General features: G+C 51.4%; 11 protein-coding genes and 1 long non-coding RNA gene across 37 annotated transcripts; 8 read left to right on the forward strand and 4 right to left on the reverse strand.

Annotated features, from left to right (window-relative positions):
- The first annotated feature begins 232 nt into the window (after nt 1-232).
- On the forward strand, nt 233-212,537 carry ST3GAL3 (ST3 beta-galactoside alpha-2,3-sialyltransferase 3). Of its 17 annotated transcripts, none has more exons than XM_068952865.1 (13): nt 252-475; nt 14,773-14,917; nt 56,098-56,145; nt 58,129-58,263; nt 67,619-67,661; nt 86,436-86,528; nt 130,202-130,296; nt 144,371-144,434; nt 153,342-153,437; nt 157,964-158,150; nt 179,234-179,380; nt 192,615-192,761; nt 207,711-212,537. In XM_068952865.1, exons 2-13 carry the CDS (start codon nt 14,803-14,805, stop codon nt 207,798-207,800), a joined length of 1,260 nt encoding a protein of 419 aa, XP_068808966.1. In that variant the 5' UTR covers nt 252-475; nt 14,773-14,802; the 3' UTR covers nt 207,801-212,537. The 17 variants fall into 17 exon arrangements, with proteins under 17 accessions (XP_068808974.1, XP_068808976.1, XP_068808980.1 ...); XM_009680912.2 differs by lacking the exon at nt 252-475 and adding an exon at nt 7,122-7,300; XM_068952864.1 differs by lacking the exon at nt 252-475 and adding an exon at nt 13,993-14,056.
- On the reverse strand, nt 139,474-155,942 carry LOC138068043 (uncharacterized). Its single transcript, XR_011142592.1, has 3 exons — nt 155,846-155,942; nt 154,566-154,683; nt 139,474-140,414 (listed from the first exon to the last, which is right to left on the reverse strand). It is a non-coding gene; the product is annotated as an uncharacterized lncRNA (long non-coding RNA).
- Nucleotides 212,538-215,607: 3,070 nt separating the features above from the next.
- ARTN (artemin) lies at nt 215,608-223,023 on the forward strand. Of its 2 annotated transcripts, none has more exons than XM_068952219.1 (4): nt 215,608-215,951; nt 221,286-221,356; nt 221,487-221,676; nt 222,188-223,023. In XM_068952219.1, exons 2-4 carry the CDS (start codon nt 221,291-221,293, stop codon nt 222,622-222,624), a joined length of 693 nt encoding a protein of 230 aa, XP_068808320.1. In that variant the 5' UTR covers nt 215,608-215,951; nt 221,286-221,290; the 3' UTR covers nt 222,625-223,023. The 2 variants fall into 2 exon arrangements, with proteins under 2 accessions (XP_068808320.1, XP_068808319.1); XM_068952218.1 differs by lacking the exon at nt 215,608-215,951 and adding an exon at nt 217,215-217,262.
- A 906-nt stretch (nt 223,024-223,929) lies between these two features.
- On the forward strand, nt 223,930-266,687 carry IPO13 (importin 13). Of its 3 annotated transcripts, none has more exons than XM_068952881.1 (20): nt 223,930-224,130; nt 235,001-235,737; nt 243,734-243,874; nt 244,601-244,742; nt 247,644-247,810; nt 248,290-248,410; nt 249,523-249,670; nt 250,072-250,253; nt 250,990-251,016; nt 251,805-251,939; nt 252,569-252,712; nt 253,141-253,221; nt 253,877-254,014; nt 254,520-254,616; nt 256,487-256,539; nt 264,828-264,894; nt 265,086-265,144; nt 265,467-265,556; nt 265,782-265,963; nt 266,113-266,687. In XM_068952881.1, the coding sequence occupies exons 1-20, from the start codon at nt 224,062-224,064 to the stop codon at nt 266,207-266,209; spliced, it is 2,877 nt and encodes a 958-aa protein (XP_068808982.1). In that variant the 5' UTR covers nt 223,930-224,061; the 3' UTR covers nt 266,210-266,687. The 3 variants fall into 3 exon arrangements, with proteins under 3 accessions (XP_068808982.1, XP_068808981.1, XP_068808983.1); XM_068952880.1 differs by having other exon boundaries at nt 223,978-224,130; nt 266,110-266,687; XM_068952882.1 differs by lacking the exon at nt 223,930-224,130 and adding an exon at nt 233,898-234,240.
- A 1,154-nt stretch (nt 266,688-267,841) lies between these two features.
- On the reverse strand, nt 267,842-270,623 carry DPH2 (diphthamide biosynthesis 2). Of its 2 annotated transcripts, none has more exons than XM_068952883.1 (6): nt 270,369-270,623; nt 270,163-270,275; nt 269,651-269,871; nt 268,829-269,467; nt 268,509-268,694; nt 267,842-268,411 (listed from the first exon to the last, which is right to left on the reverse strand). In XM_068952883.1, exons 1-6 carry the CDS (start codon nt 270,516-270,518, stop codon nt 268,281-268,283), a joined length of 1,440 nt encoding a protein of 479 aa, XP_068808984.1. In that variant the 5' UTR covers nt 270,519-270,623; the 3' UTR covers nt 267,842-268,280. The 2 variants fall into 2 exon arrangements, with proteins under 2 accessions (XP_068808984.1, XP_068808985.1); XM_068952884.1 differs by having other exon boundaries at nt 270,193-270,275; nt 270,369-270,611.
- A 117-nt stretch (nt 270,624-270,740) lies between these two features.
- On the forward strand, nt 270,741-279,748 carry ATP6V0B (ATPase H+ transporting V0 subunit b). Its single transcript, XM_068952891.1, has 8 exons — nt 270,741-270,980; nt 275,431-275,479; nt 276,480-276,563; nt 277,038-277,115; nt 277,708-277,777; nt 278,104-278,155; nt 278,818-279,008; nt 279,426-279,748. Exons 1-8 carry the CDS (start codon nt 270,914-270,916, stop codon nt 279,450-279,452), a joined length of 618 nt encoding a protein of 205 aa, XP_068808992.1. The 5' UTR covers nt 270,741-270,913; the 3' UTR covers nt 279,453-279,748.
- A 4,166-nt stretch (nt 279,749-283,914) lies between these two features.
- B4GALT2 (beta-1,4-galactosyltransferase 2) lies at nt 283,915-293,417 on the forward strand. The gene is made up of 7 exons (XM_068952888.1): nt 283,915-284,015; nt 288,306-288,692; nt 289,099-289,334; nt 289,424-289,614; nt 289,893-290,015; nt 291,728-291,832; nt 292,050-293,417. Exons 2-7 carry the CDS (start codon nt 288,377-288,379, stop codon nt 292,198-292,200), a joined length of 1,122 nt encoding a protein of 373 aa, XP_068808989.1. The 5' UTR covers nt 283,915-284,015; nt 288,306-288,376; the 3' UTR covers nt 292,201-293,417.
- Nucleotides 293,418-293,543: 126 nt separating this feature from the next.
- CCDC24 (coiled-coil domain containing 24) lies at nt 293,544-297,916 on the forward strand. 2 transcript variants are annotated; one of them, XM_068952889.1, is made up of 9 exons: nt 293,544-293,601; nt 294,534-294,689; nt 294,816-294,991; nt 295,336-295,446; nt 295,678-295,764; nt 296,191-296,245; nt 296,675-296,738; nt 296,937-297,042; nt 297,188-297,916. In XM_068952889.1, the coding sequence occupies exons 2-9, from the start codon at nt 294,549-294,551 to the stop codon at nt 297,522-297,524; spliced, it is 1,077 nt and encodes a 358-aa protein (XP_068808990.1). In that variant the 5' UTR covers nt 293,544-293,601; nt 294,534-294,548; the 3' UTR covers nt 297,525-297,916. The 2 variants fall into 2 exon arrangements, with proteins under 2 accessions (XP_068808990.1, XP_068808991.1); XM_068952890.1 differs by lacking the exon at nt 296,675-296,738 and having other exon boundaries at nt 293,553-293,601.
- SLC6A9 (solute carrier family 6 member 9) lies at nt 297,872-316,633 on the reverse strand. 2 transcript variants are annotated; one of them, XM_068952887.1, is made up of 14 exons: nt 316,492-316,633; nt 313,990-314,136; nt 305,315-305,471; nt 305,059-305,190; nt 303,326-303,578; nt 303,081-303,213; nt 302,429-302,563; nt 302,214-302,317; nt 301,893-302,130; nt 301,672-301,806; nt 300,988-301,087; nt 300,590-300,690; nt 300,230-300,400; nt 297,872-299,996 (listed from the first exon to the last, which is right to left on the reverse strand). In XM_068952887.1, the coding sequence occupies exons 2-14, from the start codon at nt 314,017-314,019 to the stop codon at nt 299,784-299,786; spliced, it is 1,902 nt and encodes a 633-aa protein (XP_068808988.1). In that variant the 5' UTR covers nt 314,020-314,136; nt 316,492-316,633; the 3' UTR covers nt 297,872-299,783. The 2 variants fall into 2 exon arrangements, with proteins under 2 accessions (XP_068808988.1, XP_068808987.1); XM_068952886.1 differs by lacking the exons at nt 313,990-314,136; nt 316,492-316,633 and having other exon boundaries at nt 305,315-305,570.
- A 37,681-nt stretch (nt 316,634-354,314) lies between these two features.
- KLF17 (KLF transcription factor 17) lies at nt 354,315-360,645 on the forward strand. 2 transcript variants are annotated; one of them, XM_068952892.1, is made up of 4 exons: nt 354,321-354,513; nt 354,799-355,759; nt 356,637-356,808; nt 359,486-360,645. In XM_068952892.1, exons 1-4 carry the CDS (start codon nt 354,421-354,423, stop codon nt 359,574-359,576), a joined length of 1,317 nt encoding a protein of 438 aa, XP_068808993.1. In that variant the 5' UTR covers nt 354,321-354,420; the 3' UTR covers nt 359,577-360,645. The 2 variants fall into 2 exon arrangements, with proteins under 2 accessions (XP_068808995.1, XP_068808993.1); XM_068952894.1 differs by lacking the exon at nt 359,486-360,645 and having other exon boundaries at nt 354,315-354,513; nt 356,637-358,045.
- Nucleotides 360,646-366,017: 5,372 nt separating this feature from the next.
- On the forward strand, nt 366,018-402,791 carry DMAP1 (DNA methyltransferase 1 associated protein 1). 2 transcript variants are annotated; one of them, XM_068952896.1, is made up of 11 exons: nt 366,018-366,100; nt 366,357-366,504; nt 369,835-369,926; nt 370,724-370,919; nt 375,640-375,798; nt 377,074-377,241; nt 377,957-378,142; nt 381,255-381,326; nt 394,001-394,073; nt 396,088-396,371; nt 402,291-402,791. In XM_068952896.1, the coding sequence occupies exons 2-11, from the start codon at nt 366,403-366,405 to the stop codon at nt 402,348-402,350; spliced, it is 1,392 nt and encodes a 463-aa protein (XP_068808997.1). In that variant the 5' UTR covers nt 366,018-366,100; nt 366,357-366,402; the 3' UTR covers nt 402,351-402,791. The 2 variants fall into 2 exon arrangements, with proteins under 2 accessions (XP_068808997.1, XP_068808996.1); XM_068952895.1 differs by lacking the exon at nt 402,291-402,791 and having other exon boundaries at nt 396,088-397,381.
- A 2,322-nt stretch (nt 402,792-405,113) lies between these two features.
- Nucleotides 405,114-563,191, reverse strand: ERI3 (ERI1 exoribonuclease family member 3). 2 transcript variants are annotated; one of them, XM_068952899.1, is made up of 8 exons: nt 563,114-563,191; nt 553,206-553,480; nt 538,351-538,467; nt 531,978-532,037; nt 529,463-529,554; nt 507,691-507,763; nt 458,829-458,928; nt 405,114-406,687 (listed from the first exon to the last, which is right to left on the reverse strand). In XM_068952899.1, exons 2-8 carry the CDS (start codon nt 553,455-553,457, stop codon nt 406,605-406,607), a joined length of 777 nt encoding a protein of 258 aa, XP_068809000.1. In that variant the 5' UTR covers nt 553,458-553,480; nt 563,114-563,191; the 3' UTR covers nt 405,114-406,604. The 2 variants fall into 2 exon arrangements, with proteins under 2 accessions (XP_068809000.1, XP_068808999.1); XM_068952898.1 differs by having other exon boundaries at nt 563,088-563,139.
- Nucleotides 563,192-563,421: the final 230 nt, after the last annotated feature.

Genomic DNA, 563,421 nt, shown 5'->3' on the forward strand with positions numbered 1-563,421 from the left:
CTAGCTAGCTCTCGAGTGAGAAAGAGGAGATGGCTGCAGAGGGAAGACCCAGCTGCTGGTGGGATTTGGGGCCCAGCACATCGGGTTCAAGGACAGCTCAGATCACAGCTAGCTGAGCGGCTTGGGGGAGGAGTGTGTCAGCCCCTGCGTGCTCCTGTGCTCCTCATCAACACGTAGACCGGTCCCCAGAGACTTGCATCAGCCGGTCCTGCAGTAGGGCACCACGTGGAGGGGGCTTGCCCAGACACTGTGGGCCGTGCCCTGAGCTGGGGCTTCTTCCTGGGCTGCTGGCGCTGCCTCTCAGCAGCCCTGAGCGCATGGAGCTGGGAGCTATTTTGAGAGCAGCTGTGGGCCAGAGGAAGCAATGACTGCATCTGCTGCCTGTCACCGGCGGCTGCGGGGATGTCGGGGCGTCTGTCTGTGCTGAATACCCTGGCTGGGTGGGAAGCCTCCTCGCCGAGCCCTGCCAGTTGGGGTAAGTGCTTCCAGGGCAGGGCTGAGCGTGAGATGCGTCTGAGGCAGGATGCAAAGCACGGGCAATGGGGCTGGCAGCCAGCGCGCCTATCCTGAAATGGTCTGTAAGAGGCTCAAAGTCTTTCTGGCTCCGCTCCCCAGGCACGTCAGAGCCAGCCTGAGCCAGGCCCTGCTGCCCGCAGCCAAGGCGCAGGGTAATCCTGTGGCTGTTCCTTGTCTTTGCCTCTGCAAACCCAGCTTGCAGCAGGGCAAGAGAGCACCCGCGGGAGCGCTGGTGCTGGAGCTGGGGAAATCCTGCCTTGTGGCATCCCAGCAAGGCCCTTGGTCCTGCCCTGGCACCGTGCGTTGCCAGGGATGCTACCCTGTGTGTGCCAAGTCCTACAGCGGGGTTATTCATACGCATGGAGAGCAGCAGAGCCTGGACCCAGCGGGGTGACAGCTCTGCTGGGGGCGTCGCAGCTGTGCAGGGCGACAGTCAGGGAATCGGTCAGCGCCCCTGCATCTCTGGCAGCTCTGATGGGGCTCTGCTTGCTGGCCATCTTGCAAGCGTTGCTGCTTCCCGAAGCAGCCCTGCCTCCTGCCCTGAACCTCTGGGACCTGCAGTGACAGGCACGGGCTCTGCCTGCCAGCGACGTGCCCCTGCCAAGGCGAGAGAGTCTCTGCTCTGGGCTGCGTTCGTGCTCTTACCCTGTAACCGCGGGGGCTGTTCCTACGAGGGCTGGCACAGCATTTCTGGCTTCTCCTCCAGGCCTCTCTCTGCTCCTTTTCCCGCTCGGGTGGGCTTAGCAGGTGGACGATTGCCCTAGGCTTTGTGAGCAGCAGCCGCCCTCACTAGGGATTTAGGACGTGCAGAGATGGCAGGAGGAGTCGATGGCTTCGCCCTCCACAGCTGTGTGTTGCAGAGAGCGGTGCCAGCCCTCTTCACCAGCCTAGCTAAAAACTCAGCAGCTCTCAGCTGCTTGTGTGGGGTTTTTTGTGTTTTTTGTTTGTTTGTTTGTTTGTTTTTCTCCTGGTTCTTTGGCTTTCCCCCATGGGCTCAGTGCTGTGCCTACCCTCCTGCTTGGCCGACTGGCTCTTCTGCTTGGTGCCCCGATGGTGTTGATTGCCCTTGCACGCACAGCACAGTGAGCTTGGCTGCTTGCATCCACCTTTGGCGCAGCACGTTCACCAGTGCTAGGGATTCACCCCCATGGGCTCCCAAACCCCAATTCCCCTCTCCGCTCCCTCCTCAGTCCCGTGCACCCCAGGAAGGATGATGCCCATGGCACTGCCCGTCTCCCCTGGCCAGGAGCTCTGCTGCGCGGAGGCAGTCGGGCTGCCGTGCCGGTGTGCTTCACAGCCTGCACTAAACACGGCGCACAGCAGTGTGCAGACTTCCAAGGCAGCAGGAGCAGTAGCAGTGTCTGAGCATGGTACCCTGTGTCCTGCACGGTGCTGTGCCCAGGTGCAGAGGAGAGCCTGGAGCTGGGCAGCCCACGCAGCTGCAGAGCTGGCTCTGTCCAGGGCCGTCTGGCAGATAACCGCTCTGCCAGGGACTAGCAATTTCCTTCCACGTAACAGAGACTGTAGCACAACTGCCATCGGCCCACTCCCGGGATATTTTTAGGGTTGCCTGTACTGATGAGCAAGAGATGACAGCCTCGTTCCACATCCGGACCACGAGATGCCTCTCTCAGCCCTGCTCCAGGGCCAGCTGCCTGCTGCCTTGGGAGGAGCTCGGCTATCTAGCAAGGCTGCTCAGACCTGCAGCCTGGCCAGGGGCTCGAGGCACAGCCAGCCCACCAGGAGCACAAGAAAAAGGGAGCACAGGCTGCAAAGGCAACGCTACCCGCTGTGCCATCGCTGTCGGAGCAGTGCGAGAGAATAGCCAGGCAGGAGCTGATTGTACCTGCGCAGAGAGCTCATAGAGCTGGGAGACAGGAGGAAAAATGAGCATGCATGCAAATATGTATATATGTGTGTATGCGTGTATATGCAAGCACGCACCCACACTTCTGTTTTGAGCGCAACTTCTAAGAGTGAGCTAGGCTTGGGCAGGTAATACCATAAGCAGACTGTGAATATGGTAGTGAACACGGAGCAGAAGGAACGGAAACAAGACCTTGGCCTTGTGCATTTTCGCTGCTCTTGAGAAATCAGGTGAACAGATCCCTCAGGTTTTGCCAGCTTTGGAGCTGGTGGTTGTTCCTGGCTGGGGCAGAAGTATGTCAGGTATCTGAGCAGAAATTATCTTGTGGGACTGAAGCTTGGGCTGCAAAACACAGCACGTGGCCATTTGCTGCTGCAGAAACAGGGAGTCCCCTTTGGCTGGGGAGATTTTCTCCTCTGCAGGGCCCAAGGCTCCTGAAAGCATTACAGAGGAACAGATCCAAAAATCCCCTGCTGGGCAGAGCCCCGCTGCAGCCCAGCTGCCTGGCCCTGAGGGGGGGACCAGCTGGCGTTGCTGCCAGCCCTGCTGCAGCCACCAAAGCCTCTGCTCCAGGCTCACAGGCACCGTGGGCAGGAGCTGCTGGAGAAGGTGGAAACAGCTCGCTCTGGAAGCGGAGCAAAGGGCCCCCGGGTTGGAAAGCAATTGCTGCTTCCAAATGACAGTTATCCCCATGCTCCTGAGGGCAGAGGAGAAACTGGTGCTTCCAGGGCCTTTAGATGGTCCCTTGGCTTGGAAACGAGTGAGGTTGTGTTGGTGCTGCCCTCCCGGGCAAGATGCTTGAGGACGGGCGGTGCGGGGAAGGAGGCTGCCCCCTCTGCCCGGGCTCATCCCTACCCGGTGCCCCAGCGCTGCCAGGGACACCTGGCACGTGGCAGGAATGTCTTCCTGCGGGGGGGAGCAGGCACCTGTGTGTGTGTGTGTGTGTGTGTGCGCGTGCATGCGTGCTATTCCCTTTCGGGCTGCCATGCAGCTCTCTGCACGTGTGCTGTGGCACATCGCCGCGGGGAGGTGGCAGTGCCAAGCCACGGCTGTGTCCTGGGTGCTGCTGAAGGTGAGCAAAAGCTCAACATGTCTTTCAGTGCCCCAGGGCCAAATTGCCCCCCTCTCCCCTGCAGAGGGAGAGCAGAGCTGGGGTATGCTGCTCGGCTGGCTTCGTGCTGGGGTTCGCTCAGCAGCACGGGTGGTTTGTAGCTGCTGGACTGTCCAATCAGCGCCTGTTTGGGTTGCTGCACAAATAAGAGGTGCTAATCTGCCCCATCTCCCGGGAAGTGGTCTGACAGCGAGGATGTTGGTGGTAACGATGCCTCTTTCCGTTTAGCTTCCCCTGCTTTGTGGAAAGACCAGTCCTCCTGCTGGCTATTAACCCTTGTGGGTCAGCACCCAAAGGTGCTTCCTGCAGGTCATGCTGGTGCCCTGTGTTGCAAAGTGGCTACAAGCACACACAGGTTGCCCAAACGCTGAATCTCATAAAAGTGGAGAGCTCACAGCTGGCAGCAGAGCGTGAAAACCCTGGCTAGGTCCTGCAACGCAATGGTAGCACAATGCACGCCAGGGGCCCCAGCCCCTACACCCTCTCCCTGGCCCATGCGGCCAGTTTGCCCTGATGGCTCTGCACTACGGACCATCCTGTGGCAGATGGCTCCTCGCTTTCCTTCCCTTTTGCAAGGGGGAGAAGATGAGCACCAGCTGCCCCATCTTGCCGATGGGCCTCCAAAGCCCCCCGGCGCGGGAGCACCCGCTCCCCAGCCGGGTGGCAAGGACAGGCTCTTCCCAGAGCAGTGGGGAGGTGGGCCTGCAGGCTCCTTGGGGCGCCTGGGAGGGCAGCGCATGGGGCAGGTGTCCGAGGGGCCAAGGCCAGCCGCCTGCCAGCCATGCACCCCCCAGGCCAGGTGGGGGCTCTCGGGCCCGCGGGTGAAGCACCTGCGGCGGTAGCTCCGCACCTCCTCCCACTGCCTTCCAGGGACTGGCAGGATTTGCACAAAGGCAGCGAGTCATCTGGCTCCTTCCCTCTCCTCCCTCTGCTTGTCCTCACCCCCAGCCCTCTGCTACCTCTTTGCTCCTCATCCCGTTTCCAGACGGGGTCGCGCCACCCCCAGGGCCGGGTGCTGCTGTAGCCAGTGCAGCCTCTGGGCGAGCAGTTGGGGAGAGCACCTCTGTGCCAGGGTGCGCAGGGGTGCTTGGCAGTGCCCTGGCGCACGGCAGAGGGTTTGGAGAAGGCTCCGGTCGTCCACGCCGAGCCGGGAGCAGCCAGCAGCTCTGCAGACACCGCGACACCCTGGGAGCTGCTCACTGAAGCAGGTTGAAAGACCATCACGCAGTACAACCTGCATAGACGCTACTGCAAAATCGAGATTTTACGCCAAATTTTGCAAGAAACGGGGCCAGGAAAGACGACGTGAAACAACTTTTCCCAAAGGAGCGTGCTCATACCTGTGCCATCAATTATGCACCAAGCCGACTCGAACTGGCACGTGGGCCCCATTTATGTCTGAAATCATGAAAAACGACATCACGAAATTTGAAATGGGGCACGGCTCGGCCGCCGCGGGAATACGGCTTACTCAGGAGTGACGCTGGCTCGCAGCCATTTCCTCGGGGTGCACGGGGAAGAGATCAAACATGGATACACAAATTAGAGAAGTTTGTAAATCCTAACCAGGGATTGAACCAGCAGCATCATAAACCGTTGTGCTTCAATTGTGTTTTTAGGCGCTGGCTCTCTTGGACTTGCGCGGCAGAGATTAGCATGAGCACCAAAGCCTGCGACCGCGCTGCAGGAAAGTCACGGGGGTGCTGCTGGGCTGCTGCAGACGAGCGCGTGTTAAGATGCTTCAGTTCAGCGGGTGTCGGGGGCAGCGGGAGATAGGATGGGATTCACGTAGACATCGGTGAGAGGATCCAGCTACCGTGTGCCTCCACCGCCGCGACAGGCCAGCTGAAGTTAGGAAAAGGCTTTCTTGCTCCAAAACAATTAATTAAGAAAGTACTCAGGCTTGGAAATATGACAACAAAGGGTTGGAGCTGAGCGCTGCTGGGGGCGGCGCGTGTGCTTGAGAGCTGTGCGACACTGAGGAGCCGGGAGCTGGTCGGGCCGGACCATGATGCCCAGGTCTGTGAAAAACATGTGCATGGCCTGGAAGAGTGGATGGAGAAGCCTGTGCTCTGGCTGAGCCCCGCTGGCAGGTCTGGCGCTCGGGGTTACCCCCGACCTCCTTTGCCAGCGGCTCCTGGCGCTGTTCGGATGGGTGACAAGGAGCATCCCCAGCCGGGACCCAGCCCACCGCAGCCTCAGCCCCGCGCAGGCTTTCCCTGCAAGCTGAAGCGGAGGTGAAGGGCAAAGGGCCCAGCGCCATCCGGGGACGGGTGTCTGGAGGGCAGCTCAGGCGACCCGGCCCTCTCTGGGACAGGGGCTGTGATCAGATCAGGGGCGAAACCGCCACTGTGGCCGCACGGGCAGGCCTTCTTCATGTCCGAGCCACAGATGTTGTTGGGAAGTTAAATTAAAACTCCAGACCATCCAATCTCATTTTAAAGCTGCTGAGCAATGGGGCTGGCTACCCCCTGCAGTGTTCGATGGCCGTGCTGCTGAGACATTTAATTAATTTCAAGCTTGATTTTTTCCATCTGCAGCTCCCAGCCGTTGGGTCTCGTGCTTTGCTCTGCCAGGCTGAAATGCTCCAGGGTGGTGTTGCTGCTGGTCAGGTTTTCCATGACTGTTCTGAAGTTAGGACAGCTGAACTGGACATAAAATTGGCTTTGCTGGTGCCGTAGAGAGAGCAAGGGCTCTGAGAGGCAAGAGCACTACCCTTCTTCTGCTTGCAAATCCCCTCCGCACGTCTCTGGCGCACGGTGTCTCCCAGCCAGTGTGCTGGGATGCAAGCTCGTAGCAGAAAATGTGTGTGGAGACAGCTGTCTGTTTTTCTGGCTTTTTTTTTCTTTATTTCCTTTTTTTTTTTCCTCCTCCTGACGCTTTCCGGGAGATCCTCCATCTCCTGGTACAAGCTGTCCTCCTTGTATCTTAATCTGAATTCAGGGCTATTTAAAATGCACTGTGAATTGTGATAATTTTATCAGACAGTTCAGATCACTCTGTAACAGCAAGCAGCCTGTTCATTATTTGTACTATCCACAAATTTAAGCCTTCATCCTGTCATCGAGATAATTGATTTTAAAAACTATTAAATGGCATTGGACCAGGAAACCGTCTCTAGGGGTCCAGTTAGGTTCCCATTTGTTGATGTCTCCCCATTAAAACTTGGCTCACTGACAGACCTCAAAATGTAGTTGTTAATGAATTTAGCTGTTAATCTAACGTGAGCCTTATTAATTCTTTATAATACACATTTTTAATTTAAAAAATCTACGTCACTGTTGAACACTAGAAAAGCCCAAGTGTGCTATATAGATGCTACTGCCTTTATCTGCTGGACCTTTCCTTTTGTGCAAAGGCAACGAGTTTTTTTAGAACGCTCAAGTTCTACGAAACCGCATCTGTGATGCCCTTAGCTATGTTTTTGGCTTCCCAGTGACAAAACCCCAAACCTAAATTCAGGTGTCTCTCCTGTTTCTTTGCGTGTTGCTTTTGCTCTTTTTGAGCCAAAGGGTTACCCTGGCCACCCTCCAGCCCAATATTTGTTAAAAATTAACACTTGTGGGTCAAAGGAAACCACAATTGCATCATCAAAATGTTTTGTGCAAATTATCCGGCCTGTGGCACAAACATGCCCGGTTTCGGGAGCTGTGGCCTCTCCTCGCCCTGCTGTGGTGCAAACGTCCCACTCCAGCTGCGGAGCTCCGTGAGATCGGGCCACTCCTGCAGGTCCCTTCGAAGGAGGATACGGACAGCGGTTGGAAAGTATCTGCCTCCCCTACGTTGCTGTTTCAGCTATTTGTAAGGTCTGAAAGGGGCCGGGGTGATGCCTGGGTGAGGGCTTGGGGCAGAGCCAGCAGCTGCTGTCCTTGGGCTCGCGGTAGCCAAAGCGAGCAGGACTCCCTGGGTCTTTCTGGGCCATCGGTGTCCGATCCAGGTTCATGGCCCTTCCAGCTTTAGTTGTCTCAGAAGATCAGGTCTATTTAGAAACGATCTCAGAAATTCAGGTCTATCTGGTATTGCTTTCCTCCACACCTCTGTTTGTAAAAAGCCACCTTTCCCATCTGCCGCGCTTGGAGTGGTCGCAGCTGATGGCCTCAGGGACAGCAATCTGTTTTTGCGCTCTCGGCCCAGGAGAGAGGTGGCGATCGCAGAAGGAGCTGGGCCGTTTCGAAGGCTACGCATCATTTGTGTAATCGGCTGAAGTGCAGTCGCAGATTTGTGATAGCTGATGACAGCGAGTGGCCTGGGAAAAATCTCCAGTTTCACTCCCAGGTCTCAAGCGCATCAGACTCGGGCAGCTGCTGAGGAAAAAGAAAACCCTTGGAACGGTAAATACACAAGGAACATTTGAGCTGTCTTCTTTACAGAACAGGATTAAACGTGGGAACTCCACCCAGCGTATTGTTTTACTGGGCTGTTTTCACAGCGCATAGCACACTAAGTGGTGCACCAGCTTCCTGAGTGACTGCTGTTACTCAAGGCACGTTATGTAAAATGTTAAGAGGCATTGTGTAATATTTCCCCAGTTTCACACCCAAATTGGGCTGAATACCAGCAGGTGCTACCTGTGTTGGTCGCCTGATTTCATAGCACAGTGGCCGATGAGAGCCGGGACGCCTGCTCGCAGAGAGCTGGCCAGCTCCGCGTCCGGCCCCGACGGGCCACGTGCACCCTCGGAAAAATGCTTGGAGCAGGAGGCTCCGGCTGCCCGGGTGAAATAACTACCGGGAGGAGGGAGTGGGAGGGAAATCCCGCCAGGCTCTGCCTGCGAACGGTTTCTCCGGCTGCCCCCCGGCCACCGGCGTGCCGGCAGAGCGCCGGTGGATGTCGGGCCCTCCGTGGCGCTCGCCGCAGGTGCAAACCCAGCATTTGCAGGCTGCTCCGAGAAGGCGCCAGCGTGGCAGCCGAGATGGGACGGGGCGAGTTGGGACCCCGGGAGCGGAGGTGTCACCGTCGCCCTGCTCCGCCTTTCAGGGGCCTGGACGCGTGGGAGCGAAGGTGCTGCGGGCGCGAACGCCTGGTCCTGGCAGACTGGGTCAAAGCAGCTCTTCAGGACAGAGAAGAGGAAAAGGCAGATGTAACCCTCATGTTAAAGCATTAGTGGGGCTTATTGTGGGATGCTGTAGCTTGGAAAGATGCAGGAAAATCAGGGAGGGTGTGTAGAGCAGAGAAGCAAAATAATGGCTTGAGGGTGGGGGGGAAAAGCCTGGCAGTATGAGAATTAAGGAACTCAATATATCCAATTCATTGGAAAAAGGGCTGAGAGGGAGCTTGCCTGCAGCATGTGTGTCATGTCAGAGTGAGAAAACACCAGGCTCTAAAAGCTCCTTTAATCAAGCAGGAGGCAGAGCAAAATGGTGCGTCTGCAAGCTGGAGCCAGGCTCAGAGATGTGGGTTGCTCCTCTAAAAGTGAGGCTGATGGGCTCCTGAAAGAGAGCCAGGGGAGCTGGGGTTCTCCAGCTTTGTGTCTTAAAATCAAGCCTAGCTCCTTTCTTGGAAAATACGCGTGAGCCAAACAGGATGTATTGGAATTAACGCAAGAAGATGAGGGGCCGAGCGGTGCTCCGGACAGCTGCTCGGAGCAATACAGCCGACCGTCGGAAAGGACCATTCGATCGCTCCGTATCAGAAAGACTCTGGGGAACGTGGCCTGGTCGGGCAGATAGCAGCGGCGTCTGTTAGTGCAGGCTCCGGGTGTCTATCTGCGCGTGCAGCTGTAAGGGTGACTCGCTTCTGTTGAAGATATCTGGAGGGTGGCAAAATTTTTCAGCCAAGTTCTGCTTGTTTTTGAACTTGTTTCCCGTGGGACGGCCGATGGTACACTTGAATGTTTCTGCTCCCCCGGTGGCTAGGGCACTAGGAGGCATAAAGTGCTGCCTGCAGACTGATCACACTGTTCTCCAGAGCTAGAGCCTACTCTTAAGAATAATGTGTAGCGCATGTATGAGGTAAAACAAGTTGGGCCGGAGAGATAAAGACAACATAGCAGCGTGTTAGAGCCCAGATTGCATTCCCGGAGGTAATCTCCATCTAGCTGTTAGTGCAAAGAGACCTTCCCTGCAGTATTTAGTTAATAATAAAATATTAAATTAGTTAGTATCAAATCTGATTTGATGACATGTAATTTGGGGTGAAGGCTTACAGTGTGAGCGCTGGAGCGAGAATTGTTACAGGGCAGCGCGTCGAGGCGCGATCAGCAGCCTCGCTACCGGCGGACTCCGGGGGGTCGCCTCTGCATATTGTGCAACTAACAGGAGTAGTTACAGCCTAACTTTCTTTACTGATAAGAAAAGAATACATAGACGTTATTTACCTTTACGTGTCACACACGATGATGTGCAGCCCAGCCATCATAAACCAAAAAAAGCAAACGGCGTGCTTTCGAGGCAAACGCCCCGGCCGCCTTCAAACCCCACACGTGCGGCGAGTTTGCAGGGCGGTTTCGGCAGGCGCAAGTGAGGCTCCTTTCGGAGGCAGCTGAAGGTCGCCCCGATGCGCCCAGCCCCGGAGGGCACGCGAGTGGCTGAACCCGACCCGCGCGCGTTACGGGGGCTCCCGTCGAGGGGACGGGGTGGCGTCTAGTCCAGCGCCCCGAGCCGCCTGCAGGGAAACGGCCCCTGGGGAGACGCGGAGGGAACGGCGCCGCCTGCTCCGGCCAGGGCACCCCGTCCCGCCGTGCCGTCGCCTGCACACGCGGCCACGTCCCCGTCGTTCCCGGAGTCGTTTTTGCAGCTCGCGGGCCAGCGGTGCCCTGGGAAACGCTTTGCAAACACACAGGCGGACGCGGGGCCGGGCCCAAGGCTTAGCGGGTCGACGGCCAGCCGGTTTCGGTAGGCCAGGACGTGCTAGCGCTCTTGCCCTCTCACTTGGTCAGTTTTACCGGAAAAGCTCCAGAGCCTTCTGGAAAGCAGCGTGGCAATATGATAGGATTTAATCAGACTTAATTATTCCCCCGCTGTCTATCTCCTAGCAACATCCAGCTTGACATCTGCCCGCGAATAGCATGTGTAAGCTAAGGAGGGACATGTTCAGACTAAAGCCCTGCTACTCGAACCATCACGCCACTAATCATTGCTTTAATTCCTCTCGCGGCTGTTAGGCAGCTGCCGGCTGATGGTACCCGATTTCCATAAACGCTCGGCTCTCGGCTTCCTAGCTTTTCCCAGGCTGGCAGGAAATCTGACTTCTCTCTGGGCTCCTTCCAGCGCGCGGACACCTGATAGCGCGGGGTAGAGTTTCCCGAGCCACCGACCCGGGCCGTGCAGCGAGCCCCAGCCGTGTCGCTATCTGTCCGGGCGAAGGAGGTCGTCGCTTATCTGGCTCCTTGTCGAAATCAGGTCGCCCGCTGCTCCTGCCCACCACGTGCTTCCCAACCGCAGCGCGCGAGCGGCAGAGTCGCGCCGGGAGTCTCCGCGCCGCCGCCGGGGCGGTGGGAGGCGGAAAGAGGAGCCGGGCGGCTGAAGGGGCCGGCAGGACCGCGGCCAGGCGGAGGCGAGGCTGGCGGGGCGGGAGCCGCACTGGGGCCGGGGGACGGCAACGCCTGGGCACGACCCTTCGGCGGACGGCCGGGGCAGCGGGGCAGTGCCCGGCGGGCGGCGGTGGTGCGTGGGCTCGGGCGCAGCCGGAGCTGCCTCAGCACCCTGGCGTGCACGTGGCTTTGCGTTTTCCTTGTGTCCTTAGCGCACCACGGAGGGTGGAGATGGGAAACTGCTGGGTTCCCGTCCTGTCTCGGAGGTGGATGTTTGCTTCTTACGGTGTCTTTTTGCTTAGAAGACTTTGTCTCCAGCATCCCCGACTGCTTCTTTAATTCTTTATCGGCCCCCTCCCTGCAGCAGCTTGTGCTGGCGCTTTTCCGTTGCCCTGGGCCAGAAGGGTGCGGGGGTGCAGGCAGGTGGGAGGCCGTGCCGCGCGGCCGCGGTGCTTGCTGGGCAGCCGTGCCCCGAGGCGGGGAACCGCACCGGCAGGGCAGGCGCGTGGAGCGGGTCGGGGCTGCGGGGCCCCGGGCGGGCTGCTGTGCGCCGGCGGCCGAGGCGGTTTGGGCGGTTGGGCGGTGCGAATCCCGGGTGCTGGTGCTGTGGCACTGTGCTGCCCTTGGTGGGTGTGCAGTGCTTTGAGGGGCTGCAGCCGGTGGAGGCAGGGCAAAGCAGTGAGCCAGTGCGGTGGATGCTAAACTAGACTGTGCAGTGAGGCTAGGTGCAGCGTAGTGCCTGGAGGCTAGACAAGGTCGGGCGGTGCAAGGCAGCGGGGGTAGGCTGGAAGCGCTGCACAGGGGCTGCAGGCGAAGCTGGGCACTGCATGGCCGTGGGCGGAAGCCGGTGGTTGCAGGCTGGGCGGTGTGGTGCCGTTGCTGGAGGGAGGTGCAAGGCAGTGATTGAAGGGCTGTTCAACGCAGCAGTTTGGGGGGGGGGGAGGGTCATGCAGTAGTTGGAGCTTGGGCAGTGCGATGATAGGAAGGAGACGCAGTGCACTGCAGTGCAGTGACTGGAGGCTAGGCAATGTGGTACAGTTGGGGATGCAGCCAATAGGAGGGAGATGCAGTGACGGGGAGGTGTGGCACAGTGTAGTCACCACAGTATGGTGCAGAGGTTGGAAGGAGGCAAAGGGAGGTGCACTTACTGGAGCCAGGCAGTGTGGCACAGTGTTTATAGGTGTCACAGCTGCAGGTAGTTGCAGTGGTGTGCAGTGCAGAGCTGTGGCAAGAGGGATGGTGGAGTGCAGTGCTTGACAGGAGGTACAGTGACTGGAGGTGCTGTGGGTACTGTGATTATTGGAAATAACAGTGCTGTGCAGTGACTGGAAGTGGTGTAATGCAGGGCAGTGATTTGGGGAGGTTGCATGGACTGTCACGCAATGATTGGCGGTGGTGTGGAGCAGTGCCAGGCAGTGATTGGAGGGGGGGGGTAGCATAGTGATTGGAAGGCTGGTGCAGTGGCTGGGGGGGAGTAATGTGGTGCTGTGACTGGATGCAAGGCAGTGCTGTGCAGTGATTGGAGGTATGATGCAGTGATTAGGGGCACAGTGCGATGCAGTGATTGGAGGTGCTGGAAGGCAGTGTACGACTAGGGGTGCAATGCAGTGACTGGAGGTGGGACCATGTGGTACAGTGATTAGAGGGTCAGTGCCAAGCACTTTTTGGAGGAGTGCCATGCTGTAATTGGAGGGTGGGCAGTGGCATGCAGTGATTGGAGGGGATCAGTGTAGTGCAGTGATTAAGGGTGTGGGGTGCAGTAATTGCAGAGGTGTAGTGTGGTGCAGCGATTGGAGGGAGTATGGTGCTATGACTGGAGGGGGGACTGCAGTGATTGGGGATGCAGTGTAGTGATTGGAGAGGGGCAGTGCTGTGCAACGATTGAGGGGATGTGGTGCAATGATTGGAGGGAGCCATTGCAGTTCACTGAAGGGGTGCAGTGGACTGATTGAAGGAGGCCAGTGTGGTGCAGTGATTGAGGGAGGTGCAGTGTGCAGTGATTGGCAGTGCAGTGTGGTCCAGGTGCAATGACTGCAGGGAGTGAAGGTGCAGTGCTTGGAGGTGCAGTGCTGTGCAGACACAGTGCTTGGAGGGAGCAGTGCAGTGTAGTGCTTGGAGGGATAGTGCAGTGCAGGTTCATTGCTTGCAGGGGCAGTGCAGTGCAGGTAAGGTGATTGAAGTGCAGTGCCGTGCAACTGCAGTGCTTTGAGAGGCAGTGTGGTGCAGTGTGGTGCAGTGTAGTGATTGGAGGGGCAGTGCGGTGCAGGTGCAGTGATTGGCGAGGGCAGTGTGGTGCAGTGCTCGGAGGGGCAGTGCAGTGCAGGTGCAGTGATTGGAGGTGCAGTGCAGATGCAGTGATTGGCGAGGGCAGTGTGGTGCAGTGTAGTGCAGTGCAGTGATTGGAGGGGCAGTGCAGTGCAGGTGCAGTGATTGGCGAGGGCAGTGTGGTGCAGTGTTCGGAGGGGCAATGTGGTGTGGGTGCAGTGCTCGGAGGGGCAGTGTGGTGCAGTGCTCGGAGGCACAGTGCGGTGCAGGTGCAGTGATTGGAGGTGCAGTGCTGTGCAGGTGCAGTGATTGGCGAGGGCAGTGTGGTGCAGTGCTCGGAGGGGCAGTGCGGTGCAGGTGCAGTGTAGTGCGGTGCAGGTGCAGTGATTGGAGGGGCAGTGCGGTGCAGTGATTGGAGGGGCCGTGCTCTCCGCGCATGCGCGCCGCGCCCCCGCCCTGCCGCAGCGCTCCCGGAGGCGGGAGGGGGGGCGCTGGGGACCCTTAGGCTCCAGACCCCCTCCCGCCGGCCCGCGATTGGCTGCGGGTGACGCCCCCCGCGCCTCTCTATTGGCCGGCGGGACGCACTCCGCCATTGGCCGGCGGGCCCCGCTACGCGGGCGGGTTGGCGGCGCGGCATCCCGCCCCGGCGCCCCATTGGCGGGCGGCGGCCCCTCCGCGCGGCGGCGGCGGCGGCGGCGGCGGCGGCGGCCGGTCCCGCTGCGCCGGGGGCGGCATGGCGGCGCCCGCAGCCCCGCGCCCGCGGGCCGGAGCCGGAGCCGGAGCCGGCGGCCGAGCGCCCAGGGGCGGCGGCAGCGGCGGCGGCCGGGTGAGGAGCGGGCGGCGGCTGAGGGCGGGCGCGGCCCGGGGGGCTGTCTGAGGGCGGCCGGGCCCCCTGAGCGCCCGCCGCGGCCCAGGCCCGGCGCCGCTGCCGGCGGCTGCGCGGGGAGCCCGGGAGGGCGTCGGGGCCGCCCGTTGCCGGGCAGCGGAGCGGGCCGGGACGCTCCGTCTCTGCGCCTCCGCTCGGCCTTCTCTGAGGAACGCTGCCGCCCGCCGTAACGGCCGCCTTCCGGTGCGTTTGTCCGCTCGGCGCCGGGCTCCGCGGCGCGGTTCAGAGGCGGCAGGGCGGCGGCGGGCGGCCGTTAGAGCCGGAGCGCGGCCCGGGGGGCTCCGCTGGGCGCCGAGCCCCTCCCGGGGCGGCCGCGGGGGGAGCCGCCGGCCGCAGCCCCGCTCCCCCCCGCCGAGGCCGGTTGGGCCCCGCTTGGCGAGCGGGCGCTTCCCCGAGCCTCTCCGTGCTGTGTCATCGGCAGGGGAAGCCTTGCCCCTCGGCGGCGGGCGGGCTGCGGTGACGCCGGCAGCGGCAGCCGGGGCCTCCCGCCTCTCCCGGCAGGGAAGGAGCAGCGGCGGCTCAGCGCGGCGGTTGGTATTTCACCCGCGGGCAGCTGGAGCGTCTTGCCCTGAGGAGAGTACCGCGTGGGGCGTGTGCCTCGGCGGGGTGACGACCGGAGGAGGGGATTCAAACCTCGACCTGTTTCTCTTTCCCAGGTCATGTAGAGGAGCAGATTTCATCTGAAGATGGGACTGTTGGTGTTCATGCGGAACCTGCTGCTAGCCCTCTGTCTCTTTCTGGTACTGGGATTTCTGTATTATTCTGCTTGGAAGTTGCACCTTCTCAAATGGGAGGATTCCAGTAAGTATAAGCACGGTAACTCTTCTCAGCCTCCCTAATAATGCCTCTAAAATAGTTGCTACGTACTGAGGTGGTTCTGATTTACTAGTATTAGCGGGATGTGATTAAGCCCAAGCAAATGCTGGAGTTCTCTCGTGTGCTTAAGGGGTGGAATTTGTGATTACCTAATGCTCTTTATGGCTTTCCTTTTATTACTGAGCACAAAAGCAGGTTCATGCTCTATAAATCTAGTATTAGAGACTTCAGTTCGCAAAATACTTTGTTTTAGTTTATGATTCTTAATTGTCAAAATTAAGTAAGCTTGTGCACTGAGGCTTTTGTTTCCTGAATCTTTTTGTATATTTTAAGTACCCTTTGTTTTTTAGCAAATACCTATGATGAGGGTTTTTTTTTTCTCTGCTGGAATTTGATTTCTTTCTCTAATCATATGTACTAGTTATCTCATCGTCTTACTTCGTCCTTCAGAAATCCTTATCTTCCCTTTATCTTCTACCATATTGTCTGCCAAATATCTGTCGTCTAAAATGATGTGTCTCAACCTTTTTAAGTCCAAAGGGACGTCTGACCTCGTAGAATACAATCTGAGGATTGTACTGGGCAGTAATGCCACAGGAGATTTTAGATGCAATCGGATATAAATTAGGCTTGACTTTGAATGCTCAGTTACTGCTTTTATTTTTCCTTGTTTTCCATTTTCTTGCTTGCACGTGAGAATTGTGTATTGCAGCTATTGAAATAAGCGAACAATTCCCCTCCCCCCACCCCAAAATACAAGCCAGCTTTTTTTGAAGCTATTTCATGGGCTTTTTCAGAAGTGTCGCAGCTGAGCAGTGCTCCCTGGGTCAGAGGCTGAGAAACGCTGATCCAGAAGAACTGTTCTTCTGTCGGGCCAAAAACTATCTGTCAAATCCCATGTTCACTGTATTATGTTTCTTTGCATTGCTGGAGGTTTCTGTTGCAATATTTTTATTAGACTTAATTGTGTTTTTGCCCCTCTGTTTTTTGTTAGATGTTGTAAGGCGTTTTGTCTGTTAACAGATGATGACTTGGAAATGCCTTTCCACTGATACAGTGACTTTGACAGAAGGACTGCTAAGAAGTCCTGTTCTAGAACAGGTAGCGGAAGAGTGAATTTATAAGATGACAAACATGGTGTCTTTCTGGGCAGAGATTTTTTTCTTCAGGAACGTGCTTAAGACATTGGGAGTCCAAATATTGATTGGGATCTCTTGAAAATTAGTACCTTTGTCAGTGATATATGGAAAATTACTTTATAGATTGAAAATAAGCACAGAATATAGTTAAAAGATCAACTTTGATGTATCTGCTACCGCATGACAATTTGTTTTGAAATTAGAATACCTGTTGTCCTTTGCTTCCTTCACAGCACCAGAAATTGTCAGGGCTTTCCAAGACCTGTGAAAAGACTTCAGGCCACAACTTGCATGTGACCTTTGTTTACTTGTGGAAGAGCTTTGTGCTTAAATGACATGTACCAAGGTGCTGGAATGGGTTCTGAATTTCTTTGGGTTTTGCTTCTTTGGTCTGCCCGTGTCTAGTTCTAGCTGCCATTTTAAACGATGTCAGTCTCTTGGGGGTGGAGGGAGGTCGCTGCTTTGTCTTTTGATACAATGTTGCAAATTTGTAGGCAAAACATTGTCAGTTTTTAGACGCAAACGTTTTTATCAGAAGAGCTCCCTTTGGGTTGCAGGGGGCTAGAGTAATTTTTGTTGAGTGTACTGGCTGGTTTCAGATGCCCAGGATGTTCCAACAGGATAGGACAGGATCACCATGAGCTGATGTCACAGACTTTTTGTTAGCTGCCTGTTTCTATTTCTTGAATCTTGTGTTTAAAATGTGTTCTTCGCTTATTCTTGGAAGGTGAAAAATAGTAAGTTTATTGAACACATACAAAGCATTGACAGTGCTTTTAAGACTTGGCTTATTGACCTTCATCAGTTGCCACAACTGAAAGGAAGCGATGGTACAGCTTATATCTTTTAGAAACTTTTATGGATGTGTACTTCTCAAAATATTACTGTAAACAGCAATATACAATTTTATATGGCTACTTTTGAAAGCAGTTACGGAGCTACTAGTTTTCTGTTGATTTTTTTGGAGTTCTCTATGTATCCAATAATATTTTATTTATCACATAATTTTATAAGTGAGAAATTTATGCACAATTTAAGTATAAATTAAAAATTTCGGGAGACTCTCGTACGAAGAGTTAATGTTAAGCTTCTATAAATAAGTATTTGGAAGTTAACAGTTGACAAAAAGGAAATTGCTTTTCAAGCGTTATTAGGCCTCCTTGAGCATATGTAATATGAAACGATGTATAATGGTGCAATTATACCTTCTGTTTTATTTTCCCCTAATGGGAACCTTGTATGATTCAGTGCACAAGATAGGTGATGCTTGATGGCTGTTGTTATTTCTTTATTTTCTTATAATTCGGTGTGTGGCTTTATGATTGATATGATAACGCTGATATCTAAAACTGCAGAAATAAATTAGGTGTGTTAGTTCTTGAGTGTTTAATGATCTTAAGAATATTGCTTTTATGTTTAAGTTATCTTCCTGTTAAATTACTTTCTCTTTTGTTGTGATCAGTGCCTTTATTCTGGGTAACAGAACACAGAGTTACTAGGTAACTCCCTAGCATTCATCTTTTCTCTGGTCCTTTCTTCGTGCTAGTGGACGCATGAAACTGAGCTAACCCTGACATCTGAGACTCTTGCAATCTCTTCAGAGACTGCAGTTTTAGTAAACTTGACTCCTTTAATATTGGGCACAAACAAATCTGTCATGGGAGATGGTGAAAAATATTTGCTTATTTCCTGCTTATGTAATTTGTTCTCTCAATACTTCAGAAAACGCCTTGTGTACTTTGCTGTTATGGATGCATTTGAATGGTAACTCCATAAGGAAACTAGTCATGCTGAGCCTTGGATGTTTGTGTATTTAACTGCTGAAGTAAATTAATGGATAAAGTACGTTGTTTATTGCCGCTTCTGACACCTCCAAGAAAGGAGGCTAGACTTCTGGATATAGTGAAAGATATACGTGAATGTCTCTTGTAGTGTCCCCGCTTAACTTCAAATTTCTCCTCCTTGAGCAATGCCTTAGTAAGCTTTGAGAGACTGTTCTCCTTAATGTGTAACTGTACACCTTGCCAAAGTACAGAGGAGAGTGGAAAAGAATTAATTCTCTAAGCCTTATCTTCCCTGTGACAAGAGGAGATTGAATTCAGCTAATGTGAACTAATTAAGGTTGAATTAAGTTCAGCTGCTTGTCTCATTCAAGACAAACCTCCAGTGACTATTAGCCCTCTCTTACCCTTGGAGTAAGGAATGGTGTGACTGGCCTACCTTTCCCTGAGCCTTGTTTCATGTTTGTGGTAGTATACAGTTAGCTCTCAGAGCAGTAGTTCAGCACAGCGCACAGAGGCATGTAGCACAGTGTGAATGCGAGAGGGGATGTGAGTTTTGATGATCACTGGAAGGATATGAGCAGTGGTTAGGACAGAGGTAAGCTTTCAGTTTTCCTTTTCTTTTTTTTTTTTTCCTGATTACATGTTCCTTGCTTGTGTGTTCTTCCCACACAGGGAGCATTGACAGATAGTGCAGCCCTCTGTTTAAGAGTGTCAAGTTGGGGGTGTGCGAAGTATATAGAAATGGTAACCTGGTGTGGGAGATGAAGAAGAAAATAAGAAGGTTGTATCAGGTTTAGCTGTCCTGTACAATCTAGATGGTAAATTTCAAGGGAATGCTTATGGAATAACGGTAATGACAGGAGCAGGTTTTGAAGGTAGGGGATGTGCACTGCCGCTTCTTCCCTAAACACTTTTTCCTATGCTTTCCAATAGTCTGCTGCATTTGGCCCTGAGGAGGAAGGAAAATGGTATCTGTGTGACTGTGGAGAAGACAACACATAGGAAGAAGACCCAGCATGTTTAGAGAGTAGAATGAGATGGTCTTGCTGACAATGCCCCTGGGTTTGCTTTATCAGCTTGGAGGAATGCATTTTTTTTACCCCTAATTGTAAAGGACAGAGTATAGTCATGTTAAAATTTAATGCTGATGCTTGTTACTTAAGCTGGTGCGTGCATATAGCTGACTTTGCAATTTATGAAATACGTTGTAAGGAGCGAATGATTCCATTAAAAAATGTCCTGGTTATGAAAATATTGGACTCATTCTCCCAGGCCAGCATTTTTTTTTTTGCTAATTTAGCTTCTCAAGGTATTGGAACATACCTGGGACAAGGACAGCATGTGATGCTATTTTCCTGTTTTATTATATTTCTGCATACATTGGCATAGAACTATTACAAAAAACACGTATGCAGTGTTTTAGGTACTTTTCCCAGAACGTAATAAGATTTGTAACTATAGATTATGAGCTTCTGAGTTTGAATGTGGCTTTTGAAACATCCTGATGTATTTTCTGCTGGTGACACTGTAGAGAAATCAACAAGTCACTAGTCTTTCATCTCTTGCTCAGGGTTATTTCCAACTCTGATTTTATAAAGACAGCCAAAGAGATAAAGCTATGGGAAAATGATTTTTCTAAAGGTATTTTAGGACCCTTATCCTTGTTATTCTTTTTCTTAATGTCTGTTTCTATGGGAACCAAGGAGACATAAACAAGCAAAACTGACTCACTTCTCGTTGCAGGTTTTTTGTCTGCTTGCATTTCTATGGAAACCAATCTCACAGCAAATAAGGCTAAATTAATGAAAAACAATTAAACCTTCATCTTTAATATAACTGTGGATTTTTCTCCTGGTATATCTGTTAACTTTTGTGTTAAAATGTTCCTAGGACTAAGGCAGTGCTGAAGAAATTGATTTTCACAGGATTTTTACAGGATGTGCATGTTCTTTCTTGTGTGGCTGAAGCGTCACAGCATGTGTGATTGAACACAGTGTGGGTATAACTGTAGTATCTTGAGTAACTGGGAGACGGTCTTGTATATGCTGACATCTGCTTTCTTTCCATTCTGTTGTTTATTGGCTAACGAATGAAAAAACAGTCCGTGTGTGAACAGCAAGGCCAGAGACAAATTTGTTAGTGGAAAGGGACGTGTAACACCTTCCTATCCGGACCTCCTTTGCTGGGAGTTACTGATGCACGCTACTTTTTCCCGAAGAAGGGAATGCAGGAGTGCTCCTTGTTGTTTTCAGGCAAGTCAGCTTGGTATTGAGAGCTTAAAAGTGGCTTGAGCCAGCCTGGCTGAATTTGTGGTTAGGTGGGTGAGGGAGGATATCCTTTTTTCACTCTAGAATTATGGAGCAGTCATTCCCCTGTGGTGAGGGGTGACAAGCAAATGCGAGTGGTAACTGTATCAGCTGCTCGGTGTCTGTCTATTGCCTTGGCCTTAGGGTTTTCTGTTTCTTCTTTACAGTAGACTTTACTCCTGTTGCTGCTTCCCAGACTGAAAAGCCTGATAGACTTTAAACTTGTGGGCGTTAGCTTCTTTAAAAATTTATTTTGGACTTTCTTTGCAGTACTGTAAGTTTCCTGAAACAGTTCTTGCTCTGCTTTGCAAGAACATCGCTGAGATGAATTTTTGTGGATTTACTAATGTTTGAATTATTAGTAATTTTAAGGCCTGCTTCATTTACTCAACTGTTCTGTGGTCTGTGTTAGTACCGTACTCATTGCACCAGAATTGAGAACAAATGTTTAGAAAGTTCTCATAAAATGGATCCAGCTATAGATTTTAGGAATCTCTTTGCTGCTTTTCAGATGCCTTTGAGTACTGAGAGTGCTTTTTGTCATAAATGTACAAAATAGAGAGTAATATTATGAAGGCAGCAGTCAGTATTGGAAATAAAGATGTAAAATAGGTGTTAAAACAACAGTTGCCTGGTAAAGTAGCTTAACTTCTGTGATTCTGTGAACTTTACTAAGAATTCTCCTATTGGGCTGAAACATTCCACTTGCCTTCAACTTGAAACTGAAAAACTTATAGTACTGACTATGGTGGATGATCCTCTTATCTGTGAACAGAATACTGAAAAATGGATTTAGTACCCAGAAATTGTCATCACTGTTCAAGTTACTTTGTGCTTTCTCATAGCCTTCCAGAACAAGGAGCAAGGCTAAACTGAAATTCCTGATACCCAGGAAATTCAGTTATGGTGGTATCTTCCATAATTGTAATGTCAGCTCCTTTTACTTGGCTAGAGACAGATGGGTAAGCTCCTGATGAGTCTTGCTTGGGCTGTTTGATGCAACGATGCAGACCCGTCTGTCCTTTCTGCTGGAGGCTGCCGCCTGTCTAGCACAGGGAATGCTTACTCGGTGAACGCGAATCAGAACTTTTAAAGTGTATGAAAGAGTTTAAAACCCCCAAAATTCAAGAGTGCCTCTCTAGCGCTACCCTTTCAGAAGGTGCCACTTCACAAGGTAGGTCAAGAAAATAGGGAAATAAAAGTGCTTCAACTTTTTCTGATCTGTTACTGCATATTTAGTGAAATTGCCAACATTCCTTTACAGCCGTGTGTTTCTAGAGGTTTTGGTTTCTCCAGGACTTTCTAGTACTGCAGTAATATTACAGGGCAGGACAAAACTCTGCTGGGATAATGGAGAAATGATGCGTGACTGTAGTGGGTGAACAGCAGAAGATTGGTGAGGAGATAGAAGCATGCTGACCGATCAATTATTCCTGCTGCCAAAACACTTGATGTACAGAACCCATGAGGAACAGCAGGCCACGACCTTCAGACTTGCACCACATAGGCATCAATCTGCACTTGCATGCTCCTGAAGAGTTATTGCTTTCCTTGTTATCTGTACACCTAAAGAATTATTGCTGTCCTTGTTATCTGTAGTGTATGCACGGTACCCCATATTGTAGCCTGTGAATTGGCCTTAAACACATGCCCCCCCTGACCCTCGCCGTGGGCCAATGCTCTGCAGTGCCTGGGACAGCCCAGTTGCTTCCCCTCAAGGTTGCTGGGGTTCCCCTTGCAGCTTTGGGGATTTCAAAGTAATAAATGTCTAATAACTTTACTCCAGAGTGGTGTCTTCTGCGCGTGCATATTCCAAGTGTCAGTTACTGCCCTTAATGATGGCAGAGTCCTTGAGGGAGGGAGCAAGCATAATGTTGCCTGGTCCTTGGGATTTGTGTGCAGGAGGAAAACACATTGGTTGCCCTTCCTTCAGGTTTAGGAACTTAAAGGGGCAGGTTTAGTGAAAGGGCGTTAAAAACATAGCACCCTAAGTACTTTGTTGTGGAATGAGGAGCGGCTGTAATGCTGTACTTGCATTCATTTTTATTTTAGGTGTTACGTTGACTTTTAACCTGACCAAAGCAAGGTGCAAGCGTACTTCCCCCTCCCCTATGCACGCTTGTGCCTTAATTTTGCATCTTAAAATAGTCAGGTGCTGTTGCTTCTCTCAATAGCAGCAGTCTTAGCGTTTTTTGGGCCCCTTATTTAAGCCTTTGCACTTCCCTTTCTCTCCATTTTTGTGGCTAATGGGTGGATGTAATTGAGGAACTGATGCAGATTAAAACTAAGAATGTGGTTTTATTTGTTTTGCTCAGTTAACCTTAACTTAGTGCTTCACCTGCTTCATTGCTCAACTCTTGTGCATTTTCTCCCTGTCCTCTGCAAGTTTGGGAAGGGTATGTTCCTGTGACTTTTGATAGCCCGACTGGGATAGTGTTTAGAAGTGTCAGCAAACACTGTTTTCCCGGCAGTTTAAGTTATGTCTTCTGATGCAGTTTTTCAGAGGTCAAAGTCAGCAGCTGTCCGTATTCTGGAAGGTACTTACTGTGCAGTGAAAGCACTTCACCTCTCTGAGCAATGGTTCAGCGGCAGTGTGCTTTCTGAGGTGAAAGGATTTATTCATCTTGGCTGACTGTGAACACCTTAGCAATGAGGGCAGCTGGAAACAATACCTCCCTGTGAAGACTCTCAGACGTGTTAGTGAGCGGTTCTCTGCCTTTCCTCTCTTGTCACTGTGTTGTCTCCTGGGGGCACAAAGCACGCTCCTGTGGCCTGTAGCCATTACAGAAACGGCTCTTGCGCCGTAAGATATTACTAGCCTTTCTGGAAGCTGCACCCTATCACTTGTTTGATAGAATAGATCACACGGACTTTCTCCATCTGCTTTAATACAGGTAGGCTGGCTTTGGTAATCTTCCATGCTCAATTCTGCTTCACATCAGTTCTGCTGATGTTAGGGCAATAACTTCTGGCAGAAAGAGGTAATGGATGGCTTATCTTAAGGTGGACAGCTGTTTCTGCTGTGGTCTTCTGACCGTGGCCTTAGTAGTGGTTCTGACCATGTCTATTACGCTTAGTTTGGCAGCAGATAATAACTTAGGGATGCTTTGCAGAAGAGATATTCCCTATCTGGTGTTCATGTCAGTTTAACAGCTCATTTTTCTCATAGCGGTCTGAACTTAGCGTCCCTGTGTCAGGCTGAGGCAATAAACAAGCCAAACGTGGGTATGACATGCAAGGAGAGTTGAACTGGGTCATGAGGTATGAATTATGAATTTCTTATGAAATTTATGAAATTATGAAATTCAACTTCTTATGGATTATATCTCTTTTACACTTTAGAAGAAATGTAGTCAGGCACCAAGCAAAAATTTGTACTGTGCACGCGTAACCTGAGTGGATGTTTGAACTTGAAATATTTGATTTCAAGAGGTTACTTCTTCAAGCCACCACGTGACTATATTGCTTATTTGCACTGTTTTCTTGAGGATGTAATACCTCATGAGGATAATACCAAAAATCTAGGCAGATGCTAAACCTACAAGATATTTTTGTAACCGATTCTTAATATTGTTAAATAACCATGCCTGCACAATCCAAGATATGTGTCTTTGAGGGTCAAAGTTTAGTGTTTCTTGCTCTGTGACAAAAAAAGAAGAATCAAAATGTGTTAATGTTAGCTACTTGCCTTTTAAGAGCTTATAAACATGTATGTTGTTTGTTGTCTTTCAGATAATGCTAGATCCCTCCTACTCTAACTCAATTCCTGCTATAGCATGTAATTTTTTTTCCCAAAGCTATTTTCCTGTGGATTTCAGTGCTAGGAACACTGACTAAATGTGAAGTTCATCTGAACTGTAATAGTGCAGCAAGTTATACCCCTTAAATAACTTCTGGGATAAGAATAGTCAACACACTAGCTATAGAGAAGTTTAACCTGTATCTTTTCTAGCAGCAGTGAGTGTGCACGTGGTGAAGAATATCTTTTTTTTTTTTTTAACTAGTGTATTATGTCCAGATGCATGCACACTTTAAAAAAGCAATCAAAATGTGATGGCACATAAACCAATAAAACTTGAGTTTTCCTAACAAATGGCTGATGACTTCCTACATACGAAGGTTTACTCTAAACATTGACCAAGTTAATAATTTGTAAGGAAATTGCATCTTTTTATCTATGTCAGAAACGAATGAATCTCAGAATAGCTTTAATACTGTGTAAGTATTACTGTTGAGTTCTGATTGTGTCTAGAGACCCTAATAAGAAAAAAAAGTACTGAAACACATTTCCTGGTATGAAGAGTTGGTAACTTGAGTAGACTTGACCCAGGAAAGCAGAGGCACAGGAAAGTGAAATTATTCCATGTTACACAGCTGCTCAAAGGCAGAGCTATGAATAGAATAAAGGTCTCCAGGCTCTTGGTCCAGTGTCCAATTGGCCAAATGAGGCTTTCTCTCACGAAGTTATACATGCTACAGCTGTATAGTTCAGAACAGTAATATGCTGAAGTTCCTTCTTGGGGCAGAGATTAGCTGCTGATATCTGTGAAAGCACAGCAGTATTTGAGTGTTGTATCAATAAGCACAAAGCTGGCACTGGTCTGTATGGGCAGTGCTGGTGGCTTGATGTGGGTACCACAGTTAGGCTATGACGTGGCTAGTGTAAGCTGCCTAAGGTGCTTCAGTGGAAGTGCCTTAGGAACTAACTGTACCACATGAGCTGTTGTGGATGCTGGTTTGGGCTTTTCAGCCTTCAGCGTCACCACATCAAAGGCATCGTGGTTTCCAGCTGCAGTAATACCGCAACTACCTTTTTCTTCTAAAGGTAGTATTTTTTTTATAATAGAAAAGATTAATTTTTCTCTCCATACTCAAACACAGAGCACTCTTTTCTTCTGTTTGCACTTAAATTGTTTTCAGGCACAGATTAAGCTTCTAGCGTTTCTGCTTATAGGGTGACAAATTGAGCTTTTGAAAAGAGGGGAATAATGGAACAGCTCAGGCAGTTTTAACTCTAGCAGTCAGTAATGCTCCAGGTATAATTAGAAATCTAATTACTGTGAGTTTAGTTGTTAAGACTTTTCTGCCTTCTGAGACTTACCCCACAAAATTATATCACGTTCCAAGTGGAGCACAGCTGGTTCTCCATTATATTGCTAGGAAATTAGTAATGCTTCTTTTTTCCGTTAGTGCTGTTGCTGTAATGTCTGTTCAGAGGCATCTGTTCAGAGGCATCTTACCTGAACACTCGTACATAACACGTAGATAACGCTCGTATCTATTTTACTTGCAAACGTATTTGTTTGGGTCCAATTCCTTATTATAAGCAGAAACCTGGGTTAATACAGCATAAAGGCTGTAAATTGAATTGTAGTGGGAAAATGTGTTAATATCACTTCTAATTCTGATTGGAATTTTCTGAATTTACTTAATATTTAAGGATGATTCAGATGCAGTGTGAATATTTCTAAACTTTTGAAAGCTGAGTTTGCACATTGAGAAATAGCCCTTATTTGCAATAAGAAAACATGAAAACTTTAATACAGTATAATGATATATTACTTCTGCTTGCTGCATATTTCATTTCATTTCATACCAAGTTTTGTAATTACAGTAGATTGTATTATTTGAGGAAAAATAGCTTGTACTTGTATGAGTAGAGACCATGTATATAAAGGGACAGCATTTAGGTTGGTGTTTCCTGACCTTTGAATGATTTAAGTCTCAATGTCGTTTGTTTTTTTTAAAAAAAAAATTCTTTTTTAAAGAAGAATTAAACACAGCTTATAGACTAGGGCTAAGTACTTTTTATTAGGTACTCTCCGCTGCAAAGTACATTTTCTGCCTCAGAGATGCAGAATGAAGAAACAGAGAAATCTGCTGTTGTTTCTGATGGTTTCAGGAAACGGTAGTCAAGAGATTGAGAGGAACCATTAGATGATGAACAAAAAATGTCAGGTATCTCACTCATTGCTGCCAGGCTTTATAATTGTAGCTTAAAAAAGAACTAAAGTAAGAAATGTTTCTGCAAACTTAGTTTTAGTAAGTTTAGGATACTTTAATTTTACTTAAAACATGATCATATTTCCAAAAGTGTTTTTAAAAAAAAAACTAAAAAACTTGTGTACCTTATGTTAAAAAAAAAAAAAAATTGTGTACTAACTGCTGTTTTTGGCATTAATCTGTTCTGCTATGGTATTCCTTGCTCAGCAGTCCTGTATGTGTTTGTGTCTTTGCAGGGAAGGAATTACCCCAGGAAGTAGCTTTCCTTATCCTTTATCCATGCTGTCCTTATCCTTTGGTCGTAGTGTCAAGTAATCTTGTAATGGTTTCTTCTTTGAGGATTTGTTAAGAAAGAGTTTGTTACATGTGCAATTGAATCTAAATTTAAAACTTTTCAGTTGTGTGGCTAGAAGAGCTGTGTAAAACCTGTAGGAATATTTACTTTGCAGTCAGCTTTGCTGCTTGTGTTGTGGAAGAGGCGGCTGCGGTGGGGCTCTGTGTGAAAGCGTTTAGCAGGCTTGTGATATTTGCTGGCAAATCTCTCTCACCAAGAACCCGAGATTACATACCGGGGACTGTCTGCTACCCTGTCCCTGTGAATCGTTACTTCTTCCTGCGTGAATGCTTTGTTCTTGTTTTATCCTTGTATTCTCTGATCCAAATTTTTTGGTTAGGTGCTTTAATCTTTGTAAAGACTAAATAACCTGACCGGGTAGGTAATGCAAAATGAAGCGTGGGCATGCTGTACAGGAAAGGTTTCTGCTGAGCCCACATAAGCAGCTCCTGCTCCTCTGCTTTGCTTTCAGATAGGCTGGAAAAATTGTTTGTGTGGTGAATTGGGTCAGGACGCTGATACAGTGTGAAAATACAGAAGCCTCCTCTTCCCCTCTAGCCTTTTAGGAAGTGATGTTTTTACTCTCATCAGGCAGGTTGAAGTGCTTAAACTAACTAGTTCTTTTGCTTACCTATTCTTGCCACCGCGCTGGTGAAGAGAGCAAAGCTTGAAAAGACAGCGACTCGCTGAAGCATGTGGTTATTGCAGGTACCACTTGAGGGCGGCAGATCTCTTCTGCTTGACCCCACTTGCCAAAACTGTGCAATGTTAAAATCTGTTGAATGTCGAATAAATGCTTTTTTTAAAAAAAAAACAAAAAACACCACAGCATTCTTCTTTCCTGTGCAGTTATGAAATGGCAACTGCTACTGTATGGGTAAATGTTAATAAGTAATATGTCAAAAACTACTACAGAGTAATTTGCTTTTAGAGGAATTTGGTTCAGAAGGAATGTTGCAATTGATCATCTCCAGTCCACTGCTGTTGGCAGTAGCCAATTTCATAATCTGATCAAGTCCTGTCTTGTAACTAGTTTATTTTCTTTTACCTCTATTGCTCCTATTTGGAATGTCTTCTAGCACCTCATCCTGATAGCTGGAAACAAATTTTTTTCTAAAATTCGATCTTATTTGTAATACATATGCCCAAGAATCTGGGGGGAGTGGGAGACCTTATATAAGAAGATAAGGTTCTGGGGTGCTAGGCTGGTGTTACTGCAGAGGGAAGGAAACTGAGACAAATTGAAAATCCTCAGGGACCAGATTTTGTTCCTTTGATTATTTACAGAACAGCTCATTTCATTTAAGAGACTCTTGGCTAGTTGAAGAGGAAGAAAAGTTCTGACTATGCAGTCTCACCTCATGGGTGGTTAATGCAATGAACACCTGGCTTCTTTTAATCCTGAGATCCTCCTTTCAGACAGTGAAGCAGAGGGGGAGATGAAAGAGGGAAAGACACATTTGATAATTTGAATTGGTTATCACCAGGCAGAATTCATATGGGAACTGAAGACCAAAAAAGCTGAAGTTCTCTGCACAGGGAAGTGTTTATCACTTTTAAAACCACTGCTGCTGCTGCAGATAACTGTTAATTTCAAGGATTTTAAAGAGAGAAGCAAAATATAATTTGGGGGGAGATGAGTCTGTTGTTAAAAGGTGCGCCTGGCTTATACCTCTTGTATGTTCTTTGGAAAATCTGCATGGATAAGTTCTGCAACTGGTAACAGCCTTACACAAGAATGGCTGTATTTGGTCAGACCAGAGGTCCGTCTAGCATTGTGTCTTAGGAGAGAGTTAAGGAGGTTAGTGAATACTACTGTTTCTCCCATCTCACTTTATGTTAAATCATAAATGAGTAAAGGGAAATAATTAGGAAATAATTTATTTTTTCTGGAGACTTTTGATGAAATTAACCTAAATGAAAGGCAAAAAGTGTTTTAAAAAGTAATTAAGAAGACCTAACATGGTCAAAGTTTAACTCGTGGTAGAAAATATGATAGAATTCAAGAATTTACCAGGGTTCAGCAAAGGATTGGGTATTTATATAGAAGGCGGTAACACTAAGGATTTCTGACCAACGAAAATCTTGAAAAGCCACATTTGGAAGGAGAGTGAATCTTACTTCTAAGTATTAAACTTATTCGCGTGAACATGCAATTATTTAAATCTCTCCCCCCTGCCCCCCCCTTTTTTTTGATTGAAGGGTTTCTTGTAAGATTGAAAAGAAGCATAATCTTCCTTCCTGTATTTTTTGTTTTGCTTTATGTGTGGGTTTTTTGTTTTGGGGTTTTTTTTTTTTTTTTTGTCCTAATCTTTCAGTACTTGAGTGCTCCCAACAGGAGACTTCCTGCGTCTTGATATCTGATACTATCTCCATCTTTATTCCATTACTCAAAGCTGAATCCTCTTCTCTCTCATCTGAGTTTATATTCATAGATTACTTCTGAGTCCATTTCACCTTTATCATTGCAGTTTCAGTAGTAAAAAAGAGCTCATTTACCGAATACAACTGCAATATACTCTGGTGTTCATGTGCGCATACATACGCATAGCATGTATAAGGTGGAGGGAAGAAAGTTTCCCTCTTGTGTTCTGTGTCCAGAAAACGGAAATCCAAAAAAAACTATCCCTCCATTTAGTAACCTTATTGCGCCCCTTACTGTCCAGTTCTTTTTAGCTTAAAATGTCTTTCAAAATTTTTCAGTGCTTTCAAGAAAACCTTATGTTCTTGTGACTAAGCGAGACTCATTCCCTCAGTCTCTCCTCGTAGGTCACATGTTAGCATCCTAACATTTAATCCTCACAATTCTGTGTTTGTTTGTAGCTTTCCCTAGAGACTACACATGAGATACTAATACAGAGGGCTTGTTATCATTTGGAAGTGTGTTTTTTTTCCTTTTTTCCTTCCTAAATTTTTTCCTGTTTCGTGTCAGTTGAATCATTGCACGTGCTTTCTTGTGTTTCATCTTACGTTTAAAACATCTCTTTATTGTGCCTCTGAGCATTTTTTGCAAAGGAGATGAATGGTAACTGTATTGGGGCTTGCTGAAGAAATCCAGCAGATTCATAAAGGAGTGCTTAACGTGGAACGCACAGTATTGAATGTACAATAACAATACAGGCAATGGTGGTGCTACCACGAGGCCTTTTGCCTCTAAAGAGGCTCAGTCCAAAAGCAATCCTTAAAGGAGTATAGACTATAAGGATGAACAGAAAAACAGAGCCTTCAGGCAACAGACACCCTCTCTGGGCGACCTATTCCATAGTGCACTACCATCCCAGTGAAGAACTCTTTTTCTAATGTCCAACCTGAACCTCCTAAGCTGTAGCTTGCAGCCGTTGTTCCTTCCTTCCATTGAAGGACTCGGGGATCATAACGGGCATTGGGAATGTTTTCCATGTGTCTACTTTTTTTTGTTTCTATAAATGTAATTGCAGGTAGAAAGTGAAATCTGGAGGGCAGTGACAGAAGTGGGGAAGTTAATCGGAGCTCTGCCTTGAAGTTCCAGAGCCAGGCAGATGAGAAAGTCGGTGAGGAAGAAGGCAGCAGCTGTTTGGGCAACACCAGTACTTTAGGCTCTGAATACTTGACACTCAGCTATTTAGTAAGCTCAGAATAACAAAGGACTGTTTGGAAGAGGAGGCTATTACAGGCTGCTGTGTAATCAGATGTCAGGACTGGCGTGAGGATGGTAGTTGCAAGGGAGGCCATGCATGTGATTAGTGGTTCCCTCAAGAAAAGACAGTGCCGCTGAAAATAGCTGGATTGAATAGGAACACTGCTGTGTTTGAACTTCTTTTATTGCTGCCAGCTGTTAATGACAGGCATTTCTGGGTTGTGACTAAAAATATGGAGCTACTTGAGTGTTGAACACAGATAGAACTTGCAAGTTTGTATTTGCAACCTGTTTCAAGGGGAAAGGGATGATTGCAGTGTGTTGCATCCAGAAGGAATAGTGCTCTTAATGCTTCCTTTGTGTACTTGTATTTTTCTGATTCTTTTGAGCGCTCTTTACTGGCTGTTCTACCATGCTCCTCCTTTCTGCTCTTCCTTCTCCAAGTTCCTCTAGTTCTGCAGTTTCTAATACAGTGCAAACATTTTTTTTCCACGTTTTTCGTGAGGTGGTTTGTTTTTTAGTGAGATGCGTGCTAAAGGAATTAAATCTCTCCATTAATTGCCTTACTGATTTTTAAAACCCTCTCAGGTATAGGAATACGTGTGTTGATGTTGCCCATACATGTATTTGCAACACGCTAGACTATCTTTTGAGTCCTTGTATCCATTGCTCACAATTGTGTTTTTTCTATTCAGTTTGTAGTGACTACACCAAGTTACAGTAGTTGTCTCTTTTTCACAGCAGCTCTGCTTGTTGTCCTTCAAAGATGAAATTTTCAAAGCATACAAATTAATGATCGGTGACAAACCATAACCATTTCTTTCCCTAAGAGTCAAGAACTCAGTATATTCCTCTTCCAAGCGATTTTTCTCTTAGAATAACTTTTGTCAGTTCCCCTTAGCCTGTGCCAGTGTGCACTTTATAAAGCATTTAATTAAAACTATTATACTTGGTATTTCCTTTGTTTGTGTCCAGTGGGAGCTATTGGAATGAATGTTTCCAGAAGGCTTCGTTTTGCCTTGATTGCTGGGTGGTTCCCCTCCTACATCCTGTACTGTGTGAAGCCTCATCTCTGGAATGTTTGTCTGGTCCCATAAAATGTTTGGGGAAATGTGGTTATATGCTATCACATGGGGTATATAAATGCTCTGCTATTGCACATTGGATGCGCTCCTCTCTTAGAGGATTATAAACATGTGCAGGCTCTTGAAGATGGGAGTAAGTGCAAGTTGGTCATTTTTATTTTTGCTCCCCTCCCATGCTGTTTCTCTACTCGAGGCAAATGTTTTTGTCTTTTCTGATGTGAACAGACTTGAAAGTTTCTCACATTTCTAGATAAATGCTGGATAATTGTGCTAGGGAGAAAGAAATTATATTGCTGTGATTGTAACCATTTGGGGACTTGAGTTGAATTGAAAAAACATGGCTTCTAAGATGCGGCATTTCTTATTGCTGTGTTGATGATGAAAATGGGTGAAACTTAATTTCTTTTAAAAAAAAAAAAAAAAGGCGCTAACAGCAGAAAAATGTGAGAATAGTCAACCTGAATGACCAATCTGTAGGTAAAGAGAGGGCAGTGTTAAGTTCAAAAATATTTAATAAAATACTTATTTTTTTTTTAAACTACTAACAATTTTAACATTGTGTGTATCCCAGTGCAAGCGGCTTGCATCTTTGTTCTCCTGACTCTGTCAGCCCAGCTGCCTCCCTGGCATTAAGAGGCAACTGCGAGTGAGAGCTCGAGCTGCAAGGCAGCAGTGTGCTTTCCTGTTGTATAGCTGTTTAGTTACTCTCTAAGGTACTTGAACAAATATTTGATTTGTAAACTGACTGTACAATAGTTTTTCTTAGTGTAGATTAATATTCTTCTTTTTTAGTAACATTTTCTTGATTATCTGATCTTAAATATTGCTACCCATCTTACAGGCAGTTTTTTTAAATAATAGCCATTCAAAATATTTTCTTTTACAAGAAATTGTAGAATATAGCCTTGGAAAGAACTGTGGGAGGGCTTTGGCCTAGTCTTTAGAAGCAATATTTTAAGATAATTTTACAACAACTTTTATCAGATTTATTCTATAAAACCTAATGATGGAAACTATCACTATAGTTGATCACTATATCAGAAAACACATCTTTGAAACACTTTCTCTGGCAGTGAAAATAATGAGAGAACATTAATGCTGAACTAACAGAATTAAGGGATTTTCCACAAAACTACTTAGCAAAACCATAGATGGATGGAAAAAACAGGAGGAGACCCAAAGATGACTCTGTAATAATCGATCAACAGCTCCAGTGACCAATACACTATAACTATGATGGACTATCTATCCCAGTGCTTAATTTTTCTTCCCTTTTGACATATTTTTTCTAATGTCTCATCTCCAATGCTTTGACTGCAGTTTAAGTTAATTGCATGTTTTTCTGAGCCTGCCTCCCCCTCCTTTTTCTCAGCATGTGTGTGTGTGTGTATATATATGTGTGTGTGTATATATATAGAGAGAGAGAGAGATAATTTTTTTTTAGGTTAGCTGAAAATTTTCTGTCAGTTTTGTTTTCTTCAGGGTGAATTCTTTAATCTTTTGTTGTGGAGTAAATTTTCTAGACTCTGATCGTCCTCGCTGCTGCTCTTTAGACTCTGAAATTCATGTGTATGTTTCTTGGGGTGGCACCCTGGACTGCTACAGTGTTTCTGTAGCGGCTTTGCCTGTGTCGGTGCAGTAGAAGAATTATTTTATGTGACTTGCAGGTGATAGTCTTGTTCATGGTTTTTCATATGAAGACGCTGGGGTTTCAGTTTTGCGGTATGACTTAACGTTAGCTTACCATTTGTTGTAAGACATTGCAACACCTCCAGTTTTAAACCCTGTAGGAAATACTGTCCACTTGCCAAGATTTAAATATTTTTGTACTTGCCCCATGCTTGGATGTCTTGGATGTTGCTGTTGCTCTGGCATGTATAAAAATGTGGTTCTGAGTCTGCTCTAATGGGAAGAAATCAAAACATCTTGATGTATTTGGAAGGGAGAGCAAATCTCCTAGACTGTGGTTTCATGTTGGTAGTGATCAAACGTTCCATGTGGGAGACAAATATGACCCCTTCCAAATGGCTTGCTTAGGAGAATAGATCCCTGCTATGCTGTTTCAGCAGTCCACGGCAGGATTAAGATCTCTGATTAAATTGCCTTTGAGTAATAGAGTCATTTCAGGTGCCTAAATCTGCCTCTGCTCAGGTGAGGTAATGAAGGGCCTTACGTTTGTTGCAGGAATCATGAACTGTGCTCTGGTAGTACTATTGCAATGTGCTCCATAATTGAAAAGGAAACAACTCTGAGATGTCAGACAGCAGCAGTCTCCAGACCTACTGCTGCAGGTTGTGAGGAGCATGCTTTAGGCCCAGCTTTCGGGGCCTTCATAGTGTACGTTGGAGGGCATTGCTCCAGTAGAGTGTTGGTTCATCCCAAATGTTGGTTCACTGCTCAGAGGAAGGGATTTTTGTTTTCAGCTGTTGCTCACTTTGAGAACACTTTGTGACTAATTAAAGCTCAAGGTTAAAATGTTCAAGGGAAAACATTAAACTAAAAAGCTACCACTTGATCGGAAGTAAAATTCCAAAAGCTACTTACAGATGAAGTATTTGGTGGTTCTGCATGGAACAATTCTGCCCTCAACAGCTTTTCCTTCAATACATTCAGCTGTGTATATTATGAAGGTAGGTGCCAATGTAAATTGTTTTTAGAGAATCAGCTCATGTCTTTTTCTTAGAGCTTATTTAAACTCTTTATTCTTCTTTTCTGCTGTGATACCAGCATGCAAATGCTGTATTTCAAATAGTGACTAGACTTTATTCCCCTTAGTTTCATTTCTTCTCTTTCCACTATCCAGTAAGAATATAGTACTTTCAGTTGTTTTTTTTTCCTAGTTCAGACCAATATCTAACTTCTTAAGTAGACAGAATAAAGCAGAGTGTGTGTGTGTGTGTTTTTTTTTTTCCCCCTCCAGTGTTTCCCTGGTATATCTTAAACTAATACATTGTGCCTGTCAGTCTTTCCATTTAAGTAGATGGATCCAATTCTTTACCTACAATGGTTACAGATGCAGTTACTGTAGTCATCATTTCATCTTTCATTCATGCAGCCAGCACGTGCACAGAACATGAGTGATGAGTTTCAGAGTAAGAACAGTGTGAACTGTTGTTCTCCCCTCATATGGACAGTCAGTGGGGCTGTCGTGATACTGTCCTTAAAAGCACTGTGGTGATTATTGTAATAAGATAACTAAACCACTCACAGAAGATCTCTCCTTTTCTCCTCTCCTGTTTGGGCTGGCAACTTTGGTTTTGGGTAACATGGGACAACCTTGCTAAGCACACCTAGATCTTGGGAGATGTAAAAACTGTGTGATGTACACTCTATGATATATAACCGTGGTAGCTGCAGAGGCTAGATAATAGATTTGGGACTGCCATCCATGCTGTCTTGAAGTGTCAGGTCACACGGGCCCTAATACTCTGTACAGGGTTAAGCAGGTAGGGATGAAGGCAAATTTCAACCTTCTTTCTCTCTCTTCTCCTTCAGGTTATGGTGGTGACCTCTGGCCAGAGGCATTTGACCTCTTTCTCCCATCCCTTCAGGAAAAGGCAGTGAACTGGGCAGAAGTGTCCAGTGGGCCAGATTGTTATTGGATAGCTTTTTTTTTCTTTTTTCTTCCCCCCAATTTCAAACTCTGTAGACATTTTCTGTCATGTGTATCCCTGCCCTGATATGCTGTTATGTCAGGAAGTTTTGGGTTCTTTTCCCATTCAAAGTTGCAGAACTTTCTTTTCCCCTCTGTACTGAGGGATTTTGGGGTTTTATTTTTTCCTGAAGGAAAGTGATGTATAGTTCTAGATCAAGATAATGCAGTGTGTGTGTTCACAATTCAATTTTGGGACAGTGATCTTAACCTCATAATCCAGTTTTCACATTCCTCAGTCTTGTATGTCTTTTTCTCCTTGCTGTTTGTTCATCTGGGCATTCTATGGTGCAAGTGCCTGCACTCCAAATCAAGCTTAGGAAAACTTTTGTTCTGTAGTGCTTGCACAGTCTGTGCATGTCGTGCCTCCCTTTGCTCTCTGCATAGTGTATGAAGAGCAGCATGTGCACCGGATTTCTGAATTCCTCCTCAGTTCTCTGCTGCTGAAAGATCATCAGCTAGACACTACAAGAGCAGCGTTTCCTGAAGGTCATGCCTTGTTGCTAAAGCCCCACGGACAGTGATCCTTTCTGACTGGGCCAGGAAACTTCATCCCAAGAATGGGAGCTAAGGGACTGCCCTTGTTGTGTGTGAATCTGTACCGTACTGGTGCTTCCTTCCTCCAGCATGGGGCTGGTGGGTGGTCGTGGGTTGTCTGCTGTGCAGGAGTCTGCCAGTGTTGTTACTACTGCGGCTGTTTGCTTTTTGAAGAACCTGCTGATAAGGTATTTGGAGTTCTCCATGGTGCATGGCTTTTGGGTAATGAATTGTCAGACGCATTGATTTTAAAGGCTGGCCATGTTTTGGCTTTACAGAAATGATCCAGAAGATATTGCTGCACTGTTGAGTGGTTCTGGTCTTCCTTAAAGGATTATCTTTAATTCTTTTTTCTGAAGGTAAAACTATCTGTTATATTCCAATCACAAAAATCATCTGGGGAAAAGAAGTAGGTGGACATCTTACCCTACCACCCAAAACCTGCCTCTGTAGTGGGAAGAAACAGACTGACTTGGAACCTTTTTACAGGAAGCTAGATAGTTAACAAGCAAGCTGGGTAGGTGTTCTTAATGCATCAGGTGTTCCTGATGGTCAGGGACAGGCTTCACCTTGTGCTATGCTGTTTTGTAACAGTAGAGGGTACTGTTGTTGTAAGATACAAAAATAGTTTTTCTCAGCTTGAGGTTTTTTTGCTCCTAATGTATTGGTCACTGGAGCTGTTGATCGATTATTAGAGAGTCATCTTTGGGTCTCCTCCTGCTTTTTCCATCCATCTATGGTTTTGCTAAGTAGTTTTGTGGAAAATCCCTTAATTCTGTTAGTTCAGCATTAATGTTCTCTCATTATTTTCACTGCCAGAGAAAGTGTTTCAAAGATGTGTTTTCTGATATGGTTTGCCTTTCCTTCACTGCAGTGGAAAGACTGTTCCTTCCGTATTCTAGATGAGGCATTCATTACCCTGGACAGCTTTCCAGGGCATTTTTCTTTCAGAGATGAAGCTGAAGTATTTAAAAAAAAAAAACAAAAAAAACCAAAAAAAACTCATCCCCAAATCAGTACTGTTTATCTCTCTTGTTGAATAACCTTACAATAGTCTTTCCTCTTTTATTTACCACATTCTTACATAGTCTCTGGCCTCTGTTGGCTGCAGAGTTGTGTTTTATTTGAATGTTGACAGGTGTGCAGTTATTTAAGGCCTACTTCTAAGGAATGCTGTTGCTTTGCCAGAGGATCATTTGAGTTCTGTGGAAAGGACTTGAGTGTTCCAGAACTTGGATTTTGAGGGTATAGTTACATGGTATGTGGATTTTTGGTGGCAAATCTGCCATGAGTAACAGTGAGGTTGCATTTGGATGAAGGTTTGGGGGGATTTTTTGTCCTATACTTTTTCAGTGGTCCAATTTACAGCCTCCCCTCACCATGTTAGCAGTTGTCTTGGCACTGCTATGTTTGGAGTGAGTTGCGGTGATGTGCCTGGGCATGTGTGGTGTGACAATTTTCTTAAATTTTGCTTCATTGCTGAAGTACTATGTAAGTACACCTTGAGGTTGGTGTTAATTTTGGGTTGAACATTGGGAAGCCTGATGGGAGCGTGATGCACACTTTCCTCAGTTTGCTCACTACCAAATTCTAACTAGAAATAGCATAACTTTTCTCAATGTACTATGATGGAATTTTGTGCGGTTCTCCCTACAGTAGGCACTTAAGCCTGTTGATTTCTGGTATTAGGTGAGCAGATTTTGGGAGTGATTCTGTAGCTGCTCCCTCCTTCCTACAATAGCATATTTTGTTTTCTAATGTAGTTGCCCCTTGCATTCTCACAAGCAACTGGTGGTACCAGAGCTACACAATGTTTCTAGTTTGCTTTAAAGGGCAGGATATATTTTTAAAAAATATGTTAATGTATAGATTGGTTAAACTATTCATTTGAAACTTCTTTTGAAAAGTCTGTAATTAAAATAGATATTGACTGATTGCCTCTCTAGGAAAGAGCTTACAGGAACAAGGAGAAATGAAACTTTACCCCTATCCCCTGCTGTTCCAGCAGGTGTAACAGCTTCATGGTAGCAGCAGTGATGGAACTGATACAGCTCTGATTTTTCTTCCTTCACTCTGCTGTAGTTTTCCCTTGCAGATAGCAGAAGAGTGAAAATTAATGCTTGCTGTGCAGGATAGTTATAATGGTATGCAATTTTAGTTAGAGTGTAGCTGTGTTAAGAGCACTGCGTAGAAAATCTGTTGTTCCATCTATTGTACTTGTGCTGCTAGTAATTCTAGTATGGATTTATTTGTTGTTATGCTGGCAAAAAAGCCAGCTGTTCTGTTTGCCAGAGCTGTTTTGTTGGCCAGAACAGTTTTCCACTTGGCAATCTGGTTTAAGCCAGAACATCAGAAAATATCCCTTGTAGGTACAAGGTGCGAATATACTCTAGAGGATTTGTTGGAGTAGACAGAGTAGCAAACTCTTCTAAGCCCCAAGTTCTTCACCTGATGAATCTGCCTTTCATTGTGGCTCAGAAGATAATTTTACTGGTATAACTACAGTGTGATTTCATTGATAAAAGTCTTCATGTAAACAAGCTTGAAAGAAATTTATTCATAAGCTCCTGATAACCGTTTCCTCCATTTACCTTCACATTCTTTTGCCCATTTCTGGGATGATAGGGTAACTTTTGGGGATGGAGTTACTTGGGAATAGAAGACCAAAGAGAGATGGTTGGCAGGGTTTGAGCTAAGATGGAGGAGGAGTGAATGGAGAGGTAATGGTGTGCTTTTGAGCTTTGGCTACAGGGAATTCAACTAACTCTGGCTATAAACACGTTTTGAAACGTTGTTTGTGTTCTTTGAGCTTCAACCTATCCCTTGTTCCTACTGCTCACCTTGAGCCAGCTTTTGCTATTCATCTGATTGCATGGCAAATTATGTCAGCCTACTCTAAAACAGCAGAAGACTTAGAAGGGAATAGCTTTTTGCCAGTTTGACCTTTCAGCCAAAGGAGCACTTGTGAGGGCTCAAAGAGGGACATGGGGCATTGTGTTCTGTGTTGTGAAGCTGTGCCTTCTGTGCCAGCACTGTTTACATTTCTACTGGCAGAATGTGGGCATTAAAAATCCAACTGCTTGAAAATTTCTGGAAAACTTGGTGGGGGGAATTGGCCATGCAGGACGTTTGGCTCACTTTAAGTATATTGAACAACTGCAGAGAAGCTGCCTGGATCCTGTGAACTAATTCTGGTATCTCCAGGGCCTGGACACTCCATTTCACACTGGTGTGTTAAAGTGGCTGTTCCAGTTGTGAGAGACAATGCTAAAGAACAGTTTATTAGGGTAATAGTCACAAGCTCAACAGGATCATTCCTGGATTTCCACTCCTGAACTCAAATAGTAGCCTTAACAATGCCTTTCCTTATCCTGGGAAGGAAATTCTTTGTAAGTGAACTCTGACCCTGTGGTTATTAGATTTATCCTGTGCTCAATGTAGGTCTCAGTTCTCATTTTGAAACTCACTGTTAAGACTTCTTGCCTGGCATAGTGTTACTGGGAGGTTCGTCTTTGTTGCAGTGTTAGAATTAAATGCAGAGGACTAGAGCTTTTTGAATCAGTCTAATGTGAGTGGAAGCACTTGCACTGAAACCCTGAGAGCAGCACTGATTTAGAGCAGGTGTGTTTCACAAAGTCACACAATTGCTGAGGTTGGAAGGGACCTCTGGAGATCACCTAGTCCATCCCCTCTGCTCAAAGCAGGGTCAACTAGAGCAGGTTGTCCAGGGCTGTGTCCAGTTGGATTTTGGATATCTCCAAGAATGGAGACTCTGCAGCCTCTCTGGGCAACCTGCTCCAGTGTTTGATCACCCTCACAGGGTGTTTTTCTTTTTTTTCTTTTTTTTAAATGTTCTAATGTTCAAATGGAATTTCCTTTGTTGCAGTTTGTGCCCACAGCATCTAGTCCTTTCACTGGGCACTGCTGAAAAGAGTCTGGCTCTATGTTTACTCCCCACTCCCCATCAGATATTTATATACACTGATAAGATCTCCCTGAGCCTTTTCTTCTCCAAGCTAAACAATCCCAGCTCTCTCAGCCTCTCCTCATATAGCAGATGCTCCAATCTCTTAATCACCTTAGAGGCCCTTTGCTAGACTTTGTCCAGTATGTCCCTGTGTCTCTTGTCCTGGGGATCCCAGCAGTGGGGATCTCCAGGTGTGGCCTCACCAGCGCTGAGCAGAGGGAAAGGACCACCTCCATCGCCTTGCTGCTAACACTCTTCCTAACCCAGGCCAGGATGCTGGTGGCCACCCTTGCCATGAAGGCACGTTGCTGGCCCATGTTCAACTTGTCCAGCAGGACCCCAGGTCCTTTTCTGCAAAGCTGCTTTCCAGCTAGTCAGCCCCCAGCCTGTATTGGTGCATGGGGTTATTCTTCCTCAGGAGCAGGACTTTGCACTTCCCTTTGAACTTCATGAGATTCCTGTTTGCCTATTTCTCCAGGACTTTTCTGTGTCCTTTGTCACAAGGTCCCCTGCCCTATTCAACAGAGCACCCACATTTTTCCTAGTTATCTTTTTGCTGCTGATTTATCTGTAGAAGCCCATCTCGTCCTTCATATCCCCCACCAGATTCAACTCCAAGTGGGCTTTGGCTTTCCTAACCCCTTCCCTGCACACTTGGACAGTGTCTCAGTATTCTGGATCACCTGAACTTGCTTCCACTTCTTGTACGCTTGAGTTGTCAGGAGCTCCTTGTTCATCCATGCAGGCCTCCTGCTGCCTTTGCTTGATTTCTTGTACATTGGGCTGGACCATTCTTGAGCTTGGAGGATGTGATTCTTGGAAATGAATCAGCTCTTTTCTCTCCAGGACCATATTTCATGGGCTTCTTCTAAGCAGGTTCCTGAACAGGCCAAAATCTGCTCCTGAAGTCGGGTTGCGATCCTGCTAGCTGCCTTGTTCCCTTTGTCTAGATTGTGACTTAACACTAGGTTCTGTGACCTCACCAGCTTGAGCACTGGTGGGATTAGGATTAGTGCTTCAGCCTGCATTTGTGGTGAGTTGGCTAGGTCATACATTTTAATCTGAACTAGAGGTTTTGCCTGGAAACTTATACTCTGAGTGAACCAAACAGGACAAGTCTGGGTAAGTACTAAGCGTTCCCACAAAAGACTGCTTTCTGTTGACCGATCCTGGACTTTTACTTAGGGATATATCTGTTGCTAATATGTGCCAACCTTGTGTACCAGTGCCGGTACTGATGCTATTAGTCTCGCTGATTGTGATTTTCTTTCTGGATGATGAGTTTCCTCATAAAACCTTCCATCTAGCTGCATTTCGTTTAAAGTGATTCTCTTGCTAGACCCATTCCTCTCCCCTTATGCACGCTGGGAACTGGGGCTTAAATTTGCACAGTCCGACAGTGCCCTGTATAACCAAAAGTGTTTCTTCATGGTAATCTTCCTGTGCACATCAACAAAAGAAAAGCTAGCCTAGAGGAGCTGACTGGACAGCTAGCCTAGGAATTACATACAGTATTTTGTGTCTTGCTCAAAAATCTATTCAATATCCATGTGTTCATTAATATGTCTCCTGTAGCATGGATATGTCCAAGGCATAATGAGATTCGGTTATGTGATCCGGCCACCTTTCAGAAGTGGTTTTCTCAAAGGACTAGTACCTTTCTTCAAGTTCTGCACCTTCTCACCTTGCTCTGTTACCTGTAAGGGGTAACAGTACCAGGTAGTATTTAAGGGGAGTGAATAAACCACTCTTAAATAGATGTTGTACTTGTGATAGAATTGCAAAATGACATCCTAGTTAGCATCCAGTATTCCTGGTCAGCGCAGATGAAGTGCTGGCAAAAATACTTGCAAAGTGGTTTGAGAAGGCTCTGCTTGCTGTTAATCGCTACTACCAAATTAGCTTAATTAAACCAGCTCTAGGAGAGTGGTCTGCTGCAATTGATAAATCTCCTTTCCTTCTCTCAAGTGTCTGTAGGCCTGGAGTCAGTGGTAACTGCCTGCTTGGATGCAGTGAGGATCTTAAGGTGGTTGCAGTTCTCTTCCATATGTGCAATTTTGAAGTCGGCCCTAAATCCTGCTTTTGGCTCACATTTCTCCATATGGAGACCTTTGTCTCAAGATGCTAGGGTTTGTGTATAATGTTAAATAACGTCTCTTGTGGCTACTGGTGCCATGACTTGATTTGGTTTGGGGGGGATTAATGGGCATGTTTGTTTTAGTATGGTATAGAGAGAATGTCAAGGTTATCTAGCTTGAGAAAGATGCTCTTTAATAAAAGTTTAAAAAAACAAACAAACAAACAAAAACCCACTAATCCACAAAACCAAAAGAACCTCCTCCCTGCAAACCCTCACTCTAAAACTGAACAGTTTAAGCCATTTAGAGACATGCAGTGTTTTTCTCTGAATTATCGGTGATCCTTTGCTCTGTTTTGTGATCTGGTGTCTCAGGTTTCTGCAATGTTCTTTATTCATAGCATGCCCTACTCATTGCCATCTCCCTTCACTTAATTCTCACCTCTCTTTTCCCATCATCTATTCTTTTGTGCAGGCAATTTCACAGTCAGACTTATGGCCAAGAAGTTGCCAGTGTTGATGACTTGTCATGAACCGAGCAGAGGCCGTTTTCCATTTCTGAATTGATCCCAGACCTGCCAACATCAAGCTGCTGCTGTTTTGCCAGTTATGTTAGATGTGTTAGATGAGGCAGCTGTTTTAGAATAAAGTTAATAAGATGACTTTTGCCATTTATGAGGAGTTCTGCTAGTGGAATAATATAGAAATGCTGTAGCTGTGAAGTCTGTGAATCCCAATGTGTCTATGAAATCCTGGCGGGGAGTGTACTTCAGCAGGTGGCTGGAAATGCTAATAAGGAATAGGGTCTGTCATGGAAGGCTCGTCTTTCTGAGATTACTATGGGGTTTCTTTGTGGAAAATGAATACATTGAAGAAGGAGAGTTGCTCTTGGCAATCTCAATTTCTGAAGTTCCAGCTTTTGGTGAAGTAGAGTTGGCAGTTGCACATGAACTTTGTCAAAAACCATTTGATATTCCAGTGATGCTGGTATTGAATTACTAGTCTTAAGCAAGCTGCTGCTCCTTTTCTTGAGGCAGTGATTAAAATAGTCCATTGAAATATGTGGTGTGTGGTTTTTTTGTGGTTGGGGTTTTTTTTTGTTTTTAAAGACAGCCGATTAGTAGTTGTCTGCTTATCTTGCCCACCCAGAGTTAGACCTACAAGTCCTCTGAAAGTCTAGATGAAAAAGAGGAAAGTTAATGCCAGTGTTTGAGGCATGACTGAACAGTGTAGACCATTGTGGCAGATGTGAAGAAAAATGCATATGAATAAATGTGGCAAAAAAAAAAAAATTGCACCAATGGTTACATTATCACTGAACTTCAGAAACTTTAGTTTCTTCTCCTCAGGATTGCTTCCAGCTTTAAACAAATGATATCTGCTATGTTTGCATGTTCCGAATATGCAACAGACTTTGTGGCCTTCCCAAACAGGCTCATGCAAGATTTTCTGACATAGTGTAGCGGGATGAGGCTAGTCACAGTGCTCTTCCGCATGCAGTTCTCTGCTAACTTACTCCCTATTTTTGTTTTGCACACAACCTTTGTATCTCCACAAGCCTCATTTCTGGAAGACAAGGATCTTGTCAGAGTTTATCCTTGGACAGTAAGCATTAATGTGGTTGGAGATGAGACTGGCCCCTTTTTCTAGCTCTTCCCCTTCTTAGGGGAGTGGCAGCTTGGCTGTGCTTTTAGCCACTGCTGACTTGGAAGCTGCACTATGAGTTGATTTTTTTAAGAAGGCTTACTTGGTTTGTGAAACAATTTAGTTAGGTGTTTAGAAGTTTAATTCCATTGATCCTAGACAGGAACAATTATTTTTAAGTATTTAACCTTCTGGGTGCCCTGGAAGTTTATTTCTCACTGGATTATTTCTCTGCCAAGTGTTAATTTAAAGGGATTTGTTGTAAATTTTTTTTTGGTGATGGAGTATGAGGAATGTTTTTCCTTTAGATAGTCTCTGGCTATATTTGTCCAGGGGTTGGACAGTATTATAATCAACTTCCTCTTATGCTGCTGCTATTTTAATATTTTTTTTCATTGTCCTGCAATTTCTGCACATGGAGATGACCAGCTACTGACAGTATTTAGTCTATCTCTGGGTTATTTTTCTTATGTTTTGGTGTAGCAAATTCTTTCCTTGAATCAAACTCTTCCATAACACAAAACAGGAAATGAGAATCTATATATGCTACTGTTTGAAGTTTCCATGTTTTTTTCCCAAAGTATGGCAGCTTTCCTAGTCTAGCAAATAACCTAGGAAAAAATAGTGTTCATTTCTTGGCATTTTTTAGGATGCATAGATGACTTTATTCCAAATTTGCACCTGTCAATGTTTGTTTGGTTGTAGACAGTGCAAGGCTTTTAGAGGTAATGCCCTCTGTAGACCAGTTAGTATGGCTAGAAAATGAGGACAAGCAGAAGGCACACAATCTGCTTTTCAATGCATTTTGCTCTGAAAGATCATATGCTTGGTATCTCTCTCTGTATATATCTGTTATCTATAAAATCAGGTACTATGTAGGTAGGACCTCTTGAATTCAAATGTCAGTGCAAATTTAGGAGCTTGATGAGTTTTAGGATTTGGTGGGCCAGAAACCTCTATGGTTTTTGGGATTCATTGTGGTGATACTATCAAAAAATTGCAAAAGACAGCAATGAAAAACAGATCCAAAAGACTTTCTGTTCAGTATCAGCTTTCCTGTTAATAAATTGTCTGGTTTGGGTCTTTGTAATGGGGAAGAGAGTAGAACGTTGCCGTTTTCTAGAGAAGGTGCCTACAAAGCCCTCATACTCAGGAGATGGTTTATGCTCATGCACTTCATCTTTTGTACCTTAATCCTTCCTGTCACTTGTTTGTGTTCCGAGTAGACCTAAGATAGATGAGAAGTGTCAGTGTAAAGCTGTCCATATGAGCTTGTTGGCAGTTATTCTGGCAGCTGGGCCAGATGTTGTATGCTTTAAGGTTTTGAGAGGCTTTTGACCACTGGCTTACTATCGCAAGTAGTAGATCATTTTCAAACAAACTCAAGAATGCAAGTTTGCTGATGGAAGTATTTATGTTTTTGGAGTACTGGTTTTTCCTTTTGAAGGAGGGGAGATTTCTCAGAGCCAGCTCAGAAAACCCAAAACACACATAGTTTTGTGTTCTCTACCAGGGAAAGGGAGGAATACATGGTTGAAGCCTATGCTAGTTTAGGGGCAAGAATATGGCTCCAGCAGACATAAAAACAAGACCAGCTTATTAAAGTCATTGTTCTAATTGCTGTTAATTGCATCTAGGTACCTTTCTGTATGAAAAGCAAAAGATAATATGCAGCAGCCTTCCAAAGCTCATTGGCAGTTAAGAATATGTAAGTTTAAAACACTACCACTAATACAGTTTTCACCGTTTTAAAGAGTTTTAAGGTTAAAATGTCATGTCCTTATTGAGGAAAAATGCTTTCAGAAGGTAATGATTTATTCCTAAATATGAATGTATTTTATAATATTTAAGGGAACAATATATATTTGAATTATACTGTAACTATACAGAATTAACATCCTTGTGCCAGTGCTATGCACTAACTTTCTAATCAAGCAATTTTGGTACATTTATCTTTAGTTTGAAATTGAATTTTTTTCAAGAAACAGTTAAGGGTTTTTTCCTTCATAGGTTCAAGTTACTAGCATGTAATAATGTTTGAATGTTTTGAGAGATTTTTGATAGGGGAATGAACTGCTTGATATTCTGCAAGTTATTTAAAAATTACATGCATGAACACTAACCAAGAAAAGTAAAGAGTGTGCTATTTTGATTTTTCTAATGATTGCAATAAATACTTATTATCAGCTTAAAAACACTATCTAAGCTACTTTAGGGATAAATTGCTGGGTTTTTTGTGTGTATGTGGGATTGAAAGCAGCCAAAGAGCGCTATCCAAATAATCTTTGTTTGTCTGCTTTGCATCACCAAAATGTAATGTGAATCTACTCCTTAATTTGCAAATGACTCTGTGCTACAGAGAAGTGTTATGTGAAGGGAGAGCTGAGGTTAGCTCAGTTGCAGTGTCGTTATATCTCTGCTCTACAGGACTTCTCTATATTTGTGTATTGTTCCTCCAGCAGTGCTGTCATCTTAGTTAAGTTGAGGCATAAAGTTATTGGAGTATTTTCGAGGATTAATATTCAAGGATTGGTAGTTGTAACTGTGTTTTTGGTTTGTGTTTTTTTTTTTTGTTAGCAAGCACTTATGTGAGCTATAACCAGAATACAGGACAGGAGTGTTTGAACTAAATATGGCTATCCTAATGACTGTTGAACACGTTGCACACAGAATAATTAAATTTACCTTTGATTCAGTAGTTTTCCACCTTAAGTCATTTTAGTGATTAAATTGATCTGTCGTCTAAATATTCTTGATAGTTAAATCCAACACTCATGCACAGGTCAGTCTGAATAGAGTCCTCTGAAGTTCCCCATATATATTCAATGTACAAATTTGCCATTAGTTTTAAGTATAAAGACAGTTGAAGCGTTGTGGTGTTATTGAGAGTGGCCAGGAAAGACTAGCAGTGAGCTCTTTAAAATTAATCTGTTAAGGAATTTGTAATTTTGCAGTAGTAGACTGTGACATACATTCACAAGAATATATATATATATGCTGAACCTAGGCAAGTACTTCAAATTTGAGTACACAAATACTGTATTTGAGTGCACAGATCTCTTTCATTCTGAATAAAGAGAGTGAATCTTCTATTCAAAAACAAAATACCATTTCACTTCATATTGCTGTGATTAAAGACCGACATTGCTGCTGATTTTTCAAGAAAACCTTCCTGCCCTGAGCTGGTCCTATTTTACTGATCCACACTTCTACTGGAAGAAGTTCCCCAACTGCCAATATCTTTTTTTTGTATTGCACATGGATTGTAAGTTTAAAGAGAGGAGTGTTACTGTTGCATAACTTATTGTACGTACCCCTATGGAATCTGGGTCTCTGACTTCTTGGCGCTACAATAATAACTGAAACCAAAATAAGAGACTTGGCTTGGGATAACACAATAAAAATATGATCTTTTTAAAATGCTGAGAATCTGCTTGGGATTAATTAAAAGATTTTTCTCTGTAAAGAGAAAACCCTCTCAGATTTATCTGTATTGTTTGAGCCTATTTAATTTTTGTGACTTTTTACAGGACATCTGCATCCTGTCTGGAGTAGTGTTGCTTAAAGCCAAGTACATTTTCATTGAACTTCTGCAGCACCTTGATCTTCCCTTCCCTTTCGCATTTGGGGACTGTTTGTCCATATCTTTTGGAAAGAGTAACTTGAGAGGTCAGTGCTGTTGGCCTTTTCCTAGGAACGGAGAGCTGTGCCTTTGAGGAGCTCAAATACTGGATGCTTTGAGTGAAGCACCATGTTGTCCTCATACCCAGGGTTACCTTGGTCCTGGTGCTGTAAAGTTATGGAGTAGACCCAGATGAACGCTGATCTTGTTAGCAAAACCTATCAGTGCTTCCTGCTACCAAGTGGTAATTTGGGCACTGCTCAAGACAATAGCAATGTAATATCCTTCTGAAACATTCGCCAGCTGGCCCGGGACACCGGAGCTTTTCATTCATTGCAGAATAAAGAAATTTGGCCTGCTCAGAACATTTAAAAAATACATCTGTTTGGAAGAGGAACGTTATTTCTTGCTTAGTTAATCTGCCGCTTCATTACAAGTGTCCTAATGGAAAAGGAGCAAGGCATACAACAGCAAGTGTTTTGCCATTTTTTTTAAAGATTCCATGAAATTCATAAAAATTCATGAAAGATACTGATATAATACTTGAAAGATCTAATATTAGGAGAGCTGTAGTTTAAATTAAATGACAGCAAATTGAGAGCTGACAGAGACTCTTTGCTGTTGCCTACTTTACCATTTACAATTGAACTAGTAGATCTTGATGCCACATAATGTTACTGAGATAAGTGATAATACTTAGCTATATCCATTCTTAGCTCTGGAGCCTTTTTTCCAAGGCTCTTTGGGGGGCGGGGGAAAGCAGATTTTTCATCTTTATAAGTGAGAAACAATTTCATCCAGTGATTTGCTCAGGGTTGCACAGGTTGTATTAAGATTGCCAATGTTGGCTGTGCTCTAGTTTGGTCGTGAGCTTTGCAGAAACAAGTGCTTTGAACCAGTTGTGTTTGTGCTCCCCAGGAGAGAGCTTGCATCTGAGCCTCGTCATCCTTGTGTGCAAGTGTCTGCGTGGAAACTGGCTAGCTCCAGGTTAAAACCCGCAAGGGAGCTGATGTCCAGGCAGATGGATGACCAAGGAATTTGGGCTCAAGTGTAAGCTGGTGAGGAAGTAATCTGTCAATAAAAAAGGTGTGTGGTTGAGTCAGCAGCAAAAATAAAGACCGGAACTGCACAGCCTACTTTAGTTCTCCAATATTGTAAGCTTAAGAAGTTAGTGTTGTATAAATAAGCATAGTAGCTAAACTGATGCTGGCTAGAGCAAAAGTAGAGAACCTTTCATCCCTCTTTGCAGTGCATAAATGAGTTAATATTTAGATAAAAATGAGATTTCTCTATTTTTATTATACCTCACAATGATGTGTGCTCATATGGCTTTGTAAATTAGGATGAATATTCCCCTACAGGTTACTGCATAGTCTTCCCCTATTGTAAGTAGGGGGTGGACTAGATGATCCCTTCCAATTTAAATTATTCACAGATTTCAGGCACTCACCTTTCCATTTCTTATTATACCTTGAAGTAAGAGGGGAGATATTATAGAAGAGGAAGGCTACTTCTTACTTGGTTTTGGTTGGTTTTGATTTTTGTTTAATTTTAGCTTGTTGGGGCTCTGACATGTTTTAGATCGTTACTGTATTTGCTTTGTAATAGCTTTATAAAAGTATTTCTTCCTTTAGATATCTATCAGTAAGAAGGACAAGAATCCCTATACACTGAGTTTATAAAATGGAATTAAGCCACAATCTTATCTTCCTCTTGCTTCAAAATTTTTTAGTTTTTATTATGGAAAACTTCTATTGGTGTTTGCCACCCCGAGGTTTGTGTGCGACTCAAGTGCTAGTCACTGCCCCTACAGGAGGACTTCCCATTCCCCCATCTCTGTATCAACACAGAGCTCGCCATGCGCTACAGCGGCTCACAAGGCAGGTATTCACATTCAGTGCAAAAGAAACACAGCAGCGAAGTGTTGTTTTGAAGCAATTTATTGAAGTAGGAAATCCAGAATTTATTGAAAATTTTTCTTTTACAGTCAGATGTTTCCTGTTGTTGAAATCTAGAGTGACTTTTCCCCTCCCGTGAAGGGAATAAGATTGAACTTTGAACTCGGGTCTCCTGTCAGTTGAAGACAGTACTGTACTGAAATGCAGTCCCTGTGTTTTAGTACCGCTCTTTGCATGCACATCTGTAATTGGAAAGCTGTGCCTATACTGCATATGGCTTCTTTATATATTCTTCCTCTTAGACACTGAAAATGTTAGGAAAACTCAACTCTAAAAATACACTCGAGATTCTAACTTCTTGTGCTGTCTAGGCATGGGGATACTTCTTGTTGGTTTTGATAGGGTATGTATGTACAAGTTGGGATCACTAGTAAGAGTAGAATCATATATTTTGTTTGACCTGGGCTGATGATATGTGAAGCCGTGCCTAAGGGGTGTCAAAACTGGTGCCCCGAGTTCTGCATAAAGACTTAACATCAGTAATTCAGAACATCTGTGAGCTGGAGGTACAAAAAGATGTTCTTACAGTGACTAGTGTTCTTAATGTAGAGCCATCTCACCGTGCTCAGAAAAAGGCAGAAAAGTCTGAAGAATCAGTTGTACTGTAGAAGAAAATGTTAGTAAAGTCGAATAAACCAGGGAAGCAACACTAATGAAGAAGTAGGATACTTGATAAACTAGTAGGATGGCATTTATCATTAGGCTCAGTAAGTGACTTGACTCCTCTCTGAATTTGTCTTCAACAGCTAAAATAAAGAATTGAGAAGTGTCAGGATATCCTGACAAGTAACCTTTAAGTGCGGGCAAGGAATACTTAAATACTGCTACATTCAGCAAGCAATTCATAAAATATGCTTCCTGTTATGTCTGGGAAATCAAAGGAATGTATTTGTTGTTTGTGTAGAACAGAAAGCAAAAAGCATGTAAGTTACAACATTGTCAGGTTTTTTACCTGTGAGTGTTTGCTCATATTCTTGTCTCCAAATTTATCTCTTATTAATTGAGTGTTTCAGGCAGTTTTCTTTTGTTTGATAGTTTCACACTAGACAGGATTTTTTTTCTTTGTTCAGCAGTTAGTATTGTGATGTCTAAAATTAATTAGGCTCTTTAGGCACTCTTCTAGATTTTCTAGATTTCAAGGCCAATTTAATAACTCTTATCGAACTGTCTAATATTTTTGGGAAAGGGAGGTATATCAGGTGTACAGGCTGCTATTTGGGCCTGAATTGGAGCAGAACATGTCAGGCTAAGTTCAGATGAAGAAAGGCTACTCTGAATTTTACTTAATTACGCTGATCAGCTAAACAGTCACAGACAAGGTTGGTGACACCTGTAGATTAAAGGCGAGTATTAACAAGGAGCTGGAGAAAATAGTTTGCTCTTGGGTTAGAGATGCCAGAAACTGTCACATGTGTTAAGTGTAAGGTATCCAGTGAATGTAAAGACTTAAGAAAATCATGGCCAATGAAGTGTAACCGCAGCAACTCTAGAGATTCAGCTTCTAGTTTCAGTAAAATCTTTTTTTCTTTGTGTGTGTTTATGTGTCTTCCAGTTTACTTATTACTGCTTATACAGGTCTCATTCTTACTGGGAATATATTGCTGCTGCTTCTAGTAAAAATCTTGCTTTTCAGGTGCTTGGTAGTTTTGTTGTACTTATTTGTAATTGCAAAACTTTATTTGGTCCCTCTCTGCAGGTGAATTTCTTATTTAAATGCTCAGGTAAGAATGTTTGAGCTTTGGGTGAATGGAGAGTGAAACAAAGATTCAATTCCAGTTAAAGGACTGCAGTAGGTTACTGTGGTGTTTCTGAAGAGCATTCCTCTTACGTACCCGTAGAGTTTGCCTGGGAAAATAAAAGGTCTGCTCATTTCACTGACAAAATGTTGATGCCTAATGGGATATTTGATTCTGTCCTTTTCACTACTCCATTGAAAATGGAGGACAGTTGAATGAGAGACCCTTCTCCCAATGGATGGCTTTCTAATTCCATGGTGAAAAAGCAGCACCTAAAATTTTCCTTTTCATTCTTACTCTTATTCTAAATCAAAATTTTATTCGTCAATGTTGTTGCTACAAATGCCACCCCCAGTTCAGGTGACTGAGCTCTGCAGGGTATCTGGTCTGTGATCAAGCTCTGGAGGTAGAAGTTGCATTAAAAGTTATTAAATATAACTTACTCTGACAGTCTCCTATAGAATTGTATCTGGAGAGGAGGGATATGGAGTGAGAAACTCAACAGTGATCATGCATACAAGACAGCAATGTAGACCTCGGAGCTTGGCTCCCTCTAAGAGGATGTGCCAAATTGCAGCCTTTACATTGCAATATATTACTGTATTCTGCGTTTGGCTTGGTCTGTGTAGCATATTACTGTAATGGTATGTGATACTGAGGCTATGTTTAAGCCTTTATTATTAAACTCTTATAATTCTTGTGGGACTAATGGTTTGTGGTTTCTCAGGACCACTTCCAAAGCAGCACGCAATCTTTTTTTTTACTGATTTTTTCCCCCCTCTTCCCCCAGGGAAGGTGGTTTATTGCTGAAGTCTGGTTTTGGGGTTTTTTTTGTTTGTTTTTTTTAAATGAGAGAAATTACTAGTTCAGCCTCTTTAGTTTCTGATGTGAAGAGACAAGTATGCACAAATTCTTGCAGGGAGAATCTGTAAAAAGCAAAAAAGTTAGTGGCTTCTCGGAGAGACTTACTGTAAAAAATCCTAACTGACGTTCTGAAACAGCACGTAGGTAAGCCTACAGATCGCGTACGGCACTTCATTAAATGTGGATGGTATCTGCTGTTCTCGTTCAATGTTGCCACTACTTATTTTCACTTTGTATATTGCATCGTCATCAATGAGGAAATAAAGCAGAGTCAGTCAGTATTTGTGTAGGAAGTTGGTCCATGTATTTGCTCGTAGGTGAGTTCAGGAAGTCCACGCAGCAGGGCTTTAAGAGCTGGTCCCATGCATCTCTCGGTAGTTAAGTACCCAGGCATGATATTAGACGCTTATACTATGATGTTCATGGCTCGCTCTTGGAGCATCAAACTTCAGATATTTTCCAATACAGCTTTGATCGTCTCCTTCCTGTCTATGGACACGCACATATGTGACATTAGAACTACTGATTTAATAACTGCTGGAATTTTAGGCCCCTTTGGAACTTTTACGTTCCCAGGTTTTCTCAGAGGCAACATCATTTCCTTTGATTTTGAATCCTAGATAATTAATTTGAAAAAGGGACGACTGTGGTGATCAAATATTCTGGGTGCTGCATGCCATATGTTTCACTCTAATATTTCTCACATTTAACTTGACAGTTCCACTCCTTAAATGAAGATTTGGGTCTTCATAATTTTTCTTTCATTGCAGGTGTAGCTTTTCAGGGACCAGAGTGGTAGAAAGCATATGCCGTCTGTAGGGAATAGCAGCAGACAGATATTTGGTGTCCAGCAGTGCCTAGAACTGAGGCGCACCGTATGCGGCAAGATGGGTAGTTCCTTCAGTCCCTGTTGGGGATGGAGGAGTGTGGAGTAGAGATATCCAGGCCATGAAAAAGCTTGTGGTAATTGCTTAACAAAAAAAAATGGGAGGGAAAGATTTAGAGAAGGAGACTTGAGATCGGCAATACTGGAGTGGAAAAGGGGTATGTGTGTGTGTGAAGAGATGAGATGAAGGGTCAGGGACTTCTGAAGTGCAGCCCTTGCCTAGAAATACAGTCAGTCCTCATTATACTTGAGTGACTTATCCGCACCACATAATAACTGTGCGGTAAGTGCGGGGACAAATGGAACCATCTCAGATCTGCAGGATTTACTACTTCAGGATGGAACTGTGCAAATCCAGGTGTATTTCTTCAAAAGTAAGTTCAGCTGCATGTACACTTTGGAGCATGTTGGAGCAGAGTTTGAATTTGTTCCCAGAGCATCAGCGAGTCTCTCTGCACGATGTGTCTTGGAGCTCCCAGTTCCTGAACAAGACTGGATCTTTGCATTTTTTTCTACGCCAGTGAGCTCCCCTAGGACAGGGGTCTTGCACTGTTCCTCTGAGCTCCAAAATGGCTGTGGTGGAGCAAATTCAGGTGGTTCTACTCAGAGCCAATTTGTTGGTCCAATTTCTGATTGTCTCGCTGGGTGGAGGGCAGAAGGGGAAAGTGACCTAAGGCATAGGTCCAAACCAGCCAACTTTGCTGTCTGTCACTGGTGAAGTCTCAGAAGTAGTTATTCCAGGCACCGAGTGCCTTCTAAATAACTATTTCTGCTGTCTTTACCTCTTCTTATGGGTTGAATCAGGTCCAGAATTACTTTTGGATTGTGCTGTATCTTGATTTCCTTTTTACTGCTGCAGCCACTGGAAAACTGACTGTAGCTAACATGACAGCAGATGCAAAAGGCTGGCATTATGGTGTACACAGCCTTAAGCTGTGCATATTGGAGAGCTATCAGGTGTCAGCTTTCATGCTTTGGGCATAAAGGCGGCCCAAATTGCTGCCATTTGGGCATAAGAAGGTGGAAGAAAAATACTTGAGCTCCTTTATGGAAGTAGGTAGCTGAAACATTAGAAATGTGTCCTTCAGACAAGCACTTCTTGGCACCTAAAACAAGGGCATATATAAGTGGATATGTTTTGCATTCTATCTTATTAAGTTTTATTTGCCTTTAAAAAAATAAATAAATAGGCAGAAGAGACCCTGAAAACAGAAACAGGGGATGGGGGAAGGCGCTATGCACAGACTGAGCAAGCGCATAAAGTCTAGAAAGCCAGGAGGATTTTGAACTGAGTGATGGCTGGAAGAGGTTTGAAGCTAGAAGCAAACTCCTTGCTGTGTTCAAGGAAGCAGGACTCAGTATCTTTGCTAATAAATCAGGCTTGCATCGAAGAAATGTCTGTCTCCATTAAATTCTGACCAAAATAACCTGTAACACTGCATTTGACTGAATGTGAATAGCTGTAGAAAAAGTAACACATGATTACCTTCTCAGCCTTTCCCAAGGCTTTCTTTTACAGCTGCTTCTGTTTTGAAGTGTTAATACCAGAAATAAAACACTGTGTTTTAATAAAGATCTGTGAAATTACTTGCACGGGGGAGGGGGGGGAATTTGCTGTAATACAGGTTACTCATAGTGAATTTGGTGTTGAAGCTGTGAAACTAATAGTCATATGGAGGACTGGCCTGGAAAAGGGAAGTCGCATGCTTACTATGCTTGTAACTTTTCTTGTTCATGGGAGGAAGGTTAATGTCGTTCTCAATTAAGAGACTGAAACGTAACGCAGTTGTTGCAGGCTGCAATAATGGGGTTAATATGGTGATTGCAGTGCTCTTCAGCCATTCTTAGACAAGTCCTATTTGCCCAGTGTTTGAATGGAAGACACATTGGGGAAAATGAACGCTTAAATATGGCATAAACTACAAAGCGATGCTTTATGCTGATAAAAATCTCAACAGTTTTTTTGAAAGTAGAACCCCACAGAGGTTGTTCAGAATTAATTGATGGCAGATGAATGTATCACGGTTAAAATGAATTAAGCCCCTTGCTATTTAGAATAACATAAAGATGTCTGGATTTCGCTCCCCAAAGAGGAAATACAGTTGTTAAGTCCAGATGGATTTTTATTTTTATTGGAATAAAATTTTGAGACTAGTAATCTTTAAAAAGAAAGGTAACTACCGCAGTGTTGCATCTGAGATGGAACAGACCTCCCTTTAAAAAAAAAAAAAAAAAAAGTTTTAAATCACATTAAATGAACAATTTTGCTGTGTTTATTTCCAAAATTAGCTCTTCCTTTTTGAATTTGTAAGTTTTAGGAAATAAGCATAAGGATGATGTACAACATAGAAGATCCAAAGGGTCAGTCCTGTTGTCAAGTTACTGTCAGCTGAAATGTGGTAACTGTCACTGTGATTGTAACTTGCCCAAATGTAAGGTGATGCAGCTGGAGCTTAAACTTTTTTTCAGTGCGCTAAGTCTGGTTGCTGATAGTGCCTTGTGCTAAGAGCTTGTAGCCAGGCAGCTGCTGTGGCAAACGGATCACAGCTAAGGCCTAAATTGCAAAGAGAAACTTTAAGGAATTGGATCTCATCATTTAGCAGTTCTGCGATTACCTGCTGTCTCAGTTTAAAGCTTCTGTTTGCATAAAAGTCTTCATTCTGTCGCGTTAGTTTGCTCTTGCCTGTGTTTTATCCATTTGAAAGCTGTGTTTCGGTTATGGGCCTAGTTCAGCTCCTCTGGTTGTGGAGTAGAATTTGGTAGTTTCTGCTCTGGTTTAGAACTGAGATGAAAATGAACAGCAAACCATGAGACGTGCTACCAAAATGATTGTTGGTTTGTCTCAAGTAAAAATAGAGCTGGAAAAGCCGCTAAGAAATATATGGACTGTTATACCATGTAGCAACTGTACATGGCACGGAATATCAAATCCTTATTGATCAATTTTGCAAACAGCATATAGATTGGGAGAGCAGTATATAATGAGGAAAATGAATGACTAATAATGGGGTCTGGATGAGTTGGTGAGCCAGGTGCAAGCAAGCAATATTACCACAATTACAAAAGTGTGCCCGTTCATATGAAAGAGACTGAAAGTCTCGGGTATTAGCTGATGAATAAAAGCTGTCACTGTGGCCATGGCTAAAAGGCTAATGTGATCCTCAGATGGCGAAATAAAAAGGTATCAAGTAGAGGGGTTCAATTTTCCTTGATGCTTAGCACGCATGCTGCAAGGTGAAGGATACTGATAAATTGAAATGCATTCAGACAGGGAGCCACTAGAGTTTAAAAGATGTGGAAACCATGCCTTACAATGAGAACGGTAAGGAGCACAACGTACTTGGCTGAGCAAACAGAACGCCAGGGCATAGCAGATCTTAATAGGGGGGAGTTCCTTAAATGGGGACAAAACACTTGATAACAAAGAGCTCTCCAGCCTAGCAGACAAAAGCATATTATGATTCAATTTTGATAAGACAAGGCCAAACTTGCTTGCTTAGATATAAAGTGAAGATATTTTCAACAAATAGCGGCAACTTTGTCGGGTCATCATGCCATGTTTCTCCAGTGTACTACAATGTTCTGCATTTGCTGGATGTTGTTTGTTTGGTTGTTGAAGAGGTTGATCTTTTTCCCAGTGGAATGTAGCGTAAGGGATTATTTGAGTAAAATGAAAAGGAAATGCAGAGCAAGAAACTGCAAGAAACCCTTCTGAGTAACTTGTCACTTCTCTGCATTGTAATGACAACGGGATGTTGCTCAGCACAGCTTTTGGGAGGGGGCAAGTGCTAGACGTTTGCAGTCTTGCCCTTCCTGCTCCCCAATGGCTCGCTGTTTCTCCACCAGCACTACTAAATGCACCTGGAAATGTGGGCTAATTAATTTGTTTGTGCACTACAGCAAGAAACAGTGCTAAGGAAAAAGGGGAAAATGAACTTGTACTCTTGTGTTACAGATTCAGTGGTTCTTTCCTTTGACTCCGTTGGACATACAATAGGCTCAGGTACAACATTGCCTTCTTCTCTCTCTCCCACCTCATGAAAAGGCTTCTATGTAACTGGACGTGGTAGCCATGTTGGGAGGCAGGTAACTGAGTCATGCTTTTGTGGCAATCAGCCATCTAGCCAAACTGGGTAAATAGATCGTTTGCTAAGTGCAGTGGAAGTATTAAAGGTCTTAATGTGACACAAACATTAAAATGTGAGGCCGTAGCTGTTATGCAGCTCAGCAGATGACCTGGACACATTATGTGCATTAGTGGCGCAGTTTGGGTTTCTTTTCTCATGTGAAAGGCATTAAGATGATGTCACCCACCAACTGAAGAAAAACTATTCCATGCTACTAGGAGAGTTTCTCAGCTAAACAAACAGTTGAGTTATTTGAGGAAAGACATCAGGAATGCTTCCAGGAAGAAGAAGGCGAAAGATCTATAGTTCAACAAATAGGGCTGGAAACTTGTTTTTTGTGGAGATTAACCAGCATTATTGAGCCCCAGGGCAAAGCCAGCCTGACCACGTTTCCTTTGGAACATGAGCCCGACCTGGAATTAAATTGAACCAAAAATCAAAAGTTCTTTTGTGCTGGGGGCACTTCATGAAACCAGTAACTGTCCATTTGGCTATCCATAATACATGGGCTGTAGCCAAGGCACACCATAACAAGCACAATACTGGGTAAAATTCGGTTTACAATATGTGTATAAATGATACGTGGAGTGCAAAGAAGAGGCTAAGAATGACCTTAAAGTCCTTTAACACTTATGAGAGGAGGGTCCCCTCTTAGGAGAGGGGGAAAAAAAATCTAAGTGGAGATTTTTAGGTTTTTTTTATCTTGCTTACTAGCCATAACTCTTAGTTTCATAGGAAGTTTGCTGCCTTCCAACATAGCACCTGTCTCTTGCCTGCACGGTATGAAAGAGCCTCTGCTGCCTGACACTAACAATGAAGCTTGAGCACACAATTCTGATTTACTAACCTTAGAGCTAGCGGTAGCAACTTGCTTTGTTTACAGTGCCCCAAATGCTTTCTGCTGTCCCTGCATTCTTCTCTAGAACCTGGAAACTGCTCTGTTGTGGGTGTATGGTTAGATGTGGGAGCAACTTAGGGTGCTGAGTGCAGAACGGATGGGTGTTTCAGGGGAGGCGAGAACCTCTGACTCCCTTCCTAGTTACTGATGTCAGTCATAACTGAGGTGGGTTGTTGCCTGCCTCCTTCCCTATTGGGTAATGGTTTCTTTACCCTTCAGAAGTAGGGGGGAGTTGCACAGATTTGAAATATGAAATCTGTGAATAAAATTCAGGGAAATATTTTATTTTTGATTGCGGCTGAGTAAGCCTGGATCAGCTTATCCTCACTTGAGTATACTGGATTGATGTTAGTATAACGAAGACCAGAATCTGGCCCAGAGTGAAATTTTTGACTGTTACCCACTACATTTTTTTCTAATGTTTATTTGGCTTCAGGTGAATTTGAAAACATAATTAGCCCTATGAATAGCTTCCAACGCAGGGTATCTATGGAGTTGACCATAAATATTGTGCTATGATGCTACCAATAGGGTGGTAAATTTATTTATGGAAAATAAGTTCAACTGATAGTGTCTTTTGGAGTACTGTTAATACAGAAGGTGGGAGACAAGGCTAATGTAAGCAGACTGACTGTCTGGGTCTGTTTTAAAAACATTGGTCTTTGCTCTGCTTATACATTACAACTCAAGCTTGGATTTGTTATGAATAAGATGGTAAAATAACCTCTAGTAAACCATCCCACTGCAACAAGATTGAATTTATTCAGTGAGGAAATATGAAGAAAACTCAGGGAAGGGAAACTCAAAAATGTCTAAAAGAGCTGTATGTTTATTACCTTCATATTTAGTGCTCTGTATTCATTGTGTTGGAAACTTTAGCTCACTTTAAACTGATATGTATAATAAGATGTCAAGATGTGTGATATCGTCCAACTGAGGGATAGCTTTCCTTGTTGAACAGGAAGGAGAGAGAGAAAAACTGTGACTCTTGTGCTTCCGCTGTCCGTCCCATCTCACCTTGCTGCAGACCCAGGAAAAGACAGAGTCCAGAAAGAACTCAAAGAAACAATGGCAGCTCCAGTCCCAGCCATTCCTAGTAGGTGATGTTTCAGGTCGGGGTAAGAAGTGGCACAAACTACATCCTCCGAAACATTTAAAAAAAAAAAAAAAAAAAAAACACCTTTTTACTAGCCAGAATTAAACAGCTGTGAATAATAGTGTCTCTAAGATTTTATGCTGTTTTAAATTAGCACGTGTTTACTTTTATTTGCATACTGAACAGCATCTTAGAACTGCTCTTTTGTAGTCATACCACGTAAAGAGCACTATCTTGTCACAGCTTCCGTATTTTCTCTAGATTGACTGTGGGTCCTTCATCTTGGTTATCACTTTCACTCTTTCTCCCACATACAATTCTCAGTTTTCAGAGATGCTGGAAATCTGTCCTGATGCATCTCAGACTAATCACGCTCTTCAGGTTACTCTGGGTAAAACTTCCTGAACTGAGTGTTCAGAAAATCGTCTAGCTATTGAGCCTTAAAGTACTGGTTCGCAGACATTTATTAGCATAGAGCGCATGACAATTAAATATGCTTGAAGTGAGACTGAGATGTCTGAAGTTTACACTGTGGTCTAGCCTTCATGAGACCACGTTTTTGTGATCCTTTTCTCACCTGCCCCTTCCCTTGAAAGATGAAGTTTGAGCAGCAAGAATAAGTGTTTGATGTGGTGTCTGGGCTAGTGTTTCAGCTGAAACCAGTTAGGAGGGGATGGTGTGATGCTCTGAATTTGGAAGACATTAAGCAGGACACAGAGTGTTTGAGTAGACCTAGATTTCATTTGTTTGCAATGGACAACTCATACTTTTTTTTTCCCCGATTGCTTTGTTTTACTTTGTTGCTGGCAAATCAAACACTGGACCTTGAAAGTCAAATTTATACCGCTGCTATTTTTGTTGAAGACTTTTTTTTTTGTCGCCCCCTGTCTGAGAGCAAGTAAGTTAAAATTTTCTCCTCTAAGCCTCATTAGAATAAAAGTGCTCTGAAGGTACATCTGCTAATATGCTTGCTGGAAATGCTGGGATTTTAGATACCTTGAAGGCTTACGCTGTTAGACGTGTTTGATTCTAGCACTGGCCACTGGTTGTGTAGCAGTCTTTTTTCACTGGCAATGCAGACTCAAGGCTCAAAAGTCCTCTCTTTTCATGGAAAAGGTTTTGCTCAAACTGTTTGATTATTTTAACTTGCTTATTGTTATTGTTGCTGCTTTTTTCTTTTCAGTTTCTTCCTTAAGCGCTTCATCAGAAGGTTGGCTTGACTTATGCAGACAAAGTGAGATTTTAAAAATCTCACTTTAGGACTGCATATCTGCTGAGGCTCATGTGCTTGTGAAAGTCCATGTGGAAGTGAGGCTTACGTACTTGTGAAAGTCCACATGGAAGACCACGTTTCCAGATGCTGAATTTACATTAATGTTCTATTAATCAGTTGAGAATTTAAATTTGCTCTTATTTAGGAGTGTGCTATTAGTTGTAATTCCTTATTCTAATGTCCTGAGCCTTTTCCTTGGGAAAAATTCTTAGAACTGTGAGTTCTCTCTGTCTCCTGCGGCTGTTGAAGATGCATCAGATAACATTTTGGGGCAGGAATAGGAGAACCCTGAGTCTGTCACCCTAAATACAACATTAAAGTTTTCTGAATCTGGTGAATTGGGTGACTGCTTTCACGCATTTCAGATGGAGAGTGACATGAATGGAGTCCTAGTATGAGAGAGAAACATAGTTTACTGACTTGCAGAAGATTGTTTGCTGGTCTTTGGCTTTCCCCATGAGAATCTGGTATTATAGGCTGCAACTGCAAACACTGTGATTGTTGATCTCTCCTGAAGTAGCCTGCAATTTACAGGCCTTGCAGAGCCTTGTAGTGCCAGCCTTGTAGAGCTTGTCTAACCAATTTAGATTTATGCTAAATAATAGAATTTGTGAGACTCTGGTAGTTGCTCTTAGTTTCAGGCAAACAATTTTAATTTACATGTGGAGCTGATGAGTTTCTACTGAATGGTTTTTACATTGCATTTCCAACTGTCTTAACAGTACCCAGTAGGATGGGAAAGAATGGGTGGACTTCTGCTTTTTTCCGTATTCCTGTAAAGTAGAGAATACATATGAAAGATCTCATGTGTTTTCCGCTCGTTTTACCGGTTTTATTCTGCAAAAATCCTTCTCCTTTTTCATTTTTGATTAATGAAGTTCCACTCCTTTATTTCTTTGACTTGTAGACTGTGGGAGCTGCTTGAATCTTTGCCAATGACTGTCATGTATTGATTCCATAGTCCTTACATGACTTTGCCAGTGTATTCAGTATCATCATCTATCTTCCTCTCCTCTACACCCTAGTCTTCCAATTGAAAATACAGCTGTGAATGAGTCCATGTGCAAAAGCCAAGGAGTGCACTAAGGAATACCCTGAAATAAAAGTATTTTAATGGGATTTTTCTGTATTATGTGGCATCTCTCCACATCAAGTCAGTACATCGTGTAGGTCACTAAAAGCCAATGTAGATTACTGTTTTGTTAATATTGTTCTTGACTTTTATTAGGAAACACGATACAATTTCTAAAATAAGAATCTCTTGGAAGATTCAGTAGGTCAGTATTAGCTCCATTAGCCAAGTGGATACATGGCAGTAAATGAAATAACTGTTTGTTTAGCAAAACTGTAGTCTAGCTTTAAACAGATGACTCCTTGGGAGAGAAAAAAGGGCATACACAGTTCATAGGAGGAAATTTTTCACCTTCCTATTGGAGCCTTTCATAAATCTGGCTTAAAGCAGTCAGTTGCTTTTCTATCCATGGAGGTTGCTATAGTTTTATTATGAAAAATATTTCAGGACTTACACAATCTGTGTCAAGGTAACCAGAGCCTTTCAAAATGTAATATGGTAAAATGACCTCTTTTTGTTTTATTTTACCTATTTTGGAGGTAAGACAAGCAGGCAGGAGACCTTCCTGATGGATGACCTGTACAGCAAGTGATTGCTTATTTGTTCTTCCTGTGCCTGGGGGATGAATAATGTAGTTGCAGTGCCTAATGAAGGAGCCCCCTCTGGTGTATTGCTTTCTTCAGGCTGTAAAGCCAGGCCAGATGTCTTTGGGGGCCCTAATCAGGCATTACAGGGTAAAGAAAACGAAGGTATAGAGCTGGGAAATTACTTCCTTTTGCTGCTAAATCTGAAACAATAAGTAGTATCCTTATGATTTTAAGTGTCACTAGGGCATGCACGGGTTTGTGACTGGACAGACTCCTCCTCCCCCTACTTTTAATCCACAGGTTTGAATTTCAGTTTTAATAGATGTGAAATTCCAAATTTCGCTGCCTATGTTGAGAATTGCTCTGCAGTTCCCATTAAAGTGTCTTTTTTTTCTGCTGCTTAGCATATTGTCACATTTTAGCCATTTAGGCTGAAATGCTCTGTGCTGGAGCCTGTTTCAAATTTCTGACCTTTTCTTAAAATTTTTGAAGTTATTTGATCTTTTCTGAGAACAAAATAAGGGGGGGAAAAAAGTTGTTTTGACAACATCCTAGAAGTATTCTAGCTGTTAATAGAATGTACTTTGCACTTACTTCATGCTTTGGTCCTGGCCCTTTAGGTGGAAGGAGTAATGGTATCGAGGAAGTTCTTTCCCTCCCCAGAAAAGGAGGGAGCATAAATCAGGCTATGTTGTAAGTCTTTGAAAAATCTCAGTTCTTACACACGTGATTGAAATGTAAAATGGCCAGATGGTTCTACAGAGACGTGGACAGCTAGGCATGCTCCAGCACTGGGCTGCAAGGATTAAGCAGAGTTCTCTTTACAGCTTTTGATTCTGCTGTTTTTGTGTATTTCTGTGGTACGGAAAGGCACTAAGGACTGGGCTCTGGGTACTGGGCCAGTACGCTCAGGGTTCTTTCTGGTGTCAGGTGGGCAACCTGGAGGAAAAGGCTGTTAAACTTGTACACAAAAGTGGGTAAATAGGATTGAGGAGGAAACTTGAACACAGATGTTAGGGAATGGGCACACAATCTAAGCAGAGAGGCTGGGACAGGGCTGAGGAGCCCAGGTGACCTCAGGCCCCTTCTGAACTTGGTTTTACAATCTTAATAGTCTTTTTGCAGTTTATTTAAATAGCCTTAGAAAATATGCTTTCATTAGTAAGTTCCTTCATGGAAGAGGTTAAAGTGAAAATCTGAAGGAAAGGATACAGCATAAATTCTTGTGTGTCTAGTAGTTTCATTGCTGCTTTGTAATCCTGAGCAGTATTTGTTTAAGCCTGCAAGAAAACCTTTCTTTTGTCCTTTTCAATTAATCCATTGCATACGACCTTTTTCACTAATTCTCATCTCTTGAGTTCTGACAGAATTTCTTAAATCGACTGAACTTTTATAACAGTCCCTGTGCGTTTTCTTAGTCCAAGGTAAATGTGAGGTGTTTGACCCTGTTTTGTTACAGGGTAAGTGGTCTTACCTGGCCTTTTCCACAGATGTGAACCTTGCATGTGGACACTGACCAAAGCTTAGCTCAGTTAGAGGCCTCAATTCTGCAGAGACTGGACTTCCCTGGATGGGATGAAATGTATCGGGGTGGCCTGAACTATTCCTGATAGGACTTCTGTCTCCTGTGTGTCATAATGATTTATTTGACGAGCCCAAACTTTTGGGTAAAATAGCTAAAGTAAGCCTTCTGCCTTCCCTCTGGTACTGCCTCTTTTGCAATTACCAATTAAATATAGAGAGAATTAAAGCTGTAGTATATGGCCCATCCTTTTTAAAAGTTTGAATACATTTTCTAGTTTTATGGGCAAAATTATTTGTATTGTGTTTCTAAGTAGCCAGATGTTAAAGAAATAGTACTTGAGTCATTGGTGAAATCACTTGCAAGTAGTATGTTTAAAATAAAACTCTCGGCTGGAAGGAAAAAAACCAGTAAGCCGACTTTAATTCCTGAATTGTTGATGTCAGATGAGTAAAATAAGGGAAAGATTTTACCCATTTTGCTTCTGCGTTAATATATGGCTAAAAACGCAAAATACAATTTGAAAACTTGTGATTGATACTGTACATTGTGTTTTGTGGCTGTCTGGGTGGTCTGTATGGAGTTTATAGATGTTAGACTAAGCATTTATCTTTTGCTGTCTGGTAGCTGGACTTCTTTTGGATGCTTGAGAGAAATTTCCATGTTTAGGCCAGCATTGAATTTGGCACAGGATTTGCATCATTTATAGAAATTGCTATGCTTGGCTGTACTTCTATTTGTATAATCCTTATTACATGCTTTATTATGAAATTGTTGTCACTTATTCGGTTCTTATTCAATTCTGATCTTCCCTGAAATGTAGAAATACATGTTGTTTTTGACCCATGGAGACCTCTTGTTCTTACGGGGCACGATGAAATTTATTTCCCATGTTCATTCAGTTCTGTGCTTCTGTATACTACTGTACCACTTTGTCAACTGAGGTCTGTCGCTTCCTACAACAAGTGACAGTGTAGTCCTTTGATCTCCCTACTCTCTTTTAATACTGCTGCTTTTATCCCTTATGGGAAAAAGGCTTCACCTTTTTCAGATTCTTCCATGATGTTCTGCTAGTGGATTCAAAGAAAGTTCATTGTTACCTTTGTTCATTTTGGGCATTTTTTTTAATCCTATCTCACAGAGCCAGTATAATTGCCTTTTCTGGAGATTGAAGGGAAATACTGTTTCTCAGAGTGGTATGAAATCCTACTAGTGAGGCAAGCACGGTAAAGGCAAAAGCGAAGTTATCTGTGTCACAAATACAGGCAGCTCAGGTCCATCCGTGTTCTTAGCTGACAGGCAGACTTAGAAGAGCATCCCAGTACTGTATCCGCAACTGGTCTGGGTCAGGAAATATGCAGCAGCTTTTCTGCTACACAGAATCCAAATACCCCATTAATACCAAGGAACTCGGTCTGGTTTCATGCAGGACCACGTTGAATCTGAACCGGGAGGATAATGTCAAGAAACACCCGTGGTTTCCACACGGAGTTAGCACAAGTCCTGACCCCAGGCTGATTCCATCTACAGCAGGAGAGCACCCACTTCCCTGCCCTGGGGGCTCAGGGGAGGTGGCTGTGCTCCCACAGTGCTGTATGAGCCCAGGAGCCAGCTCAGTTCTGGTACTGCACCCAGTGTATTAAGCTGACCTGCTGCTGGAGAGTGCAATGGATTTAGACAGGATGTGGGTCAGGCATGAGCTGGATCAGACCTAACAAACCTGGTTGGATCTGAAGCAAGTTCTCCAGAACCACACACACTGGTGTCTCTGCATTGGGCTTCAGTGCAGAGACCCCCAAACGCATCTGCAGGAGCCAACCTCAAACCACAGTTAACAAGGCCAGCTGATCCAAGAGTTCTTTGGGGAGATGCTGGAGTATTTTTACATTGTTCTCCCTAACTGGTCTCTTTTCTTTTTTTTTTTTTCCCCTTCCCTATTTTCTCTGATATTCTAGCCGTTCTTTACCCACTTCATGAAAAGAGGAAGAGTGTTTTTGCATATCAGCTGGTTAACTTGGTGAATAAAGCTTTAGAGTGAGGTGGAGGATGTGATGAAAGCCCAGAGCTTAGGATGCAGGGAGGTTAAATGAGTGCCCGGGCAGAAACTTGCAGCCGGTAGCTTGAAGGGAGGGAAGGGTAGGAGTGGGATTATCCCTTTCGCTGACAGTGAGTTTTGTGATCAGCTCAGTCCATCTCCTCTAATCATCACACCCTAATCATACTGTATTTTAGCCAGCTGTACTTCCCTTTGATTTAGTGTATCTGTGTTTTGTTTTGTTTTAAATTAAATACATAGCTCCAGACAAGGGTTGCTTTTTCCTGCTGCTGATGCTCTGTGCTTTTTGGCTTTCCAGGTGATTGGTGGTTTATCTGTCTTTTGTGATTCCAGACTGCTTCTAGCCAGCACAGGGCTGCATTACTATGTGCCATAGTGACTTTTGGTCCTTGTATTCATAGTGCTATAGCTAACTGACAGGAGAAGTCTGTAGCAAGACTCCAGTTCATGCTATCAGGGAAGCTAACTTTGAATCTGTGAGATTTGGAGGCTTCTTGGGTCCACGTTGGAGGAGCTGCATATGATAAAGATCCATTTCTTAGAATGAGACAATAGTAATGCAGTTGTTTCCAGAAGTCCTTGTGAGCTTGAGGTGGCCAGCAGTGAGGGCAGTGTTTCTCTGCCTGCAGGAGTTTCCACGTTTCACCAGCAGCTCACAGGAGGAAATATAGAGGCTTCATTTTTCCGTGTTAAAGCCTGATAGGGTATGTTTACACCTTCCTGAAACACAGGCACACCCATGCTTCCAGTTTGAACCAGAGGTGTTTTGTTATATTTTCTTATATTTTGTCCCATTTTCTGGAAGGTTTTTTATCAAATACGGCATGTATAGCTTTACAAAATTACCTTATGCCTCTGTTAGTGATCAAAAAGTAAAAACCTTTAACCTAGGGAAGGAAGGTAAGGTGCATGTGACAAACACAAGGTAACTGTTATGAATCGTAGCGATGGAGGTATGTCGCATGTGGCCCTGAGCATTTAGTGTGTATTTTCTGGTGCTTTGGTTGCAAAGCTCATAAATTGCTGAGTTGGTAGAAAGCCCAGGATGTTGTCCTCTAGTTATGAGGTGATGCCTCTCCTATACTGCATTTCCTCTTTTTGTATTGACTCTTGGGAAGTAGGGTATGTTAGTTGGAATGGAATAAGGATGATGACAGATTGGTCAATGGCTGTAGTTTTTTCTTTATCTGTTGCTGTTTGTTCAGTATGGATGTTTTAGGAAGGGGCAGGGGTTAATAAAAGTTCCCAGCACATGTTTGCCCTGAATAGTGGCAATCTTCCTGTGCAGGCAGGAAGGGTGACTACAGTCACCCTGCCCTTGTCGTGGCAGTGGAGAAGAAGAAACTGGGCAATGTGCAGAAACCCTGTGATGTGGTGGACAAGGAAGAGAAAGGAGGGGTGAAGGGCATACAATCCGACGAGTGGTGGAGATAAGGTCGGATGTGAAAATTTCTTGTACGAGGAATTTCTTGAGAGGAAGTTACAGGGAAAGAAACACATGGGGGAAATGCAGCTTTCAGTATGGAGAAGTTGAAGGTTGAGGTGATTCAAGGAGGGGTAAGCGGCATGTTGGGTGCTGGCAGAGAGGGGATAGCATGTGCTGATACCAGGTGCTTACATGTTCTGCAATTTCTGTTAGCAAAGCTATGTGGGTCATGGTTCTTCCCATTAATCAGGAATTAAATCTTGATGCCACTGAAATCAGTGACACAGATTACGCTGACCTGTCTATTCCTGTGGTTTTGTCTTAGGTACGTGTTTAAGCTTTCCTGTTCTGTCAGTGAGCGATAGCATTAAGAGCTTATGATCTTGTAAGTAAAATCCTGCAGAAGAAATTCTGGTATTGTTTCATAAGGAAAGCAGTTTTGTCCTCTATTTCCTTCCCCTTCTGCTCCTTCAGAAAGGCTATGACAGTACTTTGCTGCTTGTTCCTTTTAATACATCCTGACTGTTAAGCTCTTGAGGGTTTATCTTTTAATTTTCTCTTTGTATTGTCTTGTATCACAGTGAGACCCAGGTGGTTCTTGGTGTGAGGAAGCCCTTGAGCGTAAACCAAATACTGGGAGGACACTACACCTTTTAGTTCTTGTTATGTATCTTATATGAATTCTCAGAGTTTTATCTTTTGTATGGAGCATTTGATTTATGAGATCACAGTATATTCAGAGATGCTGAATGCAGAACTTGCTTTTAAACGGGAGTTACTGAAACAAACCTTTCACTGGGAATATCTGTAACTGTTCCCTCTGAGTCTAAGCAGCACAAACTCTGACTTTGCGGTTTCCAGTTGAACACCACCACTGAACTATAGGCATCTTTGCCACCATCAGTAACCCTCCCTTGAAGAAGGGCTGCTTGATTACCAAGTTGTGAGCTGGAGAAGACAAGGAGTCAAGAAAAATTTGAAAGCTCTACCGCTTCAGGAGCTAGGAGGAGGCTTGGTTGTGCAGATTACTGGCAACATGATTTTGACTGCAAGTGGAAAAGCTTTGTATGCAGTTGCATGTGCTATTTGCAGTCTTGAGTATCTCAGTATCTTGATATCTCAGTTAATTCTAGTGATTTTTAAATCAATGACGTCCCACACATCCTCTTGCTTTAGTATTTCCTGGAGATTCAGAAATGAGAATGTGGGAATACCTTTCAGTAATCTTTAAGTAATACTTAAAGGTATTAAGTAAATCTGTGGTAACAGCTGCTAGTAACTGGAATTTATGATGTAGCTATTTCCAGCAAGAAATAATTGGTGCCCTTCTATAAGGATTTGCTGCTTTTTGGTTTTGGTGCCTTTTGCGGAGGAGACCCTTGCATATATGATATTATATTCCTTGCTTTTGTTTTCCAGAATATGACAAACTGGGCTTTCTCCTGAACCTGGACTCAAAATTGTAAGTAAAACAGTAGGACTCTTTGTTTCTGTATTCACATTTCTGTTACAAACAGCTCTTGTGTCGTTTGGGCAGTGTCTTCGGAATGACTTCCTGGACCATATACTTCTACCTGGGACAACCAAGTCCTGAGGCAATATGGCAATTACAGCTTCTTACCATATACTAGGCTCTGCTGGCAGACTTGGATTGTGGTTCACTGTCATTAATAGCCTCTAGATCAGTCGTTAAGGAGTTAATATCCACCTAAAGCCATGTCTGTCTCTAGCTATCCTACTGATGATCTTCCAAATGAGGAAAAACATATTAAACATTTCAAAGCAGGAGAAATGTCAATCTGCAATTTATTGAGATGTTGGGAACTTATGATTCCTTTACCCTTGGTTCATTAAAAATGGATACAATTATTTTTGCTTGTGAGTTAGAGTGGAAAGAACCTCAATATTAGGTAGCAGTAGCGACCATTTGCTGTGTCACAAACAAGGGCAGAAAGTTGATGTCCATCATGTAAGCTATTCTGCTTTTTGCTGTAATCAGTCAAATTGAGACTGAGCTTCTTGACACTAGAGGTCACTAGTTACTCTCTTTCTAAGGTCAACAGCCATGGAGAAATGTTGGTATTAGGAGCAGAAGGATTAAGTCTTTTGCCTCTGCTGCTTTAAAAAAAAAAAAAAAAGCACTGAAGCAGCCCAGTGGCCTTGAATGCCTTGAGTTTGCATACACTATACAATGTTTCATGTTAATATAAAGCCATGATTAATATTTTAGATAGTTTCAGTGTACTTAAAGTTTTGAATTCAGTCTTGCTAAACAGCTTGGGAGCTCCCACAGTGGAATAAAAGCCTCGTAAGTGTGCTAGGGACTGTTGTTTGCAGTGAATGAGAGGGTCTCTAGGTAGGACCTTCTTTTGTTGAACAAACAGGGTACATAAATAACTGTAATTGAGTTTAACTGGCAAAAAAGTGCTGTAGAAGAACGTGTATGCCTGAGAAGGAATATTGATTTTTTTTTTTTTTTTCCCCCTAAAGGATCAATCTCATTCAGTGTGCAGGAAGGATGATGTTTAGTGCATGAATAGCTGGTCAAAGTGTCTTTCTGCTGTCATTTAAAGTAGTGACTGTAAGTTGTTCATTGAATACTGTGTGAAACTTGTGCCGATTCCAGAACTACCTGTTTCTTTGTGGAATTTTCTGTTGTTGTGGTGTCCTGGGGAACTGCAGACAGAGGTGTATTCAGCTTTATAACATCATAGGATGAGATGATGCGTTATCTTCAATTTTATGCGCGTGGAAGCCAAAGCCAAGAGATTAAGCTAAAACTGTGAAGAGGATAAGTAAATTTTAAATGACTGTCTTGGTTTTGGTAGGGGAAAAATAGTTTTAGGTTTTTCAGTAATCTAATTTTTGTCAGACTAAGCATATTTTATAATGCCAGCAGTGTTCAAAACGCAGCCACCTATTGACTATCCACATGCTTTTGGCATACCAGCTTTGGAGACCAGTATGCTTTCCCTAAGCCACTGCTTCAGCCGTACTCTCCCTCCTCCTCCTGTGTTAGCTGTCCTTTTCTTTATTACTTTTAGCAAGTCCCATTGAATCTTCCTTCCTATCATGCCTCTATTACATCCTCTTTTTCTTTTCTTTGCTCTCTTTATCTATGTAGATTATAGCTCTTTGAGACATGGCCTGTTCCCCCTCATACTTTCGTACGAGGGCCAATGAAGTTTTTACTTTTTGGAGGGCTTCCAAAACCCTAAAAAGGTTTTTATTAAAAACTCATGACTAAAAGCTTTCTATTATTTTGGATTAAAAATGATATAGTATTTTCTTTGTTAACTATTCAAAAATTTGTATAGCGCCCTAAATATACATGTTTGCTTTAAAAGCAAATTGGCCATGAGGTTAGCTTCTGAAAAGGCTTGTAACCTAAAATCAATGTGATTAAAACAAAGAATATGAGGTTAGGTTAAGGAACAAAGAACACAAGTATTACATAGGTGAAAACGTGGTGTGTTAGGGTTTTTTTGTTGTTGTTTTTTTTTTTTTTTACTGTAATCGTCCTTTGGTTTTAGGTTATATTTTCATTCTCTCTTTTTTTGTTTCTTTTTGGATGTAAAGTTGGCCCTGTTTTGAGAAGGAAGAACGGATTTGATGACCTTCAGAGTTCCCATCCAGCCTGAATTATTCTATATTTTTTTCAATAGCAAAAGGAGCTAGAGGAAAGAGGAAAATGTCATTAAACATACTAAATAAGGATTATTTTGAAGGAAGGAATGACAGACAAGGAAGCTTTGAAGGAAGGAATGACAGACAAGGAAGCTTAGATGATTCTGCTGCTATTCCACAAGTTCACCATGTGTTCAGGATACCAAATACATTTTCTAAGTAGATATTCTGAATTCAGTAGAACCTAGTTGTTAAAATTCAGATTACTTTCTTTGACACTTAATCAAGATGGTACTATCATGGAAGCACTTTCTGTTTTTAAAAAAAAAATCTTCTCAGAGTTAAAAAGGATAATATGTTCTGCACTGATGACTTTGTTGGCAGATATAGTTTCATTACGTCTGTTGTGTGATATAATCATTCTCATGGAATTTTGCCACAGATCATAACTTTATAAGAGTTCACTTAATTGACAGCATGTGAGAATCTTGTGTGACTTGAAGCACTTGGGGCAACAATTAGGTTTCGCTCTTTTTTCTTCTACTTCCCTCCCGCCCCCGACTTAATCTTTCATTTGTTCAAAATCTGTTCCTTGCTGTTAGTTGATACCATTTACACTAATGACCTGGAGGATTAACGTTTTTTTACAAAGGTAGAGCTGTGATAAAACTTAAATGCTCTGACTTGCATTTTAAATGACATCATACCGAAGAAAGTATTTGACATGAATAAATAGTAGTACGTCCTTTCGCCTTAGCATCTTTAATTTTTTTCATCTATTACTACTTCTGCATTCTCTACCCTGAAGGTGCCCAGTGTGTGTTATTCAGACACAAAACGTGTTGTTGTGGTTACAGTAATGCAGTGATTCTCTTCACTGGTTCTCACATGTTTAGGGAAACGGTATGGAAACCAGATTTGTTTCCTTCAGAAGGGAAAACCATCAGAAGTCCTTGATGTGTTTCCTTTGAGAACTGCATGATGTATGCCTTGCTGCAGCAGTAGGGAGGCTGGTATTGCCAGGGATCTCACCTAGATGGGGATGGGAAATTTTTACAGTACTGTACTGGCGCTTCTTGGAAATGACTTTCTGGTTTGAAATCTTGTGACTAGAACAGTAGAAAGCCAGGGACTAGCTGGTCAGAAAGGGGAATATCAAGAAGGAAGGCAGTTTGCTGCTGCTGCTGCCTGTGCTCAGGCTAACTCTCTAGGAATGTCTTTCAGTTTTTGAAAAGCAGGATGTTATCCAGGTAGGGATTGTTAATTAACTGAAATAAGGTATGAATGGTAAGCTCAGGACATATATAGGCAACAGAGTTTCTGAATTAATTGTTTTCGACATCAAAAAAAGACGGCAGGATCCTCAGAACCAGATCAGTGAAAAAATCTGTTGCAAGAGGAGCAAATTTCTTAGTTGTGTTTGTACCAACCATAACATAATTACTGAAAGGAGAATATTAAAACAAAATATGTCCGAAGTACATAAACAGGTCAGCTGCATCACTTTCTCCTAGGTTTCCCAAGTAGCAGAGTCCCATACTGCTTTAAAAGCTTCAAGAATAACATCCAGCGCTTATCGGTTGTGTAGAGAAATGTACTGATACCAAAAATATACAATGCACAAGTCTAAGCTCTTGGTGGGGCCAATAGTTCCTGAACAAGTTAAAGCCATCAATCACATTAGTGATTCAGCCAGCAGATTACTAGGTGCCACCAAATGCCAAGACTTGCAGTTGCTTTCTAACATTTGTGCTTGGCAAAAGTGTTGCATGCTTTTATTATTATTAAATATTTATATTGTAGTAGTTCTTTGAGGCTGGCCAGGTCCTAGAACAAGAGTCTCATTCACTACAAATCCTGAGTCATTCTCTGAGCAGAATCTATATTTGCATTGAATGAAATGATAATTCTGCAAGAGAATCCGTGTATGATCATGTAGTTTATTATAGACTGTATTTTATTGAGGTCCAGATTAAGGTTGCATGGTCATTCTTTATTATGTCACTTACTACTTTGTGAACACTCGGTGTAGCGACCTTAGTGATTACTTTGAGTATGTCCTGGCATGTTGCAAGTGTAAATTCACTTCTGTCTTGTGCATGTCAAAAGCTCCTTTTTTTGTAATAAGCTGAGTGATTTGAGGCTATTCCCCTGCACTGCTGCCATCAAGCTACTATTTGAGCTGCTCTCCCTCTGCCTGTGTGCCCTTTTAACTCAGTGAGATGGAAGCTAGTGAGTGGTCGAACTGCTACTTCTGTCCTTGTTTCAAATGCATCCAGAAAGTATTTTCAGGGGTACTTCTGTGGTTAGCTTTGCAATTTGATGCTTCTAAATGCCAGAAAGAAAAGTGTCCGCTTGTAAGGCGGAGTGATGTTTCTCTTCACCTGCTGCTGCAGTCAACTTTAAAACTTGAATATTAAAATCTTGCCTGATGAATGATGGGAGAGTTGTCCGAGGTATTGACTTTGGGAATGAACCACTCCCTGCTCAAGTTTTATAAATGCTACAAGATGTGCTTGAGCTTACTGGCAGCATTTGGTATACTGGAAATTAGTTTCTTCACTAAAACAGTAAGATAGTTGGTGTTACAAGGTGTGGATGTTATAATTTGAGGGAGAAAGTAAATTTTTTTTATAGGCAGAAGCACAGGCAAAAAAAAAAATTACTACCTTTCCCAATATGAAAAATTAACTATGAGATTACTATGGTTGACCATAGTAGTGTAATACTAATACAGTGAATATATACTATTTACACAATATATAGTATATGTTTAAATTATATACATTTTGGATTTTTAGGTAATATTCTAGCGGGCTCAGTACTCTGCTAGATATTTTACAGAGTAGATTTGGAAGATGCAGCAAAGACTTTTGAATATTCATGATAATTTCAAACTTCTCTTTAAAAATAACAGATGAAGACATTGGGGTCTCTGGGTGGGGGGAGGAAAAAAGGGAAAGCCAAAAATAACAGCCTTCACCCTGCAAACTCAAATGAAACTTGATCTACACTTTGAGAAGACTGTAAAAATGGAGGGAGTTTGGGCTAGGGAAACACACAGATTGGATTACTTCTGTTTGTTTAAATTTCTTCTCTTCAGAGCTTTAATAATGAAGAACTGAAACAGAGCCCCTTCCCCTCATTTTGTTTCTAGGGTGGGAGGTTGCTTTGAAAGTATGCGTGTGCCTGTATGTGGTATTTTGCCATTAAGCACTGTAAAAATAAGCAATAAACTTGTTGGAATGCTGGACTTTGCTGGTGCCTGCTGCTGTGGGATTTCTTTGTGCCCTGTTTCCATTCCTATTTGTCTTTCTGAATTCCTACGATCCTGTGGAAAAAAAGAAAAAAGTGAGAAATAGCAATGATTTCCCTTCCTGGAGTAATGCGTATCTCACTGGCTAAATGAATGGATTCTGACTGTTACAGTAAGAGTGTCCCAGTGCTTTTTCTGAAATATTATTTCAAGGCTTAACATACTTTGCAACATTGGTGTTTTCCTGGCAGATGGTATTTCTTTTCCATTTCAGATTCTTCCTTTGACTCTTAATTCATGTCGTCTTGCCTGGTCAGTTCCAATCTGCACCAATTGTCGAAGCACTTGAGATGCTTAGAGAAAATGAATCCTTAGCTATTCAGTGATTCATTTACTAGACTGTTTGTTGTTCATCTGTCAGCTTCCCATGTTTGATCGCAATGTTATCGCCATCCCAATTATTTGTTTTACTATTCTTAGCTTATTTCAGTTTTTCCAATTTTGATACTTTGGAATTTTTATAAAGATTCCTAACAGGAATCTCTTTTTGTCTAATTTTGGGATACCTATATTAGATGCAATTTCAGTAGATAAAGAAGATAAAGATTGTAGAACTCAGAATTACTAGCTACTTAAATATAACTGAATCATTACTTTATTTGTTGTGTGCAAATAAAGTAAATGTTAAAAACTTATGTGTTTGGAGCTTTTTAGAAGGGGCAGTTTCCTGGAGCTGGAAGTAATTACTAACCAAATCGTTTGGGAAAAGAATGTAATATAAAAAAAATATGAATAGCTGGGCATTGTTAAGAGCAGTTTACTGTTTTCCCAGATAAGTTCAGTTTCATTTAAAAAAAAAAAAAAAAAAAAAGGAACAACGTTCATGGAAAACCAGATTTACATAGAGGATAAATGGAAACAGTGATAATGTATTTACAGAAAAGGTAGAAGTGTTCAGTAAATACGGGGTGGGGGGGAGTTGTTTCTGTTTGAATGAAAAAGAATTATAGACTTTCCTTTAAAGCCACAAAAAAATTTCAAGCAGCAGATAGTAAATGTATGTGCTTTTGAATTGGTATGTCTGGACAACATTCTTTCAATAATTTTTAAAGAAGGAGCTGAGGGCTTTTTGGCCTGCTAGACATCATTAATAAATCTTCAAACAGTAGGGAAACTCCATTTTCTTGGCAGAAAGTTGATGTGCCAGTACTTTAAAAGGGAAAATGCGATGACTCATGAGCTTTTCAGCCCATTTTTGATCCTGAGCACAATAACATAATGGCCAATATGGGTTTCCACCAAAAAAAGAATTAAAATTGTACTACATACAATTCCAGCCAGTGTGCATATAAAGGTGTTTTGTTAAAGGGACTAGTTCTTTGGATGATTGTCCATTAAAGTTAGACACTTATTTGCCCAGCACACATGAAATTGGATTCTTTCTTTATATGTTCCTCTTAGGAGTGGGTCTGTGCATTTTTTTATTCTTTTAACTAGCCAGAATGAGTAAAAAAGCTGAGAAATTATAAAGAAAAGGCTCAGTTCTTTTTTTATCTCCTTGTCTGTAAGGTGGACGGCTTATGTTGTATGTGATGCTTCAGTGCAGTAGCATTAACCTAAGAGGATTTATTTATTTATTTTCTGGGTGGATGTAGTTACAGCCAATTATCTTTTATAAGTTTCCTTTAGCTGTTGTTTAAACGAAGATTTTTAAACTTGTTGCCTTCACAGAAAGGTAAACTTAGTTTAGTGGCAAAACTCAATTTGGGAACTAGCTGTAAGCTCATAAATGCCCAGGGTTCCCCCTGTTGCTTTTTTCCTCTTGGGAGAAGAGTGTGTAAGAAGCTACCCTACATGTCCTTCCTTAAGAAAGCTGTTCTAAAACTGACACAGTAGACTTATTAGATGAATTATTTGAGTTTTGGCTGGCTTCGGCACTGAGAAATTATTGTTAAATTTCTAATTGCTGAATGTATCCTCCTACAAAACCCCCCCTTGCTTGCTGAATAACTTGTGATAAATAAATAAATGCACATCTCTGTGATGGATCGGGCTACCTAAGCGCAGGTCAATCCCAAAACTTCAGGTAAAGAGATTAGAAATACTGCTTTGAGACAGATGGAACAGATATCCCATTTTAATGCTTCAGCGTAAGGACCTAATTGCTTATACAGTTTATTGCAAGGACTAGCTTTCTATGGGATTGTGAGTTTTAATATGTATTTATGCTGAAATATTGGCATTCATCACCTCATGCTTGCTATCAATCATAATGAACATAGTTGCAGCGTATGCTGTGGAAACAGATGTTTTGTTGCTGCTTATCCTGAATCAAAGCACTGATGGTACCGAACAGCTTATCATTAAACTGATGCAAGAGTTGTCTCTGGAAATCCCAAAGGCATGTGATCATCAGGCATCAACTTGTCTGCATCTGCCTGGCTTGACGTACCTCCCCTCCTGCAGGCCAGCCCTGTTCCACCTGCAAAGAAATCTACTTCCATTCTGTTTTCCCTTGGAAAAGTTTTAGCGAATCCTCATCTGGCCTTTCTGACTGGCTGAATGGGAATCATTCTGTCAAGTGAACATTATACTGTTTATCAAGCCTGCCTCTGAGGCATGGCCCTTGCTCTGAAAAACACTCTTCTTTTGAAATCTAGACACAGATGAGTTGTCAGCTCCTCATTTATAGCTTTCTGTAGCTGATGGTGAGTGGCATGTGTGGGAAGGGACAGTGTACTCAATTTGCATCTAAATTTGTCATCTGTATTGTTATAACGTGACCAGATACATTAAAGAATACACACATACTGTGTGTATGGCTAGTAACACCAGAAATAAATTTTAGGATACGTATTAGGTCATCAAGGCAGGGAAGAGTTGGGTGGAACAAACGCATACCAAATTCTTGCATGCTGGAGAAGGACACTAAAACCAAAAAATACTTTTAACAGCCATGATTAAAATCTATTGGGTAAGAAGTCAATATTTCATCTCTGCTGAAAGAAAACAGGAAACCTCGTTGCTGTAATTAAGAAGAATAGCCTAGAAGAAGAGTGATGACCTGGCAGGTAGCGATAGACTGTGAAACCATGATCCATAGCCTATCCAGAGAGGATAGGCGAGAAAAACTCCAGAGGAGAGAGACTGGTGGAATCCTGTTAAATATAATGCAGAACTGTGTTTTATTATTCTATTCCCAGTCTTATGACTAGAAACCCGACCATAGGTCTTGCTTAGTAACACTCTTTGTTTTAGTGTCCTAAATTCTTCTAGGTATGAAGGACAAGGTAGATTGGGATTAGGCTGATAAACTTAGACTCTGCTGTTTCTGTGGAGAAACATAAAGAAAAATATGGTACTTCACTGCTGGCATCCTTGACAAATCTGCTCTGGAGAAGTACTCCAGAGGACCCCAGAGCTGACAGGGCTGGCGCGAGAGCTGGATTGTGTGGTGCCCACCACACTGAAAAAAGCACTGTAAAGGCTGCCTCTAGCTGGAAGCTTATGTACAACTGTCTCGCATGGCAGGTAGGGAGTACTGCAGCAGTTGTTGAAGGTATTGATGTTTGAGGTGAACTGGGAGGCTCAGATAAGCCTCCTTTTTCTCTAGTTGCTTTTGGAGAAACCAAGCGGTTGAGTGTTAGTTTGTATGAAATACTCTGTACTCTCACGGTACACAGAAGCTCATGTGATTCTATCTCAGCTCACAGAAGAAACAAAAAGAGGCAGAAGCCCTACTTGTGACACAAGCGTCAGCCCCAGTTCCGCTCCCAGCAACAAGAATCAGGGCCTCCAAGGACGAGGCAGAGATTTCACAGATCACTTATGAGCTGTTTCTTCTGTGTCTGCCCTGCAGCCTGTTTCAGCAGGTTAAAGAAGGATAAACTGAAAAGCAAACAAACAAAACAAAATGTTTTTGATAAGCGAATTTAACCTATCTGGATACCCATATTTAGTTTTATTCCTTTTAATTCCTATTTGGAAATGTCTTCTCCCTGGCTCTTGAAAAGGACTCATCTTGAAGGCCTGAGAAGTGTGAGTAGCATCCTGTCCAGCTGCAAAATATTCAGTGCCTTCCTTCATCTTTGTTTCATCCTCTTTCAGTGACCATCTTTTACGTCACTGGAGGCAGAAGTCACCAAACGATGGTTATGTCATCTAACTATCTCTCTGAGTCAGGGACTCTAATCTCTACAGGTTTCAACACTATATCATGAAATTTAGGCTTGTATGATTTTTGCAGTGTTGCTATGTTCATGAGTTAAGGGTCTGCTCTGCTGAAAAGTGAAACCTCTTGCAGTGCTTAACCTTGGAGCGCTCCTTTAGCTGATCTACCAAACATCTTAGAAAATCCTCTCAGCCTGTACTGTTTCAGAGACCCATGAACAGCCTTACTGAGCATCAGTCCTAAATGAGAAGGAAGTTCAGGGTCATATAAGATGAATGAAGGTTTGATTACTTGGACTGTGCACAGGTCTTTCTGTGACAAATTTCATTCTGGTCTCTGGCTCATAATCATTGCATGTGGCAGTTTGGTTGAATGGCCTTTTCAAACTAACAGATACTCTTTGAAATTTCAAAGAAATAATCTTAGCAGAAAAGCATTCCCTGGAACAATGTAGGGAGTAAACAGAGGTTTTTGATCTGGGTGGCTCTGCAGCTGTTCTTATTAATAGTTCTGGCTATTCTTAATGATTTGCCCTAAAGTGATTTGAATTTTGTTAGTGTTGTGAGGACGCGTTTATCACCATCTCTGCAAGTGTTCCTCCAGTTCAGAGTCACCTTGTGTATCTATATCGGGGTTTCTGGAGGAAATGCTTTCCTCTCAATGTGCAGCTTTCTCCTTAAGATTTCAGTGTGTACTTACTAGATTAATTGATGTGTGTTTGAATTCATGACACCTCTCTAATATATGTCAGTGAAAACAGCATTCTTTAAACTCTGTTACTTCAGGAAGAATGAGAGAAATTCAGGCCCTCATGACTGTACGCATTTTGTAAAATTACTGTTAAGCCACATCCCTCAGTTGTGAGGTAGTCTCAGCCTACCCCCTAAAGACATTTTTCACTGACCAGCTTTTTTCCTCTAAATTTGAGTCCAACCCAGGAGAATAAGGGGGGAAAAGGTCCTTGTCATATACAGAGACCTCTTTTTCTTTGATTAAAGGGAATTAAGTTATTGTTCCTTAACAGACTGTCCAGCCTCCTCCTGTGCCTCCCCCTCCCCCCCCCCCCAAAAAAATGTTTTGAGGGCAACCCTTACCCCTGCAAAGTTATCCAAGAAAGTGAAAAGGGAGAGTGTTTTGAGCTCTTCTTATTAAGATTTGCTATCAGGTAGCTAAGAGCTAATAACTTCCAAGTGGAATTTGTTCCTCTAAGGTTTGATCTACAGAAACAAGAAGGGCTAATAACATAAACTTCCTTTGTAGGAAAATAAGAATGGCCAAACTGAAGATTCACCTACACCAGTACCTTGTGTCAGGAAGGGATCAGTGGAATTGTTTGGGGAAGGAGTAAAATGTCCAAGTGTGAAATGCTCCTTGCTCTGGGGTGATTCTCCAGGTCCCAAGGAGCAGTAGCTTTGGTGTTCCTCAGTTTGAGATGAGTTTAGACCTTTTAGCATCTTTTGTTCCAATTTATACTTCTGGCTTCTAGGGCATGCTGGTGTAACGAGTGCTTCTGATTAATTGCATGCTACATGAAGAAGTACTTCTTCCTCTCAGAGTTTTACTGTGTTTAGGATCATTTTGGTTGGTGTCCCTAGTTCTTAAGATATGGTAAAAATAATCATTTGCTACTAATCTTTTCCATACCATTCTACTGTTCTGGTGTGCTTTTAAACCTAGTTAAATGCTGCAAGTATCTCTAAAATCAAATACTCCATAGGATGTTTGTGTTCTAGAATGAAATGAACTATTTTTTAATTTTTCAGAAATCAAGTTTGATAATCTAAATCTTAGTATAACTGATTTTCTCATTAAAACTGTTAACTGCTAGAATTTGTCATGCAAATCTGCTAGACTTTAATATAAGCAGACTTAAATTAAGATCTTAACTGTGAGTCTTCAGGAAGATTTGTTTTTTTCCCAGCTCTGGCCTTTGGAGGGGTATCTTTTTTACAGACGGGCTGATTCATACTAATTTGAGCAGGGGATTCCTGTGTTCTAATTGGATTGAATTATTTGTTCTAATTTCTTTAGCACTTATTTATCTTTCCGGGACCTACACTGCTTGGTTTTATTACGCTACAAACAGAAGGATGCTGCTCTGATCCAGAGAAAGCATTATCTGCTTTTAAGTGCAACAGATGAGGGTTGGTGATGAAGACCAAGAGTTATAGCAATAAAATTATGACGTTTCAGTATATCCTCTTGTTTTGCTTCATTGGCCAAAAAAGGATTTGATAGGTGAGCAGGGTTTTTCCATCAGGTTTTTTAATTGGCTCACTTTTTATGGTTGCTGTACAAGTAGTGAATTTTGAGAGGTATTTAAATAGAGGATTATAGTATTTAATTTTTACAAGTTTTGAGTCACATTCTCTTTAGATAGTGCTTTCAGAAAGGAATTTAGGTAGGAATCTCTGTCGACTGCTAAGAAGAGCTTTTATTGACCGCTAAGCGAGTCCCAAAATACTCTCCAAATGATAACTGACTATTCTGTTATGTCATCTTTGTCTCTTATTTATAAAACAATAATGTTTATTCCCGTGCTTACTGAGGATGGCAACCTGTAATTTGGAATAAATAGAAACTAGAATAGTTAGAATTCTGAAAATATACTTTCAGGAATGATGTTAGATTATCAGAAAGTTACATTATCTTTATGTTAGATTATCAGAAAGTTACATTATCTTTAAGTTCTAAGTTTCTTTATCCAAAGATTTATAAATAATTGAAAAATCAGCGAGAAGACATCTTCATATTTATAATTTCACATTTCCTATCTTCAGTGAACAGCTGTCTTCTGTGAAAATCAAGTTTATATAATTCATCCTTTTTGTTTAGTCTAACAATTAATTTTTAAGCCAGTTGTTTTCTCCTTTCCCTATTTCTTTTTTTAAAATTTTCAAATGATCTGTTTTCTTTACTCATTATTGGTGTCTATCTGAATTCAATTCTATTTTTTTCTTCTGTGCTACTAATCTTAAAGGTAAGATGCAACAGAAAAAATTTAAAAAAAAAAAAAAGGCAGGGAGAAAGTTTGTTAAACTAAAGGAAATCAGGAGGTCAGGAAATCAGGAATATTGCTCAATTCTGAGTAATATGCAGCATGAGATCACATACAAAGTGTGCCATGAACTGTTCTCAGATTTTTACCTGCATCCTTTGACTGCAGTTTTATAAACTTGGCATTTAATTTCTCTTTCTGCAGGTAAAAAAATCTTTCTAGTTTGACAACTTTTGATTCTTTTTTTCCACAAGATGCTAAGACTCATTTAGGAGATGATAAAAGGTTGTTAACAAAGAAGTTCCCGATTGCCCTTTTTCAGAGTATTGCAGGGCTGTTGGATTCTTTGCACTATAAGACATGGTACACTGATACAGCCCTTTGTGGTAAAGAAATCACTTACAGTTCTATTTCTAAAGGTATTTATGAATTTTGCACTGTTGAGACTAATCTGAAATTCCTTGTTCTGCCTAGTGATCTAATTCCAGGACAGCAGTGTCTTTTTTTTTATTATGTCAAAGACCTGAAATGGAATTTAGTAAGGAACTAGAATCCTCAGGCCGTTTTTGTGGATGGAAACCTCTTCAGTGTGTTTGTGCAAAGACGACTTTCACAAGAGGTGAATGACATTGCCAGTTGCATTAGTGGTCTTTGGCTTTTAGTGTCCCTCCATCTAGCGTATATTTGCCAAAGGTGACGTTGACGCTGCGTCTTGCCTTCATTTAGGGCCATGGAGGTGGGTTGTAGGTTTTAACAGAAAGTCTTTAGAACTTTGTTTCCCCGAGGCAGTTTAATGTAACCTAGTCTGCTTCAGCTGCTGTCCTTGGACAGTCTGAGCAGAGGCATATAAGTACCCATTGATTATCTTCACTGTTAAGCAATTAATTTCACGAGAAGCCACAATTCTTGGTGGAGAAGCAGAACAGGACATTTCTTTTAGCATGGATCGTATTTTTTCAGAAGAAGGGATTTGGGCCATCTTTCTTCCTATTTAGTCATACAGTCTCCCTGAGGAATTTGCTTACATATTGAAGTAAAATTTGAAAATATTTACATCTATGTAGCTGGCTATAGTGTGATAGATTCATTTCCTGTCTTTCTCAGTATAAGCATTCTGCTTTTCCTCTTCTTTCAATCTCCTCATTCCATTTTTTTGTTTGTTTAGTTTTTCCTCAGCTGGAATTAGAAAAACAGCAAATATCACATGATCAGTCCATGTAGTTCTGTGAACCACAGTTTAGAAACCTCTAACAGAGCTATTATAGGAGTTCCTTAAACTTTGGTTGCAGTATTTTTTCAACCACACTGCATTCCTGCTGAAAGTGGAGCTCCAGCCATGTAAGACTAGGAAGATTCATCAGCTCATTGTGTTTCCATAGTGTCATGCACTCAAGGGGATGCTGCTGGGCAAAATGACATGATAACGACTCTGCTTAAAGTCAGATGTGCAAACAAATTTTTCAGTCCTCTGCTGTTACTGGTATAGAGGCAGTGGCTACTATGTGTGTTAAGCTTGCTCTTGCTGTTAGTGACCTCTTTTCCTTTGTGACTCAATAGGGATAACTAGAGGACAGTAAAAACTGCATCACCAGACCTGCTAGAGGTGTCCTCCCCCACCAGACCTGCTAGAGGTGTCCTCCCCCACCAGACCTGCTAGAGGTGTCCTCCCCCACCAGACCTGCTAGAGGTGTCCTCCCCCACCAGACCTGCTAGAGGTGTCCTCCCCCACCAGACCTGCTAGAGGTGTCCTCCCCCACCAGACCTGCTAGAGGTGTCCTCCCCCACCAGACCTGCTAGAGGTGTCCTCCCCCACCAGACCTGCTAGAGGTGTCCTCCCCCACCAGACCTGCTAGAGGTGTCCTCCCCCACCAGACCTGCTAGAGGTGTCCTCCCCCACCAGACCTGCTAGAGGTGTCCTCCCCCACCAGACCTGCTAGAGGTGTCCTCCCCAGCTTTTATGTGAATTGATAATATTTTCTGTGAGGCTGAAGAACTATAATGAAGGGGAGAATTCATATGGGTAATTGCTTTCTCTTCTGTCTCTATTAAAGAGATCTATCTCTATTGCCAGTTGGGAAGGGAAGCTTGGTTTATGGTGGTGTTTCAGGGTTTTTCCCTCTCAAATAGGATTTTTTGCTTCACAAGACCATGAGATATTATAGAAAAGCATACTGAGGACTGGAAACTTGTCATTTTATTAGCCTATAAATGCTATATAGAACAAAATACTCAAAGATCCGTGACCTCTTGATATTTATTAAAAAACAGACACACAGCTCAACCACTGTGGCTGTGTCTTTGTTAGTGTCTTTGTTTGGAGCAGTACTACAATTTTGAAGCAAATCCCACGATCATCTCTCTTACTGTGCATTGATTGAGTTCAGAGACTGATTTTGAACTCTAGTTCCTGGACATCTTTCAGGGGAACTAAATTGAAAGCTTTATTCCAGGTGTCTACCAAATGCACTACAACACTTAACTAGGGACATAAGGGTCCAAACTAAAAATTGGTCCTATGACCAGCTTTGAGCCATGTTTGTGACGGGTGTATCTGGCAATGGGGACCTGACTGAAACCTATCTGAAGTAAAATACCCCAGACCCCTCTAGTGTAGACACAGGGGTCTCAGCATCAACTGCTTTGATCTAGTGATCTGCTTTTTTATTGCTTGCTGATATTACTTCATTATTACTTCATCATAACCACTACGTTATATGTGCTTTTCATCTCATATTGTTCAATGGTGTCTCCTATAATGGAACCAGTGAGATGAAGTTATTTACTAGTAAAGAGTTAAGAGGGTAACATTATTTGTTTAGGGTACATAATTCTTGATCCATCCGTTGTAAGCAGTAATCAGGACTATAAAGCAGGCACTGAATGTAAGCTCTTGTAACGCTGTGCGCGATGTTCTGGTAATTCGTCAGGCTTCTTTTGCAGATTGTATGTTCAGTAATACTATTTCTTCTATTTAGAAATAAGCAATATAGAGAAGAGGCAATTTCTTGATTCAAAGTAGCGATACATGCAACAATGTATTAAGTATATTGTCATGAAATATGACGGAGATGCTTGTTCATATACCTCACTTCTGTGCGCTGCTTTTGTTATAGAGCTGTGCAGCTACTAACAGCAGTGTGATTTTACTGAGCTGAATTTGAAGTAGGTGTAGTTCTCTTCCTCACACCTCTAGCAACAGCTTTACGGTATGGGATGTTCTAAGCAGAAAGTTTTGCATTCTGCTTTATGGAAAAGCAACCTGTGAATCTTCCAGAAAAACACCAGAGCAAATTTAGATATCTGAAAAGATGTTCACTTGGATAACTTTGTGAGGTCGCAGAATGGTAGACAGCAAGGCTGTGTGCGGCCTTATTGTAACGTTTTGCTTTGAACTATCACTAAAGTAAGCTTATAATTATGAGCATACTGGCAATGACAGTATGGCCCAAATGTGTAACCTGGATAAACGAGATAAAAGCATCTAGAGATGGATTAAAAAGTAGAGTTCCTATTTATAATTTTCTGTAGCTGACTGACTCAATATGCGGCTAGAGGGAAAGAGGAACAAATGCTGAATGATGTGAGGTGGCAGCTACAATTGGCTTATGAGAATTGTTATGCCGCCGGCACCCTGGATCATGAACTTTATCGCATCCAAGAAATGTTAACAGCTTTGCCCCTCCGGCTTTACTTGTTTTGAGTATCCTTGTGGTTTTTGTAATTGACGGCTCAAAACATCGGCATGCTGCACTGTTTGGCCCTCCTAGATGAGTCAGATACATCAGGGCTTCAGCCTGCCATTCTTTTACGGAAACATCATGATGGGCGTTTGAGTGGCATTTTAATTTGATAATTAAAGCGGACAAGAGAAAAATGCCTATCTTTTGTGCCACAAGATATTTTGTGTGACCACTGAGGTCATTTGGGAATGGCCTGCTGTTGAAATAGTTAATGCAGGTTTGCCAGTAATGACTCAGTGCTGTGGTGGCTACAGATAAGTTCCAGTTACTTTGCATTTCTTTGTGAAGATTTTAGTATTAGTGATATCTCTATTTTGTTTAAACCTTAAAAATCCAGCAATGCTTAAGTTTGCTTGATAAGGGTAAAATTTCCCACATTTCTTCATTTCTGAAATGCTAGGATGTAACAGTAAACTGTGATCTGCACACCGTGCTATCCCCATTTTGTTGTAAGGTACTAATGAATGAAAAGCGAAGTTATTAATTTTTTAGCTGGTAGTATTAATCTCTGTTTTGTCAGTAACAGCAGCCCTTTTCCTTCCTGTGGCTATTTATAAAGATTCTTACTGAAGTTAAAACCACAAATCATTCAGTGCAAGTCTTTGGGATTCCAGCCCCTAATTTCTTAGGAAGTCACTAATCTCTCTTGTTTAGAAATACACATTATAATATCATCTATGGAAACCAAGCAAGTAGATTCCTGTTGTGCTAGACAATATATTATATCCGTATCTTTCTCTCTCTCATATTTTTAGAGAAATATAATCTCTGCTATAAATAAATGACAGTGTACATATTCACCTATATTGCTCTGTCCATTTTACAGATGAAGAATTGAGATAGTAAAAGAGTAAATATTTTGACCAAAGTTATTCAGGAAACCTGTGACAGAACTAGAATTGGATTCATGTTATCTTAAGCTTCTTCCAGTGCTTTTTATCTATAAAAGTCTTAAGAAATGAAATTCCTAACTTACAGTAACTTTTTATTTTCTCTTGGTTACATCCTTTTCCAGGTGTTGAAAGCTTAGATGACCACTGAGCAGAAATAGGCTACCCTTTGAAAGTAGTATAGAGTCAGGATTTTTTGTAGTGCATGTGGATAATCATAAAACTAAATGTCCGTCTATTGGTCATGCAGTTGGAAATGGCTCTAATCGCTTGGGTAGTGATCCCAGGAGACTAGTACAAGGAGGAGTGGTCCTGCCAGTTGAGCAGAATTACTCTGTCGCTCAGATACGTCCGATTGCCACCTGGGGAGCTCTGTTTGCACTGCTGCACAGATCTCCTCCCAGACCTGACTTTCAGCTCGGGTGCTCAGCTCTCTGGATCCACATCTGTTACATTTAGCAGCAGTTTTCTAGCTAACTGGTATCATAGCACGTGTTGGCATGCCTGAAAAAGAAAGCATGGTTATGATAGTAATGAGCTCTTTGGAATAATTTTTGTGAATCTGCTCAGTAGACGTATACAGAGTACTTCATTTGTTTGTTGTTATTGATGTGTAGGAAAAACTCCTTTATTAAATGCCTACTATTACCGAAATGGTACAGTATATACAATGTTATTGGACTCTTGGTGGTAGTGAGCTCTTGCAATCTCCACTGAATGTTGAACATGTAACTGTAAACAGTTTTCTGGAAGAGCATTAATTCTCAAGCATGACTTAGGTTAAGGTATCTAAAGTTACTTCAGAAGCGCAAGTGAGTTAACCTTTGCAATACTTTTGTGAAATAGATGAAAAATTCTGCAGGTGATGAACAGAGACACAAAAGGATTAAATGGTTTGCTCCAGGTAAGCTATGATAGAAGAGCTGTGATAAAAGTATATACTGGACTCAAATCTTTTCTTGAATTGCTAGTAGATAATCTGATCTTATTTCTGTACAAAAGCTGAATGAAGATAGCAATATTCTGAATTTGGCCCTGGAATCATTAGGAAAGCTGAATTACTAGGACACTTCTCAGGAGAACAGCAGCAATGTTGTCTGTCCCAAATACTGAAAGCATGCGCACCCTCAGCCTGTCAGAACTGCTTGGCGATTTGTTTCACATGCTTGAAACTTATCTTCTAAATAATACTTCCCTAGAGTTTTTACTTCTATTACTTCTATCATACTCTAGAAAAATGGCCAAAACAAGTTGTTGGTTTTACTTCCTTTTGAAAGTTGAAAGTCTAAAATAGTATCTTGATAATTTTCTTCCAGGAGGATGGCATTCCTAGATATAAAAACACTTCAGCAAAAGTAGAGGTTCACTTCAGCAAAAGTAGAGGTTCTCCTGGGATACTATAAAACAAAAAATAAATATCCATCTGTGTTTTCTATTATTCCTCATAGCTGTTTTTCAGAAAAGCTATAAGGAAAAATAATAAAATGACTTGGATGATTACACTTGCCAGTTCGTAGCCAGGAGAGTCCTGACTCTCTCCTTATCTTTTCACAGGCCTCCAGAATTGGCATCAAAGTATGCAAATTTCTCTGAGGGAGTTTGCAAGCCTGGTTATGCATCAGCGCTCATGACAGTCATCTTCCCAAAGTAAGTGATTAGTTTACCTTTTTTTTTTTTTTTTTTTCCTCTTCCCCATTGACTTCTCATCCCTCAGGATGGGTGTTCTGCTGAGATTATCTTGAAAATTGGCATTATTCTGTCCCTTTATTGTTGCCAGTAGAGACCAGTGTGGAAATTCTGGGTTATGTGAGAGGTCAGTGGCAACGGTTTAATTGATTTTGGTCTGACTAGGAGCTTGCTCCAGGAATGCAGAAATCTGTATTGTAAGCAATACAACAAATTGCACTGTCAGTACATAATGCAGATGCGTGGTTAAGTTCACTGCTGGTACCAGATGATGCAATTCCTAGAAAGCTCAGGTCATGCAGTGACAGATTAAGTCATCTAAAATAGTGAAGTGTGGTGGGTTTTTTGACAACAGGGCAAGTACCTGGAGGCTTTTTGCAATACTATTTTCCAAAGGAGGTTTGGAGAGGCTAAGACATGCGGATTAACACATTGTTGCATCCTGTTCAGTTTGAAAGCTTTTGTTAGCTAATGTTACTAGTTTATTCAGAATTTCTTTCCCTCAGAAAGAGTGGAAAGTCTGTTGCAGTATTTCTATTTGAAAGCTCTCAGAAATGAGGAATGCAGTCATGACAGGTGAACCAAAATTGTTTGTTTTAATATTTGACTTATGGTTCTTCTTAGTATACCATGCGACTTCTGCATTTCTGGAGGTTGTAGAAATGCTGGGAGATAGTTCAGAAGATAGATTAGAGAGATGAGCGTTATACTGTTGAGGCTTCAGGGTCTCGGTATGTTTGGTTCATCAAAGGGAAAATTGTAATGTTGTTTGACCTTTGTGTACGAGCTTCTAGAGCGTGTGGTGGTCCACTTGTCAAAAGAGGTTGTGGGCTTGTTTAAACACAACTGGCACTTTTCTAAAAGATACCTTTTATCCGTTTGCGGGGGAAAATTCCATGGCTTGCCCATATGGAGGTTAGATTGGGTGACCCTGGCCTTCTAGCCAAGCTTGAAACTGGTGATACATTCTTTCTTTGTTTTTGTTGGCAAGCATGGTATCTGGAAGCTCTTTAAAAAAAAAAAATATATATATATATATATATTATATATATATATATCTGAGATTGCCCTCTAATCACAAGATGCTGCAGCCAGACCTTAAAAACAAAATAAAATAGCAAATGTTGAGACACTGGTCTCCAGTGCCAGTGTAAAACAAACAATTGTCAATACTATCTTTTGTGTGAATTTTGGAACCCTGGATAAATAAACAATAGAACTGCAGGTAGATAACATTATCATCCTCATCTTTTTGTAAGAGGTTTGAGTAATTTAAATCTGTATTAGTGTATGTATTAACTCTAAATAGTATAGAAGAGGGAGATAGAACAGTTTAACTGAGGTAAGATGTCTCTAGCTAAAACTTTCCTGTCTTTAAAAGCTGAAACATAGACGTGCCTTGGAAAAAGCAGATGTTACTATGTGTTGTTTCTCTGGAGATAATTTACGTACAGTGAAAGAGTAAGGCTGTTTAGTACAGATACTAAGGCCAGAAAAATACCAATAATGAGCCCTTAGCTTGAGTTGTTTCATGATACAAGACGTGATGTTTTCTCCCAGTAATTTCATCATGGATCACAGGCTAGTTATTGTGATTTAAAGTTTTCTAATGATGGAGAATCTGGTAATAACGTGCTAGATTATTCCTGTGGATAAACTCATTACTGCAAAAATATTCATCTTGTTTTCAGTTTAAAGTTATTTAAGCCTGTGGCTTCCAGAAGCAATCTTTGTCTGCTGGAATCCAGTTTTATTTATTTTCTCCCTCAGTAGGTACTTACACACCACTGTTGAGTCACCCTCTCCCCGAGAGCTAGTTACTTTGAACTAATACCCTATTAAGAGGTAATAACTTGTCTCTGGTCTAATTCAGTATTCTGTTGTTCATAATTGAAAAAAATCATGCTAAGAACATATCTTACTGGGGATTCGTATTCAGTTGCTTCTCGAACATGACACCTAAACCTCATCAACCGTTTTTTTTCCAGGATGTCCTTTAATTCTTTAACTAAATTCCAAATCAGACTTTTCAGTATTTTACCTAGGATTGGTGCAAGGATGGCTGAGCAGTAGTTGAGCAATGAATTTCATGCTTCATTTACACACTTTCTCTTCATAAATTTCCTTCATACTCAAAGAACCATACAGAATGAAGATTATTAGACCAAACGTTTCTTCTTTCAATTTATTTAGAACTCTTAAAGGCAAATTATCTAATCTGCCGATTTTAAGAATTTGAGCTGCATGGCTTCTTTTATTCTAGCTTTTGCTTTCAGTTGCTCATATCATTAGGAAAATATCTTCTTTTGGACTGACATTTTTCAGGCTTGTTCTTTGCCTTGAAAAAAGAAAAAAAAATATATATATATATATATTTAACTTAGATAAAGTTGGTTTGGCTGTTTTCAAGCATGAATAGAATGAATAAATGTTTTCCCATTCACAAGGTTCCTGACTTTTTAATGCAATTTTAAATGTAAATAGGCAAAATATGATGGAAATAGTTCAAATAGAATAAATATTTTTCAGAGGATGTAACTCTTCTCGTTAAGTGCTGCTTTAATGGTGAAGATGTGACTTTCGACTTTACCAAGCATAAGCATGCACTAAATGGATTAAAGAGCAATGCCCTGGGAAATCTCAAAATGTGATTGCTGGTAAGGAAAGACTAAGTGGAGTTATTTTTGTGAGGGCCTCAGTCAATCGGTTCTCATTCTAACAGTACTTAATGTTTCCATCAATGATCCTAGCTGGAAAAAATCCTAGGTTAAGTGTGCAGCTGATACCCTTACTGGAGAGTATTAAGTAAATGATTGGTTACTTTTAACAAAGCAATCTGGATTGCCTGATTCAAATGGCCACAGGCCCAAAAAACATATATTCATACATCCAAATGCCAAATAAGATGTCTAGGAGTAACATATATAGATTATACTTTTCAAAGAGGAAAAATCCTATGTTAAACAGACACAAAAAAAGCATCCTGTAAATTTAGTAAAATATCACAGCTGAAATGTTGTTTCACATATGTTGAGAAATTTTGTTGTTGTGCAGCACTGATTTTAAAAAAAAAAAAAAAAAAAAAAGCAAATCTCCTAGAATACTGTGTCCAGGTTGATTGGTGAAACTCTAGGAAGGGAGGGGAAATGGGAGAGACTGAAGGAAAGCCACAAAATAAACCAGGACTGGCTTAAACAGTAAAGCAAATAAGGTTCCTAGAAATAAGTCATCTTTCTGAAGCAGAAGTCCTATCCAAACGGGAAGAATAGGAGAGAGCATTAACTTTGGTAGGTTAAATATAAAACTGTAATGAAGTTCACCAAAAAGGGTTAAGGGACAACTTTATAAATGCGTAAAAAATAATAAAACTTTTACCTATGTGTCAGCAGTAGAAAGCCTGCCAGAGATCCTGATGAGCTGGTAGATGATTGTAATATTACGTGTCAGCTAAAGGAAGATAAAGGCATAGCAGAGAAGTTATTTGCATTACTGTTGGCTACAGAGTAGTTCCATAAAGGAAGTCTCCCCATGGCAGGACAAACTGGGGAGAGCTCACAGAACATGGACGTTTTTGTGCAGAGCAGCGCAAGGAATTGCTAGGAAAAGGAGATCTTTACCTTGGAAAGAACTCTGTGAAGCTGAGTTACACGTGGTTGTGTAAAATCATTGTTTAAATTGACCTTAGAATGGAAGAACGGAAAGCAGTAAAGGTGTCAGGGTTTTGAAAAGGGACCCAGAGAGCTTTTGGAAAACTAGAAACTACTAGTGAGCCTAATTTCTGTATTAGGCACCTTGGTAAAAACTATTAGAAATAAAACATTAGTAGTCACAGGAATAAAGACAATAATGGGGAAGAGTCAAGTTGTCTTCTGCAGAAGGAGGTCTGGTTTTGTAAATCTGTTCACATTGTTTGAATGATTGGAAGAGCATCTGATGAAGGTGACGTAACTGATACAGCAAGACTGGAATTTCTTAAGACTGTTGGGAAATTAACTCGCTACAGGATTATACCAGTTTAATAACTATATAAAGATGGCAAACTCTATGGAAATAAATAATAAGGTTGCACAATGCAGGGAGATTACCCCTGGAGTCCTGTAGAGAACGCGTGCTGTGATCTGTGCTGTTTCAAGTGTTGATAAAATAGCTGCAACAGAGGATGAATAATAAAGTGCTGACACATTTTTCCAGGTAGCAAGACTAAAAGCTGACTAGGAAGAATGTCACAGAGATCTCACAGGACTGAGTAATGGGGCAATAAGATAGTGGGCCAAATTCAGTCCGCGTAGATGTAATGTAGTGTTTGTGGGGAAGACTGATCTGACAGCATATGCCTAATGATGGACTTAGTTATGTCTTACAAATCATGACCTAGGAATCACCATGGATGGTTTTGCAGCTTATTGACTAGCGTTGGCTAAAAGACCAGTAAAGCCTAAGGAATTATTAGAAGAGAAACGCAGAATAACTGAGAATACGTTATGCTACTGTATAAATATACCATGTACCTCTCTCTGCAATAATGCATGTAATTCTATTCAACTAATTTCAAAACCGATATAGAATAATTGGGTGAATATATAGTAGTAATGAAGAATAAACAATAATATGGAGCAATTTCCATGTTCAGGAAGACTACATAGACTTTCCAGCTTCAGGTAAAAAGAAATCAGAGGGTAGAGGGAATGATAAATATGTGTAAAATAATGAACGGCATGGAGAAGATGCTTAGGTGATTGTCTCTCTCAGTACAAAATTCAGAGATATTAAATGGAAACATTGTGTACGAGGTTTAAGATAAAGGAAAGTGCTATTTCATGCTATTTCCCGTTACTTTCTTTGAGCGTGAATTTTGTAGGGGACCAAAGATAAAACAGATTGACAAGCAATTACAGAAATTCGTGGTAGAATGATCCATCGAGATCCATTGAACACACAGATTCAGATACAGTCTCTGGCAAGGAAATATGTAAGTCACAGGAGGCGGGAAGCTGAAAAGATGTTGAGAGCAAAATATAGCTTTATATACTCTATTTCTTTGTCTTTTTATGGAAACATTTACCAATGTACATAGTTAGACATTGAGTATGGGGCCAGGTGGATGTTTGGTCTAATTTATTGCGCCCATGCCTGTTTTTTTTAATTCTTATGCCTTAAAGACAGGCTGGCATAACTTCATAAAAACCGTACTGTAATCCAAATCATGACAGTCGTTCCCTGGCAAGAGAAATGGATGTATGGTCTTAGTATTGCATCTCACTTTAAGAGCTGGATAACAGGGCCGCTTTTGATGCGGGTTGTGACAGGAGGAGTTGTGTTATGAGATTGCAGTTATCCAGCTTTTCGCTTTCCCAGGGCAATACGATTCTGCCTCTTACAAATCTCATAACAGTAGGTAATGACTCAGAATGCCAGAAGTAGGGTTACTGGTTTCCGAATGATACAAAGAAAATGACGAGCATCTTTGGTGAAATGGCATCACTAGGTCTTTGTTTAGTGAGTTAGACTATTTTTAGTATATCTGAGGTCACCTACAAGCCTGGAGTTAATGCTTTGACCTTTTTGTAGAAGACGCTAATCATGTTTGTATTAACAATCTCTTGCATGTCTGGCCTTATTATGGAAAAGATGTTGCCTGTATATAGTTCTCTTTGTATACCCTATTCTCTCTCAGATGAGCTAAGCCACGGTTTGTGGCTCACATGCCAGCCTGGGACAGTTCGGCTACTGAACAGTTTTCCAACCGCAAACTCTTGTAAGCTGACAGCTAGTACTTGAAATTAGAGGAGGCAATTATGGCGGGAATGTCTGCAGCCTACAAAGATGTGAATTTGTGTTTGGTAAGAAAATATGGGAAAAAATATTTAAAAGTTAAGAATTTCACAATAGGGGAAAGGGAAGTTCAGTATGCAAAAAACCTAAAGGTTTTGTGACCAAAATAGTGAATGAACATATGTATGAACATGTATATGATCACATTCTTGATGCTAAGAAATAGTCCTATACAGAAGAATCAAACTTTTTTATTAAGTTACTTCAGGAAGAAAAAGCATAGTGGTCTGATTATTTTGGTGCAAACTTGTGAATGATTAGCAATTGGCATTTTCTCCACTTTTTTCAGGTTTTTTTGTTCTCTTTAATACAGCAGCCCACTGTCCACTCAGGAAAAACAGCTCTCCTGTAAACTCTTCTGGGTTTATGTTTTCACATTGAATTGTTTCTTTATATACAAAGTTAAGAATTTTTTTAAGCTTTCATATGAGTAGAAAATGCACAGCACAGGTTTATGCCAGACATAGGAATTTCAGTGGCTTCCCCTCAAGCTGTTTTTTTTCCTGCACTTTTTCTGATGTTTAGTTTTCCCTTGATATTCTAGATCTTAGTCTCTGGTGTCTTTCACCACTTGCACAGGCCAGGCTGGATCTGCAGCATCCTCTGCTCTTCAGGGATTTTTATTTCATTTTGGAGGTTGGAGGAGACTGTCTCAGTTGATTTGCATCTCAATTCAAAGCTTAAGGCAGAGATTCCCAAACAAAGTGGACTGGTACTTTTGTGATCTAGATGGAGAAGTCATAGGAGACCCTGAACTTTCTTTTATTTGGTCCTTAGTATAGAATTTAAACTTTGAAATCATAGAAAGAAGAATGAAACACTAGTAGGTTGTGGTCTGAACTGTAACATAATTAGTTAGACTTTTTCCAGGTAGTTCTCCCTGAGAGTTCATTGGCAGTCATTAGAAAAATAAAGTGATAGCTAACTTGGGACTTTATTAAACCAAATGTACTTCTGTGTATTTTTGAGATTTACTTGTTAAAAGTATATTAATTTAACCATAAAATTAAACATGGAATGTATATTAAAATAGAGATTAAAATACCTTTTTCTCTCCCATCAGGGCTTCTCTATTTCATATTTGCTTATTATTAGCAAAATCAAAGTCACGTTCTTCTTCACCTGTAACAAACTTGCCTTGTAAACTTAAGGAACTGAAGTGACTGCATTGAGCCAGTGGTGAGTGCAAAGTTGTCGCAGGTCAATGCAGCTCTTCTTAACTGAACAGGTTATGTCTGCTCTCTGTATTAATATCTTCTGCAGCTTTCAACACAGGCTCTTCAATAAGAGCACAGGGTTTTGGCAAGAATGCTAAAAAAATTTCATAATAATTAAAGTCAATACATTATACAAATGAAGTAGAATCTTGCTATAAAACAGTTATGTAACTATATCTCTTGCTTCTGGCACGTGGATCACCTCCTTGCTCCCCACATCTGCCTCCCTGTATGTTCTCCTGTGTCTTATCTCCCTTTTGCTGGAGTCCAGCCCTGCTGGCAGACTAGCATGACATTGCTGCTCCTAATTAATGATGTACCAAGGTGGACTAAAGATGGGGGAGTAGAATTGTTTATTGGGATTTTTCAGTGTTCGGAAACACTGAAACACTGGGTTTTTCAGTTTTCAGTGTTCAGAGTGCTTCTTAGTTTCAGGAGGAAAAAAAAATAGCAAACAAGCCTTTGGATAAGTAACGTAGGACTTCTTGGGTCTTGTTAGCGTAAGGTGAGGGAGATCCCAAAGTGTTTGTCCTATCTGTGAAGCCAAGACTCCTGTCTCCTAAATATTAGAACTTGGCAAAAATTTTGTTGTAATCACTTTCTTGCAAGTATAGTTTATGCTGCTTTTATACCTTAGAAAATAATATTCTTACATACAGAATTCAGTATGGGACTGCAGCTACAGTTTGAACTGGAGCTTTAGCATGGACTTCAGTAGGGGATCAAGACTATTTGGAAATGTGATCTACTCATCCCAAATACTTTCCAGTTCATTTCTGTGTCCCTTTCTAGGCAGCTGTGCCTCTCTTAATGAGCACAAAGAACATCTTTCTATTCTACAGTTTCCTGCGTTGTTACCTAGATATTCAGAAAAATAAGCAAGCTCTCAATAAAAAAAAAAAAATTAACCCTCTGTTTAGACCTGACTGTATTCATCTTTGTCTTGATGCCTCATGAATTACTGCCGTACCCAAAATGGGCTTATCCTGAAATGGCAGGTCATGAGCTCTGTGCTTGGAGACTGTCATGAAAGGCGAATGCTGTTTCCTTTGTGATTCACTGTTTAGAGGAGAGCAGAGGCAGCCAAAGGATGACAGATTCATGTGGTTTTTGAGAGCGCGCTGAAGTAGTAGGCTAGATAATTAGTTTGCCACTGACAACTACCATGTGAATCCTAAACTATTGCTTGATGTCAGCCTGTCTTATGCCTGCTACATACTTTGCAAACTCTTCAGGCGCAGTGGATGGTATCTCTTAATTTTTTAAAGATGTGTAAAATTGCATAAATATGCTGAGTTATTGATAGGGGTTTTGTCTTCTAAATATACATATAGTGTACATCTCATTTTGTCTGAGAAAAGTATGGATTCTTCTAGACACTCCCAATGAGGTCAAGGTCCCTTTGTACAAATGAATCTTTCCACTTTCCTTCAAAACGAGGTTACTCCTGTTCTACGACAAGGGGAATTTTCTAACCCCTGTTTCTTCTGTAAGTCTTTTTTGTGTTTGCCTGTTCTGCAGCACTATACAGAACAGTATTCTGTATAGAATACAGAGATTGTGTCTCCCTATGGAAGAGACTAAGGAAGTAGTCTTTGTTCTGCTACGAAGGTTTGAATTGCAGGGACAAGTTGATACAAGTGTATTTTCTCTCGGGAAGTACTGCATATTACTCGCCTCCCTCAGTTCCTTAGTTAACTGCAGCTTCAGCCTCCGAACCCTACAAAATCCCAGGACAGCAAAAGGTAGGGATAAAAGAGGAACGGAGGATGCTCTGGTCTGTTAAGCAATCGATGTTTCAGATTTCTCCAAGCTACCTGCAGTTCAGTGCCTGGCTGGTGACTGGGGAGCTGGAGCATGCCACCTCTCATGTTTTCCTCCCTTCCTGTCCTCATTTGATTTTGTAAAACCCCGGCTAAACAAGCACACGAGCCAAGACACGCGTACTGCGTAATGCTCATCAAAGCACTACTGATGCCAGGGAAACACCTCCGCACCCTGATCTCTGTGGCTTTTCCAGGAGCGTATCTTCCTGTGGCACCAACAGCACGGGTAGCTGTTTTGCACTGCTTTCCCTTTCATTCCTTGTGACTTTTGTGGAATAATGCCCTTATTATTCCCTCCTCCCCCTTGTTTTGGTTCTGGAGTGAAGATGTTCTCTGTTCTCACTTTCTCACCTCTGCAGTTCAGGAGTATTGGGTTTTATGTATAGTTTGAAAGCACTTATAAAAAGGAGATATATATATGGGGGGGTGTGCGTATAAACACATACATACACACTCATCTACATGTAGATAATAGGTAGATTTTGAGTGACAGAATTGGGTCAGGGTCTACAACAGGCCCCATTAAATGTTTCTTCCACAATTCCTATGCTGTGTGCTCATTTGTGAGCCTTAAATCTCTCTTTCTTCTGCTTAAAGGTGCAAAGTGTGTTATCTCACAAAACACTTTCATAGCTGGCTGTGATTTAGTATATGTATAGCATAGTTTGTTAAAAGACATTTATTTTAAATGTTCAGAATAGAATTGTTGTCTGAGCTGTTATTGCTATTTATAACTATGAAAATTGGCTTGCCCTTCACCATGCCTCTGGTAGCTCCACCTGTGTTGCCTCCGGCAAGAAGCTGATATTAGGTGGCAACATTTGATAACTAATGTTCAGTGTTGTAAACCACTGGTGCTGAAGCTGTCATAACGAGAGCTCAGTTTAGAGTGTGGTCATATAGCTCATTTGTCTATGACAGGTTCCCTGCATTCATTTTTTTGCAGAGAGCAGTGATCAGGAACTTACTCCAGAGATGAGCAGATAAAACATCGTAAACATAATTTCACTGCTTGCTCTTAAATTCATAACACCAATTAGCCAGCTTGGGACTCCAAAATGAACTTAAATGGTAACAGCTCATTTCTTCAGTTCTGACAACCTCTGAAGAAGTGCATGTTGCTATAATCAGGTTGACACAGATGTGGCATAGTGCAAAAAAAGTAGATTAAAAAAAATAAGGCTAGAGTTCCCACATATCTTTTTCTTTATGGCATTGTTGGCTTAAGGAGTTTGCGTTGTCTCTTGTGTTGCTGCTCTACCTGAACTAGCATAATTGCCTGTGGACTGTGCAATAACCTGGATAAGTAAAATAAGGATTATGTCTGAACATTAGTTTTCCTTCCCCCATCTACTCCTTTTGTGCAAGATTATTTTTAATCCAGATCAGTTCACTGATCCAGTTCATGGAATTACCAAATCATTATACCAACCCAGCTGAGGTTGCAGCATGGGAATGAAGACCCAAGAGGTTGTGACTGCAAGAACTCACTGAGCCAGTCCAGCCACCAGGAAGGATGCGTGTGGAAATGTTAAACAGGAAATATGTATCCATTAACATCTCGTCTCGCCTTCAATTTATGCAGGTTGTTCTTTCTGTCCCATATTGACTTCCTTCTCATCTTAGGGGGGGGAAAAAAAAAATCCGAGAAGTAAATGTAATTCCCATGTGTTGGTCATGACAGTAGATTCTTCATCAGCTCCACTTTTGGAGTTGAAATTTTTCCTTCTGAACTTTCAGGAGTTAAAAATGTGTGTGAATCTGTGTGATGTGTAAGCTTTGTTCCTAGAAAGTTTAAGTATTTGAAGTCCTTTTCATGACTGCTGAATTAGCCACTGGTAAATCAAAATGGGAGTATGGTCACGCAGACCTTACTGAGGCACTTACTGAGTGTGCCTTTTTGCTTTTGAAAAAGGTGTGAAGCATATGGGCTGTTGTTTCAGTATAAGTACACTAACGACATCTTGTCAGATTGGCAGTGGGGTGGTAGTTTTTGGTTTGTGGAGTTTTTTTTTGTTGTTTTGTTTTCTGGAATTCTTAAGCAGTTTTCAAATTCTAAACCTTAACCAATAAAAGGGGCAGCTTTGCAAATGTACAAATAAATAACCTCATTTGTGAACATGTATGATTGTAACAGAAACAATAAACTTAATCCGTGCTACCAGATAAGCATATTGTATTGCGCATGTGTGTTTGGGCTTTGTTGCTGTGGTGCATTTGCTCTAAGGTTATGCCAATAAGAATAATTAACTTTCAGGAAAATTCTTCCACCCGTAAAGGTTGCTTGAGCTTCTGAATGCATTTGGGTCCATTTAAACACTTTCTTCATTTATCAGTGGGTTCTCGTAATGCTTTTAGTTTTCTTCCGAGAAATTTTATGCAAAAGATATTGATAGTATATAATTCAAATGAAAATATCAGTGGATGTGAAAGTTGAACTGTGCATATGTAATATTACGATGCTTTTGATATGCATGTCTTGCATTCTTTTCTTTTACTCGTATACCAAAATGCCCTTAAGAAAAGTTTTTGGAATATTTCTCTTTTTATTGAAACTCTGACTTTGACTGTCTGAAGGCATATCGTTATTTGTCTATGCCATCATCTTCTCAGATGCCTCAGCAAGGTTTCCGGGTATCTCTGAGGCTCTGATGTCACCAGTGATTTTCCCCTTGGTGTAGAAAACTCGGGCGGCTTTCCTCAGGGTTTTCTGGATTGTGTTACAGAATGAGTAAGTGTTCATTCTTAACTTCCTCCAGGTGGTTTTGATCACATTTTCTGATTTTTGGATGGAGTTCAAATCAATTTATTGCTCTTTCCTACCTCTGCCTCTTTTGCTGTCGTGCTTTCTTCTATTATTGAAACATTTCAATAGTATCAATGCATGCAAATACTGTCACAGAGCCAATGTGCATTTCCTAAGAATATAGATCAAAGGCAAGTCTGACAATTTATGCAAGAATATTTGGCAAAATTAGGAACAGTTTGGGGAACGCCTGCAACTCTGTATTAGGCAAATGAAAGTATAAAAACTAGAAATATTAAAAATTCTCTTTTGACTGTAGCAATGTGAAGTGTCACTTGAGGATATTGTTCAAATAGTATTGTAGAAGCTCTGGCTCCACTGCCATATGAATAGCCTAAGCTCTTTGGGCAATCTTTTCTTGGTACCTTTTACTGTAACTGAGTTAACTGTGCAGTAAAATAAAATCCAGGAATGAATTGCAAAAGATTATAGAAGTAAAGGTTGTACTTGTTGTAGTAGTGTCAGGAGTAATAGCAGCTTGCTAAGTTTCTCATAGTTTCTCAGGGGCTCTTGCTGCCTCATTCAGCACAATGCAACCCAAGTAGTCTCTAATGCTGAAAAACCGAGGCAAATGTGCATATTGTGCACGAAAGTGGGGCTGACTGCAATGAGATGCTGTATTTCACTGTTGTTATTCAGGGTGTTTTAAGTCTGCTCTTACTTTTCTGAATTTCTGAAGTTTTATTGCATATGGAAAAAAGTTGTTTCCTTTTTTGTTTGATCTGTGGTAACTTTAGGAGAGAACAAGATGCGATAATTCTTAAACTACTTTGTTGTTTACCATATGCTGAAACCTTTCTGTGGGCATGCCATGACTCTAGCTTACTCCAGTGTTCAGCTCGTAAACAAAAAACGCTATGTCCAGCACTGGTTAAGTGTGGTTCATTGTGGTTTTCCTGGAAATCTTTGCATCTACCATGCTAACTTGGTATTTTTCTAAGCTCAAACAGCTGGTGTAAGCTTCAGAATTGTGGGCGTTTCATGTATCGCATCTTGCTTTGTAGGAAAGGCTGTATAAGATTTGCCCTTTCTAAATTGATATTTGCATCACACCAACTGTATCTTGTTTCTATTGTGTTTGTCAGCTGTGTCAGCCTAAGCTCATGTTTACACCAATGCCAACTGGATGGGGCTGTTGAAGGCGATGCCAATGTAGTAATCAGATTCATGAGAAATTAATTTATCTAGGGAAAAAAACAGATTCATGTATCAGCTGCCTTCTGTGGGGTCTCAGAGACCCGGAAACCAGAAGAACATGTAAATATGCCCATGCGCAAACCCATTATGTTTTACCTATTGTCCTCCTAAATAAAGAGTTATGTGTGTCTGCCTTCATTTATGTTGCTAAAAAATTGGGCCTGCCTCTGTTATGGAATCTCTACTGTCTTTAATGGAAAATGCTGCTGTATTAGCCACCTGAAGCCATCCCTTACAAGCTTGGATTTGTTTGATTAAAGAGGGTTTACATAAGGAGAAAAGACTTACCTGTGAATGAGCTATTCCAAACAGAAACAGCACCTCAGGATGCTTCAGGAAAGGTGAAAGTGTGTTAACTTGCCTGAAAACGACAGGCAAGGGACATGCCTGCTGCCCTTATCCCAGGGGATTACTGGAGCAACAGTTCTCATCTGTAATGTGCTTTTGCGGGCTGACCATGAACCTGCAGCACGAGGAAGGCTTTAGACAGCAGCTGTTACAGCGGGAGGGTCTCTGACTCTGGTTTGGAAAGAAAGGACCAACTCTGGAAAGGTCTCGGGGATGTTCAAAGCCACACCAGATGCTTCAGCAGGCAGTAAATGAGAGAGAACAAGCACAGCGTATCTGCTCTGTGAGTTTTGTTTATGTTTTACAAGTTTGTTTGTAAATGTGTATCCTGATGGATGGGTAGGTATTTAGAGCTACGATATCCAGCTCCAGGCAGTCTTAATGTAACCCTTGGCAAAACAGGCAACTCCTTGGAGCAGGTGGTGGCCAGCTCGTTTTGCTTTTGATTTGTTTCTTAAACACTGTTCATGGAGTTTAGGCATCCGCAGAGGCCGATGTTGGTCCCAAGCTGTGTTTAAGAGGCTAGCACGCATTCTGCCGCTGCTGGACTTGTTCCTGCTGCTCTTGAGCTGTTGAGAAACGATGTCCAGAATTTGAAGGAGGCAAAGTATGCTTACAGGTCCTGGTTTAAGCAAAGAAAACTGAAATAAGAAAACCACAAACTTTCTCTGTTTTTCCTTTTATTGGGGACTTTAGTCAAAACATGTACCAGGCGTTTCTACTTTGGACAGTTCTGATCCCCTGAGAAATAACAACTATTTATGGAGCAACAGCATTCAGTTACTAAATGGTGGGCTTGTTTACTTCTGCTCTGTGACTGCTTGTTTCACGCAGGAGTTCCCTCATCTGTTGAGGGTACAAAGCTTGACTGAGTAGACACATCTGTAAAGAAGCAGTTGGCCATGCTCTGCAGTGATGTCCTGGCAGCAAGCTTGTCCTGTTCAGCCAGCAAATTTTTTCACCTGTGCACAGCAGTACAGGTATTTTAGCAGGAAAAAAATTTTTTCTCTCATTTTCTAAGAGGGGAAAAAAAGTACTGTTCTCTTTCTCTTCTCCCAGGTCAATGAGGCATTGAAATTATGTTCTTGAATCTGCTCCTGATTTGGGGGTGCTGGGAGAAGGTTTGAAGTGCCTCTTTCCTCTGTCTTCTCTCAGAAAAGCACGTTTGTCATTCTTTGGTATTGCAGTATTAAGATTTGTTATAACTGGGGGATTCCTGAACCTGTACGGACAGGAATTATGTGGAATCTAGGTTTAATTTTTTTTTTCCTCCTCCTCCTCATTCTTATTGATAGGACTTGATTTCCTCAGATGTGATAAGGAAGCAGAGCTAAGAGCGTAACGCTAGAATGGTCCACCTGGACTGTTGAGTTCAAATTCTTCTGTTGCAGATAACAAAGTTTAGAAATGTAGCAATCCAAGATAAGAGAAGGGTGAGCTGACTTGGATAAGGTAAAGCATGTGAATTAAATCAAAGTGTGATGGAGAAAAGAGGAACTGGTGATGCTGAAATAAAGAAATTTCTGAATTATTCCTTGTCATGGGCAAAACAGTCTTGACTCAGGCAACTCTTACTTAATTTATTACTGATTAACACCAACTTTTGATTGCTGATTTGGGTATAGGAGGGAAAAAAAACTTAAGCACTTTTTCTTCCCCCCACCTCATGCTCAACTTTAGTCAAATACCTATTTCACCCTCCTCCTTAGTCTTAATTTCCCTTATGTTTGCCGCAGGTTACACTCAGTCTGTTGCAATCATTTCGATGGAGTGACAGGCAGCGCAGGAGGCTGCGGTCATGTATGTAATGTGGTGGTGGGGTTTTTTTGTTCCCCCCCCCCCCACCCCCGCTGCCCCGTGCTTTTTACTGGTTTTGCTCTTCCACTCTTCTCTGCTTAGTGGTTTTCCTCTACTCAAGCGTGGCTTGCCGTTGGACAAAGTGAGCTATCCTAGATTGAACGAAGGATTTCAGCTAGCACGTAAATCTGTGGTAAGTCTTGGTCAAGCCTGGGAGGCTGGCTGCTAGGAAGCTTGTTCCACAACAGAGCAATGCTCTGTGTATAGCGTAATGTCAGTCATCTTTTTCAGTGCATGACGCTACAACACCACCACTGTCTTGCAGATCCCTGCTCCCATGTGCACCACTTTCCTCATTTGTCTCAGGGGATTTTCAGTGTTTCAGCATCTGTGGGACAGAAAACACAGAGGGAAAGTGTGCTTTATTCTGCAGAATTAGCATCCAGACGTTGCTCGCTCTGAAAATGAGGAGATAGTGACAGAAACAGGCTGTCCAGCAAGGACCAGGAGAGGAATAATGTGAAATAAGCCAGTGATGGAGTGCTCTGTGATACAGAAATAATTCACTTAGAAATTCCGAGCTGTGCGAGGGTTGCAGCGCTGACTGTTGTGAATGCTGTCTTTACTTCTGAACCACGGCCAGGCCACGATGAGCCACTGAGATGTTTTGACAGATGCCAGTCAGAGGGATGTTTTTGACAGAATTTTTGTAATGACTAACATCGCTCTAAGCAGTTGTTTGTGTTTCTGAATGTTTGTTTTCACTCATCTCCTATTTGTTTCATTTTCACAGCAGTGCCTAGCCTACCATAATGAGATTCGGGGAGCTGAAATCAGTCTCAATTAGGGACGCTACTGTAAATATTTTCACTGACAGAACTGCCTTTATTCAGTTAAGATTTCAAAATATTTGAATGTTGTTTTATGATAAACTATTAGAAGATCCAGTTGTTCAAATAAACTAATTCCAGAAGGGCTTTTTTTTTCCTTTTTTTTTTTGTGATAGTCTTGTCTTAAGCTAGTCTAAAGAAATCTTGCTTTCTGCAGATGCAGGAACCCAATAAAAGGTAGGGGAGAGAGGAGAAGCATGATAGGAAATGGAGGAGGAAAAGGTTCCTGCAGACTGACTTGAACAAAATTCTCTCTTACTAAATCTATCTTTATTTAACAAAGTTGTGTGGCATCTCTAGAAATGCCAAGGCATTGTTAAGTGTAGCTGATGAACTGAATAATGGTCAGAGTTACCATTATGTTCCCTGTATGTGGAGAGCATGAAGCACTGTCACTGAGGAGCCACCCTGACTAGGTGGGGAAACGACCCAGAAGTTCCCATGATATCTGGCCTAGGAAGGTCCCTCAACAGCTTGTGCGTGGTTAACTACTCTCAGGCTGTTAAAGGGTAAAAAGAAAACAGTTTTTCTCTGGCAAATCACAGATTAAGTTCTTGCCGAGTAGCTCTGAAATAGCTACAAAACAAAAGCATAAAATCAACAAAATGCAATCTTTGAATATACTTGACATCAATCTGTAATGTTAGCTACTGCTTGAAGTTTTTCAGAGGCTTGCCTTGACTGTGGATGCCTAGGGTCATCTCCATGATACTCTGATTCCATAATGTTGTTTTTCAGAGCAGTCTTACGGAGGGAAGGTGCTTGTGCCCTGTCTCCATTGTCCCGGTTTGCTCTGTGCTACAGCCTTGAGCCACCTCTCTCTCTCATGCAAGATGATCTGCATTTTTATGCAGATGGAGTGCGCAGATTGTGTAGTAAGTGGCTTACCGCTTTGGAGACATCTGTTTTCCTTTTTTTTTTTTTTGCGTAAGTTAAATAGTAATCTTTGTCCACAGCACGCTTAGTCTTTCATAGCACTTCGTAAATCATGTATCAGGAAGCTTATTTAGTGTGCCTACATCCTAGTTATTCACCTTTCTAGCTCAGCTGTCTGTAGACTCCAAAGCATAGTAATAGTACAGATAAGAAACTGAGATTGGTATCTCATCACACCTCTTTTTTTTTCTTCTAGTTTTGGATCTCCTCCTGTTCCATTTAGAAACAGCTGGTTCTAGATAGCACATCCTACCCAAACATTAGCTCTAAAATAGTGTGAGAGGGCATACGTAGAAGGGTTGCAAGTCACTTTCAGTCTAGAACTCCTTAGAAATTGTAAATGGCTGAATTAAGTGAATTAGAAATTGAAGTAACTGCATCATGGGTGTATGACTTTCACATTTAAAATTGAGTATAGGCATTTTAGCAGAGCGGTGGTGAAAACAGCTAAGAGGGGATTATGTTGTGAAGTGTTAGTTTAGAGTTGCGTTTTGTTTGTTTATTCACATGTAAACCCTATATTTCTACCCTTGTATCTAAAAGCATGACCTTACATCAAGTTTGATAAATTTTCCAGTTTATAAATTCTCTAGTTTTAGCAAGCAAGGAGGGTTGGAGTGGGACTAACAAAGTCAGAGGCAGTAGATAAGGGTCTTAAGTACTCTGTACTGGTGGTCCAGAGGGATCTGGCTCTTAGGGCCACGTTAAGGGAGCCCAAGGGCTAGGAAGTACTTCCTGTGATTTGTAGCGGGCCTGTGGAAAGCTTTGTCTCCCAGCCTCTGCATTTTGGGAAGGAGTTCCCTCTGAGAGGTATGAACTAGTGGGCTTCCAGTAAGGATCACTGGGTAGAAAGACCTCACAGTTCACATCATGCCTGAAGCATTGCAACTACCTTTACTCTGCTGAAGTAAAATAAACTAATTTGTTTCCCAGCAGACTAATTGCTCTTGGTTTATTATAGAGCTTCTTTGGTGCCCTGTACTGAAGACTGTTTGTTCCGGACAGCATGTTTTAGAATATGTTTGTATGTGCTGGCAAATTTTTTAGTTTTTTTTTTTTTTTTTAAAGGTCACCTTGGGTTTACGAAAGTTTAAAGAGTTGCAACAGCTAAATAGATGCAAGAAATTCAAACAAATCCAGAAGGTGGTTGGACTGTTCAATTCTTCTCAGCTTTTCAGTCTGAACTTCCTTAAATTTGCCAAATTACTGAACAGACTCATTTACATCTGTATTCTGAGGCCTTCCTGGCTTTATTGCCTATAGCTGGCTTAGAACTTTCTAGGTTTTCTTAAATTGCATCATTAGTGTTATCCCTGTACTCTTGCATTAGGTTTCTTCATGCTGTTTCATTTCATTCTGACCTAAACCTTTTTCCCAAGATATGGGGCTAAAATAACTTCTGCCATCATCCCTCTGCTTGTGGGATTTGTGTTGCCTTTCCCCTGTCTAAATAAATGACAGACTGTAATCTTCTTCAGCCCAGGGGCTGTCCAGTGCCTAGGACCTCAGCTTTGGTCTTCCGACTTTACAGCAGTTAACATAGTAACGTTCCTGGTGGCTACTGCCTGATGGCAAATGATCATTCTGTCCTTTCTGCGCTGCATGCTTTTTGCGATTCTGCATGCTGTCCTCTTTGTGTAGCCCAGAGGTACTGCCTTATCTACACTTTTCTTTGCATAGTAAAATTTTCACCTCCCACTATGCTGTGATACTACTTTGAAAACACTTGTTACCTCATTTTGGTGAACTACTGTACAGGATTTCTGTTATTTCTTTAGTTTGTCTCTGAACCTGTAAGAACTGTTTGGCAGCTGGTTGATAATGATCTTACTTCAACATTTGATGTGGTGCCATTTTTTTTTTATTATTTTTTGGAATGTACATTGGAAACAGCAGAAATGAGTTTTGGCTGGAACTTCAGTGCAATCTTGCAGGCAGTAAATAACAAAGACTTTAACAGGAAAAGAGAACCCAAACACTTCATGTTCTTAGTTGGCTTATATGAATCAGCAAGTCCTGCATCTGTGTTGCTAAACAACAGGACCCGATTGCTAAATGTAACCCAAATAGTATACCATGTAGAGGCATAAGCCATGGGATTCTGCTCCAAAATTGTTCAACAGAAAGCATCAGGCTGCCTCCTCCTCACATAGCTGAGCCCTGAGCTAGGACTTTCTCTTTTCAGTATTATTATAGTAATGTGCTTCTTTCTCCTCTTGTTTACGCTTGTATTGCTGCTTTTAGTTCCTTGTAAAATTGCTGTTAAGTTCACCCTTCTCATTTATCATACTTTCAGTGACAAGATCTGCCTCCTTTCATTAACTCTCTCTTTTCCACTATATGAAATTCAGGCTTATTGGCCTCTGGCAGAGCTTTGTGGAGGGTTACTGCCAACCACTTAATTGTTAGCTTAGTTAAAAATAAATTCTTTTCGTCCTTCCGACTGACTCTGGAAACATTGTGACAGCTCATAGGAGCTATTTGCAAGTCTGTAGTGGATTTAACTGCAACGATGAATTACTAGATGATATTTTCTGAAAAAAATGCTCAGAATTATTTAATCCTTGTGCCTGGGTACCTTGAGACTGGGGAGAAAAGCCAGGTGAGGCAGAAGAGATCTCATCTGTCTGGCAGGAGGAAGAGAAACTGGATTTGAACTGCATGGTCTCTGTCTGCAAAGTGGTACCCCCAACTACCCTGCGGGTTTGAATTTAAGTTTGAGGAGCACGTTAGGTAGTGCACCTAGGCATGAAAGGATAGAGATGAACCTCGCTTTGGAAGGAGAAGGAGCTCATCTATGTGGGTGTTATGCCAGAGCTAGTAGGCCTCACTGGTAGGTTTATGTTCTCTGACATGTCTCGTCCCCTTTTGGGGCCAAGATGCCGCCTCTGCATGGCCCGCTGCTGTGCATACGTGCCAGGTGGTGTTAGGTCCCTGCACAATGTTCTGTTACATAATATGGATGTGCTGTAAGGTCTTTGGCCTTAAGACAGGTTAAAGCATCAGCTGGCTTTTATTCTGTTATATTTCTCAGTTGTGTTTGTTAATTGGAGGGAGATGGAGTCTGTCTAACCTGTGACAATCCTGAACAACACCCAGACAACCTGTGTGTTGCAGAAGAGTGAAACCACATTTTATTAATGAATAGCAGAAATGCACAACGATGATGGAAATTACTGTAAAGTGACCGTGTTACTAGTATAGTAGTGGTTACAAATGTTAAGAATCAGCCTCCTGGGAAATTTCTAAATGTCTAATCCTTTGCTGCCTTTGCTCTTTCCTCTTAAAAGATGCACGGAATTATGCTGGTGAGGAGGGAGAAGTTCTTACTGTGTTGTCTCTAGATTTGCTGACAACTGGCAATGTGTTTTGGTCACAGGGAAGGAGAAATGGTTTACTTCTCACTTGTGTCAGTTATGCAGTGTTTTAAAAACAGCCTGTAAATGGGTTAGCTCCTCTAGTTTAGAATTAGGCAGAAAATGAAATGGGCAATGATGGGAGCACTTGCAAGGTGCTATTAGTGTTTTCTGCACTGCTAGCTTGTACCATGTGAGTTCAATTGATGAAGTTCTGAATTTGCCATCTCAGTTTCTTCTCCCACAGTGAAGAGGTAATAAAAAAAAAAAAAAAAAAAGTTGTCTGTAGCTCGGTATCTGGAAGATCAAAGGAGAAGCTAGAATAATTCAACTGCAGGCATAAGAACTATGCCTGCTGGGACCTGTGCCACCAAAAAGTATAGATTTCTTTTCATTTATTTCTAAAGGAGCACGCCTTCTGCAAGTACTGTAAGAAGCAGGCACAGAAGTAAGAGAGCCTTATGAGGTTTCAGAACAATATTCAAAGTGTATATGTGTCATTTAAAACCTATTGCAAGTGCTAGGAATTTTGTATGAAAATAAGCATTAGCATAGCTATGTGGAAACAGTTAGTGTATTTCATAGCAGACATGTAATAGTTCATTAGTAGGTTTGGTGACATTTTCTGCAGTGTCTAAGGTGCTTATTAAAAACTCATCCATTGCAGCTTATGCCTCAAAAAGAGGACATCAAGGAAAAATGCTATGTACGTATAGTGTAGCTGAGCAACTTTCTAAGAAGTTGAACTTTGAAGTATTTGGCTTTTGTGCACATGAATTCCCAACTGCAATGCAATATGTTAGTTTTTAAATTTTGTTTTAAAAGAGAGAGAAAAACGTGCCCATCAGGGCCAGGACTCAAGAATACTTCACTGTGTACATGGTGCTTTAAACTGCTCTAGCATAAATATGCTAAGCAAAATTGAATGTAAGATATTTTCACAGCTAATGATTCATATTGGAAAACACTCCTATATTCATTTCTGAAGCTTAGACTAAATACATATTTTATGCACCTTAAAAAAAAAAAAAAAAAGTCTGATTTTTAGCTATGTATCCTGCAAAGCTATAAAAGCTGGATGTATTTGATACCTCTGAAATCCAGGCCAAGTTGTGTATGTGTTTGTGGTTTTTTGGTTTTTGCTTTTAAACATTCTTTACTTAAATGGACTTAAGACAACTGAACTCTGGGTGTCCAATTTTGAAAATGTTGACCTCAATCACTAAAAGTTATGAAAGCACAAAATTTCATGTGGAGATGGAAGAGTGTCTTTCAGTGGCCCACCCCTTAAAATGATAACATAACATGGTAATGGTTGAACTCTTACGATAAAACTTTCAGAAGCAGGTAGCAGTTAGTTTTGTCATAGGACAATTCAAGTGAAAATAGCCCAAGAAAGTTGCAGGTGACTTAGCAGTAAAAATAATGGACTTGGTGCCCGCTTCCTAAGCAGGGGTTTAACTTCAAGCTTTCCTCTTTCACCTGGATGGAGAAAGGTAATGAAATAAGGGCCAAACAGACTAAGGTGTCCATGAACTCCCTCATGTTTGGAAGCTCTGGCCCGTAGGCTCTGCCCTTAAAGACATTTTTGGATTTAGGCTTGATAATACTTCTAGAGAATAAAAACTACTGTCCAGCTGCCAGTGTTACCTAGTGCTGACTGCCCTTCTTTTTGCCAGTCTCCTACTGCTTTATACCTTTTGTCAAATCAGTTGGCTAATGCTGAAATGATATAGAATTGAAACCTCAGATCAGATAAATGAAGTCCATATTACTCCCACTGTATGCTTGGATTCAGGAAATGTCCTGTCCTACTCCGACTGAGATGGCTCATGGGTACCGATTACAAAACCAGCTCACGTTTCTGAGCTGCGCCATTTACAGTTTTAAGACCTCTCTGCTAATCTCTAAATGTTTCATAACGTTTTTGGGAGCTAGAACTAATACAGAAATTCAGATTGAATTATTAATTTGACTTGAGGACAAAAGTTAGGAAGCTTTGCAGTTTGTACATATTTGCTTTCCTTGTGCAGTTGCACAGTTTGTCATTTGTCAGAAGAGTGTGCTGAAGAGTACCTTAAAAAATGTAAGGAGAGGTTGTTTTCATTTTTACTATTGATTTCCTTTACAACAAAACTTAACGTTTTGTAGTGATGCTCATTGCACAGGCTGGGTTTTCTGTTATGTTCATCTCTACTCAGTTGCTGTCCTTTTGTCCTTGCCTGCAGCAGCGCCGCTGGTTGTACTGTAGTGCTAGGTCTCCTGACGCAGTTCCTAATTGTGTAGCAGTGCTCTGATGTTAACTGATTTATCAGTTCTTCCCCCATCTCTCTCTGACTGAGAAGGTATTAGATCATATGGGCAGACACTGGATGCTTACAAACTTAGGAGACCTATGACTCAATTGTAAATATTGAAAGTCACTTCTCCCCTTTTTGGCCAATTAATTACTTCTGTCAATTGATGCTGAGGAGGGTCTATTGCTTTGCTGATACCAGTTTTGCAGGAGACATCAAATTTGCAAGGGCACCCTCAGTTTAAAGTAGAAGTCTAGGGAATTACAGTTAAATACATGCTTTGATTGGTCAAATTACCCCTGAGTGTTTTATGACAGGTAAATATGCCCATTAGCAATGGGATGACATTAAAGCTGACAACAGATTTTCAGTTGTGTTGAATGGCAAATTTAAGCTGTGGTTTCCAGAGGATGAAATCCTGTAGTCATATGCATTAATGCAGTTTTCAGAAGCTTTCTCTGGCCAAGCATTAGCTCAACAGAATAGCTACTCGATTGAATTAAATGCCTTTTTCCTTTTGGAAATATTATCACATGATTGAACTGATTAAGGTCAGCAAGAATTACAGCATTTGTATAAAATGGAGTTCTATCAGACCCTTGTTCTTGAGTTTTGGTTGGGTTAGGAACTGAGTTTTTGTAATTTGAATGTTCTTTGTTTTGTGGAGAGAGAATCACAGAATCACAAAGCAGTTTAGGTTGGAAGGGACCTCTGGAGATCATCTAGTCCAACCCCTCTGCTCAAAGCAGGGTTAACTGGAGCAGGTTACCCAGAGCCATGTCCAGCTGGGTTTTGGATATCTCCAAGAATGGAGACTCTGCAGCCTCTCTGGGCAACCTGCTCCAGTGTTTGATCACCTTCGCAGTGTAAAAAAAGGAGGGAAAAAAAAAAAAAAAGCATTTTCTAATGTTTAAATGGAATTTCCTTTGTTGCGGTTTGTGCCCACTGCATCTTGTCCTTTCACTGGGCACTGCTGAGAAGAGTCTGGCTCTGTTTACTCCCCACCCCCCATCAGATATTTATATACACTGATAAGATCTCCCTGAGCCTTCTCTTCTCCAAGCTAAACTATCCCAGCTCTCTCAGCCTCTCCTCATAAGACAGATGCTCCAGTCCTTCAATCTCCAGTCCTTCAATCTCTGGCCGTTCACTGGACTCTGTCCTGTATGTCCCTGTGTCTCTTGTCCTGGGGATCCCAGCAGTGGACACCGCACTCCAGGTGTGGCCTCACCAGTGCTGAGCAGAGGGGATCACCTCCATCGCCTTGCTGCTAACGCTCTTCCTAACCCAGGCCAGGATGCTGGTGGCCAGCCTTGCCATGAGGGCACGTTGCTGACCCATGTTCAACTTGTTGTCCAGCAGGACCCCCATCCTTGCTTGTCTTACATTCGCTACTCCTTCTCAGAGATACTTTGAGTAAAGACCTCATCTTTCAGGGTGGTGGTTTTGGTTTTTTGTTTGTTTTGTGTTTTTTTTAACCTTTTAGCTGCCTTAGTAACACCCCTGCTGGTCACTTAGAAATATTGATCAACAGATAAAGTAATGTGGGAACTACATCATTAAAACTAGGCAGCTTTCTCTTCTTTATGCTTCTCTCCAAGGTAAGCTAACTTTTAAAAACATACTTGCTGATAAACAGAGGCATTTTCTTTTTGTTTGTGCAGACATGGAGAAGAGGGAGGATAGACTACACCTGATTCAAACCTTAGCTTTCCTCTATGCTGTGGGAGAAATACTCTTAATGTACAGAAGGTTTTTTAAATTTGACGTCCTATCTCTTCACTTCCAAGCCCTTACGCTTAGGAACAAACCTCAGAACAGTATAATCTCTCTGTGGCAGTCTCTGGTCCCTCTCACTGCTAAACTAATGAGCACTAAATCACCCGTCCTGGACTGTATACATCTAGGAATTTTAAAGAGGCTTAAAAGAATGTAATGATTGAGCTGCTAACCAAAATGTGCAATCTCTCATTAAAATCAGACTTTCAGCTGCAGGAAGGGAAGGAGAAAATATATTACTTAAACTTGCAGAGGGAATTGGGAAACCACAACACAATAAACTTACTTACCAGGAAAATTCTTTTAAAAGAATATTAAAAATAGACTTCTAAACATTTAGATGGCCATGATATGACGCAGACCAACACAAATTCTGTAATTGAAAATCATGCAATGTTAACCTACGTGAAGTTTTAATATGTGTATTAAAACCGTGTAAGCTCAGGTCCTTACAATTTATTGTCTGTTTTTTTTTCCCTGTGACTTCCTATTGTGGTGCTTAGACATCTCGTTTGCTTTCCTTATATTCCTCTATACCCATCTCTTCTTTTCCTTCGTTGACAGGTGCTTTGTTCTCCCTCCTCTGTTTTCACTTGCTCTTCATTCGTTTGCCTTTCTTTTCTATCGCAAAGTCCACCCTGGCTAGCCCCACAGTGGAGCCTGTCTGACAGAATTCTGGGATCAGTCTGACCTCCTGTGATACAGGTGGATTCTTCCTTCCTTTGGTTCTGTTCTTCTCTAACCACCCTCCATGGTCGCAGAGTTAAATGCTTTTTTACGTTATTTCAGATACGCTCTGAAGCCCTCCTCGCTATCTGTTGTCCACAGTCTCACTGTTCCCCACCCCCAAATGAAAGAATGAGAGTAACATTAAGTGTAGCCTTCTCATCCCCTAACTTGCTTTCTTCTCCCTTCTACAACTCTCTTCTCATTTCTTGTCAGATTTTCTCCTCAAATTTCTCTTCTGCTTGCTTGCCTTCTCCCTTACTGTACTAGTATGTCTGCCTCTCCAAATTAGAAAATATTTTATCACATTTTGCTAGTGACTGCTCCCCCACCCCATGTCTAACCTTGTTGATAACACACCAGTCATGTCCTAGAACTTCTCTCCTCTGCTTCCATCCTAGGTTGCCTCCTGTACAGCTTACACCTTTTGAAGGCTGCTGGAAATTTCTTCTAGGCAGAGGTTCTGGTATCTTCTTTGCAGGCAGAATCTTGGGCTTTTTCATTGTTGAATTGCAAGGGCCAATCTTAGTGCAGGGTCCCAAGCAGAGTTTAGAGGCAGGACTCCAGAATGTTTTTAAAAAGTAAAGTGAGTTCTCTAGTCCCAGCCACCAGGAAGCCTGTCCCATGGTCCTGTGTAATCTAGTGTTTCCCACTTCCCCAATTATGTTGTCTTAGTTCTTCAAATCCCAACCCAATATCCCCTGTTATTATGCCATACTTTGCCAACTCTGTGTTCCTTCCTGCTGTGTACTGGTACGTGCACAGACTGACATCCCAATCCCGTGTCCCTTAACACCATAAGCACACTTTCCCCACAGCACTTTTCTACTACTTTTTGCTTTCCCCAGCCATGGCTCTTGTTTGCTGCCTTCCAAGCTTCTCTTGTCTTTTCCTCACCTGGAAGAACAAATTCTGGCGCGACATTCAGTGCTGCTGATGTGTGATACAGCCTGGATGCAGTAACTTCTTGTTGAATATCATCAGATGTGCAGGAATTGCAGTGTTTAGGCTGTGTGTCATGTAGTTCCTGGTGGTGAAATGATGTCCTGTGATATGATGGAGGGGGTGGAAAAAGCAGTGTTGACGAGCGGTTGCTTAAAGCTAATCATATCTTAGGTTGTTCCAGCTAACAGCTTTTAGCATCGTCAAGCTGTCTGTTCTTGAAATTACCTTTTTCCTTTACTTCCGTATTTCTCTGTAGCATTCCTCCTCCTTATCCTTCAGAAGCTCTTTCACACACTACTCTATCTGGCTTCCTCTAGGAGGAGGACCACAGAGCTCTGTCCTTGGTCCCCCTCTTCCTCTTTCTCTTACTCAGAAGAGGCAGCCATAGAAAAGAGCTCTACGTGTCTGCACCTGTACTTCAGATCATCTTTCTAATCTACTCTAAAGTAAAATCTTAGCTTGGCTCTATAGGAAGCATGGATTCTGTAAGAAGGAAAATGTGACGTGTTTAGTTTGCAGAGGAAATGTATATATTGTATGTAACTTAGTGAATGGCAGGAAGAAAGTAAATCACATTGACATTAACCTTCTTGGTTCTCGATAAAATGGAAAGATAATATGTTTCAGACTGGTCTTAATTAACTTAGACTTTAGTGAGATAGGATCTGAATAAGATATGTATAGCCATATATATAGCCAATATGGGTAATAAAAATGGCTATAGTTACAGTAGGTAAAAAGTAAGAATGTGAATTCTTTTACTTTGAGATATTAATGTTGAAGTCAATCAGGTTGGGGAAGAAACTACATCACCGATCAGTTTGTTCCACTGTTGCTTTGTATAAAGTTGTTTTACTTTCACAGGAAATACATTGCTTTGTGGTTTTTTTTTTTTTTTGGATGGAATTGCTGATCTGAGTTGGTGTGGGCTTGATGTTTGAAGTAATACATGTCCTACTGTCATGCGATTGAGTAAAAACATGTGTGGCTGCACACATCTTATTTGTACCATTTTTCAAAACGTGCTGGCCAATCTAATCTCATTTAATTGGTTGAGTGATTTCAGTGTCTACCAGAGGTAATTTGTCAACAATTCCTGCACAAGACTGTCTTAAGTCAGTATTGCTGTATCAAAGTGTACATGTTACTGTACTTCCTGTAAGTCAGTAGAGACAACACAAGAGCATACAAGGCAAAGTTGTATGGAAAGGGGAATAGGAGACTGTCTGAATAGTCACCTACTTTTGTGCTGTCATGTTGAGACTCTGAAATAACTCTGTTGGCCAGGGTTGTAGCAACACTTGTCGTCTTCATGTCTGACTTGACTTGTCTGACTTGTTCATATGCCAGCTCTTTGACAGCTGCAGGACATTGCTACAGAGGCAGTTTTCATATGTCTGAAGCTTATTCTCACACTAGCTAGTGGGTAAAGAGGAGTAATGTGGCTGTTTGTCCTTGATAACTAAACGTGCTTCATCTCCTCATGAGAGATGTCCTTTTGAAAGCTAGTGTGCTAGTGTTTTACTCCCTTGTGTGCAGCAGCTGCTGAAGAATACTGGCCAGCTCAAAAAAGCGAGGGGAGATCTACTTGAAGCAGTTGATAGCTGCTGTGCCTGCTCTTTCTTGTTCAGTGCAGTCTTTGGACTTACTGACTTATGTTCTTCACAAACTGGAAGCCCAAACCATATCCTGAGCACACCATGTTTTCGCAGCACAGCTGTTCCCCAGGAAGTAACTGCAGCTCACTGTACACACATAGCCCTTCAGCTCCTTATGGGTGGTTCATTTCTGGTGCTCCTATAGGGAACCACATTGTGCAAAGAGATTTTCTGTCCTATGCAATAGATCTGATTCTTCCCTGGCCTGTAGAGCTATGAAACACGTTCTTGAAAGACGTCCTGCATGAGCACAGGAAGAGGTTAGGCTCATTAATATAACAGAGCGGGATTGGTACCTGCACTATTCCCCTGACCTTAGAAGTGGGTAAGTAGTCTGCCAGGCCAAAAAGGAGGTATTACTCACTGAGTAGATGAGAACAAGAGGCTTGCATCACATGCCATGGAAGCCAGTTGACAGGTTTAGGAGATAAGGTCTGAGGAACATATAAGGTATATAAGAAATGTAGTTAAAGGCTTCTACAGCATAGAGATCGAAGGAACTCCCCAGACAAGAGTTGCATGCCACTGCCAAGAGGCAAGTGAGACCATAGCATCTTGAGGGTGAATAACATCACATCCCACAGGCAGAATAAGAAGGGAAGGCCTGGATGGCAAAGGGAAATTGAGAGGTTGGAGGTGATGTGATAACTGCTGAGGCAGCTGGATGTGCAACAGGTGGGATGAAAACAAATGTCCTTGTTGGCCTCTGAGGGAAGGAAGCAAGAGAGCAGAGGGAGATCTTCTGTGGTGGATCTTGTAGCTGAGCTGAGCTGATCTCTCCCATAGATTTTACTCCAGGAAAAGAAAAGGTAGAGGAGGAAAAACACATATCTTTCTGCATACCATGTTTCTGCTTACATGCATCAGAACAAAGAACAAAACATTCAATTCTTCATGATCAGGTATTGTACCTGAAGAACTCCTTGCCAAAGAATGTTATGGCTGCAAAACATCATCTACATGGATTCCAGGGGAATCTGGACAAATATTTGGAAGAGATGCCTTCGTGGGAGGGGAAAGGGGATACTGATTAGACAAACCGCATCAAGCTCAGGAAATTCACTGAGCTGAAAACGTCAAACGCTGTGTGAAAGTTAAGGAGGAAATATTTTTTTTTCCTGTTTGCACTGTTCTTTCTTTATCCTGTACATCCATTTATTGACATTTTTGGAAAAAGGATTTTGGACTCTGATCTGACCCAGTACAGCCTCGCTTGCATCCTTAGGTAGGACTTTCCTTACTGCTGGGAAAACAAACTGATGAATTCTTCAGAAATAATCCCAAGCTAAAAATCAAAACCTAACGACCTTCCATACCCCTTTTTTCGCCCTCAAAGACGACAAATTCTGATGCAGTAACAGGGCTACCAAGATGATTAGAGGGCTGGAGCATCTCTCCTATGAAGAAAGACTGCAAGAGCTGGGCCTGTTCAGCCTGGAGAAGAGAAGATTGAGAGGGGATCTCATCAACCTGTACAAGTATCTGAAGGGGGAGTGTCAAGAGGATGAGGCCAGCCTCTTCTCCGTGGTGCCCAGCAACAGGACAAGAGGCAACGGGCAGAAACTGAACCACAGGAAGTTCCACCTGAACCTGAGAAAAAACTTCTTCACTGTGAGGGTGACAGAGCATTGGAACAGGTTGCCCAGAGAGGTAGTGGAGTCTCCTTCCCTGGAGATATTCAAAACCCGTCTGGATGTGATCCTGGGCAATATGCTCTAGGTGACCCTGCTTGAACAGGGAGGTTGGACTAGATGATCTCCAGAGGTCCCTTCCAACCTAAACGATTCTGTGATTCTGCGAACTGTAATTACCGAAGAAGCACACGTACCTCTGATCACTGTGTCTGGGGTTATTGATCACTGTTTGCATAGCTCCAAAGCCTAGAGTTTGCTGCCATCTTGAAGGCCAAGCTCTTCACACGTACATTTCAGGTAATGCCCATGATAGCTTACAGTGTGTATAATGGTAAGCAATACAGGCATAGTTTGTTTAGATTTGTGTTTCGCAACATTAAGCACGCTCTCAGTATCAAAAGAAGAAATATGTAGCCATTGAATGAAAGCTCTCACTGACTGTTGTAGTTTATCCAAAGCTGTGTTATCCACAGGCACGTCTGGAAGCTTTTTGTTGTTGTTGCATATGAGCCTGTTCTTAGTTAAGCTAGAGTTGCTATTGCATTTTTACTCATAATTGCTGTTCTCAGTATGGAAGACACTAATCCCTATAACTAGGGATTACATTTTTCATAGGCTAGCTGATAAAAGTTAATAGGAGTGGACCTGTTTTGTTGCCTCTAGAGCTTGGTATCACCAGAGGGATTGTTGATTTGCTTCACTTGAAGACTGGCTAAGATGCTAAAAAAAAAAAAAAAAAAAAGCATTGCTGTGAAGCAGTAATCAAGGCGTTACTATAGAAAAACATGTGCTGGGAATATTCAAAAGTAATTACTAATGAGTATCGTAACATGGGTGATCTGTTTTGTTCAGAGGGTATGCAACTATGCAGTTTCTGATGAATTCAACAAAGTCTCTGTTGGCTTATCATTTAGATGCTTAAGTTTAGACAGTGATGTTTAGATAGCATTGATGTAATAATCTGAAGGTTTTGTAACTGTGTTGCTTCTAAACTTCACTGGCAAGTATGCTTAGTCTGTAACTCAGTAAAATAAAATGTCCAGTGGAAAATAAAGGTGCAATTCAGGAGGGCTGAGGATGGATTTTTAGCCTCAACATGACAGAGGCTGATAGAGAACATAGAGTAATATGGGATGATACTGTAGTGTTTGCTTGCTCCATGATTGTCCGTTTGGAGTCTGTTTGAATGTTTGCCCAAGAGACACCCATAAATACTTGTGGGAAGTTTTGCTTTCAGCCCACACTGTTGCTATTTTGCTGCCTAATGAAAATCTGCTGCTTCTCTTCTCATGAAGATCAAGGGATACTAAGCTAAAGTAGTCCTTTCAATTTTTCTATTTAGACAGGGAAACTTAAGTGTGTCCTGAGTTAGCTGGTGTTCTGTGCTTAGAATTGTTTAAAGAAAATTAAAGATAATATGGGGAAATTGTTTTTAGAGACAGAACCTTTTGGAAAGGGTTTCAAATGACAGTCAAAATGTTTTCTGGGATTTTATTACAGCTTTGCCTAGTAAATTATTATACTTTTAAGGAACTTTTGTTTCTTTGACCCATAGCTTGCTTGTTATTTCTTCTATTGTACTTCAGTAAGTTCAAAGAAATGAAGAAGCGTCTATTGCTCTATCAGCTGGCAAAAGTACTTAAGATGATAAGGCTTTAGAAATAGCTGTTGATTAAGATTGCTCATTATTTTCATTGGTCTTCAGTTGCTTTTACCAGGGCATTCCAAAACTTCCCTTTTTAAGCTGTAAGGTTTCATGACATTTTCTCAATGGTGATTGCTTTGCTAAGAGTAAATGAGAGCAAAATGATTGTAATTTGTCACCGTAAAGGAGGGATTTCTTGCACTGTAACACTGATTCTGTCTCATTCCAAAACGTCTGGAGTGAAAAGTTCAATATCTTTATGGAATTAGTTTTAAAACTTTCAAGAAATGGAATAAAAACACAAACACCTTCTCTGACAGATGTATTTTGTAAGTAATTGTTTGTGGAGCTTGAGTACTGTAATAGTTGTGTAGGCCATCTAAGTGGTTAGGCAAACATAGGTGGGCAAAGAGAGGAATGAGAAAATAAAACAAAAACGGATGATGCCAAGAAAGTGAATAGACTGAATTCCAGGCTGAGGCGGAGAGTGAGATACTACTTTTGTGGCTCTGTTCTGAGTCTGTGAGAAGCTGGGTTACGAGGTCACTCTCTGCACTTTGTTCCGCCCTCCCTTTCTCTGCTCCCTCAGCTCCGAGAGACCTCCGAGGTGCGGCAGGATTTCTGTGTCGATGAGCGGTGCTGCAGCCTCAAACTGGATAATATTGAGTAGCTTGGGGGGGGGGGGGGGGGGGGCCGCAGGAAGAATATTAACGATAGGAGTGAACTACTTATTGCTTTCTATAAAGGCTGAACATAGTTCACTCAATCAAATGTTTCTACTGGGACGAAAGTAGTGGGTCAGCAGTATTCATGTAGTATTTGGGAGTGAATACAAATGACTGTTATGAATCTGCCTGTGGCATTTCTTTGGTTTGGAGCTTGGGATCACTCAGACTGCGTTTTGTCCATGTGCTATAGCTCCTTTTGATAACAGTCAGAGCATGTGTAATTTTAACTTTCACCATCATGTCTTGTTTTCTTTCTCACAGCTGTAGAAAAAGTGCTTTCTTTATCAAGGGTATTGAAACAAAAAACACACTTGTATGCCTTTTTCCCCCCCTCATTTTCTCCATAACCATTTCCTTTAGTAGCTAATAATATAAAGTATATATTTCAGTGACTTGCATTAATCTCAAATGCATAAACCAGCAGCATCCTTTTTTGTGCTGGCTTGTATTGTGGGAACTCATTGGAATGAACTATCTCACTGAAAAGCCCCGTTCCTGGGAGGAGGACTCTTGCACTGTTCTTCAGGTGATGCAGTAAGAATAATTTGGAGAGTCTCTCTGCATTGATTAGTGAATCAGGGAGGATATCTGTTCCATCAAAATACTTACAGTATTTTGGAGAGCAGGCTCTCAAGAAGTTACCTCTCATGTCAGATATGTATCAAGCCCCAGAGCAAAGTCTGCTGAAGAAGTTACTGCTGTGGCACAGGACTTCTAGACTGAGGAGGCTAGTAAGAGCACTACCTGGAGGGATAGATCATGTTTTTTGCACATTTGTGGCAAGTAGGATGGAAAAGCATAGTGTTTTTTTTGTTTTGTTTTGTTGTCAGAGTATTCAAGTTGCACCTCCAGTTACTTCTTCCCTGCCTAATTTTTAACTTGAGCCAGGCTTTTTTCTGTGTGGTATGATGGAGAAAGGATAGCTAGCTGTCTGCTCTGTCTACTGTTTGCCGTTTCCTCTGCTGTACACACTTGCTCCTTTAGTCAATAAATCTGAGCGCTTTCTGAAAAATGAAGACAAGCCCCTTTCGTTTTTGCTGAGTGGCCTCTGACTTGGACGCTTTCTTCAATGTTCATTCCCAATGCCTTATCTCTGAAAGCAGTACCCAGAAAGAGGTTTTACAAGCTCAGTGCCTTACCCTTGCTTTGTGAAAATATTTGTTTATTTTTAAAACCATTTATATAATGTCCCCAAGGACCAAAGGAGAAAGGTTTATATTAAACAGTTCTGATGCTATCTGGAAGATTTTAAGGCATGTTGCTTTACTGATAACTCTCAGGCTAAGGGCTGGAATTAGTAAGACGAGGAGACAGAATTACGTGGAACTGGGCCCAGGGTCCCTGTCTCCCATATAAATCATTCTTTCCAGTTACAGAGGGACCTGCTGGCACTGGTACCCAAGGGGGCTCCTGTTTGAAAAATCCCCTCTAAAAAGACTGTCTTTGCACTTGGGATGCATATGTTCATCCTTTTGGCCCATGCTCCCAGTCACAGCATGTGAATTACAAAAATCATTGCAGGTTTTTGCATCTGGTTAGAAGAAGAAAAAGTCTCTATGTGAACTCTAAGCAGTAACAACTGGCTGCCACCAGTTTGTCCGGTAGTGCAATGTGAAGTCTATTGTGCAGCTGAGTAACAGAAACACATCTGGAATTTTTCCTATCGGGATAGGTATGGATCTCATCAGTAGCAGCTTTGTAGTTTATCCATAACTGTTTTTCAGTAAGTAATATTATTTTGCTGTTAGTTCTCTTTAGTATATCTTGTACAAATGCACATCAGGTGGGTGTCATTGCTTCCCTTTATGTGTCTGGGAAATGGCACCTGAAGTTATACTATCCTGTGTTTCACTTTATAGAATAAGCTTGTTTCTTCTATTATCAGATGAATTGCACTGCTTAGATTACCAAACAAGCTTGAAAATCCTACAGCTCTTTCTTGAACAACTTCATACAAGAAGGAGCATGCCAAGGTAAATTCTTTAGGCATTAGGAATTCATGCAATGGAGGTCATTTCCACCCTCACTGTTTTTTTTATTTAGGAGATTTGTTTTCTGAACGGTGCAAATCATGATGCAGATTCCAACTTAAAGCCTTGTCTGATTTCAAGAGGTGCTTATCCAGCATCTCCTGTGCTTGTCCAGCATCATCGTGTTTTCATCACAGAGTTCTTCTAGGGTCTTTCGTGTTCCTACCTCACACTTTCCTGTTTTCTCAGTGAAGCTGTAGACTTGATTTGATATTGTTACTGCTCTACTAATTTCTTATGTCAAACTCAGATTGTGAAGTGGGGAGGCAGTACCCTAAATCTTAAAATAAATAAATAAAAAGGAAATGGAAAATGGACCATCCATTTGGTTGTCTATCAGCATTAATTTATAGAGTGTATGAAGAAGCTGAACAACCTCTTCTTGTCTTTGTTTCTCTGGGTTTAGTTATCTGCCCGCCTTGCGTGCTCTAGGCAAGTATTGTTGCAATAGCTTCTACAGATTTTTCCCCCCCCACACTTTTATTGTTTTGCTTTCATTTCCTGTTTGTGTCTGGAAAAAAGGCTTGTCCTTTGCCTGCGTTTTCATTAGGGAGACTTTCCTCCGTAACACCTTAAAATCACTTTTGGGAGTTGCACTGATGAGAATTGCAAGCTACAAATGCTCAGTAATTATGAGTCAAGAGAGAAAATCCATGCAGTTTGAAAATAATGAAGGATTTTTTTTTATGTCTTCTGTTTTCTGAGTCTTTATTAGATACTGAGGTCTCATTTCCAGCTATAAGAGCTAGGAAAATCCTTTTTTTTTTTTTTTTTTTTAACATGAAAGCTGAGATTCTCCCAGGAATGTGATACAATGAACTGGAACGACTAGAACACTTCAGAATATTGCAATATGTGTAATAAAATCAGAAGAGTTGACAAAACTTCTGCTAATGCCATGGCATACTTTGCAGCAGATGAATATTTCTGTATCATCTTAATAAGAATCTTGATAAGAAGTTTTTGTCTGAGTTTTTAAATGGTGTTGATCATTCTGGAAGTAAATGAACCCTGAAAAAATTAAGACCATTCTCCCTCAGAAGAGCCCTTTCTGTTTTAATAACGATGCTTGAAACACACAGTTCTACTAAGCCTCATCACTCCAGTTAGACTTAACACAGGGGAGTTTTGCCCCAAGCAGAGTTTTGACCTGGAGCAGAGCAGCATGGCAGAGGTGAAGGAACATGGGGCGTTCAGGAACCAGAAGGATTATGAAGTCTCGTCCCCTGCCTATGCAAACACCAAATCATATGATCCCTTTCACAAACTGACCAAGCTTCACCTCAAGTAATTTGTTCTGCACTTTCCCGTCTTCCTCAGCTTCCATTACAAGGCTGTTTTGGAACTTCTCCATTTTAAACATTAGTGACCTTATTCCCATCTTCAGCTAGCTGTATCATGGTCAGGTCATACTCATTTGTCTTTTGTGCCTTTTTGTTCTTCGGCTTCAATAGCTCTCTTCCTTCCTTGCTGCGTCCCCTGTGCTGTACGTAGAGAGAGCAGTTACATCTGCTTGCTTCTTTGTGCTTGGCTGTGCTAAATGGCCTGTGTGCTTTTGGTTTAGCTGATGGCAGTAGCTTCCTTGTTTTCATCGTTGTCTTATTCTCAACACATGTACCAATATCTTTTCAGCTTTCGTGACTCACACACACAAAAACTACCTGTGCTGTTCTAGACAGAGGAATTAAGTATTCCAGGCTTCTCCTGCAGTGGCATAGTTATTCCTTATGAAGGTCACCAAGAATTTCACTATTTCCTTCAGTGCTTTCAAGTCTAGAAATGTCTCCGATACAGTAGAATCACATCAAGATAGTTGCATAGATTAAATAACGTGGTAGAAGGAAACAATGTCAAAGGCTTTTGGAACAGCGAATGGCAATTTGGTGTGCTTTGCCACAAGAGACTACCAGCAGCTCAGGGCAATCAAATGTGTCACTGGTAGCAGGAAGGAACATCTGGGTTGGGTAGGGTTGCTGGGAATGCAATGACTGTGGATTACCTTTTCTCTGCAAGTAGAACGGAGAGAACAGTAAGATGATCTTATAAAATCAAAGCAAGCACAGTCACTACTTTTTAACAGACCACGTAATTAGTATCTATGATGAAGGACAACAGGTTAGCGAACTGTGCCCATCACCTGCAGTCTTCTGGAATATATGTTAGAGCTTCACCAGAAGGATCAGATCCCCTGCTTTTCTGTAGTGCAGTAATTGCAGAGCAGCAATTAGCCAAATGACTGCTCTTCTTTTTCATTAGAAACAGCAGTCTCCTTCCTGTCCTAGTGAAGTGTGAGCAGGAGCATGACTGTGCTAAACCGTGGCTAACTGGCACAGTTGCTGTCTGGCATCTTCCATGCGAGTTGAGCCTCCTTGCCAGGAGGAAGGATTGGGCCCTTTCTCCTTCCCTGCTCATTTGCTTTAGATTTTGCTCAGAAGGCTTTGCAAATGCAAACAGCAATTACAGTCTGCTTTTGCTTGCCTTCATCATGTTTTCAAATACCATGGAACTGTAATCTCATCTATTTGGCTCAGTGCGCTCTCAAAGCCCTTGAATACCCCACCTGGCTTCTGGTAGGAAAAACTAGCTGTAACTCGATCTTGCATCTTTGACAATAACACATTAAATACAAACTGTGACACTTAAATGATGTTAGGAGACTGATTTTTAAACTAACATCATTCTAGCAGCGTCTAGAAGTCAGCTTTTCACCCATTACCTAATTGTGTCTTGGTATTAGAGGGTTCTGTGAACAATGGCAAGTTTTGCATGTTGTCTTGTATGCTGCACCATGAGGCAGGTCAAGACAAGGTTTCTACTTTGTCTGGATTTTATAGGGTCCCCCCCTCCCTCCCCCCCAAGGAAGCCAACCTTTAAACCAAGCTCTTGTGGTGTGTGTGTATGTTTTTCTTAAGTGTTTCAAGAACCACTAGCAAAATCTGAAGATTTGGTTAGAGTAGGCAAACTAATTTCTTCTTGTTTTAAATTTTTACAGTTTATCTCAAACTTTTACATCCCCTTAATCTTTATTTCCATTATACAAAGGCACTCTAGGTAAGCTGCGCAGGACACTGTTAGACTTTGTGAGTGTCGGAGTAGAGACAGTTAGCAGGAGAGACTGAGCTGATACTAATTGAGTCTTTGATTCTGTGTCTCGGTGGTGCGTAAGCACAAGATATTAATGGCTGCAGAAAGGTTAAACTTTACGTGTCTTCCTGTTTATAACAAAAGTACAGGGTACAAACAGAAAGCAGTCTTGGCAGGCAACAGGCTTGCAAAATCCACGTGCTGCTTATCTAAAGTCGTGTTTGTACTGAAATTTGATTACCATATATGAAGGTAAATACTTGTCCCAGGGAGTCTGAAGGGTTGCTCCAGCTACAGCAGACCAGGTCTTGGGGTACTCCATCTCCTCCTAGCCCAATGTGAAAATGGTTTTGAAAAGAAATAGACCTCTGCAGAGCTTCAAAAGATAATCTAGTTAGTTTTCCCTCTTAAAAGTAGGCATGGCTATGACTAACCCATTCTTGACAGGTGCTTTTGCAAACTCGTTCTTAAAAATAAAACAAGAAGCTAACAGAGTTGATGCAGGTGCTGCGAAGTGTGTCCAGGCAATAGATTTCAATGCATAATAATCCCAAGTATAAAAAACCTTTTCCTAATGTTTAATGTTTCCTTTGCTGCATTTTTAAGCCCGGGGCTACTACTTCTATTTATCAGGGATATGAAGATATTACAAGGCTCCTGCAAATGAGAAAGGTGGCATTTAAGGGCTTATCACATCCTCTTTCAGTTCTCTCTTCTCTAGACTAAACAAATTCATTTCTTTCTAGTGTTCCTCAGAGGTCATGTTTCCTAGATGTTAGATCTTTTTCATAGCTCTCCTACAGCCTGTTTCCAGTTTGTTCATGTTTTTTTTTGTGCGCTATCCAGAACTGGGCATGATCCTTGAGCTGATGCTTTCTGATCCTGAATCAAGTGGAGTACTTCATGGTTTTTACAGCTGATAGTCACATTTTCAGTCATGATAGGATATTTATCTTTTTTCTGCAATAGCGTGACAGCATTGACATGAGCTCTGTGAATGAAGCACAGCACAGAGTTCAGAGGCCCTTTATGATATGTTGGAGCTGCTGGTCCTGCTCTAGAAGGATCAGTGGTTGTGGGTGTGGTGGGCTTTTTTTTTTTTTTTTGGAGTGGCTTGAGCACTGCAAAAACCCAGTGTTTATACCTCATGGTCCTTCTTGCAGAACTGATTATACTGGCCAGTAATGGACAAAACTCAAACTAAGTGATAGGGAGTTGTTGGGAAAGGACAGAGAGCAAAGCAAAGCAGCATTATACCACTGTGTTAATCAGTGGCACCTGTATGGGGAAAGACTAAGTAGTCTGGGACTTTTCAGCCTGTAAAAGAGACAGCTGAAGATACCACAAGGGTCTGTAAAGTCATGAAGGACTTGAGAAGAGATGGGCAGGGATCAGTGGCTCGCAGTGTGGCCAGTCTTGTGTACTGAGCTGTCCTTGCTGTATTGCATCTGACTTATTTCAGACCATTTTTGCAGTTGGTTAAGATCAATTTATTTTTTGGCCTGATATCTAGTATTAAAGATTTTCGTCTTGCAGCCATCCATTTGTGGCTCGTTTATTTGATGATTTAGGAAAAGAAGTATGCTGGTTGTCGGATGGGGTTAATCCTTATTAATGCGGTTTCTTAAGTTTTTCAGCTGCTTGAGGAATCTTTGAGTTGCTTGGATTTTTGACAGAGGATTAGTGTCAATGAGAAATGTGAAATCGGGACATCACAAGCCTCTTCATTCCCTTTACTATCCAGCCATACGGCTCCGCAGAGAAAGGAGGCAAGAGGGAGAACATACTTGGAGACTTTCCTAGGGAAAAAGAAAAAAGTTAGTTTAGATTTCTCTCTCTCTGTGCTTTTGTAAATGCCTGTATCAGAGGAGCTAACTGTTCGGTGCTAGAGTACTCTGACATTTGTTTTGTATTTCAGCCATTTTATTAATTAAATTTTTAGATTTTGTGCTTTCTCTCTAACCACGGATGCTTTTGAGCACAAGCAAACAAAAGAGAGGGTAGCAGTCATGCCAGAACAGCTAAGTCATCTCTTTTGTGTACGAAAAAAAAAATCTCTTTTTGGAAGCTATCCATGCGCTTTTGCAAATGTAACGTGCAGGTTATATTCAGCATTCGGTTCTAGCACGGTTTGTTTTTCTTTCTTTTCCTTCAGCTTCCAGTTTTTCTTTGCTGATTCTCCCTAATTAAAAAAGCAACAGAAGGGCAGGGCTGCTTAAAAAACTGGAAACAGTGGGACTCCTACCGGTGCGTGGAAATGTTTGAGGAATACATCCACAACAGAGCTTGGTGGCTGCCAATCCACCTTTTCCTAGCGTCCTGATTTCTAGAAACACTGTTCCATATGCACCTCTCCTCTTTCGGGGACTTGGTGTTGTCTCTTTCCTCCATTTAGCCAAAGACTATCAATTGCTTTATTTATTCTGCTATGTCTCTGGTCTAGCTAATTCCCTTCTATGCATTTGTGTCTTTTTATTAATTGCCTTTAAAACAGCAAACAGGAGTAAGCAGCAGATTCTGCTCCAGTTTAACCGTCTGAAAATGTCCAATAGATGCTTTGACAGAGGACGCAGTTATCTAGGGTTTGCCTAATAGAAAAATTAGCACTGTTGATGCTGAATGACTAAGTCAGCACACATCAAGGAACATTTGTGAATGGATCTGTGTATCAAGGTGGAAATGGTCAGAAAATGGGGCTAGGGGGCTTCTGTCCCAGCTAGACAGCTTCAGCACTGAAAGTCTTTTATACTAAAGCAAAATATAAACCTCTTAAAATGTATCTGTGGGTATATGTGTTGGAGCAGGACTGTCTCAGCCCATACAATACAAATTATTCTTACGCCTCTAGGGTTTGATTTTAGGTGATGATGGATTGTCACCTCATGTAGAACTTGCGGCACAGATTCAGACAGGCTAGTTCAGCCTTCCAGGTAGAAATGTTTTGAGGTCGCAGCTCTCCTTACTTGTCAAGGAGAAAATAACTGGAAATATGGGCTTTTTTTTTTTTTAAAGCATAATCAAGAATGACTTAGGTAGTTATCTATGTCACCCTTCCTTGTATATATAAAATGCTGTTTAAGAATAGTTTCCTGGCAGTACGCTTCCTTTTGCTGTATGCTGTGACAAATTGTGTTAGAGATTTTACTAATGTCTTTGTATAAGGAGTGCAAACTTAAGAGCTGGGAGAACTCTGGACTGTACCTTGTAATTATCACCTCCGGCATTTAGTCTGTTTAGATGTCATTGCCTGTTTTATTGGGTATGTCATTTAATCTAGTGATTTTATATACTTGGCACTTCTGCTCGAAAGTGTACAGGTCATAAATATGTGCAACACACACTCAAACTTCTTATCTTTTCATGGCTATCATATGCTAGGAAATTGCATTATGTCTGTTATGGAATTTGGTGTGGGGTAGAAGGAAATTGATTAACATTCAAGTTTAAGCCTCTAATTTTTGAAAAATTGAAACTCTGGCTTTACATGCTGTTTGCCCATAGAGCACAAGCTCCGAAGTCGCGACTGTTGGTGCAGTTAACCTGCCTTTTAGAAAGCAGTGATAGATGGTTCAGGTAAAATGCAGCTTCCCATGCGTACGCTGTTCAGTAGATATAACAGTTAACATCTTTCAGAAACATTTTCTTTTCTGTTTGACAGACTCCCACACATTCTTGGAATGTATTTTAGGTGCTCTGCAGAGAGCGTTCCCATGGACTGTTTGAGGCATATCCTGATATTTCCTGAAGGGTCCTAGACTACGCCAGACGCACTTCGGAGCCGAGACAGAACAGCCATGCTCCTGGAGAGGCTTGGCAGACAGCGTTTCCCTGTCACTGCTGGACATCGGTTCTTGCCTGCTCTGATTTATTGAGGTGGCAAAGTGCTTTTCATAGATCATGAGCTTATAGCGTTCATGGTCTCTTAATATTTCCAAAATGGAATTATCTTGAAGATTTATGGGAGCTAAATATCCTTTCGTTCTCCCTCTTTTTCCCCATATGGATATAATATTTTCCCCAAAACTGTTCCTCCCTGCCTCTTAAATAAAGCAAAAATGTGCATTAAAAGTCAGTTTCCCTGGCTCTGTTTACAATAGTGTTAAATATTACCAAATGATAGTAGGTGGCCTAAGGCCACTGTTCTTAACTAGAAAATTCTTCAATTTACTCGTGGCAAGACCAGTAATGAGGCTGATAGTCACTTCACCCTTCTCTTCAGGCACTACTTCGATCCCCTGGCCTCCCCATGCAGAAGAGATACTGAAGAGGCATCAGATCAACTCTGCTCGTGCTTTGGCTGCTTTTTGGGGCTCCCCTTGAGGGCGTGACTTCCCTGGAGAGTCCCAGGAGCATCCAACCTCCCTTCTGGCCCCTTCTAAGGGGGAATCTGCATTAGGTAAAGCCATCCATACTGCATGCCAGACTGCCGTAAACTGTCTGTTCCGGAAATCTGACTTGTAAATAGGTCAGTTAATATTATTGATAAACACTGACTGACTTTTGAGTGAGGTCTGACTCTACAGCCTGCACCTTCATTTTCGTGCAGTACCCTTGAATAGGCCAACTGAAGTGGATAGGTTCTTGATTTTATACCTCCTTTGTTACCTTATACTACCTTTTAGCATTAGTGTAGGGAATGCTCCTCTTGACTCTCAAGGGGAGACTAAAACCTGCTCACATATGCCCTTTCTGAAGGGCAGGAGCTGATCCTGAAGATTGTGCGTCACAGAAGTAACCAAAGTAGTTCAATAACCAACGCGACGGTGCTGGCGATGCTCGGCAGTGCTGCTTCCTTCACTGGGGCTGCTGCTGCTGGGGAAAACCAGGGCCACTCTGTGGGACTGAACTTCCCACTGTGGGACTGAACTTCTGCTATTAATTCAAGTGATAACTGTACAGGAAGAGCTGTGAACATCTGTGCTGTGGCCATCCAGGTTATAAATGCTCTTGCATCATATGAAAATCCTGCACAGATCCTTCCTAGGGATGTTGGAAGGAGATGGAGATAACGCCAGTGTAACATAATACTTAATATTTCTATATATGAAGATGCTTGAAAAAATCACCTAAATCACCTATATACCTATATAATTTGCCAGGTTATTGAAAGTTTAGGATATTTTCAGAGAATTGTTTATGCAGTTCGTTTCTTTTTTTTTTAAGTAGGCCTGGTTTTTTAGTTTTTACTTAGAGCTTCTGAAAATCTTAATGTCTATCACATCTTCCTTACCTTTTCCTTAATAAAGTTTTATAAACCCTTTCATATCCTTAGCCCTCTTGTGTACTCTAGAAAAGCATTCCTTTCTTTCTAGATCAGCCAAGTAATCTGCGCATCCTGCTTTTATGGTAGTAGATTATCCTATTAGATGTTGCATGAGTGGATGTGAAGCGGTATGCATGGGTGAGTTTGAGTCATTCTGTTCTCAGTTTGTTAAATACTTTTGGTCTCTCTCTTTCCCCTTCTTAGAGATTTCTGCAATCTGTGATTTACTGCTCATCTGCGATTGCCCTGTATTTTGAGCAGTTTGCACTTCAGAATTTTTTCCATCTTTTCTTCACTGTGCTGCTGTCTGAAACTCTTTCTGCATATATGGCTGTGGCACAGTGCTGACAAATCTATGTTAAATAGGGCTGTTCGGGTACAAGCAGTTATCTAACTGCAGCAGCAAGGAGTTGCATGCTACCTGTAAGACCAACCTGAAGAGAGGGTTAAACCTACGCTTTACATCTAGCCTGCTACCACTACCTAATTTAGCGAGGTTAGATCTAGATCAGAGCATGGTATATTGGCTGTTGAGTTAGGTACGCTCTCTGACTCTAAACATGCAGTAAATTCATTTCTTCGTTTCTACAGCATGGTCCGATTTTGATCGGGAACATCTCTGCTACCGTTTTGATATGATGAAGTAAAGAGATTTCCAGTAGGCATTAGAATATTTGCTAGCAGTGATTTTGATGCACTTAAAAAGTAGCCAGCATGGAAGTTAATACTTCTGTAGTTTCTTTTGCATGCAAAGTGCTAATTGTTTCCTTTTATCTGAACACTATATTGACTACTTAAAAAAAAAAAAAAAAAAAAAAAAGGATAGATTTTTAGTAGCTGTTGTGTTTCTGTTGAAGATATTAATTAAGATGTATTTCCATAATGGCACAGGTAAGTGGGACTACTTCTCTTTTTGTAAGTGATTTTGGATAGGTCACAAGCGTTTGGTTTGTCTACAACATCTCTTGAATCATTTGTAGGTTAAGGAATGCAGAAGAAAACACAAATCTGTACCGCGTTTCTGTTCTTTGTAAACTAAGTGCTACTTCCTAATCTCTTGTACTGTTTCCGTCTGGCAGTTGTTAGGATAGCTGCTGTATGTGTGCATATGAATGAGGTAGGAGTAGCCCTGAAGGCAGATAACTCCTGCCTCGGTTTTCACACACATTTGTCCAGTGCATTCACACCTGCCCAATACAGTGCTAGTACACTGTTGGTTACATCTAACTCTGTGCCTGTGCCTCACACACTTTCACACACTGGCATGGACGGCATATAAATTGACTTGTGCCTACAAAGCTTGAAGTAAAACTGTCAAAACTCTGATTGCAATTTTCAGCTTATTGTAGCTGAATTGAAAGCCAAACAATAGGAAGTTTGGCGTGTCCTTCTGTGTCATTGAGTGGAAGTGATTGCCAGACTGATGACTTGAGTGCCCTGGGTGTCCTTGTGGCACAGGTCCTACCTGACACGTTCATTCCACTGCGGGCACTTTGGGGTAAAAGTAAAATCCTCCACATTGTTCTGCTGCCAGTGAGGTAGTAGAACCAGCACTTAGGTATGGGGACCCTCAACCATCCTACAGAAATTTATTCCTCCTAGTTAAGAAGTTAATTTCTTTCTCGCTTTGGTTTTCTCAGGTTCTCCAAGCCGGCACCAATGTTCTTGGATGATTCCTTCAGGAAATGGGCACGTATCAGGGACTTTGTACCTCCCTTTGGAATTAAAGGACAAGGTATGCGAAAATTATGCAGCTGTTGAACAAGAAGGTGGTTCTGCAGATGTTTGCCCTGCCATCTTGTTTTTTTGTTTGGAATGCTCAATTGGTCCTTTGGGCTGTGCTTTCTTTCCTGTTCCAGAAAAGCGCTGTACCAGATATTCTGAGAAACCAGGCTTTCCACAGCTGGAGTGTGGCCCTCAGGCTGGGCTTAAGGCATATGGTTTAGTCCACAGGGAGAGTCAGTGCAACAATGCCATTCTGACCTATGACCACATTCTGGAAGGAGCGTTTTGACATCGCTGATTGCTGTGATTTTTAGCATCCTGACTCATAGCAGCAGCAAGAGTCCAAACTGATTTAAAGTACCTTTTAGTCAGTATTTCTTTGAAGAACAGGTAACAGTGCTCTTTCTAAAGTTCTGGAACACCTGGGTTGACCATTGGTGCAAATATTTTCTCTTGTCTTGTAGCATCTGGTCATATAATTACTTTATAATTGGTGCTACTTGTGGTCTTGTGTAACAAATAGGAAAAATCTATTCAGATGCTTTGGTGATGATCTGCTACAGTGCCCTGTCCTCCAGCTGGAGTGTTGGCGGCAGGGGCTACATCTTGGCTGCACCATGGGACAGCAGGAGTAGTACTGGTGGTGGTGAGAGAGGGAGTTGGTAGCCCACCCCAGCAGATGGTATATTTGTGGGAGTGAGACTATGAATTTGTGGGGCTCACCATCGCGCATGTGCTACCACCAGAGGCCTCTCTGGGTGAATAATGGTGGGGCGGAAAGGATATACTCACAGCAGTGATCAGCTGCAGACTTCCAGAAGTCTGATTTATTTGTTGTTTGTTGTATCACTTCAACTTCAGAGAATGTTTTCCCTGATGGCCTCAAGATTACAGATGGCTGGCCTCCCCCTTGGAGTTAAAAATACCTGATGGAGATGGGACTGTAGCCCCAATAGGCTTGGATCTGACTGTGTCTCTCTCTCTAGCCTTGGAAGCAGGTGTGGCAGTTGTCAGAACAGTCTCTGATTAAAACAAAGACTTTGCTGACAAATTTTTTCTGGCTTGCATTAATTCCCTTCTTTTTTGTTTTGTATGTCCTGTCAGTCTTTTGCAGCTCAATAAGCACCTAATTACTGTCCTCTAAATCAACCAGCAGAGTTTGCAGCAAAAACCATAAGAAACAGCAATGGCAGCATAAATGGCAGTGCTGTATTGGGCACAGGAGGGCTTGTTGCCTTCAAACAGGCACACAAGGTGTACAAGGCTAGGGCAGGCTGCCTGACCAGGGTAGAGATAGGATTTGCAGATTGCACGTGATGTCAGCTAGACCTAATAAAAATCATTCCATTAAATGGAATCCAAATGGACAAATTCACCAAAAGGAGATGACGGAACAGCTCTGGCAGCCTTCTTCCTGGGTTTGTTGCCAGCTTGTATGACCACTGCAATGTTATGTAAATTTGGTGTTTTATATTGGATTTCCTCAATTAAAAAGAGAAATGAGAAATTGCCGTTATTTAAATAGCTGAGAGCTGAAGCCAGGGGACAGAAACAGTTGAATGTGTTGGTTTTTTTTTTTTTTTTTTTTTAAATGCCCTCCTGGGACTAAATTTTGTGCCAAGTTTCAGTCTGGAGCAATTTCTGTGTGTGGGAGGGTTGAATTATAAATTGCTGTAACCCAGGATTTCTAATGGCTGTGCTGACAGGCTGTGAGTCCTAGCGATGCGAATGGCGCCCTTTCATGTTACACATCACTTGGAATTCTTGCATCAGTCTTCCCTAGCTGACCCGCGGGACACGTTCTAGCTGAGCCGAGTGATTTGATGATGGGATCAGCACCTCATTAGGGCTTTCAGTCAGGGCAATCTAATGATATCCAAACAACTGACCTGGGCAGGCAGTGTGGAGATAAGTCACGTGCTTTCGCAAGATGAAGGCTATCAGAGCTGGGATGTGCATGGGAAAAAAAAAGAGCAGTCAGGATAGTTGACAGAGTGTAGAGAGACGTGCTGTGTTGGAACAGATGGGGCAGGAGTCCTGCGCTGTGCCTTCTCACACTAACAGCTGGGATTTCCAACAGGATTCACCCCGTGAAAGGTGTTTGGAGTTTATAGATGCCAGCTCTAGCTGGGTTGGTGACTGGAAGACTTTGTTGAGGACTTTGAATATAACCTAACATTTTCAAGTTGTTGTGACATAGTCCAAATGCAAAAGGACTTTTTTGTGAAATAAGGTTACAGGATGAGCTCACTCTTAGTTTAGTGCTGCATATTCCAAGAAACTTCTAGAAACTTCTTCTATGTAGCTTGAAAGTGCAGAAGTTAGGAAGTCAAGAGATTCTTAGTAGCTTAGAAGATAATCCTCCATTTCTGCTTTCTTTTATTAAAGTTTTTGTCTGTTCTCCAGGCTTTTAGCTGAAAGATTTTTAAATTCATACTCATAGCTATGTTTTTCTTTGCTTTATCTCCAAAAAAAGCTGAGAGAAGTCTTTTTTCATCTATCACTTGATCTTACTGTTCCAGCAAGGAACAATTCTAGTCTTGCAGTCTTTAGGGGAAAGACGCTTTTGAGGAGCATGGTTTACAGAGCTGCACTAATTTGGAGTAAAACATCTACATAAATTAAATATAAAATAATAGAAATAGCTTAGAGATTTTCAGGACAAGACTACTGCTCTTTAAAGACAATCATATCAAAGAGAAGGCATTATACTGATCATATAGACACAGTTCATCAGAGATCTTTATTTTCTTCCCCCAAAAATTTAATTGTAAAAACAGTTCTTCCATCCCCAGGTGCTAAAATGTGTGCAATATAACATAGAAAGCTCAACACTCAGCATTTCTTCATGAAATAATTCTCCTTTTTTCTAGTCATTTCTTGATTTGGCCCCCATTTAGTTTATTAGTGTGGATGTAGCCAAAGCAAGGGGTATCCTTCAGGAACACAATGAAATTAGCCAACTTAGGAGTCATTGCAAACCGTAACAAGTTGTTGGAACTCTTAAAAGCTACAAATGTCAAGATGTCCTGTGAGCACAAACCTCTGAGCACCCTCCCATGTTCCTGGCTATTGTTTCAATGTTAACCTGGATGTTGGAGTGCCTCCCATGTTTCACCATTTGCAATGGTCTAATTTACTCTTAGCTATGTTTCTTTCCCAGCACCAACCAAGCCTGCTCTAGCAGCTTCTCCTGTGAAGAATGAGGAGACTGCAGCAATCTCAACCTATTTAGCTTATATGGCAGAGTTTTCTGTTTAAATTGAAGTTTCTTCTTTTGTAGTTGCATTCCTTTCTAGCAAGTGCTTCTATCAGTGTAGCTTATGGGGGGATGAATAAGCACGTGCTGTTCATATTCCTTCAGAGATTCTCCAGCATGTGCACTGCTTGCGGTATTAAATTTATCAATGAATAAGCAATAGAAACTTTGTTTATAGTGTTGGTGAGATTGTTAATTACAGAACGCCTTGTTGCTAAATTTACTTTTGTAGCTAAAGCAAAAAGAAAGAGTTGTTTGGAAATGAGCAGCAAACAAGGCTGGAGAAATGCCTGACTGTTAATAGGATTTCTCACTAGATATAGCTTAAAGAATATAAAACACTTTCATGTGGAAGAGTAGCTGGTATCTGGCCTCATCTCTGTGTAATGAGGATGGGAGAGTTGCTGCAGTTTTTTTGAACTTAAGCAAAAACACATGGCATAGCATACACTAACAAAACTCAACAAACAAGATCCTATTGTAATACCTCCTCCATGCATTTAGTCAGTAATTGTGTCATTGCTTAGCAGTAATTATAGGTCTTCACATCTACCTTTGCTAGATCATTTTTAGGCAAAGAAGCTGCGTTATTGGCTCTAAATCAGTTTGTCTTTGGAAGGGATATTTATTTCTTAGGGAGTGACTGTCTTGTCACTATCCCAGAATTCGCATCCCACCAGGGATCCAAAAACAGTTTCTCCCCACTGTAATGAAGAATATTAAGAACATTTTTGAAGTGCTACGGTTTTATAAAATGTAGTATGTCGTACTGGCCAGGAGGCTTCATGTTTTCATCTGATAAAGTGGGACATCTGGAATTAGTGACACATTCTGTGACAAAGAAATCAAGTCTTTGCCCAGAGCACCAACCCTAGTAGATGCATCGTGCAATGATTAATTGTTCTCATACTTAGTTCTGTTTGGTTGTTTTCCTTTGTGTGAGTGCTTCTGGGAAGAACTATAGTTCAGTGCTGCTTAGCTGTGGTTTCTTTAGTCTCATGGGACAGAGGTTATTCACCTTCAGTGAAAAAGTAGAATTTTCGGGCATGCAAAAGCTGGTATATCAAAATGCTATCAGGATAAAATCTCTTTTCTTTTATTTCACGTTCTTTTCTTGCATAGTTTTCTTTCTTCTACATTAGCTTTCTTTGCATGAGCAATATTTTATCTTTGAGAAAACATATTTGTTTGGACATCACAATTGAAATTTACAGCTGACCCAAAGAGAAACTGTAAGAAAAGTAGGTCTTTCCCAGCCTCCTCTTCCAGCTCTTTATAGAGGCTGTAGTACTGCATGCAAACACCTTCCCTGCCTTTTAACTGGATGATCTTGGTAATGAGGTTATCTCTTTTCTGCTATAATTCTCCAACTTTGTCATTATTTTGCTGGCTGCATTCTGTTGTATGGCTGGTTTTCCTGTGTGAGCGGTTTTTTTTATTTTTCATATGTTCTTCCTTAAGGAAAAAAAGCAAGAAATACATGCATGAATACCTATTAATTCTCTTCAGAGTAGATATTAATACAAGATTGTTATTTATTCTCCAATTTGTTTGAGGCAGATTTCTGAACTGACTTGCACTAGAATTTTACATTTGACCAAAATTGGTAATAGTTGCCATTATCACATGGGAATATATCTATAAAAACGTTACTGTTTCCCCAGGGACTGTAGCTGATTTTATAGCCTCGAGAAATTAAATCAGACTTGAAGGGGAAGAGGTAGAGAATCAGCTTTTCTTACTGAATAAAGTCTCTCAGGAGAAGTTATTTTGTGAATTTTGAAGTTAAATCAACATGCATTCTATAACACTCTCTTGATAAAAGCGCAACCCTCTAGTGGAGTCTCTTAGTTCAATCAAAATGGATCCTTTGCTGTTGAATGTGCTTAAAGAATAGTCCTTTCCGAACTGACTGAGAAGGGAAAAGTGCCTGAGGGAGATCTCGGACCCAGAGCTTGCAGTTAATTGGGTGACTCTGTATTAAAGTTCTTCCCAGAACTGTTGAGGTGTGATTGAGACATGGAAATTTTCCCTATCTTTTACCTCCCACAGGGGAGAACAGGTATTCTCTTGCTGTTATCTTTTGAAGTGCCACGTCTTAATGTTTCTGTAAGACTCAGGAGAATTAGAAATTGCTGTTATAATTGTTGGTGGATGTTTTGGCCTTGAAGACATTGCGTGGCCACTTGTGAAGGGCCATCAAAAATGCAGCAACAAAGGGAAGAACATCCCTCTTTAACAACTGTATTTGTTTTCCCACTTGTCTTTGGAGGACGCATTGTGAATCTTTCAAGGTCCGTTTTCATTTGGCGTGAGTTAGCCTGTTTCTACAGACTTTATTGCTTCCTGTGCATCAGACTGGAGTTCAGATCAAACTGGTTAATGCAAGGTTACTGCAAAATGTTGCCTATTTTCTGGCATAATTGTTTTTTAAATTAATGTTCCAGCTCTCCCAGCCCTGGGATTACATTGGGAACTAAGCTTGTATTCTGAGAAAACAAGATCTTGGTTATGAATAAAAGTTTGGAAAAAAATCCCCGAAGGCTCTAAAACTGCGATGTAAATCAAGAGAGTCCAAATTTTATGTATTGTATTTATATATTGTTTTAAAAAAAAAAGACTTTGAGGGCTTTCTGGAGCTTCCATTTAACACATGTTGAATTTCCCCAAAACTGTTAGGGAGGGACATGCTTCTTCAGTGTTTTTTCTTGCGTTTGTTTTTTGTTTTGGATCTGTGAAACGCTACATGCATATTGTTCTAATAGCATTAAAAATCATCAATGGAAGTATTTGTTTTTGAATGCTGTTATTAGTAAAGTATGGCTAAAATAAGCTACATAAACCTCACACAGCCAGTGACCTTACGAAACCATTCACTTGTATTTACACAGAAGAGCTGATTTGAGGACAGAATTCTGCAGTTTGTAATTAACTGTCTTTGAGAGCCAGTTCACGTGTTAGCAATGTGCTTCTAAGTCTCAGGAGTCTTGTAGCTTCTTTCTCCTGCATAGACCTCACGCGGAGGGGAAAAAAGTTAGCTAATTAATAAAAAGGAGTGGTGGAGGAAATTTCAAAGACTTTATCTGTTTTACTCACTGGACTCTCAGCTTCACTAAAATACAAATAAGGTTGTCTGGCTACAGCTGGATATGGTTGTTCTGAGAGAGCTGGAGGACAGTGTGTGCTGTGGAACTTGGGTCTGTGGCCTCGTACTGGGCCCTGTGGTGGCAAAACCTTGTGTAGAACATCACTCCTCAGCTCCCATGAGGAGCAAGAGCGTAGAGAGAGAAATCTTGAAGAGGGTGCTTTATACAGGGCTAAACTTTCAGATAGTGTAAACAATGTATACGCTTTTTTTTGCTAACGTCTTGTTTAGAAATGCTGCAATTTGTTTCTCACTTAACTTTGATGGAATTAGGTGCAATAAGCGTATTGTCCTCTTGAAGCTGACATACACGTGGCATTCTGTTATCTTGGGATCAGTGATCTATATGCAGAAGAGACTGGCATACTTTAGGGATGTCTATCAACCTGGCTCTAGTCAGTGTATTCCCAAAAGCTGAAGCTTATGCTCAGTGCCCTATGCAAGTGATGGCTGGAGATAAGAAGGCTATAGGAATATGGAGATACAGAGGTTGGGAGTTGACCAACTGCGGAGGTGGGCAGTGACCATGCCTTTTAGGGCAAACCGGAAGAATTGTAGAGATGCACTGTTTCATGGCCTTAATGCATGCTATTCAAATATTTAATGCTGGCAATAAGGACACACAGACTTGGATTTTGAGGAAAATGGCTGATATGGACAACTCTTAAAATTAGAGCCTCTTCTCTTGGCCATTTGAAAGTACAGGAACAGCCCAATTTGCTCATTTTTAAGGCAGGCCGAAGGTAGATCCTGTGAGGTGCCTGCAGTAAGCCCTGAGGAGGGAGAAGGTCTCCCATCTTTTTTAATGATACAAGCAAGAAGCTTATGCATTAGAAACAACAGTGTTAAGTGTTGTTGACATTTATGGTGAAGGTCTCTACTCTTCCACATAAATAACAGATAAAAATGCTAGAATTCAGACTTAGGCTGGTTCTCACTGTGTGGTCACTGCCTGCTTAATTTCTAACTATTTACTTTTAGTTTTTCCAAATGTCTGAAAATTTCAGGGTCAACTTAAAGTCAAGATGTACTTGAGTTCAGAGAAATCCTGCAGTCCTGAGTTGTGTTTGAATCTTCCAATGTTATAAGGAAAAGCTGATAGAATATGTCATGATAACTCAGGGTTCTTAGATAAATGTAGTCAACTCCTACTCTAGGTGGGAGGAAATGTGCAGAGGCATACTGCTCTGTGTAGTAATACAGTGTGCACAAGTGGTTGATAGACAAAGAGGTTAAATAATCTCTCTCTCCCCAATAATCTAAAATTTTCCATGACAAGAAAAACTGCAAGAAATAGAAACTATGGCTATGAAAAACTGTCATAGATTACTTACCCTGGTAATGTACTCTTTATTTAATAATGGGAAAAGTGGGGGTGAAAATGGTGGGGTTTTGTGTTCATTTCCTTAGTTTATCATTAAAGAATGGCAGCAGACATGTGAAGAACATGTAGGCCAGAGGACTATTTGAAGATGAAAGCTCTTGCAGAGGGCTCCTTGTCTAGCAGTCAAGGGCCTTATTCTATGCGAAGTTATGTTACTTAATTGCATTGTGACCTTCAATAAGTTTGGCTGGAGTATAATGACATTTACTGCTCTCAAAAATGAGGAGAGGAGGTGGAGGACCTGAGGGAATGAATTCAAGAATGTATATATTTTTATATATTTGTTCATATGTATGCATACAAATATATGTATCACATGATGGCCTTTGACTTGAAGGATTATATGAAAGCCACGTATTATTACTATTGGTGAAAGTTTAGGTGCCTGAACTTATTTTGACTAGAGTTAAACAGCACATGCATGAGATAGATCCAGGGAGCACAGTTGTGCAGTATGTAGTGTTTCTAAGCCTAACATACAGATGGTTTGAGGTAAGCAGAACCACTGCACTACGAGGTGCTCTTTCTGACATAAGATATTGGAGCTAAAACAGATAATGGGCTAGCAGTGGCAGGCTGCGGCACTTAGCCAACAGGTGATGACCCTGTTGGGAAAGGATTGAATGAGTTTTGATGATAGTTCACTGTATGCTACTAAAGCATGGGGGACAGAAGGCAATCCCTGGGAGACGCAGAGCAGTTACCAGAGAAGAGCTCACTCGTTGTGCAAAAATTTGTCAGCACTCTGCCTATGTGGTGAACCTCTGCACCACAAGTACCCGACCAAGAAATCCTGCGCTTGAACATTGCTGCAAGGAGCTAGTGATGGCTGGAGAGGATGGCTGGGGGGTGGGTTTCTGGTGCTTCTGTGTTTCTAGAGACCTTATTCTGTGTCTACTTTATGTCCAAAACCCCACTGCAGTGGGCTGATGTTGTCTTGCCTACTGATTTTGAATTTAAATAAAGAATCTCATTCTGTTTGGATGGAGAAGTTTAGGCACAGTCTTGGAAAAGGAGTATCTTGCTGAGATAGCTTGGGGCTCTGTGACCGTGCCCCCCAAGGAGCTGCAGAGATGCAGCTAATGAGACACTGACTCGTTGGGAAATGACACAAACGAAAAGATTCTCGTACAGCTCGATACTGGGGAGAGGCAGGGGCCCCCCATCAGCTAGGTGGGAGACCCTTCTTGACCTGCACTGCTCTTTAAGCTGTACCAGTGGGAAGCAAAGGATCAGGAATCATAAACAGGAGCAACTGGACAAAAGGGCTATTCCTGTGATTTGTCCTCCTCCTTCCTTGGTGTCACGCACTGGGCTTTGCCTCCCTGTGTCGAATGGAGGGACACACTCCTCTGGCTTCCTAGAGAGATGGATCACTGGCTGTTAGGCAGACCAGGGGTGAACTTGTATTATTTCATGTTTTATTTTTGTACAGCAGTTAGTTTACAAGGTGTGTTTTGTAGGATATGCAAAAACACAGAAATAATAGCAGTTGAGGTGTTTATGCCAACGTCCTCTGTAGCATGCATGTTCTCATTTGTGGGACTTCTGTCTGGAGAGAAGTCCACGCTGAGATGTATTCCAGTCCTAAGACAGCAAACTTCTGTAGCCCTAAAGATGTTTGTTCGGCCCCTGCATTTAAATATCACTGACTACAGACTGGAGGAAGGGGGTTAATATTGGTAATGTCTGCCTTGAATCTCATGAGGCTGAATAGGAAGAACAGTACATGGGAAGAGGCATTGCTGTTTGGTTTACTCAGCCTTTGGGAAGTTTACAAATTTGTGGCCGCTGCATGGCTGTGAGATGATCAGTGTGAGATGAGTTTGATGTTTGAATTCAGTTTCCAGCGGGAAGTTTGTATTTCACAAAACAACCTGCATGGTTGCTTGTTTGGTAGCTAAGAAGAGGCCAAAGATAGAAAGGCTTTCAAGGCTGGATTCACCTTTTATTCCTGCTGGTCAGGGGAGGGGAGTGGCAGGGAAGAAATGTATGTACACAAGAGCTTAGTCTCTTCCAAACTGGAAATGGTCCTCAGAGAATGAGAGACCTGTTTGAGTAGGGCTGTGTCTCCTGAGCTGGCTGTGTGCCTGGGTCCTGGAAGTGGTAGCAGTGAGTGCACGCACACCTGCTGCTTGTAACAGGAAGGATATTTCCTTGTAGCCCTCAGAACATGTACGCTCCTGCCCCTCCTGGCCCCTCCGTAATGCACTGGTGCACAAGGAGCACATCCACCACTGTGTGTGTTCTACTCACTTGCCAAGCAAGAGAGAAGTTGTGGTGGGGCAGGCATTGTGTCTGCATCTGTGCCATGGTTTCTTCACAACCTGGGTAAACCACCTAAAAATAAATAAATAAATAAATAAAAAATTGTTTGCCTAGCTGTTGCCCTACTAGAACAATCTTGCTTTTAAGAATGGGTCTGTGTTAAAGGAAGGGCCATACTCAGCTGGTGCCTTTAAAACAATTTTTTTTAAAAAGACTAATGGGGAAAACTGGATGATTATCATGAGTAAAATATACTCCTCTGACACAATGATCTTGAATTGCTCTGAGTCCTTCGTTCTTTGCTTTGTTCAATGCAAGTAGGTCCCCATCGCTAGCTTCATCCCTATCCCTTGAGACTGTGCCTACCCCAGAGAAATTCATTGCCATAGATGCCAGCTGTTCCCACTATTGTCCCATTCAAATAGCAGTGTTTTGTGATTGAGATGCAGCATATGAGTTCTCTGTTGGAAATCAGTTTGCTAAATTAGATACTGATTTAGTATAAATGGTTTAGAAGTTTAGCATCAATGCATGTGTCATTAAAACTGTTCAGGTAGCCTTTCTGCCACTGTCCTATAGTGCAGTTTTTGAAATCTCTCCAGAAGCTGCTGCATGGAGATAGCGCATATCACTTATTGCCTCGATCATGAGGATCATGTTGCGCATGTATATACTGGTGCAGTGTCACTGGTTCAGGTCTTAAAGGTGTGGCCTTTCTTTTTATCCTTGCAAAACTTTTCTTCAGTCCTCGAGTGATCAGTCTTCACCCAGTGGCTGTGCGCATACCCTGTCACTTGAAACAGGAAAGAGTTTTTCTTTGTAGCAGTTATAACATGCTCTTGCACCCATTATTGTCGCTCAGTATGTTGGTATACAAGGCAGAATATGCTTGGCACCCCTTCAGTACTCATTTGCCCAGGAGAAAGAATAATTCATAATTAACTTTCACATGATTCATCTGCTTACCTGGTGCCTGACTTTTTTTTAGTCGTAGGCTGGTTGTAAACACTGCTTTGTTTTCTGCAAGCAGCTATCTGTGATAGTAGTCTTTGCCGTGGTGATTCCAAGTAACTCTCTACCTTTACCCGGCTGTGGTGAAAGATGCTGCCAGTGGTTCCTGTTGCAGATATCTTCATTGTTTTGTTCTAGGCCACATGTCAGCCACAGGAGCATCTGCTGATCTAGGGCAACCTTGCCCTAGAAGGTTCAGAAGTCGCTCCTGAAGGAAGTTTGACCTTCATTTGCATCCTGGTGCCAGTGAGCAAGACACCAAGTATAAGTGCCCATATCAACAACAGTAATGTTAAAGTCTATCTCCTAGAAGAGCTCCAGCTCCGTCAAAAAGATCCAGTGCCTCCTTCCTGCCCAGGCCATTAGCTTGCTCTCTTAGTTCTTGTGGTTCCTGCTTCTGACTTCCAGTGAGGATGTTAGACTAGACAAACTGGCACTGAGGGCATCTGTGCCCCCTTCATAGCTGGTGCAAGTCAACACTTGGCAGTGAAAGACTGTCTTTTATTGAGCTTCAGCAGTTTTGGATTATAACGCTATGATTTATGCAACTTCCAAACCTCTTTGATGCCATTAGTCTGTGGAGGTTGCTGAAGAGATTTCTCCCTTTTGGCTATTCAGAATCTGTACTGAATGTCCAGTATTGTTGGTTGTTTTGTGTTTTTTCTGGATGATGGGAATGGGAAGTATCCTTGTCCCAAATGGTGCAGTATACAGTTGTGAAGTAGTCATGTTTAATTCGTGAACCTTCTCTAATTAGCTGGCAAGATGAGTAAAACAGAATTATCTGAGTGCGTTAGGCAGCTGTATTTAGTGTGCTGTTTAGTATAGTATGACAGAAGGCCTCCAAGTAGTGCGGGGTATTAACTTGTTGGGTGGTGGAAAAAAGCTGGCACAAGAAAAGCTTGGTGAATGGGAGGCTGCCGCCCTTGAGATGCAATCCTTTGATCTTTTTTTCTGGGAGAGTGTGTGGGAAAACAAGCACAGTAACATATACTGTCCAGTAAAAGTGAATGTATGAGACAGGCCAAGGAGAGGACTGTGGCATGGTGCCATTAGAGGTCACAGCAACCTACTGCTGTTGGAGAAGACTCGGAAATAGCATTCCCATTGGAGAGGGAGTCTGCTGCCAATGTGGCAGAAGGAATCCTTCAAATGAAGGAAAAAGAACCACTAGCACTATTTTGATAGCAAAGGAAGTTGCTTTTACGTTATGAATAGCCTCTTTCCCTGCCCTACTCCGAAGTGTGATCTTCTGAAAGTAATCACAGAGCCCTGCTTATAACAGTGGTTGGCTGAGCCATCAGTAATGCCAAATGGAAAATGACCTCAAATCTACAAGTAACCATCAAAGGTTTTCTGTCCGTCACCTTTGCTCCCCCACTTTGTGTCTCACCAGGTTGTTGTCAGGTCCTGCATTACTGGGCACACGGACTATCTCCAGCTTCTGTGTCTATCCCATACCCTCAGCCTATGGTTTCTACAAAGTAATGCCATGCAGGTAGTAAATAAGAACAGAACTCCTTATTTTATAGGGACTCCTCTAATTGTGCCAAATGCAGTAAGCAGTGTCTGCCAGGCAGATTATTTTATGTTCTTTGTAAACGATCAGTGGATATCAATCTTTTTAATATTCCAGTATCATTTTTAGTCTTTATTAAATAAATGAGGTTTATTTACTCCTTTTGACTGGTTGTTCCCGAAGAACTTTGAACTAGTTGGCCCCTATGCTCAGGGGATTGTATGCTAGGTATTTATAATTGTGTGAAGAGGGTGGAAGCAGATTTATTGTTCACAGTCTTTTCTAGTATAAATGAAGCTAGTAGAAGCCAGGTTCTAAACCAGGAGGAGAAGGAAATGATCGAAAGTCCACATGGATCCGAGGGGATTCTGGTTGAGCTCGTAGAAGAGAAATCACTGTGGGTTGCCAGATACATAGAAACTATACCTTGCTCGTGAAATCCCTGTTATCCCAATTATTTGAAAATAATTAAAAGCTCAAAGAGTATTTCAGGGTGTTATGTCTGTTTGCCTTGTTCTTAGGCTCCTCTTAGACATCTGCTTCAGGCCACAGTTAGAGTCAGAATTTGGAGATAAATGGACCTTTTGTCTGACCCAGTGCAGGCATTCTGGAGCTGCTGGTACGTTTGTAAAACCAGACTAGCCAGAGCGTTGCTGCCTCTTAGCCCTGGGCAAGACATGGCGAAGGAGTTTGAAGCTTTGTGGGGGAGAGGTGGAGAAATTAGGGACAAAGGACCAAATCTAGCAGGAAGCAGACTCTGCAATTTCCATAGTTTGTAGAATTATTTGTGTGTGATCATTGTGCTTCTATAATTTAATAAATTTAATTTGGGTTTGTGTCTACCTCTGCATAACTTGTATCATCTGCTGGTATACATCTGCAGTGTTCACTGGGTATCAGTTTAGGCTGTGGTTCCATGGGCATTTCTTTAGGCAGCTGTGATGATTTCATTAGATTCTGCCAGGATGAAAGCTGGGCTGAGGAACTGAACCTAGGCTACAACTAACTCAGCACAATAAAAAGGATTAGTTTTAACCAGAATCTGTTCCTATATCCAGTTCGCTGCTCAGCTGCATAAATACTTGTATGAAAGCAAGCACTGGCAGTGGCATTAGCTTTTTCATGCCTGAAGTGTTTGTGGAACTGCGAGGTCAGGGAAGTGGGTGCAAAACTGCTACCTTAAACTGTACTAGGTTTTTCCCTTTCACTCCTTTCACCCTTTCACTTCTTTCTCTCTCTGCTGGGGTAAGCAGTAACAATAAGTTACTTGCACCCTGCATCAGAATTTAGCACATAAAATACCTTTGCGGTTTGTATGTAAAGACCGTTGCCCAAAGAAAACTGGAATATGTATGTAAGTTTAAGTGTTTACTCCTACTAATGTGAACGTTGTTTCAGTTCCTTGGAGTAACTGCTTCAGACTGCTTTATATCACTTTGTTTTTTGCTTCTATTAGAAGTGAGAACTTCTTCCTAATGCCTTCTTCCTTTCTCCCCAGATAATCTGATAAAAGCCATCCTGTCAGCAACCAAAGATTACCGCCTAACTCCAGCTCTTGACAGGTAAGATGAGACCTTTCAGAGTAGAAGGAGTAATAGTGATTATTTTCCACATGGCCTAAATAAATTTTGCGAGAGACTGGCTGCGCCTTAGGGGCAGGTGAGGAGCTGAAAAGAGAGTCCTCTTTCCAGTCAGTCTGTAAGCCTTTGTCAGGTCAAACATAAGAGAAAAAAAGCGTTTACCTTTCAACTGTTTTCTAAGCTTTCATTTAATATGGTGTCACAAAACAGACTATTGCCTGTTTTTCAAGTAAGTAAATAGCAGATTTTCAATAAATACATTATTCTTTTTCAGCCACTTTGACAAAGCAACAAGATCACAGGAAGCTCTTTAGAGGGAAAGGAGGGACTGGCTTGTTTTAACAGTGTTTTGCTAATACCTCACTCTTAAAGCAGGAATGTGAGATTGTGTTGGCCAGGCCTGTATCAAGATGTGCTAGCAGTTATCCTGGGTCCTGAGGTATTTGAATTGATGCCTTTAGAAGAAACTCCTTTGATTTTTTTCAGTCCTATTGTAGAGCTTGCTTCAAAAACTCACCGACATGTTTATGATTAGCTTCACAATGATAGATGGTAGTCCTTTCCAGCCTTGCTTTTCCTTCCTTCCTTCCCTTTGCCCCTTCAGTTTTGGTTTAGTGCCACCTCCTGGATTAGAGGTAGTTCTTTTCAAAAGCTGTCAGAGGCTTTTACTAGGACATGAGCTCTTTTCAAAGTCCTGGTGCAGTTCCTTTCAAAGCAGTGGTCCTTTCCTGAACCCAGGCTAACAACAAAGCTTCTGCTTTCCAAATACATTGTTTTAATTTCCTGGGCCAGCTCCCCTTCTGCCCACTTTTCCATGACCAAGTTAATAAGCTTTTCTAGTCTTTCCGTAGTTCTCCACATCTCTCATGTCGATGGTAGAGCTTGTCCGCTGTAGTTAGAGTTGAGGGTTGTTCTCGATGTGAAAGTTTATTCTTAGTTGTTTGCAATCCATGTGCTGGTTTAGGTTGCTTTGATATTTGTATAGCCAGATAGGGCATTGTAGGTATTGCTAGCAGTGCCAGATAGGGTTAGCCTTCAGAGTTTGGACTGATTTTAGAAATGATGTCCAAAAGGCAAAATTGCTTTACAGGTGGCCTTCTTGGAGATTTTGCACACAACTGAATCTCGCCTGTTCAGGGTTTACCTCAGCTCTGATTGAAGAGTTAAAATTTTATCTGTTTGAAAAAACACACATAGACTCTTTCAGAAGTTTGTTCCTGGGAGGTTAGTGTTAATGACATAGAGGAAAGTCTGAATTGCAATCAGACTTCATGTAGTTGTGACTCTTGCTTACTCACCTTTTTTGTGAGGAGTGGAAAGGGTTTGTTTGAAGTTACTGGTTATTTCCTGGGAGGCTGTGATACGTAGCCGCTCTATCGTGAGCTGCTCACATTGTTTTCACATTCTTTATAATGTATTTGGTGCAGAGATAGAGAAGTTCTAACACTCAGGTCTTTGTGAAATGCATCTTATGTTAAAACCCCTGAGATATCAAATATGGAGGAGAACTAAGGAGCAGGCTAAAAACATAGTTCTGTAGTATTACAGTGTCAAGTTTTGTTGTCTGTGCCTGTAAACAGACAGATACCTTTGGGAAACAGTTCCCTCAGGAACTTTTGTGATAAATGCAAAGTACTGATGATGCTTGTGTAGGACGCATTCCTTATGTCAGCCTGAAACACAAGTAGGGGGAGTGCAGAGTGTCTGCTGGAGTTGTGCAGCCTGTGTATGCTGGCACTCTCAGGGTGCAGGGTGCTGGGCTATTCAGTTGAGGCCAAATAGGCCTCAGCTACTGTTGGAGAAGGGTTAAGGATATCTCCTGAGTTGATAGGAGTAGGCAGATTGCTGGTAGCTGCTATCGTCTCTGTAGATTGTTTCCCTAGTTCTGTGGGACAAATGGGTCACATCATACATCTCTGTGTCTCCTGGGCAGCATGTGCTCCTTTTCTCAAATGAGGTGAAAGTAATTCAAGTCTCATTTCTCACATGTCTCCTGAGCCAGCCTTGGATGAGGATGGCAGCAGTGAGGATGAGGATGCACACCCTTGCCTATCTGATTCCAGCTGCTGCATACACTGCTAACAGCTGAATGTCTCCTATAGTCCTGCCAAGCAAGTAGGTCTTAGAGAGGAAAGATTGAAGCTGGTATGGGAGGAAGAGACAAGAAAGGCTTGGGGTAGCAAGCCATGAAGGGAGAGCCTAAAGCTGTAGGTAGATGGAATTACAGCAGACAGATTATTACAGGGAAGGGCTTGGGGCAGCGTAGGAGGCAGTATGGGTACCTCAGTGCTGTTCTTGGAAACCTTCTTGATGGTCATAGATGAAGACTTGGGTGTGCTTTCCAGAAGGTTCTTCAGCTGTGAGCACTTAATAAATTACAGTGCTGGCAGCAACAGGTGTTTGCTCTTTTGGATTTCAGAAGAGCCGATGGAGCTCTTGGGTACTTCTTCATCTTATCTCAAGCTCAAAGGTGCAGCCAACAGTTCGTCTCTGTGGTGGCTCTTGTGTGCTAGAAGCAGAGTCTTGAGTTTCTGATCTCTCCCTTACTGCTCCCTAGTCAGGGACAAAGTCCAGACCTCCCCACTTTGCTTACCCCCAGAACAATGGCGAGGGGCAAACTTGAGGGCTGAAAAAATGCCTTATTGTGACAGAGTAAGATAAGAGATGTAAGTGAAGTCTGAAAAGCGACCTGTTTGCAGTTTGTACTTCCCTGTTTTGTGCAGGAACATTCAGAGCTCCCTTTAAGCTAATCAGCACAGGCAGGACAGGGCTTTTTATTTGGAGTGCAGAAAAGACAAATTTGAAGAGAAGTGAGAGAGAAGGATTTAGCTCTGAGGAATATTAGTCATGGGAAATGTTAGGGTCCTCCATTTTACTTTATAGGTCAGATGTTTTTTTTCTGGAGGATGCTTTTGGCAAAGACAAGCTATTGGCTCCATGTAGGAACAAGAAGTTGCTGTTTAATGGCTTGTGATGTACAAGGTGTCGTACTAGAAGATCTTAGGAACCCTTCCATTTGTAGGCTCCCTGAAGTAAGTTGATTCTAGCAGTAGGAGAAAAGCTCCGGGTTTACCTTCTCCACAGGATGGAGTTACCCCAAAGTTTTCTCTGTTGGCGAAGCCAGTTTGAAAAGTTACCATTGCTGCTGCTTCCTGCTCTCAGGCTGTAGTTTGAAGGGGGAATCTAAACTGGGTCACTGAAATGATTCCAATTTAAAAGTTTTTCTCTTAACCTGGGTCATTTCAGTGACCTGGTTTAGAGAGCTCTCTTCCCACTGGAAAGTCGCAGTGGCACAGCATGGGAATTGTAGCATGGGAGGGAGAGGGCTAGGGATGGGTGGAGAGGGTGAGCACTTCTGAATCTATTGTAGCAAGTGTTCATGTAACCACATGCTGAGCACAGCTTTCCTGGGGGAAGGGTGGGAGAGGCAGGGGAGGTGAGGTCAGAGCAGTGCGTGAGAGCATAGGAAGGAAAGAGGGGATTAGAGTTGTATAGTGGGGGATCTGCAGAGAGCCTTCTTGTCCCCACCCAAGCTTTTGCAGCTCTGGCCTCCCTCACAAAGCTTGTCCTTTGAGATGCTTCCTTCACATACCTCTCAGAAGCCCTGGAAGTGACCTTGTTTGCTTGATTATCCCTGTGCCAAAAGGGCATCCTGATGCACCTTTCCTGACACGATGTACCAATGTGGTGCTGAAATGAGGCAAACTCGATCCTTCCAGGTATGCATACACCCTTCATCATCAGAAAATAGCTTTGCCAACTCACTATAACTAATCCCTCCATTGTAAGTAGAGCTGTGTTAATAACTAGCAGCAGCTGGAGGGCAAGTGAACAAACACTGGGATTCGTGTCTGTAACACAGTGCAAATGATGCCATCCTTTCTTAGTTGTTGTTCATGTCATCTTGTTATGGCACCTTCTTCCTGAACTGCTTCTAGTACCTGCTGCTGCTCCAGGGTTGGAGGCAGGTAAAGTTGCAGTTGTGTTTGTGAGGGTAGTTACAACGCAGCTCTGAGCTTTTCTGGAGAAGACCAGAGATCAAGCGGACCTTCTCTAGAATTAGTGTCCTCTTCTTTCAATGCCAGCATATCTTTCTCCCTAAAGCAGGTGCTGATGGGGTCTTGTCTTTGACAGGTCAGGGCTCTGCCCTCTGTTGGCTTTTCCAGGCCTGTTTATATCCCTGACATTTTTGCTGCTTCCTTTAGTGGCTCTTCCGGTTTCCTGCCCCTCATTCTGCAAATCGCTTAGGGCTTAGTTTCTAGTTTCCCAGCTCTTTTGCTAGCTGGACTCGAGTGTTTTCTTGATTTCGGTTTAAATCACTGTGGTGATGCCTTGCAAATTTTACAGGAAATACACAACATGATCATTCAGATTTTTATATATATATTGTTTCAAGGTGGTGATGAAGGCAAACTGTGAGTTTGAGCTTATAACTAAGATGAGTCTTTACTAAAACAGTGTATAAACTAGTGAATGAGGAAGGAACTTGGCAGCGCAGGAGATGTGTGCTCCCTTCTGCCTCAGGTTCTAGCACCGGTTTACGTAGCAGCAGCCGGATCAAACCAGAATGTGCTAAGCCTCCCAAAGCACCAGTTCCCCTTAATATTCCCCTTTTTTAATATTCTGTTATATCTTTCCCCAAAGCCCACAGTTCCAAGGTTGCGTAAAGGAAGGCTTTGTGTTTTGTTTTTTGTTTTTTTTCCCCCTAACAAATCCCTAAAGCACTTTGATAAGAGAGGAAGTAGCAATTGATATAATGCCTACATGTGTTTACAGTGCTTATATTATTCAAGATCATCAGTATGAATCCCAGTTTTCATGTAGATGAGCTCAGACCCCTGTGAGCATCTGTGTCGGGGGCTGCACATCTGGCTCAGGCTCTCAGCTTAGGGCTTTGGGGGATCTGGTGGGGAAAGTCCATGACCCGCCTTCATACCACCCTGGTAGCAAACTGGAACCTGGGCTGTGTCCAATGTGCTTCAGGACTTGAGCTCTTCTGGTAAGGAAATACGGCTTTGACATAGTATGTAAACACGCAAAAAGGTATTTGCACATCTCTTTGTGGAGGAACAATTGAGCTGTGTAACTGATCTTGCATGGTACATTTCTTTAGCCAGAAACTTACCCAGAGCCAGCAGTGACTTTGCCAGTTGCCTGCACAAGCACTCAATCACCATCAGGCAGCGCTCACTATGGAGGAGTCCAGCTACACCAGGGCCGAGTGTCTGAACTTCTGATTGAGATGTGAGGTCAGGTACCTGACTTCCCTGCCACATGCATCCCTTTTGCAGCGGCAGCAGGGTTGTCTCTCTGCCTTCTCACTGTTCCACAAGGTGATTGACAAAGCTGGTGAGACCAAGGCAGCTCACCTTTCTGCTTCTGTCTTAGTCAAAAAAGTCCCGGCTGCCAAGGCTTACTGTGTGTGCCTGACATGCAGAACCCAGGCAAAGTCCAAGACTGACCTTGTCTTCATCGTGCGCATCTGAGGAATGATTTCTGCACCTGAATACTGCCTTCTGGGTGTGCAACAGAGACGTCAGGCTTTGTGATGAGCGAATGCAAAGTACTTTTGAAAGAAATGTAAGCAATTAGAAGGTCAAAGATAAGGCCTTAGTGTCAATAAGATACTAATGAAAAATCTGTGATCTGCAGGTTTAAAGAAAGAGGAGGCTGCAGGTTTAAAGAAAGAGGAGGAAGTATTTAAATATATCAGGACCAGCAGGATATAACAGTGGTTCAGACATGAAGCTTGGCAAAGATGATTATCAGTTATGATGAAAAGAGGCAGAACCGTTCAGTTAACTATTTCTTTCATTCTTTTCTATAGAAATAGAATGAGGCTGTCTCATTCTACAGCAACAACGAAATATTTTGTGCATTTTTATCGGTAACTGTGAGGTTATTAAACGGCAATTGTATATATTTTTAAATCAGTAAGTACTGATGAGTATTTAAAGAGTTAAGTAAGGAGTTCTTTGCAGTATTAGTGTTTGCTTTTTAACACATTTTGGAATGTTGGATGGAAAAGCAAATGTGGTGCCATTCCTAAAGAAATAAATGTGATGACAGAGGTAACTAAGTTGATTAGCTTGGTTCTGCAGAAAGAATCCTGGAAAACTTCACCTGGGACATAGTCAGGATGGCAGCATAATTGATGCCAGTTAGCTTGGGTTTTATGGAAACAAAATATTGTTATGCAAATGTGATATTTTTGAATTGAACTCGAAGCTTGAATGATAAAGGTAACCTTTTAAAGATAGGTATTTGTTATTTGTCTCAGTCCAGCACTTTACTGTGATTTTACACAACATCATTGTAGATATATCCTGTTCCGAAAAAGATAATATGTCACACAGCTTTAAAAACGTGTTGTCAGGGTTGGGAATTAATCCTGTAGTGATAATTCTAGTGTAATCCTGCTGGAAGGTGTTCTCAATGGTTAGTAGTGATCTGGAGGAAGTATAAAATTACTCTAGAAAAATTTGCTAGGGCCAAAGACCAGGGCAGTAAGGAGTAGGAGGGTCTGATCCATCTGGACCTCTTCTTAGGGATATCTCCTGAGCAGCACGTTCCTTACTGGAGCCAAATCAAAAATCTGGCATCTCAGAGGTGAGAATGCAGGTCGTGCTTACAGGATGAGGATTATATTCTGCAAACTAAAGACTATGAAAAAGAGCATCAAACTGATGTATATAAAACATTTCCATATAAGAAGGACCCTGCTTTGAGCAGCGTTAGCTCTGCATACTAGTGTTCCAGAGTTAGTGCTTCAGAAATTTTGGGAGAAGTTGAAAATTGTTCAGAGAGGTCCTGCAAAGGTGACTCAAGAGCTAGGAGAGCTGCCATAGCATGAGAGATGTGATGAACTTGCTCCACTTGGTCAAGAGAAAATTAAGAGCGGGCTTTGAGTCTTGTAGTACTATGTGGGAACAGTGCATAAAGAGAGGCTGAGGGAAGGGCTTTGGCTGGCAGAACTGGTTCTTTTACCTCATGCACAGAGGCTGATGCTCACCAGTCCCGTTGACTGATTATCCACCCAGAGGCAGATGTTTACATGCAGTGGTTTGCCAGTGGGTGGATCACATGCAGATGTGGAGGGGACTGCTGACAGTAGATGGTGCTTTAATTTAGCAGAACAGGGAAGAATGCAATTAAATGGTTTGAGGTTGAAATGAACGCATCTATATTTAAAATTGGTAAAAGTTAGCACCGTAACAATAAGAAGGGAAAGGAGAAGAGGGGAGTCTCCATCACTTGTAGCCTTTGGATTTCAGCAGAACATTTTTCTAAAAAGTCGTGGCTCACAGACAACTGGAGAGAGAAATCCCGGTATTTCATTGAGCAGTCTGTTCTCTAGGCAGTCACACTAGCTTATCATAATCATCTGAACAGCCTATTGTCATCTGAAACTTCATCTGGCCAGAGCTGAGCTATGCATTTTTTCCTCCTGCAGCCCCATTTCCTTAAAGTTTTTGGCAAAGCTGTTGTCATGTCTGTCACTCAGGTGCATATATTTGGGACTGATTCTTTCCCTTCCCTTCTCACGATATGCAGGCTGCCTGAACCAGGTCTAGCCTCTACTTTCTTCCTGTCACCAGCACTATAACTTTTTTTTTCTTTGCCATCGTCTAAGGTTCTTTCTGTATTGCCTGATTTGCTTATCACAAACACCCCCACCTCTTTGCTCTTAGAAATACAAGCACTGGACTAATATGACTATCTTCTTGAGGAGGTCTTCTCTTTTGGAAAGCATGAGTTCTGCAGTGTACCTTTACCTAGGCTCAGGAAGCTATTCCTGAGTGTTTCTTGGGTGCTGTACCGTTCATTTTGTGCATATCTCCAGGTAACGGCTCTGTCAACTGGGTAAGCCTCAGTGGCTTAGCTGAATTTTTAAAGTGCGCTCCTACCCGGCTCTGGAAAGACAGACCCCACATAAGCAGAGCTTTCCTCATGCTAGCTCTTTAGACGGATCACAGCAAGGCCAGGGGACAGCATAGAAGAGACCAATCAGCTGTGCCTGGGACCAGGAAGACCGCCTAGCCCAGAGATCTGCTCCAAACAACTGATTGTCTTGGACCCTTTCCGAAAAAGGCTCTGCAGACACGTATTTCTTCAGTGAACTACCAGAGATGGAGGCATGTTGCCAGAAGAACCAGCTGCATTTGGGATTAAATGGCTGGAAAGAAGTCCTCTCTCAGTCTTCAAAACGAAATCACTTTTTAACATCTGCTGCAGAGAGTTCTCGTGACTCACTGTTCCACAAGAAACTATTCTCTTCCTTTTCTTTTCTGTTTCTTTGTTAATTAAGGTTATTTTACTTCCCCTTCCTTGCCCATTGTGTCTGTGTGTGTATTTCCTATTGGATGGAGTGGGAGGAGGAGATTTCTTTTTCTATCCATTTAGTGTTCTTCCGTCCCCTGAAGTCTCATGATAACTGCAGCAATTTTGCACTAACAAGGTGAGCACACCCCAGATAACCTGCCAAGGTCTGTTTGCACTCAGAAAATTGCTTAGAAAGAGGACTTCCTCACTTAACGTTTGGTTTATTGTTGTTTCAGTGCTAAATGAATAATGAGGAGGTTTAAGTAAACAGATGGGTTTGATTTGATCCTATCAGACTTGGGGTGTGGGGGGAGAGGAGCTGCTTGTCCTGACAGCTCATCTCATCAAGCCACACGTGGTGGGAAGTGTTGAAAGAAGTTTATCCCACATAATGCCCAGGCATGATGGGGTGAGCTGGGGAGCAAGTGTATCTCTGTCCTCCCCTTAATTCTTAGTATTCCAAAAGCTTTCCTGAAATTCTTGGATAGTTGCAAACTAAATATAAGCAGCGCTGTATGTTTGGAGTCATGTTACAAAAATCACCTCTTCCCTGTATTTCTTCCACAGTCTCAGCTGTCGACGATGTATTATTGTGGGAAATGGTGGAGTACTTGCAAATAAGTCGTTGGGGTTAAAAATTGATGACTATGATGTTGTTGTCAGGTGAGTCTTTGGCATTGCAGTTTTCTTATCATATATCTACTTTTAAGTTACAGATGCTGATCGCATCAAAGGGAAAGGGCATTCTTTTCAAGCATTCCATTTTCCACAATTATTTGGGAATGTGTTCTCTCCTGTGATCCCACTTTCACCTCCTTTTCGGAGCACCTTTTCTAAAAGCTACCTTTTTAGTGATGCCCTTAGGTGGTGAATCAGTAAAATGTACTGTTAGATCTGCTCCCAAATACATCCCCTAGGTAGTTCAAGTAAGCGTTATTGGTCATACATGTGTCACTTTCCCCAGGACCCCCACCTCTCAGTTAGGAAGGGAAGAACAGAGTACTGTGCAGCATAGAGTCTCAGGAAACCTCCATGAGTGAGGACACAGTAATGGTTAAACACCTCTAAGTATGCCCTAAAAATCATGAATGCTTTGCCTCAGTTTCACTATGGGTGATGATGTTGAATAAGGGAGCAGAGTGGTGTGGAAGTGGAAATGATTGCAGTCAAAGCTAGGACTCTGCTTTCGCTGAGGAGTTGGAGCATCGCCATCTCAGAATGCTGGAAAAACGTGCTGATATGTGAAATCACAGGTCTAGTCATAACTCCTAGTAATAAATCTGTCAAGTGAGGGAGGTGTTCTGGGTGACTGGAGATTAACAAACATAATACCTGTACTAATGGGGAGCGAAAGAGAGTGTGTAGGAGGGAGGGGGACGTGATCTAGGGAGCTACAGACCCATTAGTCTGACTTGAAGAAAATGCAAAGCTTTATAGCAGATTCTGAAGCAAGAGTAACAAAATGTTATGATGGTAAATGAGAAAAGCGGGGTAAACTGCGGTGCAACTTTATCAAAACTGGTTTGACATAGTTTAAGCTGGTATTTTTCCTTGGTAAGATAACTGATTTCATACCGAAGGAAACAAAACTGATTCATCTCTCTGAAACTTAGTCAAGCATGCGATGTGGTAGCAAATGGCAAATTCTTAGCTAAGGTGGAAGAAAGAAAGGGATTAGTGCAAGAATGTAAAGTACACAGAAGGTAACATTTAGCGTGGTCTCCTTTCTCTCACATTGGCTCGTGGCGGGCACATGAGGAGTGAATAGAACACAGATAGGGTCATAATTACCTTCTCAACTTCTGGCAGCATATGTGAAGTGGTGATCTGGACAGAAAGACCACGAAGATCCCTCTCAGTCATTTGTTCCTGTGAACTGTTCCCTGTGTTGCTCTGGACACAGGGATCACTGTTCAGAACAGGACAGAACTTTCACAGCCCTTCTTCAAGTGCATCCCACTATGAGTTACTAGCAAAGAGCTCTTCCTGCTCACTGTAAGTGACTTGCCGTTCTTTGGGCCGAGTTAAAATATGTCAGTCACTCAGTTATAGCCCTTTCTTGGGCTCAGACTGTTCACAAAGTAGCAGGAGAATGATTACAATCCATTTGTACTAAGCCACCTACTGAGATTTACATCAGAAGGTCTACAATTTAATTTCTAAATTAAAAGCCCACCACTTTCTCTCCACATCAGTAAATCTAAGTCAAATTGCAAGCTGAGAGGATAAGAGCGCAGCTAAGCACCTGTGCTGGTTGAGGGATGGATAAAGGACAGAAAAGTCAAATGTAAAGGTTAAGTGAAGCCAGGTGCTTGGATGTGGGACTGAGAAGGTGAGAGGAGACTTCTTAAATGTGTCCACCTGCTTCTTTTAATTCTGTGGAGGCTGGGGAAGGGGTCAAGTCCTTTCTGTTCAGCATCCTTTTTAATGGGTTGCACAACTCCCTTGAATGATCAGATTTGGGATCTAGGGGAGAATTTTTAAAAGGGAAAATGTAGTACATTTGTGGACAAAGGAGTGACCCAGGAGTATATGACGTTTTTTGATGCATTGTGCGTTGCTATGTAAAGACCAATAATTGCAGCAACAAATATTGATCTTGTGGTAAAGAGAGTCAGATCAGCTTTGACAGTTCTAAAACAGTTTGGAGTGAGCTTGGGATGTTTTCTTTAACTGAGTGTTATGAGACTTCAGTGGAGACACTATTCCCAGATGTCACACTCTTTACCTGGCAGGAGCTACTTGGAGCAATCAGCCATCAGAGCTCTGACAAGCAGAAATGCCTCCTTAGAGTAGACTGCAGACAGGATGAAAACAAGCGTGTATCAGAAACTCCTGATTGCAATGAGACAGGGATTTGCCCTGACAATGATACCTAGTGCTAGTGGGAGGATTTTCACGGTGCTCAAGGTAGGAGGAAGTGTCTCTCAGCTGCCTGTGTTGTCGGTGGACACAGAGACACAGAAAGGCTTTGAAACATTTTATGGAGAAACCTGCCTATCCATGGGCTGTACAAGGAGACCTGGCTTACTAACTGAAGTTTTAGAAGATTAAGCAGTATTTATACTCACCAGCGTGTCCTGCCTGAGAAAGGGCTCAAGCTCTCTAGTATGCACCTCTGTGAGCACAGGTTGTGGCTGCCAGAACTTCTCCTGCTCGATTGCCCACGCTACCTCTGGGGCGCTGACCTTTGCACCAGCAGCACTGGCTCATTAGCAGGTCTCCAGTGCTATGACTCCATCAGCAACTCCTGTTTTGGCCCCTTGCTGTGGACTTGAGTTCATTTTATTTGGAGATATGGTTTGTTTTGTTTCCTGTCTAGATACAAAGCAGGAGTCCAAAGTTTTGGGAGCTTTAACAAGGTAAACAGCAAAACAGCTAACCCAGCAGCTGGGGGAAAAAAAAAAAACCCGTGAGAGAGCTACAGAGTGAATTGTGAAAAGACCCCAGATACCAACCTTCCTCTCAAGTCCAAGAAGAAAGATGAAAAGATGTATAAGCAACTTTCTTTACATTGTACTTAGTTGCATTTCTCTCTGTTTCCGTTAGGACTAAGCACGTTTATAGTCTGTAGGGTCATCTAGCCCTGGGAGACATAGTGCCTTGAAGTTTAAACTATGTTCATAGTAAAGGTGATTGGTGTCTGAACATGCAGTCCAGAAGAAAAGGCAAGTGATCAGACTGGCTAGGAGCACTGTTTTTGGAGGCAGCTGGGTATTATAGGTACCTTGCAGTCAGGGTTTGGTACAAAGTGAAGGGATATAAACTGTGGAATAAAATTTTAAAAAAGGCTTCATCTCCTTTGTAAACTGTGGTGGTGTTGGTTCTTAAATTGCTTTCCATTTAATATTTTATTCCTAGTGATAAAATAAGTATTAATAAGTTTTTTTTTTTTTTTTTACTAGAGATGCATAAGAATTCTCCTTAATTCTGAATATAATTTCAAATTTTGTACAGAGATTTTCTTCTAGTAAAAGGTTTCCCACCTAAAATTCTTACCCAGGCTGAAAAAGATAAATCCAGATTCTCATTAACATTCCTGCATAACAAAATTTGCAGTCCATAAGCACTTCCCAGTATATTGAACTATCCCAAGTCAAGAAGGCTGCAATAATTCAAGCAAGCAGTGCTGTTCCATGAGGGGCTGCTATTTGATGTCAGCAAGATTTTTATTCCAAGTCACTTGAAATTTCCTCAGCTTTGGGTTTCTAGTATTGAATAGACTGGCCTACGTGTACAAAGAAGTTCTGAATAACTTTAATGTCATGAAAGTCATAATCGCTGTTAACACCAGAACAGTTTGTTTTTTGAAGGGAGAAAAAATTTGTCCCTAAGGGGAGTTTTAATAAAAAAAAAAAAAAAAAAAAACAGCTAAACACATAACATTCTCTCAGAAATCAGTGTTCCCAAGAGTAAAGCTATGTTTCTGCTTGGGTGTTTTCAAAGTGGGATGCAGTTCCACAGCAGAAACTCATCAGTGGTCTAGAGTCAGTGAGACCATAGTGCTGCTGAGCATTATCCAACTGTGCAGCCCAACCTCTTCCTTGTATTGATATTGCAGGGATGAGCCAACTTGGGGAATAAAACCATGTGAAAATTGTTCCATTTTTTGAAAATTATTAGCTTGTTTAGCTCCCTAAACAATCTCTCTGTTCATAAGACAAGCAGTGCAAAATCTGTACTGGGGTACAGATAAGAGCATAAGACCGGCTTCAGGCAGCTTAAACTGCCATGGAACTGCATTGTTGGTTGCAGCACTTTCTTGCACTCATCAAAATCCTGCAGAATTCAGGTAGATATCCTGGGAGTGATGTGATATTAAAATGTTAATGCTTAATTTGTGACTTTAATCTAAACTTGCATGGATGCTATTTTTCAATCTCCTTTTCCAAAGCTTCCAACCTGATTTAAATCACAAGAGTGGTAGTGCAGGAGTGGTTTGTATTATATTAAATCAAATAATTTAAATGGCTTTTAATTAAACTGCTGCCACTTGGTATAAAATATTTGTATAAATGGTATACGGTAATTGGTATAAAATAATAATTTGCAATGAAAATTTGCAAGAGTACTATTTGCTGCCATAGCAGCTCTGTCCAGAGAGCTGAGGACCGGCAGCGATTGCTGTATCGTCAGCATGCACGACTAAATGGGAATCCATGACGTTGTCTTCTCTGGTTGCCCTGCAGGCTGAACTCTGCTCCAGTAAAGGGCTTTGAAAAAGATGTGGGTGGCAAGACAACTCTCCGGATCACATATCCTGAAGGTGCAATCCAGAAAATGGAGCAGTATGAGAAGGATTCACTATTTGTTCTGGCGGGATTCAAATGGCAGGATTTCAAGTGGCTGAAATACATTGTTTACAAGGAGAAAGTGGTAAGAAGACTTATGTGGTGTTATGAAGCCCCACTTTAATTGGAAGCGGTGGGCAAACAAGATATCACAGTTATTTGCCATATTTTGATCTGAGGAGAATTTCTCTGCATGCCTGCCCCATTTAACTGAAGGCTTTTTTATCTCCATGGACTTCAGTTTTAATTAAATATGTTTTTCAAAGACCTCACATCACAGATGAGACTTTCCGTTAAAGATGATGTAGTGCGTGCTACCAAACAGTGTGTGTAATTTTAATTTATTTTAAGAGTACCTGAGAGGACCGGCTGTTGCATGGATTCTGTAGGCTCCTAGGGTTCAAGAGGAGAGGAAGGAGAAGGACAATGTTTTTTGGAGGAAATGGGAGCTGAGGATAAGGGGGCAGTGGCAATAGAGGGGAGGATGAGACAGCAGCAGCAGGACTTGTTGAAAAGGTTACAATCTGCAGACTTTGACCTCCTGAATAGCACAGACCATTATATTTTGCTTAATTACTGCTGTACTGAGTTTCATGTTTTGTTTTTTGGCTAAGTTGTCTGGGAGAAAGGCATTAAATCTAACCTAAAAACATTGAAATGATGAATCTATCACTTTCCCCATGTAGATATTTTGTCCCAGTCAGTCACGTTAGTGCCCTTCTGAAGTACCATGAGGCTATTAATATTCAGGGTTGTTCTCTATTTCATCCCTCCTGAAAGTAAGCAGGTTGTGATCACTGACTGCTCATGCAGTGGATGGTTCATCGTTTCCTGTTAGAATAAATGACCTCTGCTTCAGTATACTGTTTGTTTTAGAAAATTTATATTTCTGTTTTCAGATGCTTATTAATGATTTTTTTAGAAAATAAGCGGACAAACGGACTAATGTTTGGAGAATGGGATGTCATGTTGCGTGCTTGGAGACCAAAATAGGAGGTTGGCAGCTCCCCACGTACAGAATGAAAACAGTCTGGGAATATAATTTGATATGGCTGTTATATAGATGGCCTTAGGGTTTATACCTTCCTCTTGCCTCATGCTGGCACCACCTTCCAATTATTTTCCTGGTACTAGACAGGTAAGGTTACCTTTTATCCTCCGGGCAAGCGCAAGTGGGCTTTGGTAACATAATAATTGAGTCAAAAGTTCTTTTCTTTGTTTTTTGTGTCATGCTCCTATTCTTCATTCTGGGCAAGGGAAAATCCTGTATTTATTGTACAGATCATGTCAGTGCTGTGCCACCTGAGTGCAGCTGTAGGAACTCCTAGGTTTGGTTTGAAGTCCAAGGATGGAGTGGTGGTCTTCAAAACAAATTGAATTTCCTGCTGATGCTTGCAGTCATGGAGGCTGTACAGAGAGTGTAGTGTGGTGTCCCCTGCTCCTGGAAAGATGCAGCAAGCAATTTGGAGAGCTCCTGTTGTAATCTTCACTGAATGTTTCAGCACTCAGCCTGACAGAGTGCAGAAGGAAGTTGAACTCCTTGCACTGCGAGTTACTTGAACATGCTTGTGGTTGGTTCCTCAGCCTTCTCTTCTTTGAAATAAGCACTCCATTTTTTTTCAGTTCTTGTAGGTGATGTTTTCCAGACCTCTTATTCAAGTTGCCCTTTTGACTGTCTGCAGTTGCTTCATATTTTTCTTAAAAAGCAGTGCCCAAAAGTGTACGGAGTGCTGCAAATAGAATAGAGCAAATGACTAGCCTTGTAGTCCTCATTCTTTATACGTTCAGTGTTGTGTTTGCTGTTTCCACAGCGGCATGATGTTGAAGGCTAGTGTTAAGCTCTGATCTACTCTGACTCTAGTCTCTGAGGGACTGAAAAACTGCTGCCTCCCCAGGTTTGCACCCTGTGTTTGTGCAGTTGGGTCTTCCTGCCAAAGAGCAGTTCTGTGTGCTTTTCCGTACCACTTTTTTCTTCCAGACTATTTATCCAATTTGTCAAGGTTCTTTGGCACAGCTTTCCAACATACCTGCCATTCTTGCCAGCTTCATGTCCTTTGCAATTTAATAAACATAGTTTTTATTCCATCATCCAGGTTAATAATGAAAACGCTGAAAAGATTTGGATCTTAGGTAAACCCCAATGTGAAACATCCTTCCATTTCTATTGTGAATCCACTGATAACTCCTCCTGACTAGTTTTTGGGCCACTTCTGAAGGTCATATCACAGTAGTTTCATTAACAACAAGTTTCTTCGTGCTTGTGAAAGTGGTATGTCAGAAGCCTTAGTGAATTCAGGTACATATCTTGCTTCTCCTCTCTGATAGTTATTTTCTTGTAGAAAGAAATTCTAATGGTTTGATAATGATTTGTTCTTAACAAATCCACAAAGGTTGCTGCTCATCTCTGTCGCTTTTTTCAGGTGCTTGCAAATAATTGTTTGCTCTTCTGAGAACTGCAATTGTAGATTGACTCTCTTTACTTTTGTCTATTTTTTTCAATCCTTTGACAGCCTACCCTACACGCATTCCCAAACAGAATCATTACTGATTTTGAGACTGCTGAACCAGTTCATTAAATACTTTAGGATGAAGTCCAGTTGACTAGAAAACATCTGTCTTGTCCTCTCTAGCCTGGTCCCTCTCTATTTGAGGCTAAAATCTTACTCCACTATTGCTGGCTTTAACTGCAAGCAGGTGGCGAGCACAGCTGCTCTTTCTAATAGAGACTGATGCAAGAAGTGTTGTCTCTTAGCTAGAAGAAATGACCCCATGGAGAGCTAACAGTGCCATGGGAATAAGATGTAGGCGTCTGTTTGTTCTGGTAATGAGTATTAATATTTTTATCAGTATGTGATAAGTTCAAAATGACAAATGCCTGCCCAGTGCTCTCTGTGGAGAGTTTCTGTTTCTCTCTCAGCTGGTTTTCTGGGGCAAAGGGAGTTCTTTCCTTTCCTGGATTCATCTAGAGACACTTGTTTGACCTGAGGACTCTTCATGCCACTGTTGCTTACTCTTTATCTGAGTTTAGGCCTGTCCCTCTACAAGATGTCATCCCTGTTGCAAACCAATTGGTACAAACAGGAGTCTGACCTCAAAACAGAGATAAGGGGACTGGAAACATCCTGCTAAAGAGCAAGACTGCTGTGGAAGTGGATGTGTTCCTCCATAAAATGAGCCAAACTCTGTCCTCTATTTCCTTTGCCTTTGAACTTTGATGGCGACTGCATGTTTGTGTTGTACAGTCATGGCCGGGATATCGGGAGTTTTGATTTCCTTGAGACATCACTTGAACAGGACCTACTTGGACCTGCTTGATTGGGGATTCTGTGCTGGATACTGCGATCCTTGCTTAGTCCTCTCTCAAGTAAGTGAAATCAAAGGGAATTTATCTGAGAAGGAGTAAATGGAAGACGAGTGGCTATTTATTGCTAGGGTCAATGGTCAGATAAGCTTACTCTGTGCAGCTGAGAAGGATTTGCTCTGTGTTATGTTAGTGTTTTGGCAGCCCTTGCACACTGAGGAAGGGATAAGTACTTCGCTCTATAGAGAGGAGGATTTTCAGGAGACATTATAAGGAAAGAAAAAGTGTGGTGCAGAAGAAGCAACAAAACAGTGAGGCAGAGGATTTGGTGCATAACGCTCAGTACGGTGAAACAGCCTTCTGGAGACTGCATGATCCTCGGTGACCTGGAAGGTGCTGTGCACAGAAAGAGCAGCACTGGACTATATACCACAGAAAAAGTAAAAGCTCAGCTGCTTTCTGTTTCACACTAGAATAGGAATATTTGGAAGCAAATAAAAAATGAGAGAAGAGATTAAGCTAGAAAAGGGGCAAATTTGGGTAAATATTCATACTGGGTCAGCAGCAAAATAAGGGTAGCTTCTGTCACAGCATTCTGGATGCACTGGCACTTGAATTCGCAAGTCTGGTAGTAAGTTGGGGCAGCAGTGTATCATTGGAGTATATAGACCTGTATATAAGAGGGGAAAAGTGGATAGGTCCGGGCGACTAAAACCCTAGTAATCTGATTTCAGACATTTGAGAAGCATTAGAATAAACTGTGAAGGAGAAGATAATTGCACATGTTGCAGGTAAATGGAGAGAAAGGGGTGGAGGGTGGAGAAAGGTGACATGTTTAGCAAATGAGAGGATTGCACCACACCAACCTAATACACAGATGTACAAGTAGAAGAGTGGGTTGGAGTCCCACAGCCAGCAATTGCAGAAAACTGAAAGGTCACAGATGTCTGTTGTTCGTGCATCCTTGGTGACTGGTCTGAAGAGTGCTTTGGCAGTGCTGACGCGCAGTCGTTGCTGTGAGAGCTTGCTGGCGCTTCCAGGCATCCCTCCTCTGACTAAAAGGCTGCTGCTAGCACATCCCTAGATGTGGAGTACTCCTGGAGAGTCATCAGAACAGTTATACGCTCTCCTGGACTGTTTATGTCCAAGATACATTGTCCACATGTTTTGATCTACCCTGCTCTTCTGAAGCAAACGGATGAACTTACAACACAAACCAGCCAGTACCAAACGGCACTGGAGCCGATTCCAGGGTGGTTGTTTGCACATCATGACTGAATCAAAGGGAACGCTTCTGTTTGCTTAGGGCTCGCTTTCCCGAACATCTGGCACGTGGTAAAGCAGCCAAGTGAGGGCAAAGGTTTCGCTAGAAATTGGCAGCTCCTGAGCTTCCTTCTCATGTGGTAATGAGCTTGCTGCCACTTCCAGCCTGAATCTCTGCAGCCTTTGCCAGAAAGGAGTCACTTGTGCAGTACGTGCCTGCGGCACCTTGAAAGCTCTCTTTGATAGTGAAAATCATAGAAGCGAGTGAGCACCTGCCTGCGAGCAAGGCCAAGTTCGGTTGTCCGTCCCTTGCAGGGGCATGCCTCTGAGAGATTGTACACTGCAGTGATGCCATCTGAAGAGCAGTCATCCTCCAAGCAGATGTTGAGGCTTAAGCAACGGCCAGGACGTAACCTCTCCTTCCTTCTCCCATAACGTGGCTGTTGTCTGTGGGGATTCAAGAGCCATCCAGTGGTTATACAAGTGCACCTTTCTCTTTGAGCTGAGTGTTTCTTTCCAATCCTAACCTAGGACTTCATCTCCACTGCTGCCAGTTTCTATTTTTGGGCCTTTTATTTAGCAACTGCATTTCTGTTTTAAGTCGATAATAGGTTACCTCTAGTCCTGCTAGCCTATACGGTTGAGTACATTCCTGCCTTGATTGGCCTGCCTTACTGTGCTAGAGCCAAGGCCTTACCGCTGCGAAGAGCCCTCACTGTCTGCTGAGCTCTTATTTGGAGACCTCTTCTTCCCTCAGCTAATGGCCTTGATATGCTATGTGTTTGCTAGGGCAGATTGTGAACTTCACAGCGCTGCAGTAGGCCGCAGGTTCCTTGGAGCCTTTAATAGCCTTGCCTGTGGGCTGTTTTACATCCCTGAGGGAAAACTACGAGGAGCCACTGTGTTCCTCTCGGCTTGAGGAAAGTAGTAAGGCTGTAAATCTGTTCTGCTCCTTGCCATCCAACCCCAAGTAAAGCTTCATCCATGTGCAAGTGTTTCTGGCTCACTTAAGACCCGAGTCCAGCCTTTGAGCAAGTAGTTTCTCTGGGTCTAGGCTGCAGAGGGGGAGCATGCTCTTTCCAACACTGTCACTTGCCATTGGTGACAAATGGAGTGCAGGTGCCGGCAAACAGCAGTTTCATTCCAGAGTCTGCTTCTAGATTGCGAATTTCCTTTCTTCTCCTTTTTTCCCCCCACGGACTTGTTGTTTTCAAAATGCTTTGTGTATCATTGGTCTTTTCAGCTTTGAAAGGACTGTGAGAAAGACTCATTAGCTGTTTTCTGTGGAGCTGTAAACCCAGCACTAGCTGCCTTAGTGCATTGTAAAGGTGAAGTTTGGTTACAGATTTGTGATGCCTGATGCTGTGCTGAGACAGAGCTCTAGCACATCTCTGTGAAGGTACATCTGTGTAGACACTGCCTGATGTCTTCCTGCTCTCCTCGCACTCTGATGGAAAGAGACGGAAGCTGGGCTTGCTGCTCCATGGCAAATGAGAAGTCTTTGATGTGGGAAGTCAGCTTAAGGGTTGTTCCATTTCTCTCACAAATTTGAGTTTTCCCCTAAACAGCCATTCACAAATAATCCCCGCAGGGGTGTAATATAGGAAGGCATGGCTGGTGAGTAAGGCAGTCAGCGTACTTAAAGGACACGATGAGGCTTGCACTGGGGGAGAGGCAGGAAAGCCTTTTCAGTGGTAATTGTTCTGTGGTCCCAGCATGTAGTGGGAAAGGCCATTTCTACCCATGGAGCGTGGGGGGATTGTAGAAGCAACAGTGAGAGGAGACAGCACCTTACCACATAATCAGGATGCTTCAGTGCCTGGTTCAGGGCTGCCGGAACCGTTACTAATTGCTAAAGCAAAGAAAATGCCTTGTAATAAAGTTAAAACTGGAGGCAGATTCATCTGGCTCTTACCAGGTGATTCATCCTGTATTCCTTTGACAAAGAGTGGCTGGGAGTTAGTTTGTCTCTTTGGATGACTTCTGGGACAATGGTTGAATTTTTTTCAGATTTTGGTCTCTCTCTGTCTGTGCAAAAGGCTAGTGGGGGCTGGCTGAGGGCTTGTGCTTGCCGAGTCACCCCCACTACCTCCAGTGCTGTGCACTGGTGGGAATGGGCCCAGAGAACCAAAGCTTGTGTGCAGAGAAATAAGCCTTCTCTGTGACTGGTCTAGGAGTTCAGAGCCATTTCCAGAAGATATAAGGAGAAGTTTGAAGATCGGTGCCCTATGAGAGAAGGTGAACCCAGTTTCTCTCCAGAGATGATCGGAAGGCAGGCAGGAAAATATATAGTCATGTTATATAAAATCTTGCTCCTGCTGGCCAGAAGAGGGAGAGACCTTAGTTATGAAGACTTTTAACAAGCTTTCAGATATCACTGTGGTGAGGACCATACAGGAACCTCAGCAGACAAATGACCCAGTTTGCAACATGGGCCTTGGGGGAAACTTTCTGGCCAGATTCCCAAAGGAAGGTTGTTGGTATGGAAAATGCAGGCTGGAGCTTGCCCTTCATACATACCTGCATGCAACAGTGTAATAAGATTAGGCAGGTCACTACATAGCTGAGAGCTGTTCCCACCCAAGCATATTTGGTCTGTCTGTGAGTACACTGTCAACCATCAGCTGGTGGCAGGGGCTGCTCCGATGCTGTTGCAGTGTGCCTACACACCATTTAGTATCTTCAGACAGAGGCACACTGCACAATAAAGCTTGTCCATCTAGACTGGGTAGTCATCATATCCAAAAGTCTCTAGTTATGCCCAGAACCTAGAACTTGAGGCACTTGAAGAAAATAAAAAATGGGTTTGCTGAGTGAAAAAATTCCAAGTATCAAAGGTTGGAAAAGTACCTGTGTTTGCAGGACTATAATCATTGATGACCCCAACTTTTAATGACCCCAACTTCAGACAGGTTGTCCTTAAAATTCAAACCAAAATGAAGTTATTATGCCTGCCTTTCCAGTCATTTCCACAGTATGTATTGTTTTTCTCTCACTCCCTTTTTTTTTTTTAAACTTCCCTTTTCTTGCTGTTACCTAACTCACTCTTCTATATGCTTTTCTTCCGATTAAAAGAGGAGAAACATTTATTCATGCTTGTCTCTGGTGGTCCTTAAAGAACCCTTATTCTGTTTCTGCCAAGACAGCATCATCTTCAATTCTGTCTCAGTAATCCTAGCCGTTACATAAAAGTCACAGGGCTCCAGTCATATTTTTGCTCTTCTCTGGTTCCTCTTTCTTAATATTATTTTAAAATGAAGTGACTAAAGCTGGACCCCCCCCCCCCCCCAAGAGACTCAATCATTAGGTCATCCTTTCTGGGATTGCCTCATCATCCTGCTTTGTCCCAAGACAATTTCTTCTTTAGAATTGTCCTCTCATCTCTTCCTTTTCTGCTGCCATCCAACTGATAATTATCATACTTTTTCAGATATTTGATCACTCCTTCCTTCTCCACCCATGACTCAACTAACGTCAAAAAAGAGAGCTAATCACCCTCTGATTTAGAGTTGCAGGTTTTCCACATCTCTTCTTTTGAAAAGCCAACATGAGCAAAGGCTAACTGAAGAGCAAGTGCAACTGTCTTGAAAAAGCATCAAGAGGTACTTATGTTGCTTTCCCACCCCCCCACCCCCCCGGCAGGCAATGACAGTATTTAGACATCAATATTATGCAAATCTTGGCAGGTGCATTTCAAGGTTCACAGTGCATGTAACTGGTAGCTGAACTGATCAAAAGTAGGCTCAGAATATTTAAGGCAATATGAAGGAATTCACTACAAATCTGATGCTGATCTTAATGAAACACATAATTCCGTAAACAGCAGAAATGATGAAACCTGGCTGCCTATGGGTTTATGTCCTCCTCCCTCGCACCTTCCTGTTGCACCACGATACTCTCGGATTTCCCCCATCTCACAAATAAACACTATCCTCTGTCCTCCCTTGGATCCAGCCAGTGGTTACAGAACCATGCTGGCCACCGTATGCATGTTCATTGACCCAGACCTGTGTGACTGGGCACCTAGCAAACCCAGTGGACAGATAAATGCTGAGTTCACAGTCAGTACCATCTCCACTGTGCCACACATGCGAATGTGGGGTATCTCTTCCATCCACATGTACATCACTACCACCAATGCAGCCTGTGCCTGCTGTGGATATTGCATTGCCCGCATGTGCAGCAGATGTTCCTCTCTACTGGAGCAGTACTTTATGAATCCAGTACATGGAAAAAGTCAGAGATATCAACAACAGTGAAACTGAGACATCACCCAGAGGGCATAAGCCATTCGTGCAAGTGCTAGTGGAATAAAGATGTTCTGTGCTAACACTTTCTGTAAAGAACTACAAGAATCACTTAAAGTCTGCAAAGCCTCCCTTAGTCTGAGAGATTTGAGTTCAATTTATTTAGCTTATGCATGAGATTTTGAGGAGATTTACTTATAGTCTCTCTGTATCTACCTAGGGAGAACATTTTTTTCCTCAGAAGACTCTAATTTAGGAGACAAAAGTATATCTGAAGCTAGGCATACGGCCAAAAAAAGGCAGTACATTTATATCAGGATAATTAATTCTTGCTACATCTGCCCTACAGGCTTGATAAATTTGTTCTTACTTGAAGTCTTAAAATCAAGACTGGATATCTTGATAAAGTTCTGTTCAAGCTGTGTGAAAGTAAAGGGCTGGAAGGAGGAGCTGCTGATGGCTCAGGCACTGCTCCCTGCTGTTTGGTAAGTCCAAGAGGATGGCAGAAGGAGCTCTCTTGGCCTTTTGAGCAGTACTGATGATAAAAGAGCAGAGTGTAGTGGCTAGGAGCTGAAGCCAGATAAAATCAGCTTGGAAAGATGTAATTTCCTGGTGGTCCGAGTTTATAATACTGGAGTGATACATCTACAGAGGTGTGCGCTGAGTGACTACTGAGACATTTTTCTGAAAGATAGTTGTAATCCAGCATCTGGGAAACTTCCACTGCCTGAGTGTACCCAGAGTTGGGTTGCAGTCTTGAATTTTCTTCTGGCCAGCCTGGTTTGTGACTTTGGGAATCCTTGTCTTTGCTCTCTGTGGCCTATTTGTTGACTATTAGGAGTAGGATAGTAAGCCAGTAATACCCTCAGCAGCTTTTCATTAAAATAAAGTTATTTGCTTCATCCAAGTGCCTGCAGGGATCAGAGAAGAATTTACTCTTCCTGATACGCAATTAGCCAGATTGGTTTCCGTATCCTGAGGGAGAAGGCTTTGTGGGGTCTCTGAGGTGAGCAGCCTCCAGCATAACAAAATTCTCCAGAAGAGCTCTTGAGAAGGGATTGCAACACCACAGGATGCTGTGCTTTCACCCCTGCGCGGTGTGAAGACTCACAGAGGAGGGAAAAAACTTTGATTTAATTTTGTAAATAAAATCACATGCTTTCTATCAGTGGCTGAAAAGAGACTCCCTTTCACAGCTCCAGGAATTTTGCTATCTGCGTTGGTTTTCTTTTAAACCAAAAAAAAAAAAAAAAAAAGGAGTCTGAACAGTAAATATTTATCCAAGATGTGTGGTTGTTAATATGATCCAGTCTTCAGTCATTTTGAATGGTGTCATGATGACAGATGTTAATTCAGAAAGGAATAGACTGGACGATTTATGCCCAAAACACATGTGTTCCTTGGCGGGCTCTGAGGATAACTTGCATAGTTAGAGCTGCGTGAGCAATTTATAACGTTTTCTCTGCCTCGAAGCACTGAGGGCTCCGGGACATGGGGTTGATCTGTATCTCCAGTTTGCTATAATAAACACTGAGGTAACTAAACGCCCTGTCTGCTTTTATCTTCCTAAATTTATCTCCCCTGTGCTACGGCTGTGCTTGGGGCTTCTGGTTGCTCCCTAGGAGAACGGCAGCCTCCTCCTGCAGAAGAGGAGGCCCCTCCTGTGTGCATGGGGGTGCATGTCCCTGAATCCCCTGTGGGCTGTCTCTAGATCCAGCTTCTCCTCTCAACACACGCAGATAGATAACGCAAACTCTTGTCTTCACAACTGAAGTGAAAATAAACCAGCCTGGGTGAATGTAGTAGGCGGGAGAGAGAGAGTCTGTGACACCTTGCATTTTTGTGTAATATTTTGATTCTTACAGTTATGAATTTATGGAATGTGTCTAAGGGTGCCTCTTCTCTTTTTAGCTTGGGCCAGGTTTGTAAAAGTGTTAATATCTTTTTTTCCTTATTTATTTTTTAATCAGAGGCATAACACTGGAGGGAAATGGCCAAGCTTTCAGGTGCAGAAGCTTTCCTCTAGATCCACTCACAAGCTGTTTTTACTGGTTCCTCAGCTATGTTCTGGCTGTTTTCAGTGAAATGAACTTCATGCACAACGGACAAGTGTGGAAAATACAGAATCTATTCCCGGCAATCAGCACTTTATCTGTTTGAAAAAACTCTCAAATGTAAATGTTGTGTTTAGATCACAGTTTATTTAAATTCTCATCTTTTAGAGATATTAAATAATATGAACAAAAACTCTTCTTTTGTAAAAGACCTACTTAATGTAAGTCCGGAAAATAAAGTAGGGCAGGAACTTCCTGGCACTTGCCCAGCCTCTTGTTGTTTTGATCTTTTTACTTTCTCCTCCAGACGGATGCTGAATAATCTGTATATAATCTATATGAGTGCTGAGCAAATACACAAATTATTTGGCTCTCATTTCAGCAGAGGCACCAAAATAGAAGGCAGCTTTTTTGTGTATTTGTGCCATAAAAACAACGTGAAAATTTTTTAGAGAGTTGCTTTAGGATAACTGTGGAAAGCATTGAGGGTCTCTGTGTCATAGTTCTTATTGTTGTGATCTTTTAGCTTTTTTTGTTGTGACGTGTGAAGAGTTTAGTCTAAATATGTGTGATTTAATGAGGTGTTGTTTGTAGTCAAACTCGTGAACCAGCACAGCTCCAGAAGAAGCCTTGCTGATGGATGTCCTCAAGTGGCCTGGGATACCCTCGTGGTTTGTCTCTGCAAAGACAGCATTTTTTTGTTATGTTCCAGCATACTTTTCAAAGTGGAGCAGGCATCACCTTATCTTTTCTGTTCTAAGCAACTGGGAAAACGGTTCAATGATTTTATTACTCTGTTACCTTTGAGCTGCTGATTTCCATGCCACATGTTTGGCTCAGCTTGATATTTGGAAAGTTCAGCTAAAATAACTTAGCTGTCTCTCAGGTTGAGGCTAGAGAAATGCACTGTTTCATCCTTGTTTTTAAAAAAAAAAAAAAAAAAAAAAAGAAAGCATCCTACCCCTTTTGTTGTGATACTCTAATTCTTTGGGGCAGTGGCTGAAAATTGGCCAGGCTGTGTTACCATGGCAGCCTGTTGTGTCTTTCGCTACCCCAGTGAAATCCCATGGCTCAGTTTGATGTCCCACAGTGGGCTGTTAGATGTTGGCAGCTCAGTTTGCTTGAGAATGCGTGTGCTGAGCATGATCTGTCCTATCAGGCGTGGTCAAGGTGTGACATCCACAGAGCTGGAGCAACAAAATAGGATTTTCTTTTCAATTGCTTCTCCACAGAGAGATTGCAGCCCTGGACAACAGACCAGGGAGCAGGGAATGTGTCTTCCTGCTGGCAGCCCAGGCGATGCAAAGGAGGCAGTAGCCTGGTCTGAATAAAAGAGGTGGATGGCAAGAGCGCAAAGCTGGACTATGGGAGGTCACAGTGTGATGGGTGCTGGGGCCAGCACAGAAAGGATGGGTTTATGACTAACAGGGAACTCCTCAAAAGCTTGCAGTTTCGTTAGGAGTAAATATTTCCGGAGACCTGTTAGAGGATGTATTTCTTCTGCTCTAATGACTGATCTGGAATATGATAGCCTACTGGAGTTGGTAGTTATGCTTAGAGGACTGTGCCCTGGATTTAATTACTCCATTTGATAGAGTTTTTCTTGGGTTCATTTTTTAACATATTAAATTACCCTTTAAAACTTTTTAAAGAGCTTTATGGTTGTAAAATCAAGCCATCAGGAGTTAGGAAAAGCAAAAAATTAAGATTGCCTTTTCATCATTAATTCAGTTCTCCTGTGCTGATGTTATCCTTAATTACATAATTACATCCTGGCTCTTTTGGAGCACTGCAATCTGTCCAGTGGAGAGGGGAGACTGAGATTTAGTCTGGTTTCTGTAATGAAAGAAGTTCAGCCTTTGTATGAGTAGTTGCAGAAGAAATAGAATGAGTAGTGAATGTGAGAGAGGGGAGAAACAATGGCCTCCTAATTACAGACACTGAAGATTCCTCTCAAGGAAGTGGTTTAGCCTTTGATTTACTAATGTGATGCTGGGCAAGTTAGATGAGAATTTCCCAAGAACCAGTTTAAGTCTCTGGAGGCAGCTGTGCAGGAGAGCTGGGTGTTCAGCAGCAGCAAAGTCAATGGGGTTGTGCTGTGAGCTTACCAAACCTGAAAATTCAGAACGGAGGTGTCTGATGTAGAGCGTCAGAAAGCCATAAAAGCTGTGGGTGTTGGTCTTTGTCTGTTTTCTCACCTGAAAGGGGTGTAATACGTGCTGCCAAATATCGCAGAGATGCTGTAAAAGAGTATTCTTTGTAAAACAGTTAGATATATGGTAATGCAAGAAAAATCTTGTGAGAAAACCAGAAAAATAAGTGTTCAGAACACAAATTTTGAAGTTCTGAACTAAAGTTATAGGGCCGTCCTACTTTCAGCTCTTACTAACTTGTGGGTTCAGCCTTTCAGCCATAGTACGCTTCTAGTACAGGTTGAGCGTGACATTTCATAAACTATGTAATAATATTATAGTGAAGCAAAAGGACTTGTTCCTTATGGTCATAAAATGTCTCATAAATAATGATGTGATAATATAGTACCTGTTTTTCTTTGGGATTTTTCTGAAACTGTACTACTTTCGATTTTTTTTTTCCATTGAAGCATTAGTATTCACAGACTAAAAAAATCACAGCACAGACATAAATTATCTAAATCCTTCTTTGCTTTTACTAAAAACTTCCTTCTTGCCTAAGATGTTTTAAAGCAGGAATATTTCTTCAAATTTTGGCTCAAAAATCCATCTTACGTTTTGAACAAAGGAGTCTGTAGTACAGTCTATCCGTCACTCTGCACATAGTACACACACGTCTTCTGACACACCGTACGTGAACTGTCATTTAAATTCTGACTCATGAAACACTGTTCATCAGAATAATCTTTAGGGTTTTTTTTTGCAGCTAATTTGACGAGTTTCTGTTTTCTTCACAGGACAATCTGTGAGGTTGTTTTTCAACAACCTCTTATTGTCTTACAATGTGTGAACCACATTTTGCTCTGTTACACTGACAAAACTGTAGAAATATATCAAAAACAAAGGGATAACTTTGGATTTGCAACATAGCATAAAAATGAATTTGCTCTCCCTGACTCTTCAGAGCTGGTCTTGGCCTCCTGCTGCCTAGTCCTGGGAATCAGCAGGGAACAGTTGCTAATTGGATCAGCAGCGTAGAAGCTCCATGTCTGTATTCAGTTAGTTTAGCTATAGCACTCTCAAAGTTATATAGATTAAATGAAATTTGAAATTCAATAGGCTTATTTATATATACTTTTCTACTTATTTGTAATGTATGCCTGCATATAAATGGGGCAGAAACTTCTTACTATCAGCCACAGTGGTGGACAGATTGCTGAATGTGTTGTAGAAAACTGAACTGATGCATAATATGCTTATGCTACCCTCACTTCACAGCTGGCTTTTTGTCCCTATGGAAGTTGCTGCCTTTTGAGCCGCTATATTTGGACAGGGCAGCTTGCTGTTTGTTGTATTACTGGGACACCTTATAGGCCAGGTATCAAATTTAAACTTTAAAGTCTTCAACTGCCATTTGGAATTAATAGTTTGCCTCCTCTTGTGGTTTTCATACAGGGATTTTTACTTGGTTGTTGAACCTAACGAATTTAGTCTTTGACCAATGTAGTGAGGTATTATAAGCTCAACTTTGCTGATGATGAAACCTGGCCAGCAGAGTTAGCTTTTCTCCTTCTTTGTCCTGAAAGGCTCTAGTAGTACCTGTTGTTAAGAGGTGATTTTGTCTCCATCCTGCTTCGTTGTTGTGCTTGCCAGTAAAAACCCTGGGTAGAAAACGTATGTGGATTTCACACTGAGTAAAAGCTTAATTTGGGGGGTTTACAACCTACCAGTAATTCTCTTGGCCAGTATTGTTAGCTGATGGTTCTGTGAGGTTCTTGAGAAATTGAGAGTACTGACAGAGGAATGGCCAGGGGAATTACGGCCATTTGATTCTAGACTCTGTCAGCAGGAGGGGATTTTGAGAGATTTGAAAATGAAAAAAGAATAGAACATGTCATGTTGTTAGACACTTCAAGAGCTGCTTCTGTTTTGGCAGTGGGTCAAAAAAAGATGAGGGGAAGGGTTTGAGCCTGGTGTGCAAGTTCATGCCTAAGGCAGAGAAAGAGCAGATAAGGACAGTGTGACAGTGTGTTTGTGTAGAAGAAAATGCAACTAGCAATCAAAGATGGGGAAATTCGGAATTCACTGGGTGCTAGCCACTGGAGCAGCGTGCAGAGGATGGTGATGGGTTCTCCATTGCTTTGAGAAAGCTGGGTAAATATATTTGAAGTGTGGGCTAGTGTGTCTGGCATTTGACCATCAACCCCGATTGCAGGCTCTCAGCACCTCTCTTCTCATTGCTGAAAATACTTTGGTGGTTTGATGATCAGTGGAAATGATGCAAGTTCATTCATACTACCACTTCTAGAAGAGCATTTTCTAGGCCTCCATGTCTACTTGACCGCTCAGAAATGCGGTATTGGCCGATAAGATGATAATTTTCTAGTGGAAACACACCTTCTAGATCTAATCCAGTTATGGCTGAGCAGAAATTTTCAAAAGCCTCTGTAGATGTATTACAGCAACTCTGCCATAGCCTGTGTTCGTGCGACAGCGAGTGCTTGTGGATGACAGAGGCAGCATAGCCACACTCCAGCCTAGGTGGAGGTGCTGGGATCTCCGTGAACTATGTGCTCTGAGGTGCTCTGACATCTCTTGACTGGCATGTCGTTCCCTGGCTTTTTCTTTCCCTCATACTCTTCATCCTCTCCGTTTCAGGTGTTGCCAGTCATCTACAGGCTAATAGCCTAGTGTGGTTACTCTGAGACCTACTGATTTCTCTCCTGTTAGCCTGATGCTTTTTTTTACTCTTCCTGATCGGGGTTGAAAGGGCAGTGATCTCCATTTACCACAAATTCTCTCTCTAGTCTTTTCATCTTTCTTGTTGCTTTGCAGCAAAGTATTGCATGATCGGTCCTTATTTAACTTTGCGTTGCACGTAGGTGACCACTGCAATCTCTCTCTGTCCCCTTCCCATCAGACTTAGAAGTCTTCCAGAGCAGTGCTGCTTGCATTCCTAAATACAGGAGTATCACAGAGGTACAGAAGAGGCAACATCAGTGTCTTCAGGATGCAGCGACATTACTACCCCTCATTGTACCTTGATATTAGAAGTGTCGATACTCTGGGAGACTCAGCCTGCTCCTGTCTTTTCATACCTTCCATAGAGGTATGCTTCCTGCCTACAGGGCTGAGTTCACACATTTTATTTTAGCACGTGTTGTGGTTCACCTTGGTAAATCTGGGAACAGGAGATGGGAAACTGAATGGAGACAAAACTGGCTTGCAGCCAGCCTTTTCTATTATCCTTCAGTACTTCTGTGAATTAACAAAATGAATGGACTCTCTTGCCCCTCTAGTTATTAGACAAGGCCTACTGTTTTCATATCCTTTCATATCCGATAGGTCATGTGCTGTGTACCCCGTTGAGGTCCTGGAGTTAGGGTCTCTAGGGGGGATATTACTATGTCTCTCCCTGGATGAGAGCTGTATAAGAGATTGGCTTGAAAGCCCTGGCCCATCTAGATTTTTACTATTGTTTGAATAACCTCCTTTAAAGCCTTTAGTTATATTGTTTCCAATTATACCATTTTGAAAACACTTCAAGATTGCTTTAAAATGTTATGGACCTCAGAGACTTGCTCTTCAGTCATGCTTTCCTGTCTGCCTTCATCTCTGTGTTGCTTGTTTCTTTATGCTTATACTGTAAGCTCTTTCAGGCAGCCCCTGGCACAGTGACCACTGATCCCTGACTGAGGCTCCGTGTGCACATAATACCAACAAACAATAAAAGTCAGGACTTAACATGGGGAAACCCAATTACCAGCCTAGACCCTATGGTTTCTACTTCAATGCCAAGATGTGATGAGGTACTGTGGGAATATTGCCTAAGCAGTTTGCAGACTAACTTTCTAACTTGTTATAATTATGGCAATCAGGAGGAGAGATGTTATGTCCTCAGAGGCCCGTCCTGAAGTACTGTGAGGAAGCAGGCTCAGCCACTATAGCAGAGAACAGGTTATGCCCCCAACCTCGGCGTGCTCGTCTGAGCTCCTGAATCTGGCAGGAGATGTGTGCCTCCTTCCTAGTGTCTGCTGCTTGTTGGATAAGTGTTTGTCTCCTTTCAGCCTAAAAGGGGACAGAGTTCCCGGACGGGAAGTAATTGCTTTGGAAACTTTGCTGAACATCTGTGTCCAATCAGACCGAACATCTACATTAGGCATAATAGCGGCCCTTTGCCGAGCATCAGCAGTAGCAAGGAGCCTTGGAACAGGCTGCACTTCCGAGTCGGCAGCTCCAAGGGGGTGGTGTTAGGAGAGCAGGCCTCCCGTGGCTTGCAATTGTGGTGGTGCTTTGTTTTGTAGCTTGCCAGTGACAAGCTGCAGAACAAAACCACAAGGCTTGAGATGTAGCTCAACACTCCCGAGTTTGTAGAGCCAAACCACAAGGCAGAGAATTTCAGTAATTATGAGCCAGGAAACCAGTTTTTAGTCCTTTGTCAATAAGGAGAATCCCGGGGCTTTGCCTACTGCATAGGTAGAGGTATGAGAGCTATCTGATGAGTCTCCGTATTTTTCCCCAGAACTATTGTAGAACCAAAAGGAAAGATTACTGAGGGTCTCCCTCAAGCATCTAAGGGGAACAGAGCAGAGGAGTTAGAGGGAAGAGCATAGAGCAAGTACAAATGAAACAAAAAAGAGTAACCAGAACAACTGCAGAGCTGTGTGATAGCTGAGAAAAGCGGCCAGGGAAATAGCCTGGATGAATGACCAGAGAAACAGCCATGCTAAAAGGACTGAAGCAGGCAGGTTGTATTCCCAAGCGTGGATATGGTCTGTATTTATTTTGTACTTGTATTGATCTAGTCAAGAGAAATACTGGTATGTGCTTAGTGGTTCACACAGCACTGGGGCAAATGGACAACTGTGATAAGTATAATTACCTTTTTCTGAGAAGCTCAAAAGCAAAATAGCAAAGCACAAAAACTCTTGACTGTAAACTTTCATGTTTTTTTTTCTTTAACACTATGTGTAAGGTAAAAGTCATGTCTACTTAAATCCAGTCACTTATTTAGACTCTCTTAGAGAAATTTAGTCCAAACAAAAGGCATTTTTGTCCACTTTAAACAGCTTGCAAACCTTTGTTTCGAATTGTTTGCAAAATGTAAGCAATGCCGTATTTAGAGTGTCCCGTGAAAGCTTAATTCAACTCCTTTAAATTTATTTTAGTTACAGGGTCACACACTATTTTTCCAAGGAGTGCCTGCTTAGACCCGTGATAAGATGATTTCACTGAATGAGTAGCTATTCAAGATTTCTGTTTATCATCTTCATTTCTGAGAGACCTGAGGCATGCTTAATGCAAGTGGAATCTGTGATTTTTTTTGATCTTCTTGAAACTGAAAGACCTCTGCTTTACACGTGCCTTTAGGAAATTCCAAAGGTTTAATATTTATCCAATTTTTAATGAATTTTCACAAGGAGACAAAACTCAGCTGACATACCAAATCCCTCAAATCCATTGGTCAAATGGATGTAAGATTTTATTAACATTTGTAAAGTTGTTTTTTTTCCTAATACTTTTTTGAAAATGGTAGGATCGCTTTTCTTAAAACTTAAACTCAGTGACTGGAAATGTGGTGTTATAATGGAAAGTGTTAGACCACTTTGACTTCAGGCATTCTCACTAATTCAGCTATAGTGAGAAAACAGTGAATGTTCATAAGGATTTTTTCTATCTAGGGTCCTGGGAGCACTTAACCATTATCAAAATATGATCTTTGTCCTGGTCAACAGAAGTGTACTGTGTACAGGCAGCATCAAATAAGATAGCTGTGGCATTTGGCCGTCTGAGAGTGTTTGGATAGAAATATGCATCCTTATTCCCTAATTGAGTTTGGTGTGTTAAAGCCTTTTGTAGAGTAAAAGCTGTTTAGAAAGTTCTGTTATGGATCTGAGCTTTCTGAAAGTGTGTGTGTTTTGGTGTCTGACGATATGACTCAGGGCTCAGTGTCAGCATCACCTGTGGTGGCGTTACGAGCTCTCCAAAATTATTGTAATGAACCTAAGATACACTAGGATTTAAGGAATGCCTAAGGGATACTTCTCATAGGCAAGGACATAAAACTGCTTGCCCCATCCCAGAATGCTGAACGACTTGGTCGAGGGACTTTTGCTAAATACAAGCTAGCCCCTTGACGGCAGTAAGCAACGCTGACAAACACTAGCGGGGTAAGGAAAACTGAGGCATTAAGACCTGAAGAGTTGGTGGGAATGAATAAAACATTAAGAGAAGCAGTAGACTAGCAGTGCTAAAAACTGTAAGAGAACAGCTTTAAGGTTTCTTTCATTCTCAGTATGTGTGTAGCAATGCTTTAAGACGACTAGTCAGTGGAAAGGATTAAATTGTTAATAAGGTTGCAAAAACAGCAGAAATGTTCACAAAATAATTCTGCTTGGTATTTGGAAAGAAACAGGATGATGTGTTTTGATCGCAAAAGGATGATGCAAGTAAGTTCCATCCCATTAATAATTAAATGTTTAATATGTAGAAGAAGTAAACATTTTTAAATCAACAGGCTTGATGGTTTGCACCCAAATGTCCTAAAAGAGCTGGCAAGATGATCTCTGTCCTGCTGGTGCTCCTTTTGAATATTTTGTAAAAGATCCTTTAATAAGGGGAAATTCCAAAGGGTGGATGACTGCAAGCATTGTGCCAGTATTCAGAGGAGCAAGTGAGATGACCCAGGCAAATATACCTCAACCAACCTGACTTTAGTTCTGGACAAACTTGTACAAAAGCCTACTGGGCACTCATTATGACATTAAGAGACAGGTGCATGAATGCCAGTGAACATGATTTTAAGGAATGAGAGACTTGTTTTCATTCTTTAGGATTTAAAATTCAGTACCAAAGGATAACCATATGCTTCTTCTATACAGAAGCATTGGTAAGTACATGTCATGGGAGTTCAGAGGAGCCGTAGGGCAGTATAAACAGTGAAATGCAGTAGGAATAGGCTGTGGCAGAATTACCATTGACAATTACAGTGGTAATCACAATGGGGCAAGGGGGTGCCCTGAGGATTTTTCAGGGATCATCAGCATTTTCAGAAGTGACTTGGAAGCAACTGTAAAGTCACTGTTAAGCAGCAAGTGACCTACAACTGGTGTAAATAATGGCAATGTGAGGTATTCTGAGCACATGCTTTTTATGTACAGTTTAATGTCCATGTCTATTGTTTGTCATGGAGACCATAGCGGAGATAGCTCGATGCTGTGAGGATGAGGTATCGAATCAGATTACGCTGCCAAGACTTTAGCAGATTAAAATTCTTGCTCTCCTCCCTATGCCTTGCTCTGAATTTCTAACCTAGGCGGAGGTGAAACACTAGAATGTAGTTGTTCAGCAAGTCCTGTGAACAGGGATGCTCCAGTTATTTTGAGAGCAGAACTATATGTTGTACCAGTTATACTGTGTTTGGACCAGCAGGAAGGATGACATAAAGTAACGTGACGAAGCTTGAACCCCTCTCTAGGCAGGGCTGTCTAGCAGGGTTGTATTCAAGGGCAATGTTCTCTTACATGTGCACGGTGAATGCTTTAATTAAGAAACAATTTGGGGGGAGAACATGGACATATTTAGTTGTTTTTCTCTTGCACCATGAACATGCACCGCCCTTCACAAGACAACATGAGGCCTTTATAGGCTTATAGTTTATTTCACATAAAGCCTAACAGAAGATAATCTAGGCTAAAGAAGGAGGCATGTAACTGACATACAAAGTAGAGCTGGATGGTGATACTTAGCTCTCTGAATGTTCTCAAGAGCATTTGCTGTCCAAGCATACATCCCCTTGCAGGCGGGAGTGTTCATAGGGTATGCTGGAATGTTTAAGCTGTTGATCAAGCTAACTGAAGTGCCAATAAGAGTGAAAACAAGGTACCTGGGAGGGGGTTGTTCATGCTGAAGCCCAGGCAACCTCTGTATTTATGGCACTTGTCATCTAGACTAGCTCAAGTGTATCTGCACATGCTGCTATCAACTGTCCTGGACATACCTTCAGACTACAACCTTATCCTTGTGCCTTGTAGCAGTGAGAGGTGACAGCAGGGACTGCTGCCAGTAGTGTATTTTTTAGAATAATAGCAGTCTGTTATCTGTTATATGTAATTGTGCTTATTGTTTTATCTTTCCTTTTTTTTTTTTTTTCTCCTCCTTTTTGTTACCAGAGTGCCTCTGATGGCTTTTGGAAGTCAGTTGCAACCCGTGTCCCAAGGGAACCTCATGAGATACGTATCCTGAATCCCTACTTCATCCAAGAGGCAGCTTTCAGCTTCATTGGACTGCCTTTCAACAACGGCCTGATGGGCAGAGGGGTAGGTATAAAGAGGAGCAAGCAACATCGAGGGGAAGGACAAGGAAGTAACATAGTAGCCTTACTCTGTTCTAACTCTTTCTTCTGGCATCCACTGTTGGCTATTGAAGGGGAGGGACTCCGGCTCCATCATGATGGCAGCGTTCAGCCCCCTTAAGCCACAGCAAGACACAGCCTCCCTTCTTTTTTGGAACCAGGAGATGGCTGTTACAGAACCCCTTTTCTGGTGCTGGAGCTCTGCGGCTTCCAGCACCAGCTAGACACCAGCTTTTGCCTGAGCAGACTCACGTGAGAGAGCGAGGAGCGGAAGAAGAGTAGTGGGGCAGCGACTGTGATGGTTAACTCACAGCAATAGCGTGCAGGACCCACCTGCCAGTCAAGCTTCCCCTTAAGGCCAGGACTGAGTTTTGTTGGAACAGACTAGCAAGCCTGTTTTCCTTCCTCAGCCTTTATAGTGTAGAGAAACCTAGATGTCAGGAGGCCTTTGTTTGTCCAGGTGACCAGGCCCTGTAGACAAACCTCAAGGCTGTTTGTCCTCGTTGCATAGAGCTCTAGGGCAGCGATGCACAGCCGCTCTCTCTTCTAGATTAGCTGACATTCTTGCTTAGCATCAACAAGACCAGAGTGGTTAGCATGGATGAAGTCTCAGGGATTGCTTGGAACTGCTGGGTGATTTTCTATCTCTCACAGCCTGCCAGAAGGGCAATTGTCTAAGTGCATGGAGAAAACTCCTTCCCAAAAGCTAGAAGGACCCGCACTGCTCCCCTGCAGACTGGCAGGGGACGAGGAACCCTGCTGTCTGCACCCTCAGCACACCTAGAAGTGCCATTCTCTCTAAAGGTCACACCACTGTTTTGCAATTTGCTGTCTTCAGGGACACTGCAGCCTAAAATCACTGATATTACATTGCTTTATGCTGTATCCCAGGTTTTACAGTAGAAGAAGGTAAAGGACTATTTAATGAGGCCTATGGTAAGAAATTCTGATCTTACAGTGAGAAGATTTAGAAATAAAAGTTTGTAAGAGAAAACAACATGAAGTATATTTTTAGGTCTAGTTATTAACAAAATTGCTTCTTGGTCATCCAGTATCTCTCACCCCCTGTGCAGCTTTTCAGAGTGTTAGTGTGGCGAAAGTGGTGACTCAGGTTTTCTGGGTTATCTCCCACTGCAACACTGTCCTCAGAACCTGTCAATCGGTGGATTGAGAACTGGCTAGATGGCAGAGCTCAGAGGGTTGTGGTCAGTGGTGCAGAGTCTAGTTGGAGGCCTGTAGCTAGCGGCGTCCCCCAGGGGTCAGTCCTGGGTCCAGTCTTGTTCAATGTATTCATCAATGACCTGGAGGAAGGGACAGAGTGCACCCTCAGCAAGTTTGCTGATGATACTAAACTGGGAGGAGTGGCTGACACAGCTCTGTGCTGCCCTTCGGAGGGACGTGGACAGGCTGGAGAGGTGGGCGGAGAGGAACCTTGTGAAGTTCAACAAGGGCAAGTGCAGGGTCCTGCACCTGGGGAGGAATAACCCCCTGCACCAGGATAGGCTGGGGGTTGACCTGCTGGAAAGCAGCTCTGCAGAAAAGGACTGGGAGTCCTGGTGGACAAGATAAGCGTGAGCCAGCAGTGTGCCCTTGTGGCCAAGAAGGCCAATGGTCTCCTGGGGTGCATTAGGCAGAGTGTTGCCAGCAGGTGGAGGGAGGTGATCCTGCCCCTCTCCTCAGCCCTGCTGAGGCCTCACCTGGAGTACTGTGTCCAGTTCTGGGCTCCCCAGTACAAGAGAGACATGGCACTCCTGGAGAGAGTCCAGCGGAGGGCTACAAAGATGATTAGGGGGCTGGAGCACCTCTCCTGTGAAGAAAGGCTGCGAGAGCTGGGCCTGTCTGGAGAAGAGAAGACTGAGAGGCGATCTGATCAACGTGTATAAGTATCTGAAGGGGGGGTGTCGAGAGGATGAGGCCAGTCTCCTCTTCGTGGTGCCCAGTGACAGGACAAGAGGCAAGGGGCAGAAACTGAACCACAGGAAGTTCTGTCTGAACCTGAGGAAAAACTTCTTGACTGTGAGGGTGACTGAGCACTGGAACATGTTGCCCAGAGAGGTAGCGGAGTCTCCTTCGCTGGAGATATTCAAAACCCGCCTGGACGCGATCCTGGGAAATAGGCTCTAGAGGACCCTGCTTGAGCAGGGGGGTTGGACTAGATGATCCCCAGAGGTCCCTTCCAACCTCAACCATTCTGTGATTCAGTGATTTATGTTTGCTGTATCTTGTGTTTCAGTCATTAGAAAAAGTATTACTCAAGTGGGTAAATTACTCATGTATACATGTGACATAGCTGTTGATAGAAACCACATGTGGCATTTTTGAGTGCATTAGCATAGCTGACAAACCCAGAGAGAAGCACTTTGCTTGAGCAAGGTCTGCTTGTTGTGCCCTGGACATTGTCCCTCCGTTTTTATCAGCATAGGAGATTGCCATGTTGCAGTATGGATTTGGACCAGATAGAATATTGTCTCATTTTCCATGTTCTAGTTATATAGTTCTTCAGAAATATTAGAGATGCTTGTTTTGTTTAAGTCAGATGGGAGGGTGCCCAGAGGTAAGAAGTTCACTTTTTCCTAGCATATCCTATGTAAGATCTGCAGACAAACTCAGCCACAGAGAATGGTTCTTTTGTGAAATATGAGCTTCTGGCAGTGTGGTGCTGTGTGTGTATGCACAGAAGCTCTCATGTGGTTCTGGAAACGCAGGACTTTCACTTGGAGCACTGAAGATATCTTATCTCAAATATTCCCTTCAGCTAGGAAGTTACTTAGTTCACCTCTCTTCATTCTCCAGAGCTTACCCTTAGAAGGACGTAGGCTTGACTTATCTTCCAGAAAATCAAGACTGCTGCCCCAGTGAAGGACAGAAATCATGAACCTTTGCCTTTATTTTCTCTGGATTTGGTTTTATTTTTAAACACATTATTTTAATACACAAGATATTAGTTAAGCTGAGAGGAGAAGAGAGAATCCGGAAATGAAAATGTTGTGAACTGAAGTTTATGAGGTTTTGATAGGTTGTTTAACACACATCAGATTGGGAAATGAAGGCAGCTTAATTGAAACCTGATGGTTCACTTCATGAAAGTCCATTTGGACATTAAAAAAATAGTTTATGGAGTTCTAAGAAAAAGCAGTCTTTGCCTGTGACCCCTGTCAGATTGTGTAAATTTTAGTTTACTCCTTCAAATGGGGCAGCCAAAGCTCTGCAGGTGCAGGTGGGGCTGGGCTGTTAGTGTAACCCATGTTGTCTGTGCAAAAACTGTCTAGTATAGTGATTCTGTCTGAGTCTAAAAACAGGGAGAGAGACTGCCCTATGAGTACAAAGTTTACAGCAAATGCCAGCTATAGACTGCTGTCGTGGAGCTGCTGGCCCTTCACACTCTAGTGGATTCTGCATAAGTGCAAATACTTCAATGGAAGCTGCTTCTGCTGGTGTAAAGAGGGGAGAAGAGTGTGAATTAGATCCTGGTGATACAGATTTGCTATGGACCTTTTTTTCACTTAAAGTTTAGATGGGAAGAGTGGAAATTAGAGCAATATAAACCACGAATCCATTTCTGATAAAGATCGCGGAGAGACCCAGCAAGAGCAGTTTGCCCTATGAGGCAGCTAGAGTGAGGAGTATTGCTCCACAAGAGGCTGACTGTGTGTGACCCAGCAACTGCACAGTGTAGCTGGTTTGGTTCAGTGTCAGGCTTTAGAGATGTGAGACAGCTTGGAAAACCTTGCTCAAGAGGGAGGCATATGAACAGGGAAAAGGCAAATGCTGAGCTCTTGTAAGCAAAGGCGTATTGAATGGTACACGTCCAGAGCTTCTGCTGGGGAGCCTGGATGGGGGCAGACTGCTGCCCCCATGCTGAAGTGCACTGCAGTATGTTGGGCAGGCTGCGCACAAGAGGATCAAGGCTGGGGATGCCTTAATCATCAAGGCCAACATGAAATCCTCATAAAGGGCAGTAATATTCCACTCCTCTGTGGTTCTGATGCCTAAATAAACTTGAGGGCTCCTTTTGCACACCACATATGGTAACAATGTGCTGCCAATTAACTTTGTAATTTGGGGGCTTTTTCAGCAAGGCTGAGGAGAGCTAGTAAAATCGTTCAGGGCTGATCTCAAAGTGTTTCTCCCAGAATTCAATAAAGGGCAAATGTAGTAACATCTTATATTTGATAGTATAATTTGGGCCAGATGGTCCTGAAGGATAGCAAAGGGGTACAACACAGGCATGCATTTAGATTGCACATGTGGCATTGGTAGCCAAAAGCTGCTTTAGAGCAGCAGAGGCTCAACTGAAGCGTATATTTATCTGAGCAAGGAACAGAACTGGACACCCACAATGAACAGTGACTTCTCTCTGGGACCAGTAGAGAGTTTTGAGTGTTATCTTAGTCCATTTACCAAAGTCTTAAAGGAAAGAGAGAGCTGCGGTCTTCTCTTCTGTGGAGACAGGCGGCTGATAAAGAAAAGCTTTATTTTAAGATCCTGGCAATGTCTGGGGAAAATTAAAGAGATGTTGGTGCCCAAAGCTGATTTAGCACCAGGGAAATGAGCTATTAAGGATCCTGTCTTTGATTAAAGAATTCTCTCAAGGAGAGGGCACAGGCTTGGCTGCCTCACTAGACGATGATGTGTATGTGTGGTTTGTGTGTTGGTGCTAGTTCTGTGTACAAGTCTGTTGGGCTTTAAACCAAACAGCAGTGTGGTATTGCAGCTGGTAATCCAGCAGCGTGAGGTAGCCGGCAGGGCATTTCAGATGACGCATGCAAGTTCTCCGAGCTCTAAGGGCCCCAGGGCAGACTGATGTTTGTGCCTTTCTCTCTACTGGTCCAGTGCATCCATAGAATTACTTATGATGTCGCTTTTTCTGAGATTAAACTCTGCTGCCCAGAATTGTAAACCTTTGGTTTGGTCCTGTTTTGGAAATGGCTGAATCTACAGACTCCTTGTTAGGGAGATAAAGCATCCCCCTCTGGACTTCACTCAGCCTCAGCCCAAACTTGGTGAAGGTGGAGCCACATAGAGGAGTATTATCAGGCTGTGTCAGGTGCCCCGTCATGGATTAGCACCTCTGCAGAGTGCTGACAGCTACACGCACTCAAGGATTAACCTTTGGTGCTAGAGGAGACTTAGCACTTCATACCCCAGGGCTTCTCTTTGCTGCTGTGTAGTTCTGCCTGTGGGCAGTCAGCCTTTCTGGAGATGCCAGTGATGACCCTTTGCTCCTTATGCAGCTTTGCAGCTCCTCTGGTTGGTCACAATGACCCTCTCTCTCATTACTAGCAAGCTTTGCCTCCTGGGCTGTTCTTGTTGCATTGTTACTGTGTGAAGGCTGTAGCTTGCGACATCTAGGATCTGTATGACAAAGCAGGAGAGAGGTGTGGATGGCAGGAGCAGGGCAGTCTGCCATCCCATCCTTCCAGTTGCGTGCCTCCTTTCTTTGAGGGGTGTTAGTTAAGTATAGAGACTTAGTTGAACTGCAAGCTTCAGGTTTGTAAGACAGCAGATCTGCCTCATAAGCTGGGCTGTTAAATCCATTAGCACCGTGTAGTATGGGCTGCTGGGGGGATAGACACTCAGACAAGGCATTACAGGGTAGCAGGCAAAGCCACTTCTCAGTAACTGCCCAACCACCTGCATGCGATAGATGTAAGGTAACTGGAGGTGGTCTACTCCTCAGTGAAAGAGGAGACCGTGAACTCCCACTTAGTGTGTGTTACCACTGAGTAGCTAACGTAGTAAAGTCATGCCCTTCCTTGCCCTCTGTTGAACAGCAGCATACAGAAATGCTGTCTGTATTGCACATGGATCAGTTCTGTGACAATCAGCAGATCTGAACTTGTGCATCAGGTTAGATGTGGTCAAAGATATTTGACTTGGACTAAGTCATGTAGGAGTTCAGCGATTAAGCAGCAAAACCAAGACCTTCTGGGCAGCATGTCGCATCTCCAGCAACCACCTCCTAGCCCTTCTCCTCTGCTCCACTGTAGACTCTGCTGGTTCTGGAAGCTCTCTACTGCTTACAGCAAGGGATAACTAGGGGAGGTGAGGGAGAGGTGTCAGTGATGTTCTGCTTTGTCTTCTGAAAGCCAGTATTGCAGCTGAGTCTGTGCAAGGGTGGAGGTAGCTGTGGGAGCAGCGCTTAGGGTTATAAGTCCTGTGATGGGGACCATTCTGCAGAATATCAGGCCCTTGTCTGCTCACAATAAATAATGCTGAATTCCTTTTAATGCCGCTTTTCCAAACTTGCCAAATAAGGGAGCAAAGAGCAGGTTTTGGGCTGTACCTGAACAAACGTAACTTACCAAAAAGAAAATACAGTGATTGTTCTGCATAGCATGTGATGCTCATTAAAGTTCTGTTCTGTATTTCTTTTGCTTTGAAAGCTTTATTGCTGTAAGGTGACAAGTCTGCAAATGATAAACAAACTAATAAGGTGTCGATTTTTCTGGCAAAAAGTTTTCCCCTCAGATAAATTAATGCAGCTAAATTAACGTAGTAAGCAAACCAATTTGAATGTCCAGTTGCATAACTGTTTTTCAAGAAGTTATTCTTTTGCAACATTTACCCTTTTATTTAAAAAGGTAACAACTGGAATAGTCTGTACAATTCAATATGTCTTAAACTGAGCTAAGTAAAATCCCACAAATAACTGGAATTCATTTAACATATTAAGGGAGTCAAATATTTCTAAAAACAGATTTACAGCGGTCATTTCCTTCCAGTCCAGAAGGCAATGACACAGGAATGACCCAGGCATGGAATGAAAAGCAGCAAGAGATTTTCACAAGCGACAAGCAAAGTGCAGTTGTGGTCTTCTTGGCTCTGTTGCCAGCACTGGATCTCCAGAGCAGGCCCATAAGGTGATGACCAACCTCCTTTAAGTCCAAAAGAGGGATAATGTTCATTTTGCTGAATGTCGTCTTTTCTGCGAGTAGAAGGCGGTCTTAAAGCCTCTTCAGGGGGACTAATGAAAGCTGAAACATTAATCCCTTGAGGGAAAGCCTTTCATCTTTCCTCTTGCAGTGGAGAAGGGTATAAGGGGAGTTAAGAGAACCTATCCTATGTCTGCCTGTACTGTTGAAGGCACTTCTGGTCCCCGGGCCTGGTGGTACAGACTGGCTGTGTTTGCACTGCACAGTACTTGCAGTGATCAATACCTGCCTCAATATACGGCCAGAGTTTTTTGCCTGTCTTCCTCTTATGCCTTTCTCACCCAGGACCCACTATGCATGTGTTCACCTCACCCACAGAGAGCATCATGCCAGCAAGTTTGTGGAAGGAGCCGTGTTCTGTATGCACAGGCAGCCTTTGTCTAGCACTTGCTGCAGCAACATGTTGCTCCCCGCTGCTGTGTTTGCTGCTTCTATTTGTCAGAGAGCCTTTTGGTGCCAGCTCTGGCTCATCTAGGTCCACTGCGTTCTCTCAAGTGGAACCAAGTGAAGGGTTGGTCCTTGGGGAGCATTACAGTATACAGGAAGAGCTGCTGTTCCAGGTGTTGGGGCTCAGGCAAGCAGGCTGGGCATGGAGATGTGGACTGCCAGCTCAAGCTGCTCACCTTATCCTGGGAGGTGTCCTCTGCTCTTGTCCTTACCAGTTATTCACCAGTGCTGGAGAGATGTTGATCCTGGTATCCACTGTGGGACCGGGCTAGGGTAAGCATCTGTGAGAAGCAGCAGCAGGTACAGAACTTGCAAAGCCAAGTTCAAGGCTTTTGGCAGGGAACTGGCAAGGGGGAAGGATTGCCAGTGCTTTCTGGGATCTTGCCATTCCCTACTCTTACAGATCAGTGGGCATCAGTTCAAGTCCTGCCTCAGCGTTGACCACGAGGGCTGCCGTTCATCATCGTGCCAGCCCTGGTGGAGCAGGGAAGACGACTTCTGGGAAGATATATCTGTATGTGATGGGGGGCCCAGGCACTTCTCAGCTAGGACAAATGCCGCTCCCCTGCTCTGACTAGCTATTTTAGACTGCTGAGCTTGGTGGTGTCACAACTCCAGAGCCGTAAGGGCTGTTTATTCCCCTCTGTCACAGTTGTGTTATATAGCCCTGACAAATGTCACAGCAGCTTTGCCTTCAGTGCTGTTAGTCTCATTGGAGAAAGCACTCAAGAAAAACAAAAATCCAAACTCCTGCTTCCTATCTTTCTCCATGCAGTCTAGCAGGTACTGTGTCATCTAGCAGGGCACGCTCCTTGCCTGGCTGCGTGTGGATGTTAAGAAGGCTCTTCTCTCCTGGGAGATGGCTGCGCCCTCCTTGTGGCCATTGTCTGTCCTGTTCATGATCACACAACAGCCGTCCCCTCGGTATGGTACATTCCCTCCCCATTCCAGCATGGTTTGTAAAATGTGGTTGTCACTGGAGCTGGTTTCTCGCCTTGTTCCCAGTGGAGAGATGACAAATCCCAGTGAGGCCTTAGGCAATGGAGGGAGAAATAGTGCGACTGGGGAGGGTGAATCCTACCTCCCCTGTTTAGAGGCCAGCTCAGAAGCAGGGAGCTAGCACAGGCAGAGGCTGAGCTGTCACTGCTTCACCAAAAGTGGAGACCTAGCCTAGACCTTGTGGGTTGTGGGCCACCAAGCGCTTTGGGTTGTGCTCACACATAGGAGCATGGCATAGCTCCATAGAGCAAGGGCATGTAGGCCAAACATTTAAGCATTAACAGATTTCCAGGCATGCCTCCTGGTTACTGCCAAACCATCTGATTGAAAGCAGCGCTGCTTAGTAGTGCAGAAATATCTAGGCACATAGAGTGCCGTGAAGAGGAAGACAAGATTTAAGTTATTCTGGACCCGGATTATTCTTGAAGGGCAATGCTGGGATTTTGTTTTTTCCTTAGCGATGGCTCAGAATAACAAAAGGGCTGCTCTGTAGCTTGAGAGTGCTTTATTTTTATAGCACAACAGTCTACAATAATGAGAGGGCCACTCAGTTGTTTGAGAGCTCTTTATTTCTGTAATGCGATGCAAGAGGTGTGGTGGTTGCTTTGGTATGTCTTTGGGGCAGGGCACGAGGGTGTGTGTGCCGAGATGAGATAGCACTGACGCACTGTGTGGGGCATAGCAAGCCAGGTTTGGCACAGCCTTGCCCACAATCCCTAACTTCTTCTGGAGTGATCTGTCCACCAACCTGCCCCTAAGGTTTTAGCTGGTTCATTAGGTCCAGATCAGAGTTTAGCAACAAGTCGACACATATGCCTGTGGGCAGTCGACAGAGCTTGGAAGCTCTTTATTTAGCTGTCTAGATGCAGCCAGAGAATAGCTGTACCTGTTCCCTCTCTCTGATACATGTCCCCTCTCATTTGCCACTTCTCTGCTAAGAAGAGAAGAGAGCGCTTTCTCCTGGAGCTGGGGAAGACTGCTCAGTCAGCTTTTCTGCAGCACAGCCTGGGCTGCATCCCTAGATCCTACAGGGCCTTAACTTTATTGTGCCATCTGGGCATAAGGCAGTGCTTCATTTTCAACAGAGGGAAGGAGTAGCAGAAACCCGGGAGGCAGTCACAGGAAAGAAACAGTTCCTATAATTTAAACCAACTCAGAATCAAAGCAGCCTATTGACTTATTAATGGCACGTAACTAGCTGGCAATCAGTGAACTGTACATTCAGGATCAAAACTGTGTATTCAGGATCAATATCAGTAATGCAGCAGATTAACCCCAAAAGTAAACGCTTAATGAAATGGTAATAAACACAAATGTCTAAGTGAACCCCAAAGTTTTGATCTCGCACACACCCACACACACACACATCTGCAAGTACATGCGTCCCTCCTGTTGCAGGCAGCATGGGTTACAAGTGCCCACCCCCCTCTCATGGGGACACAGGCTCCCTTACACACCCCTCCTGTGGGAGATGCGGGTGCTCTAGCTTTATGTGTACCCATACTGCTCCCTGCAATCTGCAAATGCACATGCAAGTGAGAAAACCCCGTATAAGTTCATATATTTACACCCAAGTTGCAGGTACGCAGTGCATTCTGTACTGCCAGCCCTCTAGCTGGCTTCTGGCTGCTCCCAGTATCTGGCGAGGAGGTCGTGGTGCCAGCAGGGTGACTTGCCAGTGTCAAACCAGGTTTTGACTGCGGCTGTTTCCACTGCAGTCTTTTCCCCTGTTATGAATTTTCATGCTTCTTTTATACCTCTTTTCAAACGGACTCCTTTCTTTTCAAAAGGCTCTTTGTAGTTCCCCAGATGCTCTTTAACCTGTCTGATGATTGCCTTCCTCTTTAACATGATAAGTTTGGGGCAAATGCCCATTTTTGGGTTTTTGATCCACACTCACGTGCGTGCACATACACAATTTACGCTCACATTCTTCTCTTAGCAGGAGTTATTATCCAGGCTATTTGCTTAGGTTGGGCTGTGCGAGCACTCTCATGCTGCCTTAACCGTTACGGACCTCAGCGAATGGCAGGGATGATAATTCTGCAGTATTTTCTGGATGATCCCCTGTAGCCTACAGGACTCTTGACTAGAGCAGCAGGACACGAGGCTATGTCTCAGCTATGAATGTGTGAACGGCTGCAGATCACTCTCTTCAAGGGGGACACGTGCAGAGCTAGGCTGTAGCTACCATGGTATTGGAGGGGGGCTGACACAGAGAAGGCATAGCTTAATTAAAAGCTGCCATCAGCCTTTTCATGTGATTTTAGGACAACACAAAATTACTTTGCCAATGACACTGTGTGAATTTCAGATAGCATAGGGCCCAAGGCAGATATATCCATTACAGTCCTAGAGTCAGGAAGTCCTTGGGATTTTAAGTGAGTTAGAGAGAAGAGCAGGCGATACTGAGATACTGTGATGTCAGAAACTACTGAAGAACAGAAGTAGATTAGAAATTTATCTCCCATTTTGCCCCAAAAGCCATTGAATGTTTTATACATACAATAAAGTTCCAATCAGGTAGGTATTTGGTGACCAAAAGAAAGTTCACTTTTGCTTTCTATAATACTCTCTAAACAGAAGTAAGAACATGCTTGAAAGCAAGTTGTGGTAGTTTGGCAGTTCTCCCATAAGGTTGGGTAGTATGATTAATTATCTGTGGTTTGTAAAACTCACATTAGAAAGTTAGCTCTTAAAAGTTAACTTGGCCAGTAAAATTCCCTCCAGGCAAAGACCCTGCATCTCCCTTGAGCTGTACCGTGGGAATGGGCCCAGTGTAAGTGTGGGTGGCGTAACGCCATCATATTCTTGAACAAGGACACGTTCTCACAAACGCAACCATTTACTTGTTGTGTTTTGGACACTGTAACTACAGCTCAGCTAAGGGAAAGGATTTTGTGGCAAGTCCATGCATCAGCTGGTGCAATTCCAGTGACATCAGAATGTCTCCTCCTATGTAAAACATAAAGCTGAGAATATCTGAATTTGAATTACCATGCCTGGGAAGCCAGGATGTTCTCACATATTTTGAAATTCAGTGGAATTTGCTTATCCTTGCCTAATAAAATTTTCCCAATTTTTTTAAACCTACCCTTGAGATTTTATGGCCACCAGTGAATTAACTAAAGAAACCAGAGTAAAAGCAATATTGTTTGAGGAAGAATTGGTCATTGTCTATTGAAAATAAGCAGTCCAAATAAAATGACTCTGCTTTTTCTTCCTGATATCTGGAACTTGCACAGAAGGATGTAGTAAGGTCTTCTCATTTCAGATGTGCACCGTTGCAGTTGTACTGCAAATGTTTGAATTTAGTGTGTCATTCATTTTGACCTAGCAGGTTTTGCATTTTTGCACTTTTTTCTCCAGTTTAATATAATTTCAGTGCAAGTACAGTGCACATGCAGTTCTCCATAGCAAATGAGTTGTGCTTCCAGCTCTGCTCATCTCAGCTAGGATATGGGTGGAGCTCTTTGCTTGGAAAATGTTGGTCTTGGGGCATGGTCAGGTAACCAGAAGGGAGCAAGGTAGCATACTACCAAAAGTCAGTTCCTTCAAGTAAGAGGCAGAAGCTCAAAACACGCGGGCTCCCAGGCTGTTATGAACATCCGGGGAAATGGCATAGCATTGCTCGCTGGTTCAGGGTAACCCATTTTATGTGCAAGATGTTTTCTGTATCTCAGCTGAGAGGCTGTTGCTCTTAGTGACTGTCTGAGCACGTCCTCTGAATTCATGACACTTTTGATAGGGTGGTGCTGGGTGCTCCTGAAATGAATATAAAGACACGTGGGTGGATTTCTTAGCCTCTTCTTAGCCCCTGGGATAAAGCTACCTCTGTGGCTTCATCTGGTTAAGGGGGAGTTAGGAGTGTCTGTGCGTAAGGGTTTTGTGTTGGAAGCACTCATCCTCTGGAGCAGTCACGTTCCTCTGAACGCAAAGAGGAGTTACAGCCATACAGCACCACTGCCACAGGGTCTTGGTGGAAGCCAGATGAAATGGGAAGGGATGAAACTAGTCTTTGGGGCAAGTAGCAGGTCAACAGAGGGGAGAGGACGGTCCGGCTGTCCGTGCCTAAACTGCTAGCACCAGTCTTTGTCCAGTTTTCCTCTGCTGTTTGTTTTTCCAGTATTCTGCAGGTAGGAGGGGGTATGGCACAGTCTAGAGTGCCCTTTGCCTAGGAGGAGGCCCCTGAGCAAGGCAAGGGATTTCGGTGCACAGTGCTAATTGGGTCTGCCTGGTCTCCTCTCCTTCTCCCGAAGCTTTTTAAGGATCTGCTTAAACTGCTTTTGCAGTCACTAAAATGCAGAGTCTGTGTATTATTCCTTGCTGCTGCTTCTGTGTGGTGGTCCACTTGGGATAGATGTTCCTCCTTAGCATAGCTGGAAGCCAGTAATACGCACAGGATTGTAATCCAGATGGCCTTTTTAATTTCAGAAGACTAATGTATCCACTGTGTTTTGTCTTGTAGCTCATCTGCTGCCCCATTCTCGGGGTAGCAAAAGTTGTGGATGAGGAGTCTGACTACTTGCACTAATCCCTGCAGAGCTGGGTCATGGAGTCTCAAACAACAGCCACTGTTTTTGTGCTAAACGCTTTGCATGAAGCTGGCTGACTTACAATTTTCTTTAGAAGTTGGGAGGCTATTGACTCTGCAAGCTGGCATTGGGCAGCTGATGTGCAGATATAGCCAAATGCCCTATTCCTGAATTTCTCCTTAGAAGCGGTAATGCCCCTGTGAGCAGAGACTGTACGAATGTTGGTTGGTTATAGAAATGACAACCTGCTAATGACGTACATGCTTACTTTCTTTCGTCTCAGAACATCCCCACTTTGGGAAGTGTAGCAATAACCATGGCGCTCCACAATTGCGATGAGGTGGCGGTAGCTGGCTTTGGCTATGACATGAGCTCACCGAACGCACCGCTGCACTACTACGAGAACATCAAGATGTCGGCCATCAAAGAGGTAAGGAGCTCCTGCCGAGCACCTCTTCCCACACGTCTGCTGACCACCTTGACGGGGTAGTGACAACTTACAGCTTTCCGGTATGGGTCAAAACGCAGCTCCACCCAGCCATTTACCCTTAAAATTCTAGATGTTCTCCTAAATGTAAAGTGTTAAAAAATGCTATTTCTGCTGGGAAAAGTTCTCTGGACTGTATCTATAATATGATTCCTTCTTCTCAGAGCAGCGGGGAAAAGTTTTACGTAAGTGTTAACTGGAGTAGGGTGAAAGGAAACAATTCTGCCTGAGGGTTGAAAAGATGTGACCTGTTCCAGCTTTTTGATCCGTTTTATTACTCTAATCCACACACTTTTGCTAGATGATCTGCTACTCAGCCCCTGTGAAGTGTGGGGGAGGTGAGATTAGCCTGTGCATGTTAGCTCTCAGCTGACTATGAAGCAGCGGTTAACTAGTGTAAACACATCCTTACAGCTCTGCAGTGACTGCTCTCTAAAGCTAGATCTACCTTAGAAACATTTGCTGATACCGTCATAGTGAGATGCGCAGCATTTTTAGAGGAACAAAAGCTCTTGCGTCAGTATAAGGCAGCAGTGTAAAGATGTCCTTTCTGGGCGTCCCTTCCCTGTGTCAAACTTGGACACTGATCTCGGTTGCTTCTGTAGTGGGAAGTTTGCCTGACTTTTTGGTAGAGCTCAGTCAAAGATGTGACCCAAGTCTTTCTAGAAATGCTTCACTCCTTCACTGGCTCCTAGACAGGGGAACCTTTTCTGTCTTCCTCCATGTTGTGAAAAGAGATACAGTCAAAAAGAGGGTTGTTGTGAGGGAGGCAGCACTTGTTCTGCTGTTCATGGACAGCAGCTCTCTCCTGGCACTTACTAGTTGTTCACCTCAAGCACTTCCTCATTGACCCAGGCCAGGAGGCAAGTTGCAAAGCTGTGCTTTTCCAAATTACAAGATTGTACATGCCTCAGGACTCTCACAGACTGCACAGGCTACGTGACTGTAAGCCAATTGAAAGGAATTAGAGATCAGTCATTAGTCAGTTCAAGAAATTAGAAGAGCGTTTGTAATTATCAGAGCAATGAGGCTCTGGAGCAGCCTCTCAGCAGTAGCCAAGAAACCAAACGGAGTTTAGGAAAAGTCTGTGTGAGGAGGTCCCCAGAGATTTCAAGGAACTGGACAATATGATCTTGGAGGTACCTTCTGGGCCTGTGGAGGTAGCAAGAAAGTCTGCCTTGCTCAGTGGAATAACCACATACCCATTTACAGGAGTTAAGGGGGAGCGGGTCAGTGCACAGAAAAGAACTATATTGCATTACTACTTACAGAGACCACATACAACTCATGAAATCGCTAAGCAGAAAATAGGTCAGAAGTATCATTTTTGCGGTAGTAGAGGAGGTATCACATCAGTTTGCCCTGTTCTGACTCTTCCCTGGGCATCTGCTTATGGCCACTGCCTGAGTTGAGACCCTGGGCTACGCAGGACCAGATCTGAGCCAGTACAGCTGGTTCCTTAGTCTTCCAGGAAAGATACAGCTGCACCCGGATGAAACTGATGTAGATGTGTATCTCCAGCACTAGATGCAGAAGCTATTCATGAAAGTTTCAGGAGAGGCTTCTGTCTGTGTGGTGACCATCTGTTCCCTTTGGTGAATTGAATGCCTTTGGTATAGAATCACTCTTGTCCATTTGCTCTTCCTGTCTGTTAAGGACATCCGTCCCACAATCTGCCTCAGACGTGGGGACATTCACAGGGGTTGCCATGTGCTAGGGCTGCACCCCTCTGTTTGCAACTTAGAAGATGTGTCCAGTGTCAAGGACACCTACGCAGAAGCTGACAAAAATGAAGTGTGTCCTCACACATCTTGCTCTGGGCCCTTGCATGGGCCAGTGGAAAAAGACAGCGAGAAGAGCTGGATGCTGAAGTCTCTGGTCTTGTGCTGCAGGGCAGAGAATAAAACGCTAGAAAGTCTCATCTCAGAGCCACGGATGCAAATAACAGCCACAACCTGGAGCATACTAAAGGGAATGGGTGGGCCGTGGCACTCTTAGTGTTAGTCTTAGATCCACTCACCCTCCCGTGTAAAAAAAAAAAAAAAAAACTGATAAACATTGGCAGGGAACAGAAAAGCTTTTACAAAAGATTTTTCCAAAAACAAATGTAGAGAAAAAAGTCAGGAGGCACCATTGCTAGGGGTCTGCAGAGAAGAGGACAAGCTCTGCCGTGAGTTGGCTTCCTATTCCTCTGTCCCCTCCTCTCCCACCCTCTGCTTTGTTCTTAATTCCTGCCAAGTGTGGTTGTGAACTGGACTCTGAGGCCTGTCAAATCTGAATGCACTTAGTGCTCCTTTTTCAGGGCCTGACGCCCTATCTTTTGGCTCTTGAGAGCTAGCCAGTGGACACATCTTTGAAGTTGCCTATGGATGCTTGATTCTTAAGGTCATCACCCAGAGCGAGATGCAGAAGCCAGTGGAAGGCAGGAGGGAAGCACTCCTGGACACTGTATGCGGTCTCAGGGATGAACCTCACATAGCAGAGGGTAGCAGATGTCTTACTCTGTGGGGATGAACATGTAAAATGCAGCCAGTAGGGACTCCTAGAGGTAACAGGAGAAGGTTTTTATCCTATCTGTCCAAGTTTGATAGTAATAGCCTGTGAAAGAAGTGATCTCTCTGATTTTGGATCTGTTCTAGCTCCATCACTTTTTGAAAGGGCTGATTTTGGCTGTCAGGACCAGAGTTAAGTAGGCCAGGCGGTCAGTTGGTGCCTGGCTTGGCAGGCCACTGCTCTCTATAAGCTGTCAGTCATCGTGTCCAGGATAGTCTGTACAGAGGTGAGGGAGCGTTGAAAGGTTCTGGTGAAGCTTCACTAATTCAGATGTCAGAGGATTTGTTTCTACAGCCAGGGCTGTTGATGAGAGCTCTGCAGGCCAGCAGAGTTGGTTCTAGGAAGAAGGTTCCTGTTCCACCTGAAGGCTGGTTATCTGATATATGTCTGCCCATCTAATCCTCGCATCGTCACCCACAGGCTCGTCTTACATTTTGCTGCCCTGGTACAAGAAAAGCCATCTGTTCCCAAGTATCAATAATTAATGCTCCTCCTGCCTCTGCCCCTCCCAATATGACAAATTGTTTGCGGTATTGTGGAATGTGAAGAGAGGAGAAAGGATTACATTTCTTCCTCTCCCATTTAATATTAATGGTAGCTGGTAGTTGTTAGTCACCTGAGGGTGAAGTTGAAAGGTGAAGGGCATGATAGTTGGGTTGTGTCTTGTGCAGTTGCCCTTAAAGAACTAATAGATGGAGATCTGCCCCACTCTGGACTACAAGTGTCCAGCGCACTGTGCTCAAAGAGAGACCTGCATGTGATTTGCAAACCAGGAAGCTACTATGCCTTGGCACCTTTGTGGCAAACTTTGTCCTTGGCCCTAATGAAATGAGGCTGATGCAGAGCCAGGCTCCACCAAGGCTTGTCCGTTCCATCTGCTCTGACACCCAAAGACCCAGGAGCATCCGCAACATTTCCTTCCATGTTACCTTTGGACCTCCAAGATTGTGCCCAGGCCTAGCTCTTCCTGGTCCTCCTCTATGTTTCAGGCCTTAAAGGAGCCAGTAAAGCAGTCTGCGCATTGAAATTACGCATGCATCATCTTCGTCCTGTGCCTGGCCTGCAGACCCCTGTAGGCTGGACACAGGAGGGGGAGAAGGTTTGCTTAGCATAGCAATGTTACAGCACCAAAGCAATTGCCATTGGATGCATCTCTTCCATCTTAACTTACATCTCAGACAGAAGCCCTTGCAGTTAGGTGAGGCTTCCGTGGGGCAGAACCTTCATTTCTGAAGTGAAAGCCTTTTCCCAGGGCATTCAGGTGCCCCAGAAGGGGTCTGTGGGTGCTGGCATACTGAGGCCAGCTGGATCATTTGGCACAGTGGACCATTTGAAGCCTTTGGACATTTTCTGTTGCCTTCAGCAGGGACATCTCTGCTGATAAGTAAGCAATAGGGTAGAGAACTGCTAGGAGACGGTCCACGTCTCTGCTCAGCTCTGCCCAGACTCTATGCCCTGCTTGGGCTGAAGAACCAGATTTGTTTAAGCTTTGGGTGCTTTTGTCTTTGAAAGTTCTTTACAATCCCAAAATGGAAAGCGTTAAGGTGGACTGTTGGTAGGGATGGAGACTGCATCCATCTCAGAAGTGGACATTCGGCGTCTGTGGTGGTTCAAAGGCCTACAGCTTCCCTCTGTCTGCAGCTGTGAGAAGAGAGCAGACAGCATGCGGGGTGCAGCCTGGCTGTCTCCCGAAGCGCAGACCTGTCCCAAAGGGCTCTGTTCCCTGAGTGGTGGGCTCCTCCAGCCCAATTGACTGCGAAATCTTCAGTGTTTAAGCCTCAAGAGCAGCTGCAGGGAAACACTCCAGCTCCACCCTGAAACCACCACCGTCTTTACAGAGGAAATGTAAACACCAGCAGCTTCTTGGGTCCGGAGGTGCCACACATGTGTGTGGCTCATGAGAGCCTCTCTGGGAACATCCATCAACCCCCTTCCGTTGTCTTGTGCATCCAGGGGGAATGGGCCTGCAGGCGAAAGTGTGTCCTCTTGGCAAGGTGTGTCACTGATTTACACTTGAGGCCTGCTTGACATCTCCCTGGACACCCTTGAAACCCTGTGACTCATCTCTGAGGAATTTGTACTGATTACATAAAAAAGCCAGCGAAATGCATTCACTTGCTCACAGCTGGGCGGAGATGCCTCTCCCATGCCAAGACTGAGGTGATAAAATCTCTCTGTGGAAATGAATATGATTTTTCCTGTTGCTCTCTGGGACTGGCTGTTGAATTTCCAAGAGGCGAAGCAGGCAGTCTGAGTGTATACTTTTACTTAGTCTTTGCTTTCCCCGCGGAGGTAAAAGCCTTCAAGGTCCAAAGTTGTGCTGTTATTTGCTACCACAGGAGGCAGCTGCCTCAACATTATCTTCCAGCATCTCAGGCTCCCAAGGGCTTTACAGACGTTTTCTGCCCCAGTGGAAAAGGCTCTGCAAGGAGGCAGATGCTCTGCAGCTTTGCCCGTGTTCCCAGTCAGGAGGAGTTGTATGGTCTTGAGGCACTGATTTATCCCTCTGGGGCCTGCTCAGTAGCATGGCTGCACGATGTGTATGGACTGCCCTGCAAGAGCGCTGCAGGTTGTGAGCGCTCATGGGAGTGTGGCAGTAAATTTCCCTGATGTACTCATGGATGGCTTCCTTTCTGTCCGTGCAGAGAGGACAGCCGAGCTCCGGAGAAGTGTGCTCCAGCCAGGAGATGTCCTGGCAGGCCTGGCAGATAAGATCCTTATGCTCATAAGCATGCTTAGGATTGCTGGAAGCACACTGGAGCAGCGGAGCGGTGCTTTCAGTTTTCAGGCAGTGAGCTGGAAAGTCAGTGCTTGCAGTGCAGAACTGATCCTCGCTCACAGCCGCCCTGCCCAGCACCTTCCCTCCTTGTTCCTCGTGGTCTCCTGTGACTGGGGATGCGCGCTCCCTGGCCTTTGCTTCACAGGGGTTATCTGCGCTGTATGAACCCGCCGTTCCTTGGTCTGCTACTGGGAGACTGCTCCTCAGTAGACCCTATGCTGTTGTGGAAATTTTCACAGATTATTTTTCAGCTCTGATCCTGTCTCTTTGTATTAACTCGTACAAAAATGCAGAATGTCTGTGTGTGTCATCTCCCTTCAATTAGTATTTGCCCTATTTCCAACAACTTTGCAACAGCTTTCAACCCTTGACTGCTTCCATGAAAAAGCATGAGACAGAAAAAGAACGAGTTGTTACCAAAGTGTCTGCTCACTTGTTTCTGTTTTCATGGTGATGAGTACATCAGAGCTGAATTCTGGTATAGTTTGTTGTATTTTATTTCTTGCTCAGGTGCTATAGTGCTTCCTGCCCAGGTACTCCATAGATGTGTATTTTTCTCATAGGTCACTCTCTTCTAATAATGTAAGATAAATATCAGACCCTCCGGGGATATAGAAAAAGAAACATAGAGATGGAGGTGAGAGAAGGGGAATTATTTTAAAATGGAGCGAAGGCTTTTCTGGATAAAAAATGAATGAGCCGGCCTATAAGAGTTGTGATAGAACTTCATTACTAATGGCAAAACAGGCAGAAATTACGTCAGGATGGCAAAACGACAGTGTTTAAAATAGTAAAAACATATCTGTGAGGAGTTAAAAAAAAACAAAGCAGAAGACTTTGTTAAATCATGAGAGTGAAACACAAGACCAGCTCCCAGAATCCCTCCGCCGTGTGCTCTGCCATGAGATTAGCAACGTGTTGCCTTGCCCTGCCTCTTGGTTTGGAGGTGAACTTCAGGCTCCCGGTAATTTCTTGCAGGAGCAAGCATGTGAGCAAAGGCTCACCTCTGAGACCACACAGGAACTGCGCCAAGTCAGTCTTCTCAGCAGCTGCCTGCAGATTGCTTCACACACTTGCGATTGGTAAATACGCGGAACGTGTAGTTAAAAGTCGCCCTTATCAATCCAGGTCTCATCTGTGACATTTGTGTCACGCAGTCTGCACCGGTTGCGCTGCCGATTGGCCTCCTTTTCATTGTAGAAGAAGATCAAGCGCCAGCGGCAAAGTTGTTGGAGGTGTCAGCTCCTTTGATACAGCTGTGCCCAGGACTCCAGTGACTCGGGGCCTGACCTGAGGGGGAGGTGGCGGGACTGCCTTTGATGGCTTCTTTCTGATCATTGCCTCCACTTCCCCTGCAGGTCTTTGTGGAATGCTGGAGGACACCATCCTGTAACACTTCTTATTCAGTGTGTGTACAGGCTGTCACGAGGGCCGAGGAGGCGGCCTGCAGCACGCAGTGACACACAGCTTTGTCTCTCCCCATCAGCAACTACCTCTCTGAACAATCCACAAACATAAAGTTTGGAGTCTCGACCCAGAAAGACCCAAACAATAGTGCTTTATCATCATCTGGACTCTCTCTGTGAAGCCACCCTTTACATTCTAAATTAACACAAGTTGCTTGGGAGGGGGGGACTGGACTGCTTCAGGCCTCCAAGTACCTTAGAGTTTGCGGTAGCCAACCAGAAGAACAAAACTCCTTTGAAAGCGAGACAGATGTCTTGCCTGGTGATTTATAGACTGAAAACACAGCTATTCGAGCCTGGCTGATGAATTGCAATTGGAGTACAAGGAATGGTATAGCCTGAAATGGAGGTCAGCTTTGGAGGGGGAGGTTAGGGGCTGGGGCAGGGGCACCTCCAAAAGGGCAGTGCTTTTTCTTGGGGCCTGCAGTGATGACTGATGAGGTTTATACATTTCTGTCTTTGTTTAAAAGCCACCTGTTTCACAGCGCCTTGGCTAAACGACGGCCTCACATGCTGTTCCTGTGCATAAGGACTGTGTGTCTATATAATAGAAATCTAGAAAAGATTGATGGACGAGCAGTCGTGGCTAGAGCACAGGTATTGCATCGTTCAGTAGGGCAGAAACATGGTAACACTCGCAGGGTACCATGGTGCACTAATAACAGCAAGGAAGGTAAAGAAATAAGAAGCTGTAGCATGGATAAAAACAGAATGAGGGTTTGGTCAAAACCTCTGTAGGAAAAAGACAGTAAAAGACCCCGGCATTGAATACAGACCTCCATAATGATGCTAGGTGCTACCAGAAATTGCACTGTTACAGTTATACATTAGGAACTAATGCTACCGTCAAGGGACGAGTCCAGATATTCCCTGATGTGATAGCTAACGCCGCTCTTCTCAAATGCCCTCGGACCATGAGGGGACAGGAAGAGCTCATGGCCTTTCAGAGTTGATTTTACATGAGGACCTTGCAGAGGGATGTTTTAGAAAATAGCCTTTGATCAAGTGTTAATGCCTTCCTTGTTAAATTAAACAGAAAGGTAACGGAAGAGATTTTATAACTCAGATTTGCTTCCAAAAGGAGGGAGTCTGCAAAGCACGGCTGTATGCAGACTCGGGGGCAGTACCCAGCAGCGCTTAAAGAGTGCTCAGTGGCTCTGGGACGTGTGTGCAGACTCATCTCAAGCGTAACCAGATCTCTGAATTTAGGCCTGGCCCTCGAGAACTGGCTACCAAACATGGCTGCACAGGAGAGCTCAGGGACTCAGTGTGGAGGAACTTGGAATCTTTTTGTGTCAAAAGTGCAAAAACTGTCTGGAATTCATGTTTTCAGCAAGGGGAGCGCTGATAGGAAAAGACTTCAGACATAACTTCTTAAGTAACTGCTTCAAAGCAGTGTTAGAAGTAACAGAGGAGTGGGAGAAGGCATCAGGCAGTGAGGAAACTTCACCCCGATGGTCAGAAAAGACAGGGATGAAGTGGAAACTGGCAAAAGTCAAGTTGGATTAGATCTTGCAAAGAAAAATAAAACAAATACTGCACAGTCCCACTGCCAAATAAATAATATGGAAACAGGAAAAGAATTATCAAGGCAGTGGCATCCAGGGAAGGTGAAGGAAGTGGAAAGGGTAAGGATCAACGAACCTAAGTGGGAACCACGTATGAGTCAATATATTACCTCTATAAGGGTGATATGGTAAACCTGAGGGAAAGAGTGATTTATGGTGAGAAGTTCACAGAGACAGAAAGTGACGGGGTCAGTAGTGAAAGGCAAAACCCATTTGAGCTCGTGCACTTGGTGTGGGAGCGTGGAAGATCTCTCTTCCAAAAACTGAGCAGTTGAGCCAATTAAACTGCAAATCCAGAGGAAAACATATTTAATAAATATCAGGTTACACGTGGTTCCACAAGTTTAGATTATATTGGACATAATACCTTTTCCTCCTTTCCTTTGAGGGGGGATGGGAGCAAGGCAAGGAAAATAACCCTATCAACTGCAGGCCTTTAATCTGACCTCAGAGATACTCTTTAGGACTTAGAGCAAAGTTTAAAAGAAATTAAAAGAAAGAAATAATTAAATAGAAATAATACAAATGAAGAATTAAAAGAAAGAATAATTAAATGCTGAAAGCAAATGCAAAATGGATTTACCAGAGGCAGATTACAAAAACTAATATCTTTATTTGATGAAAAATTCATTGTGCGGACAGAGGAAGTGTAGTAGATAGGTCTATCTGGAGTTCAGTTAAATATTTGACACTGTGCCCTGTGAGAAATTATTAGTTAAACTTGAGAAGCTATGCTTTAGTGCAATACCTGTATGTGACTAGTCTCTGTAAAGGAGAAAACAAAGGGTAGCACTGAATGGAAGGCTGGGAGTTCCCCCTGAGTCGGTCATGAAGCCAGTCATGTTTAGTATTTGCATTAATGATTTTTGGCACAGAAAGCAATGGTGTGCAAGCAGAATTTGTGATGATACAAAACTAGGTGCGGTCAATACGAAGGAGGATCAAAATATCATACAGGAAGACCTGGATCACTTTGAGAACAGGAATAAATTAGATGGGATGAAACTTGATAGTACAAAAGGAAGGTTGTGCAATTTGGGACAGTAATAGGCATTTGGGTTCTAAGCTGAGAAAGCGTTTGGAAATGACCGAGGGGAACATTAAAAGATGAGGGCTCCCAGCCCTCCCTTCCGTTTCAGGCTATGCAGCTCCCTCGCCAGCCTGGCAAGCGTCCCTGAGGATGGGGACAGCGGGCGAGCTGTGACAGCTGCGCTGCTGCTACTGTCCTGGCAGGAGGACTGAGAGAGGAGGGCGCAGAGGTCCTGCATGAGCCTGTGTGGCAGGGTCCCATGAGGTGCACAGCACTGGTGAAACAGTGGGTACAGGGTGGCCATACAGCACTTCGTGTGCATGGTCACTCCGCCAGGACCAGACCAAGTGCATGGGCAAGGCCGAATCATGAAAAATAAGCAACTCCAGAAAAAGGGCAGTGAAGATTAAAGGTAATGATTAATTAGCACCAGTGGAGTCTGGAAATCAGACTGTGTCTAGGCAAGAGGCATTACCAGTAAAGAACCACCTTTTGCTCCTCCTGAGGTTTCTGTGCAGGTTTTCAGGGAGAAATGCTGCTGGCCGGCAGGAACATGGAGGAATTGAGAAACCTCCTGCTTTACATCCTGCTGTTTCTCTTGAATGCGTCCCTTATTGACTTCACTCTTTCTAATTTAATCTTCCTGCGTTTTATGAGATTGCAATATACTTGTTGATGAGACTAACATGCGCTGAAGCTCAGCCACTGCCCCGACTGTAAGTGATTACAGATGGGGACCTTACCTTCCTCGTGGGCTGATCTCTGAAACATTTTCTTAGTCTTAAAATATTCTACTTGACTGCTTTTGAAGGAACAGAGAAATAGTGTTTTGTGCTTCCTCCTGGGATCATTAAGGAAAAAGGACAGGTGGTGCTGGGGCATTTGCATAGCTCTGAAAGGTGGCTTTAACTGATGATAAATTTTGATCTAATAACTGTGACCAAACAATCATACATCAGCCCCACTGCCACCTCTGCAGGATGGACAACCGTAACAGTGCATGTGCTTACAGAGAGACTCTCTTGCTGCTTCTCTTCCCACTGAGAAGAGCAAACATCAGCTAATCAGCTAGAGGTTTGAAGCAAAGGAAATCCCAGCCTGATCCCCCAACAGCAGGAAAAGCTCTGGAGCCTCCTGGGGCACCCTGATGGAGCGCAGAGGGATTTGTTACTCCTGCCATGGGCTCAGATGAGCAGTGCATTTGTTTGCACAAGTGAAAGCAGTTCCGCTCTGCACGCGGGCTGGAGGCAAGCGGCAGTGGGGGAGTGGGCAGAGCCCGTCTGCTGGGTTGCAGGAGCAGCGGTGGCAGTGACATGTGGTGCCAGGAAGGTGGAGGTGGCAGGGAATGCTCCGAGCTGCTCTGTCACTGTTGGAGGTGCAGGTTCCCAAGAGAATAACTGGAGCTTTCTGCCTGTGATGCTGAGGTGTAGCTCCTGGTCTTAGGGGCAGGAGCTGCGTGAACATAAATGGTTCCACATGCACGAATAGGAAATGAGGCTCAGAGTGTGCCAGGAAAGAGAGGGTCAAAGCAGTCAGAGGGGACAGTGAGCATCTTGCCAGGGAACCCAAAATTTAGCCGGTGTCAGAGAGTAGGAAAAGGCTTTCTGCAGCACTAGTGTCTGGAATAAACCACCAACATTGCAGCTGCTTCGTGTAATCCTCCTCCAGACGTGGATCCTGCTCACAGTGCACTAGTTAAAATGCCAAAATGAGCACTCTGACACCACAGCCCGTTCAGTGAGACAGAGGTGGGCCAAGCGTTACCTGCTTCTTGCCATCCTGCTCCAGCTCAGGAGATTCCCTGCATTCAAAGACCTCCAGGACAACTTGCCCATGAGATCAGTTACCTGGAGCACCTCAGCTTACCTGAGCAGTGGGGACAAATACTTGGCTTGATGCAGAGAACTTTGCCTTACAACAGCTACCACACAATCCTGGCCCCAAAGAAAGCCTGCGACTGCAGAGGTCTGGCTTTTTATGAGTCCCTCCCAGCCGTGGGCCTGCCGTTGGCTCACAAAGCCCTCCTGCCTCCCAGCCCTGCCGGCGGTGTGCGCTGCTCAGGCGCATGGGCTCTCTGTGCAGCAACCGAGCAGCGTTCAGAGAGCGCCTCTGTGGCCGTGGCAGGTACGCAGACAGCGCGATGTGTGTCCTTTCAGCCGAGCTACACGCACCGCAGATGTAGATGTGGGCCAGAATCTCACTGCACGGCGGTAAGACTCAGCTTCCCAGGCAGGCTTTGTAGGGTATTTTGGTGCTTTTCCCTTGCCAGTGCCAATGGGAATGAAGTGTCTGCAGTTTTGAAAAAACTGCTCGAGAGCTTCTCCTCGCTGCAGCCGCTCGCGCTGGAATGCGGTTTCGTTCGCCTGATTAGCTCTGTCTGTCAGTGGGCTGAGTCCCTCGCCAGCAATCAGTAACCTGAGCTAGTGCTGAAGACGTGCCTCATCCCTCCTGCCTGACAAGCCGCATCCCTCCTGCCTGCGTTAGCATCAGGTGCCCGGCACAGGGTGGAGCAGCGCTGCTCAATTGCTCTTCATGGGGGAAATTAAAAACCCTTTCTCACCAGGAAATCCTCTTCCTCTGTGGCCTTTCATTCAACTGCCAAATACTGGCAAATACTTCCACAGACATCGGTAAGATCTGTGGATCAAGCAGGATGCTAAATTCCCTTTTATGTGGCTTTCTGCTTGGAAACAGGAGTTTGTGGCAGTGACCAGAGCACCGGGTAGGCTCGATGCTGAACAGCCGGAGGTGTACGCATCTTGCCACCAGCTTTGCAGTCAGTAGAGGAGCCAAATTTAGCCTTAGCTTAAGAGAGTACAATTGTATCACCCAAAGTTTTATCACCCGCTTCTTAACCTCTTGTACTTCAATTCCTGCTCCACTCTGACCTTTCACGCAGGCAGATTTTTTCTAGCCATCAGATAAGGTGCTTGCGTGTGACCCGAGTTGACGTTTTCAGTGGTTTGAGTTTGCCTAGAAGTGGCTGCTTCCCCAGTTTCTGTACACGTACCAAGGGAAGCAAGCAGGTCATATTGGGTGAAACCGGTTGGCTTCTCTTATTGCTCGATGAGGCAGAAAGACGTGAAGGAGGGATCAGCCTGTGCTATGGCATATCAGGCACAGTCAGGCTCCCTAGTGCTCCAGATAGGCTTCAGACAGCAAGCCCAGCCAGCTAGAAATTGATGCATCAAGACCTGGTCTTCACAGCATCACCCCTGTGCCAGCAGACAGCTGCTAACTGCATGCTGGCACAAGCATGTGCACTTTTGGCTGCCTGTGTCGGTGCTGTGTGTCCTCATAGCAAAAATGGTGTCAAAAGTGACACTGCTGCGTGATGGGGGCTGATCACACGACTCCCAGGTGACATGCCACATGTGGGAATGCTTCGAGCACGTTGGGGGGTCCTGGCTCTCCTGCTCCGAATGACAGGAACGTACAGCCATGTTCTCACAGCTCCCTCTGCTCTGTGCCATCATCTCTTTCTGTGGTGCTTTTTAAAATTCATGCTTTCATCTTTCACAAGCCAGTTTTCTTCTCAGTGCCAGTTTTCAGTTTCTGGTCTCATGCCAGCAGAAGCCAAGCGGCAAGTTGTTCCTGGATGTTGTCTTTTCAGTTTATGGATAGGGTCTTCTGCATTTTCAGAGTCCCAAAGAGCACCACCACAGTTTACCACACGTGGCCCTGTCATTACCCTGTTTTGGTGCACCCTTGGCAGCATCCCAGTAAACAGTGTCACTGGAAGCAGAGAAAGTTGAAGACTTCTTTTGAACACAGGTTGCAAGATAAGACCTGCCTGAACTTTTCTTAGCAGCTTTAACTGTCATCATTCGTATGCACTGAGGGGGTGGAGGTGGCTTGTAAACACACAGCAGGGGGAAGAGAGGTGTTTCCAAAATACACTGGAGATTTTTAAGGGGCTCTCAGTTGCAGGGACCTCTTGACAGCAGGCTCCAAGCTGTGACCAGAGCTGTCAGCCAGCGGTCGTTGCTGACGACTGCTTGTCCTGTCCCAGACAGGACTGGACATCCACAGATGACAGCACGTGCATTGTGTATGAGAAATACAGCCAGTGTGGGACCTTTGCTCTTCAAGAAGGTACCTAGGATTTTGCAGTGGGCTCTGAACTGGGTTTGGATACCGGTAAAGAAGCAGCATTGGGGGTACATTTGACTGGTGATTTGCTGGCTGAGGCCACTTCAGAGAGGCTGCTATAGATGGATTTTATCAAGTTGCAGATCCGGTTTAGAGCCCAGATTATCGCTGGCTGGAGTGCCGGGCTGGAGACTGGGATTCATTTCCTAGGATTCTTGCTGTGTTGGGAGACCTTGGGGGAAGTTGATTTTCCCTACTGTGTCTCAGTCTCCCCAGGGGACAAACTACTCACTGCTTTCATTAAGTGCTTTAATAGGACTGGTGCTGTGGGGTGATGGCAGATGCTGTGATCACTGCTCAAGCCGGCTGCAGAGAACACATCTGGGTGGGCTGACAACAGCTATAGCAATCACTGCTCTGACATGCCTGGCTGGGAAATGTGACCATTTCACCCTTCGCATTGTATTAGTGTAACCTTTAGCATGTGGTTTCCTGCTGGTAGGGCTAGCGGAGGCAGACAGCCTGCCTCATTGAAGCTTGGAGCTAGTGGCTGTAGTTCTGGTGTGAAAATCCAGAGCGGAGGAGCATTTTGTGCCAGGAGAAGACTCCCAGAGAGCAGGCATGTGGCCAGCAAGTTCTCAGTGCTTTAGGATGAGCAACATTGCTAACCCGCAGGTGCAGATTTTTTCTTTTATCTTACTCCTGGGCTGCCCCACGTGGTCCCAAGCATACTGAGAAACGGCATGCTCCCATCGTGCGGCAGCACCCCCATGCGTTGCCCAGAGGCTGCCCTTAGCAGGGAGCTGTATAAGCAGGTAACGTGTCCTTGCCACTGTGCTTTCTGGCCGCGCTGTTCCTCCAGGCACGTGTCACCATTTATGCTGTGCTGTGCTCCTATGTGTGGTGGGTACTGTAACCGGATAGCTTTGCCCCAGGTCAAGGTGCCTGGGATGCCCAGATCTCACCATGCCAAAGGAATTCACCCAGCCTGTGTCAAGGGGAGACCTCCTTCCTCAGATACGTGGGTCTGATCCTGCTAGCTCTATCTGCTTTGCATACGAGATGGATGTTAGTCTGCAAGGGTTCTTCTGTTCTGCAGCAGGGCCTCACAACTGCCCTGGCAGTGGTACAGCCACTGGCATCTCTAATGTCCGGTGCTTTCTCGTGCCTGGCGGCAGGGAGTCTTTTGCACATCACCACATGCAAAACTAGCACTTGCTGCTCGGGAACAGTCCGGCGAGGTGGTTTCTTAGCCAGCCTCAGGAAGGGACCGTGCAGTGAGAGCAGAGAAGGGGCTCCTTAGCATAACCTACTGCACTGCTCCTGGCGGCATATCCCATGGCATAGGAGCACACTTAGCCAGGATAGCTGCTGATCTCCTCTGTCTTTCCCATTTCCTTGCAGTCCTGGACACACAACATCCAACGGGAAAAGGAGTTCCTGCGGAAGCTGGTGAAAGCCCGAGTCATCACTGACCTAACCAGTGGGATTTGAGTGGCTGCAGCCACTGCCTCAAATGGAGGAGAGGAAGACACATGCTGCAGCTCTGGGAGCAGGCACTGGCAGCCCTCTGCAAGAATCCCACCTCACTGGAGACAGGCAGAGGTGCTCTGGGAAGGCCCTCTCGCATTACCAGGCTGCCCAAGTGTTGCATCTGCTGCCTCCAGTCCTAGAGCCGGCAGGAGGTGGGCATGGGACCGAGTGGGCAGTTCTTGAACTCTGCATCGCAGACGGCTCTTCTGTGTCTAGAATTAAACAGGAAAGACTCAGGAGAGAGGCGAGAGGTGTGTGAACAAAGCAATTTGTGCCAAATGGGAGGTGGCGCTGCCCTGAAGCAGCAATGCCTGAATGTACAAAGTATTATTTTTTAAAAGAAACTCTGCTGGAGTCATACTAGAAATACCAAGGTGCAAAGCAAAGTCTGCTTGTGCACAGCCCTGCAAAAAGCTCGGCCTCTCCACGCTCCATCTGCATTGTCACTGGCCGTAGGCCTTTCCCCAGGAAAACAAATCCGTCCAAAACTTCAGTATTGTTGGTGCTGCTATAATTTAAAGGGAGAATGGCTTTCTCTCGTTCTCCACTTGGAATTTCTGGTTGGAGATGAGCATGGGTTTGTTTTTCTGCACTTTTCCTTGCTTCCTGCATAGAGGCAGCAGCAGCAACCACTTATTTGGCTGCGTTTTCCATAGCTGTTGCTCTGCCCTGACTCTGCCTTGACCCCGACATGGAGCAGGGAGCCAATGGCTTTCTCTGCCTGCAGCAGACCCTCGCTGCCTTCCTGCCTGTTACAGCGTTGAGGAGCCTGCCTTGTTGTGCTCAAGGCTTTCAGGCCTCTTGGTTTGTGCCTGCTGTGCAGGACCCTCGTGGAGTCCGTGCAGACTGGTGTCACCATTTCTGGACAGCATCTCGCTTTATTTTTGTGTGGGAGAGGAGTAATTTATTTTTTGGAAGGAGGTCAGATCTTGCGTGGAGATCTGATATTTTACAGTGTTTAAGAACAGGCAGCTGAAGACACGTTTGTTTCATGTTCCTGACTTGATCATGTTCCCTATTTAAGTGACTCGTGACCTCTGTGATGATGGAGCCTGCTGGCAGGGGTGGCGGGGTTGCTGGGAACCCTTGCCATCTGCTTGGCCCCTGCTCACTTCATTTCCAAGCTCCTCCCGTGCTGCTCTAGCACTGCTGCTGCTCCTGCTCTCAGGAGTGTGTCCCTTCCTTTGCTGTCTTGGTCCCGAGATGCAGTATTTGCACATCTGATTTGTGTACGTATTTCAGAGGAGCTGGAATAAACTGAGCAACGCAGCCGAGTGTGAAGATGGTGGGGTAGTCTTATCTGTCTGGAGAGTGTGGGCAGAACGGGGACTGCCGGGGGAATGGTTACAGGTGGAAATGTGCTCCTGCTCTCTCCTAGCCTGGAAGGGGCCGGACTGCACCAGCAGAGGGGCAGTGCGGACTCCATGCCCCAAGCCGAGTCCCTGTATGTTGAGGCACCAGTGTGCAGCCAACCCCTGGTGGGGTCAGTGGAGGGGGCCTCCGGGAGGGATGTTAGCAAGGCTCCCGGTCGTGACGCTGTATCTGACGTCGTCCAGAGGATCGCAGTCTGCCTTGCTCTGAGCTGGAGGGGGAAACGTAGCCCTCACATGGATAAACAGGGAAAGGATGTTTAGAGCAAGGCTCGCACAAGTTTCCCCAGGCTGTCTCTGCTCCGCTGGCTTGCAGTGGGTCATGGCTCCTGGGCTGAGACCCCACAGAGGATGCACAGGATGGGGCAGGCAACGAACTAGGCATGGGTACAAAATGGTTTGAGATCAGGCTGCAGGCAGAGGCAGCTCTCAGTCTTGACGTGGTGCTGGCCACAACCTAGGGTGGGGCATGCCCCTCAGAAGCCTTTCTTGTGTGGGGCATCCAGTGCGCCCATAGCCAAGGAACCTACTTGGGGGCAAGTCCTGTCCAGCTTCTGCTCAGGGCTGCTCCCTGACTCATGGTCTGGGCATAGCTCAAAGATCCTGCCTCTTCCAGGCCTCAGAGGACAAAAAGATGCTGAGAGGCTCGCCCTTGCCCTTGCCCTTGCCCTTGCCCTTGCCCTCTGTCCTGCCCCTGCCCCAGGGGCTCTGCCTGTCTGTCCAAGCCAGGCAGTCCCTGCTCCCCCGAGGTACTTGCCTGCTCTGGCAGTTCCTCCCCTGGGATGCTCCATGGGGTTTTCAGCATGCTGGGCCAGTGCCGCGACTGGCACTCATTTGAATATTCTCCCCCAATTTGTTTTTCCTGCTCGAGGAGCCTGAGGAGCTGGATTTCCGTGGCTCTCCTCAGGTGACATTCCCTCTGCAGTCTCTGCGCACCGAGGCCCTGTCGAGGTGGCAGTGGGGGTCCTGGGCTGGAGGTTGTTGCTGAGGGCAGGGTGGGCACTGTCCTCCCATCTTGGTGCTCAAATCCAGTCTTTGACCAGCCACTGCAGGAGCCGCAGAGTGGTGATGAGGGTGATGGACAGTATCCACACACCATGTTGAGCTGAGGCACCAGAGAATGGGATAGCTGCAGCAGGGAGGAGGAGGAGAGTGGGGAAGAGCCTTCGGTGTCAGTGCCCTCCTCACCCCCTCAGAGGAGCAGAGATGTGAGGCCGATCAGGAGGGGAATCACTTACGATTCCCCTCCTGCTCACTGTCGCAGATGATGCAGGATGAGCACACAATGACCGAGCATCTCCTGGGCAGCCTGGCTAGGTGACCATCCTTCTGTGCCCCTGCTGAGCACCTAGACTGGGGACCTGGGCTAGCTTGGGGACCTTTTGCTAGCAGGATCTTGTGGTCCTGGGATTAGCTGCAGGGGATGCATTCCCCCACGGAGACTTGCAGTGGCATTACATTTAATTTTGTCCCTTTTACTCAACACTACAACACTGTGGGACACCTTTAACCCTCCGCCTCACTGGCTTCAAGCCCATGGAGGGAACATCTCCCCTACTCTGCTTTCCCTGCCATCGCAGCTCCCACCACGATCGGGGCCAGGTCCTGATGGGAAACACTCCCTGCGGACCAGGGAGGTGGCTCCAGGTGACCCAGTGGGGGTCTCTAGGCAGAAGCGCCCAGGCTGGTTAGACGAGTCCCTGGCCTAGGGTGACTGCGGTGGGTTGGAACCCTATCTGCAGGCAGAAGGCGAGAGGATGGGGAGCACATGCTGGGGGGCCGGAGGCTCCTCGCCACTCACTGTCCCCTTGTGCCTTCAGCTGAGGACTCTCAGTGGGACCCGTGGTGGGGCCCAGTTAGGGGAGCGACCCCAAGGAGCAGTCCGCAGCCAGGCCCTGGGCGTGCTGCCGGCACACGCCCTGGTCTGGGGGCAGCCCACGGTGCTGGTTCTCCCTCCCGGAGGCCCTTCCTTTGGCTTGTTGCCCACGTGCACCTGCAGCCACCTCCCGCCCTCTGAAAGGCTGCAGCCCTGCCAGCCAGAGCGGTGCGCACGGGTCAGGGCAGGGTCAGTGGGACGGATGTGAGTCTTGGCCTCTCCCTTGCCGTGACTCACCTTTTTGTCTCAGAAGGGAGAGCCCAGGGGAATTCTCCACAGCCTAAATATAGAGCGGGGTTGCCTGACACCTGACGCACTGCTATGCAGAAAGGCCATTCGGGTGGCAGGGGACCTGCCTGGAGAGGGGCTGGGGAGGTCAGGGGTGGGGAGAGCCCTGTGCTGGGGGAGAGCCAGGCATGAGGTGCTCCTGCGGGATCTTCCTCCCACCCGGGCAGCGATCAGGTCTGGGGGTGCTGCTGGCCCGCAGGGACACAGGCACACGCCGGCCCGGAGGAGAGGGGCTGCAGGGGAGCTGCCACTGTGCTGACTGCAGCATGAGCCGGTGCGACCAGGCTGCTTGAGTGCTTGGGGCGTGCAGCTCTCCCCAGTGCTGCTGGCCCAGCACCGGGGTCCCCCACCAGCTCACCCCAGGGCAGGTCTGGCCACGCAGTAGCCTCCAGCTTACACGTGCCAAATGGAGGCAGCGGGGAAGGATCTGCTGCTGCCTGACATCCCTCAGCCCAGCATCTCAGCCCAACACTCCTCGCTCCAACATCCCTCAGCCCAGCATCCCTCGGTCTGGCATCTCTGGGCTTCCAGGGGCTCCCTTCTCCTGGGGGAGAGCATCAGGGAGGGCAGGAGGCCCTGCCCCATCATGCTGCTCTGCCCTGTCCGTGCGGGCACTGGTGGGAGATGGGGAAGGTGCCAAGCCAGGGCTGTCTGTCTGTCGGTCTGTGCGTATCTACCTGGTGGTGCTGGGGAGCTCTTCTGCAGCCAGCAGGCAGGCTGGGTACGGGCAGTGCCCAGGATGGGCAAGGGCTTCCAGGCGGCCTGGCGGGGAGGCGCCCGGCACGCGACACCCGCTGGCTCCCCCGGCACCAGCGCCGCGCATGCAGTCAGTCGGAGCGTGTGTCACGCGAGCAACACAAAATATTGCCGACACTTCCTTTAGTGTGGGCGACCCAGGCGCCTGCGCAGCACCTCCGGGCACCAGTTCCCCGCACAGCCTGCAGTCTCGCACAGGGACTTGCTGCAAAGGCCAGTGAGCTCGCCAGTACTATATGAAGCTGGGATGCAAGAACTCAGTGAGTTTTTTTTTAATTAGTTTTAGTTTCTGCATTTTTTTAATTTTCCCTCTAGGCAGGGAGGGGAGGAGTCTTGTGGGCTCCTCCAAGCCGGCTTATGTCACATCAGTTCAGTCATATCACAGAAGCAATAAAGCTATCAAACAAGCTTGGCTGGTCTTTTCTTCTGCTGCCTTTGGCCTTTTTGAGGGGAGGCAGAGGGATTCCCCTGCCTTGGCTATCCCAGCCTGATTTAACTCTTGACTCCTCCAACAAAGTAACCTGAGGGCACGTGCTGGGAGGCCGCAGCCGGCCAGCCCCACAGGCCCTGGCACCGAGAGGGCTGTGGTCCTTCTCGCCGGCAACCCAAGGGGCTGCCAGTCCCGAGCCTGTGGGATTCCTGCCTGACGCCCGGCGCTCCGTCCCGCTTGCTGCCCAGCCAGCACCACGTTCCCAGCACCTGCTGCAAGCCGCCAGGAAGGCACCCAGGACCCATTGTCCCGCATCTGCCGACAGGGTGCTCCCGGGAGGACAGAGCCGGCAAGGCCGGGCACCAGGTTACCCGCTCCAATCCTTGTGGCGCAAGCATCAAAGCCCAGCTTAGCCTGACTCTGGGGCACAGGCAGAGGAGAGGAAACCTGGGTGACTGCCTGCCTTGCCGGGGAGAGACTGCCTGTGACTCTGCCTCCCTTTGGGGCCTCTCTCAGGGACTCCCTGGCAGCGGGGTTGCCTCCAGCCCCCAGGGCTGCAGCAGCAATCAGGACTCGGTGTTGCATGCCTGAAGGCAGGCATCGGGCCAAGCGACCTTCTTACCACAGTATCCGGCAAAGAAAAGGTTTAGGAAGCCGGGGGCTGAGGCAGTGACTGCCTCCGACACCTGCCAGGTCCCAGAGGAAGGAGCGTAACCCCCGCTGCAAACCCCAGCAATGCTGTCCCTCCGGCAGGACTAGCCGGGGGACAGTCCCACCACTCGGGGGAATTGGGTGACTGCTCCCAGGTGGGTGACATGTTTGCCAAACCTGCCTGGTCCCAAACACAAGAGGTGGCTTCCTGCCGGCGCTGGTGGGACACCACAGAGGCAATCGCCTCCCTGGTATGCAACTGCAAGCTACAACTCCCTTCCAGAAATGAGATGCTGGAGCTGGGCCAAGGAGGGATCTGCTGGAGCTGCTCAAATCCCTCCTTTCTGCACTTCTGTCTTCCAGGCCCTTAAGGAGCAGCACAAACAGCATGAATGGCCTGGGCCAGTCCCAGATGTGGCCCATATCTCATCCTGGCCTCTGGGAGGGCTGTGCAGGGGAGAGAGCAGAGCCCGTGTGAAGTTCAAGTTAGCAGAAACAAAGACACTTACTGGGTTTACAGGTGTCCCCGAAGCAGCAACACAGCCACTGAGACATGGATGATGCAACTGGTCCATCTCCTCGTGGCTCTCCCTCCATGCATGTTCCTGTCAAAACCAACTGTGGCCTTGCGCAGGTGTGGTGGGGGCTGTGGTTTGCTCAGTCCTGCCATCTGGCAAGACCACGTCACTCCCATCCCAACTCCTGCAAGGGGGGGGAGGGGGGCACCTTCCAGGGACAGGCATCACAGTGGGCCTGGGGCCCTACAGGGCTTGTTCTAGACCAGCAGAGGGACTTGGGGACACATCCAGCACAGCAAGTCCAGGAGCATGGGCTGACACATTCGGTGTCTTGGGAGAGACCAAACCAGCTGCTGTCAGTGCAGAACATCACTGTGCCTGGAGACCTGTAGGTGCTGCAGGGCCTGAGCCCCTCCACTGCATCCCAGCACCCCGTGGGGTCCAGCCCTGCACCGAGCGCTTCCCAGGGCAGAGCCGTCGCTCAGCTCACAGGAGCCCAAGGGGAGAGAGCTGGGCTTCAGTTCCACAAGAGAAATGCTGCCTCCTGGCACTGCGGTCTCTGGAGGTCGGGGAGGAGGCACCAGTGGTGGGACACACTCATGCCAGGCTGGGGGGCAGCACCAGGGTTACATCTCCCGAAACAAGCTCCAGGAATCCCAGAATCACAGAACAGCCAAGGTTGGAAGGGCCCTCTGGAGATCATCTAGTCCCAACACCCCTGCTCGCACAGAGTCATCTAGAGCATGTTGCCCAGGATCGCGTCCAGGCAGGTTTTGAATATCACCAGGGAAGGAGACGCCACAACCTCTCTGGGCAACCTCTGCCAGTGCTCAGTCACCCTCGAACTCCCGGCTCGGCCAGCATTTCTGGGGCTGGGCTGCCCTTGGGGCTGTGCCCAGCCAGGACAACCAGGATCAGGGTCTCTGCCAGCACATCTGCCTGCCTTGAGGCATGCAGAATGCCCTGCTGGAGATGCAGCACCCACCTACAGCACTGGCCTTCTTTGCCCCTCGTCCCCTCATGCGGCAGCTGGCTCTCCCGCTGGTTCTCCCCTGCCACCACCTGCATCGTGCACACCAGCATCTCCCAGCTGTGCAGCTCTCTGCTCCACCACGGGGACGCAAGGACTAGCTGGACCCACAGGAGGACCCATTGGGTGAGCCAGCACCTTCTGCTGTGTCCCCCAGCACCATTGCAGCCCCGAGGGCTAGCTGCCAGGTGACGCAGGCCTCCTCTCTGTTAGCAGCCCCTCCTGGCCAGCTTCCCTGCAGGGACACAGCTGTGGCCAGTCCCAGCCCCACGGGGACGATCAGGAAGCCTGGGGCAGGACACGCCAGCCCTACGGAGACTGCAGAGCCTGATTCTGCAGCCTTGGGAAGGGGAGGACCCTGTGCCCTGTCCCCTGTCCCCAGCTCCTTCCCCACCACAGGGACATTCCTGCGCCCTCCACCCTCTATGGCCACCCTCCCGCCATCGCTGCTAATGGCAGTGGGGACAGCTTAGCCAGAGCCACCGGTGTCAGCACATTCCCCGGCAGGTGATGCTGCAGGAGGGCCGCGGGAGCTGTCATCCCCACGCTGAATAATCCGATGAGACGAGGCGAGGCGAGGCAAAGCGAGGCGAGACGGACAGCTCTGCCGGCAGCTCTTGCACCGGCCAGCCCTCCCGGCCACTGGGGCTCGAGCCGCCCTGCGGCAGGGAAGCAGTTAACAGTGCGCGGGGCCCGGGGCAGACCCCACGGGCGTCCCCAGCCCGGCGTGCAGCCGCAGCGCAGCCAGCGAGCGAGCCGCTGGCCCTGCTCCAGAGGGGGAGTTATATAAGCCCAGGGATATTGTGCTGACACGGTTAAGCCTTGCCTGGGCAGATGACACGGCACGCAGCATCCTGGGGCGTGCAGCCCGCCGGGCGGCCTCCGGCCCCCGAAGCAGGCAGGGCCCGGGGGGCCGGCGAGCCATGAGGGCCGGCCCCGGGGGGCTTGCCCGGCCTGGGCTCTGCCCCGGCGGCCGGCTCCGGCCGGGGGAGCACATGTGAAGCGGGACCGAGCGGAGGCGGCCCTGGGATTTGGCACGTTTGCAAGGAGCACTCGAGAGCCCCGGGATGGACGTGGAGGGCCCTAGGCAGTGACGTAAGGACTCGCACGGGCTCGGCTCCACTCGCCAGCCGGCCCCCATGTCCCCGGGGCCTGCGACGGCCCCGGCGGAGGCAGGCAGGGAGACGGCAGAGGTAAGGAGCCCTGCGAGGGGCGGCCAGGCTGGGGTGGACCTGGCCACGGGGCACCCGTGGGCTGTGGCCGCGGGGCGCGGGCGGGCTGGGAGGCAGGGCAGGGAGGCCGGACTCCTCCTCCAGCGAGGCTGGACGTGAACGCAAGGCACATCGGTGGCCCGAGGTGGCTCGGACGCGCTGGGACACTGGCCAGCCCCGCCGCGGCCCAGGCGCTGTAGGGACCGTCCCAGCCCTGCACCCCATCCCCACGGGTCCCACCACCCCACGCAGCATCCCCACGGGGCCCAGCTGCCCCAGTCTGTGCAAGGTGGGGGGGGGTGTCTCTCTCTGTGGGGCTGTGACCCCCTCACCAAGCAGGGGGTCTCTGTAGGGCTGCACCCCCCCTTTCAGGGAGGGCTGAATTCGGCCCCCGGAGCCGGAGCAGAGGGGTGTCCGTGTGACCGTCCTGCCCGGCGTTGTGGTCGGAGTGTTGGAGCAGGGACCCCGCTGTGCCGGGACGGGGCGGCTGTCCGTCGGGGCGCCCGGCCGCGTGCCCGAGCCCCGCAGAGGGGCATCCGTCCGTCGGGGTGCGCGTCCGTCAGGCTGTCCGTCCGCCTGCGCCGGGCAGCGCAGGGTGCGTCTGTCCGCCCGGGGCCGGCCGCAGGCAGCCGGCGGTGCCGGGGCAGGTCCGGTGCCGGTGCGGGTCCCGGCGTCGGTGCTAGCGCTGCGGTGGGTCGGGGCGCGGGTCCGGGTCCCGCCGCAGCTCCCGGGCTGAGCCGGGGTCCGGTGTAGGTCCCGGGGTGCCGGTACCGATGCCGGTCGGGGTGCGGTCCCGGTGCCGGTGGGGTCTCGGTGCCGGTGCCGTCCTGGTCCCGAGGCGGGTCCGGTGCCGGGGCGAGTGGGGTCGGGTCTCGGGGCCGGGGCCGGGGCGGGCCAGGGTGGGGTCCCGGTGCCGGTGCTGGTGCCGGTGCCCGCCCCGCCGGTCAGGTGACGGCGGCTGGAATTTGACACCGGCGGCGGCGGGAGCGGGATGGAGCCGCCGCTGCCCCGCACTGCGCGCCCGCCGGCACGGGCACGGGCACGGGCAGCCGGCACCGCACCCCGAGGCGCACCGGCACCGGCACGGGGACCCGGCACCGCACCCCGCCCCGCACCCGCCGCCCCGCCGGGACCGGGGCCGGGACCGAGAGCCGGTGCCGGCGGGGCAGCTGCGGCCCCCGCCCGCGCCCCGCCCCGGCGCGGCGGCGGCGGCGGCGGGCGGCGGGGGCCGGCGGGGAGCGGAGGCGATGCGGGGCGGCGGCGGCCCGGGGGACGGTCCCGGCCGCGGGCACGGTGAGTGCGGGCCGCGCCGGGGCGGCGGGCGGCAGCGCCCGCCCCAGCCTGCCGGCAGCGCCGGGGCCTCCGCGGCGGCTCATCGCGCCCCGGGGGGCTGCGGGGCAGCGGCGGGGGGCTCCGGCCCCGTTGCCGGCGAGCCGGGGTAGGAGGCGGGTTTGGCTGCCGGCAGCCCCAGAGGGGGCCCACGCGGGCGGGCCGGGGAGCAAGGCGCCTGGTGTGGGTGCCCGGGCGGGCAGAGGGGCAGGGGTCTCACCGCCTCTTCCTTTGGCTCTCTCCTCACCCTGGTGCTGCCCCGCTGCCCTTCTGCGGGCTCGTCACCACGACTCTTCCCCGGGCCCCCGGGCTGGGCTGTGAGCGAGGCTGGCCCCCGTCTGTAGGTGGTGGCTGCCGAGGTACCCAGCTCCCGGCTGCTCCAAGGCCACCGGGACAGGGACGGTGCGAGCCCCGGGACCAGGGAGCCAGGGCTGGCACAGCCCTGTCCCCTCCGGATCAGCCGAGCTTTGCTTTCTCCTGGCTGGAGCCGAGTTTGGTCTTGGCGTATGCGTCCCACGTGTCTGACCTGCCCCCCGGCTTTGCGCGGTTGGTGCCAGCTCCTCATCACACACGGGGTTGATTTGTAGGCTCCCTCAGTCCTCCTGCAATGAGCAATGGGGTGGGATGCCAGGCCTCCGCTGGCTCTCTGGCTCTGCCGCTCTGCAAGTGTCCACAGGTGTCTGAGGGGAGGTCTCGCAGCCCTCCTTGCTCGCCCAGGGCAGGGCGCGAGGCCAGGCAAGACCCTCGGCAGCATCTCCTCGCCTGGCCGCAGCAAACAGCCGGGGTGCCTTGCAGCCACAGCATTATTACCTCTTCAAAAGTGGCTGCTCTGGCCACCGAGACGCTCAGCCAGAGGCTGGGGCGCCCACCCTGCCTGGCACCGCTGGCCCCACACGCTCTGCCCCGTCAGCGCTTCGAGAGTGGCTCACACCTTTCCTCTGGTGGCCTGGTAACCCCAGGGTGAGGGGTCCCCCCCCGGCAGCTTTCGAAGCGGCTTGCGTGCAGGTCGTCGTAGGGCTGCCTGGCTGCCAGCGTCCCTCCTGCCCCACGGCAAGGTTTCTCCCCACCGCGGTGCTGCTCAGCCTCTTGGCAGGAGGTGCACCAGCAGCAGGGGGTCAAGGTGGCCTGAGTGAGGCCAGGCCCTCGGATGGACCAGGCCTGACCCGGATGCAGGAAAGGGCTGCTGTGTGTGTTCATGGCATGCGCAGGTTATGTCAGCCGCAGCGGGGGGCAGAGGCCGTCCCCGCTGGGCTAGATCCCCATCCGGGAGCTGGGGGGCTGCCATGGGGGATGGAGGTGCCAGCCGGCCGTGGGGGGACCCAGGAGCTTGGCCTCGTGCTGCCTGGAGTCCGGCTCGACCCGGGGCAGCTCCCAGGCCAGGGCTGAGCAGGGCTGCTGCCTGCGCTCCCCACCGAGGTGCCAAGCGGGGCGCAGGCAGTGCCAGCGTGGGGCTGAGGTCGTGCCTCGCTCGGGAGCTCAGCCCTGGGGAGGTCATACGCATCTCTGGAGACGTTTACGGGTCACATCTCTGTGGCGCTAAATTTGGGTCCTGCTGGGACTCTCCAGAAAGGGGGAGCAGTAAAGTGGGCCGAGATGGCTGGGGGTGAAGGGCTGGGGTGAGGGCAGAGAGGGGCTGGTGGGGCCGTGTTGCCCGCTTGGGGCTGGGACCAGTTTTCCTTCTGCCTCCCTGGGATTTGCAAGGCCCTGGAGCAGCGCGAGCACAACCCGGGGCCGTGCTGCCGCCGGATGGGAAAAGCCTGAATTGCATCTCGGCTCTGTACGTCCAGCTGGACAGTCCGGCTGCAGGCAGGGGGCCGGGGCCTCCGCGGGCAGAGGGGCCAGGGGCCCCGCGTGGCTCTGCTTGGGGGCGGCTGCGGCGGGAGGCTGGGGCAGGAGGCTGCCATGGGGGCAGCGGCGGGCACCCAAAAGAGCGAGGAAGCCGCACGCCTCCCTGCCGTCGCCCCTCGGGCTCGGCCACCCCTGCCCGCCCCGCGGCCACAGTGCCCATCTCCCGTGGCTCCTGGGCAGGCGGTCCTGGCGGCGCGGTAGCACGTGAGCAGGCAGAGGGTGCCCCTCTGGTTGGGGGTGGGGGGTCAGCAAACTGCCCCGGCTCTCCCCACCACGCTCAGCCGGAGCCCTGCTTCCCGCGGCAGAGACGCCCCGCGCTCCGAGGAGCCTCGCCACGCCGGCGCCAGGTGTGTCGGGCGGCCCCGAGGAGCCCGGCACCCCGGTCCCCACGCGCTGCCGTGCACAAGCCCCTGCATCCATGAGGCACCCGAGGACGTGCCCTGCCCAGCACCGTGCCGAGGAGGGGGGGTTGTCCCCGGGGACGTGGCTCGGTGCTTCGCGGGCCAGGCGCTCCTTCGTCCCGGCGGACCTCGGAGACGCCGCAGCAGCCCGTTTCGCCCTCCCCGGCAAGGGAGGTCCCTGCTGCCGGGGGCGCCGAGGATGCCCCCGGCGCCGGGGGCTGCTGGGCGGTGGCCGGAGGGGCTGCCAGGCCAGCCGTGCCGTGCCGCGCGGCCCATGGGCTCCGCTCCCAGAGCCGGTGTGTCACTGCCTGGCCGCTGGCCCGCCTGGAGGAAGGGCCCCCCGTCCCGCCGGGCCGCCCGGGGGCCGTGGCAGGGCCGCGGCCATGCGAGCGGGGCCAGGCAGGCCGGCGGGCTGGGGAGGCCCCAGCTCCTCCCAGCGGGGCTCGGGGACCCTCGCCTGGCTCCTCCGGGGGTGCAGGCCTGGGAAAACCATGACCTGGTGGCAGCGGCTGGCGCGGGGCCACCGACCGCCACGGGAGCGACGTGCTTGGCCAGGCTGCGGCCGGCCGGCAGGGCTGGGGTTTGCCAGTGCCAGCCCTGCCAGCACCGGGGCTGCATCCTGCCCAGTGCACAGCACCCATCTCGGCCCCTTGCTGCAGCACGGCCGGTGCAGGGCAGCACCGGATGCCCATCTTTGCTGGGATGCAGGAGGGACTGGGGGGCCTGGTTTCATCTTCTCATCCCAGTGGTGCCCCAGGCATTTCCCCTCGCTCTTCGGCCTTGGGCACACTGCTCTGCACGTCCCGTCCCAGCTCGCTCTGCCGCAGGAGCGCGTGGGATGCGCCAGGGTAAAGCTGAGGTGGGGACGGGGGGAACTCCTCGCTGCAGGATGCCATCGAGCTCTGAGCTGGACAGGGCCAGTCCCGTCCTGCAAGATGGACACGGCAGACAGGCCACAGGGGGTTCAAACCCCACTGGGAGCCACCCGGGGGACTCTGACTTGTCCTGCCACCCCATGTGGTGCACATGATTTTGAGGTACAGGGGCCTCCCGGCACCCTGGGCAAGCTGGGGAAGGGGGTGCAACATGTGGGGGCAAACAGGGAGCTGCCCCTGCACCCCCTGGGGGACATCACCCCCCCCGCCCGGGTCCGTGCACGTTGCTCCCCTGGGATGGTGCATGGCCAGGAGCAAATCCCCCCACACGTGGTGTGGGGCAGAGGTGTCGGGACAAATGACCCCAGAGAGCCCAGCGTGGCGCCCAGCGCCTCGCCGTGTCCTCGTGCCCGTCTGCGGGCTGCTCCAGGGCCGCGCGTCCCAGCGCCGTGCGGGCAGCGGGCTGGGGAGCGAGCGTGGGGCCGGGGGGCGGCTGCACCCAGGGACCCTGCGCTAATGGTTTTGGAGTTTCCAAGGTCAGGCTCCCACCGCCAGCAAGAAAAACATTCCCAGGGAAAGGCCATGGGAAAGGGGCCCCCCCGCCGCGCTCCCAGCCCCAGCCCGCTGCCTCGCGGCACAGCCTGGCATCCCGGGCCGCTCGCGCGAGGAGGTGGCTGCGTCCCCCTCCTCGTGAGGAGCGGTGCTGGGCGAAGGCCGGGCCGCCCCGGCGGCCAGCATCGCCGGGGAGGGGTGCGCGGGGCAGCGAGGGTGCCGGGGCCCCGGAGGGAAGGGGTGCCCTCGGCCGCGGGGTGCCCGTGCCGCCCCGCGCGGCGGTGTGCTGACCCGTGCCGTTGTGATTGCAGCCAGCATGGAGCAGCGAGCCGGGCCACCGGAGCCCAGACCTGCAGGACCTGCCGCGCACCCACGGCCCAAGGTGAGGCCAGGTCCGGCTGGCCGGGACCCCGCCGAGGCGCAGCGCACCCGCGTCCCTGTCGCCAGCCGGTGGGGCAGCCGGGGGGGCACCCCGGCCGGAGCTCACCCCGTTGCACTGTGCTGTGTTGCAGGAGGGGACGCGCTGGGGGGTCCTGGCCATCCTCTCGCTGCTGGCCGGGCTGGCCACGGGCGCCCTGCAGACCCGGCACCGCAACGAGACCCTGGAGGCGGCCCCCACGCACCCGGGCACGGCCACCGCCAGCCCCGGAGCGGAGGACGGCGTGGAGATACCGCTCGCCGCTGCCTGGAGCCAGCTGCATGGTGGGTGCTGGGGCAGGGGCGCCACCGGGGCCACGGCGAGGGCCCCCAGCCATGGTGTCCCCGAGCGCTGGGCTCTGGTGGGATGGGAGCCGTCCTGGGGAACCCCACGCTGTGCCCAGAGGGCCAAGGTGCCCCGGGGGGAGGCCGAAATGCCGGGGCCTCGCCGGGGCTGGGAGCCCCACGCTGCACACCGGGGATGATGGCAGGGCCCTAAGGACGAGGAGGGGCTTGGCCGCTGCCACCCCACGGTCCCCCCGGCTTGTGCCACGGCCAGCGGTCAGGATGGGGTGATGGATCACCACGGGGAACAGGCGATGCTGTCGGCGGGCTGGGCGGGAGCCAGGGCTGGCCCGGGCCGGGATCCAGGGCCGCGAGGAGCCAGCTGGCGCCGGCCCAGCCCCGCGCATGCTCCCTCCAGCGCCTCCTCCCACCTGGGGCTCCCCGCGGGTACCGGGGCTGGTGGGCGCCGGGAGAGCGGGGATGCGGACCTGACGGTGCCCTCCGCACGCAGGGGACAACGTGACGACGGGGGGCCCGGGCGAGGCGGAGCTGGCCGACGACCTGCTGCTGCGGGCCGAGCGCTCGCCGCCGGGCGCCGGCAAAGCCAAGAAGGGGGCGCGGAAATCCTCGCGGGGCGCCCGCGGGCGCAACTGCCACATCCGCAACCTGATGGTGAAGGTGCGCGACCTGGGCCTGGGCTTCAACTCGGACGAGATCGTGCTCTTCAAGTACTGCAGCGGGTCGTGCCACCGGGCGCGCAGCAACTACGACCTGACGCTGGGCAGCCTGCTGCGGCAGCAGCTCATCGCCCCGGGGCCCCAGGAGCGCGTCCTCAGCCACCCCTGCTGCCGGCCCACCCGCTACGAGGCCGTGTCCTTCATGGACGTGCAGAACACGTGGCAGACCGTGGAGAAGCTCTCGGCGGCCGAGTGCAGCTGCATCGGCTGAGGAGGAGGGGGGCCGCCGGCTCGGCCCCGGCTCGACGCACGGCGGCAGCCCCCGGGGCTCGCGGCACGGAGCGGTGCCGGCCCGCGGGCTCGGAGGAAGGCGGAAGGGCTCAAGCCGGAGGCGGGTGGCCTCGGGTTTAACGTGGCCGCGAGGGACCGAGGAGAGCCGTGACGGGCGGCCAAGCCCCTTCCTGCTCAGCCTCAGCGCCCAGAGCCGTGGCCGGGCACCCCGCAGAGCTCGCCCCCCCCCCCCAGGGTGCGGGGTGCTGAAGCTGCCTGCACCCACCCTGGGGCGGAGGGGGTCGGAGCGTCCCTGCTGCTGGCGGGGGTCTGGCCTTGCGGACGGGGGGAGGCCCGGCCCTGCGAGGACTGGTGCTCCCGCACCCCGGCTGCCGGGGGAGCTGGGGGGGGGGGGGGCAAGTGTCGCCCAGGCCTCGTTGGGGCAGAAAGAGGGCAAAAACCTCGTCCCTTTGGACCCCAGCCCGGGGCTGGCAGGGGGCTGGAGCTGCCCTGCCGGGGAGGGGGGGTGCCCCCGGCGGCAGCATGGGGGGGTGGCAGGGCACGGGGACGCACGGGGCGTCCCTGCCCCGAGCTGGGTGCCCCCTGCTCAGCTCCGGGGGGGGGGGCAGCAGGGTCCCCTCGCTGCCCCCATGGTGCTGCGGCACTGAACTATTTATTACTCTAAATTATTTATTTATTGTTCTCGAGCGGCAGCTCCTATTTATGACTTTGGGCCCACCGGGGGGCCGGGGGGGCAGGGGCCGGGTGTAATTTAACCCCAGTGCTGATGTGAAGCCCTGGGGCTGCGGCCAGCAGCGCCCCGTCCCCGGCCATCGGTGCCCCCATGCCCCCAGCCCCCCTCCCCCTTTTCTATTATTTGTAAAATTGGGGATAAACTCTATTTTTGTACAGTCGCCTTTTCCTGTAGCAATAAAGCGATGGGCTGCGTGTCCAACCTCGCCTCTGCGCCCGTCCCGGGGGGTGCTGGTTTGGGGGGGGGGGGCAGCCGTGCTGAGCGGGGCTCCGCGCCCAGCCCGGCGCCCAGCGCGGCCCAGTGGGGCCTGCGGCCGAGCGAGGCGCTTGTTACCCGGCGGCGCCCGGCCCCGGCCGAGCCGGCAGGGGGCGCACGGCGCGGCGCGGCGCTTCGCGGCGGGACTACAACTCCCGGCGTGCAGCGCGGCGCGAGGCCCCCGCGGGCTGCCCGGCGGCGCCTGCCGGGCCGCGAAGAGGTGGAGGGGGGGGGGCGGGCCGGTGGCGCGGGGCTGCTGCGTGTGGTGGTGGCGGCGGGCGGTCCCAGGCGGGGCGGGGCGGCGCGGAGCCGAGCTGAGCCGGTGCCGCCGCCCCCGTCCGGGCGGGGAGGCGGGTCCCGCCGCGATGCGGCTGCCCGCGCGCCGCCGCTGTCGCGCGCCCGCCGCCTCCTAGCGCCGCCGCCGCAGCCATGGAGCGGAGGGCGGAGGCGCCGCCGCCGCCGCAGGGCCTCGACTTCACCGTGGAGAACGTGGAGAAGGTGAGCGCGAGCCGGCCCCGACGGCGCTGTGGGCCCGGGCGCGCCGGGCCCCGCCGAGCTCCGCGCCGCACCGCGCCGGGCCGGGCCGCGGCCGGGCTGGGCAGCGCCGGGCCGGCCGCCGGGCTCACAGCGACGCGGCTCGGTGCCCTGCTTTCCCGGGCACGGGCAGCCGGCGTTTTGGCCCGGCCGGTTAACGGGTGAGGCAGCAAGCTGCGTGTGTGACGTCAGAAAGCTTCAGTTTTGGGGTGTAAGGCAGCGGCCGCGGTTAAAAGGCAGCTGCGGCAGCTGCCGGGCCGAGGTTTCGCGGGGCGTGCTGGGGGGTTTCTCGCCCGGGTGCGCTGGGCCTGGCTGCGGGCGCAGGTGCCGGTGGGGCGCGACGCCCTGGTGCTCCGCGACGCCCTGGTGCAGTGCCCTGGTGCTCTGCGTGCCCTCTCCTGCAGCCAGCGGTAGCAAGGAGCAGGGCATGGGTGCATATGCACCTGTGCGAGCCTGGAGAGCGCAGCAGGGCTTGGTTCTGGGAGACGGACCTGACCAGCTCCGTGTCCGGAGACGGACCAACGGAAGGAAAATGATGTGGCAGAAACGGGAGCAGAAGGGAGGAGCTGTATGTCCAACAAGCATCCTTGGGTCACTGTGGTGAAGAAGCCAGGTAGGGAGCACGGACAGGTCTAGCTGTGGTTGCTGGGCAGGCACCCGGCTTGTCTCTGGGTGAAGCCTGGTGTCATCAATGTACCCCATTAGGTGGGGAAGGGATGACAACTGCATTCTCACTGTTATTGCTGTGAAAAGCTTTCAGAGGGCAGCTGGCCAGATAATGTCTTTCCAAACCTATGTTCAGTCAGCCCCATGGCTCCTGCTAGTGCTCAAGGTCTTCCTAAACAGCTGCAGAGCAGAAGGAGCATTGTCGTGGTTGCTGAAATCTGGGAAAACTGGGGCCGGCCGGTGTTGTGTCCCTGCTGCTTGGAAGAACTCTGAGCAGCCTCTGAAATTCATCCCAGAGATCGAGCAGGGCAGCAAAGTGAGTGCCTGAGGAGGCAGAGAAGTAAAAAACTTGCCTTGGGTGATCCTGGAGATGATATGGACAGGACAGCTGAGGGTGCATCTGTGAAGGGCAAACAGCAAGAGAGCACTTTTTCCTTCAACACATATTATCAGACATCCATTCAGAGACTGACAACGTGTAGATCCAGTAGTTAAGTCCCTAGACAGCTAGTGGGAATCCCAGCGTCCTCGTTTTTCCTAGATAAGAATAGATCAAGTTTCTTGCCAAAGCAATGCCCACGGGCTTGCCGGTGGGCACATCACTGGTTTCACACGTGTCCCTATGCCTAGGAGCTTGTCCTGCTTGTTAGGAGATGTCCACGATCAGAAACGTGAGATTTGTAACTGGACGCTGATTTCCTGTGTGGTCCAAGGTGAGAGAGCCAACCTCTCTCTCTGTCTTAGGTGTCTGCCAATAAAATGGAGACAAAGTGGCAGTGAGGATTAACTAACAGCTGCAAAATGCTATGTAAATGCTAAGTTCTGCAGCTTAATCTGCATATATTCAGGGCTACTGGATAATTTTGCCTCTGATTTTCTTTCTGTTGGGCAAACACAAACTGCTCTTTTGTTTGTGCCAACAATGAGGCAAATGTTGGCTTTAGAAAGGTTGGTGGTACCCAGGGTGGGGGTTAGCCTGGCATTCCCTGGGTGAGGTGGGGCTGTGCAGAAATAGAGCTCTCCGTTCTGCTCTGGATTTAGTCTCCATGATGTCTGGGAGGAGGCAAATATGCCCTCTAGGATGCTTTACCTCCCCTCCCCCAGCCTGTCTGAGCTCTTCCAGTCGGAGGCTTTGCTATCTCGGTTGACGTACTTGCAAGATGCAGCTGTGGGTTGTGGGGGGGGGGGGGGGCTCCGAACTGCTGGCTGGCTGGGGGGACAGTGCTGATGGAGGGGGACTGGGGATGGCAGCACTGCACGGAAATTTAAAGGGCACAGCGGCAACAAATCGAATCACTACCTAGGTCGGGCTTCAGTAAGGAAGAAACGTGGGGTGGAATCAGGAAAAGCTCTGCGGTTTGAAGTGTCTCAAGAGTCCTCCTAAGCTTTTCCAAAGAAGGGTGGTGGGCTATTTCTGATGCAAATCAAACAAAAAATTGGATCCTGCTGGAGGCTGTACTCGTGGGAGGGCTTGTGGGTAGAGCCACCTTGTCAGAGTTGATACTGACAAATAAATGATGCTTCTACTGGCCTAGGTTTTTCTGCTTGTCAAATGTTGTGCCTGGCTCTGTTAATGATATTGAATACTGATTAAAGCCAGGGTCCAATTCCACTCTGAATTAGTTAGTGTAAACGCTGGGGTTGGAAACGGAGTGCAGAGCTGGTCCTTCCCAAGTCAGAGGGTCAACCGCAGTGGAAGTCATCCTGTGCTGGAATGTGTGTGGCAGTTATAACCAGGGAAACCTCTGTTCAGACAGTGCCTGTCACTAGGACCCTTCTGATGGCTTTAAAGGAGAGGATTCAGCTCGCTGGGAAGATTCTTCCATACCCTTATTGGGTTTTTTTATGCCAACGGATTACGCAGAGGCTGTGGGGTGTCTTGTTTTGCAGGGCTCCGTGTGCTTTTGTAGCTGGAAAGGATCACTGCCGTGTTTATCCAGCATGACATGCGCCAGAAAGAGCTGGCTGGTTATAGCTGTAGGAGCCTAACAGTTGTAGGCTAGTGGGGGGCAGGAGGGAATGGATGCTGTAGGCTGGGCCAGCTCTGCCCTTTGCCGGCCAGCCAGGGCTGCTGACTTCATTTTGATGGCAGCCAGGCAGGCTGTCCTCTGTTCCCAAGGAGGTGCCTGGTGCTGCACTTCAGGTGCATGGCAGAGCTCTTAGAGAGCAATTTTCAAGTGGTTCCTGTATTTTTACTCTGTTTTTTCCATATGGAGCTCTGCCTTGACATACGGAAGGAGCTGGGCCCCTCCGTGGCTGAGCTGTTCTGGTAAGGTTACTGTGTCAGGATCTTCCAGTCCCAGCTTAGGGCTCTTGGACTGCTCTTTTTTTAATTATTCCAAGTCAGACCTAAATGCTGCATTGGTGTAAATGCAGCTAGAATAAGCTGGTATGACCATGCTGTGCTGAGCTGCTGGGCACCGAGAAGCTCTGGGCTGGCACTCCTTCCTCATGCACCTGCTGCTGAGCAAGGCTGTGCCTTTGCAGTTGGAAGAATCTGAGGCGAGAAAAGGCAGAATAAAGCAAGGGCTTCGGGCTTTGAGGACAGTCTGCCTCCCCATGCATAAATGGTACAATCTGCTTGTTGGACTCTGCTTGCTCTTCCTTGGCCAGGAGTTATCCCCTACTTGACTGACAGTCTGGTGATGGGGCTCTGTTACCCTGGGGAGGTGAAACTCCTGCTGCAGTATGAACTATGCTCAGTTCAAGATGGATTGCGAACATTCAGCCTCTGCTACCTATACGTGGTTTAAAGGAGCAGTGGGAGCTGCATTGCAGGACTTCTGCCTTGCGTTTTGATCTCCCTTGGGTCAAAGTTGGTAACACTGCAGCTAGATGGGAGGAACAGGAGGAGAGGAACGCAGACCCTATTTACCTGCTCTCAATGCAGTTGAATGTACACTTAATCTGCCCCAACAATATCCCCCCTTTTGAAATAAGAAAGAAGCCGGGGACTTTCTTGGGTGAATTTCCCAAGTGCGCTGTTTTATTTTTTTGTTATTTTTTTCTGATTCCTTCCAGGCCTTTCCTTCCTTGGCTTCTCATCCTCTGGGGTGTTGGTAATACTTACTGACGTCTTCTCCCTCACACATTAGCGGTCTGGCATCTCTGGGCCTTCCAGATTGCTGTGTGCCTCTCTGGAGATGCCTGGTGAATGCATAAAACCTCTCGAGCAGGATGGGTAGGCGGGGTGTCATGGAGCTGACATCCGGAGCCTCTTCTGTGCCTAGAGAGGGTTGGCTTTGATCACTGCTCGTCTGAAATGCTGGGCTAGGTGATGTGGTAGCTGCAGGGGCTGACTTCCACCCAGGAGAAAGGAGAAGAGACACACAAGCGCATCTGGCTTCCTCAGAAAAATATTACTGCCTGTCTTCTGAAACCTGATAGGGACAATTATGCATACCCCAGGATGGGGGCATAGCATTCCCCTCTGGTGTACTGCTGAGAGTGGCTCGTCCAGTTGTTCCTTAGTAGCAGCCCATTTATGTGTGATGTGACTGCAGTGCTTGTGATGATGAGATAGGGACCTTGGGAAGGGGATATGCTTGCATCATTGAAGGAAGCATTGAGTCATTTTATTTACCATTTAACCACTTACTTCACCACAGGGGGTAGATTGCACCCAGAACCAACCTTTGCTGAACTCCTTGCTCTTTCCTGTGTCATGATTGGAATCTGTCAGCGTGTCATCGTTGCCAAGATTCACCTTCACTCTCTAAGGGTCTTAGCGAGGTCCTCTCGTCAGCTCTGACTTGTTACATAGTGGGAATCTGTGGGCTGGGACCCTAGGAGCCAACAGGAATTCCTGTCTCAAAGCACTTGTGAATTTGTTCACCAAAGTGACAAGAAGAAACAGATATGGCAGGTAGGGATGTTGGGGTCATCCTTGCAACCCTCTACCGGTTCTTCGCCCTGGCTCTGCACTGCCAGGCTTCCTTTCCAGTTCTGCTCACACTTTGCTTGTGCAGGCCCCAAGCCCCCTTGCCACCACTGCTCAGTACGGTTGACAGTCGCCCCATAGGTGCTTTCTCCCTTCTTCCCCAAAAGCAAGCCAAGCCCAGTGCTGCACCAAGAGAGTCCGTGTCTCTTACAGCCTGTGTCTCTGCTAAGGACCACGCTGTCTGTTTTCTGCAAATAAGTTTTTACAGTGAAACAGCTGGATTTTGTGGATACCCTAACATGAGTTGTACACACAGGAGTGGTGGTGAGGCCACAAGAGATGTCTGGGCTGCATCACCTTCCATCTGGCAATTGAGGTGGGGCTGGCTGTTAGCAAGCCTGTAAGCAAGGAGTCAATGTGGACAAGCTAGAGTTGAAGTTAGGACTTAAGTGGCTGCACATCTGATTAGGAGAGGAAAGAGCCTGTTCTTTGTGAGTGCTGAAGGGTGCAGGTGCCTGTGAGCAGAAGCAGCATGCCTGGCAACACACAAGGCTTTATTTTGCATTCATTTGTTATCCTTAGTGCTTCAGCAGCCTGTTGCCTTTCTGGGGCTGCTTTGTGCTCTGCCTTACTGCCATTTTAGAGAGAGTATCGCTGGTTCACCGGGGGGGGGGGGGGGTAGGACTTAAGTTCCCTTTGCTTAGTAGAGCCATGGTAATGGCTGCACTGTTACGGGCCTAGAGCACTGGCTGTGTGAGTGTGCATTCAGCTAGAAAGGACATGGAGAGTGCAGTAGGAGAGAAAAGCCAGTGGTTCTTGCTGGAAGAAGGCTGGTGGCTGCCGCTGCCCCCTGAGGAAAGAAGTTGTTGCCACAGCTGCCTCTGGCACGCCATGATGGCGGGTGCTGGGCAAGTAGCCTGCACCCGATGTTGACAGAAGAAGAGTGTATTTTGCAGTTTGGTATCTTCCCTGACTGGCTGCAAATGTTGTAGCTGTACCTGTCTCTGTTTGCTCAAGCAGATCAGCCCTTGGAGATGTAACTTCTCTCTGTGGAGCCTCTGAGAAACAGCAGGCAACACACTTTGGGTAAGTGGGATTGGAGCTGCACGTTTGAGGGTCGTCTTGTCACCCCTGACGCAGCACTGGTACAACATCTCTCAGCTGGGCACCAGTCTCTGGTGAGCTGGCAGACCCTATTTTAATTTATTTACTTAGTGCAGTCAGGGAGAGAAATTGATGTTTTTGTGCTCTCTGCAAAAGCTCCAAGGGTGAGGACTCCAGAGATGCTGAGCTTGTAGCAGCGGCCGCAGTTCCTTTGCTCTGTTGATATCAGAGTACTGTCTAAGATCAGTTGTCCTTGCTTGACAGTGGCTTTCCTTGGACTGTTCCCCCTCCCACCCTTCAAAACCACCAGAGTAGGAACTCTGACCTATGTCTATTGGACAAGTTCCCCTGGTACAAGATAGCTTAAGTTCTGGCTGATTCCACACAAGTAACTAGAGCCTGACTGAGGCTTTGACCGCAGCTTTTTGGAGCAAGGAAGACCCACGGTAATAAGCTTGGGTTATTTTCAGCCAAGCACAGATGTTGGAGAAAGCTCATCCCGTGGCCAAAGGGCATAGCTGACAGCAGGGCTGTTTACTGGGTCTCATGTTACAGGTCTAATTGTGGAGGAGGCAGGTCTGGTGTCGGCCACACTTTTAAATCAGAATGCACAAAGTCCTCCTGTTATCTGTCGCTCCCCAATTTCATGCCTTCTGCTTCTTCCGCCTCCCATTGGGCTAAGGAATGCCCCTCATAATCTGTTATGGGCCTGAAAGTGCATGCCAGCATCGTGATGTCTGGAGTGAAAGTCAAACAGCAGCAGGTGCCAATACCTGCCTCTGGAAGGATTTTGCCTTTCCTGCTAGGGGCATGCTTGGATATGTTCAGGTAGCCTTCTGCAGAGCGTGGTGCTGTGCAGCTCTGTGTCCTGCCCTCTAGGTTAGGGAGAGAACCTAGTCCTCTCTGAAGGGTTTCATCTGCTGCTTTGAGGGGGACTAAGATGGTCTGAATTTGAATATTGATACCTATCCTCGATGGCCCACTAGAAAGCTTTCCAGTGGGCACGTTGTGTAGAGCAACAGAGCAGGTACGGATGCAGCGCTCTTGTCAGCAGGCCCCAGCGCAATGCTGCCTTATGTCCTCTGACTGACCTATGTTGTGCGTGTCCATACAAGAACAGCTGTACTCGATCAGGCCAGGAGCCACCTAACCCAGGATCCTGTCCCTTCCCTAGGGAAGAGAGGAAGTGAGCAGGCCAGCAGTGATATTTTTCCAGGATACTCTTCTGACTTCCAATAGTTTGCTGTATGGGGGCTTCCTGGGCTGGGGCCACAGTACCTGTGTTCTATAGCTAGCGGTGGATTTTTCTTATTGCTTCTTGAAACAATCTGTTAAAACGTCAAGATCTCTTTTCTGAGAGATAAGAGGTAGTTCAGAGGCCTTTGTTGTTGCTTTGCCTGTGAATCACTGAAGTTTATCTGTACTGAATATCAGTGAAATGCTTCTTTCTTTTCATAGTTTTAATGATCTGAGTAGTGTGATTTAGTCAGTGGACTTTGTCGTCTTGCTGTTCACCTTCTCTTCCAGAGCATTATAGACATGCTGAACAGCAGATGCTCTAGCACAAAACCCTGTGGGCTTCCGCTGGAAAACTTCCCTGAACTCTCTTCTGTGAGGAGGTGAGGCTCTCCAGGTGGTGTTGCTGGGTGATTAATGCCTCTCAGGAGACTTTGCTGTTAAATTTGGACGCAGGGGGCAGTGCAGAAAGACTGTAAAAGGTGCCTGGTGAGGCACTCAAATGGTATTAGTGGGCAAGCTGTCTGTGTAGTTGTAATGCTGACCCTGTGCACCTGGCCTGGGCAGGGTGTCTTGCTACCTCATTATTCTCTATTTTTCCATCACAGTAGTAGTGACTTACCTCCAGCCTGACCATTGCAAGGAGCTCCTACCATAGCGTTCCTGCTCTGTTGTCATCGTTACAATGCGGCAGCCAGTTTTTTGCTTAGATTGCGCCAAGGTCTCTGCTGCGTAGCGTATGTGCAACATTTTAGTGGTACGAGCCCCAGCCTTGCACCTGGCTCTGTCTGATCAGTCACTCCTCTCCCTTTAGTCCGTGGAGCCCATGGAAGCCCTGGGGCCTGCTTGCTTGGAGGCAGTGTTACGATCAGGCCTTAACCAGCCCTAGGCACTGCTAGCAACTCTAGTCAGCCGGGAGGAAGAGCTTGCAGCTGCAATTACTTCCCAGTGGGCAGTCCCTGTATGCCAGCGCTCTCACTGCTGCCCTGCTATGTTCAACGTCACCTGTAATATTGTGTAAGACTTGCCGCGTGCTTGTCGCTCCAGAGGCATGATTTGTTGTACACGGAGTATGTGCAGTGCTTTCCGTACACAATCCCCTGCCATGCGATTATGCAACAGCATCCCCAAAAACTAATGCAGGTGAGGCACAGTAGGGAGCTTGTAAATTGGAAATAAAGTGCTAAAGGCCAAATCTGTCACCCCCACTTAGAATGTTATATGCTTTTCAAACCTTTTACTGAATTGGAGGTTAGGGCTCATGAGGCATATATACAGGTTGTACCTTATAATATATGGTGCCTAAGGGTTTCTTTCCCCACAGCTTTTGAAGTATTAGCAGGACAAATATTCAAAATAGAAGAAATAAATTAATTAGGGAATGCATGGGAGTATAAGTAGAGAAGCTGGGAGGAGGTGGGGAGAGATCCTAGGCTGGAGAGCAGGGCAGGAGGAATGCTCCAGTCCCTGCATTTTGCCTGTTGTCTCAGTGCCCAGAGAGCAAGAAAGGAAAAGAGTGGGCTGTCACAGTCTCTATAAATCTGAAATGAGATTGCTTTTGGAAAGAAAATAGGAAGCAAGCTCTGACAAGAGCAAATAAGAGAGGCTTAAGACAGTAAGAGGAAAAGGTAGTTCGGAGCTCCTGCTTGAGCCCTGCTGCAGGATGACTCAGTCTTCGGCAAAAGAGCAGGACACTTGCTTACTTGCGGAGTAAGGGGGAGTCCCATATTCCTGGCCTCAAAGGTGGTTGAGCTTTTAGCCCATCTTCAGCTATCACTCAGTAGTGAAGTAAGTTGATTCTTTCATGAGGCAGAGAGGGGCAGTGCTTACCTCTCCCCCAACAATTTAGTGATGCTCCAGGCAAAAGTCCTAAATAACTGACAACAGAGCTAAGGTTTCAGATAGCTATTGATAATGCTTGGGCTTACCTTGGTGATTTCTGTCGTGGGACAGATTCTCTCTCCCTGTGTCCTCCTCATCCAGGGTTAGCGTTTTTTGTCTCAGCATATCTCTTCTCTTAGTGGAACAGATATATAACCGTGCAGACTGTGCCGGCTGGCTGTGTCTCCTAATACATCTTTCATAACCTCTTTCTTTTTCAGAAATGTGGCCTATATCCTCGTTTCCCCTCTGCCCCAGCACTGTTTAAGTCTTAAAAAGAGACATTTCAGATGATGTCTCTGGCAAAGTTTTCTCTGTAATATGTCTGCCATTTTGTCATGCTCTTTGGTCTTGAGCTAGGAAGCAGCATGAGGTAGAGGCACTTGCTTAGGAAGCTTGTTCTTGTGCCCTAGGCTGCCAGCTTTGCATGCTTAAAAATAGGGTTTAAATCCTCTCCTAGGTACAAGAATCACACAAGAATTTCACAGAGCTTTCAAGGCAGGAGGAGGAGGATATTTGAGACCTGGAGTCAGGACAGGGCCACAAAAAGATCCTTCACCCCAGCTGGAACCTTCTTCTGGTTTGATAGCGAGGTTCGATGGATGCAGGATAGCCTGACAAGTGCCATTGCCTTTTCCTGGAATGTGAAGTCGGTGATTTGAAATGAAATGTGCTATGCAAAGGAGAAAAACTCGCTGCTTGATGATGGGATTCAGGCAAAGTGTAGTTACTTTCCTGCTTCATGTATTAGGGCATCATTGGTTACCAAACTGCATGCATGTGAGATTCTTCCCCAGTGGTATATGGTGATAATACTACGTTGCCTCTGTAAGACCTGTTCCTCAGTCTCTGCTTTGCCTGCTTTTGGATGCAGTGTACCAGGCCGGATAGGACTGGATAGGACTGTTCTGTGCTGTGGTGGCATTTGGGGGCTGAGGGAGAATTTTTTTTCTGTCCTTTGCAGACCTATGTAAAGGATTGCAGTTCTGTCATGAGCCGTGTACCGCACTCCTTCACCCCCTCATCTGTTCATGCTGCAGTCTGCTTTGTCCACTTTTGCTAGCAGTGAGTTTTCTGTCATTGCATCCAGTCCACAGGCACGCTTCCTGCAGCTGGAGGAGTGTGCCTCCAGCCTGATGCATGGGGTATCTTGCACCCAATCAGGATAAGTACTTTATTAGTGTTGACCGTAAGAGCTGTATGACATTCCTCTGCAAATAAAACCTAGGAGCTTATGTAATGCCTTTCATGTGGATCTCCAGGCTCTGCAAAGCAGTAACGAGATCTCTCAAAGCCTGTTTGAGCAGGTAAGTGATGTTCTCATTTTCCATATGGGGAAAGTGAACGAAGAATCCCAGACGGTACTGGGAGTTAGTGGCAGAGGCAGGATTAAATGTGCACTCTCCCAGCTCCCTGACACAGTTGTAATTGGGCGGGTTTGGAACTACTTCAAAGGGACTCTGTGGAGAGATTAATCCCTGAGCTTAGTGACTGTGGTCTGTAAAACCTGACAGACAGAAATATCTGCAGTGGCTCTTAAAACTCCTTAAACTCTCAGATATAAGCTTTCTGCTGTGCATATGGAGAATCCATCTGCAGTTTTCTGAAAGTCAGAACCAGTGAAAGGCAGGAATTGGAGTATGCTACTGTCCCTTGTGCACCTGGGACCTTACAGTGCTCAGTGCTGTGGAGAGGGGTGTTGTGCAAACTCCCTTGTGACAATGAATCAGAAAAGAGACTGTCAGGTTCGATCTGAATGAAGGAGAGGATGGGAGATGAGTAAGGAAAAGAATATTCCAGAGTGCTGGTTTTGAAGAGGAGGAGGAGAAAAATAGTTGGCAGGTTCTTTCCTGCTGCCAGATCTCTCACTGCATTGAGAGTCTAATGAGGGAGACCATCTAAATCAGGCTGTTCCGGTGCAAGGCAGGGAAATGGGTTGGTTTCAGAGGACACTGGCTGATGTGAGCTGAGCTCTGGACTCTGCCCCTGGTGCCAGTTAACGTTGCTCTGTTGGGATAGGACACAGCTATGTTCTTTGGTTCTAAGATGCTCCTCTGTCTCTTTCAGGCTCTCCATCAGCTTTATTACGACCCAAACATCGAGAACAAGAACTTGGCTCAGAAATGGCTGATGCAGGCCCAGGTCTCACCACAGGCATGGCACTTCAGCTGGCTTCTTCTCAATATGGACAAGGTGCCTGAGATCCAGTACTTTGGTGCCAGCGCTCTCCACATTAAAATCTCCCGCTACTGGAATGACATCCCAGCGGATCAGTATGAAAGCCTCAAGTCTCAACTCTTCACCCAGATCACCCGCTTCGCCAGTGGCTCCAAGATTGTGCTCACCAGGCTGTGTGTGGCGCTGGCCTCGCTGGCACTTAGCATGATGCCAGAGGCTTGGCCCTGTGCTGTCGCAGACATGGTGCGCATGTTCCAGGCAGAGGACTCCAATGTGGACGGGCGGGCACGGTGTCTGGCACTTCTGGAACTGCTGACTGTGCTGCCAGAGGAGTTCCAGACCAGCCGCCTGCCACAGTACCGCAAAGGCCAGGTGCGCAGCGTCCTGGCACAGGAGTGTGGCTCTGTCTTCCCTTTGCTGGAACAGCTGCTGCAGCAGCAGGACTCCCCGGGCTTCATCAAGCAGAAGGTGTTGAAGTGCTTCTCTAGCTGGGTGCAGCTGGAGATCCCACTGATGGACTGCGAGAACCTGATTCAGGCAGCTTTCACCTCTCTGCAGGACCCAGAGCTCTTTGACACAGCAGTGGAAGCTGTTGTCAATGCCATTTCCCAGCCAGATGCCCAAAGGTAAGGGCAACCTCTCCCACACCTACCTTACTGCTGGCAGGTGCTCCTGGACACCTACTGAGGAATGGGGGTGGAAAGGGAAAAACTTTGGGCTTTTTTTCTAGCTACCATTGGGCCCTGGCAATGATGATGGTAGGGTTTGGAAGCAGGAGATGTGAAAAGCAGCTGGAGTCTTCCAGGCTTAAGTAGTTGGTCCTGGAGGCTTGGCACTGTGGTTGGCTTGCAGACAGTTTTGCTTTGTGTGTTACTGTTCCTGCCCGTCTTGCTAGAAGGCTTTCCCAGAGAGTGCCCTACTTGGGCTGGGCTGGAGTGCAGATGTTGCTAACAATTTGGCTAACCCTCCCTGTGGAATGGAGCACATGGTCTTGAGCACTATGTTCTGGGCTGGTCTCCATCTCTGCAGCAGCTTCCTGCCTCTTGACCCACTCCTTGTGTTGGGTGGTGCTTTTGAGTGGCAATGCCTGGGAGGTCTCAGCTCTGCCTTGTGGCAGTAAGGTGGCAGCCACAGCCCATCTCTACCCTCCTCCTCTCAAGCAGACAAGGCTATGCCCTTCTGGCTTGCATGTCAGACACTGCAGCGCCTGACTGGGGAGCAGCTGCCTGGGATCAGGCCAGGGAGAGCTCAGAGACCCCCTGCTGCCTTATGCCTCTGGTCCAGCCAAGGAGCTTATTGGATGCAAAGATAACCAAAGCAGACCTGTCTGTCTTCTCCCTCCCCCACCTCTAACAGCTCAGTCCAGCTGAGCGCTCGTCTTTTTTTGTTCTTGGCTGCGACCGCCCTGGGAAAACTGAGCTGCAAGCCAAGACTGAGGAAGGCCCTGCCTGGGCTGCGCTGCAGGGCCCCAACCCCTTTTGCTTCGCAGTGTTGGTTGAGTTGCTGTCAGCTCTTGGGACCGATGCCCGCAAAAGCGAAAGTACATTTGCTTCGTAGTTCCCTTGGTCACATCTCTTCCTAGTTGCTTAGCAACCTTCCCCCTTTCCTGCTTAAGAGGACGGTTTAATTGAAGGCTGGGCTGAACTAGTGCTGCTGTGCATCAAGCAGGCTCTGACCCCTCTGCGAACGAGCTGATGCTGCTGGTGCTGAGATTTTAAGCACTGGTCCTTCTCCTGGTTTCAGGGCAGAGGCAGCCAGTACAGTCCCTGACTCAAAGGTAGCATGGGGCTGCCCTCTTCAGAGATGACGGTGTTGCTTCTGGAGACTACAGGTCCAGACTGCAGGACCAGACTACTGGTCCTTTGCCAGTGTGCAAAGGAACCCATCAGAATTGTAACGCAGCGTTGTGTGTCGGGACACGTTATCTCATTTGCTGGCATTCAGAAGACAACCACAAGCCGCTTTGCTTCGTAACAGACAAAGGCTTTGGGCCAGCCCAAACCCTTGTAACAGGACTAGTATGGAAAACTAGGCCATTTGAGAAGGTGGCGTGCAGTTCTGAAATCTTTGACTCTTTGCCTTCCATCCCTTTTGTTTCCCGTGAGTCTTAGAAGTCCTTAGGATGTGATTTGCCCCTGTGTGAAGAAGCCTGGCCTTTTAGTGCTGTTCTTGAGTTGTATTAAAAGCTTGAGCTTTCTGTTGGGCTTTCAAAGTGGATTTTAGTGAGAAGAGTCAGACTAACTCTGACTGCTTGGCTGAGACAAGGGAGTTTCCTCTCTGCTCCTGTGCTACTGCTGCTGTGGAGTGTCTGGTCGCGTTCAGTCCTGCCACACTGGCCAGTTCCTTACAGCATCAGCCCCACCAGGGCTTGCTTTCAGTCCTTCACCCTGGCAAGATTATTGACCCATGGCAGAGCACCTTCATGTTTGCCCGCATGTGCGCAGTGCCCAGGAGGAAGCGAGCAGCCGGCCTGAAAGGCTCGTCAGTGTGTGTCACCCCGAAGCAGCCCTGATCCTGGAGGCGCCCAGACAGCGAGGTCATTGTCAGCAGAGCTGCTCTGCCAGGCGGCGTGTGGTGCAGCCGCCCCGGGTGCCGCATTGTTGGGACTGTCAGCTGCTTGAGAGAAGGGCTGTCTTGAGCAGGATTTTGATCAGTGCTGAGATTCTGGGTGTCTTCAAAAGTAGGGTGCTGAGGGAGTCGGTTCTGTGGTGATACCCCGAAATAGGGGGCACAAGTGCCCTGCTGCAACACCTTGCTTTCCTATCCAGCTCCTGCTCACAAATACCTGGATGGGCAGTTAGTTTTCTGTGCTTCCAAAGGGGTCGTGACGTGCCTGTGTGACGGATGAGGGTGATAGTAGGGGATGCATCCCAAGCAGAGAGGACACTAAACAGAGAACTGGGTAGAAATGGAACTAAACTGCACTCCCTTCTCTCTGCTGTGCCTGACTATCGTGCATGGGGTGTGCAAGCTCTGGGGTTCCTCCCACAGCTCTGATTGCTCCTTTTTGATACTGGGCTTGGGAGCCGCTGCTCACACCCTTTTTCTGTTGCCCAGAGATACCTTTTCTTGGGCAGCAGGTCTGTGGATGCCCCATGTGCCACCTTCTCTGTGGGGGCTGGAGCCATTTCCCTGTTTGTCTCAGCTGCTGCTGCCCTGGTCCTCCCACAGCCTAGCTTTTTATCCTGCTGCTGCCATTGCGTCTGAGTACTCCTGAGGCTGCAGCAGCTGGATTCGTACCTGCCTGCCCACGGCTGTACAGCAGTATCCCCCGCAGTCCCGAGGGTCAGCTTTAGGGGAGCACAGACAGCCCAGCGAGGGGATTGCTGCCCTTTGTGGGGCTGCCATTTTTTTCCTTGAAATAATGTAGCAGTCTGTTTCTGTCCCTGTGTGTGATTTGCAGGGCTTTGCTTACTCCCGTCTTGGTATGGTCCCTACTGACCTTGCCTCTGGTGTTGTGAGCCAAAGGGAGTCAGAGTGCCAGCAGAAGATGGGGTTTGGGCACACGCGGGCCGTGCCTCAGTATCCTGGCTCCAGCCAGCGTTTCATTAGCTCTTGAAATGCCCTGGCCTCCTCCAGCGCTTGGGCTGGCAGCCATCAGGCTTACAGGGAGACCTGTTAGCATGCAGGCCGCTGTTTCCCCCAACCTTTGTGGGCTCTCTCTTCCCTTTTGTTTCTTGTATCCTCCTTCCCTGGTCCCTCCTCCTGCTGCCTCCTTCCCCTAGTGGCAGTCCCACCCCTCTGGCTTTGTTGCTCAGCCGCAGTGGATCCAGCTCTCCCCAAAGCCCCCAGGGAGGTTCCTGACCCTTCTGTCTCTTTTCTTGACAGTCTCAGAGGTTCCTGCTGCTTTTCAGCTACTCTCTTCCTCCATGGTCTCATGCCTTTGTTCCCGCAGGGGCCTGCCTCTGTGCTGCTTGAGTGTGCTCCCTGCTGCCCTTAGCTGCAGGCTCAGGGTATCCTCAGTGTTTCTCTCCTGACCTGGCCCTCTCCAGATCATGGAGAGCTTTGTAGAGTGTTGCTCAGTGACAGGATTTGTCTCTGGTCCAGCCAGACAAATCTCTCTCTCTCCTTGATTCCCTCAGGTTGCTGTGGTTTTCACAGGCCTTGTGCCTTTGCTTTTCACCCCTCCCAGCCAGCCTCATTAATATTTCTGCAGAGTTAATCCTGCAGGTGTATTTTTAATTTCAGCCAAAGGCCCAGTGGTGAGCTGCGTAAAAAGACTCTGTAAGAGGACTATCCCTTCATTTGACCTGCTGGGATCAGGGCAGAGAGGTTGCATCTCTACGGGTGCAATGTCTGCCCATCTTTCAACCATGTCAGCTGGGCTGAGGGGGCAGCAACAGTAGGCGTGAGCCTTGGATATCTAGCCTCATCTCCAAAGAGCAGGGCTAAGTTGGCCTAACACTGAGCATCCTTTGCTTCCTGGCCTGACGCTGAGCATCCTTTGCTTCTGCCCCTGAGGGACAACTTGTGAGTCATCTTCCCAGGAGAGCAGTGGCTGGAAAGGGGACACCCTGTTGCAAGGTTTTTCTCCTGCTACAGCTCCTCACCTACCAGCAGTCATCCAAGGCAGGGATGAGCAGCTTGGAGCCACCCATGTCCAAGTGGAGTAGGGCAGGGGGACCTCTTGGGCAAAGACATCAGATGCAGAGTAGGGCTGCTGCTCTGAAGCACATCCTTGGTCCTGCCTGGCCAAAGGAGCTGTTCAGTCAGATCCTTGCTTGGCCAGCATGCCAGCTCGCTGTCAGGGGGTTTGGAGGTAGCAGGCAGAGGCTCACCTACAGCAGCCTTGTTTGAGACCCAGAAGAGACAAGGCTTTTGTAGTTTCTCTGGCTGTGAGCACTGCTTTTCATCATGAGAACCTGGCATTGCACCCTGCCAGGAGAGACGAGATGGTTTGCGAACGAAGCATGGGACTGCAGGCTGTAGCTCTATGTTCTCGTCCTGGCCTTGGCCCTGACTTACCTTTGGATAAGTCACTTGTGCTGGGGCCTTCCATTTCTTTCTGTGGAAAAGGAGGATGCAAAATTTGCTTTTCTACCTCTGAGGTGTTACTAGAAATGATGTAGCAGAGATTCGTAGGTGTAAAGTGTTTGATTCGTTTATCTGCTAGGCTGTTGGAACCCTTCCGCTTTCTCAGAGGATGGTGGTGTGTCTCAGGCGGGCTCAGCTTAATGCGTTATTTGGGGCTGCCTGGACGCTGCTCTTCTGCTAGCATGTAGCATTCCTGAGAAGAAACCTCAGAGCTTTGGCCAGAAAGTGGTGAACTCCATCATCTCGGCACAGGCCTTCAGTCTTGGGAGCAGCAGGAAGCTCCTTAGTCACAGAAGGGCAGGAACTAAGATATTGTTGCATCTCTTTTGCAGAGGAGGCTTGGGCTGGGTTTTGTCTTATTTAAAGATTATCCTCTGGCTAAACTGGTCGGAGAGCTGACTGAGTGTGCTGGAGTCAGAGAGCTGAGTTTTTTTTGCCCACACTCCTCCAGCCTGGTGGATGGTATTGGAGAGTAGAGAGGGGTCTCTATGGGGTGGACACATGATTTGAATTGTGGAGAGTGGGTGTCAGACACTGAGGAGCCTCTCTGAAAGAAATGGTGTTGCTCCTGCGGTGGGAGCTGGCGGGATCACATGGCATCTGGCCCTTCTTTTTCTGGTCTTGGCAACTAGTGCTGAATCCCAGAAGAGGAATTTCACTAGAAGAGTTTTCCCAGAGCTTCATTAGAAACAGATTTTTAATACTTTTTTTTTTTTTTTTTTTTCCATCAGGACATGGCGCTCTGTAGTTCAGATTTCAGATCAGGAAAGATCAGATTGCCCATGTGAGCTGCCTGGGTCTTGCCACTGTTTCCATGGTGGGAGACTGAGCTGTGCTGCAGGGACTTGGGGATGCTGAAGTTTGCAGGGGTTTGAAAAGTAACTGGACAAACTCTCAGAAGAGAAGTCTGTTAAGCTGTTAAATACAAAGATACCAAATCTTGCTCAGAAAAACTGTACCACAAGTCATTGGGGTCCGGAGAAATATATAAGGAAATGTCACCATATGCTTACTACCGTCACACACTCTTTCATAGGCATTCCTAATTGTCAGCTCTTGGAGCTAGGCTACTTGTCTGGGTTGGGCCAAAGGCCTAATCCAGCTGAGGTGGTCTTGGGTTTTCCTCCTGCCCTGGTTTGACTGTCCTGGAAGTGGTCAGCAGTGACTTGCAGAAAGGGTGAGATGTGCAGAAGTTTCTGCCAGCAAACATGGTATCTGTCTCCTGGCATAGGCTTTAAGGACTCTTTCTCTGCAGGCAACCTTGCCTGGCTGCTTGCCTGGCTGCAAACTTTTCCCCTCTCTGTGCTGGCTTTGCTAAAGCAGATGGCCCTGACCTTTCTCTGGAGTCTGGGTGCTTTCCAGGCTGAGCCTGGCTTGGGAAGGTTGCTGACAAATATGCTGATACGTGGCTTGGGCATGTCTCTTGGGTTACTTGTTGAAACAACTCACCTAGGGCAGGACTTCTCCCTCTTAACTATTGACCCTTATATCTGAATTATCTGCTAGATGTCTGCATAGGCAGTGAAGAGAGTAAGGGGCTTCACAGGACATGATTCACTCAACCTTTTTGAGATACTTTTATTAACATAGGATGAGTTGCAGTGTGGAAGCAAATCCATGTGGTTCTCTCTGTTGGCTTTATAGGGAGTCCAGAAGACTAGCTCAGGTCTAGACGTCTGCATTATGGGTCTTGAGGAGCTTATGACAAGAATCCTACCTCTTCTGGTTCACTTCAAAGTCATGAGAACATCTCTAGGGTAATGTGAGGCCAATGCTGAGGAGGAAGGACAGGCTTTGCACTGTGCTGGAGCAGTGGAAAAGCCCTCTGTGCCTTTCTGTCTAGATACTGGCCTTGCTATAGTCGAGGTCAGTCCAAAGGAACATGGCTCCCAGGGAGACAAGCTGATGAATTTCCCATCAGCGCCATGGCACAGGTGTTCCTGCACTGCCATGTGCATCACTCACAGTGCATTAGAGACTTCAAAATGTTACATGCAAATATATCTGTCCCCTCCGCCGTGAGTTTTTTCCCTGCAGGAGATGGGGGGGGGGGGGGGAAGTGAGGTGATGACCCTCTGCCAGCTCACAGCCCAATAGGGTGCTGTCCCCTGCCAGGGCAGAGGGGAGCTGGGACTGGTGATATGCTCTTTCCTATATCTTCTGGTGCTGGCCCAGACCTAGAAGCTGCTGCCCTCAGCAAGGTTCTCCTCCTGTGCTGGTGGCATAGGATGGCTCTGTTCACTCTCGAATGAGTGAGCAGAGCAAGAACTGCCCATGTGCTAGGCAGCGGGGCAGCCCTGCAGTTCTGGGGTGAAGGTGGGGCTCTCAGTGACAGCATTTACACCTTTTGCCCATGGAAGGCACAAGAGAACTGGCATCACGTGTGCCTCCCAGCCTGTGTATCTCTGGCCCCAGTACTTGTGTGTGGCAGGGCAAGCAGGGAGCGTACAGAATAGCTGTGTCTCCAGATAGCATGCCTCGCTGGCCAGGTAAATGACAAGCTGCTGATTAGCCTCCAGCACAGCCTCTCTCCAGGGGCCTTAGGCTGCATTTCACCTTCGCTGCCTCCTTGCTTGTTGCCTTGGTTACAATCACTTATCGGCGGCAGAGGGGAGACTGACATGCGCGAGATTGCCCAAGTGTGGGCCTCGAGTGCCGTCCTGCTGCTCACGGGGAGGGAGGGGAGCACAAGCGTTTGGGGAAGAGGTGTGCAGGGCTGGGGGGAGCCCCAGGGGGCCCAGAGGACGTGCAATGGAGCTGGCATCCTCTGTGTTGGGCAGTAGTAGGAGTCCTGGAGCGTGGCAGCCCGTTTCATCTAGTTGCACTGGGTGCTTGCATTTGGGTATGGCAGGCACTGCCTGACTTTCCCGCTGCCTTTCATGCTCATTCACTGGGAGAATCCGTCAGCTCTCTACGCCAGCGAATGGGGCAAAGAGCAAGGTCCAGATTCACCGAAGCCTTAGGTGATGCTGGAGGATTCTGCAGCTTGCTACTTCCCACTGACAGCTCTGACTGCTTCAGTGCAGACCTAAGAAGCACTAGTTGTAGGCAGTGGTGATGAAGGGCCCAAAGGACTGCAGTGTCTGCCCTTTTCCTGTCTGCCATCTGCCCTGCAGAGCTGTGCTATGAGCTGAGCTTCAACTCCCTCGGAGCCAATTGTGGCAGTGACAGCCAATTACTGCTAGCCCAGGTTGTGCTGGGCAGCACTGCTGGGCAGGTACAAGTCAGAGGCAGGCCTACTTCTCCTTGGTGTAATGGGGGGTTTGCACAGAGCTTGTGTGGTGTCATGACAGCTGACTCCACCCTTTTCTCCACCTGCAGAGGCTCCACTGTGGGAACACCTAGCACTTTGTTTCAGCTTCTTCAGTTGTTGGGCTTCATCCAGCAGCCCATTGCCACTGGCTGGGAGGAGAGTTCCTGTAAGCAACAAAGGCTTCAGGATTCATCTCATTCCACAAAGCAGCTTTTAACTAGGGAAAACTGAGCAGGAACCCTAGGAGTGTGGCAGGAGGGACTGTCTCGGTTAGAAGCCTGTGCTATGGTGCTGATGGAGGTGATGCTCTGCACTGATTCAGGCTCTACTTGCAGGTATGTGAATACCCTCCTGAAGCTCATCCCCCCTGTGCTGGGGCTTCAAGAGCAGTTGCGCCAGGCAGTCCAGAGTGGGGACATGGAGACGTCACATGGAATCTGCCGCATTGCTGTGGCCTTGGGGGAGAACCATTCCCGGTGAGTGCTACCACGTTGCTGCTGGTGTGCATGTTGCACTGTGTGTGAGGGAGCGGGGGAGGGTCCCCAGAAGAATAAGCTGGCCAGCTGCTCCTTCCTTCTGCTTCAGCTCTGAGCCTGGACAAGCCCGTGTTGTTTGAGATCTAGGCATCCTCTCCAAATGCTGGGCTGGAGGACTCCCCCCACAAGCTCCTGAGATCATGCTCCTGGCCTGCACACACATGACAGTCTTTGCTCCTTGCTTCTAGTGTTTTGGTGTGAGACAAGGGGCCAGTGGGATTTCTTGACTTCCAGCCCTGTTAGGGCAAGGGTGCAGCGCAGAGCCCAGGCTAACAGTGAAGGGATGTCTGTGGTGGGAAGGGGTCCTTGGGGACAGAGTATGCCAAATACCACAGTTCCCCTCTGCTTGGGGCCATTAGCAGCCCGTGTGCTACTGTGCTTCCTTCCCGCTTTGAGCGTGGAGTTGGGCCAAATGCCTCCCAGAGGTCCCTTCCAGCCTAAATTACTCTGATTCCTGGGGCAGTTCATGGCAGATCCTAGTACTGCCCTGGGGCATTCAGTGTCCTTTATCCAATGTTGAGAATTGTAATAACAGAGTTTGGAGCAGCCCACTGTTTCCTTGCTGCTTCATGCAGGGTCTGTCCTGCACCAGGTGATGTGTGTGCTCTGTAGAGAGGCCAGGCCTGCAGCGTTGGTGCTAACCTGACCGTGATCTCTACTCCCCAGGGCCCTGCTGGACCAGGTGGAGCACTGGCAGAGCTTCCTGGCCCTGGTTAACATGATCATGTTCTGCACTGGCATCCCTGGGCACTATCCTGTCAACGAAACCACCAGTTCCTTGACGCTCACGTTCTGGTACACGCTCCAGGTTAGTGGCAGTCACAGGGCAGCCTGCCTTGGGGCTGCCCTTCTTGTGCTGGAGGCAGAGCCTAAGACACAGATGTGTGGATGGAGCCTGGGGTGGAGGAGGCAGGGGATTGCAGCCCCTCAGGGGTATCTCGGCCCTCTGCCATTGTAGGAGGGAGAAAGGGGTCCCAGCACAGTGTCCCAGCTGTGCACCTGGGTTTTGAGCGTACTGATGGTCTGTAAGGTGGAGGAGGGCCCTTCCCACACATGGATTTCCTTGGCCATGTTGCTTGGAACAGCTTATTCCAAGCTCATTGCTCTTGTGTCTGGCCTCTACTTGCAGTGAGCTGCAAGTAGAGCTCCTTGCAGTGAGCAGCTGTGCAGCAGTAAGCAGTGGCCTGCTGCTCACCTACTAATGACTTGGACCTTGTGCCTGGGCTTCCCCCCTTCTGCAGGGTGGACCCTCTCCCTTGCTATGCTTCATTTGTCTCTGTCTAGATGGACACACAGAGCTGCTAGCTGCATGGAGGCACTGCCACTAAGATTGCAGCAGTGCGGTGTCTGGAACAGAGCCGCGCACTCCAGGCTGTTTTTCTTGAAAGGCTTTGGCTTACCCCTTTTTGAGGAACAGCTTGCTGCATTGTTGAGTTTCTGGGCAAAATGAGAAGATGAGGCTATGTCTGGTGCTAGAACAGCCCTTCTCTTGGCAAAAAAGAGCAGATATTTAGGACCTGTCCCTTTGAGAGCTAGGCCCACCTGAACGGGGAACACACTGGTGTGGAACAAGCCCAGTCGCAGCTCTGCTAAATGGGGAATAGGCCTGCTCTGGGGCGACAGGGCGTTCTCCCTGCTGAGTGGTGACGTGGTCCCATTTCCAAGGGAAGGCGTTTCCAAGGCTGCTGGGTTTGGCTCTATTTCTGGGGACCGCTCTGCCACCCAGCATCACGAGCAGCAGGCTGAGGAGCCTTGAAGTCTGGCCTGTCTGTACAATTCCCATATCCCTCACCCTGCACTTGCAGCCACTCTAGGAGAGTTCATTCAGAAATGTTGGCCCTGTGGCTTACTACTTCCACCCCCAATATTCCTTGGAAGTCTGAGCCAGATTTCAAGAGCCTTGTTAATATAACTCATTAAAACTTCACACTCCAATATTTTCCCCGCAGCAGGCCTGATTGTTTAGCTCCTTGCTGCATGCTTGTGCCAGTTGCAAGCAGAGAGGAGGGTACTTACTGTGTGCTACATCCTCTTATGGGGCTTGCAGGTATGGATCCTCTGAAGAGGAAGGCAGGAGCTAGAGAGGCTTCTGGCATGGCCATGACCAGTGCAGCCAGCTTCCTGGAGAGGGGTCCATCTTCCTGGGATTCAGTGCCTGTAGGCCCCATGCATTTTGGAAGTGGGGGTATTAGCATCCCTGATTTCAGGAGACTGCCCTTGTGTCCCCAGCGTGCCTGGCCTCTGCTGTACCCTACCATCTCCGTCCACCCATGTCCACCAGCTTGGACTCTGTCCTGCTGAATTTAGCTGCCTTGTATGAAGACCGCTGCCTTGGGCTCAGGTTTGGGAGAGGTGGCCGAGGTTCACTAGGGAAGAACAGCTGCTTTCTCTGATGCTTTCTCAGTCTCTGTTTCTGTAGTGAGCCAGTGGCATGTATTTTTACCTTGTAAGGCTGGGTTCAGATCACCAGGGCTGAGCACAGTAAACAGCCCCCTCTGTGTGATCCCATGGCTTGGCTCAGGGCAGGTGCTGGGCTCTCAGTTCCTTCCTGCTGTGTCCCGCAGGAGTTGACTGAAGCAGAGTGCAGCCAGCAACTCCTTGTCTTGCTGCCAGACAAGGACAGCCCTTACAGGGTCTTATGGCTCAGCGACAGCCTGTGTGGTGGTAGGGGACAAGCCCCCTGAAGCAAATGTGTCCTGGGAGGTATGAACCCTGCTCTGCAGACAAGCTCTGCTTTTGCAAGGGGTCACAGGGTGGATTTTTGACTGCAAGAAGTGGCAGCTTTCGTGAGTTGCTGGGACTCAATGGGGAGGTTCTCCTCAGCCTGCTTTTAGAGCCTTGCTGCCTGCAAGCATTAGTTATGGCCCAGGCTTTCCTAGCTCCAGAGCAGATGAAATCCCAACCCCCTGTGGCTGCACTGAGCTGTATGTGAGCTGAGGAGGCAGCAGGTTCCTCGCCTCTGCCGCCCCAGGCCCTGTCTGCCCCAAGAAGGGAGGGAGGCCTTGTCAGTGCAGCTCTCTCCGCTCTGGCATTCTCCGCTGGCAGGAAGGAGGGCGGCAGAACGTCACTTCCATGGGAATGATCTATTTTTAGCCTCAGTTCATCCCCACTGCTCCTTTCCTCTGCAATCTGATGCAGTGTGACTGAGTGTGGGTAGGGAGGGGGAGAACAACGTCAGTGCTGTGCCAGCAGTCCCCCTGCAGTGGAGGGCCCAGCTGAGTGGTTGGGCTTTTCGGACTGATCGAGTTCCCCCCATCCTCTTGGTGCTTATGAGTTTGGTTCTGAGCGTGTGTATGCAGGCAAGAGAAGACTGCTTTCCAGGCACCGAAGTAGCTTGGTCTGAGTCTGCTCCGCAGGGGATCCAAGGCATGCCGTGCTCCCAAGGCTAGGGCACACTAGAGCAGTGCCATCGCTCTGTAATGGGACTGTCCTCAAATGCCTGAGGGTCAGCACAGCTGTTTGGGCTCCTGGCATCTTACCTTATCAGCTGCTCCAGAAGAGCTCTGGCTTCAGGGAGTTCTCCCCATGTTGTGTGAGGTAGACCTCAGGGGACTCCCTCCGTCAGCTCTGTGAATTGGAAATGTAACCTCTGATGTGAGACAGATCCTGTCAGCTCCGGGGAGATGCCCGTGAGCTCCTCATACAGTAGATGTGCTGGCTCCAGTGCCTTTGCCCACAACACCTGGTTTATTCTCTCTCCTACCACCAGGACGATATCCTCTCCTTTGAGCCGGATAAGCAGGCAGTGTACCAGCAAGTGTACAGGCCTGTCTACTTCCAGCTGGTGGATGTGCTGCTACACAAAGCCCAGTTCCCCTCCGATGAGGAGTATGGCTTCTGGTCTTCAGATGAGAAGGAGCAGTTTCGGATATACAGGTACAGCTGCAGCTGATGCCCTTCTTTACCTGGGGGGCAGGAGCAGGACATGTTGCTCTGTGCCTGGATGTGATTTTCGGCTAGAATGTGGGTTTGCTTTATTAGGCAGGCCAGAACACAGGTGGTGTCCTGCCTCCCTGGAGCCTGAGCACTGTGAGAAACGCAGTGCTGTAGGGAGACCCAAAGAAGGATGTGGACCCTTCTACCAAGGGTAGTTTTGGCTATGGTGGTGGTTTGGAGATGAGCTGGTGTGTTATCGTGATGCTGGTGCCCTGCCTAGGAAACACTGGGAGCAGGGATTAAGCTGTGACATCAAGCTGGGACAGAGCTGCAGCCATTAGCAAGGTGCTTAGGTGAGCAGATGCTGCCCATCTTCACCCTGCCAGGAAAATGGAGGTGACATAGCATGTCCACAAATAGAGTGCTCAGCAGGGAATGGTGATAGCACTTGGAGACCCCCATGCTCTTCTCCTCTGCAGGGTGGACATCTCTGACACGTTGATGTATGTGTATGAGATGCTGGGCGCTGAGCTCCTGAGCAGCCTCTACGACAAACTGGGACGTCTCCTTACCAACACAGAGCAGCCATCCACGTGGCAGGTGAGTGAGGGGACCAGGACACCAGGCTGCTGGGCAGGCAGAGAGAGTGTACTAGCCCCTTGGGCAGTGACAAAGGAGGCTATCCTTGCTGTGCAGTGTTGAGGGCAGAGAGACATAATAGAGAGGTGAGGAGTATGATCACCTTGTCAGCATATCAGTTGCAGATCACGAAAGTGCAGGGCTGTGGGGGCTGTCCAGGGTCTGTTGGATCAAGGAACAGCTCTTCTTCTGCCCCTCTGTTCCTTAGTGCAGGCCAGAGACCAGCTGGGGTTTGATCTTGGTCCTTTGTTGCTGTCTGTCTTGTTCTGGTGCTGCATTACTGTGGCACAGCATAAATGCTGGAGGGCTTCCATGTCCTTTCTGCATCACCAGCGTGCTGCTGTGCTAAACACTGAGTGCCCTGGCTGACTCCAGGGGAAGCAGCTCTACGAGGGTGACATGGAGGGCCCAGGTTTGCTTTCAGTAGTTGCCGCTCTTGGTGGGGTAGCAAGCTGCCTGCCTCCCTTGCACTGCTGCCCAAAGCCCCTGAGCAGAGCCAGCGCAGTGGGGTGAGAGGAGAGCCTATGGTAACCCGGTGTAGCTGACACTGTGAATGCAGACGGGAAGGCCAGGGTGCTTCTGTAGAGCAGGCTAATCAGCATGTATCTGCTCACCTTGGCATCCCCATCAGCCAGCCATCGCTGTCAGACTCGGGTGGCTGGAACAGTGCCTCGTTCATCATTGTCTGCAGCTAAACCAGTAGCCAGCCAGCAGGAGCAGTGACTTGCAGTCTGGGCACAGCTCCCTGCTGTCTGAGCACTGAGACAGTGTCTGTCACGCTGGCAGTCTGCTGACGCTCATCAAGTTCAGGCTGCAGTCCCATCAGGTGAGACGCCCGCAACTCTTGAAGTGTGTGGACAACCTTCACACTGTTGAGGCATCCTGGAGGCAAGCTGGGATGGATAAATCTTGAAGCCTGTTGCGTGCGTTGGTTCTGACTGTGCAGCTGTCTCCAATTTTTCAGCTTCCCTGGCCTCTATGACTGGGTCTGAGCTAGTCCCTAGCATATGGGGTGGGGAAGGCATTGGGGGTCAGCACATGGCTCTGACAGAGTCCCTCTCCCTCTCTGACAGCACACAGAAGCCTTACTCTATGGGTTCCAGTCCATCGCTGAGACTATTGACGTGAACTACTCCGATGTGGTTCCAGGGCTGATTGGCCTCATTCCCCGGATCAGCATCAGCAACGTGCAGCTAGCTGACACCGTCATGTTCACTATTGGTGAGGCCTTTGCTCACATGCAGGCTGGGGATGGAACCCTTCTGGGAGGGTCCCCTGCACTTGGGGAGGGGGGAGCCCTATCTGAGATCACTCTTTCTGAAGTTGTCCTGCACGGACCTCTGCCGGTGCCACTCTCTTCTGAGCTGGCGCTTTTGTGCTGATTCCTCCGGGCTTTGAGCCACTGGCTGTGTTCTGCTCCACCTACTATCACACCACTCCTGCCATCTGCTTTGGAGTTAGCCCAGACTCTGCTTGGCTGCAGAGCTCTTGCTGTCCCTTCTCAGGGAAGATTAATAATGATAACAGTGAAAAGCAAAGCTGAACAGCCCAGGATGTAGAGACCAAGCTCCCTGACTGCCGTAGTGCATCCCTGCAGTCTCTGATGCTGTCCGTGTGTGCAGGGGCCCTGTCGGAGTGGCTGGCTGATCACCCTGTCATGATTAACAACGTGTTGCCGCTGGTGCTCCAGGCCTTGGGCAACCCTGAACTCTCCATCTCCAGTGTCTCCACCCTGAAGAAGATCTGCCGGGAGTGCAAGTATGACCTGCCACCTTACGCCGCCAACATTGTTGCTGTGTCACAGGTAAGAGCTGGAGCAGATGAGGCTTGGGGTCGCTGGACACTAAAGATCCCTTCGGGGCTGGGCTCTGGGGGCTGCCAGGGCCTGCATGGGAGCAGGGAGGGGCTGGCAGAGAACATCAGCCTCTGCTTTTAGAGCCAAGGGGACACCATCCCCTTTCGTGGGGGGAATCTGTGCCGCAAAGTGGTGGATGCTGGGGAAGTACGGGGGAGAGGACTGCAGAAAGTGTCCAATCTCACATGATCTCCATGAAAACTTCTTCTTTTGCCACTTCTGGAGACAGAGTACTGGGTTAGAGGGACCTAATTCAGAAGAGCTGGTTGGACACATCCCAGGCCCTGATATTCACCTGTTCTAACTTTGCTGTTGAGGGCAGTGTTGATGATGGCCTAACCAGGTTTTCCTTGGTGACCTGGTGGGTCTGCAGCTTCTTTCTGCTGGGATAACTAAGCGCTGTCTCTGAGCTGATCTGCTGCAGAGCCTGTTTGAGTCCATCGACTCCCATCACTGGGTGGCTGTGTGAGATGGAGGCGGGGAGGTGAACATGGTGCAGAATGAGGCTTTTGCTCCCTGCCTGTGGCTGGTCACGAGGAGGCCTGCACAGAGCTGTCTGCTGCTTATCCATGCCCAAATTGTTACTGGCTGTCATGACCTCCTGCTTCAATCCCACCTCCCTGGAAGGGAAGAGACTTTTTGCAGTGCTCACACTCCTCTTTCTCTGTCCCTTTCCCTTTGGCAGGAGGTGTTAATGAAGCAGATTCACAAGGTAAGAGTCACTTGCTCACACCCCTGCCTCGTTCTGTTTGTCCCCTTCAGCCCTCGTTTGTGCTCATGTGTAAACACAAGAAATCCCATCATGAGCTGTTTCTGGAGGATAGCTCAGCGTTGCAACCAGTTTGTTTGGGGCCAGGAACGCCTGGTATCTCCCGCTCACTGCACTGCTAATCTTTGGGCTCTCCATACTTGGACTGGAGTGGGGTTATGCTGGTGGGATATTTCCTCATAGGTAGGGAAGCCCCCAGGGACCTTTAACTTCAGTGGTTCCCAGCCCCTCCAAGCCTGGGGAGGCAGAGGTGCCTTAGCGCAGCAGCAGGCTACAAGAGGAAAGGGGAGGGAGGCTGGTGCGGGGACAAAGCCCAAGCTGTGCTCGCAAATAGCAGAGGGTGGGACACTTCACCCCATGGGGGCTGAGGCAGGTTTGTGCAGAGAATCGGATGACACGGTGGGGTGAGTGATGCTGACATGGAGATCTCTTGAGTACTAAACTGGTCTTTCCTTGAAGGGATGCTGGGGAGAGGATAAGTGGTAGCAGGAGAGCATCTGTTCTCCCAGGGCTGCCCTCTAGCGCTGGTAGGGAGCTGCCCTGTTCTCCTGCTATAGGATATACCTGCGATATCCCAGACAGGGCAGCTTCAGAGCAGCCCACCAGAACTCCTGGCCCTTCTGGCTAGGCCTCAGGCAGTTTTCTTAGCTAGCAAGCAGGGTCTTTGCGGTTTGCTGGAGGACTCCAGGCTGGGCAGTGACCTGCCCCTTTATGTCTCCTCTCTGACTCAGACAAGCCAGTGCATGTGGCTGATGCAGGCTCTTGGTTTCCTGCTCTCTGCCCTACAAGTGGAGGAGATCCTGAAGAACCTGCACTCCCTGATCACTCCCTATATCCAGCAACTGGAAAAGCTGGCTGATGAAACGGTGAGTGCCCTTGTACCACTACCTCCATCTGAAAGTAGCTTCTCCCACTGTGTGTGTTGCTGGCTAGAGCCCCAGGAGGTGGGGTGTTGAAGCAGCACTGCTGAACACAGGCTTTCTTTCCCCTCACCCTGAGTAACTGTTAATTGCCTAACGCAGGCATGAGCGGTGCAGAGCAGAGCCCTACTAATCAGACTGAGCTAGGCTGCAGGTTTTTTTCCTTTGCAGCTACTCATCTGTAAGACCAGAGGCTCCTTGGCTCTTGCAAGCCATGTATTGTCTGGATCAGCATCTTCCTCCCAAGGTGGAGCCCACGCCTTGGTCACACAGCCTCCTCCCTCGTGTGATATCCCACGTGTTGCCCCAGCGGGCGGCTGTCTCGACTTGCTCCCTGTTAGAGGAAGCCGTCCGTGGTGCTCTTGAGCATCCTCCAGGATTCGTCCACCAGTGAGGGTAGGTGGGAGGCCTCATGGCTCAGCTAAAGGGTAGAGAGGGAAGGCAAGAGAGTGCAGTGCAGGGAAGCCCTTTCTCTGGCGCTTTGCCTCAAGTCCTGGCTCCTCAGTCACACCTCTGGGATCTTGTGGTAAAGCACTACTGTCTGTATCACACTTTGGCTTTGTTTTACCTGGCAGCCAAATCCTTCCAATAAGCTGGCTATCATCCACATCCTGGGCCTGCTCTCCAACCTGTTCACCACCCTAGACATCAGCCACCATGATGATGACCATGAAAGCACCGAGGTCAAGAAACTGCCAGTGCAGCAAGGACCCAACCCAGTGAGTACAGTAGCAGTTAGATGCTCTTTGCCATAGCCTAGCCAGAAGCCCTGCTGTGCACAGCTAATGCTAGGAGGAGAGGCTGTAAGGTGGGGTGAATGGAGAATGCAGTGTTTACCACGGACAGGGTAGTGCTGGTGCATTCCAGCTAAAATAGCTCCCTCGGCTCTTCCCACTGCTTCTGAGGTGGACAGAGGTTTCTTGCAAGATCCCTGTTGGCTGGGCACTGGTCTGAAGACATGCAGGCGCTACCTGCCAGTTTTGAGCTGTGCTAGGCATGCTTCAGCAGGGAATGAAGTTTCCCAGCTTCAGAGAGGGCAGGGGGCAGTAGTCCCTGAAGGTTTGGATCCAGGCTGTACTTAGCATTGAATCTCCTCTCCCAAGTGCCATAGGGGCCAATTCTCTTCAGCCTGTCTTGTTCTTTGCAGGTGGTGGTGGTTCTGCAGCAAGTCTTCCAGCTCATACAGAAGGTCCTCAGCAAGTGGCTGAATGATGCCCAGGTGGTAGAGGTAACCAGGCTCCTCACGTGTTACTGTGTGCAGCTCTGCCTTTGCCCTTGCACCTAAATGACGGGTAGGAAAGGACAGGCACTGGGTGATGCTGCCAACCTGTTGTAGGCAATTCCATCCCCTTGTAATTGGAATGTCTTCCTGGGTTGCCCAAAACACCGGTACTGTTTGCTGTCGGTAGCACCATCCTGCTACACTTATCTGTCTGTTGCCCAGATCAGCTCTACTCCTCTCCAGTTATTGAGATCCTGCTATCATCAGTGAGGTGAGAGGTGAGGTCTACTGAGTGCTTGTCTGTGTTCCCTAAGTGGAGAGCTCTGCTCTGACCCACACCTGTGTTCCTCTTCTGGAATTTCTGTAGTTCACTCAGTCTAGGGATTTCCAGGTGCAGCATCCCATCAGGCACTGTTCTCCCTGGCACTCAGGATGCCTTCCTGCTGCAGGGGTGTATCCTGGTGTCTGGGGAGAGCAGTGGGAGCATCCTGCGCCACAGAGTAGGACAGCGTCACCACAGCAAATCTGAGCCCTCTGCCTGGCTGTCTTCCATGTCTCGTTGCCACCTCTTCCCTCCCTTGGCACCTGTCTGTCAAGCCCTGCCCCACTAGAAGAGGGTTTCCTGAAGCCTACTGCTCATTCTGTCCCTCCTCTCCCACAGTCTGTCTGTGCCATCTTTGAGAAGTCTGTGAAGACCCTTCTGGATGATTTTGCCCCCATGGTACCTCAGCTGTGTGAGATGCTGGGGCAGATGTATAGCACCATCCCCCAGGCCTCTGCCATCGACCTCACGCGGCAGGTAAGGAGCTGTGTAAGCTGGGCTGGTGTTGCAGCAGCGGGGCCCCCAGGCTGCCTCCACTCATGCCTGCAGCCCAGGAGGTTTGCATGTGAGGCAGATTCTGGACTGGAGAACAGGGCTCGTGTCCCTCCTTGCCTTTGCCGCACCACATCTCTCAGTGCTTCACAAGGCTTCCTGCTAGCTGCCTCTTGCTCCTGCCTAGCCTTGGTATCCCGTGCATTTAGTGATCTAATCTCACTGCTCTGGGCTGGTCACCATCACAGGCGGTGTTCTCTGCTTCTACTGAAGCAGTGACCTCCATGCAGAGACAAGCCCGGCCCTCTCTATTATGGGTTAATACATATATCGCTGCACCCTGGTCTGAAGCATGCATCCCTGGCTTCTCCCCGCTGTGGCTGCGATGGATGAAGAAAGTCCTGTGCTGTCCAGCCAGGCTGCCGTTCCCCAGGAGGGCTGGGAGTGTGCAGGGACAGCAGCAGCTTCAATCCTTCTCTGTCTCTTGCAGCTGGTTCACATCTTTGCTCATGAGCCTGCCCACTTCCCTCCCATCAAGGCCCTCTTCTTGCTCGTTACCTCAGTCACGCTGACCCTTTTCCAGCAAGGTACGTGTGATTGATTCTTCTTCGTGCCGGGGCTATTTTCAGGCTGTTGCATGCATGAGGTCTGGAGGCATCTTACCAGGAATGGCTGTGTTTTCACTCCTAACTAGGCTAACGGGGCCATGCCTGTTCTTGGATTCATCCCAACCCCTGGAAGGTGGGTACCTTCCTTGCAGGGCTGCAGAAGCAGGAAACCCCAGTGTAAGACTCTGAACTCAAGTGGCAGCCTGGTTCTGCACCGGAACTGGGTGTCTTGCTGTGTTGCAAGGGGAAGAGCAGGAGCTCCAGTCCCAGGTGGCAGCGAGGCTCCATTCAGGGGGAGATGCTGGCCTTTGTCTGTGGGCCAGCAGCGCTTGTAATGGCCGGGAATCAAGCCCTTGTATAAGCAGAAAGATGTCTCTGAACACCTGGCGAACTACCTTTTCAGAGCCACTGCTATGCCCATCATCCCCGTGCAGGGGACAGTCCTGTGTTTGGCTTGCTTCCTGCATTACCCACTCACTACAAAAAGCAAATAGGGTTAGGACAGGCCCCTCCCTTCAGCCTCCTGGTGACTTGTCCCATGACAGGGACAAGTGCACAGGGGAGCTACTGGCTGTGGTCATTCAGCACCTCAGTGGTTCTTGTACGGCGCCCAACAGGTCTTGTTTTGTATTCACAGCCTGATGCTGGGTAACATGATGCCTTCCCCCAGTACAAGGCCCAGAGCTCCTTAGAGAGGTGGGGGATCTATGAGGGCCTGTGCTTCCTTGGGACAGCTCAGTCTGAGCAAATCCTTCTGTGTTAAAGTGTCACTTGGGTCATGGGCAAGTGAGCTGGGCTTATGCAGAGATCATATCCCCGCTTCTGTCAGTGGCATGTGGATGTATGTACAGTAAAATCGTCTCGGCTCAGAACCCAGGGAGGCAGAGGTGCCCCAGGGCAGCAGCAGGCATGTCTGCAAGAGAAAAGGGAGGGGTGGTTGGTGAGGGGACAGAGCCCAAGTTGTGCCGGTGCTTGAACATGAGCTTTGCTCAGGCAAGTGGCTGCCCAGCTCACTGTGTGCCCAGGGTTGTGTTCCCACCTCGGGGGTCATCTTCTGTGGTCATTCAGCCCTGAGCAGGGCAAGCAGATTCTGCTGTCTGAGCACAAATGCAGCAGGAGAGGGTGGGACGCTTGACCCCACGGGGGCCGTGATGTGTCTGTGCAAAGAATCAGATGCCAAGGTAGGGTGAGTGGTGCTCGCATGGAGATCTCTGGGCACTAAACTGGTCTCTCCCAGAAGGACCCTGGGGGAAAGACCTTTGGGTAGGTCCTGGACTGAGGGGCTTGGAGAACATCTGGGAAGGGGTGGGAGGGCAGCTGTGCCAGGGGCTCTTGAGCAGCTGAGGCTGGTGACAAGCATGTGCACGCCTGAGCCCCGCAGGGCCTGTCAAGTGTTTGCTGAGGTGTTGTCGTTCACTTGCAGTTATCTTCCAGGACCAAATGGTACTCTGAAGACACCCACTCAGTCCCCACAATGCAAAAGCTCTAATTCTCCTTGTGGAGATGGTGCCCAGCTAGCTCCTTCTCCTCCTCCTCTTCCTCCCCAAGGACATGAAGATCTCCTTGGCTCTGCAGCACCCAGGTGCTTGCTGGAGATCCTGGGGCTTCAGACCCGTTCCTTTGCAGTTTCTTTCTGTTCTTGGGTTCTCCAAGTTTCATGATTTTTTGTATGTTTTGTTTCTTTAACTTGCTTCAAGCTGCTCATGTTGCCCATCCCTTTCCCCACACACCCCTCCTCCCCTACACTCCTGTTTTCACTTGTAAATTCTTTCTGTATCACATAACTATATGATGTTGAGTTGCTGTTTGTATGATTTTTCTCTTAAGTTACATCTTTATTATATTTTAGGGCCCAGGGATCATCCTGATATTGTTGATTCATTTATGCAACTCCTGGCACAGGTGTGTTTTAGTTTCTTATTCATTCACTTTCTGTTCTCTCTCTTTCTCTTTTTAATTCAATTTAAACCTATTTTTAGCTTTCTGTTGACAACGTTTTTTTCCTTTTAGTTGAATATCGAGTTTCTCCATCTGTTTCCGTGGAAGTTGAAAACAAAACATTCTCCTTTAGTTCTGGGTTTGCACCATCCCCAGGGCAGTGCCCTTTTCTGCACAAGGCAGCCTAGGAGCTGCCCCCCCCTCGCTCTCACCTGGCCTCGGGCACAGCAGAAGCCAGCATGGGACACTTTCGGCTGCTGCCACAGTCACACTTGGGTGACAGAAAATTAGAGCATTAAGTGGTCATTTTCCTACTCTTCTACCTTCCCCCTGTGATGGGTCTTCCTGGGCAGGGACAGACTGAGCTGGCTGGCTTTCCCCAGGGCCCGAGCTCTGCTGCTGGTGGGAGGAAAGCCCTGTGCACGCAGTACTAGGCAATATTTGCCTGAGTCTGGTGCTGCGCTGCTCATCCAGCAAGGCGGTCTCTGCCTGTAGCTGCAGGCAGCAGCAGCCAGGGTTCAGCTCTGAACCATCTGCTGAAGGGAGCAACATGCCTGTGATGGCATCTTGGCCTGGGCCTGTCAGGCCCTGGGAGCTGCCTGGCTCTCTGTGCCCAGTCTGCCTGCAATCCTGGGCTCCTACCGTGCCTTACTGCCTAATGCCCCACAGCTCCTTGGGATGGTGGCCGAGAGGTGGTGACAGTAGCTCCCGTATCTGCAGCCTAGGAGCAATCCGGTGACATCAGCTCGTTGACACCCAGCCCTCAGCCTGGCTGAGCAGCCACAGAAAGTTTGTGTCTGGAGGAGCTGCTTGCCTGTCCCTCTTCAGCAGAAGCAAGTGGGATGGAAAGGGCCTTTGTGTCCAAGGACCTGTGGACCTGCAGCTCTGCTGAGGCTCTCCTTGCTGTAACACAGCGCCTCCTCTGGCCGATCTGCCTGCCTTGTCCTACTGTGTTCCTCTTGCTGCCGGAGGCGCTTTGCCGAACAGGCACAGCAGCCCCTGAAGCACTTTGCCAGCAGCAGCTGTGGCAGGGATTGCCCAGGGCAAAGCCAGTCGTGCTGCCAGTGTGGCAGGGAGCCGTGGGCTGTGGTGCGGGATCTGAGGAGCAGGGCTGACACTTCACCGCTGGCAGTGGGTAGGGAGGGCCTGTACTATGCTGTGTGTGTATATACACCTGTTGAGAGGAACAGGAGTCTGGCTTGCTCTTGAATCTGCTATGGCAACTGAGGGAGAAGCCCTGACATGCTTGATGTGAGTATTAAGTTCCCCAGTGTGAGGCACGTTCCCCGGCACCTACCTAGAGGGAGCGGAGCATTTCCTGTAGCAATGGAAAATGCTCTGGAGGTGCTGGCAGTGAGAAGGGGCCTAGCAGGGTCACTTTCTGCTTAATTTCTGTAATGGCAAGACCTCTAATTACACAAGGCAGGAAGAGCTCATGGAAGAAAAATCCACTGAGTGTGTTTCAATACATAAACGTTCCCTAGCTCAGGATGTTTGAGCTGTGAATAGCTGGAAGCTGGGAGAAGCTCTTGGGAGTGTCCATCTGCTTACCTTGCTTAGCCCTTCCCAGACATCTGCTTTTTCCACTGTCTGAGACAGGGCACTGGAGTAGATGAACTTGTGGTCTGACCTAGTGGGTCTGCAGTGAGTCTCAGCACTGTGAGTTACAGCATATCTGTGTCTCTGAAATGTGTCTGTCCTTTTTAAACTGGATATTCCTGATAGTTAGATACAGTCTTTGTCACGGTGGCTGCTCAGTCACACAGCTGACAACCCACTGAAGCAGGTACAAGAGCTGTGTGTGGGCTGTGCTGGCTTTCAGTCACCCAGCTCAGCCAAACTTCTGTGTGGGTGTCTGGCTTGTCCCGGTTGTTAAACTGTTAGCCCCCTCTGATGGCTGCTTGTCCCATGTGCAGGCTTTGCTGGATGGAGCTGGCATGGAGTGGGGTGGGGGAACCACACCTAACTTTTTAAGCATTGTCCATATATATTACTTTGAAATCCAGGTCCCGCTGAGACCAGTCTTGTCTCTCAACTAGTATTGCAGCATTTTATTCTCCTCTTTTCCTGTTGAAAGATGTGAAATGATTATGATGCTATTAGGAAGCATTTATAAATTTTATTGATGCCAGTTTTGAAAGTTGTAACTTTTTTACAAGGTCCTCAAACACGAGGATCAGTAAATGGGAGGTGTATGTGAGGTTCATGAAGGTATCCTTATCCTTCCTTGCTGCTCAGCATTGGCAAGACCTCAACTGGAGCACCATGCCCAATTTGGCGCACGACATTTTTGTAGATATGGACCAGAGAGAGCACAGAGAAAAAGCATCAAGAATGGTCAGCAGCTTGTAAACATGACAGGGAGGAAAGACTGATGGAAGCCTGAGGAGTTACATGAGTCTTCAGGTATATAAAAGGTAATTCCACAGACGTGGGTAAAAATTCTGCTTTCGTTCACTTTGGCTGGGACAAAAGGTAACAGGATGAAATCACAGAAAAGAGTTCAGGTTAGGCAGTAGCAAATCTTTCTAACAGCATGGAGATCACGTGGGAAGCGGCTGTCATTCGGAGGGCTGGAACTGATTCTCAACAAACCTGTTGCTCCTTGGAGGGAAGGTAGAGCTGATCCTGCCGTGAGATGGGTAAAGGATTAGGCAACCTCTTCAGACTCTTCCCATCCTGTTCTTTTTTCCTTTGGAAGATGCTGAATTTCTCTGTAGCTTGGGGTCCTTCTCTGTGTCTGGACACAGCATATTTGTGTTCTTTTGGAGAGAAAAGTGCAGCTGTGCTGTATTTCCATTAGTCATGCTGTGAGAGCAAACACTACCTATCCCGTCTGCTGGGAAACTCTACTACACACTGGCCTTCCTGGGTAGGACGGAGCATGTTTCTCTGTAGGCAGATGCTGAGACAGCCTGCTGGCAGCATGTGTATTCATGGCATGCCTGTCTCTTCCAGACAGTCCTGTCTGCCCCGATCTGAATCCTCTGGAGGGAAGGCTGGGTCCAGGTACTGCTGCCGGAACATGTGGCTGCTCTGTCTTTGGTCATTGTGAGATGACTGACTTCCTGCTGGCGTGACACCACCTCCAACAGATGCCTGATCTCTTCCTAGGCTTTTTATTCCAGCAGCCCCATGGAGACTGAAGGATCCCATCCCCTTCCTCTCTCGTCACGTGCATGACTTGTTCCAAGGGTTTCCTCCTCTTCCTGTGTCTGCCTGTGTTCCAGGACTGATGACCTGGCAGGGTGCTTTGAAACACATCAAGAACCTAAGGGATATCACATCTCCCCTGGCTTTTTGTTCTCAGGACTTCAAGAGCTAGCTGACAGCACAGATGTGTCCAGCTTCCACAGCATGGCCTGCCCTCCTCCAGAGAAACGTGTTCTCCAGTGATGTTCTTGAGCATTTGTAGATGCGCAGGATTAAAGTTGGAGAGAATTTTAGAGCTACTCTGTCTTTTTATGTGGCAGAGGCTGTTATATCCAAACACGTTCCGACTGTAGAGTGGTCGGTCCGTTGTTTGGCTGATGCTTATATCAGAGCATCATTGGGTTTGTACCTGTGCGTCAAGGTGGAGATTTTCCCACTTCCTTGGCAGTCTGTTCCTGTGGTTAATCACCTTGGTAGAAATGTGTCACCTTCCCTGGTTCAAATTTGTCTGGTTTCTCCTTCCAGGCACTGTTTTTGTCCTCTTCCTCTGTCAGCAGGTCATCTCAGTACTTTCTGATGACTCAGCTTTTTAAAAGGTGTTTCTGGAGCCTGTTCTCCCTAGCCCTTGGATCATTTCGTGGCCTTTTTTCTGTGACTTAAAGATGTGGATACTACAATTATAACCAGTTGTTTCCTTCTTGCCAATCTTGTGAAGAGAGGAAACATGCCCTTCTGGCTCCTGCTTGCTCCCATCTCTTAATACCTGCACATTAACTCTCTCTCACAAGCACCGTAGGAGCTGTCTGTACAACTTGCATCATAAAGTCAGCTGAAATCCTATTTATTTGGGCATGATTACCAGGCTGTGGGACTCTCCTGTAAGTGCTGCCGATCATTTTACTAGTCTCTTATTCCTGGAAATTCATCAGCTGCAGCTTTTTACCTTGCTCCCTAGGGGACTGGCCAGCCCGGTGGATAGCACTGGACCAGGAGTGTAAGCCAAAAGTCTTACAAAAGCTAGAGTCCTTGCAGTTATTTTTATTACTCAGACTTTTAGACTTAAAGCATAAAGTAAGCATTTGCCGTAAGCATACACTGACCGGTACTTGCATCCTTTGTCAGAAGGTCTGGAGCATCAGTGCTTCCATACCCACGGTTAGTGTCTCACCTTGAGGACCACAGTGGTCAGCGCCTCTCCCTTGTATCTGGAGCGTCCATGCCCGGGATTACAAAGCAGTGGTGGCTGGTGTTTACCCCAAGGTCGGCACCCAGGCAACAAGGCAGTAGGTTCCGACGTTCGAGAGTTCTCACCCACAGGGCCCTCTCTGACCTGTCGCCTCCTGCTTGCCGGTATCGCTCGTATGCGTCTTCAGAGTTGCAGTGTGGTTGCTCTGTATTGGGTTCCCAGGGGTGTAAACCGCAGCCCGGCTTTCTCCCATGTCCCATCTTGCCTGTTATTTGGAGATTGTGCAGGAACAGTTCTTTCTCTCCTGCTAGCTCTTTAGCTAAGCTGTCTCCCTTCTCCCTGGCTTTGCTATTGAGAGAAGCGTTTTGCCTCCTTCCCGAGTTCAAAGCTGCCTGGAAGGCTGGTTCTTGGCCCAGGAGAGTGTCTCTGCCTCCAGCAGGACCTGCTGGCTTTGGGAGGTGCTCCAGGCTGTGTCAGAGCCCCAGCTCCTAGCAGGCTGGGCTGCTGGGTATTGCTGCAGGAGGCACTCTCCAGCCTACCTCCTCACCGAGGGGCTGTGGACACATCCATCCACCCTGATGGTGCTCTGTACACCAGCACAGATCTCCACAGTGCTGTGGTGATGCCACCTGACTTGACTAGGAGTCCAAGGGATGACTGTGCAAGTAGGGCCTTGCTGGGCAGACGATGCAGTGCCTTTTGTGATGGCCTAGCCAGCGGCTGGCCAGGATGCTCAGCCCACTGCACGTCCTCCACCTTGCTTTCTTCTTGAACTCCTCCCTGAGTAACCAAGGCTGTATAGCAGTGCAGGCAGAGCTGTTTCTCTCTAGCCGGCATTGTCACTGCAGAGGAGCTCAGCATGCAGGCAGGTCAGGTGAGCAGCACAGCCCTTCTCCCCGGGATGGGCAGCAGAGTCCTTTAGCTCTCCACAGGACCTGCTCTGACTGGGAGTCGTGGGTGCCTTGCTGAGCTGCAGTGAGCAGGCTGCTCTGTGTCCTGCTGTGTTGGAGCTAGGCTGGGCAGGTGGGCTCTGACCGTCCCTCGCAGGGCCTGGTGACCAGCCAAGTTCCTGTGCCATTCCTAAGCTGGACGCTCTGCTCCATCGAGCATACATCCTGGGAAGAAACAGTGGTGTGCTCTGATGCTAACCCTCAAAGAGATGAGCTGAGGGACAGAAGCCCTGAGATTGCATCTTTGCAGGATCTGCAACCACAATGCCCCTGTTAATGCAGTGGTAAGAGTTTCCTAGCCAGATATGAGAGGGTTTTTCTGTGCTGCAAGAATTGGCTGTGTAGGTCTTCCCTTGTATCTAAGGCTTGCTGGAAGAGTCGGGTCTCAGTGGCCTCTCTTGTTCCGTCCCTTCCTCCCTGTCTCTGAAGAGTAAGCTGTAGAAGAGGAGCCTACTCTGAAGATGTATCTGAGGGGTCTCTCGACTGCTGTGGAGGAGAGAACTCACTGTCCTTTCTGTGCCAGGCCTAGTTCTTCTCCACTGAGACTTTTCAGTTTGCTGAACAGGAAGGGGTGCAACAGCCCTTGCTGGAGAGCTAGTGCAGCACTTTGTCTGCTGCAGCAAAGGACAGAGGGGGGAGGCTGCAGTTTCTGAAAAGGCTGATATTTAAACACCTGCCCTGGTCACGGCTCCTTTTGCTAGCCCAGCGTTTGGGAGGTGCCCTGGCACCAGACAGGGAGAGGGCAGATTGGTATTGAGAGTTCATGGGGCTGGAGCAGGGTTCCTGTTGCTGGGGAAAGCACCTGGACCTACCTGGTACAGACTTCTGACTGGAAAAGCCCCATTGGGCCCCATCACACAGAGAAGAAAGCTTCTCTGTCTACATCAGACGTGTGCTACTGCGTGTCCAGACTGGGCCTGCGCTCTGTGCTCCCTGGGTGGAGGTGTCCTATGGGAAGGAGCACTTCCAATATCAGACCATGTTTTCCCCGTGACATTGCCGGAATGAGAAGCAGGTGCTGCCGTGAGCCTGCGGGAGAGCTTGGGGTCTCTGGCTACTGCTGCTCTGTTTGGCTAGGAGAAGCACCATGCAGGTAGGTGGCTTTTGTTACCTGAGCTTGTTGGAAGACTCTTGTGCCAGCTGAACAGTTTTGTGGTGCATAGGATGTGGGTTAAAAGTGGCCCCCTGGAGTGGCAGAGGACAGGAACCTATGGCTGGATGGTATCACCAGAGGGTTAACTACCCTTGCCAACGAAGTGCTGCTTGGGGGGAGAGGGCTCTTAGTCACCATACTGGGAACCCAAAGAAGGGCTGGGGGCTGAGGTGGGGGGAAGAGAGTCTTCTGTGACTAAATCTAAGAAGCATCCTGCAGACTGTCCAGTACAGGGCTGGCTAGACCTCTATGATGAGAGCACAGTAGCTGTGATGAGTGGGCATGTTTCTAAACCATTGCACAGCGGCTAGCTATCAGAGGTTATCTCTAGCATGTCATCAGGAGTGATGCATACAGTTTGTATATACACACACAAGTATAATCTGGTCCCAGTCACAGCAGTGAAGCCTCCTGTGTATCTAGCCTGGAAGCTGATCACTGAGACTGTACTCTAGGGATGCCTTTGGTGTCCCAAATCAGGGTCCTCTCCTGCAGTGCGTGATACAAAGGGTCTGAAAGGAGGTGGGGTAACCCTGAAACCTGCTGCTCAGTTTTCTAATCTCTGATGTACGTTCCCAGCACTGACCGGACATGGGCTGTCCCTAGAGAAGAAGGGGTGGAAAAATAACTGGATTTTGCTCCCAGTGGAGGCCATGGCTGGGGCAGATGGCCGTGTCTCCTGAGCGCTGCTAGCCGAAGGCTGTCCTTGCTGTCATCCTGGGAAGCAGGCTCAGAGGGCAGCAAGGTTATGCCGTGCTGCAGTGGCTCTGCACACAACTCAGCCCAAGGCTTGAGTATGGGAAGGAGCCAGGCTCCCAGCTTGGGCTCTCAGCCCTCCAGGAACAGAGGAGGGCCACCCTGCTGCAAGTCTGTCATCCTAGAAGAGCTGTGGCTGCTGTCCCCAGTGTTGCAGTGACAGCGGGACAGGATAGGGGGCTGCTGTCCCCAGTGCTGGCCTACAGCTGTGAGCAGGATGACATCCTGGTCAGGGCACAGACGTGGCCCTCCTGTGCAGTGGGGCTCCCTATGGCAGGGCAGAAACCTTTCCCGTGGAGTGGCAAGTGCAGGTTGAAGTGCTTCTGTCTGGTAACTGCCCCCCTGCCATGCCACAGGATGCCAGCATGGTGCAGGGGGCAAGCCATTGCATGGCAGTGACCCTGTTGCACCTCAGCTCAGGTGGCCACAGCAGCAGTGCAACAGCAGAGCTGAACTTCACAGTGGCTAATGGGATCGCCAGGCAGAGGAAACAAAGCTTTTCTGATCTCATACTTGTTGCTCAGGAAGTGCCAAGCAGCATTGGCTTCTCAATACCTTCTCTGTCCTGGAGCCAAAATGGAGTACTTTGCTGGTCCAGACTGGGGGCAAACACTAGGTTAGTGCTTGAACTTACTGCTGTGACCCCAGAGTCCTCAAGAGAAGAACAACAAAACACAGCGATGTCTGTTCTCTGCTGGGCCCTGCATGGCTGCCCCTATCCCAGGAGCGCTGCCTCTGCCTGTCCTGCTCTGTTGGGACAGGAAACCTCTGTCCTGTGTCTGTGTCTGAAGCATTTGTGTGCACACCACCTTGGCATCTATCCTCAGCTCTTGGGGTCAGTTCCCTGACTGTAGTGCCTGGATGTTTGACTGACACTTTGTTGAGGGTAAAAATGATGGTTTCCTTCTGTGCTGTGTAAATCTGCTGTGTATCATGAGCGTGCCCAGGTAAGTGCGTGTCCAGGCAGAGGCTGTCTGGGGCACCAGGTTCCTAGGCGTCTTTCTGGCTGCCTCCGTAGAGTTGTGTTTATTCTGTCCATCTGTGTGCCTTGCAGGCTCTGAAAAGGAAGCCGGACCTCTTCCTGTGCAGCAACCTGGATGTCAAAGCAGTGTTTCAGTGTGGTGAGTTCCCTGAGCATGGGCACACATGTTATTCATGCAGAGATGTACTCCAGACCCCTCTGCTGAGAAACCAGCCTGCTCCTCCTGCAGGCTTGGGAACAGACCAGCTAGGGTGCCTGGGGTACCACAAAGCTGTTTTGGGAAGGTGTGTGGGGTTTCTGGCTGCTAACCTGAATGCCTTCTGCCCACAGGTGTCCTTTCCCTCAAGTTCCCTGAGGCCCCAACAGTCAAAGCATCCTGTGGCTTTTTTGTGAGTATCGTGGCTTCCTCAGGCATGTTTGTTCATCCCTAGATCATGTAGCATTCCCCCCCCACCCCCACCCCCACCCCGCAAGGGATATGCTGCTGGCTCTCCAGAGCTGCCAGCATGAGACGCTCTCTCCCTAAGCCTATCCCCTTCCTTCCCTATCCAGCTCAGACCTTTCTAGAAGCCAAGAGCTGGGAGGGCGGAGAGCAGGAGGGAAGTTCTGGGGCCTCTTGTGCACTGGGGGATGCCCCAGACCAAGGTCAGGTGAGGGAGCTGCTGCCCAGAGCCTGCTTTAGCGCTGACTGGCCTGGACTGTGTGTTGCAGACGGAGCTGCTGCCTCGCTGCGGAGAGATCGCCCCGGTGGGACAAGTTGTGCATGAAAATGGCAAGGTGCTGCTGCAGGCTGTGCTGGAGGTGAGTGACACAGGGACCATGGGCTCCTGGGCAGGCCCCTGGGCAGCTCTGAGCTCTGTGCCCAGGGAGCATCCCCTGCAGAGCTGGAGGCAGAGGGCCTGGGAGCGGGGGTGGGTGCAGGCACGATGACACCCGGTCTCCCTGGTTTTCTGAGACAGCGACCACTGCGCTGAGTTTAGCACCCACCAGCACAGGGCTCAGCAGGGTCTGTCTGCTCTGTCGCAGGGCATTGGCGGCCAGGCCTCCCGCAGCCTCATGGATCACTTTGCAGAAATCCTCTTTGCCTTGAATAAGCACTGCTTCAGCTACCTGAGCATCTGGATCAAGGAGGCCATGCAGCAGGATGGCTTCCCCTCGGCCCGCGTCAGCCCTGAGCAGAAAGAGACTTTCAGCCAGCAGATCCTCAGGTTTGTGCGTCCCTCGCTGCTGTGCTGCGGTGGCCAGGCAATGGCTCTGGCCCTGTGGGGTGGGAATAACCCCTGCTGTGAGACTGCGTGCTGCAGTCCCTGCCCCTCCTGCCTGCCTCATGTTTGTCCCCCTCTGTTTGTGTTAGCAGAGAGCGTGTGAACAAGCGGCGAGCGAAGGAGATGGTGAAGGAGTTCACCCTGCTGTGCCGAGGGCTGCACGGCACAGAGTACACAGCAGACTACTGAGCACCTGGCCAGGAATGCGGACAGTTTGCTCAGACCAGCTCTTCCCTGCAAGGAAGCCCCCCATCCTCCCTGCGCTGCTGCAGTACGGCTCGTAGAATAACCCTCCAACTAGAATTAACCCACTCGGGACGCTCCTCAGCTAGAATTGGTGGCTGCATCTTGGTGTCAGCATCTCTGTTCCCCCAGCATGCTCCCCCCTCGCAGGGGACGGGAGTGCCGGCTGCAGGACGCCGGGGGCAGTGGGGAGGGGGAGCCTGGGCAGGACTGCCCCAGCACGGACTGCCCCGCGCTGCACTGCGGCTGGGCTGCCGGCCCTTCCCCAGCACTCTCCCGTGGGCGCCTGCTCCCTGGGGCAGGGAGGCTGCCTCTGTGCCCGTGGCAGTGACTGGCTGTGCAGGGGGGTCTCACCCCCTGCTAGTTTGTATGTGTGGTTGGGAGGGGGGAGGCCCTGCACCTAATTATATTAAGGATATTTCTATGTTGTAGCTGTCATTATTGCAGTGCCTAGACTTTGACTGCCCCTTTTCTCTGGGGAAGAGCCCATCTGGAGGGACAAGGAGGAGGTTAAATCAAGTGTTTTGGGGCTCTTCAAAGCCTCCGGTTCGTCTCTGGCTGCAGGAGAGGCAGCAGGAACATGAGTGGAAGCAGCTGTTGGCCCAGGGAATGAGTGGCTGGAGACTACCATGAGGTTGTAACAGACTCAGGGGGACATGGGGGAAAGCACGGGGCTGCTGGCCAGGAGGGCAGAGAGGGCACTGCTCTCCAGGGCCTGTGCTCTGCTCCTGTAGGGAGCAGACAGGAGCAGACTGTGCTGCCCAGGGATGTCCTTCTGCTCAGGCTGCCCTGCAGCTGGGCTCTGGTGTGGGGTTGTAGACACAGCTCCCTCAGCTGAGGTGCTGTCCCTGCTGCAGGCTGGTTCGGCCTAGGACAGGTCCATCCTCCTCCTTGGGGTTATAAAGCACAAGGGACAGGGAACTCTTAACTCTTTCCTTAGGCCCACCCTTGTCAGCAGCTCTCCCTCAGGGGTCCAGAAGCAAGACAGGGGATTGCAGGACCAGGACTAGCACCAGCAGCTGCCTGCCCTAGCCGTGCATTGCTTCCTCTGGGGTGCGCTAGCCTGCACCAGGCAAGGTGAGGAGGCAGGAGCTACCCGGAGCTGGTGGCTGTGCCCTGCCTGCAGTGCTGGCTCTGGCTGCTAGCCCTGCAGGAGGCGCCAGTGGGCACATGAGGCGCATGGGCCAAATGCAGACTGGAGGAGTAAGCAGAAGCAGTTCTGCCCCACAGGCAGGGCCACAGACTCCCGTCCCTTTGCACATGGGAGCCTCCCTGCAGCACTGACTGGATGTACCCCAGTCCTGTTCATCACAGCAGCTGGGGGCTTGTTCACACCTGCAGCCCCCTCTATGTAATCTGCTTTAGTTTCTTAGCAGGATATGCTAGTGGGCTCTCTCTTTTCAGGGGTTCCCAATTACTCTTTCTGTTCTCTTCGACTGGTTTTACCTAATTCATAAGGCTGCACTCCTGTGGCAAGTGCTGTGATCTGTGTTTTCACCTGGGACCTCTGATATCACCCCAAGTCTGCATTCTTCAGCCCATGTTTTATGCTAGAAGACAGTTCACGCATAACAATGCTCCTTTTAGTTCAGCTTTAGTTAATAATAATAACCAGAGAAGCCCCAACTCCTGGCCCTGACAGCTCAGTGCGAGACTTGTGCCTTCTTCCCAGTAGTGCTGAAACTCCTATTGACTAGGTGATGGAGTGAGCCCCTGGAGGCCAGGTCTGGGCCAAGCGCCTTGTCTCAGCCCTGCTGCTGCCCTGGCTGTGGTCCCCAGCATGCTGTGGGCGTCACTGAACGCACGTGCACCTCCTGCTCTCCCCCACTGGGGTGCTACAGGCTCCAGGGCTGCAGCCAGCACAGGGCCAGCTGGAGGCAGCTTCCCTGCCCTACCTGGAACAAAGTCCAGACCCTCCTTAGATCCTCGCAGGTCCAACACCCTACATCAGGACAGGTCCAGGACCTTCCATGTGGCACTGCCCTGCTCCTGGACGGGTGCCCACGCTGCTGCAGCATCAGGGTTCCTCGCGGCCCTCATCCTCGTAGGCGATGGCAATCCCTCGCCGGCCCTGCACGGCCTTGGAAATGGGTGTCTTCCCCAGCTGCTGCTCCAGGCCCCGCCAGCTGCGGGACTCCAGGAAGGAGGCTGGGAGGGGAGAGAGGAGGGAGCTGTTACCAGAGAGCAGGGAGGCAGCACTGCCCCTGTGCTGCGACTCACCCAGCCGTGAAACCAAAGCACGAACCAGCAGGGCTGATCTCTGCAACTGCCCGTGTCTGGTCCCTGCAGGCCAGGGTGGTGCTGGGGGGTGGCTGGGGGGCCAGGGGGTCGCAGAGACAGACAGCACGCATTTCCCCCGTGATCAGCGAGATGTCGGGAACAGCCTCCTCTGCACAGACTGCCGGCGGGAGCTCGACGTGAGCACAGGCACCTGCCAGGAAACAGTAGTGTTAGCCCGGAGTTCACGCCCACCCTGCCACCAGCACTGAGCTGGGTGACCACAGCCAGTAGGGATGGGAGCAGGGCAGCACGTACTGCTCCCCACAGCTGGTTCCCAGCCGTTACCTGGCAGCAGGTCTCGGAAGTCAGTGAGGTAGCTCCCAGTCCATTCCCGAGCCGGGTTACAGGCCAGCTCCAGCTCATAGGGGGTCACTATGGGCCGGTAGAAGTCGCTGGAGTCCAGCAGGGAGTTCTGAGCGCAGGCCACCAGGACGAAGACGTCCACTTCCAAGAAGTTGGCCAGCTTGGCGGGGTTTGGCTTCCCCACAGCCAGCGTGTAGCTGCGCTTGCCAGCCCGGCACAGCAACTCCCGGAGGTGCTGCAGCACAGCCAGGTAGCCTGCCACGCCAAGAGTGCCCACCAGGATGCCCACCACCCCAGCGTCCCGGGCCCGCTCCACCAGGTAAAGGCGCCGCATCAGGGCCCGGTTGATGTTGAGCGTCTCGCGGCGGCCACAGCCAGTGGCAGGGTCAAAAGAGCTGAAGGGGCAGCAGTTCCAGGTGAGCATGAAGCTGGTGAGGGCCAGGCCCTCAGCTCCCACGTAGAACATGGAGCAGTCCTGCAGCCCTCCCGGTGCCTCCACGGAGAACTGACGGCCAAACTGCTGCACTTCCCCAGGCAGCGCTGGCCTGGGAGGGTCCCCGCACACGACCCTGGAGAAGACAACGTTGGGGTACTCCTGGCACAACTGCTGCTCCAACTCCCCTGAAGGGAGAAAAGAGCGGGAATGAAACACGAGCACAAACCTGTCCTGCAGAGCTGGCACAGCAGAGGTGGCAGGTTATGGGGAGGAGAGCACAGAAATCAAGGCTGATAGTATTTCTCCCTGGCAACTTTGCAGAGCCTAGAGCACTACTAGAGACCCCCTTGCTGTCCCAGAGCACTCACCCATCGCATGGGCATAGACCACATCACTCAGCACCACCACGTGGCTCTGCCGGTCAGGGTAGAGCTCCCGGAAGGCCCCCGCACAGCGCTCGACGTCCAGGGGCTGCCGTCCGAAGATGTGCAGCACTGGCAGCCTTCCGCAGGGGCTGAGGCAGGCTGGGCCGTAGTGCACCAGTGCCTCGGCACCCGCGTGCTCGGCAGCCACTTCATCCACACAGCAGCTGCAGGGAGGGCCCAGAGTCAGCCAGGGCCATCGGGCAGGCACGCAGGCCCAGCACCGCAGAGCTCCTCTCCCTCCTCCCCACCCCCCTCCCCGGTGCTGCGGCCTCCAGCCCGGGCAGCCCCCGGCCCCTCGGCAGCCCTGCCGGGGCCCGCTGCGGAGGCGAGGCAAGAGAGGGAGCCCTTGCTGGCCCCGAGCAGCAGGGCCGGCGCCGACCGCCCCCCCTCCCCGCGAAGGGCCCCGTGGAGGCGGGCAGGGCGCCCGGGACACAGCCCCCCCGGCCCGCACCGACCTGCCGTACGTGGTGTCCCCCAGGACGTACATCTCGGCGCCGGTCGCCGCCTCCATGCGGGCTGCCACCGCCGCCGCGTCCGCCAGGAGCTCGTCGGGGAACTGCAGGGCGACCTGAGGGGGCAGGGGGTGAGGCCCGGGGAGACGCGGCGCCGCAGGCCTCGGCCCGCCCCCCGGCCCGGCCCGGCCCGGCCCGGCCCGACGCACCTTGCGGAACGCGCCCTCCCGCACGAAAGCGGCGGCTCGGCCCGTCTCGTAGAAGGCGTCGAGGTCCCCGCGCGGCGCCGCCGCCGCCGCCGCCGGACTCAGCGCCCGCCGCAGCGCGGCCTCCCCGTCGCTGCTGAACGCCGTTGCCATGGCGCCGCGGGGTCAGGGGTCACGGCTGGGGCCAGGGGCCCCGCTACCCGCCAGCCCAACGCCGGCCACGCGGGAACTGCCGCGCCGGCTTCCGGGCTGGGACCCGGAGTCGGCCAATGAGAACACAGCAACGCCCTCTCCTTTACCGGAAACCCCGCCCCCGGCGGAGCGGGGCCGGGGCGGAGAAAGATAGCCAATGGAAAGCGGCGTCTGTCGCGGGGCATTCTGGTCTGTGTAGTTCCTGCACGGCGGTGCGCCAGGCAGCCAATAGCTGCGCGCCGTGGAAGACGGGGGCCACGTGCTTTCCGCTTGGCCGCTGCGGTTCCGATCACGTGCCGCGGGTCAGGTGACGCGCCGGGCCCGGCCGCTCCGTCGCGTCCCGCGCTGCCGCCGCCATGACGGGGCTCGCGCTGCTCTACTCGGGGCTGGCCCTGGCCTTCTGGAGCACGCTGCTGGGCGTCGGTGAGCGGCGGCAGGGCCGGGCCGGGCCGTGGGGCTGGGCTGCGCTGCGCTGCGGGGGGGCAGAAGGGGCCATGGGGCTGGGCTGGGCCGGGCTGGGCTGGGCTGGGCTGGGCTGTGGGGGGCAGAGGGGGCCGTCGGGCTGGGCCGGGCTGGGCTGTGGGGGGCAGAGGGGCCCGTGGGGCTGGGCTGGGCTGGGCTGAGGGGGACAGAGGGGGCCGCGGGGCTGGGCCGGGCTGGGCTGTGGGGGGCAGAGGGGGCCGTGGGGCTGGGCTGTGGTGGGCAGAGGGGGCCGCGGGGCTGGGCTGGGCTGTGGGGGGCAGAGGGGCCCGTGGGGCTGGGCCGGGCTGGGCTGTGGGGGGCAGAGGGGGCTGTGGGGGGCAGAGAGGCTGAGCTATGTCAGAGGTGTTGGGGCTCGCAGGATCAATGGGGGATCAGTTGTTGGAGAGCTGTGGGGTGACTCAACAGCAGTGAGTTGGGGTGGGGGGGCTGAGATGGGCCGTTTTGTGGGAGTGCCTGGGGACCCGGGCTGGGGGCTGGAGATCCGAATGGGGTTGTACAGCTATGGGAAGTCCTGAGCGGTGAAAGGAGTTTGGCATGCGATGGCGGTGTGTACCGCGGGTGGGCAGGGAACTGAGCTGTGTGATGGGGTGTGGGGTGCGCAAGATACCTGCTCTGAGGGGAAACTGTACTGTGGGATGCAGGTGCTAGAGTAGGATATGTCCTGGGAGCAGAGGAGTAGTGTGGTCCTGGGCATTGGGGGGGGGGGGAGGTGTGGGGAGAGATTTTGGCAATGATTTGGGCTCATTTCTTTGCTGGCTGCCCCCTTACAGGGAAAGGGCTGGAGAAGTCAGCTTTTTGTGGAAAAGGGTGGAAGACCTGGGCAAGCGGGTGCGAGCTTGTTAGTCTGCTGGCGACTGAGCTGCTCTCTGGCAGAGGCATGCAGCCTCTCGCACCATTCACCCACTTAGGAGTGAAGGAGGGCTGGCCAGCAGCCTGCTGCGATGCCAAGTAGCCCTGCCCTGGGGGTCCCCTGGCTCCTCAGCCTGGTTGTCACTGTGTGTGCTTTCTGCTGCCCCTGCGGGTGGCTCAGACCCTCAGCAGCGTTCCCGTGTAACATGTGGTGCTCAGCCTTTGGCACTCTTTGAGTCCATCTGGCTTGGACGGTTGGTTTGCATCTCTGTGTGAGAGGGTGGAAAGGTGCTTGTGCCAGTCGAGGGCTTGCATTTGGGTTCAGTGGCTTGGGGTGAGCAAAGGTGAGTACCTGGCATTCAGGCTGTGGCAGTCAGTATCTTCTAGGTGGAAGAGCAAGCCTTCCCACTTCTCTATGCTACAGTAGCATAAGATGTGCAGTTTTGGCCTACTTCTTGCAGAGCTGGTGCACAGCCTTGCTGCAGCTTGTGGAGGCCTGTGTCCTGCTGCTGGTGGTATCAGGCTTGGTGGCACTAGGGATGGAATTTAATGCTCCTCTGAAAGGGGCAGCTCTAAGGGGTAAAGGGAAGATTTTGCATGATGAACTTTCCTGGTTATGCTGGCTATTTCCTCTTCTAGCACAGGCTGAAGTGAGCACAAGTCAGGCAGCAGCTGAGCAGGACTTGCTTCCTATTTCAGTGTTCAGATGAAGGGAGAGACTGAGTAAGAAGCTGAGGGTGTCTCAGTCCCTCGTGTTTCCAGGCTCTCTCCAGCAGGCCTAATGAACCTATTGCCAGGTTCAGGGCTGCCTTTGAGAGCTCTCTGAATCATGCGGTTTGCCCCAGCTCAGACACACACTGTGAGTTTGAGACTGTCAGAAAATGTTGGTGAGCTGAGCCCAGGTGCTCTTAACTTCCTCTGCCCTGTTGCAATCCCTTTTCTGGAACAGAGCAAGCAGGAAGCAGTCTCGCTCTATGCAACGTTGCAGTGTGCTGCTTCTCCTGGTCCTGAGCCCTGCTTTGCTGGTCCTAGCCCCGCTGCCCTGGCTGCTTTCTGTCCTCCTGGCTGCAGAGCTGGGAAACAGAGCTCTCAGAAAGCGTCCTTCACCCCATTTGCTTTGCATATGAATCCAGGGCTACGTTTGCTCCTGAAGAGAGGGAAGGTGCCCCAGAGATCCGTGCGAAGCTGGATGTAGCTCTTCTTTCCTTCTTCTAGGGGCTGGGGCAGCTGAGTCTGGCTGGGTTCAGTTCCTGCTCTGCAGACCAAGCAATGAACCCAAAACACAAACAAGTACCAAACTGGCAAGGCCTGGCCCTGGCAGCACAGAGGAGAGCATCCGTGAAGGTCACCAGGCACACAGGCTAGGGTGCGACTTCCCTTCGTGCTCCTTGGCCATGGTGCCGTTCCTCATTTGTGTGTCACTGCTGAGGGGAGCCTCTCCACTTCCTTTGCTGGAAGGAGTGACTGGCGTTCCTGCTTCCCCTTTTGAAATTGGCTGGCCTGGCAGCCGTTTTACTTCCTCCTGGTGTGCAGGGTGCTGGTGTCCTCACAACCTGGGTCCTGCATGGTGGATTTTGGTCTACAGGGCCAATGTGGCAGGTCTGTCTATGCTAGCAGTACCAAGGCCCTCCTAGGTGATTAGTTGTCTTGTGGATCTTGGCCATGGGTAGGGAAGGACTCCTCCAACTCTGCAGCATGCGGTCCTGCCTCTGCGTTACTGCTGGTCACGTTGCCTGCTCGCCATCACCTCCTGCCTCCAGACTGACTCCTGAGGGAAGGGAGCAGCAGGCTTGGCTCAGTGGCTTCTCTGCTGTTTTTTTTTTTAAGTATTTCAGAAGTCTCCTGTTTCTTCTTTTTCTGGCTTTAGGTGGAAGTGAGTGCCGTGCAGCCAACTGACTCTAGTCAGCAATGGCAAAGAACTGTCCCTTAACTCTCTTTATCTGGTGTGGAGCAGATGCTGCCACACCGTTTGCAGTTATCTGTTCCTTGGGGCCCGGTCACCGACTCTTTTCCAGCTGCCTGCTTTCAGCCATATAAAGAGTGAATGCCTCTTCTGATCTGCAACTGTGTTTCCCCTTTGGTGTTTACGAGCTCCAAGTAAGGCATAGTTTTGGTACGAGCACCTGTGCGCATGCTCAGGCTGCTGGGTGCGACTCCCTGCTGCGATTCAGCATGGAAGAGGTGCTTGGGTTAAAGATGCCCAAGGATGAGCTGAATTTTTGCTGTCGGTCTTGCTGCTGCCCGCCCCTCTGGCCACGGTGCATTTGCAGAGTGGCAGTCCGAGTTACGAGCTGCTGACTGTTTCCTCCAGGAATTGGTTAACGCTGTGGCCCTCCACTCGGCTGGCTCCATTCGAAGGCAGGTTTGGTTCCCCCTGCCCACGAGAGGCTGGCGAGCGCTGGAATCTCGCAGTCCACGCTGGCTCCCTCCGTCATTGGTGGCTCTGGGCTCTTGTGTGAGAGGAGGCCAAGCTGTCAGTGCAGCACCCAATTTTTCTCTGCAACGCCTGTGCTTTTGCTGTGCTTCAAGGGAGGCTTCTGACCTGGTGCAATCTCCCCTTGCTGTAGCTACGAATGGACACTATGCCCTGATGGGGGGGTCCGTGGACAGCGATGACCCTGGCTGAATGGGATGTGTTTGGCACTGCCATTGCTTGAGGAAGTTTCCCTTTTCATCTCTTGTGGCTGGTGGCAGGGTGCTCTGAGTAGAGCAGGGTGAACTGTCTTTGAATCTGTCCCTGTAAAAGAAGAGCTTTCCTGGGTTTCTCAGGGTTGGGCTTCGGTATTTGCTGCCTGTGTTGGAGTATAAATTTCCCTGGATGTGACTAACCCTGGAGGAAACACTGAGCACGGCAGCTAAGCCTTATTATCCGTGGCCTTGGAAGGACTGGGGGGGGTGGGGGGCAGGAGCTCCTGGCATTGACAGGCTCCTTGTGAGCAGTGCATGGACCCAGGTCAGATGGTGATGGGGCAGCCTGTGACAATCACTCTGGGCACGACCTCGTTCCTCTCATTTCCACTGGGGGAGAAATAAGAGCTCACAAAAAAAGGTGACCCGATGCTATGCCTATCCAGTGGGATTGAGCCATCAGGTGATGCAGATGGAGACTGTCCTGAGGCACAGGGCTGCGTGTTGTTCTTGAGCCTCTTCCGCCCAATGTGGTGTGTGGGTGCTCGGCTGGGATGGAGAATGAAAAATGGGTGCATCAACCACAGTCTTCAGGGTGAAGGCTGGGATGAGGTATGGGGATGCTGTGAGTCCAGGTGGTCTCCGTCCCGTGGTAATGGGCATAGGAGCAGCTGCACGGACTCCTCCTTTGGCAGCACAGGAATGGTGGGGTCATTGGGGCTGGACTTTGGAGGGGCACTTCTGCCCTTAACCCTCCTGCGTGGTGTATGCTGTACTTGTCAGCCTCTGAAACAGGGTTCTGTCCTCCTCTGCCTGTCAACTGATGTGGGCCCACAGGTGGGAGAGCAAACAGCAGCGCCAGGCTGGTGCATGGTGCCTGTCTAAAGGTTCCTGTGTCACTCTTGCTTTCCAGGGATCTGCTACACAATATTTGACCTGGGCTTCCGCTTCGATGTGGCCTGGTGAGTTCCCTGTAAATACTGGCATCCATCCTGCCAGGCACAGGGCTGTGTGAGGAGTCAGTTGGTGTTGGCTGTGCCTGATGGGAACGGCGCTTGCTCTTGAGTGCCAGGCGGTGGTCACTCTGCATCCCAGTGGCATGAGCACTGCAGCTGAGTGGGGTCTCTGCTCCGTGTGAGACCTGGATTTCATCCCTGTTAGAATTCGTCCCTCTTCACAGAGGATGCTTCCTTCCTCCCCCGGGTGCCATGGCCAGATGACTGTGCCTTATCCTGCAGACTGGCTGCTCAGATTGTCTGGGGCAGGCCTGGTAGGTTGGACCTAAGTTGAAACTGTCCTGGAGATGCTGCTGGCACAGCCATGCAGGCTGTCTTTTGCTTGGAAAGATAGCAAGGCTGAGTCTCCCTTAAGACCCCAGGGCAGCTGTCCCCTGTCTCCTCTCCAGCATGGATGTTGGTGCAGGGGATGGCAGCCCCGGGGGAGACGGGCACTAGTTCTGCCATGGGCAGGGCTGGCTGCTCCCTTACAGATTGTTTGTTGGTGTGTAACAGCTCAATTGAACTCTTGAAATTGTCTGTTCTCGCATGGCAACAGCTGAGTCTGTGGTGTGTGTACACCAAAGCACCTGGTTGTGGGCTAGATGCTGGCCATGCATACGTGCAGCTGGCTCCATGCAGGGTCCTGGTGTCGCCGTCGCTGCCCTTTGCCATCTCTGTCTCAGCCCGTCCCCTCTCCCAGGAGAAGGCCGGGGAGCAGTGTCCTCTCAGCTCAGGCTTCCCCTGTGTGGTGAGGGTTAGGAGGAAGGTATTGGCCTATCCAGGGGAAGGTCCTGGGGCACTGGTGGGCAGAGAGGGGCTTTCACATCCCAGTATCTAGCAGTGCTCGACCCATCTTTGGCTGTGTGGTGAGTGTGACGGGCTTGGGGGTGCTGTTATGGGGCTGTGCACCATGGTTAGGGGGGTTCTGCCTCTGTGCTAATTCAGGGTGTTTATCTCTATCCAGGTTCCTGACAGAGACCTCGCCGTTCATGTGGTCAAACCTGGGCATTGGCCTGGCCATCTCCCTGTCTGTGGTGGGAGCTGCCTGGTGAGTTGGGGCTGGGGCTGCAACAAGCTCCTGCTGTCTCACCTTGAGAGCTGTGCCCGTACTGTGGTTTCCCATGGCCGAGCAGGAGCAGAAAAGCATGTGCGTGCAGGGAGCATGTGTGGGTCACCACAGCAGTGGGGCCTGGCCATAGGGCTCCTGGGAGGTCTGGCAGCCCCTTCACCTGGCAGGCAGCTAGGAGCAAAGGCAGCAGAGAGGCAGGGGCATCCCTGACTCTCCAGAGGTCCTGCCAGTGAGCCCAGGCCATGCAATGGCTTCTCCCTTGTCCCCAGCCATTCTGCTGGGGTAGACGGCAGTGCCTGGAACCATGTGTGCCCTGGGTGTGGGCAGTTTGGGCCTGCAGTGCTGCTCCCCAGCTGCATGCCCAGGTCTTTGCTCAGCTGGAAGGACCTGTTTTTTCTATCAAGCCCTTCATGGAGTGCCTGACCCTCCACCAACCACCTTTGTCTGCTGCAGGGGGATTTACATCACAGGCTCCAGCATTATCGGTGGTGGAGTCAAAGCCCCCCGGATCAAAACCAAGAACCTGGTCAGGTAAGCACAGATCTGAGGTTAACACTCCCACCCCACCTGAGCAGTGCAGGTCCCAGCACAGTACAGAGACTCCTGTCCTATCTCTAGCTGGGTGCTGCTGGCAGATAGTTCCTTGCTGAGCTGCTGCTGCTGTTTGTTCTGGAAACAAAGAGCCGTAAAGGAGCCCGAGTGTTGCTTTGAAGGGTCACAAGTGGTGTGATATCATGCAGTGAATGAGCCCAGTGTGTTCAGAACAAACACCCCAAGATCACACTTCCTGCCCTAGGCAAGGAGTGCCCTGCCAGGCCTTGCACAGCCCTTCCCAGCAGGAGCCAAAGGGGGCTGGCAGAAAGGGGGGGGGGTGTCCCAGGGCCTGCTCCCCACAGGGATGTCACCGGTTACTTGGGTGGCACAGCGTGACCATCTCTCTTGTTGGAGAGGAGAACAGTGAGTGGGCTGGGCTGCCCTTTTGCTCTTGGCAGCACTGGAACGGGCTCTGACATGGTCCTGGAGGGGTCTGGGTGCTGGCTGGAGGGTGCAAGTTGGTGTGGGCTGCTCAGGGTGGGTGGCAGAGCCTGGGGCATTGTGGTCAGAGTCTGCTTCTCTCTCACAGCATCATTTTCTGCGAGGCTGTGGCCATCTACGGGATCATCATGGCGATTGTCATCAGTAACATGGCTGAGGTATGGAAGGGCTCGGGCTGCCTTGCCAGCCTCAGGGGTGCAGTGGGCAGGAAAGGGCCGTTGTTGGGAGCCGTGGCCCTTTGGGAACATTGGATGCTGTTGTGGCTCTGTGAGCCCCTGGGCTGGTAGTCTGTGGGTTGGCTCTTGCCCACACTTGAGGGTAGGATGAGGGAGCACACGCAAGATAGGATAATGAAGCCCTGCTGGGATATGGAGTCAGGGCCCAGCTCTGGCCAAGTGATGGCTGCCCCAGGCTATATCGGGGCCAGGTAGCTCTCCCAGAGACCACAAACTTGCCGCTAACCCAGCCATGTGCTTTTTCTCAGCCTTTCTCTGCAATCACACCAGAAACAATTGGAGCCAGGAACTACCACGCAGGTAAGGGCTGCTCAGGTCCCGGGTAACGTGGCTGCCAGCGTTACTTCCTTGTGCCTGCAGCCTCCTGCTGCTCCAACTGCTCTCACCTGTAGAGAATGGGACTGCAGGGCCCAACTTGCCTGGCCCGTGCCGTGCTCCAAAACTGACTGGCTCCATCTAAGCTGACCCTGTCAGCCGTGTCTGAACAGTGTGGCAGGGCCCTTTGTGCTGCCCTGAACCAGTAGGTGCAACTCTCTTGCCAGAAGGCAACTTTTAAGTTACCTTCTCTAGGCCTTCCTGCACCCAGCCAGGGCAGGGACTCTGCTGCTCAGCAGTGACGCTGCTCTCCCCGTGGGCAGAGCAGTGCCACAGCTGCTGGGCCTCTGGGAACCAGCAGCCAGATGTCAAGTCTTACTGGACTCAGCCGGACTGCTGCCTCCCTTCAGACCTCCCTGTGGGGAGGGGAATGCCAGGCAGCTACCTCTCCTACCCTGTTCACTGTCACCCACTGACACTATGGGAGCCTGGCTGCACCCTGGAGCAGTCCTGTTCCCCAAAGAGGGGAGCTGCTGGTGTTTGGCCACTCTGGTTCTTGTGTTGTCTCGAGCCAGAGCTGCTGCAGAATGCCTAGGGTGCAGGTGGAGGGGGTTGCCCCCCGCTCTTACAGCATCCCTCTCTCACAGGTTTCTCTATGTTTGGGGCTGGCCTGACCGTGGGGTTATCCAATCTCTTCTGCGGGGTGTGCGTGGGCATCGTGGGCAGCGGGGCTGCCTTGGCTGATGCCCAGAATACTAGCCTCTTCGTTAAGATCCTGATCGTGGAGATCTTTGGCAGTGCCATAGGGCTGTTTGGAGTCATCGTTGCTATCCTGCAGGTACCTGCCTCCTGGGGTCCCCAAGCTTGTGTGAGCACACGGTGCTTGTCACCTTGCCGCTCTTCAGTTCCAGGCGGACGCACCTGTGCTCCAACATGATCCTCTGCAGTGGTTGGGGGGGGGGGGCAGGGGTGGTGGGTGGTTGAGAGGCCTGGGGGTGACACAGCTCTCCCCACAGGAGAGTGTGCCTTTGCACAGCAGTGTGAACTCTGCTGATAGCTCATCTGAGCTACTGTACCAAGGGTGTCACACCTTGGGTGTGCCCTATGCAATGCTTGTGTCCCCTCGTTGGGGCTGCTGTCTGCAGCTTCTGAGCAGTCCTGGGGTGCCTGTGGCTGCCTGGGCCTGGGTAGGATTGGGGTGCTAAGCCAGGGTTTGAGAGTCACGGCCTAACTTCTCTTCTTTCTTTCTTTCTAGACATCTAAAGTAAAAATGGGCAACTGAGCCCTGTCTCACCCAGCCTGTTCCAGCCTGCCCCAGGAGGTGCTGTATATACTTATTTAATGTTTCTATCCTTGATTGGGGCGGGAGCTGCTCCCAAGCAGGAGTGGGAGCCCAGCTGTATAGACCCCCTTCCCACTGATCAGCCCCTTGGAAGAAACAAATCTCTCTGTGTGAATTCTGCCCCCAGTGGCCTGGCCCAGCCTGGTGGGGGTCGTGCTGCTGCGTGTCCCCGGTGTGTGTAGAATCGATCAACAGTGCAATTCCGTGTCTGTGAAATAAATATGGTTCTTGTCCAAGGCTGCAGCTCTTCCTCTGCCCTGCACGTGGCCATGGACCTGCTGCGGAGGCTTTTAGAGAGCAAGGGCTGATCTGGGGTGACTCTGTGCCTCTGGTGAAGTCCCCGCTCTGCTCCAGGAGCCTGGTGACCTCTGTCCTGCGTGGGGTGGTGCCACACATGCCTGGGTTAACCGGTCTGCCTGCTCAGCCTGCAAGAGGCCACCCTTGCTGGGCTGTGGGAACGTTGAGCTCTGCTTTGCTGCCTGGAGCAGGCAGCAGGCTGCTCTGCACTGGATCAGGCAGGTTCCTACCAGCCCTGACACTGCCCTGTGTGAGGCATGCTGGAGGCACAGGCGCAAGCTGGTCTGGGCCTTTTGGCTCCTGTCCAGATGGCTTAGCAGAAAGAGGGAGTGTATCACTGCTTCTTCTGCCTGCAGTGTCCTTAACCCTATTGTGCAGATGGAGAGCACCAGAAGGGCTGAGGAGCAAAGGTTTTGCGCTTCCAAGATAGTCTTCCAGCCAGCAGCTCCCTTGCTTGATTGTTTGCTGGGTGCCTGGACCCTCCAGTTTACAGTGACCCTGTCTGTGCCTGATGGCTCTCAGTCCCAGGGTAGTGTAGGGGTGGGGGCATGTCTCTGGTCTGCTCACCTACCCCTGGCTGCGACAGCTGCAGCCTGGGGAAGCTGGCTGTGGACAGCTGCTGGCCCTGCAGCTCTTCTGTTGCTTGGGGGAAGGGAGGAACAAGATCCTTCTGCCTCTGCTCCGCAAAGAGCATAGAGCCAATGCTGCTGCAGTCTGCTGCATCCAGCATGAGGCCCTCATCCTGCTGTGCTGTCAGTACACCTTGGCAAGGGGAGCATCTAACTCCCAGGGCTGTTAGTGCTGCTCTGGATGGGAGCACATGTATGCCTGGAGCTGCCCATCTCCCGCCTCCCCTGAATAAACAGACTGGGGCAGCGGAAGGGCTGCTGGAGCCAGGGAAGCATTTACATCGCCTGATCTTGCCCTTAGATGAGGGCAGCTGCCCCCGTACTGCTTCTGCTGGCCTCTTCTGCAGAGGCTCCAGGTTGTGTCCCTGTTGCTGGGACCTTGCCGTTGCCTGGATTCTCTGTGCTGTGGGCACAGATGGCTGGTGGGACCTGGCTCTTTGTCTAGTACAGCCTGTGCCTAGCCCTGCAATCTGTCCTGCTTGCTTTAATCCCATCTGGGAGTGGTGCTGAGGCCTCCTGTACTGCTGGCACAGCTCCCTGTGCCCCAGAGGGGCAGCCCTGGGGCCAAGCTGCTCGTGTCTGCCCCATGGGACAGCAACACCTCAGCCCTTGGTGTGGGAAGGCAGTTGGGGCAAACAGCCCAGCCTGCGGTCCCCCGTGCTCCTCTCTGAACTCTAGAGCAGCTTGCTGTAGGGGTGGTTGTGTTGTGGGGCTGTCCTGTGCTTGTGTGGGGGAGGATGCAGCCTGAGGGCTGGAGTCAGGAGCCCTGATGAGAAGGGAGAGGCTCATCTTGATGCGCACTCACCCCTGCCCTGAACGCAGCCAGGTCAGAGCTGCCCTTGCGGTGCCAGGCTCTGCACTGTGTGGAGGTGGTCTGCTCTCACCAGCTGTGCTGATTGTCCTGTGGGGCTGGAGCTTGGGACTAGGAGCTCTGTGTGCCCAGTGTAATGACAGAGACACAAGTTAGGCCCTGCCCTGGTCTGAAGAAAGGATGTAAAATCTGCAGAGTTTTGTCCTTCCCGCGTGAGGTCGGTTCCCTCATCCTGTGGCAGCGCTGCTGCTAATGGCCAGCAGTGGCTGAGGCTCCTGGGAGCTGCGTGGCCATCCCGTCAGACCTGTGTCAAACCTGTAGGCCCTGGCAGAGGTGTCTTCAGGAAGGGGATGCCTGGGGTTGGAGAACCCATGCTGCCAGTAGAGGGGCTATTCTTCAGATGAATCACCTTCCTTGTTAGAAATTGGGGTCTTTGGTGTTGAAGGGCTCATCCTCTTGTCTTGCAGCTATGGGTGTAGCCCCTGCCATGGCTTGATACAAATCCATCTGCTGTCACAAATCTCCCTCTGCAAGATGCTTACCCTGCCCGCCACGTCATGCCCATGTGTACCAAGGCTTCGGCAGGGGAATAGCTCCAACCTGTTGCCCCTGCTTGGCCCGCGGGCCTGTTGTGAGGACACAGGACCACCGGCGATGATCTCGCAGTGGCCGGGGATGGCCCTTTGCCCCTCTCGTGCAGCCAGCAATGGTAATGCTGCCCCACTGAGCACTGAGTGGGTGAGCACGTCCTGCGCTCCCTTGTTCTAGGTGTGTACTTTGTTGTAGTACTTTGCACTTGGGTGTGCTAAATACTTGCTGCTGAAGTGTGGAGAAAATGCTTAAAATAGGTTCAAAATTCTGGAGCCCCATCTCATTCAGGAACAGCAACAGCGGGAGTGGGGAGCCGAATCAGCGACTGAATGTAAGTATTCTTATAGGGAAAAGATACCAGCTACCAAAGAGCAAAACTACGAGCTGGAGGCAGAAGCTGGGCAGCTTTAGCTAGAGAAGGGCTTGTGGTTTACAGGCATGGAACAGGCGCCCTGGGGCACCGTGGGTTGGGGCTCAGGGCAGGAGTGATGTGGGTGCTGCTCTGACCTCTGCTATAGCAGCTGAGAGGTTTTCTTCTTAAAGGAACTGCCATGGGGTAGGGTGGAGAGCCCTTGCTTGGGTGAGAAGTCAGGTAAAAGGGACCGCAGAAGACAAAACAGGTCTCCAAGGATAGGGGTTGCTTGAAGTGTTCATAAACATGGGGCAGCAGGAAAAAAAGGGAAAGGCTGCTGATGGCACAGAATTACTTGTGGGCTGCACCCTTGTTGGGACTATACCAAGATCTTTCTGTGATGGTATTTTGATAGGGAAAGTGAAATTCATTGCTAGGAAACACCAAGAAACTTGAGTGGGGGAAGCAACTACAAATATGTTGTGATGGGCTCCGCGCCAGCAACGCAACTCAGGGCTGCAGGAGTTGTCCTGGGTGGGTCTGTGAAACCAGTGCCTCAGCAGCTGCCAAAAATGCAGCTGGACACAGAGAATTACTGAGATGGGGGAACAAAGAGAATGTCACTGGGAATACCCGAACCTGGTGTCCAGGAAGCAGGGAGGCCTTGGGGCAACACCTGGGGCCGTGCCCGTAGCACTCGGCAGGTCCCCGGCCAGCTGAGCGCAGCCCCGTGGCGTGAGGCGGCCCAGGCACGATGGGCTGGAGTTCGGCTCCTGGGGGCAACGGAGTTGGTGAGATTCACTCCCTCAGGAGGGCCCTGGGCCAGAGTGGGGGGCTGTGGGGCAACCTGCTGGGGCCGAGCAGCCCCTGGGGGCCTGGCCCTGCGCGCCGCCACCTGCAGGCATGGGGGGCCGGGGGCTGGAGGTGTCTGAAGGGAGCTTGGAGGGGCCCTGGGCACCTGTGGGGCTCAGAGTGCCCCTGGGGCTGGGGTACCTGTGGGGCTGGGGTGTCTGAGGGAGCTTGGGGGGGCCCAGGTGCCTGTGGGGCTGGGGGGGCTGGGGTACCTGTGGGGCTGGGCTGTCTAAGGGAGCTTGGGGGGCCCAGGTGCCTGTGGGGCTGGGGTGTCTGAGGGAGCTTACGGGGCCCAGGTGCCTGTGGACCGGGGGGCTGGTGGGGCTGGAGTACCTGTGGGGCTGGGGTGTCTAAGGGAGCTTAGGGAGCCCAGGTGCCTGTGGGGCTGGGGATGTCTGGGGGGGAAGCTTGGGGGACCCAGGTGCCTGTGGGGCTGGGACAGCTGGTGAGGCTGGGGTGTCTGAGGGAGCTTGGGGGGGGGGGCTGGGGGTGTCTGGGAGGACCCAGGTGCCGGGGGGGGGGGGGGGGGCCGGCGGGGCCGGGGCCGCTTTCCCCGCGGCGGCGCCGAGGCCTGGCGCGGGCCGGGCCGGGCCGGGCAGGGGCTGCTCCGGGGGCCGGCGGCGGGGGCGGCCCTCGGGCGGGGGGCGGGGGGCGGCCCGGCCCGCTCGGCGGCGCAGGCCCGGCGGGGCGGGGCGGGGCCGGGCGGGGCGGGGGGTGGCAGCGGCCCCGCCCGGTGCGGCGGCGGCGGGCGGAGCCGGCGTGCGGGCGCGGCCCTGCTCCCTGCGGCTCTCGGCGGTGCGGGCTGGGCCGGCCGGCAGGGCCCCCGCAGCCCCGGCATGGGCGCCCGCGGGCCGGCGGCGGCGGGGGGAGGCGGCGGCGGCGGCGGTGGGGGCCGCTGACCGCGCCGGGGCTGCGGGAGGAGCCGGCGGGCGGCGCGGCAGGGCCGGGACGGCGCGGCAGCCCCGGCCGCGGTGAGTGGGGCCTGGCCGGGGGCGGCGGCGGGGCGGGGCCGGGCCGGGCGGCCGTTGGCGGGGTTGCTCCGTGCGGGCCCGGGGGCGGCGCGGGGCCCCTCGTCCGGCCGGGCACACCCCGACACCCGCGGCCCGGCCCGGCCGTGACCCGCCGCCCCTCGGGGAGGCCTCCGCTGCGGGGCCGCCACTCGCCGGCGGCCCCGGGAGCCGAGGGCGGCGAGGCGGCCTCGTCGCTGGCGGCGGGGCTCCGAAAGGGGAAACGTCGCGGCCGGGCGGCGTTGGCGGCGGCGCGGCGGGAAGGAGCGCGTGAAGGCGGTGTCGCCGCCGCGCCGCGCCCGCCCGCCGGGCCGGGGGCGAAGCCGGGGCCGCCCCGGGCGGCCAGGTGAGAGGGGCCGCGCGGCCAACCCTTGTGGTAAGCGTTGCCTCGTCTCTGAAGCGCAGCCGGCAGTAAGCGCAGCGAGCCGGTAATTGCCTAACGCTGCATGTTTTGATACGGAATAATTTAATCGGGAGGCCCTGTCGGTTAGGGGAGCGTTCTGAAAAGCTGCATGCGGCAGGAACATCCTTTAAAACTCTGCTTGGAAAGTCTCCCACAGCCCCTTCCGGGAGAAAATACTTTGTTCTAGGTTTCTTTCTGCTTTTTCCAGGAAGTTGCCGTGTTTCCTGTGTCGGGGACTGGAAGATTTGGAGGAGGGGGGCTGGATTTGCTGGACGTGCCCGCTCTCCCTGCGCTGTCCGCCCCGGGTGGCTCCTGCCGAGCCTCCCCCCTCCCAGCGCGGAGCTCTCCGGCGGGATGAGCTGCCGGAGGCAGCGGGCTCGAGCTGCCCCGGCCCAGGAGAGGCTCAGTGCCTGCCGGGGCAGCCATCACGGGGTGTGCGCAGGCCTGTGCGGTGCCGGTGGCAGGTCACCTCGGCTTCCCCAGGGCTGCGCTCGGCCTCTTGCAGCCTGCGCGGCGAAGGTCTCGCGGTGGGGGTTGCGTCCTGTTTGGCAGCTCCGACGGACCTGCCCGCTAGGAGTTTTCCTTGTGTTTTTTTGGCCCGTATATGCTCTGGGCCTCTGCGCTGTCCCGTGGCCACGGTTTAATTCAGCGCTTCTGCTTTTGTTCATGTTGAAGCTGCCTCCAGCCCTAGCGGCCTCCTCAGCAGAGGGGGAAGGCCTTTCCGTGGCAGCAGGCAAAAGGCTGCGCTCAGATGCAATAGCTTTACAGCTGGTAGGTACAGGTTTGGGAAACTGGGGTGACAGGGGAAAACGGGCCAGCGGCCGAGCAGCGGGCCGAGGCACAGCACACGGGCACCTTCCTGCCCTTCGCGTTCCTGTCTACCCTCACAGGCAACGTGGGCTGCGCCGGTAAAAGAAGGGCTGGCTCCCTAAAACCTGCTTCTCTCCTCGAGCGTGCTCCTGTTTGTTTCCCCGTCTGTCCCTACGTGCATGGCTGCTGGGCTAACATGGCTCCGTGTGCTGCGTGGCACTGGGTTCGGTCGGCCTCATGCAAAGGTTGTGGTTTGAAGAGGGTTTCCGGCAGCCGAAATGAACCCCGGGGCTGGGGAGCAGGCCAGGCCCTGTGTCGAGGGCTCTGCTCCATGATACAGTGCTGCGACCACGGGATGGTCCGGGAGAAGACGGCTAGCTCGGCCTCCATCGTGCCCCATGTGCAGAGGGCCTTCTCTAGAAAACGCCTGGCGCTGGGGAAGGGTCCTGGCCTGTGTGTGCAGGGGGAGCCGTGAGGCACCTGCCCGCAGAGCCCGAATCTGCAGTGTGCGGCCCACGGCCACAGGAGAGCGTTTGGGTGTCAGACCCAGAGCCTTTTCCAGCTCCTCTCTGCTTCCTGGTGTGCCTGCCCTGGGCTCCTGGCAGCAGCCAGCAGGCTGAGCCTGGGATCAGGCTGCGTTTGGGGCAGAGCTTGCCGCAGGGGAGGCAAAGCAGAAACCTGGGGAAAGCCAGGGCTGCAGGTGGCTGACGGGCGGAGAAGGCAGCTGAGGGCCTGCTGCTGCCTGTGGCTCGGGGAAAGCACCGGGGACCGGGGCAGCGTCTGGGGTGGTGCGCGTCAGTGCCGGGAACGTGGCTTGCGCCCGGGTTGGTAGGGCCTGGCAGCAGCGATGGTGCTGAGGGATGGCTTGTGTGCACAGGGTGGGCCAGGGAAGGGTGAGGGCTGCACCAGGGCAGATCCCAGCCCGCGGGGTGGCAGTGGCTCCTCCGAGGCGGCGCTGCCTTTCCCAGTGGGGAGCCTCCGATCAGTGCGCAGGAGGGGAGGCTGCGGGGTTGGGCGGGAGGCCCTGCTTCGCACCTTGGCTTCGCACCTCAGCTCTGCGCCTGCCTCACGGGCTCTTCTCCTTGCTCCGCGCTGCCATCACCGCAGGCTCTCTGCCGTGCTGCTCCCCGGGAGGCCCCAGCGGTGGGGCTTGGCAGCAGCCCACAAGCCGGCCGTGAGGCCCTGGGCTGGTTGCCAGCACCCTCGGGTCCTAATTGTGCTCCTGCTGGGGGATGCTAGCCCTGCTGCAGCTTCCCTGCTGCTGGGGCTCTCCCGAGAGGCCCCACTATGGCAATGCCCCATCCCCGTGTCCCCCAGGCCCTGCTAACTCGTGTGCACGTCCCTTGTGGTTACCTTGCCTCGTCCTAGCAGCTTGCCCAGGAGAGGGCTGAGGACGGAGAGCAGGGCTGGGGACCAGGGTGTGCAGAGGGGTCGGGTGACCCCTCCTGCCATACTGCAGGTCTGCCCTGGCGCGGTGGCCAGGCCGGTAAGGGCAGGACGATCTGGCACGGCCAGGGCTCTCTGTGACCCCTGTCCGTGTTCCCAGCAGCTAGCTCTGGCCTGGCTCCAGGTGTCGTGTGTGAGATAAGGGGAGCTGGCTCCCGGCAGCTCTCTGGGGCACGGCGTCCTGGGGGGAACTGCCAGCCAGAGGAGAGAGGACCCAAGCCGCGGGCCGTAAGTCAGACCCCCTCAGGCGTAGCGGGACCCCTCGGCCGCTCCTCTCCCCAGCTCTGCCGGAACGTGCTCCCTTTTGGCGCAGCGGCGCCTCACAGCTGCTCGCTCCTCTCAGCGCCCCTGACAGCCGTCGGGTGCCTCTTCCAGGGAGAGTCCCCGCCAGCGTGGCGGTCACTGCCGGCCCCCCCTTGCTGCTGGGGTGCGGCGTCGGGGACGGGGAGCGGGGAAAGGCAGTGCCTCGGGAAAGGGCGGCTGGCGGGGGCACCCACGGCAGCTTTGCGGCACCCCAGACTGCCCGTATATTGGAGCGCGGCCTTTTCCAAGGGCCTGGCCTCTGCGGGGGTTCTTTGCAAGGCCCCTGGGGGTATCCCCATCTCACGCTGGGCGACCACAGACCCCGACGGGTCCTGGGAGCGGGGCTGGCCTGGCCTTGGCCCTGGAATTGGGGAAGCCCCAGGGCTGGGGACCTGCTGCGGCCGCGAGGGGCGGGAGGGTGGTAATGCTGCCTGGCATGATGCTGGCCCCGCGCTGCTTGCCCTGAGTCACTCCTGCCTTTTTCCTGCTGGAGGAGTCAGACTGAGCTGGGGGTGGGGGGGGGTAAGGCTTTGCTACAGGCTCAGTTGAGGCTGAAATTCAGCCCCAAGAGGCTTGAGTCTTTCTGAGATCGGATGAAAATACAATATTTTGCATGTAGGGCTCTTGAGGGAGATGTTAAGGCGTCCCAGGCGGAGAGCGTAGTGCTATTAAAGGGCCTTTAGGGTGAGAAATCCAATAATAAATTAGCAGCATTGTAAAGCTTAGGGCGCCTGGTGCCATAAAGGCATAAAGGCTTAGGACACCACTTGCAGATGTGGTGCCCTTCGTGCGAGGGGCCATGCGCGTGCCCTCCTTGCACACAGCTGCCTGTGCACGGCCGAGGGATCCTTCCCTGAGAGCTGCCGTGGGGCATGGCTCGTCTGCCTGGTGGGGAGGAGATGGGTGCTGTGGATGTGCTAAGGCAAAGAGGGCAGGGTGGACATGGGTAGGAGCAGTTGTGGGTGCAGCAGAGTCTGATCTGGCCACGAATCGGAAGGAGCTGGGGTCTCTGTCACTGCCGGCTTTGTTGCACAGACCCTGTAGCTGTCCGTAGCTCGTGTTTGGCACCTAGTGCTTCTGGTGTGTTCGCAGCTGTGCTTTCAGAGCAGGGTGCCAGAGTGCAGCATCCCCACGGGGCATGTAGACCCGTGAGCCCATCACCTCCCTGTCAGGCCTGAACTGCTCGTGCTGCACTGTGTCGTTAGGGCTGGGATTGGGTGGCACAAACAGGTGCTGAGCAGGCAGAGTGGGGACATGGCTGGCAGTGTCCTGAGTGTGGGGTGTCTCGGCAGGATCGTGACCGTGGCTTGAGCCGCCCCCCTGCCCTCCTGAGCGCACATGTCCGCCTGCCCGTGCCCAGAAGATGACCAGGCTGCTCTTGGGGGTGACCCTGGAAAGGATTTGCAAGGCCGTGTTGCTGCTCTGCCTGCTTCACTTTGTCATCATCATGATCCTCTACTTTGATGTCTACGCGCAGCACCTGGACTTCTTCAGCCGCTTCAACACCAGGAATGCCTCGCGTGCGCACCTCTTCTCCAACTCCTCCCGGCCCAACAGCACTGCCCCCAGCTATGGGCCAGCCGGTGCTGAGCCCCCATCCCCCAGCGCCAAGCCCAACACCAACCAGTCCGTCACAGAGAAGCCCTTACAGCCCTGCCAGGAGATGCCTCCTGGCTTAGGTGAGATATGTGGGGTGAGAGTGGGGGAATTGGGCTCTGGCTTTGAGCATGGGGCTGAGTTGGGTGCTGGTGTGTGTCCCCTTTCCGCCTAGGCATAGGATTCCTTGTGGTCCCAGAGGCTGAGCAGTGGAGGGGCCACTGGAGAAAACCAGACCTGGAACTGGTAGCAGGATACCTGGTTTCTTCACGTTTTGTTTGCAGCTCGCCCAGGCTCTCTGTCCCTCTCTGGGAAGGGTGTCGGGCATCCCCCATCCTCACTAGTGCTAGTGCCCCTTGCAGGGTTGCTGTTTGCTTTGCCAGCCTGGCTGGGAGAGGTGGATGGCCAGGACTGCAGTTGTGGCACGGCTGATCCTGATCCCCAGCTGCCTCGTGTGCTGTTGGCATCACCCTGCCCTCGCTCTTGCAGTTGGGAGGCTGCTCATCGAGTTCAGCTCCCCCATGACCATGGAGCGGGTACAACGGGAGAACCCCGACGTGCGCCAGGGTGGCAAGTATACCCCCCCAGATTGCCTCCCCCGGCAGAAGGTGGCCATCCTCATCCCCTTCCGGCACCGTGAGCACCATCTCAAGTACTGGCTGCACTACCTGCACCCCATCCTACGCCGGCAGAAGGTGGCTTACGGCATCTACATCATCAACCAGGTGAGTGGGGCAGGGACAACGGGGCTGGTGGGGCTGGGACAGGCATGCAGGCACCGCTGAGCTCTGCGGCCACATGCTCTGCTCTGCAGTATGGCGAGGACACCTTCAACCGGGCCAAGCTGCTCAACGTGGGGTTCCTGGAGGCGCTTAAGGATGACGAGGAGTACGACTGCTTCATCTTCAGTGATGTGGACCTCATCCCCATGGATGACCGCAACCTGTATCGCTGCTACGAGCAGCCACGGCACTTTGCTGTTGGCATGGACAAGTTTGGGTTCAGGTTGGTGCCTGTGGGGCTGCAGCGTTCCCCTGGCTCCCCAGGCAGGCATGGGATGACCTTGCAGGGCTAACACGGGCTTACCTGCTGCTTATTGCCTGGGGCAAGCGTGGGGGTCAGTGGCTTGAAGTGTGGACATGGGATGGCAGAGGGCACAGAGCCCTGCGTGGGGGAGCCTGCAGGGAAGGGCTGGTGCTTGTCCCAGGGGTGCAGGTCCCCTTGAGGCTGGCCCTCTTCCCAACCTTCTCCTGGGGGCTGATCTGTGTTCCTTCACCCTGCAGGTTGCCCTACGCTGGCTACTTCGGGGGTGTCTCCGGGCTGAGCAAGTCACAGTTCCTGAAGATCAATGGCTTTCCCAACGAGTACTGGGGCTGGGGGGGAGAGGACGATGATATCTTTAACCGGTGGGTGCCACCCCCCCAGCCAGCATTGGCTTAGGACTTGTAGTGGGAGTATTGGGGTGTGCTGGGGTGCCCTGCTGAGTGCCGGCCTGGCACTGTCACCAGCCCTGGAGCTGCTGGGATCACAGGGGACTTGGTGGGTCCCTGCCACGCAGCAAGGAGGAGGTTGCTTGCCCACAGCCCTGGGACCCTCCAGGCCTTGGGGAGCTGTGTGGTCATGGCTGGCAGGGCTGATGACTGTCACACTTGTGCCATGGATCAAACTGGCCTGTCTGAGGGCATCGGAGAGCAGGGAGGCTATCTGTGTTCCTTGTGGGGCAACTTACCCAGCGTGGTGCGGCCCAGCCCCTTCCTGCCACTCTTTGGGGGCCGCATGCCATTGCTTCAAGCCAGGTTGAGCTGTGTGAGCGGGAAAGCGGGACTGTGGGCTCTGCTCCACCCTGGGATCTGTATGAAAACTTGAAAGTGGCTCTGTGGTGGCCTCTCAGCACTGAAACAGGCACTTCTTCTGGCAGCCGGCAGGCTGCAGCAGATCTGTATGCAGATCTGTCTCCGTGGCTCTGTCCCAGCATGCACACTCCGAGTTTAGTGCGGGAGTTGGAGAGCTTTAACACTATTTCCAGTGCTCCCCATAACACTGCCCAGCTGCGCTGGCCGCGGCGGGTGTGGCTGGTGGTGCACAAAGGGCCTTTAAGGGTTGTGTGAGCTAAAAGCCCCTTGCAGGTGCTGTGTGTGCAGGCGAAGAGCTTGTGGCTTCTACTCAGAAGTAACTGCTGCAATGAGATGGTCTCGGGGGCTTTCTGCGGAAGGAGGGCGCAGCGTGCCAGGCACTTGGAGAGATTTAGGCAGCCCTTAAAATGTGCAGAGGGCCGCGAGGGGGCCTGAGTCACCACATAGCTGCCTGGTATCTGAGCCTTTGAGCACACTCACTCATCTGGCCCAAGGGTGTCATGTTGCTTGGGACCAGGAGAGGTTTCTATTCACAAGCTGAGAAACTCTCCTGCTTTCCTGCTCCCACTTGGCCTCTCAACTTTAAATGAACTATTCTGGGAGAAGGAACTCTTTCCCCACCTGCTGGCTGCGCAGACAGAGAAACCAATTGAGGCCAGAGTTGTGCTGCACAAAGGGCACCGGCATTTGGAGAATGTAAACAGCAGTGGCCGCAGAGCTGTGGAGGAATAGCGGTGTTTGCTTAGCGCAGGCCGAACACAGCAACGTGTCTGCAGAGCTGGAGGTCGCCTGGAGTGAGCAGCACTTCCTGTGCTCTCTGCTGCACAGCAGGCAGCACCCCTGCCCTGGGCACTGCTGCAGCTGCAGCCTGGCTTTGCTTGACTCAGTCTGGCCTGCGCAGAGCAGGCTTAGCACACACTTGTTTCTCATTTAACTATGAACAGGTTTGTTTTTAATGGTGGGGGGGAAGTGTGTGTTGTATAAAAGCCACATGTGTAGCTGTGCAGTCAGGCCTGCTTGGGGGGCTTCAGGTGAAGGGTCACAGCTGGGCCCCCTGTGGACATGGGTTTTGGGTGCCCCGGTAGCCCAGCCTGCCCCGCACCAGCCCCGCTCACAGCACAGGAGGGTGCTTGGCCAGGCTCTGGCAGTCCTCGGGATGGTGTGTGGGAGACAAGGGTTGTCCCTGGAGGTCTCTGGGCTGGGGATGTGTCCTACCCTGGTGCCCGTGGGTGCACGCTGACCTCCCGCTCTGCTCCCATCCCCAGGATCTCCCTGAATGGCATGAAGGTGTCAAGGCCCGACATCCGCATCGGGAGGTACCGCATGATCAAGCACGAACGCGACAAACACAATGAGCCCAACCCGCAGAGGTGAGCTGCAGGGGCTGGGGGGCGCCAGGACGCCTGGGCTCTCTTTATGAGCTGTCGCTGTGCTGCCTAGGGTCAGTTGCCCCTCATGCTGCGTGGCCAGGGGGCTCCCTGCTCTGCTCACACACGCCAAGGTCCTGCTGTGGGCAGGCTAGTGTCTCTGGCCCCACAGCAGGGACCCCCTCTGGCCCCCGCCTCATCCCACTGCTGTTTCCGCCAGATTCACCAAGATCCAGAACACCAAAATGACCATGAAGCGGGACGGGATCAGCTCGCTGCAGTACCGGGTGATGGAGGTCTCGCGCCAGCCCCTGTACACCAACATCACGGTGGAGATCGGCAAGCCCCCCCCACGCCTGGCCCGGGGCTAGCGCTTGCCCCTGCGTGCAGAGCTGCGTGGAGCCGGCTCTGAGCCGCCGGGCCCTGAGCGGGGTCCTGCCCTGCAGCCGGCGGCTCTGTGCCTGGGCTGGCTGGACACTGTGGATTTTGCCCCAGCCCAGGAGCGAAGACTGGATGGGGATGTTTTCTGCCTACTCTGCTGCCTTTTGGCAGCTGTGCCCCAGCCCACCCCTTGATACTGAGGATTTCTCCCTCTTTTTTTTCCCCCTTTCCCGTCCCCACGAGTGTGTTTCCAGGACCCCTGCTCTGTACTCCGTGTGTTGGCTGAAGAGCCTGTCTGCCCCGCGTGTGGCTCCGGGCACAGAGTGATGAGACAGCCCCCACCCTGGCAAAGAGCCCCTGCCCGCACCAGCCGCTGCACCGCCCCGGGAAGGCAGGACGAGATCCTGGCTGCTCCTGGGCAGCCGAGCACCCCCCTTGGGGTCCCAGCAGGCGCTGCGAGAAGTGGGGTGCAGGCTTCCCCCTTCTCCCATCGGCCGGAGGTGGGAGCAGCCCCGGGCCCCCCCAGCAGGCAGGTACTGGGGTGATGGTGCCTCCCCCAGCCCAGCGCTGCCTGTGCTGCTCCGCACGCAGACGCGGCTTGCTGTCTTCCTCTGCTTTAGTCTGGTGCTTAGAGCCGGGACCCCACCTCAGCTCTGCCAAACAGAGACCTCCGGCTAGCAAATGCCCCTCTCTGTGCCTCAGTTTCCCCAGGGCTGGGGGTGGTGGCCGCGGCCCCCCCTCCCCGAAGGCAGATGCTGCGTGTGCGTGCCCACAGGGAGGCCCCTGCCTCGTCGGGCTGCGGTTACCCCTGCGTGCGCCGGCCGCGGCCCCTGCCGGGGGGCGGTTTGAACCCCAGCACCATCGCGGCAGGGGCTGGCGCGGGGTGGCTGCCCGGCGGCTCCTTCCAGCGGCGGGCGCCGCGCGGCCGGGGTTGGCGAGCGGTCAGGGCTGGGCTCCGGCTTCCCCAACCCCTTCTCGGGCCGGGGGGCTGCAGGAGGAAGGGGCCGCGCGGTGGCCGCCCCGGCCCCCCCTAAAGCAGGCCGGGGGGAGCAGCCAGCGCGGCGGGGCAGGGGCAGCATGCCAGGGCCGGGGACGCCGGTGACTTTTGTACGTTTGAATGTCTGACCCTTTTTTTGAGCGTACGTTGAATGCAGCATTCGGTCGTAGAGACCAGGGTTTTTTGTATTTAATAAAAGTTTCAAAAGTTCGGCGGGTTCCCTCGGGGGAAGGGGCCCCTGAGCCTGCCCCGCGCCAGCCCCATGTGGGCCCTGCGCCAGCCCCGTCACCCCCCCCCACCGCAGCGGCCCCTTTAAGGGGCGGGGCGGCCGTCGCCATGGAGACGGCCGAGTTGACGGCGGCCGCGCGGGCCTGCTGCGGCCCGGCCTGCGCGGGTCGGTGGGGTGCGGGGCAGCGGCCGGGGTAGGGGGGCGGGGGGGCCCCATGGGGCAGCGTGTGGGGTGGGGGCCGCACATGGAGACAGGAATACGGGGGGCCCCATGGGGCAGCGTGTGGGGTGGGGGCCGCACATGGAGACAGGAATACGGGGGGGCCCATGGGGCAGCGTGTGGGGTGGGGGCCGCACATGGAGACAGGAATACGGGGGGGCCCATGGGGCAGCGTGTGGGGTGGGGGCCGCACATGGAGACAGGAATACGGGGGGGCCCATGGGGCAGCGTGTGGGGTGGGGGCCGCACATGGAGACAGGAATACGGGGGGCCCCATGGGGCAGCGTGTGGGGTGGGGGCCGCACATGGAGACAGGAATACGGGGGGCCCATGGGGCAGCGTGTGGGGTGGGGGCCGCACATGGAGACAGGAATACGGGGGGCCCCATGGGGCAGCGTGTGGGGTGGGGGCCGCACATGGAGACAGGAATACGGGGAGCCCCATGGGGCAGCGTGTGGGGTGGGGGCCGCACATGGAGACAGGAATACGGGGGGGCCCATGGGGCAGCGTGTGGGGTGGGGGCCGCACATGGAGACAGGAATACGGGGGGCCCATGGGGCAGCGTGTGGGGTGGGGGCCGCACATGGAGACAGGAATACGGGGGGCCCCATGGGGCAGCGTGTGGGGTGGGGGCCGCACATGGAGACAGGAATACGGGGGGGCCCATGGGGCAGCGTGTGGACAGTGGGGCAGGAGTATGGGAGGCTGGCCATCATGTGTGGGGCTGGGGGGGCAGCACAGGCTCCAGCCATGGCCTGTGGGGGGGGGGAGCCGCAGCTGCCCAGGGGGTGCAGCAGGAATGGGGGGGGGGGGGCCCAGCCCAGCCCAGCCCAGCCCAGCCCAGCCCCTCGCTGCCCTGACCCTTTGCTGCCTAACAGCCGTGGGGCTGCCCCATGCTGCCATGCCAGGGGGCCCCCGGGCGGCCCTCGCTGTGGGGGCTGCTGGAGGAGCGGGTGCCCCCCGGGGAGCGCCCGGCCGTGCGGCGCATGCTGGGCGAGGAGGCCGTGGAGCGCAGCCTGGAGCTGCACGCTGAGGTGAGCTCCTTCCCGCCGCCCCAGCCCTGGCCCCCCCCCCCCCCCCCCCACCGCCCCACCGCGGATCGCTGGCCCCCAGTGCCGTGGGGGGCTGCCCCCCACCACCTGACTCCCTGTGCCGTGCAGGTGGCAGTCCTGCAGGAGCTGTGGCAGGAGCGTGGTGCCGACAGCTCTGAAGAGCCTGTGCGCGGGGCCGGCTTGCAGGCCCTCCTGGCTGCGCCTCCCCAGCTCAAGGAGCTGGTGAGAGGGGAGATCCGGCTGCTGCTGCTCAGCCTGCAGCAACAGGCGGCCCAGCAGGGCAGGTACGTGGGCATGGCTGGGCTGGGGGCTGCCCTGCACCCAACAGCTGAGCTGGGATTTGGGGCTGCCCCAGCACTGCGTGGTGGAGCTGGGATTTAGGGTAGCCCTGGCACCTCCCCATAGGGCACTGTAATTAGGGACAGTGCCAGGGAGTCCCGGGACACCTGCGGGGAGCTTAGTGGGAGGACCCGGGACTCTTGTTCCCACTGGCTGCTCAGCATCACCTGAGGGTGGTGGAAGCCCTTCAGACCCCCAAGCATGAGGGCCATGAGCATCCCCCGATGGGTGATGGGAGGGGTCAGTGCCCCAACTCAGGGCAGAGACCTCACCCGGGGGTCTTCTGCAGGGATGGAGGCACAGCTGTGGCAAGGTACAGCCCCCACGTGGTCAGCTTTGCCATGGAGGGGACTGCAGGAAGGAGGCAAGACATGCTCCTGCAGGACAACACTGCTCCCAGGTGAGTCCCCATCCTGCACAACACCCATGGGCCATATCCACCCTACAGCCACAGGCCCTCTGCTGTATCCCCAGGCTGGCTGCTGGGAGCAGAGGCCTCGCAGGGTGGCTCCCTGGCCCCCTGCACTGCCTGGGGTGGGTCAGACCCTGCAGTGTCCTCACAGGGAGCACTGTTTGGCCTTGCTCCCCCAGCCCAGGCCTTGGGCAAACCCTGCCTGTGCTTTGCCCCCAGCTTGGCCTTGGGGCTGGCCCAACGCCTGGACTCCTTCAGAGACCAGCTGAACATCACCCACCTGCCCCAGGTGCTGCCCCAGCTCCGGTAAGTGAGTGCCTGGCAGGGTCCCTGACGCCTCACTGGGGCTGTGCTTCCATTTCCCTGCCGAGCTGCTGGGCTGGCTGCAGCACAGATCCTGTCCCTGGGGTTGGTGTCTGGGCAAGGCTGTGTCAGAGACGCTGGAGGTTGTGTTGTCAGTGGGGGACAGGCACGGTGTTTGGGGTGGTGTCTGGGCCAGGATGCTGGCGTTCTCCTCCAAGCCACGAAGGACAGTTGCTCTGAGCCTTGTTTCCCCCCTGGGGCATTCCCTCCACCCCGAGAAAGCTCAAGACCCCATACACACCCCGAGCAGCACCTTGCCCTGGTCTTCCTGCTGAGCCAACGCTGGGTCCTAGGACGGGGTGCAGGTGCCTGCTTTGAGGCAGACCCCTTCCCTCTGCTGGACCCAAATACTGTCCATCTCTGCCCCAGGTCCATGCTGGAAGAGGAGTGCTGTGACCTGGAGAAACACATTGCCCACCTCCAGGTGAGTCCTGTGCCCTATGTGTGCCCCTAGGGCTTGGCCTAACTGTCATTTGGCTGGAGGGTCTGCCCCACTTCTGTGCTGTGCAGCGGGTGATGAGGACCCCACAGGCTCTTCTCCCAGTGCACAGCCTGGCGGTACTGGGCCAGCAAGTGGGGAGAGGCTGGGGAGGGCACACATGCTGGGGGCCCAGACACCTGGGTTCTCCCCACTGCTGGGGGAGGAGGCACATGGGGTGATGAGGGGATCTGAGAGCTGGATGCCTGGTTCCCTTGCCCAGCCCCAATTTGCAAGGTGGCAGCGCTCTCCGTTAGGAGCCCTAGGCCTTGTGTGTCACTGATGTGGGACTGTTGTTCAGTTCTCCTCCTGCCCCATTGCTTGGGAGACCCTTGGGAGAGGGGCAGGAGGGTCTGACTCTCCCTCTGTCTCCAGCGCTGCCTGGAGGAGGGACACTGTGCTGCCATGGGGCCACAGGCACCGGAGCCCACCCTGGCAGGTAAGGAGACTGTGTGGGGAGGAGAGCAGGGCACATAGGCAAGGCACCTGTGCAAGTCGGGGCTCACATTCAGCTCTGGACATCTGGTGGTGTCAGGAGAGGGGGAGATCCTGCGCTGTGCCCTGCATCAAGCGTGGGATGGATACACTCTCCTGCACATGGCCTGATGCTCCTTCCTCTCCACGTCTCTCCCTACAGAGCTGCAAGACCAGAGGAGAGCCATGGAGCAGGACTTGCAGCTGGGACCCTGGCCTGCACGTCCCAGCCTCTCCCCAGAGGTGAAGAGCCCTGACCAGCCACCCAGGTAAGCACTGGGGGGCCTTTCCTCACAGGGCCCTGCTGAGATCAGGACTTGGGATGCTGGCAGTGCTCTCTGCCCTGGCACCAAATGCTGCCAGGTGCTTGGGGCTGCCCTGGGCAACCTCTGCTTAACTCTGCTCTCTCTGCAGATCCCCCCTGTGCCCAGGCAGCCCCCTGGGAGCTGCAGCAGAGCCTGGTGCTGTGTCCCCATTGGGCCCCGGCACGCCAGCCCTACGGAGCCCTGCAGCAGGTTCGGGTCCCTGCGCATGGGATCAGCCAGCCAACCATGCCACCCGCCAGGACCCAGCTGCACCGTCCTCCCAGAGCCCTGCCTGGCCCCCCCCTGCCTGTCCGCGCTCGCTCCTTCAGCCAGGGGCTGTGGGGCACGGCTCCCCCTTCCTGCCCTCCCCACCCTCAGTGCTGCCCCCTGCTCGCTCAGCCCTGGGGCGACACCGGAGGCTCCTGCCCTGCAAAGGGTCCAGCTAGGGCAAGATGCCCAGCGTGTGCATGGGGAAAAGCCAGCTGCCCTCTCTGCTCCATGGGATGCTTGCTGGACCCCTGCAGGGACAACATTCTTCCCCAGCAAGACAAGCCCCTGTCCCCCATTGTGCTGGCTTAGCCCTGGGCTGGATTTTATAGGTCCGAACAGGGAAGGGCTGCTAGCCCAAAGGGCAGGAGCCAGGGCCTGGAGCATTCCCTGGTGCCCATCCTGGCTGCTTAGTGCCAGCACTGAGCATCCAAAAGGAAAGGGTGCACCCAGGGGAAATAGGTCCCCCACTGCCCCCTCTGAACCCCCACTAGCTCCCCAAAGAAGGTCACAACAGGCCACGGACTCAGGAATATAAATCTCATTAAAGTCTAGGATACTTTAGAACTCTACTCCGGGAGAGACACTGGCACAGGCAGCGCTACCCAGGGACGCGCGCGTTATTGCTAACAATTAGAGGTGAACAGTAGCGTCGTGACACATGGGGCAGGGCACGGGCACCATGCGGGAAACTGCGCCTCTCCGCGGCGTCGCACGGGGGGCTTGGGACGGGGCCACGGGAGCTGGAACGTCCTGCCGGGGCTCAGCACCCTGCCGCCCGCCGCCCCTGGAGCCTGGCGCTTTCCGTGTCCCCTCCAAGCCATGCTGTGTCCGTATATAAACCATGTGGCTCCGGACCCTGGCATGGGGAGTGTGGTTCTGGCTGGGAGGGGACAAGCTGGGGTGGGAAGGGTCCCACCCCATCCACCCCAAATCAAGAGCTAGAGCCAAGAGGGCTGTAGCTGGAAGACAGATTTAAGACTGCCCGGCCTTGCCCAGTGCATCCTGCTCCACTAATACTGGTTGGAGACCAAGCGTCCCCAGATGGCTCGGAGTGAGTGGGCTGGCTCAGCCCCTCTGTGTCTCCTCTGGTATCTCTCACTAGCAGCAGCTCAGGGGGCGGGGGCAGGTCATCCTGCTCCCCCTTAGCACCATGGAAGGTCCCCCTGCCCATGCCAAGGCTGTTGAGGACAGCTGGGCCCTGTCCTTATCCCGTTGCCCCCAGCCAGGCCCAAAGTGCTGCCGAGTCCTCCTGCCCCGCCACAGGGCAGGGAGCAGCATAGAGCTGTGCCCATGCTGCTTACAGCTGCGCCCAGCTTTGCTGGTACTGCCTGGCCACTCACGTGGGCACCCACAGCGTCCCCCCCCCCCCCAGGGTGCTGTGGGGTGGGGGGCTGATGGGGGGGTACAGTGCTATATGTATGGGGATAGCGGAGCATACTGTGGGTGCATGCACACGCATGTGCACACACACACACAGCTCGCCTCCTGCACGGCCACGGGGTACCGTGTGTGTGCATGCACACGTGCGCAGTGTATGTGTCCGTTCCATGTGCGTAGCATGTCTGCAAGGGACACGCGCACATAGACAAACACGCGCGTGCGCGCGCACGTGTGCCTAAGTGCTTGTCTCTTGTGCTGTGAGGTCCCGTGGCTGGTGCAGGCAGCGGCTGTTCGCAGCCCTGCCGCAGTGCTCATCCCGTCTCCCTGTGCCAGCCCTGCTCCTGGCACTGTCCCAGCTGTGCACGGCCCCTCCCGTGGGACCCTGCAGGCTCTGAGCCACAGCTGGTACCCACCTGGGTGTGTGTGGGGGAGGGGGGCGGGGGGGGTCTCTGTAGTGCCAGTCCCCCCCACAACTGCCCTGCACACACATAGCCTGGCGTATGGGTCAGCTGCAGGCAGAACCGAACCCTGAAAACAGCTGTGCGCCATCCCCGGGCAGGCAGCACCCCGGGCAGCCAGGCACCTGCCTGCCCCAGTCCTGCATCCAACCTGACGCCCTCTCTGTCTGCACACCAGGAGGGTGCTGGGCCCACAGCTCACGGTGCAGTGGGCCACGGTGGGGACGGGGCTGTCCAGCCCTCCGCATCGCTGTGGCAGGGGGGGCCAGGAGCTGGATGGTGCTCCCGCTCCCCCCAGCCCCGGGCCACTCGATCCATGGGGCAGGGCCCCTGCAAAGTGCCTCTAGCTCCTGGCCCTCCTGGGGCTGGGGCCCCCCCTCCTCTTTTGTCCCAGCGTTGCATCCAAAGGTTACCGTAAACACGAGGGTTAACAAACGCCACGGGGGGGGTTAACCGGAGAGGAGGTAGGGGGTCTCGGGGACAGGTGCTGAGAGCCCCCCGCGGTCCAGTGCAGCCCGGAGCCAGGCTCCGCCAGCGGAAGGTGCTAAAGTGTCACCGCGCAGGAGGGGTTAGAGGGGGTGCGGGGACAGCAGGGGGTCACAGTCTGGAGTCCTGGCTGTGGGCTGAGCCGTTGCTGCCCTGCACGGGGGGCGCAGCTGCAGCCTCGCTCCGGGCCTTCTCTGGGTGCAGAGGCTGCACCTCCAGGTGGCACTCGGTGGAGGGGCTGAATGCCGGGGCGTAGCGCCCGCTGCGGTGCTCTGCCAGCGCCGGGCCCCAGTCCTTGCTTGCCTTGGTGGCATTTTTCAAACGCTAGAGAGAGGGAGATTAGGGAAGAGGGTTAGCACCCATTGTGCTCCCCTGCCCCAGCCCTCCACCCATGCCAGCAGCCCCCAGGTGTTCCAGCAATGGGCTGCCCCATGGATGCTGTCTCCATGTAGCACCCATTGTGGGATGCTGATAGCCCCAGTGGGGTGCAGAGGGTGGTGACAGGCTTGTGGGGATGCCCGGGTAGGATACAGGGGGCTGGCCCCTGGGCCACCAACCTCCATCAGTGTGTCTCCCTCGGAGCGGCACACTTTGTAGATGGCATAGATGGGGATGCAGATCACGGAGGAGAGCGCCATGAGGAAACCGATGCTGATGGCCCAGGTAGGGTAGACGTAGTCGTTGTAGGAGATGGGCCGGTACTGGATCACTGTGAAGACCAGGATGAACTGGGGAGGGACAGGTGGGATCAGCCAGCGGGGAGCAGCCCGCCCCCCGCCAACACCCCGCTCTGCCCCATCCCTACTACCTGCCCGGCCCGGTGCCCCCACCCCAGGGTGGCAGAAGTCGGGGGAGGCAGCAGGTGGGCTCCCTTCCCCTTGTCCCATGGGCCTGGGCCCCGCGGATGCAATGCTCACAAAGATGATGGCAGGTGAGATGAAACGCCAGCAGATCTGGAAGAAGATCGGGGGTGGGAAGCCCAACATCATCTCAATGTCCTTGAAGTAGTTGCGGTGCCCTGTGGGGATGGAGTAGCTGTTAGCCTCTGCCATGGTCCGGCTGGGCCTGGGGGGGTGGATTCCAGCACCCACTGACCTGACCCCCTGGACACCCCCCAGGCAGGGAGACCCAACACCGAGGATACCCCAATCCCAGGTGCTGCGCCCCTGCTAATCCGATTGGCTAACAGCCTTATGTGCCTCAGCCAGTCAGAACGCAGCAAGCTGCTGACCGGCCAGAAGTTGGCATGCCCCTGTTCCTGATTGGTTGGCTAGGGTAGCCCTGCCACCTGACTGGTTGTGCATGGGGCACCTACCGTAGATGTACATGATGGCCACACACATGATGCAGGAGATGATGACCAGGGAGAAGCTGGCAGCGTAATTGTCCATCAGCAGGAGCCAGTAGATCCCCGCCTGTGGGAGGGAGCTGTCGGCATGGCTGCCCCAGCCTGGCACGGTGCTGTCGGCATGGCAACAGCACAAGCACCACTGCCAGGGATGGCATGACAACAGCCAGTGCCAGGGTCGGCACGGCAACACTTAGCCTGGATACCACCATCATGGTCAGCATGCCGACACCTAATGGCAGGGTTGGCATGGCAGTGCCAGGCCCTGGGCAGCAGCAGCAACACCACCACCACCACCTGGGACTGTCATGGCAACAATGCAGCCACAGCTGACAGTGTTGGTTAGCATGGCAACACCCCACTGCCAAGACTGACGTGGCAACAGTATGGGCACCACAACAAGCATTGGTATGGCAACACCACATTGCCAGGATCAGCATGGCAACACCTAGCCTGGATACCACTACCATGGTTGGCACAGCAACTTCAGGCTCCAGGTACCACCAGCACCACTGGAGGTTGTCATGACAACAAGATGGACCAGACTGACAGTGCTGGCATTGCAACACATGACTGCTGGAGTTGTCACGGCAACAGCATGCCCCCCGCAGTCTGCTGCCAGCAGTGGCTGTGCCCCCGCCAGCTCCCTACCTGTGTGGTGAGTGGGACGCCCAGCAGGAAGCCTGCCACGGCCACGCCGAGCGTCACAAAGGTCTTCCTGCGGATGATCCACTCGTTGCCCACCTCATCCACGATGGCCGTGACCAGTGTCTCCAGCAGGCAGAACTGCGCGGCAGGGTGGAGGGAGCAGCACATCAGCCCAGTCTCACCATACTACTGGCCCCACCACACTCCCACTGCCGTGGCCCTACCTGAGTACCCAGGCCCAGGAGGATGAGCATGAAGAAGAAGAGAATGGACCAGAGGGGCGAGATGGGCAGCAAGGTGAGGGCCTCAGGGTACGCCACAAAGGCCAGGCCGGGGCCGTGGTCAGCCACATTGGAGACGTCCACGCCCAGGTGGTTGGCCATGAAGCCAAGGATGGAGAAGATGACGAAGCCGGCGTAGACGCTGGTGGCGCAGTTGGTGATGCTGATGATGATGCTGTCCCTGCGAGGAGAGGGGTCAGGCTACTGGGGCGGGCGTGGGGCACAGGGGTGGACACGGGGCCGGGGCGGTGGCAGGGCACTCACCGGTAGCAGTTGTTGTGGAACTTGTTGTAGGACGCCATGGTGATGAGCCCACCCCAGGCACAGCCCAAGGAGTAGAAGATCTGCGAGGCTGCATCGCCCCACACCTGCCGCAACGGCACAGGTCAGTGCTGCGCAGCCCGCCCCGGCCTGGCCTTTGCCTCACCGCCCCACACCCAGCCCAGCCCGGCCCCCACGGCCTGGCCGGACCCGCGCACCTTGGCATTGAGGATGCGGTCCCACTGGGGCGTCAGGTAGTAGGTGATGCCTGTGATGGCGCCCTCCAGCGTGATGCCGCGCACGAAGAGGATGGTGAGCACCACGTAGGGGAAGGTGGCTGTGAAATACACCACCTGCGCAGCACGCCGGTGCCTCAGGCCCCGCCCCGAGGGGCGGGGTCATAGTAGAGAAGGGGTGGAGCTAATCAAGGGGCAAGGCCGTGACCACAGGGCTGGAGCTGGGCCCAGAAAGGAGGAGCCATTCCCAGGTGGAGAGCAGCCAGGGCCGTAAAGGGGAGGGGCCATGTCTGGAGGGGGAGGGACTGAGCCCAGAGGGGGTGGGGCCATGCCCCCAAAGGGGCGTGGTCATGCTCAAAGAGGGCAGCAACATACCCAATCACAGGAGAGACCATGGCTGGTTAGGGAGGAGCTATACAGAGGGGGCGGGGGCATACTCAGGGTGGGAGGGGCATGCCCAAAGGGGCGGGACCATGTCTGGAAAGGGAAGGGGCTATATCCAGAGGGGGGCGGAGCACGCCCCAAAGGGGGCACGGTCATGCCTGGTATGGGTGGAGCATGTCCAATTGGGGAGGAGCCTGTCTGGATGGGGGAGGGGCTATAGCAGATGGGGCGTGGCCATGCCCCCACGTACTTTTCCCGACGACTTGACACCCTTGATGAGGCAGAGGAAGACGACGACCCAGGAGACGCCGAGGCAGCCCAGGAGGGGCAGCCGCACCTCGCCCAGGTTCCCGATGTCGTCCGACAGGTTGAGCACGTACCTCCTGCACGGGGTTGGGGGTGGGATGGCGGGGGATGGCGCGGCGTCAGCGGGGGCCTCGCCGGCGGCGCCGCGGCCGGGGCCAGCCCGCCCTGTCCCCGTCCCCAACCCGATACCTCCAGTACTCCTCGCTGGGGCTGGTGCGCTTCTGCGTGGCATTGAGGAGGCGGGTGAGGTTGAGGGCGGCGCTGCGGCTGCCGTTGCCGTCCAGGACCCCCGCGCAGTCCGGCGTGTTCCAGGTGTTGCTGCAGTACGTCCAGGGCAGCACGCGCGTCATGGACACAAAGAAGTAGTAGAAGGCAATACAGATCACCACGTTGTAGTAGATCCCGATGTAGGTGGACACCACCATCATCCCGTAGCCCACGCCTGGGAACAGCACCGGGGAGGGTGAGCGGCGCGGCGCGGCGCGGGCACGGTGGGGGGAGCGCGCGGGGGGACAGCGGGGCGAGGTGCTCAGCCCGCCGCCGGGCACCCCGCCGCCAGCAGGCGGGATGTGCGGCGCTCGGGGCGCGCTGGCCCCGCTGTCAAGCGGAGCGGGGGGGACCCTCTCGGAGCTCCGCGCCAAAGCTGGCATCGGCAAGGGACCCGGAGGAGCGGGGGCAGCACGGCCAGGCCACGGGGGGCTGCGAGGCTGCGGGCGCCCCTTGGGTCTGTGCTCCCCAGGAGCTGCCGGGCTGGGGGGCTCCCCTTGCAGCACTGCGGTGAGGCGGGGGCCGCAGCAGCCGGGTGACAGAGGCCACACAAGCGTGCGAGGGCGGGTGGGCTCTGAGTGCTGCCAGCGCATGGTGCTTGTGGGCCGGGCACCCACCGGGGAGGGGGCACGGGGGCCAGAGAGGGGCTGCGTGACAGTGTCCCCAGGGTGGGGGGACGTCAGCACCTGCCACCTGTTCGGGTGATGTCTGCAGGGGTGATCAGCGGGGGCAGGTGCAGGGATGCGTGTGTTATAAATGCAGGGGGTGCGTGGGAAGCTGTGCATGCAGGGGCATGTATCTGTGTGTGTGTGTGTGTGTCTGTCTGTGTCTGTGTCTGTGTCTGTGTGCAGGGGACTCATGCAATGTGTGCAGCAGCGTGTGCGTGTCTGTGCAGGGGGCAGGTGCAGCATGTGCTATAGATGCAGGGGGTGCGTGGGAAGCCATGTGTGCAAGGGGTGTGTGTGTGAGTGTCTGCGCGTGTGTGCAGGGGACTCATGCAACGTGTGCAGCAGTGTGTGCATGTGTGTGTGTGTGTGTGTGTGTGCATGTGCAGCGGACTCATGCAATGTGTGCAGCAGAGTGTGCGTGTGTATGCAGGGAGCAGGTGCCGCGTGTGCAGGGATGTGTGTGTTATAGATGCAGGGGGTGTGTGGGAAGCCGTGCATGCAAGGGAGTGTGCGCGTGTGCAGGGGACTCGTGCAACGTGTTCTGTGGCGTGTGCACGGGTGTGTAGGGGGCAGGCGCAGCGTGTGCAGGGATGCGTGTGTTATAGATGCAGGGGGTGTGTGGGAAGCTGTGCGTGCAAGGGGTGTGTGTGTGTGTGCGTGTGCAAGGGACTCATGCAACGTGTTCTGCGGTGTGTGCAGGGGTGTGCAGGGGGCAGGTGCAGCGTGTGCTGGGATGCATTTGTTACAGATGCAGGGTGTGTGTGGGAAGCCGTGCGTGCATGTGTGTGTGTGTGCAGGGGACTCATGCAACATGTGCAGCAGCATGTGCATGTGCATGTGCATGTGTGCACGCATGTGCGGGGGCGGTGCGTGCCAGGCTGCGAGAGGTGCAGGGGGGGCCTGCATGTGCCAGGGCTGCACACCAGGCGCGTGGGGGCTGTGACACGTGCTGGGGGTGCGCGCCAGCGGGGGCGGGCAGCCCCTTACCTTTGAACATGGGGCTGACCCTCCAGACGCCGAGGCAGCCCTGGCTGGCGAACTGCCCGAAGGAGAGCTCCATGAAGAAGAGGGGGATACCGCAAAACACCAGCATGATGAAGTAGGGGAACATGAAGGCACCTGGCAAGCAAGAACCACACGGTGAGAGCAGGCAGCAGCCCCCGGCCCGGCCGTGCCCCCAGCACCCTGCACCCCCTCCCCGGCACGGCTCGGCACCCCACCGCCCCGTGCCCACGGCACCCACCTCCGCCATTGCGGTAGCAGAGGTACGGGAAGCGCCAGACGTTGCCCAGCCCCACGGCGTAGCCCACGCTGGTCAGCACGAACTCGATCTGGTTGCCCCAGTTGCCGCGCTTGACGTTCTCGGCCCGCTTGCTCCGCTCGCCGGGCACGGCGCCGTTCTGCGGGGAGACGGCGCGGGGCGCCTCAGCCGGCGGCCCCATCGGAGGGCCGAGAGCCGCGCTGCGGGGCCCCGCGGCCCTCCGCATCCTCCTGCCCCATGCCACGCTGCTCCCCCCCCCCCGCCCCGGTGCCAGGGAGGGGGAGGGCGGCATGGGCGGCCCCCCCGCGCCGGCCCGATGAATAGCTCTGCCCCGGAGCCCGGCTGCGGCCAAGGAAGCGCCTGCAACTCATACCAAGCAGGCCCGGGCGTCCGAGTACAAAGGGGCCTCTGTTCCCGCTCCCCCACCCCTCGCGCCCGGCACAAGAGGCGCCGGCTGGGTGGCCGCCGGCCGCGGGAAGGGGGCCGCCAGACCCCCGGCTCCCGCCCAGAGCAGCCAGTGGGGTGCAGTGATTAGAGCAGGTGGGGGGGGGTGCCCAGACCCCCGGGTTCCCAGCCGGGCTCCGGGGAACGGGGGGGAGAGAGCCCAGACGCCGGCGCGAGTCCTCGGCGGTGCGGCACGCTCCGGGCAGGGCGGCGAGGCAGGACGTGCGGCGCAGTCGGGACGGGATGGGGGGGCACCCGCAGCAGGTGGCACCCAGCCTGGCTGCCGGCAGTGGGACGGGACCCGCAAGGCAGCGCCCTGCCCCAGCTGGGGCTCCCGCTCCCGGCTCGCAGCCAGCAAAGCCGGCGAGGGGGCAAAGCCCGGGCCGGCCACGTGCCGAGGGCACCGCACTCTCGGCCGTGCCGCCGGGTCCCCGCCAGGGGACGGGGTCCCCGTGCCCAGCCACCTCTTGCCACGGCCGGGCTCCGCTTCGGGGCAAGAACGGGCGCTTTGTGCGGCGCCGGCGACACAATGCGAGCTCACAGCGGGCACCGGCAGGGGCGGGAGGGCCGGCACCCCCGGCGGAGACGGCACCCGGCGCACCGCCGCCCCGGGCTGCCGCCGACGTCCCGTGGGGACGGTGCCCCGCTCCAGGCAAGCTGGGGATCCGCTAGCGCTCGGGGTGAGGGCGCTGCGCAGCCCCCTGCCCCCCCGCCGCGGTGCCGAGGGTCCGGGAGCAGCTGGGGGGGGGGGGCCTCAGGGTGCCGCCGAGCAAAGCGGAGCGGCGCGGCTCCCCGGTGCCGCCCGCCCGCCCGCGCACGTGCGGGCCGCCGACGGGAGCCGTCGCTTCGCATCGGCTCACGCCGCCGGGGCCGGCAGCAGGCGCGGTGCACCTAACCGTGTCATTCGATTAGGGCCGGCACAGGCGGGACGCGGTGCCCGGCTACGTCGGCCCGGCGCTGCCAAACAAAGCCATCTGCTGCGAGCGGGGCCCGCACGCGCCGGGGGCCGCGGGGGGAGCGGGCTCGGCGGCGCCGGCGGCTCCGGGCCCGTGCCGAGCGGCCAGCCCGCGCAGAGCTGGGCAGCCCGCCTGGAGTCCGGGGGGGGTGCGGGGTTAAAGGGGGTGCAGCCCCCCCTCCTTTGGGACCTGAGGGGGGGTCTCAGGGTGGAAGGGTTTATTATGGGTGCTGCAGGGGGCCGGGACCCGCGTGGGAACCTGAGTGGGGGGGGTGATGCTGGCGCTGTCCCCGCGCTGGGGGCGCGCTGCTCGCTTGGGCAGGCTAATCCGATCATGAAGCCTGTGATTAAGCCACCGGGACGTGGGCACTAACGAGGCTCCTGCTCAGCCTAATGAGCAGCACGGCTTGGTGGGGGGGGAGGCGCGCTGCACAGCCCCCGCTTCGCCCCCAGTGACCTCATGCCAGTCCCAAAGCCAAGGGCCACCTTGCTCCCTCCACTGGGCAAGAGGGGCACCGTGGCGGAGCGGGTGACGAGCGGGTGACGAGAGCCATCCCCGCAGCGGCCCCGGCCCTTGTTCACGTATAGGCTGCAAATGGGGAGCAGCCCCCGGCTGCACCCCTGTGTGGACACAGCCTGCGTGGAGGCGCCTGGCTCACTCCCCCCCCCCCCAAAACTGTCCATGCTTGTGCTCCCTTGCAGGCCCAGGAGCTGCCCGGTGCAGGGATGGGGGTGCATATGGTGTGTGGGGGGGAAGGTGCCCCTGCACCCACCGTCCCCCACCCAGGGACCCGGCCACAGCTCAGGCAAAGCAAGAGGTGTCGGGGTGCAAGCGCGCCGGGCAAAGCTGCAGCACCCTGGGGGGCACCAGCCCCACACTTCCAGTCCCCCCAGTCCAGGGTGCCAGGCTCCGGGGGGCGGGGGGCAATGCCAGTGTGGGGTACCAGCCACCCCTGATGTCATCAGCTGACGTCACAGCCCTTCACCATGGCAACGGCGATGCAGTCGCTGCCAGGCTGCGGGGCTGGGCGAGGCGGGAGCTGCCAGAAGGTATAAATAGATGCTAATTAAATGTTGCTTAAATAACCACTTTCCCAGGGCTTCCCCCGGGGCCCTGCCAGGGCAGGCAAGGGGGGCGGGAGGCCTGGGGCAGGGCAGCCCTGGCTGCGGAGGGGCCTCCGCCGGGGGGGGGGGCGCTTGGAGAGGGGACCCTGGGGGACGGAGGGGACGGGGTGCTTGGAGAAGGGACCCTGGGGGATTAAAGGATGGGGTGCTTGGAGGGGTCCCCTGGGGATGGAGCGACTTGGAGAGGGAGCCTCTGGGGGATGGGGCGATTTGGATGCATGGGGCACCCCCGCACGGTGCGCTCGGGCAGCCGCCCCTCACAGCATTGCCCTGCAGGTTCGGGGCCCTGCTGCGCTCCTGTCCCCCCCCCTAAAGTCAGAGAGGGGCCCCCGCTCCTGCCGGGTGCTGGGCAAAGCCAGCCAGTGCAGAGGGTGCCCCCCACTCAAGGGGCACAGAAGGGGTAGGGGGCTGCAACAGCAGCTGGGGGCTTTCGGGGAGGGTGCCGGCCACTCCGAGGGGGCGCGCAGCCTGCAGAGGGGCGCCCAGGGCTGGGGTGTGAACGGGGGGGCAAGGGCCCCCCCCCGCACTGCCCTTCCCCAGGGAGCTCTCCCCTGCCCCGCGGGGGCTCCTGCCGCGGGCGACGCCAGCACCAGCCACGTGTCCTGGGCAGGGCACGGCCAGCAGGGCACTTCCAGGGTGACGCAAGGCTGAGCGGGGTCCAAGACCCAGGGACCACCCCCCCCCCCGCCGCCCCGGCGCTACCCAGCCGTGCTCCCCCAAGCGCCAGGCGCAGGGCCAGCGGTCATGCCTCTGCCCCGCATGCCCATCCCCCTGCAGCTGCCAAAAACAGGGCTTGAAGAGCCACTGTGGCTTGGGGACGCGCTCGCACGGCCACCATCCAGCCCGGCCCCTGCTCTTCTGGCCGGCTCAGAGAGTGGCCAGGGGCCCCCGGCCGCCCGGGAGAGGCACCCGCCGCACCCTGCCTCAGTTTCCCTCTTGCATTGCCTGGATGCAAGAGCTCACTGCAGCCAGGCAGACGGGGCCAGAGGCCCGCGTGGGGCAACGCTCTGCCCCTCTGTCGCTGCCGTCCCCACCCGAGGGTGCAAACGCAGCCCCTGCAGCACACCCCACCCGCCCCGGACCCCGCTGCTAACTCCGAGCGGGCCGACCTCCATCCCGCCCCGGCACAGCCGGGATTCACGAACGGGCCGGCAAGGAGCAGCTCCGCGTCCTGCCCCTCCGCGGGGCCCGGGAGCTTCGCCCGGTCAGCCGTGCCCGAGCCGCCCCCCTCGGCGGGCACGGCCCGGGGGCAGGCGGCTGTGCAGCGGGCTGAGGACTGGCACAGCTTGCGTCGCACTTAATGAGGCCTCATTAGCCGGGTCCAGCTGTTTGCAGCCGCTCACGCTCCGGCGGGCAGCGCCACCCTCCCCGCGGGCCTGGCAGCCCCGGCGCCTCTGTCCCCGCTCCCGCCGGAGCCGGACCTGGCTGGGAGCCACGCTGGGACCACCCCCCCGCAGCGTGGTGCCCCCCAAGCTTCACCCCTGCGCAAGCAGGCTGCGGGACTCATCCTGCTCCCCAGCCACAGCCCCGCTCGCCCCGGTGCTGGGACCCGCTCGCAGAGCGCGGCAAAGGGCTGCCCCACGCACGCGTTCCTGCCCCCATGGCCATCACCGTCGTCCCCGCAAGGTTGCCCTGAGGGCTGCGGGGACCCAGCAAGGCTGGGACAAGCCGGCTGGGTGGTGCAGCCCCCTCCCCAGACCCGCAGCATCCTCCCCTCGCCCTGCCGGCTCGCGGGGCCCCCGCACCCCGGGGTTCGGGTGCGGGGCTCTCCGAGGTGGCTGCTGGAGCCCATGCCGGCCAAGGGCACCCCGCGCCAGCCCGCCCTGACGTCACACCTGCCGTCTGCGACATCACGGGGGTCTCCATGGCAACCCATGCAAGGTCACTGCCCATCGGGGGGACCATCTGGCTGGCAGGAGGGCTGTGCCAGCACCGCCCCCCCGCGCCGCCCCGGCCCCCGAGGCCTCTCCGCCGGTCCCCCTTCCCCAGCGAGCTGGCGCGGGCTGGGACCCCGGCCCAGGCTGGGACCCCCGGAGCGGGTGCCGGCACAGACGCCGTGTCCCGTGGGAGGGCAGGCGCCGGCCGGGGCAGGCGGCCGCCCCCCGGCGAGGCTCGGGGCGCTCCAGCTGTTCCCAGCCCTGCGCCCCGGCTGGGGAGCGCGGCCAAGGCGCCAGCGAGGCGTGATGGCGCGGCGAGGGTGGCGGGGGGGGACAGGGTCGGCGCTTTCGGGAGACCATCTGGGGTCCGGGTAGCAGCGGCCACGTGAACGGCACACGTGTGCGGGGCGAGCTCAGCCCTCCCGGCCTCCCCCTGCATGCACCAGCCCCCCCCCACCCTCTGCTCCGGGGGTCCCTGTGCCTTTCGCCATCCCCTCCCGGCTGCACCGGGCACCCCCCAACTTGGGATGCTCCCACGGCACGGCAGCACCCACACCCAACCTTGCACCCGTGAGGCACGCACCGGCCCGGAGCCACCCCGTGCCAGTGGGACCACGTGCTGCACCAGCCCCCCAGCCCTGCCAGGCACAGCCTGGTGTCCCGACACCCCCCAAGGTGCCCACATGCCCCCCGCTCAGCTGCACCGCCACCAGCGTGCCAGCCCCAGACATCCTACCCCAGCCGTGCTGTCCCCAGCGCCGCAGGCAGCGGCCAGTCCCTTGCAGGGGTTGCCACAGGCGGGTGCCGGCGCGGCGCGGAGCTGGCGAGGGTGCAGCCGCGGCCCCGGCCCAGGGATGCCGGGCCCCGGGCCAGCCCGCTGGAGCGCGCCGCTGCTCCCCGGCAGGCTGGCACAGGGCAATGCCAAGCCCCAGGGACACACCGCTGGAAGCGAAGGGCCCCCCGGCGGGACCTCTCCTGGCTCCCCGGCCCCGCGCCCCCCCTGGCTGCCAGCGCCGGGGCCGTGCCAGCGAGGCGGGGGCTCCGCGAGCACAGGGGACGCGTGCAGGTTGTTTGCACCCAGTGCCCCGCTGCCACCCCGTTCCCGCCACGGGGATGCGCGGGGCAGGGACGGCGCCTCGGGGCTGCCACCGGTTCCCGCGCCCGCCAGGGCCGCCTTTCTCCGGCTCCGTTCTCACGGCGCGGACACGATTCTCCCAGGGCGTTCAGGCAGAAAATCCCCCGCCGGCCCCCCCCAGCGCTGCCCCTTGTTATTCCGGGAAGGGCTGCCGCAGCCAAAAGCCGCTTCCGTAGCTCCGCGCACGCTGCTGGCCCCCTCCCGCCCGGCCGCCAGCACCGCTGGAGATGTCTGGGACCGGCAGGGCCCCCCAGTCCTTAACTCCCGGGAGCGCGGTGCCCCGGCTCCAACCGGCACCACCCCAGCCCGCGGCAGGACGGGGCGACGGCAGGAGCCCACCTGAGCCGGGCGCCCACCGCCCCGGCGCCTGGCCGGACGCTGCATGGCCGGGCCCGGCCGTGCCAGCAAAGCAACCCTGGGAGTCAGGAGCTGCTGGCAGGGCTGGAGCCCGAACAAAGCGCCCCTGACGAGGACAAAACAAAACGTCCTTCAAGGACAGGGAGGGAGAGGCTGGCAGACCCCTCCCTGCAGCCCCACGGGGACCCCCTGCCTGGCCACCCGGGGACCGGCCCGACCGCTGGGGCTGCCCTGCGCTCCAGCACCCCGTGGAGCACCCGCTGCCGCAGCCTCTGCGGTGTCCCGGGGGCGCTGGGCCCCGCTGCCCCCTGCGATTCTGGGATGCCACCCCAGGCTCCCCGCAGGCAGCGGTGCCCTAGTGCAAACTGCAGAGCCTGTGTGAGCGGGACGCACAGACCGCATCAGCCCGCGACCGGCGGGAAGGCACAGGTCCCAACACGCAGCTGGGGAAACTGAGGCACGTCAGGGCCCCAGCTACATGTCCCCAACCCCGAGGGGAAGGGAGAGCCCCAGCCGGGGCCCGGGCGCTGCAGCAGTCTGCCACAGCCCCGTCCTTCCCCGCGCCAGGCGGAGCGGGCACCTGAGCCACGACGCCGGGCGCGGGGGCTGCGCCACCGCGGGAGCCCAGGCCGGGGCCATGGGACAGGAGCTGCACCTGCTGGCGGGGATTAGAGGGCAGGGCGAGGGCAGGGCAGGAGCCAGGCGGTTTGCACAGCCCTGGAGGCAGGCCAAGCAGATTAGCTCCCTTCCCCAATGACCCAGAAAGCGCCGCAGCCAAGGCCCTGTCCCTCAGCAGCTCATCCCGAGACTCTCGCAGCTGGTGCGGCGCAGGGATGCTCCGGGAGCAGGGATGCTCTCGCGGGGACCTGCCCTCCTCCCGGCTTCTCCCACGCCGCCAAGCCGGCCCCCCTTGCCTCTGCACCCGCTGCACTCAGGGGCTGCCCTCGCCCCACCGGCGAGGGGGCTGGAGGAGTCCAGGGCGGCATGGGTAGAGGCCGTGGGCCAGGGCTGCCGGGCCCGGCGCGTGCCAGACGCCGTGGCGTCCCCCGTGGCTCCGAGCATCCCGGCTCCGAGGCGGGCTGGTCGGGTACTTCCGAGGAGCGAGTTAAAGACTGAGCGAGGGCGGCGAATCCCTGGGGCCGGCTGCGGGTGCCAGGCTCTGCCCCTGCCGCACGCAGCGGTGCGGCGCCAGGGCGAGGAGGCAGCGGCAGCACGGAGACACGGCAGTGCCCGGGGATCCGCGGCAAACGCGTCGCACGAGCTCAGGAGTCCTCGGCTGGGGCGCGGGTGCGCACACGGACTGCACGTCCCCGTGGCAGACCTCTGTCCGGCCCCGGATACATCCTCAGCACCTCCCAGTCCCAGCCACGGGGCTGGAGAAATCTGCCTAAGTGTCCTGCTGGCCACCCCGACCCCACTGGGCAGGACCCCACCGGGCAAGACGGGAGCCCGGGGCCAGCGCGGCGAGCGGGGCCCCGCGGGGGGTGCAGGCGAAGGAGCCGCACGTGGGCGCCGGGGGTGCCTGCCGGAGCCCTCCTTCCCCTGCATGCCGCTTCCCAGGGAAGTCCTGGCTCCCGGCCCTCTGGCTGGAGCGTGCAGCTATTTCAGGAAGCCCCCTGGGATGGGGAGGGCCTTGCGACCGTGTCGGCCCTGGAGTTCAGTTCCCATCTATGGGGGAGAAGGGGAAAGAAAGCGCAGCCCAGCCCCTGCTCACCTGCCGGACGCAGTGCAGCCGCCCGGGGCTGCTCTGCCAGCGCAGGGCAGCGGCCGGGCGGGCGCTGAGCTCCGCGGTCCCTCTCCTGAGCCCCTCGCTCGCCAGGTCTGGTGCAGCCCAGCAGCAACAAGCACGGGGACATCGCAGCCTGCCGAGGCCAACAGCGCACACACGCGCCAAGCACGTCCTGCGGCTGCCCGGCCCGCTGCGCCCAGCACCCGCGGCACAGGGCACCGAAGCCCTCGCCAGGGTGCTCTGCCCTGCACCAGTTGCAAGGGCGGAGAGTTCGGCATGGCACTGGTGAGACCTGGCACTGGCGAGACCCAGCACTGCTGGCGTCCTGTCCCTCCCTGCTGCACAGCTAGAGCGCCGGGCGCATCCATCCCTGGCTGGCCCCGGGGCAGGGAGAGCTGGCGGGGCGGATGCACAGGGGTGACAGCCCCACACCGTGCCCCGTGGGAACACTCGTCCCAGGGTGCACGGCACCAAGGGGCAGCCGCTGCCTTTCACCGGGAGGCTCTGCACTCGGTGCGGGGAGCAGGCGGAGGAGTGGGACGGCCAGGGGCTTTGCCGCCTTCGCCGCCCGCCTGCAGGAGCTGGGGCGGGCGATAAGGCAGGGCAGAGCAGCTGAGACGGGCGATAGCATCTCCAGGCACCGCGGGATACCACGCCCCGGGGGAGCCGCGCGGGCTCGGCAAAGCGGCGGCCAGCGCCTGCCCCACGTGCTGTGTCGGGTGCTGCCAGCATCATGCCGGCGAAGCCTCAGGGTGGCACGGTCCCCAGCAGCGAAGCCTGGGGGGCCACCAGGCCCCATAGCAGGGGGGAGAGAAAGTTATGGGGCCCTTGATGCACCAGTGCTGGCAACCCCAGGCAGCCAACGGAGCAGGCGGCGCAGCTCGCCTGCGCTCCCCCGCGATCGGCAGCGGACTCGGGTGTCCTGTTCCCATGCCCTCGCCCCTGCTCCAGACGCTCCTGGGTGCCACGCGCCCTGCATCCACCTTCTCGAGGCAGCGAGCCCACGTCGCCCGTCCCCGACCCCCCAACACTCACCAGCAGCCCCTCACTGCACTTATCAGCCATCACTGGAGGCTGGAGCGTGTCGCCGGCTGCCCGCCGCGGGGTCCCTCGCCTGCCCTCTCTCCGTCGCGCTGGCTACGGTACCAACACCGGCACGCTTCACTCCGCCGTCAGAGCAAGCTGGACAGAGGGGAAAAGACAAACCCAGGCAGACGTGACTGGTGGGGTGGGAACATCCCCTCCCCGGGCCGCCCTCTCCATCCGGGAACCAGGGCGACGTGCCAAGCGGGTGTCTCCCCCGAACCTGGCTGCAGGGCAGGCGGGAGAGGGGCTGGTGGGGGACGAGGACCCAGAGCCAGGTGGGCTGGTGGCAGGTCCTTCTGCTCACTCCCACCCCCTCCAGCTTCTGCAACCCCCCTGGCACCCACAGGGTCGGCAGCTCCCAGGTGCTTCCCAAGAAGCAGTTAAAGATTTACCTAGAGCGGACAGACAACCTTGTAGGCAGCCAGCTCCCGGCGGGTGGGCGTCGGGGGCTGCGGGCAGGAGCACGGGGCCCGGCGAGCTCACCCCCGGCGCGAGCGCAGCCAAAGTGGCTGCAGCAGGCGGCAGTGCCGGGATTCGGCGCTGAGCGGGGCCAGCTCGGGGCTCAGCTGCCGTGGAGGACACAGATGGGAAACGATTGCCTTCTGCCCCGGTGCATCGCGGGCACGTGCGGCACGGGGGGCCGAGCAGCCGGGCTCTGCCTGGCACCAGGTGCTGCCGGACGGGGCATAGGAGGGGGCCGCTGCCGCTTCCCCCCCAGCCTTTGCCCTGGCCCCAGGCCTGGCACTGCCGGGGGCTTTGTGGAGGCAGCCGAGGCCTGACCTCCGTGGGACGGCCTGGGGCTCTTGCAAAACACCGGTTCAGTTGTCCACGCAAGAGCATCAGCGTTTGCAGATCGCACACCAGCATCTGCACCCTGGCCGGCCAGGGAAGGACCCCTTCCTCCTGCCCAGGGACCCCGACTGCTGCCACCGGTGGCCCGACACCCCAGGGCCTGTCCTCACAGAGCAGCCAAGCTGCTGCCTGGGCTGGGGCAAGCGCCGGAGGGGCACAAGGCCCCCAAGGCGTCAGGAGGGAGCGTGGGCCACCAAGATAAAGGGCAGGAGGCCAGGGGGATGCGAGATGGGCCCCCAGCCCCCATCTCCGGCTACAGCCCCTTCGGCACGGGCAGGCGGGCTGCTGCAAGCAGATACTGCGTCCCGCTGCCAAACCCCTCCCCAAAAGCGCTTGCACTTCCAAGGGGAGATGAAATGTCGTCACTGCGCAGGGAGGACAACAAGCCCCGCTCCCTGCGCGACACACGGGCACCTGCCAGCGCCGGGAGGCGCACAGCTGGCGGCCACACACCTCCCTGCCGCCCGCCCATTGCCAGCCGGCCCAGGCTGCCCGCTCTGCGCCCCGCAATGCGGCCCGGGGACTCGCCTTCTGCCTGTCCCGGCAGGGGAAAGCGTCCGCGGGCCGGCCCGCCACTCCCCCGGGGGTCTGCCAGCCGCCGATAAGGCTGCGTTTCAGCGCGGGTGCTGCCGGCTTGGGCTCCCAGCCTGGCAGGGGTGACAGCACCCAGCCAGCCGGGCACGCAGCGGCACGGGCCCCACCGGGCAGACGGGTGCCAGGGGTGCCCGGGAGAGCCAGGCGCGACGGGGATGGACGCGCAGGGGGGTCCCGCGGGGCTGACGCCCCGGGGCTGCGGGGCGGTTTGCTCCCCGGGGCGGGCGGGCGGGCGTCTGCGCCGCCTCCCGGGATGCCGGGGCCGTGGCGGGGGAGGCCGGCGGCCCCGGGGAAGGCGGCCGCTGCCCCGCGGCGGGATGCGGCGCCCCGCGCTCCCTCCCGGCGGGCAGGGCCGCGGCGGCCGCCGGCACCGGCGCAACCGCTGCCGCCGGCTCCCGCACGGGGAGTCCCCGTTAGGCACCGGCACCGGGTCGGACGCCGTGCCGGCGGGGGGGCGGCCCGACCCGGCCCCGCGGGGCAGAGCCCGACGGCCACAGCCGGGGCCCGGGGCCGCCGCTGCCGCCCGGTGCGCGCCCGGCGGCGGGGGGAGCCCGGTTACATCAGCCGCCACGTGGTGACTGCTCCGCCGCCCCGCCGCCCCGCCCCGGCACATGCCCGTGGAAAATTACCGCCGGCCCCCCCACCCCGGCACCGGGGCCGCCACCGGCACCCTCCTCCCCGGTGCCCCCCTGCCGGCGCGGGGGCGGGCGGCGCGGCGCTGCCCGCCGGCACCTCCCGCGGCTCCCCCGTGCCCGGTAGCGCCGGGAGAGCAACAGATGCGGCACCGCTCCGCATCCCCGCGTCCTGGCGGCGGCACCGCTCCCGGTACGGCGGGCAGCGCCGCGCACGGCCCGGCCCCGGCCCCGGCCCCAGCCCCGGCCCCGCCGGCCCAGCTCGGCCCCGCTGCCGCTTCTCCCCGGCAGTCGCTGCCCGGGCCCGGCGCTCCCGCCAGCTGCCTGTGCCGGGGCCGGTGCCCCGGTGGCGGCGGAGGTGCGCGCCCCTTACCGTGGCCGTGGCCATGCCGCCGCCGCCGCTGCTGCCGCTGCCGCCGCCGCCGCCGCTGCCGGGCCCCCTCCCGCCGCTCCGGGTGGGTCTGCAGAGGCGCCGCGCGCGGCCCGGTGCCGGTACCAGAGCCGGTGCCGCCGCCGCCACCGGTGCTGCCGAGTTAATGAAAGTTTGGAGGTCGGTGGGGGCTGGCGCCGCCTCTGTCCCCGCCGCCGCCGCGCTCCGCCCCCCCGCTCCGCTGCGCTCCCCAGCGCCCCGCTCCGGCCCCGGGCCCCGGCTCCGCAGCGGCCGGGCACCCACGGCCACGCACGCACACCTGGGCGCACACGAGCACTTGTGCACATAGGTGCACACCTGGGCACGCATGGCACATACATGCACCCACGGGCACGCACGCACACCTGGGCGCACACGAGCACTTGTGCACATACGTGCGCACCCGGTCATGCATGCACACAAATGCACACTCACGCACACATGGGAAATGCACACATGCATGCACACACAGGCACACACGCGCATACAGGGAATGTGTACGTACATGCACAGGGCACCCGGCGTCACACACGGCATGTGAGCGCACAGCACATGGCCTGCGCGCAGCCCGCACACAGGTACCTGTGGGCACGTGCAGCACCTGGGCACACACGGCCACATGCAGGCTCACGCTGGTGCGTGGGTCTTGTAGGCGTGCACGGGGCGTGCGCTCGCACGCTGAGCACGTAGGCTCATACAGGGCACACATGCATGCACCACATTTTCACTCATACAAGCACACACACGGGGATGTGCGTACACGTGGTCTCACGCACTGCCAGGGCTCGGTACCACCGGCTGAGCCTGGGAGGGGGATGGCCCGCGGGTGCTGGCCATGATATGTGCACGTTAGTGTGATTGTTGTACACATGTGTGCACATATGTGCATACCTGCATGTATACATGTTTGATGTTGGGGGGAATGTGCATATACCTGCTTGCTCATACATGTGTATGTCTGCAGATAAGTGTCACCATTTATACATATACTCACATGTGTATGTGTGTACATGTATATCTATGTATGTATGTGTATATGACTGCACACACATAATTGTGCATGTCTGTGTCTATGTGCATATATGTGCCTACCTGTACATGCAGACCTCCATGTATGTATGTGTGAGCGTACACGTGTACATATGTGTGCGCTTGCATGCATATACTTGGTGCGAACATGTCTATACGCACGTGTGGATTTATGAACAGACGCATACATAGCCATGAATACGTAGGTGCGCATGCGCGCACCCAGGTATCCGTGTGCATGTGTGCACATGCATGTGCTCACTCAGGCATGCCTGAGTGCATGCGTGCGCACCGCCGGCGCACGCCCCCGCAGCCTGCATGCCCAGCCCAGGCCCTGCCAGATGTTTCCAGTAATACACAACAGGACCCAGCTGGGCCACCCCCATCCTGGCCCCTCGCTGCTGCTGAGGCCTCCCCTCCCCTTCCCTCCCCACTGTGGGACATGTATGCTGGGGCCGGTGCCTGTGGCATGGGGTCCCCACTGCCCCCTCCACAGCCTGCACCCCATCCCAGGATTGCCCCCCCCAGCCCCCCGAGTGTCAGCTGCTTCAGCATCCCCTACCCGGCTCTCCACGGGTCCGTGCTGTCCTCGCAGGTTGCCCGCCTGGTTAAGGAGGTCCTTGACACGGGATGGGTCAGGATCGCAGACTGGTGCCCGCACCGAGGCTTGCCGGGGTGCTGGGTTGCGGGAGGGGAAACGGTGCCAGTGTGTTGAATCTGTCACCGGTTTCGGTTTGCAAGTGCAGGAAAGCCAGAACACAGCACCCATAGCAGGAAGAGGAAGGCAGCAGCAAAACCGGCGGGTGCTCGGGTCCTCCCACACCCCTGCAGCACCGGCGCATGGCTGCTCCGTGCCGGAAACCCGGCAGCTCACTAGCGCTGGGGGGATTCTCTCCCAGTGGCTCATGACCTCTCACCCCACCCTGCAGCCCAAATCCAGCACCCCGCGTCCAGCATCCCGCAGCAGGGCCAGCATCAGGCTGCAACCTGCACTCCCACCCTAGGGTCTGGGGCTCAGAGAGGAGCTGCCTGCCACAGAGTCACAGATGTGATCCTCAAGGGACAATTTTCCACAGAAAACTCGTGCTGTCATCTCCTGCATGGCTTTATCTAGGCAGGGCTGGGTCAAGAGCTTCTGCATCCATCGTCTCCTTCCATGCACCAAACCAAACCCAGGGACAGGTGTTTGGGACAGAGCTGGTGCGATGAGGTGTGCTGGCAGCATGGAGACCTCTGGGCTCCTCGTGGCCTCACACCCTTCCTGTGTGTCTTCTTGGTGCACACTCAGACTTCTCCCAGAGACACGAATATGAGAACGGAGCTCGCAGCCCCCCTGCCTGGTCAGTGAAGGGCCACTCCTGCCCTCCAGGAGCCCTTGCAGCACCCTGGCTCTTGGGTGCAACCTCCTCCCCTGCAGGAGCATGGGTGCTTTGGGCACCCATGGCTTTTGCGAAGGGTTCAGCGACGCCTGCTCCCGTGGCTGGCCCTTCCTGCCCAGGTGCTCTGCAGCTCAGCCCTGCTGCAGTGAGGCTCCCGCCACACAGGGGGTTTGCAGGGGACACCCTGGGCCCCTCAGGTGACAACCAAGGTCCAAACCCCCTTCGCAGGCCTTTTTCTGGGCAAAGCAATGGGGTGCAGAGACAGTGGACCCAACCTGCAAGCTCTCGCTCTGCATCAGTGGGTGCCACCGTGTCCCCGCAGTGTTTGGAGCAGCCACTGCCAGTGAAACCTGCCGGCAGCCGCCACGGCCTGGGAGGCTCGGCTGCTGATTTGGTGGGGCCAGCCTGGGGGGATGCCCACCTGGGAGGGATTACCCCCCCCACTCCCCCTTGCCTGCTCCCTCCCGCCTCACCGTCCCTCCTCGGGGCTGGCGGGTGTCACAGCATCCCCCAAGTCCCCGCAGTGTGGCAGGGGGGTGCACCACGCCACCCCCCTCCCTGGCCCCACAGCCCTGGACCCTCTTGCCGCATGGCAGGATCCTCGGCGAGGGAAGGGGCAGCGAGGGCAGCCTGTGGGTATGCGGGTGGCACCGCCACGGTGGGGTCCCCCAGGCTCGGAGGCGTTTTACGGCAGCGCTGCCTCTCCTCTCCCATCTCCATGGGTGCAGTTGCCTGGGAAACTGCAGCCGGGGAAGGCGGGCGGGCGGTGGGCAGGGATCCAGAGGGGTGAAGGGTGGGGAGGAAATGCCAGCTTCAAGCACCTGGGAGAGGGCTGGGCCAGCCCGAAAACGCAGCCATCTCTGCAGATTTCCCATGGGCCAGGCCTCTGGCATGGGGGCGGCGTAGATCCCCAACTGCTCGGCGCCCTGGCATGGCCCGGAGCTGGAGCTGGCCCTCTGCTTCCCCGAGGGTTTGTCCCGCTGGAGCCATGGCACGTGCAAGCGGAGCCGGGCTCCCACTGCCCTCCCCAGCCCCAGGACCAGCGCGGTGCCCCTCCAGCCCGTGGGGTGTGTCCTGGGGTGGGAGGCAGAGAGGGCAAAGTTCGGTTCTGGTGCAGTGGTGTGAATCCATCACAAAGCCAGAATCAATGGTTCCTGCTAACCCTGCTACTCGGAAGGGGCTCCAGCTCTCCAGGCTGCCGGCCAGACCCCAGAGGAGACCAAGCGGCCAGGGAGCTGCAGAGCCCTGGGGACCAGGCGCCCTGGGATGATGCTCATCTCTTGCCTCCTCCCCGGCAGTGGGACAGGGGTTGTGGAGTGCATCATGCTGGCGGATGCCCGGGCCCCGTCGCAGGAAGGATCTGGGTCACCTCAGGGAGCAAGCGACACTGGGTCCATCCCTGCCCATGGCTGGATGTGTTATGTCCCACCTCGTGGCTCCAATGATGGTACTGGAGCTCTTGGAAAGCTTCCGAAATTGACCCTGATTTGCCAGTGATTTGAAGCTGCCTCGTGGCAGCGCTCCCCAGCATGGAGCTGGGAGGGTTGTGATGCTGCAGGGACAGTGCCACACACCCTGGAGCCCTGCGACATCCCCAGCCCATGTCCCACCACACCAGGAGCTGCCCCTGGCCCGGCCCCTGGCAGCTCCTACCCCGCTTGCGGCCCCCGGCCCTGCCTTGCTCTGCCCCAGGCTTCACCAGCAGCTCGCGTCCCCTCCGGCTCCTGAGTTCAGCTGGGCGAGAGCCAGGGCAGGGAACGGCGGCAGGAAACGCTGCGGGCGCTGGTCCTCCCGAGGCGTCCTGGGGGGCAGGGAATGGCTCCTGGGGATTTTCCACTCGGTACCTGCTGGCAGCCTGGGAAAATTCCCCTGCAGAGGAACCACCTGGAAGAAGCCCTGGCTCTGCGGGCAGCGAGGGGGGCTGGCGGGCGGGCAGGCAAACCCCCGGCGGCCTCCCAGGGCGAGCGGCCGTGGAGGGGTGCAGCCGGCCGCAGCGCTGCCCCCGCACGCAGCACGCAGCTTGCAGCGCCTGGCTCGCGTGTCACACCGTGACACCACAGCCATGGGCACGGACAAGGGCTCCATCGCTCGCAGCTAATGCTCTGGCTGCGGCTCCCAAGGCTCGTGTTGCTCCTTTTGCCTGATTGCACCCGGCTGGCAGGGATGGAGCTGTCTGAGCAGGCCAAGCATCACTCCACATCAGCTCTGCACCAGGCTGCCTTGTCCCTGTGACCCAGCTCTGCCTGGGTGTGGGGGGCACCGGTGCCACCGACCCCCTTGGGAAGCACGTGTGCCTCCCCTAATGCTACCCAAGGCAGCACCCAGCTCCCTGCCCTGGTGCAAGCTCTAGGCGGCAGAGAGCATGACAGCTGAGGAGTCTTGGGCTGCCCAAAATAGCTGACCTGGCTCCCCTCGCTGCCCGGCCGCCAGGAGCTATCCTGTGACAGCGCCCCACGGACCCGGAGCAGCTGGAGGCCGCTCCGATCCTGCCGTGGCGCTCAGCTGGGTCCCCTCTGCCTGTGGACTTCTGGCCATGCAGCGCCCTGGCTGGGGTGGGCATGACCACAAGGGCCTTCTCCCCCAGGCACAACCCTGCCCTGGCGCACCCTTGGGTGCTCTGCCCGGGGAGGGGGGTGGGCACATGGCTGGAGCCCTGGAGCTCTACACGCAAACCTGCCTTTGCCCCCCGGCCGGCCGGGGATAGCTGGTGCCTGGAGGCCATGCAAGGCTCCCAGAGCTGCTCTCAGCTCCTGTTGCAACTTGGCATCCAGCCACATGCCATGGGCTGCCTCCCCGTCCCCGTCCCCGTCCCCCCCACAACGTGCACTGGCAATCCAGAGCTGGGCTCGTGTCCCTCTGCAGCCGGCTGCCAGCTCCATCTTCCCTGGCCTGGGGGCTCTTGGACCCTGGTGAAAGCAGGTGATTTTGCTCTGCTGCCTGGGGTTGGTGCTGCATCCCAGGGGAGCGGCGCGCAGGCGGGAGGCAGGGCGTAAATCACGCCTGGCTGCCGAGGCAGGGATGAGCAGGCTGCAGCTCAGCCCGGGGCAGCCGGGCAGCTGGCCCAGCCACGGTGAGCACGTGGGGCCGCGGGGCCAGGACACCTGGGTTCCCTCCTTGCCTCTTCCCTCAGCGAGTGCAGAACTGCGGCGAAGCTTCCCCGGGGGGAGCACACGGGGGCAAGGAACGGGGGTCTACCTGCTGCATCAGGCCGGCAAAGCCCCGGCCAGTGCTCACCAGTGGGCTGTGCTTGCAGACGCAAGCAGGTGAGAAACAGGGCCAAAATCTGTATCTCCCTCTGACCCACTTGCAACCCCCCAGACCCCACTGCCTCCCCAGGGCTGGGGAAGAGTCCAGGCATCCGGGCTCCGCAAGCACTCGCACGCAGGCCCCCCTGCAGACGCCGGAGGTCCATGGGGACAGTCCCCAGGCCTGGATTGCTCCGCATCCTCAAGGACAGCGAGGGGGACTAGGCAGTGTCTGCCTGCCCAGCTCGCCCCTTTGAGGGCCCCTTGCATCGCTCCATCCTTGCACTGTCCTGGGACTTGGGGACATGCTGGGCTGGGCTGGGCCACCCCTCAATGCCCCCAGGATGCTTGGGGGGCCAGCGCATCCCCTATAGGGTCACGGAGGCAGAGGAGCACCGCCCCTGCCTTCTCCTCCCCTAAGTGCCGGGGCAGACAGCCTCCCTAGCAGGGCTGATGCAATCTAGGGACCAGCCCGCCTTTGCCTGGCGATGCCGGCTTGACCTCTTCCCCAGACGTGGGCACCGCGTGAGCGCATGGGGAAGCTGTGGGGCTGGTGCGTGGTGAAGGGGTTTCAGTTCCCTTCGAGGCAATCTGAGGTTTAAATCCCCCCATGCAGGCATGCCGCCTCTCCTGTCCTCCTCCTCCGTGTCATGCCTCCAGCCTCATGCTGCAATTCCCTGTGGGGAACCCGTCTGAGTGTCCCCGGGCTGGAGCATGGCACCACATGGGGAGGTGGGGATGCAGTGCTGCCATGGACCTGGGGGGCTCTGGGACATGGCACAGCCCTTGCTGCGGCTCAGAGACCCTGCTCTGGCTAGGGTGAGGGTCCCAGGGCAGGACAGAACAGAGAGGCTGCAGGCTCAGTGGTTGAAGTCCATGGACTCCAGCATGGGCAAAATCCCAGAAGCTGATGGAGATAAGTAGGTGCTATGGTTTCCACCTGTAGACACAGCCCGGACCTGAGTGCTGGCCCCCACTAAGGATCCAGTTAAATGGCAGGTGGGTGGATATCCCTCTGTGCAGAGCTGGAGAGACCACGGAGCCAGCGCAATGATGCTGCACAAAGGAAGCGTAAGAGGGACCTGATCATGCCCCGGGATCATGTCTCTGTTGGCTGGACCCCACAGTTCACATCTCCCCTCATGGCCACACAGATATAGCCAGGAGAATACAGACTGGAGATTGCGGAGACCAGCGCGAGGTGCTGGAGGGCTCTGCCCTGTGGGGGGCTGAGAACCCACATCCTCTTCTCATATGTGGATGGGTCCGTGGAGGGCAGAGTGGGGCCAGCCCAGGCCAAAGCCTGGAGGAGAGCTCCAGGCATGAGGAGGAGGAGGGTCTGGGTGCTGGAGCACAGTGCAGTGGCTCTGCCAGAGTGTCCCCAGCACACCCGGAGGGCTGGGAAGGGGCCGGGCTCCCTCTGCGGACAGTAACCGCTCACTGCATCTGCCAGCAAAGCAGGCTGGGCGGCCGCATCCTGCAGGGCTCCTGCGACACCCACCGATGTGCTCGCACCCCCTGGGGACGGCGCTGCGTGGGTCCCCTTCCCCCTTGCTCTGTCCCCACAGACTGGCCACTTGGCTGCAGCCGTGTGCGCTGAGCGCGGCCGGACCTGGCACTCGTCCCCCTGGGCATGAGCTGCTCTTCCAGGCCGTTTCCTCCCTCTCCCCGGCCACGCTCAGCCCTGCTGGGCACCGGCACTCGCTGTTCGTAGGGCCGAGACCCGCTTCTTCCATGCTTTGTGCGTGCCCGCTTGCCGTGCGCGCTTGCGCAGGTGCTGGGGTGTGCGTGTGTGGGTCAGCCCGGTGCTGCTGGTGCAGGCACCTGCCCTGGCACGGCCCCCAAGCCCGAAAGCATGGGAAGCTCTGAGCCTCTGGTGGCTTTTGCATGTGCTGTTGGCAGATGGCTCCCCTTGGGGCTGCTCACAGCCCATAACATCCAAAATTCTCTTCCCTGTGCTCCTGAGGGTGGCCCCGAGCCTGGAAACGAGCTCGGGAGCACCTCTCCCTCATGCCTGCTGCGGGGCATGGCCAGGCTCCACGTCGCAAAGCTGCCTGCCCGCAGGACTCGCACCCCGGCCGGACTCGCTGTCCGACTGCAGAGCTCTTACTGCGACCTGGTGGCAGCAAGGGACACCAAGGCTGGAGGGAAGCACTGCGAAAGGCTGGGCCAGGGGATCATCTGGGGACACGGCCCCTGTGGGGCCCATGTGCGACGCCGGGGTGATGGGCATGCAGTGGCTCCTGCCACTCGCAGCTAGCACAGTTTAGGTTTTTTTGGGTTCAGGAGGCAGGGATTTGGGGAGAATCCAGGGGGTGCAAGGCTTTGTGTCAGTGGGCTGAGGGGCAGCACATTTATAGGAGCACATGGGGCTGGCCCAGCTGCTCCCCAGGCTGGGAGGAGGGTGAGGAGAGTTTCCAAGCATCTGCCTGCAGAGAAGATGCAAAACTGACACTCCTGGGTCCGATCACAGCCCATCCAGCCCAGCTCCTAGTCCCCGACCATCACCAGCACTATTGCTTAGTCCTACTCAGAAAAAAGAAAAAATAAACTGTAGGCAGTAGGAAACTGTCCTTTGCTGTGCATCTTGTTTCCCCTTCAAACAGCTGGGGAAGTTGAGGCTTGGGACAGCCCGTGAGAATCAAAACTGTGCTATATTGCCCCCAGGAGAGGCTCTGGGACTTGTCCCAAGCATCCTTAGCCCATATTGGGCCAGATTTTGGGGTGGATGCCCACTACCCTTACTGGGTCCCAGACATGGGACAGCCAGCACCCCTGTGGCCACAGCACATCTCCTCCCAGCTCAGGGCTTTGTAGGGCCATGCGTTTCCCCAGACCCCAGGGCAGAGAGCTGGGAAGGGGAGCTCTTTGCAGGACGCAGGCATAGGGAAGCACGGGCAGCCCCAAGCGAGATGCACTCTCTGTGCATGCGGGCATTCGCCTAATCGCCTTCGTTGCAGGTCGGCAGGGAGAAGGGCCACGGCAATGGGCTTCCCAGCTGGGGGCAAGCTACAAGCAGACACAAATGCCAAGCAAACACAGGCTGATGGCACGCTGCGTCGGGCCCTGCGGCATGCGGGGGGCTCTCTGGGTGAGTTTGAGTCGTCATGCGGGGCCTCTGCGGGTTGCTCCGCTGCCCCCAGCCTGGGTTTGTGAGCTGTTTGGGCAGGGACCTTGTCCAGCAGGGCTGACATCCGCAGGGGGATGAGTCGAGGGAGGTGACATGGGCAATCACAGGCTGGTGAGTGTCACATCTGTCTGGGAAAAACAGAGGGGAAACCGAGATGGGATGTGATTAATGAAGATTGAATTGATGGGGAACCCAACGCCCCTTCCCCTTGCCTCGTGGAAACCTACCGGGTCCCATGGTGAGACAATAAAATGCACGTGTTAAAGACACCGGGGAGAAGGTATATGTCGGGGTTTGATAGTGGTCCGGTAAGATGAGCGTGGTGCCATGCCCATGCCGCGCGAGGGGCTGCGACCCGCTGAGGGGTGACTGTGACCCGCTGAGGGGTGACTGTCAGGGCACCTTGGCAAAGGCACCAGCAGGGGACGGCAGCTGCTGGGGAAGCAAACCGAGATCTGCAGGTGCCTTGAGGTGGCTCTGCGTTTCACCTGCGGTGCGAGGAGGAGCTGCGGTGAGCGGTCTGAGCCGGGAGAGCGGCCGCAGGAGGGAGAGAGTGAGGCGGCTGGTCTTACTTGTAGGATGGGAACGGAGACGCAGAGGGACTCGGCTTCCTGGGACCCGCCAGGCTGAGCGAGGCAAGACGAGATGGCAGCACATGGAGCCGAAACTGGACAAATCGATTAGCAATTGAGGCCGTGCTTTCTGCAGCGAGGGGACAGGAACAGGGATGGGGATGGGGGCAGAGCCTGCCCGGATGCAGGGCTGTCCTGCAGCAAGTGTGTCAAGGACAGTGCACTGGCCAGTGGGGTCACTGCTCCATGGCCTGAGCACAGCGCTGGGCAAACCAGTCCCAGAAGAAGCCAGGGAAGGACGGGCCGAGGCAGCAAGTCCCCTGCTGCCACCAGAGGGAGGCAGACACTGCGACAACGGCCAGGCACTGTGCTGGGGACAGGGCTTGGGGCAGGGGTGAGGCACCAGCACATCCCTGCCTGCCTGTCTGCTTCCCAAACGCTGCTTCATCCTCAATGCTGCATCATCCCAGGACGTGCGGCTGGAGGGGACCTGGGGACATGGGGACACAGCCAAAGCCTGCCGGAGCTGGGGCAAGCACAGCATGCGCCACAGCACCAGGCGCTGGGGCTGGTCTGAGCCCAGCCACGGAGGAGCTCTGGGCCACAGCTTGGGTCAGAGCCTGAAGGTTGTTCCCGATCCCTTCCCGTGTCCTTAACGCATATGGGCACGGAGACAGCTGGGTCCAGCTTTGCACACCCCCTGCACCCAGCATGGAGGCTCAGCGCATGGAGGGGTCAGGTTGACCTGCGGTGGTTTGGGGCTGGAGAAGATGTAGACCTGGACTCACCTATCTGAGCCCCTCCAACGCCAGCCAGTGTCCCTACTGCAAAGGCACGGCGCTGGCACCGAGACCGTGCCCCAGCCATCGCTCCCAGGAGCCGTGCCACATCCTGCCCTCCACGAGGGCCCAGGCGTCCGGGTGTCTCCCCTGCACCTTGCACCCTGCAGCAGGGTCTCTCCTGGGGGTGCCCGCACCAGGGGCACATCTGGTGCCAGCTGTGTGCACCCTCTGCCCCCGGCCAGCGTGGGCTGTGCTGGCAAGCCGCGAGCGCTGGACGGTGGCTGGGTGTGTCTCCGGCTAAATTTAAAGGACTTTGTGGTATAAATATCCTTGACCATAAATAAACAGAGAGGCTAGATGTTTATCAGGGCCTTCCTGGCAGCCTGGCTGCAGCCGTCTGGGCACCCTGCGCCGTCCTCGCGGTCCTCCCCGTGCCGTCACCTCTGCCGGGAGCACGGCCGGCTCCTGCGGTGCTCGACGGGGACGTGGGGTCGGGGTCCTGCCCCGTGCCATGGCCTGGCCCTGCTCCCACTAGCCTCTCAGGGGAAAAGATCCAGCAAATATCGTTCCTCATCCCCAAATGTTGATGCTGGCTGTTTGCTTGCCAGGAGCGCGGACAGCCCCGGGCTCTGCGCAGCTCACCTGGCACAAGCCCGCCTGTTCGCCCAGGGCCCCACACCATGGGAGTGGGCCTGGCCGGGGCCTGGGGGGCACGTGGAAGTGGGGCTGGCACCTGGTGTGGCGGGTCTGGGGACCCCGTGGCACCTCCAACTGAGCCCTGGGGATGCTGCAGGCATTGCTGGCCTGGCCCTGGGGACCCCATGGAGCCTGCTGGCCTGTCCCTGGGTCCCTATGGGTCCCACTGGTCTGGTCCTGAATTCCTATGGGTCCCCATAGCCTGTCCCTGGGTCCCTGTGCACCCCACTGGTCTGTCCCTGGGTCCCCATGGGGCCCACTGGACTGGCCCTGGGTCCCTATGGGCCCTGCTTCCCTGGCCCCAGAGGCAGTGCAGGGGGTGGCCAGGCTGCCACTGCACCATCGGGGCAGCTTTGGGGCAGCCCAGAGCCACAATGGGGGGAGGAGTCAGTGTCCCAATGAGGGGCGGGGCCATTGGCCCAGGGGCGGGGCCAGAGCCCTGACTGTGGGGCAGGGTGAGACCCCACAGCCCGGGCAGCCCCAGAGCCCCCCGTGCAGCAGCTCCCGTGGGTCAGCCGGTGCCCACGGGCTGCCTTGGTCCCCACCGTGCGCGTCCCGGCCGGCTGCATCAGGGCCCCCGGGGCTCCCTGGGCCCTGCCAGGGCCTCATGCACCCCGCTGCCCTGGCCCGGTGCGCGTGCACGAGGTGTGCAAGCGCGCGCGTGCCCGGGGGGCGAGCGGCAGGGCAAGGGGTGCACGGGGGCAGGTGGGTCATGGGCAAGGGGTGCACGGGGCCAGCTGCGATGGCCGTCCCGGGACGGAGCGGCCGGGACGGCTGCGATCAGCCACGGGCTTCAGCTGGGGGACACCCCGGCAGGGATGCCGCCTTGAGCAAAGCGCCGGGGCAGGAGGGGACCGAGCCGTGGGGCGGCCGGGCGGGCAGAGGGCCAGCTGCGCGTTGCAGAGGTGTGAGGGAAAACCGCCAGCATGTCGGCATCCGGTAAAAGTTCACCCGAATTTCCTTGGAGCGGGTCGCCGGCCACCGGTAAACTGCTCGCGGCTGGCGTGGTGCCGGCCTCCTCGCCATCTGCAGCGCGGGGTTAATGAGTAGCTGCAGGGTACACAACTGGAGGGTCATTAAACAGCAGTCGAACAAGCCGGGGCTGCCAGCAGCCCTGGGACAAAGGGGACTGATTCACTGTTTGCCCTGTGACAATATTTACCGTGGCCGGGAGTGAGGGAATGTTTGCACGGGGCAGGATGGCGGGGCGGCGCGGAGAGCGGGCAGGGGCGGGCGGCACGCCGGCCCGGGGGGGCCCGCGCGGCCCCGCCGGCTGCAGGCGGAGTGTCCCCGTGCCCTTCGGCACGTCCCTCCGCCCTGGGGACGGAGGCCACCGAGCTGCCTGGGGCCGGGCTCAGCATCCATCCTCTCGGAGCCCAGTGGCTGGGCTCCAGCATCCTCGGGATGGTGGCCAGGCACCGCGCCGGCCCCTTCTCGCTGCCCCCAGCAGGATTGCTCCGCTGCACTCGCAGGGCCTGGAGCTGCTGGCCGGTGGCCGGAGGGAGCAGGAAGCGCCCTCCAGCTCACCCCGTCACGTGCCTCCGCCACGGGGACAGGAGAGCAGCAGGGGCTGCGCGTGCCTGGCTCCGGGACGGGAGAGCAGCAGGGATCAGCCCCGGCTTCCTTCCCAGAGAGCCGCGCTCCGGCCCGGCTGCAGCATCCCACGTCCGAGCATCTGTGCGCCCGAGCTGCCGTCCGTGGGCCAAAGGGATACCCATCGCTGCCCCGGCCCTGTGGCAGGGCTGCCTGCTCTTGCCCCTGCCCCACGGCGCTCCCGGTGCCCCGGACGCCGGCAATGGGGCTGCCTGCGACAGGCTCCCTGCGCAGGGGGTGCGAAGGGGTGTCACCGTGGCCCTGCTCAGACATGACGCGGCGCCCTGGGGACCCCCAGCAGCCCTGGCCTCCAGCCCAGCTCCCCCCGCCGCCGCCGGGGGCTGAGCACCAGGGGACGGCACAGGGACGGCGCTGTTGGCTGCAGAGCGCAGGGCGCAGGGGCCACGTGGGACCGATTTAGGGAAGGTGTCGGTGCAGGGTCAGCGCCTCCTGCCCTGGCGGAGGTGCTGGCTGCCCGTGGGCTCAGAGTGGGGTGCTCTGGCAGCCCCAGAGCCCGGGCCTCGCGGCCCCCCCGCTGCTGAGCCGCTGAGCCCCCCGTGCGCCGTGCTCACTGCGGGCCGGCTCACCTGCGCGCACCGCTCCCTGCCCTCCGAGCCCCGGGGCCCTGCGGCTCAGGGCGGAGGGCAGCGGATGCCTTTCCAGGCGGAGGATTTCTCTCCTCGGGAGCAGTGAATTATCTCCAGCCTGTCGCACGCGATCCGTCTAGCGTCTCCATCCGCCCACTTGCCAGACTGCACCAGCGGGCACCCGCCGGGCCGGGCCGGGCTCACCGGGGTCCCACTGCGGGTCCTGTCCGAGCAGCCCCTGGCTGTCCCCGTGGCCTTGCACCCTCGCGGGTCAGTGCTGTGGGCTGCGGCAGCCGGGTGGCCTCGGCAGTGCCCCACGGAGCCTTTCCCTGGGGGCAACAAGGCAGCAGGTGGGTGCAGGCCCGGGAACACGGACCCCGGCAGCGCCGAAGCGTGTCCCAGCGCCGGCCGTGTGCACTCGGCTGAGCAAGGACCTGCAGCACCATCCCCAAAAGCCTCGGAGCATCCTCAGCACCCACAGCAGGGCAGGGGCCGGTCCTGCTCCTGCATCTGGGGCTGGTCTGTCCTGCCTGCTGCTGGGGACAGCGCCGGGCTCAGCCCACGCAGAGCCAGAGCTCGTCCGCAGGTCCCCGCGGGCACGACACACGCAGCCGGCGGTGCTGGGGGGCGCATGCCTCCGCGCTGGCGTGCAGCGGGGGGCTGGCCAGCCCCAGCCGCTTCGGCACCCCACGCTGCTCTCTGCGGGGCTCTGGCCCAGGGCCAGCGCAGGCTGGAGTCCGTCGTTCGTGTGTCCGTCCTGTGCCGTGCGCAGGGCCCCGGTGGAGGAAGCACACCAGAAACGCGGTGTCCCGAGGCAGGACCTGACGGCTGCATGGGTTTCCGGACCGTGGCGGTGGTGTGCTGCGCTGGAGCGGAGAGATCACCACCTCCGCCAGCCCCAGCCCACGGACGGGGGACAGGCAGAGTGTCTGCGCAGTGCCACGAGCGCGGGCCCCCGGGACCCTCACCTTCCCTGCACGGGGGGCACAACTCGCGCGAATGTCCTGCTGCCGGCTGCCTGCGCCGGTGCCGCAGCCCTCTCCGGGACCCCCGGGCTGGGGGGGGCCGGGCCTGGGGACGCGTCCCCAGCTGGCGTGCTGGGGCCGGGCAGGAGAGCTGGAGCCAGGACACCGGCGTTGCCGGCCACGCTCCGGCAGACGGGGCACCGCCCTCCCCGCAGCACCACGGGGGGGTGGGAACGGGCCGCAACGGGCTGGGTTCAGCTCTTTGGTACCCGCTCTTTGCCTGGAGCTTCCTCATCCACCTGCCTCCGTCGGGGGCAGGAGCGCGGGGGACAAAAGCCTGTCATTACCCGGCCAAAGGGAGCCTCCCTGCGCCCAGAGCCAGACCCCCTGCCCAGCTAATCACACAGCCCCTCGTTAACCGGCCCCTCCGGTTCACCCCTGATTCAGGGGAACAGCAGGGAATCCAATTAGAGACAAAATGAGAGGCCGGGTGCAGCGGCATCCTGCTCTACCTGTCCTGGCCCCAGGAGAGCAGCGCTTCAGCGGGGCTGAGCCCCACGGCCACTGGCTATGGGGTTATCGGCTCCTGCTGGAGCGGGGCTGGGGCAGGATGGCCCCCCCCGGCCCTGGCCCTGCCGTGCAGTCGCCACCGGGCTGGGAAGGGGCCGAGCTGTGCTGTGCTTGTGCTGAGCCCGCAAAACACCCGCTGCAGCGCCAAGCCTGGCCACTGCCGTGTCCCCTCTCCCTGCACCCCCGCCGGCTCCCCCGCAGGGTCCTCTGTCCCACTCAGGTCTCCTGGCACGGCCGCCCTGATGCCCCCAGCCCAACCTGCTCCCCAGGATGCCTGGGGACACGCGGCATGGGACCGCACGAGCTGGGCACCCGAAGCTGCAGCCTGCGCGCAGCGCCGGTGCCCCGGCGAGCCGGGGAGCGGGGGTGCCCAGCAGCCCCAGTGGGGAAGGATGGCCTGGGCAGACGCTGTCTGCTTTGGGTCCTGCACCGAGCCGGGCTGTAGGGCAGCCTGGATGCCTTCCTCTGCCGCCATGCTCGCTCCCCGGGAGCATCCAGCCTCGCCACTGGCTTCAAAATCTTTGTCTCTCTGGGCGGCACATCCTCACTCTTGGCACTGGGAAGGAAGAGGTGCAGGGCAGACCGTGGGAGCCGGGCAGGGAAGGGTTACGGCCGCAGCGGGAAGTGGTTCCCAGGCCTTCCCAGCGGGAGCTGTGGGGCTCATTAAAGCCGATGGCGATGGCGGGGATGGGAGGACCATCATTAGGGATGGAGAGCTGAGCTCGCCCAGGCCAGCCTCCGGGCACCGCGGGGCTCTATCCCTCCTCTGCCAGCCCCGATCCTGCTTCTCTTGCTCTGCACCCTTAGGGCCTGGGGGAGACCCCGAGCCGGCAGCGGGGCTGGCTGCCTGCTGCCCTGTCCCCCCGGGCTGCCGCAGCAGCGCCGCCCATCGCTTTGCACCCTGCAAAAGTCTGCGCTGACCGATGCAGGCTGCCCCCAAGCCAGACGGGTGCCAGCGCAAGGTGCTGCCTGGCAGAGGCGCCCTGTGCTGGGCTATGCGACGGCAATAAATCCCCTGGGTTTTAACTGGTGCCAGATGCTCCTTGGGTCAGTGGGCCCAGGGGTCTGAAGCCCTGGCTGGCGCAGGAGAGCGGTGCCTGGAGACAGCGTCCCTGTGCCCCTGGCTGTTGCAGGCAAGGTGTGAGCAACCCCTGTGCCTCAAACGTCACTGCTGAGGGACCAGCCGGCACCGCCAGGGCAGGGGCTGAAGCCTCTGTCCCCATCGGGGCATTGTCCCAGCTGGGCCCCTGTGTCACCCTGGGCACAGTGGGGCAGATGGGGCAGCCCGCGCGCCCCCCCAGGCACCCCCTGCTGCGGGCTGGGAGAGCAGCCACCCCCGTGGGTAATTACAGACACCGCCAGCGATGCTAATAGCGGGTTGTGGGAATGAATGGAGCAGGTCTGAGCACCCGGGGGCCACCGTCACCTCCTGGGCCGGCAGGAGCCCGTGTCCTGCCCCCAGGCAGGAGCTCGTGGCCGAAAGACACAGCCCGGCCAGGGGTGACCCGGCTACGCTGGGGAGGGGGAACGCTGGTGGGGACGACCTGGGGAGGGGATGTCTGGCTGCTGGGGACACCGAAATGGTTTGACGTCCAGCCTGGCACCTCTGTGATAACCAAGCCTTGAACCAGCTCTCTCCAAAGGATGCTCCGGGACTTGCAGGGCTGGCCAGACCTGCAGGCTCGGTGCCCGTGGCCGCTCCTGGTTTAACCCAGCTCTTCCACCACGCTCACTGCCTCAGTTTCCCTATTTGGAGAAGGAGAGGCAGGAGAGTGGGTGCCATGAACTGTCTCGCTGCCGGGGCAGGAGCCGTAGCGTGGCCTGAATTGCCCCGGACACCCTGCGGGCACAGCAAGACATGGTAGGGCTTGGCATGGCAAATGGGCTCCCACGCGCCCGCCCACGGCCACAGCTGCACCGTGCGCTCCAAAACACATCCACACCCCTGAAGTGGTGCTGCAGGGTGGGGGGATCTCTAGGCAGGGATAAATTTCCTGCAGGCAACATCAATTTGGCCAACTGTCCCAGTGGTGGCTGGCTGCACCGGGAGCCCTCCCAGCCTTGTCGTGGCCGCCCCGAGCCGTGGGCGCAGAGCCGGGTGACAACTGTGGCCCTGGGCTCCTGAGCATCCCCGGTGCCCTCTGCCCTGTGTGCAGCGAGAGGGAGAGCCCTGCGTGTGCAGAGCCGTCCCAGCCTGGCCTCTGGCACGTCCCAAACTTGCTCCATGCTGGCCACCCCAGCTCGCATCCCTAGGGAGGCCGTGCCGTCCTCCCGCCCCGGTCCTCCTGCAGGGCTGCGGGCACTGGGAAATGCCCCGGCCCCATGCACCATCCGTCCTTCCAGCACGTCCTGGAGCCATGGCGGCGGACGGCGCCCGCCTGGGCCTGACTCGCCGAGCCAGTCCAGCCGCCCCGACCGCCCTGCAGAGAGGCGGCAGGTTTCTCCCCGCGCCTCCCTGGCTCCGGGGTGACTCAGCGCCTGCCCGGAGCCGGTGCTTGCAGCCCTGCTGCCCTCGCCTGCTGGCCCCGCGCAGTCCGCCCGGCCGGATCCGCGTCTCCTGCAGCACCCCAAGCCCGGCCGGGTGGTGCAGTGCATGCCCGGTGCGGGGAGCCGGCGGGATGCAGGGAGCCGGGGCAGCTGGCAGGGGCCCAGCCGATGCTTCGCCCCAGCCTGGCACTCCAGGAACTTGCCCATCCGGATGGGGAAGAGGCAGGTGCCAAGCAGCCATCCGGGAAATCGCAGCAAGCCCCAACATGACTGGCCTGACAGGCTGGGAAAGAGCCGGAAAGAGACAGGCTGGCCCATGTGTCATGGCTCGGAGCCCCGGCTCCTGGGAGAGTCACCAGGAACATCTCCCGGCTGCACCCAAGCCACCTGCTTTGGGCGGCAGCCTCGGGAACCTGCTGCGGAGAGAGCTGGAGATGCACATGATTACACACGCTCCACGCTGCGAATAGCGGCCCGGGACACTCGTGCGTGCGCGCTCGCCGCGCACACGGTTGCAGGCACACACACAGACGCTGCGTGGATCTTGCAGCGCGCACCCCCACGGCACGTATGCTCAACGCACATATGTTCCACATGCACGCGTGCTCCTTCCACACCGCCACGTGCGCCTAGCCCACATGCTCGCCGCACACGCACGCCCCAAGCGCTCTACGCGGACATGAGCATCCCATGCACGCGCATGCATACCCCCCGCACACGCGAACGCACACCCCCCTCAACGCGCTTCCACACCCTGCGCGCAGCCATGCACCCTCACCCATGCATGCGTGTCCCCTACTGACCCTACACTCGTGCACACCCTACACATGCGCAGGCCCTCACACGCGTGCACCCACCGCACACGTCCCCTCGCCCCGCTCCTCCCCCTGCCCCACGGCTCCGCTCAGGCTTGTATGTGCACGCACACTGTGCACACGGGTAAATAGCGTGAGCGCAGATACCGCTTGCATCTCGCTGTCGCCCGCCCTCCCTGCCCCGCTGCTCTCCATGGGGTTGTCGCAGCAGCGGTTGCTCTGCCCCGCTGTTTCCCTGGCCAGCGCAGGGCGGGTGAAGAGCCCCAGCGGCCCCAGCGTGCCAGGACCAGGACTCATCCTGACAGCGAGCCCAGCCCTACACCGCCTCCGCCCCTGGGCCACGCTGCCGCCGGCTCGGCCATGGTGTAGCGAAGCTGCTGCACGCGCCGGCACGGCCCGCCAGCAGCTGGGGCTGCCTCTCCCGCGCACCCGCGGAGGGAGGGCGGACGGGCAGGGAATCGTGGCCGGGCCGGGCTGGGGGGGGAACCACGTCTTGCCCTGGCGCCGTGCCAGGGCTTGGCAACCCCACAACACAGGTTTGCCGAGCCCCAGAGCGGATTTTGGGAGCGCCGTGCCGGGAGGGATAGGCTGGGTCCCATCACGCGATGGAAGACACGCTGCTGGCAAACCCTGCTGGGGACCCAGGCGACCGGGGGCTGCATCCCCCCCCTGCCCTCCAGCACTCAAGCCCCCAGGACCCACCAAGCCCCAGGGACCATGCACCCAGGTGGGCAGGCGGCTGGAAAGAGACACTGGCTCCTCTCCAGCCCTTCGCCGTGGCGGGCGCTGGGGAGCGGAGAAGGCAGCGCTGGCTCAGAGAGGCAGGACATGAGCCACGAGCATCCTCCCTGCCTGCAAACCCCGCCTGGCGCGGTGCACCCTGCCAGTCCCCATCCCCGGGGCCCCGCCGCCTTCCCAGCCGCTCGGCGCCCCGTGCCCGAGGCCTCCCTGCTCCGCAGCGCCGCCGGCCGAGCGCTCGCCACCTGCCGAGGCCTCGGTCGCCGCTGCCGTTGCAAGCCCACAACCGGCGCCGGTGCCAGGCGGAGGCGGGGAGCAGGCGCCTGGGGATGGGGGGCAACCCGAGGAGCCCCGGCGGGGCTGGCGCGGGTGTCCCCGCGGAGCGGCACAGGGTGAGGTTGCTGGCAGCACCGCCGCACTCTTCGAAAGAGTCGGGCGCAGCGAGCCAGGCAGGGAGCGGCAGGAGGTCGGCGAGGGTGCACGCAGCGCCCCGGAGCCGGGGGCCCGCGCGCTGCAGTCCCGAGCAGCGGCCGAGGGCGCCAGCCCCTTCCCTGGGCTGCTGGCCGCAAAGGGGAAGAGGACGAGGACGGGAGCTCCCTGGGGCGCGCTGCCGGCATGGCTGCCGGTGGAGAGCCGGTGGAGAGGTGCCATCCGGCGCCGACCTGCCCCACGGGGCCGTCCCTCCGGCAGCGGGAATCTGCCCCCACCGGGTTAGCCCTGCCGGACGCGCTTGCCCCATGCCTGAGAGCAGGGCTGGCGCTGTGGCCGGGGGGCAAGGGCAGCCCAGCCTGGAGCCACGGGGCGGAGGAGAGGGCACCCAGCGGGTGCCAAGCCCAGCGGGGCGAGGACGGTCTGCACGGGGACAGGCGGAGGGGTGCCAGCCCCGCTCCCGCACCCACTTGCCCGCCGGCCTTGCAGGCGCCTGGGGAGCTGTGCGCGGATGCCCGAGCTGCTGGCACAGCCGGGCCCAGGTAAACGCTTTGGCAGCGAAGGTGCCGGTGACTCAGAGGCAGGAGGAATGTGGAAAATGCAGCCAGACCGCCGGGCCACGTGAGCGGCAGGCAGGGCCGGGCCTGCCAGCGCCGCGTGCACCCTGCCGCGCGGAGCGACGCTCTGCTGGGGCAGCCAGCGCGCCGCGCTGACGAGGCGCCACAAGGCCCTAATTAAGCGCGTGGGCTGCCGGGACGGGTTCAGCTCACCCTCCTCTGCAGCGTTGAGCAACGGCGCTGCGGGCTGGCACGGAGCAGCTGCCGGCCTGGTTTGGAGCAGGAGCCGGCCGGACAGCATTGGCGAGCTCCCCGGGGGCCGGCGGGCTCAGCCCCTGCCCACCTGCAGCCCTTTGCCAGGCCACTCTCGCCCCTGCGGAGACGGTGCTGGGCCCGGCAGAGGTGGTGCCCGGCCCTGGCATTGCCTCCCCCGCAGGCCTGCCAGTGGCAGGATCCTGGTGCACTGGGATCCCAGCCCTCTGCGGACGGCTTTGCTGCCCTAGAGACCTAATGCTGATGGATGGAGCTGCCCAGAGATCACCCAGTCCTCCTGAGGTGTCATGTGGAGGCAATGCAAGCTGCTTCCCTGCTCCTGGGTGCCTCTGGCCACCCTGTGGCAGACTGGGATGGGCACAGGGCAGCCCTGGAGACCCGCTGGTGCCCTGGCTACATGGGGCTCCTGCCCAGTGCCCCCAACAGATGGGCAGAGACCTTCTTTGCAGGCCTGGGGGTCAAGGAGAGGATGGATGGTCAAGTCCTGTAATGAATGGGAAGTGAGGCAGAGGCAAGGAGCTGGAAAAACCTGGTGATATGAGAGCACCATTTGCAGGTGGTGTTGCCTTCAGCCCAGGCTGGAGAGGACCCCAAAGGAGCAGATGGAAGCAAGACTCACGACTGGCCATGGGGCAGGGCAAGCCTTCCCTGCAGAGGGAGGGACTGGGAGTCCTGGGCACCCACCAGGCCAGGGACGAGGTTCCCACCAGCCAACACCAAAAAAGGGCAAGTGGCTACCCAAGCGGTGTGCTGAGCAGGGAAGGGAGCAAGCAGCTCCCAGGACCCCGCACTCGCCATGCATGGAGGAGCAACCTGGAGCCGCACTTGCAAGCCCGACGGAGAGAGCCCAACCTGTGCCCCCAAGGAAACAGCTGAGGGATTTAGGGCCTCTCGGAGAGCAAAAAGCTGCACAGAGCTGGGTCCTGTGCAGCATCCCGGGAGCGTGGGGCAGGATTCAGGGTGGCAGCAACGGCACTGGCTGCAGTCCAGTTAACCCTGGATGTTCAGTCACCAGGCCAAACCCAGGTAGTTTAAGGCCACCAACATAAGCTGTGGCAGAGGCTGAATCCAGACTGCAAAACACTAGGGGTTTGTTGGTAATTTCTCTCCCTTATGTGACTGTGCTGAAGACCCCCTCCTGGACCAGGGCCAGACCCTTGCAGTCTGGATGGGGTGGAAATAGTGCCCAGAGATTTCGTTTAGGGAAACAGAGACACAAGACACTTGCCTGCTTGCCACCCTGTCCTACTAAGCGATGACTGTGAACCAGGGAGCAACTCTGAAGCACAAATTTCCTGGTGGCATACAGGTTTAGCCAGCCCTGGGGTTGTCCAAGGGCCCCCTGAGATGGGTCCTGGTGGCCCCATGGCACAGGCAATCAGTGCTGTCCTCTGAGCTGGGTCTGCACACTGCGTGGGTTCGCACTGCGCGGCACTGTGAGGTGTGCACAAGGATCGCTCTGGGGAACCGCTCCGTCATTTCATGGATCTGCAGAGCATCACCAGTGCCTGGGGTCAGGGAGATGTTTACAGGCAGGACTCACTTGCGCTGGAGCCCTCGATCACATATGGATTCAGATGTCTGGAAAACGGGGTGAGAACTCAGCGGTGAACCAGTGTACGGGGTGCGGGGAGTCTCGGGGCAGAGAGCACCCTCCGGACCACAAGCAGTGAAAGCAGGGAGTGCAGGAAACTGTGGGGTCAGTATGAGTCAGGAGAGACTCACTCTAAAACAAAAGGTGAGACGCTCGGATAAGAAACGCAGATGACTCAGAGTTTCCATGTCTTCAAGATAGTGACCACAGGGGATGGCCAAGGACCAGACGGGACCCCTCTTCCTGCCGAGCCAGGACTAGGAAGGGGAAGCACTTGCACCCTGATGCCTTTGGGCCCTGGGAGCCCAGGCCTGCGGTGGGGAGAGCTGTGACCCTGCACATCCCGAGCTGCCCGAGAGGCATTGGGTAGGGCCATCCGGCGGGGATCCCGGCAGGAGCCTAGCCGCCAGCCTGGGAACCTGGGCTGAGAGCCCATATCTTTGTGGAGTACCCAGGCAGAGTCTGTTTCAATTAAATGGGAGAGATTTCCCCCTTATTAGCGGGCTATTAATCACATATAGCTTTTTTTTTTTTAAATTGAGCTGTTGCACAACAGGTTGAGTAACAGCCTAATAACAGGCTGTAAATCTCAGTTCCCTCTCTGGGAGATTACAGATGTTAATAACAGATAATGACCCACAACTCTCGAGTGGCTCCTTTCAGCACTCCCCTTTGATCCCCCTGCTCTGCCCTGCGCTATACCCAGCCCCCGGGACGCAGTGGGGCTGCAGGAAAGCCGTGGGGCTGCAGGAAAGCCATGCAAAAAACGAGGAGCCTGCTAAGCACCAGCCCCTGCGTCTGGGGTCTGCGTTGCTCAGCCCTGCCCTGGAGCTGTGTCGTTTCCCCAGACCTCTGTGGGGCTCTGCTTTTGGGGTCCCCAGAACTATACACTGCTTCACATGGCCCGTCTTTATCCATGGGAGCACAGGGATATGGGAACAGGTTGCCCAGAGGGGTAGTGGAGTCTCCCTCCCTGGAGATATTCAAAACCCGTCTGGATGTGATCCTGGGCAATATGCTCTAGGTGACCCTGCTTGAGCAGGGAGGTTGGCCTAGATGATCTCCAGAGGTCCCTTCCAACCTAAACGATTCTGTGATTCTGTGAAGGAGCAGCAAAGCAGGCTGCATATGCACAGCCATGCTGCCCTCCAGCTGCAGAAGGAGCCCTTGGGGGCTGGGTGCACTCGGCCATGTGCAGGGCACCCCTGGGCACCTGGGTGCCCACCAGGACTGGGGGCACAGGAGAGGATCGCCGGTCTAGACAGGACTTGGTTCCTGCTCTGCCAGCCCCAGGCCTGCTGCCGGAGGAGTCGCCTCCCGCAGAGCCATCCTGCCGCGAGCCACGGCCACTCGCCACTCGACTATATTTGCATTTGGGATTTCTGCAGCCACCCTGCGGCATTTGCAGCCCCGTGTCGCCCTGCCTCTCTCCCTGTCCCGCTTTCCGAAGCCAGCCCCTCTCCGCCTGGGCCAAGCACATCCCTGGAAATGCCCCCCACCATGCCAAGGGCACACTCTTCCCAGAGATGTGTCATGCCCCAGGGACCTCCTCCAGGGCTGGTCATTCACACCCCACCAAAACTATTTTGAGTGAGATCCAAACTGGAGCAGACCCTAGGCACAAACGCTCCCCGTGCCATCGTGTCACTGCTGCTGCCAGCCTCGGGGCCCAGACCTCACACGCTCAGGGATTGCTCGTGGGCTTGCTGCCACCCTGGATGTAGCAAGACCAGAGGAGATTGCACGCTGGCAAGAGACCATCGCACCGAGGCAGGCACAGGTGCCCGCTCGCTGCAGCAGCCGAACGGAGGAGCTAACCCCTGCGTAACCTCCCGCAGAGGTTTCCAAAGCCGGTCCCCTCCTCGCCTGCCTGCTGCCTGCGTCCCTACCTGAACTCCCCTGGGCATGGGCTGGCCCCTCTGTCCTTGACTGCCCAGTGCCCGTTCTGTTGCAGGATGGAGGATGAGCCTCCTTTTTTATGGCTTGGTCCTGGTGGGACCAAGGGGGCAACCCTTTAGGGACGTGCCCCTGCACCTCACTAGCACAGGAGGGATTGGCAACCCAGAGCCCTCTTCCCTGAAAAGCCACGGGGCTGGCTACCTGGATGCATCGTGAAGTGACCTTCCATCACCTTCTTCAGGATGCCACACACCCCTCCAAGCCTGGGGCGGCCCTGTGAGGCACCGGCTTTGCAAGGCTCGGCTTGCCCTCAGGCGCTCCTCTGGGGCCAGAGAGAGCTGCAAAAGGGCTCTCCTCTCTGGCAAAGGCTGGCCTGTCTCCGTGGGAATTTTGTTTCTGGTGATGCCTCAGCACCATCTGGGAGCAGAGGGATCCCGCAGGAGGAGGGTGGGTGCATGTTGCTCCCAGAGCGAGGGAAAAGAGGGGAGAGAAGGGGGGATTTGCTCCTCTCCTCTGGGCTGGCTCCATCACTGCCAGGCCAGGGGACAGCAGCAGGGTGACATCGTGAGTCTGGCTGCCCTGAAATGGCAGGACAGGAACAGTCTGTGCGAGGGGGTGTACCGAGTCCATCCATCCCCAGGGTCCCCGAGGAAATCCCGCAGCAGCAGGAGGACTCATGCCGGCTACTGGGAGCCAACGGAGCGGCTGGACTCGGCTGGGAGCTCTGGTGGGTGCCAGGAGCAGGCCCCCAGGTGTGCAGGGGCAGGCGGGAGCTGAGTCACCACTGGAGCTGGCCCGGCTCCGTCCCAGGTCATCTCTGCCAGCACCCCCTGAGCGCTCCTGCAGGACCAGGGCCCGAGGCCACCACTGCCACAGGGAGAGGGCAGAGGGCTGCACGGCGCTGGGACGGGCTGCGGGGAGCAATCGCCTGGCAGGCAGGGCCGGCGCGGGCGGGTGAGTCATCTCCAGCTTTCCCTGCCGGGGTGGGACTGCCGCAACCGCCCTGCGTCCCGCTGCGCTCACCGTTGCCCCGAGATGGCACAGCAGCCGGCAGACATGGCAAAACCAGGTCACCCCCCCCACCCCACCCCAAGGACGGCAGACGCAGAGGCAGACAGAGAGATCCACGGACAGGCGGATTGCAGCGTGGTGAATACACAACAGCTCTCTGGTTTTAAGGTTGTGGAGGGTCAGTTTAGGACAAGGCACACTTGCTGCAGGTGCAAGGGCTGCATGGGGCACTGCCAGGCCCTGTCCCCAGCGCAGGCACCTGATTTTGCCCTCCCTGCTCCTTGCAAGAGGGTGCAAACAGCTGCCTGGCGCTGGGTCTCACTGAGGCCGGGAAGCCCCACGGCACAAGCGTTTCTGGAGTGCCGTGCATACCCACACACTGTGTACACATCAGCGCCATATGGCAGCAGTCGCTGGCACCAGCGCCAATGACAGTGGCGGGTTCTGGAGAAGGATGGGGAAACAGCTGTGTTTGCTGTGAGAGGCGACTGCCGGCCGGGAGCTGTGGGCCAGCGCCCCGGCGGGCGCCGAGCCGGTGCTCCCAGCATCACCATGCCGCCGCGCAGGTCTCCTCGCCTCCATCCCTGAGCTCCACACCGATCCTCCGGCAGGCCTGGGACACACTGCTGTGCACAGACACCAGGAGAGCCAGACACCCATCGGGGCTGGGAGCTTGTCTCCAGCAGCTGCCTACACAAGGGCTGCAGAAGAAACTGGACCAGCTCAGTGTGACCCAACGGGGCTTTAGGGTCCTCCTGAGCAGGAGGCATAGGACCACCAGCCCATGGCGCAACAGCGTGCAGTGCACCCTCCGGAGGCAGAGACTGCTCAGGCCCATCCTGTCCGTGGGCACAGCGTGGATGCAACCACGGGCCATGGAGCAGCGTCCTCTCCAGGTCCAGGAAAGGTGCTCAGAGGGGGCCCTGGGGGGGCACAGAGTGAATGAGCAAGGAGGAAAGCACTTTTCCAGGACAGTAGGAGGTGCTGGTCAATCTGTGAGCATGCTTCCAGGGTACCACAGCTGGACCCCACCCTGGGGTGCCGGTCGTCCCATCCGGCCCAGCCTCCCAGCGCCTGGCACCCCGTTACGAGTGGCCAAGCGGTGCTCTCCTTGCCGGTATGTAGCACCCTGGTGTGCCTGTTGGCGGCCCGGCCGCCGGCTCCTTCCCCTAGGGACACCTTGCGAAGCCATGAGGGTGCCGCCACTCCCTCGCGTGGGGAATGTGGGCCAGGGCTGCCCCAGCCAGTTTCTTTTCGGATGTTGTTATTAACCCCGCATGTTAGTCACGGTGTTTGTGAGTGACTAACTCAGGCGCTGGGGGCTGCGGCTATCCCCCGGCACATCAGCGGCCACGTGGGCGCACGGGGGCAAAGGCTTTGCTGCACCGGCCCGGGGGTGCCACCAGCACAGTCGTGAGCAGAGGGCTGGAAATTTCGGCAACAGGGCTACAACGGGAGGAAGATCACAGTGAGAAAGAGTGCGTGCAAGGGAGCAGTGACAGCCTCGTGCCCCGCGCCCCGGGGTGGCCCTTCTCCATCCAGGTGCCTCCATCCCCAACACCCAGGAGGGCTCGTAGCCCTTTTCCATCCAGGTGCCTCCATCCCCAACACCCAGGAGGGCTTGTGGCCCTTCTCCATCCAGGTGCCCACATCCCTGGCACCTAGACAGGTCTCATAGACCCTCTCCATCCCTTCTCAGTGGGTTTCTCCATGCTCTGGGGCACCATCCCATCCTGAGAGCCATGCGCCCTGCAGAGGGACGGTGGCAATGTGACAGCCACCATAGCAGTGATGAGATGTGGCCAAGGAGAGGTTTCTGGCTGGGAGACTGCTATAAGAGAGCCCAGGGCCTTTGATCTGCAGGGGCCCCCGGCCGCGCTGATTGTGTCAGCGGGTTTAGTGCTCTCCGGAGCAGGCACCGGGGCCCTGCTATCAGGAGCAGACAAACTGCTAAAGGGCCCAGCTCCCATTTTAGATGCAAATGACCCTGCAATTGTGGACTTGGAGGGGAGAAGAATCCCAAAATCATTGTCGGTGGAAACAGACCTGGCTGGAGACAAAAAGGTTCCCAGGCGGCTTGAGTGGCCCCTTAATCTGTCCATTGAGGCCTCAAGTGCAGGACATCAGCAGCCTTTGCATTCCCGCAAATAAGCCCATTTATTGGAAGTGCAGATTCCCGGAGGAATGCACCTCTCCTGCCATCCCCACCACCAGCCCCAGCCAAGGGCCACCTGCGCACATGTCCCCAAGTCCCCCTGCCTGCCAGTAATGTCCCCAGGGCAGGTGGCTTCAGCCCCAGGGCAAACTTCCTCTGATGGGCATATCGGCTCTCCTGGCTTTGAAGTGCATCAGATTGGGCTGACGGCCCAGAAAACCTGCTCCGAGAGAGGTCTGAGGAGGCGATCCCCCACCGAGGAGCCCGTGGGCCGCTCCGGTGCCCGCCGAGCCGGGTCCACGCGGCACCCTTGCACCGTCTGGCTCAGCACCTGCTCCAGCCCGCTTTACGGCGGGCGAGTTGGAGCACATTCACCATGTCAAACCAGAATTTGAGTCACTTCAGCAGCATCTGGGCTCAGTAAATCCACCCAAGCGCATGCAGCGAGGCAGGGCCTCCGTCTCCAGCCAGGATGCGGCAGCCCCAGATTTCTCTGGGAGCCGTTGGGGGTCTCTGGGAAGACCCCCCCGGAGCACTGTGGGCTGCTGGGTGATGAAGGCTTTCATAGCCTTCCCAGTGCTGTCCCAGCACCGCTCCACCGGCTCCCCAGACCGTGCGAGCCTGGCCGTCCCATGGGCACCTTGTGTCACCCCAAGCCCCAAAGCGAGGTCCCCCAAGCTCCTTGGGGCAGGGGTGACCAGGAGAGCCACGCACCGCCCCATGGCTCCTCAACCGCCCGCCTCCCCGGGCTGCGGCCTGCAAAGGGCCGGGGGGCGCTCAGTGTGGGGCAGCACCTGTGACGTGGGGCTGGGCTCCCCACCTGGGTAGTGCCTTGCACGCTGCCCTGCCTGCAGCCCCCTGAGCCCCCCAGAGCCCCCCAGACAGCCCCAGGGTCCCCCCAGAGCCCCCCTGCAGCCCCGGCCACAGCCCTGGGGCAGAAGGGGGCCGTGGGGCCATGCGTGCAGAGCAGCAGCAGGGGCCACAGTGGTCTTGCAGCTCCGACCCCCACCAGGTCCCCTCTGCCCCACCCTCAGACACCGGCTCCCTCCGCCACCGGGGCTCTGTCACGCCGCGGATGCCCCTGGTTACGGAGACGTCCACCAGCCTCCCTCCCTCTTGCATGTCACGAGTTTGCTCAGTCCTCATTCCTCCCCCAGCTCTGGGAGGGAAGACGGCTCTAGGGCCGTCAGTCCTGGGAGACACCCCCAAGTCCCCCGCACCCCACAGCAAGCACCTGCACCCAGGTGAAGGCAGGAGGGGTCCGACTGGCGTGACGGGGGGGGGCGGGAGACCTGGGCACAGGAAGGAAGGCCACAGCATCCCTCACGGTCACCCACGGTCGCTGCCTCTTTCCAAAACACCGAGGCACGCGCGCAGATGTGCAGGGCACCGCCACGGTGTCAGGGGGGCTGCCCTACAAAACCGCTTTGCTGTGCTTTGATGTAGGTGGAAAATTCCCTGTTTGGCTGGAAATCTGGGGGGCCGGGGAATCCAACGCTAGTTACGCTCGGCGAGGAATTAAAAACGTGTTTTGCTGGAAAGATTTTTCCTCTCCTGACTGGGGAGGCAACATCCGAACCTTATTTTCTTTTCCACACTGGGAAAAGCGCCAGGGACTCTGAGCGCTCCCCGGGGCCCCGGGGAGCCACGGGAGGCCACGGCTGGACAAGCCCCTGGCCGGCACGCAGGAGGTGGCCCTGGAGCGGGACCCAGGTGCAGCCGGGATGATGGAGACGGAGAACACGGAGGCCGCTAGAGGTAGAGTTTGGGCTCGGGGCTCTTTGCCCGTAGCCCTAACACGTGCCTGGATCAGGCAGGGAGCCGGCCCAGCTGCGGGTTTTAAAATAGCACCTCCCGTCTGCCAAGGACTCTCCTCCTCCGCCACGAGCTGGGTGGATCCCGGCCCCGCTGTGCACCTTGTGCTGCGGGCCAAGTGCTTCACACCTGTCCCGCTGCCGCTGCAGCGGGGAGGCAGGAGGATGGGCCGCTCGGGGTCGTCCCCAGCCGCGCGCGGTCCCCAGCGCTGCTCCGACCGGGGACATCGTGGCCTGCCGGGAGCCTGCCGGGCTCCCAGCCCCGCAGCCCCAGGAAGGACGGGGGGTGTCGTGCAGTCCTGTGCTGCCGAAAGCCCCTTTGGAACTTTTTTCACAAGAAAAAAAAAAAAAGAGAAAGGGGGGAGAAAAGCATTTTTAATAAAAATTCCTTTTGATTGATTGTAATATAGAAAATAAGTCGGACAGTTAAGCACGAAGGGGCAAAGAAGGGGTGCCCTCAAAGCCACCCTCGGGGTTACAGCCCTGTGGAGCGACGATGTGGCCATCCTTGTAGAGATGGGATGCCTGTGCAGGGGGACGGGGGCGTCCCCCCTCTCCCAGCATCGCCCCGGCAGGTGGTGGCCCCGGGACCCTTCGCCCGCTCCGTGTCGTGGGCGGCCGCGAGAGGAGTGGTGGTCTCTGCTTTGGGACCCTTTGCTAAGGGCGGTGGTACCCCGCCACCCTGCTTCCCACAAGGCGCGCGGTTAGGCGGGAGCTAACCGGCGTCACTCCTGCAGGGCCACACGCGGAGCGGGGAGGAGAGCCGGGCGGGCGCGCTGCCGGGGTGGGAGCTCGGGCTTCCCCCTCACCCCTCACCCCTGGGATCGCCCCAGGATCGCTTGCGACTGAATCGCAAGAGCCGGCAGCAGGGTCCCCTTGGGAAGCAAAACCTTGCAAGAGTGTCTCCGGCGAGGAAACCCGCCGCCGCGAGCCCCGGAGGAAGCTCCAGCGATAAGGAGAGCCGCGATAAGGATCTTCCTCAGTCCTTTTTGGGTGCGGGCGCTGCCCCGGGGACGCCGGCAGCCCGGTGCAGGCTCTGCAGGAGCTGGGAGGCTGCGCTCCAACCTGGGCAGGTCCGGGGCTGGGGGCACGCGCCGGAGAGCCGCCGCGGTCACCGCTCGCACACGCACACGTGTGTGCACGGGTGCACAAGCTTTGGAGCATCCTGGGGATGTTACTTGTGTCATGAAGCATTGAGGCTTGACAGGTACTTCGAGAAAAACCCGCAACTTCCCCAGAAAGCACCGGAGCCCCAGCAAAAGGGAGGGCAGGATCCAGGCTCTGGGTGGGCAGCAGCGCAGTTATGAGTGGCAGGTTTATCAGCGCTCTCCTCAGACCGACTGCTTCGGGACAGCAGCGCCCGGGGCTGATGCAGCCCCCATGGGCATCGCCCTGTCGCATGTCCCCGGCCCGTCGCCGTCGGCGTTTGCTGTGCCGCCCGCGGGGCGGCTGCACGGAAACCCCCTTTTCTTCATGCCCGCCTGGCCTGGCTGGTGGCACCCAGGGGCTCGCCCACCCGGCACCCCCGCAGTCCCCTCCGTCCCCAGGCGGGCGGGCGCCAGCATCACCAGCAAGAACAGGGTAGGTCCGACAGCCCGTTCTCGCCGGGTGACTCATGCTGAAATAAATGACGTTCACCATGTTTCAGGGCTTTCGTTTGTATGAGAAAAACATAAGGACCTAAGAAAGTTTCCTTGTGAGCTGGTCTTAAAACGCTGGACGTGCTTCTCCTCCCACTTGCTAATGTTCCCACTACGAAACTTTTTTTCACGTAAACAAAAGAGAAAGGTGGGAGAAAAGCATTTTTAATAAAAATGCCTTTTGATTGCTTGTAGCATGGGAAATAACTGGGAAAATTAAGCAAGAAGGTTCATTTTGGTTATAAAAAAAGCCAAAGACCAGCCCGGTCCATCCCAGCCATCTCCTGCCTGTGCAGAGCCGGCAGCGAACACGGCGTGCAGCCAGGCCCTGCGCAGGGACAGCCTCGCTTCGCCTCCTCTTTCCTTTTTCCCGACCCCTTTTGCCGAGCGTTCGGGGAGAGGATCGTGGCAACGAGCAGCTCGTGCACCTGCCGGCCGACGTGCCCGGTGCCCGGGCTGAGCGCCGCCCCGGCGCGGGCTCTCCCGCAGCTCCGGCGTAGCGCGGCGCGGCTGCGCGGCCGCCTTCGCTTGCAGGGTTATCTGCTCCCGAGCGCATGTTGGTTTTGGCATGGAGCGCCGGGACCACACCTACTATTTAAATACCACAGCCAAGGGCTGCGGGGGGGGGGGGTGAGAAAAGGAAAAAAAAAAAAAACGAATATGAAATATTTGTTGCGGTTTGGAGATACACACACACATGCACACGCAACACAAACACACCAGCCCGGCACCAGCTCGCTGGCAGCTGAGGAAGGAAGACTCCGGCTAAGATTGCCTCCCAAACCATCCTGGCAGCAGCGTTTGCTGAAGGGAAACCCTTTGGGCCAAAATTAGCCCCTGCCACATGCCAAGCCGAAGCCTGTTCTCACCCAGGCCGGGAAAGCCGGGGCAGCCCTCGCGGCGGCACCGGGGCAGGCGCTCTTCGCCCGGCCCCGGGACTCGCGCCAGCTCTTCCCGGGTGGCTCCTGTCCCCCAGGGCCCGGCAATAGCTGCTGGGGGGGTCTGAGCCCAGCCAGCGGGACGGCGTGGGTGGAAATCCTCGAGGAGGCAGTCCTGGTGGGGACGGGAGGGTTTTGTCTCTGCAGCCCTCTGGGATAAGCAGGTCCCCTCCTATAAACGCCGGTCAGGGAGAGGAGCTTGGCGTGGGGGCCAGGGGAGGGCTGGGCTGGCGCCTCCAGCTCGTTCCTCCCTGGGAACAGAGATGGGCAGCGCGAAAGCTGGTGTTGGCACAGGATGCGATGGGCATGGGCAGCCGAGGATGGGCTGGGGTTGGAAAGGAGGATGGGCGCCCCGTGGGAGCAGGCGGCTGCAGCCTGGCAGGGGCGGGAGCCAGCCCGGCTCGGGGACGGAGCAGGACTGGAGGCTGAAGGGGGGTATCCGGGACAAGACGGGTCAGGCTTGGGGACGCAGTGACCCTGCCGGCAGCATCCGGTGCTGGAAGGGGTGTAGCTCGTGTCCTGGTGCACTCCAGGGTGCCGGGACCTCCCCGGCCGGCTGGGAGCAAGGAGATGGGATACGCGATAAAGCAGCTCCCACCGAGCCGAGCTGGCGCCCAGCACCCAGGCCAGGACACCCTGTCCTCGCCGGCTGCTGTGGGCTGCGCGGCAACCGGCTGTGCTCATTTTGTCCCCCCAGGCACCGCGGCACATCGGAGGCTGGAGTATTTGCACCTTTCCCCTGCTCGGCTGCCCTGGCGGGCCGGGTCCCGCTGCCGCTCTCCCCGGCTCCGGCCCCAGCAGCACGGCCGCCGGCGCGAGGCCACGGCGGGGAAGGCGGAGAGGCGCCACGCGGCCGTGCCGCCAGGCCTGCCGAGGCAGCTGGAACAGGTGGATTAACGCCACGTTCCTTTCCCCAGGCTCCTTCCCGGAGAAGTTTTCCCGATGATCTCACTGGATGCAGATTTCTAAATTGTTTGGTCAATTGTTTCATCATCGGAGGTCAATTAAAGAGAAGGCAAGTTCCTGTCGCTCCGCTCCTAACCCCTTCGCTGCCGGGGCCCCAGAACAAAAGGAGGAATTGGGCTTGGGCTCAGGCAGCTTGTATTCCCATTTGATTATTTCCAACCAGGGAGTAAATCTATTTTGGAACTGGTATTCCCAGGGGATGAGCTCACCGGGGCAGCACATAAGCAGGCTTGGAAAAAAAAAAAACACCCTTTTGTAATGTGTTGCAAACCTATTTACTAACACAGCGGCTGGATAATTAAATGCCACTTCCTGGAACACAATGAAGCAGCTTTATGCAATGCTGCGCAAGGGGGTTTGCTCCCGGCTCCGGGCGGCCGGCTTCGCGGGCCGGAGGATGGGCTATTGCACGCGGGGTGCGCGCACCTCCCTGCCTGCACCACGCGGCCGCGGCACTCGTGCGCAGCGGGCTGGGGTTGGCACCTCGCACGGGAGCGTGTCCCGGGGGGCGTGTGGACGGCGGAGGGGCGGTTTTTCCGTGCGTGCCGTGCGGCGGATGATTTGCGCTGGAAACGCGTACGCAGGCAGAGAGCGGCACAAGAGGAACAACACAATCACGTGTCCTGAAAAACAGCTTCCACCTCACCGACGTCTGTCTTCCCCCCGCTGCGGGCTTGCTCCCCGGGCCGCATCCCGCCGCGCAAAGACGTGCCGGTGATTCGAGGCGGTGCCGTTCGCTCGGCTCCGCGTCACACCTCCCGTTCGAAAGTTACTCCCCATGCACCGCAGCGGTGCCCCGCGTCCCACGGCCACACCTGCCTCGAGCCTCCGGGACAAGGGACAAGACAGGATGCCACCGGGCTGGGAGCCGTCGGGTCCCCGCGTGGAGCAGGCCTGGCAAGCACTGGGCTGGTTCGGCTTTGGCGAGGCACTTTCCCTGGTTTAGTCTGTGCGTGAGAAAGGGAGGTTTTACCAACCCACTGACTCCGGGTTAATTGGAGGCTGAATATAGCGTCACGAGGGATGAGGGACGGAAGCTGCGCGAAAGAGAGAGGCTGAGATTTTTAGCTGGATTATTTGAAACTTACAGAGTTAAACTGTTCATGCACAAGGTATAATTGTTAAGCTACAACATTTGAGAGATTATTTGAGACTTTTGTAGATAAATTGCTCATACGTGATGTATAGGCTATTAAACCATGGCATTTGAGAGTACCACTTCAGCACCCGCAGCCCCGGTGCCGTGCAGCCCTACCACTGGGCATTCACACGAGCAGCAATGCCCACTGCAAAACTCCTGGCACGACCGGCTGGAATTGTAGGTTGGGGTTGTTTTTAGAGACCGAGGCAACCACACTGGGAAAAAAGCCCTCCTTTCTTCCCAACTTTCTCTGTTTATCGTGAAAAACCAGAAAACGGCAATTTCTCCTTTTCCCCAGAAGGAATTGCTGGGGTGTCTCAGGTCCTCTCCAAAGCCATTTTCGGTGGCAGCCTGTTCCCGGCCAGCCTTGGCATCGGCAGTCCCGGCTGGGGAGCGAGGGTTGGCTGCGGCACACGCTGCAGCTCAGGACGCCTCTGGGCTCCTCTCAGCACCGCTCAGCGCACAGCATCCCCACCGAGAGCTCAGCGCCAGCTCGGCCGGTGCGATGTCCTGCCCGTCACGGCGCTGGACCCCGCGGCTCCACACGGCGCCCAGTGCTTTCGGTTTTCCTGTACCAGTGAAAGTTGAGCAGCGGAGGAAAAACGTTGCTGTATGCTATAGAGGAAGAGAGGTAAAAAGGGCAGGAAATTTGCACCATGTCCATTTCCCCTTGGCCCTGGGCCGCTGCTCATTCCGGATTCGGGATTTGCGTAGGCAGAGTTAAAAATAACAGGGGTATATAAAGAAAAACTCACAAGGCTGCACCGGCCCCATAGCAGCCCAGCCGCCAGCCCCAGGCGCGAGGGCACAGCCAGGGCTCGGGCACGGAGCAGGCAGAGATCAAAGCAGGACGGGGCCGGGGAGCGCGCGTGGGGTGCGGGGCGCCGCGCTGAGCTGCCACGCAGCGGGCTGCGCCCCAGGTCTCTGCCCCACTGCCCGGGGCTTGTGGGGACATGCCGCTCCGGGCCGGGGCTATGCCGCCTTGCAGGCTGTGAGCTGTCCCGGGGGGGACGTGCACAGGGACCCCCGGGAGCATCCAGCCGCGGGAGAAGCGGCCAAGTACGTTCCTCCGAGCCAAGACGTCAGCCCCAAGCTGACCTGTTCCTCCGCAGCGTTTGCTGCACGGCGGCATTCGCCGGGAGGGACGCGCCGCAGCTCCCGGCGTCCCAGCGCTCCCCGGGCCCGGGGCAGGCAGGGCGGACACGGCAGCTCGCTCGGCCGGTGCAAACGAATCTGCCCTCTGTGCCCTGATAACATTGTGTTTGTCGCAGAGCGGGAAGAGCCTGCCAGCACACGATAAGAGCAGATGACTTTATTCTGGACCCGCTCCGGATTGAATTATGCTTTAATTTCATTTTCAGTTCCTCTTTTCTTTCCAGTAGGGGAAAGGGGGACGGGGACGGGTCTGGGGGCTCCCAGACCATTCTCCAGGCTGGCCAGCCCCACGCACGGGGGAGCACAGAGAGCAAAACCCAGCCAGATGCACTGGCAGCTCTTGGGGAAGTAACCCCCGGAGCGCCCTGTGCCCCGGGGGCCCTGCAGCGTGGTCCCCACCGCACCTCCCCACAGGAGCCCCCGAGGCCTTTGGGGCTCGGGTTTTGCCTCCTGCCAAAGCAAAAGCTGTCTGAGCCGTGGTGGGCATCGGGGGGGCTCCCGGGCCAGACTGCGGTTTCTGGTGGGAAGGGGGCACCGGAGATGCTGTGATCCCGGCCTGCCTTTGCGGGGACGCGCCAGGGTGCACCCCGGCCCCCAAGTGCCAGCTGAGGGAGCGGGGATGCAGGGTGAGGGCTTTTCAGCCCCCAGCGTTTCCCAGGGTGGGGGATACCCCACGGTCTCCTGGGGGCCCCCGAGGCTGCTGCGTCCCGCCGTGGCGATCCGGGCGCTGACCCCTTCCCTGGAAGCACTGCATTGCCCCGTGCGCGCGGCGCGCCTCGCCGGGGGCTGCCGGGCGGCGGGGCCGGCACCGCGGACGCTCCGGCAGGGCTCTGCGCCGGGGCCGGCCCAGCTCACCGCGCCGGGGCTCCCCGGCTCACTTTGAATACGCGTCTGCCAGGCGCCCCGACGTGACTCACGCAGGGCTTTGGAGATGACAGGCTGTGCTCGGCACGGCCATGCGCCGGCTGCCATCCCGGCCGGCCGGGATGTGCCAAGAGCAGGGATAACCATTAACCCTTTCCTCTTTGGCCATCGCCTCATTGATCAGCCCTTCCCACCCTCCTGATTGCCCTCCTGCCGGGCTGCTGTTTGATCTTGTCTCCTTTACAGCCTGCTGTAGCGGCTCGGGAGATAATTCGCGTTTCCTAAACGGGCTTCTGTCAACAGCGAGCTGTGCGCACACCTTCTTCCTCCACGCACCTCCACGCCGGTTCGGGCATCGCTGCCGGGCCGGGGGAGCCGGCAGGGCTGCGCTCGGGACCCCGCCGTGCCCACCTCCGGCTCACGGCGAGCAAATCCCTCCCGCGCTTCGCCTGTGTTCTGTCGCGGCTCCCTGTGCAGCTGGTTCTGGCAGCACTTGTGTTTGCGTGGTGCCTGGCCGGCCGCCGCTCCCCTCCACGCCGGCCCTTCTACCATAACAGTAATGAGAGTTTCCAGGGGAATATCCCACATTGCAAGAAATATTGGCCATAAAAATGAATCCGATCTGCGGGTGACGCCTCTCGAAATGAGCCAATGCTGCACAGATGCAGCAGCCAAAACTGCCTGGAAAAGGGGAGAATCAAGTGGAGCTAGTGCTTGTCTCCTGTGGCATCTGCTCTCGCTTATCTGTAGAAGTCTGGGGCAGGAACTGCCTCACTATTAATTATTATTTGGACAAGAAACAAATAATGGGATTAGCTCGTGGCTTAAATAAGCTTTTCTGGGGGCCAGGCTAAAAGGGAACTCAGCTGAGGCGCAAACGCTTCTTGCCTTTGCCAACGCGGAGGCCACACGTTCAAAGGAAGGACTTTGCAGTGTGTGTGTTTCAACCCGCTGGGTGGCATTAATAAACCTGATCCCTCCCCGGTGGCCGGGCACGCAGGGCCCAGGTGGAGAACCAGCGCGCGGGCTGGAAACCAGGGCAGGGATTCTCGGTAAAAGGGGGAAGATCTGAATCGTTGTTGTTCCACTGGATTACTGAAATAATTTATTGCAATGCTCCACCCTTATAATTAAAGCGCAGTGATGAAAGCAACTGGTAGAGTAGCTTTGGATCCAGGAGCAGCGTGTGTATGTGTGTGTGTGTGCGCGTACGTTCACCTTTGGTGTTTATATTTGTTTTTTTTTAAACTGACTCCTCACTTCTGAATAGCAAAGGCAGCAGCTCGAGTTCTTAGAAAGGTATCTTGAGATGGAAAGCCCCAGAAAGCAGGGAGACAGGCTTGGGGAGATAAGGGCTATTGCTTCTTGACAAACGCAACAGTACAGGGGCCATTCCTGGTACTGGCTGGATGGAGGCCAAGTGGAGACGGTCTCGCGGCGGGCTGGACGGCGTGGGCAGAGCCCCGTGGGGAGGCCTGCCTGGCACCCATGGGTCTCCGTGCCACCTCCTGCCCTCCCGACTTGCTGGCACACAGTGGGGCACCTGGGTTTCTCCCGTGCATGGGGACCTCTGGGTCCCCTTGCGTCCTCCCCTGTGGGAAGCGCTTGGGCGGACAGCACTGTCCTGGGCTCCGCGGGGCAGACACCGGCCCGTGCCTCCCTCGGCGGGGTGCTCGGGCACTGGGCTGCAGCGCTGGGCCCCAGGCAGGGCAAGCAAACGTCCCGCAGAGGCTGTGGGGTGAGATGAGCGGAGGCAGGCAGGCTGCCAGCCCCCGGCAGGCTCTGCCGGGCAGTTATCTCGGTCAGCACACGCACGCTGCACGCAGTGAGATGAGAGCCGGCGCGCTCTGGGCTGCTGATTGTCTCACCGACAGCACCGGCGCAGGGGAGCGCGGCCTCACAGACGCCGTTACATAAAGCGAGCAGAGCAGGGGCACCAGGGCTCAGCACCCCCCGGGCTAGCTCCTGCCCTGGCCCCCTCCCCAGCTTGCACGAGCACCCGCTGCGATGGCACCTTTGTGCACTGACCGGCTCGGTTTCCCCCAGCCCAAGTGCCCGTGCACAGCTTGCCGGCTGGCGCACTCGCAGCTGTAACCGTGCCCCGGACCTCCCCACACGGCACCCCGGCCACACACAGCCGCGTGCGGCACAGCCAGCGCACGGAGCCCCCCGTGCGGGCAGCCCTGCCCCGCTCTCACCGTGGGCCAGCGCGTTGGGAGACCCCCGGCGCTGCGATGCGCGCAGGCACCCCTGCCCTGCTCGTGCTGCGGGGCAGGGCACTGAGGGCCGCCCTGCCCTGCTCGCGCCATGGGGCAGGGTGTTGGGGAACCCCACCAGCACCCCTGCACTGCTCATGCCCTGCCATGCGGCAAGGTGCCGGGGGACCCTGGCTCTGTGACCGCACTGGCACTGCGCCCCGCTCACGCCGGGGGCGGGCACGGGGGACCCCCGCGCCGTGACACCCCTTGGGGCCCTCGCCACGCTGCCCCGACCCCGCGCACCCCAGGCAGGCTGCCTCGGAGAGGGGCCGGCGGCGGCGCCGGGCCGGGCCGGGCCCCGCGGGACCCCCGGAGCCCTCGGGACGCCGCCAGGACCCGTCGGGGATCAGCCCCGACAGAACGGGGGCGTGGCCGGGGCGGGAGGGGGCGTGGCGTCGCGCGGCCGGAGCCAATGGCAGGCGGCGGCGGCGAATAGCAATGAGGGCTGGCCCAATGGGGGCGCAGCCATGCTGTTAACAGCTTAGGGGCTCGGGGCGGCGCAGAGCAGCGCTGTGGCCGCGGGGAGCGGAGCGGAGCGGAGCGGCGCCGTCGGGCCCCGCACCGCGCTCCCCCAGCCCCGCTCCCGGCCCCGGCCCCGCTCCCGGCCCGCCATGGCGGCGGCCGTGGACGAGAGCACCCTGCCCTCCATCTCCACCTTCGCCAGCCTGCTGCCCCTGGAGGAGCGACCCGCCGACATGCTCCACGTAAGCACAGGGCACCGGGACGGGGGGTGGGACGACTCCGGGCAGGGCGCTCCGGCGGCGAGGGCTGGGGCTCTGTCCCGCGGCGGCGGAGGGCCCCTCCGTCGGGGCGCGCCCCGATTTCGGCGGCGGCCGGCGCCCTGCGCCGCGCCGTCGGGGCGGTCCCAACCCGTCGGACGGGTTGGCGGGGGGCGGAGGGAGTCGCCGCCCCGAGCGAGAGGCGCGGGCCGCGGTGCTGGGCCGGCGGGCGCCGTCGTCCCGCCGGTCCTGACGCCCCTCTCCCCGCAGAGGATGCTGCAGCAGGACGGCCCCGCCGCCGTCAAGCGGGAGGAGGACGACCTGGGCAAGTTCGTGGACTTGGATTTCATCCTGGCGCACACGAGCAGCGGCGGGCAGGGGCCGCCGGGCGCCGGGCCGGGCCCCAACTACCCCCTGCCCGAGACCCCGGAGAGCTGCGGCACTACGTACGACAGCGACGGCTCCTACCCCACGCCGGGCAAGTTCCCGGCGCCCTACCCCGAGGGCCAGGGCCATAGCTACGTGGCCGAGCTGCTCACCGCGGATCTGCCCGGCCACTGCGACCTGCAGCGGAGGGAGTACACGGAGCTGCGGGTGCCCGGCGGCCCCCACCATCACCACCACCCCCTGCACCCGGCCCTGGCCCGCCCGCTGCCCCTGGACCCCGCGCAGCCCTTCGGGCCCCGCATCAAGAAGGAGCAGCCGGAGGAGCGCGCCTGCATGCTGGGGCTGCCCGGCGGCGACTACCTGGGGCCGGGCGGCGGCGAGCACAAGCCCCGCGTGGCGCCGGGACCGGTGCCGGGGCCGCCCCTGCCCTACCCGGGCTTCGCCCACGGCCGCCTGGGACCCCCCGAGGAGCCGCTGCCCGGCGCCGACCCCCACCTCCTGGCCGACCTGCCGCCCCACTACGCCGTGGCCCCGCACCGCTACGCGCCCCACTTCGCCCCCCAGCCGCCGCCGCAGTTTCATGGACATTTCAGCGTTTTCAGGGAGCCCCTGAAAGGACCGGGACCGGGCCCGGTGGGGCTGCCCGGGCTGCTGGTCACGCCACCCAACTCGCCGGTGCTGGAGTACTTCCCGGCCGGGGCCCCCCCCGAGGACTGCAAGCCCAAGCGCGGCCGCCGCTCGTGGGCGCGCAAGCGGACGGCCACGCACAACTGTGAATACCCGGGCTGCGGCAAGACCTACACCAAGAGCTCCCACCTCAAGGCGCACATGCGGACGCACACGGGTAAGGGCGCCCCGGGGGGCGGCCGGGGCCGCCGCGTGAGGTGGGGCTGTCCGGAGGGTCCCCCCGGCGGGGCCCCGTAGGGGCGCACGGGGCCGGGCCAAACAGGGCAACCGGGGCGCACGGCCGGTCCCCGCAGTGGCGCCTGGCAGGGGTGCACGGAGGAAACTCCCTCCGCCGGCGCTGGGGGTGCGCGGAGGGTGCCCGAAAGGGGGCCGAGATGCACGGAGAGACCCCTCCTTCGGCCGGCCCCGGGTGCGCGGCGGGCCTGGGTAGGGGGGGCATGGTGCCGGTGCGTGGGCGAAGCTGCCTGGAGAGACCCCGCACGGGGCTGCACAGAGGGGCCCTACAGTGGGGTTGGGCAGGGGCACATGGAGAGGTGGCCGGGGCACACGGAGATTCCCGTTAGCCAGCCAGAGGCACACAGGGGGGCTGCAGGGGCCAGGGGTGCGTGGGGGGCCACCCCGTGGTGCAGCCAAACCGGGCGCATGCAGCAACACCCCGCAGCAGCAGCGCTGGGATGGATGGAGCACGTGGGGAGGCCCCACGGTGGGCTGGGCTGGGGCCAGGCAAGGGAGCACCCACAGGGGGGCTGAGCAGGGCAGGGAGGCCCCGCAGTGGGGCAGGGGCGTACAGAGAGGACAGAACCTCATGGTGGGTGCATGTGGGGAAGGGCAAACAGGTGGGGGTGCACAGAAAGCTCCTCCAGGCAAGGGTATGCAGAGGATGGGATGAAAAGCAAAGTGCCCTTGGGTATGGGCCCAAAAGTATGGACAGGGATCCCTTGGGAAGGGTGCACAGTGGGCCTGGATGGGGTGCACAGGGGTGAAGGTATATGAAGTTGGGGAGCCCCAAGCCACTGACACCCCACTGTCTGCAGGTGAGAAGCCCTACCACTGCACCTGGGAAGGCTGCGGCTGGAAGTTTGCCCGCTCCGATGAGCTGACCCGTCACTACCGCAAGCACACAGGGCACCGGCCCTTCCAGTGCCACCTCTGCGAGCGGGCCTTCTCCCGCTCTGACCACCTCGCCCTCCACATGAAGCGGCACATGTGAGCGGCGGGCCGTGGCTGGACTCAGCCTCCCCTCTGCTGAGCAAGTCCCCAGAGCAGCTCGTGGTGTAAATAGCGTCGGAGTGGGGACGGCACTGGGGAGTAGCCGGGCTGCCCAGCCCTCTCCGCTTGTAGTTTGTCGCTAGCTTTCTCCTCCTGCCCCTTCTGTGAGAGCCGGGCCCGGCCGAGTGGTGGGGAAGAGCTGCTTTGGGGTGCAGATGGTGGAGCAAAGCTGCAAGAAGTTTCTCGGGCCCCTGGCTCAAGCACCACACCAGCACTCTGCTCCCCCTGCCTGGAGGGTCCCCTCCGAGCACTGAGCACCTGGGACAGAGTGATGGGGCTGGTGCAGCAGGGACCTGTCCCCAAAAACTTGTAGCTTATTTTTGACATCAGTTTAACCTTCTCCCCCTGATCCCAGCACCTCACAGCTTCAGGGGCTGTGGTGGCTGACTTTGGACAGGTTTCTACCAGAGACCCGGGTCTGCTGGGTGTGCGGGTCATGGCTCTTGGAAGTGGGTTGCTGGTCGTCTTGGTTGCGGCCATCAGAACAAACCTCTCCTGGCCCAAAAGCCCAGACTGGATGGGGCAAGGGTGGACCTGACTGTGGCCCGTGGGTATAAAGGTTTGCAGGGGTTGGCAGCAAAGTGTCACCTTGCACAGGGAGAGATGGCAATCCTGTTGCCAGCTTGGGACCCAGCCGGGGAGTCGGATCCTGGCTGTTCCCACAGCTCTCCATTTGGGAGCCTAAAATGGCTCTCCTGGCTCTCATCTAATTGTCTGCTTTAATTTGTCTTGTTCTTCCCCTCAGGATGACACCAGGTACTGCTGCAGCTGCCTTCCCCATGCTGCTTTTTTTTAAATTTAGTATGTAAAGGACAGTGAGTCCAGCTATAAATGCCCAGGTCTCTGCTATACTTGAAACTTTCTTAGAGGAAAAAGAAAACTCAAAAGAATGAGTCTTTTTATGTGCAGCTTCTGCAAAGCAAGTTGTAAATTAAACAAAGCAGTAATATATAATGTTTCTGTTTTTTAATATATTTTTTTCTTCCAGCTGGGAACACAAATGAGTCTCGGCTTTGGGAAGTGCACTGTTCCCGTCTGTGTATATTGTTAATTAACATTTCTCTGCTTGGGCACGTTAGGTCTCTCGCACTCCGAAATGTTACTTTTCTTTATATGCAAACTGTTGAAATATTGTGATCTGCTGTATAATAAATAAACAAGATGTAAACATGAAAGAGCCAGGAGAGTTTACTTTAAAGTTTTCTTCTTTCTTCTAAGAGAAGTAGGTGAGGCTGGGCTTGCTTGTCAGTAAATATTTACATCGATGTTCATTTCTGCTTAAGTTAGCTGCGGAGGATCAATGGGCAACGCCCAAGCCTCGGCATCTGAGTGGCATCTCCTGTGCAACAGCTCTTGAGTCACCCCGTTTCCCTGTGCCTCAGTTTCCCTAATCTGCAGATGGGGCAATTGCAGTGCAGGGAAGGTGTGACTGGCCCTATGGTGAGTCAGAGCCAAGGGGAAAGGCAGCCGAAACTACTGGGAGCCTCGCTGTCCCCGCAGCAGGAGCTCTGCTGCACCAGCCTTGTGGTCACAGCCAGAAGGTCCTTCCTGGGCCAAGTCAGGTGCCCAGCCCCAGTGTGTGCTGTCCCTGCTCACTGCTGGGGCCTGGCAGCTTCCCGTGGTTCAGGTGTGGAGGTTTCCCCCTGCGTTAATAGGTGGTGACTCAGCATGAGGCTGCCGGCAGGTCCTGAGCTCAGCAAGCAGGTCTGGCTCCATCCCTCCTGCCCTCCCACGGCTGATTACCCGTGATGCACGCATGGTGCTGAAGGCCTGGGCTTGCCTGGGCCTGAGACTGTGTGGAGAGAGCATGGCATGGGCTGTGCAGTGCCCTGGGCTGCAGGATCACCCCAGGCAGCTGGCCAGGGCTGGGGGATGCCCTGGGGGCTCCTTGTCCTGCAAGCGGAAATTGGATGTAGCTGTGCCACAAATGCCAGCTGGGATCTGTGGCCTGGGGTAGGCCACATCCTGATCCTTCAATGTTTCTTGCTTGCAGCTCCACTGAATCCAGCTGGAAGAAGAGGGGAATGGCAGAGTAGGGCTGATGTCCCCCTGTGATGGGTGGCTGGTGCTGTGGGGGCACTGGCTGGCTGTCCCTGTGCTGTTATCCAGACTTTTGGGGTCTGCCTGCTCTGGGTGTCCCTGGCTGCTCCAGGCAGAGCAGCAGCCAGCCCTGGGCTTTAAGTCCTGCCCATGGCCCAGCTGTGGAAGTGTATCCACCAGTGTCACAGAGCCGCCAGGCTCAATCACTTGTCCTTTCTATGGCTGTCTCCACCCTCTGCTCACCCCAGTTTTTGAGGTGTGCGTGTGGGGGTGACAGCACTGGGGGCACAAGTGACCTGCAATGGGATAGCTGGAGTATGTTGCTCCTGGGGCCCTGGTACCCAAAGATGAGGGTCCTAGATGAGGGTCTCAGTGGCTGGAGCACAGCTCCAGAGCTGCTGCCTCTGCTCCAGAGACTTGTTCAAAATGTCACACGGAGGGAGAGGGAAAGGTGTGGGCTGTTTGAATTAGCGATGAGTCAGGCTGGCAGCGAGAGTGCGTGCCTGCGTGTTTGTGTGCGTATAAGTAATCTCTGGCTTTGTGTTTTTATTATGATTATTATTTTTATTTCCAGGGGAACGATGAATTTCTCCAACCATCCTGTCCCACTGGAAAGGCTGGCTCTGCTGTCCCATCCTCCTGAAGCATCCTGGGAGCTGGAGTGACGGTCTGCGGCTGTTTTGAGGTTTGCCTGTGAGATCAGAGCGCAAACCAGTTCTTCTTCGCCTTTCATCATCGCTGGGCCGGGGCGGGAGCGAGGCACGGCTGTGTGCGCATCGACTTGCTGCCGCTGCCTTGCACGGAGAGGACAGGCAGCCAGGAAGGCGCCTTGGCTCCTTCTGTGGGGCAGAGCCACTGGTGGCAACAGCTCAAGCTTTACTCCCTGTTCTGCTGCCAGCTCCCCTGAGCCCTGGGGCGAGTTGCTCCTTTGGGTACCCGAGGGGGCAAGGTACTCGCAGGGACCGGCATGACTGGGAACCTCACCTGAGCAAGGAGTGGCTGTAGTGGAAAAGGCAATTGCGTTTAATTTGCTGCTAATAGAAAACACTTGCTCTTCCAATAGCCTGGACCAAGATGCACCAGCCATGGGTGAAGGGAGTCCAGCCTGTTCCCCAGCAAATCCCGCCACACAAAGTGATGAGGGCAGCAACAAAACACACTCGGCGATGCTAAAGTAATGCCCCGTGCCAGAAGGGCCTGGAAAGGCAGGGCTGAGGCACTCTCCCTGCTCATGATCCGCAAGCCGGGGCTCAGCTGAAAAGCGCTTTGCCCTGGCCGGGCTGTGGCACAAGAGGACCCAAATGCTCCAGTAAACCTGGTGGGGCCCCCTGGGCAGGAGACATGGCATTAACAATGTGTCCTGCTCAATGGCTACCCTGGAGGGGAGAGGGGGATGCTCCAGAGAAGCCAGGCTGGTGCCTAAGCCCACTTAATCCCCCTGCTGGCTCTTTCTGGGTCTCCAGCTGGAGCACCCAAAGCAGATCCCAGTGTCCTGGGTTGCACGTGGGGCTGGTGCAGAGGTAGGGCTGGTGGCAGAGCCACCCCGTGGTGCCCACGCCAGGGCCACACACACCCTGCTCCCGGCTGCATCCCCCTAGCCTGACCTTCCTTGCCCCCAGCCCTGGGCCACTGGGGCTCACGGGGGCTGCAGTGGCAGGCGATGCCAACGTCCCCAATCCCCCCTCCCTCACGTTAAGGCACAACCCTGCTGGCCTCGGGGTGCAGCCGAGCCAAAGCGGCGCTGTGAGGAGGAAAGCAAGGAAGGGAAAGAGGAGCCGAGCGAGGCAAGGAGAAACACCTTGCCACGCGGAAGGTGAGTCACGGCCGGAGCACGGCCTGGCGCTGCGCAGCTACCTGCCAGCTGGAGCGGGGCGCCGGCGGGTTTGCGACTGGAGGGCCGGCAGAAGAGCAGCTCGAGCAGGTTTTCCGTCCTCTGGGGAAGACCCAGCTTTCCCCACAGGGGAAGCGTCCCCCATCCTGCAGCTGGCTGGTCCCACAGACCTGGCCAAGGACGTGAGGCCTTGGGGAGAAGGGGGAGGCTGCAGATGTGGGGGCCCTGCGGTTGCGGCAGTGCACAGGGATGGGCAGGGAGCCGTGGCCGCACTGGGCAGTGGAGGTGGGGATGCAGCTCTGGGTACTCCTGGGACTCCGGTGGGGAGGGACCAGGGAAGGGTTTGGGGGTGGTCAGGGCCCACACAGCCCTTTCCTCGCAGGGAGCGTGAGGTGAGAGCGTGGCCCTTCTGCAAATGGGGTGTCTTCATTGAAGGATGCTCCCGGGGCTGGTGTCCAACCCTTCCTGGCCCATCCCTGGTCCTGGGGGAAGTCCAGCCGCCTGGCCCCATGTCTCCACTGCTTGTCCGCGGGGTGGGCTGGGCACTGCGATAACGGGGCTGTGGCTGTCACCGCACCCTTAGGAAACATTTGGCTTCAGGCACCTGAATCCACGGGGAAGTGATAACTGGCCGGCTCGCTCGCCCTACCTGGACCCACACCTGGCGCTATCGTGCCTTAGTCACACACCGAGAGTTTTTCCACTGCTGGGCCCCAGATAATCTCCTCCCACCCCACTGGCCACAGTGTTTGCATTTGTCCTCCTCAGCTGGTGCCAGGGCTGGGAGACACGCACACCTCGAGCCCAGGGCTAGCAGTCACACATACCACCAGCTCATGGCTGCTTTTGGCCTTGTCCTGCAGCTGAGGACGGGGAGAGGGAGCAAGGAGCATCCTTCCCCCAGACTTGGAGTGGCCAGGCAGCTGGCTGGGATGGGACCAGCTCTGCTTTCCTGCCACACGTCTTTGTAGCAATGCCCAGATCTGCTGGGTGGACAGAGGATACCCCTGAACTGGGCTGCTCTCCCATCAGAGGGATTACGTGCCCCCCAGCACGTCCTGGAAGTCATCTGGTTAAAAATCACATGTGCTGGGGGCAGAACACTTGGAAACTCATCGCAGCAATTTAACCTGGTCTGCTCGAGCCAGGTCTTGGCTGGGGTCTGTGGGTCAGCTTGGCGAACGCACGCTGTTGGCCCCATCCAGGGAGACTGGGCCGAGTTGAGGCTCTATGGGATGTGGCCAAGGCACCCCGTGCCAAGACGGCCCTGGGGCCGTGCAGTGCTTGTGCCTCCTGCTAAGGGAGTGATGCTGAGCTGGAAGACAGGCTGAAGGGTTAGCTGGGCCGCCTGGGACCTCTGGACAGCAGGAGAGGGGTGATGGGTTGTGATGAGAGATCTGCCTGTGCTGCAACTGTGAAAGGCTTGGAGGGAGTATTGCCTCTCTGTGGGCCAAAACAAGGGGGTTCAAAGGGGGCTGGGAGCAAGAGCAGCAGTGGTGGTACAAGAGACAACACGAGGGCTGGGAAGGGGTGCACATGGCTCTGGGCTGTGCTCCTGGGGGTGGCACAGCCCCTGCGCCCAGCCATGCTCCCTGCTCTCGCATGGCCATACAGGACAGCCCGGGGATGATCGTAATGCTGGCTCTGTTGGTGTCCTCCAGCAAAGCCCTGGGGCACAGGAGCACTGGGCTGCTGTTGGCATCCCTGACCCACCACATGCCCTGGGCTCTCCCCACACCCCAGGAAGGCAGGACCCCCCTGCTCCGGGGAGGTGACAGGCCTGGGCACCTGTCCCCACGCAGGGCTCACATGGATGGCGCTGGAACTGGGTGTGTGCAGTGCCCCAGTGCCGTGCTGAGCCCCTTTTCTCTGGGAGAGCTTTCAAAGCCCAAAGGATGCAGTGGCTGCTGCCCAGAATCACGCCCTGGGTCCCTTTGAACGCAGTGCTAATTGCTTCCCTGCTGATCACATTAGCAGAAGCATCCCGCTAATGTGTGGATAGGGGCAGCTGCGACACCCGCACCTGCAGGAGTGGGGGCAGGTGGGCTGAGGAGTGCAGTGTCCAGGCCTGACCGCCCCCCACCTCCACCTTTCCTTTGGTTACAAAGCTGCTTCCACAGGGAGCGAAGCTCAAAATGCTCTGCCGACTCAGTTTATGGAGGAGGAGTGACTCGATCGCAGTCCCCTGTATTGGTGACAAAGCTTGGGGCTGAGTCTCCCTTGGATCTAGAGAGCAAAGCAGAGCAAAGGGGCAAGGTTGGAAGCTGGGCTTGAGCAATTCAGGCCTGAAAGCAGGGGATACAATCAAAGCCTGAGGCTACTGAATGGCCATCTGTCTCTGTATTTTAAATCAGGATTTGTTGTGTTTCCTAAAAGCGCTGTCTAACTTCTTCATGAACAACCTGTGAATGACCTGCGAGGGAGGGGCGGTGAAGAGAGAAGTGCTCTTTCTCTGCTGTTACAAAGCTCTTCAGGGTGAGCAGACCTGTGAAGGGACAGTGCCATGTCACCCAGGTAAAGCAGAGGATGAGGCAGTGCCAGCAAACACAAAGGGAGGCCCACCTGGGAAAGGCAGCCCTGCCTCGGCAGCCTGCCTTGGGGGGACGGGGACACCACCTCCAGGCCAGCAAAGGCAAGGGAGCTAGGCAAGGTGCTAGAAATGATTAGGAAAGGACTGGGGAGTAAAGTGGAAACCTGTATGACAACCCGGGACAAGCCTAGCGTGCCACATCCGGAATATTGTGTGTGGGACCGGTCATGCCGTCTTGGGGAGCTGGAGAATTGCAGCAAGGCTGGGAGGAAAGGCTTGCGGGCACAGACAGCCTGCAAGGATTGTCCTGGGAGAGAGGTGGTCAAGGCACCCCGGGCATCTGGGGCAGCAGCCCGTTGCAGTGAAGGAACGGGCCCAGCCCCTCATGTCTCTTGCAGCTGATGAGTGAAGCGGGGCACCCGTGTTACACAGGACGCCCGACGGCCCGGTCCAGAGGCAGCCTCCGGCCCAGGGAGTTCTTAAATCACTGGCTCTCGGATGCCAGGTGGGCAGGGAGAGCATCTCGGGGCAGGTCACACGTACATGCTGTCCTGACACTCTTCCCTTAGCGTCCACTACATCCTGCCTTGGTTTCTAGCCAGGCTAGAGCCACTCTGCATGAAAAAGCCACGTGTTGATGGGGACCAGGACTAGGATGGATGTGGTACAGCTGGGAGTGGAGCAACCTCAGGACTGGCTCTGTCCTTGCCAGGTTCCTCGTGGGAAGAAGGGCTGGGATGCTAAAACCCACTTCTTCAGCTGCAACTGTGTGGGATGGGACAGAAGGGGGGTCAAACGATTCCTAGGGACAACAAACGGCACTCCAGGGGTGTCCTGGTTCCTGGCAGGGGCGCTGACATTTCCCTCATGGTCCTGGAGGAAGGCACTGTCTGGCTGGATGCTGGCGCAGAGCTGGCACAGCCAGTCTCCAGGGGAAAGGATCATCAGCAGGCTGGGAACGACAGTAGCTCGCACACAGCTCCCTGCTATCAGGGCTGTAGCACAGGAGAAGGATCCCCTTTCCTGGACCCTCTGAGGTGGCTGATGGATCCCCCCGGGTCTGCGCGCCCTGTGCTGAAACCTCCCGCGTCAGGCAGACCTGTCGGACCCAGGAGGCAGCCTTGCTCCTGCCTTGATGTAGGGGGTAGGTGATTTCTTAGGGTTTTCCTGGCCCTATGCTGCTGTTTCCCCTCCCTTCCCACTCCCCGCTTCCCTTCTTTGCCCAAGGAACAGGAGATAGGTCCATGTTACTAAAGCTTTCACTTCTGGCTGCCTGCAGACTCAGGTAAACACTGCTGCTCTGGAGCACATCAGGAGGGTTTCCTTGCCAGACGTGAAGGCGAGGAACATGCTCTTTGCGAAACGAAGCTGGGAACGGCGGCCCGAACGTGCCTCGTGGTGCAGCACCCGTCTGGCAGCCGGCCACTTGGCACCGCCGCCGCGCTGCCTCGGCCGGCTCGCGGGCTCTGAGCCTGACGCACGCTGACAGGTCCCTGCGCGCGGGTGGAGCGAGAGGGCTTGATATCCACGCTCAAACACCTGGGATTTAGCGAGAAGACGGCAAAACTCCTTACAAAGCTCCGCGGGGAGCGTGGGGTGGCCCCCGCGGCCCTGGGGGGAGCGGAGGCGCCGGGCAGTTGCTGCCCTGCGCGCATCGCACCCGCTCGTGCCGGTCCAAGCCGCTGCGTGGCCGTCCCGCGCCCCGTCTCCCGAGCCGAGGCCGACAAAAGCCTCCGGCCGCGCGACCACTGCCGTCGGCAGCCCTGGGATAACGCCGGGATGAATGGCAGCCAGGCGGGGAGCCCCCGGCAAGACCTCTCTGGTGCCGGGGGCTCCCCGTCCCCTGGGTGTCCCGGCTCCGTCCTTCTCCCGGACGCGGCCAGCATCACGGGGCCTGGGCTCGGCCGAGCAGCGAGGAGAGGGGGCGAGGGTGCGCGGCGGCCGGAGCAGGGGGAAGCGAGGTCACCCCCGAAAGCGCTTGCCAGGCGGCCTGGTCCGGCCGCTGGGGGGGCCGCGGACCCTGCGCTTGGCCGGGAATGGCCGTGCTGCCATCTCCTGGCGAGGAGCAGCGTCCCGAGCCGCTCGCGAGGGACGAGACCCGTCTTCCCCGCCGCAGCTGCCTCCCCAGAGGGGTTCATACGTGCCGCACGCCCCCGCAAGGCTGCTTCCCTCCTACCCCACAGCAGCCGCCCCCCGCGCCTCGCCGCAGCCCCCGGCGGCTCGCGCCCCCCGGCCGCCAGCCCCTTGGCCTTGGCCGGCTCCCCGCCAGCGCCCAGGGCCTCACGCCGGCCCCGCAGGCCTGGCCGCCCACGGCGCCGCGTCCCCGGCCCTAGCGGGGCGGCACGTTCGCCTCCCCGGCTGCCCAGCGGCAGAGTCCTCTGGCCGCGTAGCTAGCGGGTGGCGGCGCCATTAGCGGCGGTGCGGTTAGCAGGCGTGGGGCAGGGCAGCGGGGACAACGGAGCCCCCGCTCTGGCCGGCGGGGTTTGCCCCGTCTGGCCCACTGTGGCTCTCCGCCTTGGGCTGGGCAGTGAGGTTATTCTACCACTACTATTTCTGAGCTGTCGGGGCGAGGGGGTGATGTGGGGCTGTGCGGGGCTCAGGGGTGAGTTGTGGCGGGGATGGCGGGGGGGGGGGGGTGGATCTACCGGGAGCGGGGCGCGAACCCGGATCTTCAGCACCACTCGCTCCCCCCGCCAAGCTCTAGGGTGCGCTGTCCAAAAGGCTCCGGGTGTTTCCGGGCGCGTCTTGGCGGGACCGGAAGTAGCGTTGCCCGGGCGGCGGTTTTGGTTGCACCGTCCCGGAGCCCGGTGGCTGTGGAGCCGGCGCGGGTGAGAGCGGGACGGGGTCGCGGTCGCGGTCGGGGTCGCTGCCGGGACACCGTCTGCCCAGGGCAGCGCCTCATCCGGCCCATGCGTGCTCGGGGTTACCGGGCCGGCGTGGCGGGCAGGGCCCGGCCCGGCCCTGCCCCGGGGCGGCCGCGGCCGCCCGCCGGTAGCGGCCTCGCGGGGAGGAGGGGAGGCGGCGGCGGGCATAGCCCTCGCGGGACGGCCGTGTTAACCCCGGTGCCGCGGTTTTCCCCGCCAGAGCCGGGCGGACAGGACGGGGCGGGCACGCCGGGGCAGGCGGCGAGATGGCGACGGGCGCGGACGTGCGCGACATCCTGGAGCTGGGCGGCGTGGAGTCGGAGAACACGGGCACCATCAACAAAAAGGACATCATCAACTCCGATAAGGTAAAACGCGGCGCTTTAAGGGTCTTGTCCTCATTTTCTAGGTGCTGACTGGCCTTGGATGTAACGTCTGAGCGGAATATTTGAAAAAAGGTTGGAATAAAGCACGTTTTGGCCACAGTCTATTTAGTTTGGGGCTCCCCAAGAGCGTCTGGAAATGCGTGCAAGGCCCCGTTCCTGGGCTCCCCCTCTTGTTACTTAAGCGTGCCATGGTGTTTTGGCAATGTTTAAGCTGGAGCTGTGTGAGTGCTGTCCTGTGAGCTGGGCATGACCCCCAGAATGATTTTGTAAGGCTCTGAAATTTCCCATTTGGCGGGAAAGCGTGAAGTTTGATTACCGTTCTAGCCTTGAAGCAGATAGAAATAACGTAGCGTAGTTCTGTTTTTGCAGACAGAAACGATGTCTGATGTGGCCACATGGTCAATGTTTTCAAACCTTCCTCTTGTGGGGAAGGTGTGTGTTTGAGACTTGGAAGAAGTGAGATAGATTGTCTACAGGAACGTGGACAGATTGGTAACCTCTGTTAAGGACATGTGCCATTACATGATGCATCTGTAATATACAGCCATATGTTATTTGTTTTGGTATCTTAAATTCAGACAAGGTTTTAGCTGTCCCTTGCTTTGCAAGGTGTTGTGGAGGTTAATTCCTAACTAGTCGCAAGATGTGGAGATGCTTGGAAATGAGGGATAAAGATGAATTCCCCCAAAGCTCTCTGTTATGGAGACCAAAGGGCTTTGAAGTGAAGCCTACGTACAGGCGAAATACTACATGCCTGAAAGCACTTCCTGTCTTTGCTTGTCTCCCCTGAAATGTTTATTTTTGAAGGGAAGTGTAGTGATTTGATGACTATCTTGCTGGGAATAGAAAACTTAGTGTAATCGATATAACTGAAATGTGCTGAGCAGCGGTACCTTAAAGGTTGAAGTGTTAAAATCCCTGATTATCAGCTCTTTTGATGGATAGTACGTAGTGGATAGCAGATTGTAGGCTGGCTTCACCTTGTGCTGTTGTGCCACTGACTGCTTAGAGTTGTGAGTTCTTTGATTTAGATGCATTTGTGTGAAAACTAATAGAGACCTGGAGAAATACTGATGGAGGTCTGTCTTTGTCTTGAAAGAGAGAATAAGATAGGGTTCCTCCTTAAATGTACTTCTTTAACGCAAAGAGAGGAGAAGGGCAGGTGCAACGAGAGTTTTGGGGGAGGAGTAGAGAAGACCACTTGCAGCCATGAGTTAAATATTGTAAATTTCTACAAAGTATGGAAATTAATTCTATGATAGAAAAGGATAGCCTCCATGGGAAAACTACTCTGTTCTTCCTCTCATCTGTGGTGTAAAAAGCTGGGGGCATCAGAGGAGACCAGTGATCATACTGAACGTACTCATGTTGAGAGAGCGCGGCGAACCAACCATCGCAACCAGTATATCCCCACGGGTGTATATGGTCACTGGTGATGATAGGTTGCTCCCTGTTTCACTTCACAGACGCATTGGTGAAAGAGCACACAGAGGGCAAGCTAACCTCGTTTTGAATGAAGGGTGGTAACTTCTTAAAATTAAAAGTCATGGCAAGGTGAGAAGACTAAAAATAACTCAGTTAGTAAAAGAGATTTTTTTTTTTTTAAATGGAAGGGGGGAGGGGAAATATGTTAGAAATCAATAATAGGTATATAAGTTTTGAAGTTAGAAAGAGTTTCATCAGTTTCACTTATCTGGCAAGACTTAAAAGAGGAAGAAAATAAAATGTATGTCTAGAAGGATTAAAAATGATGATGGAATATTTTAAAAGTGTACCAGGAGCGGAAAAAGCCATAGCAAAAGTGTAAGCCATTATCACATGGAGAGAGCAGAATTGCTAACAGCAATGCAGAACTTGCTCAGGAAATAGTTCTGTTCAGAATTAGAAAAGGAACATACTGATGTATTTAAATCATACAAGAATGATGAAGTACTTTCCAGTCCATTAGTGACTGAGAATGTTAAAGGGAAAAATTACTAGGCATAAAAACATTTAAATCAGTTGGACCAGGTAATTTGTACTCAACTCCTAAAAGAGCTGGCTGAGCTGATCTCTGGCCTGCTGTTATTAACTTTTAATAAATCTTGGAACTTTGGGGGGATTCCAGAAGCCGGTATTCAAACAGGGTGTCATGGTGACCTGTGGATAACTGCCTCGGTTGGCCTTACATCACTCCTGAGTAAAGTGATGGACAAGGTGGGAGAAAGGTATTTGATTAGGAGTGAAAAGGTGCTCAGATAATGAATGGCTGTCATTATGGTTTTATGGAAAATAGTTGTAGTCCAAGCTGATGCAGGTTTTATGAGATTTCGAATTGGCTTGATAAAGGTGCAGTTTTAATACAATACAGTGCTATATTTACTATTGCAAAACTTCTTGAAAAACATTCTGATTTAAAAGTAGATAGCGATGTGGTAAATAAGTAGTTGTAAGTAATGGCATGGTAAATAGTTACAAAGATGGTAGAATTAAACCAAATGCCCTGGACTACTCAGTATACTCAACCTGTTCAGATAAAGTGTACTTTAATAATGCAGTTGTTGATGTATCCGTCTGAATCCAAAGTCAATTACTTTATAATTTAAAGTTGTATGTGTGATACGAGAAATGGTGGAATGTATCTTAGAAATCATCAACTCTGTGAAGGATTTAAGGGCCAGATTGCGTTATTTATCTACCTTAAACCATGCCTTTAACATTTCAACCCTAGCACAAAGAAACTATGGCAAAAAATCCTTTGGTCTATCCATGGAAGACTCGAGGTGGGGAGAAGTGTTCACTTTTGTGGGTGGCAGTGCTTATACAGTAGTCCCGTATCAAAACTATCTTCACTTGATCGCAGCTGGTAAATACTGGAGTTGCTGCAGAACAGGGTGATGGAAACTTAAGAGTGTAGGAAGACATTCCTTACCGTCCTCTCCAAAAGGTAGAGCGATCGCTTACTATTCATTAATACAAAATACGTAAAATACAAAAAAAAAAAAACAACCCCAAAATGTGGAGATAGTATTTACCTAGTGAAGAAAGACTTGATGAGTCATAGCTGAAGCCAGATATTGAGCTTGGATATTAAGGGCATGTTTTTAACAATGAAGCTGTTTCAGTAGTGGTGAGCGCTACCACTGTAGGTGGGCATGCTCGGTCTTTTGATGGCATTCCACTTAGAATGGGTATTTTCCTGGAGAAATCCAAGGCACCTAAATTTAGATGAACGGATAACATGAAAAATGTCACAGGGCGCTGGGTTATATAGCTTAATGTTCCTTCAGGGATTGCCACTTCTGAATCCAAAATTCAAATCTTTTATTTCAGAAAAAATCCAAGAAATCTTCAGAGACATTGACGTTTAAGAGGCCAGAGGGAATGCACCGAGAAGTTTACGCGCTCCTCTACTCTGACAAAAAGTAAGAGTTTACGGTCGTCTGTGCAGGTTGTGGGGTAGCCTGGGTTCTTGGTGGCGGGGCAGCATCTGCTTGAAATTGTAGACAGTCTTGCTTCCCAAATGAATTCATTTCCCTTTGTGCTTGGCCCACTTTTGTGCCTCTCAGGATGTATTCTTTCTCTGTTCTGAATTTTAGGGGTTTGGTCTGTGTATGAGATGCAATAGGTACAGGCAGAATAGGTGACTGTAGGAAAAGCAGTGTTGTTATCCTTCCGTGTCTAATTCTCTCACGCACAATTGGGAATAACATCTGCTTTTATTTCTGCAAAAATAATTCTGCTGCAGCTTGTATTTAGCTTGCTATGGACCGTGCTCTTGCCCCAGAGGTCTCTTGCATTGCCTCCTTTCCAGAGGGTTCTTCCTTTCAAACCTGTCCATGGTGTCTATTCTGTCCTCTGATGCATATGACTCTGCATTTATGTATAGTGAATCTTGTTTCTCTGGAAGTATGTTATGGTCGCCTCATCCCTTTTACCTCTGTGGGTTTGGCTCTCCTTTAGAGTGCATCAGAGTTGATTTAGGGGAATTTGGAGTTAGGTGCTGTTGTATGACTCAAGACCAAAGGGGCATAGAGGAGCTCAGCATCTTGGTCTTTCACTCTGGGAAGTTTAAAACCTGGAATAAAGTTTAAACTTAGCTTACCCCTTCCCTCCACTGCTAAACGTCAGGGTGGCCAAGCCTGCTCTGACTTTGAAATCTCTCTGGGTTTCCCTGGGCTGCTTCCTGCCTCTCTTCAGCCAGTGCTTTTCTCCACCACAGGGATGCACCTCCGCTGCTGCCAAGTGATACAACTCAGGGTTATCGAACAGTCAAAGCAAAACTGGGGTCCAAGAAGGTTCGCCCTTGGAAATGGATGCCCTTCACCAACCCAGCAAGAAAAGATGGAGCGATGTTCTACCACTGGAGGAGAGCAGCAGAGGAAGGGAAAGACTACCCTTTTGCCAGGTTCAATAAAGTAAGTGGGAGTGCTTTCAAACAACAGCATGCAAATAGCAACGGGAAAGTACCCTTTGGTCAGGTTCTCGACTGTCCAGACAGCAGGTTCTTTCGATGTGGTAAAGCTGAGTTAGATTTGGCAGTTGCATTTTAAATTGCAGCATAGCTTGCAACCCTGTGATCTCGGACTGTGTTGTCTCCAAATCCTTCAAGCTAAGTGGTCTCAGTATGTGGTCAGCGCTTGCCAGAGCACCTCCATGTTTCGGGGGTGCTGTGACCGATTAGGAAAGCAGGCGCTGTTCCATCAAATGCTGTTCCTAACCAACATCCCCTCTCTGATTACAGGCTCTTGGTAGTAAAAGATATTCTATTCTGAGTGAGGCTTTAAAGTCAGAAGTCTTGTTATCTTGCCCAGTACGAAAAACTTCACTTGCAGCTTCAACTTGCAGCTCCTCAGGCAAAAAGCTGGCTTGCAGCCTCTTGGCCAAATTCCAGCACAGATGTTGAATTACATAGCGTTCCCTCTGAAATTGTCCTTGTGGTAATGGTGTGGTGCAGTACCCTATTCTTTGCATCTTATGTTAAGCTGTCACAATGTGTCGTTGTAGTCTCCTGCTGTCTTTTGTCCTGCATATATGTACTTTGAGTTGCTAGCGCTTTCAAGGGTATGCACAAAGGAAACTCTATCAACGTTTATATTTCAAAGGCAAGACATCAAAAGTTAGGAACCAGCAGAGTTAGGGTGCCTCTATAATCTAATTTAACCCCCTTCATGATGCACATCTATATTAAAAGAAAAAAAAAGTGTGTGGTCATGTAATTCCACAAAAGCTCTGCTTGTGTATAACTGTATACAGCATTTTAAGTTTGTAATTCACAGAACATCAGCACTCACAGAATCTGGTTTCTGGCAGTTAAATGGTTGTTTGACCTTTTATGTTAGGCTCAAGCTCTGACTGATGCTTTCCCTGATGCTTGTTGGGAGGCTGGTAAGAACCTTCTGTGATATCTCTTCTCTGATGTCTAGGGTGGAAGTCTGAAGCATGACTCACTTAGTCAAGGCACCTGCCTAGCTGCCTGTTGGAGTGAAACTTTGGAAATGTAGTTGCCCTTAAGACTCTACTGCTCTAACAGTTTTTGGCCAGCTTCAAGTTTATCAGAGGGGGCCACACATGGGTGTTGTAATTACACAATTCTTGTTTCCCTAACTTTATCATGTACCGTGAATTGACGGGAAAAACAGTCATAAGCAATGCTGCAACCTTTAGATTAGTGGCATAGACCTCTGCCGTCTGCACATGCACAATTACCTAATAGTAGGAGCAGGTGGTTGCCTTTGGTGTGGATCGGTCCTTGAGGGGCAGAAGGCACTCACAAGGGGCTTCACAGATATTTGCTGATGTCGGAGGAATTTTAGTTATTTTTCCAGACACCTCTGCTGGTTCTTTCTCCCATACTTGGTGCTTCTGCCCATATATCTCCCTGCCTCCCTTTGGCACAAGCCCATTTTCCTTTCTAGTCTGTCCTATTGGTCACACAAGCTCTTTAACACAACTCATGCATCGTTGCTCAATTGCTCTGTCTTCTCGCTATGCTCGCAGTCTTCCAGCCAGTTCCTTGCTCTTTGCTGTGAAACCCGAAATGAAAACCTAGGTTTGACAGTGTACACTGTCCCTTGGTCCAGGAAGTAAAATAAAGAGTGTTAAGAACAGCCTCACTGGTGTCAGAGCAAAGGCCCGTTTCAGCCAGTATCCTGTTTCTGACTATCATTAGTAAAGGCTTAGGAAAGGAGTATGAGAATGGGGCAAATGTAGAACATTTCTTCGCAGCTTCTGGCTGTCTTTGGCTTAGGGATTTCTTAACCTGGGGTTTGTGTTTAAGTATTCTTGATAGGGGCATTCAGGGTGGAAAGGCCCAGCTGCTTTGTGGACGTCCCGTGACAATGAATCGTGCAGGTTAATTCTGCGCTGTGTGAAAAGATGCTTGCTTTTGTTCTTTTTGAAGTGCTGCCTGAGCATTTCATTTGGTGCCTCTGAGTTCCCATGTTACAAGACATAGTTAATTGTCCTTGTTGTGTGGTGCGTTTTCAATAATTTGACATAAATCTGCCCTTCTGTATTCTGGTTCACCCTTGCTCTCAAATATCCTTTCTTTTGAAATGGATGGGCCAGGAGCACACGTTTCATGTGTGGAAGCATCGCGGATTTATGCGTTTGTCGTGTCTTCTCTGGGTTTTTTCTAATCATTTTTGCTGTTTAGTTTGTCTTTTCACAGCTGCTCAGCACTGTGCTAATGTTTTCACAGAACTGTCTCGTGGCTCCAGGCTCTTTCCTGAGTGGTTTTAGCTAATTTAATGCCCATCATTGTGTGAGTTTATAGTGTGAATATAGGACTGAGAGGGGTTTTCTGGGCCGTTACGTCCTCTTCTCAGCTCTCTTAGGCACTGCACCATCTAGTCCCATTCATAAACTGATCAAGTTCCTTCTGAAAAGCAGTTGGATTTTCCTGCCCCTGTGCTTCCTTGGGAAGCTGTTCCAGACAGTCTCTGCTGTTTCTCATTTCCAGGTTAAATTTTCCATGTTAAATTGGCATTTCTTTGCAAGCCAATTTCTTTGGCTTGGTCCTTATTTCAGTTGTTCTTTTCTTCCTGTGGCGTTCTTTTCTTTTCATCTAGCATACTTGAAGCCTGCAGTCAGATTCCCTTTCAGACTTCCTTTGCTAGGTTTCTTTCTCTCCAATCTGCTGAGGGAAGACAAGCTTCCCACCCCATTACTCATCCCAGTTGCTCTTCTTTGTACTTGTTCATCTTTCCTGAACATGGGTCAGTGGAGTTGTAGTTGGTATTCCTGGCAAGATCTCACTGTGTAGCATAAACCCTGCCAGTTTCTGCTGGAAATCCCTTTCTGGGGGTTGTATTTGCATTTTCAGGGCTGTGTCATGTTTGCGCTCCTAGTCACCTTGTGGTTGGCTCAGGTTTCCCAACTGATGAGTTCCTACCTTCTCACAGAGGTTCTTGTTTGTAGCCCTCAAGCGCTTGATTTTGTTCTTTGTACTACTGAATCTATTCCCTTTTCTGCTACTCCAGTCTTTGAGGTGTTTCTTACAGTGCAGAATTAAATATTGGGTTGCACAGCCACAAGACACTAAAAGCTTACGTGACTTCTGCAAACAATTGAACAAACTCATGAAAGTTATATCTGTTAAGGGTGCCTCACTGTGGAGACTTTTTCTGGCTCAGGAAGCCTTTGAGCAGGTCACAATATGCTCTAGAGGACCCTGCTTGAGCAGGGGGGTTGGATTGGATGATCTCCAGAGGTCCCTTCCAACCTCAACCATTCTGTGATTTACTGTCTTCTCTTCCATCCACTGCAGGTGGTCATGCTGGCTCATTTTGTGTATGTATGCTACTCTAGCAAGTACCCTTTTTTTTTTTTCTTTTCTTTGCCACTATTTACATTCCTTAGGGTGTCTATTAGGATGGCTTTTCTGCTGGTGGAGGTACTTTTTGAATGTAGAAGTGTGGTGTGTCCCCAACTGATATGTTTCATTCTTATGTTTCCATGCTCTTGAGATGGGAGAAAGGCAGTAGATCTAAAGAGACTGATTTGGAGGCTCAGAGACGCTCCTCTGGGCTGTGGGGGGTTGGTGAGGATGCTCACTTCCCTGATGTAGGACTTGGGAGGGCATAGAGGTGTTGAAGAGTGTGTGCTGTTCACATGCACGTGATGTTTTCTTGTGGAGGCAGGAACTCATCAGACAGAGCAAATCTTGTGTGCAAGGAGTGGTGGGAGGGGGTAAAGGAGGAAATAACAAACTTGCTTACGCTTTTGTGTTACCACGTACTAGGACTTCCCCTAATACAGTGAACATTTCTGCTGTTCCCTTAGTATTTGTGTGATGCTAGTGTTTAGGGTAAAGCCCTTGCAGAGCAATTCCAGACAGGGCACAGTGGCATGGTTTTGGCCTTTTAGGCACCTGGGAACTTGGAGCTGGACTGTCATTCAGTCCTGTGGCTCTGCTGGGGAAGGGGTGAATGATGAAGGGAAGGGCAAAATTGTTTGCCAGGTTTGTGGCCCTCAGCTGTACTGCACCCAGCTGTACAGATTTTCATTTTTGGTGCAGACAGTGCTGTGAGAGGAAAGTGGGTTTTTTAGCGAAGCAGGAAGTGTGCTAAAGGCTAGGAATCGCCCCTTGCCTGTCCTGTTCCTCCCACGCAAGTGAGCATGTCCCAGCCCAAATAAAGAGTCAGCTGTCAAAGCAGACGATGTCAATGTGTTGCTGAAGCTGTTTGGGAGGAATGGAGGGAGGCTGGCAGAACCTTGGTTTGGCTCTCAGGTTAGCCTAATAGTTTTGGGATAGTTTTATTGTCAGGATTTGGGCTGGTGGCCTCTGCCTGTGTTGACTATCTGCTGATGATACCTAAGATTAGCAGAGCCCTAAGGAGCAGGCAGTATTTCCCAGTAGGCTCTGCAAAACGCCACATTTGCAGCCTTAAGATCACAGGTTGCTCCTTGTCAAGGCTTCTGCCTGGTCTGTCATGTTGCCTGTCAGTTCCTACTGCTCAGGGTCTTGGCAATGCCTCCCTGATCCTTTGCCCCCTCCTGTCAGTGGATCCTTTGCCCCCTCCTGTCAGTGCCCTGCTCTTCCTTTTGGCTCTAGTTCCTCAGCCCCTGCTGGCTGGTGGCTAGAGAAGGGCAGCACTGTAAGAGAGCTCCCATGTTTTTCTCTTTCCTGCATAGACAGTGCAGGTACCTGTCTACTCGGAGCAGGAGTATCAGATGTATCTACATGACGATGCGTGGACCAAAGCTGAGACAGACCACCTCTTTGACCTGGCTCGGCGTTTTGACCTGCGCTTCGTGGTGATTCACGACCGTTATGATCACCAGCAGTTCAAGGTGAGTCCCAGGGGCCAAGGTGCTGCTAGCAACCTGCTGCTATGGCACGTGCAGGGCTTGCTACGCTGCAGAGAGCAAATTACCCTTTATATCAACTTAATTAGGGGAAAATAATGAATTATTGGCAACAAGGAATATTGAATTTCCAGCACAGGGCATTGCTGCTTGCTTTGTTTATAATTAAATCCACTGTGACTTGGGCTCATTCCCTGTTGCATTTTATTAGAAAGTTAGAAGGCTAGGAGAACAGCTCATCGTTCCCTGAAGGGAAGGCAGTTGGGAATTTTGTTCGACTGAGCAGGGTAGGTGTTAGGACTCTCGAGTTCTAGTTTAGGCCCTGGGAGAAGGATCTTCTAATGGTTCTTGGGGGATTGGGCTCCTAGGTTTTTTCCTGATGTTGCTCCTCACTTGTGGTCTGAGCTGATGCAGGCATCTATCATCTCTCCTGTGAAGCAGGGACCATCCATGGGCAGAAAATGCAGCTCTCGTGTCATGGTCTTAAATCTCCTCTGACTGCCAGTTCCCTGCTCCCTGGTGACGCAGGGGAACAACGTGCCTCCCATAGAATAGCTCCAAAGGCTGGAGTTGTTTGTTGCCCTTTGAAATCTCAGATGAAGGGAACGTAGCAAAACAGAATAACAGGATTCTGCCTAGCTGGGCAGCCCAAACACCTTCAGTGCTTGGTGTAAGAGAACACAGCTCAGACTCTGTGTTAGTATAGTGCAGTGATGGGCGGGTACTCCCAACAATGAGTTGTTGCAGCTGATACCTTCTTAATCATGACTTAAAAGGTTGCTCTCTGGAGCAGCTGAGAGGCTGGAGGGCCTCCAGCTTGTATGTCACAGTCCTGTGGTTCAATCTCAACTTCTCAGCTGAAAGCTCAGACCCCACTCTTTGCTTTGAGATTGGCTTTCTTGTGCATGCTGACTAGAAGAAGCCTCCGTTCCCACCTGCCCAAGCCATCCCTTGCAAGTGAGAGGACTACCATGTTACAGCAATAGCTCTGGTTCTCAGGGTCTTTGAGCAGTTGGTGAACAAGGTCTTGTCTCACTGGCTTCTTGGAGAGATGGGGAAGCTGAAGTCCAGAGAGAGAGACTCCTTTCAGGTAGCTCTCTGATTCCACAAGGACTGGCAAGGCTTCATGCTGATCCTTCTGCCAAGCATCGCATCTTAGACCCAGTCTGACATCCTTCCTCCAAAGGCCCTTAGCTGGCTAGTGCACAAGTTTTTGCTTGGCTCTTTCATAATGTTGTCCTCTTGCAATGTCTTCCACAGAAGAGGTCAGTGGAAGACCTGAAGGAACGCTATTACCACATCTGTGCCAAATTGGCTAATATTCGTGCTGCTCCAGGCACAGATCTGAAAATCCCGGTCTTTGATGCTGGCCATGAAAGACGGAGGAAGGAACAGCTGGAAAGGCTGTACAATAGGACACCAGAGCAGGTAACTGGGGGAAGAAACTAGCACTGCCCCAACAGATTTACGGTAAAGATATAAGTTGAATCAGTAGGTGGATGAAATAGGCTAGAGGGTGGGAAAGGGAAAGACTGGACAAGGAAACAGCAACGCGTAGGCACTGCTTCTATTCTTTGTTCATGCCACTTTAAGGGGTGCAAAAGAATACTGACTTTTCACAGCGTTGCACTTGCAACTTTAGTATGTTTGGGTTTTTTTTTTACCCTTCTGTCTTTGTGCTTTTGGCCTCCCTGTCTGGAGGTGGGATTAGTTGCTTATGGATGTGGCTGAAGGGTGGCGGGGGGGAAATCACAGATGTTATCGTATAGTGCTCCTTTTCCAGGTGCTTTCTCTGCTGTACTTTATTGTCCTGTTTCACAAAGAACTGTGGTTAGAAAGAAGCAAATCAACTTCTGTTAGTAGAGATAACCAAAAGGTTGGGATTGTCAGCGCAGTAATTAAGGCAGGATAGAATCGAGTTACCAAGGGGCTAGTTTGTAGAGTGGTATTGCCATGGATGCAGGATAAGGCTATGAAGCGTAATGTGCTCTGCAAACCCAAGTCCTGTGCAGCCTATCAGGCCAGGTTACTTAAAGGCATTCCCAGGCTGGCTTTAGGGCAGAGTTGCTATCGGTAGATGGCCCCCTTGTCTTGCTAGGCCTCCTCTGCTGCTCTGATTGCTTTTCTGTGCTCTGGTCTGCAGGTGGCAGAAGAAGAATATCTCATCCAGGAGCTCCGCAAAATTGAAACCAGGAAGAAAGAAAGAGAAAAGAGAACCCAAGACCTGCAGAAACTCATCACAGCTGCTGACACCACTACTGAGCAGAGACGTGCAGAGCGCAAGGCTCCTAAGAAGAAGCTGCCACAGAAGAAGGAGACAGAGAAGCCTGTAAACACTTTTGTTTTTTTCCCCTCCCTTTGTGCTCTGTCTGGGTAACGTGTATTTTCTCCAGCAGTTCTACCAGCATCAGACCCTCAACTTCTTTTGGGGAGAGAGTGGCTTCTGGCTGCATTCTGGCAGATATGTTTTCTGTTGTTTTTTTTTATTATTATTTTTTTTGGAAGGCAGAATGGTCTCTGGTAGCATAGTCTAACACAGCCATTCTCGGACTCCCATGGTGTGCTGTTTGTCCCCCTTCCGTTTGGTAACTGCTGGTTTAAGTCCCGTTTCCCTTCCCCTCCTTGAGAAAAGGGATGAAATGGTGCCAGCCAGCCAGCAACTCTGTCTGCCTCATGGCAGAGAGAAGCATCTCTTTCCCTGCTTCTCCCAAAGGGTATTCCAGTACTGTTGTCCTGTTTGTCCCGCAAACCTGTTGCCTTTCACCTTCTTTTTCTAGTCCAGGTTTCCCTTTCATTTCCCTTTCATTTCCCACTACTGGGTCGCAGAAGCCTCTCTCCTAGGTTGGTACATGTGCCTCTCCTGAGCCTCTGCTGTGATCAGAGCAGCCTTGCTGGGGGACTCCTGTATTCGAGGTGGGGGGGTATTAGTTTTCATTTCTCCCTGAGCCAAGCTAAAGTTTAAGGAGCCCAGAATAGAGGTTTCAATTCACATTTGATGTTACCTCAATTTTCCTTCCTGGAAAAAGAAGACAGCATGGACTGAACTAAATTCAGCATCTTCAGTAGGAAAGGGCTGTTTAAAAAATCCAGCTAGTCCCTAGGAATTCCTGTCCCTCCACACTGTGAGCAGAGAGCATGTGTATCATCTTCCCAAAGGGTCTGTGCAGAGAGAGGAGAGAAGCAGTGAATGCTAGACAGTTATTGCTTGATGAAGTGTACCCATTAGGCACCGCTACCTTAAAACTTCTCCCCCCCAAGTAATGAATATAGTAGCACTGGGGACCTTCTGCTTCTAGCATTAATTCCCTTGAGGGCTGACATGGTAAAGCTCACCCAGTGCTGGCGTATCTGACTCTAAAGAAAGCAGTTTGTCATTGGTGGTTAGGAAAAACGGTGGTGATGGGGAATGGGACTGGAAAGATGCTGAGGATGCCAAGGTGAGGGAGTCCAGCCCTAAATGTTGCCTGTGGGCTGGTGCCTGTCTGCAGGCGTGTAATGGATAGGCACGCCAGGGTGGGCAGAGAAGCAGTTTCTGTTGTTGCACTAGCATCATTTCAACCATGACAGAGTCCATTAGGAGTCAATTACCAACTATAGCCAGGAAATGTTAAGAAAAAAATTGCATTTTAACTAAGAATTTGAATTGGGAGCTGCATCAGCATCATTTCAACAAAGGAAAATCATTTACCAAAGAGTCAATTGAGGTTGAAGCGTTTACAGCATGTACAGGCATGCAAGGCAAAAGAACCCATTTAATTGCTTATGTACTGAGTGCAGTCAGAGTTGGCTCAGCTAAGCCAGAGATCTTGATTTACCCTCACCCCTTGTGTCAGGGTGTCCAACAGCAGGCTTGGGTGGGGGGGGGGGGGAGGTTGGACTCGGCCTTCTTCCACAGGAAGTGGAGAGGATTGTTTTTTGATTGCGGCTTTTGTCTCTGATAGTCCAAGCTGAGAGGCTGCATCCTACCAAAGATGAAAGTGATTCCCTACAAGTTCATGAGCCCTGTTGATATTTAGGGAGTACTTTTTCCACTGTGGTCACGTTTAGAAATCTATTCATGGGGCCTTTGTGTTTATTTGGCTGAACACAGAAAACTAAAAGATCTGAATGGCCGGCCACGTGGAGTGGTTTGTAAGGCATCACCTCAAGACGTACAGATAGTTGATAGAGGTGTGAGAGTCATTGGCAGGGAACGTAAGGAATTAAGTCAGTGTCTTGTAGCATCTCTTATGATCTTGGGGCAACCCTTGGTTGTCTTAGCCTTGCCTATAATGAACAAAGAGCAAGCTGCATAGCCTCTCGGCCCAGAAACGTGGGGGCAACATGGCAAATGGTGCCTCCGAAGGAATCGAGAGATTTGAGATGACTCTTCATTTTGGAAAGGCATGTGATTGAGCATGCATTTTGTAGAGATTGTGGCCATTCATGAACTGAGTCATCAGTGTGACTGGCCTGTTAGGGGCACCAACACCGTTCAGTGCAAAGGGTCCTGCAGATAGCCCTGGTGTATCAGTGTGGCTCCCATTCTAGTGAATTGATCCTGCATGCTGTGAACTTTTGAGAATAGTAAAGAGAAGAGATATTTTCAGCTGAAGCTCTGCAGGCAGTAAAATGCCCTGGTTTAGAAAAAGTGAACGCCCTAACTAGCATTTTGACAGGTATTTTCTCAGTAGTTCTCTGTCCCTTCTTATTCTTTTTCCAGTATCGTCAGAGTGGTTTCATCATTTAAAAGTATGCTCACCTTGTCCTTTGCTCAGCAGCACAGGTTTCTAAGGGATTGCATTAATTTTTGTCCATTTCATTCCAGTGCTACTAGATGCTCCGCTCTCTAGCGGCAACGGTATTAGGCATTTGCCTTCCTGTATCGCCATGCTTAAAATGTGAAGTGGGCAAGAAAGAAAACTGCCTAATGAACGGACAAATGGCAAAATGTGTGTAAATAGTAGGCCTCCCTGGAGGGAGGCAGTCCTTAGGATCTGTACATCCTCGTTAGTGGGCTCATATCTGTGCAGATCAGAGGTTTCTCAGCTCATTCCTTAGAGGGCTTGCAGTGGAAAGCACAGATTTAGGGAGACTATTGGGCTGTTTTGATCACTGAACTGGGCCTAAGTTAGATAAGGATGATACTGTGCAAATATGCATACGTTAGGATTAAGGCTTATGATTGTGTGGATGGGTGCCAGGATCTGTGGAGAGCAGCGCATTTAAAAACAAAAAAGGAAGAAAAAGGAAAAAAAAAACAGTTTGAGCTCTCCAAATATATCTTGAACTAGAGTATTATTTTCAGTGGGTTTGCTTGGGATTTTCTTCTTTCCTCAGCTCCGACATGTGGCCATGGCAGGTGGTTTTCTGTCACAGGAAACAGTGTTTCCCCTTCATACAGTGTCTGTATCAAATGTTGTGTTTCCTCTCTCAACACATCCTGTTTCGATCTCTTTCAGGCTGTTCCTGAGACTGCTGGCATCAAGTTTCCCGACTTCAAATCTGCAGGTGTCACGCTGCGGAGCCAGAGGGTAGGCTGTTCTCCTGGTCCCTTGGGGCCTCTGTTAATATCTTTCAGTCTGCCTGTCCGTCTCCTCATCCGTTCTCCTTTTATAGTTAAAGAAAGTCAAAATCTTGCCTCTAAAATAAGAAAGGAATTCCATAAATGTGGAGAATCAGAAGCCTGGAATGCTGGCTCTATGAAAGCCAGCTCATCGCCTTGCACAAGGGCACCTGAACCTGCTGATGTTTGTTGTTCTTGTGCCCACTGTGCTGTTAGACACACACGACAGGCCCAAGTGGGGCTGTCTAGGCCAAACGGAGCTTGCAGCCAAATGTAATAGGCCTCCTAGAGTGTGTGTGTTAATAGATCAGAAGGTGCCTTTAAGAACTGGATGGTCAGGTTATGACTTGAAAAAGAGACAGACATAAATGCATACAATTTTGAGCCTTCATCTTTCCATTATCTGACTTCAGAAAATATTTTTGGGGAAAAATCCTCATGCTCTTTTTCTCCCTTTGTTCATTCTGTCATAAATACACCTCTGAGAAATTAACTTTCTTGCTGTTTTATCTGCAAGGCTTGAGGTCTGTCTCTTAGCGACAGGTTTTGGGATACTGAGTCAGTTAAACCTGCCTGTCTGGCTGAATGTTTTCAGAGGGGCTTTGATAGCAAAATTCTGTTTGCCCAGTACAAATGCTTTTTTTTTTTTTTTTTCCCTTCCCTTCCTAGCCAAATAAAATAATCCTTAGTTGCTTTTTTGCAGCAATGGTAGATAAGTAGGTTTCCTGCCCTGCACCCTCACTTGGCAGAGTAATTTTCTAGACCATTTTTAAAGAATTCTTTGATGGCCGAATAGTTTCAGATCTTGTTGGGAATACTCTGGGGCTGTTAATAGCGATGTGTTGGTTTGACAAACAGGTGCATGTGCAATAGAGGTGGTATGCCTCAGCAAGGTCACTGCTGGGGGCCCCCTTTTTTTAAGCACGTGTGACCATCTGCAGGTTACCTGTGTGAGCAAGGGGTTCCGGCCTTGAGGAAGTCAAAAAAAAAAACCCAGCAAGTGCTGGGCAGGACTGCAGTGCATGTGTTGAGATTTATGGAGACATAGCAGATGTGCTCTCCAACACCAAGATAAATAGAGCAATTTATGGAGATTGATTTGGGTTTTGAAAACTGATGGTTGATCTTTTCTATTTTTTTCTCCCCTGGAAGAGAAGCTGAGCAATAACCTGCCAGTAGTGGAACCATGTGGCAAAGCCAGCAGCCTTTTTGTGTGCCAAACAGGCTAATTCAACCCCCATTCTTTGTGGAAAATGGGTGCTACATGCTCCTCCCTGTCTCTTTTTAATGCTCACAAAATGTAGCAATAAGCTGAGGCAGGGCAGCCTGAATGATCAACTTTCAGCCTGCAGTATCCAAGCTCCTGAGGTGGTCCTATGCTCTACTTGAAAGTTTTAAGGAGGTCAGCACTGTTACTAGAAATGCTAGTGATCTCACATTGAAAAGGGTTGCAAATCACTGATCGAGATGAGAAAACAACACTTTGTTGGTTGGGAATGTGAGTCCATCCTAGCAAACTGAGTTCATTTGTGGCCTTTAGTCAGTCACCTGGCTTCCTTTTTCAAGTCTTCCCTGTTTTTAAAAAGGGAGCTAATAGACTCTCTTGTTTCACATATGGGTGATGGGGAGAATTAATTACATGAGGTCAGTAAAAGCCTTTTGAACTGGTGAGAGATGCTGAAGTGCTAAGTGGAATAAAGTAGAATCGACAATCTGTGCTAATCTGAGTATTTTACTCGTGTGATTTACGTGGCAAACCTTCTACACACCAATGATGTGGAATTGATAAGGGTGGGAGCTGGCTGGGGCTGGGTCAGGGGTTGGTGTGCTGTGCTGGAAACGCCTGTATTCTGGCAACGTTCAGTGTAAGGCGTCTTGCCCTGAGCACACTGGAAAATGATTTCTAAAGGCTTGTGACATGCTGCAGTAAGTTCTTTTGCCTGAGGACCTAAAGGATTCCTCACGTAAAGGCTTCTATTGTTCTCTTTTATTTTGTACTTTAGTACTGTGCCTTACGCCTTGGTAGTTAGGCGCAAGGCGCGTTTGGATTTTGCGCTGAGATCAGGGATTCAGCCTCTGTCATGTGTGAAAAATGTACCATATCATCGCTGGAATGACAGAACTTACTCTTTGATTAGAGGGATTCTTCTTTTTTTTTTTTTCTGAGAATTTACTATTAGTCTGTTAACATGACTTAAAATTAATATACAGAAATGAGTCGTTGAAGAAGAAGTTAGCAGTCTATATTCAATTTGATTTGTTCCCAGTAGCCTTCATGACAATAGCCCAGGCTTTCCGATTCCTTCTGTAGTTAAAACTTGCAGAAATCTTATGCACGGGCTGAATATGAAGACTTTTTTTCCCCTAGAATTACCGGTCACTTACGACCATTGTTCTTCATAACTGAAAGTTTCTCCTTCAGCAGACGCTGAAGAGTAATCTTCTCCAGTGAATTCCACAAGCTACCTTCTTTCACAATGCTTTCAGTCTCCTATTGTTCTCCATACCGCTGTGGCCACAGGCAAAGAAGGCCACAGCCCCTCTGCCCTTGCTCTGCATGGGATTTCCCCTCTGCCTCCTGACAGCACAGATTGCAAGTTTTCACTAATGGCGATGGGAAGCTGGGCATTATGAAAAGCTTCATCGTAATTCAAGGCAGTGCATTGCCTTGGTGCCACTGAGAACAGTAGGCAGTAGCAGATGTTTTGGAAGAGGGTAAACCTTTTATGAGTTTCTTGAAAAGGAATTTTACACTGTTGCCTTTGCTGTTAGGAAAATTGTGTTATGAAAATAACACAAGCAGAAATATATTATTAATCCTAAGTGTTACTTCTAGAAAACTTCCTGTTGTACCAGATCTGCTCAGCTGGGATGGCAGAAGGCCCAAGAGCCAGAGGAAAGGAGAGATGAGTAGGGAATTTATACAGGGAAAGGAGAGGAAGAGACTAAAGGAGAGGCATACAGCTACGAGGAAAACTTTGCTGAGGACATGCCTGAAGGGAAGGAAAGTTAGAGCTGTTAAAGTTGAATCTTTTCCAGGACCCAAACAAACTGGCAGTAGCCACGCATTTGTGATCAAGTGTGATGTTGCTGCTACTGGGCAGAACTGAGTTTGCTTTGAACTCACTGCAGTGTTTCTATACCATGTCACGTTTAGCTTTCTGTTAAGGTTAACTAACTCTGTCTTTGACTTTCTTATGTTCAGAGTGCTTGGATTGGGATACTTAATATCTTGTCAAAGAAATTTATCTTAAAAATGCTCATCTGCTCTCTCAGCCTTGTCTGAGAATTTTAAGTTATGATTTTGTTAATGCTGTTGAATTGCTGCAGCAGTCCTTTTAATAGCGATGGTAATGAATGGAAAAGGTGGGCATTTGTCCGCTCTTCCTGCATGTTTGAGGTATGAGTCGGTGTCCTTGCTTTGTTGTTACGGGTTTTGAAACAAAGGAACTGGAAGAGAATCAATTGAGTGATGTCTCATTTGGTAACAAAACTCTTAAGATGAGAAGGAGTTTGCAGAGATCTCGAGCCCACAGGATGCACTGAGGGATGCTCCCGCTCAGTTGTTCACAGCCAGCCACCTCGCGCAAGAAAAGGCTTCCAGCCAGCAGCTGACTCTGCCTACTAACCAGGACCTTGCAGATGAATTGCCAGTCAGACCAGTTATAAAAGAAGCAGGGGAAGGAAAACTTTTAAGTACAGCTTTAGTAGTCATTGATTCAAATATTCATCCTCGCCAGCTTTTAAATATTTACTAGCCAGCCAGCTGAGCATTTTTTAGCACTGATTAATGAGTTAGAATTTACTGTGGTTGGGCGGGGGAAAATGTGTGTGAGACTCCTTCCCCCGCCCTTCTCCTTGGAGTAGGAGACAAGTGCTTACTGCAAGCTCCAAGACGAATGCCCCATCTAGTGAAAGATGGGGTTGTATGTATGTATTTAGACATGTTTATTCTTTATATTTGATCTGACCCACAATTAAATGGCCAACCGCACTGCCTGTTTGTTCTGCTTCGGAGGCTGTTGGCTCTGTTCCTTCCCTGTTATTAATGTAAATCCAGACCTCGTCAGCTGTGAATGTGTGAAACATCTGTCTGTCCTCCTGTGATCAGTACTGTCCCTTCACAGCTTTGGAAGCAGTTACATAAAATATCTGTTATTTTTATTTGGATTTGATAAATTTTAATTACTTGGACCAATTAATAATTTATTTGTTTTATATTGATTGCACTCCAAGGCATCTTGGTAAGATAATCTGACGGTGATCAGCACGCTCTTATTAGGTAGAAAGTTTATGTTTTGAGGTCTGAGCTTCCCATGGATTAGTAAGCTGAAATGTGCTTGTTGCTTCTGTTAGCAGCTTTTCAGTAGTGAAGTTGTAAATTTTGTGCTCTACGAGAGCGTGGGTGAGAGTCATTTCTGTGGGAGCCTGACAGAGGTGTGGAGGGAGGGTAGTATCCTCAGTTCTGTGAACAGAAGTTATGAACAAATGGTGTGGGCAAATGTGGAAATTCATGTTGTGGCATTGCTATCTATTTGTTGGATTACCTGTGCTTCAATTAGGGTTAAGTAAGTGCTGGTGCATTTCCTAATCAAACCTGTCTATAAAGAATGAAACGAGATGGAAACATTGGCGTATTTATTTTAAAGAGGACAATAAAAAGATGCAAAATGTTGAACGAACTAGAGAAGGTGAATCCAGCACTTCTCTTCCTCCATTCTCATTCTTAACTAGACTGAGGAGCAGTTAAGTTGCTAAAAGGAAATGCCTCTGACACCTTGTGTGTAGAACTGTTTGCTGTGGGGGAGCAGCCAGACCACAGCCTTGGTAGGCTTGGCTCTCGGGTATAAGGAGAGCACTCTGTGTACAGAAATGGCATCTTAAAATAAATATGAGTTCTGGAAAGGACACTCCTTCCCTGGGAGTTGGTCTGCTTTTAGCTGATGAAGAGGGTTTTTTTTTGGTCTATTAATGACTTCTTGGTATCCTAAAGTAGGAGCGTTGCTTCTCTTGTTGAGTCATCAGGTACCAAATACTGTCCATGCAGTACCAGCCCCAGGGACCTTCATTCTTGATGGTTTCTCAAATCAATCAAGGACTGGCGGACCTTTACTCTTCCAGCTCCATATGCCTGTAACGATGCAGTCTTGGATGTCATTCTTCAGATAATCTGATGATCTGTAACTCATGTGTAGCATCCTATGTGTTACTTTTTAAATTCTTTCATTAACTTAACCAATATCCTGATCAGAGTGTAATTAGTGGCTTTGTTTTGAATTTTTGTACCTGTTGTGTCAGTGTAGTTTGTTAAATTGTTGAACGGGAAGGCAATAGCAGTTCAAGGCTAGATGTGTATTTTGCTACAGTTTCTTGGGTTTCTGTCTGATTTGGAAGTTTACATAATGTTCTTGTACCACGTGAAACCACGGTCACGCTTCCCCTCCTAGGGCCTTCCTTGGAGCACTCCCATAAGGGTAGCACGCTCTTTTCTGTGCTCTTGATTTGCTTCAATTAGATACAACCTGGAGGCTGCAGCTGTCTCAGTTTCCTGCAGTCAACTCTGCAGGTCTCAGCTTGGTTTAACACCTGTAGTGAGAGGCAGTTGTAGGATTATCTGGGAATCAACAGATCTCCTAAAGCAAAGCACTGTAGTGTCACACTGGTAATGTGCTTTTAAAGCAAAATACCGTATATTAAAAAATGTTCTGTGCAGTTCTTTCTCCAGCACCATGTATTTCACTGTATTTTTTCCTGCAGAGATACTTTTTGTAGTCCTTTTACATTTGTGTTACTGCAATTGCACAGTATTTACTTAAAGCAGAGAGTGTCTGAGGGAAAGAAAATCTCAGAATTGGTAAATGGCAGATATGATTACTTCACTTGCCAGAAGATGACCATCTTCTAGATGGCAGGCAGTCCTGGCAAGGTATGAGGTCTTCTGGTCTTCTCAGATGTCTTGTTTCTTGTCAGAGCCGGTATGTCAGATTTGGAGAAAAGTGACTCTGTCTCCAGGTCAGCAGCTGTCGCTCGTGCTGCTTCCAAGTCATTCTCATTTTAGGCCACTTGTACTGGGTCAAAGAAAGCTGGCGGAGAGGGTGGGAGAATAGAAAACCTTGAAGGTCTTGTTACCTGCACTAGTGAAAATCCATCATGCCAAGACACTGACACTGCAAGGCCTTCGATTCCTTTAGAAAGTGTCCCTCAGCTTTAGCCCATGAATTGGTGCTATAGATGCATTAATGTTTATAGGATCAATGAGCTGCTGCCCTGCAGTGTGGCTGAGTGTCTGTGCTTCTCTGGGATCTATTGGCCTCCCTCATCCTTGGCTAAACTTTTACTAGGTGTATTCCTTTAAATGGTAAAACAGGTTTAATTTACTTGGAGAATTTTACTAGTACAAAGTTTGTATTTTTGCACAAATGATTTGGGAATTTGTTAGATGTGTCTAACTTTAGTCCAAAAAAACTTGAAATAATCATTTATGTAGGTTAATATAATGTTTTCTTCTTAAAGGATTTTTTTTTTTTTTTTTTTTAGCACTAAGCCACACTGATGGAGCAAGCTGATGGTCATGTGCCATCCCAAAGTGAACGCTGTTCGTTTAATCTGTTACATAGCATAGTAGAGATGGCACAGAAGTATGATTAACCATGTTTTTGTTTTTATTTTTACCTGCCCTAAATCTTAGTCTGACAGATCAGTAGGCCATGGAGTCTATGGCTGTGAAGTGGGGCTGGGAGAAGCATGTATGTGCATTGAGGCAGAGAATACCTGTGCAATTTCTAACTTTTCCAACTTTTCCAACTTTGCCATATATCCATTGCAATTACACATCCACCTTTCATTTTAGCACTTTACTTCTGAGCAGTTAAGCATTTCAAAATTCCGGAAATATGTACTTTCCTATTCAAAGAGTAGTAGTCTACTCTACTCACTGAAATTGAATCTCTCTCTCTCTCTCTCTTTCTTTTTTTTTTTTTTTTTCTCCATTCCAGAGCTTTAAGGCTAACATAGTTAATATGGTTCTTTTCCTCCCTGGGTCTTACAACTGTGCAGAAGTGAAGGCGCTCTGCTCCTGCAGAGTAGAACTATGCAGCCAGGGAAAGGTTGACCACCTTTCCCCATTTTAAGCCAGAAAATGCAAAAAAAGTTATTCATTTGAAACTTTATTGCTCCTTCCTCCTGGAAATCCTCTAAGCAATTCAGGATTTTTAAAGATACCCGTGAAGAAGGTGCCTATAGAAAAAAGTCTTCATGAAATGCTGCTGAATTCATGAAGAAAGTGGTTTTCATTGTCAGTAAGCTGTATTATAATGCTGAATAGCACTATTGGTACTGGTGTGTTAAACCACAGTTTATAGCTATACAGAATCAGGTCAGAGGTATGGAGTTCTTGGGAATAATGATTTTAGGACAGTCATATTGTTTACGGTTAGGGAAAGGTGAGTTGGAGGAAAAGATTGTCCCCTCCCTGACTCTGCACTTCATTCCCTTTTATTCAGTTTGGGGGCATGTGAAATGTCTGAATAACCATTCATTAATCATTTAAAGAGGTGGTATTTTGGTGAGAGACCAAACAAAAAGCTTCAGCACCAAAGTGAAATTTTTGGAACGCTTGAGTATGAAAAATGGAGCGTTTATGAGCAAAGTTGTAAACTGAGAGCAGATCACTTGAGATTACCATGTAGATATAGTCGCCTGTGGAACATAGCTGAATCTCTCTTCCAGACCCCAAAGACCTATTCCTTTCCTAGTGCAAATCCACTGTCAATCTCTGCTTATCAGGTAGTGAAGCTGTCAGAAGTAACAGGGCACTGTGTTGCAAGTTTTATTGTTATTTAGTCTTCATTACTCTTCCAAAATATCCTAAATAAGTTTACCAGGAAGCTTAAAAGTGTTATCATCGATCATTAAAACTGAATGACACACAAAGCCAAAGGAACCAGGTCTTTTTGAGGGGGCTGTATCCTCAGTACAGTTATAAGAAATAACGTTTGTTCATTTAATGAATTTTGCCAATTAGCAATTAATTTGCAGTAGGTCTCCTAGTCATTAGTGTGAATTAGCGAGGTTTTGTTGGCAGTATGTCTGAACATAAATAAAGGCATAGAAAATCCTGTGTCATGCAAAAGCTCAAGGGTACTCAGCTGTGAGACCCTCTATGGAAATCAAACCAGTCGGGGCCAATTCCTATTCTCTCTCTCCCTACGATGAAAGTGAGGTGGATGCTCTGTTAGTCTATTTGAGCTGGGTAGCCCAATTCCTGATCAGTGCCCTTTTCTCCAGGGGAGAGCAGACTGTATGAGCATCGGTGTGTTTGTGCCTCTCGGGCCAAGTGCTTTAACGTGCAGGCAGAGGTTGTGTTTTACCAAGATCAGGCAAAGCTTCTTCTGTCTAGGGAAGCCCTAGTACTGTCGCTTCATGATGTTGATTCACACAATTTTCTGAAGGTCTTTATTTATTTTTCTCTTGATACATGCAGTTCATGTGTTTAATGCAGGTTGTTTATAGCAAGGACAAAGGATTGCAGTCCTTAAATCAAAAGCGACGTTGGTGTAATTATAAGCACAGGCTGGTGTAGCAAAGAGGGCTGTAGGGAGAGGTTGTCAAAGGAGAAGAGCATCCAAAATATAGTAACCTCAAAAATCCCAGCTAATCAGTTTTCTGACTAGAGCAATCTGTTTCCCAGGTATTATTATTATATGGGGACTTTAGAGATAATAAATAACAATAATAGTCTAGCATGAGGAAGGAAAGAAAAGGGCAAATGCCATTCACCTCGGATACTGTGGTTTCTCACTGGAGTTCTCCGAGGAACGTAATTTTCCTCAGCCCTTGCGGAGGGCTCGGTCTATGACCGTGCTGAGCACCTCCCAGGAGCTGAGATGTAAGCCAGGAGATTGCACTGAGGGTTGCTCTCTTTAACGTAGAGGTCTGGCCCGCAGAAACTGCATATCCCAGCACACACTGGTCCATCTCAGGCCAGAGAGCTGTTCTGTGTAACTAGGACCTTGGTCCTTGTAGATTCCCCTATTCCCTCAGGAATGCAGGCAGGTGTTACAGCAGTTCTAGCATTGTAGTGCATCTTTTTGGACTGGGCTTGAGTCTAAGAATGGGAGTGGGATTTGAGCCCCTGGTCTCAGGGTCAGGAGCTGAATCAGGCCCTGCCATTGCACCTGTGCATCAACATGTTTTGGTCAGTCTTCTGTACAGGAGAACCATGCTCTGGTTGGTGTCCTGCCAGGATTTTGAGGAGGTGGCTCAGCTTTTGCAAAACAACATCTACTTAAAATGCTAAAACAAAGCAGGCTTACTGAAGTAAGCTTGAGCTTATCTGAGCCACACAGGGCACTAAGGCTTCGCCCCTGCAGCAAGGCAGCCCAGCTAACGGACCCTAACTAACAGATTATCAGCGGCGTTTGACTAATAGACTGCTCATTTAGTTTTAATACATTTTGCATAGAGAGCAATCAGCCTTCATCAGTCTTAGAGATGAATTGGCTTAGCCAGCTAAATTCTAAAGATATTAGTCCGACAGCAGCCACATAAATCATAACATTTTCTTAATGATGGTAAAATTAAAATATACTCTTGCTTTGAGAAACCAATGAAGCCTTCCTATTTGCAGGCCAGATCCTCCTGCCTGAATTAAAAGGAAGTTTAATTGATGTGTTCTTATACTAAACAAACAGCCCTACTCCTCCTGAGCATTTCTAATGTTCCTTTCTTTGTAGTTAGATTAATTTGTCCTTCCTGTCCCTGCCCCATCCTCTAATCTTCAGGAGCGTCAGTCAAGACCTTCGCTCCATATTCATTTGTTGACCAGACTGCTATCGAACAAGAGCAGGATGCGCACAATGTTACAGTTGAAGGCTTTGCCGGAGTAATCATTTGTGTTGCCACTAGTTTCTTGAGCTGCTGGTAGCCTCCTAAGGGAAAATCTTGTGCTCTTCCTCTAACCACCAAACCGAGGTGGTGTTGCTGAGTCATATGGTGCTATCCCCTCCTACCTGTCTGCCTAGCCTAGCATAGCCAAGCATGATCTTTTCTGATTTCTTGTCTGTTGTTCCTGAATTCGGCTTGAAGTCCAGCATGCTTTTGTGGGCTGATGCTTGGCAGAAAGGAATCCTGTCTTTAACTGGAAAGGCCGTAATGTGTTTGGGTGCTGGGGACAAGGGTGAAGACAAATTCTCAGGAGCTCTGGTACTCATGGAAATATTGTCTGTCTAGAGGTCTTTGGTGAGGAGTTGTAGTCTCATGATGCTGGGTTCTTTTGTGTGTGTGTGTGTGTGTGTGTGTGTCTGTGTGTCCTAGAAGTTAAGGATAGCACAGCCCAACTAGGTCAGCCTGTACATCCCCTTGCTAAGACAGAATTGCGTGTGTGGTCCATCTTCAGTGTTCTGTATGATTTCTTGTATTGGGGTGGACTAATTCGCTGGACCAAGACCTTTTGCTCTTAGGAATATCTTTGTGATGCTCTAGGCTAACTGTTCCATGTCTTGCTAAGCGACCTTTCCTTGTTTGAGATCCAGCTGCTAGCCGCCACGTAGCACCCACCAAATAAACAGAACTGTCCCCATTCTGGCATGCTGGGTTGCCGCCTTCCCCTGTCTGGCCTGGGACTCTCCCCAGTCCTGTTGCTTTTCCTCAGAGCCTGTGCTGCAGAGCTACTATGGAAGGCTATTTAGTATGATTCTACTCGAGTTAAGCCTCTGATCTAAAGGCTTGACTGAAATCCAAATACCTGATACCTCTGGCAGTCTTTTCTCTGCTAAAACAATCATTTTGTAGTCAAGTGTAAAGATTCAGTCTCTGAAGTATGAAATTCATTGCTATGCAGAAACCCCAGCCCTAAGCCAAAGACTCTCAGGGTATAAACGAGGATAGAGGTGGCCTCTAGTCCTTACCCGTGCTGGCTGTTTGCACAAGGACAGGTTTTCCTCTCTTTCCCTGCTGCTCCTGTGCAAAGGGCAACAGCTCTCACTTGCTGTCCTTTTACATCCTCTGGATCAGTTTTGTTTCTTAGCAGTCCTTCCTTGGTAGTCCTCATGGTCCTTTGCTGATGTCTTTATTGTGCTTGTAATATCTAGTGAAAGGACCAGGTGCTTTGCAGAGTATACTCTGAAGGGCCTGTTCCCCTTGGGTGCTCTGTAGCATCTGTACTCTGATTTATTGGCTGAAATGACGTGTTGGAGAAGGTGGGTTTTCCTAGCAGGTCCTGCATTTGGTTTGTGGAACTGCTGGTGGTATGTATTCAGCCATAGCTGAGTTAAGGTTAATGCTTTCATCATTTTGGTATATGCGTGTGGTAGTCCTACTTTCAAACCAATTAAAGTCCCAGATGGTGTCTGTTGTTGTCATCTTTGTGTGGCAGGAGTTGGGCTGGGGCGATGAATGCTGTGGAAAAGTTGGGAGGTTGATATTGGGCTGCTTGTTTCAGGGACCTTCAGCCTGTGGCTCATGGGAAATAAGCTAGCAATGAGACCTTCCTGTGGACTCACCTCAGGGGCCAGTTTTCAGGGGGAATAATCTGAAAGCAGAGCCGTTCTTTATTCCCAGCCCAGCGGTGCAGCTCATGAGTTCATTTGGCAAAGGTTGGGGCCACTGATCTGTGCTGGGTTGGTTACCGCTACAGGTTACTCTCACCTCATGGCTACTTAATGGCCTGCTGGGCACCTTCAGCTGGAGGGTTTTTCATAGGGATGGAGCTCCCCAGGTGGAGGTGTTGGCATGGAGGGGCAGTGTATGAGCATGTGTGGTAAGGTGGCTCATGCTGCTGTGTTGTGAATCGTCTCTCCTGGTCTATCTGCTAGCCTCACTGAGGAAGGAGAGCGCTTTCATTTGTTCTTGGATATACCTGCTGGGCTCGGAAACCTGTTTTCCGTGCCATATTGTGCCAGCTGTGTTTGTGCTGCTTGTAATCTAATAAACGCTTGGTCTGAGCAGCTAGCACTCCTGCTAGAGCCCAAATGAATGCAGAGGAAGGACCCTGCTAAGCGTATGCATTCTTCCTCTCCTGGCCAGCTCAGATTCCCTTTCATAGCTCACATCTGATGCTTCCTCTCTCACCTAGCCCCTTAGCTCCAATGTAAATGTGTGTTCACACTTCCGCCAGTCAAGTAACTGTGCTCTCTCTGTCTCTCCCCTTTGTTATAAAGCCTGCTCTGTAAATGAATCCCACAGGTCTGGGGCTCAGCAGGAAAAAGGAGAAGTGAGTCTGTTAGCGCATGAGTCTAATCAGGCCGGCGAAAGCGAATAAAGTAGGGCAGCATTGCACATTAGCCACTGTGTAAATGAGCCCTTTGATGGGCTGGGCACCGCGGGAGAGGGTTTGAAGCCAAAAAGAACTTTTGTTGTTAATTCAGTGACACATGGAAACTGTAAAACAGCGTGTCTTGCACACACACGAGAGAGAAAATAAAAGCCCTCACGACCGGGCTTTTCAATGCCTGCCCTCGGACCTAGTCTGAAAACTTTCAGCCCCTGTCTCCCTCTCCTACCACTTGATTTTTTCCTTTCTCTCCCTTTCTTTTTTTGTTCCCCCTGCACTATAAAAAGAAAAGCTCTCTTGCCTTTTGAACTAGGCGGCTGTGAGTGAGGGCTATCTCTGAGCTGTGTGGCTCTGTTACCTTTGTGTTCCAGATGAAACTGCCAAGCTCGGTGGGACAGAAGAAGATTAAAGCCCTGGAGCAGATGCTGATGGAACTCGGAGTAGGTGAGTAAAGGGGGCACGCGAGAGAGAAAGAGACACACAGAGCTAGCCTTTGTTCTCGAGATGGGCTATTTTTTCCCCTAGTAATACAGCAAGTTTCTTGAATAACAGTATGTGAATGGTTTTTAAAATATTTTATGTGTTTAAAAAAAAAAAAAAAAAGAGAGGGTAAAAGCCAGAACAAGATGCACAGGGGTTTTTTCCTCCTAGTAGAAAAATGTTTTAAAAGAGCCTTTGTTTCTCTCTTGTTTGGGCCTTTTTAACCATCAAGAGAGGCAGCACAGTATTAGGAAGGCAAATCTCAGCCTTGCCGGGAGAGGTACTTCTGAGTGTGTTAGTGACCATGGCACGCACATTGTTCAGGGCTGCCCTGTCTTGCTTTCAAGCTTCATTTCCTCTTAATTTACTGCTCATGGTGGCAAGTCCAAAAGTCTGGGACTGTTCATCCCCCCTTTATATGTTGCATGCTGTGTGAAAATCTGGAGCATCTCTACTGAAAGGCAAGTAAACACACATCCCTCGCTCTTGAACTCTGGTGTCTTAGCAGCAGAAAGAAGGGTTCACTTAACATGTACAATACCCACTTCTAGCTAGAGGGGAAGAAGTGCAGCCCATGGCCATCTGCTGCCCTCTGTGCAGTGGGTACAGTTTGCAGGTACTACATGTCCCAGCATGCAGTGCCCCTTGATTAGAAGATACTTGATGACTCCTTTCCCCTCCTATGGCTGGGGGAATTTAAAAAAGCTTTATTGTTGATTTAGAGGTGATTGGTTCTGGGAGGAGGCTCAGTAATTTCTGTTAATTGTTGTTAATCTTGGGGCTAAATAGTCTATGGCATGATATGTTGCCTCAGAGACTTTATGCAGTTCTGAAGGCCTCCTGAGGCAGGTGGAAGCAGCTAAACCAAGGTGGTTTCCTCTCTCCCCTTTAAAACTAAGGGAGTTGCCTTTGTTGTTGTTGTTTTTTCTCCTTAGGAATAGTCGGTAGCCCAGGGAAAAATAGGAAGATCTGCTTTCTTAGGGGCTGTGTAGTCCAAGATTGACAATAGAGGAGAGTTCAGATGGAGGGAGATTAATTAGGTTATTCATGTGTTTAGTGGAATGGCAGGGTTGAGGTTGTAAGAGTGCCAGTGGAGCTCGCAAGGGAAGCCTTGGGAAGCATCTGATCTGCCTCCTAGGGCTCACTTTCCTTGAGAGGTAAGGAGGGGTTCCCAACTCCCCGCTCCTGTCTTACAAAAACAGCATGGCTCGAGAGCTTCCTGTTGCTCCAGCCCTGCTGTGCCTTAGAGCGCAGAAACACACCTTGGCCTTGTGTGGCTGAATACACACAGTGCTGGCAGGAAGGGGTCATGTGGACAGCCCTGCAAACAGGGAACAACTACTGTATGTTGGGTCAAACAGAGTTTTATCCTTTTTCTCCCTGGCACATGCAGCTCTTCCTGGTTTTTGTGCACGTATGTGTGTGATGGACTGTAACAGACTGCAGAGCTTGGAGGTGGCCTGCCAGACCTTGCTACAGCTGGTTCAGGTTAAAATGTGTAACACAGCAGCAGAGCAATTCTCTGCTTCAGTCCTGCCTTTGGGAGGAGTGACAAGAGAGGCGAGGGAGCTTGGCGCATCAGCCCCTTGTTGGTGGAAGCATAGGGGACAGCAGTTTTTCTGTCCTCTGTAGCAATGCGTGAGGACTTGCTCCAGAGACCGAGTTCACTTCATGTGACCTCATTGGGAGCAAGGTTCAGGCCTCCTCGTCTGATATGGGTCTTCCTACATCCTTCATTTCATGCTCTGAGCCCTGGACCTAGCAAGTTCACCCTTAGTATTTGGCCAGAACCAAGGGAGCTCCTGCAAAATCCAGGTCTCTGACCCGTAGGGATTCTGGTTGCTAATAAACCATGCAGTGGGAGTGAGGCTCTTGGCATACCTTTATGGGAATGAACTGGGCAGCGAGGACCTTTCTAGGGATATGCTGTCTTTGGGTTGCAGCTGTTGGTGTTTGACAGGACGCCTTTTCTCCCTAGATCTCAATCCCATGCCCACGGAGGAGATTGTGCAGATGTTCAACGAGCTGCGGAGTGACCTGGTGCTGCTGTATGAGCTGAAGCAGGCCTTTGCCAACTGTGAATATGAGCTGCAGATGTTACGGCACCGCTATGAGGCCCTGGCCAAAGCCGGTAGTATTGGCCCCCTCAGTGTGGAAGGCACCCATCCGGATGGCCAGGCAGGGCTCGGCATCGAGGAGGGCAAGGGAGATGCCAAGGACCAGATCATTGATGTAGTAGGAGCACCACTGACCCCCAACTCGGTGAGAAGGAAGGTTGGGGGGGCAGAACAGGGAGCACTCAGGTCTCCGACACAGATGCCCTGACGAGTGCTGGGGATGCTGCCCTGCTCTCCCTTCAGGCATGCACATCCAAGGGAGCACAGCGTGCCTGTTCCCCTGAGTCCCAGGGGCTGCTCTCTGGGCTCATCTCTTGTGCTGGACAGTGTTCTTGGTGCTATAGGTGGGGTCAGCAGGGCTTTCTACATCCTGCATACAGGCAGATGGCTTGATGTGGGTGCTGCCACAGACCAAAGCAGTGAGGCCTTGGGTGATGCAAGCTTGCACCGGGGCAGGAACAGTGATGCCAGTACGGCTGCAGTACGACCTCAGGTGCTTTCCTCCTAAACACAGTCCCATGAGGGTTGCTCAGCAAAAGGAGGTCAGCAGGAATAGCGGTCCGGAGATGATGAGCCATAACCTGCTTGAGTTCCTGGAGTCGAGCAGTAGCCCTACCTGGGGCAGGAGGCTTGGGAAGGGGAGAGGTATTTGAAGAGCCAAGGGGGTGTTTTATACCACCCTTCCAGTGCTGAGAAAGGGACGCCAGACTTCGGGGTTCTGGAGGCCACCATAGCTTCCACCATGAGCCCTGTGGCAGCATCCTGGGCACGTGCACATCACCAGCCCTCTCCTCCCTGCCTCCACACAGGTAGGCTACCTGCCCCTCACCACTGCCTCAGGGCCAAGGATATACCTGGGTGTCAGCCATGGTTGCTTTCCCCCTTGTGCAGTCCCCTTGCACAGCTGAGCTGAACTGTCTGATGAAAACCTGCCCGTCTCCACACAGTGGCATCCCTGATGCCTCAGATATACTGCCCCCAGTAGCGGCACAGACCTTTACTTTCTAAAATGTATAATATATTGCAGGATATTGAGAACACCTTATCTGTCAACGACAGAGGTGACACATTAATCTGGACTTGAGTAATGTCCTATTCAATTGTGACAATATGGAGTCATAAGGAAGTGTTCCACTGAGACAGGTTCATATTTGCAAAGGCGTCTTCTGAGTTTTTTTCACTGCATTCAATCCACCACCACCCCCACACGCCACCACCCATGCCCGCGTCCAGAAAGGTCTGCTTTGCAAACCTTTCAGGCTGATTCCCAGCACACTCACTCTCCCTTGAGACTTTGCTTGTTGGGAAGAGGGGGACATGATGGTGGCGGCTGCAGACGGAGGGACCCCTAATGTTTCTGATCATGTTCTTCCTCAGCGCCACCTCCTGGAATTGGGAACAAAGAGGTGGGCCCAGGCAGCCCAGAGAGGGTTAAAGTGACCTGGTCTCTGACATATTTGAAAGAAATATAATCAAGTTAATTCACTGCAAGGCAAATTCAGTACCTAAAGGGCCCCCATGTTAAATACAGCACTGACCTTTACCGGCTGATTACACAAAGACGACACAATTAGATTAGTCCAAGACAAAAGGTCAAGCACATTCACACTGTGACCATTTTATGCTACCTTTCGAGGGGGGAAAAAAATTACATCCCAGCTGGAGGGGTGTTTTGGAGAGGAGGGGAATGGGGCTGCTGTACCGTGTTCTGCCTGGCTCAGGTATGCTGTGAGAGACAGCCTGGGCCTAGCACTTTGCTTGCCTCGTCCCTTTTCCACCACCCTCGCCATCGAGGCAGTGTAAGAAACCAGCAGCCTGTGGTCCACCAGCAGCTTTTCCAAGGATGGGCCGAGTTGAGCGGTGACCGCATGTGCTTTCTACCAAGGCTGCTGACGTTCCCTGCCCAGCCAAGAGCTGGCAGGAGCATCCCCAGCACCTCTTGCTCAGTGACACAGTTAAAACCAGCATAAGAGCGGTGGGCTGGAGTCAGCCCTGAGAAGGGGGATGGCTGGGGAAGGTGCTGGTGGGGTGCATATGAGTGTCCCTATCCTGCACAGCTGTAATCCTGAGGTGTCCTAGGCTCAGGTGCCTGGTGTGATGGGAATGGTGTAGGAGACGGTAGGCTCAGGAGAAGGTGCTGCAAAGGCTGTTTCCCATGTAAGCCTGTGCAATGCCCTATGTAAGCACAGTGCACAGCCCCAGCCTTTTTGCCTAACCCCCATGGATGTTCTCCCACGGGGGTGGGAATATAGGTAGTACAAACCGCTACTTGCAGAGCAAGTGTTTTGCTGGGGGAGATGCAGCCTGTCCGCTCAGCAGCGTGGCATGTGCAAGCACAGTGGTGCTCTGTAGTGGTCTTTCCCTCCCTCGCCTCCTGCAGCCCTGGCCCTGGGTGTTTCTGTGGCTGACACCTTGCCCTTTCCTTTCCAAGGCTGCTTCGGCGGTTTAACCCAGTCACGCTAGCCTTGAACTCCCAAGTTCAAGCGCCTGTTTTGCCCCTGATCTGCCAGGGGCCCTCAGAGGAGTCATTTAATCTCCCTGCTTCAAATCCCTCTGAGTTAAATAGAGGAATCCCTTTGTGCTGTTGAGTGCTGCGCATCCATGGCACTCCACATGTTGGATTCAGTGTGGATTAGTTCAGTCTCCAAACCAGCTGCTTCTCTGAAGCCAGATTTGTTTCCCCAGGGAGAATTGTCTTGCTCCAGGTGTTGGAGGGATGGAGTGCAAAGCCAGGAGTCGGATTAGGAGTCCTAGCTCTCAAGTCCTGCCCTGGAAACCAAAGCCACCCCAGGGTCCTGAGATAGTGGTTGTGGGGACAGCTAGCTGCCACCATCTCCCTGGGCAGTGCTCTCAGTCTAGGGACAGGGACACCCTTGTTAGCAGGGTGTTTCTTTGGCTCAGTCCTTGCCCTGGGGATAGGCAGAAGCAGCCGTTGCTGGGGAAGCATCCAGCCCCTCAGCAGTGCTGCCTGTTAGAGATGCCGGCCCTCGGGCCTTGCTGCCAGCCCTGGAAGCCTCTCGTGTCTGCGTCAAGCACCTGTAGGTGCGTTACAGCTCCACGCAGCAGAGCATGTGCTTTTCGCCTGGGTTAGGAGAGGTGTCTGCATATCTCGGTGGCGAGACACTGCGGGCCAGCATGAAGCCCAACACCGTTCTGCCCTGCTGCATCCGCTGCATCCCTCCTACCGTGGCTGCCTGTCCGCCTTCTCCTAAGGGCTGTGGTGCCCATCGCTGACCATTAAAGCAGAGCTGAGATCCCCCCAGTGCCGTGTGCCGCTGACCCCGGTAGGGACTTTACTCAGGGCCTTCAGGAGGTGAAAGGTGAGCCGAACTTGGAACAAATTAGTTCCAAGCAGAAGTTCAGCCAGTTACTCCAGATTGGATCCTTTGATTTCTGCAACTCAGACTCCACTCAGTGATCTGTAATGAGTGACTCTCAGAAATCCTCACATTGCAGCACTTTGTTCCTGAGCTCACAAGTCAGCCCATTAATGGGTAAAGGAAAAGACCTTGAGTCTAAGAAGTCTCGGGTTCAGAGTCAGAATTATTTGACTTTTAAGCTTCCTTTATCTGAACTCCTGCTGACTTCTTGTTTTCTGAGCCTGTTTGAAAGCCAGAAGTTACATTGTTAAGATCAAACATTCTCTCTTTCCAGATGGAGTTACAATATCTGTCTTTTTATATATATATATATATATATATATATATATATTTTAATATATATATATAGTGTATATATGCTAGGGTGTATATATATTCCTCCCTTTTTTTAATCGTTCTTCCCATTAAAAGAAACTAGACTTGTAGGCTATTGTAAATTATAATGTAAAACATTTTTTTTAACCAGACAGTTCCCAATTTTGCCCAAGGCAACTGGAATGGCTGTGCCACAGAAGGCAATAGGAAGGTGATTAATATGAATTTGTGACATATTTGAAAGATGGGTCTTTTGCCATATAAAGATTATCAAACACATGTGCTCTTCCCCATTAATTCCTCAGCCTTCCCAGGAAAGCTACAAAGCCCAGCTCCTTTGTTTCCCGGGTGGGTTTTGTTTTTTTAAATGTACCTTTCGGTCCCCTTGATTACCATGTATTTGATTTTTATAGGGCATCTGTTCACACTGTTGTGTGGGTTCTCTGGCCCTTTTATTTCCCTGCTAATCGGATCCTGAGAAGGCAGCCGTGCCAGGTCCGCTGACAAAATCCTTGTGTGTGTTGTATTTAACTTTTAGCCGTGCAAATTCCATGCTCTGTTTGCCGTCTGCCCGGCGCAAAGTGGAGACTCGGGGCTGCGTTCCTGCTGGGGGAGGCAGGCAGGGCCTCCCACCGTGCCGCTGCCACAGAGAGCGCGCTTGCGTGGGTGTGAGACACCAGACGGGCTAAAAGAGGAGGGACAGGCAGGCCTGCTTTGCCTTGGAGAGCAATACCTCTGCCTTGTGTGTCCCCTGGTTGCCTGCTGGCTTGGGTGGTGGCAGAGCCAGCGTTGCTGCTGGTTGGTCTCCCTGGAGTTGTGCTGGAGTTGACCGGCTGGTGCTGACCTGCAGACCTGCCCGTGCCTTCCCAGGCAGGCTGCAAAAGCCCTCCATCCAGGCCATGGAGGCGTGGAGGAAGGCATGAGGATCGATGCTGTTATACCAGGTCCCCGTAACTTCCTTGAGAGAGCCAGCAGTCAGTTAATCAAGTGGAGAGGGGGGAAGATCGGATGTGTGTCGGATCCAGCTCCTAGCTGTCATTCCCAACCTTTGCCAGCACAGGTATGAGCAGCCCCTGGGCTGGGCTCTGGCTGTGCCGCTTCAGTGATATGGCATGTTGCTACCATGATATTTTCTGTGGTAGTCATCAGTTGTCCTCATTTTGCTCTATGCCTCAGCCCTTCTCCCACGCTGCCCCCACCTCATCCCGCTGCAGCTGCTGCGTGAAGCGCGAGCAAGTGTCCTGCGCAGGCTGGGGTGGCTGCGTGTGTCCACAGGGCTTGGCGTGGCGGGGACCTGACTGCAGTCACGATGCCTGTGCCACGCTTCCCGCAGCCCCCAGCATCCACTGCCTGTGACGTGTTGCGCAAAGAGGACCCGATCTCACACGGTGCAGCGGGGCCCCATGAGCTCAGCCGCTGCTTGTCCCTACGGTGCCAGGGCACCCAGCACCCAGGAGCCCAACTTTGGCTGCTGTCCTGACTGCGATGGGGTGCGGTCTTGGCCCTCGTGTCCGTGGAGCGCCAAGCATAGCGAGTCTCATTGCGAGTGCAATGATAAGGCCAGGGTTACGTTCCTAGGTTGGTGTGGAAGGCCCTATCTTTCCCTAGATGCCCAGGTTCAGCCCTAAAGCCTTTTCTGTGAAAGGTGAGGCTTACTTGAGCCCACCAGGCTCGCTCAGGCGCAGGCATATCGGTGCGCGCTGCCTGGAAGAGAGGTGGCTTTTTGGAGAACATGGTTCTCTGTCAGCCGCCTGTCCCTCCTGGGGTGCTCCAGGGCCATTTCACGGCAGGTCTGAGCCCCCCTGGCCAGCAGAGGTGCTGCGTGTGAGGGGGGTTTGCAGGCTGTGCCCTTTCCTGCCCCGAGCACCCACCGGCACAGCTCCCCGTGGCGCGGAGCCGCTCTGCTCTGGGGTTGTGCTCCCAAGGCCCTGTTTGTTGGGCGTTCTTGTGCGCAGGCTCGCGCGGGCCGGGGCTCCTGGGACTGCTGGGCTGGTGCAGAGCTCAGCCCTTTTCTCCTGGTCACCCCCAGGCCTCCTGCGCCGCAAAGACGATTGTCCCAAAGCTGAACATTGGGACAGCCCGTTTCTGTGTTGGGGAGGTGACGTTCCCTCTGAGGGTGCCAGCCCAGCCTGAGGGTGCCTCCCTTCCTCCAGAGATCCAGCGCCACCTTCACCCGGGTGGACGGCGGCATGGTTCAGCGCCGCTTTGGCACTGCCGGCACTGACGCTCGCTGCCCTGGCCCCCGCGGCTGGCGCCGGGACAGGCTCCGAGACAGGCGGGTGTGTTTGCTGCGTGACCTGAGCGCTCCCACCCGCTGACCCTGGTTTTTCTTTTGTTTCCCCCCCCCCCCCGTCTCCCTCTTGGAGCAGAGAAAGCGAAGGGAGTCGGCCTCCAGCTCCTCCTCCGTCAAGAAGGTGAAGAAGCCGTGAGCCCCCTGCGCTGGGCGAGGAGGAGGTGCAGAGCTGTGTGCAGGGGCAGTGCCGTCCCGTCCTGGAGCCCCCCGGGACAGCTGGCTGACGGCCGCCGTGGGGCAGGAAGGGGGCCTGGCTGGGGCAAACGATACAGCGCTCCAGAGAAGAGCGGGAGGCGTCCCCTTCCCAGCGCCACGGCCCCATCTGCCCCCAGGACCGCTGGAGCGGTGCAGCCTCTCGGCACCTGCAGCAGGTGCTGGAGGGCAGCCCCGAGGCTGCAGGGGGCCGTGCAGAGCTCTGCCAGCGGCCACTGCTCCGCACGAGGCCACCCTGCAGCCGCTAGCGTTAGCTGCGTTTTTGTTCTGGTGATTTTTGATTTTTTTGGTTTTTTGTTTTTTTTTATATGCCAGATTTTTGTGAGCGTCCCTGTAAATACAGAACCCGTCACTTGTACCTGAACCGGAGTCGTCATTAGCCCCGGAAAGCTGTGTGGAGCGAGAGGAGAGCGGCTGGGTGCCGTCTCGGCTCCACCCCAGGCAGGGTCACTGGGAGCCCTGGCTGCTGTGGGCTCTCTCCAGACCCATTTCCCTTGGTCGCAGGGGCCACAGTGGTGCCACATTGCTGGCCCCGTCGGCTGCAGCCACCTGCCCCTGCTCGTGGGGATTTCACCGGCCTGCGCCCCATACACCTGGCCGCCAGGTAGCTGCTCTCCTCCAGGGGTTCTTGCATGGGCAGGTGGTACTTGCTGCCCCACGCCTGCAAGCACCGCCTGCCCCTGGATGAGGGGCTCCCCCTGCCAGGCCTCCCCCTTCACAGGTGCGTCCTCGTGTTGTCCCCGGTGCTCGCTGGCTGGCCTGGTTCCTCCTCCGGCCACCCTGCTCCAGGCAGGCAGGACACCTCCGGCTTCAGTCTGCGGTGAGAGGGGCCCCTGGTCCCTGCACCTCGTGTTTAGCTGGGCCCTGGCGGGGCCGAGGCAGCGCTCGCCCCGTGACGGGTGCCTGGGCTCGTGCAGTGCCTCTGCGGGCGCCGGCGGCTGCGGCTGCGCACCCTGCTCTGTGCGGAGCCGGGCCGTGGCCCCTGGCCGCCTCGCGCCTGCCCGCCCCACAGCCCCTCTGCGCGCTGCCTTTCAAGCGTGGCCGTCGGTCGATACGCCGTGACAACGTCCTCTGAGTCACATTCTCGCCTGCAGGAGTAAAGGGCAAAGGCCAAGTTCTTAGTTTTCATAGAAAACTAATTAGACGACTCCATTGAAAATAAGTCAATAAACCTGATCAGGGGCTGCACAGAAGGAGCCATTAAAACCCCCATGACCTTTGCTTGGAGCATGCGGGCTGGGGCTGCCCCTTCCCTCCAGGAGCTGCCTGCTTCTGACCAGCAGGACAACCTTGTCCCTGTCACCCAGTCTCTGAGGGGATCTGCCTGCCTCCCCCGGACACGGTGGTGCTGGGTGCCCAGCCATCAGTGCAAACCCTTGGGCTCATGGTGCTGCAGAGCTGGCTGCGCTCCTGACAGCTCTGCTGCGCTCTGGCCCAGGCAGGCGAGGGCTGCGCGTCAGGGCCCTCAGCATCCTGGGGGTGCAGCAGACGCCCCAGCACGTCCTCCTTGTCACCTTGTGCAGCGCAAACCCTGCTCTGCCAGCACAGTTTGCCCAGCACCAGGATGGCCGGTGCTGGCTGCAGCCTGCAGCAGAGACGGGCTGAACGCGCCAGCAGTCCTGTGGGTGCAGCTGCTACCCACGTGGGCACAGCGCCCTGCAAGGGCGTTTGCAGGTTGTGGCAGGTGAAATAAGCTGCTGTCGCTCACGCTCTGCCCTGCGCAGGCTGTCAGCCCCGCAGCACGGCCTCGCTGTGAGGAGCGGGGCCGCCGCCGTGCTCCCTGTGCGGCCTCGCTGGGAGGCACAGGCGCCCAGCACTGCGTGTGCCAAGCTCGACGTGAGGGGGGGTCCCCTGCACGTCCTCTTGGGCAGCAGTGGGGGCCTTGGCGCTGTGTCACAGCCCCCCACAGCCAGCGGCCGGCGGGGTAGAGCCGCGACAAACTGTGGTGCCACCCGCCCTCTCCCCTGTGCAGGCACAGGCGGGCATTGGCCGTGCACAGGACTCTGTCTGACGTCCTCCTGCAGAGCAGTTGACGACTATCCCGTCCTGCCACAGGCCGCTGGCACTGGGGCTGGGCTGTGCCAGGCTGCAGGGCAGGGCGAGGTGACACGCCAGTGGGACCTGGTGACACTGGCACACTGCTCTCACCCTGCACTGGGCACAAGGCTGTGCTGGAGGGGGCACCCTGGGCTGGGGCCTGCTGGGGAAGGCTGGCAGCCCCCTCAGGGCTGTGTTGTTGTGGGGCACCAGGGCTGCCAGTACACACGGCCCTGTCTGTGCAGCTGGCCCCCCTCCCTGGTATGGCTGAGCAGGGCACGGATGGGCCTGGCTGGCAGCTCCTTCTGGGGAGCTGGTGACTTGGCCAGGGCCCAGCGGGCACAAGAACAGCGGGGGTGGCAGGGGAGACTGATTGACCTATCTACGGTACCAGCATTAGGTGACCTTGGACCTCCTAGGCCTCCCTTTACAGCCAAAACAAATTGCCTTTGCACGTGTTATTTTGGGGGAGGGGGGCAGATGTGGGGTAGGGGGGGCAGGGTGCCATACCCCCAGGTGGGGGAAATGCCTTGCACAGCATCATCCTGCTCCCACATACCCACCCGGCACCCCATCTCGGTTCCCTCCACCCCCTGCCGGCTGCCCTCCTGCCCCCGCACACACTCGCACACATGGACACAGCCTGGACTCCTTTACCCCCAAACTTTATTCATGTGGCACATTTACAGCAAGGATTGGAATAACTAGACAATGAAAATGCTGGGTTTGCATTATCGGTTGGTTTAACTGGAACACCACACACCATGCAGTCATGTACCGCCAAGTTCAGTGCCTGTATTGCCCTTCTGGCTGCCGTCACCGGCTTCGCTCCAGGCCATGCACGCACGGGCCCAGGGCTGCAGCCTCCCTGCAGGTCAGCGCCCGGACGCGGGCTCCATTCAGCAGGGCCCCGGGGCTGGGGGACACTGGGAGACGCGCACCCCCAGCCTGCCCCCTAGCTGCCCCCCAACCGCCCTGGCCGGCTGGGAGCCCACCCGGCCGGAGGGGATGTGCTCGGCAACTCTCAGGCAACAAGCCAGCTGCTGCTGAGCGTCCGCGGGGACCTGCGAGGGGCACGGCCCGGCCCGCGGCATGCGGGGGCCGTGGGGCCGCGGGGGGCTGAGCCTCGGCTCGGGAACCAAGGGAGGCCGAACGGGGTTGGAGGTGAGCGGGGTCAGGGGCCTTGGCCAATTTGGAGCTCCCCTGCTTGGGTATCTGTGAGTTGGGGGCCAGCGCGCGCCGGCACGTCCACCGCCGGCAACGGACGTGGTGCTGTGACGGGCCTGACCCCGGTGGAGCTGGAATCGGCAGGGCTGGGGCAGGGCTGGGCATCCCACCCATCCCTGGAAGAGGCACGAGCAGACGGGACGGGGAAGGGACAGGGGACTCTGCGCGGACACTGCCACCTCCCTCCTGCCGCCCGCCCGCCGTGCCCCTGCCCCACTGAACGGAGCCCTCCGGGGCCCCGCAGCCCGCGGTGGGGCTGCTGGGGCTCTGCAGCGGAGAATACAGGCACTTCACCTTGAACATAAAGAGACGGATTGCGTTTGTCACATACAGGAGTCAGAGAGGGGTTAGTGTTGACTCAAAAAGAGGGGAAAAGGCGCTCGGGGAAAGGCCGGGGCTGGCGGGGAGGGTTGGGGGGGGGGAGCCGTCTCGACGCTGCTGCGACTCTACGAGCGCAGCGCGGGCGCAGGCACGCGCCAGTGTTGCTGCCGCAGCCGTCAAGGCCTGAAAACATAAAACCAGAGAAAAGAAAGAAGAGGGGAAGGCGGGGGCAGCCCATGCCGGGGGGACGCTCTGGCTACAGGGCGGGAGAGGGAGGACGGGGTGGGACATGGAGGGGGGGACGGAAATCGGGAGCCAAAGAAAAGAACAAACTACAAGTCTAAAATGTGGTGCAAGCGCCCTACGCGGCTGTCCGCTAGCATGGCATAATGTCCGGAGCAGCCCAGAGAGGGAGTCACATCAGGTCTACACAGATTTGCCTTCCCATATATACAACCTCTACTGGAGTTAACAGCTGAATTGAGATTTGTGTCGGTTCCTCTGGCCTCGGTTGCCGTTTGAATGCTAGAGCCCGTCCTCCCCGCCTCGCCGGCGCCGGGCGCATGCAGCCCTGCCTGGCCTGCCCTGGGGATCAAAAGGGTTTGGAGGTCTGCTTGAAGATGAAGCCTCTATGGGCCAGTGTCTTCATGATGTTGGCGATGTTCTTACAGTCGTCTGTGGAGAGAGCACAGAGGTGCCGGGTTAGAGCCACGCTCCGGCTGGGAGCTGGCGTGGGGTAGCCAAGACGTCACGCAGCCCCGGCCCCGGGTACCGGCTGTGCCCGGAGCTGTACGGCCCCCCCCACTGTCCCACCAGCCCCAGTTGCCCGGGCACTGACCCTGCTGGAGCCCCCTGGCCTGGCTCGCACAAGGATGGACCCTCCGGCTGCGACCCACAAGAGGACGCGGACCCAGGTGGGCTCAGCCCCACCAGCCTCCCCTAGGCGGGGAGGGGGGGGTCAGCCCTGCACCCCGCTGCTCTCAGCAGGGCTCCCCAGCCCCCGCCAGGGAAAAAACCCGGCTGCTGACCCCAGCCAGGGCCAGGAGCGGGATGGCACCTCTGTCCCCGGCGCCCTGCAGCGGCGTGGGGTGAGTGTGGGGCCCCAGCATCCCCCGCACCAGCCACCTGCACCCCTCGCAGGGGTACCCGGAGGCCAGGTCCCCCGTTACGGCCCCAGCGCCACCCTGGGACGGACGTGGGTGGCTCTGAGCTGGGCCAGCGTTCCCACAGCCTGAGCCAGCGCTGACTCCCGGCCTGTGGCTGCCTCCCTGCGAGGCCAGCGCGGCCCCGGCCCCAGCCCGCGAGGCAGCGGGCTGCACCGGCTCCCCTCTTCCAGCTCCCTCCGTCCCTCCGGGGGCACAGGGCCGCTGGCAGCCAGCAGAGGGGCTCTGGCCACAGCCCACGCCTGGCTGCGACGGGGACGCGGGGCCACGCCAGAGCCCTTCACCGTCGGACGAGCACCTTCCTCCCCTTGCCCTGGTCCTCACCGGGCAGAGGCCGCGCGCGGTGCCCGGCTCTGCCCCCTCCGAGGCCTCGAGGCAGTGCCGGGGAAACGCGGGGGCGACCGTTCTCTCTGCTCGCACCTGCAGTCTGGGGTCGGCCCCAGCCCGTCCAAGCGCAGCCCTCAGCCCCGCCGGGCGCTGCCGGGAGCAGGCCGCCCCGAGACACCCCGGCTCGCGTGCCGGCCGGCAGCGGGCACCCGGCGCGGCGAGCGGCAGGCGGCCCCGGCGCGGGGGGACGGCCCGCGGCGCCGCGGCTGCTGGAGCGCGAGGTTGCAGGGCAGCGAGCCGGGGAGGGGGAAGGCTCTCGCTTGTGTTATTTACCTGGGACTAAACGCAGGCACCGTTTGCTAAAATAGAAGCCGGGCTTAAATTGATTCCTGGTGTCTATATTTCATGTTGAAAATTGGCTTGTAAATCCATGTTTTGATCTATGAGGGCCGTCTCCTTAAGAAAAAGCAAGAGTAAATGTGTAATTTCTCCCTTGACAGCACACGGCACAGAGGCGATCCTTCTTCCCGCTCCCCTCCGTTTCGGGACAGCTCCACTCGTTCCGATTACCACTCTTTCTTCCTCGCCCCACGCCTTGATGTCTCCATTTCATTACCGCGCGCCCATTTATCAAGCTGTTACCGTAAGGGTGACTTTGCCCACTTGTGTGTGGCAGCGGGGCCCGGCTGACACGGGGAGAGGGTGCCCCGGGAGGGGGCGCAGGCAGGGCCCCCCTCTCGCCGCCCGCCGCCGGATGGATGGGGCGGCGGAAGGAAGGCTGCATCATTACTGATGTGTAAATGATAAAGAAGCCTCCACATCCATCTCCCAACTGTAAATCCAGGGAGTGCTTTATAATCAAGCTACAGCGATAATAATGTGAAATTAGGTCTCTCTATCAACGGGAGGAGGCCTTTTAATCACGGCTTAAAGGGTGCAAACGCTGTTTATCATAATTGAACTGTATCCGGGCTAATTGTGGCCATATTTCACTGTCTAGGAGACAGCAGGCTGCCTGCTGACAGTGCCGCGCGCCCGATCGAGGGCCCTGCGCAGGCTCTGCCCCGCCGCCAGGTGCGGGCGCGCAGGTACGGTGCCGCCGCGGCTGCCGCTGTGCTCCCACCGAGCCCGGCCCGGCCCTCCTGCCCGCGGGGGCGGCACCTACCCCGGCGCGCCCCAAATCCCCCTGGACAGCAGCAAATCTCCTGGTGTCGGGCCGGGGCGGGCGCTGCTCCTCCGGCGCTCCGGGGACGGGGGCGAGCGCAGAGCGATGCTGCGGGGAGCCCGCGGCTCGGAGGGACGTCCCGCGGCCGCCTTTCCCAGCCGTACGGTGCTTTCCCCCAGTGTATCCCCCCAGGGGACTGCCGTGACCTGTGGGGGGCCGCCCGGCTCCCGAGGCAGGAGCGCTGGGCCGCAGAGCGCGCCCCGGCAGAGCGCGCTGGGCCGGCGCACGAGGAGCGGGTGCTCCCGGAGCGCTGCCGAAGCCTCAGCCCTCCTCGGGACACGCCGTCCCTCGCCGGCATGCCAAACCGAGGAAGGGAGCTGGGCACGGGCCGTCCCACTGCCTCCGAGGGCCAGCCTCGGGCCCGGCCCGGTGACGGCGAGGCGTCCCCAGCCCTCCGGCCAGTGCGGGGTGGAGACGGGCACTGTCTCCGTCCCCTCCTAGCCCAGATGGCACCTATGGCTCAAGAAGGGCCCGGGGGGGGGGGAGGGACAGCGATGACGAGCAGACGAAAGGTGTCCTGCCACTGCATCCCCCATCGCTCCCATCGCTGCTCATCCCCGCTCGAGCAAGCCCCTCGGGTCCTTGGGCTTCAGGGAGCTGCCCAGGACCATCCCCTCAGCCATCCCGCCATCCCGGCACAAAGCCAGCTCTCAGCTTGCCCTCTGCTGGGCCCGCAGCCCCCTGCCCCAGGCACCGCGCTGGGCAGGGAGCAGCCGGCGGCGCCGCGCCAATCCCTGGGCCCAGGGAAACCAGCCCCGGCCCGGCCTCGGAAAGCCAGCTTTTACCAGGACGCCAAGGGAAACGGCGGCTCAAAACGAGCAGGAACTGAGGCCGCAGGGAGCGCAACTGGCTCCCTGCAGCCAGGCCTGGCCTGGGGCCCCAAAAAAGTGAAAGCAAAGCAAAACCCGGCTGCCACGAGCTCCATCAGACCGGCGACAGCGGCTTGTGTTTAAGAGCCGACTGCAGGCGGGCACTGCCACCCAGCCGCCCCGCGCCGCCAGGACGGGCCGCGCGCCGCGCCGCAGCAGCAGAGAGCCCAGCAAGGGACCGGGTGCCCGCGCGCCAGGCGCCGTCTCGTCTGCACAGCTGGCCCCCGCCAAGGCCTCGCTCGCTTTCACGCTCGCTCCCAAAGCTGGGAGCTGCCCTCGGCTCTGCGCCGTCTCGCTGCGCGCCCGGTGGGAGCCCGGCAGGTACGCGCCCCGCAAACAGCTGCGAAACCGCCTGCCCGCGCTGGCGGCATCCTCCTCGCCGCCCCGGACGGTGCGCGGCCCCGCCGCAGCAGAGCGCCAAGCTCGTCCGAAGTCATTTAGCGAGACCGGTTCCAAATCAGCGCGAAGGTAAACACGCTTATTATAATTATCCATGTTAAAAAAAAATCAACAACAGCAGAACAACTTTCTAATATGCAATTACAGCCATCTATTGATTTTACAATGTAATCCGCTCCGATTGATTTAATAACACAATTATAGGCTGGCTCTCGGGATATTAGAGTGGGAGATTTTCATAAACTCCAAAGCAAAAAACTAAGCGGCTTTTAAAACAACACAGTCAGATGGCCGTTTGGGGAATTATTAGCAATATGAAATCCTCTAAATCTGGCCGTCGTTACCTTGTGAAAGGAATTTCTATTACAAAAATGGCAATTGACAACCTAAGAGAGCGCGCGTGGGATTGCTTTTCTGCTCTTTCAGTGCTTAATCCATGCCAGAGGCGACCACGGGGCTCGGGATGTGCCTGGGCCGCAGGCCGGCAGCGCGCGCGGCCAGCCCTGCGCTCGCCGCCCCCGGCGCCCGGCTCCCCGGGGGCGACGTGGCCGCGGCGGGCGCAGGAGCCGCGGGGCGGCCTCCCAGTGCCCCCAGCACCCTGCCTGGGGCCCTTGCAGCCCAATGTGCCTGGGGGCCGCGGCAGCGGGACCTGCCTCCGCGCGGGGGGCAGAGCCCTCCCAGCCCACCTCCCGCAGACCGAGGCGGCCCGGCTCCCCCGTCCCGGCGGGCACCGCGTTGCCCCCGGCCCCAAACGCAGCCCCGAGCGCGCCTCCGGCCCGTCTCCCAAAGCCTCGACGCCCCGTCCGAGGCGGGGGCCGCGGCCGGGGTGACCGCGGCGCCGGTGCCCCCCGCGCCGCCAGCCGGCGCCGCCGCTCAGCCCGGTGCCGCACGCGCGCCCCCGCTCTCCCCTCGCGCTCGCTCCCTCAATGTATTCCCGACTTTATGGGCACATTTTTCTTGTCAAGCTGACAGGGTTGCTAAGTGGATTTCTCCCTGATATGCGGACGGATTATCACATTACTCCAATGTCCTACACAAACATATTACTTTATATTCAATAGCCCTAATGAATATAAACTGCTTTTTCTTTTTTTGGGGTGGGGGGTAATCTATAGATTTTTAATGAGGGCACTATTAACTCCCTCCTCTTTAAAACAGACTTAGGTGCAGCCTCTGAGTAGAAAATCAATGGTGTTATTGTAGGAATATTGTATATTGATATTGTAATAATAAGATGCAATTGATTTAGGGGTGTTGTGCGGCGTGCAGGAGAGGGGTCAGCGCGGGGTTATCCTGGCAACGCGGCGGCGGCGGCTCTGCCTCGCTTCCCTGCCCCTCGGTTTGCCGCGCCGCCCCCGAGCATCGCCCGCCGGTCGCCCCCGCGGGCCGCCAGGGAGGTCGCGCGCCCCGGGGCCGCCCCGGGGCCCGTCCGCCAGCGCAGCGCCAGCCGCCCCGCCAGGACGCCGGAGCCCGCCGGGCAGCCGCGCGGGACGATCCGCCGTCACGTTCGGTCTCGTCCCGGCCTTTTGGCGGGTCACCCCCTGCAGGCCCGCTGCGGGCTTGGCGCCCGTGTCCCGGCCCTGCCCCAGCGTCGCCGAGCTCTCGGCCGCGGGGGTGCCCAGCGAGGGCGAGCAGGCGCCACGCTACGGGCGTCTGCATGGGGCAGGGGGAGCCGCCTTTTAATTCGGGCTGAGTTTGCCACCGTTCAGCATCACCGACCGTCCTCGTCCGCGGGCCGGGAGAGGGGCGCGCGCTCCCACGCGCTCCGCGGCTGGGACGCGGGCAGAAAACGCGGCCGCCTCTCGTCTCTTGTTCGCCGTCTCGCGCCACCGCCCCGCACAGAGCAGCGGCCTCGAGGCTCCCGGCTCCCAACCCGCACCCCTCGGCCCCGGCGCGCCGCGCGCAGCCCCCCCGGCCGGTGCGAGCCCAGGAGGATTTGCCTTGGCTCAGCAGGGAGGGCTCAGGCTTTGCCCACGGGGGCCGTGCCGCCGCAGCCCAGGGCACGGCCAGGAGGAGCGAGCCCCGTGCGCGAGGCGGAGGTGCCGACCGGCCGGGGCTGCCGAGGGGCAAAGAGCCCAAACGCGGGCAGATCTCTAGGGGGGAAATGGGAGGCGTGCGGCAACGGGGGCCCGGGGCGAAGCGAGCGGGTCCGAGCGGGACCTGCAAGGACGAGCGGCTCGGGCGGAGGGAGGTTTCGGGGCAGGGAGCGACGCCGGGCGGGCGCTCTCGGGGCAGCGGCGGGGGCAGGCAGGTCTCGGCCCGGCCAGCACAACCGCGCAGGTGTCCGACCCGCTCCCCCCGGCTCCCGAGCGCCGGGAGAAGGGGCCGCACCCCCCGAGCACAACGTCCCGCTTGCGTTTCTCCACCTTCCTCCAGCTCCTCCCCGCACCGATCCTGCCGCAGCGGGGGGATCGCGGGGCCGAGCGCTGCCGAAACAGCGGTGCGCTGGGCTGAGACGGCGCACGGGGGCCGGCGAGCGAGGACGGGGCCGGCGCCGCCGAGCAGCCGAAGCACCGGTGCAAGGAGCAGGCTTTTAAATCACAGCGGGGCCAGCGGCTGCCCCGGCGGGACGCGGCGCCGCGGGAGCGGGGGCCCGGCTAAACGCGCTCATTTGGAGCAAGGCCTGTGGCACCCGTGCTGCAGCTGGGAAGACGGATCACCCCCCGGCCCGGGCTGAGCAGGTCCATATTTAAACTGTCCCCATGCTTTATGGTCTGTACAAGAACTGATGCTCAGGCGACTAGGGGCCATTTGTCAATGTTATAATGGCAGATTACTGTTAATGAATAATATCACTGCTCCCTTTGTATAACAGCTCCCTGCAAAGCGGAAACAAGGCCGCCCGGCCCCAGCCTCCCTTCACCTCCCCGCTGCCCACCCCAGGCCGGCGGCGCCGGGTGGCAGCAGGCGGCCGCGCCGGTCCCCTCGCGCGCAGCCAGCCCCGCTGCCAGCACCTCCGGCGGTCGCAACGGGTCGGGCGGACGCCGGCTGCTCGCCCTGGAAGTGAGGATGTCCCCAGGAGGGGACGGAGCGGTGGCTGCGCGAGGAGTGGCAGCGCACGTCGGCACAGAGAGGCTCTCGCGGCCGCTCGCCCTGCCCGTGCTGCAGCCAGAAGGAGCAGCGTCTAGTCTTCATCCATCCCCACTGTGAGACACCCCGCTCACCGGGGCCACGCTCAGCTCAAAAGCAGGCTCAGGACAGCCCTGCTACAAGGGTCACGCCAGGAAACACGAGTGTCTCTGGCCCCTGCACGCTCCCGGGCCGCCTGCGGACCAGGAAACAGGGAGCCACGGCACCGACTTTGTCCCCAGCCACGGCAGCGCCCAGGCTGGACCGGGGCTGCGCAAGTCCCGGCCCCACGTGTAACGGCAATCTCCTCCAAAGGTCCCAGGGCCAGCAGAGCCGCACCAGCTTTGGGGCCGGGAGGTCCCAGGCCCCGGGCTCAGACCCTGCTTCGGCACTGGGGTGACCGCGGACGCGAGCATCGCTGAGCCTGGCGCCCGGCAGCAGCATGGGCCGGGCGAGGGGAGCACAGGGCTGGGGGCACCGGCGGTGCTGGCCTCAGCGGTGACATGGACCCGTCAGAGCACAGGGATCCCAGCCTGGAGGGAGCCGTGGGGAGGACGGGGCGGTCCTGCCGGGCTGCTCCCAAATAAATGGCCTAATAATCCTCCGCGCGGTGTGAGGGGCTCTGCAGGCCCTGGACAGCCGGCAGGTATATTAGGTGGAGCTGACAGCGACGCGCAGAATATTAAGAATAACTTACCTCATTATCTGCAATTACGTTACTGCCACACACCTCATTTCTTCACGAAGAAAGGAAAATTAGTTTTATATTGACTTCATCCCAGTGCCTCCCCTGACTGCCCCACCACAGAGCGCCAGCAATGCTCTGAAGAGGATTTGGCACACAACTAATACGCGCTCCTCCCTACCTGTTGCTGCTCCCTTCCCGGGGAGGGACGCCCTTCCCACCCCCAGGCACGCACGGGTCAGGCAGGAGCGGGCAGCCCAACGGGAAGGCAAGCCATGCTGCCCGGGAGGCCTCCAAATCCTGCTCGTCCTAGCAGAGATGCTGGAGCAACCACCGTCCCCTCTCTCCTCCTGCACCCGACGTGGAGGGCGAGAAGGGGGGAAGGGGGCACACGGCTCGGCGGGTCGTGGGGAACCGTGTCCCCGTTCCCCTGCAAGGCAGGCGCGCTGCCCATTAGTACCCGACCCCAGGGTGCCACGTGCCAGGACGGAGACAACCCTCTCCGCAGGCTTTTCTTCCCAAGCCAGGGTGAGACTCGAGGCGCACCCTGACGGCGCAGCCCTACCCCGGTCGGGGCACACAACAGCAGTTTCCCTGCGCGCCGATGTGCGTGCACACACAGCCATGCACCTACACGTGTGCACACGCGCTCCCGGGTCTTGGCTGGCGGGGCGGCCTAGCCCCCTCTCTGCTGCGGGTGCCACGGGACCTGCCAGCAGAGGTGCCCCCATGTCCCCGGGGATGGCAGTCCTGACACGGAGCCAGGACTTTCCCCGCAGAGCTAGCGCCCTCCCAAGCCAGGGAGCCTCCTTCCTCCGAGTCGCTGCAGCCGGCGCTGCTGCCACCCAGCCCTGGCCGTCCCAGGGAGGTGACGCCGCCAGCGGCCCCAGGAAGCAGCTGGGCAGAGGACCTCAGTGGAGGGGAGCCCGGCGTGGCGCTCAACCTGCCGTCCCCGGCATCTGCTTCCTCCCGCCTGGGGCTGGCTGCCAGAGCGGCGCTTCCTCCCCGGCCACCCCGGGCTCTTCCCACACCTGCCCTCCGCGCTGGCCCCCTTCCAGGGCAGCAGGGGCTGGAGGTTGGGAACCGAGGGCCGTGCCCGCTGCCGAGACACCCCGGCCACTGAGACAGGGTGGCAGCCAGCCCCCGGCCCCGGAGACTGAGCCCGCTGAGCTCGGCTCACGGATGGCGCGGCGTGGTGCGGGGGGGAGCCCGTCGGTCTGGGCGTCCCAGCCGGAGGGGACCTAATGCTGGTGCCGAGCTCTCTCGCGCCAGCCCCAACGGCTCTAGGAGGGCAACTAGGGGGAAACGGCCCCGCTGCCAGCCCCGCGCTGCCTGGGCTGGGGCGAGCCGTGAGGGACGCGCCGCCGCAGCCGGCGGCGCGTCCCCCGGCCCCTCGCACCGCCTCGGCACGTCCGGCCGAGACCCCGCGCCGGCCAACAACGCGAGCGCCGCCATCGCCCCGCTCCCGTCGGCGGCCTCTCGCCGCCTGGGAGGGAAGGGGAGCGGCGTGCTCAGCAATACAGGGAAAAAGCCAATTTCATCTTTATTAGAAGGAGATTTCTCTTTTAGTAATAAGCACACTTCAAATAATTAGCGTGTTTTACGTAATAATGAAATTATGGAAATGCAGGCCACTTATTCAAACAAGTCACCATTACCATATTTTTAAATATTAGACTTAATTAGAGTTTATCACTTCAGAGAAGTACGAGGAGTGGAGATTTTTTTTTCCTTTACAAAAAAAATCCTCATAAAGTGTTTATTAAGAGCGGGTAAGAAGGGGATAATGATCTGTTTGGAAATTAAGGCAATCAAACATTTAATGCTCTGCACTCCTGTAGGCAAAAGCATTCAAATGAGTCAATTATACATCCATTATCCAGGCACGATTAAACAAGGCAGGACGGGGAATTTGTCCTCCACATCATGCGATTGTCGCGAGGACTTATGTCCACTTAAAGGCAGCTAATAAAACACTAAACTTGAGGGAGAATAAGAAGGAAGGCACGAGAAAAGGGAAGAAAAGGGAAGAAAAGCAAAGAGGAAGAGGGTCAGCAGGACCGCAAAGGGGAGAGGGTGCGAGGGGCGTAATGGGGTAGCACTGTCTGCATCCCAGCCGTTCATAAATCAAAGTAATTAAGTTAACATGAAAATCAACTTCACCATCCCGTTAAATTACAGCATTTGCATATTGGGACTCAAATGAAGTAGGTAGTGGGTGAGGGGGGCCGGCGGGGAGGAGGGAACGGGGGAGGTGGGAAGAGAAAGATGGGGGGGACCACGCACCAAAAAGGGAACCATTTATTACGGTGAATAACTAATTTCAGAATTTATAGCGCTGGATTTTCGTTCCCGTGCCATTTATATTACAGAAGGAAATTAAGGGGCGGGCAGGAGGCTGGCTGGACATCTTTCTGCGTTATTGCTTGTCTGCCATTTGCAAATCATTATTAATTGTGGCCTGTGTCGCTGGTGCAGCAGGGCAGGGTGCCTGGACAGCCGGAGCAGACACACATATCTCTTCATCAGGACCCCAGCCGCTAGCCCTGGAGAGCCAATTACCCCTCCCTGATTGGTATCAGATAAGGAGGGAATTTTTACAAATTAGGGAATAAATAGAATTTCCACACGTGGAGCAGGGAGGGCTTGAGAGGCAGTAATGAAAAACGATACATCACCATCAGCCAGACAACCCTATTCATACGCCGATGCATTACGCTCACTACTCATAATCCCGCCGAGTGACAGACAGCCTGCGGAGAGCCCGGCACGCCGCGGCCGGGCCGGAGGGAGCGCGTCCCGCGGCCACCAGACCCCCCGGTGGGGGCGCGCGCCGGCCCCGCTGCCAGGCCTCTCCCACGGCCCCGGCGGGCGGCCGGTCGGCTCCGCGGCGCTGCAGACGGCCCTCGGGCCCAGGCGGGTGCCGTGCCCGCCGCGCTGCCCGCAGGCGCCCAGCGAGGCGAGCCTCCGAAGCCAGCGCCGAGGGCGGCGCGCCAAGTCGGCAGGGCGAAGCGGCTCCTTCCCCGCCAGCACCGGCAAGCAACCCTGAAGTGCCAAAACAAGAGGTGACTGCAGCGTGCAAAAGCAGGCCCAGGGCGTCTCGCCGCCGTCCCCAGGGCCTGGCAAACGGCCTCGCTCAGCTGCTGCCCCGGCGCTGCTGCCGGCACGACGGCCCCAGAGGGCAGCTCAGTCTCTGACCCGGCTCCCGAGGCCGCAAGCTCGTCTTCGCCAGGAGCACCGACCGGCGCCCTCGGGATGGACCTTCCCCCTCCCTTGGCGGCTCCCGGACGTATTCTGCTATTACAAAATCCCTGCCTAATTTCTGGCGACATCCCAAGGCGCCGGATGGGCCTGGGGACGCGGCCAGCGCCAAGCTAACCGGAGCCTGGCACGCGGCCGGCCTCGGAAAGAGCGACGGCTGGGAAGGGGGGACCCTGCCGGCCTTCGGGGGGCCCAGTGCGCGGCGCGTTCCCCAGCGCCGGAGCTGAGCGCCTCCGAGACCGTAATTAGCTCGCCCTTATGACAAGCACGTCACTAAACAAAATGCTCGGCAGGAGATCAATCTCGCCTGTAAGTCACGCAGCCTTTAATTTATTCAGCATACAATGTCGCTCCACCACTGGCTTCCTGTAATTTATACCGTACACTGTCGTGTATTATTTAACTCGTCTGAGTGTTTTACAGCTCGCCTGAAAGTCGCTGTGCAAAATAAAGTCACGGCCGGGGCAAGGGAGAGGTGCGGGGAGGATGCACCCTGCTCCCTCGCTCCGCGCCCGGTACGGGTCCGGCCAGGCTCGCGCGCCGGGGGCCAGGCGACGATGACAAGTTCCCGCAGAAGTTGGCGGCTCATGATCGCGCCCGCTAAACCGGGGCTCTGGGTGGGAACGGGGACGGGAGACAGGTCCCAAGAGGAGCCCGGAGCTGGCAGTGAAGAAGGCCAGCCAGGCGCCTGCCCATCTCCGCAGGGGGGACGACGGCCCCTTTCCGCAGAGAAGCTGCTCAAACCACGGCTGGAACTGCAGGAGAGACGTGCAGCGCCGGGGAAGCCTGGGAGCCCCGTGTCGGTGCCGCGGTGAGACGGCTCGGCAGACGTGACAGCGTGATCTCCTGGACCGGGAGACGGGGGCTGAGGGCAGCTGCCGACAGGGGACAGGGACAGGGAGGGGAGCGAGCAGCAGCACTGCCGGCACGTCCAGGGCTTGCAGCACCGGGCGCTCCACCACAAGAGCTGGAGAAAAGGCCAGGGGATGGATGGGAGGCAGGACGCTGCTGCAGACGCGCTGCGCGGCCCGGTGCCCGGCACCACCGCGGCTGCATCTTCTGCCTTGCTTGTGAAAACAGGACCATCGCTGCCAGTGCAGCGTGTCCGCGGGGATCCCGGGGCGCACCGCTGGGAGCAGCCAGCCCTGCCGTCTTGGCGGGGTGTCATCCCACAAGCAGGGTGGCGGGCACTGCCCTGCTGCCCCTTTTCGCCGGGATGGACCCTACGTGTGCTGCTAGCGGGGATGTGGCACTTCTCCCAGGTGACCCTGCTGGGAAGTGTCCCCTGGAGCGGGGGACAGGGCAGGCAGGCAGCATGTGCTGGGAGGAACGGCTCCTTCCCGGCCTCTCCAGCAGGATGCTCGGTGGTGTCCAGCCAGACCCTGAGTGCAGGAGGGAGATCTTACCCCGAAACAGCAGTAAGGCCAGACTGAGGCTGGCCTAGGCTGAGACCCGGCTACATTAGCTAATCCCAGCTGCTCTGCACAGCTCACCTAGAGCGTGTCTTTGGCCGTGCAGCTGAATGGAAACAGTCAATGATATAGAGCTGGGTATTCTCCATAGGGAAGGTTAAAACCTCTGTTCAGTGTAAAGTTGCCATATCTAAGCACTTATGATCACGATATTTATGGCCAGTTTATTCCAGGCTGTTAAAGGCAGCAGTAGTTATCCACAGATAAAGGGAATTCAGCTCCCCTGATGCTGTTTCTCCGCGTGTCGCAGGCATGCCCAGCCAGGGCTGCGCTGGGCGCCTGTGGCGTAGCTCACGCCGGATCGCCTCCCTGCCAGACCCAGCATCGGGGCCGGACACACGGCCGCTGGGCAGCCTCAGCACAGCAGGCGAAGGTGGCTCCCTGTTCGGCCCCACCAGAGCCGGGGGAGCCTAGGGATGGGGGGGGGGGGTCCCATGAGGTCCCCGACCTGCAGGGAGCAAGGCAGAGTACCCCTCAGGCTGGTCACCAGCCCCAGTGTGAGTGACCTGCTGGTGTCCTCTGCCTCCCATATCCCCGGCGTGTGCTAGCATACATCTGCCATGCTCTGCTCTGATTGGGGGGGGGGGGGGGGGGCTATATTTAAGGCAGTTTCCCCTGCAAAAGGCCAAGCTGCCCTGGGTTTTGCAGGGTGTTTCAAGCTCCACAAGCTGGCCAGGCGCCCAGCCAGACCCTCTGCCGCTAGCTCCGCTCCGCACACAGCTCCTGACACACAGTCCTCCCGCCCAGCCTGTGGGTTCAGTCCCACCACTGGGATTGGGACCCTAATTAGGGAGAAATTTCAAGGGAGAAATGAGAGAGTTTATAAAGCCGCGTTTCTCCCGCTTGTGAGTGACATGAGATGTCAGAGAAAGGAAATAAAAGGCAAGGATGCAATTCCAGAGCTGCCGAGACTGTGTGGCGAGTCCTAATGGAAAGTTCTGCTCTTTAAAGCTTGGTCAGATGGCCTAGTTATTGCTTTAAAAGGACTCAGAATCAAACCGCAGCGCTGCACTCGAATCCTTCAAATAAAGCGAGCTGTGTTTCTGCAGGTCCAGCGAGGCAGAGGCATGCGATTACACAGAGAAGGGCAGGTCTCTTTATCTTGGAGGGAGACCTACCTATTTTTAAGCATTAGCTCCAAATCACCAGCTCACCTCTTTGTCTCACACAAACCCTCTCTTGCCTTCTGGAGGAGAGATCAAACGCCAGACCTGCTGCCATTGTTTCTCTCCCAGCGAGATGGATGCGGGACTGTAATCTTCCCACAAAGCCGCACGCTTCAAAGGCATCAAAAGTGCTTATTAAAAGTCCTAGGAAACTAATTTAATAACATCCCAAAGGGCTGGAAAAATCAGCACCAGCAGCTCAAAACATAACCTGGCGAGGGAGACGGGTCCCGTTTGACACTACCCCGTCTGCACACGCTGCTGCTCTGCTGCAGGCAGAGCCCGCCGCGGCGCCCAAAGCCCTGCGCCGGCAGCCCACCCCGCTGCACTGCGGCGAAGCCCCTGCCCTTGCCCCTCGGGGTAACCCCAGGCATCGCCTGCTCCCCCGGCTCGAGAACGAGCCGTCCCGGGCGCGGGGGGCTTGCCCACAAGCCGCGTGGGAAGCCTGCCGGGCCTGGGGTAAAAACCGAAGCTCTGCTTAGCAGCGGGACGGCGGGAACCTCCTGCTGAGCCGAGAAGAGCCCCGGCCCCGTTATTGCGAGCGCTGGCCCCCACGTCCCTGCAGCCCAGGCCTGGTTCACATTCAACCTGGCTGAGGCACATCTGGCTATGGCACATCTGTGCAGCCCTGACGGGCACCGCCAGCCCGACTCTGTCACCTATGGGACCCTCTGTCCCTACCAAAGGCTTTGCACCAAGACTGCCGGACCCTGGGGGATGGGGCGTCCTCATGAAGTGGGGACTGTCCTTCTGCCTGGCCTCTGCGCCTCAGCTCCCCGTTTAGCCAAAGAGCCCTGTGCCATCCAGCTGGCACTCTGGCCACAGCGGGGAGCAGGATGTTTCGCAGACCCTGGGGTATCTCGAGGCACCTCTGGGGCTGCGACGACTGCAGCAGGCAGCGCGGCGTGCCGTTCGGACGACGCGGGGCCTGTGGCTGCAGAGCTGGAAGCACCCGGCGGGGGCCTGAGGAAGACGCCCAGCGCCCAGCCAGCCTCGCGGGAGCCACGGGAGGGTTGCAGGCTTGCCTCTCAAACAGGTATAGCACCAAGCGTCCTTTGCTGGACATCTCTGTCACTGCCGGAGCGACGGCCGGCCTCTCGACGTGTTTATGTGACGCTCACACAGACTGTCAGGCTAGAAAGACAGACACACACACCAGCCAGATCCGTACGTTACGCAGACGGGGATGTCAGGCAGACCTGCGCAGTACCAAGATACGTCAGCGAGACCTGCCGGGCCAATACACGCGTCTCCCCGTGGCTAACGCATGCACGTAACACGCACGTGCTGGGGGGCCGGCAGCAGCACGAGGGACAGCCCCCGACGGCCCCGGCTGCTCCGCGCTCCCGTCATACCCCCAGAGCTGGTCTCTGCTCCCAGCACGTGCCGGGCGGCTGCCTCCGAGCCGGCCGGGTGATGCGCGAGGCCCCGGGGCTCTTTCCGTCCGCGACGCCCCGTGCGAGCGGCGCGGGCCTTCGGCGCAGGCGCCCTCGCGAAGGGGCAGGGGATGGAAATTAGCGCTCCAGCCTCCGTCTCATCCTGCCCATTAGCGGGGCTGTTTTACTCCGGATCATTAAATATGTATATCTTATTACACGCCTTGTTACAGTATTGAGCTCTATTGACTGATAATAAATTCCAAGCATCATCCTGGTCATAAATTTATCTGGAGATGATGAAGACTCAATAATCTAGTCATGCAGATAATATGATAGGGCCTTAAAAAAGATCATTACATTATATGTCAAAATTAAAAGTGAAATACACTTTATTAACACTGTTTCCACACTCGGGGCCATTACTTGTTATATCCTTCCCTGCCCTCCCATCCACCCACACACCTCAGTCCCTTGGGTGAGCCAGGGAAGGCAAATCAAGGCAGAGCCGGCTGCAACTCTACCCTGGGAGCTTCCTGCAGGCAGGAGCCGGGTGGAGGGGCGCAGGGGGATGCCAGGCAATACGCAGTCTTGCCGGACTTTCCAGCTTGGCCCCGAGGACGCAGAGTCTTGCCCTGTTACAGCACTGCAGTCTCGCCTGGCTGGCGGTGGCCTCCAAGGATCCCCACGTGTCCCGCCAAGCTGTCGTGCCCGGTGCCGCTCTGCTGCTGGCGCGCGAGGCAGAGCAGGCAGGTCCCGGCCGTAGCAAGGATGACACGGCCAGGAGGAAGGGCAGGCTTGTCCCAACTTTCAGAAGGGAAAAATGACGCCCGAAGCTTCGGCCTCCTGAGAAAGCGCCAGACCTGCCCACCCGTTTGGGTTAGCACGACAGCTCCCCTCACCAAGCGCCTCACCCCCCGGCTCGCGCAAACTGCAGAGCCGGGCTGGGGGGACCCAGCTGGAGCTGTCGTAGCAGAGCGCGGCGCAGGCAGCCGGGCAGCAGCAACGCAGACGGCTGCGTGGCAAACACCCTCCTCCCCAGCCCAGGACCCGGCTGGCTGTCGCGGACTTGAAGTGAGCACCAAAGTTGAGCGCGGCCCCTCCGAGAGACGAGGGCTGGGCCAGGGCTCCGGGCAGGATGCTTCCCCGTACCCCGCGGCGCTCCCTGCCAGGCGGGACGGCAGGGAAAGCACAGCCCGCCGGGACCGCGGCCCGCCAGCCGCAGCCAGCCGGCAGCCCCCTGCCACCTTCCTGTGGGACGCGGGCCGGAGGCTGGGCTCAGCCAGCCCTCCAAAGCGAGTCCTCTCGTTTAACAAGAAGGTCACAGCCATTTAAACTCCTTTGATTAGGGCAGGTGGCTCGCGCGGCTCCTGCGTCGCGGGGCTGGCCTCGCTGCGCTCCAGCCTGGAGAGCAATTGTACGTATCAAGTTTAAAGCGGCTCCAAGGGCTCGTGCGCTTCGGTCCAACTCTCCTCCCAACAGCTCCCCGCCGGCCGGCCCCCGGCCCCCCTTCCCTCTGCCACCTTCCTCTCCAGACAAACAAGGTGACGAGCACCGGGGGCACGCGGATCGATGCGGCAACACAGATCAGCTGCCGGGAAAACCAATCGCAGATCAGATTGAAACCGACTTCTTCTTGTATCTCCCCGGCTCTCGCTACAATAGATTGGCTGGAGAAATCCGATGGAGAGAGGAGACAAAGGGGGAGGAGATGGGGGAGAGGAGGAAAGGGCTGATAATGCTCCCTGCCGTGGCCGCTCTAATCTGTGACAGCCCGAGGATTTGCTGAAAACCATTATCACATTTCTCTCCCTTCTCTTGTCCCTGATAAAGCCCCGGCTAATCTGTTTGTTGCAGGTATTGAACAAATGCATTTAGCGAAACAAGGGGTGTGCGCGCACGTCTACGCGCGCGTATAACATTTTTTTCCCCCCCCCCCCGTGTCCCCGGCCTCTCCGGGAGGCAGAAGGGGGAGCGGCGAGGGCAGGGGCCGGGTTCAGCAGCGGGTACCGGGCGCCCCGCTGCAGGGCCAGGCTCTGCCCCGCCGGGCCGTTTCCAGAAACGTTTCCTGGCGCGGTGGAAACGTCTCTGCCAGGCAAGCGGGGCAAGGCGGAGGGCGCCTCGCCGCACCGGGCCTGCCGCTCGCTCCTCCCGTCCGGTCCGGCGCTGCAGCGAAGCGCTGCGGGGAGGAGCTGCAGCCAGGCTGGCCTCTGCCGCCAGCCTCAGCAGCCCTAAGCACCGGTGCTTCCAGGGCTGGCCCCTGCCCGGGCAGAGCTCCCCGTCCTGCCTTCGAGGGCAGCGCACGGCCGCTGGAGCCTGACAGACCCTGCCTTTCCCGGCTCGTTTTGCAGAGTTTTTTCCTAGGCGCCGCATTTCATCTTCAAGACACAGTTTATCCCCCCCACGCTCTTATTTAATACCAGCCTCCGGCTAAGTCTGTCGTCACAAGAAAGCCGTGCGCGTGGCGAGGCCCTGGGCACGCTGCAGAGCCTCCCACCTGGGCCACGGGAGCAACGCGGCATCAAAACCTCAGGTGCGTGCGCTCCTGCGGGGCAGAGCAGCGGGGCTGCCGGGGCAGGGGGCCGAGGGGGGTCGCACCCCGGGAACAGGCGGGGAACAGCTCTCGGGCGCCCGTCTCACCGCAGGCTCGCTGCGCTCGTGCCTGCCTGTCCCAGGGCTGACCTCAGCCCTCCCTTTGCAAGAGCCTCCTTCTCTGGGGAGGAGAGATAATTCAGTCGCTATGAAAGCCCAGACCCAGGGCTCCCCGCAGCCGCCTGTTACAAACAGTTCTAGTGGAACATTAATTATAGTAATTTAGCCGTGGAACACTAACTGCAGCCAGTGCAATAGCATTCAGTACATTAGTGGCTATAACCCACTCCTTAAAAAAGACATTTGGCTACTGACAGCTGATAAAACGAGTTGTGAAGCATAACCAAAGGGAAAAAAAGAAAAGCGCACTGGGAACAACCCATGCAGCGGTGCGATTCCCCAGCCGGCTCCGCGTCGCCCGCACCTGCAGCGCGGGCACCCGCCGTGGGGCAGCCGGGACCCTCCGCGCAGCTCGCGGCTTCAGCCACGCACCCGCTGCACCCGAGGCGGGTAGCGGGCGCACCCTGCGCCGCACGACTGCCCGGGGAAGGGCCCTGCCCCGCTCCTGCTGCCCGCGGCCCCTGGGAGCAGCCCATCAGCGGCTCCACGCTCACCGCTGGGCTGCCCGGTGCCAAGGACAGGGACCGTCCAGGAACGGGGGCAGAGCACGCGTTGGGCACCTGCACCCCGGCCCGGGCGGGCGGCGCGGCGCCGTGCCCGGGCCCGCGGGCTCCGCGCGGCACGGCTCGGCAAGGGGGGGAGCGCGGGCCGCGGCTCGGCAGTATGTCAAACAGAAGGACATTTCCTTCTATCTCTCAGCCGCCGCCCCAGGGCACAATCCACCTACATTCAATCTTTACTCCACTACACATGTTTCCTTTCCAGCCTCGGATTATTTTTTATCATCAAATTACCGTGGCGATAAGATGGAGTAGATGTGATAGCGAGCAGAGCTCCCGACCTCCCCTCTCCCCCCGGCCCTCCCCGCCTCCCGCCGTCACCCCCAGCCTCCTTGCTCCAACCAGGCAGGGGGTTATTCAAATGTCATCGGGGGGTGAGGAGAAACCCCCCGGCGGCTGCACTCTCCGGCTGAGACCAAACAGCAGATGACAGCGAGCGCCTGGGCCAGAGACAGGCGGCAGCCGCCGCGCGGCCCGGGCGCCCACCAACTTCGCCGACAAACCTGCCGGGTGGCGCGGCGCGGGACCCCTTGCAGCCCCCCGCGCAGCCGCCCGGCCGGCCCAGCCGTGCCCTGCCTCGGCTCACCGGCCGCCGGGAACGCTGCAGCCCGGCCGCACCAACGCTGGCGCCCCGGGAGCAGCAGGGCGGCGGGCCGTGCGCGACCCCCCGCCCCGGGGACGGCGCCGGCAGGGGACACCAGCACACCGGGAGCCCCGGTGCAGAGGTGGCCGGGAAGAGCACCGTCGCGCTGTTAAAAGCCAGAGCAGCGCCGCGAGGCCCTGCCGAGGAGCGCGTGATGAATCCTCCCCAGCTCCTTGTTTACTCCAGCCTGCAACAAATGAGTGCCTTCCCGGCCGGGGATAGCTCATCCAGAGGAATGCTCTTTCAGGCCGCTCCCTCTAATCCCTATTAATTTAAATAATGCTCGGCCACTCTTCTCCAACTATTTATTATTTATCAGGTTTGTTTATTTGTAGCTAACAGGTAGCGCTCAGCATGCGTCCACGGCACGGGGACAGGGGCCGTTCATCACATCGGCTCCCCCGCCATCCACCATCCGTCAATTACTCCTGCTTCCTTTAATTAGTAATGAGGACTAATATCTCTGCCTGGGATGCTGGCTGGAGCGGAACTTCCCTCCGGTGGAATCAGAGCAGCACAAGGGAGGGAATGAAAAATAAAACCTGAGAAAAGGCTGCTGCTGCTCCAAGATGAGCGGGGGTGCCCACCAGGCCCGGGCGCAAGCCCCCACGCACCCCTCCCAGGGCTGTGTTAAAGGAGGATTTCGGTCACCAGCAGCCCTGCAAGAACCCCTTTAGGCCAGAGGCTTCTGCCCGGCAGGGCTGGGGATGCGCAGCCAGGAGGTCCCAATCTGCGTGTGCCCTTCCCTGCATAGCAAGGCCATCCCAAACCACGCTGACCTCCTGGCCGGCCCTGCCTGCTGAGCTCTGCACTGGTATCGGCAAGGGGAAGCCTAAATTAAATGCCCATTAGAGCCTGCAGCTCAGCTGCATGGTCCTCGGGAGCTCTGTATCGGAACAGGCCATCCAGAGGCAGCCTAATAGCGAAGGCAGCACATGATATAAATGGAGCCCCTTTGATTTATTGACTGGGAGAAGTTTTTACACGATAGCCCATTAAGACGGACGGCTCTGTTTACAGCCAGGCCATCTAGCTATAGGGACCCTGAACTGGATGGTGTGTTTTGCTATTGCTCTTCAGGCAGACATCTCATTAAGGGGAACAGCATATGGAGCTCTCTGGATCTATACTTCACGAGTCCTGAGGGAGGCTTTTACCATTTTTAATAAGCGGGCAAGGTTAGCAAACCTGCAACACAGTGACCTCCCCTCCCTGTGCGATGGATCTCCGTGAAACGCAGAGAGCTGGACTCATAGGGTGCGCACGGGACTCCATAAATCATCTCTTTCCCGCAGGCCAGGAAAACCAGCCAGCAAGGATGGGAACCGGGGTCCGGACCAGCCACTAGGGAACGCCGCCTTCCAAAACGGCTGGCAGCCCATAGCTCCACTGAATGTGCTGGGGGCACGCAGCTTCGCGGGGACCCGGAGCTGTGCGGGGCGTGCATGCATGACGTACCCCTTCCCATCCCCGGCTAGCACTAGCAGGGGAACAAGCAGCACGTGGGTGGCTTAGCCGGCAAAGGTGCTTTAAGGAGAGAGCGTTAACACGATAGCCGCACTGCAGGAAACGAAACCCACAGCTGGCTGTAGAGGGGGGATTATTCCGTATTCAGTAACACGGCTGTTTGGGAGAACAAGTAATCTCTGGCAAAGACCTCCGGCTCTTCTCCGATCTGATAGAGCCGTGCAGCCTACAGACAAGCTGGCTTCTCCTGGGGCTGGCGTAGCGCGACGCCCGTGGGCCGGGGCTGCCGGGGATGGCAGGCAGGAGGAGGTGGAGCAGGGAGGAAGGCTGCGCAGGGCAGGGCACAGGAGAGGAGCAGCCCAGGGAAAGGATGGACACACGGCCAGTAGCTTGCCCAGGACACTGCTGTGCCCTCGCTTCCTTCAGCAGCCTTCATACAGGGATGACTCTACTCGGGCACGTGGCCAGCTCGGCCAGAGAGGCAGAACAGGATATGGACAGACCCTTTGGCACGTCTAACCTCCATGTGCAGGAGCAACGCTGGCTTTGGAAAGCCCTCCAGATGTCCAAGGGTCCAGAAGGGAAGTTGGCCAAACTGAACATATCTGTGGGGTGCTCGGACACCCAGTGAGCTTTCCAAAGCAAAAGGGCTTTTGCAAGGTTTAGGTGCCCTACTCAGAGCACCACTTACACACCCAGAGATGGTAGCACAGACACACGGCCTCAGGGCAGCAAGTACCACATGCTCACGTGCAGAGCGCCTACCATCTCAGGTGGGTCCAGGTAAACATCCGTGTGCACACACTCCCCAACACATCCCTGCAGGCATGCACACAAAGCCATGCCCACACACACTCACCTCACTGTGAGATACACACACCTTCCCAGCCGTGCTCCCTCTGCCCTGCAAGGAGGGCTGTGCCGGGCTGAGAAGGGGGAGCAGGGTGCTGGACACCACTTCCGGCATCACGCTGCTCGGACAGGCTAATGGTGCAGATACAGCCACAGCCACTAAAAGACAGGTGGAGGCTTTCAAAATTCATCAGGGTTTTAGATACACAACAACTTCTTCATTGCAATAGCAAATCTGGTTCTTGGCTCACCAGCCAGCTCCGAAATCTGTTTTTCACTCCTGTGGTACCAGCTAAGCCCTATAACTATCAGCGATCACTAGTGCTCAATCTAAGCTCCATCTTCTGTGGGCATTTAACTTAAACTGCTAAAATTCACACCATGAAAAAACCTGGCAGAAAAGCAGGAGCCTGAAAAAACGATCGTTTCCCTTAGAAAAGCCTGCTTGGGTCTGGCTGAGAAAGAGGGAACCGAAAGAAGGCCAGCCAGCCAGACTGTGTGGCATATTTGGGTCTCTTTCTGGCAATTCTCTCACAAACAGTCTGAGCATCTTTGAAATGAAATTTTGTAGGCGATTAGCTCACAATGTGAACTTAATTGCTTTTGGTATTTAAAAAACCCCATTAAATTAAATGGCCGAGATATTGAGGCTTAAGCAATGGCTGCCTCCAATGCACGGTAACTACCAGGCTCATTACTGGGATGCCAATTCCCCTGGCGGAAGCTACAGACCCATGCGACGTGACCGGGGCTGCTCTAATGCTCACTCCCAGCTCACAGCCCGGGGAGCAGCTCCGGTCCTGGCTCCTTGGCCTCGTGGAGAGCAGGTGCTGCAGGCAGCCTCTGCCAAAGGACCCTGAAAGGTGAACCAGACCTTGCTAGAAGAGGCACCATGCACTTTGGGCAAACCTCAGGAACAACACTTAAACGGGACATACGCACAGCAGCTTGCCCAGCAAGGAAGAGCAGAACATACTGCCTCTGATCGTCAAGGAAGAAAAGCCCAACGCAAAATGAGCCAAGCTGGAAATGCATAGGGACCCCATTCAGGGGGATATGTGCAAGAATAACCCCATTATAGCACTAACAGGAAAGCTCAGGGTGAGGCCACCATGGAGTAGCAACCCAGCAGCATGCTGAACTCTTGGTTCCCCAAAGCATCCTGTTTTGGCCCAGATGAACCGCATCTTGGGCTGATCCCAGAGGACTTGGGGTGTTCAAAATGCCTGGTGCCCCGGGCTGCTCTGACATGAAGGACAGGACACTGGGACCGAGCGGATGAGCTGCTCTGCTACAGCTGTGACCCAGCTGCCAGGCAGAGATTTCTTGCTGGGCTTGGATCACCATGTTCCCCAGCTCCCTGCATTTCTCTGCTACCCGATTATCTGTTGGGGCCCCTCACGCCTCTCCCCTGTGCAGCATTTGCACTGCCTGCACTTGGAGAGCCCCAGGTACAGAGCACTGCAGAGCAGTGAGTGACTCCCAGAAAGACTGTGAGCTTGTTTGGTGCCATTTTCCACAGGGAGAGCCACAAAGCTGGCACCTTGCACTTCTTTATTCCAACACTGAGCAAAGAAGCTCACTCTCCTTCACTAAAGAGCTAGCAGCATGAGCCACTGAGGGAGCAGTGCCCCGCTTTGCATTTAGCGCTGTAATACAATAGAGTGGCAAATGGTAGTGCTTTCACCTTACTTTACTTGTTTGTTTAAATTATTTACACTCCTCAGATGCAAGATTGCTCTCCAAAAGGAGCATCCTTTTGGCTGCTGCAGCTTTAAAATGACTTGCATCCATCACTCAATCGCTTTCAGGTCAAACGCACGCTCCCGACTTAATGACCACATTTCCGCAGCAACAAATCTGTCACTGCTGTTTGTTTAAAGCCAACAATCTGTAGGAGCACTGTGTGCAAGGATTGAATTAACTCAGCATCTGAATGACTGCAGTGCCAGATCATTCAAATTGCACCTTTCCCAAGATCTTCTAGCAATGTTAATTAATGTTCCTTGTGTGATGTGCAACATGCTGCAATGCACAGGGCTGCTGCAGCGAGCAAAGCAAGCTCCCCGCGGGCTTGGGAACACGGGAACCAGGTTTCCGGCTGGCCTGGCCCCAGGGGCATATGTGCGCGTGTCAGAAAGGAAGGGCTGGTGGCTCCCCTGCGCTCTAGGGCCATCTGGCACAATCTGCCCTGATTTTCCCAAAGTTCAGTGACTCAGCTGAGATATTCCATGCTGGTATCTGACTCATTCTGATTTTTTTTTTCCAGGAAATTCCATCCCAAACTGTTAATACATTGCCATGAACAAGAATGAAAAATATGTTGGTATTTCCCTCAAATTCCAGCCACTTGTTGCTTGGGGTTTTTTTGGTGCCCAGGTGCTTTGGAACAAAGCCTTGCAATCGGTCAGGGAGGTGATTTTGGGGCCGGGAGCCTTTTGGATTTCCCACCAGAATTTCCCCAGTTCAGGGTAAAGGGCCCTCCCTGCCTGCAGCCCTGGGCCAGCCCCATCGGTCTCAGCTGCTGCAACCCTGCTGGCACCCAGTGCAAGCACCTGAGTGGGGAGCAGAGACTGGGCCCTCCGGGCACTCAATGACTTCCCCAGGAAGGGGGCAGGAGGAAACTGCTTCATTGAAATATTGCGCAAACAAGAGCCAGACTCAGGAGACAGGTGAAGCAGGAGGAAATTGTGACGGGGACTGAGAAGGGCTGGCGGCTGCAGAGAGAGGGGTGCAGAAGAAATCAGAGTAAGGGGGGGAAGGGACCAGGACAAGGAAACGAGGACAAAGAGCTGGGACCCAGCCTCGGAGGGAGACTGAGCCTGGCAAAAAGCACAGAGAAGGAAGGAGGGACTAGGATTTCATCCAACCTCCAAAACACACAGCCCTGCTGCTGCCATCCGGATCCTCCGGCTACTCCAACCCTTGCCCGCTGGCAACGTCCTCGGCCCAGGCCCCCAGCCCTGACTGGCCACAGGCCCCATCTGGGCCAGCCACAGCAATCACATCTCCGTGGAGCAGAACTGGGGTCTGGTGCAGGGTCCTAACAGGGAGTTACAGACCCACCACGGCTCACCTCAGCTCACTGCAATTAACGGGGGCACTTCTCTAATCTCTACCTGCCATTGATTTCAGTTCAGCTCCAATTTTCTTCTTTGACCTTCTCTCCTCTAGATCCTGTTCTCAAACAGAACACAAATGCTCAACCATCCCTTTCATTTTACCCTGAACAATTCCAACATGGCCCAGTTAGAGGCTGGGGAACGTGATGAACAATGCCTGTTTGAGCATATATGCTTATGTATAGAGAGGAACACACCACTGGCTGCACAAACAGCCCCCCAGAGCACACTCACCTCGGCTCTGGCCCAGAGAGGGAAGCTGTGACGCTCTGACACTGTTCAATCCATCTGTTCTTCTCCTCTTTTATATAGGCTTAGTCTTGCACATGGGTTGGAAATGTCACCAGTTCCCCAAACTGCTCTTCCCCAGCAGCATGGTGACAATGAGAGTGACAATCCCAGCACCCACTGCACTTCACACTGAGGACGTCCACCCAGAGCCGTATGCTGCTGGGGTGTCCCTGAGCCAGTCCTGGGTGCATCACATGCCAGAGGACACACTCCCGTCTCCTACCTACAACTCAGAAGACCACAGGGAATCCATCTCCACAAGAGGAAAACACAATAAAGGGACTTTCAGAAGGTTTCCTTCAGGACAGTTGCCTTTTTTCTAGGAGCCTCTCGATCCAGTGGGGTGTGTGGAAGAGCACTGTCTCTCCATCTCCTCCCATCCCCAGCACTGCACTGGAGAGTCCTGAGTAATGTCCAGCGGTCCCAGCCCTCGCCTGTTTCCCCAGGATCAGACATGCAACCCTCACGGATGAAAACAGTTTTAGAAGGGTTGGTGGCTTAGAAGGGTTGGTTGTTTGCTCTGGTCTCACCTCCTTCTCCAGCAGTGTTTACTTCACAGCCAGTCCCTGACCTGAGTGTGTTGCTCCTGTCATCCCTTCAGTCATCTGGGCACTGCACTCTTCCAGCCACTCAACAACATAAGTAGCCACAAGAATGGCTCGGTCTGCTTTTCCACTAGTACGGGTCCTACCGAGGAGTTACCAGCTCAGCATGGGTTGCCTGACAGTTTTTAACCTGTCCCAGTTCCTTTGCTTAGACTGGAAATGAGTGCTGGGAGACAAGCGGCTCAGGATCCCTCTGCATGCGGCAAAGCAACAATGCGCTTCTCATAGAGCTGTGCTGCTGAACAGACTTCAGGGCTGGTTGGGTTCACACAACTGCTGTGCAGTGTGGTGCTGGCCTGAGAGAAGCTGCTTCCTCCACCCAGAGATCCTCTCCCCACCAGCAAGGCAAAGAGGTCAGCAAGAACTTGTCCCCCAAATCCCTTTCCTCTGGCCCGACTGTGCCTGGATTTCAGCTGCAGGATTTCCATTTGGCATCTGGTCAGCATCTGGGGTCAGCTGACCCCAACCCAGCTGACCATCTCTAGAGAAAGATCGCTCCCCTTCTCTGTGCCCCTCTGGCCACAGATCAGCGACTCTGGTAGCGACTCTGGATGCTGGACACCCAGCATCTTCTTTAAAGGCAACTTAGACAACAGCTTTCCAGAGCAAGAGGATAAACCACGCTCCATGTTATCATCAGCTGTTGTGTGCTCTTCTAAACACCACAGCATGCCACGCTCCTGAGCACCATCCCCTTCCACCATCGCCGTTCCCCATCCACAGTCCCACGGGCGGGCACAAAGACCTCGAGCGCTTACCTCCAGGGCACCCTGCCTGCCAACCACATCTGTGCACAAATGTCCCCTTCTCCGTGCCATGATCTGGAAGGGGAGCCAACCATTCGGAAGCAGTTAAGATCAGGTTGCAATATGCTAGCAACAGCAAGCAGTGGAAGAGTGGGCCATAGAAAGTGCCTGGGAGGTGTCCCCTGGTGAGAAACACGGCCAGCACTACATTGGGGTGGGGGGCAGTTGTCAGGGGAGCACTGGATGGGAGAGACATCATCCCTCAACAACTACACCTTTCTGGCACCCCCAAAAAGGGTGGGAAACCTCTGCCAAAGCTCTTTTCTCAAGGAAGCTTGGATGCCAGAATTTCTGCCCTCACGGGGCCCTTCTTTTCCTGGCAGCAATTCACTACGTAAAGAGGCTGAATATTTATAATTATGCTCAAAGTGGCCACTTTGAAAATCTATATGTCTCTAGGCTCCCTGTACATCATGATGTCAAGTCTGTGAATGGAGGCATCCATCAGACGCCTCACGTCGCAGACCTTGGAGCTGTGATAAACACCCAGGAAATGCTCACTGAACCCCGTATCCCACCGCTGCCTTCTGGGGAAGAGACATGGTCTTTGGAGGGTGCCCTGATGAGGACTTCCGCAAGGGACACCTCTAGGCACTCAGCCCTCAGATCTCCTGAGCTTTACAGAAAAAAAGTAGCTCAGACCACAGAGGCAGGCTCAACCTCCATTAGCAGCAGGGAAATTGAGACACAGAGCTGGAATCTCCTCTCCACGCCATCCAAGATGTCCAACTGCAGAGCTGACCCCAAAGGCATGCTCCAGCCCACTGCCACCATGCCCATACTTTCAGGGAGTTTATACCGCACACCTCTGTCAGGGTGGGGACACGAAGGGGGCTTCGTGTCACCTTCCTGAGAACTGCAGCTGTCGCAATCCACAGTGCGGCAAGCGCCCTGCCTGCGAGATGTCCATGGAAGAGCAGGAATGCTGCTCTGCACAGACAGGGGGAGAGAGGACACACCAGGCTTCACTAACACTTTGCCCAGGCTGTTCTTAAAAATTTATTACTCTGTTGCAACATGAAAAATAAGACAGAGAAGTAATCATTAGTATAACTATAACTCCCCGTGCAATAGTCCCACTTGTAAATTGAGATTTATGATTGCAGCTGCCGATATTTTAGAGGCCGGTGCAGGCAGCGGTGGCAGTAGAGCCCAGCTACGCGCTGCCCCGCCGCAGTTACAGTTTATCACAATCTGCAGAGATTATTGCAATGAATAATACACAACAGGCTGGCAGTGAAGAACTATTCCCGATCAAACGCTTCTGTAAACAACTGAATAAATAATATTGCTCAGCCCCTCTTTACAGCCCTCAGAGGCCTGGGGAAATCTCTCATTACTCAGCAGGAGAGGCAGTGGGGGGCTCAGAGGTGCCATAGGGCAGGGGGATGGCGACTCGGGGTATGAACTGGGCATCATGGGGACTGGCACTAACCACACAGACAGCTCACCATACCATTTTCTGGCAGAAATGGAGGCTGAGACACACAGACCCACTCACAGTCCCACAGCGACTCTGTGTGCAGAGACGGGTAACGAAGGCGCCTTCGTGGCCTCTCCATGCCGTGCTGTCACTGCTAGGAACAACCTGCTTGGACAGACAGACACGAGCTCGAGCAGGCACCGGCTGCCAGTCCAGGAAGCCAAAGGCACACGCACGCAGGTATTGCTGTCCTCTCTTCTGCTTGGCAAAGCATTTTCTAGCTCCTGATATTACCCTGGGGCCCGCGGGCGGGTTCGCGGCAGGTAAAGAGCAGGTTCCTCAGCAGGTGCAGCCACTGGGGACAACTCTGTCCCCGAGGCGGCCGGCCCATGTCTGCAGCAGACACGGGGCATTTGGCAGCGCAGGGGCTGAGCGCACCGTGAGCAGGGCTCCATGCGCTCCCTTAAATGTCAATAAGTAACGGAACATGATCAGGCTTGTGTGCCAACAGCTGCAGAAAGGGCATTTCTCACACAGCTTGAAAGGATAAAGTTCAGCCCCAGAACACCCTGGATTCCCCCTGCCGCTGAGAGCTCCGGGTCTGCCTGCCGCCTCGCCGTGCAGCACAGCCTGCTGCTCCCCGGCCCTCTCTCAGCGAGATGGCCTGTCCTTCACCTAGCAGCCCTTCTCTTTGCTGCCGGAAAGGCGGCGGGATGCTGAAGAAGTGACGCAAGGGGAGGCTGTAGCTGAATCTACACCACAACTCAGCTGTCCCAGCACCAGCCCCCCAAAACAGCACAGCACCCACATCACTGCTCCCTGCAGGCAGCACCTCCTCTGCCCACCCTGTCCTTCCACCAATCTCCCTGAAGATGCTTCTTTACTACGCAAACTCTGCAAATGTCTATGCTCAAAATATCCTCCGGCACGTAGCAGGCTGAGAGACAGGGGCCAGCAAGGCGCTAAGGGAGGGCTTTCCCACCTTCGGCTATAAACTAGCAGTGGAGCCGCTCTCTGACATTCAGGGATAACGCATCATGCTTTTCAAGAGGCTTGTATCCACATGTACTTTCCACTTGGTCTTGGCCCCCAGCCCCTGCTCGGACACCCCACGGCAGGCAGTGTCCCCCTCTGCCTGCCAGCCTGCCTGCCCCTCGACTCCAGAGCTAGCTCACGTGGCACCTGGGTTGTTTCCGAGGCATTCCCTGGTCCCTGAAGGTGGCTGGTTCTCCTCACAAGGCCCCTGCGGACAAGGCCCTGCCACAGTTGGGCAAGGGCGAGAGAAGCAAAGCAGAAAAGTTTGCATTCCTCTGCTGGCTGAGCTACCAACATCTCTGCGTGTGCAGGAATCGGCTCCAATTAATCCCCCCTCAGCTTGGCCCGCCTGCTTCATTACCTCCCCTTGATGAGAACCATCAGTGGGGCCTGTATGATTTTGCTAATTAGCCTCACTTCGTTTATCATTTCCATTTTCTCCCAGAGACGCTTGGCTTGCTGGGCGACAGCTTCATCTCCCGCTGAAACAATGCGGCCCCTTCTGTGCCTGTCTCACTTAGCGCTGTCACCGCAGCCATTATGAAATTGGGGTTTCATTTACACACTAATTAAACATTACAGCTTGTTCACAATTACAACATGGGGATGAGGAGGTAACTAATTACTTAAGAAATGAGCTAACATTTATCTCCAATTCCTCCCCCTAACCCACGGCCCTCCTCTCCAATCAAGATTAGAAATTGTTGTTCAACACCGACAGCACAGCAGGCCGCTGCCTGCCTCCGCGCATGCAGCATCCCCTTCGCGGGGCCGTAGAGGAGACTCCGGCCCAGGGACAATCAATCAGCCCCTAATTGCAGCCAAGATGACGGGGGGCCACAGCGATCACTGCCGTGGCGAGAGGCGCTGCGCCAAACAGAAGTCACAACTCGGGCGGCAAGGTGGGTTGCGAAGGGACAAGGCAGGATGCTAGAAGGACCGATCCCGGCCAGCTCTGCAGGGAGTATCGCCAGGCGATGGGAAAGCCGGCTCTGATGGGAGAAGAGGTTGTGCCTGCCCGGCTCCTGGGTGGCTCCATGGGCCATCTGCCTGCTGCACCTCAGTGAGAAGGGGAAGGTGCCCCTCAGCTCAGGCTCCAGGGCTGCAGGAACCAAGCCTCGTCCGTGGTGCCCATCCCCGGGTGGCTCTGTGGCCCCACGCTCTGGGGAGGACAGGGCCCAGCCAGGCCAGCTCTGCTCTCCACCATGGCGTTCCCAGGAAAGCCCAGGCCACGGGACAGCCCAGCCACAGCGGCAGCAGAGCCTGGGTGCGAGATGCCCCCAGGCCTGGCTGCCAGCACCCAGGAGCTCGGGAGGTGAGATCCCAGGGATGCAGCAACGGAGCAGGGCAGCAATGCACGCCTTGCTCACAAACACCGCTAGCCCCTGGTTTTCCACTAAGCCCCGCGCTGCCCTGCAGGCCCGAGGTGCTGGCTGTGGGAGCACTCCCTGGAGACCACAGCCCGCCGGCACCCCCAGCACGGCCAGGCTCAGTGGGCTCTTCCCCGCCGCAGGCGTCCCACTGCACACGAGCACACTCCTGCTGGGTTGTCACCTACAACCCAGGGCTGGAAAGGACAAGCCGCGACTAAAATCAGTGGCTCTTTTTATTTCCCCTGGGCAGGAAAAGGCAGGGAGTCAAATACCACGACAGTTTGGGCTGCTGCTGTCACCCCAGCTTATTCATTCCCACCACACGGACACCCCCAGCCCCAGCCCTCCTCACCCTCCGCTCGCTGGGAGGGGAAGCCAGGGGCTGCCCTTACTGAGAACGGCCAACCCCAAGGGCTTGGCTGGCAGCTGAGCCTCTGCCTCGCGTCCCTACCACCCAGGGCCCTCTGCGGGCAGAGTACGCTCAGGACATCTCCTTCGCACTGAGTCTCTAGCAACACTTCTGAGAGCAAGCAGAGGCATGGCCATGCAGCAGGACGGAGGTGGTTCGAGGCTCCCAACCAGCGGCCCAGGCGCTGCAGATGCCCAGGATGCACCTAGCGCTCTTCGCTCGGCACCACGCGGCTCGGGCTAACTCGCAGGAGAGAGGCGACCCCAAACTCAGGGAAGGACTGGAAATTGGACTCTTCACCATCCACCCCCATACAACCAGCAATCCTCCACAGCCTGTTCCCGAAGCAAACAAAGCCAGAGGGAGCTTCCCAGCTAGCTGGCCAAGGAGCCAGGCGATGCTCTGGAGAAGGTTTGAACAGCAGCTGGACACATCCCTGGGTCTCTCCACACAAATTTCCCCTCTCAGCCTCTCTGGGGGTGGCTGGTGTTTTTGTTTCCCAAGCGACTAAACACAACCACAGAGTCGAATCTGCTCCTGACCAAAGTGTGCAAGAGAGGACCCGGGGTTAAAACTTGGCTCTGTAAGCATGCTGAAGCTGACGGAGACCAACATGCTCTCCATGTTGATGGGCAACTCATCTTGAAAAGACTTTTTCTTCAGGGAGGAATTAACATTTAAAAATGAGAACCATTAGAGTAAATAAAGGAGGCTGTCACTCGGATCAAAAGGCTACACAAAGTGTGGGCTTGGGATACAAATCCGATTAGGGAGATGGGCCTTTTGGAGTAGGCAAGGAGCAGGAGCGGGCAGGGGCACCTTCCTGCATTGCCCGGTGTGGGGTGGCTGGCGTGGGGATGGCAGGGCCCTGTGCTTGGCCCAGCAAGGATGGGTGCCGTCACTGCCATGGAGCCAGAGAGCAAGCAAGTCCTCACCTTGCTGCAGTGCAGGTGGGCAGAGGGTGCAGGCAAGGTGCACCCACAGCCGCAGGCTGGTTAGAGGAAAGGGCAGCAGAGTCGGGCGTTGGTGAGTTGGACTCTCCTGGGATGGAAGGGAGACAACTGCTGGGCTGTGTGTTCATTTGCAAGCCAGCAAGACAGGCTACTGGTTACGCAGGCGAGAGAGGCTGGGATAGGGGCACTGGTGCCGTACCTGGACACTTCTGCAGGCTTTGGGAAAACGCAGCGCTGTTGCAGGTCTTTTGAAACACAAGAGACTCCCCCCATAAACAGTCCTAAGCAGTGGAAATGCTCTCAGAAAAATACTTGTTCAGCACCAGGCAATTAAGGTTCTTTTGCAACTCTACACCCATGATTTTGAGACAAAGAATTCTGCCTTGGCATAATTTGAACTGCTAATTGCTTTCCTGATCTGCAGTCAGAGAACTGAGGTGAAGTCAGTGCACAAAAAATCACCTTTCCCGTGTGGGAAAAAATTCACAGCCGCTCTCCGGGGGGAAGGGGACGCTCTCTTTTTCCCTTGAAGCAGCTTAAAAAATAATGATCAGGAAACAGTTAAGCAAAAGGGGGGGGGTGAACTGGTGGCTTTAAAAAATAAAAAAGCCTCACACCACTTTATAATAATAGTAACAACTCATTCCCATAGTTTTTATCCTTCCTGTCTTTAGCCCACCAAAAAAAAAAAAAAACCAAAAGAAACCCAGAGCTAAACTACTGACACTGGCTGGGAGCTTAGAACTGCCGCATCAAACAGAGCCCTTGAATCTCCTGAACATAATTGTGCTGCCCTCTAACCTCAACCTTCAATCAGTGCAGTTTAACTATCTCATTTTAGCCTACAGGACACACCCCTCTGCTAACTAGCAGCCATATTCTTCTCATTAGGAGACTGCTCTGTACAGAAGCATGGAGGCAAATCCGTTGTCTCTCTTTTTCTCTCCCTCTCTGCCTCTCTCAGTTGTTATATATATACTTCTAGAAGGGGAGAACACTAGGAGAGGGCTTTGCGGGTGCTGGAGATGGCTCAGCTGCCAAACTCTGGGTCCCCGGGCATGAAAATAAAGCCAAACCAGTTGTTCTCATTTAGAAACAAATAGTATGCAAGAGGGACAGGAAGGTTTTGGCCCCGGTAACCCTCTGCTCTAGGCAGTCGGGCTTGGCAGTCGGCGGCCCTCGGAAAGGGGCAGCTAAGGGCTGAGCAGTAGTTCCCCTGCGACGCTCGGCGTCTCTGTGCCAGGCAGGGGCCGAGGGCCCGGGGGCCCGTTTAGGTGCGGACCCGTCGTAGCACCCTCAGTGGCTTTTCACGCCTCAGCTGGTCCGGGGCGCGGGAGCTCAGCATGACCGTCACCCGCTGGCTGTGCTTTCAGAGCAGAGGTGCTGGGGAAGGGCCCGAGCCGGCAGTCCCTGGGGGCGCAGGTCCCCTCCCCGCGGGGACGAGGCCGAGAGGAAGGCGGCAGGTGGACAGAGACACACGGGCCCTGGTAGGCACGGATGACCTGCACGCGCTGCTGCCACGGGGCTGGCAAGGAAGCGAGGGGCAATGCAGATTCAGGGCTGGGGCGTTTGCGAGGCTGCAGGAAGGTCTGCACAGAGAGGCGGCTCTTCAGGCCTTGCTGTCACCTCCGTTTTCCCCTGCACATCTTGTTACGGGGCTATGTATAATTAACAGCATGGGTAATTACATCAGGAAAACTTACCAAGGGCTGCCACACGCTCCCCATCACTGCGGAGCTCCATCACATCAAGATTAGAGGAGTTTGGTTTTTTTCCATACTAAAAGATCAGCTCAGACTCACATGGGAATGAGGCAGGACAGTCCTGTGGCCACACAACGCAGCAGCTCACAGCATGTGATCTGGCCTGGTCTCTGAGCCGCAACCTGGCCAAAAACTGATAGGAGCCCTCAGGCCCCCAGTCCCTGTGGTCTCCTTGCAGACCTTCCGAGCACCAAGGGCCAGATGTGTCCTGCTACCGGCTGGGCATGAGAGATGCGCTGGGCACAGGCAGCTTGCTCTGAGCAGCATGGGCATGGCTTGCCCACCCTTAGCAGTGACCCTTTCCTCCTGCCTCCCCCTCCAGGACAGCATGGTCCTGCACACCAGCAGCACCTAGTTTGGCGTTCACACTGAGGGGAGCCTCCCACCCTGCAGGCTCATCTGTAGAGCCTTGTGGCCTGCAAGCAGGAGGTCCAAGGCCAACCGGACTCACCTCCAAAGACACAGGGATGAGGCGTACTGAGGAAGAGCTCACCTGCAGCAACCCCTTACGGCCCCCAGAAGCTCAGAGCAGAAGCAGTCTTCCCATGAAAGGCCCATTAGACAGAAAAGCTGTGTGGAGAGACCCAACCTGCTGAATGTAGCTAGCCTTGCAACAATCAGCTCAGGCCAGCAAGAAGCTGCAGACACAAATAACATTCCTCTTGTAATGCCAAGACCTTGCCCCTTAGCTGGGATGCCCGAAGGCAAAGTTCAGCCTGAGCTGTCCAGATGTCAGGGGCAATAAATCAGCCCTACTGATCAGTCTACTGATCCCAATTGGACATTATGAACTTAGACCTCACCAGTGCAGCCCTCCTGGGTAACCAGACCCTTATTGTGCCTCAGTTTCCCTCCATGTTCTACATCAATTTATCTTGCAACTGTTTTATGGCAGAGATCATCACTCCCTACACAGCCGAGCAGTGCCTGGTGTGACATGCTGTGACACAAGCACCAGTGCCATTAACAGCAGTCATTCTTACACAGGGTTAGAAACACATTTGCACAAGGGGACTGGAATGGCCTGGTTTCAACGGAGGCCACAAAGCGAACCAGTGCTCAGGTCAGCATACGTCTTGTCAGACAGAGGGCACTGTCCCAGCTGCTGCGCTGCTGCCCAGGGAATACTGGGGTTTCCACACCATCATCATCATTCCCATCATCAAGGTATCCAACTACTGGAGAAACCTAACCACGCTTACTGAGAGCGGGCCTGAAGATTCCCTTCCTTCCCACAACTTAGGGGCAGGAGGATTGCTCAGGACTCTCGGTCTCTCCTCTTGTCCCTCCCTTCTCCCCAGCAGACACCGACCTGCACAGAACAGCACGGCACAGCCCCTCCTTGACCGTGTCTCTGCAGCCCCTGATTGCGTACACCAGTAGGGGCAGAAGGAAATGCTGCCTCCCACAGCTGGAGGCACAGGACTGCTGCCACAGGACTGCACCGTGACAGACCGGGGATGAGCGAGGTCTGCACAGATGTATGTTGGGCAAGGCCCTTCTGGTCTCCTTGCCATTGACCAACATGCCCTACAGCATCAGCCTGTGACTCCTGTTCAGAGCCTGGTTAGTGGCAGCTACTGATTTAGGAAAAACCTCCCATTTGGCTTAAGAAATGGAGAATCTGCTCTGTGAACTGCCTGATGGAGAGATCCGAAAAGCACGCACCATGGTCCTGCTGGTGTTTGCCTAACTTCACTTCCAGTCATGGAGCCATTCAGTCAAAGAGCCCTCTGCTACCCAAAATCACTTCCCAGGCAACACAGCTGGGCAGCCCAAGCCCAGACATACCTAACCTGTTGCTAGAGCCCCTGAATTCTTCTGGAATAAGCTTTCCAGACAGTGAATCATCCTCCCAACTTGCTCTCTAATGGAGGAGGATAAGACCACCTTCTGGGCACATGCACCAGCCCCTGCTGTGGGTACCCACTCAGCAGAGCCGAGCCCTCCTCCCGCTTTCCAGGGTAAAGCAAGCCCAGAGCTGGGGTGACTTGCGCCACACGCTCCCTGTGGGTCGACAGGCCCCCATGCCACAAACCTTGATTTCTTCCTGCTCAGAGGCGGGGAGAGCATCTCTCCCGCTCCTGTCTGACAGAGGCTAAAGCCTGCCTGGCACTTTGTGCCCAGAGGCAGGGCCGGGCTGGAGCAGCGCAGCAGCCCTCTAACAGGGCTGGTCCCAGTGACAAGTCACCAGCAGGGGCAGCTCCAGAAGATAAAGAGGAGAGCAGATGCCCTCTGCTCCCAGCGCAGCCCCGTGCTGGGAAGAGGCAGCAGTTTGGCTGACAGAGCTCTCCTCTCCTGCCTGAGCCCTTTGCTCTGGGATTTTACTGTGTTAGCAACTTGGGAGCAGGGGGGACACACAAATATGTGTAAGGAGTGAGAAAAACACAGCTCTGGACAGATCTTGGACAGCTCAGGCCCCATCTTCCCCACCCAGCAGGTCATCCAGGCCTTGTCCCTAGATCCTCCGCTGAGTTATACTGGCTATTAACACACTCCAAGTTCGTTATCTTAAACAGGCCACTCAGGACACGAGGCAGCAATCCTTAAACCAATTAATGCAATCCTTTGATTTCAGGGGAGAATGAAGGAGCCACGAGCCTGCCTTAAAGAGGGGACTGTCAGCGCGGGAGCAAGGAACGAGCTACGGGTCAGAGCGTAACAGCGCAGAGGCGCCCGTTAGCTCTTCACAAGAGGCGGGGGCTGGCGAGCGGCTCCCAGACCCGGCTGCTGTCAGCGCCCTCCTCCACATCCCCCAGCGCTCCCCTTGCCCAACACCACCGCCCAGAAAGAGAAAAGGAAACCGGTGCCGCAGCACTTAACACAAACAACAAGCGCTGCCAGGCTGCATGGGCAGGGGCTCCCAGGAGAGGGGGGAACCGCTGGGGAAGAGGGAGCGGGAGAGATGGAGAGTCCTCTTGCCTTGTCAGAGCACCCGCGGCTCTGCCGACCGGGGCCCACACCAGTCGCCCTCTGTCCCCGGTTCTCCAGCTGCGAGGCTGTGGCACGGGTGTCCCCCTCCTGGCTACGCAGAGCCAGGCGGACGGGGGCAACGGCACGGGGAGAGCCTGGGATGCGGTGCAGCTCCCTCTGCTCCCACCTCCCGCAGGGCACGGGCCGGTGCGGTGCCGCTGCGCTGGGGCAGGCGCTGCGGCGCGGAGCAGGTCCCCTGGCTGCAGGGTTGCCGTCCTGCCATCCGTCGGGAAGGAAGGGAAGCGGCAGCCCCGAGCGTGCGCAGCGAAGAGGACAGCAATGCCTCGGTGCAGGAGGAAGTCACAGGGCTCATCTTCGCACACGCGGCAGTGAGGAGCTCCCCTCTGAACCACGTCACCCCAACCACCACACCGAACCAAGGGAAAACAGAGCTCCACAGCCTGCAAGTCCCAAAGGCATGCGCGAGTCCAAGTTCAAACCTAGAGAGCGTGCCCCACATCCGTGAGCCTGGCAGCGGCAGCATCAGTGCGAGCTGAACCCAAAACACACTGCTGCGAGCCAAACCCAAGCTACCGCTCCGGGCAGCGCTGGGGACGGGGATGCTGAATGGCACTTTGCAAGATGCGGTGGCGTCCCGCGAATGGCCCAGTCTCACCACGCGCAGCAGGCCCAGGGCAGAGCTTCCTCCTGCCTTCCTCAGCCGTTCACCGCCACCGAGGCTGCTCCCACCACGGTCTGGGGTTCAGAAAACCACAGCGTTGCGGTGCCCGGTCAGAGGCCCGCGGGCACCCCGAGGCCCCATGGGCAGCACCACCCCACTGCACCCACCGAAAGCACAAAACTTTCTTTTTCTTTCTTTCTTTGCTTCCTCTTTTTTTTCCAGCACAAGGTCTCTCTTAGCGAAGTCTTTCAGGGGAGGTGGAGAGAGAGTAGGAAGCCAAAGAGAATCATCTTGCTAGTCAAAGCCTTTAACAACTATTTTTAATATCAGGCAGAGGAGCAGGATTTTGAAATGAAACAGCCAGTACCTCTTTGATGGGTGAGCTACAGATCTTGAAACAAGGTCCATTCCCTCCTCCTTCACTAACTAACAGCCATATTTCTCTCATTAAAGACAATCTGGCCGTATTTTCAAACTTCTTAACAAGGCGATCACCGTAATTTGAGATTTCTATTATCCATGCTCCTATTACAGCAGTCTTTTAAGCAGCTGGCTTTTTTTTTTTTGCTTTCTTTCCCTGACTTTGTCTCTCCCCTCAAACTGCCATCAGTGGTAATGACGTGCCAGGAAGCCAGAGCACCAAGAACCATCTTTTTTTCTTATTTTTGGTGCTAGGTTGTGGGGGTAGCAACAAGGAACAAAATAAAAAGCGAAATGAAGTTTGGTTATCGCTCATCTGGAGTTTGGTTTTTAATCCGCCCAGGAGCACAAACGAAGCCAATGCACCACCTTATCTTTCCTGTCGATCCCAGACGGCCGTCCCCAAAGACCCCCAGCTCTCTCCCCTTCCCAAAGGCGCCCGGCCACAGCCCCCCTCCCTGCCCCATTAGTCCTTTGCGCGGGCCCTGCCAGATGGATGCAATTTGCATAATATCACCGGCGGAGGCTGGCAGATCAACAGGGGTCAGGCTCTGACATCTCCAGCACAGTCTATCTCCAAGTGCTAATTTGGACTGCATTGATCTCTCTTTCTGATTTCTTTGTCATTTACGTCTGCAACGGTTTGACAGGAGATACAGAGACAGACAAGGGGGGAAAAGAAGGGGAGGGGGGGAAAGAAGAGGAGAGCAACAAAGATTGTAGTTACAGATGTCTTTAAGGGAAAAAACAGATTAATCCAAGGACTCCTCTGAGGGTCGCAGCTTTGAAACATCCTAATTATCCTATTCTTACGAATTCCTGTACAGACTTAGAGGGGGGTCTTGTCAGGGAACTCAGGGGAATGGAAACTTGTTAAATTGCGGTGGAGTCTCTCCGGCTGGCTGCTACCCCTTCCCCTCCCGGCCCTCGCAGTGGTTTCTCATTAGGTGAAGCAGGGCAGCTTTAAACCCGGCGTCCCTCGCTCACACAGCCTTCCCTCCGCACCTCTGAAACGACTCTCATTAAAGGCAGAAGTAGCTCTGTCCAACTCGGGCATCAGTCTCTCCTTCGCGGACGCTCGCTCCCCCGCCGTCCCGCACCGCACGCCCCGGGCGCTCGCGCCACCGGGCCTCCGCTGCCCTGCCCGCGGCGGGGAGACGGCCCTCCGCTCAGCGAGGAAGGCGTCGAGCGCCGCGCGGGCGCCGAGCGGCACGGACCTGGCTTGCAGGCTGCAGCGTGAGCAGGGAAGGCTTTGGGGACGGCGCGAGGCTCTGTGCGCAGACAGGGCCGGCAGCCCCGCAGCCCTGCGCGGGCGCACACCGGCGTGCGCCCAGGGGCGCTGCCTGCTGCGCACACGAAGCCACCCGCGCTGTGCTCTGCGCAGCGGCTCTTCACCCCACCAGACTTCCTTCCATCTGTCCCGCGTGCAACACAGGTCTCAAAGACACAGTCTTTATGCACTCTCTATGCCTGGCACTACACATTTCTGTTTCTGCTGCCCAGGGCTAACTGTAGTTTCCCTTGCCCCAGGCCCAATACCCCATCCCAGCTGGGTACTGCCGGTGTTCAGCCTACAGCTCCTGAACCTGGCCATGCTCAAAGCTCCTCTCCCTCCCCGCGTCTACTTGGCACAGCTCCCCCAGCCCGCTCCAGGGTACCCAGGCAGGGGCATACCAACGTCATGCCCTACTCTTCCTGCTCCAGAGGCCAGCCTGTGCACCCTCATCACAACCCCACTCAGAAAACCACCCCTGGGTTTAGCAGCACCTGGCATAACTACCAGCCTTGGAGTGAGACACCTGAGAGCAGAACAGCAGAGGTCTCCAAGGTCCCCAGAGAAGAGCATCAACAGAGCCCGGTGGATGGTCAAGGGCAGGACCGGGGAGAAGGGGGGGGCTGCAGATCAGGGCCACATGGCTTCAGCACAGCTGTGCAAGCAGGGGGAGTTTGGCCGGGACAGTGGGAAGGGGACATGAGTCCTAGTACAAGGTGGCAGTGGGGAAAGAGAAGGCTGGGGGCAAGGGGCTCCAAGGGGGATTCAGGGCCACAGCTGGAGCACCACTGTCCTGAGCTGCTGAAAGGAAGGTGGGCTGAGGGCAGCGCGCCCAAGGCAGGCTCCTGGGCAGTCGTTCAGGGCCTGGCCGAAGCAAATCCACAGACTCCCTGCACGGCTGCGGTCTGCACCCTGAGCCCTGTGCACTGCTGGACCCATTCTGCTGCCAGTCTCAAATGAGATGTTTGCAAACATGGGGAACGGGGCACAAACCTGCACCCGCTGCCCTGAGGGCCGAGGAGTGTTTTTCTAACCACCACATCTCCAGCCTCCTTGCAGAGGGAAACCACGGCGCTTACCAGACTTGTACTGCACAGAGAGGAAAGTGAGGTCAGAGTAGAGACAACACTTATACCCATCACCTCGTGAGACTAGAGCTAATCCTAGAGGAGAGCAGCCGCAGAGAGAGAGCACCAGAGCAGAAGCTGCCTTGTTATCCCCCGAGATGCCAGCGCAGAAGGGCAGGTTTGGGGATATGCTGCTGTTGTAGAACAGTGTGAAGTTAAAAGGCACCTTCCACAGGAGTCCAGAGCAGAGCAGGACAGGCAATCCTTGTTCCTAATTGAGACATTTACGTTCATTAACGTAACTCATCCCCACCTCACAGGTAACAGAAGATAAACCACCATTTAGCTCAGTCTGGGACATACCACAGACAGACACCAAGGCACCAAAAGAATCCATGGGGAAATCAAAATGTCACCTAGTGTTTTACATCGCTGCTTCCTACAGAAAAGGCTTTCTGGAAAGTTAATGATCTTCCAAGGCTTCTTACCTAACAAGCATCTTGCTGTGTCTGAGCACGCATCATGATGCATGGGAAGCGCTGCTTTTTACTAGAGCGGGAGAACAAGTGCTAGCAAATGTTTTACCCGTCCAACACAACATGGGACAAGGCTCAACTGGAGCAAGGGTTTTTTCCACTGCCCTGGGAGTCAAGCAGTGAAGGGGGGAACATTTTGCAAGGCTCAGCAACGGCACTGGACAAACGGGATGGGTCCCGGGCAGTGCAAGGGGTTCTCTATCGTATAGATCAGTTCAGGTCTGCTAGCTCTTGTGTTTGAGACTGGCTGATGTATCACAGAGCATCTGTGAAACAAACTCTCCATCGGACCCTCCCAGTGCTTCCAGGATGTTAACAACAGTTAGAATGATAAGAAAAATGCATCTAAGATGTATTCATCTGCCACTGGGGAAGGGAATTGGGTTGGGGCTGCCCGACTTGTATTGCAGACTGCAGCTGGTCTGAAAGGGAGGGACAGCAGATCTGCTCCTCTCACCAAGTGAGACACTCCCCACTGGTGGTCAGATGAGTCTGCAGAAAGCCCAAAACAAGGAGCCAAAGAAAGGAGCGTACGGCAACAACCCTGCCAAGGAGCGACTGCAGTGCTGACCTGCTAGGGGACAGCTAGAACTGGCGCTTGAGGTGGATCTGCCCTGATCTGCAACTGGGCCTCCCAGGCATCACTGCACGGCAAACAACAGATAATCCAGAAATCTCTGTTAAATCTGCAGCCTGACGCCAGTGCTGCAAATGCAACTGCCTCTAGCTGGAAGACAGGTGCTTGCGCCCACCTTCTGCACAGCCTGCGTGAGCAGAAACTGCTATTGCCTCTCTGGCGGCTGGGAGGAGCGTATCGCAGCACCGTGGCTTTCCTCCAGCAGCTTATGCCCTGCAGCCTGTCTCACCCTCCCCTCCAAGGGCAGCTTTCCCCGGGGACCACGAGCCCGCCGGCAAGGGGCACAGCGAGAGGACGCCAACAAACATCCCTGGCAGCAGAGAAGGCTGAGCGCAGGGTGCCCCCACCCCGGCCCCGCGAGCGGCGCAGGCGGCAGCGGGATCAACTTTAGGCTGGGTAGGACGGAGGGGTGAGTGCAGTCAACACAAACACTCAATCATCCTTCCTTTCTTTCTTCTGTGCCTCCTTTGTTAACTGCAGGAAACAGCTGAAAGACCTTGAGTTTCCCATTGTAGCGTGTATGGGAACAGAGCTGCAGTGATCAGAACATACCCCCCGCTGCTCCCGGGGAAAAAGGGAGAGCAGAAGCCTTTCTAAAAAGGGTTTACGATTAGAAGAGTGTTCTGTCACTCGGGCGCGCAGTAATCCACTGCGCCACCAAGTCCCTTCAGAGAGATGTCGAAAACTTAAATGACTGAAAGCAAAAGAGCCCTGGCTCAGGTTCCCAGGCAGCCAGACATCCTAATTATCTTTAGATCCACTCCCACACGGAGGGGAGAGAGCGCACAAGAGTTAAAAAAAAAAAAAAAAAGGAAGAAGAAAAAAAGAAAGAAAAAGTAAGAAAAAAAAAGACTGTCACATTGCTTTTTTCTTTTTTTAAAAGCTCGTCTCTGCTCACTGCTTTTCCAGCTGTGACACCTCTCACGGTAGTTAATTAGAATCATGTCACCACGTTAATGTGCTCTGACTGGACTCTGACAGACGCGCGTCCTCTCGCCGGCCACCCCGGCCTCCCCGCAACAGCTCCTCGTGCACGCGGGGCCCGGCGCTCCCAGCAGCACCCCTGCCACCCGCGCGGCACCCGGTCCCCGCTCCGGCGGCGCAGCCACGCGCCCGCCGCAGCGAGGCCGCTCCCTTCGCCCTGCCTCCCCCCGCGCCGCGATACTCTGCCTTACTGCAACACTCGGGGAACATCCGCTCCACCTGTTCGGGAGCCGCCTGACCTTTACAAGCACTAATTCAAAATGACACTGCTCATTTGATGACATTTCTGTTGATTTTTACTTAAGTCTCTTTTAATTATTTAACTCGCAGTGTTTTCCCCTCTGCCTTAGGCTGCATGGCAAGGGAAGCCCCTTTGCAGCCAGGGCAGAGCAGCACCCAGCCCCTGACCTGCTCGCCCTCCCCGCGCCCCAGCACCCAGCCCCTGCCCTGCTCGCCCTCCCCGCGCCCCAGCACCCAGCCCCTGACCTGCTCCCCCTCCCCGCGCCCCAGCACCCAGCCCCTGACCTGCTCGCCCTCCCCGCGCCCCAGCACCCAGCCCCTGCCCTGCTCGCCCTCCCCGCGCCCCAGCACCCAGCCCCTGACCTGCTCCCCCTCCCCGCGCCCCAGCACCCAGCCCCTGACCTGCTCCCCCTCCCCGCGCCCCAGCACCCAGCCCCTGCCCTGCTCGCCCTCCCCGCGCCCCAGCACCCAGCCCCTGCCCTGCTCGCCCTCCCCGCGCCCCAGCACCCAGCCCCTGACCTGCTCCCCCTCCCCGCGCCCCAGCACCCAGCCCCTGACCTGCTCGCCCTCCCCGCGCCCCAGCACCCAGCCCCTGCCCTGCTCGCCCTCCCCGCGCCCCAGCACCCAGCCCCTGACCTGCTCGCCCTCCCCGCGCCCCAGCACCCAGCCCCTGCCCTGCTCCCGCTCCCCGCGCCCCAGCACCCAGCCCCTGCCCTGCTCCCCCTCCCCGCGCCCCAGCACCCAGCCCCTGACCTGCTCGCCCTCCCCGCGCCCCAGCACCCAGCCCCTGACCTGCTGCCCCTCCCCGCGCCCCAGCACCCAGCCCCTGCCCTGCTCGCCCTCCCCGCGCCCCAGCACCCAGCCCCTGACCTGCTCGCCCTCCCCGCGCCCCAGCACCCAGCCCCTGCCCTGCTCCCGCTCCCCGCGCCCCAGCACCCAGCCCCTGCCCTGCTCGCCCTCCCCGCGCCCCAGCACCCAGCCCCTGCCCTGCTCCCGCTCCCCGCGCCCCAGCACCCAGCCCCTGACCTGCTCCCCCTCCCCGCGCCCCAGCACCCAGCCCCTGCCCTGCTCCCTCTCCCCGCGCCCCAGCACCCAGCCCCTGACCTGCTCCCCCTCCCCGCGCCCCAGCACCCAGCCCCTGACCTGCTGCCCCTCCCCGCGCCCCAGCACCCAGCCCCTGCCCTGCTCGCCCTCCCCGCGCCCCAGCACCCAGCCCCTGCCCTGCTCGCCCTCCCCGCGCCCCAGCACCCAGCCCCTGCCCTGCTCGCCCTCCCCGCGCCCCAGCACCCAGCCCCTGCCCTGCTCCCCCTCCCCGCGCCCCAGCACCCAGCCCCTGCCCTGCTTCCCCTCCCCGCGCCCCAGCACCCAGCCCCTGACCTGCTCCCCCTCCCCGCGCCCCAGCACCCAGCCCTTGACCTGCTGCCCCTCCCCGCGCCCCAGCACCCAGCCCCTGACCTGCTCGCCCTCCCCGCGCCCCAGCACCCAGCCCCTGACCTGCTCGCCCTCCCCGCGCCCCAGCACCCAGCCCCTGCCCTGCTGCCCCTCCCCGTGCCCCAGCACCCAGCCCCTGACCTGCTCGCCCTCCCCGCGCCCCAGCACCCAGCCCCTGACCTGCTCCCCCTCCCCGCGCCCCAGCACCCAGCCCCTGCCCTGCTCGCCCTCCCCGCGCCCCAGCACCCAGCCCCTGACCTGCTCCCCCTCCCCGCGCCCCAGCACCCAGCCCCTGCCCTGCTCGCCCTCCCCGTGCCCCAGCACCCAGCCCCTGCCCTGCTCCCCCTCCCCGCGCCCCAGCACCCGCGCCTGTACTCCAGCTCTTGCTCTCAGCACCTCCTGGCAAAAGGATGGTGCTGTGCAAACAGCACTGCCCTCAAGTAAGGCACCAGCTGCATGACCTCCACTGAGAAACAAAGAGCCCAAAAAATGGGGTTTGCCTGCTCTGTTCCCAGCGAGGGAAGCAGGGGGTTCTCCAAGGGCTTCTCCAGCCGCCCGGGAAGGACTGGGTGGGCAGGACTCGCTGTCCCAGCCGGGGCCTCATGGGCCGAGATGGAAAGCAGGCAGACACACAGAAGGCAATTTCACAAAACGCTGCCACGAGCAGAGGGCGCATTGTCCCCCGGGCCACCACGCACGGCTACAGTGTCCGGGACAGCACCCTGTCCCCCCAGGGATCCTCCTGCAGCTGGCTGGAGGCTCTGGGGCTGCACGTGGCTAATGGCTCCGGGCTCGCCTGCACCCCGGGAAGGGGGGGGAAGGAAAGCAAGAGCAATCAGAGGAGGCTGCAATAAAGCCAGCAAGCTCCGAGGACCTTGGGGGGCGAGGACGAGTCTCATCTGCCAGGCGCCCAAGCTCCCGGGGGAGAGCGAGCTGACAGTGAAAGGCACCCATTAGGGCAGGCAGCCCGCCGCCTGCCACTGCACTTAGCGAGCGCGTCCCCCCACTGCCCTCTCCTTCGATGTCAGCGCGGAGAGCGCCCCGGCCGCTCGGGGACGCAGACAGACAGAGCCGGGCGTGGGGAGAGGACGGCGGAGCCGGGCGGGAGGCACCCCCGGCCGGCGCTCGCCCGGCTCCCCACGGCGGTGGCAGCGCTGGTAGTTAATTAGAATCGTGTCACTAAGTAAATGCGCTCTGCCTGGACTCTGACAGACGCTCACCTATGACACCAGGGGCCAGGAGACAATCCACATCAAACTACTGCAGTGTGACCCTTTTAACACAAAGAGTAAACTCACTGCACGTCGAGTTGAAGCTCATTAAAACTGTCTACTCTGCGAGCATCCCATTAACCCCACTGTTAAAAACACGCAATTCCTCTTCTTCTTTCCGAGGCCTAATTAATGCTCTGGATCAGGAACAATATCACACCCTAACCTTCCGCGATTTCCAATCAGTAAATGAAAAGAGAGAGATGGAGCTGGAAAGACGCAGTTGAGCTCGCTGGGTCGCTCGCCGTACGGGCTGCCGAGCTGCCGAAACAGGTAGGGCTTTTCTGGCCGGCGAGGCAGAGCCCCGCACGGAGGGACGGCCGGCAGGCAGGCTGCCGGAGGGACCAGGCGCGCAGGGACACGGCGGAGCCCCGCGTGGAGGCTGCGGGCAGAGGCACCGCGGCAGCGCCCCGGGCAGCCGCCAGCCGTGCGAGACCCCGCGGCCATTCACGGACTAAAGCACGCAGCAGCGAGCCGGGGTTGTTACAGGATTACACCCGCCGCTGGTGTAAAACAACCTGCCAACGTCCAGCGAGGCGTCACGTCAAGACAGCCCTTCGGGTCGCGGCGCGTTTGGCACAGCGGGAGAAGGCGGCGGACGCCAGGCAGGGCGCTCCGGCTCCCCCGCCAGAGGGGACGCAGCCCTTGCCGTGTCCCCGGGCGCCCGCGGGCACACCGCCGCACACCGCATGATGAAGCTCCTGCCAGTTGCCAGCGAAAAGCCCCGCTTGCAGTTTGGAGAGGCAGGTCCCTGCGCTCCCCAGCGGCCCTGCCTGGCTGCCCGCTCCCCTGGGCGCCCACACAGCGCTAGCCTGGCAGCGCGTCCCTCCCTGAGCTCTGTAACCACGCTCCCCGTCAGCCTCCGGGCTCGGCAGGGGGTTAGGAGTGATACGGAAGAAGGATGCTACGGGCTTTCCCCGGCCCCTCGGACACCTGCGTTCGGTTCCTCACCTTGCCCGTGTGACCCCAACGAATTTGCTTGGGTTATGTCTGTCCTAGCTCAGCTTCTGCCCTCCTGTCTGCATGGTTTGCAGGCGCTGCGCCAAGCCCTGGGGCCCCCCCAGCCCCTGAAGAGAGTAACCCCGGACTCGCTCTGCGCTCGCTCGGGGCCGGGTGGAGAAGGGGAGAGCCAGCCAGGCACCCGCAGGGTGCACCCTGCTGCCTCCCTCTCATTAGCCACGTGCCAGGGCTGGAGTAAAGCCCATGACTAACAGGCGCTATTACAGGATGGTATTTCCTGGTCTGAAAGAAAGCCTCAGCCGTGTACTTTAGCTTCATTAGCAAAAGATGCAGCAGTCTGCTTACTTTCTTCCAAAAAAAAGAAAAAAAAAAAGAAAAAAACACCACACGAGACATTTAGAATTAAATCTGAAATCATAATAAACTGCATGTTGAAGTCTAAACTTAACAGAATCAATTAAATTCTGTAAGACTGACAGCAAGGAGTACTGCCTTATATCATATTTTAAAGGTGGTCAATCCACTGTAGATCACCAGCTGTGAACATGGAACCAGAGCGGACAAACGGGAAACAAACTTTCATAGCTACTTCTGCAGATTCAGAAGCTTTTGCCTTCTTTCAGTGTATTTTCAGGTCAATAACTGGCTCATTCAGAGCCGAGAAGCAAAAAAGAACTGAAAAAAAGTGCCTTTTATCTTCTCCATAATCATAAAAACAAACAAACCAAAAAAACTTACATGGGAAAGGATCACATTCACTAACTCTAAAATCTTGAAAGGGTGGTTTCCAGAAACACTTGTTCAACTCACTAAGCACTGTTCTCACTCCTTCTGTTTCATACATCGGGTGTTTTTTTGACAAAAAAAGTATTCTGAAACTTACTTTTTCTTCTATAAGTATATGCAAGGCAGACATGATTTCACTAATAAAAATAATTTAAACTACTACTTGGGTTCTTTAACATTGCATTCCAATTTTCATCCAAAAGCAATACTACCCAAATCCTGATTAATAACTTAATCACCACCTCTTTAATAAGATGTAGCAATATATAATTTTCTAATAGAAGAAATATCTAAAAACTAAGAGTAAAGGCTTATTATGTTACGTGATCAATCACAGTAAATGTAGCAAATATAGGACGTTTGACGAATAAAAGAATAATCTGATTTAACACACAGGCAGTGGCAGACAGAGCTGAATATGTTTTGATGGGTGCTGGTCAGTAAAACTTGACCTTTCTTCAGGGAAATAGGCAGGGAAAAAAAAAAGAGTAAAAATAGAATAAAATCAATTATTGAATCCAGGTGCCCCTGCTGGCTGATTCAAATCAGAACTAAAACCTGTGTTTTAAATCATTCTGATTTTTGTCAATCTCTGCAACCCAGTGTAGCGACCCTGATGATAGAACATGGGTCCACCGGTGTTACTACATGAGCAGAACCTGCTAGCAGGCAACCTCCCCGAAATCTCCATCCTTCCCAGAAGCCTTTCGTCAAGCGCATCAATGAATGCTCCAGGTTTCCGGTACCTGAGGGCTACCCTGTCTCCAAAGGTGCAGGTGTGGCATGACCAAATGGCATGACCAAGGCTGGGCAGCAGACTGGAGGCAGAGCTGGGATAAGCAACGCAAACCTCCGTGGTGAGAGCAGGAGGGGAAGCAGCAGGGCAGTGGTGCTGCTGGGAAGGACACGGACCAAGCGAAGAGGAGCAGACTGAAGACTTGTCCCCATGGGGAAGTACTAACGTCCTGGCAAAGCCTCGGCATTAACACCCTACACAGTTACGCTCGGCCACGATGAATGCAAGGTCGTTCTCTTCCACTTTGAAACGCACCACCAGTAAGTCAAAGTCACCAGCCAGGGAAAACACTGCTTCTGTCTCCAAAACACCACAATGCCCTTGACCTGCGCACAGACTGGCCAACAGCTGCCCAAGCAGTGAGAGGAAGGAGCCAGGGAACAGAGTCCTGAGGGGCTGCAGAAGGCCACCTCGTCCACCCATCTGCTCCAAATGAAGAGCCAGTGCCACAATACGCAGATGTCTAAACTGTCCCTAAAAACCACAGCAGAGGAGAATCCTGTGCCGCCCCAGACAACCTGTTTCACTGCCTCCCTGCCCTGACAGCTCGGGAGTTGGGGAGGAGAAGGTGCTATCGCATCCTGGGCTCCCAGCCGGCCAGACATGCAGACTGGTAGCAAGTATCGGCCTGGGGAAGAGCTGCACAGAGCCAAAACCACGTCCCATGGGTGCGATGTGGTCTGTGAGAGGACACTACAAGGCTTCAGACAGGCAGGAGCCCATGAGCCTCTGAAAACAGGGACCAAAGTACTCTGTCACCCATCTTTACCACTGCTCATTTTACAGGTGCTCTTAGGCAGCCTTCTCTTCTTTTAGGTGACCTGGCTCTGCAGCCTTGCCGTTCAAGTGCTCCAAGGGCAGCTGAGCAGCCTCTGCTGAGACCAGAGGCGATGGGACCCGCTGAGCCACGTGCATGCAGGACAGCAGCGTCACAGACAAGCTGGCCCCCGCTCAGACAAGCCCCGAGAGGCACTAGCCCCTCTCCAGGTACCTGCTGCCACGACTGGGAGCTGATTCTTGTTTAATGCGTGGCCGAGACCAAGTTAGCCGCTGCTGCTCTTGTACCCAGTGCTGCCAAACTCACATCATTTCTGCCACTCGCAGGAGAACAGGATGGTTTTACTTCTCTTGTCCCTCAGGCCAGATCCTGCTTCCCACATAGAAAACTTCCCTGGCCCTTTGGCCTCCCACTCACACAGAACAAGGGATGAAGAGTCACAGCTGCCTCTCAGTGCTCGTCACGAGCATAGGGATGTGAAGGCGGCTGAACATCCCCGGCAGCAGCACGCTGCTCTGCACCCAGGCTCAGAGGGTGAGAGGTGCCAGGATGCCTGGGAAGGCGCCTCTGCTTGGAGCCTGCACTCTGCAGCCCAGGACAGGGTACCCGCTCGCCTGCTGGCTGCTTTGTGAAGGCAGGCGGCCTGTGCAACAAGATCAGCACAATTTGGCTGAAATCTAGGAGCAATCTAGACTGGCAGCCTGTGAATCCTGGCCTTTGCTGGAGAGTCCCGAGACCCCCATTAAAACCTGCAACTCTTTTTTGGCAAGCACCATCTCAAACAAACATTTTAAGAACTGCAGTGTGCATGTCAGTAAGATGAGTAACTTCTTGGCAAGACTCAACTTTATTTTACTGAGGGCCAAGAAATCATCAGATAAAAAGAAGTTCCTGACCCCAAGATCCTGTAGCCAACAGCAGAGTTCACACACATTGAATCCACGTATGAAGAGAGATGGAAGCTGCAGGAAGTCCTCCCTTGTCCTCAGTGCCAAATTCGGCCCAGAGGGAATCCTTATAATTGAAATATCAACCCAAGGAAAGAAATGAAAGAACAGATTTCACTCCCTGTTGCTTCTTATCTCTCAAGGATTCCCTGCATCCTCATTCTCTGGAGCAGGATTTTCCCACTTATTCTACCTGGAACTTATCAACAAGCTGAAATATTGACATTTCCCCTCTTCCTTCACCTTTTCCCTCCCGTGAAACAACTGCATCAGGGCTCTACACTTCCAGCCACAAGGCAGCCTGCATGGTGCTTTGGGACACAAAACGCTTTACTAACCCTCGACAAGATTTGCAGCTTGCTTTCCTGCGAGCAGAAACCAGAGGAAAGCAACGCAAGCCCTGTTCAGCAATTTGCTGTTGCATATGCACAGCCCTGTTTCTCAGGGGATGTGGCCCAAGACTTCACCCTGTTCCACCACGGATCCCTTCTTTCTAAAGGTGAAGTTTCCATAAAGAATCTGGCCTTGACCCTGCAGGCTCCTGAGTGCCCTGAACTCCCAGGGATTTCAAGCAAGATGAAGGAGAGGAGACGGAGCGCTGAGCAGGACCGGTCCCAGAGCATGCAAGGTGTACAGACTGGGAGCAGACATCTGCTGACCCGGTGAATCACAGAGCGGACTTGAAAACAAAACGAGATACAACTGATCAGGAAGACAGCAAAATTCCTTGCAATTGGTTTGCAAAAAGAAGTGGCCATCCACTGCAATTTTCATGTCAGGTTTGAAAGGAAACACCCATGTCGCATATCCCCGCATAAATGAGCTGGAGATTTACAGAATTGCCTGCCTCCTCCTGGACTGCTCCTCACCCTCCCCAGAAAAGTGGGCTCTCCTACACAGCGCAATATTTGTGAAACCACCGTGGCTGGCTAACCCGTCTCCTTGCTGCTAGGTTTGCAGCCCTCTTCCGTTTGAGACTTCTGCACAAGAAACTGAGGGGCAAGAAACAAAGCTGCTTTTCAGCTGGCACTCTGCAGGGGACAGCTCAGCAGCCCGAGGGCCCTGAGCATCAGGGGCTGACCCTGGTTACACACATCCTTCTGCTCTGTGCCTTGGACCCCCCTCCCAGCTCCTCAATTTCCCTCAAGCCTTCTGCACCCCAAGACCAGTCACAAAAGAGAAGGGAGGCTCCAGACTGCAGAGGAGCATCCCCAGAGCCACAGCCAGCTCCTGTCCCACTGCAGATGGGAGCAGAGCTCCTACAAGAGGTGAGAAAGTAGTAGGTTAGCCATTCCTGACTCTTCTTCCAGCCTCAGCTCTCTGAAAATAGGTCGTTTATTCGGCTGGGTGGGCAGGGCTGTGTCAGGAGGAGCAAGGCTACTTATAACCGGGGAGGAAAGGGAAGGGCAACCTTGGGCAGGGAAATGGACAGTTCCTCCCATCTCTGAGGTGAGAGCAGTTGCGAGCAGGAAGGAGGGGTGCTTCTCCGAGCTCTGCCGGAGACAGCGGTCAGGACCGCTCAGCTCTTGGGACGACCGGGAATAAGCAGGACGACTGTGTTACAGCACAGCGCAGGCCCCGTGGTGGGTACTGAAGGACTGTGCAGGACGCACAGTCGCTCTGGAGAGAGGCAGGCAACACGGGATCCGAGGAAGCCAGCCCGCCTCTGAGCTGAGCACCCCCTCCTCGACCCTCGTCCTGGGGAGCACTCGAGCTTCCGCTGCACCCAACAGGATCCATGTCTAAGGCTTGAAAAACCAGCAGGCTGATGCCCAGATAAAATGCAGGGCAATGCATGTCTCCTGACACCTGCACCTCCCAGGAGGCACCCTGAGCATCCAGCCCCAAAGCCAGCAGCCCTGGCACAGCTGGGCCTGGGGCTCTCTCCCACCCTGCCCGAGCTGGCAGGCAGCAGAAGCTGGTCTCCCCGGCTGTGCTGGCTGCACCTCCAGCTCACTCTTGGGGGCCAGCCTGCATTAAAGCCACCAGGCACTGGGTGCCCACCAGTTGCCATCTCCGCAGGCAGGCGGAGGATCACAGACCCCCGGGGCAGAGCTGCTCTGGACCCAGCTTGACCAGAGCAGCCAGCAGGCTGCAACACACTGGGCATGAGTGCACTGCTGGTGCTGCCGGGGCAGTGGAGGCCTTCATGCTGCTGACCTGGTCCCCGTTCACGGCACCCGTATATATACACCACTTCCAAAGGAACAGGAGGAGAGGTGGGTTTGCCACAAGTCAGAGGGCTAGATATCACACTGTGAGAAGGCAGCTTGGCTGCCAGTCCTTGGCATGCCACTCGCCTGTGGGCAGTCTGCCTGTGGCTCGCACTGTACCAGGGAGCAGCCAGGAGGGCTCCCCAACGGAGGGAGTTTGGCGGAAATGAAGAAGCAAAATCATCGTGAAAGAAAGGAGCAGTGAGGGACATGAACAGCATCCCTCTGAACTCAGGCAGGCAGAAAGACACCCTTGCAAGCCAACAGCACTGAGACAAACATGGACAGAAACTAGCGGCAGACTCCAGAGGTGCAGGAAGCTTTGTCAGAGTAAGAGGTGACAGCAACAGAGAGCTCTCACCATAAATAAAACAAGTGAAGAGGCACAAAACAAGCCTGCACAACCCATGGGGTCCCTAAGAACAGCCCAAACTCCCCGAGTAGGACAACTCCCTCGGTCCCAGCTCCCTCCCCGTGATCCCCCACCGTGGCACACAAGCAAGACAAGTCTGCTCCCAGGCAAGGAAGCAAATTTTAATGCTACCTCTGTCAATAATGCAACCAGATCCATAGTTCAAAAGGAGCTTGCTAATTAAAAGCTAGTGAGCTTTAAATAATTCATCTCCTTAACTTGGATTGATTGGAGAGTTTAATAGTTAGAGTCTTGAAACAATATTAAACAGCCTCCTCAAGGCCCAGGTAGCAGGTGACTCTTCCAAGTAAATCTTACCTTCTTGTAAACTTAAATGCTCACAAGTGACAGCGGATAAAGGGCTAGGAGGCAGGGAGAACACCTGGCCACTAATCTCAAAGGGGTGATCCAACATCCCGTGGAGAAACAAGACAGGCAAGAGGGATGCAGCCCTTTGAGTTACAGCCCTGTATACATCCCAGGGAACCTGGGCTGGGAACCTGGGCTGGGTCCCTGGTACCCTTCCACAGAGCTCCTGCCGGTACCCGCAGCCTGCTGCTGCCCCAGCTGGGTCGCCCCACCTCTGTGCTTCCAGCATTCAGCAGCAGGCAGATACACAGTGTCTCAGGCCAGGGACACTTGGCCTATTTATATCACTTTGATCCCTGGTGTGGAGGAACCCGGGGAAACATGGAGCTGTGCCAGTGTGCATGGTGGTCACAGCTGTTTACCTTAGAACAGGTTGTGGGACCATGAAACTCATCACATGTGTGAATAAACCAGAAGATGACTCAGTTCTCCAGCTGGGGCCATGCATCCTCACTCTACAGAGTGAGCTCACGAGCTCCCAAAGCTGCTCTACCCAGCAGCGCTGGACACGCAGGAGCCTCCGTTCCAAGGACGACCACAGCATCCGAAGCAGCTGGAGTACTGGCCCGGCAGGGGACCAGCCTGGGGACCCCTGCACTCAGCCCCAGGCACAGAGCGAGCCCATATCCAACCTCAGCCTGAGCATTGCCAAGGAGGGGAGCAACCCCTCCAGCCAGTGGGATGTGCAGGGAGGAGGCCGAGAGCGGGGACGTGCTCCCCAGCCATCCCTCTTCTGGCTGGGGTACGGGTGCTACCTGTGCACTGTGGACTTGGGTCTGTGCACACGTGTTTGTCACAAACACCCTGGTGGACACGAGGGCCTGGAGATCAGCTGCAGCCTGGCACAAAGACACTGCCTCTGGGAGCAATGGGGAAGCTAACGAGGAGTCAGGGATATGTGGCCCAGACCAAAGCGGAGCACGCGTCCTGCCCACCCTTTCCTTCCACCAGCTGGAGACCCCACAGCTGGCTCTCACCACCCCACCTCAGACCAGCTCTCGGAGCCGAGGCGCATCCCGAGCGCCCTGGAGCAGCAGTCGCAGGGAAGGACAGGGCGCAGGGCTGCGTCACTCACCTATCCCGCTGTGAGGCCTCCCTATGTGCTGTAGGTTCAGTCCTTTGTTCATGTCTAAGAGCCCGTTCTTTGGCCAACTCCCCATGGCAAAGCTGTACGCCTGCAAGAGAGAAGCAGAGGGTCAGACCGCTACACAGCTCGCACACGGACATGCTTGAGGAGCGCCCTGCTGCTTGGAGCAGCCTGGCTGCTCCTCCGGGCACACATGGCATCTATATTCAATACATTCACTATAGACTCCCACATCACCCTCACAGCCCCGGAGGGCAAGCACTGTCCTGCCACGATCCCACACCATGCGAGCACCCAACACTGATCTGTGCTGGGTCACGCCATCACAGCATACCCGTCTCCTTGGGTGCTACCCTCCCACCTCCCTGCTGCGACCAGCAGCTCACACCTAGCAGGGGTATAAACAGGCGGGAGCTGACCAGGCAGGAGTAGAAGAAAAGTCGCGGACAACTGCTGACAGCTTGCCGCCCCCTGCCTGGGCGCTGTGCTGGTTCAGCATAACCCGAGGCCACCTTCCCTGGGCTGGGCAGGAGCCAGGGACCGAGAGCTCATCCTCGGGCCGCTCCAACACCATCCGGCCTGCCGATCCTGCCTCACCAAGGAGGAGGTGGCTGGGACTGCACGGGGCAGCTCAGGTCACCAGCAGGAGGCACAGGGGCTTGGAAAGCGGTGTCAGAGCCCAGCCTGGCCAAGCCTGCAGCCCCTTCTCCTCTGGCAACCACCACGCTCCCAGTCTCCCACCTCCCCTCTGTTCTCAGAGTCCCAGTCCCCAGAGTTGCCTTGTGACTCCCACAACTCCTCTGGGCTCATCATCACTGGGAGAAACCCCACCAGGACCTGATGGTGCTACTCCATGGCTCAGAGCCTGGAGCCTGGCCAGAAGGAGCCTGCCACATCCCTGCGGCATTGCACGGCAGGAGTGAGAGGCAGCGGGGAGCCCGAGCGGCATAAACCCACAGGACAATGCAAATCTGAAAGCAGCTGGGCTTCCATGCCCTACACACGTCTGTAATTATGGTCTGACAGCCACATATCTTCTTCATCTTGAGGAATTAAGCTTACTGCCACATTGTGAGCAGTAAGACCAGCGCGTGGGCTTAGCATCGCTCGCGCCGGCACTATCTCTGCTGCCGTGAGGGCCATTGTCCCCAGATGAGATCAGGTCAATCCAGCAGCGCGTATCTCCTTCCTGCAGTGGGGATCATCGCTAACCGCGGCCACAATGCTGCAGGGCATCACCACCACCCTCTGCACTGCTAGGGACGATAGCCGAGGGGAGCTGGGTTGAAAATGTCTGGGGAGATGCCACCTGCAGTGGGAACGGGGCCAAGCTGGGAGAGCGGCAGGCTGGCAAGGCTGATCTCAGCCAGAGGCAAGCTGCTGGGGACAGCTGGAGAGCCAAGGGGCTCCCCACGCCAACATGGGGCACCCCTGCCCCAGGCTGCGACCAGGGGCTGCTGCCACGTCCCAGTGCGGCTGCCAGTCCCTCTGCCCGGCTACCTGCTGCTCTGCCCACGGCGGGCACGGCCAGCCCCTCTCCACAGCCCCCACCGCTAGCCGTCCCCAGGGAGCTATGGGTTTGGGGTAGGTAATTTATTACTGGCCTACGTAACCATTTATGCTGCTTTGTTACTCCTGCCTTAGCAAAACAGAGGGCTCCACAGATAATTAATAGACAGCATTGCTAATCCTATTGGGAGATGATTAGCAATTAAAACTCCTAATTAAGTCTATGCATAATTCACTGAAATTACACTTTGTGTACACAACAGGGAGGCTTCCTTTGCCTTCAACAAATGCGCGCTGATATCTTCATCACTAACAAGATTCCCTGCAGCCTGGATCCTAGGTGGTCACCTGGGGGGCAGTGGGGAGCCAAGGGTGCAGGTGCCAGATGGGCCCCTGGCACCCACCTGCCAGGCAGCCAGGGTGAAGGCTGCAGCAGCTCTGTGTGTGGCTCCCTCTCCTGGGCTCCGGCCCAAAGAGCAAGCCCACGCACAGCTCACGAACGCTGTGCGCTCAGCACCAGCAGATCCAGGCCCAGGTTTGCTGGCAGCGACTTTGGGAAGGGGCGTCCCCGCACGCTGCCTGCCCAGCTCTGGGCCTGTCCTCTCTGACTCCCGCCAAGAGGGTGGCAGGGTCCCAGGAAAGTCACAGGGGCAGCTCTGGGAAGCCCTTGACACGGGCCACTCCAGTCGGCTTTCTCCGGCCACAAGGCAGGGCCAGCACAGGGCAAGGCTGAACTAAGACCCAACAGCTGAACAAGCAACGCTGGGGAGAAACCCCCCTGGCTCTGCCAGCCGTCCCGCTGCTGAGCTAGGGTACAGTGCTGGGTACTCACCGGGTTCAAAGTTGTCTGAGGCCTGGCACAAGGACAGGAGAGATGCTGGGGCCACCCACAGCTGCTGCAGTGGTGCCCAGCAGAGGTTTGGGAACTGCCCTGCCTGCAGCTGCAGGGCGATGGCCAGCCCGGAGGCCTGGGCAGACAACGCAGCCCAGAAACGTGCCGAGAGACCTGCACAACTGCACCAGGCACAGCAGCCAGTGCCCCGCTCCAGCCTGGCAAAGCCTCCCTCGCACTCCTCTGCCTGCAACGCAACCGCAGCACCCCTGGGTCCCCTCCTCACCCTCTTCCTGCACCCACCAGGCTCAGTCCCCTGGGCCTGACCTGCCCTTGCCGCCCTGTGTTCAACCACCGCTGTGAACTGGGCTCCCGACCCCAAGCCCTAGAGAGATGCGCGGGGCAGCCGAGGAAGGCAGGCAGCCCATGCCACGTGCCACGGCCTCCCGGATCTGCACCGGGCCCCCTTTTGCATAGCCTTTTGCTTTGCTAATCAAGGTCATTTGGTACAGCTGCACTACCTGAGCAAACTAGCTAAGCAGCCACTGTGGAAGTTGCCCTGACCACTGAAGGTCAAGTGTGCACTTATGCATATTCAAAGCTGTCTGCAGGATCGATTGGGTTTTAATTGTTTTTCCTGGGGTTTTGGAAGGAAGTGCCAGGGGCATTGATCAGTCCCAGACGAGGCCGCTCACACTTCAGGGCTTGCAGAGACTGTCACTTCGGTGCAGGCGGATGGAAATGCGGGTGCAAGAAGACAGAAAACAAAACATGCCATCGGAGAAGCAAGCACCCCAGTCCGCAGGGAGCAGCGCCCGTCTGGAGGGGAGGAGCGCTGAGAGGCGTGATCGGTGGCTTGTATTTGAAAATAAAGTTTTTTAATTAAAATTGGCAATTCTGAGCCGCCTGCCGGCAGCAGCCACACAATCAAGAGAGAGGAGCTTTACTGTTTAATATTTAAACACAACGTTTAATCTTTAAACAGGAAAGTTCTTCTTCTGACTGTTAAAGCAAGATGGCAAGGGCCTGGCGTTCCCCGACACAGGGCTGCCAGACTGCGGGGTGGCAGCGGCGGCCGCTCGCAGCCGCCGGCGGGAAGCCGGGGCCGTCAGCAGCCGCTCTGCCGCCCGCGGCGCCGCTGCCCGCGCCGCTCCAGCTCCGCGCGGCCGCGGGCGCATTCAGGGCTCAGCGCTTATCCCCACGGCAAACCGTGCGAAAATCTGAAACGGTCCCGTTCACTCGCAAGCCGAAGGTTTTACAGAACGGCGTGAGACCCGTTTCAGCAGGGAACGGTAATTTGTCCCTCCCTCTGATCTTAGCCCCGTGTTGCAGGGACGGGGTTGCTCCCTCCTAGGTGAAACGCGAAAGAGAGAACAGGACCCCGGGGCGTTTCCTTTTCGCCTACGTTATCTAACTGATAAAAGTGCAGGCATCTTTTTAAAAACTATTTAAAAATATTTGGGGTCAAAATTCTGAATTAAAAACAAACACAGCCATTCTGAGCTGCTAAAAAGTAACAAAATTATTTTTACAAAAGGATTTTCAAGCAGCTTGAACGTAATTACTTTCATTCACACCAGCTCTTAGAAAGGTCTCCCTTTTTCCTGATTTTGCTTGTAATTCGCCGAAGCCTGCATTTACCTCCCTGCCAATGCTCCTCTGAAGTCAGATTTTTATTAATTATATTTATTTGCTTACACAATCCCACAGGCATACGCAGCAGCTCTCAGACAAGTACTACCCTAGGTCCCCGATGCAGGGATCTCAACTCAAAGGTAAGCAGATACTCTTGTGATAAATGTGAGCTAACAGCAGCAGGAGATTAGGAAACATACTGTACTTTCATGCATATAGGCAACACCACAGATAATCCATGCCCTGTCAAAAGTAGGAGCATGGGGAGGTAAGGCCTTAGGTGACCTGCACCTCGGATAACCTGCAGCAAACCCAAGGCAGGGGAATCAGCGGTGGGGATAAGACACGGGGTGCGGGAGCCTGGGGCAGAGATGCTGCGGGCCAACGCACCCTGTTTTGTCCAAACGGCCACGCAACCCGCGGTGCTGCACAATCTCAGCATCCGCGGCTGGCGCCGTAATAAAGCAAAGAGGGGATGAGCTCCCGCTCCCGCCGCGTTGGGGGCCGTCGCTCGCCGGGGCGCGAGGCAGTGCCCGGCTGCCGGCCCCCGGGAGCTGGCTGCCCGCCGGCCACGGGCACCTCAGCGCCGCACACGACGCCCGGCTGCGGAGGCAGGGGCACAGCTCACCGCCAGAGAGAGAAACAGCTCCGAGGAAAAGCCCAAACGGCACCTGCCGGAGGCTGCAAAAGCCAAGGGCAGCGCGGCAGCGATTCAAACACGGAGCAGTCCTGCCTGCCGGGCCCCGGGGAGCAGGCGCTTGTTTGGGTTACACCGCCGCAGTGTATAAGCAGCACGGTTGCAGAGAAGATGTTCCAGGCGGTCAGAAAATTCCCAGAACTGGAACTTGTCAAGCTGATGTATTGATCTAAGTGGACTGAATAATGCTCCATCATTTATTTATGGGGAAGCGCCCAGCACACTTCACAAAATCTGGTGTTTGGCAGTCACATTAAGGCAAGATTTAACATCTTGCATCAGGCAAACAGGGCATCTGTGCAAAGGTCAGGATGCGCCCTTACACGGGGAGTCTCACAAATCCTCCTTGCACGCCCGCGCGCTGGCTCTAGCAGCAAGGGGCTGCCGTTATCCCTCCGGGAGGCTGCAGGGGCTCTGCTAGGGCCAGCACGGACCCTGGCAGAGCCAGCTCCGAGCTTCCCCCATCCTTCACGCACGCGCCGACGCCGTGACCTGTTCAGCCAGCCCCCGGCCCCTCTGCCCTACGCTCAAGCTGCCGCTCCGCAAGGAGTTGCACCACCTCGGGTGCAAAAACCACCCGAGAGCGGCCTCAGCCCCGAGGGAGCGAGCGAGAAGGGCCTCCAGGGCTGAACGCTCCTGCCCTGCCCCGCTCCTCCGCGCCCCTCTCCCGTCTAGCGCCGCCGCGCTCCGTCGCGCAGCCGAGCGGCCACAGCCAGGCAGGGGGAGACGGCGACCTCCTCAGCGCAGCCGCTCCGCCCAGCTCACGAACTGGGGCCTTCAGCTTAAGGGAAGCGCTGCGACGGCACGAAGGGGCTCCTGCCGCTGCACAGCGGGAGCCCTGGGCAGAGGCACCGCGTGCGGCCGAGGACGGCGCCGTGCCCGAGCCGCGGCCCCAGGGACCGCCAGCGCCTGCCCGGAGCCGGCTTCGCTCCTGCTGAGCCCTGCGACCCTGTCGTTTTGTACCTCCCAACAAGTGTTTTTTAACTTCACGCTCTAATTGTAATTCGAATATTAATACGGACGCTTTCAGACAGGGAGAAAATATTTCCTTTTGGGAAAATCCTATCAGGGGTGAAGGTGCGCAGCGATGCGGGAAAAGGCTGAAGGGTGGTGTTAAGGAATAAAAAAAGACATTTTCTGCCTTCTGTTAGGAATTTTCAAAAGAAAAACTATGTCCGAGAAAAGCCTGCTCTCAGACAGAAAGCAAGCAGTGGGAGATCGCCCCAGCTGCTCTCCGCCGGCCCGCTTCTCGCCGGGCTGTGAAAGCAGCCGGAGCAGGACGTGCTCCCCCGGGACAGGCCTCGCGCAGCAGCCTGCGCGTTGCAGCTGACCCCCGTGACATTTTTGCAACGGAGAAAATGACTTCGCCACAGCAAAAGTATCTTCTTCCTCTTGTCGTGTCAACTGTGTGCCGCATACGCCCAAAATAAGCGTTTCCCTCTAACTCACCTCATTCGGCTGCTTCCATGATGAGGTGACAAGGTTTTATATTACTTTGCACGTTGGCAAGAAAAAAGAGGTCACGTCTGCGACTAAGAGGGCTTTTAAACATAGCTTAAAATGTTTTCAGCAAAACCCAATAACCGTAACGTTTTGGGGCTGGGGTTGTCTGACGCAGCACCCAGTACAACCGGCTTTCCAGGGCGATCCCTCAACACCCTCCTTCAAGTGCGAGCCCAGCGCCACGACGGGAACCGGACGTTTCTTTGCGGGCGCTTCTTGCCACGCAAACTTTCCGGCACCACGCAAGACAACGGCAAACCCAATGCCGCGGAGGGCCCGATGGCACAGCGCAGTCGTCGAGCCGGGCGACGAACAAGCAGGCGCTCGGGCGCCGGGCCGACAACGCTGCTCCGCCGCCGCTGCCGAGGGGCGCGGAGGGACGCTCGGCCGCCCCGACGGGGACCCGAAGCCCTCGTCTCCCGGCCGCAGGCCCAGCTACCCTCGCGGGCTGTCGGGAGGCAGGATTTCCCCCCCGCTCCGCGCAAACCCAGAGATAACTTGTCCCTTTTAAGCAGTTTAGTCAGAAGTGCTGCTGCATTCACAGCTTTTCAAGTATTTTTAAATCACTTACAAAAGCAGGATTAAACGATCAGGATTCCATTTAATAGGACAAATAAAGAAATAACAATCTACTCCATCAGCCCCGCGAAAGGCAGGCTTGATTTAAAAAAAATAAATAAAAAAATAAGTATAAAAGAGGGAGAGAAAAAAAGGAAAGGGGGGTGAAAAAAAAAAGGATAATGTGTGTTTACTCAAGCAAAGAAAAAAATATTTAAGTGATGTAGGGGAGAAGATTGCGGTAACTAGTGAAGAATAACATCGTCTGCTTTGCTGTCAAATCACACAAGAATTTCAGTAATAGATTCTCATTCTGACACTCAATTCAATTCGAAGGTGATCCTGCTTTATCCCAACACATCAAATATTAAACACTCGTATTAGCCAGGGTGCCGTCGCCTTTCCCGGCTTAGACGCGGCAGGAAGCTTTTCCCCCTACTTTCTCTCACTCACTATAATATTCTCAATGTTATCTAAACATGCCTTCATACACTGGGGTTCCTTATCAATCCCACCCGGGGGGGGGGGTACTTAAAACGGTATTAGTTGGGGGGGCTTTTATTATTATTATTTCCAAAGCTTTTCAATTTTGTGCGGAAAAAGCTTAGAAAAAAAGGACGGAGGGAGGGGAGGCAGCGAGAGAGGGAGACGGAGCGCGAGAGCGAGAGAAAGTATAAGAAAGGGAAAAGCAGCCAGCAGCTCTTGTTTGACTGATGCCTTTCAACAAGGGCAGTCTAGCTTGTCAAAGCCCGGGCTCGAGATGAATTGGCATATCTATTCAGCCTGCCTCTGGATGTCATGCAATACAGTTTCATATTCCCAGATAAGGCATGATAAGCAATTGCTGCCCTGACACCAACTCCATCCATCCCTGCCTTTCTGTACACGCGGCTGGGTGTATTACAGATCTCTGCTACGCCGCTAATAAGAGACATTTAATTCTCACAAACGCGGCAGCAAGAGGGACCTCCAAGCTGACCAGGTAAAGCCCCCCAAAAGGCATTAAAACGGTCAGCATTTAATTACTTTCTCTCGGTGCACTAAGCTCCCCAAACACTGGTGAGCGGCGCCGGGTGCACACGAAGCCCGGTTCTGCTCAACGCGGCACATGCCACACGGGGCTGAAGTCTCGGATTAAACATCTGTGCTAATAATTAAGGCGAGGGGCTGACAACAGCAGAGGGTGCTTGTCCTCTGCCAAATAAATCTAGAGTACCGCTCAGCACGAGGCGATTAGGCTGGGGTTTGGACATGGCAGGACGCATGAGACCAGTGCCCTTTCCGCAGCGGGTGGTTTCAGGGCTGCGCACAAGGCTTGCCCCTCTCGGCAGCACAAACCTCACGAGAGCTCCGGAGGGACTACTACACCAGGAGCCACATGGAGGACATTGGGTCCAGCCCCACGTATGCCTAAGCACGTGTAAATTCATTAATCCCACTGCTATCCCAGCAGTGCAGCTGGCAGCAGGAGGACGAGATCTGGAGACCGTCTTCTCATCTCCTTGCTGGAAAGGTTTAGAAAGAGATGCTAGAGCAAATGGGAATTCTGGGCAGACCCACCTCTCCTCGGCCCCGGCGCAGGCTCTGGCTCACCCTGCTCCTTCCTGCGAGGGCAGGTCTTCCCCCGTACGCAGCCAGGCAGCTGCAGGCCTGGGGGCTCCAGGCAGAGACGGGGGTCTGGGGTACGGAGGGCCCTTCTCACGGGCCCCCTGTGTGCAAGGGACTCTCCCCTGTAAACCGCAAGCACCAACGTAATACGAGGGGGATTTGTACCTACTTCTCCTTTTGGTCCTACTAAAGGTGCACAAGTTTTTGTAGGACCTGCAGGACTAGACGCTTGTATTTCCCGCTAGCTTATCAGCGTCTCCTTGGTGAGGAAAAGGAAGGCTTGCAAGCACAAATGAAAACGCAGGTTTTGAAACGGGCAGCCTCTGGCCTCACTGCGCAGTGCCACACCGCACCGGGGACCGCAGTTACTTACAGGCACCTCACTAAACCCAGCCTCGCTGCCCTGCTGGGATGCCCCGGCTGGCACGCTGCTCTCTTCCCACGATGGCTTTCAAAGGCTTCCTGGAAAACAGCGCTGCACGTCCTGGCAGAGCGAGGGCAGCCCCCCTCACACACAGGGACCTTGCTAGCCTTCCCCGAGCTAGCCTTCAGCAAGCCCAGCTTGCATCTGCCCCAGTCCGTTTGTAAAGCCTCAGGTTAAATCAGCCACATCTTTTCACATCATACCAGGCAGTAAATTAAACAAATACAAATATGAATGGCCTCATTTTTGGAAAGGTCAGCAGTGACCTGCAAGGCAGGGAGCACTCAGGGAGCTGCCTGGCTCTGCCCACCTTTGTAACTGCTTTAGAGGCGAGACAACCCACAGCCCCACGGGAGGAGGAGATACCCCATGGCAGGCAGACAGGCCAAGTGGAAGGAAAAGCAGCAAGGTATCAGGTAAGATGCAGATGACGCAGACTAACTATACGTGCTTTCTCCTTAATAAAACAAGCAGACCATGCCATCACATCTCTGGCTACCGGAGCCCTGCAGAGCGCATGCATGCCATGCACACACACTGAAAGTGATGCAAGAGAAACACTACTACGTGTTATTACTTGTACTGCAGCACTGCCTACAGACGCAAACGGAGACTGGGGATCCCTGCGCTGGGGTTTAAAACTGCTGTGGGAAAGACAGCCCCTGTCCAAATATCCCGCAGTGTGAGCAGGTAAGACATACTCATGTTTCACAAAGGGAAACTGAGGCACGCGATGGTCTCATGCCTGGTCCTCCATCCCACCGAGACATATGCCTGAGCAGCCTCGGTTTACCCTTCTCCTGGCTTTACCCCAAGCAATACATGTCTGTGCCAAAATTTCTCTTGACTTCAGCACCAGCAGGACGGACCCTGCAAGCAGCTACAGCCCTTCTCCAGGAAACATTTTGGTGCTTCAAAGCCCCTGCAGCCCCGCTACGCAAAGGGGAAAAGGCCCCGTGAGCCCGACAGGATTAGCACACGCTGGGGCTGACGCAACAGAAACACGCTGCCGTGCCTAACTGCGGAGCGTCAAAGTGCCAAGCAGTTTAGGCTTCACATTTCTGTGTGTTTGAACAAGAACTGCCTCTGCCTCGCTCCCAAGCTAAGGATTATCCTGGATAAAATGTTCTCGACTGCTGTGTGCTCTGAGGCTGGTGACACACTAGGTTAATGCCTTGGAGACCTGGGTCCAAGCCCTGGTTTTGGACACAAGGAAAACAAAGCTACAGGTCTGAGTCGCTGGAGGGCTGAGGAACAGAGCTGTGACACGCACAAAGCGCTCCGCTGGCTACCGCACAGCCGGCACCGGCCAAGGAGAGGAGAAGAGCAGAGCCACAAGCGGTACCAAGAAAGCAGGTCCAGATTCAGGGCTCCCCGGCAGGACGCAGGAGTCTGGGGCTCAGGGTCGGATGGGCTCAGCTGAGCTGCGTGGGGGGAGCCTGGGGCTGCTGTGCAGAGAAGGGGCTATGCTACACTGAGGAAATCTGCCCAGCACCTTCCCAGTTCGGGGACAACAGTCGCAGGCTCACGTCTGTTTGAACGCGGCTGCCTTCTCGCTGTGTCGCAGCACTTCTGGCTGCACCGTGGGGCAATTAGACCCAGGTCGGGTTACACTGATTTATGGAATCAGCTCAAAACACTGCTTCCAACGTTAAGATACACAAGCAGCTTCTGATTAGCTCTTGAAAGGCAGAGACACATGACGAGTGTGGCAGACAGTTACTAGTGAGTGACTACATGCAGCTGATTTACTCTTCCAGTCCTGAGAAGGACTAGATCACACTCTGCGGTAACGTCCCCTGAGGACCACCACGGCCCCTGCGGGGCCAACGCAACCAACACAGCAGCACTGAGCCCTTCCCCGCTACATCACCGAGGCAGGCAGAGGGGCGAAGCTGGGTACCACACGAAGCAAAACCCGTAAATGCACATTATGGATTGTCCCCCCACAGCCACACTTTCCTGCCTAGGCTGGCGAGAAAGGACGAGTCCAATACTCCTTGGCTCTTCCTGAGGAAACTGGAAGCCAATGGGAGGATGCCCCCAGCGATGCTGGAAAAGATCCCCGTCAGCCCGCGGGTCCATGAGCACAGCCAGCAGCACGACCGGCCCCAGCACATCGGCCGCTCTGCAGAGCTGAGCCGCCGGGGCAGTGGGGAAGTGGACGCGTCTCCCTCGACTTGGATTTAGCTGGAGATTATAACAACCAAAGAGAGCTGCAATTTTGCCATATTACACGAAGCCGGGTAACAGCATCCACTGATGCTGTCTCCTTCCCCTGGTCCTTCTCAGGCCACAAACGGTGGCTGTGACCCTCGGCCGTGCCCCACGCTCCCCAGCACGCACCCCCTGTAATCCTTCCACACCAAAGCCAGCCCCAGGCTCGCTGTCAAAACGCTCAAACCCTCCTGAAGGGGGTAATTTTCCCCCTCGATTTCTATTTTTACACACACACACGCTCGTCTCTCCCTCGCTCGCTGTTTAATTTCCGTGTGAGAGGGAAGCAGGTGCCCGTGTTCCCGTGAGCTCTCCCTTCTCTAGGCTTTTTTTCCCTTCTTGGATCCTGCCCCATTAGTTTAGTGCCCAGCCATCTGCGACGTCTCCTGTAATGCTGTCCCCCTTGTGTACCAGGGAGCTTTTCCATTAGCGCCTTTAATATTCTGACACCTTAGCACAGGCTGCTATTACATTCAAACACTGATCGCCCTGTGAAATTACATCGCAGGGCTTGCTAAAATGGAATTGTGTATAATCAGGCTCCTCCATGCACTGTCAGTCCCATCACAAATACAACGTAAAGCAGGCTTATGGATGGGCTTAGCAGCTGCTACAAGTGTATTTTTTTTAATAGATGAAGTATCCCTTATTTAAAGCATTTCCTTAAGAAAAAAAAAAAACAGTGAAAGACAAATCAACAGCTGCTGCACTATACCACCGGTCTCTCAAAAACGTGTTATTTACTAAGGTAGCTATCTGTTTATCTATAACTATATCAAACAGAGAAGGAGGGTGAGATAAAGATAGTTAAACAGACAGCCAAGGAGATATCTGCCACCGGGAAATAATAGCTAAATAAAAAGCACCATTATTTACTCCAGAGAGGGGAGGAGGGAAACCCAGCGTTTTCCTCCAAGTGCGGCCGCGCTGCTACCGCACAGGCGTTAACACCCGACAGGGCGCCTCGGAAGCAGGCTCGGGTTTACACGGGCACGAAAAATGCCCCTGCGCAGCCCAGGTCCTGCAGCACCCACGGTCGCTCACCTTGCACCCGCGAGGAGGCGGCGCGGGGCCGGGCCCGGGTGCCCGCGCGGTCCCCGCCGAGGCTGGGCTCGCTGCGAACAGAAGCCAGGGGCTCCCTGGGAAGGGCCAAGCTCCGCGGCAGCAAGAGAGACAAACGTGAAATCACTCCGGAGAGGCTTCAAACGCACTTCTGCGAAGTGAGGAAGCCACTCAAATTAAGGCAAAATCAGCTAAGTGCCTGTGCGAAGCGGGGCCCTCTCCCACCCGCAGCCTGGCCCTCGGAGGTTGCAGGCAGCAGCACGGGGACCTGCGCTCCGGCCATCAGAGGGACGGCGTGCGCTCCTGCCCGTGAGGCTGCTCTCTACACGGCACGACAACGCATTGCAGCACACAAGGGACTGGCTCCTCAGCTTTTATTCCACCTAAAGAAGTGATGGTTTGGGACCAAGATATTTCAGGTGGATGCAGGAAGTGGCAGGGATGCAGATGACCCATCAGAGAAATGAGCTCCACAGCTCCTCAGTGGTCTCCAGGTTCAAAACGCTGCCCGTTACCATGCCCTAAAGGTTATTCTCTCTGTCTGCTGTGAAGTGTGATGGTACATCGCCTAAAGGGAGATCTCCAGAGGACCTGTCACCCTTCCGGTATCTCCTCCAAGAAGCACCCACAGGAATGATGAGAAGGCACTTCATTTCTGCACACCTTGAGAGAGTCAGTCCTGATCAAGCATGCTGGCACTACACGGAGCACATCTATGGGACTTGTCCTCCCCTCCCAGCAGAGTCCGTTGTCACTGTAACAGGCTGGGAAACAGAGCATCCACCCCACAGAAACACCAATGCTTTTACATTTCATTGCATCCTAAATCAGGATGAAAAAGCCAAAATATCATATCATTTCACTGCATGGGAACAGTTCCACTTGGGAACCACAAAAGTTAACCCACCGACAGAAGTGCAGCCCTCCGAAAAGGAGCAATCTATTCCTTTGTGAAACACGGACATGACATTTGGACTCCATCTTTTCCAGTGCAAAACAAAGCCATTTATCCAGAGCGGACACTCTACTCTCTTGCACCAAGCACAACATGCCTCTGCACCTGGTGCTACGGACATTTTCAGAAGGGTCATGTCCAGGGACTGTTCAGCTGCTGTTGACAGACATGCCAGAAAGGCTGAGGATGGGACCGTGGAGGGTAGAGGCCCATGGACAAGTTACCAAGAGAAAAGTTTAGCAAGGCACTGTACAACTGCACACTTGTTCATGCTGCAGATGCTTCTGTTATTCACTACCTGGCATTTTCAAGGGTGCAAGCTTGCATGCTGGCAGTGAGGGAGGGATGCTGGGTGATCAGCAGGCTTACGCCTCAGTTTCATAACTTGTTCTCGCAAGCCCAGGCCATGAGGGATGGAAAAGAAATAACAGAGTGATCCTGTAGGACTTTCTCACAACAACTTCTATTCACTTGCCTGCATGACTTACCATATCTCTCCTTGCGCTCTCATCCTACAACTCCTTCCACATGGGGACCTGAGAAGGTCTCCAGGCCTTCCTGGGGCGGATCCATGACCTTCTCTGACGCTGAGGATCTGGTCCGTGCAGGACAGACCAGAGGGCCAAGGAAAGGTGTGCCCTGCTCCCTCTTATCTCTCCTCTTCCCAGACAGCAGAATCTCAGAGGCAATTTTTTTTTCTTATTTGGCACAGCACCCTGCCCAAAAGAGCTCTGATGCTATATCTGCGCCTCTAGGTGTTACTGCTCTGCAAGAATTGAATAAAATAGAGTTTCTCAGTGCTCCCACAGGCTGCAAACCTGCTCAGAAGGGAGGCAAGCCAGAAGAGCAAGAGAATGGCAGGTGAATACAATGCACAACGCAGCAGGGAAAAGATCAATAAAGATTACGAGGGCAGTGGCCGTGTCCCTTGTCCATGTCAGAGGATCTCAGGGCTGCAGTCAGGAAACACCAAGGAAAGTTAACAAGGCACTGCTGCGCTGGTGCCAGAGGATGATGATACCTGTCTAATCAAAGGTAGAGTTTACACTGGATCATCTAAGCAGCAGCTCTTCCTCATGACTGTTGACTCAGGTCAGGGTTAAGACTGGGGAGGTTAAAGCAGAGACGCCTCTAAGAGCTCTGATAGATGCAAACACCAGACAAGCCAGCAACGTGACCAGGCCCAGCAAGCACAGCCAATTGGGGCAGCAGGAGACAAAACTGAGGCTCCTAGATTTTGAAGGAAGAGTAAACAGAGGGAGATGGTCCAGGGGCTGGGCAGCACTCTGCAAAAGAATAGACCTGAAGGGAGGTCATAAAAGCAGAGATTAAAAGGACTCAAGAAGAGGATGCGGTGAGGTCCCAGGAAGAGGTTATTAAAAGGAGGTGTGCGGGGAGGAACTGCAGTGGCTGTGGCCAGATAGGAGCAGAGGGCAGGACCCACTACCTGGACAGGAACTGGGTGGTGACCAGCAAGCACTGTGCTAGGGTGCTGAGAAGGTCACAGGGGAATCGTGACACGGACCATACAAAATTAAAGACCTTAGGTTCCCAAGGCCTCATCTCACATGTCCCAGGGGCGTGAAAGGCAGCTGCACTGCTCTTTGGTGCCATGCTCTGGGCCAAGCTCACTCATCACCAGCCAGGCTGGGCTCCCGAGCACATGGGCAGCCACTGTTCTCTCTCACAGCCAGACCGGGTTGCCTTGCTGGGCAAGCTGGGACACACTCTGGTTATGGCTTTTAGCCCTCACTGCAGTTTTGCGCATTACAAGGCACTGGGGGGGGCTGCGTCACCTGGCCACACAGATGCCCTGTGGGCCCTGCTCCCTGTAGAAAGAGGCATCGCTGCCTTGGCGCTGCGGAGGGCTGGATTCAAAGGCTGGGCTGGCCCTTCCCTGCCAACCCATGAAATGCCATTAGGATTTGCCCAAGTACTTGCTGCTGATGATGGAAAGTCTAAAGGGAAGCTCTGGTCCCAGGAGCACGTGCTTATTGGACTTATTACCGAATGTGGATGGAAGAGAGAGGCTCCTATGCAGCTACAGCACAGGAACAAGGCCATGGAGCTGTGCAGCACTTGCACCGTCCCTCTCACCAGCCTTCAGCTGCCCCAAAAACTTGTTTCTTACCTGCGCTTGGTGTAGCAGCCTACAGCTGCTACAGCTGATGGGAACAAGAAGAGCAAGTGAGAAGAAATGCCTCCCAGAGAAGCTGAGCTGCAGCAGAGGACTGAAAGGCTGAGGGGGGAGGAGGAGGTACAGGGGCTAGCTAGAAAGTGTTTGGCCAGGGATAGCCTGGCTTTCCTGGCCGCAGAGCCATGCCAGACAGCCTACCTGCTGCCCTGTGTGGGGAGCACAGCCCCCGCCAAAATGCCAGCAAAGAGCAAGCAGCTGGTATAGAACAAGGTGCCCCAATTAGCTCTCCACTGATCTAATTAGATCTCTGCTGGGACAACTGGAGCTAGAGAAAGGCAACTTGCCTCCTTGACCAGATGCTGAAACCTTTCCTGCTTGCATCATTTTATTTTTCAGATTTCAACTTGCAACACCTTTCGTGTTAGGCTCAACAGAACCTGCCCTGCATTGAGTCCTACCGCAGCTCCTCATCAGCAAAGAGCAATTATGTACGTACAGAAACGCACGCATCCAGCAAACGAGCGCAGCATCCAAGCACCCTGCTCCCGTGTGTCAGGGAACAGCTGCGAGGCTGCAGATCACACACATAAGGACAGAGACAAGGGGCATTTGGTGGCAGATCTGAGCGGGAGGACATGGCAGAGCGTGCCACTTCCCTGTGCCTCCCCCCGAGTGACAGCAAGGCGGCCCCGTCAGTCGTGCGAGCGCGCCTGCCCTCCCCGCTGCCGCCCTGCGCCACCCCAGAGAGCTGGCAAACGAGCTTCAAACCGGCTCGCTCCTTGTAATCGGAGTCAGTCAGTGTGTGTGTTACGCTCGAGTTGATGGCTGGTGTTAAATTCAATGCCTTGAGTATCGATTTCCTCGCACATCCAGGACTTTGTTAAAGGGTTAGCCATGAACCGAGATCAAAGGGAGGTTAACTCGTTTCTCATAAGTGGTAAAGCAGACCTCTAGCAAAACCGGTCTCCGGGCCTCCTCCACAGAGGATGCTCTGTGCATGTTGTTAGCTACCCCGGTCTTCTCGAAAGCCAGATAAAGCCACAAAGCCACCTCAAAGCAGGGAAATAAAATGATCCTGACAGCTCCCCACAGCTATTATGATGGCCCACGTGGGACAGGCAGGGTGGGTCAGCACACTGCCCTCCCCAACCCGACCCGCCCCTCCATCTCCCCCATCCCCCTGCTTCTATGGCAGGAAAAGAGGGGAACCAGACCTCTGCTGGCTGCACCCCGAATAACAGGCTGCAGCTGAGGGGCTTGAGAGGGGAGAAGATGCCCCCAGGGGAATTAGAGGTGCTTGAGAGCAGTAGGGAGAAGCGGGGAAGGCACACGGCTGCTCCTCATTTGGGAACGTTCCTTGTCCCTGTGCCACAGGGGATAAATGGGAGAAAATAAAGAGCCACTAAGAGAGCTGCAACAGGAATGCACCCTGTCCAGGGGCTGGGGCCTCCTGGCACGGCTGGCAGATACCCAGGGGACGCTGTGCGGGCTGAGGAGCAGACCTGGGACCTGCGGGTGGGCTGTCCCCTCGCTCAGGGGCACTAAGGTCTGATGAGGCTCAGTGTGCCCTCGGGGCTGAGGCTGCCATGTGTGGGGCCAAGCCAGGCACCCAGGTGAGGACTAAGCCCCCAGTTAATGACGGCAGCACCTCCAAGTTCAATGTCATGTAACCTGCTTTCCAAACCCAGCCCTTGGCATCTCTGCAAAGACAGTCACTAACACACGTGCCCAGGTTTGCATGTACCAGTTTGGTTTTAGGTCCCAGGAACACACCTGTGTCCTGAATTTGTCAGTGTAGCAAATGCGCACAGGACGATGTCAAAGCCTCCAAAGCTTAAGCAGAGGAAGAGCCAGGAGTGCTTGCTGTGCCAGTCCCACCTCCCCGGCCTTCCTGAGGCAGCAAACGCTCCTCAAAACTGAGGCCCACTCAACACACCTTGCTAGCGGGAAACACTGCTTTCCAACCCAGAAGACTTGCCCTGCTAACACCCTGCTCCTCCGGACCTGCTGCCCGAGCCAGGCAGAGAGCGCACCTTCACCATGAGCGGACACCACAGCCAGCGCCATTTCAATCTTTGTGGCTCCCTCTAGCTCCATTTTGCTTTACGCTTTACTTTCCCTGTCCCACATTAAGTAATTTTGGTACTAATAATGCCAAGATCAGTAGGTTCGGCCACAGCAGTAAGAGTTGATTTAAGTGCACAAATCAGACTGCACTAAGACGGATCTGGCTTTACCTTCCTAATTTTTAAGTGGTAGAGGCAGGAGAAGAGGTATAGGAGACAATCTGGAATAGTTATCATTGGTATTAGTGAATGCCCTGAGGCACTAAGCAAGAAGCATCCATTTCAGATGAACATCTGCCAACAATAAAAGATAAAATTTCAAAAGTACCCTTAGGTACTTATGAGCCTGGATTACACCAACTTCCTGGGAGGCTCTGCTGCAGCTTCCTTGGGACTTAAGCACCCAAGTCATTTCCAACAACAGGACTTTGGCTCCTAAGTCATGTTGGCATGAGCCTCTCTCCTCCTTTCAACAAGAGCTGTTTATAGCACAGTCTGCCTTTTCAAAGGAGACGTTATTCAACCAGACTCGCTAGCGTTCAATGGCACTGTACCTTCCGCTCCAGAGTGGCACTGTGATCAGTCCTCATCTCTCCCAAGAGCCGTGCAGCTCAGTAAATAATAACTCAGCAATGCTACTGGTGTAATTCCCCCTGTCCTGCAGCATCTATAGGGAACAGAGCCCCATGACATCCCATTCTGGGGGTGAAACTTTCTGTGGGAGCCTTATTCCTGAGCATTTGAAGTCACATTTGAACAGGGTCCTCCATGAGTAATAAACAGGTACTCCTCCACCCGTTCTCCTCTATCCCAAACTCATGCCACCCAGCACTCCCCCAGCAGCTGATTTGTTTTAAGTGAAAGGTTTATGCCAAAGTGCTTAGGGAATATTTGCTCAGTGCCCAGCATACCAAGCGCTGAAGATTTCACTTAAACTCTCAGCATCTGTGTATCTCAACTAAATTAAGCTATTTGCTATAAAAGAGCACAATGACAGTAATGGAATAATAACAGCATTAATAAAACACAACAATCCTCGAATGAGAAGCAGACGCATCAGACAGCTTCAACCAAGAGAAGAAGGCTATTTTAAAATCGCTCACACAAACCATCTGGGGGTGGAGAAAACCAACAAAAGCTCTGAAACTCAGAGGTCAGACTGAAATTATGTTTTTAACCTCAAAAGAAAGATGCTTGCCAGAGTCTTCCCAGCCAGAGAGCTCCCACACCAGCTGGAAGTGAATTTCCACAGCTCCCTGCAAAACAAGGGCTTATAATAGGAATGCTGAACACTTCCAGGGAGCATGCTGGCTCCACAAATGGGGCGGTTGGATCACTTTACTGGGGATGGCGGGGGGTGGAAATCAAAAGCTTGTCAAGAAAGGCCGCTCTGAAATAGAAATGACCCCTCAAGCATCAGCAAGGTTTGCAACACAGCTCCTCGGATAGATGCATTGGTGCATGGGGTTACGTGGCATGTGAATGCCTAGCAAGCGACGCAGGGCCAGATGCCTGTATGTCATTATGCAAACATCCAGATGTCTCACACTCACTACCACTGCCGTTCCCTTCTAGGCTGGAAAACTCGCCTTCACTTCATTCACAAACTCCTTCTCCTTCCTTTGTTTTGGATGAGGTTGAGATTCAATGCAGCACCTTCAGCTTCACAGTTACCTCCATCTCATCTCACAGTGACAAAGTAACCCCTGGGACCTGCAGTGGGTAGGTGCCAGGCATACCCAAGTCCTGATTGGAGCTCTGGGAGGCCCTGTCGCTTCGCTGGCCCCCTTTACAGGAGAAGACAACTTAGCACTTATGATCAGAGCAATGAATGCACATTAAGCACCTCACATTGTCTCCGAGGTCTTACAACATCCCCCTCCTGCCCGGAGGAAAGACCCCAAACTATGAGTCGACTTGGTCTTGTGGGAGGCTGTGAGGATGGGTGAGCTGCTGCTTCGCTGGGAGGAGGCCAAAGGTAGGAGATGGAAGGAAAGGACACATCTGCTTCCACCCCCACCAGTTTCTGTCCACCATCAGGCTGAGAACTGTCAACAGCAGGTCTGCACCAGGAGCAATCTGGCCTAGTGTGAGGAGCTAGGGTGCTTCTGCTTCCCTTGCTAGCAAGTTTCTTTAGCCCAAGCCTTGCTCCAGCCACAGGGGTAGAGACAGAGCAGCGTCCCTTCCATGCTCCGGTGTACTTGGTTGCCTCTGCACAAGGTACGTGATAGCTGCTCCTCTCCTTGCTCTACCTGCCAAGAGCCCACACGCAGATCCTCCCGATGATATTGCAGCAGAGTCAGATGTCTGCTGTTCTCAGTGATATGCAAGGAAACACAACTTGGGTTGCTGTCCTGCAGCCAAGCTCCCCAGCATGGCCCAAGCAAAGGGCAGGCAGCCGAGACTCCTGAAAAAGGCAGAATTAAGACAGCAAGCAGGGAGCAGCTGGCTGGCTTTCCCACAGCACAACGGGTACCATCTTCTGCTCTACTGGCCTTTTGAAAAGAAGCAAAGGTGGGTAGCAGGTCCCTTGGTATAGAGTCCATAACGCTTAGGCTCACATGCTGCAAGACCTGGATACAGGTCCATAAAACAAGTTCCTCCTTCTCGTCCCCTAAACAGAGAATTTAAACTTGGCTGATCTGTCTCCTACCAAGGTGTCCAACTGATCCACAAGACAGCTCTTTCCAAGTTGTGCCCCTCTGGATCCCTGTGGAAAAAAAGCCAAAGCAGCAGTTGCCCCAGATTTGAACAGGCTGCAAGTTTCTTTGTTTTCATTACAATTTCCTCTCCTGATGCCTTTTTTTTTTTAAAGCCATTTCTGTTTTGCCCCCCGGAGGTGCTCCTGTGATTGAATGAAACACGACCCCAGGCTCCAATAAGTGTATTTCAATTACATCTGTCACCACGTAACAATGTAATGATATATCATGTGATATTAAATCCATGGTAATCATATCAGCGATTTTTTTAATAGTGCACTAATCACATTATTACATCTCAATAATTAACAACAGAAGGCCTAAAAACCTAGATACAAAGCAGAAAGCTCAGTGGGTTCCCAGCTCTTGCCCAGGAGAGGCTCAGAGGAGAGCAGGATGGTGGGGCACTGCCAGGCAGGCGTGACATAACAAGTTGCAAATCCACACTGCTGCCAGGGTGCAGGAGTTTTGCACCAACACCACTGCGCAGAGCAGCCAAGTAAGACTAGACTCCTTCCCAGCCCCAGACTGAAGGAAAAGTGAGTATTTTGGAGCCAGAAGCAGCCATTTGGCACATCCCGTCTTGCCCACCATTGCTCGTTTCTCCCCTGCCACTTCTGTGCCTCCACCTTTTCTCCAACAAACCAATCCCTCTGCTCCAGAAAGCGTCATGCAAAGCGTGCTCTCCCACAGCGCCTACAGATCACTTCAGAGGCTGTGGAAAAGCATGGCCTGGTGGAGCCATTACACAGAAAAAGAAGGTGTCCTGCAAAGGAAGCACCAGTCCTACCGACACTTCCCTGACAGGCTGCTGCATCTCCCCTTGCACCACTCAGAAACAAAGCTAAATGAGCAGTCCTGCCTTGGAGACACTGCAAAGCTCAAGGTCACTATGGCTTTTGCAGCACAACAAAAATCTCAGCTTAAAACTGAAAAATGGTGAGAATCCTCCGGAGGGACAGGGATCTTCTCGGTCCCAATCTCCTCCCCGAGCTCTCACCTGCACTGCTCGGAGCAAACTGGAGCTGGACTCCATAGTACTGACTTACAGAAGATTTTGGACTCTTGTACATGGAGGGGACTCTGAGTTACAGTCACACAGGGTTTTGTGCAAGGAGATTGCTCTCTGAAGCTCCCAGCTGTGATCTACTCCGTATATGTGGACTTACTTCCTGACCTCACCCATGAGGTGAGTCACTCTGGCCCACCTTGCTCCTTGATGGCAGAAAACCCAACTAACCCAAGGAACATACAAGAGGGGCTCCTCAGCCCGTTACACTAAAGCTTGCAAAGGTCTGGAAAGCTAGATGTGATGTGCCTGAATCCTTGGCCTCTCTACCCTTCGTGTGCCTCTATGCAAGATCGTGCTGAAGAACACTGCAGGTGGCAGAGAGCTCCTCCCGCCCGCACAGAGGAGTTGCTGACAGACAGGCTGGTGCAGAGTGCTTGGGCATGAGGAGGCCCATGGGGCACCATCTCCGGCTGTGACAGAGCTCTCACACTTTCTTCCAGTTGCAGCCTGGTCAATCTAGCAATTTCCACATCACAAGCTGATCTGAAGAGAGCCTCATTACCTGCCTTAAAGTTCCAGCCCAGCACTTAGCTCTTAAAGACAGGATTTAAGAAATATTTGACTGATCGTTTCTCTCCTCATTTAGTTTGGCTGCTCTGAACCAATTCAACCTGTGAAGTTCAAACAGTGAGAACGGATGGAAATGTACGTGCAGGCAGTCGCACTATGCACTGCACACAACTTCCCAGCGCCCATACCGGCTCTTCCCAAAGGGCCAGGTCCTAACCCAGCCTGATCCGCACAACCTCTCCAGCAGCCACGAGCACCCGTGGGGCTTTTCCTACCCACACTGTCCACAGGCTCCCCACCATGTGAAAAGATTCCTGGCATCTGAGTTCCAGGACAGCTTCGTTCCCCTTCCCTCTGCCACTGTCACACCCTGTCCATAGCTCTGATGCCCTGGCAGACTTTCTGCTTCTGCCTAACGTCTTGTCACCACTACAGCCCCTTCCTCGTGGTTGCCTCTCCCCTTCATTTCCTATGTGCACACCTTTCTCCTATCCAGCAGCTGGGCACCCAGCCCTCCTGCCGCCTGGCAAGCAAAGGCGTTGCCCACCAAGCTCACGCTAGCCCTGGGGCACCCTGCTCCCTCGCCCTGGGCATGGGAGCCAGGACGGAGGGCACAGCCCCAGTGGAGAGGCCATGGGGGGCCTCAGGGAGATGAGGAGGCTCCTGGGACTAAATGGGAGTACGCACAGTGAGCAAAGGGACCTTACTCATCATTTAGTGGGGAGCCTGCTGAGGGGCAGGCAGGACAGACGGATGTCTTGCTGGCCAACACAGTGCAGCTGGACTTTCTCTCCTTCCCCCTCCCTTCCTTCCTTTCTTTTTTTTTTTTTTAATTTTGTCTCAGAAGCCACGATCCTTTAAAGATGTGCACGTCTCATTAGCTCTACCTTGACAATCATTACCGCTCCTGCAAATGCAGGAGGAGAGCTCAGCCCGAGCGTGGGGGAGTCCATTACCTTGTAGTTAAAGGGACATTGACAACTCTGGTCTGCCTGCAATCCGATTCCCCCTTCGAAGCAGGGGGTTCCCCCGCACGCTGCTATACCCACTTCTGTACCAAGCTTCTGCTCACCCTGGACAAGACACCAACCCTGTGGGGAGCAGGCAGTCCTGCACCCACTGCCAAATGCACGGTGCTCCCCTGGCTGGGGTCTTACAGGTAAGACCAGCGCAATGTATGCATCCCCTGCAAGGGGCACCAAGGCGCAAGCAGCGATGTACATCTTCCAGCCACATTGCCGAGGGCCTTTGCACAACCACATCTCATTTTAACAAATGCACATTCCCAGGCTGAACCAGAAGACCCAAACCTGGATGTGACAGCAGGCAGCTAACCCACAAACCCACTGCAGAAGTCATAGTGCAGGCCAGACTGAGGACTACCAAGAGAGCACTCATCAAGCAGTGCGGGGCTGCAACACACCCTACACCTACCGGGTCTGTCCCTAGCTTTTCTGGCTCTGCAGGGTGCAATTTGGACCACCGCACACCCAAGCGTGGACATGGGGAAGGATAGTGCCAGGTCTGTACCAAGGCGTCAAGCAAGGGGGTGATCGTGCAGCAGGGTAACGCCAGGACAGGACATCACGAGCTAAGGATGCTGGTCCACACCGTTCTGCTTTGCCTTATAGCTGGGGACTGCCGCTCTGTAACTGCTCCCCTGCCGCGCTCCCTCCAGAACCTGTTTTGCCTCCCAAGCTTGCCAATCACAGGGGAACGGATTCACGTCACACCAGGGCAGGATTCCCCTCCTGGACTACTTCACTCAGGAGATTTTGGGGCAAAGCCCCAATGCAACTTGACTGAATATCCCCTGCCTTCTTCCAGCCTCTCGGACTGTGAATCCCAGTGCAATCCTTAGCAGGCAAATACAGCAAGATGCAGCCTTACAGAGATGACTCCTGCTTTTTTGTGCCTTGCAGGATGGGAGCTCTGCTGCAGCCAAGCTAATTCCCTGCTGCTTTCTGCAAAGCCACTGTAGGAGACAATAACGCAGGCCTCGGTTCAGAGCCATGTTCCAAGCAAGGATCCTACCTACACACAAGGCTGTCCAAGAACTTGACAGGACTCTGTTTGAAAAAGATGTTGAAAGAAATGATCTCTTTAAGTGCAATGGGAGATATTTGTCTCTGATTTACCCTTGGCTTTTTGCTCTGGTTCAGGTAGGAGCGGTGTGGGATGGCTGGCAGATCTGAGAGCATGGCACGCCCCAGCGGGCAAAGCGAGCAGTGCGGAGGAAGGCGCGAGTCAGTTTGGAGTGCTCCCCATTTATCAAACTCACGCAGCCCGCCAGCAGAGCGAGTCTTTCTATCATTACAGCTCTCAAAATCCGATTCATACCACTAATCCTGCCTTCATTCTCCCAGATTAATAACATCTCTTTCAACCTTCACAGTGTGATAAATAGACAAAGAGAGAACAAAAGGAGAAACAGAAGTGAGAGAAAGAGCCAGAGCAACTCCACATAATAAAGAGAATCAAGAAAGGGGAAAGAGAAAAAAAAAGGGAAAAGAAAAGGAAAGAAAGAAGCCAGCACACTTGACTCTGCCATTTACTTTAGCAGATTCTCCCCAAGAGCTCCCTGCGATCTTTAAAGAATGTAAAACATTGCTCAAAGAAAAGGCTCGTTAGCAACTCTGACCAGCCCAGGTTTGCTGGAAATCTTTTCACTTCCAGCCTCAGCTCAGGTCAGGAGTGAAAATGAGTTTGTTGGTTTCTCATCCTGCTCCTCCCCAGGCTCATGCAGAGGCAAAGCCTCCAGCACAGGCTTGCTCTCTCCTTTACTTGCAATAGTTTGTCAGAGAGGGAATGGGGGGTCATTGCCAGTGTCTGCTCCAGGGGTGACCCAGCAGCCTGCTAAGACCAAGATGCACTGGCTAAGCAGCCTGAGCCGTCACGAGCCCCGGCTTCCCAGGCTGTATCTCTCTGCCCCTGGTTTGTGCACTGGCATGAGGGCCCGGTGCATCGAGATCCAGTACCTGCCCACGCCGCAGGGTCCATCACAGGTGGTCACGGTCCAGCACTAGGCGAGGAAGCTCAACTGAAACAGCACCACCACATCAGCAGTTAACAGGGCAATGAGAGACAGGAGAGACAACGGACAAGCAAGGCACACCTGGCAGATAGAGCTGGCAGGAGCACGCTGCTCCTCTCAGCCACCTTCTCCCACAAGACTGAGCCAGATGCACCAGGGTAGGCATCCATCCCACAGCTTATTTGTGAAGAGGACAACCTTCCTTGTGCCACGTCTCCACAGCCCACTCTGCCGTCCACCAAGCACTGGCCTTCACCCTGCCAGGGCCAACTAGAACAAACCCCACCAGGGCCTTGAGGTATGCTGGAGAAAGCATGTGCCCTATCACCCAGTCCCACATTTGGGTTGGTCACGACACCTGAGTCCCGCTGGCGACAGCGGAGGCACCTATGGAGGGATCCTGCACCTCTGTCTGCTCACGGTTCCCAGCTGTGCCTACACCCTGTGCCAAGCAATGAGGTAGCAGCAACGTGGCCCTCCTCCCCAGTACTCCCTGGCTCTGGCACGTTCAGAAACAATTTGAGCCCTGGTGATCTTACAGCCCAGGACCTTGGAAAGCCAATCCAACTGGGCTCTGGGGCTCCTGGACGTGTCCCAGCCACAGCTCTCACCGGTGCTGCTCTGTTCAGCTTTTTCGCTTTGCCACACCATATTGAACACTCCATGCGATCTCTAAATTAACTCAATAATTAAATGCTTATTGGCATACTTTTCCCACGTTGTTTCCAGACTTGCCTATTTTTTGTTCCAGTGATCGACTTCCCTTGGTTCAATCCTTCCCTAAGATGAGCACTGCAAAATGTTTCCAAAGCACCTCTGCTCCCCTCACAGGAATGAAAATCCCCCTTTGAACCCACCCACCACAGATCCCAGGCTCCAAGCATATTCCCTTCTAAGGTGCTATGCACACCGAATAACCTCACTCCAAGGACAGGCGAAAGGATTGGGCAGAGTGCTGGATTCCTGGCCAGGATGGTGCTCTATTACGGCTCTGCATTCACAGCCCCCGTGCAGAGGCTGGGCTAGGTTGTTTTTTTTTTTTTCCTTTTCTTTTAAACTGTTCCATATTACTCCAGGCTTTGAAGTACAGAGAAAAGCAACACTCGATGTGCCTTTTTTTTAAAGCTACCTTTATCATAGCAAATCTCTTTTCCTTCTCTGCTGTGTCGCTGGAGATAGATATCAAGCAAAAAGAAAGTATCCTCTTCTAACAATGGATTTCCCTTCCCTTCTGAACTTCAAATAGAAAACTCTTATCTACAGCCACAGTTGACCAGAAGAAGAAAAGAAAAGAAAACAGACACATGAACAGAACCCAGGCTCTCTTTTTATTTACTCAAAAAGGCTGCATTGGGTTCTTCACGGAGAGATGCTCAGAACATGTTTATAGCACATATTTACTCACTTCACTAGCTATCCCACCACCATGAAAACACACTTTCTTTTTCTCCAGAATGACTCTCCTGTGCTCCACGTACCTTCTGCAGTCTTTTTTTTTTATTTAGCAAGCTCCATGAACCAGGGCCATCCAGCACAACAAAGCCTACACCTAAAGCTGGGGACAGCAAGAGCTCTTGAAACTCGGGTAAGAGTAACAGCAGTGATGCCTCTCTTCAGGATAAAGCATCACTTCCATATAATATGAACTCTTTAAAATGACAGGATGGATTACAGGTCAGACCGTGCTGGCTGTACTTATACAAGATGTCTCGTGCAGGCTGGCGTGAGACCAGTCTGCGTTGGCTGTCCACGACCTAACCATGTCCATGCACTGCGCATTACCATGCATCGTTGCCGCCATCAGCCAGCTCCACTTTGTATTTTAAGATATCTCCACCAACGGTGACAGCCTGGCCCCTCCTGCAGTCAGGGCTGGCTCGTCACTGCTTTCAGCATGGTCGGGCTGTTAAACCAAACAGGCAGACAAACGTCTCACAGATACACCTGGTCCCCCAAAGACCTCCCTTTAAACAATCCTACTGCCTTTGACGAGAGCCACTCCAAGGAGAAACATACACACTTGTGACATTTCTCTGTGACACATAGCAAGAAACCAAAAGAAGCAGATACTACTGGCTTCCCAGCTTCCCAGTATGTCCTGCCCGATGACCAGTGCTTGAACTGTTCTCACTTTCAGCCTTGACAGATGTGGTAACACAAGCGTTCAGGGAACTTAGATTCACAGCCCTCAAGCGCCTTCTGGCCCCAACCATGAAGCTCCCATTCCTCCTTACCTCTCAAACCTACTCACTGCCTTGAGCACAGGCACAAATTTATTCACAAAAGGCTGCCAGACAGACAAATTGTCTTTCCCACAGCACATAGTATGATGGTGCTGCCATCAAAGACTGCCTATGAGGGGAACCCTAGCTGAAGACTTTCTCTTGGAACAGGAGTCAGAGTCCCACATCAGTTGGGGTAGAGCGGGCTAGAAACTTTCCAAATCATTTTCCATTAGAAATAAGTAGTGTCCTTAATCAAAAGCAAAATCTCATTCTTGTTAGGATGGAGTTCCTGGCCAAAGCCAAAGGGAGAATGAACTCCCACCTGAGACATGGCCAGGGGTCCTTGGCAGTCACGCATGGGTACAACATGCAAGTCCGAGCCCCGTCCGATTTGGATCAGGGAGCTGAACAGCAGATTCAGCTGCTTCCCAAGTGACTGTCCTAAGCAGCAGGCTATGGCTTACTCTGAGAAATGCTTCCTCTTCATGTCCCCTCCTTTCTTCCAAAAGATGTTGAAAGCTCTTTGCCTTGTCTCAGCATGGATGGTCCCCTCCCCATCCAATTTTTACAGAGTAGAAAACTCCCAAAGCCCTGCTCCTGCCCCAAAATACTCCCCTATATTTTCCATAATTCTATCCGGCTTCAAAGCAGCACCCAGCCCAGGAGAGCCCGGCCCTCAGCCCCAGCTGTCCAGCAGGCTCTCCTCACGGTCCCCCCCAGATTTTCCAGGCAGCAGCACCATTCCCTTCATGTTAAACTGCACAAAAGCCCCCCACTGCTTTTCCCTCGGGGCAGTCCCAGCTTGCAGAAGGCTCCTCCCTGTAGAGTTACAATGGGAAGATCCATCAGACAAAGCACTTTCTCTTCAAGCTGTCTGGTGACAGATGTTCAGCCAACAGAGCAGTGGGATTGGCCGAGCACCGCAAAAGTACTTTATAATTCCTGCTCCTCTCCTCCTTCCTCAATGTCTCCCGGGAGAGACAAGATGATGGACGGTGACATAACTGACTGTTCCCAATCAAGGTAATGTAAGTAATGACAGCTGACGCGATTCCTGGAACATGCAGGCGCTGCTGGCCTCCGTGCCTTGCCTACCGCAGGCAGCACCACAACAGCACGTGATGGGAGAGGAGATTGGAGCAAGGAGGCCAATCTGGAGGGGTGGAAGAGTCCCAAGAAGCAGAGTCTGTCTCCCAGCTGGCTGCAATAAACTCATTACATCAGCTAGCAAACTGAGCAGGAGCCAAGGAGAGGTGTGTAGCATGTACCTCTCAAGGAGTGAACTCCTGCATTGTGCAGAACGGCTACCCGAGACCTGCACACTACAGTATCCCTCTCGCTCCTCTTGGAAAGTGGCTTGTTGGGGTCTTCCCTGGCCACTGAAGGTTCACCAAGGCTTTTACTGCTCTGGTCCTACCCGCCATGATCAATGAATATCTGGAAAAGGGAGCATTTAGTCAATAACCTGGAGCTCACTGAGAACTTCCAGCCAGCCAGCCTCTCTACATGGCTGGCACACAGACAGCGCCACATCATCTGAACCCAGAGCAGCGGGGCTACAACAGCGCCAGGGCACACGTGCGGGTGCACAGGGCCTCACAAAGGGAAAAATACCATGCAAGCTCATAGCTGCATCCTTCTTACAGAGCCTCAAAATTAGTAGGCAAATTTAACATGCAGAGAAGCAACCGATTAATAACCCAGCATTGACTTAAGAAGACCTTGAATAATACATAGTGCTTGTACATGGAAGGGGAAAAAGTCAAGTCCTTCTGCTTGTCAAGTGTATCCTGCCTTCCAAGCAGCGATACCCAGGGAGAAAACCTCCCCACCAGCCAAAAACGAGTTTTAAGCATCTCTTCAGAAATGCCTTTCTCTATGATGAATGGCAAAACTTTGTGCCAAATTAGATTGGCATTTGGACAATTCCAAGCATCATGTTGTTTTAAATGTAATTAGCACTGGTTGTTAATAAGCCTCCCTTTTAAAGCTGCCAGGCCAAACAAGAGGCTGAGCACTTGAAGCCCACAGTGAGATGTGGTGCTGCCAGGTAAGCGCTCAGGCAGATGCCATGAGCTGGCCACACTGGCAGGGTGACAGGGAGGGTCTTACCACTGGGCCGCCCCAATCTGTCCTCCACCCTGTCTACACTGTAATCCTCCTGGCAACGCGACCGTATCAAGGAAAAGTCAGACACAAGTACACAAAAATACAGACAGAAGTGCAGCTGAAGGCTCCCTGGGGTCAACAGCACTGCAATGACAGCAGAGGAACAGACTATTCCCTTCTACACCTTGATTTCTGCTTCTGCTATGTAATGTTTTCAGTGTGCGAGTCACTCAGAAATCACATTAGCATCCCTGTGTGGTGCTGTATACTTTGCTAAATAATGATGGCTGGAGAAAAATGTGCTCCCTTTTGAGAATAGTCCAAAACAGAACTGCTGGTAAACTGGTGTTTATTTTGACAAGAGTCAGTATTTTTGCATAGGGCTACATACACAGAGCCCATCACGAGGGTGCGAGAGTGCTACAGAGCACCAGGCCTCTGTATATAGTCAGTGAAAAATAGTGGAATCTCAAAGACCTTAAGTTTTGAGATGAGGAGAAAAATTTTGAATAGCATCTCAGACAGAGACTCCCAACAGCTGATCATTCTGACCCTCATGGGCCGAGTCACCTTTCTGTGCAGGCAGTCCACAAGGATGCTGCAAAGATTTAATGGCTGCAAAGCAATTTGAAAACAAAAAGCCTCACAAACCAGCCTTGCAACTGAAGCCCAGGACCAGGAGAGATGGGACATAATTCCTATTCCAATCTCTGCTACAGGCTCACAGGAAAATCGTACAACTGATCCATGCCTCAGTTTCCCCACCGTAATACTTACTGAGCGTTATGAGCGTAAATTCATCAAGACTTTAAAGAGCTTTAGCATCTAGGGCCTGAAGACCAAAGGACCATCATTACACAAAATGTGAGTTGTGTGAGATGCAGAGTCAGAAGACATTTTAAAAAGGAGACACCTAGTGTAAAACACAAGGGGAAAGACTCAACCAGGAAACAGAATTTGTCTTTTTCAGATTTAAATGACCGCCAGCCAGAAGCAGTGCTCTGAACACACACATTTTAGCACTGAAAAGTGTTTCTACAAAGGGGACCAAGAAAAAAATGTGATAAGACATGCTCAATTCTTAGTTTGATTTCCAAAGCAATAAGGAGAGAAACAGAGCCCAAAGAAAAGACCCATATTAACAACCAAATCCCATCATTCAAATAATAAAGAGGAGGCAGACTCTAGACTGGTGCAGAACTATTTCCAAAGAGAAGTTTCTCTCTCCACCCCTTTCACACCCTGCAGTGGCTCAATGGAAGAATACTTAAGAAGTCGCAAGTTTGGTCGTAATGTGTAAAAAGCCCCTGAAATGCGACATCATTTACTCTTCTGTGGTATTGCTCAGCAGAGCTAATAAATCTTGCATGAGCAGAGCTGATTCTAATTTTCTAATATGAAAAGGCATTTGGATTGAGAGAGAGGGGAAGATAAAAGTGATTGAATCTCCAATAGCCCAGCGTCAGTGACAAGAAACATCCTGATACGGACCCCAAGGAAGAATGGCTCCCCCTCCTCCCCGAACCACATACGCACACTCGCTCGCTCACACATCCAATTCTCCCTGCTTTCTGCTCGCGACGTCTCAGTCTCCCCTATTGACAGGACGTGGTTTTAAACACAGTTACACAAGTTATCATTTCTGCCTTTTGATCAATCTGAATTTTCAGGACAATTACCCTCTTAATCAATGATTGCTATCAGCAGCCCCTTGGATTCCTCACCAAGGCAATCGTGCCGCCAGGGGCAGACGGCATGTGCATATGCAATGAAGCTGAGGGGAGGTGCAAGTCCATCTTCCCCTGACATAGGCGGTGGTGGAAAGGGTGGAAAGCTGTGAAGGCCACTTCAAGGAACACCTGATGTTAAAAATAAGCAGAGGGATTTAAAAGAAACCTTGCACAACATGTCTGTGGCACAGCCAGGCTGGAGGGACCAGGATCTTGCGGAAAACATCATCTAGTTGAAAAATAAACCAACTAAAACAACAGATTTACCATCCACCAAAAAATCCACCAAGATTTAAGAGCTGTCTATAGCTCCTAATGAGGCTAACCAAGTCCATCTCCAATTAGAGACTGAAACTATTAGAGAAAGTAAAGGACAGAGGAGGCAGGTTTTAAGAATCTCTAAAATATAAGGTTTGGATTTGGGATTTTATATAAATATTTTCTTATAGAAATATATATAAAAAATGTCACCAAAATGCCCCTAGCACTTACACACACGCAAAGCAAGCCTCCCACCACTCTTCCCTGGAAGGAATATCTATTTCAACGGTGGATGTTTGCACAGAACCTCAGCTCTGACCACCACAGCAACACAGCCCCAGATATTTAGGTGCCACAAGAAACCCTAAATCAGCCATAGCCAATTACAGAGGCCACAGGTTGGCTGGGAGACAAGGCTTAGCATCCCCGCACTTGCAAGAGGACTGTTAGGCCTTTGGCAGCTCCCTGCTGCTTGGCTCACGTTTTCACAGCTCTGCTTCCAGCCTCGCTGAAATGACTCATTTGCGCATGAGACGAGCAAAGCCCTGTTCGAGAGCACGGCCCCAGTGTGCCTTGCTCTCCAATCAGCACGTACAGCAGCAAGCAGCACAAGGAGCTCTTCCTTGACGAGGAGGGCCCATCTACAGCACCTACATGATATCCGCACTCATAGGTGGGAGTTGAGCAGCCCAGACCAGGCACTTGCATCCACGTGTGCTTTCCTGGGGACACAGCTGGTGTGAAGGGCATCAGTCTGTGCTGCTCCACAGACAATTGTAGTGTCTTCCCCAGGGCATGGGAGTCCTTGTCATATTGGGCTCTCCAAACCAAAGGCCAGCGCCCAGTCCTCGCACCCCTTCCTCTCTGCACCTGGGCACCACTGCATCTTTCTGAACAGTTCAGAAGTACAGACAGAGAGGCTGTCGTCTCCCAGGCTCAGAAAGCACCTGGCACCTCCTGGGCACTGTGGCACTAGTAGGCAGTTTGGGATCTGGAAGGCAGCAGGGAAATGCTGCTGGTACCTATCTGAAAGCCGCCGAGTTCCCGCTGGAGAAAGGGAGGGAACGTGCAGGCTCCACCATCTTGACCACCAGATCGGGCTGGCAATAAGCAGCAGAGGCGGCGCCAGGTGAGGCTGGCAGGCCAGCTGCCTTTGCAGGCTGCTGGCTGGAGGAGCTCTCCGAAAGGCACAGTATTTCACTAGCTATTTTACATGGAGAATTGCCGATCAAAGATATCCCCACTGTGTACTCCAGAGCAATAAAAATAAAAAAAAACCCACAAGAAGAATTCTTTAGGCGGGTAATGGGCATTTTATTCCTTTTTATGACACTAAACATAGGCAGCTGGCATAATTACACCACAATAAAGGCATAATGTGCACCTAGCAGAACAAACTCATACTTTTGATAATTAGGCAGAGCAAACACAGTCTGGGATTCAGTCACGTGGCTTCACTCTGTCTCCCGGATCTGGCGGAGCCCCTGTCCCCACAGTGCGGAGGCCTCCCTCCCACAGCTGGCTTTAGCAGGGCCCGTGGGGAAGGCTAAGCAAGCAGAGCACTACCAGGCAGCTCTCCTAAACATGAGTAACCGTCACAGAGCTCCACCATTTACAGCAGACCTAGGACACAACGTGAGGTGGAAGGATGAAGGCCTATTTGTGCAGGATGAGTCCTACGCTTGTGGCTGCAGGCAGATCTTGAGAGGCAGCCAGAGGTGGTGCATGGCACCACAGAAAGGTGTCAATCACTCTCTTGATGGGCACCACGGACTGAGCTGGGGGCCACAAGGGCGCGCATGAACTCTGCAACTTGAGCTTAAAGACAGACCCCACAAGCAAAGCTGCAGCAGAGCCAACTCTGTGGGGCCAAATCATACATGGCATGACCGCAAAGGGAGATCCAAAACACAGAAGAGATGGGGAGCTGTTCTGGGGCTTGGCAGCTCCGTTGAGGCCAGCTCCAGGGGCTGGAAGGGGTGCATAGGTGCATGGGTACGCAGATGCATGGGGACACCCCTCCACAGCAAAGACCTTGGCCAAATGCAGTCACCAGGGATAACATCCAGAGGGAGGCCAGCCCCTTTGCCAAAAGGGGAGGACAGAAGTGAATGTCCCAGGGAGACTGAAACACCCTCACCTATAGAAGGGGCCAACTCGGTCCTGCTTGAGGCTACAAATTAGCACGGAGCTCCCACCAGTCCCAGTGGCTCTGCTAACCTGCAGTCCTACCTCCTACAAAATGCACCGGCAAACAGCAAGCGCTCTCCTGCTGCTGCTGCAGGCATCCACGCAGGACAGCTCCTCCCTGAGTGAGGAGCACAGCCGAGGCAGAGATCCTAAATGATCTCTAAAATATTAATAGCATCAATCACAGCCAGGCTGACAGAGGTTGCGACATTTGGAGCGCAAAGAGAGCAGGCTTTCCTGAAGTTAGCAAAAGACCACACAGTGAATATCCAGAGTTTGTTTAAAAATATATAAATCCCACACCTGTCCCTTCCAATTTCCTGCAACAAATCACTTGAGAAATCTTCCAGTGGCCCCGAAGGGAGCCCACAATGTTAACATGGTGGCCGCCACGCAGCTTCTACTGCGCATCGTGAGATCATGCCACTACCTCCACTAAGAGGGTCCCACTTCTTTCTTGGGGGGAAAGAAAGGGTTTTATTTATTTTCCCATCTTCTCTCACCTCTAATTATTAAGGAGAAAAACATTTCACTTCTTCAAGACATTACATTTTATTTTGCAGCATTAAAGAAGCAACGAAAGACAGACTTCTTTTGTGGCACGTGCTGCCCGTAAGGCTCGGTTCCAAGACCCACCGCAGCAGCACCAGCACCTCCCCAATGGCACTGCGAGAAGCTGCTGCTTGTCTCAGGCCAGAGGGATTCAGCTGCAACTACTGAAGCAAAGAGCCCAAAGTACCGAGTACGGTGCAGAATAGGGGAAGAGCAGGAGCAGGAATAGGAGGCACAAAAAAGTAGCAAAGTCTCTCACTCAGGAGCTAGGATGGCCTTTAGAGCCAGGCAGCAACATTAATATAAGAGCACCCAAGGAGGAATATGGTCTCAGTCTGTGGGAGACAGCACCCTGGGAACTGGGAAAATAAACTGCTGTGAGATACCTGGTGGGGCTCATGCTTCATAGTGATCAGCAGTTCTCTTCCCAGGGGGCCATGAAACAGAAGCAGTTTCTGCCTAGTGGAAGACAAAGGATGGCCTGTTGCCTAAACAGAGGCAGATCATAACTGCAGACTTCCCAGTCGATTCTTAACGAGCTGCTGCAGCAGATCCAATTCACGGCCTGTATACAAAAAGCTCAATCAGAGAAACTTGCAAGTTGTAAGAGCAAAAGCCAGGATGAAGCCAGAAGTGCTGTGCCAGCACGGGGGAAGGGAGACAGGAGATGTTTAATCCCAATTCTGAAATCAACTTGCTTAGTAGCCTTGGGGCTCTCAGAGATTTAATTAATTAAATGTGTGAAGCACTACAAGTTATTAATATACAAATTCCACCATAGTATCTCCCATCTCCCAGCTCAGCATGTCTTGCTGCTTTATACCAAGCCTACAAGATGCAAAGCCAAGCCAAGGCATGCCTCTGTGTGAATGGGGCAGAGGCTGCATACCCATATTTTTCTTGCAAAAACAGTAGCAGCAAACACTCTGGCAAGTGAGATAGCAGTGAAGTCCTATTCCTTTCAGCAGGATACTGCATCAAGCTCAGCACCAAGCACTAGGAAAATACTGTACAAAAAAGCAATTTCCATTTATTGGCAAGCCATTTGCCTACAGCTGATTGCCAGCACTTCCATCCCAAGCAGCAGTGGAGGGAGGAGAGTGCAGGAGCAGGTTGCTACTGCCTCTTCCCCTGCCCCGTGATTGATATTCCTATTTGGACCAAGCAAGCAGAGCAATGTGGGCCAAGGCAGAGCAGGCACCACAGTGGTCCTGGGCAGCCAGAAGGAGGGGAACTGCCTGTCCTGGAAGGTGCAGCACATGACAAAAGCTAGGCACAAGAGCCCAAGGCAAAGCCATTCTGTGGGGCAGAGAGCACGTGCAACTCCCTGGCCCTGTGCCCTACCGTAAAACCAGCCTGCTGCTGACAGTAGTGGTTGTAGGCAGTAGCTCTTCCTCCTGCAGCTGTGCTGGCTCCGTGGGACAATGAGGACTAAACCAGTTAACATGTTAATCCCTAAGACTAGCAATTCTGATTAACCTCTCATCCTTGCCCTGGAGAGCTATACAGGGTCCATTTTTATGCTCCTACATGAAGCCTCCTACCTTTTAAATGCAGAGAAAAGGGGGCTTAGCTCCTTCCCAGGCATTAGGCAGCCATGCTGGTACCCATGTAAATCATGAGGCAAAGGGCAGAGATGCAGGATGCTCTGCCCCTTGTGGACCCATGGGGCTCTGGGGAAGGCCGTTTTTCACGCATCATGCCTTTGCCTCCCAGCTACTCCCAGCCTGGAATGCAACACACGTTGCAGGATTATTGTAAAACATGTCCTGCCTTTAATCCCTTCTCCTCTTGCTTTGCTCTGGTATTGACTGCGGGGGGAGGCTGTGTCAGGCCTGGGGTCAGCCTTGCCTCTCTCACTGCGAGGGCATGCACACAGCTGCAGTCTCTCAGGCCGACCGCAGGACGTGTGAAAACCCAACGGTGAGACCTCGGGGAAACTCGGGCTGTCCCACCCCCTTCAGGCAGGCAGGCTTGTGGGACCAGAGGCATCACAACTGCCCACATGTGAATGGGCACATCTGGGTCTCCGGATAGGTTTTAGAGGTAAACGGCAGAGGGATTCACTAGGAGGAAGTAGCAGAGAGAAGCATGCTTTTCTCATCCTTCACGTGGCTGGGATTTTTCTACATCTCTCTCTTTCTTCCAGGTCAGAACCCAGAGACATCCCAGCAACTGACCATGTTTACAAGGTCCAGGCAAAGCGGCCAGATGAGCCCCCGGCCTCCTGCCAGGGCGATCCAGGAGGCTTCTGGATCCCCATGTGCTGTTCTGCTGGGGGGCACTCGCTGCTCCTCTGGAAAACACACAGCATGAAGGGCCCAACAGCCACGCTCACTCCACGCACGCAGAACAGTGGGCCTGCAACAGGCAGGCACCCTCTTATTAGGGAATCAAGAGCCTAATTCTGACCATGTTTATGATTTCCCAGGTTTGCTCCTGCAATGTCACTTCAAGGGTACATTATAGGGCAAGTCTGGATGCGAACTCGCAGTACTCCAGCTGTTCCACAGTAATGCTATGCACACCGTTATAGAGAGCATGTACAGAGAGCATTCAGCTAACAGGTTCCAGCGCACACCATGACCAGCCCTGCAGTAACTTACCGTCTGTCTGCACCCCACAAGAGGGGACGTTCAGGCCACTACAGTCTGCATAACCTTAACATTGCAGAAAAAGCATTTCTCAAAGGTACAAGTTGTTTGGATTTCTTTGCAATTTATTTTATTACTTGCTTTCGAAGGCTCATTCCAAAACTTTGTCTTTCACAAATATAGTACGCCGCCCAATAAACAGGCAGGATGAGGAGAGCCATCCCAGCTCTTTCCTCAACCAGCCTACAGCAACTAGCCTCCGCGCGTAAAGGTCTGGGCAATGCATTCAACTGGAGTAGCTGCACACATACCAACAGAGCAAGCCAGATGGGGACCAGGAGGCTCTTCGGTGCAGCAGCCAGATGTTCAGATCCCACAGCAAGGAGAGAGGCACAGGCACAGCTAGGTGCAGTCGAGCAATATGGCACTCAGCAGGAAGAGCAGTAAGGTCTGAGCAGCTGCCTCTCTACCTTTCACCTGCAGGCTGTGGCAATGCACGTGTAGAAGAACCACAAACGCCAACCTGCCTCCAACCTCTTGCGTAAACAAGGATGCTTTTGGTAAACCAATCAGCACACTCAGCAACTGCTGTTTACAATCCCATCTAGCAGACAAAAATTTTGCTCCAATTAGAAGGGGGAAAACAAAAACTGCACAAATTCTACTCTCAGCTTTTGACGTGTAACAGCAGGCTGAGCCAGGCTGAGTAACTCATTGTGTGCCTCTCTTTCTCTTGGATCACCACTTTCCCACCTCACCTGTGAGCTCTCTGTACCTGTGGCTCCAGGAAACCCTGGTCCTTGCTGGAGCCTGAAGGTCCTTGCTGGAGCCTGATTATTATGTAATAATAAAGGCTGCCTTGCAGTTTCCCCAGTACAAACAACCTGATCCAGGCTCATGGCATTAGAAGAGCAGTAGAGACTGTACAAAGCACCCAAGACAACATCTCTTTCCCACCACTCGGAGTTTCAGATATGTGGCAGGGCAGTGCCAAGGAAAGTAGCCAATCTGTGTCCAAACGCAAGGGAGCAAGAAGTAAAAAGGGTAAGAAGGGACAAGTGATCACTCCAAAGTAGGAGCAGCTCCATCCCAACCATCTCTACCATATTCTTCTAAACTGCCCTGAAAATCTCAAGAACTAAAGGTCCCACATCCCTGTCCTCACCCTTAGAGATTATTTACTGACTTCCTTGCAGATGGTAAGGAGATCACTTTAAGAGTCGTCCACTGCAAACACCCAGAACAGACTTTTCCCTTCTTCTCTGAAAACTTTCACGTCTTTGAAAACTTTTATTTCTGCTTGGTCTTCTCTAAGCCAAGGCCCCTCAATCTTCTCCTGGAGGTCATGTTATCCAGTCCTTTCATCCTTCTTCTGCTCTCTACTGGACTGAGCACTTTGTCCAGTAGATCCAGATCCTCCCCAGAGTGCAGCATGCCAAGCTGGACAGCAAAGCCCAACTGAAGCCTTACCAGTGCTGAATGAGTGGGTGCATTACCTCATGTGCCTTGTAGGTTCTGCGTGGGCTTAGCAGGCATTTGCCTTTTGCACAACAGCTGACCCTGATGACTCACATTCAGCTACTGACCCATGACAACTCCCAGACACATATCTGCAAAACTGGCACTCAACTACACAAAACAAGGGAGGGAAGAAATGTATATCATCACAGGCCTAAGTCCTAAAGCTACATTTCTACTGGAAAAAGAAACAGAAATGAAGTCAAAGCAAATACAGAGTCAGACTTTTCTACCCCTCTTAACAAAGAAAAGAAGACAAGCTCTAAAGGAGCCCCCAGGAGAGAGCAAGCTTCTCCACTAGCTAAGAAGGACACCATCTGTAATGAAGGAAGAGAGAAGAAGTCATTTGAAACAACTCCTCTGGGCCAGCTCACCCTGCAAGGAGAGGCACGAGGGAAGTCAGACCACCAGCCCTCCCAAGTTGCAGAGACCCTGGAAGGAGAATCCTTGTAGAGTAGGACCTAGTATTTGCATCATCTTGTTTCAAAGTTTTTCTTTTGCAACTGTTTCCAGCACTGTCATGCAGAGCAAAGCCCTTTGCTTCACTGTAGTTAAATTTGTTTGTCTAATTTTGCTGAAGTTAAATGTATTTGTTCAGTTTAAACTCACCCAGTGTCTACAAGGACTCAAGTGAATCTGCAGGTAAAAGTAGTAAAGCAATAAATCAAAACTGGAGTTGGGGGACAATCCCCATGAGATGGTGCAGACCAGGACGAGTTTGGATCCCAAAGATGAGATGCTTTTCCCTCCATGCTGCAAATGATAATCTGTGAGCAGGTATTATTGCACATCAGGTACCTGGTGGACCTACTTGCTACCCTGCTGGCAGGTGGCAGAGGAGCAGAATAATCTGTAAACCCTTAGTGGAGAATTACTCACAAACTCAAGGGTTATTTCTCTACTCCAAGAGCACCCCTGGAAATCTTTAGGAAGCCCAAGTTTGAAGAGAGAAGGCCAACCAATCTGGGATAACAAGAACTCCTCCTCCAAGAAGTGAAAGCTGTGTGTCACCATGCACTGCAAGGGATATGCTGCAAAGACCTCTATCCCCAGTGAGCTGCCCTAGACCACAGGGTTGGATTGCAATGACAATGTTTTTATAGCACAGTTTCAGAAAGCTGTGCTGCTCCAGAGGCTAAGGCCAAGCTCCAAAAAACTTGCTCCAGGAAAGGAGGTGAGACTTTAACATGCACCATACTGTAATTTTAGTATGTATTAGTAGAAGAAAACATAGAAGAATTTCTGCTAGTAAAAAAGTTAATCAGTGTGTGAGATGCTGTGAGACAAACATGCACTAGAACATACGTGGGGTAGACGTGGCGAACAGGAAGGAAGGAAGGAAGTTTCAGGAAGAACTTCCTGTTAATAGGACTGAAACGTTCCCTTTGCACTGGTGCACTGGTGTAGCTCTAAAGAAGCTTCCACATAACAGGACCCCCCACGTCAGGAGTTGTCTTTACCAGTCCAGGAGAGTCTAAATGGCAATTGGAAACAACAGGTTCCACATGCCCCGCTCACAGCCTTTGGCTTGGCATGATTTTGGCAGCAAGAAGGGGTCCCTTTCATACATTTGTGGCTTTTATGGCCAAAAGGAATTACTAAACTCATCCTCTATTTTGCAAGCTAGGAAACTTATCTACCTTCTGATAAACCAAGTCCAAGAACTTACGTTAACCCTCTGGGGATCACAGTCATTCCTATCTGCTCCCATAAGACTTCACACACACACACACACACATGCTCCCACAGGAAATTGCTCCTGTGACTTAGAATGCAATAAATAAAAAAAATAAAGAAAGAAAGAAAAAGGGGAAAAAAAAAAGAAAAAGAAAAAGGAGAGGAAACGCAAAATCATTCTGATTAATAACCAGATGGACATTGCTCTTTCTGCCTGTGTGGGACAAGCACTAATGTTACAGTTCTCAAGTCATCCAAAACCCCCAAAGCTTCCAGGTTGCACCTAGAGCCCATCTCAGCTTTAACAGGACCGGCTCCCGAGACTGCAAGAAGAGGAAATGAAATGCTAATGTGGGATCATCACTTTGAAATTATAAGCTCGTATCATGGAGCCAAAGTCTGTTATATTGACATGGGTATGTGTTATCCCTGCAGGCAGAGATGGTTTCTCCATCTCCTGCTGTTAGAGCGCCTGTCTGTTCACCTCCACTCCTTCCAGGACAGCTGTCTTCACTGTACTCCTCAATGCTCTGTGTAGTTTAGCTACATAAATTCCCAACATCTCACCCAGTAGGTTCACATTACAGGTCTGAGCTACTGCAGAGTGAAAAATGCTTTGGTGGCTATGCTCCACCCGTCTTGGAAGATGCCAGCAAAGCACAAAGCATCACTGCAGAGGAGCAGATGACACAACATCCCAGTTCTCGTCCCTAGGGCAGAGAGGTCCCAGAGCAGGAGACGTTCCTTCATTGCATCTCAGCTGCCACATAGGATTCCCTTACTCTGTGTCTACAATCCCCAGCTCGGGCAGCAGCTCCAGTGCCTGTCACTGACTGATGGGGACAACCTTGCTGACCCCCAGGCTGAAGAGGGAAAGCAAAGGCTTGAAAAACGGCTGGGCACGCAACCCAAATGCTGTGCTTTTGTTTGTTGCACGTGAACATGGATATCCAGGACAACGCTGACGATTATTCTATGTGAGCTTCCTACCTTCGTACGTGTTGCAAACCTGACACATCAACAACCCCTTGATTTATTTGGTTATAACTTCTAGGGAGAGCGAGGCACAGAAGTCTGATGAACTGACTCCCACCACGTCCCCTTCTAATGAGTTCAGGAGCAGGAAAGGGAAAGGACCGTCAAGAACTTGCCTCACAGCTGACTCTCACCCTCTCTTCCCAGCACAACTCCCCGCTTTTGGCTTTCCTTGGAAAAAGGTTTTTACTCAGCACTTCTTGTTAAATAACAAAGGGAGGAAGTGTCCCTCTGCAGTGGGACAAAGCGGGCTGTTCCTTTAAGGCCTCTCCTGGATGCCCTTTCCCTTTCAGATAACTATCCTCTGACTCCCTCCTCTTCTCCCTCCCTTTGATTTAAGAGTTCCTCTCCTGGCCCTGACAGTAAGGTATTTCTGTCCCACAGATTATAACTCACTCTGGGCTATTATTCAACTCCCAAGCCCTGGCCCTGCTGCATTTAGTCCAAACATAATATCCTTCATGCATATATTATCTGTCTCCCTATTATCTGGAATCATTTCGGAATTAAATTTCAGTCCTGCAATATTGGCTTGAAGAGCGGCTCGCTTTATGGGCTAGTCAAAGGTTAGAATACCAATCAAAATAACACTGCCGATGCAGAGAGACATTTTAATATTCCAAAACCCGGTAATTGTAAAAGGACATAATATTTTTTCCCTGATTACCCCAAAGGCAACACATGTTAACAAGGCGAGGGAGTGAGTGAAAGAAATTTCAGAGTTCAGACAGCTGCGCGACAGATTTAAAGGAGAAGTCGTGTGAGGCTGCAGCGTTCAGGCGCCGGGAGCAGGAGGGCTGCCCTGCCCTCCCCGCAGCGCCGCGCACCTACGCCGCCTGCACCGGGGATGCCGCCCCCGGCCCCGAGCCTCTTGGCATTCGTGCCAGACACGAGCACAGGGCTCGCACGCTCCCCAGCCGCCTTCAAAGGCGCCCTCACCGCGAGGGAACGAACCAGCGAGAGCTGCGCTGAGACGGACGGGCAACGACTATCACGGTAGAAGAAACCACCGCGATCAGCTGGCCTGACCCTCCGCACAGGCCATGAGACTGCCCCAAATTAATTCCTGTTTGAACCAGAGCTGATCTTGTCAGGAAAAAACCTTCCATCCTGAGCTTGAGAATTCACCACAGCCCTCGGTAAGTTGTTCCATTGGTTAATTACCCTCACTGTAAAAATCTGCACCTGAATTATCTCGCTTCGGCTTCCAGGCATTGGAACTGCTTATGCTTTTACCGGCTAGACTAACGGAGCCGCTCGCCACATTTTGGCTCTCCATTTAGATACTTAGGGACTACAGCCAAGTCACCCTTACCCTTCTCTCTGGTAACCTAAACAGCTCTCAGGGTCTTTACTGTACAGCAAGTGCTCTCATGGGTCTTCACAGCTCTCGTCAACAGCCTCCAAGTTTCCAGAATCCTTTGGGATGCACAGACTCCGGAGGGAGAGGGACCCAGGATCCTTACGGGTCAAACCAGTCCCAAACAAAGAGATGCTCCAGCCCCTCTGTTCCTGCTCACTATTCCTTGTTTATAAATCCAAGAGCATCAGCCTCCTGGGTGCAGTATCTGCACACTTTATCAAAAATGATTTTTATGTTTTCTTCCAGGGCATTGATAAAAGTGTTAAATACAAGAGGTCTGAGAAATAGATCCCTGTGGGACCCCACTAGGAAGACATGCACTCCATGATGATTACCCATTTACAATTAAATGCTAGGAGCTGTCAGTTTGCTCGTTCTTAATCAATGTAATGTGTGCCATGTTGATTTTGTATCACTCTTGTTTCTTAATCAAAATGTCATAAGGTACCAAGTCAAATGCCTTCCAGAAGTATATTACATTGACATGGTTACCTTTATCAACCAAACATGTAGTCTCATAAAAAAAATATCAAGTTAGTTTGAAAAAGATCTAGTTTCCATAAATCCACATTGATTGGCATTATATTACCCTCTTTTCATTCTTTATTAATCAACTATGATATCTGGCTTTTCATTACTTTGCCCAGAATTAATGTCAAGCTGATAGGGCTATAATTACTTCATCGGTCATCCCATTTGCCCTTCTAAATTACTGGTACAACATTAGCTTTCTTCCAGTCCTCTGGAACTTCCCCCATGTTCAAAGACTTATTAAAAGCAACGTTAACATCCAGGGCTTCTCAGCCAGATCTTTTAAAACTCCTATAAACCAGCTATGCAGAATGTCAACTTAAAGCTGCCACTTAACTTCACAAAATCCTGTTGAAACAGAGAACGTTTGGCTTGGTGATATATCTTCTGCTTTTCCATAAACACAGAACAAAAGCATTTAATAAACACCGATATTAAGCTGTTATAAGCAGTTATACCATTTTCTTCCAGTTACGAGCCAATGCTGTTGCACAGACACTTTTCTTTCCTAATCTACGTGGAAAAGCCACTTGTACTCCCCTTAACCCTAGAGTCGTTTGTTTTTCCATCTGTTTCCTTCCCCAACTCTCTATTACTCCTGCCTTCTGAGAAAGGCTCCCCAAGGCCAAGAGCTGCAGAGGCGGGGATGAGGAGCCCAGAGAACGCTCTCAGCACAGCTCCTGCAGGAGGAAGGTATGACAGAGCCTCAGAGATCCAACAGAGCTCATACGTGGCTGTTGGCAGTTAAGTGGCAACGTCTACTCATGTGCTTAACGCTACGGCTGTGAAGCACTGTGCCCTTTCCGGGAGTCCTTTTTTCGGTCATCTGACGGTACAATGCCTTTCAGATTCTCTACAGCCAACAAGTCAATAAACAGGTAATTCATAACAATCACAGCAAGTCCTTGAGAGGTTAGACCGCGTGAAAGCAACTTCCAGGAATCCAGGCCAAAAAACAAACCATTTCACAATTGCATCCATTTCAATGTTTTTTGTCCAAAGCACTTGAGACGCTTTCAATACAAAGTGCCTGAAAACTCCTCCTCCTCCCATCCCAAAGGCAGAAAGAATTGTTCATTCAGAGGAGACACAAAAAGCTGTTAGCAAACCTTTATTTGTTTAAGATGCGTTTGTTTCTAGTTGCCAAATATTAACAAAAACATCCGATTACATGCTTCCTCTGTGTTATTTCACAAAATGAGTAGGTGACCTTAAAACACTTGTGCATATGTATTAACAGTTTGTTTTCCATGCTATGAACACCCACAGATCAATAAAAGCTGGGCCTGGAAAAGGCCAGCTCTGCACACAGCCATACCCCCCCCCCCCCCCAGTATGGGCACATTGTGCTTCCCAAAGCTTTGTCAGTTCTGTTTCATAACGGAAGAAGGACAGTTGCATTCATCCACCCGTCTCATTCAACCCTTGCCTTTCATATGCCAAACGCTACACAGAACAGCTTCTTTCTCCAAATAGTTGTTCCATAATTTTATGAGCAGCGATTGTCAGGATCACTTTCCCTCCCTTGGATGGTTGGCTGGGGGACTTATAAAGAGGGCAAAGCAGGAGTGTACAGCTGCAATCCTGCTATATGGTGTGGAAAACACACTATATCAGCCAGCGAGGACCATATGAGATAAAGCCCGCTTAAATTTTTCCCCTCTCCTGATATATCTATGCCCATTTGCACTCCTTACCCCTAGTGAACATTGGATGACCTATGAAGCTTTTTCCAGCACCCACTCCCTGTACAGTAACAAAACCAGGAGCAGCAACACGTGCAACCTGGGAGACGTAAAAGCCCTGGGCCAGCTATACCGGGGCAAGATGATGGAAACTTTTCAGAGAAGCCCTGGCTGGTGATGGAGTCAGACAAGGCAACCCCTCCTACCCTCACACGGCAATGCCACCTCCTATATAGTCATCTGTAACTGCCACTGTCTACCCAGAACATATTACAATCCTTGCACGAATCAATTAGAAATCTTCGTTTTCATTAGAGCTAGTCAAACCGAGCCTTGAGAGCAGGGCATTCAAACTGCAGGGGAAAAAACAAACCCTCCTGGACTTAAGGAGGATGTCAAACTAGGAACAGTTTTCTGTCACTTCGGAAGCACCCACTGTTACTGTGTCTCAAGACAGGCTACCTACTGTGAATAGGAATAAAAGATAGTCACGAGAGCAGCTGTCCTGAGAAAAGGGCAGCTCTATGGTGGATCTGGAAGCCCAAGGTTGTCTTTTTTAAAAAAATATAGTATTTAAAACAGAAGGAATAAAACAATCTTTTACTGGTCACATAAAACACTTCATAACGTCCAGAGAAGAAAGAGAAGACGAGGGCGACATATGCAATGTTAAAAATGGAACAGCTCCTGTAACCTAATTCTAGGGTCACAGAACGAGCAAAATGCTTTTGTGCCAGCTCTCGCACAACAATTCTGCTGTCCCGGAAAAGAGACAATCAAGCAAGAACACAACAGAGGTCTATGAAATCAAGAATAGCACAGGAGAAGAGAACTGGAAACACTTCCTTGCTCTTTCTCACAACACAAGATCTAGGCCCATGAAAACGATCAGACAGCAGGTTTAAAAGAAACAAAAGGGCATGCTTCTTCACACAACACGTGAACAAAGAGAGTAAAATTAATGCATAATTAAATAGCAAAACTCATGGCTGCAGGATGCCATAAAAACCAAAAGAATGAATGGATTCAGAAAAGGACTAACAAGTTTCTGGTAGACAGACATGGTAAACACAGTGGGTGCTAGACACAGCGGGCCAGAGGCAGCCTCTAGCCCAAATCCCTTGAAGAGATAGATAGATGATTGCTGGGAACGGGGAAGGTATCACCAGAGAAAGCTGACTCTGACCCTGCTCTCTGTTACACCCTTCAAGCACTTGCCACTGGCCTCTGGCAGAGACAGGACCTGGGCTAGACAGACTTTTGGTCTGGCTGTTCTGATACCTTCATCTTCATCACCTTTCTAATGTTTTCTTGCACAAATAAATCATAAAAAGGCTCTGGGCTGCCCTGTGATCTCAGGAGTCGCAGCCTCAGCCTAACACAACTCTGGCTCTAACCCCCCAGCGTGAGGAGTTTGCCATGGAAAGGACGCTCAGCCTCACTGATTCTATTGCTGACCCAAGCAGGAGCTGGAAAGATAAACCACAGAGGCTCTCAAAAAAGTAAAGGAGGCATGAACAAGAGCTGATCTTTGTGTTAGAATAAGCACTACAGATTTTATCCAGGCTATCTGGCAGTACTCATGGGGCAGTAGCTTGGTTCTAGCTTGTTAGTTGCAGCAATTTTCTTGTCCTTGTAAATCCTGCCCCACAGCCTTTTGCTCTCTGCATACTTCGCTCCGTCGGTGCCCCTCATTCCTGGCACTAAGCACGCTGCTATTTCAGTCCTGAGCATCCAGCAGAGAGAACACAGCTCAGGTCCTGCACCTCAATCCTAACCCTACAGTGCCTCTGCTAATCTACATGACAGGCACATAAGGCAAACTGGCAGACAGGATGGTGACTCTCTATTGAGATGGTTTAGGGGGATATCTGAGATGCTGCAGCACTCAGACAAAGCCTTCTCTGCTCTCTGCAGCCCTCCCAGAATGCTTAGCTAATCGAAGTGAAGAACATGATAAACTCTCTGCCCCAAGACAGCTCTACACTGACAGTTCACTAGCGATACAAGATCGCTCAGTGACATTAAAAATGTCAGCAAGCACCAATCAGGCTTGATGGAAGGGATGCATTAGTAGGCGGCGGCGGGGAGTGGGCCACAGGGCAAGGTAAAACTTCCGCAAACTCTGCCAAGTGCATTTTCTCCTTTTGTATTCCCTAGAAGGCTTCTTCACAGATCCCAAGACACTGTTGGCCTGGTGGCCATCACTGCCCAGGGCAGCAGAGCCAGGTGTGGAGCTCACCACCACTGATCACCAGCATTGCCAGATCAATCCAAAAAGGTTTTCACAAGTGTGGTGACTAGCAGGGGCCCCCGATTCCTGCATTGAGCCTGCCCAAAAGGCAACTCATGGAAACTCAGAAAGAAGGTTGAAGACACAGGGTGCTTGCCCGCACCATTCCTGCAGCACAGAAGTGACAAGGGAAAGAGTTTATTAGACAAGAAAGCCTGAGAATGACTGTCACACCATTTTGAGAAGAGGGACTGCTTAGCTCTAGAGGCTCTCTAGCAGAGGCAGTGCAGTCAAAAACAGTTTCTTTAAATGACGTAAAATGTAAAAATAAAAAAAAAAGTGGGGAGAAGCTAAGGGCTGTGCATGGGGAAAGGGAATTTGGAACGTATCTTGTTGCTGCTGCACTACACCCAAGCATAAAAAACACAAGTCTGCCCCCACTCCCCCACACCCAAACACTTCACAGTGTAGGAATGAGCCTGTAATTTTTCCAGCACGCAGTCTCACTCTTTTGCATTCCTTGTACTTGCTGCAATAGTTCCCTAATTCTGCAGGGTCCTCTTGTTAGCCTGCTCACAGAGACCCACAAGGGAGATAAGAGGGTGCAGATGGGGCTACTATTCTGCAGGAAACTGCTACTGTCAGACATGCCACTTAAACTCAAAAGAAGCCTCTTTTCTTAACATCTGAACAATCCAGGTCTCTGTCATTAACCATGACCTAGAAATTAGCGGTTTCACACAGCCCCCAACACCTTCACTTCACAGATCAGGTCAGAGGCAGACTCAACCTGGGAGGTATTTCTAAGCCAGGAACTTGCCAGAGGGAAGGGAAAAGGGGATGCCTGAGCTATGAAGGGAAGAGCAGGGGGCTCTTTACTTGTCCATCCTTATTTGTCTCATACTAGTAACCCAAAAGTCGAGAGATACTGAGGCCCTATTGAGTCCTACTGCTCAAACAGAACTATTTATCTAGGCTGGAAATCCTCTCTCGTAAAAACACAGGCAGATCCCCCACAAACATCCACAGGCAGTGGACAGCAAGTTGCAGGGACAGCAGTTGCCCCAGAGACGGCAGGTCTTAGTCACAGGGCAGGAGAGCGCTCTTCCTCTTCCTGCTTTAGCCTTGTGCTTGGTACCTCACTGATGCTCACCAGCCCTCAACTTAATATCATACTAGTTGTTGAAGCACCATACACGAATATCTGTCTTGAAGAACTGCCCCTTGCCTGCCTGTCTAACTGTATTATGATGAATCCCAGCTCCTAATATGCTAAATCCAGGAGCCTTGAACTACAGGAAAGAGCAATAAGTCATTCATCCCGGGGGCCAGAGGAACCGCACAGCTGGATCAACCTACTTCTTAGTAAACATCACGGTATACAGAGATTTTTTATTATTATTTTGCAGCCATCAACCTGCTGGTTATATAGCTGGTTATACCCATTCACCAGAAGTTTAGTGAACTTCAAATGGCGATCATTAATGGTCACTGAACTGCAGAATGCCCCAATGTGCTTTCAGATTTCATTTACCAAGGACCAGCAATCAGCCAAAAGATTTGCTCTGACAGCAGGGAAATACAAGACCCCTTGACAAGTTCAGTCGGGAATGCGCTGCCAGCATCCCTTGTTAGGTTCATGTTCTACCCTATTTGACGGAACAGATCATGCAAATTGTCCTTCTGCGGCTGCTCAGCCTGTCACTCACATTCCCATTTAAAACAATAAAGAAATAAAAGAGCCAAAAAAAAGCCCACAAGTACAAAGAGCTGTTTACAAGCAAATTGCATTTATCGAGACCCCTAATTATCAGGAAAAGGTGCAGAAACCTAAATAAAACATTAAATTGGATGAGGGAGGAGAATTGTACTTATCCAAAGGCTTAACTGGAAGGGCCACCCCAGTTTCTCCTGTGCACAGTCCCCAGGGCCCCACACTGTCACTGCTTGCAATGTTGCTAGGTTTTTTTTTCTTCCCACTCCAATTTGCCACTTACGGCATCACCACAACTTTCTGCGCAGATGGAGCATCTGAGCAAGGAGATCCATTGCGTACATGACAGGCTGCTCTTTAGCCAGCCAGAGAAGGTGTGAAGGAACACAAGACAGCACAGTAAAGTGCAAAGTATTTCTCTTTCAAAGTGAACGCAGGTCCTTCACGTGGATGTGCTGCTGAGACAGTTCCCCTTCCCCACAGCATAAGGGGAAATGCTGGCTTTTAAACTGGGAGATTTCCGTGTTTTTTCCAACCAGAATTCAATCTGAAGGGAACTGCACTCCTAGGAGCCTTAAACTGCTAGAAGACAGTCAGCAAGAGAGGGACAGCACAACCTCTGCTGAAGAAGGGCCTCACAGCGTCCTGCTATTATGCAGAGATGCCGCACTGTGCCTGCCACAATGGGATTCTCCCCAGCTGCAGAACACATCCCATCAGGTACAGGAAGACTCTATTAGAAGAGATACAATAGGGAGCCAAAGGACTCACTCAGCCCAGCTTCTGAGAAAATAACTCATTTCAATGCAAAACAGCAGTAGTTATTAGACACCTCCCTAAAGAGGAAACGAAAAGATAAAGGGGAGGGGGAAGAGAGGGAAATAGGGACCATGGCAGTTCGCACAAAAGTACCTTTTTCAGATTAATCCACTGTTTGAAGTAATCAGCAACTGGCAGCCCTAAGTACTGGCATTGTCCTGGTAACCTGTAAGAGAGAAGAGAGAGCAGGTTTGATTCAATTATTGTGTCCTGACAACACAAACTGTTTTATTAAGCACATGTGGTACTGAGAGGGAACAGACCCTTGAGTCAGCTGTAACATGCTGCACATCAGAAGGATCCTCAGTTCTTGGCAAAAAAAATCTCACAAGAACACAACTTAGCTGAAGTCTTAGGTACATCCAACTACCTCCAGGCTGCTGGACACCACCTTATAGGCTGAACGTTTTAAATGGGAACTGTGTATAACTGCAGCGTGGAGCCCTTCTCCCCAGTGGCTAGCTTGCAAACATGACCAGAGCATCCAGGCTGTCCTTAAACAAGCAAACTCATTGCAATCCCCTGCAAAACCCTCCTGCTCACCCTGAGGCTTACGGGGCAGACAGAAGGACTTGACAGAAGAAACAATAAGGCAATTCAGCTGCGGTGCCTTGTTGCTTTCTCCACCTGGCCTTTATGTGTAAAATGCTGAGTGAGACATGAGGGAGGAAGGGAGGTGCCAATGCACTCATTTTGGGGTGGTAATGCTGCAGGGCCACCATTTGTAGGAGCGTGCTGAGAAAGCAGAGGTTGCTTTTCAAGCAGATGCCTGGAAGAAGAGGGCAGTCACAGCTCTGAGGATGCAAAGCATAGCACGCTGTCTCAGTAAGGGCGTGAGAGCCAGCACTCAGAGCTGTCAGTGTGAGTATTTAACCTCTCTCTTCCTACAGCAAGCAGCCAGAACAGGGCTCACAAAATAAAGCTCTACTGAAAAAGGAGGAGGATTCCCTGAAGGGACAAGAGGACCCCAGGATTTTGAAAGCTGCTTCTCCCAGGGTTGCGAGCCCCAGCGTATTCACAGGGTAGCTGTGAAGTGCCCTCCTCTGTCAGGAGATGGGGAAGGCTGAGTAGAGCAAGGCTATGCAACTCCAGCAAAGCCTGTGCAGGGAGATGAGTTATGGGAGTTCTCCCCAGCCAGTTTGATCTGATCAAGAGTAATTGATGGATCTTGTTCACTCACGTACTGCTGAGCATGCCTGGGGCATTGGTCACAGGATCTTTAACTGAAGAAAAGGAACATCCCAAATAAATATGTCAACTAAATAAATGACTAAATTAGACCCGTTTCTGTGTGTTAAAAGCCACAACCCCAGGAACTAGCCTTTGAAAATGGAGGGGTGTGTGGAAACCTCACAACTTCCTTGGACATCTCAGGGCTTTCCGGGGGACTTTGTAGGGAAGGAGGGAAGAGCTGTGCCAGCATCAATGGGACAAACATCCCGACGCAGACCCTGTCCAGGGCAAAATCTTCCCCTCTGCATAAGGGGAAGAATGGATAACCCAGACAGGACTTCAGGTTCAAGGCTGAAATTCAGGAACAATTTCTGCTCAGATGTAAGCACAAGCCAGATACACTGCCTTGAGCTGGGGGTACATCATCAGCACACCCTTGCACAGTGCTCTGCTCAGCTCAGCTCCAACCCCCCCCACCCCCCACCCCAGTGAACAGGGCAGTGCCTCTTCAGACCTATAAGCAGTTGTGCTTGTCAGAGGTGGTGAGAGTCACTTTCAGATAATGTGAGACTCAAGTTATCGCACTACTTGAGGAATGGTCCAGCCTTGGTTCTGCCTCCATTTCAATGGAAAGAAAAGGAAGCAAGCTAGCAAACGTACCCAGAGCAATCTCCCAGGAGTATGTGGCCAACAGAACCAGCAAACAGAGAGCGCTACTTAGGTTAAGAAAAGAATAGACTCTGTGCCAAAGCCAAACGCAAGGTCCTGAAAAGAAGCACGGCATCACTTAGGAGTAGTAATTTACATCATACAAAGAAATTTGTATAAGGAGGTCCAGAGGAATCTCTTTGAAAGTAGGAAGCCTGTCAAGAGAATGAGCTTGCAAGCAGGACTAAGACAATTTGCAGGGCAAGCAATGTGACTTGACAGCATGGTCTCATCTCTGGGCATGGCTCATCTGATGCTAGCATCATCACTCTGAAATAAACCACCTGGAGTCACTCCTTGCAATTGCATAACAGAGCTGTCACATAAAAGGCAGCCTGACCCATGCATTTTACAGCCGTTATATGTATGTCCATGACATTGTCCATTTCTTTCCTAAGAAAGCTCATCCACTAGGGAAGCTGCTTTCTACTGGTGCCAAAATCAAAAAAGATCACAAGGAAAAGGCACCTTCCAAAACAAATGACCAATTTAATACCACCATACGATCAGCTTAACCTTAGACTGCTCACATTTGGCTAGAGAGGATCACGACAGCAGGTAACAAAAGATGTGCTACTAAAAGTGGAGGTTTTCTTCCCAGCTTAAAAGGTGTTCATTAACATAGGTCTCCGTCTAGCTCCAGTTAGAGAAATACTTATTGTCTCTGGACAGCGGATCTTTAATTGGAGAAAATAAATGTTCCAAATAAATATGTCAACTAAATAAATAACCCATTTTTTAAAGCAAGTAACATAACCCCAGAAACTGTCTGTGGAGCTATGTGACCTCAGCACATTCCCCCTCCCGCTCTGTGCTTGTGCTCCCCTCATTTCACATTAGCACTGCATACACTTCTCCATGAAGTTTGTGAAGCACTGGAAGATCTACACACGTGCTACAACCTGGGCAGGCTTTCAGCAGCAGGGACCAAAGCTTAAAAACGTTGGTCTACTCCTTAAGCTGGGATATAGTCACTCTATGACTTTAGTGAAGGATCGCACTATGGTTCTGGTCCACTCTGGGCACGCAACCCTCCCAGAACACACAAGGAATGGGCGGCTCTTCTTGCACAGAACTCAGGTCTCCACGTAACTACAGGAAGGAAAAAACACCCCTGCACCTCTCTTCCCCAGCTCCAAGCCTTTTGCCTGCAGTAGCCCCACACTCCCCAGCCCTGGCAACCAGGCAGGAGTTTCTCCAAGGTCTTTCCCAGGTGCAAGGCACACCTGTGCTCTCCTCCTGGGCAACAAAACTGCCAAGGCTCTTAAGGAAGTATCTCCATTTATCAGGGTCACCATTCACTGGAGCAGCTCATTTGGAAAATGGACTCTTTCTATCAGCACGGCTCCTTGCTTTGGCAAAATTCAACCTTGATCACTGGGAGCAGCTTTGCCTGAGCAAAGACCTCTGGATTTGGCCCTCTCTCTAGTAAAAGTGAAGAGAGCAAGCGGCACACTTCATTCAACATCCTGTGATCCTTCCAGCTTTTGAATTAGGTCTCCCTGTCTCCCCAAACAGGGAAGTTCTCACTTCCTTGGGAAGGAAGGTGGCTCTCAAAAGCATCCCTTCAGCCAAACACCTTGCTTCAGGGATGATTGCAGTTGATAGGGAGAGCTCTCCCTGGACTGTGGTCAGCAGTGGCAGCTACACGCCATTTTCGGAGAGCTTCATCACTCTGGGCTCCATTTTCCATTCAGCCCTGCTCCTCCGTATGCGGCAGGGTAAATGGGGCTTGGAGATGAACGAGATGCGAATAGGAGGCGAGGTCACATGGCTGCATTTCTCCTGTTGAAGCCAGCTCTCTCCAAGCCGGTAAGAAGTGCACAGCTCGGCGGTGATAAACGGCCTTGCTTTAGTTATCACTTTCCCTAAGTTAAGGAGAGCAACCTAGTGATGGATGGGCTGGAATTCCGTTATCAGGGAAGGCTGTCAGCCAGAGTTGCCTATCTCCACACACATTTAGCAGGGCATCATTATGCAATGGCATGGAGTTAAAATATGACCAAGGGTATTGAAAGAAAGAATGGGATTAAAAAAAAAAAAAGGCAAATTGAGCAACAATAAAGGAGCATGAGGCGAGAACGTTATCATACTAGTGACACCTTTTATCTCGGTCTGGTTAGCTAGAGCAGGGCACAAATTGGTCCTTCCTCCACTATTGTATCCTCTTGTACAAACAGAGGCAGATAAAAATGTGTCACCAGTGCGATAGCATATCAATTTAACCCTAATTATCTAGGGGGTCAAGCTAAGAAATAGGGGTTTCTCATTTCAACAGGTTCTTCCATCTCTGCTCAGAGCCACCACATTAATATGGAAGGAGGAGGGGCAGCCATAATTGATTTCCATCACTCAGGTGGTCCTAGTGTATAAAAAATTAATGCTTGATTCTCCCAACTAATCAGAACTGGTTAATGTCCATCTGCTTCTGGGTTCAGGATGTCAGCAGACAAAGAAATTGGGCCACTTTCTACTCACTGGGTGTATTGATATTGAGCCAGTTAAAAGAACAAATCCCTCTTCAGGAAAGATAAAGGGACATTAAATCTTGATATTTATAGACCTGGTCTCAGCCTTCAAAAAAATCTATGCACTAGAGACCTTGAGTTGTAACAGATACAGAACATTTTAATTGTGCCCTGGCCAATCCCACTGCACTGGGCCACCAAGGAGAGGGCAGGCACCCTCAGCCCCCTTCCCACCACCCTCCTGCCTTGGAAATCCATTCACATCCCCTCTGTGGTTGAAGGAGGGCGGGAAAGACTGAACGAAGCTACGTGGATGCAGCAGCACACAACAGCAACAAGGCAGGAGCCTAAGAGGAGAGCTGGAAATCCCTCCCAGCCCTGCACCACAGTTCAAGGTAAAGCTAGGCAAGGCATCGCTTGAATGATCCCCAGCCCTGGCAGCACTGCTCTCTTTTGACCAAGTATAGGATCTCTACCAGGTGCTCTCACATGACAGGTCAAGAGATAGTAATTTCTCCTGGAACTCTGAAAAGCTCAGGAAAGCTTGGGTGTCCTTTCCTAACACAGAAAGATGGCAAGGGAATAACATCCACACACTGAAACACATGAGATGCTTTAACAGAGCAACAGCACTAATGGAAGGCAAAACCACATCAATCAGCACTGAATCTTGCATCAGCTGAAGGAAAGATAGGCGTTTAAAGCAGTTTAGTTAAACCCACACTCTCCCAAGGGGACAGCCAAAACTGATCCAAACTTTGTTTAAACAGTAAGTCCCAGCCAGCAGAGTTCAATGCCCTGGGGATGTAAAGAGGCAAGATCCTCTTCCAAAGAGCTGAGGAGCTTGTAGAGAAGGTGTAGACGGCCTGGCAGTGCTTTGCCAAAATAATCACACCCTACCAGAAGCCCTCCGGTAGTGCTGTGTAAGAGCACCCACACGAGCGGGGCGCTCCAGGCGTACAGCACAGCCCAAACCAACTAGCAACCTGCTGAAGTTAAAACACGCTGACCCATGTTTCCAAAAAAAAAAAAAAAAAAAACACCAACAAAAAAACAACCCACAAAACTCAACCCCCCCCCCCCCACCGCCAATAATTCAAAGTTAGAATAAGGCAGCTTTTCTATGTAGTCAAAGATTTTAATAAGGAAATGTCTCCTCCCCACCTGAGCTCTGAACACAGCCCTGGTACCCACATGCTCAGCCATCCCACTAGCAATAACAATGTCCCAGATGTCATTTCAACCCAGGTGCAGTCACCCAGCCTTCAGCACAATCTTCCTCTCCAAAGGAGAGGCCCATGATACTCCTCCAGAAGAGCCTTGGAGAGCAAATCCCCAGGCCAGGGCCTGTGTGGGGCAGCCATCCTTGCTCCAAGGCAGTACATGTCACCACAGGGAACTGGGAGGCTGCTCAGAAAAGAAGAGTGGGTCAGTGAGGACCTAGCAAATCAAAAATGAATCTACGACAGAGATAGTGCTGGAGCCAGCCACAGGCCTACAGCGCAGAAAGGCAAGTGCATAGCCAGCTTCCCCTCATGTTCCTGTCCTAAGCGAAGGACAGAGGGATTGAGCCTTCAGTCAGGCCTCTGCCACCCCGCTCACGTGCTTCTCTGACCCACAGACCCGGGAAGGGACCAGAGGAACCCACGCTCCCCTTGCTCGCCACTGGATGAGCCCTTGGCCCTTACCAGGTGACTCCTTCCCTCTCTCTACCCCCATCACTCCATGCCAAACCGCCCCAGAGTGGCTGTACTTAAACTTCACAAGCAGCAGTGCTGTGGAAAGGCACTGCATTTGGTGAGTCTGAAAAGCCCTGGGCTTTCATACAAGCCCTGAGACAGGTCCCTTCTCCCTCCCTCCCACCTCCCTCTTTTGCTTTCCTGCCACCCTCTCAGTTCTCTCAATCACCCCCAAACTTGTCACCGTGCAGCAAGCCCATGAGCTGCACATCAGCTTTAAATATCAGCGCGCGCGAAGCAGGGACATGAGAGCAGGGAAGCGGGAACAGACAGAGCGAGCCTCCATCGCCTGTCAGGAAACACTAATGAATTTCAACACCAGCAGCCATTGCCTCACATGGGCTGGCGAGAGGAGAGGGAGTTACAGCGAGGAGCCTTTGCAGGAGCAGCATGCCTTTTGTCAAAGCCCCCTCCGTTAATAAATGTCATCGCTGAGCTGGCTGCAGCAGTCCTTGAGCCGGGGTGGGACAGGTCGAGGGAGAGACGGGCAACTGACAGCGTTCAGCACACCTGGGCAGCACATTCTGCTCCCCTGTTTTATCTCCCAGACAGGCACACGTGAAAAGGAGCAGACAGCACAGATCCTCACCCAGTGCAGAGCAGCACCCAGGCCAGAGCGCCCTGTGAGATACACACAGCAGCCACCCTCATGCCTGGGCCGCGTGTGTCCCCACACTGGGCTCTCTGGGAAGGTGTGCAGTCTCTCTAAACTCAGGTGTTATCCCACACCATCGACAAAAGCTCCTTCACCCTATAGTGCTCCCTTCAGGTCCTCCCGTCCATATGGAGGGCTTCACCAGTCGCTCCCCTCCTCTCACCCTTGGCATGAAGCTTCCTTCCATTTAGCTCCCAGTACCCAAACAGCACAGCACTGCTGCGGGGTACCAGTAACAACCTCACCAGAAGCCACATGCGCAGCCCTAACACCCCACAGTCCCTTTCACTGGAACGGAGGCTCTACGGGGAACAGCCCTTGGGCTGGGTGGAGGGATGGGCAGGGGGGACAGCATGTTTGTCTGTCTCGGTTTCTGGCAGCAGCAAAGGGTTACAGAGCAGCCTGTCCCTTCGCTAGCGCATTCCCGAGGCAACAGCAGGAAGATGCATCCAGCACAGGGCACCTCATGGCAACCGCACCGATGCACAACATGAAGGTCAATGCAAGTCTTCCTTACAAATGTCAACCTGTCATCTCCAGATATTAATGAGGGCTGACCAGCAGCTAAAATGCATCCATGCTCCATTAGTAATAAGAGAGTCACGATGCAGGAGCAGAGCACGCACCAAGGCATGCAGAGATAGCAGTGGGTCTGCAGGGCCCGGGGAGGTGTGGTGATGCACAGGAACGAGGGTCACTCCAACTGCCCAGGAAGAGAAGCAGTTGCCACATGAACCCAGTCACTGGAGTGTGTGTTATCATTTTCCCCTCAGTCTTTAATTAGATTAGCGTAATGAGGCCAACAAACCCAGGCCTAAGCAGCGAGGCTAGTACCTGCATTCTCAGACCTTCCTTCCTTCTTCTGCGATACCCCTTGTGGACAGCACTGCTTTCTCTCTGTATCAGGCTTATTTCTGCCGAAGAAGCCTAACAGGCAAGCTGCAAGCCTTCACACACCCGGGACTCACAGCAGCACTGGCTGAGATGCCTGAACACCCCACCCTGTGGATCATACCTTACAGCAGGATCATTCTGGCCTAGTTTTGTTGGGTTCCAAGGAAATTGGGAGGATCCTGACACCCACGCTCTCCAAGCGGCTAGCTTGGGAGAAGAAAAGCCTCTTATCCTCAGAATCCAACCAGAGCAAGGTATACACTAGGAAAATAATTCTGCTACAAAAGCATGCAGAGTAAGTGGCTCTAGGAGTCACTCATCTGTCCTGCAAAGTACTGTGTGCTTTCCACTGCCATCAGCCTTAATGAAACATGAAGGCATTTAACACCAAGCGAGATCTGGCCCTTTTTACTGGTATCCGTCTGTGCGTCAGCTCGATGCTGGCAGAGATGCTATCTCAACATTAAAAGCAAGGCTGTAACACAGCATGTACTCAGTCTCCCAGAGAAGACGTTCATCAACAATTGCACACACATGATGCTACAATAAATCTACGTGCTACTACTTAACAGCTTCTCTTAAAAAGATTCATAGCTCTATTCACTGGGCCTGATTCTGCTGCTATGCATGCGGGAGTAAATCTGGAATAATTCTATCTGAAGTTAGTAAGTTGCTGGTGAGAATCACGCCCTTTGATTTTTATATAACAACATAATTACCATGCAGGAAACCAGGACTTGCTGGCTCCACGGTTCAGCTGAGGTTAGGAGCACGGCAGACAGAAGCTGGATATTCTTCCACAGCAAGTCTTGCAGATTGGTGAAGGAACATTCGGGGTAGAGATAATGCTCTCACCAGCCCTTCCGGACTGGTGAGAGGAGGATGCTCCAAAGAAAAGAAACTGAAAGGTATCCAAGGCTGAGGGAGCAAGGGAATCTAACACTAAGAAAAACCCTTAAAAACAGATTTCTATGCACAAGCTTGCTGTGACAGTCCAGCTGCTTACTAAGCGTAACATTATGGAGCATCCTATTAATTAATAAGTGTATATTACTGGTATACAATGTACCTCTACCCCTCAGGCATGTTCTAGATGAAAGTCACAAGTCATGGCCACAAGCTGCAGCAGGTGAACTTCCAATCAGACCTCAGAGAAAACTCCTCGTCACACGAGTAACAAAGCAAAAGGGAACTGGGGGAATCTTCACCCTGGAGACATTCAAAACTCTTCTGGACAAGACCCTGAGCAACCTGATTGAAGTTTGAAGTTGGCTCTGCTTTGAGCAGGGCGTTGGATTAGGGATCTCGATTTAAATTATTCTGTGATTCACGCTGCAGCGGAGTCTGATTACAAACGCAGAGCATGTCCTTTCTCTGTCTGTATGGGCCCTTATGAAGTCTTTCATACAGACACCAACCAGTCTAGTAATAGCTGGTACCCTGCATCCTAGCCGTTTTAAGAGGCAGTGTTCAGACCCCTGCTGCAGAATACTGTAATTACATACTGCGTAAGGGAGTACATCTGATGCAATGAATGCACCCACGATGCATTGTGTCTAAGCCCCCTCAAAACCAAAACACACACAAAAATCAAACTATTAAATGTGCTTCTCTCCCCGCTACATAGTTTTCTATTCGAAAAGCATTTCTCCCCAAGAAACTCTGGAGTGTGCAAGACCTAGAGCAAGGCGCTGCTCAAGGACTGAGATGTGCTCTGCCACAGCTCTTCCTTAGACCTGCTGTTTGAGAGGCAAGAGGAAAACTTTGCCTCTCCCATACCTTGCTTGTCCTGACCATTTAGCTTATGAGCTCTTCAGGACAAGAGCTTCTCTGCTATGAGTCATAAACTGTTTAGTGCCTAATGGTGGAGCCTATAGACGCTTAACGTAATACAATCATGTCACTTAAAGGCCATTAGTCTCCAGTCTAAACAGCCCTTTTCCAGTCACAAAGGGGACCTCCAAACTCTCAAAGGCAGGATGAGGGACGTGGGCGGTCAGTCAGGTCGCTGGACTTGCAGAAACCTGACATGAAGCTCCAAATAGGATGAAGCACCGCAGAAGAATAGCATGGGGAAAGTCCTGGCAGCTCTAGCAACTGAAGAGCTGCTAGCTTTATCGTTCGGGCTTCCTTGAACCACTTGGATACAGTTTAAATCAGCAGGAAAGCCCCTGCCAGCCAGAAGAAAAACCTCACTACCACCGCCCACAGCTATACTGCTTGCGGGGTGGGGGCAGAATTTCCTCATCCGCACTGAGGGGCTCCAGGCTTTCGCCCTCCTCTCCCCTCATTGAAGCATGTCATTTATGTACAACAGAATATGCCGTTCCACCTTGTGAAGCTGTTCAACCCAGAGGCGACCTCCCACTTCTTTCCTGGCACCATCTCTGCCTCCTCTGGCACCACATTGTCCGGGTCTACTATCTCGACTGATTTCTGTGATTGCTTCTTCCTCCCTCTCCCCACTAAAGGACTGTATACGTAGAGGAAGAGAGAAATCAGATGAGGATGCTGTGGGATGGGGTAAGACCCCTCGGTCCCCTCGGACAGCACATAACCACAAATTACACGCAAAACAGCTCCACGAGCTCTTGGCACAGGCGAGGGGCGGGACGTGCTCATTCCTGAGCAAAGCGTGGGTGCGCTGGGGAGCCCGGAGTGCCGAGGAACAGGGCCTGAACACAGGTTTCTGTGCAGCCGCAAATTAGATCTGCATGAGGGGAAACAAGTTCGTCCTTCCCTTGCGGGGAGGGAGCGCTCCCCACCTCCAGCCCCAGCTGCCATTAGCGTTTGCTTCGCCCGAGACAAGGAGCGGCGAATCCTCCAGAGCAAAGGACAAGTGCAGCAATTAGAATGCAGGGGCTGCGGGAGCTGTTTAACGGCACGACCCGGAGGTCAGCGCTGCTGACTCCTGCCTCATACAATATTTATGCAGGGGCTGGGGGGAGAGGGGCTGCTACGAGCCACCCTCAGCGCTGGCCCTCCCCCCTCCAGCACCAGCCTGCATCTAGCTAGATACGCCAGCAACATTATTTACAGGTGTGACAGTCGGGAAAATCACTTGAGTAACTAAGGGAATGGGGAAGAGGGCTGCTCAGTGGAGCAGGCACCTGCAGCAGAGCAGGGTCCCATCCGCACCTCGCACTTCCCGTTGCAGGGTACTCCTCTGCTTGGGTAATCACCAGTGCAGCACCGCCAGGCAGCATAGCCAGTTCTTTAACCAGAGCATGAAATACCACCACAAACAAGGAGCGGAGGTACAAGGCACACTGCAAGCTCCCTTCTCAGAGGCTGCCCAGGGGTTCAATTACCAAAGCTGCTGAAGGGATGCTGCAGCCAGCAGCTGCCTTCTGGTTTCCTACCAGTTTTTCTCCTAGACCCTCCCTTTGGAGGGAGCCTTACAGCAACATAATGAGGCTTTATAGCAACAGCTCCACCAGCCATCCTCTACTAGAGGAGATGCAGAACAGACCAAGGAAACTCTGCTTTCAACAACACAGCTGAATTCAGCCCCCTCCTTTTCCTCTCTGAGCAGCGGTTTTGCAGAGATGACTGCATCGCCACTAAGAGCTCTAGACAGCACAGCCCTGCTGCCAGTCACTCCTCTGTGCTGGAGGAGTGCTAGCCAAAGTTGTGTAGACCTGGCCCTCATTTGAACAGATCCTTTGCTGAACGGCAACTCAGCTTGCTCCTGTTCAGTTTCCCCCCAGGCCCTGTCGGCGTAGCCCTGCAGCAGAGTACCTACTCCAACACAGCCACAGCCGCAAAAGTTTAAGGACCTTATCTCTGTGGCAACTCCCCCAGCTGCTCTGTTTGCTACCAGCCTTCTTCACCTGTGACCTGTCTGCTGTTTACTCACTCAAGAACCACGTTCACCTTGAGCTTCAGCCATGCTGACTGGCATCGTCCCTACTTCATCCAGAAGGTCCTCTCATTCCTCTTCCCGTTTTCTGCTGGACATGCCAGTCAATTGTGCGTTTGCTGGGATGCTCTGCACAAATACAAACTACTTTCAGGTTCACTAAGACTGGGGGCTCCCGAGGGCAAGGATGCAGGCCATTCTGCAACTGTATCAGCAACACACAAATTCCTGGGAGCACAAAGTTAACAAACATCACTGCCCAGGGCAGCACACAAGGGCTGCAAGATGGGAAGCACAACTTGCACGTGCTTCCATCGACAACAGCCCTCCAGAAATTCCTCCACTGCTTTGTGGCTGGTTGCTGAAACTAGGGGAGGCAGAGGCCTCGTCTTACCATTCTCAGCTTTCCTGAACTCACCGCGCAATTAATGGGCTTAATTATTGATGGCAAAGGCAGGAAAGGGAGGAAAGAAAGAAAAAGCCAATGAGGAGGGAATGATGTAGGGGTGGCGGGTGCCAAAGGTCTCCGAACGCCTTCCCTCAGCCTAGAGCAGAGAAAGAGCCCCCTAGCCGCTATGCAGCTCCCACGGCCCTGCTCTAATGCTCCCTGACATGCCTCTGAAGACAGCGAGCTGTTTGCAGTCACCGCTGTGATTTGTTAGTAATTATTTTCACGGTGTCACATTGCTGTCAGTCTCTTAACAAAGAGACAGGCAGCCCGAGGCTGCCTGCAAGAACGAACCAGCACAGAAAAGGAATTGTCAGGCACCCAGGGATCCTCTTTGCTTCCTGGGTTTCATAACCAGAGTCCTTACCGCGTTCTGAAGAAACTTCTGAGGAGAAGTGGCGACGGAATCATCTCCCATGCTGGTCACAGCAAGAGGAGTTAATTACTAACTCCCTCCTAATTTCACCTTACCTGTAAATCCAGTGCAAGACTGAGAGGTGCTTAGAGCCACTTAAGCCAACAACTTGCTTCAGGCCTGCAGCAATGCAGAAAACTTTGACAATTGATGTCTTTTAGCTCTCTCCTTGCAAGCTCCAATTTCTTTTCATGAGTTCTTTCCTCCTAGGTCCTGCACTCCTAAGCAAGGCAACCCCAGTGACAAAATCCAACCTAAGCATATCACTAACCAGTCCACACTGACCACGCATGGGTGGTCTCTTTTACACCAGTCTCATAAACTCTATCACACTGCTGTGCTCCACATGGCAGTAACACTTCATTTGGCATTTCACAATGCCAGGGGACCTTGGCAGCTTCCTTGCACCTGAAGTACACAGCCTAGTGGTTTGTTGTTTTCTCAGACACACCACAGTGACTTGACAAGTAACCTCCCCTTAAACCACCTCCCATTCATCCATCTCATACCTACTGTGTAACCACAGCGATCCATCCTTCAGCTAACTTGTCAGTCAAAGCTAATCACTCCTTTCCCAGTAACCGTGCAGCTTGCTTGGACCCCCAAGGAATGGAAGCTATTTTGGCACCTGAAGTGTCACACAATATAAGGATATTGAGATGAAAGACTGAGACACCTGGCCAGCTAGCCCTTAAACCACCCTTGATCTCTATGCAGAAAGCAAGTGGACTTCCTCCAGAGCAATTCAAACTTTGAATTACATCAGACAGAAACGTTCTTCCCCTGCCTGCTTAGTGACAACGCACAAGGGTCATTCCCTGCAGCCGCAGGGAGACATGGGTATTAATTCACCCTCTTAGCACAGGGAGAGTTTGAAAATATTAAACCTCACAGTCTAAGCAAAACTCTCCTGCAATTAACTGCATGGAAGAGCACTGACTCAGAGGGCAGCTCCTTTTCAGGGGTCCTTTTAATAACCAAGAAATGGCACATACATGCTGTGAAGAATTAGGATCACCATTGGGAAGCTAAATGGTCCATAAAATGTAACAGTTCTCTTCAGAGCTGGGAGCACAGTGAGCTCCAGTAGAGGAGAGGTCTTGGCAATCTCCCACCAGCCTCCTCCCTCCACCTGGTTTGCAGAGGATGCACGCGACTGAGCAGGAATGGAAGCTGAACTCAGCCAGGGCCAAAGCACCTCCATCAGGCTGACCTATGGGTCAGCACTGAGGCAAGCCATGAGGACTGAGTCTGGCCCAACACCTGCCCGGAAAGAATCAAAGCACGGAAAACAGAGATGACCAAGGGACACTGACGAGGAGAGCGTCCCAGAACAGAGGTGCTGGGGAGAGGGGAGGAAAGCCCTGCCCAAAGAGAAGGGGACAAAGCTGGTGGGACCTAGGCATGACAAAATCCCAGGTAGTGTGAGCTTCCCTGACACAGCCCTGCTGGCTCCTCTCAGTGCTCCCTCGTTCTCCTTCCCCCAAACTCTTCTACTCTGCTCTTTTTTCTCATACATTCACCTGCCTCACGTCACCACTAAGACCCGGGCCCCAGCAATCTCTGAGCACAAGACACAGTCTTTGGAGTGCCAGGCTGAGGACAGCATTCTGGCCAAACAGAGAAAACAGCAACTCTAGCGTGGAATGGATTTAGCTCAAAAAGTTAAGTCTGCAGCTCCAGCATACTTCTGAGGGCCCTGCATACGCCCAGACTTTCACTCCTCAGGATACGGAGGGTCGGCTGGACAATGCACAGAAGAGTACGCTGGAGGGAAAATACCAAGGATGACCTCAAGATGGCCCAGTAGGTCTTTGCCAGCCAGGAGCTTCAAAAAGAAAGGGACTGAACCCATCTAGGAAAATGGCTCCCAACAGGAAACAAACTTACAAACAAATAAAACGCTTTCAAGCAAGCTACCGAGTTACACAGGGCTTGAATAGAGCAAGTGAAAGGGGAAGGATGCTGCTCCCAAGCTAGCTGTATTTTTCAAGCAGAGCTCTCTAACCAGAGAAGCCATGAGAGAGCTATTCCCAGCCAAGCCACTGGGAAAGCAGCACTGATGCCAATACACAATTGCTTTGCTTTGGTCAGGAAGCAAGAAGAGCTGAGATCCAAAGGGAGACAGCTGACATTTTAGCCCTGGCCGTCTAATGCTTGAAAAACGAAACCCTTCGAAGTAATGAAGGAAATTCCCAGTTTATGAAGCTACTCTTTTTCACACATGCTGCAGACAACAAGACTCAGGCCAAACAGCTCTCCAGTGGTTTATCCTCTACAGTCCTCAAGTCAGCCAGCGTTTCAGTCCCCGGGACACAGGGTAACCATGATGTTGAGTTGCTATTAAAGGGGTCCCTCCACAGGCAGCGAGAGCCAGAGGTATGCTTTTCACTAAATATCCATTTTAGATCCCTCAATTTTTAAGACATTTTGCTTGAATTCACTATAACATCAGGTATGGAATTCACCTTTGAGATTCCTCCTGCTGAGGGAATTATTTTTCCTCGCTGTATGAGCAGATGAAACTGAGCCCAATGGCTTACATTCAGTTCTGCATGATTGTTTCCAAAGGCAAGACATTTTGAGTTACGCTACCCGGGGATGGAAAATCCGCAATCTCCGTTGATTATCCCATCCCAACGGTTCATGGCTGGAAATAAAGTATTTGTTGCAATGCCTGTCTTATTCCCTCCTACGCTGTAAATTTACTCCAAGTTTCTCATCATCTTTCACATTGCTTCCAACTTCTTTGGTCCTAATTTTCAAGCAGCAGAGCCCATAGTCCACAGAGTGCATTGGACACCACAGCTCAACAAACGTGTGGCCACTATAACCCCAACTATGGCACAAGTCTTTGCCATCACGCACCAGAGAGCCAGTAGACCTGAAGATGAGAGTCCATGTCATGATGATCCCAGTGCAAAGATTTCATGTCCAAAGCTTACCCCAAAGACACGCCCAGAGTCACACATCTCAGACAACACAACTTGCAGCAGTTCTCATGCAATCAATGGATTTTAAACAAAGGCAGGAACAGGAGACAGCTGGGGGAACCACTGCAGAAGGATAATGAAAGTCAAGTTTGCTACATTCATTTAAATAAAAGCGTACAGCGGGATAACCTTACAAATTAAGAATTTATTTTGCATAAGTGATATCATTTCCTTTAAAAAACAAAAAGCAAGCCTGCAGGGTCACAGAAGCAAATGGGGTCAGCGTTACTCCCTGTAAGTGCCAGAGAAGAGCATGCTCATAAGGCTCCCTTGCTTAGCTCCAGCAACGCACTTCAGGATGTAATTGCACGAACAACTCCAGCAGCAAAGCTGACTTGAAAGGTTCTTGACCCTGCATACTCAGTCCCATCCCTGCACTATAGGTCACCACCCTCTTCCTTGAGCCAATGTAACCATGTGAAGGGATACACCATAGGCTTGGTCAGCAAAGTGATTCCCACTAGAAACAACAACAACAAAGCTAATCAAAAGATTCTAGTTGGAGAGTGTTTGTTTAATCGTTTTTAAACCTGAGTTACTGCATGATCTGTCAGTTACCTGTTCTTCCCTGTTACTCTCCAAGTCACCCTCAGAAAATACCTCCTGCCCTGCTGCAACCCCACCAGCGCACCCTAGGCCTTTCCTGCCTCTCCCCCCAGCTCAAGTGGTCCCACTCACTCATTTCAGTGGCTGTCTGCAATTTCCCCCCCAAGCAGAGACTGCCAAACCCCTCCTGGTTCTGTGATAAAGAACAGCATGCATAAGGGACGCTAACACCATCAATCCTTCTTCACTCATGACCTTAGGTAGATCTCAAACCAAGCCTCCAGAGCAGGAGGCTGGAAAGACCATCCTACTGACCCCACTCAAAGCCTGGTCTGAGAAGGCAAGTGTTTTGCTCCTCCCAGCCAGTTTAAGTCGCACAGGAAGAATTAAAAGAGTAAGATAAAATTAAGCAGTGGTATAATTCACTGCTTGGAATTTACTAATAGGCAACCTAGAAAGTGCACCAAGGGCTATAAACATTTCAAGACACTTCACTGTGTTTTATCACTATATTAGAGAGTGCTTGCCTTTTAACACTTATTTAACAAAATAAAAAACTTCTGAGCAGTAGTTTCCTGTAAAGAAATAAATTAGCATGGTCTAATCCCCCACAGTAAGTGCAGTACAAGCATCTTCATGTCAGAAGTATACAGAGCACAGCCTGTATGCACTTTTACCTATCTGAATATGTTCAACGTGCTTGCAGAATGATCCAAAACTGGAAGGAGGAGGATTAACTGACTCTTGACATTAAGGTGCTGCATTTAGATTCAGCAGATCTGGCTTCAGCTCCTTTCTCTGCCTCTGACTGCATGCATGACCACAGGCGTATCACTTAACCTCACTGTATCTCAGCTCTGCAGCTAAACGCACAGTAAACATCCGTCTTTTATTGCCAAAATTAATTCACACCGTGCTTAAGGAGGAGGCAGAATGCTTCCATACATGGAGGGAGGCATTTTGGCATTTTAGAGGAGATAAACCACGCTAAAGAGCTTACAACACAAGTACTCAACCCTGGCAGACGCCAAGTGTCCTCTCTTTCTACTAAAATCATCTGCAGTCAGCAGCTCCCTTAGCTCTTCAGGGGTGTGTTACCCCATTACCCAATACCACATCAATGTAATTTGCTTAATCGCTAGTGGCAGCTCCATCCTGAGCGCAGGATGAGGTCCAGGCCAGGTCTGAATCTGGCCCTGGAGCTTTTAAACTTGGAGGATAGCTCCTTGCAACAGGCTCAAGAAATCCTCCTGCCGAGCACAGAGGCCTGAGGACCATGTGCCTAACGAGGCTGTATCCCCACTCATACGTTAGCTTGGCAGGTACGGTGCTCCTTTCATCTTTTGCTTCAGGTAGCTCTCTTTAATTAATAACATTTCTGTGTCGACACAGGGAACTTTCCACCCAGAATGAATGGCCCTCTCTCATTAGAGCCACGACTGTCATGATGTATTCAAGAGTAGAAGTATGATTCATTTCCTTGACTGGGAACGAGGGGTGTTGCAGGGGGTGGGGGGAAGAAGAGTCTCTGTAATGAGTGACTGATATTTGCTGAAGTTGATATGCGACTCTGTCGGCTTGAACTGCCTTGTCAGGACAAGCCTTCAGAAAGGTGATGTTCCTACTCAAGAGGTTTTCCTCATTAAAGAAATTGCATCTTAACAAGAGGGAAAGGGAGGGGTGGGAGGAGAGGTGCTGTCTCCTCCGTTCCAGCATGGTTCAGGCACATCAAGTACTGAAAGCCGGTTGATCCAAGTACAGCCAGGGGAGGATCAGTATCCAGTTTCTGAGCCCTCTTGTGCAACGGGCTCTTGCCGGCAGTGACCCAGGCCCTCCAACAGGGATTCTCCTTGGGATGTTACGCCACAGCCACGACGCAGCCTTTGGTGGCAGGGCTGGGGACCTTTACTCATGTACTGAAACTCCACAAGCCATTCCCAGATGCTTGGTGTCCCTTTCCTGACACCCAGCTCGCTGTGACTTGCGTTCCCAGTAGTTAGAGGGAAGCCAGACAGAAAGAGCTCTGCGGCCTTCCAAGAAAGCTCCAATGAGCAGGAAAAAACAAGTCTGAATCCACGCAGTGCCTCATTCTCTGAAGATCCCTGAGGCAAGCAGAGGCTTCGCAGGTCTTTCAGCAGCTGAGTTCCCATCTCAAGTGCTGCAGGCCCAGATACCACTGGACACCAAAAGCGGCTGTTATTACTAAGCTAAGGAACCTGAGGAAAGGAGCAGCAGTTATGAACGGACCTGCCTCAAGTCACAGCTCCCTAAGCCAGGAAGCACCGCCACACTCAGGCCCTTGGTAGCCAGCAGCTCTTCAGAAAGGGGCAGCATCATGTTTCTGAGGAAACACGAGTGCTGTTCCTCCAGCAGTGGCTACAGAACGCTGAGGACAACGTGTTGCCGCTGAAACCTCTCATCAACAAGAGCAAGAGACACTAATCCTGGCATCCAGACCAACCTTCCACCTACACCTCTTGTGCTCCCACATGTCACTCTGCCCCTCTCCTCTTAAACTCACTCACATGCCTGATGGCAAAGGCTTGTAACACATGAAGACCCCGCTCTGGAGGGCTGCATTTAAGCAGAGAAGTGAACCTCCACTGGGGGTGCAAGTAACACAGTGAAGCCCCACAGGACCAGCACTTTTGAAGCCACAAGTACTTACAAGGGCTATACAATGAGCAGATGGTTTGCAGTACTCCCTCCCACCTCCAACACACTGTGCACAGCCTGCAAGTACCTGAAGCAAGTTCCAGTGGGTGTGTCTTCACCCCAGTGCAAGGACCTTGTCCTTCTAGGAACATCTCACCTCATTTTCCTGAATCCCCTGGAATCCATTTTTACTGCGTAATGCTGCCAAGAACGTACTCCAACCTTGGATAAGTAGCCATCACCTCCCTCTCCGCCACCCCCGTGCCTTCAGTGCCAAGTGTACCCTCTCCACATAGTAGGAGAGGGCACTAGCTACACTAAGTCTTTTAGGGAAGTACAGGGTGATTCCCTAGAATATTTCCTAGATGTTCCACATCCCTGATGCTGTATCTCCTTGTCTGAACAGCCTTGTTTCAGCTCTTTGGCTTCCCTGTTTAAAAAGAGATGCTCAGTTCTGCTTTGCTAAACCCTATTTGGCAATGTGTCTAAACACACACAAACTTAATTAGTTCAGGAGGGAGACTCGGCATTTGTGGTGACGGATAAAAGTAATGGGAAACGAGACAAGTCAAAGCTGGCAGGGAGTCCTCACTCAAGCCTCATTCACTGGCATAGCACTAATCAGATGTGATGCTACACACTGCTGCACCCAATCGGTGACGGAGCGGCGTGATGTGCTACTCACCAAGCGGCTGCAGCCAGTCTCCCTGTATCCATGTGGTTGGTTGGAAACATGAAATGTATTTTCTGCTTTGCCCTGGAGATGCTTCAGGATTGAACTCTGAAGTTAATGGTTTAAAAAAAATTTTAAAAAGGAAGAGGGAGAAGTGAACCACTCACTGCAACCGCGTGGCCAGGAGTGGAGTCTTCTTTTCCAGCTGACTAGTAAGGCACAATCCATGCGAGAGACCACTACAAATGGTGAATCAAGTATCTCAGCTCCAGAACTGCATGTCCTGCTGGCCAGCTCACCCCACAACACCCACGGTTCACCAGGAGTGGGGCTCATCTTCACTTCTGTTCTGTCTGGTACTTTTTTATTACCAAAACTAATCAGCCAAGGATAGAGAAATCTAGCAGCAAAAGGAGCAGTTAGCACCTAGCAGTTTTGAGGTAAGATAAACATGTTGCTTACAGAGCAAGGAAGAAAACAGAGAGCAATTCACTCACTTCTAAGGATCACAGGCAACTTGCAAGGAGATGTGGAGTGCATCTGCAGGACAAACTGTCTTTCAGGCCCCAGGACCGGTGGCATAAGGGGGATCAAGAACAGGTTTTGCTGGGTCAGGGAGAAAAATCAGCAGCTCTCAGCAGAGAAGACACAGTCACCCTTTGCCCACTGTAGAGCTCTGAAGCAAAAACCCTCAGAAGGCTGCCTGTTCCATACAGATACCAAGTTAGGATGCCATTAGTTGGGGACCCTTATCCCACAGTGGAAGGGATGGAAAGATGGGCTTCGTGAACAGGCAAGTCACAACTCTGCTCCTCACAACCATCACCAAAAGCAGTAAACTGGACTCTCAGGACAGCAATACAGGAGTAAAGAGCTGAGAAAAGAGAACATATGAGAAATGAGAGTTGGGCACATTCCTCAGCTGTCTTTGTGTTGGTCTCTAACAAAAGTTTAGACACGAAATATAAAGAAAAACAAGCCCCACTTTTAATTTAAACCAGTTATGCAGGAATTGGGGAACACACTCATACACCAGGTCTGGCCAGGGCCCCAACGGAGACCCAGCTTTTGTCTCAAGAGCTAGCATGCTACACTCCTGCCTTGAGCACGGCAAATTTCCCCTCTCCATTGGAGCTTGCACTGCCACTTCGGTCCTCATGTCTCATGTCTCACTTATACCAAGAACAAGCAAGGACCTGCCATTCTACAAAGACCACTCTGCAGGAAAGAACCAGTGCTGATTGCTTCCAGGCTGCGTGCAGTTTATTTAGGCTTCAGACTTAGGGAAACCAATGTCAAAGCAAAAACCAAGTAACACTACTAACGAGTTGTGGATGTCAGTTTAGCACTGGATATGTCAAGCCCAAGCTTTATCGATGTGATAACAACAAGAGTCTTTACCCAGCACTCTAAGGAAATAAAAAGCTGAGGAAAGATTACAGGAATCCAAGTGAATTCAGCACAACATGACACTGATCTGCAAACACCTTACAGATTAGACTAATCTAATTCTTTGACATTTAACTCCTTTTTTTTAAATCATGTTTTCAGGCCGCTGGTACAGCTGTTTTCATAATGAGACATGCATGTACACCAACACCTGCAGCTCCCAGTGCAGGTTCCCACCTGGTACTCTTTAGATACTGTCGCCCAGCTGATAAGCATGACCTCAATGATAAGAAAACTGATAAAAGTGTGCCAGACTTGGCTTGTATTCTCTTTCCAAAGACTACTCTTGGTGCATACAGTTAATGCACCGAGATGACAGAGAGAAGGATTTTCAGGTGAAAGTGAGGTAAGGACCATTCTTTGTTTTGGCTGTACAGCAAGACAAAGATTCTTGTGTGCCCTCAGAGACACCCATCCTTACTCCTATTCCCTCCTCCGCATGGAAAATCTAATCCTCTCTCTTCCCAGAGGAGATGCCAGGCACGATGCAATATGTGCATCACAATCTACTGAGCGAAGGGGTAACTTTTTACCCACCCAGTCTCACAGGATGAAATCTAGATTGAAGCATTCAGGGACCAGGAAAGCCAGAAACAAGAGCCATGTGCTCTTCTCTTTGGGGAGTATAATAGGTAAAAGAGGAAACAACACAAAGCCCCAGTTTAAACTTCTCTTAGAACTCATTTGCTGTAGGGAACATCCTAGACAGTGATCTTGCACTATGCCTAGTACCTACCTTTCTTCTTAAGCAACCCACCTCCACTCCTCATTACAGACAACAAACAACGATTCCCTGGGAAACAAAAACTACGGACAGTCAGAGGCTTGCGGATACAAGAGGCTTAGAAACTAATGGGAACCACTGCAGAAATCAAGTGCAGCAGTGCAAGAAAGAGTGCTTGCAGGCTTCTCAGTACAGCTCTCCACTGGCACGGGGTTAAACACAACCAAGGCGGTAGCAAAATTAACAGGGAAGGAACAAAACGGGGCCAGAAGATGAGCATCCTCCATCCTTCTCCACCAAATTAAAAATCTGTGAAATAATACTATTCAGTAACAGCTGGAGCAATTCAAGGTGGAAGGAGGATTTTTTTTTGCAGGCAGGAAACGTTTGCAAAGATGTACACACTACAGGCAAGCACGGAGCAATAAAGCCCAGAAAAATCTCCCTCCCCTTCCATACTCACATCACTTTCAAATCCCAGTCGCCACAGGTCACAAAAATCGACTTGACGCTGGGATCTAAGAGGCCTTCCTTCGCCATCCACTCGTCAACCCTCTGAAAGGAAGGCAAGAAAAGGGGATGAGTTCTGCGGAAACAGGCCGAGCCACAACAGTTAAACTCAGATAAGCTGCTTGCAATCAAGGAGAAGAAAATTGTGATCTTATCCACCCTTCTCCCTCTCTCTCTTCTCTCTTTGCTTGCCATCTCAACAACAGCACGTTTGGACCTTTGAAGATTTCTGATAGGAGACATCAGGCAACTAGAGCAGAGATGATCTTATCAGACACCTCAGCAGCTCTGCTCATAGAAGGATGGAAGTTGTGTAGCGCTAATGGGACAATACAGCTGCAGTATTACTTGGCCTCTCTCCTCTTTTCTTCTCCCCATATCAAATGGGCCAGTAGCGAAGCATAACGTTCGTCCCTGCCAGTGATGAGAAGTCTACTTAATTTTTTGAAGCTTTCTAGCGGGACCAAGGGTGGGAAGGAGACCCTAAACCAAGAGGGTCCACTACGGTCCTCCAGGAATCAGACTGGAACCCAAATGGAAACAGGCAGCAAGAGAGATTACCTGCTTTGATTTCTGGGGAAACACAAGCATCCTGTGATAGTGCCCCTCATCTACAGCATTTCACACACGCTCCAATTAATACATCTCAAAGGGGAATGCGACATGGATTGAAGCGGAAGGACTGGGCATGCACAAGCACTGTGTGGCAGTAACAACCAAAGCCATGTGTGCCCTTCCTTTCCAGGCTGGGTCTCTTTCCTCCTCACAGTTCTGAGGACAGGTTTGTTCAGCGGAGGTACAGTGTGGATTTAAAGTGAATCCAATATTCCTGACCGACTTCCCCATAGGGACAGTTGTTCTGGATCCACTCTGGAAATGGGCTACATTAATCTGGAAGATGCACATCCACCTTGGGGATTAATCAGGAAAAACTAACCTAGAATAAACCCTCATCATAAACACTTGCATTATTCCAGCTAGAACTAATAAGTCCTTGTTGTGGGATGCCTGAAATTTTCTGGTGGCAGGTGACAAGCCATCGGCTACTATTAGTGAGGCTGCATAATAGCATTTTCAGTGCTTCAGCCGGAGAAACCCCTCCTCTCTTCCCTCGCTTGATGCCTTCAGCTCTTGAAAAAAAAACTATTGTGCCCCAGAATCTCATTTTAACCAAAAAATTTATTGTCATTTAGCTCAAATCTCATTTCAACCTAGAAAGTTGCAGCTGTATGAATTGTACGGAAGAGGTGTTCAAAAACGTATAGAAATGTTTCCACAGTATGAAACTCCTCTAGAAACGGTGAACTGTTTTTTGGAGTACTCCAGTAGCACTGTATGTTCACCTATTTGAGCAAACAGGGCTTTCCCCCTTGGGCAAGCAGGTGCAGACATACATATGCTTACAGGCACGCAACGCTGTAATATGCCTTCCGGAGAACATCAGGGACCGGGGGCGCAGAGGGGTTGCCTTGGAGGTAAGATGTCACCTCCACAGAATACCATCTTTGGTCTCACGGAACTGCCACTGCCTTTCCGGCAGGTTTCTTTCTGCAACCAACTGTAAAACAGCCCTCTCGGGGGACAGCTCCCCTCAAAGTAGCACCCAGCCTCCCATCCCTGTGAGGCACTTTTGCCTCCCTTGGGTTGCTGGGATCTTACATCCATCCCTGCACAAGGCTCCAGGGAGCAGCTGTAACCTTTCTAAAATCCCTGATGTAAGCGCCCATGAAGTGCTGTCTCCATGGAGGGTTTTAAAGCCTTTAATTTGATTTCCTCACATAAGCAATTGTTGCAATTATTCTGATTAGGAACAATTAGGTAACACAGCAATGGAAATCCTGACAGAGACAATGCATCGAACAGCAACCTGCAGCCTGAATGAGCTCTGCTTGAGGAGGTTTCCTTCACTATCTGACTACCAACAAAAGCTATTGATGGAGAAATACTTCCAAGCTAATTAAGCCCTAAATGCTGTAGGAATTCAACATTAAGCAGATGGCATTATTAGGGCCATATCTGCATTCACACATCCTCCAGATTAGATTTTAGAGGCATTTTCTTTCTATACTACATGTATTATTGAGCATTTAAATAGGTAGAGAAAATTAATTTAATAAGGTGCTGAGGGAGTGGAAGGAAAAAGGAGCTCCCAGAGCAGTGGTCTCAAGCAACGTCTTGGTGCTTTAAAACTGGCTCAAGCAAGAATAGCCTCTTCTCCTATCTGCTGGCAGGAGTTTGGATATCTTGTCAGTACCCTTGACATGAACAGCTGGAGATGACAGATCAATGGTTCAATACTCTCAGCAGCATGTCACCAACGTGACAGCAAATGTTATTCTAATGAAGCTGTAATCATAGTCAAATTACGCGGTTCGATTCTCAGAAAGGGGAGGGTGCAGGGAAAGAGATGGAGAGGGGAGGACAGGACCTGAGGTCAGAGTTCGGGAACTAAAGGTTATTCTTCTTACCTCGAGCACTTGCTGGAGGCTCGGCTGCCCATCCACCATGCCTTGAATAATCCCAGTCAGCTGAAACAAGAGACAAACAGAAAGCAGGAATCAGAGTAGCATTCAAAAGTTCATTAGAAAATCTCCTCTCCTGTCCATCTTCCCACAGCTAAAAGACACTCCTGTGACCCGTGTGGACAATACCAAGGAGGCAGCCACGGCAGAGCGCCCCTGGCAGCTGCCCCAATCACAGGCAAGGGCAAAGCTTCATCCCAAACACAGCAAAGCAGGAGGACTCCTACCCACGCCATAAAACATCGAACTCCCAATAGCGCAGGATCCACTTAGGAGTGCAGCGATGCCCTCCACCTCCTGTACTGACACAGCGCGCAAATTGCCAATGTTAAGAAAAACAGAATAAACTATTATTGGTAAATGAGAAGCGGAGAGAATCCATTCATCCTTCACTGCGATGGGCAGCGAGCGTATGTACTTTCTGATGGCCCATCACAACATTCTTCTACATTTTAAATGGCAAACATTGTATTTAAAACAACTGAACAAAATTTGACAAAAAATATTTTCTTCCAGACTGCGAACGCACTTGTTTTTTCAGTGGGCTCCTTAGGGACAGACCCTGCCAACAGCTAATTCCTCTGACTTTACCAGGACTGCTTGGCTGTTTAAAGGTAGGCACATGCATAAAAACTTACAGGCTCATGGGTCTTTGCCTATGTCTCCCCAGGATAGCTTGAGGCACATGGAAAATAAATAATTTTTCTGTCTGCTTTCCAACTGACAAAATTGTCTTTTAACATATTGAATATTGGAGGTCAGTAGCTTTCCATCAATGCACCCGAGTAATTAAAAAAATCGTTATTAAAACAAGTGCACACTACAGTATTTTGCTTTATAATTGCGCTTTCCTGAAGCTACACATCTCACACATTTTCATAAAACAAAGGTCAAACGCAGCGCAAGAGCATGCCCTACCCCCTGTGCACGGCATCGAAGCCCCCCCGAAGCCCCAGCAGCCAGTTGAGAATTACCGACAGCCTTCCCACAGCCTAAGAGCAACTCATACCAGCTCTGCCTAGTTGTGAAACATAAGCTCTGTACCAAACCACAGGGCTCTGTATTATTAAATTCATGGCAACTGAAACTAGCTCAACTGTTTCTACCTCTCTGTTTCTTTGGCTGCTCGACTTACAGCACTGAACTTGCAAGAAAGAGAAAAAAGATTAAACTTCAATTAAATTGTAATTACACTTAATGAATACCAAATATCTGACTCACTGAATAAGCTGTAAGTGGAAAGATTATTTTCTCATAGTGACATCCATGGAATAGTAAAATATACCTTTTAGGGAAAGTATTTTAATTTTTAAGAATGCAGAGTTCCTCTAGGTGGGTTTCTGAAGTTCATCAAGTCATTATTAGGTAGAATTTTAAGGAAGCGGGGGGGGGGGGATACAGACATTCTTTTATATTCTAGAAGCTGTTTTTATATTAATCTGTATTTTAACTGGGTAACAGCTGCTGCCTACAGACTTCTCATACTCCAAGAGGCAGAGACATTTAAGAGATTAATGCATGGCTCTTTAGAGCAGTTTTAAAAACTCATTGGCTTGTTTCTTCCTTTTCTTGGTGTCACCTTCTCCATGCATCTACCCGCAAAGATGGGCAGCTCACCTACAGCAAAACACTGGCTCTGGCTCTCTGAGGGCAGCTCAAATCAAACCTCTGGAAATAAAAGATGAACATTTGGGGAAGGACAACAGGCAACTTCTCAGGATCACAGCCAGGGCCAATGTAAAAGCCTTCCACTGCTCTGGATGTCCTCAGGACTGCATCTGCTCAGTACTGCACTCCCCGAGGGGTACAGGTAGAGGGGGCTAGAATGGCCTAATCCAAACATTTCCCATCAGGAGGAGGGAGGGGTGGGAAAGCAGCAGTAGAGGGTCAGAGTCCCACCAAGGAGTCACCATGTGATCTTGCCCAAGACTCCTTCCCTCCCTGAGAGGAGGGAAACAACCCCTCCTCACCCAGCAGGGCTAAGTGAAGTACCAGCTCACTCGCACAAGCACACCTCGCCATGCAGACACCCGCCAAGACCCTTGTGGCAGAAATCACACGTATGAATACAAAAGGGATATACACCTGTTCCATGGCTATGCTTCAATACAAACCATGGAGACTGCTCAAAAGGGTCTGGATCTCTGCTCTCTCATCCTCCCTGCTCCCTTCTGTTCACAGTTACACCCAACCTAGTACATCAGGTGTCTGCAGCCTTATCTGGTCTTGCAGCTTTGATAAAAGTACAAAAGCATAAAACTACGCTATTGTAAAGTTTGACTGGCAATCCCAAGAAGCACATGGTACTTGGGAACATAAACAAGTTATAAGGCATTTATCTTTTTGTACTTTTATCATCTGTTCCTTCAGGAAAAGAAAATAAATAAAAACTAATCATAAAAAGAGGGCAAAGTACCATGAAAAAGCCTGTATGAGCATCTCGCATGTAGAGGGAACCTTTTACTTAAGCATTTGGCACAGGCACCAACCAGACAAAGAATTGGCATCTTTCAAAGGGGCAGGATGAGTTTTGCATATCTAACAACAGCTTTAAGCTACCTGCATGTGCTTTCTACCTTCTCAGCTTAAATGTTCATCACACCACTCATCATAACCAAGCTCCAAGAGCTGTTGTTTTACAGAGGAAGGTGAAGAGAAAGGGGACTGGATCTGGATACAGAACAAACCAGCACCAGAACAGGAAGATGTGCTTGGCCATTGGCGTGGGAGGTCAGAGGAAGCCTTTCATGGCCAGGTGTAAACACAGACACAGAACAAGACTAAAGCAAAAGGATGCCATGAGGGTGCCCATGAATACTACCTCCTTGTAGACACTCTTCCCATGCTATGCTGTCTTCCTCAGGAAGGAAAACAAATTCGAGAGATGCTCCAGATCCGGAGCTGAGGGACCCCAGCAATCCTCTCACACAGACTCTTTACGAGGCAGTCTTGTTGCTTCCTGGTAAAGGCAGTGAGCAGAGGGAAGAGGGGAAAAAAGCAGCACAGTAGATAGGCTCCAGTGTAATGTCAACACTACTGCTTTTCCTACAGAGTTTATCTCGGAAATCATCGTATTTCTACTCCAAGACAGTTTGCTGATTACATAAGCACTTGTCTCTGGTGTACAATCTGATAATCAGCCCTGGTCTTTCTTTGTAGACAAAGAGGCCAATAAATCTCACCCTTTGTAAGTAGAGGTGCCTAGACAAAGCCCTTTACTGGCATTTAGCAAAATGGGTATTTTTCAGAAAACATAAAACAGCTGAAAGTTGCGGTTGGGAGCTGTGCAGGCAGTGGCTCCACAGGCGCTGCAGGCTGCCTACACAGCACACCCCAGCTGTAGCTTCTGCGTCTGACTACAGCCCTTCTGCCTTTCCTCCTCGCTCTGCATCCCCAAATCCAGCTGCACACACGACAGAGGCAGCTCGTTGAGAGGGAGGAGCAGTCAGCACACCGGGCAAGATCATCTTAGACAGTCCCATGAGCCATGGGCAGGCATCTTCTCCTCCCCAGCAGGACCGAGTGTGTGAGAAGGGAGGGAGATGCTCCCCGCTCCCCCAGCCCTGTGCAGGAGGTGCCCAGGCTCTCTCGCTGAGAGTGAAGAGCAGGGGCAAGAGCTGGGATCTAAGGAGGAAAAGCATAATAGAGTAAGAAAGAGCAAGCCACAGGTCTGCAGTGAGCAGAAGCGTTACTGTAGTAGCAACATCAGGTGTTACAGGGACAACTGGCATGCCAACTGGTGGTATCACTCACACAGTCTTCAGGACAGGCGCTCACACTATCGCTACAGGCCTGACCCGCTGGGGCTGCCCAGCAAGAGTCACAAATCCCACAGGTCTTTATGCAACTACTACAGCCTTTGCAAAAAGCAGCTGTAAACGAGGAAGGGTATTTTTGTGACTGTTTAGTAAAATCCTCAGTATGATCAGCTCACCTCTGCTTCTTAGGGCAGCGTTTCCAAGTCAGTCCAAGGTAAGAGGCCCTGTAACAGGCCCCTCCAACATTACCTTGTTCCTCGGGCCTTGCATCAGCCCCCACAAACCTGGCTAGGCCAGGTGACTGTGAAGGGCAGGAGGCCTGCCAACACAGGCGGCATGGAGGCCACGCCGTGCACTGAGCAGTACGGGCTACTCCGGGTTTTGCCCAAGAGCCAGTGGTCTCCAGGCTACAGTTAAAAGCAGTTCCCTAACACCTGCTGTTAACAGTAGAGACTTTCCCAAATCTGGTGTGTTTGACTATTTTGTGTCACAGATGCACACTGGAGGGGTTTTTGCGACCGTTTCACCTGTTGGCTTCAGAACTGTCCATTTTTATTTGACTCTGGACACGCGATACCAGGCAGGAAGGAGGTCAGCTGCAGAGGAGAGACTGCAGCGTGATGCTGCAGCAGGGAAGCCCATGTCCATCCTTGGGACTCCTGCAAATGCACCACCCACCAGGCAGTACACTGCTGCTCAGCACACAGCTTCTCTTGCTCTAGTGCTCCACACACGGGAGACACGAACCTTCAGAGATATAAATAGCTGCTCCAGGCATCTTGGCTCCAAAGAGTGAGAAAAGATAGAGAAAATAGCACTGCACTGCAGGAGCATAAGATGGGCTAAATGTCTCAACCACAAGCTCAGTGTCCAAAGGACCTCCCAGCCACTAATCCCAGTGTCAAGGCCCTAGTGTCTCTTCACACCATAGCACGCTTTAGACTGCTTTCAGCTTGGAAAATCATGCCAAACAAGTCAAGTTTGCTTGCAGACTCTCATGCAGTAACAGAACTGCAACCTTCAGCACTGGGGGGAAGGACAAAGCCGATGAATTTCTCCAAAACAAAACTTCAGTAGGAGTTAGTCAATGAGATGACTTCTCTGGAACGTAGATGACACAAAACTTACATTTTGGGCCTTACTCCACAAGACAACATGTCTCTTAACAAAGATCAGGTACCAGCTTTAAAATTTATCACAGCGTACATTTGCACAAGCACATGCCCAGCAAGTCCCAAGTGGGTTAGGACAGCCAAAGTAATTGTCCAGCCTTCTAGCAACAAGGTTGCAAAAGAGTTTCCATGATAGCCCCGTTTTCACACATTTATAACTTTCTGAAAGCCTCTCTTCTTGGGAATAACACTGTCTGTGCTTAGGGGTTGGTTGGTTTTTTTTTCCCCGCAAAGTTTAAATAAAATACCTTCACCTGTTTTTCAGTTACAGGAGAATTAAAAAAAGAAAAATATTCATTTTTAAAATGCAGAAATGTGGAAGGGTCTAGCTGGTCTTGGAGGGGGCTCCACCTAGCACAGAGATGTCATTTAACCAAGTTAGTCCACACAGGAAACGTATGCTGATGGCCTGATTCCGCAGCCACTGAGGTCATGGAAAAAGCATCATGGTGTCAGCAGTTCCAGTCCTGTCTGGGTCAGGACAAAGAACTTGGGCACTCCGATTCCCCTAGTCAGTATTTTAGCGCCCGGGCTGGCCAACAGTGAAACGGCGGAGTAGCAGAAAAAAAGTCCAGAGCAAAAGAAACCTAGAAAACTTCCCTGGCTGCAGCAGGGAAGAAGTGCACACTTGCAGTAACGTGCTGAATGGGGAAAAAAAAAAAAAAAAAACCCTCCCCTGATTCCTTTGATCCACAAGGAATCACATTTACCCAGTTCCTTGCATGCCTTCTTTACCCTCTCATCTATATGTGGGGAAAGCTGGATGCATCTCAGAAAAGCAACTCTCCTCAGCAATGAGTGTAACCAAGTAACAAGACCTCGCTTCTCCAGAAATCACTTCAAGCACCCCACAGGCACAACATCAAAAAAAGAGTCTTAAAAATAGAGATGTAGGTTGTCTTACCACTCTGAGGAGCTCATCAAACCACAACAAGCAAGCACATAGGAGAGTCATTTAGAGCCTCTGAACCATGGAGCAGTATACAGCACTTCCTTACCTTGGACCAGGCTCTCTTTGACCTTCCCCACCAAAGAGCAGCACAGCACAATCATTAAGAGCTTACAGACGGGCTTCAGTATTTTGCCTATTCGCTAATACGGCACTAGTATTTTAATTCTGTGGTCACCCAGGAATACGTTCATTAGTTACAGAAACAATTGATATTAGTTAGGAGATCATAACTATAACTAGAGTTGGTTATGAATCCAAAGCGAAACCTTTACATTCTGCTACAATAATAGAAGACGATTCTCCTCGTCCTTAACATGAGACTGGCACAACACCATGCCTTGCAGCTGCATCATGAGGAGGTGATCCCAACCCCCGGTGCAACAGAAACCTGCTTCCCAGAGAGACTCTTGGCGCACCGGGGAACCTTTGCACTTTACCTCTGTACAGAAGGGCGTAAGCTGGGGATGCACCACAGGCTGAACATACATGTGAAAGGTGGATTCAATCTCCATCGTTCTGCCATTCAGCTTCAGGATAGGGAATTCGATGATTTCCTGAATAGGGTAAAAAGAAAAGTAGCTGTTCATTTAAACCAAACAAAAGAAATGAAGCTGGGAAAGATCCACACCACTAAGGTGGCAGCAAGAAGAAGGGGCTGATGGTCCCAAACAGAAATGAGCCCAACATGAAACCTCGCACTATGAATGGGAAAGTCACACAGGAGCACAGAATACGTCTAGTGCCGTTAGCGTGACGGAATATGGTGTTGACACTCCTTACGTGCTGGCCTCAGCCAGGACGTACTGGTGGGTCTCTGTGCTCAGCGCAGCAACTGCACGCACTGCTGCCTCAAACTGAACCTTTCAAGAGGAAGACAACGTGGCACCACCCGCACACACTACCCAGAGAACATGGAGACACGCTTGCAATGGGTTCACTTCTGGTTAGCAATGACATCCCAGACGCGATGACCTCCTGATGATCGGTTCCACCCTCTCTACCGCTCAGTCCTTTTGGAGGACACCAGACAGGCAACAGGAGCTCCTTAAAAATTTGCATGCTATTGCATGAAGCACCTCCTTCCCAGGCAAAGCTGAAACAAAAGCTGCAAGGAGCAGCGCTCTCCTCTAACAGGGTGAGGAGAGCAACTGTAAGTCCCCCTGCAAAAAACCACCCCTATGGGATACGGCACAGTAGCAGGCCCTGCTTTATTTTCCTCTCTATAGCCAATTTATGCTGATAGGGAAATAAAAATGTTCTTCATCAGAAGAATGTTCAATTATTTGAATAATCAGCAATCAAAAATTTACATGGACCTGTTAATAAAAAGTTTAAACAAATCCAGTTACGATGGATTTCTCAATTATTAAAAAATATACATGAAATTACAAAAGCCAACCACTGAATAAAAGCGATAAAATCCTTTGTGTTCACCCCCCTCCTTCCCCACTCCCTCTCCTCCTTCCAGTTTAATGCAAGAGAAGTGACAATTTGTTTGGTGTCTTTAAAGAATAATTTGTCTATGTTATTTAATAGAGATGCATGGCACCAAGGTTCTGGAGTGCAAATGAGCCTGCTGAGTGATATCCATGCAACAAGCCTCTCAAATCACTTCTAGAGAGAAAGAGAGAGAGGGAGAGAGAATAAAAAAAATATTGCTTTTTAATATTCAAAAACAGTTTGCAAAATTTAATCAAAGCAGAGGAAAAGCTAACATTTTTACCACTTTGACATTTTTATTAGCGCTTTCATAAATTTTTAAAACATGAATGGAATTAGTTTAACAACAAAAAAATGCCTGAAAACATCTGGAAGAGACAAATAAGAAATAATAATAAATAAATAAATAAATAAGTCCAACTCCTGCGAGTAAAATTAGCATGTGGAAAATGCAGTTGCTGCAGAGGACTAACAATTTTTGGACCCTGGCTGCAACCCCCATGACCCACAAGTGGAAATTATCGTGAGGTCATATATATGAGCTGATGACATCATCACCACGGCAGCCAGAGGGAGGGCAAAAGGATGGGTAGATAAACAGAAACAACAAATAATTTAGACAGCCATCGGAAACACCCATTTCCACCTCAGGGAGAGCACAGGAACACAGCACCCACCGTAAGCACAACAGCTCCCGGGAGCAGCTCAGCCGCGGGCTGTGCCAGCAGGGCACGGTCAACGCGGCCACACGGGAAGCATACCCCAGCTGAGAGGAAAAGTTAGAAAACGTTCACAGTGATGAAGTGCCCAGGCGTAGACGTCGAGTAGTCAAACAGCAGACAACACAGGGCCTCACGGTTTCCCCGCTGCCAGCTCTGCCACACTCGTATGCGCTGCATCGAGGCGATTTGGGTGCATCCTCTCTCCCAGCTGCACAGCCATGCAAAAGGCCAGCCCTAGCGACCAAGCTTCCCTGCCCCTCGAAGGCACACACCACAGGCTGTGCCTGGAAGGGGAGGAGGATGTAAAAAGGCAGAGAAACATGCTGTTCCAGCTCTGCAAAATGCCCGAGCATCACCCAGATCGTCTGCTGTGGGAAGTCAAACTCACCAACTTCAGCCACCCAGAATTACCAGTGGAAACAACAGAAACTGGTGATTGAATAAGGAACGCTGGACAGTTGAGTGAATTTCTCCCGTTGAAATAACCACAACAGATGGACACTAAGGGCAGCAAATTTCTGTTCAGAAGGAAAGCAGACTGTAAAGTTTGAAGCAAACGGACAGGATGTCCTAACAGAGCCAGGCTTAACCCCAGGCTGGCTAACATGTGTTACAACCCTCTCCGCCAAATACTGCGCTCCTCCCTCAAGCGGTCTGTAAAAGGGGCTGGGGAAACCCTTTATCCTTTGGGTCTGCACCCCGCGCCAGGGGCATCTTTGAAGTGGGCAAGTCCACAGCAGAGCGAGACGAACGTCCTGCCTCCCAGAGAGAGGCACGCACAGATTCGATTTCACAGCAAGCCTGCGTGGCAATGCAGACATCAGTCCTAAGGGAACAGAAATATCCTCAGGGGCCATCAAGTGGCTGCATGCAAAGAGAGACTGAAAGACAGCCGGGCCGGCTGATCTGATACACAAAGGCGTCATTTGCCTTCCAGAACCAAAGGCAAAAAGCACTTCCAGGAGGGTCGGATTAAAACAGACGGAGGAAATAAAAAAAAAAACCTGTACTAAGAAATGTGGAAAATTTAACTATATCAAGAATTACTGCAGGTCTGTGGGAAATATGCAACCAGGGAGCGAGGGTGGAACCTGAGCAGCAACTTGAATGTCTTGGGAGAAAGAACAGCAGCTCTTTTTGGGCTTATTTGGTCAGTTTTTCAGGCAAGTGGTAAAGGACCTTTCCCAAAAGGCTGTTTATCTGCACGCTTCCTATAGCGAAGATTTTTCCAGTCGCTGGCAATGTTTGCTCCACTGGTATCTAAGGCAACAGATACCAGCCCCATGAAATCAGCCCCACTCCTCACTAACGACGTTAGCCAGTCCTGCAATGAAATTTAACCTGTGACACTGCTGTACTTTTCATTTAAACTTTCATTTGGAGAGAAGCAGTGTTTGGAGACCCTGCAGTTTGTCCTGCTAATAAAGACAAGTGTTGGGACCTTTAAAGGTGCCATTCATCTTTTGCCTTTATTAAATTCAATTTTCTTAAGCCCATGATACATCATGAAATTAAGAGTTGACATTCCTGCAGAAACAAAAATATCTATCAAACATAAACAGAAAGAGGAAAAAAAAAAAGAGGCCTCTACTACCAAGAATTTATGGCTTAAAGTTGATCTGTTTCCACTTTTTTTTTTTTATTTTTACAAGCATATGGTTTGTTTTAGATATCCAAAATGTTATTACAGATCTAGAATTTCATTAGTAATTATTATGAAATGGTGAGCGCTTAGACACACACACACACCCCCCCCCCCCCCAACAGACCGTGATTCAGAAAGGCAGCCGGGCACGCTCTCACATTTCACAATAGCCTGGTGAGCTTAAAATGCTCAGCTCCATCCACACAGGCAAGGACCTTCTTTGCTTTTTTCCAGGTGGGGAAAGGTGGAGGGAAGCAGCGCAACAGAATTAAAAGGAGAGGTTCGCTGACATTTGGTTTCTTTTATCAGAGTCTGATCATTCATAAGAGCTACCCTGAGATCCTCACACATTTCCATTTCCAACACTGACTACACGTGTGCCAACTACCGCAACGTCTTGCACCAGCAGCGTATGGGTCTTCTAAGTCATCTGCCCCCCGCCTCGACCCCCAGCGTTTCCTCACAGCACAACCAGGAGTTATGGATGTGCTGAAATAACGCTGAGGGTGTCCAGAGGCTGCAAACAGCCACGAGGTACCAGAAGAACAAACGTACCCATTTGAATTTTGCAAGCACTGCAATTAGGTACTTTATTTAGCACTGCAAAGTAACTCGAAAGGAAATCCAGGATCCAAACCACCAGCAATAAATAAGCAGCTTTTTATTTTCCTTTCATTATCATGAAAAGTTGAACATGTTTTGTGTTGAGAAATTCTGCACGCAGCTCCCAATTACAGGCATTTGCATTTATATTGTTGGAACACAGAGCTCCTAAAATCAATATTAACCCGCTTAAAGAAAAAGACATTGCCACCCTGTCCCTCCTCTCAGCTGCTCCCCCAAATGCGTTCACAATAGGAACGTACAGAGCCGTAGGCTTTTAATATCCACTACCAGGTCCACTGTCTTTACAACAATCTTGTATTTATGATTTTGTGGTACTTCAAACAAATCTTTGTGACAGCTCGCTCAGAATTCCCCCCCTCCCCCTTTTTTTTTTTTTTAAAAAAAAACCTTCCAAAAAAAGAGACACCAGGTGCAAGTCTTCGGTGTAACCTGGCTGTCCCATGACAGCGGTCCGAGGAGCAGCAAGTAGGCTGCAGCGTAACTGCACAATGCCTATGAATTTCCTTTTCAAAGGGATTTGAAAAATTCATAACAGCATGTGAAATCACTGCTACAAACCCAGCCTTTTCCTACCCAACCACCCTAAATGAAAACCTCCTCTCTTTAACACCAGAAAAGGGATGCAAGAATTTAGCTGCCTTGATTTTCTTGATAATAAATCAACAAGCACATGACTATACTCACTAAAAGCCTTCCTGGAACAGCAAGATCTCCAGAGTTTAGAAAAGCAAGCAGCAAAAGTTGCACTGCTTCCCCCAGAGGGATCTCTTTGCTTATCATCTTGCATTTGTGGAGCAATAACATTACTAGACTAAAACAATACAACGCAGAGCAAAAACTTCCTGCCCTCAAAACCTTTTAATCCAGAAGCCCATGTAAAAAGTGGACAGAGCTTACTTCAGGACAGGGATTTATATATTTGAGGAAGATCTTATGGCCATTCAGTTGAAAAACTAGTAGAGAACAATTTATCCCCTACTCCCACCCCCATCTGAAGAAGTTTAATAAACACCAGTATAAAAGATGCCCATAAAAATCAGAGCTGACTGTTCAAAACGCAATAAAAACAAGCAGATGTTTTAAGAGAAAGGGATTTTTTCCCCCGATAACAAAAAGGACAGAACTTCCTACCCAAAGACTGCTTTACACCTTCAAAAGAGGTAAGGGAGGGAGACGCAAGGGACTCGCACTGGAGGGAACACAGGCTCAGCATCAGCTCATTTTGTTCAGGGATTTTTTTTCCCTCTTTAAAGAAAAAAGTCATTTTATGCACAAGGAGCTTATTTCTTAAACAAACACTTGTGTTTTTGATTTACACCACGGGCTGCTCCTAAATAATTTATGGCGGGTTAAATTTATTGCACAGCCCTGGCCGGCTGCAAATTCGAATTGCCAAATAATTAGATTTTAGGGCAATGCTTATAAATTATCCGCCGATTTGTCCGGACTTGTTTGTCAGTTGCTTTGTGCTTCGGGTCATCTTTGGCATTTCACTGTTTGTGTTTTAATTGCTGATTTACACTTTGACAGATGAGAGTTGATGCCTCCAAGTTCCGGGAGGGGGCAGGCGGGGGGGGGGGGGTGAAGAGCAGGAAGAATCAGAGCTCTTAAAGGCTTGTGATTTTCCTTTTTTCCAAGGCAATTAAAATCGAAAAGGGACATAGTAAGGACAGCACTAGCCTAACAGATCTGCCTCCCCAGTTTCCATTCTCTGCCTTAATTATTATTTTAACTAAAGCTGTTTTCAAGTTGAGCAGCCTTGCACTAGCCCTCGGGGGCAGTAACCAAGATGACCTCACAGGTCTTTTCCCTGATTCTAAATTTCTATTTCACTACAACAAGTACCATAAAGACAACACCTCTGCAACGGGGGACAGCAGGACTTCTGCTGAATCAAGTCTATGCCGGCTGTCCCAAGGATGCCTACAGGCGCACATAGCGATGAGTCTCACCATGCTTCTGCCCGAGGTAAGTTACTGTACAAAACAGCCCTGTTAAAAGGCCTTTGGGGAAGCAGCTGACCCCCAAATTACATTTTCCATCATTACCTAGCTGAAAATACATATTTGCACACACCCAGTGATTAAACACGTTTAAACAAATGTCATATCCTGGGAAAAGCGTAAAGGGAAACGTACACCAAAATCAAAACACATGGGAGCAGGCAAGAACATGGAAAGATTATGAAACTCAGGGAGAAGATGATGTGAAGATAACTTCTGCTCTTGGATCCTTGAATACCCAGGGTTTTTTCCTCCTCCCTGCCTTTAGGATAACCTCACTGCCAACCCTCCAAATTCAGGCACTGAAACCTAATGTCAAAGGCTGGTTTTTCTCAATGATAAATCTGGAGTTGTCTTTTGGGTTCCACGCTCTGACATCAAACCTGGCTCATATTTTTAGGTATTTCCTTACAACCATGAGAGTGAGGGATCATTTCTCTTTCTTTAATAGGAGGTGAAATTCCCATCTAATCACATGCCTCCAGGAGCTTGAGCTTTAAGAGAGACATCTAGTCCATGCACCTGCCCCAAGGCAGCAGCATCTCCCCTTAAATCATTTCTGACTTTATCTAGGCTGTTTTTAAAGACTCCAATAACAGGGATGCACACACTCCCCAGGCACTCTATTCTGGTGTTCCATTCATCTTATCATTAGAAAGTTTCTCCTAATGTCTAATAGGAGTTTCCCTTGCTGTTATTTAAATTCATGACCTCTCCTCCTACGCACAGTGGACACAGGCCAGAACCTTTCTCTTTTTTGTAACAGAAGACTTATCATACATCCCCTTCTCTTCTCTTTGCCTTCCAACCTGTGCTCACAGTTTGTGTTTTGCAGACCCCTGGTCACAGTGTTTTTCTTCTCGACCCCCTTGAAATGTTCCAAAATTTTTTGAAGTATGGAGCCCAAAACAAAACATTTCTCTGGCTGAGGTCCCTTCTTAGAGGGCCTCAGGAGGATCCACGTGACTTGCACATGACACTTTCCCCTAAACTTGTCACTATGGTCTTTAAGACTTCTTTCACGCCACTGTACCTCACATTTTTCATAGCTGGCTCATAGCCCTTGCCCCTTCATCCCAAGCAAAACCTTTGGTAGCCAATTGCTCACAGGCTGGCTTCTACCTGTCACCATCACCTCACCTGCCAAAAAAAAACAAAGCTATTTCAATCTTTCTAGCAGCACCCAGCCATCAGGAGTAACAGAACCTCCCTTCTCTTTCCACCCTCAGGATGAGAAATACAGACACACTGGCATTTCCACTCATTTCTACTGACACATATTTAACCACCCAGAAAACCTCAACTGCCACACACAACAATAATTTAAAGCTTGACAGCTTGGGGAAGTTTAACGTTCAGACCAGGTTAGAAATAGCACACAGAACTTTCCAAATATTACCTTTGTATTGCAAGACGACAACTGAACTACATCTTTTTTCAAGCCCACCCCTTTCTACCACAGGCAACCAGCCTGTGCAGTCCCCATTGCAGAATTATCAAATCATTTCAAGACCCAACCTCTTCACCCGATATCGAGCAGCACAAACGATCAATGTTCCCAGCAACACTAAAACATCTGGGAAAGGTAGAAAGGGCATGTTAGTGCATGTAAATGAACACCTAGGGTTTTACAAACATCACAACTAACTGCTGGTGACAGCATCATTTCTGCCTGGCATAGAGAGGAACTAAATAACATAACCAAGAACAATTTTGCCAGGTACCAAGTGCCCAGACCAACAAACACAACATGAGGACAGCTACACAGCCAGCTTGGAACAAAGCAGAAGAAAGCAAGAGATTTTGCAGGCAAGAGCCAAGCTGCACCTTCTCCTTAGCGGGGAGGTTTTGTTCAAAACTAAGAGAAGACCCTAACACAGCAAAGACCACAACAGCCTGAAGGGAAAAGCGAAGCCCCAGTGCAGCCCTCCAGTCAGATGCCACAACATGGAAGAGCAAGCAGGCACAAAAAGGTGTGGCCGAACCTGGGGTATTTTAGCTATTAGCTATTTTAGCTAAGGTCAGAGAGAGGTTTGAGTCAGAGCCAAATCAAGAACTGAAAAGCTCCTCGCATCAAGTCTGTTCTCTCCAGATGCCGTGCCTTGTCTGCCAAGAGCCCAAAGGGACAATGGTAGGACAAAAGGAAGGACACCTGACATCATGGTCAGGTGTTTTTTTGTTTGTTTGTTTTTTAAACACAAAGGTATTAACTTTCTGGGTTTTTGTTTTCCCTGTTTGATCTCTGTTCTAGCAAACCTTCTCGGGGAAAATCTGCTGGAAAGCTCATTTCAGCATCAGCCCTGTCCTTCCCCTGTGGAGATCAAATTTACACTTCAGTGACTGCTCAGGAGCTGAGAAGAGGAAGATCCTCCCTCCAGTAGCTCAGAACACCCTGCTGGGTGGCTCGGAGGCCGGGAAGCGGCTGCAGGCGCGCACATCACCAGCGACCATACCGCGCCATACACGCCGCAAGAGTCACAAGGCGCAAGAGCAGCAGAAGTAGAACGCTGCGGCACCCTTCCCTTAACTTTAGAAAAAGCACGTGCTGTAAACGTTTCCAGCAGCACAAGTAACCCCAGTCAGCTGCTTTACGGCGAGGCAAAGAAACCTTTAAACACACTACAAGGGACTTGCACATTCCTGAACTAGCACGGATCTTTTCTTTTCAGGGTGACTGACGCTTAACTACTTTCTGCTGTAACAACAAGTCTACTTAACTTTGCAACTTGTCACCTAAACGATGTGTAATGTTTGCACAGCTAAGGATACAGTGTTCAAACAGCACAGGTGGGGAATTGCACGCTGGGATGCATAACTGATGTGGGGTCTCCGCACGCTGCGAGGGAAAGGGCAACATGACTGATTGCTTTAAAGCAGTCATCTCATCGGCCTGTCAATAACCAGCCGAAAGCTAAGCAGGCTGGGTCAGGTTAGGACTGCAGCAGTCAGCCACCCGAGCGCCTGGTATTTTAGGCTTGTCACTATAATACTGCTGGGTTTATATCTTTAAGAAATTGCTTTGAAAATTTTCATACATCAGATGTCTTGCCCGGTGGTCCAGTAGTTGTGCTCCATAGGAGATTTGGGTTCGGTAACCGTTCACGTTACCTAGCTCATCGGGTTTTAAATAAATACAGCTAATTCTGTTGCCTGAAGCCGTAACAGCCCCTGGCAGATTGATATGGGTCACAGCAAGGTTGCCCCTACTTATTGCAAGAATGGGGGAGGCCGCCAAGGTAAAATGACTGCCACGGAGAATGCAGCTTTTGTGGGGGACACTGCAGCTGCTATTTCAGGCCCCGCAAAACCTCTTTTGAAATTCTGGTTGCTCTTCTCCAAGCTCTCTGTCTTTTAAAATAAAGACATTATACTCAATATTGGTCAAAATAAGATTACACAACAGTGCCACAGAACTTATTTGAAACACATGAGATACAGAAAACATGAAAAAAAAAAAAAAAAAGAACTGCAACTCTTCAGTAATTTCAGATGCACCCTGAAGTATTTTGAGTTACAGATAGCTATGTGCTTTTAGCAGAATGTGTAACTGTTCAGAGGAGCTAGCTATAAGGCCCCCAAATTTTTTTTCAAGCGATTGTACAAAAATGAACATGAACAGAAAAATAACCTAAAATAGCTTTTATGTGAACTATTTCCTGCCACTCTAGGAACCTAAAGCATCAAAACACAAGAACAGCATAGCAGCAGCCATGTAGTTTCATTAAATAAAGGGTGTAAAGTAAGCCATAACTGGCAAAGAGATGATAAATACATATTTTTACTTTTAGTAAAAAAAAGAAAAGCCTTTAAGTGACTGTGTTGCACACATCTTTAATGGCATTCCTCTAGTAACAACACTGGGTGAAGCCGAATTGAGAACTAAGTATTTACAACTACACCCAAGCCTAAGCTGCATGAAGACAGGTAATTGCAGATTAATACTCCATTGTAATACTTATGCACGAGAGTGCTGAGTTAAAGTTGCCATGGGAAACAAGCCTGAAATTTCTTCACTTTTCAGCAATTCACTATCAGCCTTAATACAGATTTTGGCAGGTGATTTCTAATGCACTGAGCTCAACAGCTACACAAAAACTGTGCTAAAAGCCAGCTGCTACACAGGAATATCTAGATAGAATAGGTGAGCACTGGCACATCTCCACTCTTTGCCTTTGGATAGGATTGTGACAATCTCTCTGATACCGGCGTTGTGAGCCACCATTCCCATCCTGGCCTTCGGCTAGGATTGCCTTAATACAGTCTTCACAGAGCACTGCTTGAAGAGCTTCAGAAGATAGCTTGCAGCCTGCTTCGGTCCCTCCTGTGAGCTCCTCTAGCAGCACGGCTCCCGGGGTTGTCATTTCTGACATACTCCACCTAGAAAGTCCCCTGAGCTCAGGCCATGGCTACCTGGGCGGCTTGCCCATCCCCTCACTACTTAGGCTGAGCACGGAGCTCAGCAGGGACTGCACGTCTATTGCTAAGCCCTAAATTTGGTAGAAATCAACATCCATTCACATTACAAGGTCAGTCCATAAATCACAGCAGCTCAGAAGCAGATACACATCATTCAGTTGTCCCTACCATGGGAATGACACCATCCAGCAAAAAAGGGAGAGCAGTACGAGCAGCAGAGAGGCAGTGATCGTTTTGGCTGCTCCCGCTGCATCTGCCTGCGCCTGCAAGTCAGAGCCACAAGACTGATGCTCGGGGGAACCAACTTCAATGCTCATTTACACAAGCGTTCCAGGAAACAAGAGTCTGAAACCAATTTAACCTTGTTTTGCACTTGCACTTGATATTATCTTAAAGCAAGGCTGGATCTCATTCGCTGATACAGTTTTGCCAAGCAGGAAATATGCTATTAGCATACATATTGTACACATGCACAGTTACAAATAAATTAGCCGCTAAGCATTCTTATCCACGGTCTCAGTGTTTACAGTTTTATGTTGAAAAAGTGAATGACATCCTGTATTTATTATCAGGTATGTCCAGTTTTATTTGATAGAAATTATAAAAAATAATTCTATATACAATTGAAAGAAATTACAAAAACATCAGTTAAAATGTATAGTTAAACAACCTGAAATATGTGGGATAATCTAAAGAAAAATATCAAAATATATGTGTATTTTGAATGTATTGTTTAAGAGAACACAAAAAGTATCATCTGTAGTTCAATTATTTTTCTGCTTCTGGTCATAATATCCTTTACGACTTTAGCGTTAGAAGATCTGAACATTTCACACCTTCCTTTTACACAGAGATTGAAAAAAGCAAATTTCTAATTCCCAAGTGATTATCAAATTTGAGTGATTTTGAGACACTGAAGTCAAGCACCCGAATAAACTGACATAAAAAAAAAAAAAGTATCTTTATCATCATCAAAAGTTCATTTAGCATTTCAACAACTCCTAGTTCCAACTCCTGAGACAGTGACTTCTGTCAGTTCTGGCCTCTGGTATTCTTTCCAACTTTCAGGCAGCAAACGTATACAAGATTGAGTATTACTTGTTTTTAACCTAAGTAGTTTTAATAAACTATAGTAGAGATTAACACTCTAAATTAAGGCCCAATTTCAAACTTAGCTTTGAATAGATGTGATTTCTGTCATCAGACATTTTACATTAAAAAGAAAAAAAATCCCTTTTTATCCACTCCGCTGCAGTTGAAGGCAGGATGCTCAGCTTGCTGACTAAAGGGGCACACCCACTCACTGCATTAATAAAACAAGGGAGCTGCGTCTCTGAGCCTGGGGGGCTCCTGACGCAGTCACCGAAGGACCGACCACCGTAAACACCAGTGCCTACAAGGACAAAGGAATGAGAGAGAGAAAGAGACACTCCCACTTACTAATGCATCTCTTCTTGTGCATCTAAAGTGCCATATGCACATGGCTCTACAGGCTGAGGTAAGCTTTAAAGAGGTAAGAGGGGCTAGCCATAAACCTCCCTTACTGCCTACACCTACTGACCTTCAGCTGCTTAAAACACTACTATACACAGACTATGCCTCTATTCTTCTTTCAGGTTTTCACATCTATCCATCTGGGGCAATGCAATTAAAACCCCCAAATTCTATTGTCTCTGGGATGGTCTCATTGCCCATAAATATACCCATTAAACCCAAAAGCCAAGCTGCTGCTTTGCACTTACTGTTACGCACTTTGATTTGGAGGCGTATCTGTTGAAAGCCATCAAGAGCGAACTGCAAGGATGCAGGCTGGCCTGTTGAAGAGCTCTCTATTACCATTCCCAATGCTACTATCCTCCTGTGAATATAGGACAGGGAATGTTAAGGAGCCTCCACATCAGTCCAAGAAGCGATAAAGCAAAGGGCAGCTGTCGCCCAGCACTCAGCCAGTGCCCGGAACCAGTTAAGTCACAATATGGGTGGCTTCCTAGGGGAATACCACTGTTCTTGACCCTCCTTGATCCCTGTTATGGAGGCCATGCCATGAGACCTCAGAGGGAGGGATAGCATGAAAGGGAATGGAAATGAAGGAGTCTTCAGGGCTCTGAAAGGAACACGAAGGACATCTCCCAGGGATAAAGTCAGCCAGGCTGCCGGTTGCAAAGAAGCACTCACCACCAGTAAATACCACGGGAAGGGGAGCGAACATTGCAGTCAAACACCTTAGTGTAGATAAAAGGATCGCTCCTTCAGTAGTTTCTGGTAATAAGCAAGAATGTTTTTAAGAGTGGTTAGTGAGATCTGAAGTGCTACTGCATGGTGGCATGTGTGTTCTGCAAGACTTTTTGTCAAGCTGGCTAAATTTACAGCTATGACTATCCACTTAAAGTAACTTGGATCACAGCTCAGCTCTATATGCAACCTCCTCATCAACAAACTCCAATGCATTCGAATTTTGTTGCATCGCCTGCTAGAGCTCTATTTTCCAGGTTCTGAGCTATAATAAAATAAATGCAGAAAAAGAATCAGGATCACAGTTAAGATCAGCTCCTGACCACTGCTAGCTTCCAGGTCCGTCCTCAGAACACATCTCTGAAATCTCACCATCTGCCACTGCTCCCGTGAAAGATCCTGCCAGGACATCAAAACCTTGCACAGGACATCACTGACATACGCAACACAGTTTGCTCACCACGACATACAGCCCAGCAGTGAACAAGGTAAAAGCCATTCTGGTCAGCAAAGAGGTAAGATGTAGGCAGGGACAGCAACTGAAAAAAAGTCTCATTTTTGCAGAGTTGTCTGATTCAGGCGAGCAACTTCAGTCTTTGCAGCTACGCTGATTCCAGTGCAGCAAGAGCCATTTCTTTATTTGTCAAACTAATTTGCTCGTGGGGATGTGAGGGACTGACAGCCACTACCACACAAGATATGATACAGACAGGCACTGAACACAGCAGACTGGAAAAACAACACTGAAGAACCTCTCCACCTTAAAGGTGTTATCTCGCCAACAAAATATATAGCAGATCTGCATTGGCCCAGACCATTACTTTCCCTGGCAAGGACTTGGGGACAAAGCTCCTTAAAACAGTAGTAATCATATTCCACTCATGCTCCTTTTTACTGCCAGCTGTAAACTAGCTCCACATGCATCATGGTTTTGCATCAAAATGTGCACAGACCAAACCCATATCCAAAGGGACAAGGTAGATCCAATTTACAGCTTTGACAGGTCTGTGCACCCGAGGCTGAGCGTGCAGGAAATAGCCAGACATCTCAGTTGGAGAGCGGTTAAGACCTTCCTAGCAGAATTAGAGGCAGAGACACAACATCCTCTCACAAAGACCCAGCAGAAGAACAGGGGTTTGCCTTCCATTTTCAGGAAACGTGGGAGACTAGCAGTGCTCACCAAGGCACAGCAGGGGAAGGTATGGCTCAAGGTTGATCCCTGTGACGGGACAAGCCCAAAGGAAACCATAGCTGCGTTAAGAAATGGGTTCACCGCATTAAATCATCTCAGTAAGGAGATGCCATGTTGAAAATCGCTTGACTTTCAGCATATTTGAAACAAAGCAAACAGAAGTGTTCTTAGACAGCTGCACATTACTGGCAATGCCAGCAAGAGGCTGATTGCTTGCTACAGGGGTGGATATGAAGTCTGAAGTCAGTGCAGAGACTCTGAAATCTCTTCACTTGTTACCAAACCCAGTATTAGGTTATTTCTTTTTATCATGCTTTTCTAATTTAAATGGAAGCTCCAGGTCTGCCCTGCTGGCAACCGAAAATGTATTTACTAACTTGCTTTTCACTATTATGAAAGAACTGTCTGAAGAAAAACCTCTGCACTTCATCCAGATCACTGCATATCTCGAGAGGTAAGGCACTGGAAAAATCTCTCTGAAGCTGAATTGTTCCCATCTTATTACGCTCCAGAGTTAACATCCAGGCAAGACAACTGCAGCAAGATCAGACAGCTCAGAACTACTGTTCTTATCTATTTATCCTTTCTGCATCTATTTTATCATCCCAACTCTTCCTTTTCTGAAACTATCGGCTAGTAACAGCCTTTTTCCTTGCAGAATCAGACAAGGCTGCCTTGAGTATGCTAATAATGCAGGCTCCCAACCAGCAATTTTATAACCCTCCCCAGTTCAAGCAGATGACAAGCTTATATGACGTAGGAAAGTGTTTTTGATAACACATGAATTTTCACCGCTTTGATGGAAATCAGGGTCCTTCATTTCATTCCCACTGAACAGACCTGGCGCTGTTCATGAGAGAGAGGTGGACTGATAAGAGGCCCAGAGGGCCAGCAACAGAAAGAAGGTGAGACAAACCAGGGAAAACAAGCTGGCTGGCAGTGCGGCTTTTCCTTCCATCTCCCAGAATGGCAGCAGCAACTTGCAAGGGGAGAATTAACAGGATCAACTATTTACCTGAGGATGAATCTGTGGTTTATCACATGTGGCCTCAAAATCCAGCACTAAGAAGTAGTGATATCTCTGTGGAGGGAAGGATGACATTGCTGCCATGGAAGCTCCAAAGCCGTGGGACGCCAGCTTCCTGCTTACGATGGAGTCGTACCCTTTGAGAACACCAGCCGGGAGGAGGGAGCACACAGCTTGTCTCACCCTTGGAAGTAAGTTTCGGGGAAACTTGGCTGCTCCAGTATGGAGGAGTGCTACCATTGAACATCCAGAGGCATCTGAAACTGAAGAGAGACTCCTGTTACTTATGCACGTACACATCTCACCTCTCTTCATCCTCACTCTGTCGTCCTAGATTTTCTCTGTGCGTCCTGGTGGAGGGTCTGGCATTAGAAATCTGAAATAACATAGTAACCTGCTCTAAGCACCACAGGTGGCATTTGGATGGAGCTCGAGGTGTCTAGAACCACAGGCAACTGGGAATTAACCTCTGCAAACAGCTCTAAATTAAGAACTATGAGAGACAGTCACTGTTCCATGTGCCAGCTCACACATCCCCACTAAACCTTATCATAGCAGAACACAATATAAATCACTTAAGCATATACAGTCTGGTCCAAAAATCGTTGAAATTTCTGGGAAGGCCTTTAGTCTTTTCATATACAATGCAACTTTCGAAACACGGCAGGAATTAAATACAGTAAGACACATACCAACACTACAACCCATCAAAACAGCCTGGCCCTGGAAGTGCCTATTAGTCACACCAAAACCTCCCACTGCCATTATAAATCCACACATCTGTTGGCTAAAAGGATATTCTCCACAGAGGTTCTCACTTGTTCCAAATAGTAGGTTTCTCACAGATGTGACTTTACTCTCGTGCTATATCAGATTTCTCACTTCAGATACTTTTCAGAAGAGGAGATTGGTGCAACAATCCCAAACATGAACTGCCAAGACCAAATTTTCCTTTTAGTAAAATGCAAGCAAGACTCAATAGCTCTCCCTCCCTCACCCAGCCATCATCTTGTGATGTTTCTGTTTCTCATTTAATATTTTACCTTACCCACGTGAGACTGTTCAGATTTCCTCCCACCCCTTTTCTTTTAAACTGCTGCTGGTAAAATTTCACAGGATTGCCACCACCCAAGGAACACCCACCTCAGGGCTGGTAACAGGTACGACGCGCTCATGAGGATAAGAGCTCAAGTTCAACTCATGGAGATATAACATAGCTGGGCGTAAGGCAAAACAAGGGAATCACAACTCAGTCTTCTAGAACAAGGACGAGTGAGTTTATATACACATATATACACATCTCTCTATATAGATACAGATGTAAGGACGCAGGCAGGCCAGGAGGTAACTCCCCATGCCAATCGCATGCGATGCTCCTCCACAGGGGCTCACAATCTGGCTCGGGCAGGAGACAAAGGGCATCGCCTGCTTGTGGCTCTGGGCAAGAACTGCCTCGTGGGGAGCGCAGGGTCGCGTGTCTCCCATTCACGTGGTTTCTCAGTGCTGGGGCCGGGAGCTGAGTCTCCCCACGTGTGTGCACTTGCTTTTTTGCGGCTACATGAAGGGCAGGAAGCGACCCGCTGGGCGGCACAGAGCAGCTGCGCTTTCTCCATGAAACGCGAAAGACAGAAAGCAGAGGACTCGCATTCTGCGAACAAAGTCGCTATTTGCACAAAAGACAGCATTTGCTCTTTCCTATCCGTTAGTCCATCAGGTAAATAACGCACGTGCCAAAACACACACTTAATGAGGTAAATAATATGCCTTGAATAACGGCTAAATCTGTATTTACCTGAGAGACCGGAGAAACTCAGAAGGACCAGATTAGGAGATAATTGCAGCTGAGCAGGTTGTGTGCTTCGAGTAAACACACATTTTGTAACCTTCTCTCAAAGGTTTAGAGTTAAAGGAACACCCAGGCACACCACAGATGGAAATCAAAGTAGCTGAGATGGTTTGAGATGGAGCCATTCCCCACACTGCCAATTCCACGGTGTAAATTGGTTTGCAGCTTGCAGCTTTCACATTTTGGGGAGGTGCTCTCTTTAATAAAGCAGTGTGGCAGACAGCAGATACTCACAAAACTACAAACCCAAGTTAAAAAAACACTCCAAGCCCAGCAGCATTTATCCTAAAGGAGCTCAGCTCTACCTATCGCTTTTCCATCTACAGCTTTTACTGTCATTACATCAGTTATATTCACTTCTAACCTGTCCCAGAGAAGAGATATTTGAGGTATATGTGCTTTCAATCTTCGAGCTATCAGCTGTGAATCTGAAGGTCTACCACAGTAGATATAATATCTTGGAATAAAGCGGCTTGTAAGTTAGTTGTGGTAAAACCTGGTCCTTAGCCTACTGCATAAAGTAAAACATACAGTTGGAGTGGGGGAGGCAGGCAGGCTCCAACCCCTATAGCAAACACTGGCAATAAAATATACATTATCCACCCACACACAGCAAGATCAGTACTTCTCTAATGTATTTTAACTGGCAAGACTAGGGCATTGAACATGATCTCCAATAATCTTCAGGCAGGTCTGTCTGCACCATGCAACGCAGCAAGGTCCCCGAGCAGACCCTAACTCCAAGTCAACCCAAGCCAGTGCGTCCACACTGCATCACGCAGCAAAGATAAGCTTGGCCTTCTGGCAGGATTCAGACAAGTCCCGGCACGGACCCAGCAACACGATCCCAGACCCAGGCACATTCAGCTCGCACAGGTACTGTGGAAATAACAGACAGAGCTAGCGTCTGTTTATACTAAACAACTTCTGCACGTGGTCCGCTTCTAATGACAAGATTAGGCTCCCCATCTGAAAATCAGTCTACCCCCCCGATCACACACACTCAGTGCAGGGGAGGGAGACATGCACTGAACAAAGGTGGGGAAGTGGGGTATTGCATGCCGATTCCCTTAAACAGCACGCAAATAAAGGCAACCCCACTGCAAACTCTGCTCTTTCAGCTAAATGAAGTCTTAACTGTATGTTTACCCAGTCACTGCTCTGGGTGCCCCAGGAAGACCTTACAACATCTTCTCTGGTGAGGTCAGAGTGCCTCAGAGCACGGTACAGCTGGTGAGCACACACACTTTATTGGAATCATGTAAAGCATTTATGACTGCTATGACAATGCAAGGCACTAGTAATTATCCCATATTTATTTCAAAAGACAACAACGCAAGCACTCAGCTTCAAAAATTACAAACCCTGCTCTATCCAGATAAATCCATAGGTTGAATAATTCCATTTCCAAAACTAATAAAAATACCATAGATAAATTTCTTACGCACACAGGGTCAGATTATAATCTCAGACTGTGCAGGCTGTCACATCTGGCATTCAACCCTCCTAGGTTAACATTTCATATCACACAGCTCCCATTCCTTATACACATACATATATGAAACGTAATGGGACCATGAACTGAGGCTGGACTTCAAGAATTATTTTGACAGATTATACACAGACCTAGGAAAATGTGACAGCACTTATATCTGCAACACCCAATAACACGGGGAAATAGCCATGTGTGGTGGGTTTCAGCTGGAAGATAAAGTTAGTGTTATGTGCTGTATAATAGTGTGTCACACATGACATCACCAGCTACGATCAGCAACTGTCTTTAAAAAAGAAAAGAAGCCTCTGGACCTTCACTGCAGGTAACAGGACAAGCTCAGGCTGACCACGATTCTTGCTTGTTATTGGGCCAAGCACATGCACTAAAGCATTTCATGCACTAAAGCATGACAGTTTGATCACTAGCAAGCAAGGGAAGCCAAAAGGCAAGTGCCAGCTGTAGCGGCCAGCTTGCCAGGGGCCCCACCAAGTGTGAAGCAAAGAAGCTGTGCTGGCGGCTATCACCCCGCAGGCTTCACACCGAGGAAGCTGCTCAGCGGGAGCCAAAAGCAGCAACTAACAGGATGGGGAAGTAATAGGGTGTGAAGAATGGCTGCGACAAAGCCAGGAGGGTGTTGTAAGCACTCTCCTCAACCTGTAGGACAGCCCCAAAGCCACAGGTAAATACAGAGATGTACAGCATGCAAACTGCACAGAATACATATGCATCAACAGTGACATAAGTTCGCCTACAAATTTGAGCTGGATGGGCTTTCTGTGCCTAACATTAATATTTACTTTTTACAACCAAATATAATTAAAAATCACATGGCAACAAAACAAGGCATAATCTTAACAGCTTGCTTTTCACCCCAAAATATTCCTCTTCACTGTTCCATTTGACAAGCTGATGCAGGGAGGGGGAAAGAAGACAAACACCTAAGTTCAGATTGGAAGGGCAACCCAAGAAAGAATCTGTTTTAGCAGAGCCTCCATTTACAGGTTAAATTACTTTATATCACAGTAAAATGGCCTTTCACAGTAGTATTAAAAAAATAACATAAAGGGAAAGGAAAATTAAAATAGAAATTAAAAAAAAAAAAGCTTTGGGAGTAGTATGTTTTAATTTATTTTCTGTCCAAAGCCTAGGTGCCAGTAGCTGTGATTCCCAGTCTCTGATAGAAAAACTGAACTCTAGGCTAGGGCAATCAAAAATAACCCCCAAAAGTAGACAGATTTGTCTTACTTGATTGAATTATTACCATAAATACAAAAGGGTGAAAACATACGGTAATAAAGATTTTTTTTGTAGAACAAAATTGCATACTTTTAGCAGCACCTAGAACCTGGAGCATGGCAAAAAAAATGCAGACTCCCATTTTGGTAACTGTTCAAATGCATACTCAGAGGTCAAATGTGAGCCCATATTTCAGTTTTGTGAAGATGTAACTGAAGAACAATAGAGATGACTCAATTTTTCAAATCAACTTTAACCTAAAAGCAAGTATTTCATTAAAGGGATTGCTGCCCAAAAGCTACAGCACCTGGCTAGCTTGTGAGGCAGGAAACAAGACTAAGAACAAGCTGATTGACTGCCACTGTCCAAACTTGCAAAAAAAAAAAAAGTAAAAAACAAACAACAAAACACAAAGCTTTTAGAACCGTTTTAATAATGTAACATGATTTTAGACAGGTAAATTGGATTCTTTAACTTGTTAACCTCAGAGTTGCCACCCCTTTAGCATTAGTCCAGTACATTTTCATGATTACACACCCTTTCATTTTCGTTGGGTTTGTCTGAGGCACTGCTAGACAACCAAGCCCATATTTTGGGAAATTTGTAACGTAAGTTTCCCAAAGCCTTGCCATGGAATGCCTATATGTTGTCCCATCATTACTCATCACAAATACATCTTGGTATTAATCATTTTGTTTTTACAGCACCCCAGAATTGCTCCCAGTCTCTTCCTACTACAGAGGAAAAGCGGAGGCCCCTGTTCTCAAGAACTTACAGTCTAAAGTCAGACGTAATACAACAAGTGAGGGTAAGAGCAGAGAAGAACGAGGGTTACAGCAGTAAAGTCAGACAACTGCTCATTTGGCCGCATCTTGGTAATCCAATTAAAATTCAATCTGATTGTTGATTCGCTATTTGGAGGCATTACGGCAGAAACAAGCAAACAAGGAAAAGGTTGACTAAAAGGTGGAGGACACTCTGGTTAAGGAAGCTGTCTCCTGTCTCTCGCACTCATCCTTCCCGCTGCGTTCCTTGACGGACACGTCAAACACCGCCCCAGGGCCCACTCTTCCATTGTGACACCACAGACGCGGTGGCTTGTGGGATCACAATGTTGAGGACGAGGCAGCAGCTACGGGGGAAGCCCTTCCTGGGGCTAGCACACCCTACGAGGCTAGGAAATAAACACAGCTCAGTTCACTTGACAACACAGCAAAACCCAAACAAGACTTAATGCTGGTAGGACATGAACTCCTCTGAACAGACCACCCCGACGCATTCCCGAAGATGCACAGTAAAATTCCACTCCAGTCTTATTAGGCCACCTCTGCTAGGCAACCCACTTTCTTCAGCTCCTTGACTGGTCTCTTAAGACAGGTTTTGCTGTATATTTTTAAACCTTCTCCAAGAGTGACTGCTGATAGGCAAATGGATCTAAGGTGAAGTTTGAAGAAGTTCCACATACTAAAGGACTGGTCACAGAGTGAGAAAATGTGGACAAAGGAAGCAACAAAAATTTAAACAACAGACATGCACAAGACCAGAAAGCTACAGTAGAAGAGTGGATTCAGTATTAAAGACTTGAAACAGGGAGGATCAGATCAAGAATCCTCTAGTCCAGTGTTCTGTCTCGGCATAGGATCCTTAAGGAATGCACTGGGATGAAGTTACACAGAACGGGGTTAGCCAGTCCAGCAGTTCTCAGGGACCGAAAGGAGGCAAGCTCGTCCTTCCCTCTCAGCCTTGTGTTCCTGCTAATTCTCTCATGCCAGTTCTGTGCTCGTCAGGCCCCTCTGTGAGCTGATCCAACCACAGTAACCCATCAAAGGGCTAATGCAGTTGGAATAAAATACAATTAAAACAAGATAGTTTCCTGCTGGGTTAGTGAGAGGAATCAGCTCAGGGACAGGCTGGATGAGTGCCAAAGCTCAAAGGAGGTGGTTGGCCCACATTGGCAGAAGCAGGAGAGAGATGCTGAATGGCAGCTGGGAGCTGTTTGGTCCGCTCAGCCACTTGCCAGACCACACACTCAGACCAGGACACCTGTACCTGGGATGGTGTGACATTTTGCAGAAAATGTAAAAGGTAACTCAGTCCTAGCATCATAAACACTTAAAACTTAAAGCCAGAAAGCCTATCGGACCACCCTATCTGAACCTCATGTAACGCTGGCCATAAGATTTCCACCCCATTACTCCTGAATTGAGCCCAAAGGTTTGAACATCTTTCCTGAAAGTTTTTGGCCTTGAATTGCGGCATCAATTATGGAGGCTCACCCCTGCCTTCAGACAGTTGGTTCCAATGGTCAGTTATTTCACTGTCAAAAGATAGCATAACTTCATTTTCATTCAAAATTTCTCAGCCCTGGTCTTTGGAATAGGTTCTGCAATTCATGGCATTTCAATGTTCTCAATCCACAGAAGAGCTCCCAGTGCCATAAGTAAGAGATTTGTAGCTACTACGTTTCTCATCCGTAAAATCTACTACTGCACATTGGCCTAATTTAGTGGAAAGGAGAAATACCAGACTGCCCTTTGTTTAATGGAATCTAGCATGCACAATTACTCAATTTTCATACACATGAATGCCACAGTTGTTCAAACCAGGTATATAGCTGCACACCTTCATTATCTGAAAAATGAACTTGAAGGTTAACACCTGAAAGAGTCAAATGAATTTCAGTCCAGACTCAGGAAGACACTGCTTGTATTGCTTGATACGTTGTTTGTGAAGACCAAACGTGAACTAACTCCAGAAACGCTAAAAGAAAGTACTGCACTTGGCAGAAGATCTACCCTGGTGGACAGGAAAATGCTTCAAGTAGAGCAGTAGCTATAACAGAGCATGGTTTCACACAAGCTGGTCTCAATGACCCTGGAAGACCAGCCGGGTAAGATGCTGACCCCATTATCCAGCCACAACCAGGGAAGAAATAGCAATTCTAACAAATACAATTACAACTACCAAAAATGTTGGATATAAGTATCATCATCTGCAGAACATATCTGGAGAGAACACAACTACTCAGCTGGTATTTGGCCACCACAGGTAACCTGCTGTAGCTGAGAGAAATTGCCAGAGAGTTGCCTACCAGCAACAGCTAGCTATCACCTCTGTTCTAGGTTACACTTCATGCACAACAAATTGTCCCCTTCTCCCACTATCTCCCTGCTTGCCTTTGTACCATGCTGGCATAGTGGTTCAGTTGCATTAAACACCAGGAATCTCTAGGATAACAGCGTCCAGCAATAACATGTGCTTCAGATCCACTTTTGAAAAAAATGTATTTGCTTAATAGTCTCCAGTGTTCTCCTATCAACATAGCTTCTGATGGCCAGTCCCACAGAGTTTACCTCAATTCACTCTTCACCATATCCCGTATTCTGTAGTTTCAGTGTTCTTTATTGGAAGGTGGCTACCAGATCAATACAGGAGCAGGGTTAAGCACAGAAATTTCACACATTAGATCTCTTTCAGAACTCTTCCAAAATTAAAAGGGGAGAAAAATTCAAGACCTTCCAAAATTAACAGAGCCAAAACAAGATAAGCACCAAAACAGCTGTAATCAGGCCTCCTAAAGGAATCAAGTTGAAGTTAAGTATCTCAACTGCAGAGCAAAAACTTAAGGTCACACCAAATCATATCAGTGTATATTCAATCCAAGGACTTCTTTATTTAGCATCAAGCACATTAGCATTTTCTTTTTAATGCTGTAGGTTTTCTTTATCTGGAATTTAGCAAAACTTAAATCCATCTGGTTATACACATTAACCTTTTTTTGTTCCAAAAAAGAGAGAGGGGGGAGAGAGAGAGACCCAAAGTTTGAGGGGCAAAAACCATAAAAGGGCTGCTCCTTGAAGCAAGACAAGTATTTAGTCCACACTATAAATTAACATCAAAGTTCAGTTTCAAAGGCCAGAACTCAGTGCTTTAAAAGGGAAATAAAAATATCTGAAATCACACTTTCCAAGCCCACACACTGAAGAGTAACCAACTGGACTTCTAACACATTATTTAAGAACAGTTCCTTCTCTGAATAAAAGCTCATATGCCAACTTTAATATCACTTGATATGGGATGCTACAATGTTGTAACAAGCAACAAAATGGCACAACAAATTCAAGTTACCATTCATCCTCCCTCCCACAAAAAAAAAAAAAAACTCAAGTAAGTATCTAACAGCATCTGCTGGGATGAGTCCCTTTGAGATGTACCTGCTCAGAGTCCACCATAGCTCATTCTTCCTGAGGTACAGTGCAAGTATTAACCAACCAGAAAAGTTACCCTGGTCCCATGCATTGCAGATGAAAGAATATTAGCGCTCAGACTAAATGGGAGCTATCAAGCCCCCCATTTCTGAAACCAGCAGCTCAAAAGGAAGAGAGACCAGTAAGCATAAGTAGAACGAATGTCAGACTTATTAGCAAAGAGGCCAGCAACGACCACGTATATCCACCAGACACAGGACTTGTAAAAGACAGAACATAAGGAATAAATGACAACGCCTCCTCATACATTTCAGTTCAGAAGAAACACCTGTAGCAGCACAACAGAGAGAAAAAGAAGGGAGAAGAAATTCCTACGGCCAGTCAGGAACAACTAAACAGATCCTGTACTACTTCTAAGCCTGCTCAAGTTTGCTTCAGAGCCTCAAGATCTGAGAGCAGTGGCCAGCACAATCGCACAGGAAAAAAACCCAAAACTCCTGCTCCCCACACCCCCCCCCCCCGCCCCACAGGAACACGAGAAACCACCCGGCACATGCCCGGCTCACTGCCGGGAGACCTGCTCCCTCCCCCAGCGCCCGGTCCCGCTGCGGAGTGGCCCTGCCCGCGCCACCCGCGGCACCGCCAGCCCAGCGAGGCCCCCGGGGGGCGGCGGCGGCGGGGGAGGGGGCCCGGCCCGGGCCCCGGGGCTGGGCCCAGGGCGGCGGCGTCGAGCGCACGAGGCGCCGGTCCGCCGCAACCCGCCGCCGCGGGCCTCCCTCGGGCTCGGCCCGCGGCCGCCCCCCGCCTCACCACGGCCCCGGCCCGGCCCCGGCCCCGGTCCGACCCGGCCCGCCACCCCGCGCCCCCCCGGTCCCGGGCCGCTGCTGCCGCCGCCGCCGCCGGGGGCCAGGCCGCGCCCCCAGCCCAGGCCTCCACCCCCCGCCCCGGGCCACGGCGGCCCCGTCCCTCGGCCAGGCCCGCCGGCCCGCCGCCGCCGGCCGCGCCCCGCGCCCGCCGCCGCCCGGCCCCCCCCCGCGGCGGGTCGGTCCGCCCGGCCTGGCCCCCCCGCCCCGCACGCTCCGCACCACGAGTCCCCAACACCGCCGCTCACCTCCGCGCACTCTGACCCCCGACCCCGCTCTGAGCGGCGGCGCCGCCGGCCAACCGCAGCGCCGCCTGCCGCCGCCGGGGGCGGGGCTTCCTCCCCGCCGCGGCCCCACTGCGCAAGCGCCCGCCGCCCGCCGCGGCGCGGGGCACGCTGGGGCTTGTAGTGCGGCGCCCGCCGCGCCGCCTCCCGCGCCCGGCCCCGGCCCCGGCCGCGCCGCGTGGCCGCGCCTCGACGCCGCCGCCCGCCGCCCTCGGGCCGCGCGCCCGCGCTGCTGGGGAGGGGCCGGGCCGGGCCGGGCCGGGCCGCTCCCG

Source organism: Struthio camelus, chromosome 8 (assembly GCF_040807025.1).
Source record: "Struthio camelus isolate bStrCam1 chromosome 8, bStrCam1.hap1, whole genome shotgun sequence".
NCBI lineage: Eukaryota > Metazoa > Chordata > Aves > Struthioniformes > Struthionidae > Struthio > Struthio camelus.

Excerpts from the sequence above, each read along its gene's own strand:
- ARTN (XM_068952218.1), top strand. The coding sequence starts at position 217,217 with ATGCGGGGCGGCGGCGGCCCGGGGGACGGTCCCGGCCGCGGGCACG. Across the intron at positions 221,357-221,486 it reads CCGCGCACCCACGGCCCAAG|GAGGGGACGCGCTGGGGGGT; the intron begins GTGAGGCCAGGT and ends GCTGTGTTGCAG. Across the intron at positions 221,677-222,187 it reads TGCCTGGAGCCAGCTGCATG|GGGACAACGTGACGACGGGG; the intron begins GTGGGTGCTGGG and ends CTCCGCACGCAG.
- B4GALT2 (XM_068952888.1), top strand. The coding sequence starts at position 288,377 with ATGACCAGGCTGCTCTTGGGGGTGACCCTGGAAAGGATTTGCAAGGCC. Across the intron at positions 289,335-289,423 it reads GCATCTACATCATCAACCAG|TATGGCGAGGACACCTTCAA; the intron begins GTGAGTGGGGCA and ends TCTGCTCTGCAG. Across the intron at positions 291,833-292,049 it reads AATGAGCCCAACCCGCAGAG|ATTCACCAAGATCCAGAACA; the intron begins GTGAGCTGCAGG and ends TGTTTCCGCCAG.
- SLC6A9 (XM_068952886.1), bottom strand. The coding sequence starts at position 305,558 with ATGCGGAGGGCCGCGGGGCCCCGCAGCGCGGCTCTCGGCCCTCCGATG. Across the intron at positions 303,579-305,058 it reads GGTCAGCCCCATGTTCAAAG|GCGTGGGCTACGGGATGATG; the intron begins GTAAGGGGCTGC and ends TGCTGTTCCCAG. Across the intron at positions 303,214-303,325 it reads CCCAGCGAGGAGTACTGGAG|GAGGTACGTGCTCAACCTGT; the intron begins GTATCGGGTTGG and ends AACCCCGTGCAG.
- ATP6V0B (XM_068952891.1), top strand. The coding sequence starts at position 270,914 with ATGACGGGGCTCGCGCTGCTCTACTCGGGGCTGGCCCTGGCCTTCTGG. Across the intron at positions 270,981-275,430 it reads GAGCACGCTGCTGGGCGTCG|GGATCTGCTACACAATATTT; the intron begins GTGAGCGGCGGC and ends CTTGCTTTCCAG. Across the intron at positions 277,778-278,103 it reads TCATCAGTAACATGGCTGAG|CCTTTCTCTGCAATCACACC; the intron begins GTATGGAAGGGC and ends GCTTTTTCTCAG.
- KLF17 (XM_068952892.1), top strand. The coding sequence starts at position 354,421 with ATGGCGGCGGCCGTGGACGAGAGCACCCTGCCCTCCATCTCCACCTTC. Across the intron at positions 355,760-356,636 it reads GCACATGCGGACGCACACGG|GTGAGAAGCCCTACCACTGC; the intron begins GTAAGGGCGCCC and ends CACTGTCTGCAG. Across the intron at positions 356,809-359,485 it reads CTCCACATGAAGCGGCACAT|GGGAACGATGAATTTCTCCA; the intron begins GTGAGCGGCGGG and ends TTTTATTTCCAG.
- ST3GAL3 (XM_068952865.1), top strand. The coding sequence starts at position 14,803 with ATGGGACTGTTGGTGTTCATGCGGAACCTGCTGCTAGCCCTCTGTCTC. Across the intron at positions 86,529-130,201 it reads ATGACAGTCATCTTCCCAAA|GTTCTCCAAGCCGGCACCAA; the intron begins GTAAGTGATTAG and ends TGGTTTTCTCAG. Across the intron at positions 179,381-192,614 it reads ACGGCCTGATGGGCAGAGGG|AACATCCCCACTTTGGGAAG; the intron begins GTAGGTATAAAG and ends CTTTCGTCTCAG.
- CCDC24 (XM_068952889.1), top strand. The coding sequence starts at position 294,549 with ATGCTGCCATGCCAGGGGGCCCCCGGGCGGCCCTCGCTGTGGGGGCTG. Across the intron at positions 294,690-294,815 it reads GCCTGGAGCTGCACGCTGAG|GTGGCAGTCCTGCAGGAGCT; the intron begins GTGAGCTCCTTC and ends TGTGCCGTGCAG. Across the intron at positions 297,043-297,187 it reads AGCCCTGACCAGCCACCCAG|ATCCCCCCTGTGCCCAGGCA; the intron begins GTAAGCACTGGG and ends CTCTCTCTGCAG.
- DPH2 (XM_068952883.1), bottom strand. The coding sequence starts at position 270,518 with ATGGCAACGGCGTTCAGCAGCGACGGGGAGGCCGCGCTGCGGCGGGCG. Across the intron at positions 270,276-270,368 it reads GGGAGGGCGCGTTCCGCAAG|GTCGCCCTGCAGTTCCCCGA; the intron begins GTGCGTCGGGCC and ends CTGCCCCCTCAG. Across the intron at positions 269,872-270,162 it reads GGGGACACCACGTACGGCAG|CTGCTGTGTGGATGAAGTGG; the intron begins GTCGGTGCGGGC and ends CCCTCCCTGCAG.
- DMAP1 (XM_068952895.1), top strand. The coding sequence starts at position 366,403 with ATGGCGACGGGCGCGGACGTGCGCGACATCCTGGAGCTGGGCGGCGTG. Across the intron at positions 366,505-369,834 it reads ACATCATCAACTCCGATAAG|AAAAAATCCAAGAAATCTTC; the intron begins GTAAAACGCGGC and ends CTTTTATTTCAG. Across the intron at positions 394,074-396,087 it reads GCTGATGGAACTCGGAGTAG|ATCTCAATCCCATGCCCACG; the intron begins GTGAGTAAAGGG and ends TTTTCTCCCTAG.
- IPO13 (XM_068952880.1), top strand. The coding sequence starts at position 224,062 with ATGGAGCGGAGGGCGGAGGCGCCGCCGCCGCCGCAGGGCCTCGACTTC. Across the intron at positions 243,875-244,600 it reads TTGGGGGAGAACCATTCCCG|GGCCCTGCTGGACCAGGTGG; the intron begins GTGAGTGCTACC and ends TCTACTCCCCAG. Across the intron at positions 265,964-266,109 it reads TTCAGCCAGCAGATCCTCAG|CAGAGAGCGTGTGAACAAGC; the intron begins GTTTGTGCGTCC and ends TGTTTGTGTTAG.
- ERI3 (XM_068952899.1), bottom strand. The coding sequence starts at position 553,457 with ATGGTAGCACTCCTCCATACTGGAGCAGCCAAGTTTCCCCGAAACTTA. Across the intron at positions 507,764-529,462 it reads GACTGGGATTTGAAAGTGAT|GTTACCAGGACAATGCCAGT; the intron begins GTGAGTATGGAA and ends TCTCTCTTACAG. Across the intron at positions 406,688-458,828 it reads GAGGCCTCACAGCGGGATAG|ACGACTGTAAGAACATCGCC; the intron begins GTGAGTGACGCA and ends CTCTCTCCACAG.